This window comes from Neoarius graeffei, chromosome 2, assembly GCF_027579695.1.
Source record: "Neoarius graeffei isolate fNeoGra1 chromosome 2, fNeoGra1.pri, whole genome shotgun sequence".
NCBI classification, from domain to species: domain Eukaryota; kingdom Metazoa; phylum Chordata; class Actinopteri; order Siluriformes; family Ariidae; genus Neoarius; species Neoarius graeffei.
In genome coordinates, this window is record NC_083570.1 from 81704918 (window position 1) to 82187352 (window position 482435).

Genomic DNA, 482435 nt, shown 5'->3' on the forward strand with positions numbered 1-482435 from the left:
TGTTTGTTCTTGTTCCAGATAAAATAGCAAAGTCTGTTGTATTTAGTTTGTATTTGTAAAAAGAAGCCTATTCATACTGATTTGGGGTAGACAAAAATAGTGAATATCCATGAATCTTGGCTGTCAGAAATTGGAAGAGAATTCCAAGGCTGTGTGTCAGACATTTTCTGTCAGCAAGTCACACCTTATTGAACAGACATTAGTTTATGACCTTGAAAAAAGTTAAAAATAAATAAGCAAGCGAATAAATAGCTGGCTAGCTATTCTTTGCAAATTTTCACCTGTTTCTCAGGGTGCGGGCACATACGGATGTATGTGCAGAGGAGAGCAGGTTGCAAACTGTGTTAAAGCCAAAACTTAAGATAGGAATTGAAGTCAGAGAACTAGCAAGGGTCGGGCGATCAGCAAACAACATTGTAGAGGAAAGACAAAGAGCATAAATGTGAAAAGGAATAGCAAAAAATCAGAAAATGAGAGTCACTCAGAAATAACAAGGCTCGGTATGAACTGGAAAGAGCAGAACGATACTTTGCACTGGAGTAGTGTGAGTGAGTGGCTTCAATAGGGAGAGAGGTGATTAGGACGATTAGTGTCAGCTGTAATCATTAGTCAGGAGACAGCGGGTGCTGTGATTCTTGGGGAGTGTAGTTCATAGTGTCCATGTTTGTAGTCTGAATCCTCTCAGCAGGTTTTCTGACAGAACACCTCCCCTGAGGAGCTCCATCTGGGAGCTACATTCTTTCTAGGGCACCCCCTACCTCTGGGTACTGGCTTGTTGGAATGTAGAGCATGGAATTCTTGCTTGAGGAGCGAGTCTAAAATGTCCTTAGCGGAGACCCAGCTTTGTTCTTTGGGTCCGTAACCCTCCCAATCTACCAGGTATTCGGTCTGCCCTCTTCTTCGTGAGGATCTTGTTTACCTGGTAGATGGGTTCACCCTTTATGTCGAGAGCTGGGTGCTCCTTGACCGGTGTGTATTTGGCAAGGGAGCCCAGGATAGCAGGTTTCAGATTAGAAACGTGGAATATGGGAGATAACCTGCTGTGAGGGGGCAGCTCCAAATGGTACCGTAAGAGACCTCATTGATGTGATGTAGCACCTTGAATGGCCTGATATATCATGGCTGAAGTTTTCTACAGGAGTTGGGTTCTCTGAGGTTTCTCGTGGCTACCCATACTCTGTCGCCAGGGTTATAGTTTGGGTTGTCTGCTCTATGTTTGTTTGCATATCTTTGTACTTGGTGTTGATTTGTCTCCAGACGCTGGTGTACCTCCTCCCATATTGCCTGGCTGCATGTGAACCAATCTTCCATGGCTTGTACCTGGCTTGGTGTGTCGTCCCAGGGGAACAGGGGCAGTTGGTAGCAGAGTATGCACTGAAATTGTGTTAATTGGGTTGCAGAGTGTTTGAGGGAGTTTTGTGCTTACTCAGCCCACGGAAGGAAGCATGCCCAGTCCCCCTGGTTACACATACAGAAGATCCTCAAGAAACAGCCGATTTCTTGGTTGGCTCTTTCTACTTGGCCGTTAGACTGAGGATGGTATCCAGATGTGAGGCTCACTGAAACCCCTAATCCTTCCATGAAGCAAGTCCAAAAGTGTGAAATAAACTGGGAGCCCCAGTCGCTGACAGTATCCTCGGGGAGACTATAGTATCTGAAGACCTACTGGAATAACAGTTCAGCAGTTTGGGAAGCTATGGGGATGCCAGGTAATGGGATGAGTTTAAGAGCTTTGGAGAAGCAGTCAATGTTTACCATTATGGCGGTATTGCCTTGCGAGGGAGGGAGGTCGGTGATGAAATCGATGGCTATGTGGGACCAGGGTCTCTGAGGAACAGGGAGGGGGCACAGTTTGCCGGCCGGAGGGCTTCTGGGAACCTTATCTTGGGCACAGACAGAGCATGAAGCAATGAACTGGTTAATCTCTGTGAGCATGCTCTCCCACTAGGACTTGTTCCTTAGTATCTGATGAGTGCATTGACTGCCAGGGTGTCCTGTGGCGGGCGATGCATGAGCCCAAGTGATGAGTCTGCCTTGAAGACACTTAGGCACAATATAGTAGGCCAAGTGGGAGATTGTTGGGAAGTTTGAGGTTGAGAGTTCCTGATTTCCTTGTCTAGGTCCCAGGTGATGGACTGTGGAAAGCACTGGGATGGGAGAATGGGGTGGGTAACAGAATCTTGATGAGCAGGAGCAAAGATTGAGATAGGGCATCAGCTTTGGTATTCTTGGAGCCAGGGTGAAATGAAATGGTGAAATTAAAGCGTGTGAAGAAGAGAGCCCACCTGGACTGGCAAGGGTTTAACCTCTTGGCTTTCCTTAGGTATTCAAGGTTCTTGTGGTCCGTGAGAATTACAAATGGGTGAGTGGCCCCCTCTAGCCAGTGCCACCATCCCACAAGGGTTAGTTTTATGGTGAGTAGCTCCCTGTTACCAATGTCATAGTTCCTTTCTGCAGAAGAGAGTTTCTTTGAAAAGAAAGCTACTGGATGAAGTTTCTGTTTTTCCCAAAAATGTTGTGATAGAATTGCCCCTACTCCCATGTCAGATGCATCTACCTCCAGGGTGAAAGGTTTGGATGGGTCTGGATGCTGTAAGATTGGAGCAGAGGTGAAGGTATGTTTGAGATGACTAAAGGCTTCTTCTGCTGTGGGGTTTCACTGGAGGTGCTTTGGTCCTTTCTTTAGTAGTGCTGTCAAGGGAACAGGAATCGTGCTGAAACCCCTAATAAAACGCCGATAGAAGTTAGCAAAGCCCAAGAAACACTGAAGGTCCTTTATGGATGTGGGCATGGGCCAAGATGTGACCGCAGAGACCTTGGATGAGTCCATACTAACTCCTTTGGTGCTGATGATGTATCCTAAGAAGGTGATACGACTTTGATGGAACTCACATTTCTCTGCTTTGACATAAAAGTGATTCTGACACAGGTGTTTGAGAACCTATTCTTATGTGCTCTTGGTGACTTCCCTCATCTGGAGAGTAGATTAGGATGTCGTCTATAAAAGCAATAGCATATCTGCCTAGCATGTCCCATAGCACGTTGTTAATTAAGCATTGGAACACACTAGGAGCCGAAGAAAGGCCATACGGCATTACCTGGTGCTCAAAATGGCCGGCGGTATTGCTGAATGTGGTCTTCCATTCATCGCCCCTTTTAATCCTAATTAGATTGTACGCACTGCGTAAATCGAGTTTTGAGAAGCTCTTAGCCAATGTGACTTGCTCTAAGGTTGTGGGAACAAAAGGAAGAGGATATGGGTACTTGACTGATACCTGGTTTAACCCCCTGTAATCAATACATGGTCGGAGACCACCACCTCGTTTCTCCACAAAGAAGAAGCCCACAGAGGCTGGAGATTTGGAAGGACGAATGTAACTCTGCTTGAGGGCTTCTCGAATGTACTGTTTAATCACTGCATGTTCTTGCTGGGAGAGGGGGTATATATGCCCATGTGGTGGTGACATGCCTGGCAATAAGTCAATTGCACAGTCATAGGGCCGGTGAGGTGGTAGCCCACAAGCCTTTCCCTTGCTGAAAACCTCCTTAAGGTCCAGATAACATTCAGGAACATTGTCCAGAGAATCCGGCTGAGGGCTCTCCACAGAGGTGGAGGACAGAGTGGCTTGAGGACAAGAAATACAGCTTTGAAAGCAGGTGAGCGACCACTGGAGAATCTCCTTATTCTGCCATGAGATTAAGGGGTCATGAAGCTGAAGCCAAGGGTAAACAAGAATGATATAAAGACTTACGGTTGTGGTGATGTAGAGGGAGATGAGCTCTGAATGCAGTGCGCCCACTTGGATGTGAATAGGGGCTGTACACAGAGTAACAAAACCCTCTCCTATGGGTCGTCCGTTAATGGTCCTAATGCTGAGTGCACTTTGAAGAGGAGTTGTTGACAGGTTGAACTTCTGAGTGACTGAGCTGCTGATAAAGTTCCCTTCTGCCCCTCAATCAATAAAAGCAGAGAGGACGTTTGTGGAAGATGCCAATTTTAATAACACTGGAACCTTGAACGATTTGGAATTGAATTTTCTTACTGGACTCACATTGCATGCTGGACCTTCTGTTGAAGCTGCATGGGGTGGAAAAATGGGGCAGTGGTTAAGCAGATGTTTGGAGCTCTCGCAGTAGTAGCACAGACCCTCCCTTCTCCTCCTTGAATGTTCGCAGCAGGTTAACCGGGTGCGTGACACTTCCACAGGTGAACTGTCCTCAAAAGTTTGAACCAGTTTCCTGCTTTTCTGAATGGAGTGTCGATGGGCCAACAGATGATCAAGGCAAATCGCTAGGTCTATGGGAGAGTCTAGTGTAAGTTTTTCATCTCTGCAGGCGAGCTCACTCAGAATCTCTGGACGCAGACCTTGGCGAAAAACAGCCTTCAGAGCCGGATCATTCCATCCACTGGCTTCTGCTAGTGTTCTGAAATCTAGGGCATACTCAGCCATGCTTCTGGAACCTTGTGGTATGGTGAGTAAACTTTCACCTACTTCGATTCCCTCAGGTTCATGATCAAACACTCTCTTGAACCGAGTGAGGAACTGCTCATAAGACTTGGTCTGCTCACCGCCTTTGTTCCAAATGGCACTGGCCCATCGGAGTGCTTTGCCAGTGAGGAAGGAAAGAAACTTAGCAATCTTGTGCTCATCATACATGCTAGGCATAGTAGCGAAATACATGGAACATTGAAGTAGAAAACCTTTACAAGTGAGAGGGTCTCCAGTGAATCTTTCTGGAGCGGGAAGTTGCGGCGTTGGGCTTGGAGAAGACTCGGGACGTGTTAGGAGGGCCTGTGACATCACAGTAGCTAGTTGAGCTATACGGGTGTTGAGGTCAGCTAACATCTGCTGATGTTCTCCCAGTAAGAATCCCTGGGCGTTAAGAGCAGTCTGCTTTGCCTCTTCCACTACATCCATGATGGCGAAGTATCCTGTCAGGGTGCAGGCAATTAGGGATGTATGTGGAGAGGAGAGCGGGGTGCAAACTGTGTCAAAGCCAAAACATAAGACAGGAATCGAAGTCAGAGAACTAGCGAGGGTCAGGCAATCGGCAAAGAACGTAGTAGAGGAAAGACAAAAGGTGCAAATGTGAAAAGGAATAGCAAGAGTCAGACAATGAGAGTCAGTCAGAAATAACAAGGCTCGATATGAACTGGAAAGAGCAGAACGATACTTCACACTAGAGTAGTGTGAGTGAGTGGCTTCAATAGGGAGAGAGGTGATTAGGAAGATGAGTGTCAGCTGTAATCAGTAGTCAGGAGACAGAGGGTGTTGTGACTCTTGGGGAATGTAGTTCATAGTGTGAAGGCAGTGCATTTTGTGAGCTGCTCTTAGAAAAGACCTTTATCAATGCAACCTTTCTGAACAGTTTCTTGTTATGCAGGTGGTCTGTAAGACTTGACTAGAGGGATAACTTAAACTTTGTGGTTTTCCATGCTAGGGGATGACAAAAGGGTTTTACATGTGTGATGAGTTACAAAACCTGAAGGAAATTAAGAAACATAGAATTTTTCAAGGATGACAATTTGTACAATTTGTATGCCTTTGTTTAATTTCTCCCTTTAGACATGTCAGTATTTTTTTTTTTGAAAAACTACTATTTTTTTAAAAAAAGGAAGTTCTCATGAGAATCAATTTTATTAGAAGGAAGATAAATCGCTTCACCACTTGTTCGGGTGAAAAATTTGAATCACTGTATTGTATATTTTTTATTGTCGTTTGTACCTTTTTTTTTGGAAAGATGTCAGTCATTCTGAAGTGTCATCTAAAATAACAGGTGTGGTCCAGTTGACCTGTACAGCTTTTCAGAATCAATATCAGAAACACTTTATTGCCAGGTATGTGGACACACACGAGGAATTTGACTCCGGTTTCACTTAGCTCTCCTAGTACAAAACAGATAAAAAGCGTATACACAAAACAAACAAACAACAACAACAAAAAGGGTGCAATAGGTGCATAGTGCAAAGTAATCCAGGTAAGTCAAGTATGAAATAGATAAATAAATATAAAGTATACAGTGTGCACAGAATGACAGTATGAGTGTTCAGATATTTTACAAGTGATATTACTGATATGAGTCTGGTTTTTAGCTGTTTATCACAGAAAGGATTTTCTGTTTTGGTGCAATATGGCACATAGTGCAAAGATGAAAAAGGAAATATAAATAAGTATAAATATAATATAAGTAACAGTGAGCACAGAATGACTGTATGAGCGTGCAGATATTTTGCAAGTGATATTACTGATATATGAATCTGGATTTTAGCTGTTCATCACAGAGACAGCCCGAGGGAAGAAACTATTCTTGTGTCTGGTTGTTTTTGCATACAGTGATCTACAGTGGTGCTTGAAAGTTTGTGAACCCTTTAGAATTTTCTATATTTCTGCATAAATATGACCTAAAACATCATCAGATTTTCACGCAAGTCCTAAAAGTAGATAAAGAGAACCCTGTTAAACAAATGAGGCAAAAATATTATACTTGGTCATTTATTTATTGAGGAAAATGATCCAATATTACATATCTGTGAGTGGCAAAAGTATGTGAACCTTTGCTTTCAGTATCTGGTGTGACCCCTTTGTGCAGCAATAACTGCAACTAAACGTTTCCAGTACCTGTTGATCGGTCCTGCACACTGGCTTGGAGGAATTTTAGCTCATTCCTCCATACAGAACAGCTTCCACTCTGGGATGTTGGTGGGTTTCCTCAGATGAACTGCTCGCTTCAGGTCCTTCCACAACATTTCAATTGGTTTAAGGTCAGGACTTTGACTTGGCTATTCCAAAACATTAACTGTATTCTTCTTTAACCATTCTTTGGTAGAACGACTTGTTTAGGGTCGTTGTCTTGCTGCATGACCCACCTTCTCTTGAGATTCAGTTCATGGACAGATGTCCTGACATTTTCCTTTAGAATTCGCTGGTATAATTCAGAATTCATTGTTCCATCAATGATGGCAAGCCATCCTGGCCCAGATGCAGCAAAACAGGACCAAACCATGATACTACCACCACCATGTTTCACAGATGGGATAAGGTTCTTATGCTGGAATGCAGTGTTTTCCTTTCTCCAAATATAACGCTTCTCATTTAAACCAAAAAGTTCTATTTTGGTCTCATCCGTCCACAAAACATTTTTCCAATAGGCTTCTGGCTTGTCCACACGATCTTTAGCAAACTGCAGATGAGCAGCAATGTTCTTTTTGGAGAGCAGTGGCTTTCTCCTTGCAACCCTGCCATGCACACCATTGTTGTTCAGTGTTCTCCTGATGGTGGACTCATGAACATTAACATTAGCCAATGTGAGAGAGGCCTTCAGTTGCTTAGAAGTTACCCTGGGGTCCTTTGTGACCTCTCCGACTATTACACGCCTTGCTCTTGGAGTGATCTTTGTTGGTCGACCACTCCTGAGGAGGGTAACAATGGTCTTGAATTTCCTCCATTTGTACACAATCTGTTTGACTGTGGATTGGTGGAGTCCAAACTCTTTAGAGATGGTTTTGTAACCTTTTCCAGCCTGATGAGCATCAACAACGCTTTTTCTGAGGTCCTCAGAAATCTCCTTTGTTTGTGCTATGATACACTTCCACAAACATGTGTTGTGAAGATCAGACTTTGATAGATCCCTGTTCTTTAAATAAAACAGGGTGCCCACTCACACCTGATTGTCATCCCATTGATTGAAAACACCGGACTCTAATTTCACCTTCAAATTAACTGCTAATCCTAGAGGTTCACATACTTTTGCCACTCACCGATCTGTAATATTGGATCATTTTCCTCAATAAATAAATGACCAAGTATAATATTTTTGTCTCATTTGTTTAACTGGATTCTCTTTATCTACTTTTTGGACTTGTGTGAAAATCTGATGATGTTTTAGGTCATATTTATGCAAAAATATAGAAAATTCTAAAGGGTTCACAAACTTTCAAGCACCACTGTATATCGCCTCCCTGAGGGGAGAAGTTCAAACAGTTTGTGACCAGGGTGTGATGGGTCCGCAGAGATGTTACCTGCCTGTTTCCTGACTCTGGACAGGTATAGGTCTTGGATAGAGGGCGGGTTGACACCAATAATTTTCTCTGTAGACCTTATTGTCCATTGCAGTCTGTTCTTCTCCTGTTTGGTGACCGATCCAAACCAAACAATGATGGAAGAGCAAAGAACAGACTGAATGATGGTAGTGTAGAATTGTGTCAGCAGCTCCTTAGGCAGGTTGAGCTTCCTGAGCTGGCGCAGAAAGTACAACCTCTGCTGAGCCTTTTTTCCAGCAGTATCCAATCTTATCTGCAATGGGTCTATGTGTTTACAGGTTTTTGTTTTAACTAAGGAGGAGCTAAACCTGATAGTCAATTAAAGACTAATTTCAGCTGATTAAACAAGTGGAATTAGATGTGTCTCCTGATTGGTTAGAATGAAAGCCATAATAAATAAACATTATGTCTTTATTTTAATGATTGTGAATCACACTGTAGAATCAAATCACACTGTAGAGTCAGAGCAGGTGGGTGGAGCACAGAAGCATGGCAGGCCAGAATTGAGTTCTCACAAACTTTTTATTTTGTGTATACATATAGCTTTTCAGCTTACTCTCTCATATATACACACACACATGCATTCAGGTCGGGAGAGAGCTCCCTTTCTCTGCTCTCTCTCTCTCTCTCTCTCCTTTTATGGGGCGAGGTCACTGGAGGAGACACACAAACAGGTTAATTCACATCAGGTGCAGTGATACTACCACTTACCTTCCCTGACTCCACCCTCCATTCACAGACCGACGCTTGACCACGCCCCCACTGCGACACACACATGTTAATTACTGTGCCAAACATTGTCTCCCATCTCACTGTCTCAAACAAAACCACATCATCTGTGTTTCTAACCTGGAATCAGCCAAATGAGAACTGGTCCTACTTTAATGCAACCTGGACTAATGGCAGTGTGACTAACAGCAGTAACACTTCCAGCACATCTTACTCTGTCACTGATCTGACTGCTGGAGTGAACTACACATTCATTGTTACTGCAGTAGCTGCAGATGGACACAGTGGCGGTTCTAGACCAAAATTACGAGGGGGGCCGAGGTGGGGCCAGTGTTTTTTCACGGGGGCACATATGGACAAAACATGGCAATATTTAAGTGTTCAAAATGTTTTGTTTAGTTTATTTAAAACCAAAACAACATACATTGAGCATAAATACAATGAGATAAACATTCTGTCTCAATAGCCTAAACATAAAATAAATTGTGCTCAATAAATCTTAAAACCATGTTTCTCTTTTTTGTAAAATAAGATTTCTATTTTTGCATACAGTGAACCTTTTCTTCAGATGTGGCTGCACTGGAGTGTTGTCCAAGCACTTGCTGATATCTGGAGAAAGATGAATACAGTAAATATGAGAGTGCGACTGAGAACAACATTTATTTATCATTATTCATTTATTTATCATTATTCATTTATTCATTTATTATTATATCTCATCTCATCTCATTATCTCTAGCCGCTTTATCCTTCTACAGGGTCGCAGGCAAGCTGGAGCCTATCCCAGCTGACTACAGGCGAGAGGCGGGGTACACCCTGGACAAGTCGCCAGGTCATCACAGGGCTGACACATAGACACAGACAACCACTCACACTCACATTCACACCTACGGTCAATTTAGAGTCACCAGTTAACCTAACCTGCATGTCTTTGGACTGTGGGGGAAACCGGAGCACCCGGAGGAAACCCACGTGGACACGGGGAGAACATGGAAACTCCATACAGAAAGGCCCTCGCCGGCCACGGGGCTCGAACCCAGACCTTCTTGCTGTGAGGCGACAGCGCTAACCACTACACCACCGTGCCGCCCTATTATTATATCTCATCTCATCTCATCTCATTATCTCTAGCCGCTTTATCCTTCTACAGGGTCGCAGGCAAGCTGGAGCCTATCCCAGCTGACTACGGGCGAAAGGCGGGGTACACCCTGGACAAGTCGCCAGGTCATCACAGGGCTGACACATAGACACAGACAACCACTCACACTCACATTCACACCTACGGTCAATTTAGAGTCACCAGTTAACCTAACCTGCATGTCTTTGGACTGTGGGGGAAACCGGAGCACCCGGAGGAAACCCACGTGGACACGGGGAGAACATGCAAACTCCATACAGAAAGGCCCTCGCCGGCCACGGGGCTCGAACCCAGACCTTCTTGCTGTGAGGCGACAGCGCTAACCACTACACCACCGTGCCGCCCTATTATTATATCTATTATTTTTATTTTATATTTATTAATTATTATTCAGACTTCACACTTTCAGGGTAGGCTATATGAATTGTAGGCCGACACCGCTCACACACACACACATTTGTTCAACATCACAAACCTGATGGTGCTGTACTTGATATGCATGGTGAATCTGGTTGTCCCAGTGACTCGTTGGGTTGTCCCTCATTCTGTCCCTCAATCTGATCCTGAATGTCTTCATCCTCACTCTCAGATTGCCTTTCAGATGCCTCACTTTCCATCTCTCCAACCACCACCTCTGGCTCTCTCTCCACCTCTGGCTCTCTCTCCTCTTTCATAATCTTCATCTTCCTTACTCTCTCTATGTTGCTTTTTGCCAACAGGGGCAAAAAAGGACATAATGTCCTTCTTGCTCCTTTTCATGATGATAGCCAACAGTAGGCCTATACTAAAAAGTAAACGGAGAGGAATGTAGCCTCTACATATCACAAGGCCATTCAAGTTTTACAAGAAGGTTAAACACTGTCGGTTATTTTACCCATTTCCCAAAAATATTAAGTTAGGCTACTTATTGCTTTGCAATGCACTTTCAAGAAAGCGCAATAAAACAGATTTATTATTGTAGTGAACAACAACAGTAAAACACGGATATGTGCAAACACTGACGTTACAAAATTGAATAATTTTCCTTACCTTCGCCTCTTTGCAGTAGCCTAGCTCTTGCAGGGCTGCAGCTGTTATCTCTCACGTCCAAAGTTTACAATTCGTGCTGCTGCTGGTCTTTCTGCTGCAGGTAACAGTGTGCGTGTAGCGCTTTAAGGAGTCCATGTAGAACACTCCGTCATGTCAGTTCCGATCTTTGAGCCAGCGCACGTCGAAATTAATAAAGCTTATTATCTGTTCAGCACAGGGGCCACAACAGGGGCCAGGAGCAATTATACAGGGGCACTGGCCCCCCCTGGCCCCCGTTTAAAACCGCCTATGGATGGACAGACTGCAGGAGCACCAACTCAAATCTCAGCATTCACAAGTCCTGTAATGACAGACAGCCTTATTCATTTGACAGATTAGATTGAATTTTGATTTGATTGGACTGACTGAACACCTGAATCTGCTCAAAATACAGTATTGTTCAAAATGAGTAATACATGTCTCTCTCTGTAATTATATTTTTCTGTGTCTCTGTATGTGTGGGTCTTTTAGTAGTTTTAGTGGGTTTTACTACAATGTTGTAGTTATCGATCAAGGGCCAGTTGCACAAAACTCCTTAAGTTTTTCCCTTAAGTATGACACTTAAGGCTTAATTTCTCTTTAGCTGATGGATTTACTGAAATTGCACAGCATCACTTAAAAGATTTCCTTAGTTCAGGAAAACATTAAGGGATTTGCTGCATTGAAAGAGATTTTACCACAGTGAAATTCTACAGTTTCCATGGAGAACGTTTGTTTCCTTGCCCTCGTGTCTACTTGTCATGCCAGTTATCAGCTCACAAAGTTATACTGTGCCTTTCAAAATTATTGCCACCTATTGTAAGGATTAGTAAAAAGGGTTAGAAAAAAATCCACCTTTTGTTGAAGTAGCTTCATCTCACACTGAAAAAAAACATTTTTTTTAAAAAATCCAGGCTTTAATTGAAATAAATTTATTCAGAGGAAAACCAGTACCAGTACCTTTATTTTCAACAAAAACATGTCACTATTATTGGCACACCTGTATTTAATACTTTGTACACCCTCCTTTTGCCAGCAAAACAGCACCGAGTCTCTCCTATAACATTTTACAAGGTTGGAGATACAGAGCAGGGCATCTGAGACCATTCCTCTTCACACAATCTCTCCAGATCATCCAGGGTCCGAGGCCCTCTCTTGTGCACTCTCCTCTTCAGCTCACCCCACAGGTTTTCAGTAGAATTCAGGTCAGGGGACTGAGTTGGTCATGGCAGAAGCTTGATTCTGTGGTCATGCCCTATAAGAGGAGAGGGAGAGCAGAGCAAGGGGGCGCTCCCCGAATGAGAACACTTGTGTGTGTGTGTAAGAATAAGTACTACCTTGATTCCAAAAAAGTTGGGACAAAGTACAAATTGTAATTAAAAACGGAATGCAATAATTTACAAATCTCAAAAACTGATATTGTATTCACAATAGAACATAGACAACATATCAAATGTCGAAAGTGAGACATTTTGAAATTTCATGCCAAATATAGACCCTTTTTCAGCGTCACATGATCAAACAGCTGCGCACACACCCTGGCAACAGAAGCAGTAAGCTTCCCAATTTATTCTGGGACAGACTAGCCTACTCATCAATCATTTAAACGTGGATATATACTGTTCTCAGCATCAACATGTCTGGTTGTTGCGTATACGGTTGTACGAATCGCTATTCCACCGGCGGACTAAAGTTTTATAGGATTCCTAACGGATCACACCCATTTCAGAGCAACAGATGGCGGCTGTGGCTGCAGGCGATTAAACGTGTGGACTGGAATGAGGACATAATAAAAAATGCAAAATAGCAGATGTAGACACCAAAACAATGTAGCACCGACTTAACGAGGTGGAGCAGCAAAGCTAGATCTAACATTACGTTACCGGTTGACAGGTTTGGCTTATGCAACAGAGGAAAACAAACAAAACAAAAAACGACTGAGAAGACCAACTTTAATCCTACCTGTCCATCTTTCCACCTGGGTTCTGGCTTTGTTTTGTGTATGTAAACACAGATGGCACAAAATCAGGACTACTGGAGTCCAATGACATCTCACCTGTAAAACACAAACACATTTGTTTTGCCTAGCAAGCTAATGGGCAAATCTAATAAAACTTTAGCTGCATAGCAAGCTACCAGATAGTGCTACTAGCCAAAGCTAATGTCAGTTAATCCAACAACTTAAGCTGCTTTTGATTATTATTCTACACCATGCAGGTAATCACTAATGTAAACAAGGCTTCCAGTAAAATCAGTAGATAAATAACCTTACCTGATATAGCCACAGCCGCCGTCGGTTGCTCTGAAATGGGTGTGATCCTTTAGGAATCCTATAAAACTTTAGTCGGCCGGTGGAATAGCGATTCGTACAACCGTATATGCAACAACCAGACATATTGATACTGAGAACAGTATATATCCACGTTTAAATGATTGATAAGTAGGCTAGTCTGTCCCAGAATCAATTGGGAAGCTTACTGCTTCCGTTGCCAGGCTGCGTGCGCAACTGTTTGATCACGTGACGCTGAAAAAGGGTCTATTGGCTCATTTGAAATTTCATGATAGCAACACATCTCAAAAAAGTTGGGACAGGGGCAATAAGAGGCTGGAAAAGTTAAAGGTACAAAAAAGGAACAGCTGGAGGACCAAATTGCAACTCATTAGGTCAATTGGTAATAGGTCATTAACATGACTGGGTATAAAAAGAGCATCTTGGAGTGGCAGTGGCTCTCAGAAGTAAAGATGGGAAGAGGATCACCAATCCCCCTAATTGTGTGCCAACAAATAGTGGAGCAATATCAGAAAGGAGTTCGACAGTGTAAAATTGCAAAGAGTTTGAACATATCATCTACAGTGCATAATATCATCAAAAGATTCAGAGAATCTGGAAGAATCTCTGTGCATAAGGGTCAAGGCCGGAAAACCATACTGGGTGTCCATGATCTTCGGGCCCTTAGATGGCACTGCATCACATACAGGCATGCTTCTGTATTGGAAATCACAAAATGGGCTCAGGAATATTTCCAGAGAACATTATCTGTGAAAACAATTCACCGTGCCATCCGCCGTTGCCAGCTAAAACTCTATAGTTCAAAGAAGAAGCCGTATCTAAACGTGATTCAGAAGTGCAGACATCTTCTCTGAGCCAAGGCTCATTTAAAATGGACTGTGGCAAAGTGGAAAACTGTTCTGTGGTCAGACGAATCAAAATTTGAAGTTCTTTATGGAAATCAGGGACGCCGTGTCATTCGGACTAAAGAGAAGGACGACCCAAGTTGTTATCAGCGCTCAGTTCAGAAGCCTACATCTCTGATGGTATGGGGTTGCATTAGTGCGTGTGGCATGGGCAGCTTACACATCTGGAAAGACACCATCAATGCTGAAAGGTATATCCAGTTTCTAGAGCAACATATGCTCCCATCCAGACGATGTCTCTTTCAGGGAAGACCTTGCATTTTCCAACGTGACAATGCCAAACCACATACTGCATCAATTACAGCATCATGGCTGCGTAGAAGAAGGGTCTGGGTACTGAACTGGCCAGCCTGCAGTCCAGATCTTTCACCCATAGAAAACATTTGGCGCATCATAAAACGGAAGATACGACAAAAAAGACCTAAGACAGTTGAGCAACTAGAATCCTACATTAGACAAGAATGGGTTAACATTCCTATCCCTAAACTTGAGCAACTTGTCTCCTCAGGCCCCAGACATTTACAGACTGTTGTAAAGAGAAAAGGGGATGTCTCACAGTAGTCAACATGGCCTTGTCCCAACTTTTTTGAGATGTGTTGTTGTCATGAAATTTAAAATCACCCAATTTTTCTCTTTAAATGATACATTTTCTCAGTTTAAAGATTTGATATGTCGTCTATGTTCTATTCTGAATAAAATATGGAATTTTGAAACTTCCACATTATTGCATTCCGTTTTTATTTACAATTTGTACTTTGTCCCAACTTTTTTGGAATCGGAATTGTAAAAGCTTAAAAGCTAAAATAAAAAGGGTTTTTGCAAACTCAGTTCTGGCCTGCCGTGCTTCTGTGCTCCACCCACCTTAACAATCCCTACAGTGGTGCTGAAACCCGGGACGGAGTACAGAAGAGAACAGCCTCATGGAGTCCTCCCCTATCATGGACCTGGTCCATGCCCTCGCCTTGGCCCAACAGAGCCAGCACCAGGCACTAGTGGCCCTCCGGAAGGAGCAGGAATAACAGTTCGAAGCCCTGGTGCTGGCACAGCAGGAAGATCACCAGACGTTCCTGCACCTGCTCACATCGGCGGGGCCCACTATCACCACCGCCGCAGACCCTCCTCACCTCACCCTAACAAAGATGGGTCCGCATGACGACCCCGAAGCCTTCCTCACTCTTTTGGAGCAGGCGGCAGAGGCATGGGGTTGGCCGGTGGAACAGTGCGTGGCGCGCCTCCTCCCCCTGCTAACGGGCGAGGCGCAGCTGGCCGTGCTACAGCTCCCTGCCGACAGCCAGCTGATCTACGCCGACCTCCGCAGGGCCATCCTCCAACGTGTGGGGCGCACCCCAGAGCAGCAGCGGCAGCGCTTCCGCGCGCTGCGCCTGGAGGAGGTCAGCTGGCCGTTCGCATTTGGCCAGCAACTCCGGGATGCCTGCCGGCAGTTGCTGAGGCCCGACAACCGTGACACCGAGGGAATCATCGACCTGGTGGCACTGGAACAATTCATCGCCCGACTTCCAGAAGGAACCGCGGAGTGGGTCCAGTGCCATCGCCCGGCATCACTGGATCAGGCCATCGAGCTGGCGGAGGACCATATGGCGGCTGTTCCGACGGCAGGACAGCATGTCTCCTCTTCTCTCCTCTCTCCCACTCTCTCTCTCCTTCTGTTTCTCTTCCTCACCCCATTCCCCCACCGTGGAGGCGGGGGCCGGCTCCACCCCAGCCGGCCCACCGCACCCGCGGTGCCCTACCGTTTCCTACTTCCGTGTCTGTGTCTCCCCCCCTCTCAGGTGAGTGAGCTCCAGAACACCGGTGCAGAGGGAAAGCCTGGGCCGGTATGCTGGCGCTGCAGGGAGCCGGGGCACCTCCAGCACCTCCGGCTGTAATCAGACCTCAGTCCACCAAAGCCTGGTGCAAGACAAGGCATTGGGGAGAGCACAATTGGTGAAGGTGTTGTGTGTGCACGGGGATGTTCACAACTACCCTTTAGTGTCAGTCCACATTCTATTTCGAGGGGAGAAATTTAGAGTAAAGGCAGTGGTTAATCCTCGCCTTACCCACTCGATAATTTTGGGGACTGATTGGCCGGGATTCAGGGAATTAATGACACATTTAGTGAAGAGTGGGGCGTGCCATAGTTTAGCGGGGGGAGGTCCCGGTGTGGCTTGGGCGGGAGCAGCTGTTACAGAGCCGTCTACATCATCACCGTGTCAGAGCGAGGAGCAGCAGGCTCCTCCTCCCTCTCTCGGGGAATCCCTTGCGGAGTTCCCATTAGAGCAGTCGCGAGACAAGACTCTGTGGCATGCGTTTGACCAAGTGAGAGTAATCGATGGTCAAACGCTCCAGCCAAACGCCACCCCATCCTTCCCCTATTTCCCCATTATGAAGGATAGATTATACCGAGTGACGCAGGACATTCAGACTAAAGAACTGATAACACAGCTTTTGATCCCAAAGAGCCACAGGGAATTTATATTCCAGGCGGCTCACTTTAATCCCATGACCGGACACTTAGGGCAGGATAAGACACTGGCCCAAATAATGGCCCGGTTCTATTGGCCAGGGATTCGTGGCGATGTCCGTAGGTGGTGTACGGCGTGCCGCGAATGCCAGTTAGTAAATCCAGCGGCCATTCCAAAAGCGCCTTTGCGCCTTCTGCCATTAATCGAGACCCCGTTCGAAAGAATTGGGATGGATCTCATTGGGCCATTAGATCGGTCAACACAAGGATATCACTTTATTTTAGTTCTGGTGGACTATGCAACGCGATATCCGGAAGCAGTGCCTCTTCGCAATATCTCGGCACACAGTATTGCGGAAGCGCTCTTCCGCATCATCTCCCGGGTCGGAATCCCCAAAGAGATTCTGACTGATCAAGGCACTACGTTTATGTCACGCACACTTTGCAAACTGTATGGGTTACTGGGAATTAAGCCTATCCGCACCAGCGTTTATCACCCACAAACGGATGGCTTAATCAAACGGTTCAACCGCACCCTCAAGAACATAATTCGAAAATTTGTAAGCGAGGACGTACACAGCTGGGATAAATGGCTCGAGCCCCTGTTATTCGCAGTGCAAGAGGTCCCACAAGCCTCCACGGGGTTCTCCCTGTTCGAATTATTATATGGGCGTAAGCCACGCGGAATTTTAGAGGTGCTGCGTGAAAATTGGGAGGAGGGACCTTCAACAAGCAAAAATGAAATCCAATATGTTATCGACCTGCGTGCCAAACTCCACACCCTCACACACCTAACCCAGGAGAATTTGCGGCAGGCCCAAGAACGTAAGTCCGTCTGTACAGCAGCGGCACACGCCTTAGGGAATTCACACCAGGAGATAAAGTATTCATGTTGTTGCCCATGTCGAGCTCCAAATTGATCGCCAGGTGGCAAGGACCCTTTGAGGTCACACAGCGAGTCGGGGACGTCGACTATGAGGTGAGGTGAATGGACAGGGGTGGGGCATTACAGATTTACCACCTCAATCTGTTAAAACTTTGGAATGAGGAGGTCCCCATGGTGTTGGTGTCGGTGGTTCCAGAGAAGGCAGAGCTGGGGCTGGAAAAGGGAAAATTCAAAAGGGAAAATTGACATCGCCCACCGCTCCGGTCCCCTGTGGAGACCACCTCTCCCCGACCCAGCTTACAGAGGTAGCCCAGTTGCAAACAGAATTTTCTGACATGTTCTCGCCCCTGCCCGGCCACACCCACCTCATAGAACACCACATTGAGACGCCCCTGGGGGTAGTAGTGCGCAGCCGCCCTTACAGACTGCCCGAACACAAGAAAAAGGTGGTTTGGGAAGAACTCGAGGCCATGCTTGATATGGGCATTGTCGAGGAGTCCCACAGTGACTGGAGCAGCCGGGTGGTCTTGGTTCCCAAGGCCGACAGGTCGGTCCAGTTCTGTGTGGACTATAGAAAAGTCAATGCAGTGTCTAAATTTGATGCATACCCAATGCCGCGTATTGATGAGTTGCTCAATCGACTAGGCATGGCTCGTTTTTATTCTTTGCTGGATTTGACAAAGGGATATTGGAAGATCCTCTTGACTCCACTATCCTGAGAGAAAACAGGCTTTTCCACACCGTTTGGCTTACGCCAGTTCGTCACACTTCGTTTTGGGCTGTTTGGGGCGCCCGCTACATTCCAGTGGCTTATGGATAAGGTCCTCCGCCCCCACGCCACCCATGTGGCTGCATACCTGGACAACGTTATTATTTATAGTAATGACTGGCCGCGGCACTTAGAACACCTAAGGGCCGTCCTTAGGTCGCTGAGGCGAGCGGGTCTCACAGCCAACCTGAAGAAGTGTGTGATTGGGCAGGTGGAAGTACGGCTTCCACTTGGGCAATGGGCAGGTGCGTCCCCAAATCAATAAGACAGCAGTGATTGCGGCCTGCCCGAGGCCCAAGACCAAAAAGGGGGTGAGACAGTTCCTGGGGCTGGCTGGCTACTATCGTAGGTTTATACCTATTTATTCGGACATCACCAGCCCTCTGACTGATCTCACTAAAAAGGGGGTACCAGATCTGGTCCAGTGGATGGAGCAATGCCAGTGGGCTTTCTCTAAGGTAAAGGCTGTACTGTGTGGGGGGCCACTGTTACACTCCCCTGACTTTTCTCTCCCCTTTGTTTTGCAGACGGATGCATTGGACAGAGGGCTGGGGGCTGTTTTGTCCTAGGAGGTGGAGGACCGTCCAGTGCTGTACATCAGCCGCAAACTGTCAGTGCGCGAGGGCAGGTACAGCACCATAGAGAAGGAATGCCTTGCCATCAAGTGGGCAGTCCTCGCCCTCTGCTACTACCTGCTGGGGTGCCCTTTCACCCTCTGTTCAGACCACATGCCCCTACAGTGGCTCCACCACATGAAGGATGCCAACATGCGGATCACCCGTTGGTATCTGGCACTCCAGCCGTTTAAGTTCGAGGTGGTCCACAGGCCGGGGGCACAGATGGTTGTGGCGGATTTCCTCTCCTGTCAAGGGGGGGGAGTCAGCTGCAGGCCGGACAGCTCCCCGGCCTGAGTCGGGCAGTGGGGGTATGTGGCAGCGGGGGCGTGGTCAAGCGTCGGACTGTGAATGGAGGGCAGAGTCAGGGAAGGTAAGTGGCAGAGTCACTGCACCTGATGGGAATTAACCTGTGTTTGTGTGTCTTCCCCCAGTGACCGTGCCCTATTTAAGGAGGAGAGGGAGAGCAGAGGAAGGGGGTGCTCCACGAACGAGAACACTTGTGTGTGTGTGTGTGTGTGTGTGTGTGTGGGAGAATAAGTAAAAGCTGAAAAGCTAAAATAAAAAGGGTTTTTGCAAACTCAGTTCTGGCCTGCCGTGCTTCTGTGCTCCACCCACCTTAACAATTCCTACACATAATGTGCCACTATTATTGGCACCCCTGGAAATTATAGTGAACACAATGTAACTGAAGCATGTTTCCCATTTAAATTGTCCATTTTTTGAGTTGATTGGAGTGTGCAGTACAGAGTACCCTTCTCTATGGCAGCAAGACTTGGACAACCTACATGTTCCAGGAACACCACCTGAACACCTTCTGCCTACAGTGTCTGCACTGGATCCTGGGTATTTCTTGGAAGGACCACATGACAAACAAGACATCTTGGACCAGGCCAGCAGCCCAAGGATCTATGCCGTGCTCAAACAGCATTGACAACGATGGCTTGGCCACGCCCGTTGCATGCAGGATGGACGTATCCCCAAAGACATCCTGTATGGAGAGCTCACAACATGATCTCGGCCCACAGGGTGCCCAAAATTGCGATACAGGGACATGTGCAAATGCGACCTGAAATCTGGGGTATTATTACATGGGAAGGGTATTATTACAGTATTATTACATGGGAAGAGACAGCTGCAAGTTGCTATACCTGGCATCAGACTGTGTGCAAAGGCATCCCTGTCACAGAAGAAAAGCGAACCAGACTCTGGACAGACAGGAGAGAGAGAAGGAAAGCTGTAGCAGCTAATGCCCAGACACTCTTATCAGCCTTCGTGTGCATCAGTTGTGGCAAGGACTGCAACTCTAGAATCAGCTTGATTAGCCATTGCTGACACTGCCCTACACTCAAATAATTGGGCATATCCATGGTCTATTTAGACACAGGGACCCTTAATGGAGTGTGTAGAAACTTTCAAACTGTAATCCATGACTTCTTGATTAACTGGGGTACAAATATGAGGTGATGCAAAGGCCAATTTCCCTTTATCATCCATCAGCATGGAAAAGATAAGAGAACACACAAACCAAATGAAGGAGAAGTGTGTTAACCTTCAGAAGTCAGGGAATGGTTATAAAAAAAAACAGCTACTCACCTGAAAATGACAAGTTCTACTATTAGGTCAATAATTAAAAAGCGGACACCAACTGAAACTGTTACAAACTTCTCTGGAAGATGACCCAAGTTTATTTTCTCCCATGTATAGTAAGGAGGATGGTAAGAGAGGCAAAAATCCCCAAAGGATCACTGTTGATGAATTACAAGAAACAGTAAAATTTTACAGTTTCCAAAAGTCTCCAAAAACATCATCAGATGCCACCTCTATGCCAAAATGATATGCCAGAAAAAGCCTTTTCTGTCAGTTAACCACAAACATAAGCACCTGAAGCACTGAAGAAAAATAGAGCTTTTTGGTAATAAGCACTCAAGTTGGGCTTGGTCAAAAAAGAAGGATAGCTATAATGAAAAGAACCTGATCCCAACTGTAAAATATGGTGGAATTTCTGTGATGTTGTGGGACTGATTTTCCTCCAAAGGACCTGGAAACCTTGTTTGGGTACGTGGCATCATGGACTCCATGAAATCCCAGGACATTTTAAATCAAAATCTGGCTGCTTCTACCAGGAAACTAAAACTGGGTCGTCATTGGATCTTCCAGCAGAACAATGATCTGAAGCATTATGTCCAAATCAACACAAAAATGGTTTGCTGACCACAGAATCAAGCTTCTGCCATGGCCATCTCAGTCCCCTGACCTGAACCCCATTGAAAACCTGTGAGGTGAGCTGAAGAGGAGAGAGCACAAGAGAGGGCCTTGGACCCTGGATGATGTGGAGAGATTATGTCAAGAGGAATGGTCTCAGATGCCCTGATCTGTATCTCCAATGTTATAAAATGTGATAGGAGAAGACTCAGTTCTGTTTTACTGGCAAAGGGAGGGTATACAAAGTATTAAATGCAGGGGTGCCAATAATAGTAGCACGTCTTTTTGTTGAAAATAATTATTTCTTGATGAGGGATTTGTTTTTCTCTGAATAAATTTATTTCAATTAAAGGCTGGATTTTTCTCTTTTTCAGTGTGAGGTGAAGCGACTCCACCAAAAGGTGGATTTTTTTCTAACCCTTTTTCTTAATCTTTACAAGGAGTGCCAGTAATTATGGAAGACACTGTATAATGCAAAAAATAAAAGAAAAGAAGAAAAGAAAACCAAATTGGTCAGAGTAGGAAAAGATTATACTTCTGGAGGAATACAACAAATACGATGCCCTGCTCATGAGATGAAAAAAAAAACATATATCACAGCAGGCCCCTCCTTGAATTGCCACCTTAACATGGTGGAGGGGTTTGAGTGCCTCAGGGATTCTAGGAGCTATGCTGTGGTAGGGTCTCCCAAGGCAAACAGGTCCTAGATGAGAGGTCACACAAAGAGCAGTTCAGAATGACCCTTATGAAAGAAAAAACAGTTATCCGAGTACCCTTGCCCAGACCAGGGATACTGGGGCCCCACCCTGGAGCCAGGCCTGGGGGAGGGGCTTGTTGGCTAACACCTGGTGGCCGGGCCTATGTCCGTGGGGCCCGGCTGGGCCCAGCCTGAATGAACAACACGGAACCACTCTCCTGTGGACCCACCACCCGCAGGAGGTGCCATAAGGGTCCAGTGCACTGTGGATCGGGTGGCAGCCAAAGGCGGAGGTCCTGGCGTACTGAGCCCCGGCTGACAAAACTGGGTTTTGGGACATGGAATGTCACCACTCTGGTGGGAAAGGAGCCTGAGCTTGTGCGTGAGGTTGAGCCATACCGAATAGATATAGTTGAGCTCAGCTCAATGCATAGCTTGGGCTCTGGAACCAATTTCCTGGAAAGGGGTTGGACTCTCTTATATTCTGGAGTTTGCCAAGGGTGAGCAGCACCAGGCAGGGGTGGGGCTATTGGTAGCCCCCCAGTTCAGCGTGCTAACATCAGAGTTCTCCCCAGTGAATGAGAGGGTCGTTTCCCTGTGCCTTCAGGTCAGGAAATGTTCTCTGACTGTCATTTGCACTTATGCGCCAAATGGTAGTTCAGAGTACCCGGCCTTCTTGGAGTCCTTGAGTGGGATGCTAGATAATGCACCACGAGGAGACTCCAATGTTTTACTGGGGGACTTCAATGCTCATGTGGGCAGTGATGGTGAGACCTGGACAGGTGTGATTGGGAGGAACGGCCTGCCCGATCTGAACCCAAGTGGTGTTCAGTTGTTGGACTTCTGTGCCATGCACGGCTTGTCCATAATGAACACCATGTTCGAGCCTAAGGGTGTCCATAAGTGCATGTGGCATGAGGACACCCTAGGCCAGGGGTCTTCAATCCTATCCGCAAAGGGCCGGTGTAGCTGCAGGCTTTCATTACAGCCAAATTGGAGGCTCACTTGATTGTTGACTGGAGACAAGGGTGAAATGATTAAACAAGTGAAATCAGGTGTAGCTCCTGCTTGGTTGGAATGAAAGCCTGCAGCCACACTGGCCCTTTGTGGATAGGATTGAAGACCCCTGCCCTAGGCCATAGATTGATGATTGACTTTGTAGTCGTTTCATCTGATCTACGACCGTATGTCTTGGACACTCGGGTGAAGAGAAGAGCAGAGCTGTCAACTGATCACTACCTGGTGGCGAGCTGGATCAGATGGTGGGGGAGGAGGCCGGACAGACCTGGCAGGCCCAAACGTGTAGTGAGGGTATGCTGGGAACGTCTGGCGGAGGCTTCCGTCCATCAGATCTTCAACTGCCACATCTGGCAGAACTTCAACTGCATATCGGGGGAGGATGGGGACACTGAGTCCAAGTGGACCATGTTCTGCACCTCCATTGCTGAGGCGACCGTGCAGAGCTGCGGCTGCAAGGTTGTTGGTGCCTGTCGTGGTGATAATCCCCAAACCCGGTGGTGGACACCTGCAGTGAGGGGAGCCATCAAGCTGAAGAAGGAGTCCTATTGGGCTTGGTTAGCCTGTGGGTCTCCAGAGGCAGCTGACAGATACTGATGGGCCAAGTGAAACACGGCTCTGGCAGTCACTGAAGCAAAAACTCGGGTGTGGGAGGAGTTCGGTGAGGCCATGGAAAGTGACTTTCGGTCAGCCTCGAAGAGATTCTGGCAAACCGTCCGGTGGCTCAGGAAGGGGAAGCAGTGCTCTGTCCCAACTGCTTACAGCGAGGATGGAGTGCTGTTGACCTCAACTGGGGACATTATCCAACAGTGGATAATACTTTGAGGATCTCCTCAATCCCACTTTCATGTTGTCCAAGGAGGACGCAGGGTTTGAGGGTGCATGGGAGGACTTGCCCATCACATGGGCTGAGGTTGCCGAGGTGGTTAAAAAGCTCCTCGGTGGCCAGGCTCCAGGGGTGGATGAGATTCATTATGAGTTCCTGAAGGCACTGGATGTTGTTGGGCTATCTTGGCTGACATGCCTCTTCAACATTGCGTGGAGGTCGGGGACAGTGCCTTTGGATTGGCAGACTGGGGTGGTGGTCCCCCTTTTTAAAAAGGGGGACCGGAGAGTGTGTTCCAACTATAGGGGGATCACACTTCTCAGACTCCCTGGGAAAGCCTATGCTGGAGTGCTGGAGAGGAGGGTCCGGTTGATAGTTGAACCTCGGTTTCAGGAGGAACAATGCGGTTTTCATCCTGGTCGTGGAACACTGGACCAGCTCTTTACCCTTGTACTGGAGGGTGCATGGGAGTTTGCCCAACCGGTCTACATGTGTTTTGTGGACCTGGAGAAGGCTTATGACCGTGTCCCTCGTGGTGCCCTGTGGGGGGTTCTTCGGGAGTATGGGCTTCAGGGCCCACTACTGTGGGCCATTTGGACCCTGTATGACCGGAGCAGCAGTTTGGTTTGCATTGCTGGCCGTGAGTTGGACTCATTCCTGGTGCATGTGGGACTCCACCAGGGCTGCCCTTTGTCACCGGTTCTGTTCATAACTTTTATGGACAGAATTTCTAGGTGCAGCCAAGGGGTGGAGGGTGTCCGGTTTGGTGGCAGCAGGATCACGTCTCTGCTTTTTGCGGATGATGTGGTCCTGTTGGTTTCCTCAATCTGTGACCTACAGCATGTGCTGAGACGGTTTGCAGCCGAGTGTGAAGCAACTGAGATGAGGATCAGCACCTCCAAGTCCATGGCCATGGTGCTCAGCCAGAAATGGGTGGAATGCCTATTCCAGGTCAGGGGGGAGTTGATACCAAGAGTGGAGGAGTTTAAGCGTCTCTGGGTTTTGAATGAATGAATGAACCCTTTATTATCACTGTACCAGTGAAATTGACCATCAACCTGTCCTTACAGAGGGTAACAGGACAGGAAGACAGGGATAAAAGAAAAAAGAAACACATTACTAACATGAGGAGAGATGAGGAAAAAAAGAACACCACCCCACTATGCTCCTGTCAGGAGTACAGTGTGGGAACATTTAAAAAAAACCTCCGCACATAAGCACACAATAACACAAGTACACTTTAAAACACGGGACTTGAGGTGGGGGAAAGGGGGGAAAGGAGGGGGCAATCAGGGGTGGGGGGAGGGGGGAGGAGGTAGAGGTAACTGAGTGCAAGCAAGCAGCTGTCTGCTCCTGCAGCCTTGAGGGTGCTGGTCACACACCTGCTTGTCACACTGGGGATGAAAACGGCGATCACAGAAAGTTGGACAAGGAATGCGAGAGCGTCTCCCAGCAGTGACCTTCAGGGGGAAATGTTGTCTCAGCAATGGCCTTAACCGAGGCCAGTGCTGTCTCAGGGAGCCGAACGTCGATAAGATAGAAATTGTTTGATCTTTCCAGACGCAGTCTTTGCACGTCCACACCGCTCGTCCATATCTGTCCATTCCGTCTATTCTGTTCAAATTGGTCTCCGAAATACTTATTCCTTGCAAAGCCAAACGCTTCTCCAAGATAACAACCATATTGTTCATGAGTGAGGGTAAGGAGGAGTAGGAGTTGGACAGACGGATCGGGGCAGCGTCAGCAGTGATGTGGATGCTAAACCGGTCTGTTGTGGTAAAGAGAGACCTGAGTCAAAAGGCAAAGCTCTCAATTTACTGTTCCATCTACGTTCCCATTCTCACCTATGGTTACAAGCTATGGGTAGTGACCAAAATAATGATATCGCAGATACAAGCGGTAGAAATGAGTTTTCTCCGCAGGGTGGCTGGGCTCTCCCTTAGAGACAGGGTGAGAAGCTTGGACATTTGGGAGAGACTCGGAATAGAATCGCTGCTCCTACACATCGAAAGGAGTCAGTTGAAGTGGTTCGGGCACCTTGTTAGGATGCCCCCTGGACGCCTCCCAAGGGAGGTTTTCTGGGCATGTCCCACCGGGAGGAGATCCCGGGGCAGACCCAGGACATGCTGGAGAGATTACATCTCTCGGCTGGCCTGGGAACACCTCAGTATTCCCCCGGAAGAGCTGGTGGAGGTGGCCGGGGAGAGAAAAGTCTGGGCTGCTCTGCTTAGGCTGCTACGTGACCTGGATCGGATAAGCGGTAGAAGATGAATGGATGGATGGATGGATGGATGGATGGATGGATGGACCATCCACTTTATTCGGAACACCTGCACATTCATGCAATTATCTAATCAACCAGTTATGTGACTGCAGCACAGTGCAAAAAGAATTATGCAGATACAGGTCAAGAGCTTCAGGTAATGTTCACATCAAACATCACAATGGTGAAAAAATTACTTTGATCATGGTATGAATGTCGGTAACCAGAAGAGTTGGTTTGAGTATTTCAGAAACAGCTGATCTGCTGGGAATTTCACACACAACAGTCTCTTGTGTTTACACAGAATGGTGTGAAAAAACATAAAACATTGATTGAGTGATAGTTCTGTGGGTGGAAACACTTTGTTGATATGAGAGGTCACAGGAAAATTTTGAGCAACCAAAAAAAATTTGAGCAGCAAAGCATCCCAGCATGCACAAAACATCAAATCATGAGGTGGATGGACTGCAACAGCAGAAGAGCACATCAGGTTCCTGTCAGATAAGAACAAGAATCTGAGGCTAATGTGCACAGGCTCATTGAAACTGGACAGTTGAAGTTTAGAAAAAAAATCACCTGGTCTTTTTCCAGTCTTCAACTGAGTTTTCAGTTAAGTCAACCAAGTTTGCTCAAAGAGAATTTGTTTCACTGAATATGTGTCCATGATAGTCTCAGATTCCTATTCTTGGTTGACAGGAGTGGATCCTGATGTGGTCTTCTGCTGTTGTAGCCCTCTCACCTCAAGGTTTGATGTGTCGTGTGTTCTGAGATGCCTTTCTGCTCACCAGAGTTGTAAAAAGTGATTATTTGAGTTACTCCAGATTTTCTGTCAGCTCAAACCAGTCTGGTCAGTCTCCTCTGATCTCTTTCATCAAAAATGTATGAAATACTCAAACCAGCCCTTCTGTTACAAATATCCATGCTACAATCAAAGTCACAAGAGATCAAACTTATTCCTCATTCTGATGCTTAATGTGAATAACTAAAACTCTTGACCTGGACCGTAGTTGCATGGTTTGTTGGGTTATGCTGAGGGCATATGATTGCCTGATTACATAATTGCACGAATGTACAGGTGTTGTTAATAAAATAGACGGTGAGTGTATATCACAAATTCTCTTTGAGCAAAGCTACTAATAGAAATAGAAATTAACAATTACGTGGATTTCAACTTGGAAACAAAAGAGCCATTCACAAAATTTAAATAGCTTTAAATGTTGGAAACACGCAGGCTTTAACCATGTGCAGTCTGAGGTAAAGCCTGAGTATTAATTTTTCATATAAATTAAAATTATCTGTAACTAAAAATAAACAAACCATATAAACATAAAAAACCACTGCAAAAATATTCAGCATCAATTAGCAAATCATGATTTTTTTATAATTCTCAAGAAACTTGAAATTACTCTTACCTTTTGACAACTTTGATGATTTGCACACTTGTACTGTGTTTTGATGGGGGTTGAGGGCAGGACAGGGCTGGCAGACAGCAACCAGTAAGAAAGGACATTTAATGTTCATAAATTTACTGCTCATGAAATCACACAATGATGCCCTACGTCTGGCTGGAGTCTTCTCATCACTCCTGTGGAGGACGGTCCCATATGGACTGTCGAAAGTCATACTTGGAAGATGGCTCTGGACACTTACAGGAATAAATTTATGTCTGAGGACTACAGTTGATTTGCTAACTTTAGGACTGCAATTGTCATGAACAGTTTTGCACTCAAGTTTCCATCAATGAACAGTTTATAACTTCAACAAAACAGACTTCATGCTAAAACTATAATGATTTTCCTGGTTTCACAGATACAGAAGTGAGTTATTTATAATCACACTATCTGTTATCACCCAAATGAGGATGGGTTCCCTTTTGAATCTGGCTCCTCTTGAGGTTTCTTCCTCATGTCATCTGGAGGAGATTTTCCTCGCCACCATCGCCACAGGCTTGCTCATTGGGGATAAATTAGGGATAAAATTAGCTCATATTTAAAGTATTTCATTTTCTGTAAAACTGCTTTGTGACCATGTTTGTTGTTAAAAGCACTATACAAATAAACTTGACTTGACACAATGTGTAAATTGGAATGGAGTGTGATTCAGAGTGCCTGTACCAGTGAAGGTTCCTATAAAATCTTGGAGTTATTATACATTCAGAGTCTGAACTATTGAGGCATATAAAGCCACATTTGTTCTGCTGTCAAACAAAGTATTTGTCATTGAGTTTTTGTTCTTTTTTTCTTGATCATTTTTGACATTAACATTCAGAGTTTATTCTTATGTTTCTACTGTGAATTTGTTATTTTCTCCTGTAACATGACTCTTCCCATAGAGCCAGACACTCAGAAATCTCACATCCTCTGAAATCACAACATCATCTGTATTTCTGGACTGTGATGAACCATTAGGAGAGAGAGCTTTCTTTAGAGTGCAATGGCAAAATGACAGAGCAATTCCTGCAATTGCCTTTCATTTGATGACAAAGGATTTTCTAAACAATGTTTATGCTAATGGCTTCTTTTGCTGTGTTCAGGTTACTATGTGTGTAGAGTTTATACACATGTTTTCCAAGTATCTGCATGGTTATTTCCAGGTTTGCCTGTTTGTTCCAATGTCCAAAAAACATGCTGGTAGGTTGAGCGACTAATCTGAATTGCCCCTGTGTGTAAATGCCTGTGTGAACGGTGTCCTACAATTGACTGTCATCCAATCTAGAGGGTATCCCATCTTGTGTACCTGACCCCCCCCCCCAAAAGTCTTTGGATCCTACACAAACCTGTCCGGGATAAAGTGCTTCCCAAAGAAGGCCGATTGCATAATTTTTTTAAGCCGTTGTTTTCATGTAGATGTTTGTTGTTTTCTGACACAATGGCATCTAACCTGTACTCACAGAACCTGATGTTGCAACGGACCTCAGTGTGACTGAAATTACAACAAACTCATTGTTTCTGAACTGGACTGAACCAATAGGAGAAAAATCTTTCTTTAAAGTACAGTGGAACAATGACGGCATCACTTTGATTACAACAACCCCAAACACTTTCTTTAACATTTCTAATCTCAATCCTGGAGTCAGTTACACCGTCTGGATATCTGCTGTTGCTGCAGATAATATAACAGAAGGAGAACTAGTTGATCTTTCAGTCTATAGAAGTATGTTTCAGAGAATTGTCTTCTCAATTGATGACAAAGAAATTTCTGAACAATGTTTATGCTAATGGTCTTCTTTTGCGTTCACAGAGCCTGACACTGTTCGCAATCTCACAACGGTTAATGTGACAACCTCCTCTATAGTTTTGTATTGGACTGAGGCAGTGGGGCACATTTCCCATTATGTAATCCAATATGTGAATTTCAGTACGACAATCAATAGGACTACTGAAAGCCCCATGATTAACATAACTAATCTGACTCCTGGAGTGCAGTACATGTTCAAAGTGTTTGAAGCTGCTGCAGATAATAAAACAGAAGGAAATTACAGCTGCATTTCGGCATACACAAGTAAGACATAAGTTAGAATCATTGCCTGAATATAGTAAGTAATTTCATATTGGCATTGTATGGTGGTTCAGCAGGTAGTATTGCATGGTATCTGCAGTTCCATGCTGTGTTCAGGTTACTATATGTGTAGAGTTTATACAAATGTTTTCCAAGTATCTGCATGGTTATTTCCAGGTTTGCCTGTTTGTTCCAATGTCCAAAAAACATGCTGGTAGCTTGAGTGACTAATCTGAATTGCCCCTGTGTGTAAATGCCTGTGTGAATGGTGTCCTACAATTGACTGTCATCCAATCTAGAGCGTATCCCATCTTGTACCTGCCCCCCCCCAACAGTCTTTGGATCTTCCACCAACCTGTCCGGGATAAAGTGCTTCCCAAAGAAGGCCGATTGCATCATTTTTTAAAGCCGTTATTTTCATGTAGATGTTTGTTGTTTTCTGACACAATGGCATCTAACCTGTACTCACAGAACCTGATGTTGCAAGGGACCTCAGTGTGACTGAAATTACAACAAACTCATTGTTTCTGAACTGGACTGAACCAATAGGAGAAAGATCTTTCTTTAAAGTACAGTGGAACAATGACGGCATCACTTTGATTACAACAACCCCAAACACTTTCTTTAACATTTCTAATCTCAATCCTGGAGTCAGTTACACCGTCCGGATATCTGCTGTTGCTGCAGATAATATAACAGAAGGAGAACTAGTTGATCTTTCAGTCTATAGAAGTATGTTTCAGAGAATTGTCTTCTCAATTGATGACAAAGAAATTTCTGAACAATGTTTATGCTAATGGTCTTCTTTTGCATTCACAGAGCCTGACACTGTTCGCAATCTCACAACGGTTAATGTTACAACCTCCTCTATAGTTTTGTATTGGACTGAGGCAGTGGGGCACATTTCCCATTATGTAATCCAATATGTGATTTTCAGTACGACAATCAATAGGACTACTGAAAGCCCCATGATTAACATAACTAATCTGACTCCTGGAGTGCAGTACATGTTCAAAGTGTTTGCAGTTGCTGCAGATAATAAAACAGAAGGAAATTACAGCTGCATTTCGGCATACACAAGTAAGACATAAGTTAGAAACATTGCCTGAATATCGTAAGTAATTTCATATTGGCATTGTATGGTGGTTCAGCAGGTAGTATTGCATGGTATCTGCAGTTCCATGCTGTGTTCAGGTTACTATATGTGTAGAGTTTATACAAATGTTTTCCAAGTATCTGCATGGTTATTTCCAGGTTTGCCTGTTTGTTCCAATGTCCAAAAAACATGCTGGTAGCTTGAGTGACTAATCTGAATTGCCCATGTGTGTAAATGCCTGTGTGAATGGTGTCCTACAATTGACTGTCATCCAATCTAGAGGGTATCCCATCTTGTACCTGTCCGTCCCCCCCATAGTCTTTGGATCCTACACAAACCTGTCCGGGATAAAGTGCTTCCCAAAGAAGGCCGATTGCATCATTTTTTAAAGCCATTATTTTCATGTAGATGTTTGTTGTTTTCTGACACAATGGCATCTAACCTGTACTCACAGAACCTGATGTTGCAAGGGACCTCAGTGTGACTGAAATTACAACAAACTCATTGTTTCTGAACTGGACTGAACCAAGAGGAGAAAGATCTTTCTTTAAAGTACAGTGGAGCAATGACAGCATCACTTTGAATTCAACAACCTCAAACACTTTCTTTAACATTTCTAATCTCAATCCTGGAGTCAGTTACACCGTCCGGATATCTGCTGTTGCTGCAGATAATATAACAGAAGGAGAACTAGTTGATCTTTCAGTCTATACAAGTATGTTTCAGAGAATTGTCTTCTCAATTGATGACGAAGAAATTCCTGAACCATGTTTATGCTAATGGTCTTCTTTTGCGTTCACAGAGCCTGACACTGTTCGCAATCTCATAACGGTTAATGTTACAACCTCCTCTATAGTTCTGTACTGGACTGAGGCAATGGGGCACATCTCCCATTATGTAATCCAATATGTGAATGTCAGTACGACCATCAATGAGACTACTGAAAGCCTCATGATTAACATAACTAATCTGGCTCCGGGAGTGCAGTACATGTTCAAAGTGTTTGCAGTTGCTGCAGATAATAAAACAGAAGGAAATTACAGCTGCATTTCGGCATACACAAGTAAGACATAAGTTAGAAACATTGCCTGAATATCGTAAGTAATTTCATACTGGGACTATATGGTGGTTGAGCAGGTAGTATTGCATGGTGTCTACAGTTCCATGCTGTGTTACATTACATTTATATTACATGGCATTTAACAGACATTCTTATCCAGAGCAATGTACAATAAATGCAACTTTCAGGTACAAGAAGTGGTGAACTTCTACATAAGAAAGTTCTAGTGTCAAATGAACAAGTGAAAGAATAACACCTAGTGTAATATTCTGTTGAAGTAACAACAATCAGCCAAGAAGAACAAGCCAGCCATACTAATGTTTCCCAAGTCTCTGCATCGTTATTTCCAGGTTTGCCTGTTTGTTCCAATGTCCAAAAAACATGCTGGTAGGTTGAGCGACTAATCTGAATTGCCCCTGTGTGTAAATGCCTGTGTGAACGGTGTCCTACAATTGACTGTCATCCAATCTAGAGGGTATCCCATCTTGTGTACCTGACCCCCCCCCCCCCCCCCAAAAGTGTTTGGATCCTACACAAACCTGTCCGGGATAAAGTGCTTCCCAAAGAAGGCCGATTGCATAATTTTTTAAGCCGTTGTTTTCATGTAGATGTTTGTTGTTTTCTGACACAATGGCATCTAACCTGTACTCACAGAACCTGATGTTGCAAGGGACCTCAGTGTGACTGAAATTACAACAAACTCATTGTTTCTGAACTGGACTGAACCAATAGGAGAAAGATCTTTCTTTAAAGTACAGTGGAACAATGACGGCATCACTTTGATTACAACAACCCCAAACACTTTCTTTAACATTTCTAATCTCAATCCTGGAGTCAGTTACACCGTCCGGATATCTGCTGTTGCTGCAGATAATATAACAGAAGGAGAACTAGTTGATCTTTCAGTCTATACAAGTATGTTTCAGAGAATTGTCTTCTCAATTGATGACAAAGAAATTTCTGAACAATGTTTATGCTAATGGTCTTCTTTTGCGTTCACAGAGCCTGACACTGTTCACAATCTCACAACGGTTAATGTTACAACCTCCTCTATAGTTTTGTATTGGACTGAGGCAGTGGGGCACATTTCCCATTATGTAATCCAATATGTGAATTTCAGTACGACAATCAATAGGACTACTGAAAGCCCCATGATTAACATAACTAATCTGACTCCTGGAGTGCAGTACATGTTCAAAGTGTTTGCAGTTGCTGCAGATAATAAAACAGAAGGAAATTACAGCTGCATTTCGGCATACACAAGTAAGACATAAGTTAGAATCATTGCCTGAATATAGTAAGTAATTTCATATTGGCATTGTATGGTGGTTCAGCAGGTAGTATTGCATGGTATCTGCAGTTCCATGCTGTGTTCAGGTTACTATATGTGTAGAGTTTATACAAATGTTTTCCAAGTATCTGCATGGTTATTTCCAGGTTTGCCTGTTTGTTTCAATGTCCAAAAAACATGCTGCTAGGTTGAGTGACTAATCTGAATTGCCCCTGTGTGTAAATGCCTGTGTGAATGGTGTCCTACAATTGACTGTCATCCAATCTAGAGCGTATCCCATCTTGTACCTGCCCCCCCCCCCCAACAGTCTTTGGATCCTCCACCAACCTGTCCGGGATAAAGTGCTTCCCAAAGAAGGCCGATTGCATCATTTTTTAAAGCTGTTATTTTCATGTAGATGTTTGTTGTTTTCTGACACAATGGCATCTAACCTGTACTCACAGAACCTGATGTTGCAAGGGACCTCAGTGTGACTGAAATTACAACAAACTCATTGTTTCTGAACTGGACTGAACCAATAGGAGAAAGATCTTTCTTTAAAGTACAGTGGAACAATGACGGCATCACTTTGATTACAACAACCCCAAACACTTTCTTTAACATTTCTAATCTCAATCCTGGAGTCAGTTACACCGTCCGGATATCTGCTGTTGCTGCAGATAATATAACAGAAGGAGAACTAGTTGATCTTTCAGTCTATACAAGTATGTTTCAGAGAATTGTCTTCTCAATTGATGACAAAGAAATTTCTGAACAATGTTTATGCTAATGGTCTTCTTTTGCGTTCACAGAGCCTGACACTGTTCGCAATCTCACAACGGTTAATGTTACAACCTCCTCTATAGTTTTGTTTTGGACTGAGGCAGTGGGGCACATTTCCCATTATGTAATCCAATATGTGAATTTCAGTACGACAATCAATAGGACTACTGAAAGCCCCATGATTAACATAACTAATCTGACTCCTGGAGTGCAGTACATGTTCAAAGTGTTTGCAGTTGCTGCAGATAATAAAACAGAAGGAAATTACAGCTGCATTTCGGCATACACAAGTAAGACATAAGTTAGAAACATTGCCTGAATATCGTAAGTAATTTCATATTGGCATTGTATGGTGGTTCAGCAGGTAGTATTGCATGGTATCTGCAGTTCCATGCTGTGTTCAGGTTACTATACGTGTAGAGTTTATACACATGTTTTCCAAGTATCTGCATGGACAGTTACACCGTCCCGATATCTGTTGTTGCTGCAGCTAATATAACAGAAGGAGAATGAGTTGATCTTTTAGTCTATGCAAGTATGTTTCAGAGAATTCTCGTGTATTCTCATTTGATGAAAGAAAGAATTTGTCAGCAGTGCCAACATATCATGCAGATACAGGTCAAAAGCGTCAGTTAATCTTCACACCAAGCATCATAATGAAGAAAAAGTGTGATCTCTATGACTTTGATTGTGGCATGGATGTTGGTAAGAGAAGGGTTAGTTTGAGTATTTCGTAACCTGTTGATCTGCTGGGAATTTCACACACAAACAGTCTCTAAACTTCACACAGAGTGGTACGAAAAACAAAAAAACACTGAGTGAGCGATTGTTCTGGGGGTGAAAATGCTTTGTTGATGAGAGAGATCAGAGGAAACTGTCCAGATTGGTTTGAGCTGCCAGGAAGGATATAATAATGGAAATAAAAGCTCTTTGCAACAGTGGTAGCAGAAAAACATTTCAGCATGCACAGAACACTAAACCTTGAGGTACGTAGTAAGGGTACAACAGCATAAGACCACATTGGGTTCCACCCATGTCAGCCAAGAACTGGAATCTGAGGCTAAAATGTGCACAGGCTCATTGACACCCGGGATCGGCAGGAAAAATGTGAGGGGAGTTGGGTGAATGAACAGCACTTTCCCCTCCCTCTATATCATGGCTGAAGTGCCCTTGAGCAAGGCACCTAACCCCCAACTGCTCTCCAGGCGCTTTAGTATAACTGCCCACTGCTCTGGGTATGTGTTTATGCTCATTGCTCACTTGTGTGTGCATATGTATGTTCACTGCTTCGGATGGGTTAAATGCAGAGGAGGAATTCCATTGTGCTTGAGTGTACATGTGACAAATAAAGGCTTCTTTAAAAAAACACTGGACAGTTGAATGTTAGAAAAAAACAAGTAACTGGTCTTTTTTCAGTCTTCAGCTGCCTCGTTTGGGTGAGTCTGTGCCCATCACAGCCTCAGATTCTTATTCTTGGCTGACAGGAGTGCAACATGATGTGTTCTACTGCTGTTGTAATCCAGCCACTTCAAGGTTTGATGTCTTGCGTATTCTGAGATGCCTTTCTGCTCACCACAGTTGTAAAAAGAGTGATTGGTTATTTGAGTTACTGTTTCCTTCCTGTCAGCTCGAACAAGTCTAATCATTCTCCTCTGATCTTTCTCGTCAACAAGGTGTTTCAGCCTGCAGACCGTCTGCTCACAGGATTTATTATTATTATTATTATTATTATTATTATTTGCACCATTTTGTGTAAACTCTACAGAATGCTCCTTATGAAATTTCTCAGAGATCAGCAGTTTATGAAATACTCAAACCAACCTATCTAGCACCAACAACCATGCCACAAAGGTCACAGAGATCACAATTTTTCTTCATTCCAATGCTTGATGTGAATATTAACTAAAGCTCTTGATCTGTATCTGCATGATTTGTTGGGTTATGCTGAGGCCACATGATTGGCTGATTAGATAATTGCATGAGTGCACAGGTGTTCTTAATAAAGTACACAGTGAGTGTATATCCCGAATTCTCTTTGATTAAAGCTGCTAATAGAAATAGAAATTAACAATAACATGGATTTCAACTTGGAAACAAAAAAGCTTTCACAATATTTAAATAGCTTTAAATTTAGGGAAAATGCAGGCTTTAACCATGTGCAGTCTGAGGTACAGCCTGGGTATTCATTTTCATATAAATTAGAATAAACTGTAAATAAAAATATACAAGGCATATAAAAATTAAAAATCCCTGCAAAACTATTCAACATCAATTAGCAAATCATGATTTTTTTTAATGTAATTCTCAGGAAAATTTAAATTACTCTTACCTTCTGACAACTTTGATGATTTGCACACTTGTACTGTGTTTTGATGGGGGTTGAGGGCAGGGCAGGGCTGGCAGACAGCAACCAGTAAGCAAGGACATTTAGGCCCTGTCCACATGGCAACGGATTCAGGTGAATCTGATAAAATTGTTTATCGTTTCGGCCTGGCGTCCACACAGCACCGGCGTTTTGGGTGCCCCAAAACGAAATCTTTTGAGAACGGCTCCCAGAGTGGAAAAATCTGGCAACGGCGCCGTTGCAAACTCGTCTGGATGAGTAGAACGGATTTGTTTACGATGACGTCACAACCACATGACTGTCAGTGCTTCACGCCGGGTAGAAGTGTAACGAACTCGATGCGAGTTGTCAACAAATCCTATAACTTGGTTCATGAAACGCGCTTACAAAATATTTTCACTGTGAATATTTATTGTGTAATGGTGCAAAGTGAGAGACAGAGAGAGAGAGAAAGAGTGAGTGAGAGAATAGCCCTTAGGGCAGAGTCTTTAGTCCAAACGCTGCGGAAGCAGTACCAAACTGCGCACCGCCCGTGCGCTTTCCAAAAACAAAAACAATCCCGCCAGCGAAAATAGGAAAAAAAAAAGGAGCGATCTCACCTCTTCAGATGTTGGTTTAAGTCCGACAATACATTCCTCAAAAAGGGCGTAGAAGAACAAAGTAATCCATCAACGTGTAGCATTCAATTTATTCCGGACCATTAAAGAATTCTGGAGGATATCAGAATGTTGGCGTACCGGCTTCCATCTACCCCCATTCATTCCTCTCGCTCTCCATCTACCCCCATTCATTCCTCTTTCCGCGTCTTTCGTTTTACGCTACTGATTAATAATCAAAACTTTATGTGGCTAATGCTACAGAAGAAGGGATTTATGCGCATGCGTCTACTTCTTCTATTGTTCTGGTGTCTCCGATGGGACCGTCTTACAGCGCACCTAGAGGTGTGGCAGGTGTATTGCATTGTTTTCAGCAAGCGTTGCGTTGCCATATGAACCTGAAATTTTATTGATCCGTTGCCCATGTGGACGCGATATTTAAAAAAAAAATCTCGTTGCCGTTGTCGTGTGGATGTAGCCTTAATGTTCATAATTTTACTGCTCATGAAATCACACAATGTGTAAATTGGAATGGACTGTGATTCAGAGTGCCTGTACCAGTGAAGCTTCCTATAAACTCTTGGAGTTATTATACATTGAGAGTCTGAGCTGTCAAGGCATATAAAGCCACATTTGTTTTGCTGTTAAAGTATTTGTCATTGAGTTTTTGGTCTTTTTTGTTGTTGGGGTTTTTTTTGTGTGTGTGAATTTCACATTGAGTTTATTCTTATTTCTCTACTGTGAATTTATTATCGTCTTCTGTAACATGACTCCTCCCATAGAGCCAGACACCGTCAGAAATCTCACATCCACTGAAGTCACAACAACATCTGTATTTCTGGACTGGGATGAGCCATCAGGAGAGAGAGCTTTCTTTAGAGTGCAATGGCTGAACAGCAGTACAACTCCTACAACTGCCTTTACCGTCACTGATCTACTACCTGGAACAAATTACACATTTGAAGTCTCAGCTGTTGCTGCTGATAATAAAACAGAAGGATCACTGGTTGGCCTTTCTGTTTGCACAGGTACCGTAGTTTTCATCAGATTAAATGTGAGGGTGTTGAAACGCTTTTCAGTACACATGTTAAAAGATATTGATAACAATAGGACATTAGGGTCTTTAGTAACCTTCACCAAATATCTTCTACGTTTGGGCAGGCAAACTGTAAAAATACATATAAATCATTTAAGGACTCTTTTTTGTCAGTGCAGCATAACAATATAACAATATAAGCCATTTTATAAGCCATTTTTCCCAGTTTGCTCTCAGCTGCTGTTTCTGTGACCAGAACTGGCATGGTTGGAATGGCACAACATGTTGGAGTAACACCTGGAATACATATTTTCAAACTTAATTTGGTCTAAATTTGCACTTGCATTACTGCATTTTGAGATCCCCACTGACATCAAACACAACTCTAAAATGCAAATCTTCTCACATTTTGACCTGTTTTTTTAAAGTCAGAGTATGTTGCTGACTTGTCACTCAAAAATATGCCTAAAAACTCTGCTTTCCTGTGTCAGTCAGCACTCAGATGCATTTACACAGCATGGTCAAGCCCATCACAGCAGAAACTGTAATGTATGTATACATGGACTTTTACTATCATGACTTTTAAAATAAAGTAATTAAATAAAGTAATAAGAAATTAATACTTTTTAATTACTCTATGCACCATTATCTAAAATACAAAAAAATGATTGCATGTAATCTTTTCTAGTGTCTGCATCTTCACTAAAACAGATTAACCAGTGATGGGCTTGACTATTCTGTTTGAGCATGTCTGAGTGCTGACCAGCAAAAGAGAGCAAACAGAGTTTTTAATCACTTGTTAATTATGAGTACTGTTCAAATTATTTGTCCAGTGTTCAGTTTGGTACTTTATACAATAAAGGACTACGTTGAATATGTACTAAGTATTCACATCTAATAACACTGCACTCTACTACACTGCGTCTACAGTTTTTAAAGGGAAATAGAGTTGATTTGATTGGATATAGCAGCACTAACCACACCTCTTGATAATGTGTTCATTCAAAATGCAAACCCCGGTTACATTTAGTGTATGTTGCCATTATTTAAGTTACCATGTTGTGTTCTCATGTCTCACCTTTGTGCTTGCTCCAGAATTACAAAAATGTGATTTACAAAATTATAATTGAAAAATCTGTATGCTTGTTAAATTTTTACTAATGTGGTAACTATCTGACTCCTCAAGGTACACATCCTGTCGTTAACATAACCTGTGAAGGACCAAATCGCACTACGAGTGCTTTACTGAGCTTAACATGGACGAATCCTCCAGGCGATAACCAAGGATTCAACATCAGTCTCAGTCAAACATCCAGTATCATTCCAACTTGCAATCCTGTCTGTAACCACAATTTTTCTCAAAACCTCCAACACTTCAACAGTTACACTGTGATTATTTCAACCCGTGGATGTGGTGAGAATGGTATACGGGAGGTTAAGTGCAGAACAGGCATTACAGGCATGTGATTTAATTCTAAATTCCTGTATTGTGTTAACTAAAAGATATAGTAAAGAGCTCATATTAATCATACTGTATAGCTAACATGACATTGCTCGTGGTGCATGGTAGAAAATAATCAAGTGCACTTTTGTGCTCTATCATTTAAGAACCACCAGTTCCCAGTAATCCAGAAGATGTAAAAATAGAGGCCACTCCAATAAACGAGAATGTCGTAAACCTAAAATTCAGTGACAGTCTTCTGAATGGTGCTAATGGACCAATCGAAGCCTATGGTGTTCTACTGTCAACTGATGATCAAAGTAGGACCTTTTCTGGTTTTTATTGAACTTCATATAGAAGGATGATACCTTGAACATTTATTATAACTAGAATGTTTTGAATGTAATTTCAGGTTACTTACCCAGGAATTTCGTAAGAATGACCCATAGTGATTGGATAGACAAGAAGACCAAGACTTATCTCACTGTTTTAAAATTAAATAAAAATATAATTCACAGAAGCAACATGATTTCGATTGACATTGGAAATAACAATGAGTCGGATGTACTCAATAATACAGATTATAAAAATGGGCCTCTGTCTAATCAAGTATATAGGTAAGGCTGCAGCAAATTTGGAATACAAATGAAAGTATAAAAGAGACAAGAAAAAGTGTATTAAGTTTAATAAAGTTGAATAAAAGTTTGACGTAATAGTCAATCATGTTATTTGCAGCTAATTCTAATTTCTCTTTGCAGGATATCTGTGGTTTTGTTCACCTACCTGACAATTAAAGACAGACTTGTGGACAACCAAACATCAATCTTCTCTGCAACACTTTTTGCCAGGACTATTGCCAAACCAGCTGAACAATCACGTAAATCAACCTGCATTCCTTATATTATCATATACAACTTATATCATCCAGATTTATCAAACAAAAGTTTCATCACCCAAAGGTCATCAGTAAATGGAAGAACAAATATTATTGTGTGAACCTTTGTTGAAATATTTATATATATTTTACAAACACTGTGCTTTGGGAAAACAAAGATCCATTAAAGTCCCAAGGAATATAGTGTAAATGACAAAACATTTTGCATAACACCAGGCTTAAGTGTTATATTACAGTTGTAAATATTCTGCACATTATGAATAAAAGACCCACATTAAAATGCAATAAAACGCAAACCAATCAGCTGAGTTCACTGCCCAGACTTACCTGAGAACTCTCTGCACATTGGCATAATATTCGAATGAACATGATTAATTTAGGTAAATCTAAGATTCCCTGCTACATCAGTCCTGATAAACTGCAAGGAACAGACAAACGGTAAAGGCCAAAGCAGAAAACAAGATCTCAATGTTTATTACAATTTATCTTTTTGTACCTGCACACTGTGTAGTTGTTTTGTGTTAATCATTGATAATATTTTTACCAAGAAGCTTAGCGTAGTTATTAGGATTGCTTGGTCCAAGGAAGTTTGCAGTGTAAATTGGGAAATATTTGAACTGCTGCAGAGAGTTCAATTTTTGTCTCTATAGCAAGTCATGTGAGGTGGTCTCCTCTCATCAGCATAACTCTTATTGTGTATATTGTCATGTATAAGTCATTGGCTACAGTTTTTCTCATGATTGTACCTTTTCTTAGTGTGTTAGAGAACAAGACAGATTCAGCCCTGACTAAGTCAAGTCAAGTCAAGTCAACTTTATTGTCAAATATGCTATACATGCTCGACATACAGCACAGATGAAATTTCAGTCCTCTCTGACCCACGGTGCAAACAGGCAATGCAATAAATAAAAATAGAATAATTGAAATAAACAATATAAACAGTATAAACACTCTAGATAAGAAATAGACATAGACTAAACACTAATATATATATATATATATATATATATATATATATATATATATATATATATATATATATATATACACACACACAAACACACACACACATAAATTGGAGCAAAAGGACATAAAATAAACAGTCAAGGGCCCTTTTGGTATAGCAGGTAAACATGAAATAAGCAGTATAAACAATAAACTAATAGCTGTTAAGGTGAGGTAGTGCGGAATAGTGCAAATGAGCGAGGTAAAGTGAAATGTGCAGTCCCTGAGTTCAGTGTGCGAATGAATGTTGAGTGTGTGTGTGTGTGTGTGTGTGTGTGTGTGTTGGGGGGGGGCAACTGTGAGGGTGACATGATGTCAGATGCTGCCTTTAACATCACTGATCTACTACCTGGAACAAATTACACATTTAAAGTCTCAGCTGTTGCTGCTGATAATAAAACAGAAGGATCACCAGTTGGCCTTTCTGTTTGCACAGGTACTGTCGGTTTCACCAGATTAAATGTGAGAATGACTTGTTTATTTTTGTTATGTTTACTATTTTGGGGTAAAATTTCTCATGATACCCAGTTTCAGTGTTATATTTAATATTCTTTAAAGTTTGAATGAAACAATATATGATAAAACAGAACTCCAAAACAAACTGAATTCACAGAACAGACTCATCTGCAAACTGTCTGGGTGCAGACTAATATTATAATGCACATAATTGATTAACTGAGCATTTGACAGCGTCTCACATACAGTATTTATATGCTGATATAAATGAACCTTGGAACAAACTATAAAAAAAAAAATTGCATCAACTTCGAAGTATTTTTTATTTTTTTAGTTTACTTGATGAATATGAAATAAATTCATTGTATATGTTGTAACTTTTTTCGGTTAAGAAAAACATTTTTTAAAACTACCTGCAATAAGCTTATACATTTTTATGCTTTTGAGCCAAAGTTTAATATTTCCATTGTGTTTCTTGGAGCATGAAGGAGTTGAATATTTTGATAAATTCCTCACCTTCAATTCTAACTCTACAATTCAATTCTACAGCAAACTCTCTTGCAATTATTTTGGGGGTACTGTTGCCCATCATCTTTCTTATCATCATCATCATCATCATCATCATCATCTACATCCTGAGAAGGTGAGAAACCATGTGATTTCATGAGGTGAAACTTCACACACCCACACACTGTAATTAGTCTCAACCCCAAAGTTTTGGTGTGGGTGCAAGCTTTCATTCCAACCAAACACACCTGATTCCATATGTTTAATTAATTGTTCTTGGTTTTCAAATACTTATTAGTTGTGCCCTCTGTGTGTTGTGTTTCTTTGACAGGCTCCAGATCCACCATGATGAGGATAAAGCAGTTACTCAAAGTGAGGGGGGGGGGCTTCTGTTTAAACAAGTGTGGTGTGGCTTTGGAAAACAAATATGATTGTAGCGCGAATCGCGTGTGGGTGGAGCACAGAGGACGGCAGGACAGAGATCAGGTTTGTGAACCGGCTTTATTGCCACACTTTTCAGAGTTGCAAATAGTCTTTACTAGCGAGAGAGAGACACACACACACACACAGCGTCTCGTCCGGTTCTCCCTCTGCTCTCGCTCTCCCTCCTTAAATAGGGCGGTTTACTGGGGAGAACACACAAAACACAGGTTAATGACACTCAGGTGAAGCGATTCTGCCACTTACCTTCCCCAACTCCGCCCTCCTGTCACAGACCGGTGCTTGACCACGCCCCCGCTGCCACATACCCCCACCGCCCGACTCAGGCCGGGCGCCCGTCCGGCCTGCAGCCGACTCCCCCCCCCCTTGACGGGAGAGGAAGTCCGCCACGACCATCTGCGCCCCCGGCCTGTGGACCACCTTGAAGTTGAAAGGTTGGAGCGCCAGATACCAACGGGTGATCCGCGCGTTGGCATCCTTCATGCGGTGGAGCCACTGGAGGGGCGCGTGGTCCGAACAGAGGGTGAAAGAGCGCCCCAGCAGGTAGTAACGGAGGGCGAGGACCGCCCACTTGATGGCCAGGCACTCCTTCTCGATAGTGCTGTAGCGCCCCTCACGCACTGACAGCTTCCGGCTGATGTACAACACTGGGCGGTCCTCTCCCCCCACCTGCTGGGACAAAACGGCCCCCAGCCCTCTGTCCGACGCATCCGTCTGCAACAAAAAGGGGAGAGAGAAGTCAGGGGAGTGCAAAAGTGGCCCCCCACACAGTGCAGCCTTTACCTCAGAGAAAGCCCGCTGGCACTGCTCCGTCCACTGGACCGGGTCTGGCGCCCCCTTTTTAGTGAGGTCAGTCAGCGGGCTGGTGACGTCCGAATAATTAGGTATGAACCTACGATAATAGCCAGCCAGCCCCAGGAACTGTCTCACCCCCTTTTTGGTCTTGGGTCTCGGGCAGGCCGCAATCGCTGCTGTCTTATTAATTTGGGGACGCACCTGCCCGTTACCCAAGTGGAAGCCCAGATACCGTACTTCCACCCGCCCAATCGCACACTTCTTCGGGTTGGCAGTGAGCCCCGCCCGCCTCAGCGACCTAAGGACGGCCCTCAGGTGTTGCAGGTGCCGCTGCCAGTCATTACTATAAATGATTATGTCGTCTAAATAAGCGGCCGCATAGGTAGCGTGGGGCCGGAGGATCCGGTCCATCAGCCGCTGAAACGTAGCGGGCGCCCCAAACAGCCCAAACGGAAGTGTGACGAACTGGTGTAAGCCGAACGGTGTGGAAAAGGCCGTTTTTTCCCGGGATAATGGAGTCAAGGGGATCTGCCAATATCCCTTCGTCAAATCCAGTGTCGAGTAAAAGCGAGCCGTGCCTAGTCGATCAAGCAGCTCATCAATACGAGGCATTGGGTACGCGTCGAATTTAGACACCGCATTGACTTTTCTATAGTCCACGCAGAACCGGACCGAGCCGTCGGCCTTGGGAACCAAGACCACCGGGCTGCTCCAGTCACTGTGGGACTCCTCGACGATGCCCATTTCGAGCATGGCCTGAAGTTCTTCCCGAACCACCTTTTTTTTGTGTTCGGGTAATCTATAAGGTCGGCTACGCACTACCACCCCCGGGGGCGTCTCTATGTGGTGTTCTATGAGGTTGGTGCGTCCGGGCCGGGGCGAGAACACATCCGAAAACTCGGCCTGCAACTGGGCGACCTCCGTGAGTTGGGTCGGGGAGAGGTGGTCTCCACAGGGGACCGGAGAGGTGCGAGATGCCAATGACCCTTTTTGAATCTCCGGCCCCAGCTCCGCCTTCTCCGGAACTACCGACACCAACGCCACGGGGACCTCCTCATTCCAGAGCTTCAGCAGATTGAGGTGGTAGATCTGTAGCGCCCCCTCCCTGTCCGTTCGCCTAACCTCATAGTCGACATCCCCGACTCGCCGTGTGACCTCAAAGGGCCCTTGCCACTTGGCGATTAATTTGGAGCTCGACGTGGGCAACAGGACGAGTACCTTATCTCCCGGAGTGAACTCTCTAAGGCGCGCGCCCTTGTTGTACAGGCGGGTTTGCCGTTCCTGGGCCTGCCGCAAATTCTCCTGAGTTAAGTGGGTGAGCGTGTGGAGTTTTGCGCGCAGATCCATAACGTATTGAATTTCATTTTTGCTCTGCGAAGGTCCCTCCTCCCAATTTTCCCGCAGTACATCTAAGATGCCGCGCGGCTTACGCCCATACAGTAATTCAAATGGGGAGAACCCCGTGGAGGCTTGGGGGACCTCTCGCACTGCAAACAACAAGGGTTCGAGCCACTTATCCCAGTTACGTGCGTCCTCACTTACGAATTTTTTGATAATATTCTTGAGGGTGCGGTTGAACCGTTCGACTAAACCGTCCGTTTGTGGGTGATACACGCTGGTGCGGATCGGCTTAATACCCAGTAGCCCATACAGTTCGGCCAGTGTTCGTGACATAAACGAGGTGCCTTGATCAGTCAGAATCTCTTTCGGGATTCCGACCCGGGAGATGACGTGGAAGAGAGCCTCTGCAATACTACGTGCGGAGATATTGCGAAGAGGCACCGCTTCCGGGTATCGCGTTGCATAGTCCACCAGAACCAATATAAAGCGGTACCCTCGTGTTGACCGATCTAATGGCCCGACGAGATCCATCCCAATTCGTTCAAACGGGGTCTCGATTAATGGTAGGGGGCGCAAGGGCGCTTTTGGAATGGCCGCTGGGTTTACTAACTGACATTCGCGGCACGCCGTACACCACTTACGGACGTCGCCGCGAATCCCCGGCCAATAGAATCGGGCCATTATCCGGGCGAGTGTTTTATCCTGCCCGAGGTGTCCCGCCATGGGATTAAAGTGAGCCGCCTGGAATACCAATTCCCGACGGCTCTTTGGAATTAACAACTGGGTGACACGCTCCTTCGTCTGAGTGTCCTGCGTCACTCGGTATAACCTATCTTTTAAAATGGAAAAATAGGGGAAGGTCGGGGTGGCATTCGGCTGGAGCGTTTGACCATCGATTACTCTCACTTGGTCAAACGCGTGTCGCAGAGTTTCGTCTCGCGATTGTTCCAGTGGGAAATCCGCGAGGGATTCCCCAATAGAGAGAGGAGGAGCCGGGGGCCCCTCACTCTGTCGCGGAGATGACGTAGACGGCCCTGCGACCGCAGCCCCAGCCAAAACGACACCGGGACCCCCCCCGGCTAACCGGCAGGACCCACTCTTTACTAGGTGTGCCATCAACCCCCGGAATCCCGGCCAATCAGTCCCCAAGATTAAAGAGTGGGTAAGGCGAGGATTAACCGCCGCCTTCACTATAGATTTGTCCCCTCTGAAATGTATGTGGACCGACACCAACGGGTAGCAGTGGACATCCCCGTGCACACACAACACCTTCACCCCTTGTGCTCCCCCCAATGCCTCGTCTTGCACCAGGCTTTGGCGGATCGAGGTCTGGTTGCAACCCGAATCCACCAACGCCTGATAGGTCGCCCCTTGTACACTTACCGGTATGCGATATGCTCCGGCCTGATCGAGGGCAGCCTCTGGCGCGTCGGGGATCCGCACCACCGCCCCCACCTCCATCGCGGCACACTGTTGCTGCAGGTGGCCCGGTTCCCCGCAGCGCCAGCAAACCGGCCCGGGCCTCCCCTCTGCAGCTGTGGACTGGGGGTCACTCACCTGAGGGGGGGGAGAGACAGACATAGAAGGGAGAAACGGGAGGGCACCACGGGTGCGGCGGGCCGGCTGGGGTGGGGCCGGCCCCCGCCTCCGTGGTGGGGGAATGGGGCGAGGACGGGACACGGGAGGAGGGGGAAGAGAGAGAGAGAGAGAAGAGGGGAGAGAAGAAGACATCCGTTGTCCTGCCGCCGGGACAGCCGCCAGATGATCCTCCGCCAGTCCTACGGCCTGATCCAGCGACGCCGGGCGGTGGCACTGGACCCACTCCGCGGTTCCGGCGGGTAGGCGGGCGACGAACTGCTCCAGCGCCACCTGGTCGATGATCCCCTCGGCGTCGCGATCTTCGGCCCTCAGCCACCGCCAGCAGGCGTCCCGGAGCTGCTGGCCGAACGCAAACGGGCTGCCGACTTCCTCCATTCGCAGCGCGCGGAAGCGCTGGCGCTGCTGCTCCGGCGTGCGCCCCACGCGCTGGAGGACAGCCCGGCGAAGGTCGGCGTAGGCCAGCCGGTGGTCGGCGGGGAGCTGTAGTGCGGCTAGCTGCGCCTCTCCCGTCAGGAGGGGGAGGAGGCGCGCCGCGCGCTGTTCCATCGGCCACCCCGAGGCTTCGGCGACCTGTTCGAATAATGCGATGAACGCCTCGGGGTCGTCCTGCGGGCCCATCTTAGTCAAAGTGATGGGAGATGGGCCCGCGGCCGGGGCGCTGGTGGACCCCGCCGACGCGAGGAGGCGCCGGAACGCCTCGCGGTCTTCCTGTTGAGCCAGTACCAGGGCTTCGAAGCGGCGCTCCTGCTCCTTCCGGAGTGTAACGAGCGCCTGGTGCTGGCTCTGCTGGGCCGTGGCGAGGGCGTGGACCAAGTCCGCGAACGGGGAGGATTCCATGGGGCTGCAGGACAGGTGCTCCACGGTCCCGGGTTTCGGCACCACTGTAGCGCGAATCGCGTGTGGGTGGAGCACAGAGGACGGCAGGACAGAGATCAGGTTTGTGAACCGGCTTTATTGCCACACTTTTCAGAGTTGCAAATAGTCTTTACTAGCGAGAGAGAGACACACACACACACACAGCGTCTCGTCCGGTTCTCCCTCTGCTCTCGCTCTCCCTCCTTAAATAGGGCGGTTTACTGGGGAGAACACACAAAACACAGGTTAATGACACTCAGGTGAAGCGATTCTGCCACTTACCTTCCCCAACTCCGCCCTCCTGTCACAGACCGGTGCTTGACCACGCCCCCGCTGCCACATAGATGTATGTTTAAATTCAAATTATGTTGAAATATGTTTCTATATAAAAATGATGCCTTATATTGTATCCACCGATTAGCCATTTCATTTCATTTATTTATTTGCACAAAACAAAACAAGAATAGACAATAATCATAAAATCTACATGCAGGAGGAGGGGAGAAGCCTAAAAAAGCTTATACTAAGCCCTCCTCCTTTAAACTGCTTAAGTAAATAACAGTGATATTAATCAACTAAGAACATAAATAAAACAAAATTCAAATACAATGCCATACAATAGCCATAACATTAAAACCACATGGTTAGTGTAAATCCTCCTTGTGCCACCAAAACAGCTCTGACCCATGGACTCCACAAGACCTCTGAAGGTGTGTGCTATCTGGCACCAAGACATTAGTAGCAGATTCTTTAATTCCTGTAAGTTGTGAGGTGGGGCCTCCATGGACCATATTTGTCTGTCTAGCACATCCCACAGATGCTCAGTTGGGTTGAGATCTGGGGAAATTGGAGGCCATTTCAACACCTTGAACTCTTTGTCATGTTCTTCAAACCATATCTGAACAATGTTTGCAGTGTAGCAGGGTGCATTATCCTGCTAAACGAGGCCACTGTCATTAGGGAATACCGTTGCCATGAAGGGGTGTATTTGGTTCTCAACAATGTTTAGTTAGGTGGTATGGGTCAAAGTAGCAACCACATGAATGCTGGGACCCAAGGTTTCCCAGCAGAACATTGCCCAGAGCATCACACTGCCTCCACCAACTTGTCTTCTTCCCATAATGCATCCTGGTGCCATCTCTTCTCCAGGAAGGCAACACACATGCACCCGGCCATCTACATGATGTAAAAGAAAACATGATTCATCAGACCAGACAACCTTCTTTCTTTGCTCCATGGCCCAGTTCTAATGCTCACTTTGCCCATTGGCCGCTTTTGGGAGTGGACATGGATCAGCCACATACACAGCAAACCGTGATGCCCTGTGTGTTCTGCTCATCTCATCTCATCTCACCTCATCTCATTATCTCTAGCCGCTTTATCCTGTTCTACAGGGTCGCAGGCAAGCTGGAGCCTATCCCAGCTGACTACGGGTGAAAGGCGGGGTACACCCTGGACAAGTCACCAGGTCACCACAGGGCTGACACATAGACACAGACAACCATTCACACTCACATTCACACCTACGGTCAATTTAGAGTCACCAGTTAACCTAACCTGCATGTCTTTGGGCTGTGGGGGAAACCGGAGCACCCGGAGGAAACCCACGCGGATATGGGGAGAACATGCAAACTCCGCACAGAAAGGCCCTCGCCAGCCATGGGGCTCGAACCCGGACCTTCTTGCTGTGAGGCGACAGCGCTAACCACTACACCACCATGCCGCCCCGTGTGTTCTGCTACTTTTAAAAAAAACATAACCAGCATTAACTTTCTCAGCAATTTGTGCTACAGTAGCTTTTTGGTGGGATTAGACCAGATGGGTAGCCTTTGCTACCCACACGCATCAGTGAGCCTTGGGCACCCATGACCCTGTCACTCATCCAACTTGGACCACATTTGGTAGGCACTAACCACTGCATACTGGGAACAACCCACACCCCATTTTGAAGATACTCTGACCCAGTTGTATAGCCATCACAATTTGACCTTTGCCACTCAGATTCTTATACTTGCCCATTTTTTCCTGCTTCTAACACACTGACTTTGAAAACTGACTGTTCACTTGCTGCCTAATATATCCCACCCCTTGACAGGTGCCACTGTAACGAGATAATCAATGTTATTCACTTCACCTGTCAGTAGTTTTAATGGTATAGCTGATTGTGTAAATAAGCCACCTAAATACATATTTTCAAACTGCTGCTCATGCTGCATCACAGGGCAACACAGCACACCTGGAGGAAAATGCTAGTTATCATCTTCTGTACACATGAACTCATAGACCCCCTCTGATTGGTTACTGCTGCTTCGATTGATAAAGAAAATTGTCATACCTCCCACCCAGACAGTATAGACAAAAAGCATAATATAATGGCTTTATACATATAATATGCTGATGAATCAACTGGACGGGTTTTTAAAATTTGTTCGGTGTGTTCAGCTCGCTGACCCAGTAGAATAAGGTGTAACCGTCTGTGGTACAAAACATTTGTCTTCTTGTTTAAAGAATTCTTATGTTTTCAGATTTTGAACTGCAAGCAACTTATGTAAACTTGACTCCTGCACCAAGACCTGCTCGAGATTCTGCCATCAATTCTTCTTAAAAACCTGGAAAAAGAAACCTAAACAAACAAGCAAAAAAAGAAAAAAGATGCTAAAACACTCCTCAGCCTATCCATCCAAATGCATCTGGCTCACCATCCGTGACAGAAAACTTTGCCACCTGTGAATTTAGTGAACCTGCTGCCATGTCCCGGTTCACCACTAATTTTCCAGCACTCTACTTGCTTGCTAACCATGGTTTGTATGAGTTAAATGTATTTTAAATGCTGTTTAATGGTAATTGTGTTTCAAATCCATTTCACTAAAGGGAAGTATGAATCCTTTATCATAATAATGTATCACTATTGCTATTGAATCTTTGATACTTTGCATATTTCGAGTAGATTGCATCTGTATTTTTTGATGCATTTTGATTGTGGATTGTTTGGAGCATTTTAATAAACACATTTTGTAACTGTATCACATTCATCATATGTGTACCCAGTATTGCAGATACTACAATAATCTGCATTTAATACTCACTCCTGAACTGATTCATACAACTTACTGAAATTAAAACAAGAAATACTACAGACAACAACAAGCTTCTTTGAATGCTGCTTGTCCAATCAAATTAGAGGACCAGGGGAAACATGCAAAACTCCACACATGCCCCTTTTCGACCAACAGGGAACGGGTTCTTGAACTGGCTCCATTCAGAATTTTTAACCTTGGTGCCTGCTAGCAAATTGGCCCATGTTTTCACCAGTCTTGGGCGGAACCATTGTCATCAAAGACGTGTCAAGAACTGAGGTCATTGCACAATTTTCAATGGCAGTAAACAGTAGTAGCAAGATGGTAGTGTGCATTGATTACCCAGAGCTTTTGTTCTGTTATTGCAGATATTTGTTTTTGGTCCATTTTTTTCTGAAGATGTATCCTTTTCTGGTGCATTCTCCATTCCTGCATTCTGCTTTCTCTCCAAACTAATGATACACCCACTGATGTCATGGTTCGCACTGGAAAAAATCAGCTGTATTTCAGTTCTAGCTGGGAACCGACTTTTCAGGTTCCGAACCAATTTTTTTGAAGAAATGCTCTGAACAGTTCAAAGTCTGGTGTGTGAATCAGAACGGAACCCATTCCCTGTACATTACTAGACGCTCTTATCTAATGCAATGTACAGAGCAGCCTAGGAAGCATTTGGGGGTTAGGCACCTTGCTCAAGGGCACTTCAGCCATTCCTGCTGGTCCAGGGAATCAAACCAGCAAACTTTTGGTTTCAAAGCTCCTTCTCTATCCATTAGTCCATGGCATAGTCCATGTACTGTAGGTCAGAAAGGGGTAATAGACAGTATCCTGTGCTGCACACAGGTAAATTCCTATTCCTGGTCACAATCATCTCAAGTGCGGAGTTTGCATGTTCTCCCCGTGTCCGCGTGGGTTTCCTCCGGGTGCTCCGGTTTCCCCCACAATCCAAAGACATGCAGTTAGGTTGACGTGGGGCGGCCTTGGGCTGACATGCCCTTGACCAAGGTACCTGACCCTTGACTGCTCCCCGAGCGCTCTGGTGTGGCTGCCCACTGCTCTGAGTGTGTGTGCATGTGTTCACTGCTTCAGATGGGTTAAATGCAGAGGATGAATTTCACTGTGCATGTGACAAATAAAGGTTTCTTAGAAATGTAAAACCTAAATAAAGAAATCTCTTGTCAACACCAAAAGGTTTAGGCTGAGTATTCCTCTGTAAGAACCCAAATACTGCTCTCAGACATGCATATCTACAGAAAACGGAAGCCCAAGTGGTCTTAACTAAAGGCACCAGTGATTCGAGCGATTTTCCACTGTACAAAACGTTACACATCAGATTTGTTCCTACAAATCGCCATCTACCGCCATCTGCTGGAGAAATGTTGCCGCTTGAGTAAGATGAACCCTGAGATGATGTTTATGTTTTGCATCAGAACAAATAGCGACACCACTCTAAAAACCAGACACATTACAACCTTGTTATCTTCGGGTTTTAAATTTTAAATGTGACGTGTTTTAAATTGCAGTTATGTGTTATCAGCTCCACATTATGTACTTTTCCGGAACTTCGGTGTCTGACAGCGCCGTCATGAGATGGGCGTGGTTTGGAGGAAATGCTTCACTATGAATGGTCATGTTCAAAGCCGCCAATGTTTAATACTAACACAATTTTCAAAATTTAAGTGTTGAAGTGTTTTAGAATAAGAGAGAAAAAGACAAGCAGAGAGAGGGAGAGAAAATGTTCATATCGAGGAGTAAAAAAAAGTACACTCAGGCATATTTACAAATACAGTAGTGAGCTTTTGCTCATCATTTCTTATTCCTTTATAATTTGTTTTCTTTTCTTTTTCTTTATTTTTTTAGATTTTATTGTCAGTGATGTCCATCTATTATCTGTCTTGATTAGTTGACATTAAGAGTTGTGAGTGATGTACAGTATCAGTCAAAAGTTTGGATACACATTCCAATTCAATGTTTTTTTCTTTATTTTAATTAACTAAAAGACACTTTGTGTCTTAAAGTAATGACTGACTTATTTCTCTTTACTTAGTTGAGTGGTTCTTGACATAATATGGATTACTACAGTTGTCAAACAGGGCTATTTACTGTATTTTTATTATTTACTCTTTACTGGTTGATGGTATCAAATGCATTAAGGCGGCAAGAAATTCCATTTTTGACAAGACACACCTGTTAATTGAGAAGCATTCCAGGTGACTACCTCATGAAGCTGGTTCAGATAATGCCAATAGTGTGCAAAGCTGTTATCAAGGTACAATAAATAGTGACAACTTTGAAGAATCTAAAACTTAACACTATTTTTGTTTACCATATAATTCCATATGTTCCATATGTTATTTCATAGTTTTGATGAGTTCAGTATTGTTCTACAATGTAGGAAAAAGCCAAAATACAGAAAAACCTATGATAGGTGTATCCAAACTTTTGACTGGTACTGTATACGTGTATTGTAAAATAATAAATTTCATCTCCATCCATCCATCCATCCATCCATCCATCCATCCATCCATCATTATCTGTAGCTGCTTATCCTGTCCTACAAGGTCGCAGGCAAGCTGGAGCCTATCCCAGCTGACTATGGGTGAGAGGCAGGGTACACCCTGGACAAGTCGCTAGATCATCGCAGGGCTGACAGACAGACAACCATTCACACTCACATTCACACCTATGGTCAATTTAGAGCCACCAATTAGCCTAACCTGCATGTCTTTGGACTGTGGGGGAAACCGGAGCACCCGGAGGAAACCCACACAGACACGGGGAGAACATGCAAACTCCACACAGAAAGGCCCTCGCCAGCCGCTGGGATCGAACCCAGGACCTTCTAGCTGTGAGACAGTGCTAACCACTACACCACCATGCCGCCCTAAATTTCATCTCTGCAACTTATTACAATAAGATGAAAATGTCAATAACTCTGGACAGTGATGATCACATTTTAATTACAGCAAATGTTTCTATAGGCAAGAACATATTACAAGGATATTACAGTTACTACTGGTTTTTCATGTTTCATTTGTTAAAACCATAAATAATATGATGTCTCACCAATTTTGATGATTATCACTTGCTTTTCTTTTACCTTAATTTAATAGTTATTCTTAAAGTTTTAATACTGTAATTCACCAGGTGGAATTTGTTAGATGCACCTATATAGCAAAATCGAATATCCTACACTGTCAGAAATAGGGGTACAGTAGGAGTCAATTTCTGTCCCCCGAGGTTCAGTCTACACCTAGAGCTCATTATTGGACCTCAAGGTAACTATATATACCTTTTTAGGGCCAAAAAGGTACAGTACATACCTGTTCCCAAGCAGTATAGAAAGAGTACAAATAGGTACTTTAGAGGGTACTGCCCCAGCGACTAGCCACTGTACTCCTAAAGGCACAGTAATGCACTTTATTTTCTGAGAGTGTACTGGCAGCTGGAAATGATAATCTACACATTTTTGGCAACAATTTAGAAATCAATTCACTGATTTTAATACGGGTGCCACGGCGGTGTAGTGGCTAGCACTGTTGCCTCACAGCAAGAAGGTTCTGGGTTCGAGCCCAATGGCTGACAGGGGCCTTTCTGTGTGGAGTTTGCATATACACCCCATGTCTGTGGGTTTCCTCTGGGTGTTCCGGTTTCCCCCACAGTCCAAAGACATGCAGTTTAGGCTAACTGGTGGCTCTAAATTGACCGTAGGTGTGAATGTGAGTGTGAATGGTTGTCTGTGTCTATGTGTCAGCCCTGCAATGATCTGGCAACTTGTCCAGGGTGAACTCCGCCTTTCGCCCGTAGTCAGCTGGGATAGGCTCCAGCTTGCCTGCGACCCTGCACAGGATAAGCGGTTATGGATAATGGATGGAAAGATGATTGTCATACAGTAGTGTCTTGTATTAATATATAATTTATGTCAGTTTTTAATTTGCCTTCTTCATAGTTTTGATCAAAGGGCACATTTTAGTTAAAGGCCCTACATTAAGGCTTTAAAAGTTGTAAGACACACACAGACTTATCATTACAGAAGCAACCAATTCCTGCTGTCAGTCAAAAGACAGGCTGATTCACTACTACTACTGCTGATAAACTACGCCTCCAGTTTTCACTCTGAAACACTCTGCCTGCCAACTGTATTCCAACCTAAAATGTTCATGAATGTTAAATCCTTGTTTTATGTTTCAACAGAAAAAATACTGGATGAAACATGAGCTTCACAAGACCATAGACAAAGTAATGCATTCGTCAGCAGGACAAACTATTCATTTTTCCCCAACAAAATATTTCTTGATAGTTTGAAAACAGAAAGAAATAGTCTGTGTAAACAAACAGGCTTGCTTTTAATTTCTATCAATGTATAATTATTTCTAATTAGTGGCTACTGTATATTTTATCCCTCCTATGAAATATTACATAGTCTGAAAGACAGGGTTTTCTATAGGTATATTCATGATTTGTGAATAAGTAAAGAGACAATCAGGTACAGAATATATACACAAATTATGCAGCTTGCACAGGGAGGAACTTGTTGAAAGAATGATTGAAAAACAGCAGTGTATGGCAAGTTGGCATCAGTGAATTTACTTCTGCTATCGGATGTTAGGACATGTGTTCAATTAAAACACTTCCAGTTTATTCTAGGGCTTAAACCCCTAAACAGTTCATCTAAAAGCTGATTGTATAATTCAGTTGATTTTGTTTGTTTGCTTGTTTAGACAGTTGCTTTTGGCTAGTTCACATACCAAAATATATATTTTTTAATATCATGACAGGGACTTCCTGGACAATAGCATTAAATACTTCCTCATCATTTCAATAATGTACATACTACCAGTTAAACAATGATGCTAAACTACTTCAGGCTGAAATACCTGCTGTAATAAGTGATGTTTTTACTAGTGTTCAAAGTATCACAGTAAAGTAATATAATGAAATGAACTGGAACGGGAGAAAATATAACAAACATAGTTGAAATCAACTTTGCTGCAGGCACATGTTTTACTGATGAATGATTATTGCAGTATATTATTTGTTATTTATTCTATGTAATGTATCACATGGAACCATGGATCAGTATTATCATTGCAGTATATTATTGGTTAATTATTCAACATAATATATTACATGGAACCCTTTAAATGCTTTCATCATCAAATGTTGTAACCACAATGTTAATATAGCATGCAAATATTGGAAATACATACGTGGTAATACAGGTTCTACCAGAAGTTCCTTAGTGAGACCTGAAAGCAGCCCTGTATTATTTCTCGTTTCTATTACTTGCTCTGAATGGCTGGTCAGATGACAATAGCATCTGGAAAGAACTTAATGCCAAACTGGTTCTCTGAATGCATACATCTCTGGGACTAAAAAAAAAAAATTGTTTTTAATGCCAGCCTACCATCAGAATCATTATCTTCTCAAATGCAGCCAGTCAGAATCCCAGCTGCTTACATTATAATTAATCAGAAGCAGCTTGGCCAGAAATTATGGATGTTAAAGATAAACACTGGTTTGTGCCTGTGTTCAACCTATTCTTGTATATTATATAGTCATAATTTGTTATTTGTTGTGTAGTTTTTCTGTAACCCAGTTGCTGGGTTGTTGGGTCCAGCTGAGTGACACTGAAGACAGATGCAGATGTGACTGGCTCACCTGCAGGTGTATGCACCCAGCGATAGTGTCACTGCAACCCACTGTATTTTGTTAGCTACCTTTAGCTTACAAATGATAGAAATAAAGATTGTAAACAAACTACAACTACAATTCCAGAAAAACTGGGACACTGTGTAAAACGTAAATAAAAACAGAATGTGATGATTTGCACATCATGTTTCTTGAAAATAGTAGGGGAGACTTAGAACAGTTTGTATTCCCATAAATTAATTTTAATCAATCAGGTTTTAGATGACATCAGAAGTTAGATGTTGCCTCTTCGAGTAACCCAATGTCACGACCCAGAGGTCACAAAAACAGAAAGGACCTAATGTGCAAATACAGAGAATGACCAGAAGCATACCTGAAGAGTGGGCTCCAGAGGAGGGCAGGCAGGTGACAGGTGCAGTAGCACAGTCCAAAACCCACTCAGTGAAATCCAGGAAGACAGAGTGAGGTCAGAGTGACTGATGGTAATAATCCCAGGGAGAAAAACAGAACTGGAAAAAATAATAAAGACCCCAATCAGAGTGACGGCCACAAGTCTCAAAAAATGGCAGGCAAAACTGTAATCCAAGAAACATAAATAAATTCCAGGAACAGAGTGTAAGCATGAACAAAAACATGAGCTAGACAAAACTTACAGCAAGTATTTATCCACGCTGGGTGAATCGCTTCAGTGTGTTTATCTAGAGTGGCTGATAACAAACATGTAGCAGGTGTGCTAACGCAGCATGGGGAGAATGGGGGAATGCAGAGTGGAGTGCAAAGGTGCAGATTAGGATCTGGGAAGTCCAGGCTGGTTCATGACAGTACCCCCCCCATGGACGCCTCTGGGCATCCTAGACAGGGCTCCTGGGTCCTTGCGGTGGAAATCCCTGATGAACGCAGGGTCGAGGATGAAACACGCCGGCACCCAACACCTCTCCTCTGGCCCATAGCCCTCCCAGTCAACCAGATACTGTAGCCCCGACCTCTTTGATGGACCTTTAGTACAAGCCCGATTCCAAAAAAGTTGGGACAAAGTACAAATTGTAAATAAAAATGGAATGCAATGATGCGGAAGTTTCAAAATTCCATATTTTATTCAGAATAGAACATAGATGACATATTAAATGTTTAAACTGAGAAAGGCCGAATCCCATTTCACCCCTTGGACCAACCCCTTGGCCCTTCCCCTCCATTTTGCGCGTTCACGTGAAGGGGTAGGGGTATCCCAATCCCAGTTAACGCGGAGGGGTAGGGGAAGGGGTAGGGCTTCTGTACCCCTCCAAACGGAGATTTTCCTGGAGCTGACTCCGAACGAAGGGGTTTGAGTGATTTCCCACAATGCCATGCGGATTTCAGCGAGATTTCATGCGGATTTCAGAAAGATGGCGGTTCCCGCAGCGAAAGATTGTCATAAATGTATTTTCTCCATTATTTACGTGTTTTAAGTTGTTATCCAGAGGAAACACGCCGCTTGATTCGCTTTCGAGCTGAGAATGAGCAGCGATTTCTGAAATCCAAGCTGCTGCTAAAAAGCTTTGGGAGTGAGTATTGTTTTCGTTTGCTTGACTGCGTACATTTTGTTCTGTTATTCTCGCTTTTATTGTTTACATGAGTGTTCTGACACCTCATTCTGTCGGATGTGGTGCACGAAGCGCCAAAGATATCCCATTCAGTGGTGTTAGTTAACAAATCACACCCTGCCAGCAGAGATTTCTGGTTCTGCCTCTGTCTCTGACTGTAGCGGCTGGTCGCAGCCAATGACGCATTTGTTCGCGTTTTGCTAACGTAAACGCTGACGGAGGTACGCGATGACGTATGCGATCGTTGAAGGGCTATCCCAATACGTAAGGGTTGAATTTCAAGCCCTATCCCTTGTAGCTCAGTTTCAAGGGGAAGGGCCAAGGGGGAGGGGGAGGGGTAGGGGTAGAAATTAGAATTGGGATTGGGCCAAAATGTATCATTTAAAGAGAAAAATTAGGTGATTTTAAATTTCATGACAACAACACATCTCAAAAAGGTTGGGACAAGGCCATGTTTACCACTGTGAGACATCCCCTTTTCTCTTTACAACAGTCTGTAAACGTCTGGGGACAGAGGAGACAAGTTGCTCAAGTTTAGGGATAGGAATGTTAACCCATTCTTGTCTAATGTAGGATTCTAGTTGCTCAACTGTCTTAGGTCTTTTTTGTCATATCTTCCGTTTTATGATGCGCCAAATGTTTTCTATGGGTGAAAGATCTGGACTGCAGGCTGGCCAGTTCAGTACCCGGACCCTTCTTCTACGCAGCCATGATGCTGTAATTGATGCAGTATGTGGTTTGGCATTCTCATGTCGGAAAATGCAAAGTCTTCCCTGAAAGAGATGTCATCTGGATGGGAGCATATGTTGCTCTAGAACCTGGATATACCTTTCAGCATTGATGATGTCTTTCCAGATGTGTAAGCTACCCATGCCACACGCACTAATGCAACCCCATACCATCAGAGATGCAGGTTTCTGAACTGAGCGCTGATAACAACTTGGGTCGTTCTTCTCCTCTTTAGTCCGAATGACACGGCGTCCCTGATTTCCATAAAGAACTTCAAATTTTGATTTGTCTGACCACAGAACAGTTTTCCACTTTGCCACAGTCCATTTTAAATGAGCCTTGGCCCAGAGAAGACATTTGGATCATGTTTAGATACGGCTTCTTCTTTGAACTATAGAGTTTTAGCTGGCAACGGCGGATGGCATGGTGAGTTGTGTTCACAGATAATGTTCTCTGGAAGTATTCCTGAGCCCATTTTGTGATTTCCAATACAGAACCATGCCTGTATGTGATGCAGTGCCGTCTAAGGGCCCGAAGATCATGGGCACCCACTATGGTTTTCTGGCCTTGACACTTAAGCACAGAGATTCTTCCAGATTCTCTGAATCTTTTGATGATATTATGCACTGTAGATGATGATATGTTCAAACTCTTTGCACTTTTACACTGTCAAACTCCTTTCTGATATTGCTCCACTATTTGTCGGTGCAGAATTAGGCGGATTGGTGATCCTCTTCCCATCTTTACTTCTGAGAGCCGCTGCCACTCCAAGATGCTCTTTTTATACCCAGTCATGTTAATGACCTATTGCCAATTGACCTAATGAGTTGCAATTTGGTCCTCCAGCTGTTCCTTTTTTGTACCTTTAACTTTTCCAGCCTCTTATTGCCCCTGTCCCAACTTTTTTGAGATGTGTTGCTGTCATGAAATTTCAAATGAGCCAATATTTGTCATGAAATTTCAAAATGTCTCACTTTCGACATTTGATATGTTGTCTACATTCTATTGTGAATACAATATTAGTTTTTGAGATTTGTAAATTATTGCATTCCGTTTTTATTTACAATTTGTACTTTGTCCCAACTTTTTTGGAATCGGGGTTGTAGTTTCCTGACAGTGTAGGCCTCCCCTCCATCAACAATCCTGGGAGGAGGAGGGGTCTTGGAAGGGGGGAGACAAGGGGCTAGAGACCAGGGGTCTCAGTTGAGAGACATGAAAAGATGAGTGGAGCTGCTGCATAGACCCGGGTAATGCCAATCTAACAGTCGTGGGGTTAATGACCTTAGAAATTGGGAAGGGGCCAAAAACCTGGGGGCCAGCTTGCATGAGGGGACCCTGAGAGGGCGTTTTGCTGTGGAAAGCATTACCTTTTGTCCTGGGTGGTAAACAGGAATCAGCCTGTGATGCCAATCTGCTATCCTTTTGGATGCATGATTGGCGTGTAATAGGTGACATCTGGCATGTGCCCAAACTCTGTGGCAGTGTTCGACAAAGGCTTGGGCTGAAGGAACAGATGCCTCCTCCTCCTGTTCGGGGAAAAGAGGGGGCTGGTAACCAAGGCAACACTAGAAGGGGGTCAGCTCGGTGGATGATGAGTGAAGGCTGTTCTGGGTGTATTCAATCCAAGGGAGTGCCTGGCTCCAGGGAGATGAATCACCGGACATTAGGCACCAAAGAGCAACCTCCAGCTTCTGTTTGGTGCACTCTGTCTACCCATTAGTCTGGGGGTGGTAACCTGAGAAGAGGCTGGGGGTGGCCCCAATGAGCTTGCAGAACTCTTTCCAGAAGTGACCAGAGATCTGGGGGCCTCTGTTGGACACAATGTCCATAGGCAGACCATGAATCCAAAACACATGGTAAATAAACAGTTTCGCTGTCTCTTTAGTTGAAGGCAGCTTAGGGAAGGGAACAAAGTGAGCCACCTTAGAGAAGCGATCGATGATTGTCATGATGCAAGTATTGCCCTTGGAGCTGGAGAGGCCAGTGACAAAATCCACCACAACGTGGGACCAAGGACGGCAAGGTACAAGTAGGGATATTAATAGTCTGGCAGCAGGTTGCTTGCTAGTCTTGTTCCTAGGACAGATGTCACAGGCTGCCACAAAGGTCCTAATGACTTGCCACATGGTTGGCCAACAGAAGCATTGCCTGAGGATGGCAAGGGTCCGGGCTGCCCCAGGGTGACAGGCTAGATGGGAGTTGTGCCCCCACTGAAGTACTTGGGAGCGCACACAAGAGGGCACATACAGATAGTTGGGTGAACCATTGTCTGGTCCTGGATTGCTGGACAGGGCATTTTGGACAGTAGTTTCTATGTCAAGTCGGACGGCAGCCACAAGGCAATGGGCAGGGAGGATGGGCTCAGTCATGTCTTGCCGAGAGTCCAGAGAAAACTGCCTGGAAAGAGGATGGGCCCACAGGACAATCCAGAAGCTCTCCTCACCCTCTTTGAACAAGCAGTCAAGACGTGGGGGTGGCCACTTGAGCAGCGCGCGGTGCGCCTCCTCCCACTCCTGACTGGCGAGGTGCAGCTCGCAGCACAGCAGCTCCCTGCTGACAGCCAACTGGTGTATGCTGACTTGAAGAAAGCCATCCTGCTTCCGGACGCTGGCATTGGAGGAGGTCGGCCAGCCGTTTGCATTCAGCCAGCAACTCCGGGATGCCTGCCGGTGGTGGCTGAGGGCAAAAGATCGCGATGCCGATGAGATCATCAGCCTGGTGGCACTGGAACAGTTCATCTCTTGACTTCCAGAAGGAACAGCGGAATGGGTCCAGTGTCATTGCTTGGCATTGCTAGAATGAGCCATTGAGTTGGTGGAGGACCATCTGGAGGCGGCTCCAATGGCAGGCAGACAAAGCATCTCTCCTCACTTCTCCTCTCTCTCTCTGTTTTTTCCCCCTCTGTCTCTCTTTCCCCTCCCCACCCCGTTCCCCCACCACAGAGGCGGCGGCCGGCTCCTCCCCAGCTGGCCCATCGCACACGTGGTGTCCTCCCATCTCCCTCTTCCATGTCTGTGTTGTCTCCTCCTCAGGTGAGTGACTCCCATAACGCCGGTGCAGAGGGAAAACCTGGGCCAGTGTGCTGGTGTGGCGGGGAGTCGGAGCATCTCCAGAGTCAGAGCTCCACAAGGGAGGTGGGGGCTGTGATCCCGATCCCCGATGTGCCAGAGACCGCCCCCAATCGGGCCAGAACATATTGCATACCAGTAAGTGTTCAAGGGGATACATAGCACGCGTTGGTGGATTCCGGTTGTAATCAGACCTCAATTCACCAACGCCTGGAGCAAAGTGAGGCACTGGGGAGAACATAAGTGGTGAAAGTGTTGTGTGTGCACGGGGATGTTCACAATTGTCCCTTAGTGTCTGTCTGTATTCTATTTCAGGGCCAAATGCATAGAATAAAGGCGGCAGTTAATCCTCGTCTCACCCACTCATTGATTTTGGGTACTGATTGACCAGGGTTTAAAAAGCTGATGGAACATTTAACATGTAGTTAAATGTTAAACAAATATTTGGCCCATGTCTGCCGTATGGAAAATGACGCAATACAAAAGCAAGTTCTGTTTGACAGACACACTTCAAATAGACTTTGGAGAATAGTTGAAGACCTTCTGGGAGTGGACCAGCAACAAGCAAGGAAAGCAATGATGGGCAAAATGAACTTCAAGTGTCTATTGGAACAATGATTCCAATGACACACCCTAAGGCCGATCTCGTGCCATGAGGGAAAATATGATGATGATGTGGGTCTTGCACTAGTATGTCACAGGAAGATCCCAGTGTGGCATTGACTGGAGAAGCTGTCACAGAGCCGTCTATGTCAGCACCGCATCAGAGCAACATGAGGAGTGAGGAGCACCCCACTCCTCCTCCCTCTCTTGGGGATTCCCTTGAGGATTTCCCGTTAGAGCAGTCGCAAGATGGGACTCTGCGGCATGCATTTGATCAAGTGAGAGCAATCGATGGTCAAACCCTTCAGCCAAGCACGACACTGGCCTTCCCTTATTTTGCTATTATTAAAGATAGATTGTACTGAGTGAGGCAGGACACTCAAACTGGTGAACAAATAACCCAATTATTAATCCCAAAGAACCGTAGGGAACTTGTATTCCATGCAGCTCACTTTAATCTCATGGCTGGACACTTGGGGCAGGATGAAACACTAGCCTGAATAATAGCTGGTTATATTGGCCAGGGATTCGCGGGGATGTCTGTCAGTGGTGTGCGACATGCCACGAATGTCAATTAGTAAATCCCGTGGCCACTCCAAAAGCACCTTTGTGCCCTTTAATCGAGACCCCATTTGAGCAAATTGGGATGGATCTCATCGGGCCATTAGATCGGTCAGCATGGGGATATCGCTTTATTTTAGTTCTGGTGGACTATGCAACATGATATCCGGAAGCAGTGCCTCTCTGCAATATCTCAGCACACAGTATTGCGGAAGCACTCTTCTGTATTACCTCCCAGGTCAGGATTCCAAAAGAAACCCTACAGACCAAGGCACTACATTTATGTCAAGCACACTGCGTGAACTGTATGCGTTACTGGGAATTAAGTCTATCCGCACCAGTGTCTATCACCCACAAGCAGATGGCTTAGTGGAGCATTTTAATCAAACACTCAAAAACATAACTCGGAAATTTGTAAGTGAAGATACACGTAATTGGGATGAGTGCCTCGAGCCCTTGTTATTTGCAGTATGAGACGTCCCGCAAGCCTCCACGGGGTTCCCTCCATTTGAATTGTTATATGGGCATAAGCCGCGTGGCATTTTGGATGTGCTACGAGAAAATTGGGAGGAGGGACCTTCACCTAGCAAAAATGAAATTCAGTATATTCAACTGTGTGTCATCAGCATAACAGTGGAAACTAATACAATGTTTATGAATAATATCACCCAGAGGTAACATATATAAAGAAAAAAGCAGTGGACCCAAGACAGAACCTTGTGGAACACCAAACTTTACCTCAGTACGTCTAGAAATATCACCATTTATATCAACATACTGATAATGATCAGTTAAATAAGAGCTGAGCCAGGAGAGGGCCATTCCCTTAACTCCCACATTTTCTAGTCTATACAGAAGAATGGAATGATCAATGGTATCAAATGCTGCACTAAGGTCAAGCAGCACAAGTAGCGAGACACAGCCCTGATCAGACACCAACAGTAGGTCGTTTACTACTTTAACCAAAGCTGTCTCTGTGCTATGATTAGGTCTAAATCCTGACTGATACATTTCATGGATGTTATTCCTATGTAAATATGAGCGTAACTGCTGTGCCACAGCTTTTTCAAGGATCTTGGAGATAAAGGGGAGGTTTGATATTGGCCGATAATTGGACAGCTGACAGGGATCAAGGTCAGGTTTTTTAATCAGGGGTTTGATAACTGCTAGTTTAAAGGATTTGGGTACATAGCCAATCATAAGAGAAGAATTTATTATTTTTAGAAGCGGTTCAATTACTTCAGGTATTATCTGTTTGAATAGACGTGTAGGTAATGGATCTAGTACACAAGTTGAGGCTTTTGATGCCGAGATTAATGAAAGTAATTCAGTTTCTTTTAGGGGAGTAAAACATTCTAATTGATAATCTGATACGGTTATATTGTTAACTACAGGGTCACTTACATTGTCTGACCTTAAATTAGTAGATTGAATTTTTTGTCGGATATTCTCAATTTTGTCATTAAAAAATTCATGAAATCGTTGCTACTACATACTACAGGTATGCATGTGTCTATAGTGGACTTATTCCTGGTTAATTTTACTACAGTATTAAATAGGAATCTAGGATTATTTTTGTTATCTTCTATTAGGGAGGAGAGATAATGTTGATCTCGCAGCACTAAGAGCTTTTCTATACTTCAGGAAGCCCTCCTTCCACGCTAATTTGAACACTACCAATTTTGTTTGACGCCATTTACATTCCAATTTTCGAGTGGTCTGTTTAAATGTGCTAGTATAATCATTATACCAGGGTGCTAATTTTTTGACTCTGACCATTTTCCTTTTAAGAGGAGTTACATTATCTAAGGTATGGCGGAATGTTGACTCTAAGCATTCAGTTGCTTGATCCACATCATATACCAGGGCAACAGGATGCGATGAATTACTAATTAAAGGTTCCTAGATACTCTGATCAACTTTATAAACTACAGTAGAAATGACAGAAATGCTTCAATTACATTTATTTTCTAGGAATTGTTATGGGTACCAATAATTGTGGAACAGGTGATTTTATGAAAAATAATTATTTCTTAGTCAGGGATGTTTTCATTCATCTCATTATCTCTAGCTGCTTTATCCTGTTCTACAGGGTCGCAGGCAAGCTGGAGCCTATCCACCTATCTATAAAACTTTTGCTGCATTCAAATGATTGTGCTTCTATTTTGCTGCTATAATATGCTCATCTTATGTATGTTCTAGACAATACAAAAAGCACCACATGCCAAATAAATAATTGAATACATAATAACAATAATAATAAATGCTTCCAATGTTATAGTGTTGTTTGTATTTAGTTGCATTCACTGCATGAATATATTTGATTGACAATTTGACTGACAGTGTTTTGGCATATTTAACATTTATCCTCCAAAATAAATCAACTGTTTTGGTTTAAGATTGTGCAAGCCTTCAAATTTTCTCACTGAACATTTCTCCTTCACATTTTTCACCTGTAGGCATGTGACAAGATTTAACATGATATTGCTCAACCTACGTCTGTAAAGTCAGCTAACAACTTATTAAAATGCACCAGAATTCAGCAAATAACATGTATGATAATAAAAAACTTCTGGGGGAGGACCCCCAGACCCCCCACTAATCATTTCCTTCAAACCAATGTACAACAACCTGTACAATCTGTTACATTGGCCAACCAATCTACATTCAAACTGCCATAATGTGTAGGGGGGCACTACAAGACACACATAGGCCTACAACACACAGATAAGGTGTATATCTCTGTGCAATATGATATGGTTATCAAATTAGAGGGTTATTTTCCAAAAAGTATATTGGGGCAGGGCGGCGGGGGCAGGGGCGGGTACGAGGCAGAGCCCCCCCACATAACCAATCCCAATTTAACCCCTGGTGGTATATAATTGCCTTGTTGCTCTTAAAATTAAACCTGTGCGGTGATCATAACCCTTCTTGGAAATTTGAGGACCCCTGGTACGGTATAGATGCTACTATATGGATGAAATTAAAAAACACAGCACTGAAACAGAGGTCATTATTGGTGTAATTCTTGGTGGTCTTTCAAAATAATGGGTTTTTTTTTCTTCAGCATGCACATGGCCTAACTTCCTTTTTAGCTGTGTCAAAGCCGCAGACACTGAGAGAGAAAGAGAGAGAGATGATTGTGCTATAGTGAGCTCTGTAGGCTTGTGACTGAGGAGGCAGAACTACTGCACACCACCAGGCCATCACTAGTGACTACTTGGTGCCCGATGGCTGCTCCACCCAGTGCTGTAAATTCAAACAACTTTCTTCCTTTATCTCACTGTGATACCTGACACTCTCTTGGACGGTTTGTGGCTGCGAGTTTTGGTATTCTTTTATTTCCTTTTTTTATTGTTGATCTATTTGTTAATTATTTTTAGCGAACTTTTAAAACATTACCAGTACTTGAACTGTCTTGCGCTCGAGGCGGAGCGTCCTTACAGAAGGAGGTGAGTTCGCAGCAGGAGCAAACTTCTAACGGGACTTATGAGACCGAGACAGGCATCATGACCTGGCTTTCGTTAAGAATGTTACTCCTTGTGACTCTCTTCAGCTTCTGTCGGCTTAATCAGGTAGATATCTGTATTTTCTAATAACTTTGACAGTATTTTTCGGGTAAAAGGACTAGTGAACGATGGAGTGAAAAGTTTAAGTCTTGAACTGTGCACCTGTTCCGCCAGGTAGCGCACAGGGCTACATTCATCTACAACTCCATCACTGTTCATGATAAGGGTAAAGTCAGTCACTTCAGACTTTTTTCCCCCCTTACTTGAGAAAGTACTAGTTTTAATCCAGCAGGCTTGTCTTTAAGGTTTGAAAACCAGCAAAAATGTCAACATGTATCTTTTGCATGGGATGCGACATACAGTATTTTTCCTTTTATCTCATCTCATCTCATTATCTCTAGCCGCTTTATCCTGTTCTGCAGGGTCGCAGGCAAGCTGGAGCCTATCCCAGCTGACTACGGGCGAAAGGCGGGGTACACCCTGGACAAGTCGCCAGGTCATCACAGGGCTGACACATAGACACAGACAACCATTCACACTCGCATTCACACCTACGGTCAATTTAGAGTCACCAGTTAACCTAACCTGCATGTCTTTGGACTGTGGGGAAAACTGGAGCACCCGGAGGAAACCCACATGGACAACATGCAAACTCCGCACAGAAAGGCTCTCGCCGGCCACGGGGCTCGAACCCGGACCTTCTTGCTGTGAGGCGACAGTGCTAACCACTACACCACCGTGCCGCCCTTTTTCCTTTTATAAGTAAAGTAAAATTTATTTATAGTGCTTTTCCCAGACAAAACAGTCACAAAGTGCTTCACAATAACAGAAAAATTAAAAGGCTAAAACACAGTAACATAATAACACAATGAGACATAGTCACAGATAATGTAGCAATAGGTATACAATGTTAACCAAAAGCTAGTTTAAAGAAATGTGTCTTTAGCTGGCTTTTAAAACAGTTTACAGAGACAGCAACCTGAGATGAATAGGTAGGGCATTCCACAATTTAGGGGCAACTGTCTCAAATGCACGATCACCACGGGTTTTTAGACGAGTACGTGGGACAGACAGGTTTTGATTGTCAGACCTGAGAGAGGTGACATGGATTATTTATCATCACATTTATAATGAGCTTTAAAAATGCCAGAAATTACAATTGAAAGTGCGGCTTCAAAACATTTTAAAAGTTCTGGATATGTTCACAACAAAAACATAAGGTTCATGCACAACATATCATGCATTTCATCTGAATGCAAACATCAAAACTCTTATTCAATGGAACTAGAAGACTGTGCAGCATGTGAAAGGTTTGTGCTAAGACATTTTTCACATTCACTTTCTGAGCCATAGTGAAGATTGAAACTAAAAGTGTCTGTACAATGGTAGGCCAGGCTAAAACTAGTTGTATAAAAGTGCTAGTGTTGTTTGTGTATTTGCATTATGTTTAACACAAATGCACAAAAATAATAAGAAGTCACATAACTCATAGTGGTGTTCAAAGACAGGTTTCAAGTGAAGTAACCCAGATTTTGTAGCGCAAGTAAATAGCTTCATAAACCAGCTTCAGAAACCTTGCTTATTAGCTTGCCCCCAAGCTGTAAACTGATGACTCTAAAGGTTTTTTGGTCTTTGCTATGTGTAGAAATTGTACAATGCTAAGTTCAGGGAATGTAAAGCATTATATGAAGTGGTTATGCCACTATAGGCCATTGTTGAAAGTTATATAAAGGCACTTCGAAAAAAGAGAAGTGAAACATTTTAATTCAGAGGTTGCTTTCCGATTCATGACCTTGCAAATGAATGTAGTATAATAATTTCCCAGTAACATCAAACTGGATATACAGGGCTTTCTGTCAAATAATAATAATAATAATAATAATAATAATAATAATGTATACAAATGGCTGTTTTGGTTGTTTAGTCTACAAGCACTGAAATTAATATAGTTTGATAGAAAGTATTTTTTCTTAGGAAGAGGCACATAAGACTGTTTCCTAAGGATAACAGGAAACACTTTGAGATAAAAAAAAATCACTTGATCTTAAAGAAGCTAAAATTGGGATAACTGAAGTTGTTACTTGTGGTGGGAAAATGTTTCGTAAATCAGTGTGTATGTAACTGGTGCATGCTACCAGGATTTGTGCAGCATTAAGGCCTGCTCAATGTAAAAATCGATTCATCACTGGATAATTTTATGCCAAATTTGTCTGCAAGATGGATTTCATGTCATATAGGTACACTGTACAAGAACGTAATAGGAACGCCCTGCTACTGAAGGAGAAGTTTGGAATAGAGCTTTCTCCTGATATTCATCATCAGAGCATTGAACTAACTAAGAGAGAGGAATATATAGAACTGCACATATGTCAGACACACACACACTTATTTATTTATTTAACAGTTATTCCATGAAATAGAGTCATACATGAGCTGATAGCCGACGAGGTGCATAGCACCGAGTTGGCTATAAGCCATGTATGACAAGATTGAGTGGAATAACTGTTTTATTCTATCCACATTGAGAAGCAGAGCATTTTTATTTTTATTTTTTGCAAATTTGATAAATAAAAACTTTATACAAAATGTCCAACAAAATAATTTCCGCATAGAATGTAAACAAACCAGCAAAATGACAGTAGCAATTTGTGAAAAATGCGATAATAATAATTCTTGAAAAATAAAAAACAAATACATTCTTACCATCAAATACTTTTATTCCATATTTTGTTACTTTTTTGTATTTTTTTCTTATTCTTCTTTAGGGTATTTTGGTGGTTGGCAAACCAACTTAAAGGTGCATTACTGCCACTGACTGGGCTGGAGTGTGGAACAGGAGATACTGTGGAAAAAACAACAACAAAAAACGATATTTTTTTAGTTATTTCTGTTTCTCTTAAATACTTGAGAACAATTTTGGGGGGGTTGTTTTCGAGTAGAGTTTTTATTTTGTGCTTGATTGGTTCATCAACACACTTCACCATTTTGTTTTTCTCTATTCATGGTATATGAGCTGATATGCTAGTAGTAGAGTAGTCTATTAGCACGCGCAATTGCTCATATCTAGTGAATGTGGATAGAATATATATCCATCCATTATTTGTAGCCGCTTATCCTGTTCTACAGGGTCACAGGCAAGCTGGAGCCTATCCCAGCTGACTATGGGCACAAGGCAGGGTACACTCTGGGCAAGTCACCAGGTCATCACAGGGCTGACACAGAGACAAACAACCATTCATATTCACACCTACGGTCAATTTAGAGCCACCAATTAGCCTAACCTGCATGTCTTTGGACTGTGGGGGAAACCGGAGCACCCGGAGGAAACCCATGGAGACGAGGGTGCATCAGTTGCCCCCTAAAAATGAAAAGTTCCTCTGATCATGATGCATTTTTGTTTTTATGTTCCTTTTGGTAAGAAAACACACTGGGTGAAATATTTTAACAAAATTCAAAAGTTTAATGGTGGCACCAGAAGCTCAAAGTTATGGAAAAAGCTGCTATTTTATGACTTTTATGACAAAATTTCGATCACTTTTCATGAAACATTATGGCACCTTATAGAGTATACCAAATATCTTAGATACACATTTTTAGTACATATTCTAAATATATTATCAAGCACAGTTTGAGTTTTAGTTGTTCATTGAATCATTGTTCAACTACTTTTAAACAATACAAATGTATTATGAATCACATTAATGCTTCTCAATCCCTTGCAAAGGTTCTTAACATGATCTCTGGCTCACAAGAAATCAATAAATGGAGTCCAACATTGTGATTCAAACCTTACGCAAAAACATAAAATAAGCGTTTTTTGCAAAAAATGAACCTCATGGTGCCACCATTAGACTTTTGAATATGGTCAAAAAATTTTACAGGATGTCTTTATTGGTGAAAAGGAACACCCAAACAAAAATGCATCAGATTTTATGAAAGTGAGGGCAACTGAGGCACCCTAATATATATATATATATATATATATATATATATATATATATATATATATATATATATATATGAGGGTAAGTCAAAAAGTTCTCAGACAGACCTTATAATTTCAAAAGGAATTCAAAAGAATTAAAAAAAGGAATACAAAGAAGTAATTCTCTGATGGAAACATTGCTTGCAGAAGTGTTTAGAATTAAATGTAGGATATGTAGAGAAATAGCTTTGTTATTTTCATAAATAAAGATTTATTTCAATTTGTCTGAGAACTTTTTGGCTTCCCCTCGTGTGTGTGTGTGTGTAAGTAGCAGTGGTCATTTCTATGTCAGAAGTAAGTATGTAAAGCAAAGTAATATGCAGTAGACAGCAAATGGTAGCTTCAGGTTTAGGTTCTGAGTAAGTGATCAAAAGAGTTCAAATGTCAGAACTCTCAACTCCTCAGCTCTATGCCTTCTTTGTATCCTTATTATGAAATAATAATAATAATAATAATAATAATAATAATAATAATAATAATAATAATAATTCATTTATATAGTGCCTTTCACAATGCCAAGGTCGCTTTACATACACTCTCAGAAAATAAAGTAAATTATTCTCCCTTTAGGGGTACAACAGCTCGTCACTGGAGCAGTACCCTCTAATGTACTTATTTATACACTTTATATAACAGGTATGTATCTTTTTGGCCCTAAAACGGTACAAATAGTTACCCTGAGGTCCAATAATGAGCCTTAAGGGGTACGTTAGTGTAGATTGTACCTTGGGGGACAGAAATAGACTCCGACTGTACTCCTATTTCTGACAGTGTAGGGGAAGGAGGAAAAAAACAGATTAAGCAGTAAAAGAAGAAGACAAGTGTTCACTGAAAAGAAAAGTCTTTAATTTAGATTTGAAAGAAGAGTAGTCAAAGAGTGATTGAGGAAGAGAGTTTCAGAGTTTGGGGCTATGGCACTGAAGAACCTACCTCTCAGGGTCGAAAGTCAGGTGCATGGGACAGCAAGGAGATTATTGGTAGAAGACCTGAGAGAGTCAGAGGGGGGGTAAGGGGTCAGGAGTTTGCTGAGGTAGAGCAGAGCAAGGTTACGAAGGGCTTTATATGTAAGAAGCAAGATAAAAACTTTAGATAAAGGTGTCTTCTAATGAAATGTATTCTTGAGTGAAAAAGCACACCTCAGCTTTTTTTTTAAATTACAGGATGCCATTATCTTAGGTTGAGGTTGCACTGCTTAATTTTCAGTGGTATTCAGGAAGAAAGAACAGTAAAACTGTGTCAGTTCAGGAGAAAGAAGTGCCCTTTAGTGCACCTCTCTGAACTGATGATTTGGAGTCACTGGGGTGTGTGATAAAAATCTCGTCTGCATTTCTTTCCTGCTATTTTTCTCATGCTTGATTGTTTGGCACTTTGTTGGGTAGAGGTGCAAGTGCTAAGACCAATAAGTTAATAGATTTAATATGTCAAAGTGTAAAAAGGCGTCTGTGGGTGTAGCAAGTGTAAGACTTGTTGCCTTTGTTGAACTTTAATGGGTGACAGGTGAAGGACAAACCTCATTATGCTTTGTGTCACTGCATAATGGAATTTTATCTCTGTTTTACTTTTAAGCTGCCTACCCTGAAAAAATAATCTATCTATCTATCTATCTATCTATCTATCTATCTATCTATCTATCTATCTATCTATCTATCTATCTATCTATCTATCTATCTATCTACACTCTTAAAACACATGTGTTGAAAATAACACAACTTGCGTTGTTTTTTAACACATCTCTATGTCCAGATTGGGACAACAGAACTTTTGTTCATTTTAACACATTATTTGTTATTTGTGCAATTTTGGTGTTAAACATTTCTGAAATATAACACAACTCTTGTTGAAATTAAACTTGCACAAAAGATGTGTTGATTTCCAACACATTCGTTTTAAGAGTGTATATATATATATATATATATATATATATATATATTAAAACACTTATTGACATTGCAGATTTAATGTACGATTCCTCCCATTGCTGCATTTGCATGTACATTTACATTTATATTTTACAGATAATTCTCTGGATAATAAAGGATACTTTTTTTTGGATATTGAGCTATCATCCTCATAATAAAAATCAGATATTTTTAACTTTGAATTAAAAAAACATCGTAGCAATATTTTGATGTAAAACTTCTCACATACCACCAACTCTTATTTGTCAGAAAAATCAGATCTAACCTTATAATTCCAAGATCTTGCTTTACATTTACTTGGCAGATTTGCTATTCTGTTGACTTGCTTGTTTACTTGAAAAAAAAAAACACGGGCTTATGCAAGTACAAGTCATCTAAAGTCTTAAGATGATACTAACAAGGCAATGCTAGGAACAGAAGTCAGTGCTCAGTTATCAGTTAACTTCAGAAAATAACTAATACAATATGGTTAAGGCTCTGAGATACTGTATCAACAGGTTGAGGGTTCAAGCCCCAGCACTACTAAGCTGCCACTGTTAGGTCTTTGAGCAAGGCCCTTTCTGCTCCAGAGACACCATATCATGGCTGGCCCTGTGCTCTGACTCCAACTTCCTAACAAGCTGGGATGTGCGAAGAAAATAAGTTCACTGTGCTGTAAAGTATATGTGACAAATAAAGGGTTCTTCTTCTTCAATACGGTATATAAATATGCAATACCCTGACCAGGATTAAGTGCCTACTGGAACTGAATGTGTGATCAGATTAACAATATGGTGTGGTTTTAGTTATTCTCTTTCTGTTATTTCTAATATGCATGGTAATTGCCAGTTTAGCTACTAATTGAAAAGGATGGTCTAAAGTCTGTCTTAGAAGAGTCCGCTGGGCATTTTTGGTTTTGATAGCAAATATAAGGGTTTAAGTCTGATATAAAAAGCCAGTGGATTGAGTACAGCAGTGGTGTGGCATGGCCTTCTGGATTAGATGCTAGGACTTAGAAGACCAGCCAGGGCCTAATTTCAATAGTTTAGTTTTAGTAGTTGCATTGTGAGTTTGATCTGTTCCTGGGGTATGAAGACAAAGCTGTTTTTCTATTTCCATATTGGCATTTGCCTGGGCAGAACAGATACTCAGGAACCTATAATGTGGGCATTTGAAGTCTGACAGAATGCTGCACTGCTTTGCATAAAACCTTGTAAAAGATTGTTTTACATGGAATCCAACGTCATTCATATCGGGAAATGTGTGCTTCTGGTTATATATTTAAAGCAACATGCATTCTCAGAACTGTATCAGTTAAGAGGAGAGAGTCTTTGTAATATTATTTTTTACTGAAGCATTGTTCATTAACGCTGGGGTCAAGGAACAGGCAGACAAGTTTATCACTGGCATATCAATAATCAGGGTCCAGATAGGCACATAGTGTGATGAAAGAACAAGGAAATAAAGTCCTCTATAACAGAGCTCAGCACTGCAGATTTACATATGCATGACTTCTCAAGGAACAGAGCAGAAACATGACGCCTAAAAAGAGGGGTGAAACAAGGAACAGGCGAGGCTACAGTAACTACAGACATGAGTGTACAAGACACAGAAGTAACAAATGTCAAAATATCAAGAAAAAAGAAGAAGAATCGCTTTTGACTTGATTTGGAATGTTTTTATTGTGCTGAAACAATGAAAATACTTTTATGTGCCTTCCTCATTTTCATGCTTATCTGATAGTATATCATGCCAACAAGGTTGTACTGATGAGTTTTCCATTTAGATTATGGAACTGTTCCCAGTGGTAGGAACATCTGATGTGGTAAAAACTACTGAAATTTGGAGTGTTGAACCTCCATCACAGACGGTTTTTGTTGTTGTTGTTTAATGAATATAGGTTTATTGATTCAGACTGCTTCTAGACATTCATAAAAGGACAGTTTCACCCACAGTGCACTATTCTCAGTGGCAATACATTTCAGGTAGCTGGTTGAAACATAACGCTCATTTCACGATTCACCTAATGTCTATATGATTAATAGGAAAATCAGTAACAATGCAATTTACGGTAATATGAGGAAGCTTATGAGTCGGGCCTCTTTATTTTTTTCTCTGTATGTGAAACCAACCATATCTTTTTTTAGCCTATTTACATATACTAAAATATTGATGGCTATGTAGTGCTTAGTTTCACCATATGAATATAACTGGCACTTTTTCTTTACTTACAGTACCAATGTCTTATACATATGCAATGGTTTTAGACTAAATCAGAATAACATTTTTATGGCTTTTGACAGCTGCAACACAGTGCATGTGGTTGTTTTAACTCTTTACCCCTTAATGACTACATATGATGACCCTGTGTATATCACATAATGACGACATATGACGCCTTGTCTAAAACCTTGTCAAAACCTTGTCTTTAGACTTTTTTTTTCTTGTAAATATATTCTAAGGGTGAACAGTATGTACATATACAAGGGTAGCTGTAGCAACTGCTTTAAGGGGTAAAGAGTTAAAGGCAAAACCATGAAACTGTGTACTCTGCAGTAGCTTCGAATAAAAAAGAAAAAAACCTTTGCTTTAAAAGAATTTGAATTTAAATTAAACTGGTACACATATAGGAAATTACATTGTTTGGACAGAAAAGCTGAGGAGTAAAGAAAAATGTAAAACTTGTGAATCCGAATTGAAGAGTTGTGTAGTAAAGTGGATTCATGTCGTCTAACCTTCATGTTTTGTGATGATGGTATTTACTTTTCATTGTTTGATGCCCCCAAAACAGTTTTCCTGAAAACATGTGAGCAGAGAACCATTGAAATCTCATCTCATCTCATCTCATCTCATTATCTCTAGCCGCTTTATCCTTCTACAGGTTCGCAGGCAAGCTGGAGCCTATCCCAGCTGACTACGGGCGAAAGGCGGGGTACACCCTGGACAAGTCGCCAGGTCATCACAGGGCTGACACATAGACACAGACAACCATTCACACTCACATTCACACCTACGGTCAATTTAGAGTCACCAGTTAACCTAACCTGCATGTCTTTGGACTGTGGGGGAAACCGGAGCACCCGGAGGAAACCCACGTGGACACGGGGAGAACATGCAAACTCCACACAGAAAGGCCCTCGCCGGCCCCAGGGCTCGAACCCAGGACCTTCTTGCTGTGAGGCGACAGCGCTAACCACTACACCACCGTGCCGCCCCCATTGAAATCTGTGTTAGAAATTTTCATAAATATAAATTAAAGAGGGTTTGGAGTTGCTGACACCACAAACTTGATGGGTTAAGACATAGTGACAACATTCAATTCCAGAATTATTGCTGCTCTTTGTAAAGTTTATGAAAAAGTAATTATTAAAAACATGTGGTTAATTAGCCAAATCTCACACTGAAAGGGTGAAATAAATACGTCTTTCAATTAAAGTAAGTTTATTCTAAGGGGGAGATATATATATATATATATATATATATATATATATATATATATATATATATATATATATTTTTTTTTTTTTTTTTTCCGGATGAACTACATCCAGGACATAATTCTCAATATGTCACTCATGAGGATATCGATGAATTATATTTTTCATATTGGGGGAAAAACCTGTATTCTTTTAGCTATTTCTGTTTCTTTTAAATACTTGACAACAAAGTGATATATCTGACTTGATGCGCTCCGCCATTTTGTTTTTCTCTACTCATGGTATATGAGCTGATATCATAGGAGTAGAGTAGCCAATCAGAGCGTGCAATTGCTCATATCCAGTGAATGTGGATAGAATAAATATATATATTCCATCCACATTCACTGGATATGAGCAATCTGATTGGCTATTCCATGACTAGGCTATCAGCTCATATACCATGAATAGAAAAAAACAAAATGGCAGAGCATGTTGCTGAACCAACCAAGGACGAAATAAAAACTCTACTCAAAATCAAAACCCCCCAAAATACAAAAAAGCAACAAAATATGGAATGAAATTATTTTATGGTAAAAATGTATCTTTTTTTAATTTTCCAATAATTATTATTATTGCATTTTTTTCACAAATTGCTACTGTCATTTTGCTGGTTTGTTTACATTCTAAGCGGAAATTATTTTGTTGGACGTTTTGTATAATATTTTTATTTATCGACTTTGCAAAAAATAAAAATAGAAATGCTCTGTTTCTCAAAATCCAGTGAATGTGGACAGAATAAAACAATTATTCCATTCAAGCTCATGGCTTATAGCGAACTCAGCGTTACGCGCCTCATCGGCTGTCAGCTCATGTATGACTCGGTTTTGTGGAATAGCTGTGTATATATTAAACATGCCACAATTATTGGAATCTATACTGTTTTTCCCTCAGGGTCGTGGGTGGGCTAGAGCAAGTGAAATCAACATTCATTAGAGTCTTGCATCAAGTTGGAGTCAATCCCAGTTGACTTTGGGCGAAAGGCAGGGTACACCCTGAACAGATTGCCAATCTACTGCGGTCTCAAAAGTAGCCGGTCACCGGCGGCAAATCGCCGTCTGTGGCTTGTTATGCCGCCGGCTATTGTCAGTCGAGTCACAAAATTTAATATTAAATATTTCTGACGGGAAAAAAAGTTGTGAACGTAAATTACATCCACTATGTCATGTATGTCCGTTGCCGCGTCAACTTTGTTTACATCCTTGACATGAGTGCAGCCATTACTGCCCCTTGTGCCATATGTAAGCCGTACTCTGATTGGCTTAGAGTGTTCCATGGACTGTGAATGGTTCATACCATCATGTGACTCACAAATGGCGACGAAGAGAGTTGCAAGCGGCTCCATGCTGGATGCGTGGCTAAAAAGGTCTAGAGGGAAAGGTAAGTACGTTTTGAACGCAAATGTATTCTGTCATTGTGTTGATATAGAAAAATAAATACGTCTTAGTCCACCATTTCTCAGCCTTGCTTAAGACATTATAATCGCAGATCGTAAAGTTGACTCTGCGTTTGACAGCTGCTCGAAAAAACAAACTGCGTGCGTAACAACGCTAATCAAGCTTAAGCTAGACGACCCGCCTCAAATACCCGTCCCGGGTAAATGTTATCCCAATTTTAGATGACCTGTTCCAAACCATCCCGCCCCATGAAAAATTCGTACTTGCATCTCTCTCTCTCTCTCTCTCTCTCTCTCTATATATATATATATATATATATATATATATATATATATATATATATATATATATATATATATATACACACACACTCGTATAATATTTGTTGTGCCTAACCCGCACTAAATAACTAGATTTATATAATTTCTATTCAGTAGGCCCCTACATGATTAGGTTGATGAGATTTGGATAAAAGTTATTTTCAGTAGAAATGCTGAGACTGTCAATGAGTGCTGCTAGCTGCTGTTTTTTAATAACGATGAAGTCAGCTGATGAAGTAGATGTAGCTGCATTTTATGTAACAGTTTATTGACTGCCAAAAAATAAACATTTTGATTATAATTGAAGTTGTTTTGTTCTTCGTCTGTATTCAAGATTTCACCATATTCTTCAATAGTATTAGAGAATCTGGAGAAACTTGTCACCTTAGCTTAGGCCAAGTTTACATTAGAATGTATCTGTCTCGTTTTCTTCGCGGATGCACTGTCCGTTTACATTAAACCGCCTGGAAACGCCAGGAAACGGGAATCCGCCAGGGTCCACGTATTCAATCCAGATCGTGTCAGCTCCGGTGCTGTGTAAACATTGAGAATACGAAGATACGCGGATACGCTGTGCTGAGCTCTAGCTGGCGTCGTCATTGGACAACGTCACTGTGACATCCACCTTCCTGATTCGCTGGCGTTGGTCATGTGACGCGACTGCTGAAAAACGGCGCGGACTTCCGCCTTGTATCACCTTTCATTAAAGAGTATAAAAGTATGAAAATACTGCAAATACTGATGCAAATACTGCCCATTGTGTAGTTATGATTGTCTTTAGGCTTGCCATCCTTCCACTTGCAAGTGGTAAGTGATATGCGCTGGGATCTCACACACAGCGGCTCAGTCCCGAATCACAGCTTGTGCACTTCACTCGCGTGCTCTGTGAGCTGCGCAAGGCCAGAGTGCGCACCCTCCAGAGGGCACTCGCTGTTCAGGGCGGAGTGATTTGGAGCGCAGGATGCCTGCGGAGCCGAGCGTATCCGTGTATTGGTATTGCTGTGTGCATGCAAATTGTGTATTGGTGTTGCTGTGTGCACACTAATCGTTTTAAAAACGTTAATCTGATGATCCGCTGATACGGTCTAATGTAAACATGGGCTTAGTCAAAGTGCACATCAGACTTAAAATTATTATATCATCCATATGTGGATTTCAATCGGACTACTTTTTATGTGTTTGTTTGCAAATATTTCTGAAATTTGATAAAATGACTGAGGTATGGTTTCATATTTCAAGTTTCCAAATAGTATTGATTACCCTTTATTTTCACTGTTAAAAGTTACCAGAGGCCACCATTTCTCAGTGCATTTCATAAAATTTTCCGTGCCCAACGGGAGGAGCACCCCCCTTTGAAACCCCCCCTGCACGCTTTGCGTACATTATGTCTGCCGCTGGCAAACATTTTACCATTTTGCACCCTGCTGTAAATTATTTGTACCCTGCTATTCTCCCAAACTTTGAAGCCCCTGAATCTATTGTAGGGCTAACACAGACAGAGACATCCATTCACACTCACATCTATGGGCAATTAGACAGTTGAAAACAATGATTTGTAAATAATCTTTGACCTGTATTGCACTCAAAACAATACAACAGCATATTATTTGATGTTTTACCTCGTGATTTTTTTTTTTCAAAATAAACACTTATTTCACTTTTAATTCTTGCAACACTTTTCAAAAAAGTTAGGACGGTAAAGCATTTACCACTTCATAATGTTATAATTCCTTCTCACAACACTTAAAAGATGTTTAGGGACTGAAGGCACCGAGTGATGAAGTGTTTCAGATGTTATTTTGTCTCATTCTTCCTGCAAACAGGTCTTAATGTATGCAACAGTATGGGGTTGTCATCATATTTTTCATTTCAAAATTCACCACGTCTTCTCTTGGCGACAGAGGGGACAGGCACACTCTGTGGTAAATTAGGCTTGCACCCTTACCCTTTACAAAGCAAATTGCCTCCAGATTCCTTGAATCATTTAATGCTATTATGCACCATAGAGCAGGGGACATCAAACTACGGCCAGTAACATAATACTAAAGGCACATTTGTTGTATGTCAACTAACTTGTTATTTCTGCCAGTAAGATCCTATATGAAATGTGTAAATGATATCACAATCCGGGACGGTACCGTGGTGTAGTGGTTAGCACTGTCGCCTCACAGCAAGAAGGTCCTGGGTTTGAGCCTTTCTATGTGGAGTTTGCATGTTGTCCGTGTGGGTTTCCTCCGGGTGCTCCGGTTTTCCCCACAGTCCAAAGGCATGCAGGTTAGGCTAATTGGTGGCTCTAAATTAACCGTAAGTGTGAATGGTTATCTGTGTCTGTGTGTTAGCCCTGCAATGACCTGGCGACTTGTCCAGGGTGTACCCCGCCTCTCGCCCATAGTCAGCTGGGATAGGCTCCAGCTTGCCTGCGACCCTGTGGGACAGGATAAGCAGCTACAGATAATGGATGGATGGATGGATGGATGGATATCATAATCCTTTGTCGTTACAAAACCATCATTGTGCTGCACTGCACACACTCGATTTGATTGCAACTGTTCCACACCTAACCACACCTCTTAATAATGCATTCATTCAAACTCAACCCTTTTGTTCCATTTGTGCTGCTCTGCATCAAGATTCTTATGAAAATACCAACATTATAAAACACTGTAATTTTGTTAAAACATGCCACAGTCATAAAAAAAAGACGTGAATGTGACTGTTACAAGTCAGTCCTACTGACTGGTACAACAAGGTGTTAAAGGTTTTGACAGATGTTTTTTACTTCTTGACCTTGGACTCTCAGCTGATGGACACATTTTCAGCCTGGTGGTTTTGTAGTCTATTCACTGTGTTTCAGTGGATAGTGGGAGTCAAACAGCAAATCTGTACGAGTTGTTTTCCAGTAAATGGCAGTGTCTAAATTTTTATACTCCTGCTGCATACTAAACAGGCCAAAATAATTGCTAACATGAGGCGAGTTGCTATTTATATAATGTTTAACTGTGGAATTCAGGCTTCTGGGTAACATCCTGCAGTTTACATGTTACATGCATTACATTACATTATAATAATGGCATTTAGCAGACACTCTTATCCAGAGAGACGTACAACATAACCAGAGCAGCTTGGGGAGCAGTTGGGGGTTAGGCGCCTTGCTCAAGGGTACTTCAGCCATTCCTGCTGGTCCAGGGAATCAAACCAATGACCTTTTGATCCCAAAGCTGCTTTTCTAACCATTAGGCCAATGGTTTCCGAATTTGATATATTAAGTTCAGTCTAATTTATAAAAGTATACTTTAATTTTTTGATTACACCCACTGATGTTCTGGATCATTATGTTGATCTCTCTCTCTCTCTCTCTCTCTCTCTCTTACAGAACGTACAAGCTGAAACCACAGGTAAGTAATTTAGAACATTGATAACTTTTGATTTTTTTATATGCCATTGGAGTTTATATAAGAGATTGATTGATTGATTGATTGATTGATTGATTGATTGATTGATTGATTGATTGATTTAGAGGTTTCCTTTGAAATCAAACCAGGATAGCTACAGCTATCAGGCCAGTAAGATCAATTTTGTAGTGTGAGAGCTGACATCATTGTTCGATGGAAAGTGGGCCAGGAAATAAGTGCGGTGCATGTCTTTCAGATAAACTTAATGGGAGACTATAAAAAAATGTATTTTGTGGTGGAGCATCTTTGATCAGAAGGTCACAAAGTTACTCTGATCATCCAGGGCTACTTATGTGAATGTTTGGAGTTCAATATTATGCCTCGCAATAAACATAAAGTAGAAAATATGATTGAACACTGTGGAATGTGAAGGAAGAAGATAACGGACCTGAAAGAGAAAATATTATATTTTTATCTTATATTTGTATATTTTATATACTTTAAATATTAGGTAATATTTAAAGCATTAGCCCTGTGATGACCTGGCGACTTGTCCAGGGTGTACCCCGCCTTTCGCCCATAGTCAGCTGGGATAGGCTCCAGCTTGCCTGCGACCCTGTAGAAGGATAAAGCGGCTAGAGATAATGAGAATGGGATTTAAAGCATTTTCCTGTTTCTTGATTCTCACGTGTCAGCTGCAGTCTGAAGCTCAACAGCGCCATCTACTGTCACAAAGCACTCACACGAGATGAATGTTTTCTAGCACATGCTTGTGCTAGGAAATGTTTATTATTAATTAAGATCTTATAAATCTTAGACCTTATAGATGTCTAAGATCAGGTTTTGGCATTTCATATTTGCATAATGATCATGTGACTGGTGGATGCAAAGAGCTCTACTGTTGTACAAATGGGGATGTGTTCGGTACTGGAGAATTTGGCCCTATTTAAACATCAAATTAATTAGTTTTATAATATTAAGACCAGTGTTGGGGAGTAACGAATTACATGTAACGACGTTACGTAATTTAATTACAAAAAAAGTGTAACTGTAATTCGTTACAGATACAACAGGAAAATATGTAACTCAGTTACAGTTACTTATGGAAATATTGAGAATTACAATTTTAGTTACATTTGAAAATCAAAAACCTTTGCGACATGAGCAAGGATATTTTTATTGCTTTGCGCATAATTTTGCCGTTTCCCGCCACGGCTCCTTGTCTGTCCTGGGTTTTCCTATCATGTTTGCCAGCAGCAGCGCCACTCTGTTTCTGTGCTTGAGCACTAGAGCAGCAAGAAGCGCGCGGTTCAGTTCAGCTCAAGCAGCAGTCAGGGCCGTAACTACCATTGAGGACACCGAGCTCATGTCCTCGGCATTTTTTTCCCACAGTTTTTTTTTTCACTCAGAAATGTGAAATTAATATATGATGAAAATCGTTCTGACTTTGATCGGTGGAAAATTCTAAATTCAGCTTGCATCCCCCTGTTCTCATTTGTTTGTCTAAAAATAAAGTCCACATAATCATTTTTAAACGAAGCTGAAATATCCGACATTGGAAACATTTCATATCCGGCAGCCTCGCGATAGTCAGCTAAGCACCGCGGGATACACAAGAGCTGAGAAGTGTCTCATCAAGGTCCGACTCCGCAGCCAGGCAGTTTGTCAATTAGTCGTGGAATCTGAAAATTGACATAAGATGAAGAAGTCTACTACACTAAAACAAACCAAACTCAGCTCTGGAAAGTCAACAAGTGAGAGAAAAAGAAAGAGGGAAGAAGGTGAGTTAATTTTGCCGGTCACTGACAGCTATGTGCCGGAATGCTTATGATCATTAACAGTGCAATTTTAATTAGCATTTCAAGCAACAACAGTCGAAGCCACTTAGCTAGATAGGATTTTGGTTTTCCAGGCGGCACAAACTCTTTTATTCTCTCTCTCTCTCTCGATGATGTGATTTGGTGCGTTTCAGATCAGAAAAGGCTGGACAGTCGTGACCTGTTGTTTATGAAGTTATTGGGTGCTGACGAGACTTGAGCTATTTTGCTAACTTACCAGACTATAGGCTAACGTGAACACAAGACACTATTGTTTTGATCATTGGTTGTATTTTCGAACGGAAATGAAAACGGGTAGCAAACTTATTATGTTCACATTTTATTTACAACATGATGTACCGCCTCTGACTGCTTTCTGTCAATCATGAGCAGCCCAGCCGCGTTCACAGCTCCTCCTCCAATCAGCAGCTGGAGATGAGCCTCCTCTCGGGAAGTCTTGTCCCGCCCCTCTTATTGACTCCCATCTCCAGTGAGGCTCAGTCTCCGAATGGAGCGTTTTAGTCGGTTTTGTCCAATAACCGTCTAGTATTTTGCTATTGAAAAGGGCAGATATTTTTTAAAAAGCAATTGAAGTCCATTCAGGCTCGGCTAGATTGCGTTGTCACTCTCACTCACTCACACTCACTCACACTCCATCACTCACTCAAACTCTCACTCACTCACAAACTCTCACACACACACTCCATCACTCACTCAAACTCTCACTCACTCACTCTCACACTCTCTCTCTCACTCACCCACACTCACTCACTCACTCACGCACACACATACACAAAATACTTTTGTGATCGTGCAGTTTTGAAATTGTTAAAATAAACATGTTCACCTATGTACATGTTCATCTTGTTGGGCTTGTGATTTTGACTCGTTTCCAAAATGTATGAAAAGTCACCATATTAGGACATTTTTTTTTGGCAAATAAGATGTATCGCAATGTTTGACCTCGGTATTTGAAAAATCCTGGTTACGGCCCTGGCAGCAGTCATGTCAGACGCCTTCAAGCATTGGAAATTTAAGAAGCATTTCATCTACATCACTGAAAATGGCTCAAATTTAACTGTCCAATGCAAGCAGTGTTTGCCGGCCATCAAGAAGTTGTCCATGTCGAAGCAGTCTATGTCAAACCTAAGGAAACATTTAGAGGTAAGTGCAACTCACTGGTTTATTTCCGATCAGAAGGCATTCATTTTGAGGTTGTAAGCACATTAACAGCAAGGTAGGCTATGCTGATGAAATATGTTGAACTACCAGCTCTAGAACAACTGACACCCACCTACATACCATCGTTGTTATTAATCCCAGTGGGCAACATAATATAATGATGTACGATTGATTCACTGTCATATATCACAACAACGGTTAAGCACACATGTCGTTTCCCTAGTTAGCTATGTGCTAGGCTACTACCATTCACTTGAATGTGTTTATTGTTTATTGTATTTTTTTGTAATCAACATTCCATTGACTCTTAAATGTTCAATGACTGACTACCCATCGTCAGTCTTAATTCTTGATGGGCTGTATTGTGCCATGTTTCATTTTACAAGCAAAGAGAAAAACAAGAAAAATAAAATGTGATGTACAAGTCTCACTTTGGTTATTTATTACTAGATTAAAGTAGAACACTTCATTGTCATTGCACATGTATGAAGTAATGAAATGCAGTTTGGCATCTAATCAAGTGCAACACGTGCAGACTGCACATAATGCAGTATTTAGAGACAAAATGCCGTTATTTACAGCTAGTGTAAGTAAAGATGGTTATATGTGCAGAGCATGTATGCGCAGAGTATGTACAATGTAGTTATGGCAGTACAATGCACAGGGCAATGAAAAATAGCATGGTATAAATAAATGTGATGAATACAGATGGAATCATTATACAGGTAATCCTATACCACTGTAGATAGGGCTATACAGATGTGAATTGAAGAGGAACAGTATATGGATGGTAAGGTGTGGATAGAGGGGAACGAAAGACTGGTCTTTGGGAAGAGTTCAATAAGGTGACCGCTGTGGGAAAGTGGTTTCTGAACCTGCTTGTGTAGTCTGCAAACTGTGAAAACAGTAGAGCCTAGGGGAGGAACAGAAGAGTATGGCCCCTATGACAGGAGTCTGAGAATCACATGCACGGTGCAAGCATCTCTTATGGACCTCCTGTGATTGCTTGTCAGCAATTCCCTCTCAGCTTAGTACTGCTTTAAGGTTCACACTGTCGGTTTTCAAAAATTAAATGGTGAACATGGGTCAATATTCATTAAAACCTTAAAGTAATTAAAAAGTAATCCAAAAGTAACTAGTTACATTACTTTTTAAAAGTAATTGAAAAAGTTACACTACAATTACATTTTAAACAAGGTAACTTGTAACTAACGAATTACATTTTTAAAGTAACTTACCCAACACTGATTAAGACTGTATGCAGAAACCTTCTCTTTTTCATTTTTTTTGTTACAGAATAAAGTGATTAAATTTATTTCTGCTAAACTACAAAAAATGGTTTAGAATGTAAAAGAAAAAGAATAATTAATTGATCTAATTTAGAGTATGGCCTGTCCCACATGATGCCCTAAGTCCTGTGGTCCTTCTCTAAGTCTGCTCTTTGATGTGCGACAGTTAGAAGGCTTGTGGGCGTAAAAGTGAGCATTGGACACTGTCTTCAAGACTTGATCACATTCCTCACACGTTAACAAATTCATATGATATATCGTGGCAAATTCAGCTGATTGCATTCACTGGCTTGCCATTTAGCTGAAATTCATTAACTTAGTGTCATTAGTGTCATTACTCACTCAAATAGTTGTGTTTCTACAAGGTATGAGCAAGAAATAATAATGTTATGAGTCACAAGTTCAGTGACTAATGAAAAATTCATTTTTGTCATCTCTTCTCCAAAAAGACAGAATTGCACAAGAGCACATTGTTAAACTCACATGATGATAGTGTAATCAGTAGCTTCATATAAACTGAGAGGTAGGCTATAGGTGTAACTGATCACATTCTTTAATCACTTGAATGAATGAATAAATATCTTACATAAGTTCTAACCCTAATGCTGCTTAAATTGAGCACTTTTAAAGTCGAAAATTCAAAATGGGATGACATCCTCACCAACGTTGCAGAAATGCAAAGATGATCTTGAGACCACAAATGCACCATTTGGGACAGGCCACAATGCTCGGATGTAATGAAGTGAGTGAAATGTCAGGGATGGGGGGTCTGATTATTTTCTGAGTGTAGGGTACAATGACATATTAATCATTCTTGCTGTAGACCTCTACAAGTTGGGTATTGGCGATATTAATGGAAACACAGACCAGATAGCATCTGTATGAGCTGAGAATGTGGCTGGCTATAACCAATGATTGTAAAAAATAAATAAATAAACATGGACAGCGTAATGCCTTGAAAAAAGTGAAGCAACCACTTTTCCCCTCAGAAATTAAATTTTAAAACATTATTCTACTCTATCCTAAGAAGATGTGGCAATGACAATAAAGTGATTGACAGCCTTGGCATTGCGCTGTACCTTAGTATTGGGAGAAGGGGGCAGGCCTACCAAATGTGTAGATGTAGTTGTCTTCAACTCTTGTCTCAACTGTGCAGACTCTAGTTCCAGATAGCAGCAGTGAAGCCCTCCTATGCTAACTCTGGCTCCAAATTTGACAACATGGGAGAGAAATTTTGGCTTCGTTTCTATATAATGGAAGGGCATTGAGCCACGCCATCCATGGGTTTATTTATTTATTTATTTATTTAAAGTAATTGGCTATAACAAAGTAAATCCTATTGCTATTAAATATTTACATGCATAATTGATGACTCTTAACATTAATGACGAAAATACATCATCTGTGTCTCTATCAATCAAAAATAAGTCCTGGACTCCTGTACTGCTGATATCATTCATATACAATCGTTTTAATAACAGAAATGAAAATTATGAGTTCAGGGGTTTTTGTGTCTCAAATAGTTATAAGGTCAACTCTATAATTATATATATACAGTAGAGAGGATATTACACAATGTTAAGTTTATCTTCGAATGGTAAATGGATATATCACAAGTGAGCGAAGCAAACAAGTGACATATTTTTCAACACATGAAGATAAACTTCATATTTTTGTGCCACCGTGTAATGTTCTTTATATTTTATGGACACGTCCATAAAAAATATGCAAGTTAATCAAAATCAGAATTTTAATTTTGAACCAGTTTGCTATTTTGACAATGCACATCCAGTCAGTGGTAAAATACTGGGAGTGACGTCATTGGAGTGAAATATTGGAAAATATGTCACCCAGATCTGCCACTCAAATCTGCAGTGTATTTCATATGAAAAATGTGAGTTTTTCAATACGAGAAGATAAACTTCAGATCTTCAAGCCAATGTGCGATCTCATCTCATCTCATTATCTCTAGCCGCTTTATCCTTCTACAGGGTCGCAGGCAAGCTGGAGCCTATCCCAGCTGACTATGGGCGAAAGGCGGGGTACACCCTGGACAAGTCGCCAGGTCATCACAGGGCTGACACATAGACACAGACAACCATTCACACCCACATTCACACCTACGGTCAATTTAGAGTCACCAGTTAACCTAACCTGCATGTCTTTGGACTGTGGGGGAAACCGGAGCACCCGGAGGAAACCCACGCGGACACGGGGAGAACATGCAAACTCCACACAGAAAGGCCCTCGCCGGCCCTGGGGCTCGAACCCAGGACCTTCTTGCTGTGAGGCGACAGCGCTAACCACTACACCACCGTGCCGCCCCCAATGTGCGATTTTCTTTTTATTATATGGACAAATTCACAAATAAAAAGTACCCAAATTTATCAAAACAATTCATCGATTTCTTCATGAGTGACATACAGAGATTTATGTCATGGTTTTGGATCTCCATGTCCCGGATGTAGCTCATAAGAAAAATACGAATGGTGTATTTCCCTGTAAAACATACATACATATATACACACACACACACACACACACACTTTATATATATATATATATATATATATATATATATATATATATATATATATATATATATGAATGACTCTAAATTGACCGTAGGTGTGAATGGTTGTCTGTGTCTATGTGTCAGCCCTGTGATGACCTGGCGACTTGTCCAGGGTGTACCCCGCCTTTCGCCCGTAGTCAGCTGGGATAGGCTCCAGCTTGCCTGCGACCCTGTAGAAGGATAAAGCGGCTACAGATGATGAGATGAGACGAGATGAGATGAGATGAGATGAGACAATAAGCAGGTTGCATAAGTGTGCACACCCTTAAACTAATACTTTGTTGAAGCACCTTTTGATTTAATTACAGCATTCAGTCTTTTTCGATTCACACCTGCCATCAATTAAAATGACTCTGATTAACCCCAAATAAAGTTCAGACATTTGCTCAGTTGCCTCCTCCAGCAAAAGCCAGGGTTTGCAAAGAGCTTACAAAACATCAAAAGGATCTCATTGTTGAAAGCTATCAGCCAGGAGAAGGGTACAAAAACATTTCCACGGCATTAGATATACCATGGAGCACAGTGAAGACGGTCATCAAGAAGTGGAGAAAATATGGGACAACAGTGACATTACCGAGAACTGGACATCCCTCCAAAATTTATGAAAAGACAAGACAAAAACTGGTCTGTGAGGCTGCCGAGAGGCCGACAGCAACACTGAAGGAGCTGCAGGGATTTCTGGCAAGTGCTGGTTGTGTACTACATGTGACAACAATCTCCCGTATTCTCCATATGTCTGGACTATGGGGTAGGGTCAAAGATAAACATCCAGGCCTGGCTAAATTTTGCAAAAAAAATGCATCAACTCTCCCAAAAGCATGTGGGAAAATGTGTTATGGTCTGATGAAACCAAGGTTGAACTTTTTGGCCACAATTCCAAAAGGTATGTTTGGCAAAAAAAACAACAACACTGCGCATCACCAAAAGAACACCATCCTCACGGTGAAGCATGGTGGTGGCAGCATCATGTTTTGGGGTTGTTTTTCTTCAGCTGGAACAGGGGCTTTAGTCAAGGTGGAGGGAATTATGAACAGTTCTAAATATCAATAATTTTTGGCCCAAAACCTTCAGGTGTCTGCTAGAAAGCTGAAGATGAAGAGGAATTTCATTTTTCATCACAACAGTGACCCCAAGCATACATCGAAATGAACAAAAGAATGGCTTCACCAGAAGAAAATTAAAGGTTGGAACGGCCCAGCCAGAGCCCAGACCTAAGTCCAATTGAAAATCTGTGGGGTGACCTGAAGAGAGCTGTGCACAAGAGATGCCCTCGCAATCTGACAGATCTGGAGCGCTTTTGCAAGCAAGAGTGGGCAAATATTGCCAAGTCTAGATGTGGCAGGCTGATGGACTCCGACCCAAAAAGACTGAATGCTGTAATTAAATCAAAAGGTGCTTCAACAAAGTATTAGTTTAAGGGTGTGCACACTTATGCAACCAGCTTATTGTACTTTTTTTATTTTTTATGTTTTATATAAGATATCAGGAATTAAATAATATCAAATAATTGACATTTCAGGCACAGTGTGGGCAAATATTTTGTTTCTTAAATGCAGTAGTTTCCAAAGAAGCCACAGCTGGATAGAGAGTTGCATGTTGTTATGCAATGCACAGACTGACTGACAATCCTTCGTAGTAATAGTTTCAACGTAACAAATTATTGTTAGATTTGGAATTGTACACAAACAAGCCGGGGGGATAAAATGAAATGCCTCAGTCCTGTTATATTAATATCAGCGCTCTTGGAGCAGTGCTTGTCCAGTAAAATGAATGGACTGAAACGAACCGTTGTGTAAAATATGTGAACAACATGAGGAAACCCATGATCACGCTGTATATTTTAATTTTAAACCAATATTTTAAAAACATATACAGGCTTACAGAGTGCAGTCTTTTCTGCAAATGTTTTTTTTTTTTTTGTAATTATTGGTGCCCTCACATTTAAAGTGTGATCTGCTACTAGTACAGTGTGCCATCATTTCATGTGAAACACTTGCCAAGCAATGAAACATGACTCAGGCAAAACATTTCTCAGCCCAAGGTTCTCTGTCCTTCTCTGTAGGGTCATTGAGCCAAATTGACCAAAATGCACAACGTTACTGAACAAAGGACAGAACTGTTTATGTGGCACACTGTCTCATACCTCTTGTTTGTGTCTTGTAAGTTAGCAACGGAAACTTCCCTAGGCTTGGCTACTGAATGTGGGCCACTGTCGAATACCCAGAGCTAAGATATTTATATTATATAAAAACAAGGGAAATTGTGGAGATGACTTACTTGTTATAAATTAATTGCCATCTATGATTGGTTGTCTAAGTTTCAAACATGCTCAATTTCTCTCTGTAGTTCTCAGTATTTCTGTGTGTCTCTGTGCATATAGACGCATGCACACTTCAGAAACATTCATAATGCTCAAACAATGCTTGTCATTCAAATAATAGTCATGAATAATTAACAATGCGTGTGTGTGTGTGTGTGTGTGATCCAGGTGTTGTCACCAATCTCACTGTCTCTGACAAAACCACATCATCTGTGTCTCTAACCTGGAATGAGCCAAATGGAACCTGGTCCTACTTTAATGTAAATTGGACTGATGGCAGTGTGATTAACAGCAGTAACACTTCAAACACATCTTACACTGTCACTGGTCTGACTGCTGGAGTGAACTATACATTCACTGTTACTGCAGTAGCTGCAGATGGACAGACTGCAGGAGCACCAACTCAAATCTCAGCATTCACAAGTAAGTCCTGTACTGTCGACAGACAGCCTTATACATAAGACAGATTAGATAGAATTTTAGATTAAATTGGACTAAGTGTGGGCGGCACGGTGGTGTAGTGGTTAGCGCTGTTGCCTCACAGCAAGAAGGTCCGGGTTCGAGCCCCGTGGCCAGCGAGGGCCTTTCTGTGCAGAGTTTGCATGTTCTCCCCGTCTCCGCGTGGGTTTCCTCCGGGTGCTCCGGTTTCCCCCACAGTCCAAAGACATGCAGGTTAGGTTAACTGGTGACTCTAAATTGACCGTAGGTATGAATGAGAGTGTGAATGGTTGTCTGTGTCTGTGTGTCAGCCCTGTGATGACCTGGCGACTTGTCCAGGGTGTACCCCGCCTTTCGCCTGTAGTCAGCTGGGATAGGCTCCAGCTTGCCTGCGACCCTGTAGAACAGGATAAAGCGGATAGAGATAATGAGATGAAATGGACTAAGTGAACATCTGAACCTGTTCAAAATACGGTACTGTTCAAAATAATAATTTATTGGCTTCTATCCTGCAAGAAATTGCATTTTCTTTCCTATCCTAAAAGAAACTGCAACTATACATTCACTGTTACTGCAGTAGCTTCAGATAACCAAACTACAGGAGCACCAACTCAAATCTCAGCATTCACAAGTAAGACTTGTACTGCAGATAAATGTTATTCTACAGTGGGTTTATTTTTTGAAATGATGAATCAACACTTTGTATATTTTTGGAATCTACTGTATGTGAGCTTTGGTGTCTTCTGGCTGGTGCTGAATTAAACACTTGTTAAAATAGAAGCTTGTGTGCAGCTAAAAGATTCTTCATAAAAGCTCTCTGTGTGAATTTGCCTTCAGTAACCACACCTGACTTGTTTGTTCTTGTTCCAGATAAAATAGCAAAGTCTGTTGTATTTAGTTTGTATTTGTAAAAAGAAGCCTATTCATACTGATTTGGGGTAGACAAAAATACTGAATATCCATGAATCTTGGCTGTCAGAAATTGGAAGAGAATTCCAAGGCTGTGTGTCAGACATTTTCTGTCAGCAAGTCACACCTTATTGAACAGACATTAGTTTATGACCTTGAAAAAAGTTAAAAATAAATAAGCAAGCAAATAAATAGCTAGCTAGCTATTCTTTGCAAATTTTCACCTGTTTCTCAGGGTGCGGGCACATACGGATGTATGTGCAGAGGAGAGCGGGTTGCAAACTGTGTTAAAGCCAAAACTTAAGATAGGAATCGAAGTCAGAGAACTAGCAAGGGTCGGGCGATCAGCAAACAACATAGTAGAGGAAAGACAAAGAGCATAAATGTGAAAAGGAATAGCAAAAATCAGAAAATGAGAGTCACTCAGAAATAACAAGGCTCGGTATGAACTGGAAAGAGCAGAACGATACTTTGCACTAGAGTAGTGTGAGTGAGTGGCTTCAATAGGGAGAGAGGTGATTAGGAAGATTAGTGTCAGCTGTAATCAGTAGTCAGGAGACAGCGAGTGCTGTGACTCTTGGGGAGTGTAGTTCATAGTGTCCATGTTTGTAGTCTGAATCCTCTCAGCAGGTTTTCTGACAGAACACCTCCCCTGAGGAGCTCCCTCTGGGAGCTACATTCTTTCTAGGGCGCCCCCTACCTCTGGGTACTGGCTTGTTGGAATGTAGAGCATGGAATTCTTGCTTGAGGAGCGAGTCTAAAATGTCCTTAGCGGAGACCCAGCTTTGTTCTTTGGGTCCGTAACCCTCCCAATCTACCAGGTATTCGGTCTGCCCTCTTCTTCGTGAGGATCTTGTTTACCTGGTAGATGGGTTCACCCTTTATGTCGAGAGCTGGGTGCTCCTTGACCGGTGTGTATTTGGCAAGGGAGCCCGGGATAGCAGGTTTCAGATTAGAAACGTGGAATATGGGAGATAACCTGCTGTGAGGGGGCAGCTCCAAATGGTACCGTAAGAGACCTCATTGATGTGATGTAGCACCTTGAATGGCCTGATATATCATGGCTGAAGTTTTCTACAGGAGTTGGGTTCTCTGAGGTTTCTCGTGGCTACCCATACTCTGTCGCCAGGGTTATAGTTTAGGTTGTCTGCTCTATGTTTGTTTGCATATTCTTTGTACTTGGTGTTGATTTGTCTCCAGACGCTGGTGTACCTCCTCCCATATTGCCTGGCTGCATGTGAACCAATCTTCCATGGCTTGTACCTGGCTTGGTGTGTCGTCCCAGGGGAACAGGGGCAGTTGGTAGCAGAGTATGCACTGAAATTGTGTTAATTGGGTTGCAGAGTGTTTGAGGGAGTTTTGTGCTTACTCAGCCCACGGAAGGAAGCATGCCCAGTCCCCCTGGTTACACATACAGAAGATCCTCAAGAAACAGCCGATTTCTTGGTTGGCTCTTTCTACTTGGCCGTTAGACTGAGGATGGTATCCAGACGTGAGGCTCACTGAAACTCCTAATCCTTCCATGAAGCAAGTCCAAAAGTGTGAAACAAACTGGGAGCCCCGGTCGCTGACAGTATCCTCGGGGAGACTATAGTATCTGAAGACCTACAGTTCAGCAGTTTGGGAAGCTGTAGGGATGCCAGGTAATGGGATGAGTTTAAGAGCTTTGGAGAAGCAGTCGATGTTTACCATTATGGCGGTATTGCCTTGCGAGGGAGGGAGGTCGGTGATGAAATTGATGGCTATGTGGGACCAGAGTCTCTGAGGAACAGGGAGGGGGCACAGTTTGCCGGCCAGAGGGGTTCTGGGAACCTTATCTTGGGCACAGACAGAGCATGAAGCAATGAACTGGTTAATCTCTGTGAGCATGCTCTCCCACTAGGACTTGTTCCTTAGTATCTGATGAGTGCATTGACTGCCAGGGTGTCCTGTGGCGGGCGATGCATGAGCCCAAGTGATGAGTCTGCCTTGAAGACACTTAGGCACAATATAGTAGGCCAAGTAGGAGATTGTTGGGGAGTTTGAGGTTGAGAGTTCCTGATTTCCTTGTCTAGGTCCCAGGTGATGGACTGTGGAAAGCACTGGGATGGGAGAATGGGGTGGGTAACAGAATCTTGATGAGCAGGAGTAAAGATTGAGATAGGGCATCAGCTTTGGTATTCTTGGAGCCAGGGCGAAATGAAATGGTGAAATTAAAGCGTGTGAAGAAGAGAGCCCACCTGGACTGGCAAGGGTTTAACCTCTTGGCTTTCCTTAGGTATTCAAGGTTCTTGTGGTCCGTGAGAATTACAAATGGGTGAGTGGCCCCCTCTAGCCAGTGCCACCATTCCACAAGGGTTAGTTTTATGGTGAGTAGCTCCCTGTTACCAATGTCATAGTTCCTTTCTGCAGAAGAGAGTTTCTTTGAAAAGAAAGCTACTGGATGAAGTGTCTGTTTTTCCCCAAAACGTTGTGATAGAATTGCCCCTACTCCCATGTCAGATGCATCTACCTCCAGGGTGAAAGGTTTGGATGGGTCTGGATGCAGTAAGATTGGAGCAGAGGTGAAGGTATATTTGAGATGACTAAAGGCTTCTTCTGCTGTGGGGTTCCACTGGAGGTGCTTTGGTCCCTTCTTTAGTAGTGCTGTCAAGGGAGCAGGAATCGTGCCGAAACCCCTAATAAAACGCCGATAGAAGTTAGCAAAGCCCAAGAAACACTGAAGGTCCTTTATGGATGTGGGCATGGGCCAAGATGTGACCGCAGAGACCTTGGATGAGTCCATACTAACTCCTTTGGTGCTGATGATGTATCCTAAGAAGGTGATATGACTTTGATGGAACTCACATTTCTCTGCTTTGACATAAAAGTGATTCTGACACAGGTGTTTGAGAACCTATTCTTATGTGCTCTTGGTGACTTCCCTCATCTGGAGAGTAGATTAGGATGTCGTCTATAAAAGCAATAGCATATCTGCCTAGCATGTCCCATAGCACGTTGTTAATTAAGCATTGGAACACACTAGGAGCCGAAGAAAGGCCATACGGCATTACCTGGTGCTCAAAATGGCCGGCGGTATTGCTGAATGTGGTCTTCCACTCATCGCCCCTTTTAATCCTAATTAGATTGTACGCACTGCGTAAATCGAGTTTTGAGAAGCTCTTAGCCGATGTGACTTGCTCTAAGGTTGTGGGAACAAAAGGAAGAGGATATGGGTACTTGACTGATACCTGGTTTAACCCCCTGTAATCAATACATGGTCGGAGACCACCACCTCGTTTCTCCACAAAGAAGAAGCCCACAGAGGCTGGAGATTTGGAAGGACGAATGTAACTCTGCTTGAGGGCTTCTCGAATGTACTGTTTAATCACTGCATGTTCTTGCTGGGAGAGGGGGTATATATGCCCATGTGGTGGTGACATGCCTGGCAATAAGTCAATCGCACAGTCATAGGGCCGGTGAGGTGGTAGCCCACAAGCCTTTCCCTTGCTGAAAACCTCCTTAAGGTCCAGATAACATTCAGGAACATTGTCCAGAGAATCTGGCTGAGGGCTCTCCACAGAGGTGGAGGACAGAGTGGCTTGAGGACAAGAAATACAGCTTTGAAAGCAGGTGAGCGACCACTGGAGAATCTCCTTATTCTGCCACGAGATTAAGGGGTCATGAAGCTGAAGCCAAGGGTAAACAAGAATGATATAATGACTTACGGTTGTGGTGAAATAGAGGGAGATGAGCTCTGAATGCAGTGCGCCCACTTGGATGTGAATAGAGGCTGTACACAGAGTAACAAAACCCTCTCCTATGGGTCCTCCGTTAATGGTCCTAATGCTGAGTGCACTTTGAAGAGGGGTTGTTGACAGGTTGAACTTCTGAGTGACTGAGCTGCTGATAAAGTTCCCCTCTGCCCCTCAATCAATAAAAGCAGAGAGGACGTTTGTGGAAGATGCCAATTTTAATAACACTGGAACCTTGAACGATTTGGAATAGAATTTTCTTACTGGACTCACATTGCATGCTGGACCTTCTGTTGAAGCTGCATGGGGTGGAAAAATGGGGCAATGGTTAAGCAGATGTTTGGAGCTCTCGCAGTAGAAGCACAGACCCTCCCTTCTCCTCCTTGAATGTTCACAGCAGGTTAACCGGGTGCGTGACACTTCCACAGGTGAACTGTCCTCAAAAGTTTGAACCAGTTTCCTGCTTTTCTGAATGGAGTGTCGATGGGCCAACAGATGATCAAGGCAAATCGCTAGGTCTATGGGAGAGTCTAGTGTGAGTTTTTCATCTCTGCAGGCGAGCTCACTCAGAATCTCTGGACACAGACCTTGGCGAAAAACAGCCTTCAGAGCCGGATCATTCCATCCACTGGCTGCTGCTAGTGTTCTGAAATCTAGGGCATACTCAGCCATGCTTCTGGAACCTTGTGGTATGGTGAGTAAACTTTCACCTACTTCGATTCCCTCAGGTTCATGGTCAAACACTCTCTTGAACCGAGTGAGGAACTGCTCATAAGACTTGGTCTGCTCACCGCCTTTGTTCCAAACGGCACTGGCCTATCGGAGTGCTTTGCCAATGAGGAAGGAAAGAAACTTAGCAATCTTGTGCTCATCATACATGCTAGGCATAGTAGCGAAATACATGGAACATTGAAGTAGAAAACCTTTACAAGTGAGAGGGTCTCCAGTGAATCTTTCTGGAGCGGGAAGTTGTGGCGTTGGGCTTGGAGAAGACTCGGGACGTGTTAGGAGGGCCTGTGACATCACAGTAGCTAGTTGAGCCATACGGGTGTTGAGGTCAGCTAACATCTGCTGATGTTCTCCCAGTAAGCATCCCTGGGCGTTAAGAGCAGTCTGCTTCACCTCTTCCACTACATCCATGATGGCGAAGTATCCTGTCAGGGTGCAGGCAATTAGGGATGTATGTGGAGAGGAGAGCGGGGTGCAAACTGTGTCAAAGCCAAAACATAAGACAGGAATCGAAGTCAGAGAACTAGCGAGGGTCAGGCAATCGGCAAACAACGTAGTAGAGGAAAGACAAAAGGTGCAAATGTGAAAAGGAATAGCAAGAGTCAGGCAATGAGAGTCAGTCAGAAATAACAAGGCTCGATATGAACTGGAAAGAGCAGAACGATACTTCGCACTAGAGTAGTGTGAGTGAGTGGCTTCAATAGGGAGAGAGGTGATTAGGAAGATGAGTGTCAGCTGTAATCAGTAGTCAGGAGACAGAGGGCATTGTGACTCTTGGGGAGTGTAGTTCATAGTGTGAAGGCAGTGCATTTTGTGAGCTGCTCTTAGAAAAGACCTTTATCAATGCAACCTTTCTGAACAGTTTCTTGTTATGCAGGTGGTCTGTAAGACTTGACTAGAGGGATAACTTAAACTTTGTGGTTTTCCATGCTAGGGGATGACAAAAGGGTTTTACATGTGTGATGAGTTACAAAAACTGAAGGAAATTAAGAAACATAGAATTTTTCAAGGATGATAATTTGTACAATTTGTATGCCTTTGTTTAATTTCTCCTTTTAGACATATCAGTATTTTTTTTTGAAAAACTACTATTTTTTTTTAAAAAGGAAGTTCTCATGAGAATCAATTTTATTAGAAGGAAGATAAATCGCTTCACCACTTGTTCGGGTGAAAAATTTGAATCACTGTATTGTATATTTTTTATTGTCGTTTGTGCCTTTTTTTTTTTGGAAAGATGTCAGTCATTCTGAAGTGTCATCTAAAATAACAGGTGTGGTCCATTTGACCTGTACAGCTTTTCAGAATCAGAAACACTTTATTGCCAGGTATGTGGACACACACGAGGAATTTGACTCCGGTTTCACTTAGCTCTCCTAGTACAAAACAGATAAAAAGCGTATACACAAAACAAACAAACAAACAACAACAACAACAACAAAAAGGGTGCAATAGGTACATAGTGCAAAGTAATCCAGGTAAGTCAAGTATGAAATAGATAAATAAATATAAAGTATACAGTGTGCACAGAATGACAGTATGAGTGTTCAGATATTTTACAAGTGATATTACTGATATGAGTCTGGTTTTTAGTTGTTTATCACAGAAAGGATTTTCTGTTTTGGTGCAATATGGTGCATAGTGCAAAGATGAAAAAGTAAATATAAATAAGTATAAATATAATATAAGTAACAGTGAGCACAGAATGACTGTATGAGCGTGCAGATATTTTGCAAGTGATATTACTGATATATGAATCTGGATTTTAGCTGTTCATCACAGAGACAGCCCGAGGGAAGAAACTATTCTCGTGTCTGGTTGTTTTTGCATACAGTGATCTATATCGCCTCCCTGAGGGGAGAAGTTCAAACAGTTTGTGACCAGGGTGTGATGGGTCCGCAGAGATGTTACCTGCCTGTTTCCTGACTCTGGACAGGTATAGGTCTTGGATAGAGGGCAGGTTGACACCAATAATTTTCTCTGCAGACCTTATTGTCCATTGCAGTCTGTTCTCCTGTTTGGTGACCGATCCAAACCAAACAGTGATGGAAGAGCAAAGAACAGACTGAATGATGGTAGTGTAGAATTGTGTCAGCAGCTCCTTAGGCAGGTTGAGCTTCCTGAGCTGGCGCAGAAAGTACAACCTCTGCTGAGCCTTTTTTCCAGCAGTATCCAATCTTATCTGCAATGGGTCTATGTGTTTACAGGTTTTTGTTCTAACTAAGGAGGAGCTAAACCTGATAGTCAATTAAAGACTAATTTCAGCTGATTAACCCTCATCCTACCATGCTATTTTACACCTTAATCTTACCATGTGGGGTCCGTTTGGACCCCAATACTTTTCTTTAAAATGAAAGCTTATAAAGACAAAATCACCAGATAAGTTTTGTTCAGAACATCTTGTATTAATAACAGCAATACACTAAAGGGCCCAAGGCATAAAGAACACACTTAACCTTCATCCTACCAGCCAGTTTTACATACACAAACTACCAGGCGGGGTCCATATGGACCCCAGGAGGGAATACCTTGAAATCAATGCAGTAAGAACCAATTCAATGCAGCAAACAGACATAACTTTATTGAAGAACAAAATCCACTATGGCTGAATATCAATGATGTATTATAAATGCAATAACATTGCAATAATATTGCAATAACTAGCATACATGTAGCAAATTATAGCGCCACAAAAAAATTGGCATTATATACATGATTTTTGCAGCTCATGCAGCTGTAAAACATTCTGGATTACAACTTAGGTCTTTTCTTACAGAATTTAAAACAAAAAAGTAATTGTAAAATAATTTAGGGCTTTTGTTTTGCAGCCTGTGCTTATTGCAGCAGTGGGGTCCACACGGACCCCAAGAAGGAATGCCTTGGTAGTTTCATTATGGAACATAAAAGAAATAAAAAGTTAACTTTCAGTGTGCTATTCAATTATAAAATGAAAGACAGATAAACTTTACTCTGGGGTCCGGTTGGACCCCAGTAACAAATTAATTATACCTTCACAATGCAAAAAGCTGATCTTCCAGTGCTTTAGTGTTTTAATTAAGACATAAATTCCGACAAATTCATAAAACGGTGAGGCAGTATGTCACATATTTTTAAAATGGCAAACAAACATATAGGTGCGGGGTCCAGATGGACCCCACTTGGTAGGATGAAGGTTAAACAAGTGGAATTAGATGTGTCTCCTGATTGGTTAGAATGAAAGCCATAATAGATAAACGTTATGTCTTTTAATGATTGTGAATCACACTGTAGAATCAAATCACACTGTAGAGTCAGAGCAGGTGGGTGGAGCACAGAAGCACGGCAGGCCAGAACTGAGTTCTCACAAACTTTTTATTTTGTGTATACATATAGCTTTTCAGCTTACTCTCTCATACACACACACACACACACACACACACGCATTCAGGTCGGGAGAGAGCTCCCTTTCTCTGCTCTCTCTCTCTCTCTCTCTCTCTCTCTCTCTCTCTCTCCTTTTATGGGGAGAGGTCACTGGAGGAGACACACAAACAGGTTAATTCACATCAGGTGCAGTGATACTACCACTTACCTTCCCTGACTCCACCCTCTATTCACAGACCGACACTTGACCACGCCCCCACTGCCACACACACATGTTAATTACTGTGCCAAACATTGTCTCCCATCTCACTGTCTCAAACAAAACCACATCATCTGTGTTTCTAACCTGGAATCAGCCAAATGAGAACTGGTCCTACTTTAATGCAATCTGGACTAATGGCAGTGTGACTAACAGCAGTAACACTTCCAGCACATCTTACTCTGTCACTGATCTGACTGCTGGAGTGAACTACACATTCATTGTTACTGCAGTAGCTGCAGATGGACAGACTGCAGGAGCACCAACTCAAATCTCAGCATTCACAAGTCCTGTAATGACAGACAGCCTTATTCATTTGACAGATTAGATTGAATTTTGATTTGATTGGACTGACTGAACACCTGAATCTGCTCAAAATACAGTATTGTTCAAAATGAGTAATACATTTCTCTCTCTGTAATTATATTTTTCTGTGTCTCTGTATGTGTGGGTCTTTTAGTAGTTTTAGTGGGTTTTACTACAATGTTGTAGTTATCGATCAAGGGCCAGTTGCAGAAAACTCCTTAAGTTTTTCCCTTAAGTATGACACTTAAGGCTTAATTTCTCTTTAGCTGATGGATTTACTGAAATTGCACAGCACCACTTAAAAGTTTCCTTAGTTCAGGAAAACATTAAGGGATTTGCTGCATTGAAAGAGATTTTACCACAGTGAAATTCTACAGTTTCCATGGAGAACGTTTGTTTCCTTGCCCTCGTGTCTACTTGTCATGCCAGTTATCAGCTCACAAAGTTATACTGTGCCTTTCAAAATTATTGCCACCTATTGTAAGGATTAGTAAAAAGGGTTAGAAAAAAATCCACCTTTTGTTGAAGTAGCTTCATCTCACACTGAAATTTTTTTTTTTTAAATCCAGGCTTTAATTGAAATAAATTTATTCAGAGGAAAACCAGTACCAGTACCTTTATTTTCAACAAAAACATGTCACTATTATTGGCACACCTGTATTTAATATTTTGTACACCCTCCTTTTGCCAGCAAAACAGCACCGAGTCTCTCCTATAACATTTTACAAGGTTGGAGATACAGAGCAGGGCATCTGAGACCATTCCTCTTCACACAATCTCTCCAGATCATCCAGGGTCCGAGGCCCTCTCTTGTGCACTCTCCTCTTCAGCTCACCCCACAGGTTTTCAGTAGAATTCAGGTCAGGGGACTGAGTTGGTCATGGCAGAAGCTTGATTCTGTGGTCATCAAGAAATGTATTCCATAATCAAGAAATAACGATGTTCAGCAAAAACATATTGTGGCAGCGGGGGCGTGGTCAAGCGTAGGGCTGTGAATGGAGGGCAGAGTCAGGGAAGGTAAGTGGCAGAATCACTGCACCTGATGGGAATTAACCTGTGTTTATGTGTCTTCCCCCAGTGACCACGACCTATAAGAGGAGAGGGAGAGCAGAGGAAGGGGGTGCTCCCCGAACGAGAACACGTGTGTGTGTGTGTGTGTGTGTGTGTGTGTGTGTGTGTGTGTGAGAATAAGTACTACCCCGATTCCAAAAAAGTTGGGACAAAGTACAAATTGTAATTAAAAACGGAATGCAATAATTTACAAATCTCAAAAACTGATATTGTATTCACAATAGAACATAGACAACATATCAAATGTCGAAAGTGAGACATTTTGAAATTTCATGCCAAATATAGACCCTTTTTCAGCGTCACATGATCAAACAGCTGCGCACACACCCTGGCAACAGAAGCAGTAAGCTTCCCAATTTGTTCTGGGACAGACTAGCCTACTCATCAATCATTTAAACGTGGATATATACTGTTCTCAGCATCAACATGTCTGGTTGTTGCGTATACGGTTGTACGAATCGCTATTCCACCGGCGGACTAAAGTTTTATAGGATTCCTAATGGATCACACCCATTTCAGAACAACAGATGGCGGCTGTGGCTGCAGGCGATTAAACGTGTGGACTGGAATGAGGACATAATAAAAAATGCAAAATAGCAGATGTAGACACCAAAACAATGTAGCACCGACTTAACGAGGTGGAGCAGCAAAGCTAGATCTAACGTTATGTTACCGGTTGACATGTTTGGCTTATGCAACAGAGGAAAACAAACAAAACAAAAAACGACTGAGGCTACGTTTACATTACGTCGAATCAGCGGATCATCAGATTAACGTTCTTAAAATGATTCGCGTTTACACTAAAACCGTTAGCCGTGCACACAGCAACACCAATACGCGGATACGCTCGGCTCCGCAGGCATCCTGCGCTCCAAATCACTCCACCCTGAACAGCGAGTGCCCTCTGGAGGGTGCGCACTCCGGCCCTGCGCAGCTCACAGAGTGCGCGAGTGAAGTGAACAAGCCACGATTCGGGACTGAGCCGCTGTGTGTGTGATCCCAGCGCATATCACTTATTACTTGCAAGTGGAAGGATGGCAAGCCTAAAGACAATCATAACTACACAGTGGGCAGTATTTGCATCAGTATTTGCAGTATTTTCATACTTTTATACTCTTTAATGAAAGGTGATACAAGGCGGAAGTCCGCGCCGTTTTTCAGCAGTCGCGTCACATGACCAACGCCAGCGAATCAGGAAGGTGGATGTCACAGTGACGTTGTCCAATGAGACGCCAGCTAGAGCTCAGCACAGCGTATTCGCGTATTCTGAATGTTTACACAGCACCGGAGCTGATACGATCTAGATTGAATACGTGGACGCTGGCGGATTCCCGTTTCCCCGCTTTTCCAGGGGGGTTAATGTAAACGGACAGTGCATCCGCGAAGAAAACGAGACAGATACGGTCTAGTGTAAACGTAGCCTGAGAAGACCAACTTTAATCCTACCTGGGTCTATTGGCTCATTTGAAATTTCATGATAGCAACACATCTCAAAAAAGTTGGGACAGGGGCAATAAGAGACTGGAAAAGTTAAAGGTACAAAAAAGGAACAGCTGGAGGAACAAATTGCAACTCATTAGGTCAATTGGCAATAGGTCATTAACATGACTGGGTATAAAAAGAGCATCTTGGAGTGGCAGTGGCTCTCAGAAGTAAAGATGGGAAGAGGATCACCAATCCCCCTAATTGTGTGCCAACAAATAGTGGAGCAATATCAGAAAGGAGTTCGACAGTGTAAAATTGCAAAGAGTTTGAACATATCATCTACAGTGCATAATATCATCGAAAGATTCAGATAATCTGGAAGAATCTCTGTGCATAAGGGTCAAGGCCGGAAAACCATACTGGGTGCCCATGATCTTCGGGCCCTTAGATGGCACTGCATCACATACAGGCATGCTTCTGTATTGGAAATCACAAAATGGGCTCAGGAATATTTCCAGAGAACATTATCTGTGAACACAATTCACTGTGCCATCCGCTGTTGCCAGCTAAAACTCTATAGTTCAAAGAAGAAGCTGTATCTAAACGTGATTCAGAAGTGCAGACATCTTCTCTGGGCCAAGGCTCATTTAAAATGGACTGTGGCAAAGTGGAAAACTGTTCTGTGGTCAGATGAATCAAAATTTGAAGTTCTTTATGGAAATCAGGGACGCCATGTCATTCGGACTAAAGAGAAGGACAACCCAAGTTGTTATCAGCGCTCAGTTCAGAAGCCTGCATCTCTGATGGTATGGGTTGCATTAGTGCGTGTGGCATGGGCAGCTTACACATCTGGAAAGACACCATCAATGCTGAAAGGTATATCCAGTTTCTAGAGCAACATATGCTCCCGTCCAGACGATGTCTCTTTCAGGGAAGACCTTGCATTTTCCAACGTGACAATGCCAAACCACATACTGCATCAATTACAGCATCATGGCTGTGTAGAAGAAGGGTCCGGGTACTGAACTGGCCAGCCTGCAGTCCAGATCTTTCACCCATAGAAAACATTTGGCGCATCATAAAACGGAAGATACGACAAAAAAGACCTAAGACAGTTGAGCAACTAGAATCCTACATTAGACAAGAATGGGTTAACATTCCTATCCCTAAACTTGAGCAACTTGTCTCCTCAGGCCCCAGACATTTACAGACTGTTGTAAAGAGAAAAGGGGATGTCTCACAGTGGTAAACATGGCCTTGTCCCAACTTTTTTGAGATGTGTTGTCATGAAATTTAAAATCACCTAATTTTTCTCTTTAAATGATACATTTTCTCAGTTTAAACATTTGATATGTCATCTATGTTCTATTCTGAATAAAATATGGAATTTTGAAACTTCCACATCATTGCATTCCGTTTTTATTTACAATTTGTATTTTGTCCCAACTTTTTTTGAATCAGAGTTGTAAAAGCTGAAAAGCTAAAATAAAAAGGGTTTTTGCAAACTCAGTTCTGGCCTGCCGTGCTTCTGTGCTCCACCCACCTTAACAATCCCTACAGTGGTGCTGAAACCCGGGATGGAGTACAGAAGAGAACAGCCTCATGGAGTCCTCCCCTATCAAGGACCTGGTCCATGCCCTCGCCTTGGCCCAACAGAGCCAGCACCAGGCACTGGTGGCCCTCCAGAAGGAGCAGGAATAACAGTTCGAAGCCCTGGTGCTGGCACAGCAGGAAGATCGCCAGACGTTCCGGCACCTGCTCACATCGGCGGGGCCCACTATCACCATCGCCGCAGACCCTCCCCACCTCACCCTAACGAAGATGGGTCCTCATGACGACCCCGAAGCCTTCCTCGCTCTTTTGGAGCAGGCGGCAGAGGCATGGGGTTGGCCAGTGGAACAGTGCGTGGCGTGCCTCCTCCCCCTGCTAACGGGCGAGGCGCAGCTGGCCGTGCTACAGCTCCCCGCCGACAGCCAGCTGATCTACGCTGACTTCCGCAGGGCCATCCTCCAACGTGTGGGGCGCACCCCAGAGCAGCAGCGGCAGCGCTTCCGCGCACTGCGCCTGGAGGAGGTCAGCTGGCCGTTTGCATTTGGCCAGCAACTCCGGGATGCCTGCCGGCAGTGGCTGAGGGCCGACAACCGTGACACCGAGGGAATCATTGACCTGGTGGCACTGGAACAATTCATCGCCCGACTTCCGGAAGGAACCGCGGAGTGGGTCCAGTGCCATCGCCCGGCATCGCTGGATCAGGCCATCGAGCTGGCGGAGGACCATATGGCGGCTGTTCCGACGGCAGGACAGCATGTCTCCTCTTCTCTCCTCTCTCTCCCACTCTCTCCTTCTGTTTCTCGTCCTCACCCCATTCCCCCACCGTGGAGGTGGGGACCGGCTCCACCCCAGCCGGCCCACCGCACCCGCGGTGCCCTACCATTTCCTACTTCCGTGTCTGTGTCTCCCCCCCTCTCGGGTGAGTGAGCTCCAGAACACCGGTGCAGAGGGAAAGCCTGGGCCGGTATGCTGGCGCTGCAGGGAGCCGGGGCACCTCCAGCACCTCCGGCTGTAATCAGACCTCAATCCACCAAAGCCTGGTGCAAGACAAGGCATTGGGGAGAGCACAATTCATGAAGGTGTTGTGTGTGCACGGGGATGTTCACAACTACCCTTTAGTGTCAGTCCACATTCTATTTTGAGGGGAGAAATTTAGAGTAAAGGCAGCGGTTAATCCTTGCCTTACCCACTCGATAATTTTGGGGACTGATTGGCCGGGATTCAGGGAATTAATGACACATTTAGTGAAGAGTGGGGCCTGCCATAGTTTAGCGGGGGGAGGTCCCGGTGTGGCTTGGGCGGGAGCAGCTGTTACAGAGCCGTCTACATCATCACCGTGTCAGAGCGAGGAGCAGCAGGCTCCTCCTCCCTCTCTCGGGGAATCCCTTGCGGAGTTCCCATTAGAGCAGTCGCGAGACAAGACTCTGTGGCATGCGTTTGACCAAGTGAGAGTAATTGATGGTCAAATGCTCCAGCCAAACGCCACCCCATCCTTCCCCTATTTCCCCATTATGAAGGATAGATTATACCGAGTGACGCAGGACATTCAGACTAAAGAACTGATAACACAGCTTTTGATCCCAAAGAGCCACAGGGAATTTATATTCCAGGCGGCTCACTTTAATCCCATGACTGGACACTTAGGCCAGGATAAGACACTGGCCCAAATAATGGCCCGGTTCTATTGGCCAGGGATTCGTGGCGATGTCTGTAGGTGGTGTACGGCGTGCCGCAAATGCCAGTTAGTAAATCCAGCGGCCATTCCAAAAGCGCCTTTGCGCCTTCTGCCATTAATCGAGACCCCGTTCGAAAGAATTGGGATGGATCTCATCGGGCTATTAGATCGGTCAACACAAGGATATCACTTTATTTTAGTTCTGGTGGACTATGCAACGCGATATCCGGAAGCAGTGCCTCTTCGCAATATCTCGGCACACAGTATTGTGGAAGCGCTCTTCCGCATCATCTCCCGGGTCGGAATCCCCAAAGAGATTCTGACTGATCAAGGCACTACGTTTATGTCACGCACACTGTGCAAACTGTATGGGTTACTGGGAATTAAGCCTATCCGCACCAGCGTTTATCACCCACAAACGGATGGCTTAATCAAACGGTTCAACCGCACCCTCAAGAACATAATTCGAAAACTTGTAAGCGAGGACGTACACAGCTGGGATAAATGGCTCGAGCCCCTGTTATTCGCAGTGCGAGAGGTCCCACAAGCCTCCACGGGGTTCTCCCTGTTCGAATTATTATATGGGCATAAGCCACGCGGAATTTTAGATGTGCTGCATGAAAATTGGGAGGAGGGACCTTCAACAAGCAAAAATGAAATCCAATATGTTATCGACCTGCGCGCCAAACTCCACACCCTCATGCACCTAACCCAGGAGAATTTGCGGCAGGCCCAAGAACGTAAGTCCGTCTGTACAGCAGCGGCACGTGCCTTAGGGAATTCACACCAGGAGATAAAGTACTCATGTTGTTGCCCACGTCAAGCTCCAAATTGATCGCCAGGTGGCAAGGACCCTTTGAGGTCACACGGTGAGTCGGGGACGTCGACTATGAGGTGAGGTGAATGGACAGGGGTGGGGCATTACAGATTTACCACCTCAATCTGTTAAAACTTTGGAATGAGGAGGTCCCCATGGTGTTGGTGTCGGTGGTTCCAGAGAAGGCAGAGCTGTGGCCAGAAAAGGGAAAATTCAAAAGGGAAAATTGACATTGCCCACTGCTCCGGTCCCCTGTGGAGACCACCTCTCCCCGACCCAGCTTACGGAGGTAGCCCAGTTGCAAGCAGAATTTTCTGACATGTTCTCGCCCCTGCCCCGCCACACCCACCTCATAGAACACCACATTGAGACGCCCCTGGGGGTAGTAGTGCACAGCCGCCCTTACAGACTGCCCGAACACAAGAAAAAGGTAGTTTGGGAAGAACTCAAGGCCATGCTTGATATGGGCATTGTCGAGGAGTCCCACAGTGACTGGAGCAGCCCGGTGGTCTTGGTTCCCAAGGCCGACAGGTCGGTCCAGTTCTGTGTGGACTATAGAAAAGTCAACGCGGTGTCTAAATTTGATGCATACCCAATGCCGCGTATTGACGAGTTGCTCTATCGACTAGGCATGGCTCGTTTTTATTCTTTGCTAGATTTGACAAAGGGATATTGGCAGATCCTCTTGACTCCACTATCCTGAGAGAAAACAGGCTTTTCCACACCGTTTGGCTTACGCCAGTTCGTCACACTTCCTTTTGGGCTGTTTGGGGTGCCCGCTACGTTCCAGTGGCTTATGGATAAGGTCCTCCGCCCCCACGCCACCCATGCAGCTGCATACCTGGACAACGTTATTATTTATAGTAATGACTGGCCGCGGCACTTAGAACACCTAAGGGCCGTCCTTAGGTCACTGAGGCGAGCAGGTCTCACAGCCAACCTGAAGAAGTGTGCGATTGGGCAGGTGGAAGTATGGCTTCCACTTGGGCAATGGGCAGGTGCGTCCCCAAATCAATAAGACAGCAGTGATTGCGGCCTGCCCAAGACCAAAAAGGGGGTGAGACAGTTTCTGGGGCTGGCTGGCTACTATCGTAGGTTTATACCTATTTATTCGGACATCACCAGCCCTCTGACTGATCTCACTAAAAAGGGGGTACCAGATCTGTTCCAGTGGATGGAGCAATGCCAGCGGGCTTTCTCTAAGGTAAAGGCTGTACTGTGTGGGGGGCCACTGTTACACTCCCCTGACTTTTCTCTCCCCTTTGTTTTGCAGACGGATGCATTGGACAGAGGGCTGGGGGCTGTTTTGTCCAAGGAGGTGGAGGTGGAGGACCGTCCAGTGCTGTACATCAGCCGCAAACTGTCAGTGCACAAGGGCAGGTACAGCACCATAGAGAAGGAATGCCTTGCCATCAAGTGGGCGGTCCTCGCCCTCTGCTACTACCTGCTGGGGTGCCCTTTCACCCTCTGTTCAGACCACATGCCCCTACAGTGGCTCCACCACATGAAGGATGCCAACACGCGGATCACCCGTTGGTATCTGGCACTCCAGCCGTTTAAGTTGGTGGTCCACAGGCCGGGGGCACAGATGGTTGTGGCGGATTTCCTCTCCTGTCAAGGGGGGGAGTCAGCTGCAGGCCGGACAGCTCCCCGGCCTGAGTCGGGTGGTGGGGGTATGTGGCAGCGGGGGCATGGTCAAGCGTCGGACTGTGAATGGAGGGCAGAGTCAGGGAAGGTAAGTGGCAGAATCACTGCACCTGATGGGAATTAACCTGTGTTTGTGTGTTTTCCCCCAGTGACCGTGCCCTATTTAAGGAGGAGAGGGAGAGCAGAGGAAGGGGGTGCTCCACGAACGAGAACACGTGTGTGTGTGTGGGGGGGGGGAGAATAAGTAAAGGCTGAAAAGCTAAACTAAAAAGGGTTTTTGCAAACTCAGTTCTGGCCTGCCATGCTTCTGTGCTCCACCCACCTTAACAATTCCTACACATATTGTGCCACTATTATTGGCACCCCTCGAAATTATAGTGAACACAATGTAACTGAAGCATGTTTCCCATTTAAATTGTACATTTTTTGAGTTGATTGGAGTGTGCAGTACAGAGTACCCTTCTCTATGGCAGCAAGACTTGGACAACCTACATGTTCCAGGAACACTACCTGAACACCTTCTGCCTACAGTGTCTGCGCTGGATCCTGGGTATTTCTTGGAAGGACCACATGACAAACAAGACATCTTGGACCAGGCCAGCAGCCCAAGGATCTATGCCGTGCTCAAACAGCGATGACAACGATGGCTTGGCCACGCCCGTTGCATGCAGGATGGACGTATCCCCAAAGACATCCTGTATGGAGAGCTCACAACATGATCTCGGCCCACAGGGTGCCCAAAGTTGCGATACAGGGACATGTGCAAATGCGACCTGAAATCTGGGTATTATTACATGGGAAGAGTATTATTACAGTATTATTACATGGGAAGAGACAGCTGCAAGTCGCTATACCTGGCATCAGACTGTGTGCAAAGGCATCCCTGTCACAGAAGAAAAGTGAACCAGACTCTGGACAGACAGGAGAGAGAGAAGGAAAGCTGTAGCAGCTAATGCCCAGACACTCTTATCAGCCTTCGTGTGCATCAGTTGTGGCAAGGACTGCAACTCTAGAATCAGCTTGATTAGCCATTGCTGACACTGCCCTACACTCAAATAATTGGGCATATCCATGGTCTATTTAGACACAGGGACCCTTAATGGAGTGTGTAGAAACTTTCAAACTGTAATCCATGACTTCTTGATTAACTGGGGTACAAATATGAGGTGATGCAAAGGCCAATTTCCCTTTATCATCCATCAGCATGGAAAAGATAAGAGAACACACAAACCAAATGAAGGAGAAGTGTGTTAACCTTCAGAAGTCAGGGAATGGTTATAAAAAAAAACAGCTACTCACCTGAAAATGCCAAGTTCTACTATTAGGTCAATAATTAAAAAGTGGACACCAACTGAAACTGTTACAAACTTCTCTGGAAGATGACCCAAGTTTATTTTCTCCCATGTATAGTAAGGAGGATGGTAAGAGAAGCAAAAAATCCCCAAAGGATCACTGTTGATGAATTACAAGAAACAGTAAAATTTTACAGTTTCCAAAAGTCTCCAAAAACATCATCAGATGCTACCTCTATGCCAAAATGATATGCCAGAAAAAGCCTTTTCTGTCAGTTAACCACAAACATAAGCACCTGAAGCACTGAAGAAAAATGGAGCTTTTTGGTAATAAGCACTCAAGTTGGGTTTGGTCACAAAAGAAGGATAGCTATAATGAAAAGAATCTGATCCCAACTGTAAAATATGGTGGAATTTCTGTGATGTTGTGGGACTGATTTTCCTCCAAAGGACCTGGAAACCTTGTTTGGGTACGTGGCATCATGGACTCAATAAAATCCCAGGACATTTTAAATCAAAATCTGGCTGCTTCTACCAGGAAACTAAAACTGGGTTGTCATTGGATCTTCCAGCAGAACAATGATCTGAAGCATTATGTCCAAATCAACACAAAAATGGTTTGCTGACCACAGAATCAAGCTTCTGCCATGGCCATCTCAGTCCCCTGACCTGAACCCCATTGAAAACCTGTGAGGTGAGCTGAAGAGGAGAGAGCACAAGAGAGGGCCTTGGACCCTGGATGATGTGGAGAGATTATGTCAAGAGGAATGGTCTCAGATGCCCTGATCTGTATCTCCAATGTTATAAAATGTGATAGCAGAAGACTCAGTTCTGTTTTACTGGCAAAGGGAGGGTATACAAAGTATTAAATGCAGGGGTGCCAATAATAGTAGCACGTCTTTTTGTTGAAAATAATTATTTCTTGATGAGGGATTTGTTTTTCTCTGAATAAATTTATTTCAATTAAAGGCTGGATTTTTCTCTTTTTCAGTGTGAGGTGAAGCGACTCCACCAAAAGGTGGATTTTTTTCTAACCCTTTTTCTTAATCTTTACAAGGAGTGCCAGTAATTATGGAAGACACTGTATAATGCAAAAAAGAAAAGAAAAGAAGAAAAGAAAACCAAATTGGTCAGAGTAGGAAAAGATTGTACTTCTGGAGGAATACAACAAATACGATGCCCTGCTAATGAGATGGAAAAAAAAAACATATATCACAGCAGGCCCCTCCTTGAATTGCCACCTTAACATGGTGGAGGGATTTGAGTGCCTCAGGGATTCTAGGAGCTTTGTTGTGGTAGGGTCTCCCAAGGCAAACAGGTCCTAGATGAGAGGTCACACAAAGAGCAGTTCAGAATGACCCTTATGAAAGAAAAAACAGTTATCCGAGTACCCTTGCCCAGACCAGGGATACTGGGGCCCCACCCTGGAGCCAGGCCTGGGGGAGGGGCTTGTTGGCGAACACCTGGTGGCCGGGCCTATGTCCGTGGGGCCCGGCTGGACCCAGCCTGAATGAACAACACGGAACCACTCTCCTGTGGACCCACCACCCGCAGGAGGTGCCATAAGGGTCCAGTGCACTGTGGATCGGGTGGCAGCCAAAGGCGGAGGTCCTGGCGTACTGAGCCCCGGCTGACAAAACTGGGTTTTGGGACATGGAATGTCACCACTCTGGTGGGAAAGGAGCCTGAGCTTGTGCGTGAGGTTGAGCCGTACCGAATAGATATAGTTGAGCTCAGCTCAGGGCGGCACGGTGGTGTAGTGGTTAGCGCTGTCGCCTCACAGCAAGAAGGTCCTGGGTTCGAGCCCCGGGGCCAGCGAGGGCCTTTCTGTGCGGAGTTTGCATGTTCTCCCCGTGTCCGCGTGGGTTTCCTCCGGGTGCTCCGGTTTCCCCCACAGTCCAAAGACATGCAGGTTAGGTTAACTGGTGACTCTAAATTGACCGTAGGTGTGAATGTGAGTGTGAATGGTTGTCTGTGTCTATGTGTCAGCCCTGTGATGACCTGGCGACTTGTCCAGGGTGTACCCCGCCTTTCGCCCGTAGTCAGCTGGGATAGGCTCCAGCTTGCCTGCGACCCTGTAGAAGGATAAAGCGGCTAGAGATAATGAGATGAGATGAGCTCAGCTCAATGCATAGCTTTGGCTCTGGAACCAATTTCCTGGAAAGGGGTTGGACTCTCTTATATTCTGGAGTTTGCCAAGGGTGAGCGGTGCCAGGCAGGGGTGGGGCTATTGGTAGCCCCCCAGTTCAGTGTGCTAACATCAGAGTTCTCCCCAGTGAATGAGAGGGTCGTTTCCCTGTGCCTTCAGGTCAGGAAATGGTCTCTGATTGTCATTTGCACTTATGCGCCAAATGGTAGTTCAGAGTCCCTGCCCTTCTTGGAGTCCTTGAGTGGAATGCTAGATAGTGCACCACGAGGAGACTCCAATGTTTTACTGGGGGACTTCAATGCTCATGTGGGCAGTGACGGTGAGACCTGGACAGGTGTGATTGGGAGGAACGGCCTGCCCAATCTGAACCCAAGTGGTGTTCAGTTGTTGGACTTCTGTGCCATGCACGGCTTGTCCATAATGAACACCATGTTCGAGCCTAAGGGTGTCCATAAGTGCACATGGCATGAGGACACCCTAGGCCATAGATTGATGATTGGCTTTGTAGTCGTCTCATCTGATCTACGACCCTATGTCTTGGACACTCGGGTGAAGAGAAGAGCAGAGCTGTCAACTGATCACTACCTGGTGGCGAGCTGGATCAGATGGTGGGGGAGGAGGCCGGACAGACCTGGCAGGCCCAAACGTGTAGTGAGGGTATGCTGGGAACGTCTTGCAGAGGCTTCCGTCCATCAGATCTTCAACTGCCACATCTGGCAGAACTTCAACTGCATATCGGGGGAAGATGGGGACACTGAGTCCAAGTGGACCATGTTCTGCACCTCCATTGCTGAGGCAACCGTGCAGAGCTGCGGATGCAAGGTTGTTGGTGCCTGTCATGGTGATAATCCCCAAACCCGGTGGTGGACACCTGCCGTGAGGGGAGCCATCAAGCTGAAGAAGGAGTCCTATTGGGCTTGGTTAGCCTGTGGGTCTCCAGAGGCAGCTGACAGATACTGATGGGCCAAGTGAAACACGGCTCTGGCAGTCACTGAAGCAAAAACTCGGGTGTGGGAGGAGTTCGGTGAGGCCATGGAAAGTGACTTTCGGTCAGCCTCGAAGAGATTCTGGCAAACCGTCCGGTGGCTCAGGAAGGGGAAGCAGTGCTCTGTCCCAACTGCTTACAGCGAGGATGGAGTGCTGTTGACCTCAACTGGGGACATTAACCAACAGTGGAAGGAATACTTTGAGGATCTCCTCAATCCCAATTTCATGTTGTCCAAGGAGGACGCAGGGTTTGAGGGTGCATGGGAGGACTTGCCCATCACATGGGCTGAGGTTGCCGAGGTGGTTAAAAAGCTCCTCGGTGGCCAGGCTCCAGGGGTGGATGAGATTCATTATGAGTTCCTGAAGGCACTGGATGTTGTTGGGCTATCTTGGCTGACATGCCTCTTCAACATTGCGTGGAGGTCGGGGACAGTGCCTTTGGATTGGCAGACTGGGGTGGTGGTCCCCCTTTTTAAAAAGGGGGACCGGAGAGTGTGTTCCAACTATAGGGGGATCACACTTCTCAGACTCCCTGGGAAAGCCTATGCTGGAGTGCTGGAGAGGAGAGTCCGGTCGATAGTTGAACCTCGGTTTCAGGAGGAACAATGCGGTTTTCATCCTGGTCGTGGAACACTGGACCAGCTCTTTATCCTTGCAAAGGTACTGGAGGGTGCATGGGAGTTTGCCCAACCGGTCTACATGTGTTTTGTGGACCTGGAGAAGGCTTATGACCGTGTCCCTCATGGTGCCCTGTGGGGGGTTCTTCGGGAGTATGGGCTTCAGGGCCCACTACTGTGGGCCATTTGGACCCTGTATGACCGGAGCAGCAGTTTGGTTTGCATTGCTGGCAGTGAGTTGGACTCATTCCTGGTGCATGTGGGACTCCGCCAGGGCTGCCCTTTGTCACCGGTTCTGCTCATAACTTTTATGGACAGAATTTCTAGGTGCAGCCAAGGGGCGGAGGGTGTCTGGTTTGGTGGCAGCAGGATCACGTCTCTACTTTTTGCGGATGATGTGGTCCTGTTGGTTTCCTCAATCTGTGACTTACAGCATGTGCTGCGATGGTTTGCAGCCGAGTGTGAAGCAACTGGGATGAGGATCAGCACCTCCAAGTCCATGGCCATGGTGCTCAGCCAGAAATGGGTGGAATGCCTACTCCAGGTCAGCGGGGAGTTGATACCGAGAGTGGAGGAGTTTAAGTGTCTCTGGGTTTTGAATGAATGAATGAACCCTTTATTATCACTGTACCAGTGAAATTGACCATCAACCTGTCCTTACAGAGGGTAACAGGACAGGAAGACAGGGATAAAAGAAAAAAGAAACAACACAGTACTAACATGAGGAGAGATGAGGAAAAAAAGAACACCCCCCCCCCACTATGCTCCTGTCAGGAGTACAGTGTGGGAACATTTAAAAAAACCTCTGCACATAAGCACACAATAACACAAGTACACTTTAAAACACGGGACTTGAGGTGGGGGAAAGGGGGGAAGGAGGGGGCAATCAGGGGTGGGGGGAGGGGGGAGGAGGTAGAGGTAACCGAGCGCAAGCAAGCAGCTGTCTGCTCCTGCAGCCATGAGGGTGCTGGTCACACACCTGCTTGTCACACTGGGGATGAAAATGGCGATCACAGAAAGTTGGACAAGGAATGCGAGAGCGTCTCCCAGCAGTGACCTTCAGGGGGAAATGTTGTCTCAGCAATGGCCTTAACCGAGGCCAGTGCTGTCTCAGGGAGCCGAACGTTGATAAGATAGAAATTGTTTGATCTTTCCAGACGCAGTCTTTGCACGTCCACACCGCTTGTCCATATCTGTCCATTCCGTCTATTCTGTTCAAATTGGTCTCCAAAATACTTATTCCTTGCAAAGCCAAAAGCTTCTCCAAGATAACAACCATATTGTTCATGAGTGAGGGTAAGGAGGAGTAGGAGTTGGACAGATGGATCGGGGCAGCGTCAGCAGTGATGTGGATGCTAAACCGGTCTGTTGTGGTAAAGAGAGACCTGAGTCAAAAGGCAAAGCTCTCAATTTACTGTTCCATCTACGTTCCCATTCTCACCTATGGTTACAAGCTATGGGTAGTGACCAAAATAATGATATTGCAGATACAAGCGGTAGAAATGAGTTTTCTCCGCAGGGTGGCTGGGCTCTCCCTTAGAGACAGGGTGAGAAGCTTGGACATTTGGGAGAGACTCGGAATAGAATCGCTGCTCCTACACATTGAAAGGAGTCAGTTGAAGTGGTTCGGGCACCTTGTTAGGATGCCCCCTGGACGCCTCCCAAGGGAGGTTTTCTGGGCATGTCCCACCGGGAGGAGATCCCGGGGCAGACCCAGGACATGCTGGAGAGATTACATCTCTCGGCTGGCCTGGGAACGCCTCAGTATTCCCCCGGAAGAGCTGGTGGAGGTGGCCGGGGAGAGAAAAGTCTGGGCTGCTCTGCTTAGGCTGCTACGCGACCTGGATCGGATAAGCGGTAGAAGATGAATGGATGGATGGATGGATGGATGGATGGACGGATGGATGGATGGACCATCCACTTTATTCGGAACACCTGCACATTCATGCAATTATCTAATCAACCAGTTATGTGACTGCAGCACAGTGCAAAAAGAATTATGCAGATACAGGTCAAGAGCTTCAGGTAATGTTCACATCAAACATCACAATGGTGAAAAAATGACTTTGATCATGGTATGAATGTCAGTAACCAGAAGAGTTGGTTTGAGTATTTCAGAAACAGCTGATCTGCTGGGAATTTCACACACAACAGTCTCTTGTGTTTACACAGAATGGTGCGAAAAAACATAAAACATTGATTGAGTGATAGTTCTGTGGGTGGAAACACTTTGTTGATATGAGAGGTCACAGGAAAATTTTGAGCAACCAAAAAAAATTTGAGCAGCAAAGCATCCCAGCATGCACAAAACATCAAATCATGAGGTGGATGGACTGCAACAGCAGAAGAGCACATCAGGTTCCTGTCAGCTAAGAACAAGAATCTGAGGCTAATGTGCACAGGCTCATTGAAACTGGACAGTTGAAGTTTAGAAAAAAAATCACCTGGTCTTTTTCCAGTCTTCAACTGAGTTTTCAGTTAAGTCAACCAAGTTTGCTCAAAGAGAATTTGTTTCACTGAATATGTGTCCATGATAGTCTCAGATTCCTATTCTTGGTTGACAGGAGTGGATCCTGATGTGGTCTTCTGCTGTTGTAGCCCTCTCACCTCAAGGTTTGATGTGTCGTGTGTTCTGAGATGCCTTTCTGCTCACCAGAGTTGTAAAAAGTGATTATTTGAGTTACTCCAGATTTTCTGTCAGCTCAAACCAGTCTGGTCAGTCTCCTCTGATCTCTTTCATCAAAAACGTATGAAATACTCAAACCAGCCCTTCTGTTACAAATATCCATGCTACAATCAAAGTCACAAGAGATCAAACTTATTCCTCATTCTGATGCTTAATGTGAATAACTAAAACTCTTGACCTGGACCGTAGTTGCATGGTTTGTTGGGTTATGCTGAGGGCATATGATTGCCTGATTACATAACTGCACGAATGTACAGGTGTTGTTAATAAAATAGACGGTGAGTGTATATCACAAATTCTCTTTGAGCAAAGCTACTAATAGAAATAGAAATTAACAATTACGTGGATTTCAACTTGGAAACAAAAGAGCCATTCACAAAATTTAAATAGCTTTAAATGTTGGAAACACGCAGGCTTTAACCATGTGCAGTCTGAGGTAAAGCCTGAGTATTAATTTTTCATATAAATTAGAATTATCTGAAACTAAAAATAAACAAACCATATAAACATAAAAAACCACTGCAAAAATATTCAGCATCAATTAGCAAATCATGATTTTTTATAATTCTCAAGAAACTTGAAATTACTCTTACCTTTTGACAACTTTGATGATTTGCACACTTGTACTGTGTTTTGATGGGGGTTGAGGGCAGGACAGGGCTGGCAGACAGCAACCAGTAAGAAAGGACATTTAATGTTCATAAATTTACTGCTCATGAAATCACACAATGATGCCCTACGTCTGGCTGGAGTCTTCTCATCACTCCTGTGGAGGACGGTCCCATATGGACTGTCGAAAGTCAGACTTGGAAGATGGCTCTGGACACTTACAGGAATAAATTTATGTCTGAGGACTACAGTTGATTTGCTAACTTTAGGACTGCAATTGTCATGAACAGTTTTGCACTCAAGTTTCCATCAATGAACAGTTTATAACTTCAACAAAACAGACTTCATGCTAAAACTATAATGATTTTCCTGGTTTCACAGATACAGAAGTGAGTTATTTATAATCACACTATCTGTTATCACCCAAATGAGGATGGGTTCCCTTTTGAGTCTGGCTCCTCTTGAGGTTTCTTCCTCATGTCAGCTGGAGGAGATTTTCCTCGCCACCATCGCCACAGGCTTGCTCATTGGGGATAAATTTGGGATAAAATTAGCTCATATTTAAAGTATTTCATTTTCTGTAAAGCTGCTTTGTGACCATGTTTGTTGTTAAAAGCACTATACAAATAAACTTGACTTGACACAATGTGTAAATTGGAATGGAGTGTGATTCAGAGTGCCTGTACCAGTGAAGCTTCCTATAAACTCTTGGAGTTATTATACATTCAGAGTCTGAACTATTGAGGCATATAAAGCCACATTTGTTCTGCTGTCAAACAAAGTATTTGTCATTGAGTTTTTGTTCTTTTTTTCTTGATCATTTTTGACATTAACATTCAGAGTTTATTCTTATGTTTCTACTGTGAATTTGTTATTTTCTCCTGTAACATGACTCTTCCCATAGAGCTAGACACTCAGAAATCTCACATCCTCTGAAATCACAACATCATCTGTATTTCTGGACTGTGATGAACCATTAGGAGAGAGAGCTTTCTTTAGAGTGCAATGGCAAAATGACAGAGCAATACCTGCAATTGTCTTTCATTTGATGACAAAGGATTTTCTAAACAATGTTTATGCTAATGGCTTCTTTTGCTGTGTTCAGGTTACTATGTGTGTAGAGTTTATACAAATGTTTTCCAAGTATCTGCATGGTTATTTCCAGGTTTGCCTGTTTGTTCCAATGTCCAAAAAACATGCTGGTATGTTGAGTGACTAATCTGAATTGCCCATGTGTGTAAATGCCTGTGTGAATGGTGTCCTACAATTGACTGTCATCCAATCTAGAGGGTATCCCATCTTGTACCTGTCCGTCCCCCCCATAGTCTTTGGATCCTACACAAACCTGTCTGGGATAAAGTGCTTCCCAAAGAAGGCCGATTGCATCATTTTTTTAAGCTGTTATTTTCATCTCAATGTTTGTTGTTTTCTGACACAATGGCATCTAACCTGTACTCACAGAACCTGATGTTGCAAGGGACCTCAGTGTGACTGAAATTACAACAAACTCATTGTTTCTGAACTGGACTGAACCAAGAGGAGAAAGATCTTTCTTTAAAGTACAGTGGAGCAATGACAGCATCACTTTGAATTCAACAACCTCAAACACTTTCTTTAACATTTCTAATCTCAATCCTGGAGTCAGTTACACCGTCCGGATATCTGCTGTTGCTGCAGATAATATAACAGAAGGAGAACTAGTTGATCTTTCAGTCTATACAAGTATGTTTCAAAGAATTGTCTTCTCAATTGATGACAAAGAAATTCCTGAACCATATTTATGCTAATGGTCTTCTTTTGCGTTCACAGAGCCTGACACTGTTCGCAATCTCACAACGGTTAATGTTACAACCTCCTCTATAGTTCTGTACTGGACTGAGGCAGTGGGGCACATCTCCCATTATGTAATCCAATATGCAAATTTCAGTACGACAATCAATGAGACTACCGAAAGGCTCATGATTAACATAACTAATCTGGCTCCGGGAGTGCAGTACATGTTCAAAGTGTTTGCAGTTGCTGCAGATAATAAAACAGAAGGAAATTACAGCTGCATTTCGGCATACACAAGTAAGACATAAGTTAGAAACATTGCCTGAATATCGTAAGTAATTTCATACTGGGACTATATGGTGGTTGAGCAGGTAGTATTGCATGGTGTCTACAGTTCCATGCTGTGTTACATTACATTTACATTACATGGCATTTAACAGACATTCTTATCCAGAGCAATGTACAATAAATGCAACTTTCAGGTACAAGAAGTGCTGAACTTCTACATAAGAAAGTTCTAGTGTCAAATGTACAAGTGAAAGAATAACACCTAGTGTAATATTCTGTTGAAGTAACAACAATCAGCCAAGGAGAACAAGCCAGCCATACAAATGTTTTCCAAGTATCTGCATGGTTATTTCCAGGTTTGCCTGTTTGTTCCAATGTCCAAAAAACATGCTGGTAGGTTGAGCGACTAATCTGAATTGCCCCTGTGTGTAAATGCCTGTGTGAACGGTGCCCTACAATTGACTGTCATCCAATCTAGAGGGTATCCCATCTTGTGTACCTGACCCCCCCAATAGTCTTTGGATCCTACACAAACCTGTCCGGGATAAAGTGCTTCCCAAAGAAGGCCGATTGCATAATTTTTTTAAGCCGTTGTTTTCATGTAGATGGTTGTCGTTTTCTGACACAATGGCATCTAACCTGTACTCACAGAACCTGATGTTGCAAGGGACCTCAGTGTGACTGAAATTACAACAAACTCATTGTTTCTGAACTGGACTGAACCAATAGGAGAAAGATCTTTCTTTAAAGTACAGTGGAGCAATGACGGCATCACTTTGAATTCAACAACCCCAAACACTTTCTTTAACATTTCTGATCTCAATCCTGGAGTCAGTTACACCGTCCGGATATCTGCTGTTGCTGCAGATAATATAACAGAAGGAGAACTAGTTGATCTTTCAGTCTATACAAGTATGTTTCAGAGAATTGTCTTCTCAATTGATGACACAGAAATTTCTGAACAATGTTTATGCTAATGGCCTTCTTTTGCCTTCACAGAACCTGACACTGTTCGCAATCTCACAACAGTTAATGTTACAACCTCCTCTATAGTTCTGTACTGGACTGAGGCAGTGGGGCACATCTCCCATTATGTAATCCAATATGTGAATTTCAGTACGACAATCAATAGGACTACTGAAAGCCCCATGATTAACATAACTAATCTGACTCCTGGAGTGCAGTACATGTTCAAAGTGTTTGCAGTTGCTGCAGATAATAAAACAGAAGGAAATTACAGCTGCATTTCGGCATACACAAGTAAGACATAAGTTAGAATCATTGCCTGAATATAGTAAGTAATTTCATATTGGCATTGTATGGTGGTTCAGCAGGTAGTACTGCATGGTATCTGCAGTTCCATGCTGTGTTCAGGTTACTATATGTGTAGAGTTTATACAAATGTTTTCCAAGTATCTGCATGGTTATTTCCAGGTTTGCCTGTTTGTTCCAATGTCCAAAAAACATGCTGGAAGGTTGAGCGACTAATCTGAATTGTCCCTGTGTGTAAATGCCTGTGTGAACGGTGTCCTACAATTGACTGTCATCCAATCTTGAGCGTATCCCATCTTGTGTACCTGACCCCCCCAATAGTCTTTGGATCCTACACAAACCTGTCCGGGATAAAGTGCTTCCCAAAGAATGCCGATTGCATAATTTTTTTAAGCCGTTGTTTTCATGTAGATGTTTGTCGTTTTCTGACACAATGGCATCTAACCTGTACTCACAGAACCTGATGTTGCAAGGGACCTCAGTGTGACTGAAATTACAACAAACTCATTGTTTCTGAACTGGACTGGACCAAGAGGAGAAAGATCTTTCTTTAAAGTACAGTGGAGCAATGACAGCATCACTTTGAATTCAACAACCTCAAACACTTTCTTTAACATTTCTAATCTCAATCCTGGAGTCAGTTACACCGTCCGGATATCTGCTGTTGCTGCAGATAATATAACAGAAGGAGAACTAGTTGATCTTTCAGTCTATACAAGTATGTTTCAGAGAATTGTCTTCTCTTTTTTTTTAACAATATTTTTTATTGAAATTTCAAATATATATCAAACTTTATGTCAAATGTACACACATTTTCTTTTATATCCCCTCGAACAGACATTCATTCACGCAGACAAAGAAAAGGAGTAAAATAAAATGGACAGTGACAACAGACATCAAACTGATGGAAAATAAATACCAAATTAAATAAATAAGACTAAAATGAAACAAAATAAAATAAATTGAGGTAAAATAAAAATAAAAAATAAAATAAAATAAAAGGCAGAATCATTTCATAACCTGTTTTTCAGTCAGTGTTATCCGTTTCATTGGTCAGGAATGACATAAATGATTCCCAAATGCAGGCAAACTTCTCCTGTTTACCTTTAACAATGTATGTCAATCTCTCCAGTCCAAGACAAGTCGTCAACTCCTTCTTCCATTTTGCCAGTGATGGTGGTTCTACATTTTTCCAATATAGTGCAATCACTCTCCTTGCATGGAGAAGTCCAAAGTCGATCATTTTTGATTGCTTCGTTGTTCTGATGAAGTCCTTGGGGTATATTCCAAGTATACAGACTGTTGACGTCAATGGAATGTTACATTTAACCATCTGTGATAAACATTTAACTACATTTTCCCAAAATACCAAAATCTTAGAGCATCCCCATAAGCAGTGAATCTGAGTTCCCTTTTCAGTCAGACATTTAACACAAACATCAGGAATGTTAGGGGAGATACGATGAAGTTTTGCAGGGGTTATATAAACTCTCATTAACCACTTATACTGAATCAACTTTAAGCTTGTGTTAATTGAATTTGTTTGTGCTTTTAAACATGCTCCTCCCCAATCTTCTTCGCTAATATCTTCTTGTGTGTCTGTTCTCCAGGCATTTAATTTATCTGATGCTGATTCTGTTGAGTACTCCGCTAAAAGGTTATAGAATCTAGATATGTGTTTATTACCATTCAAATTATTAATCACCGTTTCCTCAATAATCGATAGCGGGGGTGTGGCCATGAATGAATTATGTTTTGATGTTATAAAACTTCTTAATTGCAAATATTTGAAAAAATGTTTTTGGGGAATTCCGTATTTTTGACAAAGTTGATCAAATCTGAGAAGGGTACCTTCAAAATAAAGGTCCGAGATGGTCCCAATTCCTTTCTCTGCCCATAATTTGAATCCCCCATCTAATCTACCAGGCCTGAATTGTCTGTTGCCCCAGATAGGGGTAAATCGTGACAAAGTTATTGTTTCATCAACAAAGTTATGTGCTGCATACCATACTGATATTGTATTTTTAACAAAAGGGTTTCTTGTCTGTTTTTTCAGTGTCTTGACATCCGAGGAATATAAATACTGCTTTATGGGCAGATCTGACACTGATTTTTGTTCAATATTTACCCAAGCAGGTGGTGTGGATGGAGAAAAATAATACATTGCAGAACTTAATTGGGCAGCCCAATAATACCATTTCAGGTTTGGGACCCGTAGTCCCCCCCTTTCATAGGGTAAAAATAATAACTTGAGCCGGAGTCTACCTTTTCTATTGTTCCAAATGAACTGGGTAAATATACTATCAATTTTTTTATGGAAATTACTTGGTAATGGAAGCGGGAGTGCTTGGAAAAGATATATAAATTTGGGTATAATAGACATTTTAATAAGGTTTATACGACCAATCATTGATATCAGCAATTTCGACCACCGGTCCAGCTTCTCTGTGACTTCATCTACCAGGGGGTTATAGTTTGTAGGGACAATGTCGCCAAGTTCCGGGGCAATCTTAATACCCAGATATTTAAATCCCTCTTGTGTGGCCATAAATGGTGTATTTATTTTGGGATTACGTCTTTCTTCTTCATTTAGAAATAACAGTACTGACTTAGATTTGTTTATTCTGTATCCAGAAATCTCGCCAAAGTTTTCAAGTAAATTAATCAAATTCGGAATACTGCTCTTCAGGTTTGTTAAGAAAAAAATTATATCATCCGCATATAATGCTATATGGTGCTCTATGTCCCAAATTCTGATACCGAATATATTCCTACGTGTTCTTACTGCGATCGCGAGAGGTTCTATTGCTAAAGTGAAAAGCAAAGGAGATAAAGGGCAACCTTGCCTGGTTGAGCGTTGTAAACTGAAAGGTTTAGAAATTGTATTATTAGTCAATATTTCTGCTGTTGGGTTTGTGTACAGTAATTTAATCCATTTAAGAAATGTTTCTCCTAGACCATATCTCGGTAGCAGATCGAAAAGGTATTTCCATTCTATTCTGTCGAATGCTTGACTAGCATCAACTGATAACATTGCAGTGTCTTTGGCATTATTTTTCTCAAACAGTACATTTAAAACTCTCCTGATGTTATGGAAGCCTTGTCGTTGTAATACAAAACCATTCTGATCATTACTGATCAATTGAGGAAGATATTTTTCTAATCTTTTAGAGAGAGCTTTGCATAATATTTTTGTATCGCATCCCATTAAACTAATGGGCCTGAAAGATGAACAACTGGTTGGCGATTTGTCAGGTTTTAATATCACAGTTATCATAGCTAATCTTAATGATGGTGGAAGAGTTCCTGTTTTATATGATTCGTTAAACATATCTAATAGAGGTTGCGCAAGTTTCTGTTTAAACTTCTTATAAAATTCTATAGGTATCCCATCGGGGCCAGGTGCTTTCCCACTATTCATACTGCTCATGGCATCATAAAGATCCTCAACTGTTAATGCCCTGTCCAGTACTTCCATTTCATCTCCAGACAGGCTCTGGAACTGTAGCTGATCGAGAAATGTTTGTTGTTGTGTAGCTCCTGCATATTCTGATTTGTATAATAGTTCATAAAAGTCTCTGAAGGTAGCATTAATTTCAATTGGGTCTGTTGTTAAATCGCCTGACATTGTCGTTATACTGTTAATTGTTCTTTCGGCTTGCATTTTCTTAACCCGCCAAGCCAGTAATTTGCTTGGTTTTTCGCCCTGATCATAGTATGCTTGCTTGGTCCATGAGAGAGTTTTAGCAACTTTGTCGGTTGTTAGTTTATTGTATTGAGCTCTCATTACTGCTAGTTGTTGCTGTTTGTCCTCATCAATATTCTCGTAAAGATCCAATTCTAGTGTTTTAATCTGTCTTTCCAATGTTTGTATTTCCTTTTTGTGCTGTTTAGTCTTTGAGCTTGTATATTTAATTATTTCTCCCCTTATATATGCCTTAAATGCTTCCCATCTTACACTGGCGGTTGTTTCATCCGTATTTAGCAGGAAATAGCTATCTATGCAGGCCCCCATGAATCTAAGAAAGGATGAATCTTGTAACCAATATATCTGGAACCTCCATCTCTGAGAATGTTGAGCAAATATGCCTAAGCTTATTTCCATTGAGGCAGCTGCATGATCACTAATCACTATGCTGTCATACCAGCAGTTTGCGACATTGATAAGCAGTTCAACAGAAATTAGGAAATAATCAATACGTGAATATGTTTTATAAGTAGAAGAGTGACAGGAAAATTCTTTTTTGTTTGGATTTTTTTCCCTCCATACATCGACTAGTCTTAGATCTTTTATGAATTCAGTCAGCTTCCTCCTTGTCTGTACGTGCGAGATATCAGTTCCAGTAAGTCGATCCATTACTGGGTCTAGCGTACAGTTAAAGTCACCCCCAAAAATGTAGAGACCTTCTAAGGTGGACACAGTCAACAGTAGTCCTTCGAAAAAAGACGGCCTGTCCTCATTAGGACCATAAATATTGATTAGGTTAACTTTATATGACATAATGTTTCCTTGTGCAATCACATATCTACCAGTTGGATCTTGAATAGTTTGAGTAATTTGGAATGGAACTGACTTGTGTACAAGGATAGCAACACCTCGAGCATAATTATTATAAGAAGAATAAATCACTTGGCCTGGCCATCTTTTTTCCAGACAAGGTATGTCAGAGGCCATCAAATGGGTTTCTTGTAAGAAAACAATTTTAGATCTGAGATGTTTCAACCTATTTATAACTTGTTTCAGTTTAGTCAATTTTCTAAGCCCCCTAACGTTCCAACTGGTGATCTTAATTTCAGAATTATTCACAAGCATAGTTTTTTGCCACCAATAACATCTTCTGACACCTTGATGGGGTTATAAATGTTGCTGATTCTACCAAAACCATACACAAAATATAACACACACTGGAGGGGAAAGAAAAACCACAAGAATGACTAGAACAGTCATAACCAAAACAAAAAAAGATCCACTCCCACCCCATCATTTCCACTGAAATGCTTTCCCACACCCCCTTTAATATATCAGCTCTGGAGGATGCTGATCCACTATTGCTGAGGAGCAGCTAATCCGCGTGCCTTTGACCCTGGACAGAACAGCCATAAGTCCAAACAATCATAATGTCTCCTATTTTAACCTTAACCCCTTTCTCTGTTCTTAGTTAAAGCCAACTCTGTTCGTTAAAAAAAAAAAGATCAAACCAGAAATAACGTTGGCGTATGTGTCGCACCACCGAGAATAATGCCAGAAAATAATTTAGTAAAATGACCCTGATTTTTTTTCATGTTCCCTTATTTGAAATTTTGACCCCGTCGAAAAGTTTGAACCATTCCTTATCCTTTCAGTATAGCATTTAACAACACTTTCACAAAGAAACAGTCCTTATTAGACTCTGTATATCGTTTATGATACCTGACCCAACCGCTGTTTTTCTTCTTGATGCGTTCAATGTCCGTCGTAACTTCAAGAACCATTTATCACGTCCTGTACATTCTTTATGCAGGTCGTGTTATGCTTTGGTGGAACCTCTCTGCTTCTTTCGGTGTTGAAAAAAGATGAATTCTCCCATCGTGAAGCACTCTCAGTTTACAAGGATTGTGATGAAATCCTCGAAAGCTTCCCATGGCCACAAACTGCTTCACAACTGGGACAAACTCTCGCCGAATACGGACCGTTTCTGCGGACAGATCCTGAGAGAAAGACAGCTTGCTGTCGCCGTGCCTGATTTCTCGCTTCCTTGCTTCGCGATACACAAATTCCTTTTCCTGAAACTTCAAAAATCGAACGAGAACTGCTCGGTTCTGGTTAGGTTTGGCCGGCGCCAGTGTGCGATGAGCTCGCTCCAGAGTGAAAGTTTTATCAGGGCAGCCGAGCCATTGCGGTAGCATGTCATTTATAAAGTCGTAGAGTGGCTTACTTCCTTCAGCTCGTTCACGTAAACCAAAAAGCCGCAGGTTCTTTCTTCTACCTCGATTTTCCAAATCTTCTGTTTTTGTTTCAAGATAGGCAATTCGTTTGGTGGCCGAGGCTAGTGCCTCTTGGGTGTGCTGCAGCATGTCTTCTGTTGTTGCTATACGTGTTTCTGCCTCTCCGATACGTGTTGTATTTGCAACCACGTCTTGTTCCACGGCTGAAAGTTTGTTTTCAATCGCCACAATTGAGTTTGCCACATCCGACAAACGGTTATCAATGTTGTCCAGTTTTGATCCAAAGTCCGAGCGGAGAGACTTCAACTCTGCTAGCACGTCCGCCATATTTGCCATGATGCTAGCCTCCTTAGCCATCGTCGTTGCCTGAGAAGTTGTCCCAACGATACTTGCCTTGCGTGCTCTAGTGAAAATCTCGTAGGATTTCGATTCGGGCGGGTCCGACATATCCAGAGCCGCTCTGTTTGCTCAAAAATTATAGGTGCATTTGTGGGTTTTTTCTAAAATTTGTGTTCGGCTGAATGGAGCTTTCAGGCTTTGCCGCCATCTTGATCCCCTCCCCCCGAGAATTGTCTTCTCAATTGATGACAAAGAAATTCCTGAACCATGTTTATGCTAATGGTCTTCTTTTGCGTTCACAGAGCCTGACACTGTTCGCAATCTCACAACGGTTAATGTTACAACCTCCTCTATAGTTCTGTACTGGACTGAGGCAGTGGGGTACATCTCCCATTATGTAATCCAATATGCAAATTTCAGTACAACAATCAAGGAAACTACCGAAAGCCTCATGATTAACATAACTAATCTGGCTCCGGGAGTGCAGTACATGTTCAAAGTGTTTGCAGTTGCTGCAGATAATAAAACAGAAGGAAATTACAGCTGCATTTCGGCATACACAAGTAAGACATAAGTTAGAAACATTGCCTGAATATCGTAAGTAATTTCATACTGGGACTATATGGTGGTTGAGCAGGTAGTATTGCATGGTGTCTACAGTTCCATGCTGTGTTACATTACATTTACATTACATGGCATTTAACAGACATTCTTATCCAGAGCAATGTACAATAAATGCAACTTTCAGGTACAAGAAGTGCTGAACTTCTACATAAGAAAGTTCTAGTGTCAAATGTACAAGTGAAAGAATAACACCTAGTGTAATATTCTGTTGAAGTAACAACAATCAGCCAAGGAGAACAAGCCAGCCATACAAATGTTTTCCAAGTATCTGCATGGTTATTTCCAGGTTTGCCTGTTTGTTCCAATGTCCAAAAAACATGCTGGAAGGTTGAGCGACTAATCTGAATTGCCCGTGTGTAAATGCCTGTGTGAACGGTGTCCTACAATTGACTGTCATCCAATCTAGAGCGTATCCCATCATGTGTACCTGACCCCCCCAATAGTCTTTGGATCCTACACAAACCTGTCCGGGATGAAGTGCTTCCCAAAGAATGCCGATTGCATAATTTTTTTAAGCCGTTGTTTTCATGTAGATGTTTGTCGTTTTCTGACACAATGGCATCTAACCTGTACTCACAGAACCTGATGTTGCAAGGGACCTCAGTGTGACTGAAATTACAACAAACTCATTGTTTCTGAACTGGACTGAACCAATAGGAGAAAGATCTTTCTTTAAAGTACAGTGGACCAATGACGGCATCACTTTGAATTCAGCAACCCCAAACACTTTCTTTAACATTTCTAATCTCAATCCTGGAGTCAGTTACACCGTCCGGATATCTGCTGTTGCTGCAGATAATATAACAGAAGGAGAACTAGTTGATCTTTCAGTCTATACAAGTATGTTTCAGAGAATTGTCTTCTCAATTGATGACAAAGAAATTTCTGAACAATGTTTATGCTAATGGCCTTCTTTTGCCTTCACAGAACCTGACACTGTTCGCAATCTCACAACAGTTAATGTTACAACCTCCTCTATAGTTCTGTACTGGACTGAGGCAGTGGGGCACATCTCCCATTATGTAATCCAATATGCGAATTTCAGTACGACAATCAATAGGACTACTGAAAGCCCCATGATTAACATAACTAATCTGACTCCTGGAGTGCAGTACATGTTCAAAGTGTTTGCAGTTGCTGGAGATAATAAAACAGAAGGAAATTACAGCTGCATTTCGGCATTGCCTGAATATAGTAAGTAATTTCATATTGGCATTGTATGGTGGTTCAGCAGGTAGTACTGTATGGTATCTGCAAATCCATGCTGTGTTCAGGTTACTATATGTGTAGAGTTTATACAAATGTTTTCCAAGTATCTGCATGGTTATTTCCAGGTTTGCCTGTTTGTTCCAATGTCCAAAAAACATGCTGGTAGTTTGAGTGACTAATCTGAATTGCCCATGTGTGTAAATGCCTGTGTGAATGGTGTCCTACAATTGACTGTCATCCAATCCAGAAGGTATCCCATCTTGTACCTGTCCCCCCCCCCCAATAGTCTTTGGATCCTACACAAACCTGTCCGGGATGAAGTGCTTCCCAAAGAATGCCGATTGCATAATTTTTTTAAGCCGTTGTTTTCATGTAGATGTTTGTCGTTTTCTGACACAATGGCATCTAACCTGTACTCACAGAACCTGATGTTGCAAGGGACCTCAGTGTGACTGAAATTACAACAAACTCATTGTTTCTGAACTGGACTGAACCAATAGGAGAAAGATCTTTCTTTAAAGTACAGTGGACCAATGACGGCATCACTTTGAATTCAGCAACCCCAAACACTTTCTTTAACATTTCTAATCTCAATCCTGGAGTCAGTTACACCGTCCGGATATCTGCTGTTGCTGCAGATAATATAACAGAAGGAGAACTAGTTGATCTTTCAGTCTATACAAGTATGTTTCAGAGAATTGTCTTCTCAATTGATGACAAAGAAATTCCTGAACCATGTTTATGCTAATGGTCTTCTTTTGCGTTCACAGAGCCTGACACTGTTTGCAATCTCACAACGGTTAATGTTACAACCTCCTCTATAGTTCTGTACTGGACTGAGGCAGTGGGGTACATCTCCCATTATGTAATCCAATATGCAAATTTCAGTACAACAATCAATGAGACTACCGAAAGCCTCATGATTAACATAACTAATCTGGCTCCGGGAGTGCAGTACATGTTCAAAGTGTTTGCAGTTGCTGCAGATAATAAAACAGAAGGAAATTACAGCTGCATTTCGGCATACACAAGTAAGACATAAGTTAGAAACATTGCCTGAATATCGTAAGTAATTTCATACTGGGACTATATGGTGGTTGAGCAGGTAGTATTGCATGGTGTCTACAGTTCCATGCTGTGTTACATTACATTTACATTACATGGCATTTAACAGACATTCTTATCCAGAGCAATGTACAATAAATGCAACTTTCAGGTACAAGAAGTGCTGAACTTCTACATAAGAAAGTTCTAGTGTCAAATGTACAAGTGAAAGAATAACACCTAGTGTAATATTCTGTTGAAGTAACAACAATCAGCCAAGGAGAACAAGCCAGCCATACAAATGTTTTGCAAGTATCTGCATGGTTATTTCCAGGTTTGCCTGTTTGTTCCAATGTCCAAAAAACATGCTGGAAGGTTGAGCGACTAATCTGAATTGCCCCTGTGTGTAAATGCCTGTGTGAACGGTGTCCTACAATTGACTGTCATCCAATCTAGAGCGTATCCCATCTTGTGTACCTGACCCCCCCAATAGTCTTTGGATCCTACACAAACCTGTCCGGGATAAAGTGCTTCCCAAAGACGGGCGTTTGCATAATTTTTTAAGCCGTTGTTTTCATGTAGATGTTTGTCGTTTTCTGACACAATGGCATCTAACCTGTACTCACAGAACCTGATGTTGCAAGGGACCTCAGTGTGACTGAAATTACAACAAACTCATTGTTTCTGAACTGGACTGAACCAATAGGAGAAAGATCTTTCTTTAAAGTACAGTGGACCAATGACGGCATCACTTTGAATTCAACAACCCCAAACACTTTCTTTAACATTTCTAATCTCAATCCTGGAGTCAGTTACACCGTCCGGATATCTGCTGTTGCTGCAGATAATATAACAGAAGGAGAACTAGTTGATCTTTCAGTCTATACAAGTATGTTTCAGAGAATTGTCTTCTCAATTGATGACACAGAAATTTCTGAACAATGTTTATGCTAATGGCCTTCTTTTGCCTTCACAGAACCTGACACTGTTCGCAATCTCACAACAGTTAATGTTACAACCTCCTCTATAGTTCTGTACTGGACTGAGGCAGTGGGGCACATCTCCCATTATGTAATCCAATATGCGAATTTCAGTACGACAATCAATAGGACTACTGAAAGCCCCATGATTAACATAACTAATCTGACTCCTGGAGTGCAGTACATGTTCAAAGTGTTTGCAGTTGCTGGAGATAATAAAACAGAAGGAAATTACAGCTGCATTTCGGCATACACAAGTAAGACATAAGTTAGAATCATTGCCTGAATATAGTAAGTAATTTCATATTGGCATTGTATGGTGGTTCAGCAGGTAGTACTGTATGGTATCTGCAGTTCCATGCTGTGTTCAGGTTACTATATGTGTAGAGTTTATACAAATGTTTTCCAAGTATCTGCATGGTTATTTCCAGGTTTGCCTGTTTGTTCCAATGTCCAAAAAACATGCTGGTAGGTTGAGTGACTAATCTGAATTGCCCATGTGTGTAAATGCCTGTGTGAATGGTGTCCTACAATTGACTGTCATCCAATCCAGAAGGTATCCCATCTTGTACCTGTCCGTCCCCCCCATAGTCTTTGGATCCTACACAAACCTGTCTGGGATAAAGTGCTTCCCAAAGAAGGCCGATTGCATCATTTTTTTAAGCTGTTATTTTCATCTCAATGTTTGTTGTTTTCTGACACAATGGCATCTAACCTGTACTCACAGAACCTGATGTTGCAAGGGACCTCAGTGTGACTGAAATTACAACAAACTCATTGTTTCTGAACTGGACTGAACCAAGAGGAGAAAGATCTTTCTTTAAAGTACAGTGGAGCAATGACAGCATCACTTTGAATTCAACAACCTCAAACACTTTCTTTAACATTTCTAATCTCAATCCTGGAGTCAGTTACACCGTCCGGATATCTGCTATTGCTGCAGATAATATAACAGAAGGAGAACTAGTTGATCTTTCAGTCTATACAAGTATGTTTCAGAGAATTGTCTTCTCAATTGATGACAAAGAAATTCCTGAACCATGTTTATGCTAATGGTCTTCTTTTGCGTTCACAGAGCCTGACACTGTTTGCAATCTCACAACGGTTAATGTTACAACCTCCTCTATAGTTCTGTACTGGACTGAGGCAGTGGGGTACATCTCCCATTATGTAATCCAATATGCAAATTTCAGTACAACAATCAAGGAGACTACCGAAAGCCTCATGATTAACATAACTAATCTGGCTCCGGGAGTGCAGTACATGTTCAAAGTGTTTGCAGTTGCTGCAGATAATAAAACAGAAGGAAATTACAGCTGCATTTCGGCATACACAAGTAAGACATAAGTTAGAAACATTGCCTGAATATCGTAAGTAATTTCATACTGGGACTATATGGTGGTTGAGCAGGTAGTATTGCATGGTGTCTACAGTTCCATGCTGTGTTACATTACATTTACATTACATGGCATTTAACAGACATTCTTATCCAGAGCAATGTACAATAAATGCAACTTTCAGGTACAAGAAGTGCTGAACTTCTACATTAGAAAGTTCTAGTGTCAAATGTACAAGTGAAAGAATAACACCTAGTGTAATATTCTGTTGAAGTAACAACAATCAGCCAAGGAGAACAAGCCAGCCATACAAATGTTTTGCAAGTATCTGCATGGTTATTTCCAGGTTTGCCTGTTTGTTCCAATGTCCAAAAAACATGCTGGAAGGTTGAGCGACTAATCTGAATTGCCCCTGTGTGTAAATGCCTGTGTGAACGGTGTCCTACAATTGACTGTCATCCAATCTAGAGCGTATCCCATCTTGTGTACCTGACCCCCCCAATAGTCTTTGGATCCTACACAAACCTGTCCGGGATGAAGTGCTTCCCAAAGACGGGCGTTTGCATAATTTTTTTAAGCCGTTGTTTTCATGTAGATGTTTGTCGTTTTCTGACACAATGGCATCTAACCTGTACTCACAGAACCTGATGTTGCAAGGGACCTCAGTGTGACTGAAATTACAACAAACTCATTGTTTCTGAACTGGACTGAACCAATAGGAGAAAGATCTTTCTTTAAAGTACAGTGGACCAATGACGGCATCACTTTGAATTCAACAACCCCAAACACTTTCTTTAACATTTCTAATCTCAATCCTGGAGTCAGTTACACCGTCCGGATATCTGCTGTTGCTGCAGATAATATAACAGAAGGAGAACTAGTTGATCTTTCAGTCTATACAAGTATGTTTCAGAGAATTGTCTTCTCAATTGATGACACAGAAATTTCTGAACAATGTTTATGCTAATGGCCTTCTTTTGCCTTCACAGAACCTGACACTGTTCGCAATCTCACAACAGTTAATGTTACAACCTCCTCTATAGTTCTGTACTGGACTGAGGCAGTGGGGCACATCTCCCATTATGTAATCCAATATGCGAATTTCAGTACGACAATCAATAGGACTACTGAAAGCCCCATGATTAACATAACTAATCTGACTCCTGGAGTGCAGTACATGTTCAAAGTGTTTGCAGTTGCTGCAGATAATAAAACAGAAGGAAATTACAGCTGCATTTCGGCATACACAAGTAAGACATAAGTTAGAATCATTGCCTGAATATAGTAAGTAATTTCATATTGGCATTGTATGGTGGTTCAGCAGGTAGTACTGTATGGTATCTGCAGTTCCATGCTGTGTTCAGGTTACTATATGTGTAGAGTTTATACAAATGTTTTCCAAGTATCTGCATGGTTATTTCCAGGTTTGCCTGTTTGTTCCAATGTCCAAAAAACATGCTGGTAGGTTGAGTGACTAATCTGAATTGCCCTTGTGTGTAAATGCCTGTGTGAACGGTGTCCTACAATTGACTGTCATCCAATCTAGAGCGTATCCCATCTTGTGTACCTGACCCCCCCCCCCAATAGTCTTTGGATCCTACACAAACCTGTCCGGGATAAAGTGCTTCCCAAAGAAGGGCGTTTGCATAATTTTTTTAAGCCGTTGTTTTCATGTAGATGTTTGTCGTTTTCTGACACAATGGCATCTAACCTGTACTCACAGAACCTGATGTTGCAAGGGACCTCAATGTGATTGAAATTACACCAAACTCATTGTTTCTGAACTGGACTGAACCAATAGGAGAAAGATCTTTCTTTAAAGTACAGTGGAGCAATGACGGCATCACTTTGAATTCAACAACCCCAAACACTTTCTTTAACATTTCTAATCTCAATCCTGGAGTCAGTTACACCGTCCGGATATCTGCTGTTGCTGCAGATAATATAACAGAAGGAGAACTAGTTGATCTTTCAGTCTATACAAGTATGTTTCAGAGAATTGTCTTCTCAATTGATGACACAGAAATTTCTGAACAATTTTTATGCTAATGGTCTTCTATTGCCTTTACAGAACCTGACACTGTTCACAGTCTCACAACAGTTAATGTTACAACCTCCTCTATAGTTCTGTACTGGACTGAGGCAGTGGGGCACATCTCCCATTATGTAATCCAATATGCGAATTTCAGTACGACAATCAATAGGACTACTGAAAGCCCCATGATTAACATAACTAATCTGACTCCTGGAGTGCAGTACATGTTCAAAGTGTTTGCAGTTGCTGCAGATAATAAAACAGAAGGAAATTACAGCTGCATTTCGGCATACACAAGTAAGACATAAGTTAGAATCATTGCCTGAATATAGTAAGTAATTTCATATTGGCATTGTATGGTGGTTCAGCAGGTAGTATTGCATGGTATCTGCAGTTCCATGCTGTGTTCAGGTTACTATATGTGTAGAGTTTATACAAATGTTTTCCAAGTATCTGCATGGTTATTTCCAGGTTTGCCTGTTTGTTCCAATGTCCAAAAAACATGCTGGTAGGTTGAGTGACTAATCTGAATTGCCCATGTGTGTAAATGCCTGTGTGAATGGTGTCCTACAATTGACTGTCATCCAGTCCAGAAGGTATCCCATCTTGTACCTGTCCGTCCCCCCCATAGTCTTTGGATCCTACACAAACCTGTCTGGGATAAAGTGCTTCCCAAAGAAGGCCGATTGCATCATTTTTTTAAGCTGTTATTTTCATCTCAATGTTTGTTGTTTTCTGACACAATGGCATCTAACCTGTACTCACAGAACCTGATGTTGCAAGGGACCTCAGTGTGACTGAAATTACAACAAACTCATTGTTTCTGAACTGGACTGAACCAAGAGGAGAAAGATCTTTCTTTAAAGTACAGTGGAGCAATGACAGCATCACTTTGAATTCAACAACCTCAAACACTTTCTTTAACATTTCTAATCTCAATCCTGGAGTCAGTTACACCGTCCGGATATCTGCTGTTGCTGCAGATAATATAACAGAAGGAGAACTAGTTGATCTTTCAGTCTATACAAGTATGTTTCAGAGAATTGTCTTCTCAATTGATGACAAAGAAATTCCTGAACCATGTTTATGCTAATGGTCTTCTTTTGCGTTCACAGAGCCTGACACTGTTCGCAATCTCACAACGGTTAATGTTACAACCTCCTCTATAGTTCTGTACTGGACTGAGGCAGTGGGGTACATCTCCCATTATGTAATCCAATATGCAAATTTCAGTACGACAATCAATGAGACTACCGAAAGCCTCATGATTAACATAACTAATCTGGCTCCGGGAGTGCAGTACATGTTCAAAGTGTTTGCAGTTGCTGCAGATAATAAAACAGAAGGAAATTACAGCTGCATTTCGGCATACACAAGTAAGACATAAGTTAGAAACATTGCCTGAATATCGTAAGTAATTTCATACTGGGACTATATGGTGGTTGAGCAGGTAGTATTGCATGGTGTCTACAGTTCCATGCTGTGTTACATTACATTTACATTACATGGCATTTAACAGACATTCTTATCCAGAGCAATGTACAATAAATGCAACTTTCAGGTACAAGAAGTGCTGAACTTCTACATAAGAAAGTTCTAGTGTCAAATGTACAAGTGAAAGAATAACACCTAGTGTAATATTCTGTTGAAGTAACAACAATCAGCCAAGGAGAACAAGCCAGCCATACAAATGTTTTCCAAGTATCTGCATGGTTATTTCCAGGTTTGCCTGTTTGTTCCAATGTCCAAAAAACATGCTGGAAGGTTGAGCGACTAATCTGAATTGCCCGTGTGTAAATGCCTGTGTGAACGGTGTCCTACAATTGACTGTCATCCAATCTAGAGCGTATCCCATCTTGTGTACCTGACCCCCCCAATAGTCTTTGGATCCTACACAAACCTGTCCGGGATAAAGTGCTTCCCAAAGACGGGCGTTTGCATAATTTTTTTAAGCCGTTGTTTTCATGTAGATGTTTGTCGTTTTCTGACACAATGGCATCTAACCTGTACTCACAGAACCTGATGTTGCAAGGGACCTCAGTGTGACTGAAATTACAACAAACTCATTGTTTCTGAACTGGACTGAACCAATAGGAGAAAGATCTTTCTTTAAAGTACAGTGGACCAATGACGGCATCACTTTGAATTCAACAACCCCAAACACTTTCTTTAACATTTCTAATCTCAATCCTGGAGTCAGTTACACCATCCGGATATCTGCTGTTGCTGCAGATAATATAACAGAAGGAGAACTAGTTGATCTTTCAGTCTATACAAGTATGTTTCAGAGAATTGTCTACTCAATTGATGACACAGAAATTTCTGAACAATGTTTATGCTAATGGCCTTCTTTTGCCTTCACAGAACCTGACACTGTTCGCAATCTCACAACAGTTAATGTTACAACCTCCTCTATAGTTCTGTACTTGACTGAGGCAGTGGGGCACATCTCCCATTATGTAATCCAATATGCGAATTTCAGTACGACAATCAATAGGACTACTGAAAGCCCCATGATTAACATAACTAATCTGACTCCTGGAGTGCAGTACATGTTCAAAGTGTTTGCAGTTGCTGCAGATAATAAAACAGAAGGAAATTACAGCTGCATTTCGGCATACACAAGTAAGACATAAGTTAGAATCATTGCCTGAATATAGTAAGTAATTTCATATTGGCATTGTATGGTGGTTCAGCAGGTAGTACTGTATGGTATCTGCAGTTCCATGCTGTGTTCAGGTTACTATATGTGTAGAGTTTATACAAATGTTTTCCAAGTATCTGCATGGTTATTTCCAGGTTTGCCTGTTTGTTCCAATGTCCAAAAAACATGCTGGTAGGTTGAGTGACTAATCTGAATTGCCCATGTGTGTAAATGCCTGTGTGAATGGTGTCCTACAATTGACTGTCATCCAATCCAGAAGGTATCCCATCTTGTACCTGTCCGTCCCCCCCATAGTCTTTGGATCCTACACAAACCTGTCTGGGATAAAGTGCTTCCCAAAGAAGGCCGATTGCATCATTTTTTTAAGCTGTTATTTTCATCTCAATGTTTGTTGTTTTCTGACACAATGGCATCTAACCTGTACTCACAGAACCTGATGTTGCAAGGGACCTCAGTGTGACTGAAATTACAACAAACTCATTGTTTCTGAACTGGACTGAACCAATCGGAGAAAGATCTTTCTTTAAAGTACAGTGGAGCAATGACAGCATCACTTTGAATTCAACAACCTCAAACACTTTCTTTAACATTTCTAATCTCAATCCTGGAGTCAGTTACACCGTCCGGATATCTGCTGTTGCTGCAGATAATATAACAGAAGGAGAACTAGTTGATCTTTCAGTCTATACAAGTATGTTTCAGAGAATTGTCTTCTCAATTGATGACAAAGAAATTCCTGAACCATGTTTATGCTAATGGTCTTCTTTTGCGTTCACAGAGCCTGACACTGTTCGCAATCTCACAACGGTTAATGTTACAACCTCCTCTATAGTTCTGTACTGGACTGAGGCAGTGGGGTACATCTCCCATTATGTAATCCAATATGCAAATTTCAGTACGACAATCAATGAGACTACCGAAAGCCTCATGATTAACATTAATAAACTGGCTCCGGGAGTGCAGTACATGTTCAAAGTGTTTGCAGTTGCTGCAGATAATAAAACAGAAGGAAATTACAGCTGCATTTCGGCATACACAAGTAAGACATAAGTTAGAAACATTGCCTGAATATCGTAAGTAATTTCATACTGGGACTATATGGTGGTTGAGCAGGTAGTATTGCATGGTGTCTACAGTTCCATGCTGTGTTACATTACATTTACATTACATGGCATTTAACAGACATTCTTATCCAGAGCAATGTACAATAAATGCAACTTTCAGGTACAAGAAGTGCTGAACTTCTACATAAGAAAGTTCTAGTGTCAAATGTACAAGTGAAAGAATAACACCTAGTGTAATATTCTGTTGAAGTAACAACAATCAGCCAAGGAGAACAAGCCAGCCATACAAATGTTTTCCAAGTATCTGCATGGTTATTTCCAGGTTTGCCTGTTTGTTCCAATGTCCAAAAAACATGCTGGAAGGTTGAGCGACTAATCTGAATTGCCCCTGTGTGTAAATGCCTGTGTGAACGGTGTCCTACAATTGACTGTCATCCAATCTTGAGCGTATCCCATCTAGTGTACCTGACCCCCCCAATAGTCTTTGGATCCTACACAAACCTGTCCGGGATAAAGTGCTTCCCAAAGAATGCCGATTGCATAATTTTTTTAAGCCGTTGTTTTCATGTAGATGTTTGTCGTTTTCTGACACAATGGCATCTAACCTGTACTCACAGAACCTGATGTTGCAAGGGACCTCAGTGTGACTGAAATTACAACAAACTCATTGTTTCTGAACTGGACTGAACCAATAGGAGAAAGATCTTTCTTTAAAGTACAGTGGAGCAATGATGGCATCACTTTGAATTCAACAACCCCAAACACTTTCTTTAACATTTCTAATCTCAATCCTGGAGTCAGTTACACCGTCCGGATATCTGCTGTTGCTGCAGATAATATAACAGAAGGAGAACTAGTTGATCTTTCAGTCTATACAAGTATGTTTCAGAGAATTGTCTTCTCAATTGATGACACAGAAATTTCTGAACAATGTTTATGCTAATGGCCTTCTTTTGCCTTCACAGAACCTGACACTGTTCGCAATCTCACAACAGTTAATCTTACACCCTCCTCTATAGTTCTGTACTGGACTGAGGCAGTGGGGCACATCTCCCATTATGTAATCCAATATGCGAATTTCAGTACGACAATCAATAGGACTACTGAAAGCCCCATGATTAACTTAACTAATCTGACTCCTGGAGTGCAGTACATGTTCAAAGTGTTTGCAGTTGCTGGAGATAATAAAACAGAAGGAAATTACAGCTGCATTTCGGCATACACAAGTAAGACATAAGTTAGAATCATTGCCTGAATATAGTAAGTAATTTCATATTGGCATTGTATGGTGGTTCAGCAGGTAGTACTGTATGGTATCTGCAGTTCCATGCTGTGTTCAGGTTACTATATGTGTAGAGTTTATACAAATGTTTTCCAAGTATCTGCATGGTTATTTCCAGGTTTGCCTGTTTGTTCCAATGTCCAAAAAACATGCTGGTAGGTTGAGTGACTAATCTGAATTGCCCATGTGTGTAAATGCCTGTGTGAATGGTGTCCTACAATTGACTGTCATCCAGTCCAGAAGGTATCCCATCTTGTACCTGTCCGTCCCCCCCATAGTCTTTGGATCCTACACAAACCTGTCTGGGATAAAGTGCTTCCCAAAGAAGGCCGATTGCATCATTTTTTTAAGCTGTTATTTTCATCTCAATGTTTGTTGTTTTCTGACACAATGGCATCTAACCTGTACTCACAGAACCTGATGTTGCAAGGGACCTCAGTGTGACTGAAATTACAACAAACTCATTGTTTCTGAACTGGACTGAACCAAGAGGAGAAAGATCTTTCTTTAAAGTACAGTGGAGCAATGACAGCATCACTTTGAATTCAACAACCTCAAACACTTTCTTTAACATTTCTAATCTCAATCCTGGAGTCAGTTACACCGTCCGGATATCTGCTGTTGCTGCAGATAATATAACAGAAGGAGAACTAGTTGATCTTTCAGTCTATACAAGTATGTTTCAGAGAATTGTCTTCTCAATTGATGACAAAGAAATTCCTGAACCATGTTTATGCTAATGGTCTTCTTTTGCGTTCACAGAGCCTGACACTGTTTGCAATCTCACAACGGTTAATGTTACAACCTCCTCTATAGTTCTGTACTGGACTGAGGCAGTGGGGTACATCTCCCATTATGTAATCCAATATGCAAATTTCAGTACAACAATCAATGAGACTACCGAAAGCCTCATGATTAACATAACTAATCTGGCTCCGGGAGTGCAGTACATGTTCAAAGTGTTTGCAGTTGCTGCAGATAATAAAACAGAAGGAAATTACAGCTGCATTTCGGCATACACAAGTAAGACATAAGTTAGAAACATTGCCTGAATATCGTAAGTAATTTCATACTGGGACTATATGGTGGTTGAGCAGGTAGTATTGCATGGTGTCTACAGTTCCATGCTGTGTTACATTACATTTACATTACATGGCATTTAACAGACATTCTTATCCAGAGCAATGTACAATAAATGCAACTTTCAGGTACAAGAAGTGCTGAACTTCTACATTAGAAAGTTCTAGTGTCAAATGTACAAGTGAAAGAATAACACCTAGTGTAATATTCTGTTGAAGTAACAACAATCAGCCAAGGAGAACAAGCCAGCCATACAAATGTTTTGCAAGTATCTGCATGGTTATTTCCAGGTTTGCCTGTTTGTTCCAATGTCCAAAAAACATGCTGGAAGGTTGAGCGACTAATCTGAATTGCCCCTGTGTGTAAATGCCTGTGTGAACGGTGTCCTACAATTGACTGTCATCCAATCTAGAGCGTATCCCATCTTGTGTACCTGACCCCCCCAATAGTCTTTGGATCCTACACAAACCTGTCCGGGATAAAGTGCTTCCCAAAGACGGGCGTTTGCATAATTTTTTTAAGCCGTTGTTTTCATGTAGATGTTTGTTGTTTTCTGACACAATGGCATCTAACCTGTACTCACAGAACCTGATGTTGCAAGGGACCTCAGTGTGACTGAAATTACAACAAACTCATTGTTTCTGAACTGGACTGAACCAATAGGAGAAAGATCTTTCTTTAAAGTACAGTGGACCAATGACGGCATCACTTTGAATTCAACAACCCCAAACACTTTCTTTAACATTTCTAATCTCAATCCTGGAGTCAGTTACACCGTCCGGATATCTGCTGTTGCTGCAGATAATATAACAGAAGGAGAACTAGTTGATCTTTCAGTCTATACAAGTATGTTTCAGAGAATTGTCTTCTCAATTGATGACACAGAAATTTCTGAACAATGTTTATGCTAATGGCCTTCTTTTGCCTTCACAGAACCTGACACTGTTCGCAATCTCACAACAGTTAATGTTACAACCTCCTCTATAGTTCTGTACTGGACTGAGGCAGTGGGGCACATCTCCCATTATGTAATCCAATATGCGAATTTCAGTACGACAATCAATAGGACTACTGAAAGCCCCATGATTAACATAACTAATCTGACTCCTGGAGTGCAGTACATGTTCAAAGTGTTTGCAGTTGCTGCAGATAATAAAACAGAAGGAAATTACAGCTGCATTTCGGCATACACAAGTAAGACATAAGTTAGAATCATTGCCTGAATATAGTAAGTAATTTCATATTGGCATTGTATGGTGGTTCAGCAGGTAGTACTGTATGGTATCTGCAGTTCCATGCTGTGTTCAGGTTACTATATGTGTAGAGTTTATACAAATGTTTTCCAAGTATCTGCATGGTTATTTCCAGGTTTGCCTGTTTGTTCCAATGTCCAAAAAACATGCTGGTAGGTTGAGTGACTAATCTGAATTGCCCTTGTGTGTAAATGCCTGTGTGAACGGTGTCCTACAATTGACTGTCATCCAATCTAGAGCGTATCCCATCCTGTGTACCTGACCCCCCCCCCCAATAGTCTTTGGATCCTACACAAACCTGTCCGGGATAAAGTGCTTCCCAAAGAAGGGCGTTTGCATAATTTTTTTAAGCCGTTGTTTTCATGTAGATGTTTGTCGTTTTCTGACACAATGGCATCTAACCTGTACTCACAGAACCTGATGTTGCAAGGGACCTCAATGTGATTGAAATTACACCAAACTCATTGTTTCTGAACTGGACTGAACCAATAGGAGAAAGATCTTTCTTTAAAGTACAGTGGAGCAATGACGGCATCACTTTGAATTCAACAACCCCAAACACTTTCTTTAACATTTCTAATCTCAATCCTGGAGTCAGTTACACCGTCCGGATATCTGCTGTTGCTGCAGATAATATAACAGAAGGAGAACTAGTTGATCTTTCAGTCTATACAAGTATGTTTCAGAGAATTGTCTTCTCAATTGATGACACAGAAATTTCTGAACAATTTTTATGCTAATGGTCTTCTATTGCCTTTACAGAACCTGACACTGTTCACAGTCTCACAACAGTTAATGTTACAACCTCCTCTATAGTTCTGTACTGGACTGAGGCAGTGGGGCACATCTCCCATTATGTAATCCAATATGCGAATTTCAGTACGACAATCAATAGGACTACTGAAAGCCCCATGATTAACATAACTAATCTGACTCCTGGAGTGCAGTACATGTTCAAAGTGTTTGCAGTTGCTGCAGATAATAAAACAGAAGGAAATTACAGCTGCATTTCGGCATACACAAGTAAGACATAAGTTAGAATCATTGCCTGAATATAGTAAGTAATTTCATATTGGCATTGTATGGTGGTTCAGCAGGTCGTATTGCATGGTATCTGCAGTTCCATGCTGTGTTCAGGTTACTATATGTGTAGAGTTTATACAAATGTTTTCCAAGTATCTGCATGGTTATTTCCAGGTTTGCCTGTTTGTTCCAATGTCCAAAAAACATGCTGGTAGGTTGAGTGACTAATCTGAATTGCCCATGTGTGTAAATGCCTGTGTGAATGGTGTCCTACAATTGACTGTCATCCAGTCCAGAAGGTATCCCATCTTGTACCTGTCCGTCCCCCCCATAGTCTTTGGATCCTACACAAACCTGTCTGGGATAAAGTGCTTCCCAAAGAAGGCCGATTGCATCATTTTTTTAAGCTGTTATTTTCATCTCAATGTTTGTTGTTTTCTGACACAATGGCATCTAACCTGTACTCACAGAACCTGATGTTGCAAGGGACCTCAGTGTGACTGAAATTACAACAAACTCATTGTTTCTGAACTGGACTGAACCAATAGGAGAAAGATCTTTCTTTAAAGTACAGTGGACCAATGACGGCATCACTTTGAATTCAACAACCCCAAACACTTTCTTTAACATTTCTAATCTCAATCCTGGAGTCAGTTACACCGTCCGGATATCTGCTGTTGTTGCAGATAATATAACAGAAGGAGAACTAGTTGATCTTTCAGTCTATACAAGTATGTTTCAGAGAATTGTCTTCTCAATTGATGACACAGAAATTTCTGAACAATGTTTATGCTAATGGCCTTCTTTTGCCTTCACAGAACCTGACACTGTTCGCAATCTCACAACAGTTAATGTTACAACCTCCTCTATAGTTCTGTACTGGACTGAGGCAGTGGGGCACATCTCCCATTATGTAATCCAATATGCGAATTTCAGTACGACAATCAATAGGACTACTGAAAGCCCCATGATTAACATAACTAATCTGACTCCTGGAGTGCAGTACATGTTCAAAGTGTTTGCAGTTGCTGCAGATAATAAAACAGAAGGAAATTACAGCTGCATTTCGGCATACACAAGTAAGACATAAGTTAGAATCATTGCCTGAATATAGTAAGTAATTTCATATTGGCATTGTATGGTGGTTCAGCAGGTAGTACTGTATGGTATCTGCAGTTCCATGCTGTGTTCAGGTTACTATATGTGTAGAGTTTATACAAATGTTTTCCAAGTATCTGCATGGTTATTTCCAGGTTTGCCTGTTTGTTCCAATGTCCAAAAAACATGCTGGTAGGTTGAGTGACTAATCTGAATTGCCCTTGTGTGTAAATGCCTGTGTGAACGGTGTCCTACAATTGACTGTCATCCAATCTAGAGCGTATCCCATCCTGTGTACCTAACCCCCCCCCCCAATAGTCTTTGGATCCTACACAAACCTGTCCGGGATAAAGTGCTTCCCAAAGAAGGGCGTTTGCATAATTTTTTTAAGCCGTTGTTTTCATGTAGATGTTTGTCGTTTTCTGACACAATGGCATCTAACCTGTACTCACAGAACCTGATGTTGCAAGGGACCTCAATGTGATTGAAATTACACCAAACTCATTGTTTCTGAACTGGACTGAACCAATAGGAGAAAGATCTTTCTTTAAAGTACAGTGGAGCAATGACGGCATCACTTTGAATTCAACAACCCCAAACACTTTCTTTAACATTTCTAATCTCAATCCTGGAGTCAGTTACACCGTCCGGATATCTGCTGTTGCTGCAGATAATATAACAGAAGGAGAACTAGTTGATCTTTCAGTCTATACAAGTATGTTTCAGAGAATTGTCTTCTCAATTGATGACACAGAAATTTCTGAACAATTTTTATGCTAATGGTCTTCTATTGCCTTTACAGAACCTGACACTGTTCACAGTCTCACAACAGTTAATGTTACAACCTCCTCTATAGTTCTGTACTGGACTGAGGCAGTGGGGCACATCTCCCATTATGTAATCCAATATGCGAATTTCAGTACGACAATCAATAGGACTACTGAAAGCCCCATGATTAACATAACTAATCTGACTCCTGGAGTGCAGTACATGTTCAAAGTGTTTGCAGTTGCTGCAGATAATAAAACAGAAGGAAATTACAGCTGCATTTCGGCATACACAAGTAAGACATAAGTTAGAATCATTGCCTGAATATAGTAAGTAATTTCATATTGGCATTGTATGGTGGTTCAGCAGGTAGTATTGCATGGTATCTGCAGTTCCATGCTGTGTTCAGGTTACTATATGTGTAGAGTTTATACAAATGTTTTCCAAGTATCTGCATGGTTATTTCCAGGTTTGCCTGTTTGTTCCAATGTCCAAAAAACATGCTGGTAGGTTGAGTGACTAATCTGAATTGCCCATGTGTGTAAATGCCTGTGTGAATGGTGTCCTACAATTGACTGTCATCCAGTCCAGAAGGTATCCCATCTTGTACCTGTCCGTCCCCCCCATAGTCTTTGGATCCTACACAAACCTGTCTGGGATAAAGTGCTTCCCAAAGAAGGCCGATTGCATCATTTTTTTAAGCTGTTATTTTCATCTCAATGTTTGTTGTTTTCTGACACAATGGCATCTAACCTGTACTCACAGAACCTGATGTTGCAAGGGACCTCAGTGTGACTGAAATTACAACAAACTCATTGTTTCTGAACTGGACTGAACCAAGAGGAGAAAGATCTTTCTTTAAAGTACAGTGGAGCAATGACAGCATCACTTTGAATTCAACAACCTCAAACACTTTCTTTAACATTTCTAATCTCAATCCTGGAGTCAGTTACACCGTCCGGATATCTGCTGTTGCTGCAGATAATATAACAGAAGGAGAACTAGTTGATCTTTCAGTCTATACAAGTATGTTTCAGAGAATTGTCTTCTCAATTGATGACAAAGAAATTCCTGAACCATGTTTATGCTAATGGTCTTCTTTTGCGTTCACAGAGCCTGACACTGTTTGCAATCTCACAACGGTTAATGTTACAACCTCCTCTATAGTTCTGTACTGGACTGAGGCAGTGGGGTACATCTCCCATTATGTAATCCAATATGCAAATTTCAGTACAACAATCAATGAGACTACCGAAAGCCTCATGATTAACATAACTAATCTGGCTCCGGGAGTGCAGTACATGTTCAAAGTGTTTGCAGTTGCTGCAGATAATAAAACAGAAGGAAATTACAGCTGCATTTCGGCATACACAAGTAAGACATAAGTTAGAAACATTGCCTGAATATCGTAAGTAATTTCATACTGGGACTATATGGTGGTTGAGCAGGTAGTATTGCATGGTGTCTACAGTTCCATGCTGTGTTACATTACATTTACATTACATGGCATTTAACAGACATTCTTATCCAGAGCAATGTACAATAAATGCAACTTTCAGGTACAAGAAGTGCTGAACTTCTACATTAGAAAGTTCTAGTGTCAAATGTACAAGTGAAAGAATAACACCTAGTGTAATATTCTGTTGAAGTAACAACAATCAGCCAAGGAGAACAAGCCAGCCATACAAATGTTTTGCAAGTATCTGCATGGTTATTTCCAGGTTTGCCTGTTTGTTCCAATGTCCAAAAAACATGCTGGAAGGTTGAGCGACTAATCTGAATTGCCCCTGTGTGTAAATGCCTGTGTGAACGGTGTCCTACAATTGACTGTCATCCAATCTAGAGCGTATCCCATCTTGTGTACCTGACCCCCCCAATAGTCTTTGGATCCTACACAAACCTGTCCGGGATAAAGTGCTTCCCAAAGACGGGCGTTTGCATAATTTTTTTAAGCCGTTGTTTTCATGTAGATGTTTGTTGTTTTCTGACACAATGGCATCTAACCTGTACTCACAGAACCTGATGTTGCAAGGGACCTCAGTGTGACTGAAATTACAACAAACTCATTGTTTCTGAACTGGACTGAACCAATAGGAGAAAGATCTTTCTTTAAAGTACAGTGGACCAATGACGGCATCACTTTGAATTCAACAACCCCAAACACTTTCTTTAACATTTCTAATCTCAATCCTGGAGTCAGTTACACCGTCCGGATATCTGCTGTTGCTGCAGATAATATAACAGAAGGAGAACTAGTTGATCTTTCAGTCTATACAAGTATGTTTCAGAGAATTGTCTTCTCAATTGATGACACAGAAATTTCTGAACAATGTTTATGCTAATGGCCTTCTTTTGCCTTCACAGAACCTGACACTGTTCGCAATCTCACAACAGTTAATGTTACAACCTCCTCTATAGTTCTGTACTGGACTGAGGCAGTGGGGCACATCTCCCATTATGTAATCCAATATGCGAATTTCAGTACGACAATCAATAGGACTACTGAAAGCCCCATGATTAACATAACTAATCTGACTCCTGGAGTGCAGTACATGTTCAAAGTGTTTGCAGTTGCTGCAGATAATAAAACAGAAGGAAATTACAGCTGCATTTCGGCATACACAAGTAAGACATAAGTTAGAATCATTGCCTGAATATAGTAAGTAATTTCATATTGGCATTGTATGGTGGTTCAGCAGGTAGTACTGTATGGTATCTGCAGTTCCATGCTGTGTTCAGGTTACTATATGTGTAGAGTTTATACAAATGTTTTCCAAGTATCTGCATGGTTATTTCCAGGTTTGCCTGTTTGTTCCAATGTCCAAAAAACATGCTGGTAGGTTGAGTGACTAATCTGAATTGCCCTTGTGTGTAAATGCCTGTGTGAACGGTGTCCTACAATTGACTGTCATCCAATCTAGAGCGTATCCCATCCTGTGTACCTGACCCCCCCCCCCCCAATAGTCTTTGGATCCTACACAAACCTGTCCGGGATAAAGTGCTTCCCAAAGAAGGGCGTTTGCATAATTTTTTTAAGCCGTTGTTTTCATGTAGATGTTTGTCGTTTTCTGACACAATGGCATCTAACCTGTACTCACAGAACCTGATGTTGCAAGGGACCTCAATGTGATTGAAATTACACCAAACTCATTGTTTCTGAACTGGACTGAACCAATAGGAGAAAGATCTTTCTTTAAAGTACAGTGGAGCAATGACGGCATCACTTTGAATTCAAGAACCCCAAACACTTTCTTTAACATTTCTAATCTCAATCCTGGAGTCAGTTACACCGTCCGGATATCTGCTGTTGCTGCAGATAATATAACAGAAGGAGAACTAGTTGATCTTTCAGTCTATACAAGTATGTTTCAGAGAATTGTCTTCTCAATTGATGACACAGAAATTTCTGAACAATTTTTATGCTAATGGTCTTCTATTGCCTTTACAGAACCTGACACTGTTCACAGTCTCACAACAGTTAATGTTACAACCTCCTCTATAGTTCTGTACTGGACTGAGGCAGTGGGGCACATCTCCCATTATGTAATCCAATATGCGAATTTCAGTACGACAATCAATAGGACTACTGAAAGCCCCATGATTAACATAACTAATCTGACTCCTGGAGTGCAGTACATGTTCAAAGTGTTTGCAGTTGCTGCAGATAATAAAACAGAAGGAAATTACAGCTGCATTTCGGCATACACAAGTAAGACATAAGTTAGAATCATTGCCTGAATATAGTAAGTAATTTCATATTGGCATTGTATGGTGGTTCAGCAGGTCGTATTGCATGGTATCTGCAGTTCCATGCTGTGTTCAGGTTACTATATGTGTAGAGTTTATACAAATGTTTTCCAAGTATCTGCATGGTTATTTCCAGGTTTGCCTGTTTGTTCCAATGTCCAAAAAACATGCTGGTAGGTTGAGTGACTAATCTGAATTGCCCATGTGTGTAAATGCCTGTGTGAATGGTGTCCTACAATTGACTGTCATCCAGTCCAGAAGGTATCCCATCTTGTACCTGTCCGTCCCCCCCATAGTCTTTGGATCCTACACAAACCTGTCTGGGATAAAGTGCTTCCCAAAGAAGGCCGATTGCATCATTTTTTTAAGCTGTTATTTTCATCTCAATGTTTGTTGTTTTCTGACACAATGGCATCTAACCTGTACTCACAGAACCTGATGTTGCAAGGGACCTCAGTGTGACTGAAATTACAACAAACTCATTGTTTCTGAACTGGACTGAACCAATAGGAGAAAGATCTTTCTTTAAAGTACAGTGGACCAATGACGGCATCACTTTGAATTCAACAACCCCAAACACTTTCTTTAACATTTCTAATCTCAATCCTGGAGTCAGTTACACCGTCCGGATATCTGCTGTTGCTGCAGATAATATAACAGAAGGAGAACTAGTTGATCTTTCAGTCTATACAAGTATGTTTCAGAGAATTGTCTTCTCAATTGATGACACAGAAATTTCTGAACAATGTTTATGCTAATGGCCTTCTTTTGCCTTCACAGAACCTGACACTGTTCGCAATCTCACAACAGTTAATGTTACAACCTCCTCTATAGTTCTGTACTGGACTGAGGCAGTGGGGCACATCTCCCATTATGTAATCCAATATGCGAATTTCAGTACGACAATCAATAGGACTACTGAAAGCCCCATGATTAACATAACTAATCTGACTCCTGGAGTGCAGTACATGTTCAAAGTGTTTGCAGTTGCTGCAGATAATAAAACAGAAGGAAATTACAGCTGCATTTCGGCATACACAAGTAAGACATAAGTTAGAATCATTGCCTGAATATAGTAAGTAATTTCATATTGGCATTGTATGGTGGTTCAGCAGGTAGTACTGTATGGTATCTGCAGTTCCATGCTGTGTTCAGGTTACTATATGTGTAGAGTTTATACAAATGTTTTCCAAGTATCTGCATGGTTATTTCCAGGTTTGCCTGTTTGTTCCAATGTCCAAAAAACATGCTGGTAGGTTGAGTGACTAATCTGAATTGCCCTTGTGTGTAAATGCCTGTGTGAACGGTGTCCTACAATTGACTGTCATCCAATCTAGAGCGTATCCCATCCTGTGTACCTAACCCCCCCCCCCAATAGTCTTTGGATCCTACACAAACCTGTCCGGGATAAAGTGCTTCCCAAAGAAGGGCGTTTGCATAATTTTTTTAAGCCGTTGTTTTCATGTAGATGTTTGTCGTTTTCTGACACAATGGCATCTAACCTGTACTCACAGAACCTGATGTTGCAAGGGACCTCAATGTGATTGAAATTACACCAAACTCATTGTTTCTGAACTGGACTGAACCAATAGGAGAAAGATCTTTCTTTAAAGTACAGTGGAGCAATGACGGCATCACTTTGAATTCAACAACCCCAAACACTTTCTTTAACATTTCTAATCTCAATCCTGGAGTCAGTTACACCGTCCGGATATCTGCTGTTGCTGCAGATAATATAACAGAAGGAGAACTAGTTGATCTTTCAGTCTATACAAGTATGTTTCAGAGAATTGTCTTCTCAATTGATGACACAGAAATTTCTGAACAATTTTTATGCTAATGGTCTTCTATTGCCTTTACAGAACCTGACACTGTTCACAGTCTCACAACAGTTAATGTTACAACCTCCTCTATAGTTCTGTACTGGACTGAGGCAGTGGGGCACATCTCCCATTATGTAATCCAATATGCGAATTTCAGTACGACAATCAATAGGACTACTGAAAGCCCCATGATTAACATAACTAATCTGACTCCTGGAGTGCAGTACATGTTCAAAGTGTTTGCAGTTGCTGCAGATAATAAAACAGAAGGAAATTACAGCTGCATTTCGGCATACACAAGTAAGACATAAGTTAGAATCATTGCCTGAATATAGTAAGTAATTTCATATTGGCATTGTATGGTGGTTCAGCAGGTAGTATTGCATGGTATCTGCAGTTCCATGCTGTGTTCAGGTTACTATATGTGTAGAGTTTATACAAATGTTTTCCAAGTATCTGCATGGTTATTTCCAGGTTTGCCTGTTTGTTCCAATGTCCAAAAAACATGCTGGTAGGTTGAGTGACTAATCTGAATTGCCCATGTGTGTAAATGCCTGTGTGAATGGTGTCCTACAATTGACTGTCATCCAGTCCAGAAGGTATCCCATCTTGTACCTGTCCGTCCCCCCCATAGTCTTTGGATCCTACACAAACCTGTCTGGGATAAAGTGCTTCCCAAAGAAGGCCGATTGCATCATTTTTTTAAGCTGTTATTTTCATCTCAATGTTTGTTGTTTTCTGACACAATGGCATCTAACCTGTACTCACAGAACCTGATGTTGCAAGGGACCTCAGTGTGACTGAAATTACAACAAACTCATTGTTTCTGAACTGGACTGAACCAAGAGGAGAAAGATCTTTCTTTAAAGTACAGTGGAGCAATGACAGCATCACTTTGAATTCAACAACCTCAAACACTTTCTTTAACATTTCTAATCTCAATCCTGGAGTCAGTTACACCGTCCGGATATCTGCTGTTGCTGCAGATAATATAACAGAAGGAGAACTAGTTGATCTTTCAGTCTATACAAGTATGTTTCAGAGAATTGTCTTCTCAATTGATGACAAAGAAATTCCTGAACCATGTTTATGCTAATGGTCTTCTTTTGCGTTCACAGAGCCTGACACTGTTCGCAATCTCACAACGGTTAATGTTACAACCTCCTCTATAGTTCTGTACTGGACTGAGGCAGTGGGGTACATCTCCCATTATGTAATCCAATATGCAAATTTCAGTACGACAATCAATGAGACTACCGAAAGCCTCATGATTAACATAACTAATCTGGCTCCGGGAGTGCAGTACATGTTCAAAGTGTTTGCAGTTGCTGCAGATAATAAAACAGAAGGAAATTACAGCTGCATTTCGGCATACACAAGTAAGACATAAGTTAGAAACATTGCCTGAATATCGTAAGTAATTTCATACTGGGACTATATGGTGGTTGAGCAGGTAGTATTGCATGGTGTCTACAGTTCCATGCTGTGTTACATTACATTTACATTACATGGCATTTAACAGACATTCTTATCCAGAGCAATGTACAATAAATGCAACTTTCAGGTACAAGAAGTGCTGAACTTCTACATAAGAAAGTTCTAGTGTCAAATGTACAAGTGAAAGAATAACACCTAGTGTAATATTCTGTTGAAGTAACAACAATCAGCCAAGGAGAACAAGCCAGCCATACAAATGTTTTCCAAGTATCTGCATGGTTATTTCCAGGTTTGCCTGTTTGTTCCAATGTCCAAAAAACATGCTGGAAGGTTGAGCGACTAATCTGAATTGCCCGTGTGTAAATGCCTGTGTGAACGGTGTCCTACAATTGACTGTCATCCAATCTAGAGCGTATCCCATCTTGTGTACCTGACCCCCCCAATAGTCTTTGGATCCTACACAAACCTGTCCGGGATAAAGTGCTTCCCAAAGACGGGCGTTTGCATAATTTTTTTAAGCCGTTGTTTTCATGTAGATGTTTGTCGTTTTCTGACACAATGGCATCTAACCTGTACTCACAGAACCTGATGTTGCAAGGGACCTCAGTGTGACTGAAATTACAACAAACTCATTGTTTCTGAACTGGACTGAACCAATAGGAGAAAGATCTTTCTTTAAAGTACAGTGGACCAATGACGGCATCACTTTGAATTCAACAACCCCAAACACTTTCTTTAACATTTCTAATCTCAATCCTGGAGTCAGTTACACCATCCGGATATCTGCTGTTGCTGCAGATAATATAACAGAAGGAGAACTAGTTGATCTTTCAGTCTATACAAGTATGTTTCAGAGAATTGTCTACTCAATTGATGACACAGAAATTTCTGAACAATGTTTATGCTAATGGCCTTCTTTTGCCTTCACAGAACCTGACACTGTTCGCAATCTCACAACAGTTAATGTTACAACCTCCTCTATAGTTCTGTACTTGACTGAGGCAGTGGGGCACATCTCCCATTATGTAATCCAATATGCGAATTTCAGTACGACAATCAATAGGACTACTGAAAGCCCCATGATTAACATAACTAATCTGACTCCTGGAGTGCAGTACATGTTCAAAGTGTTTGCAGTTGCTGCAGATAATAAAACAGAAGGAAATTACAGCTGCATTTCGGCATACACAAGTAAGACATAAGTTAGAATCATTGCCTGAATATAGTAAGTAATTTCATATTGGCATTGTATGGTGGTTCAGCAGGTAGTACTGTATGGTATCTGCAGTTCCATGCTGTGTTCAGGTTACTATATGTGTAGAGTTTATACAAATGTTTTCCAAGTATCTGCATGGTTATTTCCAGGTTTGCCTGTTTGTTCCAATGTCCAAAAAACATGCTGGTAGGTTGAGTGACTAATCTGAATTGCCCATGTGTGTAAATGCCTGTGTGAATGGTGTCCTACAATTGACTGTCATCCAATCCAGAAGGTATCCCATCTTGTACCTGTCCGTCCCCCCCATAGTCTTTGGATCCTACACAAACCTGTCTGGGATAAAGTGCTTCCCAAAGAAGGCCGATTGCATCATTTTTTTAAGCTGTTATTTTCATCTCAATGTTTGTTGTTTTCTGACACAATGGCATCTAACCTGTACTCACAGAACCTGATGTTGCAAGGGACCTCAGTGTGACTGAAATTACAACAAACTCATTGTTTCTGAACTGGACTGAACCAATCGGAGAAAGATCTTTCTTTAAAGTACAGTGGAGCAATGACAGCATCACTTTGAATTCAACAACCTCAAACACTTTCTTTAACATTTCTAATCTCAATCCTGGAGTCAGTTACACCGTCCGGATATCTGCTGTTGCTGCAGATAATATAACAGAAGGAGAACTAGTTGATCTTTCAGTCTATACAAGTATGTTTCAGAGAATTGTCTTCTCAATTGATGACAAAGAAATTCCTGAACCATGTTTATGCTAATGGTCTTCTTTTGCGTTCACAGAGCCTGACACTGTTCGCAATCTCACAACGGTTAATGTTACAACCTCCTCTATAGTTCTGTACTGGACTGAGGCAGTGGGGTACATCTCCCATTATGTAATCCAATATGCAAATTTCAGTACGACAATCAATGAGACTACCGAAAGCCTCATGATTAACATTAATAAACTGGCTCCGGGAGTGCAGTACATGTTCAAAGTGTTTGCAGTTGCTGCAGATAATAAAACAGAAGGAAATTACAGCTGCATTTCGGCATACACAAGTAAGACATAAGTTAGAAACATTGCCTGAATATCGTAAGTAATTTCATACTGGGACTATATGGTGGTTGAGCAGGTAGTATTGCATGGTGTCTACAGTTCCATGCTGTGTTACATTACATTTACATTACATGGCATTTAACAGACATTCTTATCCAGAGCAATGTACAATAAATGCAACTTTCAGGTACAAGAAGTGCTGAACTTCTACATAAGAAAGTTCTAGTGTCAAATGTACAAGTGAAAGAATAACACCTAGTGTAATATTCTGTTGAAGTAACAACAATCAGCCAAGGAGAACAAGCCAGCCATACAAATGTTTTCCAAGTATCTGCATGGTTATTTCCAGGTTTGCCTGTTTGTTCCAATGTCCAAAAAACATGCTGGAAGGTTGAGCGACTAATCTGAATTGCCCCTGTGTGTAAATGCCTGTGTGAACGGTGTCCTACAATTGACTGTCATCCAATCTTGAGCGTATCCCATCTAGTGTACCTGACCCCCCCAATAGTCTTTGGATCCTACACAAACCTGTCCGGGATAAAGTGCTTCCCAAAGAATGCCGATTGCATAATTTTTTTAAGCCGTTGTTTTCATGTAGATGTTTGTCGTTTTCTGACACAATGGCATCTAACCTGTACTCACAGAACCTGATGTTGCAAGGGACCTCAGTGTGACTGAAATTACAACAAACTCATTGTTTCTGAACTGGACTGAACCAATAGGAGAAAGATCTTTCTTTAAAGTACAGTGGAGCAATGATGGCATCACTTTGAATTCAACAACCCCAAACACTTTCTTTAACATTTCTAATCTCAATCCTGGAGTCAGTTACACCGTCCGGATATCTGCTGTTGCTGCAGATAATATAACAGAAGGAGAACTAGTTGATCTTTCAGTCTATACAAGTATGTTTCAGAGAATTGTCTTCTCAATTGATGACACAGAAATTTCTGAACAATTTTTATGCTAATGGTCTTCTATTGCCTTTACAGAACCTGACACTGTTCACAGTCTCACAACAGTTAATGTTACAACCTCCTCTATAGTTCTGTACTGGACTGAGGCAGTGGGGCACATCTCCCATTATGTAATCCAATATGCGAATTTCAGTACGACAATCAATAGGACTACTGAAAGCCCCATGATTAACATAACTAATCTGACTCCTGGAGTGCAGTACATGTTCAAAGTGTTTGCAGTTGCTGCAGATAATAAAACAGAAGGAAATTACAGCTGCATTTCGGCATACACAAGTAAGACATAAGTTAGAATCATTGCCTGAATATAGTAAGTAATTTCATATTGGCATTGTATGGTGGTTCAGCAGGTAGTATTGCATGGTATCTGCAGTTCCATGCTGTGTTCAGGTTACTATATGTGTAGAGTTTATACAAATGTTTTCCAAGTATCTGCATGGTTATTTCCAGGTTTGCCTGTTTGTTCCAATGTCCAAAAAACATGCTGGTAGGTTGAGTGACTAATCTGAATTGCCCATGTGTGTAAATGCCTGTGTGAATGGTGTCCTACAATTGACTGTCATCCAGTCCAGAAGGTATCCCATCTTGTACCTGTCCGTCCCCCCCATAGTCTTTGGATCCTACACAAACCTGTCTGGGATAAAGTGCTTCCCAAAGAAGGCCGATTGCATCATTTTTTTAAGCTGTTATTTTCATCTCAATGTTTGTTGTTTTCTGACACAATGGCATCTAACCTGTACTCACAGAACCTGATGTTGCAAGGGACCTCAGTGTGACTGAAATTACAACAAACTCATTGTTTCTGAACTGGACTGAACCAAGAGGAGAAAGATCTTTCTTTAAAGTACAGTGGAGCAATGACAGCATCACTTTGAATTCAACAACCTCAAACACTTTCTTTAACATTTCTAATCTCAATCCTGGAGTCAGTTACACCGTCCGGATATCTGCTGTTGCTGCAGATAATATAACAGAAGGAGAACTAGTTGATCTTTCAGTCTATACAAGTATGTTTCAGAGAATTGTCTTCTCAATTGATGACAAAGAAATTCCTGAACCATGTTTATGCTAATGGTCTTCTTTTGCGTTCACAGAGCCTGACACTGTTCGCAATCTCACAACGGTTAATGTTACAACCTCCTCTATAGTTCTGTACTGGACTGAGGCAGTGGGGTACATCTCCCATTATGTAATCCAATATGCAAATTTCAGTACGACAATCAATGAGACTACCGAAAGCCTCATGATTAACATAACTAATCTGGCTCCGGGAGTGCAGTACATGTTCAAAGTGTTTGCAGTTGCTGCAGATAATAAAACAGAAGGAAATTACAGCTGCATTTCGGCATACACAAGTAAGACATAAGTTAGAAACATTGCCTGAATATCGTAAGTAATTTCATACTGGGACTATATGGTGGTTGAGCAGGTAGTATTGCATGGTGTCTACAGTTCCATGCTGTGTTACATTACATTTACATTACATGGCATTTAACAGACATTCTTATCCAGAGCAATGTACAATAAATGCAACTTTCAGGTACAAGAAGTGCTGAACTTCTACATAAGAAAGTTCTAGTGTCAAATGTACAAGTGAAAGAATAACACCTAGTGTAATATTCTGTTGAAGTAACAACAATCAGCCAAGGAGAACAAGCCAGCCATACAAATGTTTTCCAAGTATCTGCATGGTTATTTCCAGGTTTGCCTGTTTGTTCCAATGTCCAAAAAACATGCTGGAAGGTTGAGCGACTAATCTGAATTGCCCGTGTGTAAATGCCTGTGTGAACGGTGTCCTACAATTGACTGTCATCCAATCTAGAGCGTATCCCATCTTGTGTACCTGACCCCCCCAATAGTCTTTGGATCCTACACAAACCTGTCCGGGATAAAGTGCTTCCCAAAGACGGGCGTTTGCATAATTTTTTTAAGCCGTTGTTTTCATGTAGATGTTTGTCGTTTTCTGACACAATGGCATCTAACCTGTACTCACAGAACCTGATGTTGCAAGGGACCTCAGTGTGACTGAAATTACAACAAACTCATTGTTTCTGAACTGGACTGAACCAATAGGAGAAAGATCTTTCTTTAAAGTACAGTGGACCAATGACGGCATCACTTTGAATTCAACAACCCCAAACACTTTCTTTAACATTTCTAATCTCAATCCTGGAGTCAGTTACACCATCCGGATATCTGCTGTTGCTGCAGATAATATAACAGAAGGAGAACTAGTTGATCTTTCAGTCTATACAAGTATGTTTCAGAGAATTGTCTACTCAATTGATGACACAGAAATTTCTGAACAATGTTTATGCTAATGGCCTTCTTTTGCCTTCACAGAACCTGACACTGTTCGCAATCTCACAACAGTTAATGTTACAACCTCCTCTATAGTTCTGTACTTGACTGAGGCAGTGGGGCACATCTCCCATTATGTAATCCAATATGCGAATTTCAGTACGACAATCAATAGGACTACTGAAAGCCCCATGATTAACATAACTAATCTGACTCCTGGAGTGCAGTACATGTTCAAAGTGTTTGCAGTTGCTGCAGATAATAAAACAGAAGGAAATTACAGCTGCATTTCGGCATACACAAGTAAGACATAAGTTAGAATCATTGCCTGAATATAGTAAGTAATTTCATATTGGCATTGTATGGTGGTTCAGCAGGTAGTACTGTATGGTATCTGCAGTTCCATGCTGTGTTCAGGTTACTATATGTGTAGAGTTTATACAAATGTTTTCCAAGTATCTGCATGGTTATTTCCAGGTTTGCCTGTTTGTTCCAATGTCCAAAAAACATGCTGGTAGGTTGAGTGACTAATCTGAATTGCCCATGTGTGTAAATGCCTGTGTGAATGGTGTCCTACAATTGACTGTCATCCAATCCAGAAGGTATCCCATCTTGTACCTGTCCGTCCCCCCCATAGTCTTTGGATCCTACACAAACCTGTCTGGGATAAAGTGCTTCCCAAAGAAGGCCGATTGCATCATTTTTTTAAGCTGTTATTTTCATCTCAATGTTTGTTGTTTTCTGACACAATGGCATCTAACCTGTACTCACAGAACCTGATGTTGCAAGGGACCTCAGTGTGACTGAAATTACAACAAACTCATTGTTTCTGAACTGGACTGAACCAATCGGAGAAAGATCTTTCTTTAAAGTACAGTGGAGCAATGACAGCATCACTTTGAATTCAACAACCTCAAACACTTTCTTTAACATTTCTAATCTCAATCCTGGAGTCAGTTACACCGTCCGGATATCTGCTGTTGCTGCAGATAATATAACAGAAGGAGAACTAGTTGATCTTTCAGTCTATACAAGTATGTTTCAGAGAATTGTCTTCTCAATTGATGACAAAGAAATTCCTGAACCATGTTTATGCTAATGGTCTTCTTTTGCGTTCACAGAGCCTGACACTGTTCGCAATCTCACAACGGTTAATGTTACAACCTCCTCTATAGTTCTGTACTGGACTGAGGCAGTGGGGTACATCTCCCATTATGTAATCCAATATGCAAATTTCAGTACGACAATCAATGAGACTACCGAAAGCCTCATGATTAACATTAATAAACTGGCTCCGGGAGTGCAGTACATGTTCAAAGTGTTTGCAGTTGCTGCAGATAATAAAACAGAAGGAAATTACAGCTGCATTTCGGCATACACAAGTAAGACATAAGTTAGAAACATTGCCTGAATATCGTAAGTAATTTCATACTGGGACTATATGGTGGTTGAGCAGGTAGTATTGCATGGTGTCTACAGTTCCATGCTGTGTTACATTACATTTACATTACATGGCATTTAACAGACATTCTTATCCAGAGCAATGTACAATAAATGCAACTTTCAGGTACAAGAAGTGCTGAACTTCTACATAAGAAAGTTCTAGTGTCAAATGTACAAGTGAAAGAATAACACCTAGTGTAATATTCTGTTGAAGTAACAACAATCAGCCAAGGAGAACAAGCCAGCCATACAAATGTTTTCCAAGTATCTGCATGGTTATTTCCAGGTTTGCCTGTTTGTTCCAATGTCCAAAAAACATGCTGGAAGGTTGAGCGACTAATCTGAATTGCCCCTGTGTGTAAATGCCTGTGTGAACGGTGTCCTACAATTGACTGTCATCCAATCTTGAGCGTATCCCATCTAGTGTACCTGACCCCCCCAATAGTCTTTGGATCCTACACAAACCTGTCCGGGATAAAGTGCTTCCCAAAGAATGCCGATTGCATAATTTTTTTAAGCCGTTGTTTTCATGTAGATGTTTGTCGTTTTCTGACACAATGGCATCTAACCTGTACTCACAGAACCTGATGTTGCAAGGGACCTCAGTGTGACTGAAATTACAACAAACTCATTGTTTCTGAACTGGACTGAACCAATAGGAGAAAGATCTTTCTTTAAAGTACAGTGGAGCAATGATGGCATCACTTTGAATTCAACAACCCCAAACACTTTCTTTAACATTTCTAATCTCAATCCTGGAGTCAGTTACACCGTCCGGATATCTGCTGTTGCTGCAGATAATATAACAGAAGGAGAACTAGTTGATCTTTCAGTCTATACAAGTATGTTTCAGAGAATTGTCTTCTCAATTGATGACACAGAAATTTCTGAACAATGTTTATGCTAATGGCCTTCTTTTGCCTTCACAGAACCTGACACTGTTCGCAATCTCACAACAGTTAATCTTACACCCTCCTCTATAGTTCTGTACTGGACTGAGGCAGTGGGGCACATCTCCCATTATGTAATCCAATATGCGAATTTCAGTACGACAATCAATAGGACTACTGAAAGCCCCATGATTAACTTAACTAATCTGACTCCTGGAGTGCAGTACATGTTCAAAGTGTTTGCAGTTGCTGGAGATAATAAAACAGAAGGAAATTACAGCTGCATTTCGGCATACACAAGTAAGACATAAGTTAGAATCATTGCCTGAATATAGTAAGTAATTTCATATTGGCATTGTATGGTGGTTCAGCAGGTAGTACTGTATGGTATCTGCAGTTCCATGCTGTGTTCAGGTTACTATATGTGTAGAGTTTATACAAATGTTTTCCAAGTATCTGCATGGTTATTTCCAGGTTTGCCTGTTTGTTCCAATGTCCAAAAAACATGCTGGTAGGTTGAGTGACTAATCTGAATTGCCCATGTGTGTAAATGCCTGTGTGAATGGTGTCCTACAATTGACTGTCATCCAGTCCAGAAGGTATCCCATCTTGTACCTGTCCGTCCCCCCCATAGTCTTTGGATCCTACACAAACCTGTCTGGGATAAAGTGCTTCCCAAAGAAGGCCGATTGCATCATTTTTTTAAGCTGTTATTTTCATCTCAATGTTTGTTGTTTTCTGACACAATGGCATCTAACCTGTACTCACAGAACCTGATGTTGCAAGGGACCTCAGTGTGACTGAAATTACAACAAACTCATTGTTTCTGAACTGGACTGAACCAAGAGGAGAAAGATCTTTCTTTAAAGTACAGTGGAGCAATGACAGCATCACTTTGAATTCAACAACCTCAAACACTTTCTTTAACATTTCTAATCTCAATCCTGGAGTCAGTTACACCGTCCGGATATCTGCTGTTGCTGCAGATAATATAACAGAAGGAGAACTAGTTGATCTTTCAGTCTATACAAGTATGTTTCAGAGAATTGTCTTCTCAATTGATGACAAAGAAATTCCTGAACCATGTTTATGCTAATGGTCTTCTTTTGCGTTCACAGAGCCTGACACTGTTTGCAATCTCACAACGGTTAATGTTACAACCTCCTCTATAGTTCTGTACTGGACTGAGGCAGTGGGGTACATCTCCCATTATGTAATCCAATATGCAAATTTCAGTACAACAATCAATGAGACTACCGAAAGCCTCATGATTAACATAACTAATCTGGCTCCGGGAGTGCAGTACATGTTCAAAGTGTTTGCAGTTGCTGCAGATAATAAAACAGAAGGAAATTACAGCTGCATTTCGGCATACACAAGTAAGACATAAGTTAGAAACATTGCCTGAATATCGTAAGTAATTTCATACTGGGACTATATGGTGGTTGAGCAGGTAGTATTGCATGGTGTCTACAGTTCCATGCTGTGTTACATTACATTTACATTACATGGCATTTAACAGACATTCTTATCCAGAGCAATGTACAATAAATGCAACTTTCAGGTACAAGAAGTGCTGAACTTCTACATTAGAAAGTTCTAGTGTCAAATGTACAAGTGAAAGAATAACACCTAGTGTAATATTCTGTTGAAGTAACAACAATCAGCCAAGGAGAACAAGCCAGCCATACAAATGTTTTGCAAGTATCTGCATGGTTATTTCCAGGTTTGCCTGTTTGTTCCAATGTCCAAAAAACATGCTGGAAGGTTGAGCGACTAATCTGAATTGCCCCTGTGTGTAAATGCCTGTGTGAACGGTGTCCTACAATTGACTGTCATCCAATCTAGAGCGTATCCCATCTTGTGTACCTGACCCCCCCAATAGTCTTTGGATCCTACACAAACCTGTCCGGGATAAAGTGCTTCCCAAAGACGGGCGTTTGCATAATTTTTTTAAGCCGTTGTTTTCATGTAGATGTTTGTTGTTTTCTGACACAATGGCATCTAACCTGTACTCACAGAACCTGATGTTGCAAGGGACCTCAGTGTGACTGAAATTACAACAAACTCATTGTTTCTGAACTGGACTGAACCAATAGGAGAAAGATCTTTCTTTAAAGTACAGTGGACCAATGACGGCATCACTTTGAATTCAACAACCCCAAACACTTTCTTTAACATTTCTAATCTCAATCCTGGAGTCAGTTACACCGTCCGGATATCTGCTGTTGCTGCAGATAATATAACAGAAGGAGAACTAGTTGATCTTTCAGTCTATACAAGTATGTTTCAGAGAATTGTCTTCTCAATTGATGACACAGAAATTTCTGAACAATGTTTATGCTAATGGCCTTCTTTTGCCTTCACAGAACCTGACACTGTTCGCAATCTCACAACAGTTAATGTTACAACCTCCTCTATAGTTCTGTACTGGACTGAGGCAGTGGGGCACATCTCCCATTATGTAATCCAATATGCGAATTTCAGTACGACAATCAATAGGACTACTGAAAGCCCCATGATTAACATAACTAATCTGACTCCTGGAGTGCAGTACATGTTCAAAGTGTTTGCAGTTGCTGCAGATAATAAAACAGAAGGAAATTACAGCTGCATTTCGGCATACACAAGTAAGACATAAGTTAGAATCATTGCCTGAATATAGTAAGTAATTTCATATTGGCATTGTATGGTGGTTCAGCAGGTAGTACTGTATGGTATCTGCAGTTCCATGCTGTGTTCAGGTTACTATATGTGTAGAGTTTATACAAATGTTTTCCAAGTATCTGCATGGTTATTTCCAGGTTTGCCTGTTTGTTCCAATGTCCAAAAAACATGCTGGTAGGTTGAGTGACTAATCTGAATTGCCCTTGTGTGTAAATGCCTGTGTGAACGGTGTCCTACAATTGACTGTCATCCAATCTAGAGCGTATCCCATCCTGTGTACCTGACCCCCCCCCCCCCCCCCAATAGTCTTTGGATCCTACACAAACCTGTCCGGGATAAAGTGCTTCCCAAAGAAGGGCGTTTGCATAATTTTTTTAAGCCGTTGTTTTCATGTAGATGTTTGTCGTTTTCTGACACAATGGCATCTAACCTGTACTCACAGAACCTGATGTTGCAAGGGACCTCAATGTGATTGAAATTACACCAAACTCATTGTTTCTGAACTGGACTGAACCAATAGGAGAAAGATCTTTCTTTAAAGTACAGTGGAGCAATGACGGCATCACTTTGAATTCAACAACCCCAAACACTTTCTTTAACATTTCTAATCTCAATCCTGGAGTCAGTTACACCGTCCGGATATCTGCTGTTGCTGCAGATAATATAACAGAAGGAGAACTAGTTGATCTTTCAGTCTATACAAGTATGTTTCAGAGAATTGTCTTCTCAATTGATGACACAGAAATTTCTGAACAATTTTTATGCTAATGGTCTTCTATTGCCTTTACAGAACCTGACACTGTTCACAGTCTCACAACAGTTAATGTTACAACCTCCTCTATAGTTCTGTACTGGACTGAGGCAGTGGGGCACATCTCCCATTATGTAATCCAATATGCGAATTTCAGTACGACAATCAATAGGACTACTGAAAGCCCCATGATTAACATAACTAATCTGACTCCTGGAGTGCAGTACATGTTCAAAGTGTTTGCAGTTGCTGCAGATAATAAAACAGAAGGAAATTACAGCTGCATTTCGGCATACACAAGTAAGACATAAGTTAGAATCATTGCCTGAATATAGTAAGTAATTTCATATTGGCATTGTATGGTGGTTCAGCAGGTAGTATTGCATGGTATCTGCAGTTCCATGCTGTGTTCAGGTTACTATATGTGTAGAGTTTATACAAATGTTTTCCAAGTATCTGCATGGTTATTTCCAGGTTTGCCTGTTTGTTCCAATGTCCAAAAAACATGCTGGTAGGTTGAGTGACTAATCTGAATTGCCCATGTGTGTAAATGCCTGTGTGAATGGTGTCCTACAATTGACTGTCATCCAGTCCAGAAGGTATCCCATCTTGTACCTGTCCGTCCCCCCCATAGTCTTTGGATCCTACACAAACCTGTCTGGGATAAAGTGCTTCCCAAAGAAGGCCGATTGCATCATTTTTTTAAGCTGTTATTTTCATCTCAATGTTTGTTGTTTTCTGACACAATGGCATCTAACCTGTACTCACAGAACCTGATGTTGCAAGGGACCTCAGTGTGACTGAAATTACAACAAACTCATTGTTTCTGAACTGGACTGAACCAAGAGGAGAAAGATCTTTCTTTAAAGTACAGTGGAGCAATGACAGCATCACTTTGAATTCAACAACCTCAAACACTTTCTTTAACATTTCTAATCTCAATCCTGGAGTCAGTTACACCGTCCGGATATCTGCTGTTGCTGCAGATAATATAACAGAAGGAGAACTAGTTGATCTTTCAGTCTATACAAGTATGTTTCAGAGAATTGTCTTCTCAATTGATGACAAAGAAATTCCTGAACCATGTTTATGCTAATGGTCTTCTTTTGCGTTCACAGAGCCTGACACTGTTTGCAATCTCACAACGGTTAATGTTACAACCTCCTCTATAGTTCTGTACTGGACTGAGGCAGTGGGGTACATCTCCCATTATGTAATCCAATATGCAAATTTCAGTACAACAATCAATGAGACTACCGAAAGCCTCATGATTAACATAACTAATCTGGCTCCGGGAGTGCAGTACATGTTCAAAGTGTTTGCAGTTGCTGCAGATAATAAAACAGAAGGAAATTACAGCTGCATTTCGGCATACACAAGTAAGACATAAGTTAGAAACATTGCCTGAATATCGTAAGTAATTTCATACTGGGACTATATGGTGGTTGAGCAGGTAGTATTGCATGGTGTCTACAGTTCCATGCTGTGTTACATTACATTTACATTACATGGCATTTAACAGACATTCTTATCCAGAGCAATGTACAATAAATGCAACTTTCAGGTACAAGAAGTGCTGAACTTCTACATTAGAAAGTTCTAGTGTCAAATGTATAAGTGAAAGAATAACACCTAGTGTAATATTCTGTTGAAGTAACAACAATCAGCCAAGGAGAACAAGCCAGCCATACAAATGTTTTGCAAGTATCTGCATGGTTATTTCCAGGTTTGCCTGTTTGTTCCAATGTCCAAAAAACATGCTGGAAGGTTGAGCGACTAATCTGAATTGCCCCTGTGTGTAAATGCCTGTGTGAACGGTGTCCTACAATTGACTGTCATCCAATCTAGAGCGTATCCCATCTTGTGTACCTGACCCCCCCAATAGTCTTTGGATCCTACACAAACCTGTCCGGGATAAAGTGCTTCCCAAAGACGGGCGTTTGCATAATTTTTTTAAGCCGTTGTTTTCATGTAGATGTTTGTTGTTTTCTGACACAATGGCATCTAACCTGTACTCACAGAACCTGATGTTGCAAGGGACCTCAGTGTGACTGAAATTACAACAAACTCATTGTTTCTGAACTGGACTGAACCAATAGGAGAAAGATCTTTCTTTAAAGTACAGTGGACCAATGACGGCATCACTTTGAATTCAACAACCCCAAACACTTTCTTTAACATTTCTAATCTCAATCCTGGAGTCAGTTACACCGTCCGGATATCTGCTGTTGCTGCAGATAATATAACAGAAGGAGAACTAGTTGATCTTTCAGTCTATACAAGTATGTTTCAGAGAATTGTCTTCTCAATTGATGACACAGAAATTTCTGAACAATGTTTATGCTAATGGCCTTCTTTTGCCTTCACAGAACCTGACACTGTTCGCAATCTCACAACAGTTAATGTTACAACCTCCTCTATAGTTCTGTACTGGACTGAGGCAGTGGGGCACATCTCCCATTATGTAATCCAATATGCGAATTTCAGTACGACAATCAATAGGACTACTGAAAGCCCCATGATTAACATAACTAATCTGACTCCTGGAGTGCAGTACATGTTCAAAGTGTTTGCAGTTGCTGCAGATAATAAAACAGAAGGAAATTACAGCTGCATTTCGGCATACACAAGTAAGACATAAGTTAGAATCATTGCCTGAATATAGTAAGTAATTTCATATTGGCATTGTATGGTGGTTCAGCAGGTAGTACTGTATGGTATCTGCAGTTCCATGCTGTGTTCAGGTTACTATATGTGTAGAGTTTATACAAATGTTTTCCAAGTATCTGCATGGTTATTTCCAGGTTTGCCTGTTTGTTCCAATGTCCAAAAAACATGCTGGTAGGTTGAGTGACTAATCTGAATTGCCCTTGTGTGTAAATGCCTGTGTGAACGGTGTCCTACAATTGACTGTCATCCAATCTAGAGCGTATCCCATCTTGTGTACCTGACCCCCCCCCCCCCCAATAGTCTTTGGATCCTACACAAACCTGTCCGGGATAAAGTGCTTCCCAAAGAAGGGCGTTTGCATAATTTTTTTAAGCCGTTGTTTTCATGTAGATGTTTGTCGTTTTCTGACACAATGGCATCTAACCTGTACTCACAGAACCTGATGTTGCAAGGGACCTCAATGTGATTGAAATTACACCAAACTCATTGTTTCTGAACTGGACTGAACCAATAGGAGAAAGATCTTTCTTTAAAGTACAGTGGAGCAATGACGGCATCACTTTGAATTCAACAACCCCAAACACTTTCTTTAACATTTCTAATCTCAATCCTGGAGTCAGTTACACCGTCCGGATATCTGCTGTTGCTGCAGATAATATAACAGAAGGAGAACTAGTTGATCTTTCAGTCTATACAAGTATGTTTCAGAGAATTGTCTTCTCAATTGATGACACAGAAATTTCTGAACAATTTTTATGCTAATGGTCTTCTATTGCCTTTACAGAACCTGACACTGTTCACAGTCTCACAACAGTTAATGTTACAACCTCCTCTATAGTTCTGTACTGGACTGAGGCAGTGGGGCACATCTCCCATTATGTAATCCAATATGCGAATTTCAGTACGACAATCAATAGGACTACTGAAAGCCCCATGATTAACATAACTAATCTGACTCCTGGAGTGCAGTACATGTTCAAAGTGTTTGCAGTTGCTGCAGATAATAAAACAGAAGGAAATTACAGCTGCATTTCGGCATACACAAGTAAGACATAAGTTAGAATCATTGCCTGAATATAGTAAGTAATTTCATATTGGCATTGTATGGTGGTTCAGCAGGTAGTATTGCATGGTATCTGCAGTTCCATGCTGTGTTCAGGTTACTATATGTGTAGAGTTTATACAAATGTTTTCCAAGTATCTGCATGGTTATTTCCAGGTTTGCCTGTTTGTTCCAATGTCCAAAAAACATGCTGGTAGGTTGAGTGACTAATCTGAATTGCCCATGTGTGTAAATGCCTGTGTGAATGGTGTCCTACAATTGACTGTCATCCAGTCCAGAAGGTATCCCATCTTGTACCTGTCCGTCCCCCCCATAGTCTTTGGATCCTACACAAACCTGTCTGGGATAAAGTGCTTCCCAAAGAAGGCCGATTGCATCATTTTTTTAAGCTGTTATTTTCATCTCAATGTTTGTTGTTTTCTGACACAATGGCATCTAACCTGTACTCACAGAACCTGATGTTGCAAGGGACCTCAGTGTGACTGAAATTACAACAAACTCATTGTTTCTGAACTGGACTGAACCAAGAGGAGAAAGATCTTTCTTTAAAGTACAGTGGAGCAATGACAGCATCACTTTGAATTCAACAACCTCAAACACTTTCTTTAACATTTCTAATCTCAATCCTGGAGTCAGTTACACCGTCCGGATATCTGCTGTTGCTGCAGATAATATAACAGAAGGAGAACTAGTTGATCTTTCAGTCTATACAAGTATGTTTCAGAGAATTGTCTTCTCAATTGATGACAAAGAAATTCCTGAACCATGTTTATGCTAATGGTCTTCTTTTGCGTTCACAGAGCCTGACACTGTTCGCAATCTCACAACGGTTAATGTTACAACCTCCTCTATAGTTCTGTACTGGACTGAGGCAGTGGGGTACATCTCCCATTATGTAATCCAATATGCAAATTTCAGTACGACAATCAATGAGACTACCGAAAGCCTCATGATTAACATAACTAATCTGGCTCCGGGAGTGCAGTACATGTTCAAAGTGTTTGCAGTTGCTGCAGATAATAAAACAGAAGGAAATTACAGCTGCATTTCGGCATACACAAGTAAGACATAAGTTAGAAACATTGCCTGAATATTGTAAGTAATTTCATACTGGGACTATATGGTGGTTGAGCAGGTAGTATTGCATGGTGTCTACAGTTCCATGCTGTGTTACATTACATTTACATTACATGGCATTTAACAGACATTCTTATCCAGAGCAATGTACAATAAATGCAACTTTCAGGTACAAGAAGTGCTGAACTTCTACATAAGAAAGTTCTAGTGTCAAATGTACAAGTGAAAGAATAACACCTAGTGTAATATTCTGTTGAAGTAACAACAATCAGCCAAGGAGAACAAGCCAGCCATACAAATGTTTTCCAAGTATCTGCATGGTTATTTCCAGGTTTGCCTGTTTGTTCCAATGTCCAAAAAACATGCTGGAAGGTTGAGCGACTAATCTGAATTGCCCGTGTGTAAATGCCTGTGTGAACGGTGTCCTACAATTGACTGTCATCCAATCTAGAGCGTATCCCATCTTGTGTACCTGACCCCCCCAATAGTCTTTGGATCCTACACAAACCTGTCCGGGATAAAGTGCTTCCCAAAGACGGGCGTTTGCATAATTTTTTTAAGCCGTTGTTTTCATGTAGATGTTTGTCGTTTTCTGACACAATGGCATCTAACCTGTACTCACAGAACCTGATGTTGCAAGGGACCTCAGTGTGACTGAAATTACAACAAACTCATTGTTTCTGAACTGGACTGAACCAATAGGAGAAAGATCTTTCTTTAAAGTACAGTGGACCAATGACGGCATCACTTTGAATTCAACAACCCCAAACACTTTCTTTAACATTTCTAATCTCAATCCTGGAGTCAGTTACACCATCCGGATATCTGCTGTTGCTGCAGATAATATAACAGAAGGAGAACTAGTTGATCTTTCAGTCTATACAAGTATGTTTCAGAGAATTGTCTTCTCAATTGATGACACAGAAATTTCTGAACAATGTTTATGCTAATGGCCTTCTTTTGCCTTCACAGAACCTGACACTGTTCGCAATCTCACAACAGTTAATGTTACAACCTCCTCTATAGTTCTGTACTTGACTGAGGCAGTGGGGCACATCTCCCATTATGTAATCCAATATGCGAATTTCAGTACGACAATCAATAGGACTACTGAAAGCCCCATGATTAACATAACTAATCTGACTCCTGGAGTGCAGTACATGTTCAAAGTGTTTGCAGTTGCTGCAGATAATAAAACAGAAGGAAATTACAGCTGCATTTCGGCATACACAAGTAAGACATAAGTTAGAATAATTGCCTGAATATAGTAAGTAATTTCATATTGGCATTGTATGGTGGTTCAGCAGGTAGTACTGTATGGTATCTGCAGTTCCATGCTGTGTTCAGGTTACTATATGTGTAGAGTTTATACAAATGTTTTCCAAGTATCTGCATGGTTATTTCCAGGTTTGCCTGTTTGTTCCAATGTCCAAAAAACATGCTGGTAGGTTGAGTGACTAATCTGAATTGCCCATGTGTGTAAATGCCTGTGTGAATGGTGTCCTACAATTGACTGTCATCCAATCCAGAAGGTATCCCATCTTGTACCTGTCCGTCCCCCCCATAGTCTTTGGATCCTACACAAACCTGTCTGGGATAAAGTGCTTCCCAAAGAAGGCCGATTGCATCATTTTTTTAAGCTGTTATTTTCATCTCAATGTTTGTTGTTTTCTGACACAATGGCATCTAACCTGTACTCACAGAACCTGATGTTGCAAGGGACCTCAGTGTGACTGAAATTACAACAAACTCATTGTTTCTGAACTGGACTGAACCAATCGGAGAAAGATCTTTCTTTAAAGTACAGTGGAGCAATGACAGCATCACTTTGAATTCAACAACCTCAAACACTTTCTTTAACATTTCTAATCTCAATCCTGGAGTCAGTTACACCGTCCGGATATCTGCTGTTGCTGCAGATAATATAACAGAAGGAGAACTAGTTGATCTTTCAGTCTATACAAGTATGTTTCAGAGAATTGTCTTCTCAATTGATGACAAAGAAATTCCTGAACCATGTTTATGCTAATGGTCTTCTTTTGCGTTCACAGAGCCTGACACTGTTCGCAATCTCACAACGGTTAATGTTACAACCTCCTCTATAGTTCTGTACTGGACTGAGGCAGTGGGGTACATCTCCCATTATGTAATCCAATATGCAAATTTCAGTACGACAATCAATGAGACTACCGAAAGCCTCATGATTAACATAACTAATCTGGCTCCGGGAGTGCAGTACATGTTCAAAGTGTTTGCAGTTGCTGCAGATAATAAAACAGAAGGAAATTACAGCTGCATTTCGGCATACACAAGTAAGACATAAGTTAGAAACATTGCCTGAATATCGTAAGTAATTTCATACTGGGACTATATGGTGGTTGAGCAGGTAGTATTGCATGGTGTCTACAGTTCCATGCTGTATTACATTACATTTACATTACATGGCATTTAACAGACATTCTTATCCAGAGCAATGTACAATAAATGCAACTTTCAGGTACAAGAAGTGCTGAACTTCTACATAAGAAAGTTCTAGTGTCAAATGTACAAGTGAAAGAATAACACCTAGTGTAATATTCTGTTGAAGTAACAACAATCAGCCAAGGAGAACAAGCCAGCCATACAAATGTTTTCCAAGTATCTGCATGGTTATTTCCAGGTTTGCCTGTTTGTTCCAATGTCCAAAAAACATGCTGGAAGGTTGAGCGACTAATCTGAATTGCCCCTGTGTGTAAATGCCTGTGTGAACGGTGTCCTACAATTGACTGTCATCCAATCTTGAGCGTATCCCATCTAGTGTACCTGACCCCCCCAATAGTCTTTGGATCCTACACAAACCTGTCCGGGATAAAGTGCTTCCCAAAGAATGCCGATTGCATAATTTTTTTAAGCCGTTGTTTTCATGTAGATGTTTGTCGTTTTCTGACACAATGGCATCTAACCTGTACTCACAGAACCTGATGTTGCAAGGGACCTCAGTGTGACTGAAATTACAACAAACTCATTGTTTCTGAACTGGACTGAACCAATAGGAGAAAGATCTTTCTTTAAAGTACAGTGGAGCAATGATGGCATCACTTTGAATTCAACAACCCCAAACACTTTCTTTAACATTTCTAATCTCAATCCTGGAGTCAGTTACACCGTCCGGATATCTGCTGTTGCTGCAGATAATATAACAGAAGGAGAACTAGTTGATCTTTCAGTCTATACAAGTATGTTTCAGAGAATTGTCTTCTCAATTGATGACACAGAAATTTCTGAACAATGTTTGTTAGAACCTGCGTCTGTCCTAGTTCAGATGCGTCGACATAAGAGCGCTCTGGAGCAGGGCAAAAACAAACCACACGAATGAAATCAATCTGGTTTATTCATGCACTGCTCAGTGATACACAGAAAGAGCAGGGTTTATATACATCAGAAGCTTGCGTGACAAGATAAGTAAGGGGCTCGGGGGCACAAGGTGAAACTCGCCAGATAAGGAGTCGCTTTTGTTATACATGAAAGAGCAGACCATACACCCCCTAGAACAGGAGGAACCAGGAATGTGGTTTCAGCGAAACTAGAAGGTACAGAGAAAATAAAAGAGTGTGCTCTCGCGATTATGCACGTTTACCAGGGTGTGAAAGGGTCATAAAGCTCAGGACAGCTATGCACGAGAACACACACAATCTTACAATCCCCTCTTTTATACTTTGTTTACAGAGTATAACTACAGTTTAGACTCTAACGTATTGACAGACATAACAAGACTGATTAGTATGTTGTTTAGCAGTCCAATTGGCAAATCGCCAAAAAACGTTGTCCTCGTGGCTGGCTTGAGCGGGATTCCCTGCTCCAAGCGCTAAGACCAATACCAGAAGGAAAGTCATACTGGTCACTGACTTTGTTCTTTCTGTGTCCACAGGATGTAGATAGTTGAAGGTAGCCCAGGCTCACGTGTCTTCCAGATTCCTCAGTTCAGAAGTCTGCGGGACGCACCGACCATCCCCTCTTTGTAGATCAGCCGAAACCGGATCACTCCGGATGCTGGAAAGGGGATCCCTGAAAAGGCCGTCAGCTATTGTCACAGCAACTTTCTGAAACACAAAAACCTGTTAAGCATCAACAATATAGATTTCTATTACATTGGAGCCTTCTTTATTCGACTGGCATGAATCCACTGTGGAAAAAGGTCAGTTAGTACAGCCGTTCGAGTTACAGCGAGCACATCCGTGGGTTCACTGTAGGGTGGTTCCTCTAGAGGAGTGCCTAATTTAGCGAATTTCTTTACCAACACTTTATCCCCTACCTCAAAGGGGTGAGTGGGTGCCTCAGGAATGGGAGGCTTTTTGGAATTTAGTCTCGTCCAGTACTCATCCAACACCCGCATGAGACCCACGGCGTACTCACTGAGATGTACATCAAGATCACTCGTTCCTATAGCCTGCATACCTCTGCGCCAGGGTGTAGGAAAAGGCCGGCCCATCACGAGCTCGTACGGAGACAGGTTGTCGAGGGCCACTTGAGCGGTCATTCGCATGTCAGCGAGAACTAAAGGCAAAACTTGTACCCAATTTTTAGTACCAGCTTCTTGCATGGCTTTACGCAGCTTACCCTTGATTGTTCTGTTTGCGCGCTCCACAATGCCGGAGGACTGCGGATGGTACGGGATGTGGAAACGCCAATGGATTTTTAGGTCCTTACATAGTTCTTGGGTCACCTTAGAGGTGAACGGCGTACCTTTGTCAGAGTCTATCCCTACCGGGAGACCATAACGCGGAATGATTTCTTGCGTCAATTTGTTTACCGCCGTGCGAGCGTCTTCTTTCCCGCAAGGGAAAGCCTCCACCCATCGTGAAAATTTGTCGACCATGACCAAGAGATACTTAAAGGGGCCCTGCTTTGGCATGTGAGTGAAGTCAATCTGCCATTCTTGGAACGGCGTGTCTGGTAAAGGAATGTGCTGATGTACCGCGCCTGGTTTAGATGGATTATTCTGTGCGCACGTTAAACACCTGTCCAGAATGTGATGTACATCAGTGTGTATTTTGTCAATACAAAATGTTTTGGATAGATCCTCCACTACCCCTCTTCGGCCGCGGTGAGTGGGACCATGAAACTCGCGGACGAGAAATGGAGTACAATGTCTAGGCAAACAAAGGCGGCCCTGAGCATCGATCCGAACGCCGTCAGACGGCTGCGCGCCGCATGAGTCCCAGAAATGGTTGTCTGAGGCCGAAGCGGAGGCCTGGAGGGAGATCAAGTCAATGTCTGGAAGAACGGCACTAATCATACGGCTGGATGAGACCAGGGAGAGAGTAAGCGAAGGCGGAAAAACACCGGAGGCAGCCGCGGCTTTGGCAATGCGATCGGCGAGAGAGTTTCCCCTGATCTCAAAAGAGTCCCCAATACAATGAGCACGAGTCTTAACAATGGCTAAAGAGCGCGGGAGAAGACACGCTGTAATAAGATCAGTAACAAGCGAAGAATGAGAAATGGGCTTACCGTCTGCAGTGGTGAACCCACGCGAAGCCCAAATCCGACCAAAGTCATGAGCAACGCCGAAAGCGTAGCGTGAATCAGTGTAGATAGTGACGTCTGTGTCCTGGGCAATAACACATGCACGGGTTAGAGCGTATAGTTCGGCAGCCTGAGCCGAGGAGAAAGGAAGAGAAAAAGCTTCAACAGTTTCATCAGGAAGGCGGCACACAGAATAACCACACACGAAAACGCCGTCAGAGGGGCGTGAGCACGAGCCGTCCACAAACAGCGAATCACCTGAAAGTAACGGGGTGGAGCGTAAGTCGGGGCGGATACTTGTCTCGAAAAGAATGCTAGAAATGCAGTCGTGTGTTTCAGAAGGAAGAGAATCATCCTGTGAATTGAGGAGGCGCTGAAGCGCGTGTGCGAGAGAATCAAAGGAGGAGGAGGGCTTAACAGTAAGGTTTTCGGTGGCCAAAAGAATAGACTCGTATCCAGAGCGACGCTGCGCAGATAAATGCTGGGTACTGAGGTTCTTTAAAACGTGCACTACATCATGTGAGGTGTGGAGAACGAGCGGGTGAGATAAAACCAGCCGTTCAGCGTCCGTGACCATGACAGCACATGCAGCCACCGCCCTGAGGCAAGCAGGGAGACCCTGTGCCACAGAATCAAGAGTTTTAGAGAGGAACGCACAAGGCCGCATACCCCCCCCGCGCTCCTGCGCCAAAACCCCAGACGCAGTTCCCTGCTGGTTGCACACATATAAATGAAACGGCAAACGGTAATTCGGAAGTCCGAGAGCAGGGGCCGAGCATAAAGCCTGTTTCAAGGCCCTGAAGGCCGTCAGCATCTCATCAGACCACACCAGGGGCTGAGTCAAAGGGTCCGAGTGCAGAATTGCAGAGCGCAGACACTTGTCATAGGTGGAACAGTCAGGAATCCACTGGCGGCAGTAATTGATAAGTCCCAGAAAAGCCATGAGGGCGTGTTTGGTGGCAGGCACCTGAGTGTCTAGGATGACCTGCACACGCTCGGGGCTGAGCCTGCGGGAGCCCTGGGAGAGATCGTGACCCAGATATCGAACAGTGGGGAGGCAGAACTGAAGCTTAGTTCGTGAGACCTTGAAACCTTCTTGCGCCAGAAGAGAGAGGAGAGCGAGTGTAGCTGTAGCGCAAATGTCCTTATCCTCCGCCATTACCAGAAGATCATCCGCATACTGGAGCACGGAGGAGCCCGAGGGGAGGCACAAATCGGCCAAGGCGTCCCTCACTACGGCTGTAAAAACCGCAGGAGAATCAACATACCCTTGGGGTAACCTAGTCCAGGTGTACTGCTTTCCCCTGTGCGTAAAAGCGAACAGGGGCTGTGTGTCGTGGCCCACAGGGACGCTGAAAAAGGCAGAACAGAGATCAATTACAGAGAAAAAAGCATGTTCACACGGAATCGAGGCCATAAGAGAGGGAACGTCTGGAACTAATGGGGCGACTGGGATAATTAACTCATTAATCTTACGCAAGTCCTGGGTGAAACGCCACGTGCCGTTGGGCTTCTGCACCGGATTCACTGGGGTGTTATAAGGGCTAACACAGGGAACGACCACACCTTGCTCTAGGAGAGAACACAGAACATCATCAATGCCAGACAGTTTAGCTGGGGAAAGGGGGTACTGTTTTACATATACTGGCGAAGAGTGTTTAATGACCGCCTCGTAAGGGGTACAGTTAACAAAGCCCACCTCGTCCTTATGTTCCGCCCAAAGAGAAGCTGGGAGATCAGAAAGAGAGGGTGTGAGGCAGGTAACGGCACAAGCAGCATTGAGAAGGTTATGGGGGAGAGAAAGAGAGGTGAGGGCAAGAGCAGCCGACGAGGTTTCGTCTGGTGCGTAAATAGAGAGCCCTAGGAGGCTCATGAGGTCCCGTCCAAGCAGGTTAAAAGGGCAATCAGGCATGCAAACAAAGGAGTGAGAAAACTTCAGTAAAGGATCAAGGGCACAAGTAACAGAAAGGGGGGGCGTGCAACTGGAATGGAAAGGAACCCCTTCTATTCCCACAGAGCTTACAGACCGTGTAGATAAAGGACCCGCATATTCCCTCCCCACCGAAGACATCGTGGCCCCGGTGTCGAGTAAAAAAAGGATATTCAGTCCCTGCCAGGCATAAAACAATAGTAGGGAGATCTTCGTTAAGGGGGGAGCTGAATGAAAGATTTAACATAACAACGGTCGGGGTTTCATCGCTCTGAGGGCAGCCCTATGGGCGGGCAGGATCTCTCTGCCCTGTGGGGCTTGAACCGGCGCGCATGACGGGTTTCTCGCGTTCCTGCTCATCTCGCTGTTTCGCATGACATTCTCTTATCCAGTGCCCCTCTTTTTCACAATAGTGGCACTTTCCATTTCTCCTCCCTCCCCCGCCGCGCGGTCCCGTTCGGCGACCCCTCTCCTGTCGTCCCTCCGCTCGTCCGCCCGGCACGACGGATAAACATGCTTTATTCGTTTTACAGTCTAAAAGACCATCGCTCTCCAGCGTGCGTACCCGCTCCCCGGCCTGGCGGAGGACCAGATTATTCCGGTCACTCCAGTGATGTTTTAAAACGCTCTGTATTTCGGGGCGACAATTAGACAAAAAGGTGGACAAGAACATTGGGTTCGGGTTTGCCAAATTGAGTTCAAGACCTCCCAAATGTTGCCAAACTTCCCCAAAGCGCTTCCAGAAAGCCGACGTCAGCTCAGAACGCTCCTGTTTGCAGTTAGTGACCTGTGACAGGTCTCTATTTGCTTGTTTTAAGGCGAGCAGGTATCGCGTCAACTGCTCGCGAAGCTACTGCAGCGCGTCCGGCGTGTCTTTCCAAAAGAAGGTAGTCACGGTGCGCCGACGCGGGCGACCGTCATCCCCTTCATACTCTTCCTTAATATTTTCAGCTTGATCATTGACGGGGGCGAGAACCTGAACGTTTTCTAACAGGGCTGTCTCATCATATGCGCCTCCTAATTTATTTTGCAGAATAAACCGGTAATCAGCTCCCGTAAGCTGACAATTACGAGATATATTTTAGGAATCGTTTTTGCAGCTGACGGCGATTTACCAGTAATTTTTCCGGTCTTACTATAAGGTGGAGGTTTACTATCTAACGAGGCTGGAGGAGCAGAATGAGATTTGGATTTTCCTAGCGCCGCCTCCTCCGTTTCCTTGGTGACGGGTGCAGCCCGAGGCTTCGGGATGGATTTCAGGACTGAACGGGGAGTATAAGCCTGTTTAAAATTATCCCAAATCTTCTTCATATCATACCATTTGGCATATCCATCCCGCATATACGGGCGATCCCAGCCGGGGTCCCCTAATCCCTCATAAATCATGCGATAGGCCGATGCAAGATAACCAGGATCGAAAGTACCTTGGCGAGGATATGAAGGAATTTGAGGGTTGGCCTCGGTCCAACCTGCCAAATTATCGAGCCAAGGAGAAACATGATAAGCGAAACCGCACCTAGTCATCCACTCGGCCGGGGTTTCCCCTGGCGCAGGTTTAGGGAACGAGTTTCCCATCGTACAATGACAACAGACGGATCTGAAGAGGAACAGACGGAGATGTGTCGTAAATTTGTATAGCGCGCTCTTCCTGGACTCGAACCAGGGAAAACAAAGTCGAAACTACTGCCAACCAGGTAGTCAATCAAACATGTCTTACCTGATTGAGAGTATCACGTCGAGGTCACCAAATTGTTAGAACCTGCGTCTGTCCTAGTTCAGATGCGTCGACATAAGAGCGCTCTGGAGCAGGGCAAAAACAAACCACACGAATGAAATCAATCTGGTTTATTCATGCACTGCTCAGTGATACACAGAAAGAGCAGGGTTTATATACATCAGAAGCTTGCGTGACAAGATAAGTAAGGGGCTCGGGGGCACAAGGTGAAACTCGCCAGATAAGGAGTCGCTTTTGTTATACATGAAAGAGCAGACCATACACCCCCTAGAACAGGAGGAACCAGGAATGTGGTTTCAGCGAAACTAGAAGGTACAGAGAAAATAAAAGAGTGTGCTCTCGCGATTATGCACGTTTACCAGGGTGTGAAAGGGTCATAAAGCTCAGGACAGCTATGCACGAGAACACACACAATCTTACAATGTTTATGCTAATGGTCTTCTTTTGCCTTCACAGAACCTGACACTGTTTGCAATCTCACAACAGTTAATGTTACAACCTTCTCTATAGTTCTGTACTGGACTGAGGCAGTGGGGCACATCTCCCATTATGTAATACAATATGCAAATTTCAGTACGACAATCAATTGGACTACTGAAAGCCCCATGATTAACATAACTAATCTGACTCCTGGAGTGCAGTACATGTTCAAAGTGTTTGCAGTTGCTGCAGATAATAAAACAGAAGGAAATTACAGCTGCATTTCGGCATACACAAGTAAGACATAAGTTAGAATCATTGCCTGAATATAGTAAGTAATTTCATATTGGCATTGTATGGTGGTTCAGCAGGTAGTATTGCATGGTATCTGCAGTTCCATGCTGTGTTCAGGTTACTATATGTGTAGAGTTTATACAAATGTTTTCCAAGTATCTGCATGGTTATTTCCAGGTTTGCCTGTTTGTTCCAATGTCCAAAAAACATGCTGGTAGTTTGAGTGACTAATCTGAATTGCCCTTGTGTGTAAATGCCTGTGTGAACGGTGTCCTACAATTGACTGTCATCCAATCTAGAGCGTATCCCATCTTGTGTACCTGACCCCCCCCCAATAGTCTTTGGATCCTACACAAACCTGTCCGGGATAAAGTGCTTCCCAAAGAAGGGCGTTTGCATAATTTTTTTAAGCCGTTGTTTTCATGTAGATGTTTGTCGTTTTCTGACACAATGGCATCTAACCTGTACTCACAGAACCTGATGTTGCAAGGGACCTCAGTGTGATTGAAATTACACCAAACTCATTGTTTCTGAACTGGACTGAACCAATAGGAGAAAGATCTTTCTTTAAAGTACAGTGGAGCAATGACGGCATCAGTTTGAATTCAACAACCCCAAACACTTTCTTTAACATTTCTAATCTCAATCCTGGAGTCAGTTACACCGTCCGGATATCTGCTGTTGCTGCAGATAATCTAACCCTTAGCAAAAAGAAGTTTATTCAAGTGTACTATGAGTATACTTATTTTTTTACTAAATCTGCAGAAGTATACTTGAAGTTGACTTTTTATAAACTATATTTTATATACTTAAGAATAGTATAGTGAAGTATACTTGGCTTATACTGAAAAGTATAAATAAAAGTCTAAGACTAAGTACATTAATACTAAGACTTATACTTTAATACCAAAACGTATACTTTAGTATACTTTTCACGTTTTTCTGCCACAAAGTACTAATACTTAGTATATCTTGCTCCAAGTGCATAATAAGGTCAAGTCATTGACTCATGCTTAACATTTAATTTATATATTAATATAATATAATGCTGGAGTTTAAAACTTTACAGTATATAGTATGTGTCCTCAATTGCATTATCTTTATGTACCTTAAAATCATACACAAAAACAGAAAAACTTTTGACTTGACTTTATTGATCAATTTCTCCAGTAAGGAAGGACTTGATTTCATAGGTCTTTATTTTTGAAATGTTTGAAAATATATCAAACTTGTTTTCAACATTCTGTCTTGTGATTTTGTAAATGCATCACACTCTTGTGTACATACAGTATGAGTAAACTTTAAGAATACATTAAGGAGTATATTTCCAGTATATAAATAGTAAGCTACAAGTAATATGCCAAGCAAACTTAAAGTATAACAAGTAAACTAGTGAAATAACCAACGTTTATAACAGTATACTTAAAGTATACAATAATAAACTAAAAATAGGGACTTGAAGTATGTAAATAAGGGGTGTTGTGGCTCAGTCAACTAAAGCACCATACCATAAATCTGGGGACCTGGGTTCGATTCCAACCCAAAGTAATTTACTGATCCTGCTCTTTTCCTGTCTCTACACTGTCCTATCCATTAAAGTTGAAAAAAGCCCAAAAAAAGAAGTATTTCGATAAGTGTACTTGTGGTATACTTTAAGCATGCAAGAGGGATATACCAAGTTCATTGATAGTATATAGATGAGTGTACTTGTTGTATACTTTAAAGTGTACTTTTGCAAACTTAAAATGAACTTTAAAGTATACTTTTATAAACGTGAAATGTTCCAATTTAGTCCGAAAAAGTATTAAATTTGTATACTTTCTAGTACACTAAAAGTACATGGTCTGTAGTATACTTGCTATACTTATACTCATACTGAAGCATACTTAATAAAATGAACTTTAAGTATACTACTTTTTGCTAAGGGAACAGAAGGAGAACTAGTTGATCTTTCAGTCTATACAAGTATGTTTCAGAGAATTGTCTTCTCAATTGATGACAAAGAAATTCCTGAACCATGTTTATGCTAATGGTCTTCTTTTGCGTTCACAGAGCCTGACACTGTTCGCAATCTCACAACGGTTAATGTTACAACCACCTCTATAGTTCTGTACTGGACTGAGGCAGTGGGGTACATCTCCCATTATGTAATCCAATATGCAAATTTCAGTACGACAATCAAGGAGACTACCGAAAGCCTCATGATTAACATAACTAATCTGGCTCCGGGAGTGCAGTACATGTTCAAAGTGTTTGCAGTTGCTGCAGATAATAAAACAGAAGGAAATTACAGCTGCATTTCGGCATACACAAGTAAGACATAAGTTAGAATCATTGCCTGAATATAGTAAGTAATTTCATATTGGCATTGTATGGTGGTTCAGCAGGTAGTATTGCATGGTATCTGCAGTTCCATGCTGTGTTCAGGTTACTATATGTGTAGAGTTTATACAAATGTTTTCCAAGTATCTGCATGGTTATTTCCAGGTTTGCCTGTTTGTTCCAATGTCCAAAAAACATGCTGGTAGTTTGAGTGACTAATCTGAATTGCCCTTGTGTGTAAATGCCTGTGTGAACGGTGTCCTACAATTGACTGTCATCCAATCTAGAGCGTATCCCATCTTGTACCTGTCCATACCCTCCATAGTCTTTGGATCCTACACAAACCTGTCTGGGATAAAGTGCTTCCCAAAGAAGGCCGATTGCATCATTTTTTTAAGCTGTTATTTTCATCTCAATGTTTGTTGTTTTCTGACACAATGGCATCTAACCTGTACTCACAGAACCTGATGTTGCAAGGGACCTCAGTGTGACTGAAATTACAACAAACTCATTGTTTCTGAACTGGACTGAACCAAGAGGAGAAAGATCTTTCTTTAAAGTACAGTGGAGCAATGACAGCATCACTTTGAATTCAACAACCTCAAACACTTTCTTTAACATTTCTAATCTCAATCCTGGAGTCAGTTACACCGTCCGGATATCTGCTGTTGCTGCAGATAATATAACAGAAGGAGAACTAGTTGATCTTTCAGTCTATACAAGTATGTTTCAGAGAATTGTCTTCTCAATTGATGACAAAGAAATTCCTGAACCATGTTTATGCTAATGGTCTTCTTTTGCGTTCACAGAGCCTGACACTGTTCGCAATCTCACAACGGTTAATGTTACAACCTTCTCTATAGTTCTGTACTGTACTGAGGCAGTGGGGCACATCTCCCATTATGTAATCCAATATGCAAATTTCAGTACGACAATCAATGAGACTACCGAAAGCCTCATGATTAACATAACTAATCTGGCTCCGGGAGTGCAGTACATGTTCAAAGTGTTTGCAGTTGCTGCAGATAATAAAACAGAAGGAATTTACAGCTGCATTTCGGCATACACAAGTAAGACATAAGTTAGAAACATTGCCTGAATATCGTAAGTAATTTCATACTGGGACTATATGGTGGTTGAGCAGGTAGTATTGCATGGTGTCTACAGTTCCATGCTGTGTTACATTACATTTACATTACATGGCATTTAACAGAAATTCTTATCCAGAGCAATGTACAATAAATGCAACTTTCAGGTACAAGAAGTGCTGAACTTCTACATAAGAAAGTTCTAGTGTCAAATGTACAAGTGAAAGAATAACACCTAGTGTAATATTTTGTTGAAGTAACAACAATCACCCACGGAGAACAAGCCAGCCCTACAAATGTTTTCCAATTATCTGCATGGTTATTTCCAGGTTTGCCTGTTTGTTCCAATGTCCAAAAAACATGCTGGTAGGTTGAGCGACTAATCTGAATTGCCCCGTGTGTAAATGCCTGTGTGAACGGTGTCCTACAATTGACTGTCATCCAATCTAGAGCGTATCCCATCTTGTGTACCTGACCCCCCCAATAGTCTTTGGATCCTACACAAACCTGTCCGGGATAAAGTGCTTCCCAAAGAAGGCCGATTGCATAATTTTTTTAAGCCGTTGTTTTCATGTAGATGTTTGTCGTTTTCTGACACAATGGCATCTAACCTGTACTCACAGAACCTGATGTTGCAAGGGACCTCAGGCTACGTTTACATTACGTCGAATCAGCGGATCATCAGATTAACGTTCTTAAAACGATTCGCGTTGACACTAAAACCGTTAGCCGTGCACACAGCAACACCAATACGCGGATACGCTCGGCTCCGCAGGCATCCTGCGCTCCAAATCACTCCGCCCTGAACAGCGAGTGCCCTCTGGAGGGTGCGCACTCCGGCCCTGCGCAGCTCACACAGCGCGTGAGTGAAGTGAACAAGCCACGATTCGGGACTGAGCCGCTGTGTGTGAGATCCCAGCGCAGATCACTTATTACTTGCAAGTGGAAGGATGGCAAGCCTAAAGACAATCATAACTACACAATGGGCAGTATTTGCATCAGTATTTGCAGTATTTTCATACTTTTATACTCTTTAATGAAAGGTGATACAAGGCGGAAGTCTGCGCCGTTTTTCAGCAGTCGCGTCACATGACCAACGCCAGCGAATCAGGAAGGTGGATGTCACAGTGACGTTGTCCAATGAGACGCCAGCTAGAGCTCAGCACAGCGTATTCGCGTATTCTGAATGTTTACACAGCACCGGAGCTGATACGATCTAGATTGAATACGTGGACGCTGGCGGATTCCCGTTTCCCCGCTTTTTCAGGGGGGTTAATGTAAACGGACAGTGCGTCCGCGAAGAAAACGAGACAGATACGGTCTAGTGTAAACGTAGCCTCAGTGTGACTGAAATTACAACAAACTCATTGTTTCTGAACTGGACTGAACCAATAGGAGAAAGATCTTTCTTTAAAGTACAGTGGAGCAATGACGATATCACTTTGAATTCAACAACCCCAAACACTTTCTTTAACATTTCTAATCTCAATCCTGGAGTCAGTTACACCGTCCGGATATCTGCTGTTGCTGCAGATAATATAACAGAAGGAGAACTAGTTGATCTTTCAGTCTATACAAGTATGTTTCAGAGAATTGTCTTCTCAATTGATGACACAGAAATTTCTGAACAATTTTTATGCTAATGGTCTTCTTTTGCCTTTACAGAACCTGACACTGTTCACAGTCTCACAACAGTTAATGTTACAACCTCCTCTATAGTTCTGTACTGGACTGAGGCAGTGGGGCACATCTCCCATTATGTAATCCAATATGCGAATTTCAGTACGACAATCAATAGGACTACTGAAAGCCCCATGATTAACATAACTAATCTGACTCCTGGAGTGCAGTACATGTTCAAAGTGTTTGCAGTTGCTGCAGATAATAAAACAGAAGGAAATTACAGCTGCATTTCGGCATACACAAGTAAGACATAAGTTAGAATCATTGCCTGAATATAGTAAGTAATTTAATATTGGCATTGTATGGTGGTTCAGCAGGTAGTATTGCATGGTATCTGCAGTTCCATGCTGTGTTCAGGTTACTATATGTGTGGAGTTTATACAACTGTTTTCCAAGTATCTGCATGGTTATTTCCAGGTTTGCCTGTTTGTTCCAATGTCCAAAAAACATGCTGGTAGTTTGAGTAACTAATCTGAATTGCCCTTGTGTGTAAATGCCTGTGTGAACGGTGTCCTACAATTGACTGTCATCCAATCTAGAGCGTATCCCATCTTGTGTACCTGACCCCCCCCCCCCCCCCCCCCCCCCCCCCCAATAGTCTTTGGATCCTACACAAACCTGTCCGGGATAAAGTGCTTAACAAAGAAGGGCGTTTGCATAATTTTTTTAAGCCGTTGTTTTCATGTAGATGTTTGTCGTTTTCTGACACAATGGCATCTAACCTGTACTCACAGAACCTGATGTTGCAAGGGACCTCAGTGTGATTGAAATTACACCAAACTCATTGTTTCTGAACTGGACTGAACCAATAGGAGAAAGATCTTTCTTTAAAGTACAGTGGAGCAATGACGGCATCACTTTGAATTCAACAACCCCAAACACTTTCTTTAACATTTCTAATCTCAATCCTGGAGTCAGTTACACCGTCCGGATATCTGCTGTTGCTGCAGATAATATAACAGAAGGAGAACTAGTTGATCTTTCAGTCTATACAAGTATGTTTCAGAGAATTGTCTTCTCAATTGATGACACAGAAATTTCTGAACAATGTTTATGCTAATGGCCTTCTTTTGCCTTCACAGAACCTGACACTGTTCGCAATCTCACAACAGCCTCTACAACCTCCTCTATAGTTCTGTACTGGACTGAGGCAGTGGGGCACATCTCCCATTATGTAATCCAATATGCGAATTTCAGTACGACAATCAACAGGACTACTGAAAGACCCATGATTAACATAACTAATCTGACTCCTGGAGTGCAGTACATGTTCAAAGTGTTTGCAGTTGCTGCAGATAATAAAACGGAAGGAAATTACAGCTGCATTTCGGCATACACAAGTAAGACATAAGTTAGAATCATTGCCTGAATATAGTAAGTAATTTCATATTGGCATTGTATGGTGGTTCAGCAGTTAGTATTGCATGGTATCTGCAGTTCCATGCTGTGTTCAGGTTATTATATGTGTAGAGTTTTTACAAATGTTTTCCAAGTATCTGCATGGTTATTTCCAGGTTTGCCTGTTTGTTCCAATGTCCAAAAAACATGCTGGTAGGTTGAGCGACTAATCTGAATTGCCCCTGTGTGTAAATGCCCGTGTGAACGGTGTCCTACAATTGACTGTCATCCAATCTAGAGCGTATCCCATCTTGTGTACCTGACCCCCCCCCCCCCCCCCCCCCAATAGTCTTTGGATCCTACACAAACCTGTCCGGGATAAAGTGCTTCCCAAAGACGGGCGTTTGCATAATTTTTTTAAGCCGTTGTTTTCATGTAGATGTTTGTCATTTTCTGACACAATGGCATCTAACCTGTACTCACAGAACCTGATGTTGCAAGGGACCTCAGTGTGACTGAAATTACAACAAACTCATTGTTTCTGAACTGGACTGAACCAATAGGAGAAAGATCTTTCTTTAAAGTACAGTGGAGCAATGACGGCATCACTTTGAATTCAACAACCTCAAACACTTTCTTTAACATTTCTAATCTCAATCCTGGAGTCAGTTACACCGTCCGGATATCTGCTGTTGCTGCAGATAATCTAACCCTTAGCAAAAAGAAGTTTATTCAAGTGTACTATGAGTATACTTATTTTTTTACTAAATCTGCAGAAGTATACTTGAAGTTGACTTTTTATAAACTATATTTTATATACTTAAGAATAGTATAGTGAAGTATACTTGGCTTATACTGGAAAGTATAAATAAAAGTCTAAGACTAAGTACATTAATACTAAGACTTATACTTTAATACCAAAACGTATACTTTAGTATACTTTTCACGTTTTTCTGCCACAAAGTACTAATACTTAGTATATCTTGCTCCAAGTGCATAATAAGGTCAAGTCATTGACTCATGCTTAACATTTAATTTATATATTAATATAATGCTGGAGTTTAAAACTTTACAGTATATAGTATGTGTGCTCAATTGCATTATCTTTATGTACCTTAAAATCATACACAAAAACAGAAAAACTTTTGACTTGACTTTATTGATCAATTTCTCCAGTAAGGAAGGACTTGATTTCATAGGTCTTTATTTTTGAAATGTTTGAAAATATATAAAACTTGTTTTCAACATTCTGTCTTGTGATTTTGTAAATGCATCACACTCTTGTGTACATACAGTATGAGTAAACTTTAAGAATACATTAAGGAGTATATTTCCAGTATATAAATAGTAAGCTACAAGTAATATGCCAAGCAAACTTAAAGTATAACAAGTAAACTAGTGAAATAACCAACGTTTATAACAGTATACTTAAAGTATACAATAATAAACTAAAAATAGGGACTTGAAGTATGTAACTAAGGGGTGTTGTGGCTCAGTCAACTAAAGCACCATACCATAAATCTGGGGACCTGGGTTCGATTCCAACCCAAAGTAATTTACTGATCCTGCTCTTTTCCTGTCTCTACACTGTCCTATCCATTAAAGTTGAAAAAAGCCCAAAAAAAGAAGTATTTCGATAAGTGTACTTGTGGTATACTTTAAGCATGCAAGAGGGATATACCAAGTTCATTGATAGTATATAGATGAGTGTACTTGTTGTATACTTTAAAGTGTACTTTTGCAAACTTAAAATGAACTTTAAAGTATACTTTTATAAACGTGAAATGTTCCAATTTAGTCCGAAAAAGTATTAAATTTGTATACTTTCTAGTACACTAAAAGTACATGGTCTGTAGTATACTTGCTATACTTATACTCATACTGAAGCATACTTAATAAAATGAACTTTAAGTATACTACTTTTTGCTAAGGGAACAGAAGGAGAACTAGTTGATCTTTCAGTCTATACAAGTATGTTTCAGAGAATTGTCTTCTCAATTGATGACAAAGAAATTCCTGAACCATGTTTATGCTAATGGTCTTCTTTTGCGTTCACAGAGCCTGACACTGTTCGCAATCTCACAACGGTTAATGTTACAACCACCTCTATAGTTCTGTACTGGACTGAGGCAGTGGGGTACATCTCCCATTATGTAATCCAATATGCAAATTTCAGTACGACAATCAAGGAGACTACCGAAAGCCTCATGATTAACATAACTAATCTGGCTCCGGGAGTGCAGTACATGTTCAAAGTGTTTGCAGTTGCTGCAGATAATAAAACAGAAGGAAATTACAGCTGCATTTCGGCATACACAAGTAAGACATAAGTTAGAATCATTGCCTGAATATAGTAAGTAATTTCATATTGGCATTGTATGGTGGTTCAGCAGGTAGTATTGCATGGTATCTGCAGTTCCATGCTGTGTTCAGGTTACTATATGTGTAGAGTTTATACAAATGTTTTCCAAGTATCTGCATGGTTATTTCCAGGTTTGCCTGTTTGTTCCAATGTCCAAAAAACATGCTGGTAGTTTGAGTGACTAATCTGAATTGCCCTTGTGTGTAAATGCCTGTGTGAACGGTGTCCTACAATTGACTGTCATCCAATCTAGAGCGTATCCCATCTTGTACCTGTCCATACCCTCCGTAGTCTTTGGATCCTACACAAACCTGTCTGGGATAAAGTGCTTCCCAAAGAAGGCCGATTGCATCATTTTTTTAAGCTGTTATTTTCATCTCAATGTTTGTTGTTTTCTGACACAATGGCATCTAACCTGTACTCACAGAACCTGATGTTGCAAGGGACCTCAGTGTGACTGAAATTACAACAAACTCATTGTTTCTGAACTGGACTGAACCAAGAGGAGAAAGATCTTTCTTTAAAGTACAGTGGAGCAATGACAGCATCACTTTGAATTCAACAACCTCAAACACTTTCTTTAACATTTCTAATCTCAATCCTGGAGTCAGTTACACCGTCCGGATATCTGCTGTTGCTGCAGATAATATAACAGAAGGAGAACTAGTTGATCTTTCAGTCTATACAAGTATGTTTCAGAGAATTGTCTTCTCAATTGATGACACAGAAATTCCTGAACCATGTTTATGCTAATGGTCTTCTTTTGCGTTCACAGAGCCTGACACTGTTCGCAATCTCACAACGGTTAATGTTACAACCTTCTCTATAGTTCTGTACTGTACTGAGGCAGTGGGGCACATCTCCCATTATGTAATCCAATATGCAAATTTCAGTACGACAATCAATGAGACTACCGAAAGCCTCATGATTAACATAACTAATCTGGCTCCAGGAGTGCAGTACATGTTCAAAGTGTTTGCAGTTGCTGCAGATAATAAAACAGAAGGAATTTACAGCTGCATTTCGGCATACACAAGTAAGACATAAGTTAGAAACATTGCCTGAATATCGTAAGTAATTTCATACTGGGACTATATGGTGGTTGAGCAGGTAGTATTGCATGGTGTCTACAGTTCCATGCTGTGTTACATTACATTTACATTACATGGCATTTAACAGACATTCTTATCCAGAGCAATGTACAATAAATGCAACTTTCAGGTACAAGAAGTGCTGAACTTCTACATAAGAAAGTTCTAGTGTCAAATGTACAAGTGAAAGAATAACACCTAGTGTAATATTTTGTTGAAGTAACAACAATCAGCCAAGGAGAACAAGCCAGCCATACAAATGTTTTCCAATTATCTGCATGGTTATTTCCAGGTTTGCCTGTTTGTTCCAATGTCCAAAAAACATGCTGGTAGGTTGAGCGACTAATCTGAATTGCCCCGTGTGTAAATGCCTGTGTGAACGGTGTCCTACAATTGACTGTCATCCAATCTAGAGCGTATCCCATCTTGTGTACCTGACCCCCCCAATAGTCTTTGGATCCTACACAAACCTGTCCGGGATAAAGTGCTTCCCAAAGAAGGCCGATTGCATAATTTTTTTAAGCCGTTGTTTTCATGTAGATGTTTGTCGTTTTCTGACACAATGGCATCTAACCTGTACTCACAGAACCTGATGTTGCAAGGGACCTCAGTGTGACTGAAATTACAACAAACTCATTGTTTCTGAACTGGACTGAACCAATAGGAGAAAGATCTTTCTTTAAAGTACAGTGGAGCAATGACGACATCACTTTGAATTCAACAACCCCAAACACTTTCTTTAACATTTCTAATCTCAATCCTGGAGTCAGTTACACCGTCCGGATATCTGCTGTTGCTGCAGATAATATAACAGAAGGAGAACTAGTTGATCTTTCAGTCTATACAAGTATGTTTCAGAGAATTGAATTCTCAATTGATGACACAGAAATTTCTGAACAATGTTTAGGCTAATGGTCTTCTTTTGCCTTCACAGAACCTGACACTGTTCACAGTCTCACAACAGTTAATGTTACAACCTCCTCTATAGTTCTGTACTGGACTGAGGCAGTGGGGCACATCTCCCGTTATGTAATCCAATATGCGAATTTCAGTACGACAGTCAATAGGACTCCTGAAAGCCCCATGATTAACATAACTAATCTGACTCCGGGAGTGCAGTACATGTTCAAAGTGTTTGCAGTTGCTGCAGATAATAAAACAGAAGGAAAATACAGCTGCATTTCGGCATACACAAGTAAGACATAAGTTAGAATCATTGCCTGAATATAGTAAGTAATTTAATATTGGCATTGTATGGTGGTTCAGCAGGTAGTATTGCATGGTATCTGCAGTTCCATGCTGTGTTCAGGTTACTATATGTGTCGAGTTTATACAAATGTTTTCCAAGTATCTGCATGGTTATTTCCAGGTTTGCCTGTTTGTTCCAATGTCCAAAAAACATGCTGGTAGTTTGAGTGACTAATCTGAATTGCCCTTGTGTGTAAATGCCTGTGTGAACGGTGTCCTACAATTGACTGTCATCCAATCTAGAGCGTATCCCATCTTGTACCTGCCCCCCCAACAGTCTTTGGATCCTACACAAACCTGTCCGGGATAAAGTGCTTCCCAAAGAAGGCCGATTGCATCATTTTTTTAAAGCTGTTATTTTCATCTCAATGTTTGTTGTTTTCTGACACAATGGCATCTAACCTGTACTCACAGAACCTGATGTTGCAAGGGACCTCAGTGTGACTGAAATTACAACAAACTCATTGTTTCTGAACTGGACTGAACCAATCGGAGAAAGATCTTTCTTTAAAGTACAGTGGAGCAATGACGGCATCACTTTGATTACAACAACCCCAAACACTTTCTTTAACATTTCTAATCTCAATCCTGGAGTCAGTTACACCGTCCTGATATCTGCTGTTGCTGCAGATAATATAACAGAAGGAGAACTAGTTGATCTTTCAGTCTATACAAGAATGTTTCAGAGAATTGTCTTCTCAGTTGATGACAAAGAAATTTCTGAACAATGTTTATGCTAATGGTCTCATTTTGCGTTCACAGAGCCTGACACTGTTCGCAATCTCACAACGGTTAATGTTACAACCTCCTCTATAGTTTTGTATTGGACTGAGGCAGTGGGGCACATTTCCCATTATGTAATCCAATATGTGAATTTCAGTACGACAATCAATAGGACTACTGAAAGCTCCATGATTAACATAACTAATCTGACTCCTGGAGTGCAGTACATGTTCAAAGTGTTTGCAGTTGCTGCAGATAATAAAACGGAAGGAAATTACAGCTGCATTTCGGCATACACAAGTAAGACATAAGTTAGAAACATTGCCTGAATATCGTAAGTAATTTAATATTGGCATTGTATGGTGGTTCAGCAGGTAGTATTGCATGGTATCTGCAGTTCCATGCTGTGTTCAGGTTACTATATGTGTATAGTTTGTTGCTGCAGCTAATATAACAGAAGGAGAATGAGTTGATCTTTTAGTCTACGCAAGTATGTTTCAGAGAATTCTCGTGTATTCTCATTTGATGAAAGAAAGAATTTGTCAGCAGTGCCAAAATATCATGCAGATACAGGTCAAAAGCTTCAGTTAATCTTCACACCAAGCATCATAATGAAGAAAAAGTGTGATCTCTATGACTTTGATTGTGGCATGGATGTTGGTAAGTGAAGGGTTAGTTTGAGTATTTCGTAACCTGTTGATCTTCTGGGAATTTCACACACAAACAGTCTCTAAACCTCACACAGAGTGGTATGAAAAACAAAAAAACACTGAGTGAGCGATTGTTCTGGGGGTGAAAATGCTTTGTTGATGAGAGAGATCAGAGGAAACTGTCCAGATTGGTTTGAGCTGCCAGGAAGGATATAATAATAGAAATAAAAGCTCTTTGCAACGGTGGTAGCAGAAAAACATTTCAGCATGCACAGAACACTAAACCTTGAGGTACGTAGTAAGGGTACAACAGCATAAGACCACATTGGGTTCCACCCATGTCAGCCAAGAACTGGAATCTGAGGCTAAAATGTGCACAGGCTCATTGACACCCAGGATCGGCAGGAAAAATGTGAGGGGAGTTGGGTGAATGAACAGCACTTTCCCCTCCCTCTATATCATGGCTGAAGTGCCCTTGAGCAAGGCACCTAACCCCCAACTGCTCTCCAGGCGCTTTAGTATAGCTGCCCACTGCTCTGGGTATGTGTTTATGCTCATTGCTCACTTGTGTGTGCATATGTATGTTCACTGCTTCGGATGGGTTAAATGCAGAGGAGGAATTCCATTGTGCTTGAGTGTACATGTGACAAATAAAGGCTTCTTTAAAAAAACACTGGACAGTTGAATGTTAGAAAAAAACAAGTAACTGGTCTTTTTTCAGTCTTCAGCTGCCTCGTTTGGGTGAGTCTGTGCCCATCACAGCCTCAGATTCTTATTCTTGGCTGACAGGAGTGCAACATGATGTGTTCTACTGCTGTTGTAATCCAGCCACTTCAAGGTTTGATGTCTTGTGTATTCTGAGATGCCTTTCTGCTCACCACAGTTGTAAAAAGAGTGATTGGTTATTTGAGTTACTGTTTCCTTCCTGTCAGCTCGAACAAGTCTAATCATTCTCCTCTGATCTTTCTTGTCAACAAGGTGTTTCAGCCTGCAGACCGTCTGCTCACAGGATTTATTATTATTATTATTATTATTATTATTATTATTATTATTATTTGCACCATTTTGTGTAAACTCTACAGAATGCTCCTTGTGAAATGTCTCAGAGATCAGCAGTTTATGAAATACTCAAACCAACCTATCTAGCACCAACAACCATGCCACAAAGGTCACAGAGATCACAATTTTTCTTCATTCCGATGCTTGATGTGAATATTAACTAAAGCTCTTGATCTGTATCTGCATGATTTGTCGGGTTATGCTGAGGCCAAATGATTGGCTGATTAGATAATTGCATGAGTGCACAGGTGTTCTTAATAAAGTACACAGTGAGTGTATATCCCGAATTCTCTTTGATTAAAGCTGCTAATAGAAATAGAAATTAACAATAACATGGATTTCAACTTGGAAACAAAAAAGCTTTCACAATATTTGAATAGCTTTAAATTTAGGGAAAATGCAGGCTTTAACCATGTGCAGTCTGAGGTAGAGCCTGGGTATTCATTTTCATATAAATTAGAATAAACTGTAAATAAAAATATACAAGGCATATAAAAATTAAAAATCCCTGCAAAACTATTCAACATCAATTAGCAAATCATGATTTTTTTAATGTAATTCTCAGGAAAATTTAAATTACTCTTACCTTCTGACAACTTTGATGATTTGCACACTTATACTGTGTTTTGATGGGGGTTGAGGGCAGGGCAGGGCTGGCAGACAGCAACCAGTAAGCAAGGACATTTAGGCCCTGTCCACATGGCAACGGATTCAGGTGAATCTGATAAAATTGCTTATCGTTTCGGCCTGGCGTCCACACAGCACCGGCGTTTTGGGTGCCCCAAAACGAAATCTTTTGAGAACGGCTCCCAGAGTGGAAAAATCTGGCAACGGCGCCGTTGCAAACTCGTCTGGATGAGTAGAACGGATTTGTTTACGATGACGTCACAACCACATGACTGTCAGTGCTTCACGCCGGGTAGAAGTGTAACGAACTCGATGCGAGTTGTCAACAAATCCTATAACTTGGTTCATGAAACGCGCTTACAAAATATTTTCACTGTGAATATTTATTGTGTAATGGTGCAAAGTGAGAGACAGAGAGAGAGAGAGAGAGAGAGAGAAAGAGTGAGTGAGAGAATAGCCCTTAGGCCAGAGTCTTTAGTCCAAATGCTGCGGAAGCAGTACCAAACTGCGCACCGCCCGTGCGCTTTCCAAAAACAAAAACAATCCCGCCAGCAAAAATAGGAAAAAAAAAGGAGCAATCTCACCTCTTCAGATGTTGGTTTAAGTCTGACAATACATTCCTCAAAAAGGGCGTAGAAGAACAAAGTAATCCATCAACGTGTAGCATTCAATTTATTCCGGACCATTAAAGAATTCTGGAGGATATCAGAATGTTGGCGTACCGGCTTCCATCTACCCCCATTCATTCCTCTCTCTCTCCATCTACCCCATTCATTCCTCTTTCCACGTCGTTCATTTTACGCTACTGATTAATAATCAAAACTTTATGTGGCTAATGCTACAGAAGAAGGGGTTTATGCGCATGCGTCTACTTCTTCTTTTGTTCTGGTGTCTCCGATGGGACCGTCTTACAGCGCACCTAGAGGTGTGGCAGGTGTATTGCATTGTTTTCAGCAAGCGTTGTGTTGCCATATGAACCTGAAATTTTACTGATCCGTTGCCCATGTGGACGCGATATTTAAAAAAAAAATCTCGTTGCCGTTGTCGTGTGGATGTAGCCTTAATGTTCATAATTTTACTGCTCATGAAATCACACAATGTGTAAATTGGAATGGAGTGTGATTCAGAGTGCCTGTACCAGTGAAGCTTCCTATAAACTCTTGGAGTTATTATACATTGAGAGTCTGAGCTGTCAAGGCATATAAAGTCACATTTGTTTTGCTGTTAAAGTATTTGTCATTGAGTTTTTGGTCTTTTTTGTTGGGTTTTTGTGTGTGTGTGTGTGTGTGTGTGTGTGTGTGTGTGTGTGTGTGTGTGTGTGTGTTTGTGTGTGTGTGTGTGTGTGAATTTCACATTGAGTTTATTCTTATTTCTCTACTGTGAATTTATTATCTTCTTCTGTAACATGACTCCTCCCATAGAGCCAGACACCGTCAGAAATCTCACATCCACTGAAGTCACAACAACATCTGTATTTCTGGACTGGGATGAGCCATCAGGAGAGAGCGCTTTCTTTAGAGTGCAATGGCTGAACAGCAGTACAACTCCTACAACTGCCTTTACCGTCACTGATCTACTACCTGGAACAAATTACACATTTGAAGTCTCAGCTGTTGCTGCTGATAATAAAACAGAAGGATCACCGGTTGGCCTTTCTGTTTGCACAGGTACCGTAGTTTTCATCAGATTAAATGTGAGGGTGTTGAAATGCTTTTCAGTACACATGTTAAAAGATATTGATAACAATAGGACATTGGGGTCTTTAGTAACCTTCACCAAATATCTTCTACGTTTGGGCAGGCAAACTGTAAAAATACATATAAATCATTTAAGGACTCTTTTTTGTCAGTGCAGCATAACAATATAACAATATAAGCCATTTTATAAGCCATTTTTCCCAGTTTGCTCTCAGCTGCTGTTTCTGTGACCAGAACTGGCATGGTTGGAATGGCACAACATGTTGGAGTAACACCTGGAATACATATTTTCAAACTTAATTTGGTCTAAATTTGCACTTGCATTACTGCATTTTGAGATCCCCACTGACATCAAACACAACTCTAAAATGCAAATCTTCTCACATTTTGACCTGTTTTTTTTAAAGTCAGAGTATGTTGCTGACTTGTCACTCAAAAATATGCCTAAAAACTCTGCTTTCCTGTGTCAGTCAGCACTCAGATGCATTTACACAGCATGGTCAAGCCCATCACAGCAGAAACTGTAATGTACGTATACATGGACTTTTACTATCATGACTTTTAAAATGTAGTAATTAAATAAAGTAATAAATTAATACTTTTTAATTACTCTATGCACCATTTTCTATCTAAAATACAAAAAAATGATTGCATGTAATCTTTTCTAGTGTCTGCATCTTCACTAAAACAGATTAACCAGTGATGGGCTTGACTATTCTGTTTGAGCATGAGTGCTGACCAGCAAAAGAGAGCAAACAGAGTTTTTAATCACTTGTTAATTCTGAGTACTGTTCAAATTATTTGTCCAGTGTTCAGTTTGGTACTTTATACAATAAAGGACTACGTTGAATATGTACTAAGTATTCACATCTAATAACACTGCACTCTACTACACTGCATCTACAGTTTTTAAAGGGAAATAGAGTTGATTTGATTGGATATAGCAGCACTAACCACACCTCTTGATAATGTGTTCATTCAAAACGCAAACCCCGGTTACATTTAGTGTATGTTGCCATTATTTAAGTTACCATGTTGTGTTCTCATGCCTCACCTTTGTGCTTGCTCCAGAATTACAAAAATGTGATTTACAAAATTATAATTGAAAAATCTGTATTCTTGTTAAATTTTTACTAATGTGGTAACTATCTGACTCCTCAAGGTACACGTCCTGTTGTTAACATAACCTGTGAAGGACCAAATCGCACTACAAGTGCTTTACTGAGCTTAACATGGACGAATCCTCCAGGCGATAACCAAGGATTCAGCATCAGTCTCAGTCAAACATCCAGTATCATTCCACCTTGCAATCCTGTCTGTAACCACAATTTTTCTCAAAACCTCCAACACTTCAACAGTTACACTGTGATTATTTCAACCCGTGGATGTGGTGAGAATGGTATACGGGAGGTTAAGTGCAGAACAGGCATTACAGGCATGTGATTTAATTCTAAATTCCTGTATTGTGTTATCTAAAAGATATAGTAAAGAGCTCATATTAATCATACTGTATAGCTAACATGACATTGCTCGTGGTGCATGGTAGAAAATAATCAAGTGCACTTTTGTGCTCTATCATTTAAGAACCACCAGTTCCCAGTAATCCAGAAGATGTAAAAATAGAGGCCACTCCAATAAACGAGAATGTCATAAACCTAAAATTCAGTGACAGTCTTCTGAATGGTGCTAATGGACCAATCGAAGCCTATGGTGTTCTACTGTCAACTGATGATCAAAGTAGGACCTTTTCTGTTTTTTATTGAACTTCATACAGAAGGATGATACCTTGAACATTTATTATAACTAGAATGTTTTGAATGTAATTTCAGGTTACTTACCCAGGAATTTCCTAAGAATGACCTATAGTGATTGGGAAAACAAGAAGACCAAGACTTATCTCACTGTTTTAAAATTAAATAAAAATATAATTCACAGAAGCAACATGATTTCGATTGACATTGGAAATAATGAGTCGGATGTACTCAATAATACAGATTATAAAAATGGACCTCTGTCTAATCAAGAATATAGGTGAGGCTGCAGAAAATTTGGAATACAAATGAAAGTATAAAAGAGACAAGAAAAAGTGTATTAAGTTTAATAAAGTTGAATAAAAGTTTGACGTAATAGTCAATCATGTTATTTGCAGCTAATTCTAATTTCTCTTTGCAGGATATCTGTGGTTTTGTTCACCTACATGACAATTAAAAACAGACTTGTGGACAACCAAACATCAATCTTCTCTGCAACACCTTTTGCCAGGACTACTGCCAAACCAGTTGAAGAATCACGTAAATCAACCTGCATTCCTTATATTGTCATATACAACTTATATCATCCAGATTTATCAAACAAAAGTTTCATCACCCAAAGGTCATCAGTAAATGGAAGAACAAATATTATTGTGTGAACCTTTGTTGAAATATTTATATATATTTTACAAACACTGTGCTTTGGGAAAACAAAGATCCATTAAAGTCCCAAGGAATATAGTGTAAATGACAAAACATTTTGCATAACACCAGGCTTAAGTGTTATATTACAGTTGTAAATATTCTGCACATTATGAATAAAAGACCCACATTAAAATGCAATAAAACGCAAACCAATCAGCTGAGTTCACTGCCCAGACTCACCTGAGAACTCTCTGCACATTGGCATAATATTCGAATGAACATGATTAATTTAGGTAAATCTAAGATTCCCTGCTACATCAGTCCTAATAAACTGCAAGGAACAGACAAACGGTAAAGGCCAAAGCAGAAAACAAGATCTCAATGTTTATTACAATTTATCTTTTTGTACCTGCACACTGTGTAGTTGTTTTGTGTTAATCATTGATAATATTTTTACCAAGAAGCTTAGCGTAGTTATTAGGATTGCTTGGTCCAAGGAAGTTTGCAGTGTAAATTGGGAAATATTTGAACTGCTGCAGAGAGTTCAATTTTTGTCTCTATAGCAAGTCATGTGAGGTGGTCTCCTCTCATCAGCATAACTCTTATTGTGTATATTGTCATGTATAAGTCATTGGCTACAGTTTTTCTCATGATTGTACCTTTTCTTAGTGTGTTAGAGAACAAGACAGATTCAGCCCTGACAAGTCAAGTCAAGTCAACTTTATTGTCAAATATGCTATACATGCTCGACATACAGCACAGATGAAATTTCAGTCCTCTCTGACCCACGGTGCAAACAGGCAATGCAATAAATAAAAATAGAATAATTGAAATAAACAATATAAACAGTATAAACACTCTAGATAAGAAATAGACATAGACTAAACACTAATATATATAAAAAATAAAAAAAATCTCCTTCTCACCCCCGGCGGGAGGGTGGTATCCATGTCATCCTCAAGCTCGGGTCCTCTACCAGAGGCCTGGGAGTTTGAGGGTTCTGCGCAGTATCTTCGATGTTCCTAGGACTGCGCTCTTCTGGACTGAGGCTTCAGATGTTGTTCCTGGGATTTGCTGGAGCCACTCTCCCAGTTTGGGGGTTACTGCCCCAAGTGCCCACACTACCACGGGGACCACGCAACCCTTGACCTTCCACATCCGTTCCAGCTGCTCTTTCAACCCTTGATACTTCTCAAGTTTCTCATGTTCCTTCTTCCTGATGTTGGCGTCAGCTGGGATCGCCACATCTATCACCACCACCCTCTTCTGCTCTTTGTCCACCACAACTATGTCCGGTTGGTTAGCCAGGATCTGTTTGTCAGTCTAGAAGCTGAAGTCCCACAGAATCTTGGCCCTGTTGTTCTCAGCCACCTTCTGTGGTATGGCCCATTGGGACTTGGGTATTTCTATTCCATACTGGTTGCAGATGTTCCTGTATACTATCCCAGCCACTTGGTTGTGCCTCTCCATGTACGCTGATCCAGCTAGCATCTTACACCCTGCTACTATGTGCTGGACTGTTTCAGGGGCTTCTTTGCACAGTCTGCATCTTGGGTCTGATCTACTCTGGTAGATCCTGGCCTCTATGGCTCTTGTGCTTATGGCCTGTTCTTGTGCTGCCATGATTAGTGCCTCTGTGCTGTCTGTCAGTCCTGCATTATCCAGCCACTGGTAGGATTTCTTGATATCAGCCACTTCCTCTATCTGACGGTGGTACATGCCATGTAGGGGTTTGTCTCTCCAGGTTGTCTGTTCCTCCTCCTCCTCTGCACTCTCATCAGGGTTCTGCTGCCTGAGACATTCACTTAGCAGTTCATCCTTTGGGGCCATCTTTCTGATGTATTCTCGGATTTTCGATGTTTCATCCTGGACCGTGGTCTTGACGCTCACTAGCCCTCGGCCTCCCTCTTTCCGCTTAGTGTATAGTCTCAGGGTGCTGGACTTGGGGTGGAACCCTCCATGCATGGTGAGGAGCTTTCTAGTCTTGATATCTGTGGCTTCTATCTCATCCTTTGGCCAGTTTATGATACCAGCGGGGTATCTGATGACTGGTAGTGCGTACATGTTGATGGCTCGGACCTTGTTTTTACCATTCAGCTGACTTTTCAGGACCTGCCTTACTCTCTGGAGGTATTTGGCTGTGGTTGACTTCCTTGTGGCCTCTTCATGGTTTCCATTAGCCTGTGGGATGCCAAGGTACTTGTAGCTGTCTTGGATATCACCTATGTTGCCCTCTGGTAGGTCAATCCCTTCAGTCCGGATCATCTTGCCTCTCTTTGAGACCATCCGGCCACACTTGTCCAATCTGAATGACATCCCTATGTCATTGCTGTAGATCCGGGTGGTGTGGATCAGCGAGTCTATTTCTTGCTCGTTCCTGGCATACAGCTTGATGTCATCCATGTAGAGCAGGTGGCTGATTGTTGCCCCACTACGGAATCGGTACCCGTAGCCGCTCTTCGTGATGATCTGACTGAGGGGGTTCAGGCCTATGCAGAACAGCAGTGGTGATAGCGCATCTCCTTGGTATATGCCGCACTTGATGTTGACTTGGGCAATGGGTTTTGAGTTGGCCTCTAGGGTTGTCTTCCACATTTCCATTGAGTTCTGTATGAAGGTCCTTAGGTTCCTGTTGATCTTATACAGTTCCAGACATTCCAGTATCCATGTGTGTGGCATTGAGTCGTAGGCTTTCTTGTAGTCAATTCAGGCAGTGCACAGGTTGGTCTGTCTCTTCTTACAGTCTCGGGCGACTGTTCTATCAACCAGTAGCTGGTGCTTGGCTCCTCTGGTGTTACTGCCAATTCCTTTCTGTGCCTCGCTCATGTATTGAGCCACATGCTTACTCATTTTTGCCGCAATGATGCCTGACAGGGCCTTCCATGTTGTGCAGAGACAGGTAATTGGCCGGTAGTTGGATGGGATGGGTCCCTTCTGGGGGTCCTTCATGATTAGGACTGTCCTGCCTTGGGTTAGCCATTCTGGGTGGGTTCCATCCCTCAGCAGCTGGTTCATCTGTGCTGCTAGGCGTTCATGGAGTGCAGTTAGCTTCTTCAGCCAGTACGTATGGATCATATCGGGGCCTGGTGCTGTCCAGCTCTTCATCTTTGACACTCTTTCTTAGACGTCTGCCATTGAGATGGTTACTGGTTCTTGTTCTGGGAGGTTGCTGTGGTCAGCTCTTAGGTCCACTAACCATTGGGCATCGGTGTTGTGTGATGCCTTTCTTTCCCATATGTCTTTCCAGTATTTTTCCACCTCAGCTCTTGGTGGGTCTGACCGGTTGTTGTTCCCCTGCCATTGAGAGTACACCTTGGCTGGTTCAGTGGAGAACAGCTTGTTTATTCTCCTGGCCTCTCCTTCCTTGGTGTATCTCCTCAACCGGGTGGCCAGAGCTGTTAGTCGCTGTTTGGCAGTTTCGAGTGCCTCTGGTATGGAGAGTGAGTTGTACTTCCTGGGCGCCCCTTTATTCACCATGTTCCCTTTCTGTAGTTCAGCTAGCTGGCTAACTTCTCTCCTTGCTGCCTTTATCTTGGCCTCTAATCGTCTCTTCCATGGTGGATACTGTTTGTTATGTCCCAAGCCCACCTTGTGTCCAAGCATCTCCATGATTACTGTTGCTGTACTGTGTATCAGCTTGTTGGTCTCAGTGATGGTTCTTGTGGAGATTGTCTTCAGAGCAGCATTCACATCTACTAGTAGATCTTCTGAAGGTACTTGGCAACTCAGCTTCGGTATTCGTCGGGGGCTCCAGGTTTCCAGTTGGGTCACGATCTTCCTTCTCAGGTCAGCAGCTCTTGTGTTGAGGCTGTTAGCTGTTGGGGCTTGGTACCCAATCTCTGGTTGTGGGGATGATGACATCTCCCCGCTGACCTGTCTTCCTGGCTCCCCCTTGCCGTAGCATCGTTGTTGTATTTCATTAATCTCTAGTTGTGATAGCAGATTTCGATTATGGATGTTGGAACACTGGGCTAATAGCTGTTTCTTTGTTAGCCTTGATTGTGGGTTTCGAAGTATCCAATGGTCCCACATTCTCTGCATGTATCCCCTCTCTCTGGGATTGCTTGTATAGTAGCATTCCAGCAAATCCGTATTTTCTGTCCTCGTCCATCGATGTCTTGTTCCAGTAGCCCATTTCTCATCAGTTTGCCCTGGTTCCCTAGCAACTGACGCAGACCTTGTTGACCCAGGCGACGTCTGAGCCGGTATGACTCTATCAGTTATGTTTTCACTCATTCCTGAGGTAGGCTGATATATCATGAGGGGTTTTGCCTAAGGACCCTTACTGGATGATGTTTTGCCCCGACCGGGATTCGAACCCCGATCTCCTGCGTCGTAGTCAGTGAGCATTACCACTGTACTATATATATATATATATATATACACACACACACATAAATTGGAGCAAAAGGACATAAAATAAACAGTCAAGGGCCCTTTTGGTATAGCAGGTAAACATGAAATAAGCAGTATAAACAATAAACTAATAGCTGTTAAGGTGAGGTAGTGCGGAATAGTGCAAATGAGCGAGGTAAAGTGAAATGTGCAGTCCCTGAGTTCAGTGTGCGAATGAATGTTGAGTGTGTGTGTGTGTGTGTGTGTGTGTGTGTGTGTGTGTGTGTGTTGGGGGGGGCAACTGTGAGGGTGACATGATGTCAGATGCTGCCTTTAACATCACTGATCTACTACGTGGAACAAATTACACATTTAAAGTCTCAGCTGTTGCTGCTGATAATAAAACAGAAGGATCACCAGTTGGCCTTTCTGTTTGCACAGGTACTGTCGGTTTCACCAGATTAAATGTGAGAATGACTTGTTTATTTTTGTTATGTTTACTATTTTGGGGTAAAATTTCTCATGATACCCAGTTTCAGTGTTATATTTAATATTCTTTAAAGTTTGAATGAAACAATATATGATAAAACAGAACTCCAAAACAAACTGAATTCACAGAACAGACTCATCTGCAAACTGTCTGGGTGCAGACTAATATTATAATTCACATAATTGATTAACTGAGCATTTGACAGCGTCTCACATACAGTATTTATATGCTGATATAAATGAACCTTGGAACAAACTGTAAAAAAAATTGCATCAACTTTGAAGTAATTATTATTATTATTATTATTATTATTAGTTTACTTGATGAATATGAAATAAATTCATTGTATACGTTGTAACTTTTTTCGGTTAAGAAAAACATTTTTTAAAACTACCTGCAATAAGCTTATACATTTTTATGCTTTTGAGCCAAAGTTTAATATTTCCATTGTGTTTCTTGGCGCATGAAGGAGTTGAATATTTTGATAAATTCCTCACCTTCAATTCTAACTCTACAATTCAATTCTACAGCAAACTCTCTTGCAATTATTTTGGGGGTACTGTTGCCCATCATCTTTCTTATCATCATCATCATCATCTACATCCTGAGAAGGTGAGAAACCATGTGATTTCATGAGGTGAAACTTCACACACCCACACACTGTAATTAGTCTCAACCCCAAAGTTTTGGTGTGGGTGCAAGCTTTCATTCCAACCAAACACACCTGATTCCATATGTTTAATTAATTGTTCTTGGTTTTCAAATACTTATTAGTTGTGCCCTCTGTGTGTTGTGTTTCTTTGACAGGCTCCAGATCCACCATGATGAGGATAAAGCAGTTACTCAAAGTGAGGGGGGGGGGGGGGGGGGCTTCTGTTTAAACAAGTGTGGTGTGGCTTTGGAAAACAAATATGATGTATGTTTAAATTCAAATTATGTTGAAATATGTTTCTATATAAAAATGATGCCTTATATTGTATCCACCGATTAGCCATTTCATTTCATTTATTTATTTGCACAAAACAAGAATAGACAATAATCATAAAATCTACATGCAGGAGGAGGGGAGAAGCCTAAAAAAGCTTATACTAAGCCATCCTCCTTTAAACTGCTTAAGTAAATAACAGTGATATTAATCAACTAAGAACATAAATAAAACAAAATTCAAATACAATGCCATACAATAGCCATAACATTAAAACCACCTGGTTAGTGTAAATCCTCCTTGTGCCACCAAAACAGCTCTGACCCATGGACTCCACAAGACCTCTGAAGGTGTGTGGTATCTGGCACCAAGACATTAGTAGCAGATTCTTTAATTCCTGTAAGTTGTGAGGTAGGGCCTCCATGGACCATATTTGTCTGTCTAGCACATCCCACAGATGCTCAGTTGGGTTGAGATCTGGGGAAATTGGAGGCCATTTCAACACCTTGAACTCTTTGTCATGTTCTTCAAACCATATCTGAACAATGTTTGCAGTGTAGCAGGGTGCATTATCCTGCTAAACGAGGCCACTGTCATTAGGGAATACCGTTGCCATGAAGGGGTGTATTTGGTTCTCAACAATGTTTAGTTAGGTGGTATGGGTCAAAGTAGCAACCACATGAATGCTGGGACCCAAGGTTTCCCAGCAGAACATTGCCCAGAGCATCACACTGCCTCCACCAACTTGTCTTCTTCCCATAATGCATCCTGGTGCCATCTCTTCTCCAGGAAGGCAACACACATGCACCCGGCCATCTACATGATGTAAAAGAAAACATGATTCATCAGACCAGACAACCTTCTTTCTTTGCTCCATGGCCCAGTTCTAATGCTCACTTTGCCCATTGGCCGCTTTTGGGAGTGGACATGGATCAGCCACATACACAGCAAACCGTGATGCCCTGTGTGTTCTGCTCATCTCATCTCATCTCATCTCATCTCACCTCATCTCATTATCTCTAGCCGCTTTATCCTGTTCTACAGGGTCGCAGGCAAGCTGGAGCCTATCCCAGCTGACTACGGGCGAAAGGCGGGGTACACCCTGGACAAGTCACCAGGTCACCACAGGGCTGACACATAGACACAGACAACCATTCACACTCACATTCACACCTACGGTCAATTTAGAGTCACCAGTTAACCTAACCTGCATGTCTTTGGACTGTGGGGGAAACCGGAGCACCCGGAGGAAACCCACGTGGATATGGGGAGAACATGCAAACTCCACACAGAAAGGCCCTCGCCAGCCATGGGGCTCAAACCCGGACCTTCTTGCTGTGAGGCGACAGCGCTAACCACTACACCACCATGCCGCCCCGTGTGTTCTGCTACTTTTAAAAAAAACATAACCAGCATTAACTTTCTCAGCAATTTGTGCTACAGTAGCTTTTTGGTGGGATTAGACCAGATGGGTAGCCTTTGCTACCCACACGCATCAGTGAGCCTTGGGCACCCATGACCCTGTCACTCATCCAACTTGGACCACATTTGGTAGGCACTAACCACTGCATACTGGGAACAACCCACACCCCATTTTGAAGATACTCTGACCCAGTTGTATAGCCATCACAATTTGACCTTTGCCACTCAGATTCTTTTACTTGCCCATTTTTTCCTGCTTCTAACACACTGACTTTGAAAACTGACTGTTCACTTGCTGCCTAATATATCCCACCCCTTGACAGGTGCCACTGTAACGAGATAATCAATGTTATTCACTTCACCTGTTAGTAGTTTTAATGGTATAGCTGATTGTGTAAATAAGCCACCTAAATACATATTTTCAAACTGCTGCTCATGCTGCATCACAGGGCAACACAGCACACCTGCAGGAAAATGCTAGTTATCATCTTCTGTACACATGAACTCATAGACCCCCTCTGATTGGTTACTGCTGCTTCGATTGATAAAGAAAATTGTCATACCTCCCACCCAGACAGTATAGACAAAAAGCATAATATAATGGCTTTATACATATTATATGCTGATGAATCAACTGGACGGGTTTTTAAAATTTGTTAGGTGTGTTCAGCTCGCTGACCCAGTAGAATAAGGTGTAACCGTCTGTGGTACAAAACATTTGTCTTCTTGTTTAAAGAATTCTTATGTTTTCAGATTTTGAACTGCAAGCAACTTATGTAAACTTGACTCCTGCACCAAGACCTGCTCGAGATTCTGCCATCAAGTCATCTTAAAAACCTGGAAAAAGAAACCTAAACAAACAAGCAAAAAAAGAAAAAAGATGCTAAAACACTCCTCAGCCTATCCATCCAAATGCATCTGGCTCACCATCCGTGACAGAAAACTTTGCCACCTATGAATTTAGTGAACCTGCTGCCATGTCCCGGTTCACCACTAATTTTCCAGCACTCTACTTGCTTGCTAACCATGGTTTGTATGAGTTAAATGTATTTTAAATGCTGTTTAATGGTAATTGTGTTTCAAATCCATTTCACTAAAGGGAAGTATGAATCCTTTATCATAATAATGTATCACTATTGCTATTGAATCTTTGATACTTTGCATATTTCGAGTAGATTGCATCTGTATTTTTTGATGCATTTTGATTGTGGATTGTTTGAAGCATTTTAATAAACACATTTTGTAACTGTATCACATTCATCATATGTGTACCCAGTATTGCAGATACTACAATAATCTGCATTTAATACTCACTCCTGAACTGATTCATACAACTTACTGAAATTAAAACAAGGAATACTACAGACAACAACAAGCCTCTTTGAACGCTGCTTGTCCAATCAAATTAGAGGATCAGGGGAAACATGCAAAACTCCACACATGCCCCTTTTCGACCAACAGGGAACGGGTTCTTGAACTGGCTCCATTCAGAATTTTTTAACCTTGGTGCCTGCTAGCAAATTGGCCCACGTTTTCACCAGTCTTGGGCGGAACCATTGTCATCAAGGATGTGTCAAGAACTGAGGACATTGCACAATTTTCAAAGGCAGTAAACAGTATTAGCAAGATGGCACTGTGCATTGATTACCCAGAGCTTTTGTTCTGTTATTGCAGATATTTGTTTTTGGTCCATTTTTTTCTGAAGATGTATCCTTTTCTGGTGCATTCTCCATTCCTGCATTCTGCTTTCTCTCCAAACTAATGATGCACCCACTGATGTCATGGTTCGCACTGGAAAAAAATCAGCTATATTTCAGTTCTAGCTGGGAACCGACTTTTCAGGTTCCGAACCAATTTTTTTGTAGAAATGCTCTGAACAGTTCAAAGTCTGGTGTGTGAATCAGAACGGAACCCATTCCCTGTACATTACTAGACGCTCTTATCTAAAGCAATGTACAGAGCAGCCTAGGGAGCATTTGGGCGTTAGGCACCTTGCTCAAGGGCACTTCAGCCATTCCTGCTGGTCCAGGGAATCAAACCGGCAACCTTTTGGTTTCAAAGCTCCTTCTCTATCCATTAGTCCATGGCTTCCCCATGTACTGTAGGTCAGAAAGGGGTAATAGACAGTATCCTGTGCTGCACACAGGTAAATTCCTATTCCTGGTCACAATCATCTCAAGTGCGGAGTTTGCATGTTCTCCCCATATCCGCGTGGGTTTCCTCCGGGTGCTCCGGTTTCCCCCACAGTCCAAAGACATGCAGGTTAGGTTAACTGGTGACTCTAAATTGACCGTAGGTGTGAATGTGAGTGTGAATGGTTGTCTGTGTCTATGTGTCAGCCCTGTGATGACCTGGCGACTTGTCCAGGGTGTACCCCGCCTTTCGCCCGTAGTCAGCTGGGATAGGCTCCAGCTTGCCTGCGACCCTGTAGAAGGATAAAGCGGCTAGAGATAATGAATGAATGAATGAATGAATGAATGTGACAAATAAAGGTTTCTTAGAAATGTAAAACCTAAATAAAGAAATCTCTTGTCAACACCAAAAGGTTTAGGCTGAGTATTCCTCTGTAAGAACCCAAATACTGCTCTCAGACATGCATATCTACAGAAAACGGAAGCCCAAGTGGTCTTAACTAAAGGCACCAGTGATTCGAGCGATTTTCCACTGTACAAAACATTACACATCAGATTTGTTCCTACAAATCGCCATCTACCGCCATCTGCTGGAGAAATGTTGCCGCTTGAGTAAGATGAACCCTGAGATGATGTTTATGTTTTGCATCAGAACAAATAGTGACACCACTCTAAAAACCAGACACATTACAACCTTGTTATCTTCGGGTTTTAAATTTTAAATGTGACGTGTTTTAAATTGCAGTTATGTGTTATCAGCTCCACATTATGTACTTTTCCGGAACTTCGGTGTCTGACAGCGCCGTCATGAGATGGGCGTGGTTTGGAGGAAATGCTTCACTATGAATGGTCATGTTCAAAGCCGCCAATGTTTAATACTAACACAATTTTCAAAATTTAAGTGTTGAAGTGTTTTAGAATAAGAGAGAAAAAGACAAGCAGAGAGAGGGAGAGAAAATGTTCATATCGAGGAGTAAAAAAAAAGTACACTCAGGCATATTTACAAATACAGTAGTGAGCTTTTGCTCATCATTTCTTATTCCTTTATAATTTGTTTTCTTTTCTTTTTCTTTATTTTTTTAGATTTTATTGTCAGTGATGTCCATCTATTATCTGTCTTGATTAGTTGACATTAAGAGTTGTGAGTGATGTACAGTATCAGTCAAAAGTTTGGATACACATTCCAATTCAATGTTTTTTTCTTTATTTTAATTAACTAAAATACACTTTGTGTCCTAAAGTAATGACTGAGTGTTATTTCTCTTTACTTAGTTGAGTGGTTCTTGAAATAATATGGATTACTACAGTTGTCAGACAGGGCTATTTACTGTATTTTTATTATTTACTCTTTACTGGTTGATGGTGTCAAATGCATTACACTGTGTGCACAATTATTAGGCAAGTGAGTACTCTGACCCTACCATTATTTCTATGCATGTTTTCCAACCGCAAGCTAGATACACTTGAATGCTAATTGGATTTAAGCATTCTCAGGTGGTATTTATTTGTGTAATGAGGTAGGGTGTGACCTAAAGTCATTAATACCCTATATTAAGGTGTGCATAATTATTAGGCAGCTTCTTTATCTCAGGCAAAATGGGCCAAAAAAGAGATTTAACAGACACTGAAAAGACAAAAATTGTAAAATGCCTATCAGAGGGATGCAGCACTCTTGAAATAGCTAAGCTATAGAAATGTGAGCACAAAACAATCAAATGTTTTGTTGCAAATAGTCAACAGGGTCGCAAAAAATGTGTGGAGAAGAAAAGACACAAATTAACCGCAAAAGACTTGAGAAGGATTAAACATGAAGCTACCAGGAACCCATTATCCTCCAGTGCCACAATATTCTAGAACTGTAACCGACCTGGAGTGTCCAGAAGGACAATGTGTTCGGTGCTCAGAGACATGGCCAAGGTAAGGAAGGCTGAAACACGACCACCACTAAACAAGACTCACAAGTTGAAATGTCAAGATTGGGCCAAGAAATATCTGAAGACAGATTTTCCAAAGGTTTTATGGACGGATGAAATGAGAGTGACTCTGGATAGACCAGATGGATGGGCCCATAGCTGGATAACTAATGGACACAGGGCACTTTGACTCAGACACCAGCAAGGTGGTGGAGGGGTAATGGCATGGGCTGCTATTATTAAGGATGAGCTAGTTTGACCATTTCAGGTTGAAGATGGACTTAACATCAACTCCCAAACCTACTGCCAGTTTCTAAGGCCCTGTCCACACGGCAACGGATTCAGGTGACTCCGATACAATTGCTTATCGTTTAGGCCTGGCGTCCACACGGCACCGGCGTTTTGGGTGCCCAAAACGCAATCTTTTTGAGAACGGGTTCCAGAGTGGAAAGATCTGGCAACGTTGCCGTTGTGAAGTCGTCTGGATGAGTAGAACGGATTTGTTTACGATGACGTCACAACCACATGACTGTGAGTGCTTCACGCCGGGTAGAAGTGTAACGAATATCACCAGGAAAAAGCCTTACAGAGCACTAGTGAGAGTGAAACACGAGCTTGGATATTATTATTATTATTATTATTATTATGTTCAGTGTTAGTTTACAGTAGTCATGCAAGAAGCAGAATAGTGACAGTAATAGTGAAGCAAAAACATGCAATTGTACAAACACTGCAGCTCTACAGCAAAATAGTCATTTATGAAATGGTCTGATTCTTAACACCAGTAGTGCCAATGATCTTCTCATAGCGATGCGAGTTGTCAACAAATCCTATAACTTGGTTCATGAAACGCGCTTACAAAATATTTTCACTGTGAATATTTATTGTGTAATGGTGCAATCCCGCCAGCAAAAATAGGGGAAAAAAGGAGCGATCTCACCTCTTCAGATGTTGATTTAAGTCCGACAGTACATTCCTCAAAAAGGGCGTAGAGGAGCAAATTAATTCAATTTATTCCGGACCATTAAAGACGCCGCCTTCCGCGTAGAATCATACGTCATCCTCGCCGCCATATTGGAGAGGTCAAAGCGGAGAATAAAGATTAGCTGCGTTTAACTGTACCAACAGGTTTACCGTCCAAACGAGATCATATGGGATTACCTTTCACAGGTGAGAAACAACAAATTAATCCATCAACGTGTATCATTCAATTAATTCCGGACCATTGAAGACGCTGCCTTCCGCGTAGAATCATACGTCATCCTCGCCGCCATTTTGGATAGGTCAAAGCGGAGAATAAAGATTAGCTGCGTTTAACTGTACCAACAGGTTTTCTGTCCAAACGAGATCACATGGGATTACCTTTCACAGGTGAGACTGGAAAAATACTTTTCATTGTATTTGGTCATTATAATGTAATTTTACAAACAGATTTTCCTGACTTTGTGGCTAATATGAAGTCTCGCGCATAATAGTTTATGCGCATGCGTCGTTACTTCTTCTATTGTTCTGGTGTCTCCGAAGGGACCGTCTTACAGCGCCCCTAGAGGTGTGGCATGTGTATTGCATCGTTTTCAGCAAGCGTTGCGTTGCCATATGGACCTGATATTTTACTGATTGTTGCCCATTTGGACGCGATATATTTTTAAATAACATCTCGTTGCCGTTGTCGTGTGGATGTAGCCTAAAAGATACATTCTTCAAGCAGTGGTATGGGAAGAAGTCTGTATCATTCAAGAAGGCCATGATTGTTATGCAGAACAATGCACCATCACATGCACCCAAGTACTCCACTGCTTGGTGAGCCCACAAAGGCCTTAAAGATGACAAAGTAATGACATGGCCCCCTTCCTCACCTGACTTAAACCCTATTGAGTACTTGTGGCCCCTTCTTAAGCATGAGATTTACAGCGAGGGAAGACAATACACCACTCTGAATAGCATTTGGGAGGCCATGGTTGCTCCTGCACAAAAAGTTGATCGTCAACAAATCAAAAAACTAACAGACTGGATGGAAGGCTCATGGCAGTTATTGAAAAGAAGGGTGGCTATATTGGTCACTGAATATTTTTGAAATGCTAGAAGTGTTTATTTGTTAATTCTGAGTTGTTTATTTGTTACACTGAAAATTAAAATAAACAAGTGAGATGGGAAACTTTAAGCTTTTCATTTAGTTGCATAATAATTCTGCACACTAAATGTTGCCTAATAATTCTGCACACTTGTATATTCCCCTGAGAAGGCCTAAACTCCCCTTTCCTTTGTTAATCATTCTGGTTTTAGGTTTATTAACAATTTGGATTGACTGAGAGCACTGTATTTGTTCAACGATAAAATTAATCATCAGGAATACAACTTGCCTAATAATTGTGCACACAGTGTAAGAAGGCAAGAAATTCCATTTTTGACAAGACACACCTGTTAATTGAGAAGCATTCCAGGTGACTACCTCATGAAGCTGGTTCAGATAATGCCAAGAGTGTGCAAAGCTGTTATCAAGGTACAATAAATAGTGACGACTTTGAAGAATCTAAAACTTAACACTTTTTTTGTTTACCATATAATTCCATATGTTCCATATGTTATTTCATAGTTTTGATGAGTTCAGTATTGTTCTACAATGTAGGAAAAAGCCAAAATACAGAAAAACCTATGATAGGTGTATCCAAACTTTTGACTGGTACTGTATATGTGTATTGTAAAATAATAAACTTCATCTCCATCCATCCATTATCTGTAGCTGCTTATCCTGTCCTACAAGGTCGCAGGCAAGCTGGAGCCTATCCCAGCTGACTATGGGTGAGAGGCGGAGTACACCCTGGACAAGTCGCTAGGTCATCGCAGGCATAGACATCCTAATACATAGACGGAGCATCCAATGCAAATTCTAAAAGCGCTGACGAGACGCGGGGCCGCCATCTTGGAGTGGTGATCCGCTGCACTCAGTGTAATACTAAATACATTAGATATAAACAGCTTAACGTTTTTCTATCGGCTACAACCACCAATCTGTTGCAAATAAAATGCGGTTTTAACAATCTAAATCCATTATAATGATTCAAATGTGTGTATGTTTTCTTTAAATAGATTGTTAAGAACATATCAAAGGGGAAATTAATCTAGTCAGTGAATTTATAAGAGCCTTTTACATCCTTCAACACAATCTGACCCCCCCTTCAGCAAAGCTGATGTATTCAGGTTGAGTGGGGCACTTTGTTTGGTATGTAGGACAATGTGTGATGACCATATATTGACCACAAACATTTTTTTTTGTTGTTTTAAAGCATATCAAAAAATTTATTTATAACAAATTAATGTCAAACATAAAAAATATAACAATGTAGTAAATAAATAAACTAGTAAATATATAAAAAAGGTAGTATATGAATAAACATTTAATAACAATATATATAATATTAGCATACAACATTAAAACATCACTCGTGAAACCACTTATCACACTTACAGCAGGCCACCCATTCCTCCATTGCCTTTCGGTCACTTGCATCCCCCATACACCCCCTTGCAGACAGTATAGGAGCCACTTTCCTGTACTCTCTGCAAACGAGGGGTGCAACCTTTTTTGGCTTTTGTGGCAGAGGAGCATGCTGTCTGTGGTGGTGGTCAGACAGAGTGGTGGCAGAGGGGCATGCTGTCTGTGGTGGTGGTCACACAGAGTGGTGGCAGAGGAGCTGTGGTGGTGGTCAGACAGAGTGGTGGACTAAAAGCCCTGAAAGAGCACTGTTTTGCACAGCCTCTTCCTCGTGCTTTCTTTCTGAAGCTCGATAGAGGCGAGCTTAGCGATGTGGTGCAGCCTTATCTTTAAAAATGCAGACACTACCAGGGCTATCAAATCAAAAGGGGTGTTCACACGGCAACTTTTACTCCGGTGTAGCACCGGGGCTGCCCCGGTAGAGCGTTCACACGGTACAAAGTTATACCGGTGTAGCCCCTGAAAGCTGCTTAAACCGGTGTAAATCTAACCCTGCTCGGGAGGTGGTTTAAGAAATTTACTCCGGAGTAAATGCTAGTTTGCGGGGCAGCACCGATATAAAATGGGCCGTCTGAACGCTACAGGGGTAGACTCGCTACACGTGAGGAGAGTTGATTACATACGGGCATTGCATAATTTTGCATCCTGGTATTTTGCGCTTCCAAAATGGCGAATATCAACAACAACAGAACTGCGTGTCTTCCAGTGTTGCCAGATTGTCAGTTTTAAGTGCATTTTGGTGGATTTGAACATATTTTGGGATGGAAAAAGTCAGCAATATCTGGCAACACTGGTGTCTTCATCCACGTTGTTTTCCCGGCGCTTGATGATGCCATGACAACCGGGAAAAGGAAGTACATTTTCACGCATGCGCATATTTCATTTCCGCATTATTACTATCGGAAATGATAGTAATAATGATAGGAAATGATGATGATAATAATAAAAGGAAATGATATCAAAACTTTATTACTATCAAAGGAAATGATAGTAATAAAGTTTTTGCTACTATAGCACGGTCGCAGAAACTGCCGTGTGACCGCAAGTGGGGCTGCACCGGTGCTAACACGCTTCTCTCTAGTAAGCAGGGTTGTGACGTGTGAACGCTCCACAAAATTTACACCGGTGTAAGATATATCGCAACAAAATACATCGGTGCAGCATCGATGCAAATATGTGCCGTGTGAACAGGGCTATAGTGGTGGTTGTCTATGCCAAACTGTGTCTCGTCAATGTGTGACCCCAGCATGAAGACATCCTCTGACCCAATTTCCCCTCTGACGATGTGAAGGACTCCTTCCACCTTAGGAGCCCGAACTTGAGTTGAAGTAGCTCGGATCACCCTCTCTGCAGCTCTTAGCACCTTATAATAATTAAAATAGTAATTATCATAATGCTTAAAGACATTTTACAGAACAGAGAACATAATAATTTTAGTATTCAAAGACTAACAGGTACAAAAAAACAAGATAAAATCAAACCTTCACTGTGCCTAATGACGGAATCACTAGTCCGCCGTTGTTCTTCAGTGTTAGAAGATGGAAGTTCTTGTCAAACGAAGCTGGCACAGCATCTCTAACCAAGCTCCATCAGCACACATTACAGGACAGCCTGTGAAGAACCTTCCTTACAACAAATCCTGCTACATACACCACAGCATTTTCCACCAGTCCACCTAAACGAGTGGGAAGATAGCTATGGTCGGAAACAAGGGCTGAAATGTTAGCAAATGGAGATGGAAACTCTTCAACACTTTCCACAGTGGACATCTCCACAGCAGACAGGGACACGGTCTCATCAAGGGCTGCCACATTTCCAGTCTCACTGGGTGAGACTCCACACCGAACCATGAGGCAACGGAAGATGGCCTGGAACTGGCGTGCAGTGGGATTGTTGTTACATCCACCTTGTAAGGAAAACAATCACAACATACATACATTATTCATAAAACATAAAGATATTCATTTGGCATATCTGAAAAAGATCAACCCTACCCGACGCTCTGATGGAATTAAATAGTAGCTCCAAGTGGTCCTGGCTAAACCTGTACGTAAGCACGTAGCGCTGAACCTGGAGCAGTTCCGGAATCATCTGCATGAGAGTGTCAATATTGATGACGAATCCTATGACTGACAAGTACCTGCAAGTGAATATAGTTGCATTACTCTGACAATAGTGAAACAAGACGCTCCTTGGAAGCACCATGTGATTTTGTTCATACAAAGGAGCATCTTACGAACACGATGCATAATAGAACAATGGAGCATCTTACGAACTCAATGCATACGGGAACAACAGAGCATCTGAGGAACTCGATGCATAAGGAAACAACGGAGCATCCTAGGAACTCGATGTATATGCGAATTGTGCAGTGAACTTAACACACACTACTTAATTGACCTCTTAGACCGGTGAAGGGGAACTCCATCTTTTGTCACCAAAGTGAGCAAGTACTCCCTAGCTCTTGACAAAAATGCTTTCCGCTCCGTCCAATTAACAGCACTCAAAGGAGCTTTGTATCTTTTGGCACGAGGATTACGTCCATTCAATGTGTCAAAGAGCCTGTCAATAATCTACAAAAACATATCGGTAACCATAAGGTATCAGGTACATTGTTTAAACACACACTATACTGACTTTACACACATTCACTCCTCTACACTCGCACACACACATAGCTTTTGGCCTTTAATGTAGTATTTGCTTGACTTCCTTCTTTCCTGTATTACAGTTACACCGGATGGATGGGCATGCACTAATTAAAAAACAAACAAACAAACAAACAAACAAACAAAAAGGTACTTGGTTCTAGTATTAGTAATTGTATTACCTCAATGAATTCTGCTGTTGCCTCACAGTCTTTAAACTGAGGGTAGCCAAGATCCCTCATTGTGCAGAGAGCCACTGACACAGAGTGACTCAGTGCTTGTGCAGCCAGGTTCACCCTCATTTTGCTATTTTCAAAGTAGACATGCTTGTCTGTAAGCTTATTGGCAGCATGCAGTCCATTCTTTTTTTGCAATTCATGGAGATGATTGATGTACCTCCAATGGATCTGCCCGGTGGATCTGCCAATTGGACTGTATGCCTGTAGAATAAGAATCGGTCACTGGACTGCACTGTACAAGCTGCAAAATAAAAACTTTATCTTTTTAAAGTTATCAAGATATTGCGGTCTGTCCATTTCACAGTTATGGCTGGATGTGATGTGATCATCACATCCAGCCATAACTGTGAAATGGACAGACCGCAATATCTTGATAACTTTTAGCAGCAGAGGCATAACTTGTGAAAATAGGTCTACAACAATCCTCATTTACCTGCAACATATTATGTGTCAACTTGAGCATGTGACAAGCATCCATGATTACAAATACTTTCTCGCCAGTCACCGGGTGTGGGAAACTGGTTTGAAGTGGCTCTCATGGGTCCCCCTTCAGGTCACACCCAAGTTGGTTGCACATGCTGACATTCGAGGCATGCCCATACATTGTAACGCATACCACCCGAATACCACGTGCATGCAACTCCTCCAAAGCCTGACTGAGAAGCACCCCTTGTGGTTCTGGAGAGAGAGACTTGGTCAGGAAGTATGCAATGGGAGCCTTCCAATATCCTTATAGGCCAACCACCATGAACACAAGGGCCTCCGTAGCAACATCAGTCTCACTGTTTCCATCACCCATGTCTACAAAACCAGACATTGACTCCGTATGTGGATTATACTGCACATGTTTTTTGATGGACATGGCATCCAACATGAGAGAAACACATCCATATGTAGCCGGGTCTTCCTGGCATCGTCTCTCCAGCATATCCATCATCAGTTTGTTCAGGCCAGGCTTGGCATCCACTGAGCGCAACCACCTGTTAAAATAATGATAAAAAGCTTTAACGTGTTATATCAGTATGCAAGGGATAGTGGACACACCATTCAAATATCTAAAAATTAATTCATATTCGAGTTTGTACCTACCTTTGCAATGTTTTTGGATGTGGGAGGGGAAAATGTCGAATCTCTCTGAGATATCGGTATGCTTTTGGACCATGAAGATGGAGTGTCAGAGCAAACTCTCTGCAGACCTGTGTATACTCATGGCCCTGCTTTGGAACGAAGTCCAACTTAAGATCTGAAATGTTTTGAGCAAAGTAGAATTAGTCCCCTTCAGATATAAACCAAGTATATTCTAGTTTAAAAATGTGCATGATTTTCTAAGTGCTCATCTTTTCTTACCCGAGTAGAATGAAAGCTTCTCACTGAGCTCTTCATTAATGAGGTTCTTTTCCCTCAAATCCCCCAAAAGACTCTTCACTGTCATCTTTGCCCTCTTTTCTCTGGAGATGGCATTCTTTCGCTCTCGCTCCAGACTTTCTACTCTTGCCAAGGCTTCATTGAGTTTGGTCTTAAGAGCAGAAGGAGACGCAGGCAAGGAATAGCTATGGTCCTAGAAGAAAGAGGGATGAACATGGTATGAGTAATTTTTCACTTCACAAATATCACCTTGACACCACTAGTTTATGGCTCACATCCACATTCTTTCTAGTAGCCATCACATATAAAAACAAGTTATTTTTGAGTGTGCCAAATGAGTTGCGGCAAAACAAGTGAGATTTTAATATGTCCAGAAACATTAAGATATGACATTTAAATTAGAAATACTCACATCATTAGGCTGAGGTTGTGGGTGTGAGGTTGCCATTTCTGGGGAATCTTCAGAGGCCACATACAGGCTTTCTTCAGCTCTTCTGGCGGTAGATGTAGCCCTGCCCTTCACCAACTGAATTGAAGAAACATCATGAATAATACAATATATAAAAGGATAGGTTTGTTTGACAATATAATGTTTACATGTATGAATGCTAAGAGCCTTATGGTGATACATCTACTTTTTGGAGGTGAACCGGGAAGCTGAAAAGGGATGGAATAGCTCCATGACGTAGTCGGACAATCTGACCCGTCCGATCAAAATCAGCCTGCTTAAAATGTTGACTGCAGACTACTGAATGGTCACTTGCAGTAAATCCTTCTCTCCTCAAAGCCACTTCCCACTTCTTCCTCAAGTCTTTGTCCTTGGGAAACCTTCAAAAGTGTCAGGAGATTGATGACGATGTAAGTGCTAGTTCATTGTGCTGTGGTTTAGTAAAAATAAAGTTGTGGTGTTACGTGGTAGTAAACTCAATCTCCCATGTATGAGGAACAATTTGTTCGCTCACTTCTACTCGAAAAGATCATGGAATGAGATGGAGAAGTGTAATCTTGTAGCATTTCCTCTGTTATTTACAGGTTACTTTAACCGACAAACTTTTTTTTTTTGAAACTGAGAAAAATTTGACAGGTTAACGTAGGTTAACAGCCCTACCCCTAACACAATCTAGACTGTACATTTATACCCATTGGCGTTCACAATCATCATAATTTCTTCATCATTTATTTTGACTTTATCATATTTAATTTCATTCATGTCTATTATTGTCATACTCTTATGTATTAGACTAGTGCGACCTGATGACGATTTAAGTCTCTTAGCTCCTTCTCAGCTCTGGTAATATACTATTTAAAAAAAACAACAAATAGTACGGTAATGTTAAATCTTACTTGTGAAAAGTAATCCCCCTGCTTCTGTTTGAAATGGTTCGCTCGTTTGAGCAGGAGTACGCTGAGCACCAGCCTGGCATCTTGTCTTCTTCTTCAGTCGTGCAGTAATAGACGGTACTTTTTTTTTTTATTATTTCCCAAAACATTCAAAATGCAAACAAATAGAGCACCATATATATACAGATCCAAAAACATCAAAATAGTAAAACACACACATAGCAGTAAAGTAAAAAAATATGAACAAGAAAGGGGTTACTTAACTATCTTTACATATGTTAATCGAGTAAATCAAAGTCATCCAAAAAAGATATAAAATAACCAACATCCTTATTTTCAACTAACTTTAGAGATTTGGCAAAAAGCTTGAGGTCATTCTTCCAGTGTGTAACATAAGGTTTAGTTTTAAAAAAAACGACATTTGTGAATAAAGTGTTTACCTAAAAGTAGTAAATTATTAATACCATATTCAATTTTGTTATTATTTAAAAACACTCCAAATTTAATTTCTTTAATGGATAAAGGGCCAAACTGAATCCCCCTAGACTAATAGACGGTACCTTGATATCTCGCACTTTCTCACCACTCCAAGATGGTGACCGTATTTCTCGCGTCAGAACAGCCAACTCTCTGTCTATGTATTAGGATGTCTATGATCGCAGGGCTGACACATAGAGACAGACAACCATTCACATTCACATTCACACCTATGGTCAATTTAGAGCCACCAATTAGCCTAACCTGCATGTCTTTGGACTGTGGGGGAAACCGGAGCACCCGGAGGAAACCCACGCAGACACGGGGAGAGCATGCAAACTCCACACAGAAAGCCCCTCGCCAGCCGCTGGGATCGAACGCAGGACCTTCTTGCTGTGAGACAGTGCTAACCACTACACCACCGTGCCGCCCAAAATTTCATCTCTTTCATCTTATTGTAATAAGTTGCAATGTCAATAACTCTGGACAGTGATGAGCACATTTTAATTACAGCAAATGTTTCTATAGGCAAGAACATATTACAAGGATATTACAGTTACTACTGGTTTTTCATGTTTCATTTGTTAAAACCATCAATAATATGATGTCTCACCAATTTTGATGATTATCACTTGCTTTTCTTTTACCTTAATTTAATAGTTATTATTAAAGTTTTAATACTGGAATTCACCAGGTGGAATTTGTTAGGTGCACCTATATAGCAAAATCGAATATCCTACACTGTCAGAAATAGGGGTACAGTAGGAGTCAATTTCTGTCCCCCGAGGTTCAGTCTACACCTAGAGCTCATTACTGGACCTCAGAGTAACTATGTGTGCCTTTTTAGGGCCAAAAAGGTACAGTACATACCTGTTCCCAAGCAGTATAGAAAAAGTACAAATAGGTACTTTAGAGGGTACTGCCCCAGCGACTAGCCACTGTACTCCTAAAGGCACAGTAATGCACTTTATTTTCTGAGAGTGTACTGGCAGCTGGAAATGATAATCTACACATTTTTGGCAACAATTTAGAAATCAATTCACTGATTTTAATACGGGCGGCACGGTGGTGTAGTGGCTAGCACTGTTGCCTCACAGCAAGAAGGTTCTGGGTTCGAGCCCAATGGCCGACAGGGGTCTTTCTGTGTGGAGTTTGCATATACACCCCATGTCTGTGTGGGTTTCCTCCGGGTGTTCCGGTTTTCCCCACAGTCCAAAGACACGCAGTTTAGGCTAATTGGTGGCTCTAAATTGACTGTAGGTGTAGGTGTGAGTGTGAATGGTTGTTTGTCTCTATGTGTCAGCCCTGCAGTGATCTGGCAACTTGTCCAGGGTGTACCCCGCCTTTCACCCATAGTCAGCTGGGATAGGCTCCAGCTTGCCTGCGACCCTGTACAGGATAAGTGGTTATGGATAATGGATGGAAGGATGATTGTAATACAGTAGTGTCTTGTATTAATATATAACTTATGTCAATTTTTAATCTGCCTTCTTCAAAGTTTTGATCAAAGGGCACATTTTAGTTAAAGGCCCTACATTAAGGCTTTAAGAGTTGTAAGACACACACAGACTTACCGTATCATTACAAAAGCAACCAATTCCTGCTGTCAGTCAAAAGACAGGCTGATTCACTACTACTACTGCTGATAAACTACGCCTCCAGTTTTCACTCTGAAACACTCTGCCTGCCGACTGTATTCCAACCTAAAATGTTCATGAATGTTAAATCCTTGTTTTGTTTCAACAGGAAAAATGCTGGATGAAACATGAGCTTTACAAGACCATAGACAAAGTAATGCATTTGGCAGCAGGACAAACTATTAATTTTTTCCCCAACAAAATATTTCTTGATAGTTTGAAAACAGAAGAAATAGTCTGTGTAAACAAACAGGCTTGCTTTTCATTTCTATCAATGTATAATTATTTCTAATTAGTGGCTGTATATTTCATCCCTTCTATGAAATACTACATAGTCTGAAAGACAGGATTTTCTATCGGTATATTCATGATTTGTGAATAAGTAAAGAGACAATCAGGTACAGAATATCTCGTCTCGTCTTCTTCCGCTTTATCCGGGACCGGGTCGCGGAGGCAGCAGTCTAAGCAGGGAAGCCCAAACTTCCCTTTCCCCAGACACCTCGGGCAGCTCCTCGGGAAGAACACCGAGGCATTCCCAGGCCAGCCAAGAGACACAGTCCCTCCAGCGTGTCCTGGGTCTTCCCTGGGGCCTCCTCCCAGGGGGACATGCCTGGAACACCTCCCCAGGGAGGCATCCAGGAGGCATCCGAAAAAGATGCCCGAGCCACCTCAGCTGATTCCTCTCAATGTGGAGGAGCAGCAGCTCTACTCCGAGCTCCACCCGAGTGACTGTGCTTCTCACCCTATCTCTAAGGGAGCGCCCAGCCACCCTGCGAAGGAAACTCATTTCGGCCGCTTGTATCCGCGATCTTGTTCTTTTGGTCATTACCCAAAGCTCATGACCATAGGTGAGAGTCGGAATGTAGATCGACCGGTAAATTGAGAGCTTTGCCTTTTGGCTCAGCTCCTTCTTCACCACGACGGACCGGTAAAGCGACCGCATCACTGCGGAGGCTGCACCAATCTGCCTGTCAATCTCGCGCTCCATCCTTCCCTCACTCGTGAACAAGATCCCGAGATACTTAAACTCCTCCACTTGAGGCAGGACTTCTCCACCAACCTGGAGAGGACAAGCCACCCTTTTCCAGTCGAGAACCATGGCCTCGGACTTGGAGGTGCTGATTCTCATCCCAGCCGCTTCACACTCGACTGCAAACCGCCCCAGTGCATGCTGAAGGTCCTGGTTTGAAGAAGCCAACAGGACAACATCATCCGCAAAAAGCAGAGATTAAATCCTGTGGTTCCCAAACAGGATTCCTTCCGGCCCCTGGCTGCGCCTAGAAATTCTGTCCATAAAAATTATGAACAGAACCGGTGACAAAGGGCAGCCCTGCCGGAGGCCAACATGCACTGGGAACAGGTCTGACTTACTGCCGGCAATGCGAACCAGACTCCTGCTCCGTTCGTACAGGGACCGGACAGCCCTTAGCAAAGAGCCCCGAACCCCATACTCCCGAAGCACCCCCCACAGAATACCACGGGGGACACGGTCAAATGCCTTCTCCAGATCCACAAAGCACATGTGGACTGGTTGGGCAAACTCCCATGAACCCTCGAGCACCCTCTGAAGAGTATAGAGCTGGTCCAGTGTTCCGCGACCAGGATGAAAACCGCATTGTTCCTCCTGGATCCGAGGTTCGACTATTGGTTGAATTCTCCTCTCCAGTACCCTGGAGTAAACCTTCCCTGGGAGGCTGAGAAGTGTGATTCCCCTATAATTGGAGCACACTCTCCGGTCCCCTTTCTTAAAAAGAGGGACCACCACCCCAGTCTGCCACTCCAGAGGCACTGTCCCCGACCTCCATGCGATGTTGCAGAGGCATGTCAACCAAGACAGCCCCACAACATCCAGAGACTTGAGATACTCAGAGCGGATCTCATCCACCCCCGGTGCCTTGCCACCGAGGAGCTTGCAAACCACCTCAGTGACTTCGGCTTGTGTAATGGACGAGTCCACCTCTGAGTCATCAGCCTCAGTCTCCTCAGTGGAAGATATGATGGTGGGATTGAGGAGATCCTCAAAGTATTCCTTCCACCGCCCGACAATGTCCCCAGTCGAGGTCAACAGCTCCCCACCTGCACTGTAAACAGTGTTGGCAGAGTACTGCTTGCCCCTCCTGAGGTGCCGGATGATTTGCCAGAATTTCTTCGAGGCCGACCGATAGTCCTTCTCCATGGCCTCCCCGAACTCCTCCCAGTTCCGAGTTTTTGCCTCCGCGACTGCCCGAGCTGCAGCACGCCTGGCCTGCCGATACCAGTCAGCTGCCTCAGGAGTCCTGGAGGTCAACATGGCCTGATAGGACTCCTTCTTCAGCTTGACAGCATCCATTACTTCTGGTGTCCACCACCGGGTTCGGGGATTGCCGCCATGACAGGCACCAGAGACCTTGCGGCCACAGCTCGGAACAGCTGCATCCACAATGGAGGTAGAGAACATGGTCCACTCAGACTCAATGTCCCCCGCCTCCCTCGGAAGCTGGGAAAAGCTCTCCTGGAGGTTGGAGTTAAAGACCTCCCCAACAGAGTGCTCGGCCAGACGTTCCCAGCAGACCCTCACCATACGTTTGGGCCTGCCAGGTCTGTCCAGCTTCCTCCTCCGCCAGCGGATCCAACTCACCACCAGGTGGTGATCAGTTGACAGCTCAGCCCCTCTCTTCACCCGAGTGTCCAAGACATAGGGCCGGAGATCAGATGAAATGACTACAAAGTCTATCATCGATCTCCGACCTAAGGTGTCCTGGTGCCACGTGCACTTATGGACACCCCTATGCTCAAACATGGTGTTCGTTATGGACAAACTGTGACTAGCACAGAAGTCCAATAACAAAACACCACTCGGGTTCAGATTGGGGAGGCCATTCCTCCCAACCACGCCCCTCCAGGTGTCACTGTCGTCGCCCACGTGAGCATTGAAGTCCCCCAGTAGCACAATGGAGTCCCCAGTCTGAGCACCCCTCAGTACCTCTCCCAGGGACTCCAAGAAGGCCGGATACTCTATACTGCTATTTGGGCCATAGGCACAAACAACAGCAAGAGCCCTCTCCCCAATCCAAAGGCACAGAGAGGCGACCCTCTCGTTCAGTGGGGTAAACTCCAACACATGGCGGCTGAGCTGGGGAGCTATAAGCAAGCCCACACCAGCCTGCCGCCGCTCACCACGGGCGACTCCAGAGAAGTGGAGAGTCCAGCCCCTCTCGAGGAGCTGAGTTCCAGAGCCCAAGCTATGCGTGGAGGTGAGCCTGACTATCTCTAGCCGGTACCTCTCAACCTCCTGCAAAAGCTCAGGCTCTTTCCCCCCCAGCGAAGTGACATTCCATGTCCCAACAGCCAGCCACTGTGTCCGGGGATCAGGTCGTCGAGGCCCCTGCCTTCGACTGCCACCCAATCCACACTGCACCAGTCCCCTACTGCTACCTCTGTGGGTGGTGAACCCACAGGAGGTCGGGCCCACGTCATCTCTTCGGGCTGAGCCCGGCCGGGCCCCATAGGCAAAGGCCCGGCCACCAAGCGCTCGCATACGAGCCCCAACCCCGGGCCTGGCTCCAGGGTGGGGCCCCGGCTTCATCATACCGGGCGACGTCACGGTCCTCGGTTTTTTCTCCATAGGGGTTTTGATGAACTGCTCTTGGTCTGGCCTGTCACCTAGGACCTGTCTGCCTTGGGAAACCCTGACAGGGGCATAATGCCCCCGACAACATAGCTCCTAGGATCATTCAAGCACACAAACCCCTCCACCACAATAAGGTGGCAGTTCTAGGAGGGGGGTACAGAATATATACACAAATTATGCAGATTGCACAGGGAGGAACTTGTTGAAAGAATGACTGAAAAACATCAGTGTATGGCAAGTTGGCATCTGTGAATTTACTTCTGCTATCGGATGTTAGGACATGTGTTCAATTAAAACAGTTCCAGTTTATTCTAGGACTTAAACCCCTAAACAGTTCATCTAAAAGCTGATTGTATAATTCACTTGGTTTTGTTTGTTTGCTTGTTAGACAGTTGTTTTTGGCTAGTTCACATACCACAAAATATATTTTTTAATATCATGACAGGGACTTCCTGGACAACTATTTACTGGACAATAGCATTAAATACTTCCTCATCATTTCAATAATGTACATACTACCAGTTAAACAATGACGCTAAACAGACAGCGTCTGTACATCAGGCTGAAATACCTGCTGTAATAAGTGATGTTTTTACTAGTGTTCAAAGTATCACAGTAAAATAATATAATGAAATGAACTGGAACGGGAGAAAATTTAACAAACATAATTGAAATCAACTTTGCTGCAGGCACATGTTTTACTGTTGAATGATTATTGCAGTATATTATTAGTTATTTATTCTATGTAATGTATCACAGTGAACCATGGATCAATATTATCGTTGCAGTATATTATTGGTTAATTATTCAACATAATATATTACATGGAACCATTTAAATGCTTTCATCATCAAATGTTGTACCCACAATGTTAATATAGCATGCAAATATTGGAAGTACATACATGGAAATACAGGTTCTACCAGAAGTTCCTTAGTGAGACCTGAAAGCAGCCCTGTATTATTTCTCGTTTCTATTATTTGTTCTGGGTGGCACGGTGGTGTAGTGGTTAGCGCTGTCGCCTCACAGCAAGAAGTTCCGGGTTCGAGCCCCATGGCCGGCGAGGGCCTTTCTGTGTGGAGTTTGCATGTTCTCCCCGTGTCCGCGTGGGTTTTCTCCGGGTGCTCCGGTTTCCCCCACAGTCCAAAGACATGCAGGTTAGGTTAACTGGTGACTCTAAATTGACTGTAGGTGTGAATGTGAGTGTGAATGGTTGTCTGTGTCTATGTGTCAGCCCTGTGATGACCTGGCGACTTGTCCAGGGTGTACCCCGCCTTTCTCCCGTAGTCAGCTGGGATAGGCTCCAGCTTGCCTGCGACCCTGTAGAACAGGATAAAGCGGCTAGAGATAATGAGATGAGATGAGATGAGATGAGATGAGATTATTTGTTCTGAATGGCCGGTCAGATGACAATAGCATCTGGAAAGAACCTAATGCCAAACTGGTTCTCTGAATGCATACATCTCTGGGACTAAAAAAAAAAAATTAAAAATGCCAGCCTACCATCAGAATCATCATCTTCTCAAATGCAGCCGGTCAGAATCCCAGCTGCTTACAACCCAGATTCCAGAAAAGTTGGGACAAAGTACAAATTGTAAATAAAAACAGAATGCAATGATGTGGAAGTTTCAAAATTCCATATTTTATTCAGAATAGAACATAGATGACATATCAAATGTTTAAACTCAGAAAATGTATCATTTAAAGAGAAAAATTAGGTGATTTTTAAATTTCATGACAACAACACATCTCAAAAAAGTTGGGACAAGGCCATGTTTACCACTGTGAGAACATAGATGACATATCAAATGTTTAAACTCAGAAAATGTATCATTTAAAGAGAAAAATTAGGTGATTTTTAAATTTCATGACAACAACACATCTCAAAAAAGTTGGGCACCCTTTTCTCTTTACAACAGTCTGTAAACGTCTGGGGACTGAGGAGACAAGTTGCTCAAGTTTAGGGATAGGAATGTTAACCCATTCTTGTCTAATGTAGGATTCTAGTTGCTCAACTGTCTTAGGTCTTTTTTGTCGTATCTTCCGTTTTATGATGCGCCAAATGTTTTCTATGGGTGAAAGATCTGGACTGCAGGCTGGCCAGTTCAGTATCCAGACCCTTCTTCTATGCAGCCATGATGCTGTAACTGATGCAGTATGTGGTTTGGCATTGTCATGTTGGAAAATGCAAGGTCTTCCTTGAAAGAGATGTCGTCTGGATGGGAGCATATGTTGCTCTAGAACAGCATTTCTCAACCTTTTTTCAGTCATGGCACCCTTCAGAAGTATGCAAATTCTCAAGGCACCCCCATATACAATATATGCAGTCACGCTGACCATACGCTGACCCCGGTAGTGACGTTGTGACATGGGAAAGGGGGCCGTGAGACAAATTTTTATGATGCATGAGGCGACGATCTGCATTAGTGTAACTATCGTTTTTTGGAATTTTAATTCATTTTATTTATTTCAATGTTAGAATATATAATTTTTTAATGGCACCCCTAATGAAGCCAGATGGCACCGCACCCTGATTGAGAAAGGCTACCCTAGACCCTGGATATACCTTTCAGCATTGATGGTGTCTTTCCAGATGTGTAAGCTGCCCATGCCACACGCACTAATGCAACCCCATACCATCAGAGATGCAGGCTTCTGAACTGAGTGCTGATAACAACTTGGGTCGTCCTTCTCCTCTTTAGTCCGAATGACACGGTGTCCCTGATTTCCATAATGAACTTTAGATTTTGATTTGTCTGACCACAGAACAGTTTTCCACTTTGCCACAGTCCATTTTAAATGAGCCTTGGCCCAGAGAAGACGTCTGCGCTTCTGGATCATGTTTAGATACGGCTTCTTCTTTGAACTATAGAGTTTTAGCTGGCAATGGCGGATGGCACGGTGAATTGTGTTCACAGATAATGTTCTCTGGAAATATTCCTGAGCCCATTTTGTGATTTCCAATACAGAAGCATGCCTGTATGTGATGCAGTGCCGTCTAAGGGCCCGAAGATCATGGGCACCCAGTATGGTTTTCCGGCCTTGACGCACAGAGATTCTTCCAGATTCTCTGAATCTTTTGATGATATTATGCACTATAGATGATGATATGTTCAAACTCTTTGCAATTTTACACTGTCAAACTCCTTTCTGATATTGCTCCACTATTTGTCGGCACAGAATTAGGGGGATTGGTGATCCTCTTCCCATCTTTACTTCTGAGAGCTGCTGCCACTCCAAGATGCTCTTTTTATACCCAGTCATGTTAATGATGTCAAGGACCAGACAGGAGAGGAGATCAAATGCACTCAAACCACAGTTTAATAATAACAGGGGAAAAGGGAGTTGGGAGAATGTATGTGTGTGAAGTTCAGTGGCAGGAAGACTGAGAGGCAGGGATGGCTGGTGGGAGCATGGTGGTGACATCTGAGGTCTCCCATCCAAGTACTAACCAGGCCCAACCATGCTTAGCTTCTGAGATCAGACAGGATCAAGCGTTGCCAGAGAGGTGTGGCTGTAGGCTGACAGCACTTGGGTTTCAGGCAGTCTCCCAGCAGTAGTCCCTCAGCACGCTGGAGTTAGTGAGCAGGCTGGAACACAGAGTCACAGATCAGATAGCAAGACAGGGGACAGAAATGCAGGGTCAGGTTACCAGGGCTGAAGAGTAGGGCTCCAGGCAGGGCTGCTCACACCGGGCTGATGGAGAGGCAGGCGAGCAGCAGGGCTGGGCAAGCTGGAGATCAGGCGAAGGTACAGGAGAGGCAGGCAAGAGGCAGAGTCAACAGGACAGAAGGCAGATCAGGTTACCGGGGCTGGAGAGCAGACAGAGTCAGACGGAACAGAATATAGTCAGGAGTCAGAGTAGTAGGAACACAGAGCAGGTTATCATGCTGGAAGTTGCAGACGATCTGACACTGAGGCTTGGGAGAACTGCAGCTTAAATAAACACAGGGGGGAAGCAGGTGACCAGCAACAGCCAGTGACAGTCACTGAAAGTTAATAAGAGGAAGTGAGAGCGGGCGTGGCCGGTAATGCTGAGTGGGGATGTTACCTGAAGAGAGAAGCCCACAGGTAGGACCATGACAGAACCCCCCCCCCCCTCAAGGGACGATTCCAGAAGTCCCTAGCCACAGATCCACCAAGACGGGTGGGAGGATGGGGAATACCAGTGGAGGGTCAGAACTCCTCTGACCGGTCAGTGTCCAAGGCCTCAGGATCTGGTTCAGAATCGGACTCGGGGACAGTAGCGGTTGGCGCATCGTCATTCCGACAAGGACCCCTTGGTCGACCCCTCCGGTTGGCCGGCTGGTCCGGATGCAGGCGATGAAAGGTGCTGATGAGGGTACGGTCTAAAATTCTTCCAGCAGGAACCCACATCCTCTCCTCAGGACCATAGCCCTCCCAATCCACCAGGTATTGGAGGCCCCTGCCCCTGCGCCATGGCTTCAGCAGTCGCCAGACGGAGTATACCGGGCAACCATCGATGAGACGAGGAGGAGGAGGAGAAGGTGCAGCTGGGACCAGCGGGCTCTCGTGTACTGGCTTAATCTTTGAGACGTGGAAGGTGGGGTACACTCTCATAGACTTGGGCAGTCGGAGCCGGACAGCAGACTGGCTGATTATCCTCTGGATCGGAAATGGTCCAACGAACCGAGGTGCCAGCTTACAAGACTCCACCTGGAGGGGCAGGTCCTTGGCTGACAACCACACCTTCTGGCCCACCCGGTAGGTGGGCGCAGGCGTCCTCTGCCGGTTGGCTCCAATGGAGTAGCTGGTGACTGACTTGAGGAGTGCAGCGCGGGCTTGAGACCAGGTGTGGCGGCATCAGCGTGCATAGGTGAGGGCAGACGGGCAGGTGACCTCTCCCTCCTGGCTGGGGAACAGGGATGGTTGGTAGCCATACATGCAGTGGAATGGGGACAGTCCAGTGGTTGAGCTGGTGAGGGAGTTGTGAGAGTATTCCACCCACAGCAGGTGCTCACACCAGGCCCTAGGGTTGCGTGACGCCATACACTGAAGTGCCTTCTCCAACTCCTGGTTAGTCCGCTCAGACTGGCCGTTGGACTGGGGTCGGAATCCGGAGGTGAGGCTGGCGGTGGCCCCGAGTAGGTGACAGAATTCCTTCCAGAAAGAGGAGGTGAATTGTGGCCCCCGGTCCGAAATGATGTCCCTGGGCAGCCCATGGATGCGGAAGACCTGCTGCAGGACAATCTGGGCGGTCTCTTTGGCCGACGGTAGTTTTGGGAGGGTAACAAAGTGTGCCATCTTGCTAAAATGGTCCACGATGGTGAGTATGACAGTCATCCCGTTAGAAGGGGGCAGACCCGTAACAAAATCCAGGGAAATGTGGGACCAGGGTCGCATGGGCAGAGGCTGGAGCAAACCGGCAGGAGGCCATCTGGAGGACTTATTCTGATTACAGGTAGGGCAGGCTCGGACGAAGTCTCGCACATCCCTGCTCATAGAAGGCCACCAGAACTGTTGGGCAAGCAGGTGGTAGGTGCGAGTGGAACCAGGGTGGCAGGCTAGACGGGAGTCATGTCCCCATTGTATAACCTGGGATCGCAGGTCTTCAGGAACAAAGAGGCCACTTGAAGGGCATGCACTGGGGCTGGGTTGGTCATGGAGGGCTTCCTGCACTCGTTCTTCGATGTCCCAGGTCAGAGCAGCAATGATACAGGGGTCAGGTAGGATGGGAGCCAGATCCTTGGAGGAGGCATCATCCTTCTGGAACTGGCAGGAGAGTGCGTCAAGCTTGGTGTCGCGAGATCCGGGCCGGTATGAAAGGGTGAAATTGAATCTGGTGAAAAAGAGAGCCCAGCGGGCCTGTCTGGGGTTGAGTCGTTTGGCGGTGCGGATGTATTCCAGATTCTTATGGTCTGTCCAGACCAGGAATGGGACTATGCACCCCTCCAGCCAGTGACGCCATTCCTCCAGGGCGAGCTTGACCGCCAGCAGTTCCCGGTTGCCTATGTCATAATTGCGTTCTGCCGGCGATAGCCGGCGGGAGAAGAACGCATGGGGTGGAGTTTGTTGTCATCTGCTGACCTCTGTGAGAGCACTGCCCCAACTCCCACATCCGAGGCGTCCACCTCAACGATGAATTGCCGCTCCGCATCTGGCATCTGGAGGACGGGAGCAGTGGTGAACCGAGCCTTGAGGGTGGCAAAGGCTTCGTTGGCAGCCGGAGTCCAGGTGAAGGGCTGTTTGGTGCTGGTCAAGGCGGTGAGGGGTGACGCAACGGTGCTATAATTACAAATGAATTTCCTGTATAAATTTGCGAAGCCCAGGAACTGCTGAAGTTTCTTCCTGTTCTCTGGTACTGGCCATAAAGTCACTGCTGAGACTTTGGCAGGGTCCATCTGGATGCTCCCCTCTGCCACGATGTACCCCAGGAACACCACAGACTTGGCGTGAAACTCACACTTCTCTGCCTTGACGAAGAGGGAGTTTTCAAGGAGACGACGGAGCACTTGTTGGACATGCTGGGTGTGTTCGGACAGGGTTTTTGAGAAGATCAGGATGTTGTCGAGGAAAACGAACACGAACTTGTTCAACATATCTCACAGGACATCATTCACCAGAGCCTGGAATACCGCTGGAGCGTTGGTAAGGCCAAACTACATCACCCAGTATTCATAGTGACCGGTGGGGGTGTTGAACGCGGTCTTCCACTCGTCTCCCTCCCTTATCTTAACCAGGTGGTAGGCATTCCGGAGATCGAGTTTGGTGAAGATCGTGGCTCCCTGGACTTGGTCCAGTCGTTGTTGCTGCTGACCAAGCTGGATCAGGGCTGCAACGTCGGCAGACATCCAACTGACATCTCCTTCAGTGAGTTGCAGCCGGTCTAGGGCAGAGGGTTCAGGTGCTGACTCCATGTCTTGGTCAGATCGTTCTGTCAAGGACCAGACAGGAGGGGAGATCAAATGCACTCAAACCACAGTTTAATAATAACAGGGGAAAAGGGAGAATGTGTGTGTGAAGTTCAGTGGCAGAAGGACTGAGAGGCAGGGATGGCTGGTGGGAGCATGGTGGTGACGTCTGTGAGCTCCCATCCAAGTACTGACCAGGCCTGACCCTGCTTAGCTTCTGAGATCAGATGGGATCAGGCGTTGTCAGAGAGGTGTGGCTGTAAGCTGACAGCACTTGGGTTTCAGGCAGTCTCCCAGCAGTAGTCCCTCAGCAGGCTGGAGTTAGTGAGCAGGCTGGAACACAGAGTCACAGATCAGATAGCAAGACAGAGGACAGAAATGCAGGGTCAGGTTACCGGGGCTGAAGAGTAGGGCTCCAGGCAGGGCTGCTCACACCGGGCTGATGGAGAGGCAGGCGAGCAGCAGGGCTGGGCAAGCTGGAGATCAGGCGAAGGTACAGGAGAGGCAGGCAAGAGGCAGAGTCAACAGGACAGAAGGCAGATCAGGTTACTGGGGCTGGAGAGCAGACATAGTCAGACAGAACAGAATATAGTCAGGAGTCAGAGTAGTAGGAACACAGAGCAGGTTATCACGCTGGAAGTTGCAGACGATCTGACACTGAGGCTTGGGAGAACTGCAGCTTAAATACACACAGGGGGGAAGCAGGTGACTGGCAACAGCCAATGACAGTCACTGAAAGTTAATAAGAGGAAGTGAGAGCGGGCGTGGCCGGTAATGCTGAGTGGAGATGTTACCTGAAGAGAGAAGCTCACAGGTAGGACCATGACAAATTGACCTAATGAGTTGCAATTTGGTCCTCCAGCTGTTCCTTGTTTGTACCTTTAACTTTTCCAGCCTCTTATTGCCCCTGTCCCAACTTTTTTGAGATGTGTTGCTGTCATGAAATTTCAAATGAGCCAATATTTGGCATGAAATTTCAAAATGTCTCACTTTCGACATTTGATATGTTGTCTATGTTCTATTATGAATACAATATCAGTTTTTGAGATTTGTAAATTATTGCATTCCTTTTTTATTTACAATTTGTACTTTGTCCCAACTTTTTTGGAATCAAGGTTGTACATTATAATTAATCAGAAGCAGCTTGGCCAGAAATTATGGATGTTAAAGATAAAGATAAACACTGGTTTGTGCCTGTGTTCAACCTATTCTTGTATATTATATAGTCATAATTTGTTGTGTAGTTTTTCTGTAACCCAATTCCTGGGTTGTTGGGTCCAGCTGAGTGACACTGAAGACAGATGCAGATGTGACTGGCTCACCTGCAGGTGTATGCACCCAGCAATAGTGTCACTGCAACCCACTGTATTTTGTTAGCTACTTTTAGCTTACAAATGATAGAAATAAAGATTGTAAATGAACTACAACTACAATTCCAGAAAAAACTGGGACACTGTGAAAAATGTAAATAAAAACAGAATGTGATGATTTGCACATCATGGAAACCCTATGTTTCATTGAAAATAGTAGGGGAGACTTAGAACAGTTTGTACACCTTAGAACAGGTGTAGTATTCGGGAATCAGACACAGTCTCAGTGTTTAAGTCTAGGTTGAAAACATATCTGTTTAGTCAAGCCTTTTATTAATGGTGTTTATGAGGTAAAGGTGTAGATCTGGAGGGTCCTCAGACTTAGAGTGTTTTGGTAAACTGGGATGTATGGATGCTGTCAGTCCCCACTCGCTTGCTCACTCGAGTTTGTTGATGGTGTAGTGGCTGGCTGCTTTATGTCCTGGGGCTCCCTCATGCCTGTGTTACCTTCTGGCTCTCCCCTTTTAGTTATGCTGTCATAGTTAGTTGCTGGAGTCCCTGCTTATACTCAGTGCAATATGTATACTGTTCCTACTTATTCAGGTGACATTGGGCATACCTAACAACCTGTGTTTTCTCTCCCTCTCTCTCCCCCTCCCCCCAAATCTGTCCCTCTGAGTTACATGTTGGTCCTGGGATCGAGATGCTGACCTCTTCTGCTCCTCGGACCTGCCTGATCCATCCTGGTGCCCTGTGTCTGGTTGGAGTCTCATTGCATCGCTCCTGTGGAGGACGGCCCCATGAGGACAGTTGAAAGTCACACTTGGAGGACGCTCTGGACTCTTACAGTAATGCTTTTATGGCTGAGGACTACAGTTGACTTGCTAACTTTAGGACTGCAGTTGTCATGAACAGTTTTGCACTCAAGTTTCCATCAGTGAAGAGTTTATAACATCAACAAAACTGACTTCTTGTTAAAACTGTTAATATTATGGTCATGCTGTCTGTTGTTGCCCAAATGAGGATGGGTTCCCTTTTGAGTCTGGGTCCTCTCGAGGTTTCTTCCTCATGTTGTCTGAGGGCGTTTTTCCTTGCCACCATCGCCAAAGGCTTGCTCATTGGGGATAGATTAGGGATAAAATTAGCTTATGTTTTAAGTCGTTCAAATTGTGTAAAGCTGCTTTGCGACAATGTTTATTGTTAAAAGTGCTATACAAATAAACTTGACTTGACTATTCCCATAAATTAATTTAAATCAATCAGGTTTTAGATGACATCAGAAGTTAGATGTTGCCACGTCGAATAACCCACTATCACAACCCAGAGGTCACAAAAACAGAAAGGACCTACAGTAATGTGCAAATACAGACAATGAGCAGAAGCATACCTGAAGAGTGGGCTCCAGAGGAGGGCAGGCAGGTGACAGGTGCAGCAGCACAGTCCAAAACCCACTCAATGAAATCTAGGAAGACAGAGTGAGGTCAAAGTGACTGATGGTAATAATCCCAGGGAGAAAAACAGAGCTGGAAAAAATAATAAAGACCCCAGTCAGAGTGACAGCCACAAGTCCCAAAAAACAGCAGGCAAAACCATAATCCAAAAACATAAACAAAGTCCCAAGCCAGAGTCTCAGCAACAGGTTCCAAAAACGGCAGGCAAATTCGTAATCCAAGAAACATAAACAAAGTCCAGGAACAGTGTGAGCATGAACACAAAAGTGAGCTAGACAAAACTTACAGCAAGTATTTATCCATGCTGGGTGAATTGCCTCAGTGTGTTTATCTAGAGTGGCTGATGACAAACATGTAGCAGGTGTGCTAACACAGCATGGGGAGAATGGGGGGAAATGCAGAGTGGAGCACAAAGGTGCAGATTAGGATCTGGAAGTTCCAGGCTGGTTCATGACAGTACCCCCCTTATGGACGCCGCTGGGCATCCTAGACAGGGCTCCTGGGTCCTTGTGGTGGAAATCCCTGATGAACGCAGGGTCGCGGATGAAATGCGCCAGCACCCAACACCTCTCCTCTGGGCCATAGCCCTCCCAGTCGACCAGATAGTGTAGCCCCTGACCTCTTTGATGGACCTTTAGTAGTTTCCTGACAGTGTAGGCCTCCCCTCCATCAACGATCCTGGGAGGAGGAGGGGTCTTGGAAGGGGGGGACAAGGGGCTAGAGACCAGGGGTCTCAGTTGAGAGACATGAAAAGATGAGTGGAGCTGCTGCATAGACCCGGGTAATGCCAATCTAACAGTTGTGGGGTTAATGACCTTAGAAATGGGGAAGGGGCCAAAAACCTGGGGGCCAGCTTGCATGAGGGGACCCTGAGAGGGAGCTTTGCTGTGGACAGCATGACCTTTTGTCCTGGGTGGTAAACAGGAATCAGCCTGTGATGCCAATCTGCTATCCTTTTGGATGTATGATTGACGTGTAATAGGTGACATCTGGCATATGCCCAAACTCAAGTGTATGAGCATCATGGGTTTCCCACACTTGAGAGGGAAGGACTCAGACTCAGGATTCCACTCGTCTTGTGTTTTTATTGATTTTCAGAAGAAAAGTAGAAGCAGAAGAAGAAGAAGAAGAAGAAGAAGGTGATAAACCTTTAAACATAAAAATAAAATGATTAACAAAAGTCCATTGTTCAATGATTCATTATTTACACTCAGCATGTATGAATAAATGCCTGTTTTCCCACAACAAAGCCCAAGTTAATTAGGCAACAAGGTAAGTATAAGGTAAGTTAAGTATATTTTAACCATTTACATTATTTATAAACCAGGCAGTTTTAACCTTTTTTAAATCACTCTGGTCAATATGTTACTGAACAAACAAACATTCAACCAGGTCAATATTTCACTAAACAAACATAAATGAACAGAAAACCAGCTCTAAACTAAGAACCATTTACTTCTAACCATTTTAACCATTAGCCCTTTAACAGGCAGTTTGTGCACTTTAACTGAAGATATTTACTGCACACCACTGAGACAGGAAACTAATGAAATTAAACTAATGTAATGAAATGAAGGACACACATTAGCAACTACCAGCAAGCTATAAGTTTACTAAACATGCAAACGCCAGAGATTCTGCCTGACTGCATTGGCGATTGAGAAGTTTAAACCATTAAACCAAACACAGGTAAGGAACAAACATTTCTCATGCCCATGGATTACTGCAAGTGCAGCGTTTGCATTTGCAGATAAAAGTTCAGTGGGCTTACCGGTAGCCTTTATTGTCCTTTTTTTCCCCGATGTGCTGTAAAGTTTGTGTTAGTAGCGAGTTCCTTTTGCAACTGCTGTGCTGCTGCTTCGTTACAAACTGAACGACTGAACGCCAACTCCGCCTATTTTTCTAGAAAGACCGCTGCCCTGCTAATTAGCATTGTGATTGGCTTCACCTGTTCAGCGCAGCGTGCTGCCAAGCCGTGCGCCGGCAGCATAGCACTGCGATTCAGCATTGCAGAGAGTAGCGGAGGCAGCTGTCAATCATGTGAGCCTGCGTTCAGACACTCCTTGCGGCAGATCGCCGCGACACCTCCCAATCGATCTTGGCGTGGCGTGACACGGGAAGATTACACCCATCAGGCGAGCTGGTCTCTGCTGATTTGTTCCTCCACTGGGAGGAGGACAATGAGGCGTCGCACATCCCGATGCAGTGTGGTACCCTGCAGGTCCCAGGACTTTTTGGTTGGTTTTGGAGTCTTCACCTGAGCACATCCACCTGGGGGGACTTTCACATGGACATCCCAGACAATGCCTTTGGAGTCTGCATTCACGCTGACCACTCTTGCAAGCTTGAATTGCCCCCTCAGTGCGTTTTGGTCACAGAGCCACACTATGTCTCCGACGGCAACATTTCTTTTTGCAGTGTGCCACTTGCTGTGGATGAACAGGTTCAGACCTGTAAGTTGGCTCCAGGACCTCCAGAAGTGGCTAACTTGTGTTTGCATTTCTTGCAGTCTCTTGAAGGGGTAGGTGGTGTAGTCTACTGTTTTGAAGTCTCCAGTTTGTGTGGCTTGGCCAAGCAGTGTATTTGGGGTTACGTAGTTGATGCGGTCCTCACGGCTCTGAGCTCTGGCATCGATTGGCCTTTCATTGGCAAGGTTAGCGGCTAGCTTAAGCACTGTCAGGAACTCACTGAAGGTAAGGCCTCCTCCACCACCAAGGCTTTGCAGAGCTCTTTTGGTGACCTTGACAGCAGCTTCGGCAGCACCATTCCGGTGGGGTGAGTAAGCTGGAAGGATTTTCCACATCCAGCAGGTACCGTTTTTGGCAGCATACTCTTCAAGTGATTCTTTGTTCAGTTGTCTCAGGTAAGTATACATTTCTTCCAGGACAGGTTTCACTTCAATGAAGTTTGCTCCAGGATCGGACCAGATCTTCTGCAGATGACCACAGACAGAAGTGAACCTCTGGTAAGCAAGGAGGAAGCTCTCTGTTAGAGTGTTTGCCAGTTCGACATGGATGGCTCGGCTTGACATACAGCAGAATAGTACACCCCATACTTTCATGCTTGCTCTCCTTTTGACGTCATCCTTCACTTGATATGGTCCAAATAGGTCGACGGATGTGAACTGGAATGGCGCAGCTGGATTGACACGCTCTTCAGGTAAGTCACCCATGATTTGCTGACAGGTTTTTGCTCTTTCCTTTTTGTAGATGATGCAGTTGTCGACAACTTTTTGGGCCAGAATTCTTCCTCTGATCACCCAGGCTCTCTTTCGCATCTGCAGCAATGTTCCTGCCACTCCGTCATGTCCCTCACTGTGTGCTTCACGGGCCAGGAGAGTGGAGACCCAGGCTTGAACTATGAAACTAACATTAATCACGGAATGCATTCATTAATTACGGGATCTATAAAACTAACATTAATCATTACCATAGTATATTTCAATATATTTCAGTATATTTCATAGCCTTTATGAAGCCATGACCTAAGATTCAACTGAATGAATAAGCATGATCATGAACTTTAATTCTACTGTTTCAAAGTGGGTATGAGTCGATCTGACACTAAAACAGACCTTCAGACACTTCTCTGTTCAAAATACACATTCATAAACAAAATGTTCCCAAACAATGTCCAGCCGGACCTAAGGTCATTTCAAACTACATTTTAACACAGAATAAGCTAAGAATTACTATTTCACTAAACTTACATATACCTACATATATCCTGATTTAACCTACTGATTCTGATTCATATTCTGATCATAATCTACACATAATAAAATTTGACCCAACAGTATGGTAGCAGGGGAACAGCTTTATGGTCCTCTTTGAAGGCCTGTATCCACCCTCCACACATCAGGATCCCAGTTACTTGGTCTTTGTATACAACAAGCCTGTCAGTAGTTGTGTTTGGGAAGTTCACACCTTCTTGCACTGCCAGACATAGTTTCAGGAACAAATTTTTCCTTTCACTGACAGTGATGATGCCAGATGAAGGTATTGCCTCCCACTTTGCTTCATCTCCCCTCTTGGCATGCAAGAACTTCTTAGCCACCCTCCAAGTCCATGCAACCGTCCCGACCAGCCGTCTTAGACTGCTGAAGCGCCTTTCGTCCAATAAATTTTGGACTGCTGCTACTGTCGGTGGTGGGTTTCTGGACTTGGATTGTGCTTCGTCCTGGACTGCAATTGGGCTTTGTGCCTTCAGCTGACTTCGGGTGAGTACAGCAGTGAATGTTTTCTTCTGCATTTTTGTGACGTTGTCTCTTGCCTGTGCAGCAACATCTTTCGCTGACTTTTTTGGCCACTCACCCTCAGGAAGCTGAAGGAACTGCGGACCTGACTGCCACTCAGATTTCTCGATTAGGTAATCAGGACTGGCCCCTTGGGTGATAATGTCTGCAATGTTCTCAGCACCTGGAATCCACCACCAATCTCAGATGTCAGTGCTGCTCTGGATCTCACCAATTCTGTTTGCGTAGAAGGTTTGGTATCCATAACTTTCACACTGTATGGCACCCAAGATGGTCTGGCTGTCGATTAGATGATACCACCTCTTGACCTCGATTCAGCAGTGCTTTTGGAAATAGTTCTTCAGCTGTGCTGCAAAGACTGCTCCACACATTTCTGCTTTCACAGGGTCACCTTTGTGGTTGAGGGGGGTCAGCTTAGCCTTGGCCTCAACTAGCCTTACGACGACACCATGGCTGCAGCTCCAACGCAGGTACAGCACGGCACCATATGCATGCTCATTGCCATCAGAGAAGGTGATTGCACATGGTCTTTCAGCTGGATCTGGCAGTGTGAGAGCTCTGGGGAATCTGACTTGGCTCAGCTCAGCGTACTCTTTGAGGAGCTTTATGGCATCGTCTCTGAGTTCTCTGGACAAGGCGGCATCCCAGGTGTCTTCTACGCAGTACATGACTTTTGCCTCTTGGAAGGCCCTGCGGATCAGGATGGCTCCCTTCTGTTTTGCTGGGGCCACAAGGCCGAGAGGGTCATAGAGACCAGAGACTTGGCTTAACAGCTCTCTTCTGGTGAGTGGGTCGGGGGGTTGTTCCCTCACTTGTTCTTTCAACAAGTCCTGGCCGAGGTGCATTTTCTTCTTCTTCTTGGAGAAGTTCACCGCAACCATGACATGTAACTTGTCATCGTCGATGGTGTAGCCGAGGCCCAGGGCTTTGTTATCCTCTTCAGTGAGTTGGTTTGGCAGGATCATGGTGTTTGACTCAATCTTCTCACCTCTCAACTTGCTCCTCCCACTTTGATCCAAGTAGATCCAGGGCTTCATGGAGAACCCTCCTGCTTGAAGGATTTGCTCAGTGTTGGATGTGAGGCGTTTCAGGTGGTCGAGGTTGTTGTGGGAAGTCAATATGTCATCGACATAGGCATCCTCTTCGAGGACACATCTCTCCTCTTTGAAATGGTTGAATGAAGACAGGCTGGCGGTCTCTCGCATGACAACTTGGGCTATGCAACCAGCAGGTTTGTCTCCGATGTTGACTCTTGTTATGGTGAATTCTTTGATCTCCGCATCTTCTGTGTCACGCCACAGAAATCTATGCAGGTGGACTTCTCTTTCCTCAAGCCAGATAGAGTTATACATTTTGCGGATGTCCCCTAAAGCTGCGAAGACACCAGCGTGGAACCTCAGCAGGACACCTCTGATTGGGTTCAGGACGTCAGGGCCTTTGATCAGGATGTCGTTTAGGCTGAGGCCACTGTACTTCTGGCTGCTGTTCCATACCAGTCTCACTGGGGTGGAGACTGAATGTGGATTTGGGGCTATCAGGTGACTTATATACCACACTGGCCCAGTCCAGCTCTGCAGAACCTCTTTGGACAGCTTTACTGCAGCTCTGCAGCTCACCATTTCATGGACTTGTGAGACATAGGCCACTTTCCACTCCGGTTCCTTCGCCAGCTGCCTCTCAGTTCTGCGGAACGTGGTTTCAACTGCTCTCTTGTTGTTGGGAAGAGATGCTGGGTCTTCTTTCCATGGATACCTGGTGTGCCAGTGTGGTTCAGGGCTGTGGTGGTCTCCGGCCACATAAGTCAAACCATCCCTCACCATCTCCATCTCCCTTTCTTCGGCCAGCGTCATTTCTTTCCCACCAGGCTGACAGTTCCCGCAACGACATCCTCCGCATCTCGGTTCACAAGCTGCTCCAATGCTTTCCCATTTCCACCACTTTAGGAAATCTCTGTTGCTAGTGGCTGTGTTGGACTGGGAACTGGGATGTCTGGGAGACTGGCAGGAGACTGGGACTTTGCAAGTGAGTTCGATGTATCTGACAGCTGCAGTGCGCATGGATCTTGCGAAGTGAGTCTTGGAGGTGTGGGCCGTTAAGGTGACTTCTTCAAAGAGGTCCGGGTGTGTGCCTCCAATGGTCTTGCCAAGCGGGCCATCCCAGAGCACCAGGTCAGAATGAACCTTCTGGGGTACCAACTGCCCTTCTTTGTGGCTGATGAGGAGTTGGATCTCCTTTGGTCTTGCCAGATCTTCCAGGGAGATGTCTGAGAAGATTTTCTGCAGTTTTTCTGCCGGGACATGTCTGTGGACTTCTGCTATTTTGTCAAGTCCATAGCAGATGAGTTGGTGTGCTTTGAGTGTCCCTCTTGGGGTGCTGACATGTATCTTAAGCAAGTAGTGCTTGGTTGCAACAGACACCTTCATCTCTCCAACGCCATGAACCACCAGTGTAACGTCTTCACTTCTCAGGTTCAACTTGCTTGCAGCTTTGTGCGTTATGTAGTTTGTGTCTGATGCCAGGTCGATGAGGGTCCCGACACTCTGTACGTCATTGGCAGTGACATTGAGGAGCATTAGGATGACTGGGTACTCAGTGAGGCAGTGTTCATCTAGAAGACCTCTCTCAGCAGCACTGGAGTTGAATGCCCTGGACGCTATGTTGCAGAAGGCATCTCGACACTGCTGTGCCAGCTCTGGTGTGAGTTTGGAGAGGAACTGCTCCTGGGTGTCAGTGAGTCTTCTGCCCTCAGCCTTCACTGGACTGAACTTGGGTGTTCTTTGGGACTGGGGTCTGGCAACTGGACAGAGGAGGTAGTGGTGTTGGTCTTTGCATTCTGGATTCCCGCACAGGTAAGTGGTTTTCTTGCAGCTTTCACCAGTGTGGACTTCGAGGCATCTTTTGCAGGCACCGAGTTGTTGTGCTGCATCCCTCTTCTCCTATGGCTTTAGGTTGGTTCTAACTTTCTGCAGAAGTACAATTTTCTTCTGTGCTTTGGGTCACCACAGACGATGCAGCCTGCTGCGTCACTGTTGGACGACGCTGCCGAACTGTTGGTTGCTTTTGTTCTGGCTTGCTTCAAGAACTTGGTCTTGTCCTTGACAGGTTCAACGCCATCTTTCAGCTGGTCAAGTTGCTCATATATGGCTTCCTGTGACTTTAGGTAAGCCAGCAGCTTGTCAAAGCGGTTGTGACAGTCCACAGCATTACTCACGTCAGCAGCATAGGTGAGCCAGTCTTTAAAGTTTCTGGAAGCTTGCCCTCAATGGATCTGATCACAATGGGGTTCTTTATGGCCTTGGCATTGTCCAATTCACTTAAGTCGTAGAGAGCTTTTTCCACTGTTTGGATGAGCTCAATGACTTTTCTTGGTTGGCCGGCTTTGACTGGAGGAGTTGCTTGTAGATCTTCAATGATCTCAAGAGTGATGTTGGCTTGGTTCCCAAACCGGTTATCCAGGACTCTGAAGATTTCGTTTGAGGAGCTGTAGGTCGACAGGTGTAGGTTTCCGGCCACCTTTTCATCGATGCTATCAAGCAGCTGGAATTTCTTGACCTCTCTAGACCCTGTCGGGTCACCCTGCTTCTGTAGAGCTTCCCACTCCTTCTTCCACCTGTAGTAACTTTGCTGGTTGCCAGCAAACTTTGGAAGGGCTGCGGCTCTCAACTTTATTGCTGGCACTGGAGCTGTACGGTGGACAGCGGGCTCTTCAGAGTCTGTCTTGATTTTTGCAGCTTTGATGAAGGCAGCCTTGTGCAACACCAGCCGGGGAAGTTGCACTTCGAGCTCTGTCATGTGGTGATCAAAGTCTCTTTGCTCTGCAGTGGGAGCCCAGTGGTTCCAGTCACGGTGCGCTTCTTTTGCTTTCAGCACCAATGTCTCGAAGTGCTTCAGCATGAACTCATATGCCTCCAAAGTCACGTCAAGCTGGGCAGAGGAGACGTTCTTGCAGTCAGTTTCAGCGATGTGTAAGGCAAGGGGCAGCTCTTTCTCCCCATACGAGTCCCAGAGTGTTTGTTGAATTAGGAGCTTTGCTTCTTTAGTCCTCTGCTTACAGTATGCTTCTGTCTTCTCCAGGTCGGCTTTTTTCTCGGCGCCCAGGTCCTCTACAGTGGCTGCTTCTGCCATATAGGCGGCCTCAATCTCTTCATTCGCCTCCATGACTCTCGAGCTCTCTGCTGTAAGCTTGTTGAAGTTTTGCTTTAGCTCCTCCACAGTCATCTCGGAGTGTGTTCTTGTAATGCAGTTAGCAAGACAGGAGAAAAGTCTTTTGGCGGTGGTTCGCTCTGTTTTCAGTTCTTCTAATGACTTTGCCATTTTATTTCTTTTTTTTTCAGGGGACTTCAAGTTTTATCCTCCAGGCCCCCAGGTGAAGTGTCTTCCCTCTCTATTGGGTTGTGGCACGAGTGGAGTCTTGCTTCTTGGTCATGCGGTTTTTCACTGTCAAGTGTATGAGCATCATGGGTTTCCCACACTTGAGAGGGAAGGACTCAGACTCAGGATTCCACTCGTCTTGTGTTTTTATTGATTTTCAGAAGAAAAGTAGAAGTAGAAGCAGAAGAACAAGAAGAAGAAGAAGAAGGTGAAAAACCTTTAAACATAAACAAAAATAAAATGATTAACAAAAGTCCATTGTTCAATGATTCATTATTTACACTCAGCATGTATGAATAAATGCCTGTTTTCCCACAACAAAGCCCAAGTTAATTAGGCAACAAGGTAAGTATAAGGTAAGTTAAGTATATTTTAACCATTTACATTATTTATAAACCAGGCAGTTTTAACCTTTTTTAAATCACTCTGGTCAATATGTTACTGAACAAACAAACATTCAACCAGGTCAATATTTCACTAAGCAAACATAAATGAACAGAAAACCAGTTCTAAACTAAGAACCATTTACTTCTAACCATTTTAACCATTAGCCCTTTAACAGGCAGTTTGTGCACTTTAACTGAAGATATTTACTGCACGCCACTGAGAAAGGAAACTAATGAAATTAAACTAATGTAATGAAATGAAGGACACACATTAGCAACTACCAGCAAGCTATAAGTTTACTAAACATGCAAACGCCAGAGTTCTGCCTGACTGCATTGGCGATTGAGAAGTTTAAACCATTAAACCAAACACAGGTAAGGAATAAACATTTCTCATGCCCATGGATTACTGCGAGCGCAGCATTTGCATTTGCAGATAAAAGTTCAGTGGGCTTACCGGTAGCCTTTATTGTCCTTTTTTTCCCCGATGTGCTGTAAAGTTTGTGTTAGTAGCGAATTCCCTTTGCAACTGCTGTGCTGCTGCTTCGTTACAAACTGAACGACTGAACGCCAACTCCGCCTATTTTTCTAGAAAGCTGATGGCTCTCCAATGTGGGGGAGAATATGAGGATATCATCGAGGTAAACATAGACAAACTGGTTAATGGAATCTCGTAAGACATCGTTGATCAGGGCTTGAAAGACAGAAGGGGCATTAGTGAGCTCAACGAGAAGAACCAGATATTCATAGTGGCCTGTAGGAGTATTAAATGCTGTCTTCCAATCGTCTCCTTTTCTTATTCATACTAGGTGGTAAGCATTACGGAGGTCTAGCTTGGTAAAAAAACGAGTCCCCTGAAGTAATTCGAAGGCAGTGGATATGAGTGGTAGGGGATAGTGGTTCCTGACAGTGCTAGCATTAAGTCCCCGATAGTCAATGCAGAGCCTGAGGGACTTGTCTTTCTTTTCCACAAAAAAGAACCCTACTCCAACTGGAGAGGATGATGGGCATATGATGCCAGTGGCTAGAGACTCAGAGATATATTTGTCCATGGCCTTATGCTCCAAAGGGGAAAGAGAGTAGATATGACCCCTGGGAGGTGTGGTTCCAGATAACAGTTCTTTGGCACAATCATAGGGTTGGTGTAGAGGAAGAGAGGTAGTGTGAGCCTTACTGAACACCACATGAAGGTCCAGATATTCGAGAGGCACATTAGAAAGATCAATAGTCTCATCAGGACTGGTGCCAAGAGGGACCAGAGGAGTCTGAGCAGATGATTGGCAGGAGGCCAGGCAATGAGTACTCCAAGAGAGAATCTCCATCACTCCAGTTGGGGGTTGTGGAGGCATAACCAGGGAAGACCCAGGACAATAAACTCTATGGAGTTGGTCATGGCGTAGAACGAAATTGATTCAATGTGATTACCAGAAACCTTCAAAGTAACAGGGTCAGAGACACAAGAAATGGGGCTGAGTTCAGCCCCATTCAGAGCTTTGGTGACAAGGGGGCAATCTAGCTGATGCAAAGGGGTGCCCATTTCTTCCACTGAGGAAGTCTTGATAAAGCTCTGGTCTGCACTGGAATCAATGAGGGCTTGAACAAACTGGACCTTAATCTGGAACGAAATCTCAACAGTCAATGTCAGCCTAACAGCAGGGGAAGTGTGTATAGGGACGCCCACCTGTATCCCCACATCTACTGGTGGGCAGAGCCTTTTACTGGGCAGCTCCCTCTGGTGTCTTCAGCCTTGGAATAATTAAGGTCAGTAAAAATCTTTTCCCCCTCCTAGAACTGCCACCTTATTGTGGTGGAGGGGTTTGTGTGCTTGAATGATCCTAGGAGCTATGTTGTCGGGGGCATTATGCCCCTGTTAGGGTTTCCCAAGGCAGACAGGTCCTAGGTGACAGGCCAGACCAAGAGCAATTCACCAAAAAACCCCTATGGAGAAAAAATCCAGGACCATGACGTCACCCGGTAGGACGCAGCCGGGGCCCCACCCTGGAGCCAGGCCCGGGGTTGGGGCTCGTATGCGAGCGCTTGGTGGCCGGGCCTTTGCCCATGGGGCCCGGCCGGGCTCAGCCCGAAGAGGTGACGTGGGCCCGACCTCCTGTGGGTTCACCACCCACAGAGGTAGCAGTAGGGGTTTGGTGCAGTGTGGATTGGGTGGCAGTCGAAGGCAGGGGCCTCGACGACCTGATCCCCGGACACAGCGGCTGGCTGTTGGGACATGGAATGTCACTTCGCTGGGGGGGAAGGAGCCTGAGCTTGTGCGGGAGGTTGAGAGGTACCGGCTAGAGATAGTCGGGCTCACCTCCACGCACAGCTTGGGCTCTGGAACCCAGCTCCTCGAGAGGGGCTGGACTTTCCACTTCTCTGGAGTCGCCCGTGGTGAGCGGCGGCGGGCTGGTGTGGGCTTCCTTATAGCTCCCCAGCTCAGCCGCCATGTGTTGGAGTTTACCCCAGTGAACGAGAGGGTCGCCTCTCTGCGCCTTCGGATTGGGGAGAGGGCTCTTGCTGTTGTTTGTGCCTACGGGCCAAATAGCAGTATAGAGTATCCGGCCTTCTTGGAGTCCCTGGGAGAGGTACTGAGGGGTGCTCAGACTGGGGACTCCATTGTGCTACTGGGGGACTTCAATGCTCATGTGGGCGATGACAGTGACACCTGGAGGGGCGTGGTTGGGAGGAACGGCCTCCCCGATCTGAACCCGAGTGGTGTTTTGTTATTGGACTTCTGTGCTAGTCACAGTTTGTCCATAACGAACACCATGTTCGAGCATAGGGGTGTCCATAAGTGCACGTGGCACCAGGACACCTTAGGTCGGAGGTCGATGATCGACTTTGTAGTCGTGTCATCTGATCTCTGACCCTATGTCTTGGACACTCGGGTGAAGAGAGGGGCTGAGTTGTCAACTGATCACCACCTGGTGGTGAGTTGGATCCGCTGGCGGAGGAGGAAGCTGGACAGACCTGGCAGGCCCAAACGTATGGTGAGGGTCTGCTGGGAACGTCTGGCCGAGCACTCTGTTGGGGAGGTCTTTAACTCCCACCTCCGGGAGAGCTTTTCCCAGCTTCCGAGGGAGGCGGGGGACATTGAGTCTGAGTGGACCATGTTCTCTACCTCCATTGTGGACGCAGCTGTTCAGAGCTGTGGCCGCAAGGTCTCCGGTGCCTGTCGTGGCGGCAATCCCCGAACCCGGTGGTGGACACCGGAAGTAAGGGATGCCGTCAAGCTGAAGAAGGAGTCCTATCAGGCCATGTTGACCTCCGGGACTCCTGAGGCAGCCGACGGGTATCGGCAGGCCAGGCGTGCTGCAGCTCGGGCAGTTGCGGAGGCAAAAACTCGGAACTGGGAGGAGTTCGGGGAGGCCATGGAGAAGGACTATCGGTCGGCCTCGAAGAAATTCTGGCAAACCATCCGGCACCTCAGGAGGGGGAAGCAGTACTCTGCCAACACTGTTTACAGTGCGGGTGGGGAGCTGTTGACCTCGACTGGGGACATTGTCGGGCGGTGGAAGGAATACTTTGAGGATCTCCTCAATCCCACCGTCATGTCTTCCACTGAGGAGACTGAGGCTGATGACTCAGAGGTGGACTCGTCCATTACCCAAGCCGAAGTCACTGAGGTGGTTTGCAAGCTCCTCGGTGGCAAGGCACCGGGGGTGGATGAGATCCGCCCTGAGTATCTCAAGTCTCTGGATGTTGTGGGGCTGTCTTGGTTGACACACCTCTGCAACATCGCGTGGCGGTCGGGGACAGTGCCTCTGGAGTGGCAGACTGGGGTGGTGGTCCCTCTTTTTAAGAAAGGGGACCGGAGAGTGTGCTCCAATTATAGGGGAATCACACTTCTCAGCCTCCCAGGGAAAGTTTACTCCAGGGTACTGGAGAGGAGAATTCGACCAATAGTCGAACCTCGGATCCAGGAGGAACAATGCGGTTTTCGTCCTGGTCGCGGAACACTGGACCAGCTCTATACCCTTCATAGGGTGCTCGAGGGTTCATGGGAGTTTGCCCAACCAGTCCACATGTGCTTTGTGGATCTGGAGAAGGCATTCGACCGTGTCCCCCGTGGTATTCTGTGGGGGGTGCTTCGGGAGTATGGGGTTCGGGGCTCTTTGCTAAGGGCTGTCCGGTCCCTGTATGAACGGAGCAGGAGTCTGGTTCGCATTGCCGGCAGTAAGTCAGACCTGTTCCCAGTGCATGTTGGACTCCGTCAGGGCTGCCCTTTGTCACCGGTTCTGTTCATAATTTTTATGGACAGAATTTCTAGGCGCAGCCAGGGGCCGGAAGGAATCCTGTTTGGGAACCACAGGATTACATCTCTGCTTTTTGCAGATGATGTCCTGTTGGCTTCTTCAAACCAGGACCTTCAGCATGCACTGGGGCGGTTTGCAGTCGAGTGTGAAGCGGCTGGGATGAGAATCAGCACCTCCAAGTCTGAGGCCATGGTTCTCGACCGGAAAAGGGTGGCTTGCCCTCTCCAGGTTGGTGGAGAAGTCCTGCCTCAAGTGGAGGACTTTAAGTATCTCGGGATCTTGTTCACGAGTGAGGGAAGGATGGAGCGTGAGATCGACAGGCGGATCGGTGCAGCCTCCACAGTGATGCGGTCGCTTTACCGGTCCGTCGTGGTGAAGAGGGAGCTGAGCCAAAAGGCAAAGCTCTCAATTTACCGGTCGATCTACGTTCCGACTCTCACCTATGGTCATGAGCTTTGGGTAATGACAGAAAGAACAAGATCGCGGATACAAGCGGCTGAAATGAGTTTCCTTCGCAGGGTGGCTGGGCGCTCCCTTAGAGATAGGGTGAGAAGCACAGTCACTCGGGAGGAGCTCGGAGTAGAGCCGCTGCTCCTCCACATTGAGAGGAACCAGCTGAGGTGGCTCGGGCATCTTTTTCGGATGCCTCCTGGACGCCTCCCTTGGGAGGTGTTCCAGGCATGTCCCCCCGGGAGGAGGCCCCGGGGAAGACCCAGGACACGCTGGAGGGACTATGTCTCTCGGCTGGCCTGGGAACGCCTCGGTGTTCTTCCCGAGGAGCTGGCCAAGGTGTCTGGGGAAAGGGAAGTTTGGGCTTCCATGCTTAGACTGCTGCCTCCGCGACCCAGTCCTGGATAAGCGGAAGAAGACGAGACGAGACGAGACGAGAAAAATCTTTTCCAGACTGGACCTTCGCAGTGCATACAACCTGGTATGATTTCAAGAGGGGGATGAATGGAAGACGGTTTTTAGCACCACTGCCAGCCATTTTGAATACTTGGTTATGTCTTATGGCCTTTCTTCAGTGCCAAGCATCTTCCAGTATGTGATAGATGACATCTTCCGGGACATGTTGGGGAAATTCATAATTGCTTACATTGATAATATCTTGATTTACTCCCCAGATAAGGACAGTCATTTAGAATTTGTCAGATCTGTACTATCCCACCTGCTCGAGAACCACCTCTTTGTCAAGGCAGAGAAGTACGAATTTCATGTTAACCAGATCTCTTTCCTAGGGTACATAATCAGTCCTGAGGGAGTAAGCAAGGACCAGGTAAAGATCTCAGCAGTCACATCATGGCCCACACCCACATCAGTGAAGGAACTGCAATGCTTCTTTGGCTTTGCAAACTTTTACCAGAGCTTCATTTGGGACTTCAGTACCATCACTGCCCCCAACCTCTCTGTTAAAGAACAGACCATGGCATTTCCAGTGGAACCCAGCAGCTGAGGAGGCTTTCAACTGAGTCAAGGCAGCATTCACCTCTGCTCCCATTTTACAATCTCCAGATCCTACCAAGCCATTCACTGTAGAGATAGATGCATCCAAAACAGGAGTAGGAGGGGTGCTCTCTCAGCGCTTCAGGGAGAAGCCCAAATTGCACCTGGTTGTCTTTTTTTCCAAGAAGCTCACACCTACAGTGAGGAACTACAACTTTGGTAATCGAGAGTGCCTAGCCATTAAACTAGCTTTGGAAGAGTGGAGACACTGGCTGGAAGGTGCCACACACCCATTCACGATCCTAACCAACCATAAAAACTTAGAATACCTGAAGACCACAAAACGTCTAAACCCATGGCAAGCCAGGTGGGCCCTGTTTTTCACTTGGTTCCAATTCACAATATCCTACTGCCTCAGTTCCAGAAATACTAAAGCTGATGCTATCTCTAGAGTCCATAAACCCTCATCCCATACCTCTGAACCAACTCCCATACTACTACCAGAATGTTTTGTACAAGCCATTATTTGGGACATTGATACAGAGATCCAACAGTCACAAACCTCAAACCCTCCCGAGAACTGCCCACCTGGACTCCTACATGTCCCACCTGAATTCAGAGGGAAGCTCATCACATGGGCCCACTCTTCCCCCACCACTGGTCATCCCAGCAGTCATCGCACATACCAACTCATCAGGAACAAGTATTGAATGGAGAACATGATCTCTGACATTAATCATTTTGTCTCCTCATATTCAATGTGCCCCCAGGCCAAGGTACCACGTGCCCCATCTGCTGGGTAACTATGCCCTCTCCCAGTGCCTCAGAGCCCCTGGTTACACATAGCCATGGACCTCATCATGGATTCACCACCATCACAAGGTAACACAGTCATCATGGTAATCATTGACAGATTCTCCAAAGCGCTGCGACTCATCCCACTACCTGGCCTACCCACTGCTTTCCAAACAGCTGAACTAATGTTTAATTATGTCTTATGCTATTTTGGTATCCCTGAGGACATAATAAGTGACCAGAGTCCTCAATTAATCTCCCAGCTTTGGTCCAGTTTTATGGAGAGATTAGGGGTATCAGTAAGCCTCACATTTGGATACCACCCACAGTCCAATGGCCAGGTGGAACGTGCCAATCAGGAGGTGGGTTGTTTCCTGAGAATATTCTGCATGAGAAATCAGAAGGACTGGACACAGTTTCTCCTATGGGCTGAGTATGCACAGAACTCACTCAAGCACTCTGCTACTCAGTTGATACCATTCCAGTGCCTACTTGGCTATCAACCCCCCTGTTCCTATGGGATGACACACCCACCCAGTTACTGGCAGTTGACACCTGGTTCAAAAGAAGCCAGCAGGTGTGGGAGGAGGTTCACCAGAGGTTGGAACTAGTAAATGCCAAGTATAAACAATATGCAGATAAATACAGAAGTGGGAACCCAGAATATGCTCCAGGAGATTGGGTGTGGGTCTCCACAAGGGATCTAAGGGAACCTATCATGTGTAAGAAACTACAGGCATGTTACATTGGCCTATACAAGGTACTGCGCAGGATCAATGAGGTATTCTATAGACTAGAACTCCCACCTCACAGCAGAATGGTACTGTGGCAGCGGGGGCGTGGTCAAGCGCCGGTCTGTGACAGGAGGGCGGAGTTGGGGAAGGTAAGTGGCAGAATCGCTTCACCTGAGTGTAATTAACCTGTGTTTTGTGTGTGTTCTCCCCAGTAAACCGCCCTACTTAAGGAGGGAAAGGGAGAGCAGAAGGGAGCTTCTTCCCTGGCAGAGCCGACAGTGTGTGTGTGTGCGGGTCTCTGCCTGTTGGTTTAAAAATTGTTTGACTGAAGAGTTCGGCAATAAAGTCTTCTGAGAACCTTGATCTCTGTCCTGCCGTCCTCTGTGTTCCACCCACACGCTATTCTCGCTACAGTGGTGCCGAAACCCGGGAAAAGGTGGAGCATCAGTCCTGCAGCCCCATGGAATCCTCCCCGTTCGCGAACTTGGTCCACGCCCTCGCCATGGCTCAGCAGAGCCAGCACCAGGCACTCGTCACGCTCCGGAAGGAGCAGGAGCGCCGCTTCGAAGCCCTGGTGCTGGCTCAGCAGGAAGATCGAGAGGTGTTCCGGCGTCTCCTCGCGTCGGCGGGGTCCACCAGCGCCCCGGCCGTGGGCCCGTCTCCCCTCACCTTAACTAAGATGGGCCCGCAGGACGACCCCGAGGCTTTCGTCACGTTGTTCGAGCAGGTCGCCGAAGCCTCGGGGTGGCCGATGGAGCAGCGCGCGGCGCGCCTCCTCCCCCTCCTGACGGGAGAGGCACAGCTGGCCGCACTACATCTCCCCGCCGATCGCCGGCTGGCCTACGCCGACCTTCGCCGGGCTGTCCTCCAGCGCGTGGGGGGCACGCCGGAGCAGCAGTGCCAGCGCTTCCGTGCGCTGCGGATGGAGGAAGTCGGCAGCCCGTTCGCGTTCGGCCAGCAGCTCCGGGACACCTGCTGGCGGTGGCTGAGGGCCGAAGATCGCGACACCGAGGGAATCATCGACCAGGTGGTGCTGGAACAGTTCATCGCCCGCTTACCAGCCGGAACCGTGGAGTGGGTCCAGTGCCACCGCCCGGCGTCGCTGGATCAGGTTGTGGGACTGGTGGAGGATCATCTGGCGGCTGTTCCGGCAGCAGGACAACCACCGACATCGTCTTCTCTCCTCTCCTCTCTCTCTTTCTCTCCCCCCTCCTCCCGTGTCCCGTCCTCGCCCCATTCCCCCACCACGGAGGCGGGGGCCAGCTCCACCCCAGCCGGCCCGCCGCACCCGTGGTGCCCTCCTGTTTCTCCCTTCTGTGTCTGTCTCTCCCCCCCCCTCAGGTGAGTGAGCCTCAGAACACAGCTGCAGAGGGAAGGCCTGGGCCGGTTTGCTGGCGCTGCGGGGAACCGGGCCACCTGCAGCAACAGTGTGCAGCGATGGAGGTGGGGGCGGTGGTACGGATCCCCGACGCCCCAGAGGCTGCCCTCGATCAGGACGGAGCGTATCGCATACCAGTAAGTGTACAAGGGGCTACATATCAGGCGTTGGTGGATTCAGGCTGCAATCAGACCTCGATCCGCCAAAGCCTGGTGCAAGATGAGGCATTGGGGGGAGCACAAGGGGTGAAGGTGTTGTGTGTGCACGGGGATATTCACAGCTACCCGTTGGTGTTGGTCCACATATATTTCAGAGGGGAAAAATCAATAGTGAAGGCGGCAGTTAATCCTCGCCTTACCCACTCTTTGATCTTGGGGACTGATTGGCCGGGATTTCGGGGTTTGATGGCACGCCTAGTAAAGAGTGGGTCCTGCCAGTTGATGGGGGAGGGTCCTGGTGTCGCTTTGGCTGGAGCGGCGGTCGCAGAGCCGTCTACGTCATCTCCGCGACAGAGTGAGGAGCCCCTGGCCCCTCCTCTTTCTATTGGGGAATCCCTCACGGATTTCCCACTGGAACAATCGTGAGACGAGACTCTGCGACACGCATTTGACCAAGTGAGAGTAATCGATGGTCAAACGCTCCAGCTGAATGCCACCCCGCCTTTCCCCTATTTTTCTATTTTGAAGGATAGGTTATACCGAGTGACGCAGGACACTCAGACGAAAGAGCGGGTCACCCAGTTGTTAATTCCAAAGAGCCGCCGGGAATTGGTATTCCAGGCGGCTCACTTTAATCCCATGGCTGGACACCTCGGGCAGGATAAGACACTCGCCCGGATAATGGCCCGATTCTATTGGCCGGGGATTCATGGCGATGTCCGTAAGTGGTGTACGGCGTGCCGCGAATGCCAGTTAGTAAATCCAGCGGCCATTCCAAAAGCACCCTTGCACCCCCTACCATTAATCGAGACCCCGTTCGAAAGAATTGGGATGGATCTCGTCGGGCCATTAGACCGGTCAACACGTGGGTACCGCTTTATATTGGTTCTGGTGGACTATGCAACGTGATACCCGGAAGCAGTGCCTCTTCGCAATATCTCAGCACGCAGTATTGCAGAGGCCCTCTTCCATGTCATCTCCCAGGTTGGAATCCCGAAAGAGATTCTGACTGACCAGGGCACCTCGTTTATGTCACGAACACTGAGCAAACTGTATGGGCTACTGGGTATTAAGCCGATCCGCACCAGCGTTTATCACCCACAGACGGACGGTTTAGTTGAACGGTTCAATCGCACCCTCAAGAATATTATCAAAAAATTCGTAAGTGACGACGCACGTAACTGGGATAAATGGCTCGAACCCTTGCTGTTTGCAGTGCGAGAGGTCCCCCAAGCCTCCATGGGGTTCTCCCCATTTGAATTATTATATGGGCGTAAGCCGCGCGGCATCTTGGATGTACTGTGGGAAAATTGGGAGGAGGGACCTTCACAGAGCAAAAACGAAATTAAGTACATTATGGATCTGCGCGCAAAACTCCACACGCTCACCCACCTAACTCAGGAGAGTTTGCGGCAGGCCCAGGAATGGCAAACCTGCCTGTACAACAAGGGCACGCGCCTTAGAGAGTTCACTCCAGGAGATAAGGTACTCGTCCTGTTGCCCACGTCGAGCTCCAAATTAATCGCCAAGTGGCAAGGACCCTTTGAGGTCACACGGCGAGTCGGGGACGTCGACTATGAGGTTAGGCGAACGGACAGGGAGGGGGCGCTACAGATCTACCACCTCAATCTGTTAAAACTCTGGAAAGAGAAGGTCCCCGTGGCGTTGGTGTCTGTAGTTCCGGAGAAGGCGGAGCTGGGGCCGGAGGTCCAAAAAGGGACATTGGCATCTCGTACCTCTCCGGTCCCCTGTGGAGACCACCTCTCCCCGACCCAACTCACGGAGGTCGCCCAGTTGCAGGCCGAGTTTTCGGATGTATTCTCGCCCCTGCCCGGTCGCACTAACCTCATAGAACACCACACAGAGACGCCCCCGGGGGTGGTAGTGCGCAGCCGTCCTTATAGATTACCCAAACACAAAAAAATGGTAGTTCGGGAAGAACTTCAGGCCATGCTCGAAATGGGCATCGTCGAGGAGTCCCACAGTGACTGGAGCAGCCCGGTGGTCTTAGTTCCTAAGGCCGACGGCTCTGTCCGGTTCTGTGTGGACTATAGAAAAGTCAACGCGGTGTCTAAATTCGACGCGTACCCAATGCCTCGTATTGATGAGCTGCTTGATCGACTAGGCACGGCTCGCTTTTACTCGACACTGGATTTGACGAAGGGATATTGACAGATCCCCTTGACTCCATTATCCCGGGAGAAAACGGCCTTTTCCACACCGTTCGGCTTACACCAGTTCGTCACACTTCCGTTTGGGCTGTTTGGGGCGCCCGCTACGTTTCAGCGGCTGATGGACCGGGTCCTCCGGCCCCACGCCACCTACGCGGCCACTTACCTAGACGACATCATTATTTATAGTAATGACTGACAGCAGCACTTGCAACACCTGAGGGCCATCCTTAGGTCGCTGAGGCGGGCGGGGCTCACTGCCAACCTGAAGAAGTGTGCGATTGGGCGGGTGGAAGTATGGTATCTGGGCTTCCACTTGGGTAACGGGCAGGTGCGTTCCCAAATTAATAAGACAGCAGCGATTGCGGCCTGCCCGCGGCCCAAGACCAAAAAGGGGGTGAGACAGTTCCTGGGGCTGGCTGGCTATTATCGTAGGTTTATACCTAATTATTCGGACGTCACCAGCCCGCTGACTGACCTCACTAAAAAGGAGGCGCCAGATTCGGTCCAGTGGACGGAGCAGTGCCAGCGGGCTTTCTCTGAGGTAAAGGCTGCACTGTGTGGGGGCCACTTTTGCACTCCCCTGACTTCTCTCTCCCTTTTTTGTTACAGACGGATGCGTCGGACAGAGGGCTGGGGGCCGTTTTGTCCCAGCAGGTGGGGGGAGAGGAGCGCCCAGTATTATACATCAGCCGGAAGCTGTCAGTGCGTGAGGGGCGCTACAGCACTATTGAGAAAGAGTGCCTGGCCATTAAGTGGGCAGTCCTCGTCCTCCATTACTACCTGCTGGGGTGCTCTTTCACCCTCTGTTCGGACCACGCACCCCTCCAGTGGCTCCACCGCATGAAGGATGCCAATGCGCGGATCACCCGTTGGTATCTGGCGCTCCAACCTTTCAACTTCAAGGTGATCCACAGGCCGGGGGCGCAGATGGTCGTGGCAGACTTCCTCTCCCGTCAAGGGGGGGGAGTCGGCTGCAGGCCGGATGGGCGCCCGGCCTGAGTCGGGCGGTGGGGGTATGTGGCAGCGGGGGCGTGGTCAAGCGCCGGTCTGTGACAGGAGGGCGGAGTTGGGGAAGGTAAGTGGCAGAATCGCTTCACCTGAGTGTAATTAACCTGTGTTTTGTGTGTGTTCTCCCCAGTAAACCGCCCTACTTAAGGAGGGAAAGGGAGAGCGGAAGGGAGCTTCTTCCCCGGCAGAGCCGACAGTGTGTGTGTGTGCGGGTCTCTGCCTGTTGGTTTAAATATTGTTCGACTGAAAAGTTCGGCAATAAAGCCTTCTGAGAACCTTGATCTCTGTCCTGCCGTCCTCTGTGCTCCACCCACACGCTATTCTCGCTACAGGTACCTACCTTCCATGTCTCCTGCCTAAAACCAGCCATACAAGGTCCCCTAGCAATGGATACACCCACCCAAGAGCCCCCCTCCCCTGACATCAAGGGCAAACCCAGCTACCAGGTAAATAAGACCTTAAACTCCTGCCAGAGACAGGGTCAGCTGGAATACCTGGTAGATTGGGAAGGCTATGGCCCAGAGGACTAAAGCTGGGTGAACTCCAGAGACATATTGGATCCCCTCTTTACACAAGAGTTCCACAGCCAACACCCTAACAAACCCGCACCTAGAACAAGGGGGCAAACAAGAAAGATAGTTGCTCCCAGAGGGAGCTCGTCGGGGTGGGGTTCTGTCAGTAATGGCATTGCAAACAGGCATTCGGAGCAGCTTCCAAACATGGCCGCTCTGGACTACAAGCCCCAAGGGTCACAGCACCCTCTGTCACCTGACACCCTCTGTCACACCACCTGTCTTTCATCCAGCAATTACCATCTCACCTATATAAGCTCAGCTCTCACTTCCCAACCTCATGAAGTATCGTTTAGTATCCCGTGACTAACTTTACCAAGCCGTTTTGATTTCCACTTGACCTTCCATGCATGACCAGTGTTTACGTTTAGTCTCGACCTTATTTCATTGTTTTCCCTTCATTGCATCGTTCGCTGATTGACTGACCCCTACTCGTTTCCTGACTATGATTCCTGCTCCTTGATTTGGCTCAGCATGCTATTTGCGAAGCCCCCACAGTCTCCCCTGTGCCTGCATCTGTAAGTGCCTGCACTCTGACACCCTTAAGGATTTTTATTTTTCAAAATGGCCAGATGGGGAGAGTTGGTACAGTTCATGTATGGCAACGGGGGTGTGGCCAAGTGGCAGTTTGTGAATGGAGGGCGGGGTTGGGGAAGATAAGTGGCTAAGTCATTACACCTGGTGTCAATTAATGTGTGTGTGTGTGTGTGTGTGTGTGTGTGTGTGTGTGTGTGTGTGTGTGTGTGTTGCAGGGATGTAGCATAAAAGGAGGGGGAGAGCAGAGAAGAGTCTCTCCCGACCAGAACACGTGTGTGTGGCGTGTGTGATTGTGTGAGTGAGAAAAGCTGAAAAGCTAAGGAAAATAAGTAAAATAAAGTGTCTGTATGAACACCAACTCTCACCTGCCGTGCTTCTGTGCTCCACCCACATCAGGATTCATTACAGTGGTGCCAAAACCCAAAAGCACAGAAGGGAACCACCCCATGGAGTCCTCCCCATTTGAAGAGCTCATCCTTGCCTTCGCTACCGCCCAGCAGAACCAGCATTAAGCGCTGATTGCCTTCCGAAAGGAGCAAGAACAATGCTTTGAAGCCTTGATGCTGGTGCAGCAGGAAGATCACCAGGCATTCCGGCATCTGCTCACATCAGCAGGGGCATCGACCATCACCGCAGCCAGCACCCTCACGAAGATGGGCCCGCAGGACGATCCAGAAGCATTCCTCACCCTCTTTGAACAAGCAGTCAAGACGTGGGGGTGGCCACAACACTAGAAGGCCCAAAGTGCAGACTTTAGTCTGCAATAAAATCCCCCCCAAATGTGTGAATAATTCAAACATACCACTAACTGCCTCCCATTGTTGTGTAAAGAACGTTTTCATTCTGAAATGCGAGGTCCACATCTCCACCATCAGATTCACAGTCTGACATGCTCTGCAGAATTGCTAAAGCCTCCTGAGCACTGATCCTTCTTGGTTGCCTTGGTTGTGACATTGTGAAGTCTGGCTCTGAGTGCCAGGCATTCCCTATTTATGGTTGTTTCTCGCCCACAACATTCACACCTAACCCTAACCCTAGCTTCCTGTGTTTGTTGGATATCAGCAAGTTGTTGACCATCAGAGATTGCACAGTCCAGGAGGGCCATAGAATAAATCCCAGCTGGCAGATGAGTGTCTTCAAGCTGATGGCATTCCTCGCAATCCTTTTTCGAAGGGCTGCCAAGGGCTACATTGGTGCCATGCGACTCATGTGGGCCAATAGATTCGGCAACCCAGATATCAAAGCCATAACTGCTTTCTTGAAATAAAGCAGTACCTTTGCTTCAATAACAAGGACACCCGCAAGGAGCGCATACAAACGGACAAATTTGCAGCAATTTCAGACGTCTGGCAGCAGTTTGTTCAGAATTGTGTGTTGTCCTACAGTCCAGGGCAACATGTTACTGTGGATGAGCAGTTATTTCCTTCAAAGGTTCGTTGTCCCTTTCTGCAGTACATTGCATCCAAGCCTGACAAGTTTGGAATCAAGTTTTGGATTGCAGCAGATCTGGACACAAAATACATGTGTAATGCCATCCCTTACTTGAGAAAAGATACCACTCCTCCGACGGGAGAGAGGCTGTCAGAGAATGTTGTTTTGAAATTGATGGAACCATTTATGGACCAGGGAGCGACTGTAACTATGGACAATTTCTTCACTTCTCTGTCTTTGGCTAACAGGCTTCTTCAACAAAAAACAACTCTGCTTGCCACCATCAACAAAAATCATCGGGAGCTACCAGCAACTGCAAAGGAAACCTCGGGGTGCCAGTTGTACTCCACACAGGTGTTCACATCTGGAAGTGTCTTGCTGATGGTGTTTGCAACAAAAAAAAAGAAATCTGTTTGTCTTCTGAGCACCATGCACCAGAAAGTGGAAATTGTGGACACCCAAAAACAAAAACCAAACACTTGTTGATTACAACCATTTCAAATGTGGTATTGATATCATGGACCAGAAATTACTCAACTACTCGGTGCATGCAGGAACACAGAAATGGCCCATGGCTGTGTTTTACAACCTGCTTGGCATGGCTGTCACAAATGCACGTCTTATACACAGCATGTACAGGATCCAAAGAAAGTCATCCAAAGAAAGTTCATGCTGGAGCTTGCAGAGGAACTTCAAAACAGGCTTTTGCAGGAAAAGGCACAAGGGGAAGAACACAAACAGCAGCGTCGTAAGATGAGAGTTTCTCAGAAGAAAAAGACACAGTGCCAGGTGCGCATACTCTGCAATAATAACAGAAGCACCGAACTTTGTGTACGCTGCCGCAAATACACCTGTGGCAAATGTAGGAAAGACACCATGGGAATGTGGAAACTGCTAGATGGGACAACTGTATGCTACATTTCTGTGTTTTGTATAGCCTCCATATGTAGTGAGCCTGCTTTTCTTAGTGTGAAATAAACATGTATTTTCTTCCCGAAGTTATACCGTCTGTTTGTAGTTTTTCCAAGCTGAAATTGTGTTTTTTGGGGCACTAATTCCAGTCCTCTGTCCTCTGACATTGTGAGCTTGGCAGAGTAAATTGTCATTGAAATTGGGGTGTAACCTACAACCAAATTACCATTCATGAAGGATTTAGTATGTCCCTTCCTAAAATGACAGGCCATTATTAAAATAAGTGTTTTTATGACAAATAGAAAGCGTTTCTCGGATCAACTGACAAAATAAGAGAGAGAGAGAGAGGCTGCGCGAGAGAGGCTGCACGAGAGAGGACCGAGAGGTTGTGCGGGAATGAGGCTGCGCTAGAGAGGCTGCGCAAGAGAGGCTGCGTGAGAGCGGGCCGAGAGGTAGCGCGGGAACGGGCCGCGTAACAACAACCAACGCAATGCCCCCGAAGAGAGCTCCTACGGTCGAGGAGATAGACGACATTAAAAAATCCCTCGACTTTCTGGGTGAAGAAATCTCTGCTGTCAGGATGCAGCAGAAGACCATTTTAGACCTGGTGGAAGAGGTCAAAGCTCTGCGGCTGCAGAACACGGAGAAGGCAAAGAGGATCGCCTTTCTCGAGAACCGAGTGGAGGAGCTGGAGCAGTACACCCGGATAAATGACATCATTGTGACCGGACTGCAGATTCAACCCCGCTCATATGCTGGAGCAGTGGTGAGAAGAGACAGAGAGGAGCAGAACGAGGAGGATGCTAACTCTGTGGAGCAACAGGTGTTAGCATTCCTGCACTCCAAGGGGATTGAGGTAAAAAGCACTAACATTGAAGCATGTCACCCTCTCCCACGGAGAAGCAACACAGGCTGTAACGAACTCGATACGAGCCGTTAACAAATCTTATAACTTAATGCATGAAACGCGCTTACAACATATTTCCAATGTGAATATTTTATTGTATGATGGTGCATATTGAGAAAGAGTGAGAGAATAGCCTTCAGGGCAGAGTCTTTAGTCCAACCACTGCGTAAGCAGTATAACAAAAACCACGCACCACCCGTGCGCTTTCCAAAAACAAAACAATCCTCGCCAGCAAAAAAAAATAGGAAACAAAAAAGGAGCGATCTCACCTCTTCAGATGTGGGTTTAAGTCCATCTGTACCTTCCTCAAAAAGGGCGAAGAAGAAAAAAAATAATCCTTAAGCATGTAGCAGTCAATCTATTTCGGAGCATTGAAGAATACTGAAGGATGTCAGAATGTACGTGCGCCGGATTCCATCTACCTTAATTCATTCCTCTTTCCGTTTCCCCATTCAAAAAACGAGCACGTGATTTAAAGGGTCTAAGGCCATAGGACAGGGAGCGAGGAGGTGTGTGCATGTGTCGGTGACAGGGTGAGTGACAGAGAAGAACCCTATAGACTTCCTAGGCTCACGCTCGCCCTGAATTTCTCTTAAAGTGAGGCTTTCTATGTCTTACTTTACATAGACGTTTTAATACGAAATATAAAGAAGTGTCTTAGACATAGATACTATTTTACGCTACTGATAAATAAAACTTTATGTGGCTGATGCTACATAGTCCCCCCCCCCCCCCCCCCCCCCCCCAGACTGGATATGTCAAGAGAAGGACCAAATTAGGGTTTAAGATTCACCACGTTCACATTGTCAGTGGACTTGTCAGGGAACTGAACCTTGTAATTTAGGGCTCCCAATTTCTTCTTTACAATGCATGGTCCCGTCCACTTTGGTGCCAGTTTGGCTGAGAATCCTTTTACAGCATCAGATAGTGGATGGGCTTTGACCCACACCAAGTCCCCTTCAAAAAGTTCAGTGTTTCTCCTTTTTAAGTTGTAATATTTAGCTTGTTTGTCCTGTGCTCTTTTTACACTGGCAGCCACTTGTTTCGACAGTTCCAGCTGTCTTTCCAGGAGAGAGTGTTGCGAGGAGGTTGGAGGCAGAGCCTTTGACAAAAGTTGGTCAAGAGGACCTTTGAGACTACGTCCCAGATGCAGCATGGCTGGTGCAAAACCAGTGGACTCTTGCCATGAAGAGTTGATGGCGAACCGGAACTCATGTACCCACTGGTCCCAGTTGTTATGTTTTTCCCCCACATAGGAGGCTATCATGGTTTTGAGTGTTCGGTTGACCCGCTCAGTCTGGTTCATTTGTGGATGATAGCTTGTGGTGAACTTATTTATCACTCCCCATGATTTGCAGGCAGCTTTCAAGAGGTGACTGGTAAACTGGCTCCTCCTGTCGGATAGAAGATATTTTGGCGTACCCCACCTGGTGAATATCTCTTCTGTGAGAATCCTCACCAGCTTTGGGGTCCGGCTATCACGCACAGGGAACAGCTCTGTCCATTTGGAGTAATAATCCACAAGGACCACCAAGTAGCAGTTACCCTTGCGGCTGCGAGGAAATGGGCCCGTGGTAGGTGAGCCAGTATTATCAGCGGACATTGGACTCCGTGACAAGGCATCGGGAACAACATTTAATGTACCCTTCCTGTAACGCACAGTAAAGGTGAAGGGCTGGAGTCTCAGTGCCCAACATATGAGGCGTGAAGAAGTTTTGGGGGTGTTAAAGACCCAAGACAGGGCTGCATGGTCTGTCACCACTTCAAATTGGACTCCTTCAAGGAAGGGTTACCGTGACACCCAGCTGGGCTGGGTGCAGGTGTGTGAGGCTCATGGAGAGGAAGGGTTACATTTCACATTTTAATGGAATAAGCATCAGGGTCAAAAAGAAAGGAAGTGCATGAGACACACAGAGTGAGAGTGTTAGATGATCAGTGTTTGCAGTTCTATGCATTTTAATCATAAACATTGTTTACACGTGCCAGCCTTCTAATCCAGTACTCATTACTTCATTACATCTGCTGTGTGTTCGTGGACCGAGTGAAGGGTCATGAGGTCATTAGCATCAGCCATGATTCATTTGCAGAAAGGTGGCAGCGTTTTCTGTCGTTATTAGTTGTAACGTATCGACTTTTGTTCTTTTAATCAATCAGCAATCTCTCGGGTGCCATTTTAATGTTACATTATCAGCACCTACCTGGGCCATGATTAAGAGGGACGGCCGGGGGCATTCGTATTGTGCCGCTAGAGGTGAAATTCTTGGACCGGCGCAAGACGGACGAAAGCGAAAGCATTTGCCAAGAATGTTTTCATTAATCAAGAACGAAAGTCGGTGGTTCAAAGACGATCAGATACCGTCGTAGTTCCTACTGTAAACCATGCCGACCCGCGATCCGGCGGTGTTATTCCCATGACCCGCCGGGCAGCGTGCGGGAAACCACGAGTCTTTGGGTTCCGGGGGGAGTATGGTTGCAAAGCTGAAACTTAAAGGAATTGACGGAAGGACACCACCAGGAGTGGAGCCTGCGGCTTAATTTGACTCAACACGGGAAACCTCACCTGGCCCGGACACGGAAAGGATTGACAGATTGATAGCTCTTTCTCGATTCTGTGGGTGGTGGTGCATGGCCGTTCTTAGTTGGTGGAGTGATTTGTCTGGTTAATTCTGATAACGAACGAGACTCCGGCATGCTAAATAGTTACGCGGCCCCTCGCGGCTGGCGTCCCAAACTTCTTAGAGGGACAAGTGGTGTTCAGCCACACGAGATGGAGCAATAACAGGTCTGTGATGCCCTTAGATGTCCGGGGCTGCACGCGCGCCACAATGGCCGGACCAGCGTGTGCCTACCCTATGCCAAGAGGCGCGGGTAATCCGCTGAACCCCAATCGTGATTGGGACTGGGGATTGCAATTATTCCCCATGAACGAGGAATTCCCAGTAAGCGCGGGTCATAAGCTCGCGTTGATTAAGTCCCTGCCCTTTGTACACACTGCCCATCGCTACTACCAATCGGATGGTTTACTGAGGTCCTTGGATTGGCCCCGCCGTGGCTCCTCGCGGGCCTTGGCGGAGCGCCGAGAAGTTGATCAAACTTGACTATCTAGAGGAAGTAAAAGTCGTAACAAGGTTTCCGTAGGTGAACCGACTGTAATAATAAGATTTGCCAACAGAAAGCATAAGATGCAACTGTTAAAGCAAGGGAGGAAACTGAAAGGCTCAGACGTTTTTTTAAGTGAGTACTTAACAAAAAAAAATGCAGACATTGCAAGAAAGGCGAGACTCCTGAGGAAACAGGGGAAAATCCAGAACACTTGGACACAAAACTGCAAGATATTCATCAAGCTGAAGGGATCTCCAGAAGAGGCCAAGATCTTGGTCATCCGAGATATTGGGGAACTGGACAAATTCTGAGGGAGCCAATCAAAGCAATTTACAATCATGACACAAGGATTGGACACTGGACACAAGAACTGGACACTTTCCTTTATACTGAGCATAAAACACAAGCTATGGAAAATAATATTGATCCGGAAAATAATATTTTCAGCAACATCAATATCAATAACAGCTGCCGGTATTACACTGAAAATCAATACAATGAAACAATCAGAGACGGAAATCTCATCTCATCTCATCTCATTATCTCTAGCCGCTTTATCCTGCTCTACAGGGTCACAGGCAAGCTGGAGCCTATCCCAGCTGACTACGGGCGAAAGGCGGGGTACACCCTGGACAAGTCGCCAGGTCATCACAGGGCTGACACATAGACACAGACAACCATTCACACTCACACCTACGGTCAATTTAGAGTCACCAGTTAACCTAACCTGCATGTCTTTGGACTGTGGGGGAAACCGGAGCACCCGGAGGAAACCCACGCAGACACGGGGAGAACATGCAAACTAGAGACGGAAATAAAATATCAATTATTCATTTCAATACCAGAAGTCTGTATGCCAATTTCCATAAATTGAAGGAATATCTCAGTCAGTTCAATACTCCATTCAATATAATAGCCATATCAGAAACTTGGATCAATGATGAGATGGGAGTAGATTTTGAGCTGAACGGGTATGAATTTAATTATATCAATAGAAAGAATAAAAGAGGAGGGGGAGTGGCAATATATGTTGATAATAGGTTGGAATATAAAATTAATAATAAAATGACGGTAGCTGTTGATGATTGGATGGAGTGTATTACAGTTGAAATATGTTGTGAAAAAATGAAAAATATAATGGTGAGCTGTATATACAGATCTCCTGGATCAAGCATAGAAGTTTTTATAGATTGGATGGAAAGTATGTTTATAAAATCAACACAGAAGGTCATGTACATCTGTGGTGATTTTAACATCGACCTCTTTAATCATAAGAAACATAAAATGACAGAAGAGTTCATTAACTCAATGTTCAGTATGGGACTGTATCCAACTATTACCAGACCAAGCAGGATCACTTCTCACAGCACCACTTTAATAGATAATATATTTACTAATATCCTGGAAAATAATACAGAGAGTGGACTACTATTAACAGACATCAGTGACCACCTACCTATTTTTAATGTATATTACTGTAATTATAGCAAGAAAAAGGATCCTAAAAATTATAAATATATGAGTAAAAACTGAAGAAACCATGATTGCGCTAAAAAATGACTTAATGATACAGGACTGGAATGTAGTTTATAAAGAAAAAGATGTTGATAAAGCATATGAGGAATTTTTAATAATATTCAATGAACTATATAATAAAAATTGTCCTATAAAGAAATACAGTAATATACATAAATATACAAATAGTCTGTGGGTCACCAAGGGGCTACAAAATGCCTGCAAAAAGAAAAATATATTATACAGACAATTTTTAAAGCATTGAACTATAGAGGCAGAGGAAAAATATTAAAAAATATAAAAATAAATTAACTAATATTATGAGGATATGTAAGAAAGACTATTATAATAAATTAGTGAAGAAAAATAAAAACAATATTAAAGGTATATGGACTGTACTAAATGGTATTGTGAGAAATGGATCCAAAACTACAAATTACCCAGTGTACTACACTGAAAATGATAAGACCATAAATAATATGGAGGATGTGGTGAATGGTTTTAACCAATTCTTTGTAAATGTGGGACCAGATTTAGCGGCAAAAATAAAGGAACCCGAGACAACACAATGTGGGGAAATAGAAGATATGGGGGATAGAAATCCAAGTACAATTTTTCTAACTGCAACTGATGAGGAAGAAATTATCCAAATTGTAAGAAAATGTAAAAACAAAACCTCTGCAGACTGGAATGATATACTGTAGACATGTTAACAGTAAAGACAGTTATTGAGGGAATTGTGAAACTACTCACCCACATCTGCAATTTATCTTTTCAATCAGGTACATTTCCAGACGAAATGAAAATTGCAAAAGTGGTACCATTGTTTAAAACCGGAGATAGACACCATTTCACAAACTACAGGCCTGTTTCTTTACTCCCCCAATTCTCCAAAATACTCGAAAAACTTTTTTCAGATAGACTGGATAAATTTATTGAAAAACACAACCTCCTTACAGACAGTCAATATGGATTCAGAACGGACAGATCAACATCGATGGCACTAATGGAACTAATAGAGGAAATCACAAAATGTATAGACAATAAAAAAATAGCAATTGGAGTATTTGTGGACCTAAAAAAAGCATTTGATACCATTGATCACAGTATATTATTAAGTAAACTAGAAAAGTGTGGTGTTAGGGGAGTTGGGTGGAGCTGGCTGTCGAGCTATCTAAGAAACAGGCAACAGTTTGTGCAGATAGGTGACCATAAATCTGATTTCATGAACATTACATGCGGGGTACCACAGGGGTCAATATTAGGTCCGAAATTATTCATAATATATATCAATGACATATGTAGAATTTCGCAAGTACTGAAATTTGTTTTGTTTGCAGATGACACCAATATTTTTTGTTCTGGTGAGGATTTGCAGGAGACTTTGGAGACAATCACAACTGAAATAAATAAACTAAAACTATGGTTTGACAAAAATAAATTATCATTAAATCTAAGCAAAACAAAGATCATGTTGTTTGGGAGACACAAAATAGATTGTAATGTAGAATTGATAATAGATAATACTAAGATAGAAATGGTACAGGAAATTAAATTTCTTGGTGTGATTTTGGATCATAAAGTCTGTTGGAAACCTCATATAGGATACGTACGAGCAAAACTGGCAAAGTGCTCGGCAATTCTGTGGAAAACAAAACATATTCTTGATTGCAAATCTTTGCATACTCTATATTACTCATTATTTTTGCCATATCTGATTTACTGTGTCGAAGTCTGGGGAAACACCTACAAAACCACTCTGCAGCCGATATGTACAATACAGAAAAGAGCAATAAGGACAATAAACAAAACAGGATACAGAGATCACACAAACTCACTATTCATAAAATCACACGTTGAAATTTATGGATCTGGTCAAATTCAGAACAGCACAAATAATGTACAAAGCGAGAAATAATCTATTGCCGAAAAATATACAAGGAATGTTTAGTGAGAGAGAGGGGGGATATAATCTAAGGGGAGACCTAAATTTTAAAAAACCAAAGGTTTGAACAAATATGAAAAACATGTGCGTATCGAGCTGTGGGGTGACTTTATGGAACAGACTGGAGACAGAAATAAAACAAAGTGTAAATATAAATCTGTTTAAAAAAAAGGTATAAAAAATAGTTTAAACAAGTATATAGAAGAGGAAGTATGTCAACGGAGGATGATGAGGGATAAATAGAATAGGGTTGATTGTTATATTAGAACTAACTTAGTATATGGTATATATTTATTTATGGGGATAGTTTATATCTTCATATTTACAGGGATAGGTATGTAGTAGATATTTATTTTTGTAATTATATATTTATATAGATATTTATGAAGTGTATATATGGTATATAGTGTATATATATATTTTTGTAATTATATATTTATATAGATATTTATGAAGTGTATATGAATGTAGTATATATTTAATTTTGTAACTAAATATTTATATAGATATTTATGAAGTGTATATATATGGTATGTAGTATATATTTATTTTTGTAATTATATATTTATATAGATATTCATGAAGTGTATATATGGTATATATTTTTATAGGAGTATTAATGTAGTTTGGATTTCGGGGTAGTTAAAAAGGGATGGGAAATTAAAAAGTATTGTACTTCTTCCCACTCCTTTTTCGAACAATCTGCGGTGTATTGTAATGTCTTAGCTCTTTATGTTATTTCATTTATTCTTTTTTTCACTTTCTCATTTTCTTTCTTTTGTATGTACAAATAGTTACATACATTTTTTTATACATTTTCGAAAATAAAATAAATTCATTCATAAGGTGAATGTGTACATCTGTTTGTTGGCTAAATAAAATATAAAATGAAAAATGGTTACTCTTAGTACAACACACACAACTCAACACACAGTATGTTGGGCTGATCAGAGTTCATTCAAACAGCAGTTTGGCCGTTGTCATTACAGGCAGCAACCTCAGTGGGGGGTGGAGTGGCTGTTCACAATACAATGGAGACAGTTAGCACCTTGAGAGGAATACACAATTTTTGCAAAGGGGAGGGGGCATGCAGCAGAAGTGAAAACCTCTGGGCCTTCTAGTGTTGAGCAGCGTGCGGTGCACCTCCTCCCGCTCCTGACTGGTGAGGCGCAGCTCGCAGCGCAGCAGCTCCCTGCTGACAGCCAACTGGTGTATGCTGACTTGAAGAAAGCCATCCTGCAGCATGTCGGCCACTCCCCAGAACAACAATGCCAGCGCTTCCGGATGCTGGCATTGGAGGAGGTCGGCTGGCCGTTTGCATTTGGCCAGCAACTCCGGGATGCCTGCCGGTGGTGGCTGAGGGCAGAAGATCGCGACACCAACAAGATCATTGGCCTGGTGGCACTGGAACAGTTCATCTCTAGACTTCTGGAAGGAACAATGGAATGGGTCCAGTGTCATTGCTTGGCATTGCTAGAATGAGCCATTGAGTTGGCTGTGGACCATCTGGGGGCGGCTCCGATGGCAGGCAGACGAGGCATCTCTCCTCACTTCTCCTCTCTCTCTGCTTTTCCCCCTCTGTCTCTCTTTCCCCTCCCCACCCCGTTCCCCCACCACAGATTTTCAATTTTATTTGTATAGCTCTTTTAGCAGTGCATATTGTCACAAATTAATCTTTACAGAAATCCAGATGGAGTGCACCTGTATTTGAAGCAACAACCAAGCAAGCAGATAAATAAATAACCACCGTGTCTTACTAGAGAAGGTACTGTATATGAGGAGAGAGGCGCCTCTAAAGTGGAGTGAAACTGCGCCACCATGTGGCATGTAACGTTGGATGATGATAATATCTGAGAATCAGCTGCATTCTAAGATTCCTGTTCTTGGCTGGCAGGAGTAGAACCCAATGCAGTCTTCTGCTGTTACATGCTGAGACATTTTTCTGCTCATCACGGATGTAAAGAGTGATTATATGAGTTGCTATATCCTTCCTGGCAGCTCGAACCAATCTGACCATTTTCCTCTGACCTCTCTTATCAACAAGACGTTTCCACTCACAGAACTGTTGCTCACTCAATGCTTTTTTTCCCCCACACCATTCTTTGCAAACTCTATAGAGACTGTGTGTGAAAACCCCAGGAGCTCAGCCATGCCACAGTCAGTGCGTTTACATGCACATAGAGAAAATCGAATTTCTGCCGTTGCTCGACTGAAATCGAAGCTCTAAATGGCATGTAAACACCTTAGCTAGGCTGAAATTGAACCGAACTTGATTTCTCGCAATCGAGCTACACGACCTAGATTATGCGATTGTAGCCGAGCTACTTAGTGCATGTATACCCTATTGAGCTATGGAGTCGAGCCGCTTACTTCAGTGCTGCCCCTTCCGGAAGTGATGAGTGATGAGACCACAAGCGGGAAACACAACACACTGAAAAAAATGGCCTGTAAAAATTAACACAAAAAAATCTTGTACATCAGTTGCACTTATTAAAATCATATCCACTAAGCCCAATTAAGTCATGTTCTGTTTGACGAACATGACTTAATTGGTCTTAGTGGATATGATTTTAATAAGTGCAACCGATGTACAAGATTTTTTTGTGTTAATTTAACAGGCCATTTTTTTCAGTGTAGCCTCGGTCGGCATGACAATGAATCATGGCAACGGCATGAATCTTTTCTTTTTGTGGCATTGTTTGCACTGTTAAAATTTAGCTCACTTACTGTATCACCAAATACATCTGTACAGCTGTTGCATAGCTGTGAATTGTGTACATAAACAAGTCATTGTATTTGTGTGTGTATATGTCCAACATCTGAAGAATGTCAATAAAAACAAAACAATTGAACTTTTTGTGTGTTTATTAAGACATAAGTTAAATTGTAAGCAAAAAATGGACTTTAGAAAAATATACAATTGTGCAAAATAAGTTGTCTTAGGCTACGTTTACATTAGACCGTATCTGTCTCGTTTTCTTCGCGGATGCACTGTCCGTTTACATTAAACCACCTGGAAAAGCCGGGAAACGGGAATCCGCCAGCGTCCACGTATTCAATCTAGATCGTATCTGGTCCGGTGCTGTGTAAACACTGAGATACGCGAATACGCTGTGCTGAGCTCTAGCTGGCGTCCTCATTGGACAACGTCACTGTGACATCCACCTTCCTGATTCGCTGCCGTTGGTCATGTGACGCGACTGCTGAAAAACGGCGCGGACTTCCGCCTTGTATCACCTTTCATTAAAGAGTATAAAAGTATGAAAATACTGCAAATACTGATGCAAATACTGCCCATTGTGTAGTTATGATTGTCTTTAGGCTTGCCATCCTTCCACTTGCAAGTAGTAAGTGATATGCGCTGGGATCACACACACAGCGGCTCAGTCCCGAATCACGGCTTGTGCACTTCACTCGCGCGCTGTGTGAGCTGCGCAGGGCCGGAGTGCGCACCCTCCAGAGGGCACTCGCTGTTCAGGGCGGAGTGATTTGGAGCGCAGGATGCCTGCGGAGCCGAGCGTATCCGTGTATTGGTGTTTCTGTGTGCACGGCTAACGGTTTTAGTGTAAACGCGAATCGTTTTAAGAACGTTAATCTGATGATCCGCTGATTCGACGTAATGTAAACGTAGCCTTACAAAACAGTGGTCTGCGCCAGACAGTTTGTAGCCACACAGTCTGTTAGAGCAAGCCTAACAGCTTGAACATGGACTAAGCTCTTCTTCATGACGACAACCGGAAGTGTACCAACACGATGGGGCATGTAGCGCCACCTGTGGCTCGGGTACACAATGCACCTTACACAATAGCTCGATTTCACAGTTGCATGTAGGACTGGATTTCTCTGGCACCCCTGCTGGGACCCTTTGCTCGATTACCGACAGTAGCTCGATTTGGATGTGCATGTAAACGTACTGACTGAAAGTCACAGAGATCACAACTTGTCCCATTCTGATGTTTGAACATTAACTGAAGCTCTTGATTTGTATTTGCATGATTTTATGCATTGTCCTGCTGTCAAGGGATTTGCTGATTAGATAGCTGCATGAAACAGCAGGTGTATGAGTGCATCTAATAAAGTGAGCCTATAAAGTGTAGTTAGGAATAGACTAAATCTAAATTGTTAAGGTCACGTGTGTGAAGATCTTGCATCTTTGCACACTACAGCTATAAAACAGCGATTCCTTATGAAGACACTGGGTTTCATTCATTCATTCATTCATTCATTCATCCAAAATCCAGTAAAATATTTATCCTTTCAGGGTCATGGTGGATCTGCAGCCAATCAGAGCATGAGTTCTGTGTGTTTATACTTTTATTTTTTATCTGAAGAAACAGTTTTTTTTTGTACTGCAATATACACATGTGATCCCTGAAAGAGCTGTCCATACTAATAACTTTAATTAGGGTCCACTATCAGATCAGACAGTTAAAATGCTGAGGTCTAACTGGCCTAACTGGTAGTATATACAACTTAAGAAGAAGAAGAATAGGAAATAAATAAATAAATAAACTAACGTAACTCTAGGAATAATTGAAATAGTTATAGCAATTTTTTTTTTTTTTGTGTGTGTGTGTGTGTGTGTGTGTGTGTGTGTGTGTGTGTGTGTGTGTGTGTGAAAAAAAACAAAAGCTGCCATATAATTTTACTAACTGCAGAATGCCAGTGCTTGTTCATTTTCTGATAACATTTTATCTCTGGTTAGTTATCACAATAGTTGTTCAAATATAAACTATTACATAATCTCCATTCACCCGTTTCTGGATCATTTTCTCATCAGGCTACTTTTAATTGAATTTGTACATAAAATGTGTTGAGTTTTTTTCTTCAGTATACTGTGTGAAGCGACTGAGCACTTATTTGTGATTGTTTTGTCAATTTATATTGATGGCTCAGTGTCTGAATATAAAAGTGAAATTGTCATTGGAGGGGTGACATTCTAAAAGAAAATATAAAAATGTACAGTGGTGCTTGAAAGTTTGTGAACCCTTTAGAATTTCCTATATTTCTACATAAATATGACCTAAAACATCATCAGATTTTCACACAAGTCCTAAAAGTAGATAAAGAGAACCCAGTTAAACAAATGAGACAAAAATATTATACTTGGTCATTTATTTATTGAGGAAAATGATCTAATATAACATCTCTGTGAGTGGCAAAAGTATGTGAACCTCTAGGATTAGCAGTTGAAGGTGAAATTAGTTGAAGGTGAAATTAGAGTCTGGTGTTTTCAATCAATGGGATGACAATCAGCTGTGAGTGGGCACCCTGTTTTATTTAAAGAACAGGGATCTATCAAAGTCTGATCTTCACAACACACGTTTGTGGAAGTGTATCATGGCACGAACAAAGGAGATTTCTGAGGACCTCAGAAAAAGCGTTGTTGATGCTCATCAGGCTGGAAAAGGTTACAAAACCATCTCTAAAAAGAGTTTGGACTCCACCAATCCACAGTCAGACAGACTGTGTAGGAAATTCAAGACCATCATTACCCTCCCCAGGAGTGGTCGACCAACAAAGATCACTCCAAGAGCAAGGCGTGTAATAGTTGGCGAGGTCACAAAGGACCCCAGGGTAACTTCTAAGCAACTGAAGGCCTCTCTCACATTGGCTAATGTTAATGTTCATGAGTCCACCATCAGGAAAACACTGAACAACAATGGTGTGCATGGCAGGGTTGCAAGGAGAAAGCCACTGCTCTCCAAAAAGAACATTGCTGCTCATCTGCAGTTTGCTAAAGATCATGTGGACAAGCCAGAAGGCTATTGGAAAATTGTTATGTGGACGGATGAGAACAAAATAGAACTTTTTGGTTTGAATGAGAAGAGTTATGTTTGGAGAAAGGAAAACACTGCATTCCAGCATAAGAACCTTATCCCATCTGTGAAACATGGTGGTGGTAGTATCATGGTTTGGGCCTGTTTTGTTGCATCTGGGCCAGCACGGCTTGCCATCATTGATGGAACAATGAATTCTGAATTATACCAGCGAATTCTCAAGCAAAATGTCAGGACATCTGTCCACGAACTGAATCTCAAGAGAAGGTGGGTCATGCAGCAAGACAACGAACGACCCTAAGCACACAAGTCATTCTACCAAGAATGGTTAAAGAAGAATAAAGTTAATATTTTGGAATGGCCAAGTCAAAGTCCTGACCTTAATCCAATCGCAATGTTGTGGAAGGACCTGAAGCGAGCAGTTCATGTGAGGAAACCCACCAACATCCCAGAGTTGAAGCTGTTCTGTACGGAGGAATGGGCTAAAATTCCTCCAAGCTGGCATGCAGGACTGATCAACAGTTACCGGAAACATTTAGTTGCAGTTATTGCTGCACAAGGGAGTCACACCAGATACTGAAAGCAAAGGTTCACATACTTTTGCCATTCACAGATATGTAATATTGGATCATTTTCCTCAATAAATAAATGACAAAGTACAATATTTTTGCCTCATTTGTTTAACTGGGTTCTCTTTATCTACTTTTAAGACTTGTGTGAAAATCTGATGATGTTTTAGGTCATATTTATGCAGAAATATAGAAAATTCTAACTGGTTCACAAACTTTCAAGCACCACTGTATGGAATTAGTTTATTGTGTCATGAAGTTAATATTTCACGAAGCAAAGCTGAACCAAATCTAATTTTACTCTCTTCAAAAAAGCCCTTAAATATATTCATGCTGTTAGTTTTTCTAATGCAAAAACTGCTGTTTTTGATGAAAATGAATGATTCTCTATGCCACATTGTCCTGTTTATATGTTTTATGTGTATTTTATGTTAGGCTGCTTGAACGAAACTTTAATTAATAAATTAATTGGAAACTGTAGCCTATTAGCTGTGAAATAAATTGAACAGTTCATTCATCAATGTCCCCTCCTAGAACTGCCACTTTATTGTGGTGGAGGGGTTGATGTGCTTGAATGATCCTAGGAACTATGTTGTCGGGGGCATTACACCCCTGTTAGGGTTTCCCAAGGCAGACAGGTCCTAGGTGACAGGCCAGACCAAGAGCAGTTCACCAAACCCCTTATGGAAATTAATAAAACAAGGACCGTGATGTCGCCCGGTATGGTGCAGCTGGGGCCCCACTCTGGAGCCAGGCCCGGGGTTGGGGCTCGTATACGAGCGCCTGGTGGCTGGGCCTTTGCCCATGGGGCCCGGCGAGGCTCAGCCTGAAGAGGTGACTTGGGCCCGACCTCCTGTGGGTTCACCACCCATTGGGCCCGACCTCCTGTGGGTTCACCACCCACAGAGGAAGCCGTAGGGGGCCGGTGCAGTGTGGATTGGGCGGCAGTCGAAGGCAGGGGCCTCGACGACCTGATCCCCGAACACAGCGGCTAGCTGTTGGAACATGGAATGCCACTTCACTGGGGGGGAAAGAGCCTGAGCTTGTGCGGGAGGTTGAGAGGTACCGGCTAGAGATAGTCAGGCTCACCTCCACGCACAGCTTGCGCTCTGGAACCCAGCTCCTCGAGAGGGGCTGGACTCTCCACTTCTCTGGAGTCACCCACGGTGAGCGGCGGTGGGCTGGTGTGGGCTTGCTTATAGCTCCCCAGCTCAGCCGCCATGTGTTGGAGTTTACCCCAGTGAACAAGAGGGTCGCCTCTCTGCGCCTTCGGGTCGGGGAGAGGGCTCTTGCTGCTGTTTGTCCCTACGGGCCGAATAGCAGTACAGAGTATTCGGCCTTCTTGGAGTCCCTGGGAGAGGTACTGAGAGGTGCTCAGACTGGGGACTTCATTGTTCTACTGGGGGACTTCAGTGCTCACGTGGGCGATGACAGTGACACCTGGAGAGGCGTGATTGGGAGGAACGGCCTCCCCAATCTGAACCTGAGTGGTGCTTTGTTATTGGACTTCTGTGCTAGTCACAGTTTGTCCATAACGAACACCATGTTTGAGCATAGGGGTGTCCATAAGTGCACGTGGCACCAGGACACCTTAGGTCGGAGATCGATGATCAACTTTGTTGTCATTTCATCTGACCTCTGGCCCTATGTCTTGGACACTCAGGTGACGAGAGGGACTGAGCTGTCAACTGATCACCACCTGGTGGTGAGTTGGATCCGCTGGCAGAGGAGGAAGCCGGACAGACCTAGCAGGCCCAAATGTATGGTGAGGGTCTGCTGGGAACATCTGGCCGAGCACTCTGTCGGGGAGGTCTTTAACTCCCACCTCCAGGAGAGCTTCTCCCAGCTTCCAAGGGAGGCGGGGGACATTGAGTCTGAGTGGACCATGTTCTCTGCTTCCATTGTTAACACGGCTGTTTGGAGCTGTGGCCGCAAGGTCTCCGATGCCTGTCGTGGTGGCAATACACTGGAAGTAAGGGATGCCGTCAAGCTGAAGAAGGAGTCCTATCGGGCCATGTTGGCCTCTGGGACTCCTGAGGCTGCTGACGGGTATCGGCAGACCAGGCGTGCCACAGCTCAGGCAGTTGCAGAGGCAAAAACTCGGAACTGAGAGGAGTTTGGTGAGGCCATTGAGGAGGACTATCGGTCGGCCTCGAAGAAATTCTGGCAAACCGTCCAGTGCCTCAGGAGGGGGAAGCAGTACTCTGCCAACACTGTTTACAGTGAGGGTGGGGAGCTGTTGACCTCGACTGGGGACATTGTCGGGCGGTGGAAGGAATACTTCTAGGATCTCCTCAATCCCACCATCACATCTTCCATTGAGGAAGCGGAGGCTGATGACTCAGAGGTGGACTCGTCCATTACACAAGCCGAAGTCACTGAGGTGGTTTGCAAGCTCCTCGGTGGCAAAGCACCAGGGGTGGATGAGATCCGCCCTGAGTATCTCAAGTCTCTGGATGTTGTGGGGCTGTCTTGGCTGTACATGCATTCATAACATCCAAGTTGGACTATGGCAACAGTTTGTTGTATGGTCTCCCCAACAAGGACTTGTCGAAATTGCAGCGCATCCAAAATGCAGCTGCAAGGACGGTCACTTTGAAGAAGAAATATGACCACATCACACCTGTCTTACGCTCACTTCATTGGCTGACAGTGAAGAAGAGAATAATATTCAAGATCTTGTTGATGACCTTCAAAGTACTCAATGGATTGGTGCCATCATATCTCAGTGATCTACTGGTGGTGAAGAAGCCACTACAGTCACTACGCTCTAACAGTAATAACATCATCATTCTTTCTATGCCACGTTACAGAACCGATATTTATGGAAAGCGTGCGTTCGCTTCATGTGCACCGAGATTGTGGAATCAACTTCCAAAGGCCTTAAAAGAATCAACTGACATTAATTACTTTAAAAAAGGACTTATCTTTTCGATTTACATATCTCATCTTTTTAGTTTTGATTTTTGAACTTTTAAGTCTTGATTTTTTTTTTCTCTTTGATAAATGTTTTTATGTAAATGAGTTTTCATGGACATTAGATATTTAATTATTTGTTATTGTTATTTTACATATATTATTGTCAGGGCATTGAGATTCTTATGGAATGCACATAGAAATAAATTATTATTATTATTATTATTATTATTATTATTATTAATATCGCGTGGTGGTTGGGGACAGTGCCTCTGGAGTGGCAGACCAGGGTGGTGGTCCCTCTTTTTAAGAAAGGGGACTGGAGAGTGTGCTCCAATTATAGGAGAATCACACTTCTCAGCCTCCCTGGGAAGGTTTACTCCAGGGTACTGGAGAGGAGAATTCGGCCAATAGTTGAACCTCGGATCCAGGAGGAACAATGTGGTTTTCATCCTGGTCGTGGAACACTGGACCAGCTCTATACCCTTCATAGGGTGCTCGAGGGTTCATGGGAGTTTACCCAACCAGTCCACATGTGCTTTGTGGATCTGGAGAAGGCATTTGACCGTGTCCCTCGTGGTATTCTGTGGGGGGTGCTTTGGGAGTATGGGGTTCGGGGTTCTTTGCTAAGGGCTGTCCGGTCCCTGTACGAATGGAGCAGGAGTCTGGTTCGCATTGCCAGCAGTAAGTCAGACCTGTTCCCAGTGCATGTTGGACTCTGGCAGGGCTGCCCTTTGTCACCAGTTCTGTTCATAATTTTTATGGACAGAATTTCTAGGTGCAGCCAGGGGCCAGAGGGAATCCTGTTTGGGACCCACAGGATTTCATCTCTGCTTTTTGCGGATGATGTTGTCCTGTTAGCTTCTTCAAACCAGGATCTTCAGCATGCACTGGGTCGGTTTGCAGTTGAGTGTGATGCAGCTGGGATGAGAATCAGCACCTCCAAGTCCGAGGCCATGGTTCTCGACTGGAAAAGGGTGGCTTGCCCTCTCCAGGTTGGTGGAGAAGTCCTGCCTCAAGTGGAGGAGTTGAAGTATCTCGGGATCTTGTTCACGAGTGAGGGAAGGATGTAGCGTGAGATCGACAGGCGGATTGGTGCAGCCTCTGCAGTGATGCGGTTGCTTTACCGGTCTGTCATGGTGAAGAAGGAGCTGAGCCAAAAGGCGAAGCTCTCGATTTACCAGTCGATCTATGTTCTGACTCTCACCTATGGTCATGAGCTTTGGGTAATGACTAAAAGAACAAGATCGCAGATACAAGCAGCCGAAATGAGTTTCCTTTGCAGGGTGGCTGGGTGCTCCCTTAGAGATAAAATGAGAAGCACAGTCACTCAGGAGGAGCTCGGAGTAGAGCCGCTGCTCCTCCACATCGAGAGGAATCAGCTGAGGTGGCTCGGGCATCTCTTTTGGATGCCTCTTGGATGCCTCCCTGGGGAGATGTTCCAGGCATGTCCCCCCGGGAGGAGGCCCCAGGGAAGACCCAGGACACGCTGGAGGGACTGTCTCTCGGCTGGCCTGGGAACGCCTTGGTGTTCTTCCCGAGGAGCTGGCCAAGGTGTCTGGGGAGAGGGAAGTTTGGGCTTCCATGCACAGACTGCTGCCTCCACGACCCGGCCCCAGATAAGCAGATGAAGATGAGATGAGATGAGATGAGATTAATCAATGTGAATTCTTCATTTAACCCAGGATGCTGGATATTAGATAGTAGAAGAGTTCATTTAACACTGATTAATAGTGGAGCTTTTATTGTGTGGGGTGGTGTCGTGGTTAGCACTAGACCCTGAAGCCATTTGTTTTCAGGATAATGGCTGGCTGATGAAATTATTGGCTGGCTAGCTGACTCAGCCAAAACCTTAATGGCTGCTGCAGCCACCAAAATGTTTATGGCTACAAATGGCTGATACTGGACGTCACTGTGTGGCATATATCCGGGCGAATGGATCAAACAAATGGGGGGAATAAATAGCAAATTACCACAGGTCCCCTGGTCTCTTACTTCATTGTAAATATAAATCTAGCAAGATTGTAGTTCAATGCTAATAATAAGCTAATCTGGATTGTTCGAGGAAGGCATCTAGCTATCTACTCTCACTAGCAATGACCAGTGAAGGACTGGCAGCTATCTTACTATGATGAAAGTAGAGTGGTGGAGTACTTTTTTTATCAATCTCGAAGTATGTGAAACAAACAAACAAACAAAAAAATACCTTTACACTTTCCCTCAGCAGCGGCAAAGAATGCAGCCATCTCGTTGATATCGGAGTCGATTGATGCTCTGGGTGGGTTCCCGGGTTCCCCAGTGTATCGTGGTAACGGTGTGAGGGGCGGGAAGCCAGACAGGTAGTCACAACAGCAAGCTTGTGGTGGCTCTCTGTGCTGTGATATCAGTTCTAAATCTCTACAGTGTATGCCTATACGTCTCTATTGTGTTACTACTAGTGTGTACAGTTGATCATGTTTGTGTCACTTTTCTTGTAGCTCATGATGTGGATAAACCCATTATTTGATGTACACAATTCTTAGTGGCTCAGCCAAATTTTATTAGATAGCGGCTCAAATTGGCTTACAAAATTATTGGCTGGCGGCGGCTCAAATTCTAAATGGCGGTTTTAGCGGCGCCTGGCGGCGGCTTCGGGGTCTAGTTAGCACTGTCGCCTCACAGCAAGAGGGTTCTGGGTTCGAGCCCAGCGGCTAGTGAGGGCCTTTCTGTGTGGAGTTTGCATGTTCTCCCCTGTCTGCGTGGATATACTCCGGTTTCCTCCACAGTCCAAAGATATGCAGGTTAGGTTAACTGGTGGCTCTAAATTTACCGTAGGTGTGAATGGTTGTTTTTGTCTCTGTGTCAGCCCTGTGATGACCTGGCAACTCCAGGGTGTACCCTGCCTCTTGCCCATAGTCAGCTGGGATAGGCTCCAGCTTGCCTGTGACCCTGTAGAACAGGATAAGTGGCTACAGATAATGGATGGATTTTATTGTGCAGAGACAGGATAAAGGGCATTAAAACTGTGAAAATGAAGCTGAAAACAAAGAGTTAGTGAGAAAAACGATATGTATTATTTGCATATGAAATTATAGATATCAGTAAACATATGTGTGACAGTTTGTATGGGTGGGTGGAGCACAGAAGGACAGCAGGCCAGAACTGAGTTCACAAAACTCTTTTTATTTTCACTTTTCAGCAAAACTTTAACTCTCCCAGCCAACGCACGCATGCACACACACAAGTCATCTGGTTGGGGAGAGAGCTCCCTCTGCTCTCGCTCTCTCTCCTTAAATAGGGCGTGGTTACTGGGGAAGACAGACAAACACATTAATTCACATCAAGTGCAGTGATTCTGCCACTTACCGTACCTTCCCTGACTCCGCCCTCCGGTCACAGACCGACGCTTGACCACACCCCCACTGCCACATACCCCCACTGCCCGACTCAGGCCGGGCGGCCGTCCGGCCTGCAGCCGACTCCCCCCCTTGACGGGAGAGGAAGTCCGCCACGACCATCTGCGCCCCCAGCCTGTGGATCACCTTGAAGTTAAAGGGGTGGAGTGCCAGATACCAATGGATGAGCCGCACGTTGGCACCCTTCATGCGGTGGAGCCACTGGAGGGGCACGTGGTCCAAACAGAGGGTGAAAGGGCGTCCCAGCAGGTAGTAACGGAGGGTGAGGACTGCCCACTTAATTGCTAAGCACTCTTTTTCAATGGTGCTGTAGCGCCCCTCACGCACTGACATCTTCCTACTGATGTACAAGACTGGGCGGTCTTCCCCCTCCACCTCCTGGGACAAAACAGCCCCCAGCCCTCTGTCCGACGCATGTCTGTAACATAAAGGGGAGAGAAAAGTCAGGGGAGTGTAAAAGTGGCCCCCCACACAGTGCAGCCTTAACCTCAGAAAAAGCCCGCTGGCATTGCTACGTCCACTGGTGCCCCCTTTTTAGTCAGATCAGTCAGCAGGCTGGTGACATCTGAATAATTAGGTATAAACCTATGATAATAGCCAGCCAGGCCCAGGAACTGTCTCACCCCCTTTTTGGTCTTGGGCCTCGGGCAGGCCGCAATTGCTGCTGTCTTGTTAATTTGGGGATGCACCTGCCCGTTGCCCAAGTGGAAGCCCAGATACCGTACTTCCACCCACCCAATCGCACACTTCTTCAGGTTGGCTGTGAGACCCGCTCGCCTCAGCTACCTAAGGACGGCCCTCAGATGTTGGAGGTGCCTCGGCCAGTCATTACTATAGATAATAATGTTGTCGAGGTAGGCGGCCACATAGGTGGCGTGGGGGCGGAGGACCCTATCCATCAGCCGCTGAAACGTAGCGGGCGCCCCAAACAGCCCAAAAGGAAGTGTGACAAATTGGTGTAAGCCGAATGGTGTGGAAAAGGCCGTTTTTTCTTGGGATAATGGAGTCAAGGGGATCTGCCAATAACCCTTTGTTAAATCCAGTGTCGAGTAAAAGCAAGCCGTGCCTAGTCGATCGAGCAACTCATCAATACGAGGCATTGGGTACGCGTCGAATTTAGACACCGTGTTGACTTTTCTATAGTCTACACAGAACCGAACCGACCCGTCGGCCTTGGGTACCAAGACCACTGGGCTGCTCCAGTCACTGTGGGACTCCTCAATGATGCCCATTTCGAGCATGGCCTCGAGTTCTTCCCGAACCACTTTTTTCTTGTGTTCGGGTAATCTGTACGGGCGGCTACGCACTACCACCCCTGGGGGCGTCTCAATGTGGTGCTCTATGAGGTTGGTGCAGCTGGGCAGGGGCGAGAACACGTCCGAAAACTCGGTCTGCAACTGGGCAACCTCTGCGAGTTGGGTTGGGGAGAGGTGGTCTCCACAAGGGACCAGAGACGTACGTGATGCCAATGTTCCTTTTTGAACCTCTGGCCCCAGCTCCACCTTCTCCGGAACCACTGACACCAACGCCACGGGGACCTCCTTGTTCCAGAGTTTGAGCAGATTGAGGTGGTAAATCTGTAGCGCCCCACCCCTGTCCATTCACCTCACCTCATAGTCGACGTCACCGACTCGCCGTGTGACCTCAAAGGGTCCTTGCTATTTGGCGACTAATTTGGAGCTTGATGTGGGCAACAGTACAAGTACTTTATCTCCCGGTGCGAACTCTCTAAGGCGTGTACCCTTGTTATACAGGCGGGTTTGTCGTTCTTGGGCCTGCCACAAATTCTCCTGGGTTAGGTGGGTGAGTGTGTGGAGTTTTGCACACAGGTCAATAACATATTGGATTTCATTTTTACTTGGTGAAGGTCCCTCCTCCCAATTTTCCTGCAGCACATCTAGGATGCCGCGCGGCTTACGCCCATATAACAATTCAAATGGGGAGAACCCCGTGGAGGCTTGGGGGACCTCTCGCACTGCAAAGAACAAGAGTTCGAGCCATTTATCCCAATTACGTGCGTCCTTGCTTACGAATTTCTTAATTATATTTTTGAGGGTGCAATTGAATCGTTCGACTAAACCATCTGTTTGTGGGTGATAAACGCTGGTGTGGATCGGCTTAATACCTAATAACCCATAAAGTTCGTTCAGTGTTCGTGACATAAACGAGGTGCCTTGATCAATCAGAATCTCTTTCGGGATTCCAACCTGGGAGATAACGCGGAAGAGTGCCTCCGCAATACTGCGTGCTAAGATATTGCGAAGAGGCACTGCTTCCGGGTATCGTGTTGCATAGTCCACTAGAACTAATATAAAGCAGTACCCTCGTGTTGACTGATCTAATGGCCCGACGAGATCCATCCCAATTCTTTCGAACGGGTTCTCGATTAACGGCAGAAGGCACAAAGGCGCTTTTGGAATGGCTGCTGGATTTACTAACTGGCATTCGCGGCACGCCATACACCACCTACAGACATCGCCGCGAATCCCTGGCCAATAAAACCGGGCCATTATTCAGGGTAGTGTTTTATCCTGCCCTAAGTGTCCAGCCATGGGGTTAAAGTGAGCCGCCTGGAATACCAATTCCCAGCGGCTCTTCAGAATCAAAAGCTGTGTGACTTGCTCTTTAGTCTGAGTGCCTTGCATCACTCGGTATAATCTATCCTTCATAATCGCGAAGTAGGGGAAGGACGGGGTGGCGTTTGGCTGGAGCATTTGACCATCGATTACTCTCACTTGGTCAAATGCATGCCGCAGAGTCTCATCTCGCAACTGCTCTAATGGAAAATCCGCGAGGGATTCCCCAAGAGAGAGAGGAGGAGCCGGCGGCTCCTCACTCTGACGCGGAGATGATGTAGATGGCTCTGTGACAGCTGCTCCCGCCAACGCGACACCGGGACCTCCCCCTATTAAACTATGGCAGGACCCACTCTTCACTAGATGACTCATTAATTCCCCAAATCCCGGCCAATCCGTCCCCAAAATTATCGAGTGGGTAAGGCGAGGATTAACTGCCGCCTTTACTCTAAATTTTTCCGCTTGAAAAAAATGTGGACCAACACTAAAGGATAGTTGTGAACATCCCCGTGCACACACAACACCTTCACCAATTGTGCTCCCCCCAATGCCTCGTCTTGCACCAGGTTTTGGTGGATAGAGGTCTGATTACAACCAGAATCCACCAATGCCTTATATGTATCCCCTTGGATACTCACCGGTATGCGATACGCTCCGGCCTGATCAAGGTTGGCTCCTGGCGTGTCGGGGATCCGAACCACCACGCCCACCTCCATTACCAAACACTGCTGTTGGAGGTGGCCCGGCTCCCCGCAGCGCCAGCCAACCGGCCCGGGCTTCCTCTTTGCACTAGTGCTCTGGGGCTCACTCACCTGAGGGGGGGAGAGACAGACACAGAAGGGAGAAACGGGAGGGCACCGCAGGTGCGGTGGGCCAGCTGGGGTGGCGCCGGCCCCCGCCTCCACGATGGGGGAATGGGGCAAGGAGGAGACACAGGGGAGAGAGAGAGGAGAGGAGAGGAGAGGTTGTCCGCTGTCCTGCCATCGGGACAGCCACCAAATGGTCCTCCACCAGCTCGATTGCCTGATCCAGCGACGCCGGGCGGTGGCACTGGACCCACTCTGCGGTTCCTGCTGGTAAATGCGTAATGAACTGCTCCAGTACCACCTGGTCGATGATTCCCTCGGCATCGCGGTTGTTGGCCCTCAACCACTGCCAGCAGGCATCCCGGAGTTGCTGGCCAAACGCGAACGGCCGCCCGACTTCCTCTAAGCGCAAAGCATGGAAGCGCTGAAGTTGTTGCTCAGGGGTGCATCCCACATGCTGGAGGACGGCCCGGCGAAGGTCTGCATAGGCCAGCCGGCAGTCGGCGGGGAGCTGTAGCGCAGCCAGCTGCGCCTCTCCCGTTAGCAGGGGTAGGAGGCGCACCGCGCGCTGTTCCACCAGCCACCCCAAGGTCTCTGCTACCTGCTCAAAGAGTGTGAGGAAGCCCTCGGGGTCATCCTGCGGGCCCATCTTCGTTAGGGTGAGGGGGGAAGGGCCTGCGGCGGTGGAGTTGGTGGACCTCGCCGACGAGAGGAGGTGCCAGAATGCCTGACGATATTCCTGTTGCGCCAGCACCAGGGCCTCAAAACGTTGTTCTTGCTCCTTTCAGAGGGCGAGCAGTGCCTGGTGCTGGCTCTGTTGGGCTGTGGTGAGGGCGTGGATCAGGTCTGCGAAGGGGGAGGACTCCATGGGGCTGTTCTCTTCTGTGCTCGGCTCCCGGGTTTCGGCACCACTGTGACAGTTTGTATGGGTGGGTGGAGCACAGAAGGACGGCAGGCCAGAACTGAGTTCACAAAACTCTTTTTATTTTCACTTTTCAGCAAAACTTTAACTCTCCCAGCCAACACATGCACGCACGCACACACACAAGTCATCTGGTTGGGGAGAGAGCTCCCTCTGCTCTCGCTCTCTCTCCTTAAATAGGGCATGGTTACTGGGGAAGACACACAAACACATTAATTTACATCAGGTGCAGTGATTCTGCCACTTACCTTCCCTGACTCCGCCCTCCGGTCACAGACCGACGCTTGACCATGCCCCCACTGCCAGAATATGATTATTGACCACCATCTTTCATTCGAAACTCACATTGATAACATTACCTGGATAGCTTTCTTTCATCTCAGAAATATTGCTAAGATAAGAAATTTAATGTCACTACATGACGCGGAAAAACTAGTTCATGCTTTTGTTACCTCCAGGTTGGATTATTGTAATGCCTTACTGTCTGGATGTTCCAATAAGTGCATAAACAAGCTCCAGTTAGTTCAAAATGCAGCAGCAAGAGTCCTTACTAGAACTAGAAAATATGACCACATCACCCCTGTCTTATCCACACTGCATTGGCTCCCAATCAAATTTCGTATTGATTATAAAATACTACTATTGACCTTTAAAGCACTAAATGGTCTCGCACCACAGTACCTGAGTGAACTTCTCCTCCTCTATGACCTGCCACGCATACTTAGATCAAAAGGTGCAGGCTTTCTGCTGGTACCTTGTATAGTGAAGGCTACATCAGGGGGCAGAGCCTTTTCTTACAAAGCCCCACAGTTATGGAACAGCCTTCCAAGTAATGTTCGAGAATCAGACACAGTCTCAGTGTTTAAGTCTAGGCTGAAAACATATCTGTTTAGCCAAGCCTTTTGTTAATGGTGTTTATGAGGTAAAGGCATACAGTAGATCTGGAGGGTCCTCAGACATAGAGTGTTTTGGTAAACTGGGATGTGTAGATGCTGTCAGTCCCCACTTGCTTGCTCACTTGAGTTTGTTGATGGTGTAGTGGCTGGTTGCTTTATGTCCTGGGGCTCCCTCATGCCTGTGTTGCCTTCTGGCTCTCCCCTTTTAGTTATGCTGTCATAGTTAGTTGCTGGAGTCCCTGCTTGTACTCAGTGCAATATGTATACTGTTCCTACTTATTCAGGTGACATTGGGCATACCTAACAACCTGTGTTTTTTTCCCTCTCTCTCTCTCTCTCTCCCCCCTCCCCCCAAATCTGTCCCTCTGAGTTACATGGAGTCAACAGGAAGTCTTCTGGTGGAGAGGCTGGAGACCTCGACTGGCTATCGTACCCTGCAGGGAATCGGCCATCAGACATTCTGTCGCCTGTCCCAGACCCGGTGAAATGTAACTGAATTGTCTTGGCCAGCCCTAAGGGTCCCATCTGCATCCCACCATTGCTGAGGAGTGTGCTCCCATCACCCAATCAAGCATCCAGCTAGAGCAGGTCATGATATTTTTTAACCATATTAATGTGCCATTGTTGTGTATTATGCCTGATGTCAAGACTCTCGTCTCTGCGAGCCTACCATACAGATTTAATACTTGTGTCATTTTTAGGGCATACCTAACAACCTGTGTTCCCTCCCCCCCCAGTCTGTCCCTCTGAGTTACATGTTGGTCCTGGGATCAAGATGCTGACCTCTTCTGCCCCTCGGACCTGTTTGATCCATCCTGGTGCCCTGTGTCTGGTTGGAGTCTTATCGCATCGCTCCTGTGGAGGATGGCCCCATGAGAACAGTTGAAAGTTACACCTGGAGGACCCTCTGGACTCTTACAGTAATGCTTTTATGGCTGAGGACTACAGTTGACTTGCTAACTTTAGGACTGCAGTTGTCATGAACAGTTTTGCACTCAAGTTTCCATCAATGAAGAGTTACAACATCAACGAAACTGTCTTCATGTTAAAACTGTTAATGTTATAGTCATGCTGTCTGTTCTTGCCCAAATGAGGATGGGTTCCCTTTTGAGTCTGGTTCCTCTCGATGTTTCTTCCTCATGTCGTCTGAGGGAGTTTTTCCTTGCCACCGTTGCTGCAGGCTTGCTCATTGGGGATAGATTAGGGATAAAATTAGCTCATGTTTTAAGTCATTCAAATTCTGTAAAGCTGCTTTGCGACAATGTTTATTGTTAAAAGCGCTATACAAATAAACTTGACTTGAAATATTTGCGCAAAATTATATTCTTTTACCTTCCTATGCTGTCAAACGTATTTTCGCTTCTGATAAGTAAGATATTGATTTTAAAAAAGTTCCCATTACCTGAGCCAACAAGACACCTGGTACTGCTGTACTGTCACCTGAGCCAACAAGTCACCTGGTAACGCTGTACCATCACATGAGCCAATAAGTCAGCTGGTAATGCCGCACCATCACCTGAGCCAACAAGTCACCTGGTAACACTGTACCATCACCTGAGCCAACAAGTCACCTGTCAACACTGTACCATCACCTGAGCCAACAAGTCACCTGGCAATGCTGTACCATCACCTGAGTCAACAAGTCACCTGGCAATGCTGTACCATCACCTGAGCCAACAAGTCACCTGATAACGCTGTACCATCACCTGAGCCAACAAGTCACCTGATAAAGCTGTACTGTCACCTGAGCCAACAAGTCACCTGGCAACACTGTACCATCACCTGAGCCAACAAGTCACCTGGCAACGCTGTACCATCACCTGAGTCAACAAGTCACCTGGTAACACTGTACCATCACCTGAGCCAACAAGTCACCTGTCAACACTGTACCATCACCTGAGCCAACAAGTCACCTGGCAATGCTGTACCATCACCTGAGTCAACAAGTCACCTGGCAATGCTGTACCATCACCTGAGCCAACAAGTCACCTGATAACGCTGTACCATCACCTGAGCCAACAAGTCACCTGATAAAGCTGTACTGTCACCTGAGCCAACAAGTCACCTGGCAACACTGTACCATCACCTGAGCCAACAAGTCACCTGGCAACGCTGTACCATCACCTGAGTCAACAAGTCACCTGGCAATGCTGTACCATCACCTGAGCCAACAAGTCACCTGATAACGCTGTACCATCACCTGAGTCAACAAGTCACCTGGCAATGCTGTACCATCACCTGAGCCAACAAGTCACCTAATAAAGCTGTACCATCACCTGAGCCAACAAGTCACCTGGTAACGATGTACCATTACCCGAGCCATGCCTCCTGCCTGATTTGTGCCACGCAATAAAAAAACAAATAAAGTTGCCTATACTGATGAATATCAAATTAAAATATTATGACCCTATATGCATGTAGTAGGTACTAAATATGAACACAAATAATAAAAAAGGAAGTGTATTTTTTTCTTTATTATGGACTGTGCTTTGTTAATTCATTCACATTTGAAGCACAAGGTTTACCCTCAAAACCAGTAGTTTATTTTTTGCATTGGATAGCTGAAGTATATGGGCTTTAATTGATAGCCGCAGGATTATCAAGCGCATCAATTATAGTCAAGCTAAAGGCAGCCTTCTGCATGCATGCAGTGACTGTATGGCTTCCGCTCATGTGTCAGTATTTGACACTTCAGAGTGAGAAGGGGTTGCAAGTTAGGCACAGGCGAGTCCCATTTCTCTGTAAGGCCAATCCGAGCTCAAGGCGGAGAGATCAAACTGTCATTACAAGCTCCAAATATTCAATAGCATATGTGAGGCTTCATGTATTAGTAAGAATCAACAAGCATCATGAGACACTACACATTAAGGAAAACACTCCTGTTTCAGGTAGGGTTGTTTTTCTGTTAGTAAAGATTTGAAAAATATTTTTGGAGTAAACATTAGTCAGTGATATAGTTACAATTTCCTTTGACAAATTAATTTTTTTAATGACTTGGGATGGTTTCCCCCTGCAGTTTGATGATTGGATGTTATACTGATTGTTACATTAACATGAGTTATATCTAAAAATATATGTATAATAATTTTGTAATATTTAATTTCAATGTACAGGCTAGTTTTTCTCCATCTGACCTCATTAAACTTGTAAACAGTGATTTGGTTTACTTGATAGCAATATATAACAATATTTTAATCAGATTTTGTCGCATATTTATGACAATAATACAAGACATTTTAAAACTTTAAGGTACTGTTTACGGAAACTGTCTTTAACTGCTTAGTTAAATGTAGTTTATTACTTCGAATGTAGCCTATTTAGGCATTATAGTATACTGAAATAGTACCTGATGCTTAAGAGCAGTATAAAATGATCTAAGTTTTGGTTTGGACATAAACTTCCAAACTGGTTTTGGTCCATCAATAATTTTGTATATTTAATAATAATAATAATAATAATAATAATAGGCTCCAGCTTGCCTGCGACCCTGTAGAACAGGATAAAGCGGCTAGAGATAATGAGATGAGATAATAATAATAATAGAATCCTGGTGGAATTCTGTATTTTTAATGGACTAGGTCAAAACTAGGCAGATTCTTGTTTACATGTTGTAGTATATCATGGACTTATTATTTGAACTCATTGAATTGAAGAGTGTCTCATGGGAGGGATACTTTACATCAGTGCTACAGTGTGCATTTTTGATCTAATAACCTATTGGAGAGAGTTCAGACAAATGTTTTAGACAACAGATAGAATACAGGACAATTTATCAGCTTTAAATATGACACTTCATAGACAGTGTGATGTTATGTGCCTGTGTCCTTCACAAACTGATATTACATGGTGATGTAGTTAATTGTATAATTGTGGTATAAAGCCATTCAGATGGAAATTAAGAATTGACAATGTACCAAATCTCTACAATCCAAATCCAAGTCTAGCCTTTCTGATAACATTACAGGGTTAGTTAAAATTATGTTAACACGAATGGATTATTTTTATTATTATTATTATTTTTAATTACACTTTAAATGGTACTGTTGCTCGCTGGTTTTTGTGTGTTGAACACAATGGTGAACAGGTTGAGACTGTCCTGTAAATCATCTTGCACATAATGATGTATGTTTTGTGAATAAATGGTTTCTACCATTTAAGTGTTAACATAATTTTGACTAACCCTGTGTAAAATATTACTTGTTCTCTTGATCACACTACTGCAACAATGCAGTGTTGTTGTTTTATGTGGACACAGTCATCACATTTGAAAGTTAAATGATAGAATTTCCGTAAAATCCCCCCAAAGCTAAATATAGTTAACTGTAGACCTTAGTGGACCTTGGTACAAGTTAATTATATACCTGAGCAGAACATTCAAAATGATGCTTCCTCTTGTTTTCCTTTTCACAGTTTTTTTTTTTTACCTCTGCTTGGAATTGCGTATTAATGTTATTGTTTGTTCATGTTAAAACAATATTGCATCTGAATGTGACTGAGAATAAAAAGAAAATTCTTATGCAGGGAACACAAATTTTGTGTAACAGCTTTAAAAATTCTTAGCATGTACCCTAAAACAAGGGAGCATTTTACTTTTGTGAAATTGGCAGATAAAACTGTTTACTGTGGACATACTTGCTAAAAAAATTGCTTGCTTTTAATAGGAGGTAAATTGGCATAACTTAAAAAATGTAAATCATTAAAAAGCAGTAAACAAGGAAGTAGGAAGTATATTAAACAGCAAATGTGGCCCAATTGAGAATAGGATATATTCTCTTTATTAGTTTTTTTTTTATTAATTAACTTTTTTTTGTTTAAATTTATTCATTATTTTTATTCTTTTGTGACAGTCAGAATTCATTGCCTGTGTCAGAAAACTGTCAGACAGGGTGATTATAGACATCCACAATCAGGATTCAAACAATCCATAAAGAGTTCAGCAAATTGTTAATTTTAAGTTTGATTCAGTATCCCAAAGTTTGTTATCTCACTGAGAAAAGAGACTGTTTGCTTCAACCAACATAAGGAAAAGCAAGGATACAAATAAACAATTATTTTGTGAGATGAAAACCAGACTTCATTACATCTTGAATTTATTTTGATTTGGCAAATATGGTCTGGGCTGTGTGGAGCTGGTTAAATATTGTTAATAGTAAACAAAAGTAATACAAAGGAATGTCTAAACCACAGTTTTCAATGATGAAAATAGAAAAATCTACAGAGTATAATATAATTGTGTCTTGCCAAATGCAGCATATACCACTCCACAACCCAAACAACTCAAACATTTTTGATGTAGGTTCCCTATCAGAAATCCCCCCAAGCTTAACCCCTTAACTACCCAAAGAACATTTTAAAGTTTTTTTTTTTTTTTAAAGATTATTATGTTGCATTGAGAACCCAGAGCTGCTATGCTGCAGATAAAGTGTGACCTCAGTGCTGTGTAGAGACACTTGGTAGTACAGAACTGGTGCTGTTTGAATTAGTCAACAACAACAACAACTGGATCCAGAGAACAATGAAAACAGCATAAACATTGATCAAATTTAGCATTATTACTCCTTCAGATAAATGCTAATTTTTGTTGTTTTGATCTGTTTGGGGGCGGCACGGTGGTGTGGTGGTTAGCGCTGTCGCCTCACAGCAAGAAGGTCCAGGTTCGGCCGGCGAGGGCCTTTCTGTGTGGAGTTTCCATGTTCTCCCCGTGTCCGCGTGGGTTTCCTACGGGTGCTCCGGTTTCCCCCACAGTCCAAAGACATGCAGGTTAGGTTAACTGGTGACTCTAAATTGACCGTAGGTGTGAGTGTGAATGGTTGTCTGTGTCTATGTGTCAGCCCTGTGATGACCTGGTGACTTGTCCAGGGTGTACCCCGCCTTTCGCCCGTAGTCAGCTGGGATAGGCTCCAGCTTGCCTGCGACCCTGTAGAAGGATAAAGTGGCTAGAGATAATGAGATGAGATTATCTGTTTGGTGAAGAAATTAATGTATACACAAAGCAGAAAAAGGTCGCATAAATAAATATACCTAAAGTAAAAGGCAAATTAACAAAGTACCCAAGCCTTAATGTGAGAAGGCTACTAAAGGCTGTCAGAAACACGCTGCAAGGGTGAGTGAACACAGACACAGGAACTTGGGGCACCACTAGCAGAAGTTCCTGACTTGTGTTCATCCCTGGCAACACAAAATAGTCCCTGATCTTCTCCAGGGTGCTCTGGCTGGCTAGATGCCCACCCAAGGGGTGAGAGTGGGCCAGGTGCATCACCATGTCCACCTTTGAGTGAAGAACCACCAGTAGATCTGAAAGGGTTCCCTTTCAGATCTACTGATCTATCAGCCCTCATCCCACCTCACCGGAGCTTAGAGAAACTCGAAACCTCTTAATTTGTCCCAAATACATGCTACTTCCTTCAGAGTAATTTGTTCTAAAACAGTGAGGGAAAATGAAATTATAGGGCATATCGACCTATAGTGAGAACGGAGTCCTGTAAGAATACAGAGCTTCAGAGCATAGAGACGTGTAATAATAGTAGAAAACGGCATCAGATGACAGACATAACAACTTTCATTCGTGTGTGTTCATGCAGTCCAGTTGTCTCGAGGTCCAGCTCGAGCGGGTAACCCTGCTCCGAGCAGCAGTAGAGTGGTCACAAAAGCTCAAGCGGGTAACCCTGCTCCGAGCAGCAGTAGAGTGGTCACGAAACTCGTGATGAGGACTGTCATGGTTGTAGTGAGGATGATTCGTCCCAAACGGGGCACGAGATCTCTTCCCCTCTTTGTTCACAACGTCTTGCAGGTAATCTGAGGATTCTCAGTCGGCCAGGGCTGCACACAGGTCACGTCAAATCTGTGTAGAGCTCAGAGATAGAGAACAGAGATAGAGAACAGAGACTGGATAGGGACACAGAGAAAATGTTAGTAGCAAACTTGTCATTGTAACACAGCTTTGTTATGGAGCCTTCTTCAATCGCGTGGCATGGATCCACTGTGGAAAAAGGTCAGTTAAAACAGCAGTATGAGTAATGGCGACTATTTCTGCAGGCCCACTATATCTAGGTTCTCCCAATTGTCCAAATCATTTAAAAAGACACACCAGCACCTTGTCTCCCACGTGAAAGGGGTGTGTGGGTGCTGCTGGTGGAGATATTGTACTATTGACCTTGGTACAAATTTTATGCAACTTATCTATAAGGGCTGCAGAATACTCATCCATATGTGTTTTCAAATCAGAGGTACCCAGAGCCGGAGTTCCCTTCTTCCAGGGGAGAGGGAAAGGTCTTCCAAAAATAATTTCTTAGTGTCATACAAATTTCAGCCAGAGTGGCTGGCTGGCAACAAGTCTACCCAATTTTTCGAACCTGTGGCCTGCATGGCCTTAGTTAGTTTGTCTTTCAATATTCAATTAGTACGTACGGAATATGAAAACATGAGTTTAGTGTGAGATACTTACAGAAAGGTCTTGTGTGACTTTTGAGGTGAAAGGGGGTACCTTTGTCTGAGTCTATGGCATCTGGAACCCCATAACTATAACAATAATTATTATTGATTTCTTCTTATTAATTTATTGTTGTTATTTTATTGTTCTGCTTTTATTGTTTGTGGGGGTTTTTTTTACTGTTCAGTGTCCTTGGGTACATTGAAAGATGCTTATAAATAAAATGTATTATTATTATTATAACTAGGTATTATTTCTTTTGCCAGAATACGAGTAACTACCTTCGTGTTCTCTCGAGAACAAGGAAAGGCTTCTACCCATTTAGAGAATTTGTCCACAATCAAGATGACAAAAATCAAATGAGAAAGGAAGAGCGTATGCCTCATGCACAATATCAGGCAGTAAACACACAGAGTAACCACAGAGGTATTATAAATATTATCCATAAATATTATACACCGTTTAGAACAAGAACCATCAACAAAGAGTACTTCCCCCATCCCTAGAGGGCTGGAGGAGAGATCAGACCTGATACTAGTAGTATGTACGATTTTTAGACAGACAATATCAATCTCATCCCAAGTGTCGTCCCGAGAATTAAGGAGGCGTGCGAGAGTGTGACCTACATTATCAAAAGAGGATGTGACACGAATTTCAAGATTGTTAGTAGAACAGAGAATAAACAGTCATATGTTAATTTAGTCATCAATTAAATTACTGATAAATTAATTTAATGGGTCTGTAAATTTTGCAACACCTGTTTAACTTGATGTGACGAGTGCAAGATCAGTGGGTGAGACAAAACCAAATTTTCCGCATCTAAAACCATCAAAGCACATGCGAAGACAGCTCCTAGTGGTACACGGTGGTGTAGTGGTTAGTGCTGTCGCCTCACAGCAAGAAGGTCCTGGGTTCGAGCCCCGGGGCCGGCGAGGGCCTTTCTGTGCGGAGTTTGCATGTTCTCCCCGTGTCCGTGTGGGTTTCCTCCGGATGCTCCGGTTTCCCCTACAGTCCAAAGACATGCAGGTTAGGTTAACTGGTGACTCTAAATTGACCGTAGGTGTGAATGTGAGTGTGAATGGTTGTCTGTGTCTATATGTCAGCCCTGTGATGACCTGGCGACTTGTCCAGGGTGTACCCCGCCTTTCGCCCGTAGTCAGCTGGGATAGGCTCCAGCTTGCCTGCGACCCTGTAGAAGGATAAAGCGGCTAGAGATAATGAGATGAGCTATTTATTCTTGACCAAGAAGGCAGTAATGGGCTCGTCGGACGGCCTCCTCAATACCCCATCGGACAGGGGCACAATCCGGGACACAGAGCTAATAGGCCTGACTTCACTCTCCCTGTTAGTGGCAGAGAACAGCCTGGACAGTGCGTCAGGTTTGGTGTTCTTGGAGCCGGGGAGGTACAATAGGGTGAAGTCAAACCGACTGAAAAACAGGGCCCACCTAGCCTGTCATGGGTTCAGTCTCTTGGCTTGCTGGAGGTACTCCAGGTTCTTGTGGTCTGTCCAAACCAGGAATGGATGTTGCACTCCCTCCAGCCAGTGCCTCCACTCCTCAAGGGCCAGTTTGACCGCTAGCAGTTCTCAATCCCCCACATCGTACCGGGACTCCGCAGGACTCAGGTGGTGGGAGAAGTATGCGCAGGGGTGCAGCTTTCCTTCCGAATGTTGAGAGAGCACTGCGCCGACACCACTGTCCGAGGCGTCCACCTCCATGATGAATGGTTGGGAGGTGTCCGGGAGGACTAGAATGGGTTCCGTGCAGAAGCGGTGCTTGAGGTCTTTGAACGCCTTTTCCGCCTGAGGAGACCAGACATAAGATCCACCTGTCCCTTTGGTGAGGTCCGACATGGGTGCTGCTACAGAACTAAAGTTCCTGATAAACTTGCGGTAGAAGTTAGCAAATCCTAAGAACCGCTGAACCTCTTTGACGGACTTGGGAGTGGGCCAGTCCCGGACGGCCAGGGTCTTGGCTGGGTCCATTTGGAGTTGGCCTGTCTGTACAATAAAACCCAGAAAGGTGACCTCGGGAACATGAAATTCACATTTCTGGGCCTTGGCGAACAGATTGTTCTGTAGCAGCCTCTGGAGAACCTGGCGGACATGGTGGCGGTGCTCCTGCATGGTCTTGGAAAAGATAAGGATGTCATCGAGGTAGACAAAAACGTACAGGTTAATCATGTCCCTCAAGACGTCGTTGATTAGGGCCTGAAAAACAGCTGGTGCGTTGGTGAGTCCGAAGGGCATCACCTGGTATTCGTAGTGCCCAAACGGGGTGTTAAAGGCAGTCTTCCACTCATCTCCCTGTTGGATACGGATGAGGTGGTATGCGTTCCCTAGGTTCAACTTGGTGAAGACAGTGGTGCCTTGGAGCAGGTCGAATGCTGTGGACATCAGCGGAAGGGGATATCAGTTGCGCACAGTGATCTTGTTCAGGTCCCTGTAGTCAATACATGGTCGGAGCCCCCCATCCTTCTTGCCGACAAAGAAGAAGCCGGCACCAGCAGGTGAGGTGGAGGGTCGAATGAACCCAGAGACCAGGGCGTCTTTGAGGTATTCCTCCATGGCCTTGCGTTCTGGCTGAGAGAGGGAAAACAGTCTGCCACAAGGAGGGGTAGTCCCAGGGAGCAAGTCGATGGCACAGTCATAGGCCCGGTGTGGAGGAAGAACGGCGGCCCTGCTTTTGCTGAATACCTCCTTCCAATCCCAGTACTCTGTGGGAACTTGAGATAGCTCGGTGAGATCAGGGGGCTCGGCAGGAGACACAGGAGAGCTAGAGAGCAGACAAGAGGCATGGCACGCAGGGCCCCATTCCACAACCTGGCTTGTTACCCAGTCTATGTGAGGGTTGTGGCGGGTAAGCCAAGGAAGGCCTAGAATCACTGGGAACTCTGGTGAAGGAATCAGGTGCAGGGATATTTCTTCCTTGTGACCTTGAGACTGGAGAAAGACTGGAGAAGTTACTTGGGTGACTCTTCCGTCACCTAAGGCTTGGCCATCCAGGGCAGACACAGACAGTGGGACTTCAAGAGGCGCAGTCAGGACATTGATACTTTGGGCGAAGTGAACATCCATAAAGTTTCCAGCCGCCCCGGAGTCTAACAAGGCTTGACAAGAGTGGATGGACTCACCCCAGGAGATGGAGACCGGGATGTAAACTCCTTGGCCAGGAAGTTCAGGAGAGAGAGTAGGCCCCGTCACAATCCTCCCTCGGCTGGACGGGGCGGTCCTTTTCCCGAGAGTTCGGTACATGATGCTCGGAAGTGACCAGGCTTGCCACAGTAGATGCAGCACTTATCCCTCCTTCTGCGCTCCCTCTCAGATGTGGAGAGGCAAGTACGACCCACTTGCATGGGTTCTGGACAGTCACTGGAGGAGGTAGACGGGCTCCAGGTAGAGGCAGGGAGGCCGGGGAGGCTCAGAACTTGGCGGCATTCTCTCATCCTGTTGTCCAGACGAGGAGAATGTGAGATCAGTGTTTCGAGTTCACTAGGGCATCCGATAGAAGCCAGACCGTCTTTGATGGGGTCAGACAGACCATGGTGGAAGGCTGACACCAGGGCAGTCTCGTTCCATCCACTTACTGCTGTGAGCGTCCGGAATGAGATGGTGTAGCCTGCGACGCTTCCCCCTTGCCGGATGGACATGAGCTTTCTGGCTGTGTCTTTACTGATGTCTGCTTGATCGAAGATACGAAGCATCTCCTCAGTAAACAGCTGGAAATCAGAGCACTCGGGTCCCTGTCTCTGCCAGATAGCAGTGGCCCAGGCCTGCACCTTACCAGCTAACAAGGTTATCACAAAGGCAATCTTGCGGTGATCCGTAGTGTAGGTGGTAGGCTGAAGCTCAAAGGTGAGTTGGCACTGGGTAAGGAACTCTCGACACTCACTGTACTTGCCATCATACCTCTGTGGTGCAGGAAGGCTGGGTTCACGAGGTGAAGAAGGCAGCATGGCAGGAGGGGATGGTGGAGCAGGAGCAGAATCAGGCAGAGGAGATGGGAGCAGAGAAGTCAGCTGTGCCAGGGTTTTCCCAATCTGCTGAAGCAGTACCTCATGGCAAGCAAGGGTCTCACGTTGGCTTGCGAGAGTCCGTCCATGAGTGTCCATGGTGGATCCGAGGCGTGTTAACGCAGTCATGATTCCCTGAAGGTTGGCCGGGTAGACAGATGAAGAAGCCTCTGCTGAGTCGGTCATGACGGAGTCTTTCTGTTAGGGTTTTGCTGGGATTCGAACCTGGTTTGTTGGTGTGATAATCCAGCAAACCCCCACTAGGCCACCAGGGGGATGACTCAAGTGCAGAGGCATGAGGCGGAAGTAGAAAAGTATCAAAAAGTTTATTTACAAAATGTACAATCCACGGCAAAAAACAAAAGTAATCCAAAAGCTCAGAAGATAAAGGGAAAATAAAAAATATCCAAAAGTTCAAAGTCCAAAAATAAGAAAAGAAAAGGCAAAAATGCAAACGCTCAGAAGATCTCAAAAATGGTAAAAACAAAATACAAAAAGGTCCAAAAAGAAAGCAAAGTACAAAAACCACAAAGACACAGGCACGGAACATGGAACAGAGGGAACTAGCACTAACAAGCATAGCATAGGAAAAAGACTCCGTGACAAGGGAACAAACAGAGGGGTATTTACTGTATACACACACTAATTAAGGAACAGGGCGGGGCAGGAAACAGGCAATGAAGACAAACACAAAAACACAGTGGCGGCCTCTAGAGCCCAAAACAAACATGACAAGATGGAAATAACAGTGGGCTCTAGAGGCCAAAACAGTCCCAGTCCTAACAGATGCGGTCCCGGGGTCTCCATGGGGCCTGGTATTTCCTTGTTCTCCTGGTGGCATGTAGTTCCCTCAGGAATCCAGCTGGTCCCAACCAAGGAAGAGAGGGACAGGAAGATCAGGAACCATGCCTACAGATACTTTCCAATCACCTGACTCATCTCCTGACTCATCTCTTGATGTGAGCGGTGGCCACCTCTCATGTGTCCCCATGCACGCAGGTGACCTTGATGGTACTTTTGCACCCCGCAGCCACAGGCAGGATGAAAGGCCGGGTCAGCATGATGGTACTGCCTGAGTCCAGGAGGGTTTTCACTGGCTAGCCCTCTACCCACACAGGGGTGCTTCGTAGATGAGGGTTGGTGGGTGAGTGGATGATGCAGCCAGCAAGCCATGGTTTCTGGGCTGGGGCAGAGGGAGGTTGCTCGGGTGCGGTGGGCATGGGCTCATCATTGGGTATGGGTGAGTGTATGGAGTGGGTGAGGGGGTTGCCTTCAGGCCCTGGCATTAGCCCAGGGAGTGGTGAGGGTGGGCTCAGTGGTTCCCTGCCTTGGCCTTGTGGCACCTTGTTTTTTTTTTATGTCCAGGGTTACCAGGGTACACTCTAGGGCTCCCACCAGTCCAGCGGGAGTCTTGGGCACCCTCATCCTGACAGCCATGCACTCTTCAGGGTGCAGTGCCTGGAGGAACTGATCCACGGTGACTTGCTTCACGACCTGCATTACTGAGTGCTGTTTGGCCTGTAGCCAGTGCTTGGTGGTCCTTAACAATGAGTCCATCTAGCTGTGAGAGTTGATATCAGCCCAATACACCCAGTGGTGGAACTCCAATTTGGCCTGGCAGATGGAGAACCTGCAGCGCCCCAGGATCTGCTCTCCCAGGACCAGGTAATCATCTGCCATGGCCAGCAGGAGGAAGTAGGCCAGTTGAGCTTCCCCAGTGAGGAGGGGAGCCAGAGCCTGGGCCAGTTCCTCTTCGGGCCAACCTTCTCTACGAGCTATCTGCTCAATCGTGTAGAGATAGGACTCCACATTGTTAGAGGGGGTGAGTTTATGTAGCAGATGCAGGGCCTCTTGGAAAGGGTCCAGAAGGTGGCTGGGGAGAGGAACGGCTCTGGCTCGCTGCTGCAGCAGCTCCTGGGTGGCAACTTGTAGGCCTTTTGTGAGCACCTGTGTTATCTGCTTCTGCTGCTGGAGGTTTGTCTCCAGAAGATGCTGTAGAAGTGGTTCTGTGGGGGGAGGGAGGTGGAAGTGTTGTGCTCAGGCCTATATTCTCCACCAATATAGGACTCACACTGCGAGGGTGAGAGAGCACAGACACACAATCCAGGTTTCAGTGCAAAAACATGCAGAATTTTAATGAAAATTAAGGAACAGGGAAGTGCTGGAGTAGTGAGAGGTGAATTGTGTGCAGTCAATGTAGGAGGTGGGGAGCCCAACTGGCCTAGGGCAAGGTCGCAGGCAGGGACTGTCTGCACCATGTCCCAGTGGCTGCATGGATCACTGGTGTGATGTCTACAGAGCTCAAGCTCATCGTCCTTGTCTTCTGTGTCAGCAAAATTTCCTGTGCACAGAGAAGCAGAGAGAGAAAGAAACAGGGTTGGCTGGGTGGTGTCTCAGTGGCAGTCCTGCGGCAGTGCGAATAGCTGCTGTGACATCTACGGAGCTCGAGCTTCCGTGTCCTTGTCTTCCATGTCAGCAAAATTTCCTGTGTACAGAGACAGAGATAGCATGTATGTGAGTTCTCTTGCCAGAGTGCTCTGACTAACCTGTGCTTTCTGTGGCACCTTTTTAGGCTCCCCTGACTGCTTGATGAGAGTGAATTAAGGTGCTGATTATGCTGCTCCAGCTATGTGCAATCAGCTGGCTCTGTCCTGTAGCCACACTGTCTTGGGTTGTCCAAAACAATGGTGTTGAAGCACCGCTGTTTCTTCAGCACTGTGGGAGCAGCTGTGTGAAGAGTGATGCTTGTTTTTGGTGAGGGTTTTCCCAGACCACCATCACAAGGTCTAAAGACATATTTCTTCAGAATAACACATTGCTGAGTTGCTGTGCAGTTGTTGCCCCTGTCCCAGGTCCCGAAACCTTACAGTTCTTGAAGTGTAGGGTGGAGCAGATTTTATGAGACCCAAGTTACAATGACAGCTGAGAATGTTTTTATTTGTTTTTTTTTTTGCTTGTTTTTATTACTTTTATTTTTACAGCATAAATAAACAAAACAATAGTAGCAAGATGCTGTGCAGATGCCTTTTCTTATTTCCCAACTTAATTTCTACTGTGGCTTTGCTCTCAGTTATTAATTGTCAAACAGCTCACATCTCACTATACGGTAAGTAAACAAATAATACTCCCAGCTGGGGATCTGCCCCTAAAAAGTGCAAGTCTGCTACTACCATCATATGAGAGACATTGCACATCTCAAGCCATTATGTTGTATACCTCTCCTCTCATATTTAATATTAAGGCTGTTAAAAGTATGGTAGAGAGACCCCCTTCCAATTATCCAGATGAGAAAGACTATGTGATATAAATTAATTAAGCAAAATTAATTAATTTCTACTGGATTATTATAGAGGTTTTCTCCTCTCTAGCATTCACACCTATGGACAATTTAGACCCACCAATTAGCCTAACCTGCATGTCTTTGGGGGAAACCGGAGCACCCAGAAGAAACCCATGCAGACATGGGCACAACATGCAAACTCCACACAGAAAGGCCCCTGTTGACCGTGGGGCTCAAACCTAGAACTTTCTTGCTGTGAGGCAACAGTGCTAACCACTGCACCACCATGCTGCCCCAAAAGTAATTATTAAGTCAAAATTGTTTACTCATCCTACTTCACCCTATAGCTATCTAATTATTCTAAACCTGTTTTTACACTGTATTGATTAAAATTTTATGTGAACACCTCTACTTCCTGTATACTTCTGCCCGCTGGAGCACTGGTCAAATGATAGCATATGGCTACAAAAACTTTTTGAGAGCAAGTGACCTGAGGCTACATTTTATTTGGCGGCTTCACAGCAAAGTGTGCCCTTGACATGCCTTCTTTTATTAGCAGCCAATTGGAATTGTTTTTAAGTTGTTTTTTTTCACCATGTTTGGACAGTTTTCCACGGAACTTCATATTTGTGACTGTCACTCACTGCTGCTGTTTAGACCAGAGCTTTCACAAGATGGCAAGTTCAAGTGGACCCACAGAGAAAGAAAATTATGTTATTTCTTAACAGAAACATTCTTTTTACATGGTGTACACCAGAAGAAAAAAGAGAATAAAGGAGCTTGGACTGGATCAGCCCAATTTAGACATTGAGCAGCAGGCAAGTGATCAGGGATGGGCTTACATTCGAGGCTTCTGAACAGTTAGATGCAGGAGAGGCTGAATGCATTGGCCATGCTATCAATGGTAAAGAGACTGGTTACTGAGATGACTGACTTTTTAACCAAAAAGTCACTGAGAAATTTGCAGGCCAGAAGGAAAGGAGGGCAAAATTTATGTTCGAGTTGTGCTTGTTTTTAAACCTAAATATTGGCAGCTTTTATGTAATTACTCAGTTAAGCAGCACTCAAGCAAGAATTTACTTGATGTTCATCCTTCGGGGTCGAAGATGACCATGACTTCAACTTGGTTGTTGGTGGTTGTAGGTCCAGAGGTGGCTGATGAGGCCAATCTGGGCTTTGAAGGTACTGTATGCCCACATGTCAAAGTTCCACATGCCAAGGTTGAGTACCTTCACTATCTTTTTGTTGCATTTTGACTGCTGAGTGGGATCCCCACCAGCTGTGGTGTGCTGGACAAGGTGAGGTGAAGCAAGCTATGTTTGTAGCACCTTTTCTAGCCCCTTCCTCCATGGAGGTGAGCAGAGTGAATCCTAAACAGGGCTGCTCAGACACCCAAGGGGCTGCTGAACTCCACTGCTGCTTTGTTCCAACAGAGAGTGACCCTATGCCCTGGGCCGCCTGTGTGCAGGTTCATGACTACAGCTTCCAGTGTTTCCACATCTGCTGCTTCACCACTTGCCCATCACCACAGGACTTGAATTTGAATTCAAAGTCATGACTTGCATGTGACTTGGATTAGAGTGAGGGAGAGTTGTGCAACTATCAGCCTCACTCTCTCATCCCAACCTAACTGGATCCAGAGGCAAGACAGAATCAAGATGGCTGGAGCTAGGTCAGAATGCAGTGGATGGCCAACAGTGATCTAGGTGTTGCACTGTGCACTGATCACTCTCCACAAATGCTTTGCTGGGTCTGCCTTCCTGTCCATTGAACCACCAGGTGGTGGTCTCCTCTGCACAGTCTGCCGAGTCCAGTCTTTGGCCGCAACCCTGACCAGGGGGAGTGAGGGGTTGCTAGTACTTGCTCAAGGCATCACCCCAGGCTAGTGGAGGGAAGGAGACACCTTACTACTCCATTGCATGGCAGTCAAGGACTGCCCTAAAAAATTTACTTGGACTATGTTCTCAGCACTTCACTCTTTGTTACTTTAATTTGTGCATTTACACTTAACACCTCTCACACTGTTAACTGCTTGTTGTCTGTAGAATGGGACTCCATGCATTCTGTATGTTGCTGTTGCAATGCTTCTTAACTGTGCTTGGGCAACATTAGTGTCCTGTTTGATTGGTTTGAAGGTGTATAATATGGGACCTTTTAATAAACAATGGTTTTGTAGATCATATTTAATGGCATGCATTCTTTCATCCTACCTCTTTTGAGTTCTTTAAATAAAGGCTTTCCTCATCATGTGAATATCTCTTAACACAAACTAAATGAAAAAACTAGATAGAACTTGATGCCAACGGCGTCGATGGGGATGCCTCTGCCTGGTAGACTACACGCCTTATTAAGTTGTGATTTGGGGATGGACATTTGACCTCACAGTAATCTTGACCTGTGACCTTTTAACCTCAAAATCTAATCAGTTAATGTTTGTCCCCAAATGCACAAATGGTGAAAGTTTGGTGAAATCTCTTTCATTTGCCTTGGAGATATTGTGTTCACAAGGTTTTCGGACAGACATTTGACCTCATAGTGACCTTGACCTTAGACCTTTTGATCTCAAAATCTAATCATTTCATCTTTGTCCCAAAGTGCACAAATGGTGAAAGTTTGGTGAAATTCTTTTCATTAGTCTTTGAGATATGGCGTTCACAAGGTTTGGGGATGGACATTTGACCTCACAGTAATCTTGACCTGTGACCTTTTAACCTCAAAATCTAATCAGTTCATGTTTGTCCCAAAGCGCACAAATGGTGAAAGTTTGGTGAAATTCCTTTCATTAGTCTTTGAGATATCGTGTTCACAAGGTTTCGGGACAGATGCATGCACGGATGCACGCACGGACGGACAGACAGACAGACAACCCGAAAACACAATACCTCCTGCACCTTAAAGTGCTGATGACACGTTTTTGACATCTTTGGCGATGTTTTATAACATAAAAAGTAATTCCCGATGATCCATATATTAATTCACGAAGGCGCCTATTTTACAAGTTATGATAAAAAACGCGGCTATTTGGGTAAATTTGACGGGGCTGCAGCACCCAGGAGACGAAGGAGGAGGAGGAGCTATATGATGTCAGCGAAAGAACCTTCCTCCTAACTTACCAGTTTGTTGTTGATGCGACAGGTGTTCAGTTTATCATTATTAGTATTTTTATTATACATTATTATACATTTTATATATATATATATATATATATATATATATATATATATATATATATATATATATTTATTATGCCTTCGCGTTGTGTTGCCGGCTTTTGCTCCAAAACCCACAAGGATGGGGTAAGTTTATTCAAGTTTCCCAGAGATCCCGAGCTGCATGCAAAGTGGGTGAAGCAAGTCAGGCGCACTCGTGACAAGTGGGAGCCCTCACCAACATCCGTCCTGTGCTCTGAACACTTCGATTTGGATTGTTTTGACACCCTTCCCAGCTTAAAAGAATCTCTTGGGTGTTCAGTTCAGCACAAATGTGTGTTACTACCATCAGCAGTGCCTACACAGTGTTGCCAGATTGGGAGGTTTCCCGCCCAGTTGGGAGGTTTCAAGTGCATTTTGGTGGGTTTTGAACATATTTTGGGCTGGAAAACATCAGCAGTATCTGGCAACAGATACTGCTGAAGTTTTCCAGCCCAAAATATGTTCAAAACCCACCAAAATGCACTTGAAACCGCCTAACTGGGCGGGAAACCTCCCAATCTGGCAACACTGCCAGTATTCTGGAGGGGGTCTACTAGTAGCTATGCCGGATCCAAAGACAGTCCTCCTGTCAGAACATGTGTTGTGAAATGACATAAGATAAAGGTACGTAGAGCTATAGATTCTACATGATAATCATAAATGTAATCATAAAGTCGGCATGATATCAGTCATGTATTCGCTTGTGAAAGCTTGCGGCTTTCATGTAACTGCCGCCTAGCAACGAGAGGCAAAGGGTAAAGAGGGTAGGCTATCATAGATTCTATTCGGAAGAGATCAACACAATTCTAGACTCCCAGAAGAGGAAGAGCTAGCACTAGAGAGTTCACCGGCGTTTTCATGCACCATTTCCATTGAGTAGAACCAGAGTAGAACAGCCAGTGAACCGCAGCGTGTTCTTCCGCTGATGTCACAACATGGCCGCGAGCCACGGACCCAGTTTTCTTGCGCTGTGCAATTAAAAGTTGGATATTCGCGTAACAACAGCTTCTTTTCATGTAATTATAACAGAAATCTAACATGTTTGCCATGTTGTATAGTTTATTTAAGAAATTGCATAGAGTCATGTTCGTGTCATCAGCCCTTTAAGGTGGCAGAGGCATAAAAACTCAACTAAAAAAAACTAGCTCTTAATTCCTCAAAAATAAAAATTTAACTAAAACTACTTATGCATTCCTAAAATTAGTCTGAAATGAAAAGCCAAATTGAAAGACAATAATAAAAACTAATGAAATTTTCAAAGCTATAATACCTCTGCCCCAATACCCCACTCCAATTTTTTTTAAAGTGTTTTTCTTTTAAAAGAATAAAAGTGGGGCAGCACGGTGGTGTAGTGGTTAGCGCTGTCGCCTCACAGCAAGAAGGTCCTGGGTTCGAGCCCCGGGGCTGGCGAGGGCCCTTCTGTGTGGAGTTTGCATGTTCTCCCCATGTCCGCGTGGGTTTCCTCCGGGTGCTCCGGTTTCCCCCACAGTGCAAAGACATGCAGGTTAGGTTAACTGGTGACTCTAAATTGACTGTAGGTGTGAGTGTGAATGGTTGTCTGTGTCTATGTGTCAGCCCGGTGATGACCTGGTGACTTGTCCAGGGTGTACCCCGCCTTTCGCCTGTAGTCAGCTGGGATAGGCTCCAGCTTGCCTGCGACCCTGTAGAAGGATAAAGCGGCTAGAGATGATGTGATGTGTGAAGAATAAAAGTGATAAGAGTACAAAGTATAACAGCTTAATTGGTCTAAAGGCACAGGTGAAGAAATCTATTTTCAGTCTGCGTTTGAAAATGGTTACAATCTGCGCACATCTCAGTTTCAGGGAGTTTATTCCAACTAACTGCAGCAGGGGTCTGATAACAGGTCAGACTCCACTGATCTGCAGTGTCTAATAGGCCTGTATTTTCCCACCATATCAGTAATGTAAGAATGACTTCAACCATTTAATGATTTGTATACAAGTTACAGTATTTTGAAATCTATTCTGAAACTGACCAGGAGCCAGAGTAATGATCTAAGTACTGGATTAATGTGTTCATACCTCTTTGTCTTTGTTATAACTCTGGCAGTAGCATTCTGAATAGGGTACAGCTGACTAATGAATTTTTTGGGGAGGCCAGTAAGAAGGCCATTACAAAAATCTAGCCTGCTGGAGATAAATGCATGAGTGAGGTTTTTTCTAGACCTTCTGCAGTTATAAAGGATAGGGTTATATCAGCGGTAAATATCAAATATCAGTGTAAATATCACTGTAAATATCAGCGGTCAGTGAGCACCTCAGTGTGATCAGCTGTTCATTAGCAACAAAATAATGTAACTGTCAGTACATGGTCAAGGTACGGTAAACCTCTGGATGGCAGTAATGCAATACTGTGGATGCCAGGCAAAAAAAAAAGAAAATGAGGAAGAAGGTAAACCTGTGCATGTGCACATGGACTTCCTCTGTCTGCTTGACTATGTGAAGCGAGCAATTTCATGCACATTATATGCTAGGGAATCCCCTTACATTAAATAACTTCCCAACCACAGAATGGCCTGTTTTTTTGTTTTTAGATATTACAGAAATAAACATATACCACAATGACCAAATTTCAGAGGAAACTAAATTTCACTGATTTTATGAAATCGAAAGGCTGTCTAGCTTTAATTTATGGAAATTATTTTTTCATTGCCACTGTTGCCTACTGTTAAAAGACAAATGACATTTAATTAAATTGAATTAAACAAATAAATGCCATGGCCTAATGGTTCGAAAAGCAGCTTTGGTACCAAAAGGTCACTGGTTCAATTCCCTGGACCAGCAGGAATAGCTGAAGTGCCCTTGAGTAAGGCACCTAAACCCCAACTGCTCCCTGGGCTGCCCACTGCTGAGGGTGCTGAGGGTATGTCAGGGCCTTGTTGTAAGTCACTCTGGATAAGACCGTCTGCTACATGCCTGTAATGTAATTTGAAATAATGATACTACTCCTGTTTTTCATCTAAGGTAGGTTGATAGTGTATTAATTTATATTATGGAATTACATCGTCTGGGACTATAGCCTGTTGTTTCAGTGTGTATGGCTAATTAAGGATCAACATATTTTTTGAATAAAACATTCTTAAGACCCATTGTTGTTCTGGACCAATTGTTTTTAGCACGGTGTCAAGCTTTATTATTTGAATTTGTTTGTGTCTCTCTCAGTTTCTCTATTTCAACTTTTGCTCACAGTTTGCTGAAGAATCACGAAGTGTACCAGGTAATACAACTGCACTTTCTTCATGTCTGTGTGTGTGCATGCACGCGTGTGTGTAGCACGTCATGCTGCTCTAATATCGAGCAAAAGTAATGTCCGAAAGTTGTTTTTTTTTGCACCCTGTTTTTTTTCATACAAACTTTGTAATAGATTTCTATTTTAGGACTTCTACATTATCAAGTCAGTACAGAAACATATTAGAGGTCCAAATGTTCATTTTCCAGCACAAAATTAAATGTTACAGAAAAAAAAGTTTGCATCTGAGCAGCATATTATGTAAGAGAGCACTTTTCAGATTCAAAAAGAAAACATAATGAAGGCTACTGGGTTTTGGTGCAAAATGAAGAAGTGTGACAGTGAAAGTGTCCAGAAGAACTGTGGCTGGTTCTGTAAGATGCTCAGTCAAACCTATAGCTCAGTTCCTTATAAACTACATGAATTGTACCTGAGACTGCTATTTTTTTTCCAAGCAAAGTGTCCTCTCACACCAAATATTGACTTTGTTTCATTTATTCTGGTTGACTGTTGTTTATAGAGTAGAGTGGGGGAAAAAGCCCCCCTTAAGGAAAATTCAGTTTTTCTCCAAGTTGAAATGAACCATGTGTTTAGTTTTAATCATAGTTTTTGACAACAGTGACATGAACAATAATGCCACCTAAAGTTTGCCTAAAGTTAATACTTAATTTTTTTTTTTTAACAAAAACAAACATTGTGCCAAGGGGGCCTTTTACCCCCCCAGTGGGGTAAAAGGCCCCCTGAGGTGGGGCAATAGGCCCCCTCACTCAAAAAAAGCTGTTTGGATAGCAAAAGTGTTTAGTTAAGCCTAGAATGTGAAAGAAACAAGAAAATATCCCTGAATTAATGAATAGATGCATTATTTTATTACATTTCGCATTTTAATTTCAATTTTTTTTCAATTATTTTTAATATTAATTTCAAATTACTTGCTTTACTCAACCAGGTAAGTGAGATGTTATTAAAAACTATGTATCTGCTATTCAGAGATGTATGAAATACAGTAATTATGATAAAAGGAAACGATGCCCCCTGGGGGCCATTTACTCTGTCATTAAGGGGGCATTTTACCCCACAGACTACACTTTTACAAAAAAGGGTCTTACTTTCAAAATGTGATTCAACTTTTTATACCTAATGTATTTTTTAACATACTGACTTGTCTACTCATACCACATACACAGCTGTGACATCTGACGAAATAGCAGCTATCTAAATACAGTTTTACTGATATCTGAAAATTATATCACTTACCATGAAATTTGATTTCTCTCCGCTGCATTGCTGATATGCGATCCACAGTGGATATTTGTATATCCTCATTGTCAAGCCAGTCCATAGCAACAATAGAAATGTAACTTTGCACCATCTGGTGGTTATTTTGGGTAAAACAGGCCGGGGGCATATTACCCCATGGGGGCGTATTACCCCACTCTACTATAGTATTTTTCCTAATGTTGAAACATTTCATTTCATTATTTTTAAGCCATTTTTGGTCAACAGCATTTCTTTACATGTGCCTAAGACTTCTGCACAGTCCTAATATATATGAAGAAATTAATATCAATTAACTGATATTGTGGCCATCAGACACAATCAGGCCAAATATTTTGTTTATTAAAATCGTTCCCTAAGAAGCCACAGCTGGTTAGAGAGTTGCATGTTGCAATGCTTATACACTGAAAATAGTGGACCGAAATTAACCATTGAATAAAATATGAACCAAAAACAAACAAACAAACAAACAAACAACAAAAAACCCCAGCAACATCCATTTTTGTCCAGTTTCGGTGAGTCTCTTCTCCTCTCATCTCCCTCATCAACAAGGTGTTTCATCCTGCAGATCCTCTGCTCACAGGATGTTTTTTGTTTGTTTGTTTGTCTGTTTTGCAAAATTGTGTGTAAACTCTCGGGATCGTTGTGTGTGAAATTTCCAGGAAATCAGGTTCTGAAATACTCAAAACAGCTCATCTGGTACAAACAACCATGCCATGGTTGATCATATTTTTCCCCATTCTGATGTTTGATATGAACATTAACCGAAGCTCATGATCTGTATCTGTATGATATCACTGACCAAAATTTGTGTCAGTCTCAAAACTTTTGGCCACGACTTTACGCCATTTACGCCAATCAGATAATCACATGGCAGCAGCACATGATTATCTGATTATATCAGACAGATTGATCTGAATCTGTATGATATTATGTACTGTGCTGCTGCCACGTGATTATCTGATTGGCATAAATGAGTACAGTTGTGGCCAAAAGTTTTGAGACTGACACAAATTTTGGTTTTCACAAATTTTGCTGCTTCAGTGTTTTTAGATATTTTTGTCAGATGTTTCTGTGGTAGACTGAAGTACAATTATAAGCATTACATTAGTTTCAAAGGCTTTTATTGACAAATACATCATCAAGTTTATGCAAAGAGTTAATATTTACAGTGTTTACCCTTCTTTATCAAGACTTCTGTAATTCACCCTGGCATGCTGGGTATCAGCTTCTGGGCCAAATCCTGACTGATGGCAACCCATTCTTGCATAATCAGTGCTTGGAGTTTATCACAATTTTTGGGTTTTTATTTGGCCAGGAAACTCCCCAGATCTTAATCCCATCAAGAACCTGTGGTCAGTCCTCAAAAAGTTGGTGGTCAAACAAAACCCCCAAAACTGTGATAAACTCACACTGATTATGCAAGAATGGGTTGCCATCAGTCAGGATTTGGCCCAGAAGCTGATACCCAGCATGCCAGGGTGAATTACAGAAGTCTTGATAATGAAGAGTAAACACTGTAAATATTGACTCTTTGCATAAACTTGATGTATTTGTTAATAAAAGCCTTTGAAGCTTATGAAATGCTTATAATTGTACTACAGTATACCATAGAAACATCTGACAAAAATATCTAAAAACACTGAAGCAGCAAACTTTGTGAAAACCAAAATCTGTGTCAGTCTCAAAACTTTTGGCCACTCCTGTAGGTGTCCAGGTGTTCCTAATAAAGTGCCCAGTGAGTGTATTTCTCTCTTTTTATATACCTCTTTGTCTGTGTGTATCTGCTTTTTAAGTTGCAACACTGTGTGTGTTGGGGGGGGGGGGTGTCATGGCCTAATGGTTAAAGAAGTAGCTTTGGGACTATAAGGTCACCGGCTTGACTCCCTGTACCAGCAGGAATGGCTGAAGTGCCCTTGAGCAAGGCACCTAACCCCCAACTGTTCCCCAGGCTGCTTTGGATATGTTGCTCTGGATAAGAGTGTCTGCTAAATGCTTGTAATGTAATGTGTGTGTGTGTGTGTGTGTGTGTGTGTGTGTGTGCGTGTGTGTGTGTGTTTGGTTTACAGATCCAGATGTTGTCACCAATCTCATGGTCTCTAACAAAACCCCATCATCTGTGTCTCTAACCTGGAATGAGCCAAATGGAACCTGGTCCTACTTTAATGTAAACTGGACTGATGGCAGTGTGACTAACAGCAGTAACACTTCAAACACATCTTACACTGTCACTGGTCTGACTGCTGGAGTGAACTATACATTCACTGTTACTACAGTAGCTGCAGATGGACAGACTGCAGGAGCACCAACTCAAATCTCAGCATTCACAAGTAAGTCCTGCAGTGTTGACAGACAGCCTTACTCAGACAGATTAGATTGAATTTTAGATTAGATTAGATTAGACTGATTTGAACATGTGAATCTGCTCAAAATACAGTACTGTTCAAAACAATAATTTATTGGCTCTTATCCTGCAAATGAAAGAAAATGAATATATGAAAATATCACATGCAATAATGTCAAAGATGTCATTTTAATATTAAAATACAGCTGTAATATAGCTTTACTGTAGTACCACCATTGCATGTAGATTGACAAAACTGCACTTGTTCATTGTGTGAAGTTCTCTTTTATGTGTCATTGCTTGACACAGTGTAATTTTGTGTTATGAAGACTGCATGATGCCATGTCATTTTTGTTATGAGTATCACTAAATCGGAAAAAAGTAAAATGCACCCACTGTCCTGGAAAGGATTGTTTAAAATGTAATGAAAAGGTGAAACCGGAAGTAAAGGTTACACTACTAACGTGGATGCATCATCTCCTGTGTCTGGCATTGCTTTACGCACAAACACAATAATAGTACATGGTGTCAGAAGTGAAAGTTAACTTCGAAGACTTGTGAAAGCCTACTGCTGCAAATACCAAATAAGCTGGAAGACGTTTGGGAAAAGGGCAGCGAGGATTTGGAGGAATGCGGCAAGCCTGCGCGAACGTCGGATGAGACCAGTGTGTAAGTTCACTTGCCTGCAAGCTCCGTTCTCCAACAGAGGAGAATAAATGTAATGTCTACATATTCAGACGATGACAGTGAAGAACACAGACTTCATATAAGTATAGACGAGAGTGAATTAGAAGATATGGCTACAACTGCCGTTCAGATATCGCCACCAGAAAAATTCAACTTCTCCTGCATGAGCAATTGGCCCAAATGGATACAGCGCTTCGAACGATTTAGAATTGTGTCCGGTCTTAACACCAAGCACGAGGCTTATCAAGTGAACACTTTGCTGTACACCTTAGGTGATGAAGCAGATCACATACCTAGTGTTTTACCACTTACTGAACAGCAAAAAGGGACGTATAAAGACATTAAGGATGCGTTTGAGAAGCACTGTATTGGACGACACAATGTAATCTTTGAAAGGGCAAAATTTAACATGAGAAATCAGGAGAAAGGAGAGAGTGTGGAGTCGTTTATCACTGCAGTCCATACTTTAGCAGAACATTGCCAGTTTGGAGCACTCCGTGACGAATTAATACAAGACAGAATAGTAGTGGGAATCCTGGATAGAAAACTTTCACAGAGACTCCAACTTGATCCTGAACTCACACTGGCCAAGGCTATTCAAAGTGCAAGGCAAAAGGAAACTGTTAAAAAGCAACAGAATGAGCTGCATGGAGAAACAGACAAAAGACCTGATAATGTAGATAGCGTTAAGTCAAAAATCACAAATAGAAAGGAGTCAGCCAGGAAGAATGACAACAAAGCAACTAAAAGAGTGTGGTAGATGTGGTGGAGGAAAATATCACCAGTGGAAAGACTGTCCGGCTAGAGGTGCAGAATGTTGGCGCTGCCACAAAAAGGGGCATTTTGCAGTAGCCTGCTGCAGTACCTCTAGTATTCATAATGTAACTCAACAAGAGTCAAGTCAATTAGATGAGGATGTCATGTTTCTTGGAGAAGTGTCGACAGAGTAAAAGACTGAATGGATGAAAAACATACATTTCAATGGAGAATAGCTAAACTCGACACAGGTGCTGCAGTTACAGCCTTACCAGCTGAGATGTACAAACCTGTGCAGGATGGGCAGTTTAAGAGGTCAGACAAAGTACTCTATGGGCCAGGCAATAATGTGCTACAAGTGCTGGGCTATATCCAGATCATGATGGAAAATAAAGGCCAAAGCACCTCCCAGAATGTATACTTTGTTAAGGGTCTATCAAAACCTCTGCTGGGCCTTCCTGCAATAGAGGCTCTGCATCTCATTCATAGAATTCAGGAAGTGAAAGAGACCTGTAGTGATTTTATCACCTCATACCCAAAAGTGTTCACAGGACTCAGTTTACTGCAAGGGCCATACACTATCGAGCTGCAGGATGAGGCCAGACCATATGCCCTATCCACTCCTCGTCGGATCCCCATACCTCTGCGAGGCAAGGTCAAAGATGAATTAGAGAGAATGGAATCCATGGGAGTCATCTCCAAAGTCACCAGACCAACCAAGTGGTGCGCAGGGATGGTCGTGGTACCTAAGCCGAATGGAAAAATCTGCAATTGTGTGGATCTGACGCACAAATGGGTGAAACGGGAGCGGTATATACTGCCAACAGTTGACCAAACCTTGGGTCTGCTCTCAGGAGAATTCCGAGTATTCTCCAAGCTAGATGCACGGTCCGGATTCTGGCAGATTCCTCTGGCTGCTGAGTCATCACTGCTAACCACGTTCATCACTCCTTATGGACGATACTGCTTTAACAGATTACCATTTGGAATTTCCTCTGCTCCTGAGCATTTTCAGTGAAGAATGTCTCAGATGCTGGAGAGTTTTAATGGAGTCCTTTGTCATGCAGACGACATCCTGGTCTTCGGTGCTGACAGGTAGCAGCACGACGAGTGCCTGTGTAAAGTTTTGCAGAAACTACAAAAAGAAGGCCTCACCTTAAATGATAAGTGTGAATTTGCAAAGGATAATATGATGTTTGTGGGACATAAAGTGACAGCCGATGGCATTGAGCTGGATCCGAATAAGGTAAAAACCATAATGGAAATGCCAAATCCAGAAAACGTTGCAGATGTACGCAGAGTGCTTGGCATGGCCAATTACTTGGCAAAATTCATTCCCCATCTGGCATCTCTCACTACACCATTGAAAGCACTTCTTTCTGAGAAGAATGAATGGACCTGGGGACATTCACAAATACAAGCATTTCAGCAGCTCAAGGAGGAACTGAGCTCACACCAAGTTCTGGCTCATTATTCTCCCACTGCTGATACAAGAGTTGCTGCAGACGCGTCTTCATATGGTCTTGGTGCTGTCCTCATGCAAAGACAAAAAGACGACACATGGAAGCCCATCACATATATCTCCTGAAGCCTGACAGAAACAGAGAAGCGATATGCTCAGATAGAAAAAGAAGCCTTAGTGGCTACATGGGCATGTGAGCGTCTCTCCTCATACCTGCTTGGCTTAAAGTTCATGTTGAGGACTGATCATAAGCCTCTCCTCCCACTGTTACACTCCAGGGGACTAGATGAGCTGCCACCGTGGATACTGAGATTCCGATTACGTCTGATGAGATTCACCTACGACATTGAGCATGTACCAGGCAAGTCACTGATCACTGCAGATGCCCTCTCACGTGCACCCATCAAAGATCTGCCCACTGAAAGACATTCAGTTAGAAAGAGATGTTGCAGTCTTTGTGGATATGATACAGGCTTCATTACCAGCCTCAAAGACATATCTCCAGAAAGTCTGTGATGAACAGCACACAGATGAGACACGCAAGCGTGTCATCAAGTACTGCCTCAATGGCTAGCCTGATAGACATTCAGTTGAACCAGACGTGAAGCCCTTCTGGCAGGAAAAAGAAGACCTTCATCTTGTGGGCCGTCTCTTACTGAAGGGCCAGAGACTTGTCATACCACAGTGTTTACATGAGAAAGTCTTACAGCAAATTCATCAAGGGCACCAGGGCATCACAAAATATAGGGCACGTGCTCAACAAACTGTGTGGTGGCCTGGATTGTCAACACAAATAAGACAAGTAGTGGATAAATGTGATGCATGCCAGATCAACCAACAGCCTCACTGTGAGCCTCTTCTTCCAACTCCCACTCCAGACAGGCCATGGCAAAGAGTCAGGACAGACTTATTTGACTGGCAACAACACACCTACCTGCTGATTGTGGATTATTTCTCCCGTTATATCGAGGTTGCATGCTTAAGATCTACTACCTCTGACACTGTAATTGCAGCTCTGAAGCAAGTGTTTGCGAGACATGGAGTTCCTGATACTGTAATGTCAGACAATGGCCCGCAATTTGCCTCAGAGTCTTTCAAGAACTTTGCTGATGCCTTTCAGTTTGTGCATGTAACCAGTAGCCCTCATTTCCCACAGGCCAATGGTGAAGTAGAGCAGGCTGTAGGTACAATCAAAAGCCTGTGGAGGAAGGGAGGGGACCAAAGTGAAGCTTTGCTTGCATACCGAGCTACCCCTCTGGAACATGGGTATTCACCCTCTCAGTTACTGATGGGCAGACAGTTGCATACAAGTGTTCCACAAGCGCCAGCTACACTGCGTCCTAAGTGGCCAAATCTGAAAAGATTTAGGGAAACAGACAAGGCAGGACGGTCGCATCAAGCAAGGCAATACAATCGCTGCCATCTCATCTGCTCTCTAACAGAATTACCACCAGAACAGAAGGTCTGGCTCACTACTGAACATACAGCAGGCACAGTTGTCAGTGGAGGTGGTCCTCCCAGATCATACATCGTGGATACTGGTAGGGGCCAGTTCAGGCGCAACAGAATCCATCTACTCCCACTGAATCAACCCCTGGTCCAAGAGCAAGAATCTTCACCAGATCTGGATCCTCCTCCAGCAACATCACAAGACCTGACCACTACCAGATCAGGGTGTGTCTCTCGACCTCCAGAAAAGTTGGACCTTTGAGTTTGAGTTAGTAATAACAACAAAGAGTTAATGAGTTAGTAATTAAGTAAAGGAGAATGTTTCCTGTCTCCAGAGTTTAGGTTTGCTAGCATAAATAAGGAGCCTATTTCAGATGGTGTTGTGTGTGGGGGAGTCTTTATCTACTGTAGAAGGGGGAGATGTCCCAGAAGGGATTGCTTAAAATGTAATGAAAAGGCAAAACCAGAAGTAAAGGTTACACTATTAATGTGGATGCATCGTCTCCTGTGTCTGTCATTGCTTTACGCACAAACACAATAATAGTCCACCCACTAAAGTCACTGCTGGTGGTTAACAAAATTGCACCTGTTCATTGTGTGAAGTTATTTTTTATGTGTCACTGTTGCTTGACACAGTGTGATTTTGTGTTATGAAGTTTGCATGATGCCATGTCATGCCTGTTCATTGTGTGAAATTATGAATATTCTTATTTTTAAACATACAGTTGAGTGTCACTAATGCTTGGCACAGTGGCATGTTGTGTTCCATCTAAAACTAAATAAAAAAGGAAACACAAAATAAAAAGTAAAATGCACCCATACAGTCATTGTTGGTGATAAACTGTGTCACATTCATCTCATTATCTTAGGCATTGCAGCGGGTTTAAAAACAGGCTGATGAATATATGGACTAGTTGAACGAGGACTTATTGTTGAGTCTCTAAAATAGTCATTGAATTAACAACCTGTTAAAAATACATCAGAATGCAGGAAATAGCATCTAAGTAATTAAAATTTTTCTGGGGGAGGACCCCCCCCAACACATTAAAAATGCTTCTAATGCCCCTGTCTCTGGCATGGCTGCTTTGGGGGCTTCACAAAACAGTACACTCAACTCAACTCAAACTTTATTTATAAAACACTTTAAAACAACCCAAGCTGACCAAAGTGCTGCACAGATTGGTAGAACAGTAATGAACTTGAAATAAAGTAAAATAAGGCAGACATAAGGTAAAAGTAATAAAATACCGAAATTAAAAAGGCCATAAAATACATACATAAAACAAAATGTAATGCAATAAAATACAAATATGAAATAAATATACAAATAAAGTACAAAAAAGTGCCAGCTCAATTAAAAGTCATAGAGAAAAAATACATTTTTAAAGAGGATTTAAAAACCTCTATGGAGTCAGCCGATCTAATGTGCCATGGCAGACTGTTCCAAGGCCTAGGAGCAGTCACCCCAAATGCTCGATCACCTTTGGTTTTTAGCCGAGATTTGGGTACAGTCAGTAACAGCTGATTTGATGATCTTAATGTTCTTCCAGGGGCATGATTGTGTAGCAGCTCTGTCAGGTACTGGGGGGCCAGCCCATTAAGAGCTTTGAAAACAAACAGTAAAATTTTAAAATCAATCCTAAATGAGACCGGGAGCCAGTGGAGTGAGGCTAAGACTGGGGAAATGTGATCATGCTTGCGTGTCCCAGTAAGAAGGCAGGCCACTGCATTCTGCACAAGCTGCAGACTATGTATGTAACAAAGTGTGATCCAGGCCAACAAAAAGTGAATTACAGTAATCAGCCATGTGTTAATGAAAGCATGAATTACAGTCTCCAGGTCTCTCTGGGAAAGAAAGCCCTTAACTTTAGATAAAATCCTGAGGTGGAAGAAGCTGTTTTTTACACCCGGCTTAATTAAAAACTTGATTCCCAGGTTCTAACCTCCATTGGTTGTGCAAAATAATGTTCAAAGGCAAAGGCAGGGTCAACTCATAGGAGATGGAGATGTCTTCTCCTTATTGTGCCCCTGGGGGAATTAAGAATGCGTTCACATGTATTCAGTTGTGAGGTGTCTGACATCTCTCAGTGGAAGGAGAGAGGCACAGTGCACATGATGGAGGTTGGAGTAGGTGTTAGTTACGTAGACTCCAATTTGTTATTGCTTCACTGCTGTAAAGGCAAAACCTGTTTCCAGTGGTCACACATGTCAGCTGAACCAGTGCGCTAGGTGTGTGTCATGTGTGTCTAGACTGTTTCCTGAGGGGGAATTGCACCCTGTTCAAGCTGCACCTCAGACTGTTAGTCCAGTCCAGTTCAATAACTAATTATAATACTGTGTGTGTGTGTGTGTGTGTGTGTGTGTGTGTGTGTGTGTGTGTGTGTGTGTGTGTGTGCGTGTGTGTGCGCCTGTTTGTCTTTGATTTGCAGAGCCAGATGTTGTCGCCAATCTCACTGTCTCAAACAAATACACATCATCTATGTCTCTAACCTGGAATAAGCCAAATGGAACCTGGTCCTACTTTAATGTAATCTGGACTGATGGCAGTGTGACTAACAGCAGTAACACTTCAAGCACATCTTACACTGTCACTGGTCTGACTGCTGGAGTGAACTATACATTCACTGTTACTGCAGTAGCTGCAGATGGACAGACTGCAGGAGCACCAACTCAAATCTCAGCATTCACAAGTAAGTCCTGTGTTGTTGACACGTTTTCATTTAAAATAAATGGATATAAACTAACACTCTACTACGCGCTATAACTCCCCGCCAACCGGCCTACACGGACCTTCGCCGGGCCGTCCTCCAGCGCGTGGGGCACACGCCAGAACAACAGCGCCAGCGCTTCCGCACGCTGGAGGATGGCCCAGCGAAGGTCCACGTAGGCCAGCCGGCGGTCGGCGGGGAGTTATAGCGCGGCCAGCTGCGCCTCTCCCATCAGGAAGGGGAGGAGGCGCGCCGCGCGCTGCTCCATCGGCCACCCTGAGGCTTCGGCGACCTGCTCGAACAATGTGAGAAACACCTCGGGGTCGTCCTGCGGGCCCATCTTGGTCACGGTGAGGGGAGACGGGCCCGCGGCCGGGGCGCTGGTGGACCCCGCCGACGCGAGGAGATGCCAGAGCGCCTCGCGATCTTTCTGCAGGGCCAGCACCAGGGCTTCGAAGCGCTGCTCTTGCTCCTTGCGGAGCGTGACGAGCGCCTGGTGCTGGCTTTGCTGAGCCGTGGCGAGGGCGTGGACCAGGTCCGCGAGCGGGGAGGATTCCATGGGGCTGCGAGGTTGGTGCTCCACCTTGTCCCGGGTTTTGGCACCACTGTAGAGCTCTCTGAAGTGTGGGTCGAGCACAGAGGACGGCAGGACAACGCTTCAGATGCAAATAGGCTTTTTATTGCCAGACTTTTCAGTATAACCGCCAGTTTTAATCTGATAGCGAAACACACACACTGTGTTCTTGTCCCGGGATGAGCTCTGCCTCCTTAAATAGGGCGCGGTTACTGGGAAAACACACAAAACACAGGTTAATTACCGTCAGGTGTAGTGGTTCTGCCACTCACCTTCCCTGGCTACACCCTCCTGTCACAGACCGGCGCTTGACCACGCCCCCGCTGCCACAATGTGTTTTTAAAAAAATAATTTTTTTTTCTATCAATACCTAGCCATGACCTTGAAATCAGATCCATTGATAACAACAGTCACAAATAGTGTTCAGTGTTTGTTGTTACAGCCAAACACAATACACCGATTTGGCATTTTGTATCACAGAATATTAATACATCATTTCATAGTGTTTTGAGTGTTCAAAACTATCCACAAACTGAATAAATCCACAAAATCCGCAATGTAAACAACTCTGGTAAACGCACGCTATAGAGAAAACATGGCGACAGGCCAGCATCACCCAAGGGAGGTTACTGGTATGACGTCACACATAAGTTGACCTAGTTAACGGCTGGCTGCCTAAATTTGGCTGTGCGCGTCAACTTTAAATGCTTGTAGCGGGCGCATCGTGACACTGAGATCACGGGAAACTGAGGGGATTGAATAACCCACCAAACCCGACATTTTGACATATGATATAGCCTGATTGCTGAAATTACCGCACGACGCCTTTAAGGAGGATAAGGGAGGGTATAATATTGTCAGCTGTACACTGGGAAATGTGGCAGTCATGACAATTTATTTGAACTGTGGACTTTAAGTGATTTTTTTAGTTGTAAGCAGTAAGAAAAAAAACATAACTGTACACTACAGTATAAAATTTTTATGGACTGGTTGTCTAATAAGTACATGGCTGACATTTGCATGATTGCTGGTGCTCCAAGTGTTGAGCAGGAGATGGCAGGAGGGCACTGATGGAAAAAAAATCTAGCGTATTTAATCTCTTTCTAACTGTCATCATTAACATTATTTGTAAAGGTATTTGACACTGACCTGGCTACTTGTCCAGGGTGTACCCCGCCTTTCGCCCGTAGTCAGCTGGGATAGGCGCCAGCTTGCCTGTGACCCTGTAGAACAGGATAAAGCAGCTAGAGATAATGAGATGAGATTATAACATTTGTCTGTGTGTGTGTGTGTCTTTGATTTACAGATCCAGATGTTGTCACCAGACTCACTGTCTCTAACAAAACTCCATCATCTGTGTCTCTAACCTGGAATGAGCCAAATGGGAACTGGTCCTACTTTAATGTAAACTGGACTGGTGGCAGTGTGACTAACAGTAATAACACTTCAAGCACATCGTACACTGTCACTGGTCTGACTGCTGGAGTGAACTATACATTCACTGTTACTGCAGTAGCTGCAGATGGACAGACTGCAGGAGCACCAACTCAAATCTCAGCATTCACAAGTAAGTCCTGTGTTGCTGACACTTTTCATTTAAAATAAATGGATATAAACTAACATTCTACTCCAGAATTATTGGCACTGGGTTTGTGCAACATTGACTTTTTCCCTGCTCATGAATTTCCATTACTTGCATTTCCACCATTCTGGTTTAAGGAGGATAAGGGAGGGTATAATATTGTCAGCTGTACACTGGGAAATATGGCAGTCATAACAATTTATTTGAACTGTGGACTTTAAGTGAATTTTTTAGTTGTAAGCAGTAAGAAAAAACATAACTGTACACTACAGTATAATATTTTTATGAACTGGTTGTCTAATAAGTACATGGCTGACATTTGCATGATTGCTGGCGCTCCAAGTGTTGAGCAGGAGATGGCAGGAGGGCACTGGTGGAAAAAAAAATCGAGCATATTTAATTATTATTACATTATTATTACATTATTTGAAAAGGTATTTGACACTGACCTGGCTACTTGTCCAGGGTGTACCCCGCCTTTCGCCCGTAGTCAGCTGGGAAAGGCTCCAGCTTGCCTGCGACCCTGTAGAACAGGATAAAGCGGCGAGAGATAATGAGATGAGATGAGATTATTACATTTGTCTGTGTGTGTGTGTGTGTGTGTGTGTGTGTGTGTGTGTCTTTGATTTACAGATCCAGATGTTGTCACCAGTCTCACTGTCTCTAACAAAACCCCATCATCTGTGTCTCTAACCTGGAATGAGCCAAATGGAACCTGGTCCTACTTTAATTTAACCTGGACTGATGGCAGTGTGACTCACAGCAGTAACACTTCAAGCACATCTTACACTGTCACTGGTCTGACTGCTGGAGTGAACTATACATTCACTGTTACTGCAGTAGCTGCAGATGGACAGACTGCAGGAGCACCAACTCAAATCACAGTATTCACAAGTAAGTCCTGTGTTGCTGACACATTTTCATTTAAAATAAATGGATATAAACTAACACTCTACTCCAGAATTATTGGCACTGGGTTTGTGCAACTTTGATTTTTTCCCTGCTCATGAATTTCCATAACTTGCATTTCCACCATTCTGGTTTGAGGAGGATAAGGGAGAGTATAATATTGTCAGCTGTACACTGGGAAATGTGGCAGTTGTGACAACTTATTTCAACTGTGGACTTTAAGTGATTTTGTAGTTGCATGCAATAATCAGTAAGAAACAAAACAAACAAAAAAAACCCATAACTGTACACTACAGTATAATATTTTTATGAACGGGTTGTCTAATAAGTACATGGCTGACATTTGCATGATTGCTGGCGCTCCAAGTGTTGAGCAGGAGATGGCAGGAGGGCACTGGTGGAAAAAAAATCGAGCATATTTAATTATTATTACATTATTATTACATTATTTGTAAAGATATTTGACACTGACCTGGCTACTTGTCCAGGGTGTACCCTGCCTTTCGCCCGTAGTCAGCTGGGAAAGGCTCCAGCTTGCCTGCGACCCTGTAGAACAGGATAAAGCGGCGAGAGATAATGAGATGAGATGAGATGAGATGAGATGAGATTATAACATTTGTCTGTGTGTGTGTGTGTGTGTGTGTGTGTGTGTGTGTGTGTGTGTGTGTGTCTTTGATTTACAGATCCAGATGTTGTCACCAGTCTCACTGTCTCTAACAAAACTCCATCATCTGTGTCTCTAACGTGGAATAAGCCAAATGGAACCTGGTCCTACTTTAATGTAAACTGGACTGATGGCAGTGTGACTAACAGCAGTAACACTTCAAGCACATCTTACACTGTCACTGGTCTGACTGCTGGAGTGAACTATACATTCACTGTTACTGCAGTAGTTGCAGATGGACAGACTGCAGGAGCACCAACTCAAATCTCAGCATTCACAAGTAAGTCCTGTGTTGTTGACACGTTTTCATTTAAAATAAATGGATATAAACTAACACTCTACTCCAGAATTATTGGCACTGGGTTTGTGCCACTTTGATTTTTTTCCCTGCTCATGAATTTCCATAACTTGCATTTCCACCATTCTAGTTTAAGGAGGATAAGGGAGGGTATAATATTGTCAGCTGTACACTGGGAAATGTGGCAGTCATGACAATTTATTTGAACTGTGGACTTTAAGTGATTTTTTTAGTTGTAAGCAGTAAGAAAAAAAACATAACTGTACACTACAGTATAATATTTTTATGGACTGGTTGTCTAATAAGTACATGGCTGACATTTGCATGATTGCTGGTGCTCCAAGTGTTGAGCAGGAGATGGCAGGAGGGCACTGATGGAAAAAAAATCTAGCGTATTTAATCTCTTTCTAACTGTCATCATTAACATTATTTGTAAAGGTATTTGACACTGACCTGGCTACTTGTCCAGGGTGTATGCCGCCTTTCGCCCGTAGTCAGCTGGGATAGGCTCCAGCTTGCCTGCGACCCTGTAGAACTGGAAAAAGCGGCTAGAGATAATAAGATGAGATGAGATTATAACGTTTGTCTGTGTGTGTGTGTGTGTGTGTGTGTGTGTGTGTGTGTGTGTGTGTGTGTCTTTGATTTACAGATCCAGTTGTTGTCACCAGACTCACTGTCTCTAACAAAAGTCCATCATCTGTGTCTCTAACCTGGAATGAGCCAAATGGAACCTGGTCCTACTTTAATGTAACCTGGACTGGTGGCAGTGTGACTAACAGTAATAACACTTCAAGCACATCTTACACTGTCACTGGTCTGACTGCTGGAGTGAACTATACATTCACTGTTACTGCAGTAGCTGCAGATGGACACACTGCAGGAGCACCAACTCAAATCTCAGCATTCACAAGTAAGTCATGCGTTGTTGACACATTTTCATTTAAAATAAATGGATATAAACTAACACTACTCCAGAATTATTGGCACTGGGTTTGTGCCACTTTGATTTTTTCCCTGCTCATGAATTTCCATTACTTGCATTTCCACCATTCTGGTTTAAGGAGGATAAGGGAGGGTATAATATTGTCAGCTGTACACTGGGAAATGTGGCAGTCATGACAATTTATTTGTAATGTGGACTTTAAGTGATTTTTTTAGTTGTAAGCAGTAAGAAAAAAACCCCATAACTGTACACTACAGTATAATATTTTTATGAACTGGTTGTCTAATAAGTACATGGCTGACATTTGCATGATTGCTGGCGCTCCAAATGTTGAGCAGGAGATGGCAGGAGGGCACTGGTGGAAAAAAATCTAGCATATTTATTTATTATTACATTATTATTACATTATTTGTAAAGGTATTTGACACTGACCTGGCTACTTGTCCAGGGTGTACCCCGCCTTTCGCCCGTAGCTGGGAAAGACTCCAGCTTGCCTGCGACCCTGTAGAACAGGATAAAGCGGCGAGAGATAAAGAGATGAGATTATTACATTTGTCTGTGTGTGTGTGTGTGTGTGTGTCTCTTTGATTTACAGATCCAGATGTTGTCACCAGTCTTACTGTCTCTAACAAAACCACATCATCTGTGTCTCTAACCTGGAATGAGCCAAATGGGAACTGGTCCTACTTTAATGTAACCTGGACTGATGGCAGTGTGACTAACAGCAATAACACTTCAAGCACATCTTACACTGTCACTGGTCTGACTGCTGGAGTGAACTATACATTCACTGTTACTGCAGTAGCTGCAGATGGACAGACTGCAGGAGCACCAACTCAAATCTCAGCATTCACAAGTAAGTCCTGTGTTGCTGACACTTTTCATTTAAAATACATGGATATAAACTAACACTCTACTCCAGAATTATTGGCACTGGGTTTGTGCAACTTTGATTTTTTCCCTGCTCATGAATTTCCATAACTTGCATTTCCACCATTCTGGTTTAAGGAGGATATGGGAGGGTATAATATTGTCAGCTGTACACTGGGAAATGTGGCAGTCATGACAATTTATTTGAACTGTGGACTTTATGTGATTTTTTTAGTTGTAAGCAGTAAGAAAAAACCTAACTGTACACTACAGTATAATATTTTTATGAACTGGTTGTCTAATAAGTACATGGCTGACATTTGCATGATTGTTGGCGCTCCAAGTGTTGAGCAGGAGATGGCAGGAGGGCACTGGTGGAAAAAAAAATCGAGCATATTTAATTATTATTACATTATTATTACATTATTTGTAAAGGTATTTGACACTGACCTGGCTACTTGTCCAGGGTGTACCCCGCCTTTCGCCCGTAGTCAGCTGGGAAAGGCTCCAGCTTGCCTGCGACCCTGTAGAACAGGATAAAGCGGCTAGAGATAATGAGATGAGATGAGATGAGATGAGATGAGATGAGATGAGATGAGATTATAACATTTGTCTGTGTGTGTGTGTGTGTGTGTGTGTGTGTGTGTGTGTCTTTGATTTACAGATCCAGATGTTGTCACCAGTCTCACTGTCTCTAACAAAACTCCATCATCTGTGTCTCTAACCTGGAATGAGCCAAATGGGAACTGGTCCTACTTTAATGTAACCTGGACTGATGGCAGTGTGACTAACAGCAATAACACTTCAAGCACATCTTACACTGTCACTGGTCTGACTGCTGGAGTGAACTATACATTCACTGTTACTGCAGTAGCTGCAGATGGACAGACTGCAGGAGCACCAACTCAAATCTCAGCATTCACAAGTAAGTCCTGTGTTGCTGACACTTTTTCATTTAAAATAAATGGATATAAACTAACACTCTACTCCAGAATTATTGGCACTGGGTTTGTGCAACTTTGATTTTTTCCCTGCTCATGAATTTCCATAACTTGCATTTCCACCATTCTGGTTTAAGGAGGATAAGGGAGGGTATAATATTGTCAGCTGTACACTGGGAAATGTGGCAGTCATGACAATTTATTTGAACTGTGGACTTTATGTGATTTTTTTTAGTTGTAAGCAGTAAGAAAAAACCTAACTGTACACTACAGTATAATATTTTTATGAACTGGTTGTCTAATAAGTACATGGCTGACATTTGCATGATTGCTGGCGCTCCAAGTGTTGAGCAGGAGATGGCAGGAGGGCACTGGTGGAAAAAAAAATCTAGCATATTTTTTTAAGATTCACTGTATTTTATTTAAGAACAAGATCCCAAGATGGGAGACAGTAACATTACAAAGTCAGTGATCAACACCCCCCCCAACCTTAGATACACATCACATGACCCAATAAGTCATAAATGAAATAAAAGACTTAACTAACAATAGTCAAAGCATGATATTTACCTTATGCTATAATGACATCAAATATCAAAATGGAAGAAGGAAAAAAAAAAGGACAAAGCATGTGAGATATCTCATTGTGCATGATTCGCCAATAAGTCTGTAACCCCCTCTGCCGTTTTTTCCCACACTTGTATTGTTGAGACTCTTGCCCCATGGATTCTTGCCGTGGATAATTCCATCATTATAACATCTTGAAAATACAACAGCCACTTTTTAATAGGAAGTTTGTGTGGGGGAAGCCACCTCTGAACAATGAGTTTTTTCGCTGCTGTTAGGCCTGCAAGCCACACTTTTCGTTGTCTCTCTGTACATTCAAACTGTGAGTCATCATTCAGTAACAACAAGCTTGGTAGTAAAGGAATATCTAATTCTAATAATTCAGACAAAATAAAAGTTACCTCTTTCCAAAAGAACTGAACTTCCTCACAATCCCAAACCATATGTTTATATGTACCTGGAATATCTTATTACATAGACTACAGCATAGACTCTTTGTGTGCTTCGCATGGAACCTATCAATGGGTGTCCAGTATGCCCTGTGACAAAACTTGAAATGAATCAGCTGGTGATTAGGGTTCTTTGATGCACTGAAAATATTATCCCATACCCCTTTCCAGTCTATAGAGTCTGTCTCTAAATCGCTTTCCCACTTAGCTTCTATTGAAATGGTAAAGTAGGACGATTCTAAGAGCCATCTATATGAAAAGGTGACAAATCCTCTGCAGGGAGAGATCAGTAATTTATAAATTACCGGGTGAATTTGCACATTTGAATCCCATGGTACCCCATAGGCACGTAATGCTGACCGCAACTGAAGATAGAGGAAAAATGAAGATTTAGGAATATCAAAAAGTTGACAAAGATTTTGAAAACTCATCAGTCCATCCCTGTTATATATATCACCCAGTGTATGAATACCACAAGAAACCCATGACTGAGATTGAAAAGGCGTCTTTCCAGAAGTCAGACCATGATTATTCCAGAGAGGAGTGTGTGTGTTTGCTTTCTTGTCATATCTAACCTGTTTTTCTATTCTTCTGAAATTTCTAATTGTATACTGTATTATAGGACCAAAGTCAATATGTTTAGTTTTAGACAAAGTGGAGAATAACACATCTTGGAGTCTTATAGGATGCACTAGGCCTTCTTCAATCTCCCTCCAAGAGGTTCGTGACGATGAATCTAACCAAATTTTCACCGGACGCAACTGGAAAGCTTGATGGTATAATTTGAAATTAGGCAGTGAGAGTCCCCCATCAGACTTGTAACGTTGTAAAGTGGAGAAACATATTCTGGGGTGTTTCCCATCCCATATAAACCTGCGTAAAAGCACATCTACTCTTTTCCAATAGTCAGTTGGAGGTGGCAGTGGAAGCATCATGCTAATAAAATTTATTCGAGGCAGGACATTCATTTTTATTACAGAGACTCTAGTTTGTAAGGAACCTGACATTTTGCTCCAAGTGGCCAGATCCCGCTGTACATCTTTGAGTATTTTTTCATAGTTACACTTTATCAGTTCAGGGAGGGATGTCTTAACATTTATACCTAAATAAGTTAGCTCTGATTTTACAGGAATCACTGAGGGTATTGCAACGTTCTTGGCCATGTTATTGAGTGGCATTAAAGCAGACTTGTCCCAGTTGATTTTATAACCAGATATAGCCTCAAATTCATCAAATACGGGGAGTAAACCATTGAGTGATTTCTGCAAATCTGACATATATAAGATAATATCATCCGCAAACAAGGATATCACATGCCTTGACCCCTTGAATTGGACAGGTGTAATAATCTGATATTGTCTGAAATACTGTGCTAACGGTTCAATGGACAGAAGAAATAAGGCAGGAGAAAGAGGTGAGCCTTGACGTGTACCTCTAGAAACTGAAAATGGATCAGAGTGTAGGCCATTTGTGCATACCATCGCTGAGGGGTTTCTGTATAGAACTTTAACCATATCAATAAACTTGGATCCCAACCCAAATTTATCCATAACTACTCACAAATAATCCCAACTGATTGTGTCAAACGCCTTAGCTGCGTCTAGTGACAGAGCTGCACATGGGGAATCCACCTCATGAGAATGATCAATAATATGGAGCAAACGACGTATATTATCTGCAGCTAATCATCCCTTCATAAACCCTGTCTGATCAAAATGCACTGTAAAAAAAGAATAGTTGAGAATATTTGAAATTTCAAGGCAACAGTCTGCATTAAGAATTTTATGTTTTGCCAATGATGTGCCCATGATAATCCAAACTATGATAAAACTGTTATCTTTATTAAGAATTCTTAATTAAGTCAATTTTCAATTCCTCATTCTGCCAACATAGATTTCTCTTTTTGCTGAACAGTGGCATTCACAGTAGTACAAAAAGGCAATTGAGATTATCAGACTTTTTGGGGGGGCTTTTTTCACCTTTATCTGGATAGGACAGTGTAGAGACAGGAAATGAGCAGGAGAGCAGGACGGGGAGGGATCGGGAAATGACCTCGGGTCGGAATCGAACCCGGGTCCCCGGATTTATGGTATGGCGCCTTATCCACCTGAGCCACGACGCCATACCCATGACGTGGGTTTTAAAAACTTTATTTCAATATTGAAGTTTTGTAATTGTGTAGAACAATGAAAAAAGGCATGTATAGTTTAATGATAAATTGTGACAACCTCAGGGGCATCGTGGCTCAGGTGGATAAGGTGCCATACCATAAATCCGGGGGTTCGGTTCCGACCCGAGGTCATTTCCCGATCCCGAAATGTGGCAGTTGTGACAATTTATTTGAACTGTGGACTTTATGTGATTTTTTTAGTTGTAAGCAGTAAGAAAAAACCTAACTGTACACTACAGTATAATATTTTTATGAACTGGTTGTCTAATAAGTACATGGCTGACATTTGCATGATTGCTGGTGCTCCAAGTGTTGAGCAGGAGATGGCAGGAGGGCACTGGTGGAAAAAAAAATTGAGCATATTTAATCACTTTCTAACTGTCATCATTAACATTATTTGTAAAGGGATTTGACACTTTGTCGTCAGCCTGTTTTTCTCTTTCTGACAAAACGGAACATGACTTTTTTGTCTATTTGAAATAATGTTTAAGATATTACATTTTTTATTGTCACTAATTATAACATTTGTGTGTGTGTGTGTGTGTGTGTGTGTTTGACAGATCCAGGTGCTGTTGGCAGTCTCACTGTCTCTAACAAAACCCCATCATCTGTGTCTCTAACCTGGAATGAGCCAAATGGAACCTGGTCCTACTTTAATGTAAACTGGACTGATGGCAGTGTGACTACCAGTAGTAACACTTCAAGCACATCTTACACTGTCACTGGTCTGACTACTGGAGTGAACTATACATTCACTGTTACTGCAGTAGCTGCAGATGGACAGACTGCAGGAGCACCAACTCAAATCTCAGCATTCACAAGTAAGTCCTGTACTGTCGAGAGACAGCCTTATTCATTCAACAGATTAGACTGAGTTTTAGATTAGATTGGACTGACTGAATACCTGAATGTACTGTTGCATCTCAGAATCAAAATCAGGTTTATTGGCCAAGTATGCTGACACAAACGAGGCATTTGTTTGCAGCACTTGGTGTCTCTCTAGTGATACAGGAAAAAAAATTATATATATATCAGCTGGATAGTACAGTGGTAATGCTCACTGACTACAACGTGGGAGATCGGGGTTCGAATCCTGGTTGGGGCAAAACATCATCCAGTAAGGGTCCTTAGGCAAGACCCCCTCATGATATATCAGCCTACCTCAGGAATGAGTGAAGACATAACTGTTAGAGTCCGTTGCCTGGGTCAACAAGGTCTGCGTCAGCAAACTGATGAGAAATGGGCTACTGGAACAAGACATTCCAAGGACAGAATGCTACTATACAAGCAATCCCAGATGCAGCGAATGTGGGACCATTGGATACTTCGAAACCCACAATCAAGGCTAATAAAGAAACAGCTATTAGCCCAGTGTTCCAACATCCATAATCGAAATCTACTATCACAACTAGAGATTAATGAAATACTGAATATTAATGAAGATCTACTAGTAGATGTGAATGCTGCTCTGAAGACAAGAACCATCATTGAGACCAACAAGCTGATACACAGTATAGCAACAGTAATCATGGAGATGCTTGGACACAAGGTGGGCTAGGGACATAAACAGTATCCACCATGGAAGAGATGATTAGAGGCCACGGAGAGAAGTTAGCCAGCTAGCTGAACTACAGAAAGGGGCACCCAGGAAGTACAACTCACTCTCCATACCAGAGGCACTCGAAACTGCCTAACAGCTCTGGCCACCCGGTTGAAGAGATACACCAAGGAGTGAGAGGCCAGGAGAATAAACAAGCTGTTCTCTACTGAACCAGCCAAGGTGTACTCTCAGTGGCAGGGAAACAACAACCGGTCAGACCCACCAAGAGCTGAGGTGGAAAAATACTGGAAAGACATATGGGAAAGAAAGGCATCACACAACACCGATGCCCAATGGTTAGTGGACCTAAGAGCTGACCACAGCAACCTCCCAGAACAAGAACCAGTAACCATCTCAATGGCAGACATCCAAGAAAGAGTGTCAAACATGAAAAGCTGGACAGCACCAGGCCCCGATATGATCCATACGTACTGGCTGAAGAAGCTAACTGCACTCCATGAACGCCTAGCAGCACAGATGAACCAGCTGCTGAGGGATGGGACCCACCCAAGGCAGGGCAGTACTAATCATGAAGGACCCCCAGAAGGGACCCATCCCATCCAACTACCGGCCAATTACCTGTCTCTGCACAACATGGAAGGCCCTGTCAGGCATCATTGCGGCATCTATTCCATACTGGTTGCAGATGTTCCTGTATACTATCCCAGCATGTGGCTCAGCATGTGGCTCAATACATGAGCGAGGCACAGAAAGGAATTGGCAGTAACACCAGAGGAGCCAAGCACCAGCTACTGGTTGATAGAACAGTCACCCGAGACTGTAAGAAGAGACAGACCAACCTGTGCACTGCCTGGATTGGCTACAAGAAAGCCTACGACTCAATGCCACACACATGGATACTGGAATGTCTGGAACTGTATAAGATCAACAGGAACCTAAGGACCTTCATCCAGAACTCAATGGAAATGTGGAAGAAAACCCTAGAGGCCAACTCAAAACCCATTGCCCAAGTCAACATCAAGTGTGGCATATACCAAGGAGATGCGCTATCACCACTGCTGTTCTGCATAGGCCTGAACCCCCTCAGTCAGATCATCACGAAGAGCGGCTACGGGTACCGATTCCGTAGTGGGGCAACAATCAGCCACCTGCTCTACATGGATGACATCAAGCTGTATGCCAGGAACGAGCGAGAAATAGACGTGCTGATCCACACCACCCGGATCTACAGCGATGACATAGGGATGTCATTCGGATTGGACAAGTGTGGCCGGATGGTCTCAAAGAGAGGCAAGATGATCCAGACTGAGGGGATTGACCTACCAGAGGGCAACATAGGTGATATCCAAGACAGCTACAAGTACCTTCGCATCCCACAGGCTAATGGAAACCATGAAGAGGCCACAAGGAAGTCAACCACAGCCAAATACCTCCAGAGAGTAAGGCAGGTCCTGAAAAGTCAGCTGAATGGTAAGAACAAGGTCCGAGCCATCAACATGTACACACTTCCAGTCATCAGATACCCCGCTGGTATCATAAACTGGCCAAAGGAGGAGATAGAAGCCACAGATATCAAGACTAGAAAGCTCCTCACCATGCATGGAGGGTTCCACCCCAAGTCCAGCACCCTGAGACTATACATTAAGCAGAAAGAGGGAGGCCGAGGGCTAGTGAGCATCAAGACCACAGTCCAGGATGAAACATCAAAAATCCGAGAATACATCAGAAAGATGGCCCCAAAGGATGAACTGCTAAGTGAATGTCTCAGGCAGCAGAACCCTGATGAGAGTGCAGAGGAGGAGGAGGAACAGACAACCTGGAGGGACAAACCCCTACATGGCATGTACCACCGTCAGATAGAGGAAGTGGCTGATATCAAGAAATCCTACCAGTGGCTGGATAATGCAGGACTGACAGACAGCACAGAGGCACTAATCATGGCAGCACAAGAACAGGCTATAAGCACAAGAGCCATAGAGGCCAGGATCTACCAGAGTAGATCAGACCCAAGATGCAGACTGTGCAAAGAAGCCCCTGAATCAGTCCAGCACATAGTAGCAGGGTGTAAGATGCTAGCTGGATCAGCGTACATGGAGAGGCACAACCAAGTGGCTGGGATAGTATACAGGAACATCTGCAACCAGTATGGAATAGAAGTACCCAAGTCCCAATGGGCCATACCACAGAAGGTGGCTGAGAACAACAGGGCCAAGGTTCTGTGGGACTTCAGCTTCCAGACTGACAAACAGATCCTGGCTAACCAACCGGACATAGTGGTGGTGGACAAAGAGCAGAATAGGGTGGTGGTGATAGATGTGGCGATCCCAGCTGACGCCAACATCAGGAAGAAGGAACATGAGAAACTTGAGAAGTATCAAGGGTTGAAAGAGCAGCTGGAACAGATGTGGAAGTTCAAGGGTTGCGTGGTCCCCGTGGTAGTGGGGGCACTTGGGGCAGTAACCCCCAAACTGGGAGAGTGGCTCCAGCAAATCCCAGGAACAACATCTGAAGCCTCAGTCCAGAAGAGCGCAGTCCTAGGAACATCGAAGATACTGCGCAGAACCCTCAAACTCCCAGGCCTCTGGTAGAGGACCCGAGCTTGAGGATGACATGGATACCACCCCCCCACCGGGGGTGAGAACGATATATATATATATATATATATATATATATATATATATATATATATATATATATATATGAATATGATGTATGTGTGTATATATTACATGGTTGCGCGAAGATATGAAGTTTATCTTTGAGCGGTGCATGGATATGTCATGAGTCTTACAAAACGAATGAGTGAAATATTTTTCAACATGAAAAGATAAACTTTATATCTTCACATCACCATTTAATTTTTAAAAATTATATAGACATATCCACAAAATCTTATGCAAGTTAATCAAATAAATTTTAATTTTCAACCGGTTCGCCATTTTGACAACATATGGCAAGTCAGTGGGAAAACACTGTGAGTGACATCAGAGTGAAATATCGGGAGTTATTATACATACAGGACACTTTTTCAATGGAATAAAACGTATTCTATTCCCATCTAGTGAATTTCATTCATTTGGTTTGATAGCATGCGGTATTGTTAGTATATCGCAGGGATGAGAATGAAAAATATTTAAAAAGTCTGAAAAAAGCCGGGGGTTTGGGGGCCACAGGCACCCAGTGGGGCCCAGGGGCAGAGCCCCAGTGGGGGCCCAGGGGGCGGGAGCTAGTGATTTTTGGCTATTTTTTTTTACCCCCAAACCATTAATTTTATCAGCAAAATGTTGCAATTTATTTGGAAATAAATTCCCCTTCTTGGTGGACTACCAGGTGAAAATGATTAATATGGTACAAGAGACTTGTTTTTAATCAATTCACATTTGATGATTTCAAAAAATCAATGCACCTTTTAATATAAACGAGCTCTACAGTATTATATTTCTGCATTTTTGCTATTCATGTCTTTGAATACTCTAATCCTTTAAAATTAAGTGCAAACCAGAAAAAAGTTCTATCATATAATTCTCTTAAGCTTTCTTCTGATGTTATCATGGTAGCAGGAGGTCTTGCATATTAAGCAGGAAACATTCAACATCACTTATCACTTCCCTTTCAACTGTTGTGTGTACTAACTAGGTTTTATCTGGACACATATACCATATGGTCAATTTGAAGATCAAAATGGTGATTTTGAATTAAAGAACAGGCATGCACAACTGGCATTACATATTGGAATTTTTTTTTAAATCAAAAACTATAAGTTCATCTCGGCCTAAAAAATTTGGGCAGACGCTCCCGCGTGGCACATGCCAGCAATTAATCCCCCCCCATGAAATGAGCAATAAGTAGGAGAGTTATACACAGTATCATACCTAAAATTTTATCAGAAATATAGATATGATACGATGATTCTCCCCAACATGCTACATTAGATAAGCTAACCCTGTTTATAAAAGATACACACTTATATATGACATGTATCTGATATATATATATATATATATATATATATATATATATATATATATATATATATATATATATATATATATATATACACACACACACACCATGGCATTGATTCGTGCAATATACATTATAAATATAATGAATCATTAAACAGGCAAAATAATTTTCGACCTACCTTTGTGTTTTTTGGTGTATATGTGAAGTTCAATAGTCCTTGCCCCTCTACTAGCGTAGTTTATCATCATGTCAGAACACAATGAGCAAAGTACTTTTCCTGGGACGTCTATTTTCCATATGTGATCACCGAGCTTCGTTGTGACAGTCTGCTTGTCGATCTCGACGTTCAGTGTTCTTTCTAACCAAGCCCATCAAAAACAGTTCTTTATTCCTGCACCTTTATCAATCTCCCTTGCTCGATCCTCTTCTTCCTTATCTAGGACTTTTGCTATTGTCGATATGCTAAAATATCCCGCCTGAATACGTGTCTTTCCGATGTTACCAATGCGTATTGGCAAACAGTGTGTACGGTCGGTGAACGGCGATTGCAAGCCACGCGTGGAGAACATGCGTACTTGTGTTTATACACTGCACGCGATGGGATTTCCCAAAAATTCTACCGCAAATAAGTCGAACATTGTCGCAAAAGTGAATGTTAATTACGACATGTCGAAAGACTCGAGTGTGTTAACCCAGAGCCTACCAAGAATCAAGACGTTATAAGGCAACCACAGATCGTTAACCATACACACACACACACACACACCCGAAATTTCTCAACGGATTTACATCGATCTCAAAAATGATCATTTTGGTCTGAAAAAGTCGGAAATCCGCCGATCGACGGAAAATTCTCATCCCTGATATCGCTTATCCTACGTGTATTACGTCACTCTACCCAATGGAGAATGAGCACTGAATATGGTTTACAATATTGTATGGTTGTCAAGACAACATGACGTCGCATGTCGGAGACATAAAACTTCCACGCTAGCAAGCAACTGTGACAATTTGTAAACATACATGGCCGCCAGGTTTGCTTCGTTAAATGCGGAAGATTTTGAGAGAATTTTGAAAGAAAAAAATGTGGTGAACACCCGAAAGGAATGTGTATGTATAATAAGAATAATATTGGCTTGCTTTTTTTGTGGTATATCAGATATATTCCATTCAGTGAGCATCATATTGAACTCGTCTTCGACTCATTCAGTATCATGCTAGCTGAATGGAATATGTCTGATATATCACTCAACGCCAGCTAATATTATTTAAATGTCACTCAGATCCGTGATGTCCAGTACTGTGCAAAAGTCTTCGGCACATGCAATGAAATGCTGTAGAGCAAAAATGCCTTCAAAAATAATGAAATTAAATGTTTCTACATTAAAAAATTCCAGAAAGATCAGTAAGCAGTAATGCATGAAAATAGTCAATGTTTGGTGTGACGACCTTTTGCTTTAAAAAAAAATAGTCAATTAGTGCAGTTTTATAAGGAACAATTAGTGCAGTTTTATAAGAAACTGAGCTGTAAGTTTTACTGAGCGTCTTGCAGAACCAGCCGCAGTTCTTCTGGGCACTTTGTTGCACTTCCTTCTTATTTTTTCATTCTTATTTTAAACCCAGCAGCCTTTGTTATGTTTTTGTCTGAAAAGTGTTCTGTTATGTAATATGCTGCTGTCTTTACTGACATGCAAACACTTTTCTGTAACATTTAATTTTGTGCTGGAAAGCTAATGTTTGATGATCTAAAGTGTTTTTGTACTGGTTCCATAATGAAGAAGTCATAAAATAAATGTTTGTAAAAAAGATTATACTAAAAAAAAAATTAAATAAATAAATAAATAAATAAATAAAAGGTGCCTTAGACTTTTGCACAGTACCATATTTCATATGAAAAATACGAGTTTTTCAACATGAGAAGATAAACTTCATATCTTCAAGCCAACATGTAATTTTCTTTTATTATATAGACACATTCACAACCAAAAACTATGCAAGTTAATCAAAACAATTCATTGATATCCTCCTGAGTGAAGAGATTGGAAAATATGGTACTCAATGTCCCAAATGTAGTTCATGTGAAAAATACGATTAGTGTTTTGCTGGGAAATATGGCAGTGTCTATATAATAAAAACATATATGCAATGTCCAATATCAGTAATATAGACACAGGATCTGTTGAAAATGATAATCTATTAGGTCCTATTAAGATATCAAAAGAATAACACGTGCAATGAGTGGTATTTTGAGTTGATGCTTATGTGGAAGATGTAGTAGTAATATCAGAATCCTGGTGTAATATTGCTTTCTTCTCACACAATATTTTTTAGTTCAGTATATTTTTGTACAGGGCGGCACGGTGGTGTAGTGGTTAGCACTGTCGCCTCACAGCAAGAAGGTCCGGGTTCAAGCCCCGTGGCCGGCGAGGGCCTTTCTGTGCGGAGTTTGCATGTTCTCCCCGTGTCCGCGTGGGTTTCCTCCGGGTGCTCCGGTTTCCCCCACAGTCCAAAGACATGCAGGTTAGGTTAACTGGTGACTCTAAATTGAGCGTAGGTGTGAATGTGAGTGTGAATGGTTGTCTGTGTCTATGTGTCAGCCCTGTGATGACCTGGCGACTTGTCCAGGGTGTACCCCGCCTTTCGCCCATAGTCAGCTGGGATAGGCTCCAGCTTGCCTGCGACCCTGTAGAACAGGATAAAGTGGCTAGAGATAATGAGATGAGATGAGATTTTGGTCTGCAATGCCCTGGCGACTTGTCCAGGGTGTACCCCGCCTCTCGCCCATAGTCAGCTGGGATAGGCTCCAGCTTGCCTGCGACCCTGTACAGGATAAGTGGTTAAAGATAATGGATGGATGGATTAATTTTGATACCTCACTTTGGGATGTACTTATTGTATAATTCTTAGCAACCTTTATTTCCATACACCTGACACTGGTGAAACGTGAGTCAGGTTAGGGACCACTATCCTATACTTAATGGCTATGCACCATCATCAAATCTTTAACTTTACTCAGAATGCTCTCTGACATGGCTGCTTTGGGGGCTTCATGAAACAGTCCACAATTCAAACTTGATCCCCAGGTTCTAACCTCCTTTCATTGTGGAAAATAATTTTTTCAAAGGCCAAGGCAGAGCCAACTCATACGGTAGGAGATGGAGAAATCTTCTCTTTGACTGTGCCCATGGGGCAATAAGAATGTGTTCACATGTATTCAGTCGTGAGGTGTTGGACATCTCTTAGTGGAAGGAGAGAGGCATGGTGCATATGATGGAGGTTGAAGTAGGTGTTAGTTAGGTAGACTCCAATATGCTATTACTTCACCCCTGTCAAGTCAAAACCTGTTTCCAATGGTCAAGCATGTCAGCTGAACCAGTGCACTAGATGGGCGGCACGGTGGTGTCGTGGTTAGCACTGTTGCCTCACAGCAAGAAGGTCATGGGTTCGAGCCCAGTGGCCGACAGGGGCCTTTCTGTGTGGAGTTTGCATGTTCTCCCCGTGTCTGCATGGGTTTCCTCCGGGTGCTCCGGTTTCACCCACAGTTCAAAACATGCAGTTAGGTTAACATGGGGCGGCCTTGGGCTGAAGTACCCTTGAGCAAGGTACCTATCCCAAACTGCTCCCTGGGTGCTGTAGTATGGCTGCCCACTGCTCTGGGTATGTGTGTGTGCTCACTTGTTTGTGAGTGTGTTCACTGCTTCAGATGGGTTAAATGCAGAGGATGAATTTCACTGTGCTTGAGTGTGCATGTGACAAATAAAAGCTTCTTCGTTTTCTCGATGTGTTTCATGTGTGTCTAGCCTGCTTCCTGTAGGGGAATTGCAACCTGTTCAAGCTGCACCTCAGACTGTTAGTCCAGTCCAGTTCAATCACTGATTCCTATAGATATTTATGTAGTGCCTAAAAGCAGAACTCCTGATGAGTGTGTGGGTGCAATCAGTTAATTATTGAAATTAAGTGATCAATCTCATTAAATCAGTCTCATTAAGTTTGAAGGTTAATAATTAAAATGAATCAATCCCATTGAATCGTTTACTTTGACTCATTTGAATTGAATCATACCATAGAATCACTCATTTGAAGTGAATCATTCAGTGAATCGTTCAATGAATCATTTAGTGAATCATACCATTAATCCTGGTGCTTAATAATAAATTACCAAACAGCTAAATTATGGTATATTTCCAAATTATTACGATCACTTACCACATTACATAACTTTTATATGCACCCTTTTGAATTCGAGGGAGATTGGGGACTTCATATATATATATTGTTCACCCAAATAAACACAGTTTGTTTAATAAATGAATTTATTATACAAAGATAAAAATAATAAATCAATATATACAAGCAGTGAGGTGTGTATATACATGTGTGGTGTGGTGTGTGTATGGCCTAGCTTGTTGCTAGCTAAAACAAAAGAATGTTATCTAAATAGAACAAAGGATTAGCTCTGTTGCTAATGTGCGCTTATGTGTGTATGAAGGATTTGACCATGTGTTTAGCCTCGTGTAGCTAACTACACGTGGTGGAGGCCTAGATTAGCCTTGTGTAGCTAGTATGTGTTTGTGAAAGGACTTGACCATGTGTTTAGCCTCGTGTAGCTAACTACACGTGGTGGAGGCCTAGATTAGCCTAGTGTTGCTAGTGTGTGTTTGTGACTGGCTACGTGGCCTGAACAAAAACTAGCTTGTGGATTTCTAGCTGAGATGTGGTTTATCAGGCCTGATGGCCTGCTGAGCACATGTTAGGCCTTGATTAGCTTTGTGTTGCTAAGCAGACAAAGGGAAGCTGTGGCTAACCCACTAGCTCAACCATACTGAATCCACTGAAATCTTGATGAGATCAAGATGTTTAATGATGAAATTAAAATGTTAGTAAGAATGAGAAAAAGAGAGAAGCATTCACCGCCTATCTATTAAACAACTGAGAGAACATAGAACCAAAATAAATCAACATGCTGCGTGTTTAACAGTGTAACAATAAACCTGGGTTTAAATTCACACTATTTCAATAAAAGCAAATTCCTAAGACTATCCTAATTATGCCCAAATGCCAAAATCTTACTTAATCCTGCCTTTAGCAAGATATGAAGAAATATTCACCGGTGTAGTCTCGGGCCTCGCCGTGGGAGCACGTGAGCCGCTCGTGATGGAGGCATAGAAACTTTCTGGGTCCAGCGGAGCACTTGGGTGGTTCCCATAGAAAGCAGAGGATTCTTGGTCCGAACCTCAGCGTTCATGAGGAAAAGTCTCTGATCAGAATAAGATGCACAGCGCTTTTGAGTTAAAAAGGATTCAATCGCTTCTTAACTTTTAACTGCCTGGGCTGCAGTCGTGACGTCACTTCTAATACAAGTAAACCGGCTGTAACTCAGTTTGAGTTTAAAGATCGCGCGACTCTAGAGTTTACCTTTGCCAAGGGTAAGAAAGAAAATCGCGTTGAGTGATGGATCTTGCAAGAAAGAAGATGTCTTTTTGGTGGAGAGCGCATCTCTTTATGCGTCTAGATTCATCGGAAGCCAGACGCGAGAGACAAAGATGGCGGAGCTTCCGCTTGGACTTATGCACGCATGGCAGACTGACGTAGATGATCCCGCCCACGCGTGACGTAGGTCACGCGGAAGTTGCCTGGGAATTGTAGTTCTGACACAAGATGGCGGCATGATACCTACAAGTGTATGAGCAAAATATTTCCAAGGGCACAAAATCAACCCGAATAAAATAATATTATCGCATATGAACCATCAAATTGTGTAGTTTAGTGTATTTCACATTAATAAATTGCTGCATTGTCTTGTGATAGTGATACCAATAATGAGATACGCATCACAGTTACAAATGCACTGCAAAAAAATTGAAAACTGAATTTGAGGAGAAAATTACTTAATACGAGTGAAATTATCTTGCTGCATGAACAGATATTTTTACTTGATGAGTCAACTTAGAATAAGTTGGTTGCAATCTAGAACTAGGTTTAATAATCTCAGAATTGGTGTCTTGAATTCTTCTAAAAGGAAATGCTAGATCGTATCAACTATTTTCAAGATATTTTCATTTGCTAAGATATTTTTTGCAGTGTACATATTTATTCCCTTGACACTGCATGCCATGCGCCAGAAACAACACCATGATATTTATTATGGTGTGACTTTGCTGGGTGCATATATATATATATATTAATGCTGTCAAGCGATTAAAATATTTAATCGCGATTAATGTCGCGACTGTCATCGTTAACTCGCGATTAATCGCAATTTAATCGCACATTTTTGTCACATGAAAAACCATTGTAATTCTCTTATCAGCATAAAAAAGTGAATGGGCTTGCTTTGTACCAATGTTTTTTTTTTTTTTTTTATTGCAGAGCATAACACGTCACAGCCACTGCAAAGTCGGGCTGGAGCTGCCGATGAGAAAATGAAACCTAAGCCGAGCACCGTGGCTCTTCGTCCCGAGGCGCGGGGCTAGCGCGCCCTGCCCGCGCTGGTTCTTTGGGGGGAGGGCAGAGGACTCTGGCTGTGCGGGGCGTGGCATTACAGTCTAGCTGCTATCGTTTTTCTAAGCAAAGTCTCTGTTCCAAGATCCTGGCAGTTTCAAAAGCTTATGAAAAACCTACATCATGTCACAGAGCGTTAATCTCACGATAAAAAAATTATCACCGTTAAAATTGAGTCAAGTTAACGCGATAATAACGCGACATTTTTGACAGCACTAATATATATATATATATATATATATATATAATCTCAGGGCGGCACGGTGGTGTAGTGGTTAGCGCTGTCGCCTCACAGCAAGAAGGTCCTGGGTTCGAGCCCCATGGCCGGCGAGGGCCTTTCTGTGCGGAGTTTGCATGTTCTCCCCGTGTCCACGTGGGTTTCCTCCGGGTGCTCCGGTTTCCCCCACAGTCCAAAGACATGCAGGTTAGGTTAACTGGTGACTCTAAATTGACCGTAGGTGTGAATGTGAGTGTGAATGGTTGTCTGTGTCTATGTGTCAGCCCTGTGATGACCTGGCGACTTGTCCAGGGTGTACCCCGCCTTTCGCCCATAGTCAGCTGGGATAGGCTCCAGCTTGCCTGCGACCCTGTAGAAGGATAAAGCAGCTAGAGATAATGAGATGAGATGAGATATAATCTCATTATCTCTAGCCGCTTTATCCTTCTACAGGGTCGCAGGCAAGCTGGAGCCTATCCCAGCTGACTACGGGCGAAAGGCGGGGTACACCCTGGACAAGTCGCCAGGTATATATATATATATATATATATATATATATATATGGACTCTCTCAGTAACACAGAGACTTTGCTAAAGCCTTGTATTTTTGTATCACTTTTTTTTGGCTTTGACCATGTTTGTGTTTTTGGACTTTGAGTATTGTGTTACCTCTGATATCATGTCTGTGCATCACTGCCTGTTTTTTGACTCTGCCTTTGTCTCCATTTTAGAGCTGTTTGCTAGTGTGTTTTCAATAAAACTCTTCCTGCACTTACATCCATCTATCACCCTTTTATATGAAACTGTCATGAATATTTTCCAGAAAATATGTTAGGAAATAATTGCATGATATTTTTAAAAAAGCAAATTAAAAATAATAAAAACCCATCTATCTTGTGTAAATAAAGATATAAATTTTGTTGTCCGATGGTCAAGTGTTTATGAAATAGGCTGCCTTGCACTTACGGACAGGTTCCCTGTGGTCGTACATGTTTGCTGTATGTATACGGATGTCGTATAGTCAAGCCATCAAAATCAAGTCAGTGCATTTCTATAAGTATAGAGCTCCATTCTGCACGCTTTGCACATGGGGAACTCCGATATAATAGTGTGTGTGTGTTTGTGGTTCACAGAGCCAGGTGTTGTTGCCAGTCTCACTGTCTCTAACAAATAACATTCATCTCATCTCATTATCTCTAGCTGCTTTATCCTGTTCTACAGGGTCGCAGACAAGCTGGAGCCTATCCCAGCTGACTACAGGCGAAAGGCAGGGTACACCCTGGACAAGTCGCCAGGTCATCACAGGGCTGACACATAGACACAGACAACCATTCACACTCACATTCATACATACAGTCAATTTAGAGTCACCAGTTAACCTAACCTGCATGTCTTTGGACTGTGGGGGAAACCGGAGCACCCGGAGGAAACCCACGCGGAGAACATTCAAACTCCGCACAGAAAGGCACTTGCCGGCCACGGGGCTCGAACCTGGACCTTCTTGCTGTGAGGCGACAGCACTAACCACTACACCACCGTGCTGCACCTAACAAATAACAGTTGGGCACAAATCATTTACAATATTCTGTTTTAAAAAATGCATTTTTTTTCATACACAAATATTTCCCTAAAATTAAAACAAATGTGTGTGTGTGTGTGTGTGTGTGTGCGTGTCTGTGTGTGTGTGCGTGTGTGTGTGTTTGACAGATCCAGATGCTGTCACCAATCTCACTGTCTCTAACAAAACCACATCATCTGTGTCTCTAACCTGGAATGAGCCAAATGGGAACTGGTCCTACTTTAATGTAACCTGGACTGATGGCAGTGTGATTAACAGCAGTAACACTTCAAACACATCTTACACTGTCACTGGTCTGACTGCTGGAGTGAACTATACATTCACTGTAGCTGCAGATGGACAGACTGCAGGAGCACCAACTCAAATCTCAGCATTCACAAGTAAGTCCTGTGTTGCTGACATTTTTTTTTCATTTAAAAGTGGGATAGGCTACAGCTTGCCTGTGACCCTGTACAGGATAAGCGGCTACAGATGATGGATGGATGGATGGAATGTGCATTCAGCTCTAGAATTATTGGCAATGGGCTTGTGCAATATTGATTTTTCGCTGCTCATTATATTCTATAACAACCATTTCCAATTTAAGGAGCATATGGGGGATATAATATTAGAAGTACAGTGGGAAATATGACAGTTATGAAAATTTATCTGAACTGTGGACTTTAAGTGATTCTGTAGTTGTATGCAGGAAACAGTAAAAAAAGTGATTATAATTATTATTGACTATAATCCTTTCAAGAAGTGACTCTCTAATAAATATTTACATGGCTGACACTTGCATTGTTGCTGGTGCTCCAAGTGTTGAGCAGAAGAGGGCAGGAGGGCACTGGTGGAAAAAAAAAAACAGCATATTTAATCACTTTCTAATTGTCCTCATTATGTGTAAAGGGATTTGACACTTTGACATCAGCCTAATTTTCTCTTTCTGCCAAAAGAAAATGTGCCTTTTTGACTATTTGAAAAATTGTTTAAGATATTACAATTATAATTTTCACTAATTATCGTGTATGTGTGTGCGTGTGTTTGACAGATCCAGATGTTGTCACCAGTCTCACTGTCTCTAACAAAACCACATCATCTGTGTCTCTAACCTGGAATGAGCCAAATGGATACTGGTCCTACTTTAACGTAACCTGGACTGATGGCAGAGTGACTAACAGCAATTACACTTCAAACACATCTTACACTGTCACTGGTCTGACTGCTGGAGTGAACTATACATTCACTGTTACTGCAGTAGCTGCAGATGGACAGACTGCAGGAGCACCAACTCAAATCTCAGCATTCACAAGTAAGTCCTTTCCTACTGATAGACAACTGTATGCAGTGGCCTGATTCGACTGAATTTTAGATTAATCTATAAGTTTGACTGACTGAACACCTGAATCTGCTTAAAACACAGTATTGTTCAAAATGAGTAATACATTTCTCTCTGTGTAATTACAGTGGTGCTTGGAAATTTGTGAACCCTTTAGAATTTTCTATATTTCTGCATAAATATGACCTAAAACATCATCAGATTTTCACACAAGTCCTAAAAGTAGATACAGAGAACCCAGTTAAACAAATGAGACAAAAATATTATACTTGGTCATTTATTTATTGAGGAAAATGATCCAGTATTACATATCTGTGAGTGGCAAAAGTATGTGAACCTTTGCTTTCAGTATCTGGTGTGACCCCCTTGTGCAGCAATAACTGCAACTAAACGTTTCCGGTAACTGTTGATCAGTCCTGCACACCGGCTTGGAGGAATTTTAGCCCATTCCTCCGTACAGAACAGCTTCAACTCTGGGATGTTGGTGGGTTTTGATTGGATTAAGGTCAGGACTTTGACTTGGCCATTCCAAAACATTAACTTTATTCTTCTTTAACCATTCTTTGGTAGAACGACTTGTGTGCTTAGGGTTGTTGTCTTGCCGCATGACCCACCTACTCTTGAGATTCAGTTCATGGACAGATGTCCTGACATTTTCCTTTAGAATTCGCTGGTATAATTCAGAATTCATTGATCTATCAGTGATGGCAAGCCGTCCTGGCCCAGATGCAGCAAAACCGGCACAAACCATGATACTACCACCATCATGTTTCACAGATGGGATAAGGTTCTTATGCTGGAATGCTGGGTTTTCCTTTCTCCAAACATAACGCTTCTCATTTAAACCTAAATGTTCTATTTTGGTCTCATCCATCCACAAAACATTTTTCCAATAGCCTTCTGGCTTGTCCACGTGATCATTAGCAAACTGCAGACAAGCAGCAATATTCTTTTTGGAGAGCAGTGGCTTTCCCCTTGCAACCCTGCCATGCACACCATTGTTGTTCAGTGTTCTTCTGATAGTGGACTCATGAACATTAACATTAGCCAATGTGAGAGAGGCCTTCAGTTGCTTAGAAGTTACCCTGGGGTCCTTTGTGACCTCGCTGACTATTACACGCCTTGCTCTTGGAGTGATCTTTGTTGGTTGACCACTCCTGGGGAGGGTAACAATGGTCTTGAATTTCCTCCATTTGTACACAATCTGTCTGACTGTGGCTTAGTGGAGTCCAAACTCTTTAGAAATGGTTTTGTAACCTTTTCCAGCCTGATGAGCATCAACAATACTTTTTCTGAGGTCCTCAGAAATCTCCTGTGTTCATGCCATGATACACTTCCACAAACATGTGTTGTGAAGATCAGACTTTGATAGATCCCTGTTCTTTAAATAAAACAGGGTGCCCACTCACATCTGCTTGCCATTCCATTAACTGAAAACACTTGACTCTAATTTCTGCTTCAAATTAACTGCACATCCTAGATGTTCGCCACGGTCGCCGTTTTTCACCCCCAGTGTGACAAGTGGGTCCGTGACCAGCGCCCTCATGGCTGCAGGAGCAGACGGCTGCTTGCTTGCGCTGGGTTACCTCTACCTCCTCCCCTCCCCTCCGACCCCCTCCCCCCACCCCGATAGCCCCTCCTTTTCCCCCTTTCCCCCCCTCAAGTCCCTTGTTTTAAAGTGTACTTGTGTTATTGTGTGCTTGTGCGAAGGTTTTTAAATGTTCCCACACTGTACTCCTGATAGGAGCATAGTGGGGGGGAGTGTTCTTTTTTCCTCATCTTTCCTCATGTTACTACTGTGTTTCTTTTTCTTTTATTCATCTTCCTGTCCTGTTCCCCCTCTGTAAGGACAGGTTGATGGTCAGTTTCACTGGTAACAGTGATAATAAAGGGTTCATTCATTCATTCATGTTCATATACTTTTGCCATTCACAGATATGTAATATTGGATCATTTTCCTCAATAAATAAATGACCAAGTATAATATTTTTGTCTCATTTGTTTAACTGGGTTGTCTTTATCTACTTTTAGGACTTGTGTGAAAATCTGATGACGTTTTAGGTCATATTTATGCAGAAATATAGAAAATTCTAAAGGGTTCACAAACTTTCAAGCACCACTGTACAGTATATCGCTCTGTGTCTCTGTATATGTGGGCTTTAGTAGGGTTTTTGTGGTTACTGACGAGAATTTTAGAAATTTGTCTAATTTTTTAGAAATTAGAGTTGCATACACCTGGATTTAAATGCATTTCTTGGAAAAATGTTTAAGATATAAAAATGTATAGATGCCAGTAAATAGCAAGTGTGTGTGTGTGTGTGTGTGTCTTTGATTTACAGATCCAGATGTTGTCACCAGTCTCACTGTCTCTAACAAAACCACATCATCTGTGTCTCTAACCTGGAATGAGCCAAATGGAACCTGGTCCTACTTTAATGTAACCTGGACTGATGGCAGTGTGACTAACAGCAGTAACACTTCAAGCACATCTTACACTGTCACTGGTCTGACTGCTGGAGTGAACTATACATTCACTGTTACTGCAGTAGCTGCAGATGGACAGACTGCAGGAGCACCAACTCAAATCTCAACATTCACAAGTAAGTCCTGTACTGTCGACAGACAGCCTCATACATAAGACAGATTAGATTGAATTTTAGTTTGGACTGGACTGACTGAACACCTGAATCTGCTCAAAATACAGTACTGTTCAAAATGAGTAATCCATTTCTCTCTCTGTAATTATATTTTTCTGTGTCTCTGTATGTGTGGGTCTTTTAGTAGTTTTAGTGGGTTTTAGTGCAATGTTGTAGTTATCGGTCAGGGGCCAGTTGCACAAAACTCCTTAAGTTTTCCCCTTAAGTATGACACTTAAGGCTTAATTTCTCTTTAGCTGATGGATTTACTGAAATTGCACAGCATCACTTAAAAGGTTTCCTTAGTTCAGGAAAACATTAAGGGATTTGCTGCATTGAACGAGATTTTACCACAGTGAAATTCTACAGTTTCCATGAAGACTGTTTGTTTCCTTGCAATCGTGTCTGCTTGTCATACCTGTTATCACCTCATGAAATTATGCAATGCCCTCCACAATTATTGGCACTCCTTGTAAATATTCGTAAAAAGGGTTAGAAAAACATCCACCTTTTGGTGAAGTTGCTTCATCTCGCACTGAAAAAATGAGAAAAATTCAGCCTTTAAAAGAAATAAATTTATTCAGAGAAAAACAAATCCCTCATCAAGAAATAATTATTTTCAATAAAAACACATGTGCCACTATTATTGGCACCCCTGTATTTAATACTTTGTACACTTTCCCTTTGCCAGCAAAATAGCACCTCTCCTATCACATTTTATAAGGTTAGAGATACAGAGCAGGATATCTGAGACGATTCCTCTTTACACAATCTCTCCAGATCATCCAGGGTCCGAGGCCCTCTCTTGTGCACCCTCGTCTTCAGCTCACCTCACAGGTTTTCAATGGGGTTCAGGTCAGGGGACTGAGATGGCCATGGCAGAAGCTCAATTCTGTGGTCAGCTAACCATTTTTGTGTTGATTTGAACATATGCTTCGGATCATTGTCTTGCTGGAAGATCCAATGACGACCCAGTTTTACGTACCTGTAGTTTCCTGGCAGAAGCAGCCAGATTTTGATTTAAAATGTCCTGGGGTTTCATGGAGTCCATGATGTCATGTACCCTAACAAGGTTTTCAGGTCCTCTGAAGGAAAAACAGCCCCACAACATCACAGAACTTCCACCATATTTTACAGTTGGGATTGGGTTCTTTTCATTATAGCCATCCTTCTTTTTTGACCAAACCCACCTTGAGTGTTTATTACCAAAAAGCTCCATTTTTGTTTGGTGATTCAGGTGCTTATGTTTGTGGTTAACTGACAGAAAAGGCTTTTTCTGGCATACCTTGTTGGCATGCAGGTGGCGTCTGATAGTGTTTTTAGAGACTTTTGGAAACCGTAAGATTTTACTTTTTCTTGTAATTCATCAACAGTGATCCTTTGGGGATTTTTGTCTCTCTTACCATCCTCCTTACTGCACATGGGGGCAAAATAAACTTGGGTCCTCTTCCAGACAAGTTTATAACAGTTTCAGTTGGTGTCCACTTTTTAATTATTGCCCTAACAGTAGAAATGGACATTTTCAGGCAAGTAGCTATTTTTTAATAACCATTCCCTGACTTATGAAGGTCAACACACTTCTCCTTCATTTGGTTTGTGTGTTCTCTTATCTTTCCTATGCTGATGGATGAAAATTAATTCATAAGGTTCATTATTAACTCATAATTCACTTCATTTATCGCCATAAACTCAGTCATGTTGTGGTTAAGATCGACTCGGAGGTACTTTAAGCTGTATTCCTTATTTTGGTTGTGAAGGTCTTTTGTGCAATGGTGTAACAAACATTAAGGGATTCCTTAAGTATATGACCAAGATATAGAGAAAACCTGAAATATGTAAGTGAGCATTTTAAGGAAACTTTAAGGAGAAGACCTAAAGTTGTTTTGTGCAACCAATTTTATTTTGAGGAAACCTTCACTCTGATTCAAAGGAAATCTTAATGTAAGGTGTTTTGTGTAACTAGAGTTTTAATTCACAATATTATACACCTGGATGTAAACACATTTCAGAAAACAATGTTTCATAAATTAAAAGTGTTTGTGTGTGTGTGTGTCTGTCTGTCTGTCTTTTATTTGCAGAGCCAGATGTTGTCACCAATCTCACTGTCTCTAACAAAACCCCATCATCTGTGTCTCTAACCTGGAATGAGCCAAATGGGAACTGGTCCTACTTTAATGTAACCTGGACTGGTGGCAGTGTGACTAACAGCAATAACACTTCAAGCACATCTTACACTGTCACTGGTCTGACTGCTGGAGTGAACTATACATTCACTGTTACTGCAGTAGCTGCAGATGGACAGACTGCAGGAGCACCAACTCAAATCTCAGCATTCACAAGTAAGTCCTGTACTGATGATAAATGAGCTCTGCTTTCAGGCGTACATAAATATTTTACTGAAATAACTATTCCAATTCCCATTTGGTGAGTTGTTAGGTATTTCTTTTGTTTTCACCCAGTTGCCAATTTTGCAGTCAGAAATGAACATGGAGCTGCACAGCAAGAGGTGTAACATTTACAATCCATGGCACAGAAGTGTTTTCAAATTCAGTTTGCGTCAAAATGTGCCTGTGTTATTTCCTGACTTACAGGGTCAGGAGCCAATATTCAATAAAGTGCAGACGTAAAATATCTCTTCCATTTTCTACAACTACTAAACAAACACAACTGACTGCATTGATGTATTTGTAATAAATGAGAACAAAAAGTTGTGAATTGTGAGACAGTTGATGCATCATTATACAAAACACCATACAATTAATACAGACAGCAAAATGTCCACAAAAGTATGGCATTTTGATTAAAGGTACAGTGTGTAAGAATTTGGCCACCCGGTGAATTCATACTGTACATTCCAAACAAATCGGGAGCAGAACATCACCAGAAAATCTGGGTGTCAACACATCATATGAAACAAGGAAATGCACAGTTCTATCTCCCGCTTACCCCCAAACACACCACTACCACTCTCATAGAATTATCACTCATTGAATTTCGAGTAAAAAATTTTTTTCATCAATCCACAACTGGGTTCATACAACCTTACCTTACAGTTATCAGTTTGTTTATATATATATATATATATATATATATATATATATATATATATATATATATATATATATATGAAACAACTACTAACTAAGCGCAGTGCAAAGATACGAAAAAAAAAAAAAATTGGCCAAATTGCTGAAACCAAGAGCCAGTCAAGATAACACTGCTATCTTATAATATTCATGTGTGGCATCAGCCTATAGTTTATGTTATGGCTTGCTAAGCTCAATTTTTAGCAAGAAAGCATCCCCAGCAACAATAGCAAGACGACATCCCCAGCAACTCGCACATCAGTTTCTGCGTGAGTTGCTGTGATTGTCTTCTTACTAAAAACTGAGCTTCTGCCCGACTGATGTGCGAGCTGCTGTGGCTGACTTAGTGGAGTCACATCCTGAACCATATAGCATTCTAGAACTAGAAAAGTAACTGTTTTTGAACTGTGCCTTTTGCTGATTTTTCTGGGCATTTTAAAGATTCATGAACAGAAAGTTGGTGTCATCCTGTAATAATGATCACTTTTCCTGAGGGGAATTGCACCCTGTTCAAGTTGTACCTCAAACTGTTAGTCCAATCCAGGTCAATCACTAATAGTGTGTGTGTGTGTGTGTGTGTGTGTGTGTGTGTGTGTGTGTGTGTGTGTTTACAGATCCAGATGTTGTCACCAGTCTCACTGTCTCTAACAAAACCCCATTATCTGTGTCTCTAACCTGGAATGAGCCAAATGGGGACAGGTCCTACTTTAATGTAACCTGGACTGGTGGCAGTGTGACTAACAGCAGTAACACTTCAAGCACATCTTACACTGTCACTGGTCTGACTGCTGGAGTGAACTATACATTCACTGGTACTGCAGTAGCTGCAGATGGACAGACTGCAGGAGCACCAACTCAAATCTCAGCATTCACAAGTAAGTCCTGTACTACTGATAAAGACAGCTGTATGCAGTGGCCTGATTTGATTGAATTTTAGATTAGATTTGACTGACTGAACACTTGAATCTGCTCAAAATACAATACTGTTCAAAATGAGTAATACATTTCTCTCTCTGTAATTATATCTCTCTGTGTCTCTGTATGTGGGCTTTAGTCAGGTTTTTGTGTTTACTGACCAGAATTTTAGAAATTCAGAATGGTATACACCTGGATTTTGATGCATTTCTTGGAAAAATGTTTGAGATATTAAAATGAATAGATGTCAGTAAATAACCCATTTGTGTACATGTGTGTGTGTGTGTGTGTGTGTGTATGTGTGTGTGTGTCTTTGATTTGCAGAGCCAGATGTTGTCACCAGTCTTACTGTCTCTAACAAAACCACATCATCTGTGTCTCTAAACTGGAATGAGCCAAATGGGAACTGGTCCTACTTTAATGTAACCTGGACTGATGGCAGTGTGACTAACAGCAGTACCACTTCAAACACATCTTACACTGTCACTGGTCTGACTGCTGGAGTGAACTATACATTCACTGTTACTGCAGTAGCTGCAGATGGTGAAACTAAAGGCGAAATAACGCAAAACTCAACATTCACAAGTAAGTCCAAAACTCTTTTGTAACACGTTTCATATCTCTTAAGATGCACCAAACTTACATTTTCACAGAGTTAACTTGTATAAACTTTGCAATATTTGTAATAAGTTTCCATATACTTGTACAGCATCATTACTGCGAATCACTATACTGTGGAGAGAGCATGAGAAAGAACTCTGTCTGCGCCATGTGCACTCATTATAAGAATGTTGCTTAGGCTTGAGGATTACTGGGTGGTGATATCAGCAATTGTCTGAATTTTATGTAATAGGACATCTTTTGCCAGAGCTGTACTTGAGAATAGTAAATGGGTAGGTCACAAAGTGAAATCAGAGTGCTAAGGCATGTCATCTATTAAGTCACCTCTGTCTTGAGTCAGATCTGTTTAAAAAGCAACCTTAAATACAACCCCAAATCAGAAAAAGTCGGGATGGAATGTTGAAATTGAAATTAAAATTGAAACCACTGATTTCTAAATAATCTTTGACATGTATTGTACACAAAACGATATAACAGCAATTTATTTGTGAAATTATTACATAAATCGTGACATTAATTATTACATGAATAAACACATTTCAATTCTGATTCTTGCAATACATTTCAAAATACATTTGTCCTATTCTTCCTGCAAACAGGTCTTAAGGTGTGCAACAATACAGGTCATCATTGGCTTATTTTTCATTTTAAAATTCACCACACATTCTCTAATGGGAACAGAGGGGACAGACACCCTCTTCTTCCACAGCCATGTCCTTGTAATATGTGCACAATGTGATTTTGCATTGTCTTTTTGAAATATCCCAGGAAAAGATTTCATATTGAAGGCAGAATATGTTGCTCCAAAATCTCAATGTACTTTTCTGCATTAATGCTGCCATCACAGAAGCGCAAGTTACCTTTGGCAAGGACACTGACACAACTCCATACCGTACCATGACAGACCCTAGCTTTTGGACTTGTTGCTGGTAACAGTCTGGATGGTCTTTTTTTTGTCTTTGGTCCGGAGCACAATTCTTACAAAAAAGACCTAGAATCTTGATTCGTCTGACCACAATACACATTTCCACTGTGTGATGGTCCATCCCAGATGCCTCCAAGCACAGAGAAGTTGACGACACTTCTGAACACAGTTAACATAAGATTTCCTTTTTGCACAGTAAAGTTTTAACTGGCATTTGTGGATGTAACTCCATATTGTAGTGCTTGACAAAGGTTTGCCAAAGTAATCTTGAGCCCATGTGGTTATATCAGCTATAGATGAATTATGGTTCTTGATGCAGTGCCATCTGATAGATCGGAGAGCACAGGTGTTCAGCTTAGGCTTGTGCTCTTGCCCTTTACACATCAAAATTCCTCCAGATTTCTTGAATCGTTTAATGCTATTATGCACTGTGGACATATTCCCCCCCCCCCCCCCCCCCCGTCTCTCTCTCTCTCTCTCTCTCTCTCTACACGCTGTTTTGCACTGTTATTGGAGATGCTTTAATCTCATTGTACATGTGTATAGTGACAATAAAGGCATTCTATTCTATAACCCTTGTATCTTTCTTTGAGAAGCCTTGTTTTTAAACATTTCAAATAATTTTCCCATGCATTTGTGACAAGCTGGGGCTCCTCGGGCCATCTTTGCTCCTCAAAGACAAGGCCTTTCCTGGACACTGGTTTTGTCACAGATCAAGATTACAATCAACTGTTGACATCACCTGTTTCAAATCACATCATTATTTAATGGTTTTATTGACTGATTCTTTATTGTCATTGCACATTACTGTACAACGAAACACTGTTTGAGGACTCAGATCACAGCAGCATATCAATAAATAAAATTAAATTAAATTAAATATATATAAAACCTTTTAAAAGCAGCATAATGGCATAAAAGCAGCAGTATAAATTGTAGTATGTAATTATTTAATGTTGCCAAACACAGTAAGGTGCAGAGTGTGAGTCCAAGTCCAGATCAGGCCTCCAGCAGAGCTTTTACAGCCCTGGGGAAGAAGCTATTTTGGTGTCTTGCTGTCTGTGACTTTATGACCCTAAGCCTTCCAGAGGGAAGGGTGTCAAAAAGACATTGTCTGGGGTGACTGCAGTCAGTTCTAATCTTTGTGACTCTGGCAGAGTAGATCTGTTCCAGGGATTAGAGAGGGGTACCAATAATTTTAGATGCAGTCCTGATGATCCGCTGCAGATCTTTCCTCTCCTCTGGGGTGCAGCTGGAGAACCACACTATGCATCCATAGCTCAGAACACTTTGTATGGTGCACTAGTAGAAGTTGGTGAAGAGCTTCTGTGAGAGCCCAGTTTTCCTCAGGGATCGCAGGAAGAAGAGTCTCTGCTGGGCCTTCTTCACCACCTCTCTGGTGTTCACTCCCCATGTCAGGTCCTCTGAGAGGTGAACACCAAGGTACTTGAAGTTCCCCACCTGTTCCACCTCCTCACCAGAGATCACCAGGCTGGCATTTGTTTTATCCAGTCGTTTTCTGAAGTCAATGACAAGCTCCTTTGTTTTGTTGGTGTTGAGGAGCAAGTCATTGTTCTGACACCAAGATGTGAGGGCCTGAACTTCCTCTCTGTAGGCTGCCTCATCGCTGTTGGTTATCAACCCCACCACAGCTGTGTCATCTGCAAACTTGTATATTTGGTTTGAGTTATGAATGGGAGAACAGTCCTGTGTGAAGAATGAGTAAAGGAGTGGACTAAGAACACAGCCTTGGGGGGTGCCAGTGTTTAAGATGGTGTTGGATGAGACAAGGTCTCCGAGTCTCACATGCTGTGGTCTGTTGGAGAGGAAGTCCTTAATCCAGCTACAGAGGTGGTGGTCCAGGCCCAGAGACAGCAGCTTGTTGACCAGCTTGCTCGGATTGACAGTGTTGAAGGCCGAGCTGAAGTCAACAAACAGTATCCTCACACAGGTGTCAGTGTTCTCCAGGTGAGTCAGTACAGTGTGGAGCATGAGGGAGATGGTGTCCTCAGTGCACCTGTTGGTTTTGTAGGCAAACTGGTACTGGTCCAGGTCAGCAGGGACAGAGGCTTTAATGTAGTTCATCACCAGCCTTTCAAAGCATTTCATGATTATCGGTGTTAGTGCAACAGGCCGATAATCATTCAAGCATGTGACTGCTGAGTGCTTTGGGACGGGGATGATGGTTGCAGCTTTAAAGCAGGAGGGGACTATGGCCTCCTTCAGTGACTTGTTGAATATGTCAGTGAAAACAGCCGCCAGTTGGTGTGCACATGCTTTTAGAGCACGTCCTGGGACCCCGTCCGGACCAGTCTCCTTCCTGCCATTGATGTTGAGCGGGGCCCGCTTAACCTGGTACTGGTGCAATACCATTGGATGTCTTTCTTTCTGAGGGGGGCTGGAGGTGTGTGAAGGATGTTGACTGTGGGTGAGGGATGCTGGGGATGGCTCTTTCATGTTGGTAGTGTTGCTGTCAAAACGGAAGAAGAAGGCGTTCAGCTGATCAGGGAGGGAGGGGTTGACTGTAGAGGGTAGGCAGGGGTTCTGTTTGTAGTTAGTAATTGTTCTGAACCCCTGCCACATGCTGCAGGTGTTGTCTTTGAAATGCTGTTCGATTTGTATTTTATATTTGTTTTTGACAGCAGTGATCCCCCTTCTCAGATCTGCTCTGGATCTCCTGTAGGTCTCCTGGTCACCTGACCACAGTGCCGCATTCCTGGCTTTCAGAAGACTGTAAACAGTGCTGTTGAACCAGGGCTTTTGGTTTTGGGGCACTCTGATGTTTTTGGTTTTGGTGGAAGTCTCAACACAGAACCTGATTGTGGCAGCGGGGGCGTGGTCAAGCACCGGTCTGTGACAGGAGGGCGGAGTCAGGGAAGGTAAGTGGCAGAATCACTACACCTGATGTCAATTAACCTGTGTTTGTGTGTCTTCCCAGTGACCGCGCCCTATATATATAGAGAGAGAGAGTAGAGGAAGGCAGCTGTCTCCTGAACCAGCCAACTTGTGTGTTCTGTGTGACTGGGATTAGATTTGTCTCTGAAAAGAACAAATAAATAGAATTATGGAACTTTATTCTGGCCTGCCGTCTTTCTGTGCTCCACCCCCTCCTACGAACTGCCACAGTGGTGCCGAAACCCGGGACGGAGCACAGGAAAAGAACAGCCCCATGGAGTCCTCCCCCTTCGCAGACCTGGTCCACACCCTCACCACGGCCCAATAGAGCCAGCACCAGGCGCTAATCACCCTCCGGAAGGAGCAAGAGCGCCGGTTCGAGGCCCTGGTGCTGGTGCAGCAGGAAGATTGTCAGGCGTTCCAGCACCTCCTCGCGTCGGCGGGGTCCACCAGTGCTCCCACCGCGGGCCCATCCCCCCTCACCCTAACCAAGATGGGCCCACAGGACGACCCCGAGGCATTCATCGCGCTCTTCGAGCAAGTTGCGGAGACCTCGGGGTGGCCGATGGAGCGGCGCGCCTTCTCCCCCTGCTAATGGGAGAGGTGCAGCTGGCTGCACTACAGCTCCCTGCTGACCGCCGGCTGGCCTACGCGGACCTTCGCCGGGCCGTCCTCCAGTGGGTGGGGCGCACCCCTGAACAACAGCGACAGCACTTCTGCACTCTGCGGCTGGAGGAAGTTGGCCGGCTGTTCACGTTTGGCCAGCAGCTCCAGGATGCCTGCTGGCGGTGGTTGAGGGCCAACAACCACGACGTTGAGGGAATCCTCGATCAGGTGGTGCTGGAGCAGTTCATCGGCCGCCTGCCAGAGGGAACCGCGGAGTGGGTCCAGTGCCACCGCCCGGCGTCGCTGGATCAGGCCATCGAGTTGACGGAGGACCATTTGGCGGCTGTTCCAATGGCAGGACAGCGGACATCCTCTTCTCTCCCTCTCTCCCCCCTCTCTCCTCCTGTGTCTCGTCCCCGCCCCGTTCCCCCACCACGGAGGCGGGGGCCGGCCCCACCCCAGCTGGCCCGTCACACCCATGGTGTCCTCCCGTTTTTCCCTTCTGTGTCTGTCTCTTCCCCCCCTCAGGTGAGTGAGCCCCAGGGCGCCGGTGCAGAGAGGAAGCCCGGGCCAGTTTGCTGGCGCTGCGGGGAGCCGGGCCACCTCCAACAGCAATGTTCGGCAATGGAAGTGGGCGCGGTGGTTCGGATCCCTGACGCACCAGGAGCTGCCCTCGATCGGGCCGGAGCGTATCGCATACCGGTGAGTATCCAAGGGGATACATATCAGGCGTTGGTGGATTCTGGTTGTAATCAGACCTAAATTCACCAAAGTTTGGTGCAAGATGAGGCATTGGGGGGAGCACAGGGGGTGAAGGTGTTGTGTGTGCACGGGGATGTTCACAGCTACCCGTTGGTGTCGGTCCACATTTTGTTCCGAGGGGAAAAATTTATAGTAAAGGCGGTGGTTAATCCTTGCCTCACCCACTCGATAATTTTGGGGACTGATTGGCCGGGATTCGGGGAGTTGATGAGTCATCTAGTGAAGAGTGGGTCCTGCCATAGGTCAGTAGGGGGAGGTCCCGGTGTCGCTTTGGTGGAAGCAGCTGTCGCAGAGCCATCTACGTCATCTCCGCGTCAGAGTGAGGAGCCACAGGCTCCTCCTCCCTCTCTTGGGGAATCCCTTGCAGATTTCCTGTTAGAGCAGTCGCGAGACGAGACTCTGCGGCATGCGTTTGACCAAGTGAGAGTAATCGATGGTCAAACGCTCCCCCCGAACGCCACCCCATCCTTCCCCTATTTTTCTATTATGAAAGATAGATTATACTGAGTGACGCAGGACACTCAGATGAAAGAGCAAATCACACAGCTTTTGATTCCAAAAAGCCGCCGGGAATTGGTGTTCCAGGTGGCTCACTTTAATCCGATGGCTGGACACTTAGGGCAGGATAAGACACTAGCCCGAATAATGGCCCGATTCTATTGGCCGGGGATTTGCGGTGATGTCCATAGGTGGTGTACAGCGTGCCGCGAATGCCAGTTAGTAAATCCAGCAGCCATTCCAAAAGCGCCTTTGCGCCCCCTACCATTAATCGAGACCCCGTTTGAAAGAATTGGAATGGATCTCATCAGGCCATTAGATCGGTCAACACGAGGGTACCGCTTTATATTAGTTCTGGTGGACTATGCAACGCGATACCTGGAAGCGGTGCCTCTTCGCAATATCTCAGCACGCAGTATTGCGGAGGCACTCTTCCGCGTTATCTCCCGAGTTGGAATCCCAAAAGAGATTCTGACTGACCAAGGCACCTCGTTTATGTCACAAACACTGAGCGAACTGTATGGGCTATTAGGTATTAAGCTGATCCGCACCAGCGTGTATCACCCACAAACGGACGGTTTAGTTGAACAGTTCAATCACACCCTCAAGAATATAATTAAAAAATTCGTAAGTGAGGACGCATGTAACTGGGATAAATAGCTCAAACCCTTGTTATTTGCAGTGCGAGAGGTCCCCCAAGCCTCCACGGGGTTCTCCCCATTTGAATTGTTATACGGACATAAGCCGCGCGGCATTTTAGATGTGCTGTGAGAAAATTGGGAGGAGGGACCTTCACCAAGTAAAAATGAAATTCAATACATTATTGAGCTGCGCGCAAAACTCCACACACTCACACACCTAATCCAGGAGAATCTGTGGCAGGCCCAAGAACGGCAAACCCGCCTGTACGACAGGGGTACGCGCCTTAGGGAGTTCGCACTGGGAGATAGAGTACTCGTACTGTTGCCCACATCGAGCTCCAAATTGATCGCCAAGTGGCAAGGACCCTTTGAGGTCACACGGCGAGTCGGGGACGTCGACTATGAGGTGAGGCGGACGGACAGGGGTGGGGCACTACAGATTTACCACCTCAACCTACTCAAACTCTGGAACGAGGAGGTCCCCATAGCATTGGTGTCGGTGGTTCCCGAGAAGGCGGAGCTGGGGCCGGAGGTTCAAAAGGGCGCATTGGCCTTGCATACCTCTCCGGTCCCCTGTGGAGACCACCTCTACCCGACCCAACTCGTGGAGGTCGCCCAATTGCAGACCGAGTTTTCGGACGTGTTCTCGCCCCTGCCCGGCCGCACCGACCTCATAGAGCACCACATTGAGACGCCCCCGGGGGTGGTAGTGTGTAGCCGCCCTTACAGGCTACCCGAACACAAGAAAAAAGTGGTTCAGGAAGAACTCGAGGCCATGCTCAAGATGGGCATCGTCGAGGAGTCCCACAGTGACTGGAGCAGCCCAGTGGTCTTGGTTCCCAAGGCCGACGGGTCGGTCCGGTTCTGTGTGGACTACAGAAAAGTCAACGTGGTGTCTAAATTCGACATGTACCCAATGCCTCGTATTGATGAGTTGCTCGATCGGCTAGGCACGGCTCGCTTTTACTCGACGCTGGATTTGACAAAGGGTTATTGGCAGATCCCCTTGACTCCATTATCCTGAGAAAAAAACGGCCTTTTCCACACCGTTCGGCTTACACCAGTTTGCCACACTTCCTTTTGGGCTATTTGGGGCGCCCACTATGTTTCAGCGGCTGATGGACAGGGTCCTCTGCCCCCACGCCACCTATGCGGCCGCATACCTCGACGATATCATTATTTATAGTAATGACTGGCCACGGCACTTACAACACCTGAGGGCCGTCCTTAAGTCGCTGAGGCAAGCGGGTCTCACAGCCAACCCAAAGAAGTGTGCGATTGGGCACGTGGAAGTACGGTATCTGGGCTTCCACTTGGGCAACGGGCAGGTGCGTCCCCAAATTAACAAGACAGCAGCAATTGCGGCCTGCCCGAGGCCCAAGACCAAAAAGGGGGTGAGACAGTTCCTGGGGCTGGCTGGCTACTATCGTAGGTTTATACCTAATTATTCAGACGTCACCAGCCCGCTGACTGATCTCACTAAAAAGGGGGCACCAGATCCGGTCCAGTGGACGGAGCAATGCCAGCGGGCTTTCTCGGAAGTAAAGGCTGCACTGTGCGGGGGGCCACTATTACGCTCCCCTGACTTTTCTCTCCCTTTTATGTTACAGACGGATGCGTCGGACAGAGGGCTGGGGGCCGTGTTGTCCCAGAAGGTGGAGGGGGAGGATCGTCCTGTGATGTATATCAGCAGAAAGCTGTCGGTACGCGAGGGGCGCTACAGCACAACAGAAAAGGAGTGCCTCACGATCAAGTGGGTGGTCCTCGCCCTCCGCTACTACCTGCTGGGACGCCCTTTCACCCTCTGTTCGGACCACGCGCCCCTCCAGTGGCTCCACCGCATAAAGGATGCCAACGCGCGGATCACCCGTTGGTATCTGGCACTCGAACCCTTTAATTTCAAGGTGATCCACAGGCCAGGGGCGCAGATGGTTGTGGTGGACTTTCTCTCCCATTGGGGGGGGGGGGAGTCGGCTGCAGGCTGGACGGCTGCCCGGCCTGAGTCGGGCGGTGGGGGTATGTGGCAGCGGGGGCGTGGTCAAGCGCTGGTCTGTGACAGGAGGGCGGAGTCAGGGAAGGTACGTAAGTGGCAGAATCACTACACCTGATGACCTGATGTCAATTAACCTGTGTTTGTGTGTCTTCCCAGTGACCGCGCCCTATATAGAGAGAGAGAGAGAGAGAGCAGAGGAAGGCAGCTCTCTCCTGAACCAGCCAACTTGTGTGTTCTGGGTGACTGGGATTAGATTTGTCTCTGAAAAGAACAAATAAATAGAATTATGGAACTTTATTCTGGCCTGCCGTCTTTCTGTGCTCCTCCCCCTCCTACGAACTCCCACACTGATATAGTCCATTACTATGGAAGCATATTGTTCTGTGTCTTCTTGATCAAAGATCTCCCACCTTGTGTCCTCAAAACAGTCTTGCAGTGCTGCCTCAGTCTCCTCAGACCAGATCTGAACTGTCCTGACCTGGCTCTTTGTTTTTCTGATGAGAAGTTGATAAAAAAAGTGTTAAAAACAGGGCCAAGTGGTCTGATTGTCCAAGGTGGGGGGCTGGGCGGACTTTGTAGGCACCTTTGAAGTTGGTGTAAACCTGATCCAATGTTTTTCCATTCCGTGTCCCCATGTGGATGTTTTTGTAGAATTTGGGTAACACAGACTTCAGGTTTGTGTGATTAAAATCCCCCGTCACGATGATGAAACAGTCTGGTAGTCTGTTTTGTTGTTTACTGATCGCCTCATGCAGCCTGCTTGTGGCTAACTTTGCATTAGCTCGTGGGTGACTGTATACAGCAAAAACAAACAATGCACTGTACTCACGGCTGAGGTGGAATGGCCTGCATTTTAGCGCCAGAAACTCCAAGTCCTTACAACAATGTCTTTCCATAACAGTGACATCAGTGCAAAAATCGTCTCTCACATAAACACACACACGTCCTCCTTTTTTCTTCCCGGCCTCTGATGTACAGCCTGCTCTGTAGACACTGTGCCCCTGTAGTTCCATAGCTGCATCTAGGATGTTTCCGTGCAGCCATGTCTCAGAAATTGTTATACAGCTGTCCCATCGGATATTCACAAATCGGAGTCTCAAGTCGTCCATTTTGTTGACAAGAGCGTGAGCGTTGATGAGGAGTAAGCTTGGAACGTCCGGTTGGTGTGAAGCGTGGCGCAGCTTTGCTCGGCAGCCTGCCCTGTTGCCTCACTTCCTCCGTCTGTGTCTCCGCGGTCTGGGTCCCACTGTCGCTCGGATTAATTCCAGGCGTTTCTGTGGACGAATAATCCGTTTTGGGAAGGATTTTATGTCCTCTGGAACAAAGTCCAAACAGTATTTTTGTATTTCAATAAGTTCTGAGTGAGTATACTTTAAAAAAACGCTGTGAATGGTAGAGCCTCAGGCCGCTGCGACTCCGCGTGCTGCCATCTTAACTGGGATTAAAAATTTTTTACCTCATTACTAACCTTAAATTTCCCCCATCACAACTTTTTTTGAATGTGTTGTAGGCCTGAAATGCAAGAATAGATATATATTAACAAATGAAATGAAGCTGACCAGACAAAGCATGCAAAATCTTGGGTTCATACTGTCTGCAATGAAATACAAGCCAAAGTAAATTGAGAAATCATTGCTTTCTTTTTATATTTTCCATGATGTCCCAAGATTTTCTGATTTGAAGTCGTACTTTCTTGTTTCTATACACTCAATCCTGGAAGAAATTACATCTCCTTAATGTGTGAAGGTTCTAAAAAGAATAAAACAAAGAGAATGAGTTCCTCTTTAATCTTGTACAAGTATAGTTCTGAGAATTAAGTTGTTCAGTTCTGAAATTCAGAGCCTGACACTGTTAGCAATCTCACAGCAGTTAAAGTTACATCCTCTATATTACAGTGGGGCAAAAAAGTATTTAGTCAGTCACCAATTGTGCAAGTTCTCCCACTTAAAAAGATGAGAGAGGCCTGTAATTTTCATCATAGGTATACCTCAACTATGAGAGACAAAATGAGAAAAAAAAATCCAGAAAATCACATTGTCTGATTTTTAAAGAATTTATTTGCAAATTATGGTGGAAAATAAGTATTTGGTCAATAACAAAAGTTCATCTCAATACTTTGTTATATACCCTTTGTTGGCAATGACAGAGGTCAAACGTTTTCTGTAAGTCTTCACAAGGTTTTCACACACTGTTGCTGGTATTTTGGCCCATTCCTCCATGCAGATCTCCTCTAGAGCAGTGATGTTTTGGGGCTGTCGCTGGGCAACACGGACTTTCAACTCCCTCCAAAGATTTTCTATGGGGTTGAGATCTGGAGACTGGCTAGGCCACTCCAGGACCTTGAAATGCTTCTTACGAAGCCACTCCTTCGTTGCCCGGGTGGTGTGATCATTGTCATGCTGAAAGACCCAGCCACGTTTCATCTTCAATGCCCTTGCTGATGGAAGGAGGTTTTCACTCAAAATCTCACGATACATGGCCCCATTCATTCTTTCCTTTACACGGATCAGTCGTCCTGGTCCCTTTGCAGAAAAACAGCCCCAAAGCATGATGTTTCCACCCCCATGCTTCACAGTAGGTATGGTGTTCTTTGGACGCAACTCAGCATTCTTTCTCCTCGAAACACGACAAGTTAAGTTTTTACCAAAAAGTTCTATTTTGGTTTCGTCTGACCATATGACATTCTCCCAATCCTCTTCTGAATCATCTAAATGCCCTCTAGCAAACTTCAGACGGGCCTGGACATGTACTGGCTTAAGCAGGGGGACACGGCTGGCACTGCAGGATTTGAGTCCCTGGCAGCGTAGTGTGTTACTGATGGTAGCCTTTGTTACTTTGGTCCCAGCTCTCTGCAGGTCATTCACTAGATCCCCCCGTGTGGTTCTGGGATTTTTGCTCACCGTTCTTGTGATCATTTTGACCCCACGGGGTGAGATCTTGCGTGGAGCCCCAGATCGAGAGAGATTATCAGTGGTCTTGTATGTCTTCCATTTTCTAATAATTATTCCCACAGTTGATTTCTTCACACCAAGCTGCTTACCTATTGCAGATTCAGTCTTCCCAGCCTGGTGCAGGTCTACAATTTTGTTTCTGGTGTCCTTTGACAGCTCTTTGGTCTTGGCCATAGTGGAGTTTGGAGTGTGACTGTTTGAGGTTGTGGACAGGTGTCTTTTATACTGATAACGAGTTCAAACAGGTGCCATTAATACAGGTAACGAGTGGAGGACAGAGGAGCCTCTTAAAGAAGTTGTTACAGGTCTGTGAGAGCCAGAAATCTTGCTTGTTTGTAGGTGACCAAATACTTATTTTACTGAGGAATTTACCAATTAATTCATTAAAAATCCTACAATGTAATTTCCTGGATTCTTTCCCCCCATTCTGTCTCTCATAGTTGAGGTATACCTGTGATGAAAATTACAGGCCTCTCTCATCTTTTTAAGTAGGAGAATTTGCACAATTGGTGGCTGACTAAATACTTTTTTGCCCCACTGTATATTATCACTCTTTACAAGTGTGTTGAGCAGAAAGGCATCTCAGCATTTACAAAACATCAAACCTTGACGCAGATGGGCTACAACAGCAGAAAATTACATCAGGTCCCACACCTGTCAGCCAGGAAATAGAATCTGAGGCTACCATGAGCACAGACTCACTGAAATAGGACAGTTGAAGACAGAGGGGAAAAAACAAACACACACCAATTCCAGTCTTCAACTGTTCAGTTTCAGTGAGTCTCTTCTCCTCTCATCTCCCTCATCAACAAGATGTTTCATCCTGCAGATCCTCTGCTCACAGGATGGTTTGTTTGTTTTGCAAAATTGTGTGTAAACTCTCAGGATGGTTGTGTGTGAAATTCCCTGGCGATCAGGTTCTGAAATACTCAAACCACCCCATCTGGTACAAACAACCATGCCATGGTTAAAGTCAAAGAGATCAAATTTCCCCCCCATTCTGATGTTTGATGTGAACATTGAAGCTCTTGATCTGTATCTGCATGATATTATGCATTGTGCTGCTGCCACGTGATTGGCTCACTGGCATAAATGAGTAGGTGTCCAGGTCTAGGATCTATGCCGTGCTCAAACAGCGATGACAACGATGGCTTGGCCACGCCCGTTACATGCAGGATGGACGTATCCCCAAAGACATCCTGTATGGAGAGCTCACAACATGATCTCGGCCCACAGGGTGCCCAAAGTTGCGATACAGGGACATGTGCAAATGCGACCTGAAATCTGGGGTATTATTACATGGGAAGAGTATTATTACATGGGAAGAGACAGCTGCAAGTCACTATACCTGGCATCAGACTGTGTGCAAAGGCATCCCTGTCACAGAAGAAAAGCGAACCAGACTCTGGACAGACAGGAGAGAGAGAAGGAAAGCTGCAGCAGCTAATGCCCAGACACTCTTATCAGCCTTCGTGTGCACCAGTTGTGGCAAGGACTGCAACTCTAGAATCAGCTTGATTAGCCATTGCTGACACTGCCCTACACTCAAATAATTGGGCACATCCATGGTCTATTTAGACACAGGGACCCTTAATGAAGTGTGTAGAAACTTTCAAACTAATCCATGACTTCTTGATTAACTGGGGTACAAATATGAGGTGACGCAAAGACCAATTTCCCTTTATCATCCATCAGCATGGAAAAGATAAGAGAACACACAAACCAAATGAAGGAGAAGTGTGTTAACCTTCAGAAGTCAGGGAATGGTTATATAAAAAAAACAGCTACTCACCTGAAAATGCCAAGTTCTACTATTAGGTCAATAATTAAAAAGTGGACACCAACTGAAACTGTTACAAACTTCTCTGGAAGATGACCCAAGTTTATTTTCTCCCATGCATAGTAAGGAGGATGGTAAGAGAGGCAAAAATCCCCAAAGGATCACTGTTGATGAATTACAAGAAACAGTAAAATCTTACAGTTTCCAAAAGTCTCCAAAAACATCATCAGATGCCACCTCTATGCCAAAATGATATGCCAGAAAAAGTCTTTTCTGTCAGTTAACCACAAACATAAGCACCTGAAGCACCGAAGAAAAATGGAGCTTTTTGGTAATAAGCACTCAAGTTGGGTTTGGTCAAAAAAGAAGGATAGCTATAATGAAAAGAACCTGATCCCAACTGTAAAATATGGTGGAATTTCTGTGATGTTGTGGGACTGATTTTCCTCCAAAGGACCTGGAAACCTTGTTTGGGTACATGGCATCATGGACTCCATAAAATCCCAGGACCTTTTAAATCAAAATCTGGCTGCTTCTACCAGGAAACTAAAACTGGGTCATCATTGGATCTTCCAGCAAGACAATGATCTGAAGCATATGTCCAAATCAACACAAAAATGATTTGCTGACCACAGAATCAAGCTTCTGCCATGGCCATCTCAGTCCCCTGACCTGAACCCCATTGAAAACCTGTGAGGTGAGCTGAAGAGGAGAGAGCACAAGAGAGGGCCTTGGACCCTGGATGATCTGGAGAGATTATGTCAAGAGGAATGGTCTCAGATGCCCTGATCTGTATCTCCAACTTTATAAAATGTGATAGGAGAAGACTCAGTTCTGTTTTACTGGCAAAGGGAGGGTATACAAAGTATTAAATGCAGGGGTGCCAATAATAGTAGCACATGTCTTTTTGTTGAAAATAATTATTTCTTGATGAGGGATTTGTTTTTCTCTGAATAAATTTATTTCAATTAAAGGCTGGATTTTTCTCCTTTTCAGTGTGAGGTGAAGTGACTCCACCAAAAGGTGGATTTTTTATAACCCTTTTTCTTAATCTTTACAAGGAGTGCCAGTAATTATGGAAGACACTGTATAATGCAAAAAATGGAAGAAAAGAAAACCAAATTGGTCAGAGGAGGAAAAGATTATACTTCTGGAGGAATACAAATACGATGCCCTGCTCAGGAGATGAAAAAAAAAACATATCACAGCAGGCCCCTCCTTGAATTGCCACCTTAACATGGTGGAGGGGTTTGAGTGCCTCAGGGATTCTAGGAGCTATGTTGTGGTAGGGTCTCCCAAGGCAAACAGGTCCTAGATGAGAGGTCACACAAAGAGCAGTTCAGAATGACCTTTATGAAAGAAAAAACAGTTATCCAAGTACCCTTGCCCAGACCAGGGATACTGGGGCCCCACCCTGGAGCCAGGCCTGGGGGAGGGGCTCGTTGGCGAACACCTGGTGGCCGGGCCTATGTCCGTGGGGCCCGGCTGGGCCCAGCCTGAATGAACAACACGGAACCACTCTCCTGTGGACCCACCACCCGCAGGAGGTGCCATAAGGGTCCAGTGCACTGTGGATCGGGTGGCAGCCAAAGGTGGAGGTCCTGGCGTACTGAGCCCCGGCTGACAAAACTGGCTTTTGGGACATGGACTGTCACCACTCTGGTGGGAAAGGAGCTTGTGCGTGAGGTTGAGCCATACCGAATAGATATAGTTGGGCTCAGCTCAATGCATAGCTTGGGCTCTGGAACCAATTTCCTGGAAAAGGGTTGGACTCTCTTCTATTCTGGAGTTTGCTAAGGGTGAGCGGCACCAGGCAGGGGTGGGGCTATTGGTAGCCCCCCAGTTTGGCATGCTAACATCGGAGTTCTCCCCAGTGAATGAGAGGGTCATTTCCCTGTGCCTTCAGGTCAGGAAATGGTCTCTGACTGTCATTTGCACTTATGCGCCAAATGGTAGTTCAGAGTACCTGGCCTTCTTGGAGACCTTGAGTGGGATGCTAGATAGTGCACCATGAGGAGACTCCAATGTTTTACTGGGGGACTTCAATGCTCACGTGGGCAGTGATGATGAGACCTGGACAGGTGTGATTGGGAGGAACGGCCTGCCCGATCTGAACCCAAGTGGTGTTCAGTTGTTGGACTTCTGTGCCATGCACGGCTTGTCCATAACGAACACCATGTTCGAGCCTAAGGGTGTCCATAAGTGCACATGGCATGAGGACACCCTAGGCCGTAGATTGATGATTGACTTTGTAATCGTTTCATCTGATCTACGACCGTATGTCTTGGACACTCGGGTGAAGAGAAGAGCAGAGCTGTCAACTGATCACTACCTGGTGGCGAGCTGGACGGACAGACCTGGCAGGCCCAAACGTGTAGTGAGGGTATGCTGGGAATGTCTGGCGGAGGCTCCTGTCCATCAGATCTTCAACTGCCACATCTGGCAGAACTTCAACTGCATACCGGGGGAGGATGGGGACACTGAGTCCAAGTGGACCATGTTCTGCACCTCCATTGCTGAGGCGGCCATGCAGAGCTGCGGCTGCAAGGTTGTTGGTGCCTGTCGTGGTGATAATCCCCGAACCCGGTGGTGGACACCTGCAGTGAGGGGAGCTGTCAAGCTGAAGAAGGAGTCCTATTGGGCTTGGTTAGCCTGTGGGTCTCCAGAGGCAGCTGACAGATACTGATGGGCCAAGTGAAACACAGCTCTGGCAGTCACTGAAGCAAAAACTCGGGTGTGGGAGGAGTTCGGTGAGGCCATGGAAAGTGACTTTCGGTCAGCCTCGAAGAGATTCTGGCAAACCGTCCGGCAGCTCAGGAAGGGGAAGAAGTGCTCTGTCCTGACTGCTTACAGCGAGGATGGAGTGCTGTTGACCTCAACTGGGGACATCATCCAACAGTGGAAGGAATACTTTGAGGATCTCCTCAATCCCACCTTCATGTTGTCCAAGGAGGACACAGGGTTTGAGGGTGCATGGGAGGACTTGCCCATCACATGGGCTGAGGTTGCCGAGGTGGTTAAAAAGCTCCTCGGTGGCCAGGCTCCAGGGGTGGATGAAATTCATTATGAGTTCCTGAAGGCACTGGGTGTTGTTGGGCTGTCTTGGCTGACATGCCTCTTCAACATTGCGTGGAGGTCGGGGACAGTGCCTTTGGATTGGCAGACTGGGGTGGTGGTCCCCCTTTTTAAAAAGGGGGACCAGAGACTGTGTTCCAACTATAGGGGGATCACACTTCTCAGCCTCCCTGGGAAAGCCTATGCTGGAGTGCTGGAGTGGAGAGTCTGGTCGATAGTTGAACCTCAGATTCAGGAGGAACAATGTGGTTTTCGTCCTGGTCGTGGAACACTGGACCAGCTCTTTACCCTTGCAAAGGTACTGGAGGGTGCATGGGAGTTTGCCCAACTGGTCTACATGCGTTTTGTGGACCTGGAGAAGGCTTATGACCGTGTCCCTCATGGTGCCCTGTGGGGGGTTCTTCGGGAGTATGGGCTTCAGGGCCCACTACTGTGGGCCATTTGGACCCTGTATGACTGGAGCAGCAGTTTGGTTTGCATTGCCGGCAGTAAGTTGGACTCATTCCTGGTGCATGTGGGACTCCACCAGGGCTGCCCTTTGTCACCAGTTCTGTTCATAACTTTTATGGACAGAATTTCTAGGTGCAGCCAAAGGGCGGAGGGTATCCGGTTTGGTGGCAGCAGGATCACGTCTCTGCTTTTTGCGGATGATATGGTTCTGTTGGTTTCCTCAATCTGTGACTTACAGCATGTGCTGTGACAGTTTGCAGCAGAGTGTGAAGCAACTGGGATGAGGATCAGCACCTCCAAGTCCATGGCCATGGCGCTCAGCCAGAAATGGGTGGAATGCCTACTCCAGGTCAGGGGGGAGTTGATACCTAGAGTGGAGGAGTTTAAGTGTCTCTGGGTTTTGAATGAATGAATGAACCCTTTATTATCACTGTACCAGCGAAATTGACCATCAACCTGTCCTTACAGAGGGGAATCGGACAGGAAGACAGGGATAAAAGAAAAAAAGAAACACAGTACTAACATGAGGAGAGATGAGGAAAAAAAAGAAACCCCCCCCCCACTATGTTCCTGTCAGGAGTACAGTGTGGGAACATTTTAAAAAAACCTCCGCACATAAGCACACAATAACACAAGTACACTTTAAAACATGGGACTTGAGGGGGGGGGAAAGAAGGGGGCAATCAGGGGTGGGGGCAAGGGGGGAGGGGAGGAGGTAGAGGTAACCGAGCGCAAGCAAGCAGCTGTCCGCTCCTGCAGCCATGAGGGCGCTGGTCACGCACCTGCTTGTCACACTGGGGATGAAAACGGCGGTCACGGAAAGTTGGACAAGGAATGCGAGAGTGTCTCCCAGCAGTGACCTTCAGGGGGAAATGTTGTCTCAGCAATGGCCTTAACCAAGGCCGGTGCTGTCTCAGGGAGCCGAATGTTGATAAGATAGAAATTGTTTGGTCTTTCCAGATGCAGTCTTTGCACGTCCACACTGCTTGGACAGATATGGACAAGCGGTCATTGCTGCCCCCCTCAAGTCCCATGTTTTAAAGTGTACTTGTGTTATTGTGTGCTTATGTGCAGATTCAAGTGGTAGAAATGAGTTTTCTCCACAGGGTGGCTGGGCTCTCCCTTAGAGACAGGGTGAGAAGCTTGGTCATTTGGGAGAGACTCGGAGTAGAACCACTGTTCCTACACATCGAAAGGAGTCAGTTGAAGTGGTTCAGGTACTTTGTTAGGATGCCCCCTGGACGCCTCCCAAGGGAGGTTTTCTGGGCATGCCCCACTGGGAGGAGACCCCGGGGCAGACCCAGGACATGCTAGAGAGATTACATCTCTCGGCTGGCCTGGGAATGCCTCAGTATTCCCCCGGAAGAGCTGGTGGAGGTGGCCGGGGAGAGAAAAGATTGGGCTGCTCTGCTTAGGCTGCTATGCGACCTGGATCGGATAAGCGGTAGAATATGAATGGATGGATGGAGGGATGGATGGACCATCCACTTTATTCAGAACACCTGCACATTCATGCAATTATCTAATCAACCAGTTATGTGACTGCAGCACAGTGCAAAAAGAATTATGCAGATACAGGTCAAGAGCTTCAGGTAATGTTCACATCAAACATCACAATGGTGAAAAAATGACTTTAATCACGGTATGAATGTCGGTAACCAGAAGAGCTGGTTTGAGTATTTCAGAAACAGCTGATCTGTTGGGAATTTCACACACAACAGTCTCTTGTGTTTACACAGAATGATGCGAAAAAACATAAAACATTGATTGAGTGATAGTTCTGTGGGTGGAAACACGTTGTTGATATGAGAGGTCACAGGAAAATTTTGAGCAACCAAAAAAAATTTGAGCAGCAAAGCATCCCAGCATGCACAAAACATCAAATCATGAGGTGGATGGACTGCAACAGCAGAAGAGCACATCAGGTTCCTGTCAGATAAGAACAAGAATCTGAGGCTAATGTGCACAGGCTCATTGAAACTGGACAGTTGAAGTTTAGAAAAAAAATCACCTGGTCTTTTTCCAGTCTTCAACTGAGTTTTCAGTTAAGTCAACCAAGTTTGCTCAAAGAGAATTTGTTTCACTGAATATGTGTCCATGATAGTCTCAGATTCCTATTCTTGGTTGACAGGAGTGGATCCTGATGTGGTCTTCTGCTGTTGTAGCCCTCTCACCTCAAGGTTTGATGTGTCGTGTGTTCTGAGATGCCTTTCTGCTCACCAGAGTTGTAAAAAGTGATTATTTGAGTTACTCCAGATTTTCTGTCAGCTCAAACCAGTCTGGTCAGTCTCCTCTGATCTCTCTCATCAAAAACATATAAAATACTCAAACTAGCCCTTCTGTTACAAATATCCATGCTACAATCAAAGTCACAAGAGATCACACTTATTCCTCATTCTGATGCTTAATGTGAATAACTAAAACTCTTGACCTGTACCGGAGTTGCATGGTTTGTTGGGTTATGCTGAGGGCATATGATTGCCTGATTACATAACTGCACGAATGTACAGGTGTTGTTAATAAAATAGACGGTGAGTGTATATCACAAATTCTCTTTGAGCAAAGCTACTAATAGAAATAGAAATTAACAATTACGTGGATTTCAACTTGGAAACAAAAGAGGCATTCACAAAATTTAAATAGCTTTAAATGTTGGAAACACGCAGGCTTTAACCATGTGCAGTCTGAGGTAAAGCCTGAATATTAATTTTTCATATAAATTAGAATTATCTGTAAATAAAAATAAACAAGCCATATAAACATAAACACTGCAAAAATATTCAGCATCAATTAGCAAATCATGATTTTTTTATAATTCTCAAGAAACTTGAAATTACTCTTACCTTTTGACAACTTTGATGATTTGCACACTTGTACTGTGTTTTGATGGGGGTTGAGGGCAGGACAGGGCTGGCAGACAGCAACCAGTAAGAAAGGACATTTAATGTTCATAAATTTACTGCTCATGAAATCACACAATGATGCCCTACCGTCTGGCTGGAGTCTTATCTCATCACTCCTGTGGAGGACGGTCCCATATGGACTGTCGAAAGTCATACTTGGAAGATGGCTCTGGACACTTACAGGAATAAATTTATGTCTGAGGACTACAGTTGATTTGCTAACTTTAGGACTGCAATTGTCATGAACAGTTTTGCACTCAAGTTTCCATCAATGAACAGTTTATAACTTCAACAAAACAGACTTCATGCTAAAACTATAATGATTTGCCTGGTTTCACAGTTACAGAAGTGAGTTATTTATAATCACACTATCTGTTATCACCCAAATGAGGATGGGTTCCCTTTTGAGTCTGGCTCCTCTTGAGGTTTCTTTCTCATGTCATCTGGAGGAGATTTTCCTCGCCACCATCGCCACAGGCTTGCTCATTGGGGATAAATTAGGGATAAAATTAGTTCATATTTAAAGTATTTCATTTTCTGTAAAGCTGCTTTGTGACAATGTTTGTTGTTAAAAGCACTATACAAATAAACTTGATTTGACACAATGTGTAAATTGGAATGGAGTGTGATTCAGAGTGCCTCTACCAGTGAAGCTTCCTATACTCTTGGAGTTATTATACATTCAGAGTCTGAACTATTGAGGCATATAAAGCCACATTTGTTCTGCTGTCAAACAAAGTATTTGTCATTGAGTTTTTGTTCTTTTTTTCTTGGTCATTTTTGACATTAACATTCAGAGTTTATTCTTATGTTTCTACTGTGAATTTGTTATTTTCTCCTGTAACATGACTCTTCCCATAGAGCCAGACACTCTCAGAAATCTCACATCCTCTGAAATCACAACATCATCTGTATTTCTGGACTGTGATGAACCATTAGGAGAGAGAGCTTTCTTTAGAGTGCAATGGCAAAATGACAGAGCAATTCCTGCAATTGCCTTTCATTTGATGACAAAGGATTTTCTAAACAATGTTTATGCTAATAGCTTCTTTTGCTGTGTTCAGGTTACTATGTGTGTAGAGTTTATACACATGTTTTCCAAGTATCTGCATGGTTATTTCCAGGTTTGCCTGTTTGTTCCAATGTCCAAAAAACATGCTGGTATGTTGAGTGACTAATCTGAATTGCCCATGTGTGTAAATGCCTGTGTGAATGGTGTCCTACAATTGACTGTCATCCAATCTAGAGGGTATCCCATCTTGTACCTGTCTCCCCCCCTCCCCCATAGTCTTTGGATCCTACACAAACCTGTCTGGGATAAAGTGCTTCCCAAAGAAGGCCGATTGCATCATTTTTTTAAAGGTCCCATGGCATGAAATTTTCACTTTCTGAGGTTTTTTAACGTTAAAATGAGTTCCTCTGACCTTCTTAAGTCACCCCAGTGGCTAGAAATTTCATAATGTGTAAACCAAACTATGCCCAACATTTGAGAATGGTGCGTCAAAACGGCGCGTTGATAAACTCTTTCCTTTACTACGTCAGCAAGGGAGATGATCCCCACGCCCCCCCTCTGGATTCCCACCCACTGTATGAATTGCCCGCCCAGTTGTAGTGAGGAGACCATAGAGGACACAACATGGCATCACCTAAGCGAGCGAAACATGGAAATTGCGCTGTACATGGATGTGACAACACAGAAAGGAGTCTGTTTTTACTGCCGACGGGAGAGCCCCTGAAGACGCAGTGGCTTAATTTTATTTACTCCAATAATACGCCGTCGAGTCTACCTAAGACAGTGTATGTTTGTCGGAAGCATTTTCCTGATGAATGTTTCCACAACTTGGGACAGTACAGGGCAGGTTTTGCACATCAACTGTCACTGAAGCCTGGGTCCATACCAAGCATCCCTGCTGCATCAGCAACAAACACCGAACAAGTAAGTGTATAACTGTTAAGTCGTTTTGCCATGTTTTAAAATCGGTGCCATGTTAGCCTTGCAATGGCTACATTAGTTGTGCAGGTAACCGCTTCCTGAAGTTAGCCAGGTACTCTGCGCTACAAAACCAAAAAGCATGCAGCATGCTCTGTTAAACTGAGTTTAGTCTGGAAATTGACTGTAATTTATGAGCTTATGTTTTGCCGTGTTTTAAAATCGGTGCCACGTTAGCCTTGCAATGGCTACATTAGCTGTGCAGCTAACCGCTTCCTGCAGTTAGCCAGGTACTCTGCGCTACAAAATCAAAAAGCATGCAGCATGCTCTGTTATAATAGCCAATCAAAACAGTTTTTACAAAGACACCCACATTCTTTTTTTTAAGTCACTTGTTCATTTTATTTGTTTGTTTGTTCAGTAAAAACCCAAACATTTGTTGAATTTATTTTATTTCCTCGCATCGCACCTTAATGACGTCAGCGCGCGGTATTTTTCCCTTCGCGGTTTGTTCCTCCTCTCTCGCCATAGTAAGACACCCACATCCGCTTGTTCTGACCCACTGGAGGTAGCGTCACAGTGCTGTTAGCCAATCAGAGGTAACACGTTTACATGTCATGAATATTAATGATAAGACCCGCCCCCACCCTCTACTCTTCCCCGCCTCCTGCTTCTCATTAGCAAAATGACGCACTGGGAAAAGCGCTGAAATGGGGCTTTCTCCCAGGAGGCTATATCTACGTGCCGAGGGTTCATTTCGAGAAAGGCTGCGGATATAACATCCAGAAACCTCCACGAGCCCGTTTAAAGCATCAACAAACCACCATGCCATGGGTCCTTTAAGCTGTTATTTTCATCTCAATGTTTGTTGTTTTCTGACATAATGGCATCTAACCTGTACTCACAGCACCTGATGTTGCAAGGGACCTCAGTGTGACTGAAATTACAACAAACTCATTGTTTCTGAACTGGACTGAACCAAGAGGAGCAAGATCTTTCTTTAAAGTACAGTGGAGCAATGACAGCATCACTTTGAATTCAACAACCTCAAACACTTTCTTTAACATTTCTAATCTCAATCCTGGAGTCAGTTACACCGTCCGGATATCTGCTGTTGCTGCAGATAATATAACAGAAGGAGAACTAGTTGATCTTTCAGTCTATACAAATATGTTTCAGAGAATTGTCTTCTCAATTGATGACAAAGAAATTTCTGAACAATGTTTATGCTAATGGCCTTCTTTTGTGTTCACAGAGCCTGACACTGTTCGCAATCTCACAACAGTGAATGTTACAACCTCCTCTATAGTTCTGTACTGGATTGAGGCAATGGGGCACATTTCCCATTATGTAATCCAAGATGTGAATTTCAGTACGACAATCAGTAAGACTACTGAAAGCCTCATGATTAACATAACTAATCTGACTCCGGGAGTGCAGTACATGTTCAAAGTGTTTGCAGTTGCTGCAGATAATAAAACAGAAGGAAATTACAGCTGCATTTCGGCATACACAAGTAAGACATAAGTTAGAAACATTGCCTGAATATCGTAAGTAATTTAATATTGGCATTGTATGGTGGTTCATCAGGTAGTATTGCATGATATCTGCAGTTCCATGCTGTGTTCAGGTTACTATCTTTGTAGAGTTTATACACATGTTTTCCAAGTATCTGCATGGACAGTTACACCGTCCCGATATCTGTTGTTGCTGCAGCTAATATAACAGAAGGAGAATGAGTTGATCTTTTAGTCTATGCAAGTATGTTTCAGAGAATTCTCATGCATTCTCATTTGATGAAAGAAAGAATTTGTCAGCAGTGCCAAAATATAGTGCAGATACAGGTCAAAAGCTTCAGTTAATCTTCACACCAAGCATCATAATGAAGAAAAAGTGTCATCTCTATGACTTTGATTGTGGCATGTATGTTGGTAAGTGAAGGATTAGTTTGAGTATTTCGTAACCTGTTGATCTGCTGGGAATTTCACACACAAACAGTCTCTAAACTTCACACAGAGTGGTACGAAAAACAAAAAAAAACATTGAGGCCAAGTTTACATTAGACCGTATCTGTCTCGTTTTCTTCGCGGATGCACTGTCCGTTTACATTAAACCGCCTGGAAACGCCGGGAAACGGGAATCCGTCAGGGTCCACGTATTCAATCTAGACCGTGTCTGGTCCGGTGCTGTGTAAACATTGAGAATACGCGGATACGCTCTAGCTGGCATCGTCATTGGACTACGTCACTGTGACATCCACCTTCCTGATTCGCTGGCGTTGGTCATGTGACGCGACTGCTGAAAAACGGCGCGGACTTCCGCCTTGTATCACCTTTCATTAAAGAGTATAAAAGTATGAAAATACTGCAAATACTGATGCAAATACTGCCCATTGTGTAGTTATGATTGTCTTTAGGCTTGCCATCCTTCCACTTGCAAATGGTAAGTGATATGCACCGAGAGCACACACACAGCGGCTCAGTCCCAAATCAATGCTTGTGCGCTATACTCGCGCGCTCTGTGAGCTGCGCAGGGCCGGAGTGCACACCCTCCAGAGGGCACTCGCTGTTCAGGGCGGAGTGATTTGGAGCGCAGGATGCCTGCGGAGCCGAGCGTATCCGTGTATTGGCGTTGCTATGTGCACGCGAATCGTGTATTGGTGTTGCTGTGTGCACACTAATCGTTTTAAAAACGTTAATCTGATGATCCACTGATACGGTCTAATGTAAACCCCACCTGAGTGAGCGATTGTTGTGGGGGTGAAAATGGTTTGTTGATGAGAGAGATCAGAGGAAACTGTCCAGATTGGTTTGAGCAGCCTCAGATTCTTGTTCTTGGCTGACAGGAGTGCAACGATGTCTTCTTCTGCTTTTGTAATCCAGCCACTTCAAGGTTTGATGTCTTGTGTATTCTGAGATTTGTTTAATTGATTGAGACTCTTGAAAAAACTGTACAAAATCTCAGTTCCTCAACATCTGAATTGGACATTCTGCCCACCAACTTTTTTAAGTCTGTTCTTCATCTTATAATTACAGATGTGCTTCAAATTATAAATACATCCTTGGAGACTGGCGTTGTTCCTGTGTCCCTAAAAAAAGCCGTTGTAAAGCCCCTACTTAAAAAAATAATCTGGATCCTTCAGTATTAAATAACTACAGGCCAATATCAAATTTACCATTCATCGGGAAAAATCCTTGAAAAAATTGTCTTCAATCAATTAACTGCCTTCTTGATATCAAACAGCCGTTTTGATCATTTTCAGTCAGGATTTCGTGCCAATCATAGCACTGAAACAGCGCTGATTAAAGTTATAAATGACATAGTCTTAATACTGATGCAGGCAAAACATCGGTCCTGGTATTACTGGACCTCAGTGCAGCTTTTGATACTGTTGATCACAACATACTGCTATATCGACTTGAACACTGGGTTGGATTGACTGGTAAAGTTATCAATTGGTTAAATTCATACTTAAAAGATAGAAGCTTCTTTGTTACCATGGGAAATTGTTCCTCAACGTCAATGTCCTTGACCTGTGGTGTCCCCCAGGGGTCGATTCTTGGACCATTACTTTTCAACCTTTATATGCTCCCACTTGGGCAAATTATCAATAACAATTCAATTTTGTATCACTGCTATGCAGATGACACCCAAATTTATTTTGCTCTATCACCTAATGATTATGCCCCTCTTGAATGTCTCTACCAGTGTATTGATCAAATCAACAGCTGGATGTCACAAAATTTTCTTCAGCTGAACACAGATAAAACAGAAGTAATTATATTTGGAAAAAAAGATGAAAGACTCAGGATTACCACTATTCTTGACACAAAAGGGATTAAAACTAAAGAAATGGTTAAAAATCTTGGTGTTTTCATTGACAGCGAGCTAAACTTTGACAGTCACATGAAAGCAATCACTAAAATGGCATTTTATCACCTAAAAAACATTTCCAAACTAAGAGGACTTATGTCAAAAAATGATCTGGAAAAACTAATACATGCCTTCATCTCTAGTAGGGTTGATTACTGCAATGGCCTTTTCACAGGCCTGCCAAAAAAGACCATCAAACGACTTCAGCTGGTTCAAAATGCAGCGGCTAGGGTTCTCACACGAACAAAAAGAACAGAGCACACTACTCCAATTCTAAGGTCCCTTCACTGGCTTCCAGTAAGCAACAGAATTGACTTTAAAGCATTGCTGCTGGTGTACAAATCTCTAAATGGTACAGGGCCCAATTTTCTCTCTGATATGTTGCAGCGGCCTAACCCAATCAGATCTACCAGATCGAAACAGAAAAATTTACTATTAAAACCAGTTGTTAAAACAAAGTGTGGTGAAGCAGCTTTTAGCTACTATGCAGTACAGCTATGGAACCAACTGCCAGAGGACATTAAAAATGCTCCTGCTGTTGGCAGCTTCAAATCTAGGTTAAAGACCAAGCTGTTTTCAGATGCTTTCTGTTAAATAATTAATATTGTCTTCTTTACATTTTTTATAATCTTTACTTTCTCTGCATGTTTCAAATTTACTTTAACTTTAACTTTATTCTATTTTATTCTGCTGGTTTCTTCTTTTTTTTCTTTTTCTCCTCTTATTTGAACTACTACTTCATTTTATTATTTTATTTCTACTATTGTTTAATTCTTATTATTTTATTTTAATTCTTTTAATTCTTTTAATTAATTGTTTAATTCTTATAATATTATATATTAGAATAAAAATAAAATTATTTTATGTAATTTTATTCTCTATTGTTTACTGTTTTGTTTTTACTTCTGTAAAGCACATTGAACTGCCATTGTGTATGAAATGTGCTATATAAATAAACTTGCCTTGCCTTGAGATGCCTTTCTGCTCACCACAGTTGTAAAAAAAAGTGATTGATTATTTGAGTTACTGTTTCCTTCCTGTCAGCTCAAACAAGTCTAATCATTCTCCTCTGATCTTTCTCGTCAACAAGGTGTTTCAGCCTGCAGACCCTCTGCTCACAGGATTTATTATTTTTAGGACCATTTTGTGTAAACTCTACAGAATGTTCCTTGTGAAATTTCTCAGAGATCAGCAGTTTATGAAATACTCAAACCAACCTATCTAGCACCAACAACCATGCCACAAAGGTCACAGAGATCACAATTTTTCTTCATTCCGATGCTTGATGTGAATATTAACTACAGCTCTTGATCAGTATCTGCATGATTTGTTGGGTTATGCTGAGGCCACATGATTGGCTGATTAGATAATTGCATGAGTGCACAGGTGTTCTTAATAAAGTGCACAGTGAGTGTATATCCCAAATTCTCTTTGATTAAAGCTGCTAATAGAAATAGAAATTAACAATAACATGGATTTCAACTTGGAAACAAAAGAAGCATTCACAATATTTAAATAGCTTTAAATTTAGGGAAAATGCAGGCTTTAACCATGTGCAGTCTGAGGTACAGCCTGAGTATTCATTTTTCATATAAATTAAACTGTAAATAAAAATAAACATGCCATATAAAACAATACAAATCACTGCAAAACTATTCAACATTAATTAGCAAATCATGATTTTTTTATGTAATTCTCAAGAAAATTTAAATTACTCTTACCTTTTGACAACTTTGATGATTTGCACACTTGTACTGTGTTTTGATGGGGGTTGAGGGCAGGTCAGGGCTGGCAGACAGCAACCAGTAAGCAAGGACGAGACATTGAATTTATGGGCAAACTGTTAAAGGGTCGATGCATCTTCGTGTTGAAGGATGGCTGCAGTAGCCTTAAAGAAAGAAAAGCAGTGCCTGGTATTTTGGGAATGAATGTGATCGGAGAGCTGAAGGGTTTCCTGACAGATTTCAAGGGTATTAAGAAGTTGGATCAAGGTACACCATGGGCAGGCCAGGCTAGTCTAAGTCGCATGTTGGCTACCATTGAGGAGGGGGATCGGTGTGTGGGGCCTAATGGACGGATCGGATTTGTGAAGGTAGTGGGAAAACAGGCTGTCACAATTCCTCCACGCAGTGAAAAGGTAATAGAGGGTCGTTGTCGGATACCCCCAAGGGTGAAGTGTAAGGTACTTGTTGAGGCATTCCCCAGTGCGGACCTCCCTCGCGGTCTACTAGTGGCTAACGTCCTCGCTCAGGCTGCTGAGGGAAAGGTCCCAGTGTGTGTGCTCAATTCAAGCGAGAAAGCCATAACACTGTTTCCAAGATGCAGGGTGGCGGAGTTGAGCAAGCCAGATACCATCTTATCGAAGGAGGTGGTGTCCGTCGAGGAGCTGAATGGGGAGCTGTTCGTGAAAAAGGTCAGCTATGAGGAAGCCCCATTCGTAGGGGGGGACACCCCCCGTCCTTTGCTCCATGGCCCAGTTCTAATGCTCACTTTGCCCATTGGCAGCTTTTGGGAGTGGACATGGATCAGCCACATACACAGCAAACCATGATGCCCTGTGTGTTCTGCTCATCTTATCTCATCATCTCTAGCCACTTTATCCTTCTGCAGGGTTGCAGGCAAACTAGAGCCTATCCCAGCTGACTATGGGTGAAAGGCGGGGTACACCCTGGACAAGTTGCCAGGTCATCACACGGCTGACACATAGACAACCATTCACACTCACGGTCAATTTAGAGTCACCAGTTAACCTAACCTACATGTCTTTGGACTGTGGAGGAAACCGGAGCACCCGGAGGAAACCCACATGGACACAGGAAGAACATGCAAACTCCGCACAGAAAGGCTCTCGCCGGCCACGGGGCTTGAACCCGGACCTTCTTGCTGTGAGGCGACAGTGCTAACCACTACACCACTGCGCCACCCCATGTGTTCTGCTACTTTTTAAAAAAAAAAAACATAACCAGCATTAACTTTCTCAACAATTTGTCCTACAGTAGCTTTTTGGTGGGATTAGACCAGATGGGTAGCCTTTGCTACCCACACGCATCAGTGAGCCGTGGGCACCCATGACCCTGTCACTCGTCCAACTTGGACCACATTTGGTAGGCACTAATCACTGCATACTGGGAACAACCCACACCCCATTTTGAAGATACTCTGACCCAGTTGTATAGCCATCACAATTTGGCCTTTGCCACTCAGATTCTTATACTTGCCCATTTTTTCCTGCTTCTAACACACTGACTTTGAAAACTGACTGTTCACTTGCTGCCTAATATATCCCACCCCTTGACAGGTGCCAATGTAACAAGATAATCAATGTTATTCACTTCACCTGTCAGTAGTTTTAATGGTATAGCTGATTGTGTAAATAAGCCACCTAAATACATATTTTCAAACTGCTGCTCATGCTGCATCACAGGGCAACACAGCACACCTGGAGGAAAATGCTAGTTATCATCTTCTGTACACATGAACTCATAGACCCCCTCTGATTGGTTACTGCTGCTTCGATTGATAAAGAAAATTGTCATACCTCCCACCTAGACAGTATAGACAAAAAGCATAATATAATGGCTTTATACATATAATATGCTGATGAATCAACTGGACGGGTTTTTAAAATTTGTTAGGTGTGTTCAGCTCGCTGACCCAGTAGAATAAGGTGTAACCGTCTGTGGTACAAAACATTTGTCTTCTTGTTTAAAGAATTCTTATGTTTTCAGATTTTGAACTGCAAGCAACTTATGTAAACTTGATTCCTGCACCAAGACCTGCTCGAGATTCTGCCATCAATTCTTCTTAAAAACCTGGAAAAAGAAACCTAAACAAACAAGCAAAAAAAGAAAAAAGATGCTAAAACACTCCTCAGCCTATCCAAATGCATCTGGCTCACCATCCATGACAGAAAACTTTGCCACCTGTGAATTTAGTGAACCTGCTGCCATGTCCCGGTTCACCACTAATTTTCCAGCACTCTACTTGCTTGCTAACCATGGTTTGTATGAGTTAAATGTATTTTAAATGCTGTTTAATGGTAATTGTGTTTCAAATCCATTTCACTAAAGGGAAGTATGAATCCTTTATCATAATAATGTATCACTATTGCTATTGAATCTTTGATACTTTGCATATTTCGAGTAGATTGCATCTGTATTTTTTGATGCATTTTGATTGTGGATTGTTTGGAGCATTTTAATAAACACATTTTGTAACTGTATCACATTCATCATATGTGTACCCAGTATTGCAGATACTACAATAATCTGCATTTAATACTCACTCCTGAACTGATTCATACAACTTACTGAAATTAAAACAAGGAATACTACAGACAACAACAAGCCTCTTTGAACGCTGCTTGTCCAATCAAATTAGAGGACCAGGGGAAACATGCAAAACTCCACACATGCCCCTTTTCGACCAACAGGGAGCGGGTTCTTGAACTGGCTCCATTCAGAATTTTTTAACCTTGGTGCCTGCTAGCAAATTGGCCCACGTTTTCACCAGTCTTGTGTGGAACTGTTGTCATCAAGGATGTGTCAAGAACTGAGGGCATTGCATAATTTAGAATGGGAGTAAACAGTAGTAGCAAGATGGCAGTGTGCATTGATTACCCAGAGCTTTTGTTCTGTTATTGCAGATATTTGTTTTTGGTCCATTTTTTTCTGAAGATGTATCCTTTTCCGGTGCATTCTGCATTCCTGCATTCTGCTTTCTCTCCAAACTAATGGCGCACCCACTGATGTCATGGTTCGCACTGGAAAAAATCAGCTATATTTCAGTTCTAGCTGGGAACCAACTTTTTAGGTTCCGAACCAATTTTTTTGTAGAAATGCTCTGAACAGTTCAAAGTCTGGTGTGTGAATCAGAACGGAACCCATTCCCTGTACATTACTAGACGCTCTTATCCAAAGCAATGTACAGCATACCCAGAGCAGCCTAGGGAGCATTTGGGGGTTAGGCACCTTGCTCAAAGGCACTTCAGCCATTCCTGCTGGTCCAGGGAATCAAACAGGCAACCTTTTGGTTTCAAAGCTGCTTCTCTATCCATTAGTCCATGGCTTCCCCATGTAGGTCAGAAAGGGGTAAGAGACAGTATCCTGTGCTGCACACAGGTAAATTCCTATTCCTGGTCACAATCATCTCAAGTGTGGAGTTTGCATGTTCTCCCCGTGTCTGTGTGGGTTTCCTCCGGGTGCTCCGGTTTCCCCCACAATCCAAAGACATGCAGTTAGGTTGACGTGGGGCGGCCTTGGGCTGACGTGCCCTTGACCAAGGTACCTGACCCTTGACTGTTCCCCGGGTGCTCTGGTGTGGCTGCCCACTGCTCTGAGTGTGTGTGCGCGTGTGTTCACTGCTTCAGATGGGTTAAATGCAGAGGATGAATTTCACTGTGCTTGAAGTGTGCATGTGACAAATAAAGGTTTCTTAGAAATGTAAGCCTAAATAAAGAAATCTCTTGTCAACACCAAAAAGTTTAGGCTGAGTATTCCTCTGTAAGAACCCAAATACTGCTCTCAGACATGCATATCTACAGAAAACGGAAGCCCAAGTGGTCTTAACTAAAGGCACCAGTGATTCGAGCGATTTTCCACTGTACAAAACGTTACACATCAGATTTGTTCCTACAAATCGCCATCTACCGCCATCTGCTGGAGAAATGTTGCCACTTGAGTAAGATGAACCCTGAGATGATGTTTATGTTTTGCATCAGAACAAATAGCGACACCACTCTAAAAACCAGACACATTACAACCTTGTTATCTTCGGGTTTTAAATTTTAAATGTGACGTGTTTTAAATTGCAGTTATGTGTTATCAGCTCCACATTATGTACTTTTCCGGAACTTCGGTGTCTGACAGCGCCGTCATGAGATGGGCGTGGTTTGGAGGAAATGCTTCACTATGAATGGTCATGTTCAAAGCCGCCAATGTTTAATACTAACACAATTTTCAAAATTTAAGTGTTGAAGTGTTTTAGAATAAGAGAGAAAAAGACAAGCAGAGAGAGGGAGAGAAAATGTTCATATCGAGGAGTAAAAAAAAAGTACACTCAGGCATATTTACAAATACAGTAGTGAGCTTTTCCTCATCATTTCTTATTCCTTTATAATTTCTTTTCTTTTCTTTTTCTTTATTTTTTTTAGATTTTATTGTCAGTGATGTCCATCTATTATCTGTCTTGATTAGTTGACATTAAGAGTTGTGAGTGATGTACAGTATCAGTCAAAAGTTTGGATACACATTCCAATTCAATGTTTTTTTCTTTATTTTAATTAACTAAAAGACACTTTGTCTTAAAGTAATGACTGACTGTTATTTCTCTTTACTTAGTTGAGTGGTTCTTGAAATAATATGAATTACTACAGTTGTCAGACAGGGCTATTTACTGTATTTTTATTATTTACTCTTTACTGGTTGATGGTGTCAAATGCATTAAGGCGGCAAGAAATTCCATTTTTGACAAGACACACCTGTTAATTGAGAAGCATTCCAGGTGACTACCTCATGAAGCTGGTTCAGATAATGCCAATAGTGTGCAAAGCTGTTATCAAGGTACAATAAATAGTGACAACTTTGAAGAATCTAAAACTTAACACTTTTTTTGTTTACCATATAATTCCATATGTTCCATATGTTATTTCATAGTTTTGATGAGTTCAGTATTGTTCTACAATGTAGGAAAAAGCCAAAATACAGAAAAACCTATGATAGGTGTATCCAAACTTTTGACTGGTACTGTATATGTGTATTGTAAAATAATAAACTTCATCTCCATCCATCCATCCATCCATCCATCCATCCATTATCTGTAGCTGCTTATCCTGTCCTACAAGGTCGCAGGCAAGCTGGAGCCTATCCCAGCTGACTATGGGTGAGAGGCGGGGTACACCCTGGACAAGTCGCTAGGTCATCGCAGGGCTGACAGACAGACAACCATTCACACTCACATTCACACCTATGGTCAATTTAGAGCCACCAATTAGCCTAACCTGCATGTCTTTGGACTGTGGGGGAAACCGGAGCACCCGGAGGAAACCCACACAGACACGGGGAGAACATGCAAACTCCACACAGAAAGGCCCTCGCCAGCCGCTGGGATCGAACCCAGGACCTTCTAGCTGTGAGACAGTGCTAACCACTACACCACCATGCCGCCCTAAATTTCATCTCTGCAACTTATTACAATAAGATGAAAATGTCAATAACTCTGGACAGTGATGATCACATTTTAATTACAGCAAATGTTTCTATAGGCAAGAACATATTACAAGGATATTACAGTTACTACTGGTTTTTCATGTTTCATTTGTTAAAACCATAAATAATATGATGTCTCACCAATTTTGATGATTATCACTTGCTTTTCTTTTACCTTAATTTAATAGTTATTCTTAAAGTTTTAATACTGTAATTCACCAGGTGGAATTTGTTAGATGCACCTATATAGCAAAATCGAATATCCTACACTGTCAGAAATAGGGGTACAGTAGGAGTCAATTTCTGTCCCCCGAGGTTCAGTCTACACCTAGAGCTCATTATTGGACCTCAAGGTAACTATATATACCTTTTTAGGGCCAAAAAGGTACAGTACATACCTGTTCCCAAGCAGTATAGAAAGAGTACAAATAGGTACTTTAGAGGGTACTGCCCCAGCGACTAGCCACTGTACTCCTAAAGGCACAGTAATGCACTTTATTTTCTGAGAGTGTACTGGCAGCTGGAAATGATAATCTACACATTTTTGGCAACAATTTAGAAATCAATTCACTGATTTTAATACGGGCGCCACGGCGGTGTAGTGGCTAGCACTCTTGCCTCACAGCAAGAAGGTTCTGGGTTCGAGCCCAATGGCTGACAGGGGCCTTTCTGTGTGGAGTTTGCATATACACCCCATGTCTGTGGGTTTCCTCCGGGTGTTCCGGTTTCCCCCACAGTCCAAAGACATGCAGGTTAGGTTAACTGGTGGCTCTAAATTGACCATAGGTGTGAATGTGAGTGTGAATGGTTGTCTGTGTCTATGTGTCAGCCCTGCAATGATCTGGCAACTTGTCCAGGGTGAACCCCGCCTTTCGCCCGTAGTCAGCTGGGATAGGCTCCAGCTTGCCTGCGACCCTGCACAGGATAAGCGGTTATGGATAATGGATGGAAAGATGATTGTCATACAGTAGTGTCTTGTATTAATATATAATTTATGTCAGTTTTTAATTTGCCTTCTTCATAGTTTTGATCAAAGGGCACATTTTAGTTAAAGGCCCTACATTAAGGCTTTAAAAGTTGTAAGACACACACAGACTTATCATTACAGAAGCAACCAATTCCTGCTGTCAGTCAAAAGACAGGCTGATTCACTACTACTACTGCTGATAAACTACGCCTCCAGTTTTCACTCTGAAACACTCTGCCTGCCAACTGTATTCCAACCTAAAATGTTCATGAATGTTAAATCCTTGTTTTATGTTTCAACAGAAAAAATACTGGATGAAACATGAGCTTCACAAGACCATAGACAAAGTAATGCATTCGGCAGCAGGACAAACTATTAATTTTTCCCCAACAAAATATTTCTTGATAGTTTGAAAACAGAAAGAAATAGTCTGTGTAAACAAACAGGCTTGCTTTTAATTTCTATCAATGTATAATTATTTCTAATTAGTGGCTACTGTATATTTTATCCCTCCTATGAAATATTACATAGTCTGAAAGACAGGGTTTTCTATAGGTATATTCATGATTTGTGAATAAGTAAAGAGACAATCAGGTACAGAATATATACACAAATTATGCAGCTTGCACAGGGAGGAACTTGTTGAAAGAATGATTGAAAAACAGCAGTGTATGGCAAGTTGGCATCAGTGAATTTACTTCTGCTATCGGATGTTAGGACATGTGTTCAATTAAAACACTTCCAGTTTATTCTAGGGCTTAAACCCCTAAACAGTTCATCTAAAAGCTGATTGTATAATTCAGTTGATTTTGTTTGTTTGCTTGTTTAGACAGTTGCTTTTGGCTAGTTCACATACCACAATATATATTTTTTAATATCATGACAGGGACTTCCTGGACAATAGCATTAAATACTTCCTCATCATTTCAATAATGTACATACTACCAGTTAAACAATGATGCTAAACTACTTCAGGCTGAAATACCTGCTGTAATAAGTGATGTTTTTACTAGTGTTCAAAGTATCACAGTAAAGTAATATAATGAAATGAACTGGAACGGGAGAAAATATAACAAACATAGTTGAAATCAACTTTGCTGCAGGCACATGTTTTACTGATGAATGATTATTGCAGTATATTATTTGTTATTTATTCTATGTAATGTATCACATGGAACCATGGATCAGTATTATCATTGCAGTATATTATTGGTTAATTATTCAACATAATATATTACATGGAACCCTTTAAATGCTTTCATCATCAAATGTTGTAACCACAATGTTAATATAGCATGCAAATATTGGAAATACATACGTGGTAATACAGGTTCTACCAGAAGTTCCTTAGTGAGACCTGAAAGCAGCCCTGTATTATTTCTCGTTTCTATTACTTGCTCTGAATGGCTGGTCAGATGACAATAGCATCTGGAAAGAACTTAATGCCAAACTGGTTCTCTGAATGCATACATCTCTGGGACTAAAAAAAAAAATTGTTTTTAATGCCAGCCTACCATCAGAATCATTATCTTCTCAAATGCAGCCAGTCAGAATCCCAGCTGCTTACATTATAATTAATCAGAAGCAGCTTGGCCAGAAATTATGGATGTTAAAGATTAACACTGGTTTGTGCCTGTGTTCAACCTATTCTTGTATATTATATAGTCATAATTTGTTATTTGTTGTGTAGTTTTTCTGTAACCCCGTTTGCTGGGTTGTTGGGTCCAGCTGAGTGACACTGAAGACAGATGCAGATGTGACTGGCTCACCTGCAGGTGTATGCACCCAGCGATAGTGTCACTGCAACCCACTGTATTTTGTTAGCTACCTTTAGCTTACAAATGATAGAAATAAAGATTGTAAACAAACTACAACTACAATTCCAGAAAAACTGGGACACTGTGTAAAACGTAAATAAAAACAGAATGTGATGATTTGCACATCATGTTTCATTGAAAATAGTAGGGGAGACTTAGAACAGTTTGTATTCCCATAAATTAATTTTAATCAATCAGGTTTTAGATGACATCAGAAGTTAGATGTTGCCTCTTCGAGTAACCCAATGTCACGACCCAGAGGTCATAAAAACAGAAAGGACCTAATGTGCAAATACAGAGAATGACCAGAAGCATACCTGAAGAGTGGGCTCCAGAGGAGGGCAGGCAGGTGACAGGTGCAGTAGCACAGTCCAAAACCCACTCAGTGAAATCCAGGAAGACAGAGTGAGGTCAGAGTGACTGATGGTAATAATCCCAGGGAGAAAAACAGAACTGGAAAAAATAATAAAGACCCCAATCAGAGTGACGGCCACAAGTCCCAAAAAATGGCAGGCAAAACTGTAATCCAAGAAACATAAATAAATTCCAGGAACAGAGTGTAAGCATGAACAAAAACATGAGCTAGACAAAACTTACAGCAAGTATTTATCCACACTGGGTGAATCGCTTCAGTGTGTTTATCTAGAGTGGCTGATAACAAACATGTAGCAGGTGTGCTAACGCAGCATGGGGAGAATGGGGGAATGCAGAGTGGAGTGCAAAGGTGCAGATTAGGATCTGGGAGGTCCAGGCTGGTTCATGACAGTACCCCCCCTATGGACGCCTCTGGGCATCCTAGACAGGGCTCCTGGGTCCTTGCGGTGGAAATCCCTGATGAACGCAGGGTTGAGGATGAAACACGCCGGCACCCAACACCTCTCCTCTGGCCCATAGCCCTCCCAGTCGACCAGATACTGTAGCCCCGACCTCTTTGATGGACCTTTAGTACAAGCCCGATTCCAAAAAAGTTGGGACAAAGTACAAATTGCAAATAAAAACGGAATGCAATGATGTGGAAGTTTCAAAATTCCATATTTTATTCAGAATAGAACATAGATGACATATTAAATGTTTAAACTGAGAAAATGTATCATTTAAAGAGAAAAATTAGGTGATTTTAAATTTCATGACAACAACACATCTCAAAAAGGTTGGGACAAGGCCATGTTTACCACTGTGAGACATCCCCTTTTCTCTTTACAACAGTCTGTAAACGTCTGGGGACTGAGGAGACAAGTTGCTCAAGTTTAGGGATAGGAATGTTAACCCATTCTTGTCTAATGTAGGATTCTAGTTGCTCAACTGTCTTAGGTCTTTTTTTGTCATATCTTCCGTTTTATGATGCGCCAAATGTTTTCTATGGGTGAAAGATCTGGACTGCAGTCTGGCCAGTTCAGTACCCGGACCCTTCTTCTACGCAGCCATGATGCTGTAATTGATGCAGTATGTGGTTTGGCATTGTCATGTTGGAAAATGCAAAGTCTTCCCTGAAAGAGACGTCATCTGGATGGGAGCATATGTTGCTCTAGAACCTGGATATACCTTTCAGCATTGATGGTGTCTTTCCAGATGTGTAAGCTGCCCATGCCACACGCACTAATGCAACCCCATACCATCAGAGATGCAGGCTTCTGAACTGAGTGCTGATAACAACTTGGGTCGTCCTTCTCCTCTTTAGTCCGAATGACACGGCGTCCCTGATTTCCATAAAGAACTTCAAATTTTGATTTGTCTGACCACAGAACAGTTTTCCACTTTGCCACAGTCCATTTTAAATGAGCCTTGGCCCAGAGAAGACATTTGCGCTTCTGGATCATGTTTAGATACGGCTTCTTCTTTGAACTATAGAGTTTAGCTGGCAACGGCGGATGGCACAGTGAATTGTGTTCACAGATAATGTTCTCTGGAAGTATTCCTGAGCCCATTTTGTGATTTCCAATACAGAACCTGCCTGTATGTGATGCAGTGCCGTCTAAGGGCCCGAAGATCATGGGCACCCAGTATGGTTTTCTGGCCTTGACCCTTAAGCACAGAGATTCTTCCAGATTCTCTGAATCTTTTGATGATATTATGCACTGTAGATGATGATATGTTCAAACTCTTTGCACTTTTACACTGTCAAACTCCTTTCTGATATTGCTCCACTATTTGTCGGCACAGAATTAGGGGGATTGGTGATCCTCTTCCCATCTTTACTTCTGAGAGCCGCTGCCACTCCAAGATGCTCTTTTTATACCCAGTCATGTTAATGACCTATTGCCAATTGACCTAATGAGTTGCAATTTGGTCCTCCAGCTTTTCCTTTTTTGTACCTTTAACTTTTCCAGCCTCTTATTGCCCCTGTCCCAACTTTTTTGAGATGTGTTGCGGTCATGAAATTTCAAATGAGCCAATATTTGTCATGAAATTTCAAAATGTCTCACTTTCGACATTTGATATGTTGTCTACATTCTATTGTGAATACAATATTAGTTTTTGAGATTTGTAAATTATTGCATTCCATTTTTATTTACAATTTGTACTTTGTCCCAACTTTTTTGGAATCGGGGTTGTAGTTTCCTGACAGTGTAGGCCTCCCCTCCATCAACAATCCTGGGAGGAGGAGGGGTCTTGGAAGGGAAGAGACAAGGGGCTAGAGACCAGGGGTCTCAGTTGAGAGACATGAAAAGATGAGTGGAGCTGCTGCATAGACCCGGGTAATGCCAATCTAACAGTCGTGGGGTTAATGACCTTAGAAATTGGGAAGGGGCCAAAAACCTGGGGGCCAGCTTGCGTGAGGGGACCCTGAGAGGCCGTTTTGCTGTGGAAAGCATGACCTTTTGTCCTGGGTGGTAAACAGGAATCAGCCTGTGATGCCAATCTGCTATCCTTTTGGATGCATGATTGGCATGTAATAGGTGACATCTGGCATGTGCCCAAACTCTGTGGCAGTGTTCGACAAAGGCTTGGGCTGAAGGAACAGATGCCTCCTCCTCCTGTTCGGGGAAAAGAGGGGGCTGGTAACCAAGGCAACACTAGAAGGGGGTCAGCTCGGTGGATGATGAGTGAAGGCTGTTCTGGGTGTATTCAATCCAAGGGAGTGCCTGGCTCCAGGGAGATGAATCACCGGACATTAGGCACCAAAGAGCAACCTCCAGCTTCTGTTTGGTGCACTCTGTCTACCCATTAGTCTGGGGGTGGTAACCTGAGAAGAGGCTGGGGGTGGCCCCAATGAGCTTGCAGAACTCTTTCCAGAAGTGACCAGAGATCTGGGGGCCTCTGTTGGACACAATGTCCATAGGCAGACCATGAATCCAAAACACATGGTAAATAAACAGTTCCGCTGTCTCTTTAGTTGAAGGCAGCTTAGGGAAGGGAACAAAGTGAGCCACCTTAGAGAAGCGATCGATGATTGTCATGATGCAAGTATTGCCCTTGGAGCTGGAGAGGCCAATGACAAAATCCACCACAACGTGGGACCAAGGACGGCAAGGTACAAGTAGGGATATTAATAGTCTGGCAGCAGGTTGCTTGCTAGTCTTGTTCCTGGGACAGATGTCACAGGCTGCCACAAAGGTCCTAATGACTTGCCACATGGTTGGCCAACAGAAGCATTGCCTGAGGATGGCAAGGGTCTGGGCTGCCCCAGGGTGACAGGCTAGATGGGAGTTGTGCCCCCACTGAAGTACTTGGGAGCGCACACAAGGGGGCACATACAGATAGTTGGGTGAACCATTGTCTGGTCCTGGATTGCTGGACAGGGCATTTTGGACAGTAGTTTCTATGTCAAGTCGGACGGCAGCCACAAGGCAATGGCCAGGGAGGATGGGCTTAGTCGTGTCTTGCCGAGAGTCCAGAGAAAACTGCCTGGAAAGAGGATGGGCCCACAGGATGATCCAGAAGCTCTCCTCACCCTCTTTGAACAAGCAGTCAAGACGTGGGGGTGGCCACTTGAGCAGCGCGCGGTGCACCTCCTCCCGCTCCTGACTGGCGAGGTGCAGCTCGCAGCACAGCAGCTCCCTGCTGACAGCCAACTGGTGTATGCTGACTTGAAGAAAGCCATCCTGCTTCTGGATGCTGGCATTGGAGGAGGTCGGCCAGCCGTTTGCATTCAGCCAGCAACTCCGGGATGCCTGCTGGTGGTGGCTGAGGGCAAAAGATCGCGACGCCGATGAGATCATCAGCCTGGTGGCACTGGAACAGTTCATCTCTCGACTTCCAGAAGGAACAGCGGAATGGGTCCAGTGTCATTGCTTGGCATTGCTAGAATGAGCCATTGAGTTGGTGGAGGACCATCTGGAGGCGGCTCCAATGGCAGGCAGACAAAGCATCTCTCCTCACTTCTCCTCTCTCTCTCTGTTTTTCCCCCTCTGTCTCTCTTTCCCCTCCCCACCCCGTTCCCCCACCACAGAGGCGGCGGCCGGCTCCTCCCCAGCTGGCCCATCACACACGTGGTGTCCTCCCATCTCCCTCTTCCATGTCTGTGTTGTCTCCTCCTCAGGTGAGTGACTCCCATAACGCCGGTGCAGAGGGAAAACCTGGGCCAGTGTGCTGGTGTGGCAGGGAGTCGGAGCATCTCCAGAGTCAGAGCTCCACAAGGGAGGTGGGGGCTGTGATCCCGATCCCCGATGTGCCAGAGACCGCCCCCAATCGGGCCAGAACATATTGCATACCAGTAAGTGTTCAAGGGGATACATAGCACGCATTGGTGGATTACGGTTGTAATCAGACCTCAATTCACCAACGCCTGGAGCAAAGTGAGGCACTGGGGAGAGCATAAGCGGTGAAAGTGTTGTGTGTGCACGGGGATGTTCACAATTGTCCCTTAGTGTCTGTCTGTATTCTATTTCAGGGCCAAATGCATAGAATAAAGGCGGCAGTTAATCCTCGTCTCACCCACTCATTGATTTTGGGTACTGATTGACCAGGGTTTAAAAAGCTGATGGAACATTTAACATGTAGTTAAATGTTAAACAAGTATTTGGCCCATGTCTGCCGTATGGAAAATGACGCAATACAAAAGCAAGTTCTGTTTGACAGACACACTTCAAATAGACTTTGGAGAATAGTTGAAGACCTTCTGGGAGTGGACCAGCAACAAGCAAGTAAAGCAATGATGGGAAAAATGAACTTCAAGTGTCTATTGGAACAACGATTCCAATGACACACCCCAAGGCCGATCTCATGCCATGAGGGAAAATATGATGATGATGATGTGGGTCTTGCACTAGTATGTCACAGGAAGATCCCAGTGTGGCATTGACTGGAGAAGCTGTCACAGAGCTGCCTATGTCAGCACCGCATCAGAGCAACACGAGGAGTGAGGAGCACCCCACTCCTCCTCCCTCTCTTGGGGATTCCCTTGAGGATTTCCCGTTAGAGCAGTCGCAAGATGGGACTCTGCGGCATGCATTTGATCAAGTGAGAGTAATCGATGGTCAAACCCTTCAGCCAAGCACGACACTGGCCTTCCCTTATTTTGCTATTATTAAAGATTGATTGTACTGAGTGAGGCAGGACACTCAAACTGGTGAACAAATAACCCAATTATTAATCCCAAAGAACCGTAGGGAACTTGTATTCCATGCAGCTCACTTTAATCCCATGGCTGGACACTTGGGGCAGGATAAAACACTAGCCTGAATAATAGCCGGTTATATTGTCCAGGGATTCGCGGGGATGTCTGTCAGTGGTGTGCGACATGCCACGAATGCCAATTAGTAAATCCCATGGCCACTCCAAAAGCCCCTTTGTGCCCTTTAATCGAGACCCCATTTGAGCAAATTGGGATGGATCTCATCGGGCCATTAGATCGGTCAGCATGGGGATATCGCTTTATTTTAGTTCTGGTGGACTATGCAACATGATATCCGGAAGCAGTGCCTCTCCGCAATATCTCAGCACACAGTATTGCGGAAGCACTCTTCTGTATTACCTCCCAGGTCAGGATTCCAAAAGAAACCCTACAGACCAAGGCACTACATTTATGTCAAGCACACTGCATGAACTGTATGCGTTACTGGGAATTAAGTCTATCCGCACCATTGTCTATCACCCACAAGCAGATGGCTTAGTGGAGCATTTTAATCAAACACTCAAAAACATAACTCGGAAATTTGTAAGTGAAGATACACGTAATTGGGATGAGTGGCTTGAGCCCTTGTTATTTGCAGTATGAGAGGTCCCGCAAGCCTCCACGGGGTTCCCTCCATTTGAATTGTTATATGGGCATAAGCCACATGGCATTTTGGATGTGCTATGAGAAAATTGGGAGGAGGGACCTTCACCTAGCAAAAATGAAATTCAGTATGTTCTTGACTTGCGCGCAAAACTCCACACCCTCACGCACTTAACCCAGGAAAATTCATGGCAGGCACAAGAATGTCAAATCTGACTGTATGACAAGGGCATGCACCTTAGAGAGTTCATGTCAGGAGACAAAGTACTCGTATTATTGCTCACGTTGAGTTCTAAATTAATCACCAAGTGGCAAGGGCCCTTCAAGGTTACATGGCGAGTTGTGGACGTCAACTATGAGGTAAGGTGAGCGGATAGGGGCGGGGCATTGCAAATCTACCACCTCAACCTTTTAAGATGCTGGAATGAGGGGGTCCCCATGGCGTTGGTGTTGGTAGTTCCAGAGAAGGCAATGCTGGGGCCTGAGGTAAAAAAGGTAACATCTCAAAGCACTCCAGTCCCCTGTGGAGACCACCTCTCATTGATCCAACTCACAGAGGTAGCCAAGTTGCAAGAGGAATTTTCCAACATGTTCTCACCCCTACCTGGCTGCATCCACCTCATAGAACACCACATTGAGACGCCCCCCGGGGTGGTGGTGCGTAGCCGCCCTTACCGCTTGCCCGAACACAAAAAAAGGTGGTTCAGGACAAACTCAAGGGCATGCTCAAGATGGGCATAATTGAGGAGTCCCACAGTGACTGGAGCAGTCCAGTGGTGCTGGTTCCCAAGACTGACGGTCGGTTTGGTTCTGTGTGGACTATAGAAAGGTCAACGCGGTGTCTAAATTTGACACATACCCAATGCCTCACATTGATGAGTTGCTCGATCGGTTAGGCTCTGCTCGCTCTTATTTGACACTGGATTTAACAAAGAGATATTGGTAGATCCCCTTGACTCCTCTATCCCGAGAAAAAAACGGCCTTTTCCACACCATTTGGGTTACACCAATTTATCACGCTTCCTTTTGGGTTGTTTGGGGCTCCCGCTATGTTCCAGTGGCTCATGGACAGGATCCTCCGCCCTCATGCCGCCTACGCCGCCACCTAACTCGATGATATCATTATCTATAGCAGCCTTTCTCAACCGGGGTGCCGCAGCACCCTGGGGTGCCATCTGCCTTCGTTAGGGGTGCCGTCAAAAAATTATATATTCTAACATTGAAATAAATAAATAAATAAATAAAGTTAAAATTCCAAAAAACGATAGTTACATTAATGCAGATCATCGCAGCCTCATGCATTATCAAAATTTGTCTCACGGCCCCCTTTCCCATGTCACAACGTCACTGCCGGGATCAGCGTATGGTCAGCGTGACTGCGTATATTTTATATGGGGGTGTCTTGAGAATTTGCATACTTCTGAAGGGTGCCGTGACTGATAAAAGGTTGAGAAACGCTGATCTATAGCCATGATTGGCTGAGGCACCTGGAACATCTGAGGGCTGTTCTAAAGTCGCTGAGGCGTGCGGGCCTCACAGCTAACCTGAAAAAGTGTGGAATTGGGTGGAAGTATGGTATCTGGGGTTCCACTTGGGTCATGGGCAGGTGCATCCCCAAATTAATAAGACTGCAGAGATTGCGGCCTGCCAGAGGCCCAAGACCAAAAAGGGGGTGAGACAGTTCCTGGGGCTGGCTGGCTATTATCATAAGTTTATACCTAATTATTCAGATGTCACCAGCCCATTAACCGATCTCACTAAAAAGGGGGCTCCAGATCCAGTCCAGTGGACGGAGCAGTGCTAACAAGCGTTCTTGAAGGTAAAAGCTGCACTGTGTGGGGGGTCACTTTTGCACTCCCCTAACTTCTCTCTCCCCTTTATTTTGCAGACTGACGCATCGAACAGAGGGCTGGGGGCCGTTTTGTCTCAGAATGTGGAGGGCGAGGAGCGCCCCGTGCTGTACATCAGCCATAAACTCTCGATGCATGAAAGCAAGTGCAGCATCATCGAAAAAGAGTGCCTTGCCATCAAGTGGGCGGTCCTTGCCCTCCGATACTACCTGCTGGGGCACCCTTTCACCCTCTGTTCAGACCACGCGCCCCTCCAGTGGCTCCACTGCATGAACGATGTCAATGCGCGGATCACCCGTTGGTATCTTGCCCTCCAGCCATTTAAGTTCTAGGTGGTCCACAGGATGGGGGTGCAGATGGTGGTGGCGGACTTCCTGTCCCATCAGGGGATGAGTCTGCTTCAGGCCGGACAGCTCCCCGGCCTGAGTCTGAGATTTAACCCTCCTCTTGTGTTCGGGTCGCCACTGACCCGTTTTAGTTTTTAAACGTGTAAAACAACCACTTAATGTTAATTTATTACATCAAGGCTTTTTGACTTTGCCAGGAATCTCTAGTTGAACAAAATAGAAAAAGAAATTTTTGTTTTCCTAAATCTGAAAATGGTCTAGAAAAAAATATAATACTTATGTGCAGTTGTTTCTGTATGCGATGGGCTACTTCACGACAAAATAATTACAGCTTGGGCTTAGAGGGCAAACAATACATTTTCACTCGATTCATGTGTTACCTGGCTGGTGGGGCAGGGGAAGAGCTGACTGACTGCCCGATGTGTTGTCTGCGCTATGACAAGGCCGTGGCTTCCAGGACGCTATGCTGCTGCAACCTCACATTGAATGCACTGCACGCTTGTTCACGTGACAGAGCAAGAGAGACAGAGGTCCGGTGTGTGTGCGGAGGGGGCACACATCGGGACATTATTTTCACACACGCTTTTAATGCCGCGGCTCTTCTAAAAGATCATGTCGACATTGGCCTCAGTAAACTGTAAAAAAAAATTCAAAAGGGCACTTTTTTGGACAGAGGGCAGAGGGGCAGGTGCTTGAGCACCACCTCGTGTCTATCTGTGCACACCACTGGTCCCAAGTCTTTCCACTCTCATTACAGGCATCTAGCAGACGCTCCTATCCATAGCAACATACCACAAGTTTTACCTAATCTGCATGTCTTTGAAGTGGGAGGAAACCCATGCAGACATGGGTAGAACATGCAAACTCCACACAGAAAGGCATCCATCGGCTATGAGAGTCGAACCTGTAACCTTCTTGCTATGAGGCAACAGGACTAACCACTGCACCACCGTGCCACCTACAAAGACAACATATCATACAGTATTTATGATACTTTATGCGTTATTTATGCAAATAGCTATTTATGTAAATAACAGCATTTATGATAATTTATGCAATATTTATGCACTCTCCTCTACAAAGACAACATATCAAATGTGGAAACTGAAAGATTTTATTATTGTTTTGTATTGTGAATTTGATGACAGCCACATGTTTCAAAATAGTTGGAACAGAAGCATGTTTACCACTGTGTTGCATCACTACTACTATTAACAGCACTCTGTCAGTGTTTGGGAACTGAGGAGACCGATCACTGTAGTTTTGAAAGTGAAATGTTGTCCCATTTTTGCAGATATACAATTTCAGTTGCTCAACAGTTCTGGGTCTTCATAATGCAGCAAATGTTTTCAATGGGAGACAGGTCTGGACTGAAGGCAGGCCAGTTTAGTACCCAGAATCTTTTACTGTGGAATCATGCAGGTGTAATAGTATGTGCAGAATGTGATTTGGCATCATCTTGCTGAAATAAGCAAGGTCTTCCCTGACAAACATGTCATCTGGATGGCAGCATATTGCTCCAAAACCTGTATATATCTTTCAGTATTACTGGTGCCTTCCCACATATGCAAGCTACCCATGTCATGTGCACTAATGGATGGTCCCTCTCCTCTTTAGCTTATACGACGTGGTGTCCATGATTTAAATAAATAAATAAAAATAATAATTGATTGATTGATTGATTGATTGATTGATTGATTGATTGATTGATTGATTGATTACAATATATACTACTTACATCATTTTTAGAAGTATTACTATAAGCAAAAATAATGACCCAAATATAATAATAATAATAATAATAATAATAATAATAATAATACAAAACAGATAAGGTAAAATTGACCCAGAGTGGATTCTATCTAATAGCTTGGGTTGTCTTCAACAGAGCTGTTTTTAGAGTGCAATATTTAGCTGCATTAGGATGTCAGCACATCTAAAATTAACTTCCCGTCACTGCCAAACTACAAGGAAGATATAAAACAAAACTTGTTCTTATGCTTCTTCCTTTTTTATGCTGTCATGTGAGGTTTTGCAAGTGAATTTCAAATCTTTCCAGATCATTAACTAGGTGAAGTGTTAATGATCTAGAGGGGGTGAGTTACTTATCTACAGAAAGTCTGATACCTTGCAGCTTTGGCCACTGCTCTCTTTCATGATGAAAGTGATGTTGAATAGCTATCTGGAAAGATGAGTGAAGAAAATGAAATCACTAGTATCGGAGTTAAAAAGTCCCCCCCCCCCCCCCCATGCTGTCTCTTGAATAAGTCATCCTGATCACAAATGGTTGTTGAAGACACAATGTAGCCAGTAGCTTTGCCATTAACATGTCCTTCTGGCACACTTATGTTGCCTTTGGCTTTGAATGCTATAGTACCCTGGAGGACATTTAGCTAAAAATTGATGTGAGAAAACCACAATACTCCCAACAGATCTTATGTACACTAGTGCATTATGGTGATCTACTTTTTTTTTTTATCATTCTTGAGTTTTAAATGTTTGTTAGTCTCAATGGTAAGACTGTAGTCTAGATCTCATCTCATCTCATTATCTCTAGCCGCTTTATCCTGTTCCACAGGGTCGCAGGCAAGCTGGAGCCTATCCCAGCTGACTACGGACGAAAGGCGGGGTACACCCTGGACAAGTCGCCAGGTCATCACAGGGCTGACACATAGACAACCATTCACACTCACATTCACACCTACGGTCAATTTAGAGTCACCAGTTAACCTAACCTGCATGTCTTTGGACTGTGGGGGAAACCGGAGCACCCGGAGGAAACCCACGCGGACACGGGGAGAACATGCAAACTCCGCACAGAAAGGCCCTCGCCGGCCACGGGGCTCGAACCCGGACCTTCTTGCTGTGAGGCGACAGCGCTAACCACTACACCACCGTGCCGCCCCAATTTCTAAGTCATACATGCAATTCAAAACATTAAAAAATGGATTGTAATGAATGAGAGTGCAACCAGTTTGCATTTTAACTGTGTCCTGGAAGCACTAATTTGTGTGCATTTTGGCATGGTGTTTGTGCCTGACATCTCTGTTTACATGAAACCCACTAAGCAGACAGAGGAGGGGAGCTGGTCTTTATTGAAGGCTAATGACCTCTCATAAGCAGACGCACCCTCACCCAGGAGGATCAGACTAATGACATACAGTCACTCATATCTGTGGGGTCAGTGAAGGGTCCAGTGCTGACAGAGAGGTGAACGTTGATAAGGAGCTACTTCAACCATACTCTGCAAAACACCATGGTGACATAAATACATGTTGTTTGTGTTTCTACATCCGCTGTTTGTGCATAATTAGAATGATTTGCAGTCTCTGTAAATATTTCAAATCACAGGGGACCAAAACGACATCACAAGGATTCTGAACCCCATGAGAAGAAGTAATTATGTCGAACTTGAATGTTAAAATTGAATAAAGAAAGCATTTCATTCAGGAAGTATGGTTTTAAACAGTGGTAAAGCAGTTGTAAGAGTTTGTTATGAAGTCAGTATTAAATCTGTATAAAATGTATGTTTGCTGGTTAGATGTATTTTGTATTACGTAATGTCATCCACAGGACATAGGATTTGGGCCTAATTATAGCAAGACCTAAGCCAGAATGTACTGACAGCCAGATTTACTGTAAATAATGATAACCTTTGGGAGGAAAAATCCTTGCTGCATCACAAAGCATTTAGTTAAAGTTTAATACTGTGCCATGTTAATTCAAAATCAGAGATTAGTCAGGGATATTCCCAGTTGGAAATATTTTTTCCCCCTGCTCCATTATATTCTGTCAATTTACCCATGTCCTGAATTCTGTCATGTTTTCAAAAACAAGACCATAATGAATAATGAGGAGTAATAATAATCATTATTGTAATTAATAACTTTTCAAAAGCTTACAAACACATACCTTTACAGTTGAGTCATAGTTTAAAGAGGCTGTGGTGTTGTGCAGTTTTTTATAACGGAAGTTATGGAATGAGGAACTATTTGTGAGCTTCTGAAATCCTATGCACAACTCCTTTCTCACACCATTACTTTTGATGTTTCATGTGATGCTGCCTTTGTTTACTACAATGTGCTTGTTCCCTTTGTCCTAACACTTTATTCCAAACCTTTTGTTTAACTGGGGCTCTATATTAATTTTCTGTAATATTTTACAGTTATTGCTAACCTGTTTGTGAAAAATTACTCACATCACTTTCATTTTACTGTAAGTTACTTTCCATATCCATGTTCATTATGTATTCATCAATTTGATAATTAAACTGTTTAGTTCCAGAAGTGTTCCTGCAATGCTTTAAAAATGTCTAATGTAATAAGGGATTGCTTCCCCAGAACACTGTGATTACAAATCTTCTCTTCTAATGTATGAATGTGAGAGAAAAACTTTGTCAAAACGCCTAGAAAACTTGACAGACTGAACATTCTTGGAAGTTCCTATAACTTTAATTTTTATTTGGTAATAAAAAGATTAACAGATGAATGAAACCTGAAGGGAAGCACTGCATTAGAAAGTTAGTTAGCCTTTAATAAATGCATTACTGCATTAGTGCTACAGCGCCCTCCATGATTATTGGCACCTCTTGTAAAGATGAGTAAAAAGGGTTAGAAAAAATCTACCTTTTGGTGAAGTATCTTCATCTCACACTGAAAAAAAAAGAAAAATCCAACCTTTAGTTGAAATAAATTTATTCAGAGAAAAACAAATACCTCATCAAGAAATAATTATTTTCAACAAAACACTTGAACCATTATTATTGGCACCCCTGCATTTAATACTTTGTATGCCCTCCTTTTGCCAGTAAAACAGCACTGAGTCTTCTCCAATAACATTTTATAAGGTTGGAGATACAGGGCAGGGCATCTGAGACCATTCCTCTTTACACAACCTCTCCACATCATCCAGGGTCAGAGGCCCTCGCTTGTGCTCTCTCCTCTTCAGCTCACCCCACAGGTTTTCAATGGGGTTCAGGTCAGGAGACAGAGATGACTATTTTGTGTTGATTTGGACATATGCTTTGGATCATTGTCCAGCTGGAAGATCTAATAACGACCCAGTTTTAGTTCCCTAGGAGAGGCAGCCAGATTTTGATTTAAAGTATCCTGGTATTTCATGGAGTCCATGATTCCATGTACTTAAACAAGGCTTCCAGGGACTTTGGAGGAAAACAGCCCCAAAACATCACAGAACCATATTTTACAGTTGGGATCAGGTTCTTTTCGTTATAGCCATCCTCCTTTTTATGCCAAACCCACCTTGAGTGTTTCTTGCCAAAAAGCTCCATTTTTGTTACATCAGACCATAGAACACAGTTCCAGTCAAAGTTGTAGCAGCGTTTTGTGAACTTCAGGTGCTTACATTTGTGGTTAACTGAAAGAAGAGGCTTTTTTTCTGGCATAACTTCCAAATAATCTGTTGGCATGGGGGTGGTTTTGGAGACTTTTGGAAACCCCAAGATTTTACTTTTTCTTGTAATTCACCAACAGTGACCCTGGGGGATTATTTTACCTCTCTTACCATCTTCCTTACTGTATGTGGAGGCAAAAATAAACTTGGGTCAATTTGGGCAAGTTTGTAACAATTCCAGTTGGTGTCCATTTTGTTATTATTGCCCTAGGGTTTTTTGTTTGTTTGTTTGTTTGTTTGTTTGTTTGTTTGTTTGTTTGTTTGTTTTTAATAACCATTCCCTGACTTATGAAGGTCAACACACTTCTCCTTCATTTGGTTTGTGTGTTCTCTTATCTTTCCCATGTTGATGGATCACTAAGGGAATTTGGCCTCTGTGTCACCTTATATTTGTACCCCAGTTAATCAGGAAGTCAAGGATCACAGTTTGAAAGTTCCTACACACTCCAATCAACTCAAAAATGTACAATTTAAATGTGAAACATGCTTCAGTTACATTGTGTTCACTATAATTTCCAGGGGTGCCAGTAATAGTGGCACATGTGTTTTTGTTGAAAATAATTATTTATTGAGGAGGGGTTTGTTTTTCTCTGAGTAAATTTATTTCCATTAAAACTTGGATTTTTCTCATTTTTTCGGTGTGAGATGAAGCACCTTCAATAAAAGTAGATTTTTTTCTAACCCTTTTTAATAATATTTACAGTATCTGTAAAAACACATAGATTCTACTAGTTGCTTGTTCTTGTTATCTTCTTAACAAGAACATAACTGTTTTTTAATAGATAATTAATAACTAAACTTCCCAAAATATGAAACATCACCTCCTTCATTTGAGCTTTGGATTGGCAATGATGATATTGTTCTCAGTTCTCTGATCCTGGTGAAAATATAAATACAGCGCCCGCCACAATTATTGGCACCCCTCGTTAAGATATGTTCTTAGGCTTCTAATAAATTCTTTTTTTAAAAAAATAATATAGGACAACAATGCAAAAAAAGACAAAAATCCAACCTTTAATTCAAGTGCATTTATTCAGTGGGAAAAAAATATCCCACATTAAGAAATAATTCTTTTACATGAAACCATGTGTGCCACAATTATTGGCACCCCTGATGTTAATACTTTGTACAACTCCCTTTTGGCAACAAGACAGCACTTAATATTCTCCTATAACATTTCACAAGATGGGAGAATACAGAGAGAGGGATATTCGACCATTCCTCTTCCATTCCGGGGCCTTTGGAAAAGAAACAGGCCCACAGCATCACCGATCCTCCCCCATACTTCACAGTGGGCATGAGGTGCTTTTCTGCATACTCATCTTTTGTGATGAGTGTTTGTTGCCAAAAAGCTCTATCTTGGTCTCATCTGACCAAAGCACACGGTCCCAGTTGAAGTCAAGTCAAGTCAAGTTTATTTGTATAGCACTTTTAACAATAAACATTGTCACAAAGCAGCTTTACACAATTTGAACGACTTAAAACATGAGCTAATTTTATCCCTAATCTATCCCCAGTGAGCAAGCCTGTGGTGACGGTAGCAAGGAAAAACTCCCTTAGACAACATGAGGAAGAAACCTCGAGAGGAACCAGACTCAAAAGGGAACCCATCCTCATTTGGGCAACAACAGACAGCATGACTATAACATTAACAGTTTTAACAAGAAGTCAGTTTTGTTGATGTTATAAACTCTTCATTGATGGAAACTCGAGTGCAAAATTGTTCATGACAACTGCAGTCCTAAAGTTAGCAAGTCAACTGTAGTCCTCAGCCATAAAAGCATTACTGTAAGAGTCCAGAGTGTCCTCCAAGTGTGACTTTCAACTGTCCTCATGGGGCCATCCTCCACAGGAGCGATGCGATGAGACTCCAACCAGACACAGGGCACCAGGATGGATCAGGCAGGTCTGAGGAGCAGAAGAGGTCAGCATCTCGATCCCAGGACCAACATGTAACTCAGAGGGACAGATTTGGGGGGAGGGGGGAGAGAGAGGGAGAGAAAACACAGGTTGTTACATATGCCCAATGTCACCTGAATAAGAAGGAACAGTATACATATTGCACTGAGTACAAGCAGGGACTCCGGCAACTAACTATGACAGCATAACTAAAAGGGGAGAGCCAGAAGGTAACACAGGCATGAGGGAGCCCCAGGACATAAAGCAGCCAGCCACTACACCGTCAGCAAACTCGAGTGAGCAAGCGAGTGGGGACTGACAGCATCCATACATCCCAGTTTACCAAAACACTCTATGTCTGAGGACCCTCCAGATCTACTCCTTTACCTCATAAACACCATTAGCAAAAGGCTTGACTGAACAGATATGTTTTCAGCCTAGACTTAAACACTGAGACTGTGTCTGATTCCCGAACACTACTTGGAAGGCTGTTCTTTAACTGTGGGGCTTTGTAAGAAAAGGCTCTGCCCCCTGATGTACCGTAGCCTTCACTATACAAGGTACCAGCAGATAGCCTGCACCTTTTGATCTAAGTAGGTGTGGCGGGTCATAGAGGAGCAGAAGTTCACTCAGGTACTGTGGTGTGAGACCATTTAGTGCTTTAAAGGTCAATAGTAGTATTTTATAATCGATACGAAATTTGATTGGGAGCCAATGCAGTGTGGATAAGACAGGGGTGATGTGGTCATATTTTCTAGTTCTAGTAAGGACTCTTGCTGCTGCATTTTGAACTAACTGGAGCTTGTTTATGCATTTATTGGAACATCCAGACAGTAAGGCATTACAATAATCCAACCTGGAGGTAACAAAAGCATGAACTAGTTTTTCCACGTCACGTAGTGACATTAAATTTCTTACCTTAGCAATATTTCTGAGATGAAAGAAAGCTATCTGGGTAATGTTATCAATGTGAGTTTCGAATGAAAAACTGGGGTCAATAATCACTCCGAGGTCTTTTACTGCTGCACGTGAAGAAACAGAAAGGCCATCCAGAGTTACTGTGTAATCAGAAAACTTACTTCTAGCTGCATGTGGTCCTAGTACAAGTACTTCAGTTCTATTAAGCTGGTGTCTCTCGTCAGGTTTTGCAGAAACATACAACTGTGTGTCATCAGCATAACAGTGGAAACTAATACAATGTTTATGAATAATATCACCCAGAGGTAACATATATATAAAGAAAAAAGCAGTGGACCCAAGACAGAACCTTGTGGAACACCAAACTTTACCTCAGTATGTCTAGAAATCAGGGCTTTGAACCGGAATTTTTTTCCTATTGGTTCGTTCCGAACAGAAACGGAATTTTAACGTTTCCGGTTTTGGGTTCCACCATTAAATAGATGTTCCCGAACCGGTTAGAACAAAAAAATTTCGTTCCCGGAACGGTTAATTACGCTCCCTGTCAGCTGTTTAACAAATGGCTATAAAATTATGTCTCTGTCTCATCCAGCTTAAGCCAAATGTAGGCTAATTCTATTACAACCTTCATTAAATAAGACAAGAAATAATTCAAAACAATTATTATTTCAAATGTTGGCGATTTGGATTCTCAGTATGTCTTCCCAGCTACACAAACAGAAAAAGTGCCAAAAATGAAAGAGAATTCGTTTAGTGTGTTACCAAAGGCTAGTCAGGCCCTGTAGAGGGCTACCGCATGACGTCACCGCGCCGCGAGATTTTGTTAGGCGCCATATTGGAAGTACACATCTATGCAAGTACACACATACATAAAACAAACTACAGCTGAAATGTAGCCAGGGCCGGTTCTGCCCTAATCTGGACCCGGGTGCAACATCGCGCAACCCCCCCCCCAAAAAAACCACCAGTCTAAATCAGGACAACCATCACATAACTATAACTATAAACATTTTATATAAACTATTTTAACTAAATGGGCTATAATAAATAAGCCTGCAGGCCGCCACGGCGGGCTGCCTCAGAAAACTAACCATTCAATGACACAACTGAAAGCCTACAGCCACGGCGGGCTGCCTCAGAAAAGTAACCATTTGTCCTACCTTAAAACTCGTTTTGCATTTTCTGCCTCCTTTTTTGTATTTTCGACCCTCCGTTTATTTTCTTTCCTTTTCTGAAAACCCGATTTGTGTCCAGACATTTTGTTCTGCTACCAACGAACTAACTCGTCAGGTCTCGTCTCTCGAGCCCGCGATGATTCCCGTGGGAAGGGCAACAACTGATACATTTTTACAAACAGCCAATAGGGAGGTTGCATCGTTCAGACTCTTCTTTGCTCAGACACTCAGTAATTCACCTAGTATTCACTAGCAGTCCACCTTCCCGCTCTCTCCATTCAATCAGCGAACGTCACACAGGAAGTGAACCCCAGCGGGTCATAGAAACTTGCGCAGGAGAAGAATGACTATTTGTAGGCTACAGAAACTTTGAGGAACGAAATAAAAACCGGTATTAACCGGTTACCATTATTTTTAATAAGCGTTTCTGTTCCGGAACATAAAAAATAATAAAGTTTCTGGTTTCGTTTCTGTTCCATGTGAAATAGAAAAAGTTCCCGGTTTTCGTTTTCGTTCCTTGAACCGGTTCAAAGCCCTGCTAGAAATATCACCATTTATATCAACATACTGATAATGATCAGTTAAATAAGAGCTGAGCCAGGAGAGGGCCATTCCCTTAACTCCCACATTTTCTAGTCTATACAGAAGAATGGAATGATCAATGGTATCAAATGCTGCACTAAGGTCAAGCAGCACAAGTAGCGAGACACAGCCCTGATCAGACACCAACAGTAGGTCATTTACTACTTTAACCAAAGCTGTCTCTGTGTTATGATTAGGTCTAAATCCTGACTGATACATTTCATGGATGTTATTCCTATGTAAATATGAGCGTAACTGCTGTGCCACAGCTTTTTCAAGGATCTTGGAGATAAAGGGGAGGTTTGATATTGGCCGATAATTGGACAGCTGACAGGGATCAAGGTCAGGTTTTTTAATCAGGGGTTTGATAACTGCTAGTTTAAAGGATTTTGGTACATAGCCAATCATAAGAGAAGAATTTATTATTTTTAGAAGCGGTTCAATTACTTCAGGTATTATCTGTTTGAATAGATGTGTAGGTAAGGGATCTAGTACACAAGTTGAGGCTTTTGATGCCGAGATTAATGAAAGTAATTCAGTTTCTTTTAGGGGAGTAAAACATTCTAATTGATAATCTGATACAGTTATATTGTTAACTACAGGGTCACTTACATTGTCTGACCTTAAATTAGTAGATTGAATTTTTTGTCGGATATTCTCAATTTTGTCATTAAAAAATTCATGAAATCATTGCTACTACATACTACAGGTATGCATGTGTCTATAGTGGACTTATTCCTGGTTAATTTTGCTACAGTATTAAATAGGAATCTAGGATTATTTTTGTTATCTTCTATTAGGGAGGAGAGATAATGTTGATCTCGCAGCACTAAGAGCTTTTCTATACTTCAGGAAGCTCTCCTTCCACGCTAATTTGAACACTACCAATTTTGTTTGACGCCATTTATATTCCAATTTTTGAGTGGTCTGTTTAAATGTGCGAGTGTCATCATTATACCAGGGTGCTAATTTTTTGACTCTGACCATTTTCCTTTTAAGAGGAGCTACATTATCTAAGGTATGGCGGAATGTTGACTCTAAGCATTCAGTTGCTTGATCCACATCATATACCAGGGCAACAGGATGTGATGAATTACTAATTAAAGGTTCCTAGATACTCTGATCAACTTTATAAACTACAGTAGAAATGACAGAAATGCTTCAATTACATTTATTTTCTAGGAATTATGGGTACCAATAATTGTGGAACAGGTGATTTTATGAAAAATAATTATTTCTTAGTCAGGGATGTTTTCATTCATCTCATTATCTCTAGCTGCTTTATCCTGTTCTACAGGGTCGCAGGCAAGCTGGAGCCTATCCCAGCTGACTACGGGCGAGAGGTGGGGTACATCCTGGACAAGTCGCCAGGTCATCACAGGGCTGACACATAGACAACCATTCACACTCACTTTAGAGTCACCAGTTAACCTAACCTACATGTCTTTGGACTGTGGCGGAAACCGGAGCACCCGGAGGAAACCCACATGGACAACATGCAAACTCTGCACAGAAAGGCCCTCGCCAGCCACGGGGCTCAAACCCGGACCTTCTTGCTGTGAGGCAACAGCGCTAACCACTGCACCACCGTGCTGCCCAGGGATTTTTAATTTTTTTTTTAATTCGTTTGAGTTAAGGGTTACATTTTTCTACAATTTTCAGTGTGAGATTATGCTTCTGCAATACGAATTGAATTTATTTAAGACTTTTAACACATCTTAACCAGGGGTGCCAATAATTGTGGAGTGCGCTGTATGTCGTAAGCGCAAGTTCACGTTGCTGTATTCTCTTTTAATACTGTTGTTGTAACCAGAGAAGCATTAATTTTGTTTGTTTGTTCATTTCTTTTTCTTTTTTTTGCACACAACAATTATTCTGTGATTTTGGAAGACGAATAATATTTGAGTGATCATGTCTGCTGAATTGATGGGACTTTCTTGGAGTGTTTCCTACAGTTATGTACAGTATGTGGGGTTATATAAGCAGTTAAAATGGGTCATTTTGACCAGTAGCACTGGAAATGGAACAGGAAGTGTATGCTGCTAAACTCCGAAAAGAAAACGTGCAAAAGTAGCAGTGGTTTTCTGTCTCTGGGCTGCTATCTGCTCTGCATAACCTAGATATAACCTGAAAGGAGACCACAACAACTAACTGAAGTCATGTTTGTGGCCTGTTACTCACAGAAACCAGCAGTAGTTTCATATCATTTAACATTTTAGTAAACATTTAAGACTGTTTTAGACCTCGGTTGCTGGATTCTATTTTGGAAGGGAAAAACAAAAGGTTAAAGGTTAAACATCAGGATTTGATGTTTATATGATATGTCATTTTAGCTCATCCAGATGAGTGGAAAGTTGGGGGGGGGGGGGGGGGGGAGCTTGAATGGCTCAGATGAATATGGTGGTATTGCCTTGTTGCTCTTAAAATTAAACCTGTGCGGTGATCATAACCCTTCTTGGAAATTTGAGGACCCCTGGTATGGTATAGATGCTACTATATGGATGAAATTAAAAAACACAGCACTGAAACAGAGGTCATTATTGGTGTAATTCTTGGTGGTCTTTCAAAATAATGGTTTTTTTTTTCTTCAGCATGCACATGGCCTAACTTCCTTTTTAGCTGTGTCAAAGCCGCAGACACTGAGAGAGAAAGAGAGAGAGATGATTGTGCTATAGTGAGCTCTGTAGGCTTGTGACTGAGGAGGCGGAACTACTGCACACCACCAGGCCATCAGTAGTGACTACTTGGTGCCCGATGGCTGCTCCACCCAGTGCTGTAAATTCAAACAACTTTCTTCCTTTATCTCACTGTGATACCTGACACTCTCTTGGACGGTTTGTGGCTGCGAGTTTTGGTATTCTTTTATTTCCTTTTTTTATTGTTGATCTATTTGTTAATTATTTTTAGCGAACTTTTAAAACATTACCAGTACTCGAACTGTTGCGCTCGAGGCGGAGCGTCCTTACAGAAGGAGGTGAGTTCGCAGCAGGAGCAAACTTCTAACGGGACTTATGAGACCGAGACAGGCATCATGACCTGGCTTTCGTTAAGAATGTTACTCCTTGTGACTCTCTTCAGCTTCTGTCGGCTTAATCAGGTAGATATCTGTATTTTCTAATAACTTTGACAGTATTTTTCGGGTAAAAGGACTAGTGAACGATGGAGTGAAAAGTTTAAGTCTTGAACTGTGCACCTGTTCCGCCAGGTAGCGCACAGAGCTACATTCATCTACAACTCCATCACTGTTCATGATAAGGGTAAAATCAGTCACTTCAGACTTTTTTTTCCCCCCCTTACTTGAGAAAGTACTAGTTTTAATCCAGCAGGCTTGTCTTTAAGGTTTGAAAACCAGCAAAATGTCAACATGTATCTTTTGCATGGGATGCGACATACAGTATTTTTCCTTTTATCTCATCTCATCTCATTATCTCTAGCCGCTTTATCCTGTTCTACAGGGTCTTAGGCAAGCTGGAGCCTATCCCAGCTGACTACGGGCGAAAGGCGGGGTACACCCTGGACAAGTCGCCAGGTCATCACAGGGCTGACACATAGACACAGACAACCATTCACACTCACATTCACACCTACGGTCAGTTTAGAGTCACCAGTTAACCTAACCTGCATGTCTTTGGACTGTGGGGAAAACTGGAGCACCTGGAGGAAACCCACACGGACACGGGGAGAACATGCAAACTCCGCACAGAAAGGCCCTCGCCGGCCACGGGGCTCGAACCCGGACCTTCTTGCTGTGAGCCAACAGTGCTAACCACTACACCACCGTGCCGCCCGTTTTCCTTTTATAAGTAAAGTAAAATTTATTTATAGCGCTTTTCCCAGACAAAACAGTCACAAAGTGCTTCACAATAACAGAAAAATTAAAAGGCTAAAACACAGTAACATAATAACACAATGAGACATAGTCACAGATAATGTAGCAATAGGTATACAATGTTAACCAAAAGCTAGTTTAAAGAAATGTGTCTTTAGCTGGCTTTTAAAACAGTTTACAGAGACAGCAAACCTGAGATGAATAGGTAGGGCATTCCACAATTTAGGGGCAACTGTCTCAAACGCACGATCACCACGGGTTTTTAGACGAGTACGTGGGACAGACAGAAGGTTTTGATTGTCAGACCTGAGAGAGGTGACATGGATTATTTATCATCACATTTATAATGAGCTTTAAAAATGCCAGACATTACAATTGAAAGTGCGGCTTCAAAACATTTTAAAAGTTCTGGATATGTTCACAACAAAAGCATAAGGTTCATGCACAACATATCAGGCATTTCATCTGAATGCAAACATCAAAACTCTTATTCAATGGAACTAGAAGACTGTGCAGCATGTGAAAGGTTTGTGCTAAGACATTTTTCACATTCACTTTCTGAGCCATAGTGAAGATTGAAACTAAAAGTGTCTGTACAATGGTAGGCCAGGCTAAAACTAGTTGCATAAAAGTGCTAGTGTTGTTTGTGTATTTGCATTATGTTTAACACAAATGCACACAAATAATAAGAAGTCAAAGACAGGTTTCAAGTGAAGTAACCCAGATTTTGTAGCGCAAGTAAATAGCTTCATAAACCAGCTTCAGAAACCTTGCTTATTAGCTTGCCCCCAAGCTGTAAACTGATGACTCTAAAGGTTTTTTGGTCTTTGCTATGTGTAGAAATTGTACAATGCTAAGTTCAGGGAATGTAAAGCATTATATGAAGTGGTTATGCCACTATAGGCCATTGTTGAAAGTTATATAAAGGCACTTCGAAAAAAGAGAAGTGAAACATTTTAATTCAGAGGTTGCTTTCCGATTCATGACCTTGCAAATGAATGTAGTATAATCATTTCCCAGTAACATCAAACTGGATATACAGGGCTTTCTGTCAAATAATAATAATAATAATAATAATAATAATGTATACAAATGGCTGTTTTGGTTGTTTAGTCTACAAGCACTGAAATGAATATAGTTTGATAGAAAGTATTTTTTCTTAGGAAGAGGCACATAAGACTGTTTCCTAAGGATAACAGGAAACACTTTGAGATAAAAAAATCACTTGATCTTAAAGAAGCTAAAATTGGGATAACTGAAGTTGTTACTTGTGGTGGGAAAATGTTTCGTAAATCAGTGTGTATGTAACTGGTGCATACTACCAGGATTTGTGCAGCATTAAGGCCTGCTCAATGTAAAAATCGATTCATCACTGGATAATTTTATGCCAAATTTGTCTGCAAGATGGATTTCATGTCATATAGGTACACTGTACAAGAACGTAATAGGAACGTCCTGCTACTGAAGGAGAAGTTTGGAATAGAGCTTTCTCCTGATATTCATCATCAGAGCATTGAACTAACTAAGAGAGAGGAATATATAGAACTGCACATATGTCAGACATTTTACAGCATAAATAAACAAAACAATAGTAGCAAGATGCTATGCAGATGCCTTTTCTTATTTCCCAACTTAATTTCTACTGTGGCTTTGCTCTCAGTTATTAATTGTCAAACAGCTCACATCTCACTATAAGTAAACAAATAATACTCCCAGCTGGGGATCTGCCCCTAAAAAGTGCAAGTCTGCTACTATCATCATATGAGAGACATTGCACATCTCAAGCCATTATGTTGTATACCTCTCCTCTCATATTTAATATTAAGGCTGTTAAAAGTATGGTAGAGAGCCCCCCTTCCAATTATCCAGATGAGAAAGACTATGTGATATAAATTAATTAAGCAAAATTAATTAATTTCTACTGGATTATTATAGAGGTTTTCTCCTCTCTAGCATTCATACCTATGGACAATTTAGACCCACCAATTAGCCTAACCTGCATGTCTTTGGGGGAAACCAGAGCACCCAGAAGAAACCCATGCAGACATGGGCACAACATGCAAACTCCACACAGAAAGGCCCCTGTTGACCGTGGGGCTCAAACCTAGAACTTTCTTGCTGTGAGGCAACAGTGCTAACCACTGCACTACCATGCTGCCCCAAAAGTAATTATTAAGTCAAAATTGTTTACTCATCCTACTTCACCCTATAGCTATCTAATTATTCTAAACCTGTTTTTAAACTGTATTTGATTAAAATTTTATGTGAACACCTCTACTTCCTGTATACTTCTGCCCACTGGAGCACTAGTCAAATGATAGCATATGGCTACAAAAACTTTTTGAGAGCAAGTGACCTGAGGCTACATTTTATTTGGCGGCTTCACAGCAAAGTGTGCCCTTGACATGCCTTCTTTTATTAGCAGCCAATTGGAATTGTTTTTAAGTTGTTTTTTTTCACCACATTTGGACAGTTTTCCACGGAACTTCATATTTGTGACTGTCACTCACTGCTGCTGTTTAGACCAGAGCTTTCACAAGATGGCAAGTTCAAGTGGACCCAGAGAGAAAGAAAATTATGTTATTTCTTTACAGAAACATTCTTTTTACATGGTGTACACCAGAAGAAAAAAGAGAATAAAGGAGCTTGGACTGGACCAGCCCAATTTAGACATTGAGCAGCAGGCAAGTGATCAGGGATGGGCTTACATTCGAGGCTTCTGAACAGTTAGATGCAGGAGAGGCTGAATGCATTGGCCATGCTATCAATGGTAAAGAGACTGGTTACTGAGATGACTGACTTTTTAACCAAAAAGTCACTGAGAAATTTGCAGGCCAGAAGGAAAGGAGGGCAAAATTTATGTTCAAGTTGTGCTTGTTTTTAAACCTAAATATTGGCAGCTTTTATGTAATTACTCAGTTAAGCAGCACTCAAGCAAGAATTTACTTGATGTTCATCCTTCGGGGTCGAAGATGACCATGACTTCAACTTGGTTGGTGGTGGTTGTAGGTCCAGAGGTGGCTGATGAGGCCAATCTGGGCTTTGAAGGTTCTGTATGCCCACATGTCAAAGTTCCACATGCCAAGTTTGAGTACCTTCACTATCTTTTTGTTGCATTTTGACTGCTGAGTGGGATCCCCACCAGCTGTGGTGTGCTGGACAAGGTGAGGTGAAGCAAGCTATGTTTGTAGCACCTTTTCTAGCCCCTTCCTCCATGGAGGTGAGCAGAGTGAATCCTAAACAGGGCTGCTCAGACACCCAAGGGGCTGCTGAACTCCACTGCTGCTTTGTTCCAACAGAGAGTGACCCTATGCCCTGGGCCGCCTGTGTGCAGGTTCATGACTACAGCTTCCAGTGTTTCCACATCTGCTGTTTCACCACTTGCCCATCGCCACAGGACTTGAATTTGAATTCAAAGTCATGACTTGCATGTGACTTGGATTAGAGTGAGGGAGAGTTGTGCAACCGTCAGCCTCACTCTCTCATCCCAACCTAACTGGGTCCAGAGGCAAGACAGAATCAAGATGGCTGGAGCTAGGTCAGAATGCAGTGGATGGCCAACAGTGTTCTAGGTGTTGCACTGTGCACTGATCGCTCTCCACAAATGCTTTGCTGGGTCTGCCTTCCTGTCCATTGAACCACCAGGTGGTGATCTCCTCTGCACAGTCTGCCGAGTCCAGTCTTTGGTCGCAACCCTGACCAGGGGGAGTGAGGGGTTGCTAGTACTTGCTCAAGGCATCACCCCAGGCTAGTGGAGGGAAGGAGACACCTTACTACTCCATTGCATGGCAGTCAAGGAGATTTTTGATCTCAAAATCTAATCATTTCATCTTTGTCCCAAAGTGCACAAATGGTGAAAGTTTGGTGAAATTCCTTTCATTAGTCTTTGAGATATGGCGTTCACAAGGTTTGGGGATGGACATTTGACCTCACAGTAATCTTGACCTGTGACCTTTTAACCTCAAAATCTAATCAGTTCATGTTTGTCCCAAAGTGCACAAATGGTGAAAGTTTGGTGAAATTCCTTTCATTAGTCTTTGAGATATCGTGTTCACAAGGTTTCGGGACAGATGCACGCACGGATGCACGCACGGATGGACAGACAGACAACCCGAAAACACAATACTTCCTGCACCTTAAAGTGCTGATGACACGTTTTTGACATCTTTGGCGATGTTTTATAACATAAAAAGTAATTTCCGATGATCCATATATTAATTCACGAAGGCGCCTATTTTACAAGTTATGATAAAAAACGTGGCTATTTGGGCAAATTTGACAGGGCTGCAGCACCCAGGAGACGAAGGAGGAGGAGGAGCTACAGTATATGATGTCAGCGAAAGAACCTTCCTCCTAACTTACCAGTTTGTTGTTGATGCGACAGGTGTTCAGTTTATCATTATTAGTATTTTTATTATACATTATTATATATATATATAGTTATTATGCCTTCGCATTGTGTTGCCGGCTTTTGCTCCAAAACCCACAAGGATGGGGTAAATTTATTCAAGTTTCCCAGAGATCTCGAGCTGCATGCGAAGTGGGTGAAGCAAGTCAGGCGCACTCATGACAAGTGGGAGCCCTCACCATCATCCGTCCTGTGCTCTGAACACTTCGATTTGGACTGTTTTGACACCCTTCCCAGCTTCAAAGAATCTCTTGGGTGTTCAGTTCAGCACAAACGTGTGTTACTACCATAAGCAGTGCCTACACAGTGTTGCCAGATTGAGAGGTTTCCCGCCCAGTTGGGCGGTTTCAAGTGCATTTTGGTGGGTTTTGAACATATTTTGGGCTGGAAAACGTCAGCAGCATCTGTTGCCAGATACTGCTGAAGTTTTCCAGCCCAAAATATGTTCAAAACCCACCAAAATGCACTTGAAACCGCCTAACTGGGCGGAAAACCTCCCAATCTGGCAACACTGCCAGTATTCCGGAGGGGGTCTACTAGTAGCTATGCCGGATCCAAAGACAGTCCTCCTGTCAGAACATGTGTTGTGAAATGACATAAGATAAAGGTATGTAGAGCTATAGATTCTACATGATAATCATAAATGTAATCATAAAGTCGGTGTGATATCAGTCATGTATTTGCTTGTGAAAGCTTGCGGCTTTCATGTAACTGCCGCCTAGCAACGAGAGGCAAAGGGTAAAGAGAGTAGGCTATCATAGATTCTATTCGGAAGAGATCAACACAATTCTAGACTCCCAGAAGAGGAAGAGCTAGCACTAGAGAGTTCACCGGCGTTTTCATGCACCATTTCCATTGAGTAGAACCAGAGTAGAACAGCCAGTGAACCGCAGCGTGTTCTTCCGCTGACGTCACAACATGGCCGCGAGCCACAGACCCAGTTTTCTTGTGCTGTGCAATTAAAAGTTGGATATTCGCGTAACAACAGCTTCTTTTCACGTAATTATAACAGAAATCTAACATGTTTGCCATGTTGTATAGTTTATTTAAGAAATTGCATAGTCTCATGTTCGTGTCATCAGCCCTTTAAGGTGGCAGAGGCATAAAAACTCAACTAAAAAAAACTAGCTCTTAATTCCTCAAAAATAAAAATTTAACTAAAACTACTTATGCATTCCTAAAATTAGTCTGAAATGAAAAGCCAAATTGAAAGACAATAATAAAAACTAATGAAAATTTCAAAGCTATAATACCTCTGCCCCAATACCCCACTCCAATTTTTTTATAAAGTGTTTTTCTTTTAAAAGAATAAAAGTGATAAAAGAGTACAAAGTATAACAGCTTAATTGGTCTAAAGGCACAGGTGCAGAAATCTATTTTCAGTCTGCGTTTGAAAATGGTTACAATCTGCGCACATCTCACAGTTTCAGGGAGTTTATTCCAACTAACTGCAGCGGGGGTCTGATAACAGGTCAGACTCCACTGATCTGCAGTGTCTAATAGGCCTGTATTTTCCCACCATATCAGTAATGTAAGAATGACCTCAACCATTTAATGATTTGTATACAAGTTACAGTATTTTGAAATCTATTCTGAAACTGACCGGGAGCCAGAGTAATGATCTAAGTACTGGATTAATGTGTTCATACCTCTTTGTCTTTGTTATAACTCTGGCAGTAGCATTCTGAATAGGGTACAGCTGACTAATGAATTTTTTGGGGAGGCCAGTAAGAAGGCCATTACAAAAATCTAGCCTGCTGGAGATAAATGCATGAGTGAGGTTTTTTCTAGACCTTCTGCAGTTATAAAGGATAGGGTTATATCAGCGGTAAATATCAAATATCAGTGTAAATATCACTGTAAATATCAGCGGTCAGTGAGCACCTCAGTGTGATCAGCTGTTCATTAGCAACAAAATAATGTAACTGTCAGTACATGGTCAAGGTAAACCTCTGGATGGCAGTAATGCAATGCTGTGGATGCCAGGCAAAAAAAAAAGAAAATGAGGAAGAAGGTAAACCTGTGCATGTGCACATGGACTTCCTCTGTCTGCTTGACTGTGTGAAGCGAGCGATTTCATTCACATTATATGCTAGGCCGGAATCCCCTTAAATTAAATAACTTCCCAACCACAGAATGGCCTGTTTTTTTGTTTTTAGATATTACAGAAATAAACATATACCACAATGACCAAATTTCAGAGGAAACTAAATTTCACTGATTTTATGAAATCGAAAGGCTGTCTAGCTTTAATTTATGGAAATTATTTTTTCACTGTCACTGTTGCCTACTGTTAAAAGACAAATGACATTTAATTAAATTGAATTAAACAAATAAATGCCATGGCCTAATGGTTCGAAAAACAGCTTTGGTACCAAAAGGTCATTGGTTCAATTCCCTGGACCAGCAAGAATAGCTGAAGTGCCCTTGAGTAAGGCACCTAAACCCCAACTGCTCCCTGGGCTGCCCACTGCTGAGGGTGCTGAGGGTATGTCAGGGCCTTGTTGTAAGTCACTCTGGATAAGACCGTCTGCTACATGCCTGTAATGTAATTTGAAATAATGATACTACTCCTGTTTTTCATCTAAGGTAGGTTGATAGTGTATTAATTTATATTATGGAATTACATCGTCTGGGACTATATCCTGTTGTTTCAATGTGTATGGCTAATTAAGGATCAACATATTTTTCGAATAAAACATTCTTAAGACCCATTGTTGTTCTGGACCAATTGTTTTTAGCACGGTGTCAAGCTTTATTATTTGAATTTGTTTGTGTCTCTCTCAGTTTCTCCATTTCAACTTTTGCTTACAGTTTGCTGAAGAATCACGAAGTGTACCAGGTAATACAATTGCACTTTCTTCATGTCTGTGTGTGTGCATGCACGCGTGTGTGTAGCACGTCATGCTGCTCTAATATCGAGCAAAAGTAATGTCCAAAAGTTGTTGTTTTTTTGCACCCTGTTTTTTTTTTCATACAAACTTTGTAATAGATTTCTATTTTAGGACTTCTACATTATCAAGTCAGTACAGAAACATATTAGAGGTCCAAACGTTCGTTTTCCAGCACAAAATTAAATGTTACAGAAAAAAAAGTTTGCATCTGAGCAGCATATTATGTAAGAGAGCACTTTTCAGATTCAAAAAGAAAACATAATGAAGGCTACTGGGTTTTGGTGCAAAATGAAGAAGTGTGACAGTGAAAGTGTCCAGAAGAACTGTGGCTGGTTCTGTAAGATGCTCAGTCAAACCTATAGCTCAGTTCCTTATAAACTACATGAATTGTACCTGAGACTGCTATTTTTTTTCTAAGCAAAGTGTCCTCTCACACCAAATATTGACTTTGTTTCATTTATTCTGGTTGACTGTTGTTTATAGAGTAGAGTGGAGGAAAAAGCCCCCCTTAAGGAAAATTCAGTTTTTCTCCAAGTTGAAATGAACCATGTGTTTAGTTTTAATCATAGTTTTTGACAACAGTGACATGAACAATAATGCCACCTAAAGTTTGCCTAAAGTTAATACTTATTATTATTTTTTTTAAACAAAAACAAACATTGTGCCAAGGGGGCCTTTTACCCCCCCCCCCCCCCCCCCAGTGGGGTAAAAGGCCCCCTGAGGTGGGGCAATAGGCCCCCTCACTCAAAAAAAGCTGTTTGGATAGCAAAAGTGTTTACTTAAGCCTATAATGTGAAAGAAACAAGAAAATATCCCTGAATTAATGAATAGATGCATTATTTTATTATATTTCGCATTTTAATTTCAATTTTTTTAAATTTCAATTATTTTAATATTAATTTCAAATTACTTGCTTTACTCAACCAGGTAAGCGAGATGTTATTAAAAACTATGTATCTGCTATTCAGAAATGTATGAAATACAGTAATTATGATAAAAGGAAACGATGCCCCCTGGGGGCCATTTACCCTGCCATTAAGGGGGCGTTTTACCCCACAGACTACACTTTTACAAAAAAGGGTCTTACTTTCAAAATGTGATTCAACTTTTTATACCTAATGTATTTTTTTAACGTACTGACTTGTCTACTCATACCACATACACAGCTGTGATATCTGACAAAATAGCAGCTATCTAAATACAGTTTTACTGATATCTGAAAATTATATCACTTACCATGAAATTTGATTTCTCTCCGCTGCGTTGCTGATATGCGATCCACAGTGGATATTTGTATATCCCCGTTGTCAAGCCAGTCCATAGCAACAATAGAAATGTAACTTTGCGCCATCTGGTGGTTATTTTGGGTAAAACAGGCCGGGGGCGTATTACCCCATGGGAGCGTATTACCCCACTCTACTATAGTATTTTTCCTAATGTTGAAACATTTCATTTCATTATTTTTAAGCCATTTTTGGTCAACAGCATTTCTTTACATGTGCCTAAGACTTCTGCACAGTACTAATATATATATGAAGAAATTAATATCAATTAACTGACATTGTGGCCATCAGACACAATCAGGCCAAATATTTTGTTTATTAAAATCATTCCCTAAGAAGCCACAGCTGGTTAGAGAGTTGCATGTTGCAATGCTTATACACTGAAAATAGTGGACCGAAATTAACCATTGAATAAAATATGAACCAAAAACAAACAAACAAACAAACAAACAACAACAAAACCCCCCAGCAACATCCATTTTTGTCCAGTTTCGGTGAGTCTCTTCTCCTCTCATCCCCCTCATCAACAAAATGTTTCATCCTGCAGATCCTCTGCTCACAGGATGTTTTTTGTTTGTTTGTTTGTTTGTCTGTTTTGCAAAATTGTGTGTAAACTCTCAGTATCGTTGTGTGTGAAATTTCCAGGAAATCAGGTTCTGAAATACTCAAAACAGCTCATCTGGTACAAACAACCATGCCATGGTTGATCACATTTTTCCCCATTCTGATGTTTGATATGAACATTAACCGAAGCTCATGATCTGTATCTGTAAGATATCACTGACCAAAATTTGTGTCAGTCTCAAAACTTTTGGCCACGACTGTACTCATTTACACCAATCAGATAATCACATGGCAGCAGCACATGATTATCTGATTATATCAGACAGATTGATCTGAATCTGTATGATATTATGTACTGTGCTGCTGCCACGTGATTATCTGATTGACATAAATGAGTACAGTTGTGGCCAAAAGTTTTGAGACTGACACAAATTTTGGTTTTCACAAATTTTGCTGCTTCAGTGTTTTTAGATATTTTTGTCAGATGTTTCTATGGTAGACTGAAGTACAATTATAAGCATTACATTAGTTTCAAAGGCTTGTATTGACAAATACATCAAGTTTATGCAAAGAGTCAATATTTACAGTGTTTACCCTTCATTATCAAGACTTCTGTAATTCACCCTGGCATGCTGGGTATCAGCTTCTGGGCCAAATCCTGACTGAAGGCAACCCATTCTTGCATAATCAGTGCTTGGAGTTTATCACAATTTTTGGGTTTTTATTTGGCCAGGAAACTCCCCAGATCTTAATCCCATCAAAAACCTGTGGTCAATCCTCAAAAAGTTGGTGGCCAAACAAAACCCCAAAAACTGTGATAAACTCACACTGATTATGCAAGAATGGGTTTCCATCAGTCAGGATTTGGCCCAGAAGCTGATACCCAGCATGCCAGGGTGAATTACAGAAGTCTTGATAATGAAGAGTAAACACTGTAAATATTGACTCTTTGCATAAACTTGATGTATTTGTTAATAAAAGCCTTTGAAGCTTATGAAATGCTTATAATTGTACTACAGTATACCATAGAAACATCTGACAAAAATATCTAAAAACACTGAAGCAGCAAACTTTGTGAAAACCAAAATCTGTGTCAGTCTCAAAACTTTTGGCCACTCCTGTAGGTGTCCAGGTGTTCCTAATAAAGTGCCCAGTGAGTGTATTTCTCTCTTTTTATATACCTCTTTGTCTGTGTGTATCTGCTTTTTAAGTTGCAACACTGTGTGTGTTGGGGGGGGGGTGTCATGGCCTAATGGTTAAAGAAGTAGCTTTGGGACTATAAGGTCACCGGCTTGACTCCCTGTACCAGCAGGAATGGCTGAAGTGCCCTTGAGCAAGGCACCTAACCCCCAACTGTTCCCCAGGCTGCTTTGGATATGTTGCTCTGGATAAGAGTGTCTGCTAAATGCTTGTAATGTAATGTGTGTGTGTGTGTGTGTGTGTGTGTGTGTGTGTGTGTGTGTGCGTGTGTGTGTGTGTGCGTGTGTGTGTGTGTTTGGTTTACAGATCCAGATGTTGTCACCAATCTCATGGTCTCTAACAAAACCCCATCATCTGTGTCTCTAACCTGGAATGAGCCAAATGGAACCTGGTCCTACTTTAATGTAAACTGGACTGATGGCAGTGTGACTAACAGCAGTAACACTTCAAACACATCTTACACTGTCACTGGTCTGACTGCTGGAGTGAACTATACATTCACTGTTACTACAGTAGCTGCAGATGGACAGACTGCAGGAGCACCAACTCAAATCTCAGCATTCACAAGTAAGTCCTGCAGTGTTGACAGACAGCCTTACTCAGACAGATTAGATTGAATTTTAGATTAGATTAGATTAGATTAGATTAGATTAGATTAGATTAGATTAGATTAGATTAGATTAGATTAGACTGATTTGAACATGTGAATCTGCTCAAAATACAGTACTGTTCAAAACAATAATTTATTGGCTCTTATCCTGCAAATGAAAGAAAATGAATATATGAAAATATCACATGCAATAATGTCAAAGATGTCATTTTAATATTAAAATACAGCTGTAATATAGCTTTACTGTAGTACCACCATTGCATGTAGATTGACAAAACTGCACTTGTTCATTGTGTGAAGTTCTCTTTTATGTGTCATTGCTTGACACAGTGTAATTTTGTGTTATGAAGACTGCATGATGCCATGTCATTTTTGTTATGAGTATCACTAAATCGGAAAAAAGTAAAATGCACCCACTGTCCTGGAATGGATTGTTTAAAATGTAATGAAAAGGTGAAACCGGAAGTAAAGGTTACACTACTAACATGGATGCATCATCTCCTGTGTCTGGCATTGCTTTACGCACAAACACAATAATAGTACATGGTGTCAGAAGTGAAAGTTAACTTCGAAGACTTGTGAAAGCCTACTGCTGCAAATACCAAATAAGCTGGAAGACGTTTGGGAAAAGGGCAGCGAGGATTTGGAGGAATGCGGCAAGCCTGCGCGAACGTCGGATGAGACCAGTGTGTAAGTTCACTTGCCTGCAAGCTCCGTTCTCCAACAGAGGAGAATAAATGTAATGTCTACATATTCAGACGATGACAGTGAAGAACACAGACTTCATATAAGTATAGACGAGAGTGAATTAGAAGATATGGCTACAACTGCCGTTCAGATATCGCCACCAGAAAAATTCAACTTCTCCTGCATGAGCAATTGGCCCAAATGGATACGGCGCTTCGAACGATTTAGAATTGTGTCCGGTCTTAACACCAAGCACGAGGCTTATCAAGTGAACACTTTGCTGTACACCTTAGGTGATGAAGCAGATCACATACCTAGTGTTTTACCACTTACTGAACAGCAAAAAGGGACGTATAAAGACATTAAGGATGCGTTTGAGAAGCACTGTATTGGACGACACAATGTAATCTTTGAAAGGGCAAAATTTAACATGAGAAATCAGGAGAAAGGAGAGAGTGTGGAGTCGTTTATCACTGCAGTCCATACTTTAGCAGAACATTGCCAGTTTGGAGCACTCCGTGACGAATTAATACAAGACAGAATAGTAGTGGGAATCCTGGATAGAAAACTTTCACAGAGACTCCAACTTGATCCTGAACTCACACTGGCCAAGGCTATTCAAAGTGCAAGGCAAAAGGAAACTGTTAAAAAGCAACAGAATGAGCTGCATGGAGAAACAGACAAAAGACCTGATAATGTAGATAGCGTTAAGTCAAAAATCACAAATAGAAAGGAGTCAGCCAGGAAGAATGACAACAAAGCAACTAAAAGAGTGTGGTAGATGTGGTGGAGGAAAATATCACCAGTGGAAAGACTGTCCGGCTAGAGGTGCAGAATGTTGGCGCTGCCACAAAAAGGGGCATTTTGCAGTAGCCTGCTGCAGTACCTCTAGTATTCATAATGTAACTCAACAAGAGTCAAGTCAATTAGATGAGGATGTCATGTTTCTTGGAGAAGTGTCGACAGAGTAAAAGACTGAATGGATGAAAAACATACATTTCAATGGAGAATAGCTAAACTCGACACAGGTGCTGCAGTTACAGCCTTACCAGCTGAGATGTACAAACCTGTGCGGGATGGGCAGTTTAAGAGGTCAGACAAAGTACTCTATGGGCCAGGCAATAATGTGCTACAAGTGCTGGGCTATATCCAGATCATGATGGAAAATAAAGGCCAAAGCACCTCCCAGAATGTATACTTTGTTAAGGGTCTATCAAAACCTCTGCTGGGCCTTCCTGCAATAGAGGCTCTGCATCTCATTCATAGAATTCAGGAAGTGAAAGAGACCTGTAGTGATTTTATCACCTCATACCCAAAAGTGTTCACAGGACTCAGTTTACTGCAAGGGCCATACACTATCGAGCTGCAGGATGAGGCCAGACCATATGCCCTATCCACTCCTCGTCGGATCCCCATACCTCTGCGAGGCAAGGTCAAAGATGAATTAGAGAGAATGGAATCCATGGGAGTCATCTCCAAAGTCACCAGACCAACCAAGTGGTGCGCAGGGATGGTCGTGGTACCTAAGCCGAATGGAAAAATCTGCAATTGTGTGGATCTGACGCACAAATGGGTGAAACGGGAGCGGTATATACTGCCAACAGTTGACCAAACCTTGGGTCTGCTCTCAGGAGAATTCCGAGTATTCTCCAAGCTAGATGCACGGTCCGGATTCTGGCAGATTCCTCTGGCTGCTGAGTCATCACTGCTAACCACGTTCATCACTCCTTATGGACGATACTGCTTTAACAGATTACCATTTGGAATTTCCTCTGCTCCTGAGCATTTTCAGTGAAGAATGTCTCAGATGCTGGAGAGTTTTAATGGAGTCCTTTGTCATGCAGACGACATCCTGGTCTTCGGTGCTGACAGGGAGCAGCACGACGAGTGCCTGTGTAAAGTTTTGCAGAAACTACAAAAAGAAGGCCTCACCTTAAATGATAAGTGTGAATTTGCAAAGGATAATATGATGTTTGTGGGACATAAAGTGACAGCCGATGGCATTGAGCTGGATCCGAATAAGGTAAAAACCATAATGGAAATGCCAAATCCAGAAAACGTTGCAGATGTACGCAGAGTGCTTGGCATGGCCAATTACTTGGCAAAATTCATTCCCCATCTGGCATCTCTCACTACACCATTGAAAGCACTTCTTTCTGAGAAGAATGAATGGACCTGGGGACATTCACAAATACAAGCATTTCAGCAGCTCAAGGAGGAACTGAGCTCACACCAAGTTCTGGCTCATTATTCTCCCACTGCTGATACAAGAGTTGCTGCAGACGCGTCTTCATATGGTCTTGGTGCTGTCCTCATGCAAAGACAAAAAGACGACACATGGAAGCCCATCACATATATCTCCTGAAGCCTGACAGAAACAGAGAAGCGATATGCTCAGATAGAAAAAGAAGCCTTAGCGGCTACATGGGCATGTGAGCGTCTCTCCTCATACCTGCTTGGCTTAAAGTTCATGTTGAGGACTGATCATAAGCCTCTCCTCCCACTGTTACACTCCAGGGGACTAGATGAGCTGCCACCGTGGATACTGAGATTCCGATTACGTCTGATGAGATTCACCTACGACATTGAGCATGTACCAGGCAAGTCACTGATCACTGCAGATGCCCTCTCACATGCACCCATCAAAGATCTGCCCACTGAAAGACATTCAGTTAGAAAGAGATGTTGCAGTCTTTGTGGATATGATACAGGCTTCATTACCAGCCTCAAAGACATATCTCCAGAAAGTCTGTGATGAACAGCACACAGATGAGACACGCAAGCGTGTCATCAAGTACTGCCTCAATGGCTAGCCTGATAGACATTCAGTTGAACCAGACGTGAAGCCCTTCTGGCAGGAAAAAGAAGACCTTCATCTTGTGGGCCGTCTCTTACTGAAGGGCCAGAGACTTGTCATACCACAGTGTTTACATGAGAAAGTCTTACAGCAAATTCATCAAGGGCACCAGGGCATCACAAAATATAGGGCACGTGCTCAACAAACTGTGTGGTGGCCTGGATTGTCAACACAAATAAGACAAGTAGTGGATAAATGTGATGCATGCCAGATCAACCAACAGCCTCACTGTGAGCCTCTTCTTCCAACTCCCACTCCAGACAGGCCATGGCAAAGAGTCAGGACAGACTTATTTGACTGGCAACAACACACCTACCTGCTGATTGTGGATTATTTCTCCCGTTATATCGAGGTTGCATGCTTAAGATCTACTACCTCTGACACTGTAATTGCAGCTCTGAAGCAAGTGTTTGCGAGACATGGAGTTCCTGATACTGTAATGTCAGACAATGGCCCGCAATTTGCCTCAGAGTCTTTCAAGAACTTTGCTGATGCCTTTCAGTTTGTGCATGTAACCAGTAGCCCTCATTTCCCACAGGCCAATGGTGAAGTAGAGCAGGCTGTAGGTACAATCAAAAGCCTGTGGAGGAAGGGAGGGGACCAAAGTGAAGCTTTGCTTGCATACCGAGCTACCCCTCTGGAACATGGGTATTCACCCTCTCAGTTACTGATGGGCAGACAGTTGCATACAAGTGTTCCACAAGCGCCAGCCACACTGCGTCCTAAGTGGCCAAATCTGAAAAGATTTAGGGAAACAGACAAGGCAGGACGGTCGCATCAAGCAAGGCAATACAATCGCTGCCATCTCATCTGCTCTCTAACAGAATTACCACCAGAACAGAAGGTCTGGCTCACTACTGAACATACAGCAGGCACAGTTGTCAGTGGAGGTGGTCCTCCCAGATCATACATCGTGGATACTGGTAGGGGCCAGTTCAGGCGCAACAGAATCCATCTACTCCCACTGAATCAACCCCTGGTCCAAGAGCAAGAATCTTCACCAGATCTGGATCCTCCTCCAGCAACATCACAAGACCTGACCACTACCAGATCAGGGCGTGTCTCTCGACCTCCAGAAAAGTTGGACCTTTGAGTTTGAGTTAGTAATAACAACAAAGAGTTAATGAGTTAGTAATTAAGTAAAGGAGAATGTTTCCTGTCTCCAGAGTTTAGGTTTGCTAGCATAAATAAGGAGCCTATTTCAGATGGTGTTGTGTGTGGGGGAGTCTTTATCTACTGTAGAAGGGGGAGATGTCCCAGAAGGGATTGCTTAAAATGTAATGAAAAGGCAAAACCAGAAGTAAAGGTTACACTATTAATGTGGATGCATCGTCTCCTGTGTCTGTCATTGCTTTACGCACAAACACAATAATAGTCCACCCACTAAAGTCACTGCTGGTGGTTAACAAAATTGCACCTGTTCATTGTGTGAAGTTATTTTTTATGTGTCACTGTTGCTTAACACAGTGTGATTTTGTGTTATGAAGTTTGCATGATGCCATGTCATGCCTGTTCATTGTGTGAAATTATGAATATTCTTATTTTTAAACATACAGTTGAGTGTCACTAATGCTTGGCACAGTGGCATGTTGTGTTCCATCTAAAACTAAATAAAAAAGGAAACACAAAATAAAAAGTAAAATGCACCCATACAGTCATTGTTGGTGATAAACTGTGTCACATTCATCTCATTATCTTAGGCATTGCAGCGGGTTTAAAAACAGGCTGATGAATATATGGACTAGTTGAACGAGGACTTATTGTTGAGTCTCTAAAATAGTCATTGAATTAACAACCTGTTAAAAATACATCAGAATGCAGGAAATAGCATCTAAGTAATTAAAATTTTTCTGGGGGAGGACCCCCCCCAACACATTAAAAATGCTTCTAATGCCCCTGTCTCTGGCACGGCTGCTTTGGGGGCTTCACAAAACAGTACACTCAACTCAAACTTTATTTATAAAACACTTTAAAACAACCCAAGCTGACCAAAGTGCTGCACAGATTGGTAGAACAGTAATGAACTTGAAATAAAGTAAAATAAGGCAGACATAAGGTAAAAGTAATAAAATACCGAAATTAAAAAGGCCATAAAATACATACATAAAACAAAATGTAATGCAATAAAATACAAATATGAAATAAATATACAAATAAAGTACAAAAAAGTGCCAGCTCAATTAAAAGTCATAGAGAAAAAATACATTTTTAAAGAGGATTTAAAAACCTCTATGGAGTCAGCCGATCTAATGTGCCATGGCAGACTGTTCCAAGGCCTAGGAGCAGTCACCCCAAATGCTCGATCACCTTTGGTTTTTAGCCGAGATTTGGGTACAGTCAGTAACAGCTGATTTGATGATCTTAATGTTCTTCCAGGGGCATGATTGTGTAGCAGCTCTGTCAGGTACTGGGGGGCCAGCCCATTAAGAGCTTTGAAAACAAACAGTAAAATTTTAAAATCAATCCTAAATGAGACCGGGAGCCAGTGGAGTGAGGCTAAGACTGGGGAAATGTGATCATGCTTGCGTGTCCCAGTAAGAAGGCAGGCCACTGCATTCTGCACAAGCTGCAGACTATGTATGTAACAAAGTGTGATCCAGGCCAACAAAAAGTGAATTACAGTAATCAGCCATGTGTTAATGAAAGCATGAATTACAGTCTCCAGGTCTCTCTGGGAAAGAAAGCCCTTAACTTTAGATAAAATCCTGAGGTGGAAGAAGCTGTTTTTTACACCCGGCTTAATTAAAAACTTGATTCCCAGGTTCTAACCTCCATTGGTTGTGCAAAATAATGTTCAAAGGCAAAGGCAGGGTCAACTCATAGGAGATGGAGATGTCTTCTCCTTATTGTGCCCCTGGGGGAATTAAGAATGCGTTCACATGTATTCAGTTGTGAGGTGTCTGACATCTCTCAGTGGAAGGAGAGAGGCACAGTGCACATGATGGAGGTTGGAGTAGGTGTTAGTTACGTAGACTCCAATTTGTTATTGCTTCACTGCTGTAAAGGCAAAACCTGTTTCCAGTGGTCACACATGTCAGCTGAACCAGTGCGCTAGGTGTGTGTCATGTGTGTCTAGACTGTTTCCTGAGGGGGAATTGCACCCTGTTCAAGCTGCACCTCAGACTGTTAGTCCAGTCCAGTTCAATAACTAATTATAATACTGTGTGTGTGTGTGTGTGTGTGTGTGTGTGTGTGTGTGTGTGTGCGTGTGTGTGCGCCTGTTTGTCTTTGATTTGCAGAGCCAGATGTTGTCGCCAATCTCACTGTCTCAAACAAATACACATCATCTATGTCTCTAACCTGGAATAAGCCAAATGGAACCTGGTCCTACTTTAATGTAATCTGGACTGATGGCAGTGTGACTAACAGCAGTAACACTTCAAGCACATCTTACACTGTCACTGGTCTGACTGCTGGAGTGAACTATACATTCACTGTTACTGCAGTAGCTGCAGATGGACAGACTGCAGGAGCACCAACTCAAATCTCAGCATTCACAAGTAAGTCCTGTGTTGCTGACACTTTTCATTTAAAATACATGGATATAAACTAACACTCTACTCCAGAATTATTGGCACTGGGTTTGTGCAACTTTGATTTTTTCCCTGCTCATGAATTTCCATAACTTGCATTTCCACCATTCTGGTTTAAGGAGGATATGGGAGGGTATAATATTGTCAGCTGTACACTGGGAAATGTGGCAGTCATGACAATTTATTTGAACTGTGGACTTTATGTGATTTTTTTAGTTGTAAGCAGTAAGAAAAAACCTAACTGTACACTACAGTATAATATTTTTATGAACTGGTTGTCTAATAAGTACATGGCTGACATTTGCATGATTGTTGGCGCTCCAAGTGTTGAGCAGGAGATGGCAGGAGGGCACTGGTGGAAAAAAAAATCGAGCATATTTAATTATTATTACATTATTATTACATTATTTGTAAAGGTATTTGACACTGACCTGGCTACTTGTCCAGGGTGTACCCCGCCTTTCGCCCGTAGTCAGCTGGGAAAGGCTCCAGCTTGCCTGCGACCCTGTAGAACAGGATAAAGCGGCTAGAGATGATGAGATGAGATGAGATGAGATGAGATGAGATGAGATGAGATGAGATGAGATTATAACATTTGTCTGTGTGTGTGTGTGTGTCTTTGATTTACAGATCCAGATGTTGTCACCAGTCTCACTGTCTCTAACAAAACCCCATTATCTGTGTCTCTAACCTGGAATGAGCCAAATGGGGACAGGTCCTACTTTAATGTAACCTGGACTGGTGGCAGTGTGACTAACAGCAATAACACTTCAAGCACATCTTACACTGTCACTGGTCTGACTGCTGGAGTGAACTATACATTCACTGTTACTGCAGTAGCTGCAGATGGACACACTGCAGGAGCACCAACTCAAATCTCAGCATTCACAAGTAAGTCATGCGTTGTTGACACATTTTCATTTAAAATAAATGGATTTAAACTAACACTCTACTCCAGAATTATTGGCACTGGGTTTGTGCCACTTTGATTTTTTCCCTGCTCATGAATTTCCATTACTTGCATTTCCACCATTCTGGTTTAAGGAGGATAAGGGAGGGTATAATATTGTCAGCTGTACACTGGGAAATGTGGCAGTCATGACAATTTATTTGTAATGTGGACTTTAAGTGATTTTTTTAGTTGTAAGCAGTAAGAAAAAAACCCCATAACTGTACACTACAGTATAATATTTTTATGAACTGGTTGTCTAATAAGTACATGGCTGACATTTGCATGATTGCTGGCGCTCCAAATGTTGAGCAGGAGATGGCAGGAGGGCACTGGTGGAAAAAAATCTAGCATATTTATTTATTATTACATTATTATTACATTATTTGTAAAGGTATTTGACACTGACCTGGCTACTTGTCCAGGGTGTACCCCGCCTTTCGCCCGTAGCTGGGAAAGACTCCAGCTTGCCTGCGACCCTGTAGAACAGGATAAAGCGGCTAGAGATAAAGAGATGAGATTATTACATTTGTCTGTGTGTGTGTGTGTGTGTCTCTTTGATTTACAGATCCAGATGTTGTCACCAGTCTTACTGTCTCTAACAAAACCACATCATCTGTGTCTCTAACCTGGAATGAGCCAAATGGAACCTGGTCCTACTTTAATGTAACCTGGACTGATGGCAGTGTGACTAACAGCAATAACACTTCAAGCACATCTTACACTGTCACTGGTCTGACTGCTGGAGTGAACTATACATTCACTGTTACTGCAGTAGCTGCAGATGGACAGACTGCAGGAGCACCAACTCAAATCTCAGCATTCACAAGTAAGTCCTGTGTTGCTGACACTTTTCATTTAAAATACATGGATATAAACTAACACTCTACTCCAGAATTATTGGCACTGGGTTTGTGCAACTTTGATTTTTTCCCTGCTCATGAATTTCCATAACTTGCATTTCCACCATTCTGGTTTAAGGAGGATATGGGAGGGTATAATATTGTCAGCTGTACACTGGGAAATGTGGCAGTCATGACAATTTATTTGAACTGTGGACTTTATGTGATTTTTTTAGTTGTAAGCAGTAAGAAAAAACCTAACTGTACACTACAGTATAATATTTTTATGAACTGGTTGTCTAATAAGTACATGGCTGACATTTGCATGATTGTTGGCGCTCCAAGTGTTGAGCAGGAGATGGCAGGAGGGCACTGGTGGAAAAAAAAATCGAGCATATTTAATTATTATTACATTATTATTACATTATTTGTAAAGGTATTTGACACTGACCTGGCTACTTGTCCAGGGTGTACCCCGCCTTTCGCCCGTAGTCAGCTGGGAAAGGCTCCAGCTTGCCTGCGACCCTGTAGAACAGGATAAAGCGGCTAGAGATAATGAGATGAGATGAGATGAGATGAGATGAGATGAGATGAGATGAGATGAGATTATAACATTTGTCTGTGTGTGTGTGTGTGTGTGTGTGTGTGTCTTTGATTTACAGATCCAGATGTTGTCACCAGTCTCACTGTCTCTAACAAAACTCCATCATCTGTGTCTCTAACCTGGAATGAGCCAAATGGGAACTGGTCCTACTTTAATGTAACCTGGACTGATGGCAGTGTGACTAACAGCAATAACACTTCAAGCACATCTTACACTGTCACTGGTCTGACTGCTGGAGTGAACTATACATTCACTGTTACTGCAGTAGCTGCAGATGGACAGACTGCAGGAGCACCAACTCAAATCTCAGCATTCACAAGTAAGTCCTGTGTTGCTGACACGTTTTCATTTAAAATAAATGGATATAAACTAACACTCTACTCCAGAATTATTGGCACTGGGTTTGTGCAACTTTGATTTTTTCCCTGCTCATGAATTTCCATAACTTGCATTTCCACCATTCTGGTTTAAGGAGGATAAGGGAGGGTATAATATTGTCAGCTGTACACTGGGAAATGTGGCAGTCATGACAATTTATTTGAACTGTGGACTTTATGTGATTTTTTTTAGTTGTAAGCAGTAAGAAAAAACCTAACTGTACACTACAGTATAATATTTTTATGAACTGGTTGTCTAATAAGTACATGGCTGACATTTGCATGATTGCTGGCGCTCCAAGTGTTGAGCAGGAGATGGCAGGAGGGCACTGGTGGAAAAAAAAATCTAGCATATTTTTTTAAGATTCACTGTATTTTATTTAAGAACAAGATCCCAAGATGGGAGACAGTAACATTACAAAGTCAGTGATCAACACCCCCCCCCCAACCTTAGATACACATCACATGACCCAATAAGTCATAAATGAAATAAAAGACTTAACTAACAATAGTCAAAGCATGATATTTACCTTATGCTATAATGACATCAAATATCAAAATGGAAGAAGGAAAAAAAAAAGGACAAAGCATGTGAGATATCTCATTGTGCATGATTCGCCAATAAGTCTGTAACCCCCTCTGCCGTTTTTTCCCACACTTGTATTGTTGAGACTCTTGCCCCATGGATTCTTGCCGTGGATAATTCCATCATTATAACATCTTGAAAATACAACAGCCACTTTTTAATAGGAAGTTTGTGTGGGGGAAGCCACCTCTGAACAATGAGTTTTTTCGCTGCTGTTAGGCCTGCAAGCCACACTTTTCGTTGTCTCTCTGTACATTCAAACTGTGAGTCATCATTCAGTAACAACAAGCTTGGTAGTAAAGGAATATCTAATTCTAATAATTCAGACAAAATAAAAGTTACCTCTTTCCAAAAGAACTGAACTTCCTCACAATCCCAAACCATATGTTTATATGTACCTGGAATATCTTATTACATAGACTACAGCATAGACTCTTTGTGTGCTTCGCATGGAACCTATCAATGGGTGTCCAGTATGCCCTGTGACAAAACTTGAAATGAATCAGCTGGTGATTAGGGTTCTTTGATGCACTGAAAATATTATCCCATACCCCTTTCCAGTCTATAGAGTCTGTCTCTAAATCGCTTTCCCACTTAGCTTCTATTGAAATGGTAAAGTAGGACGATTCTAAGAGCCATCTATATGAAAAGGTGACAAATCCTCTGCAGGGAGAGATCAGTAATTTATAAATTACCGGGTGAATTTGCACATTTGAATCCCATGGTACCCCATAGGCACGTAATGCTGACCGCAACTGAAGATAGAGGAAAAATGAAGATTTAGGAATATCAAAAAGTTGACAAAGATTTTGAAAACTCATCAGTCCATCCCTGTTATATATATCACCCAGTGTATGAATACCACAAGAAACCCATGACTGAGATTGAAAAGGCGTCTTTCCAGAAGTCAGACCATGATTATTCCAGAGAGGAGTGTGTGTGTTTGCTTTCTTGTCATATCTAACCTGTTTTTCTATTCTTCTGAAATTTCTAATTGTATACTGTATTATAGGACCAAAGTCAATATGTTTAGTTTTAGACAAAGTGGAGAATAACACATCTTGGAGTCTTATAGGATGCACTAGGCCTTCTTCAATCTCCCTCCAAGAGGTTCGTGACGATGAATCTAACCAAATTTTCACCGGACGCAACTGGAAAGCTTGATGGTATAATTTGAAATTAGGCAGTGAGAGTCCCCCATCAGACTTGTAACGTTGTAAAGTGGAGAAACATATTCTGGGGTGTTTCCCATCCCATATAAACCTGCGTAAAAGCGCATCTACTCTTTTCCAATAGTCAGTTGGAGGTGGCAGTGGAAGCATCATGCTAATAAAATTTATTCGAGGCAGGACATTCATTTTTATTACAGAGACTCTAGTTTGTAAGGAACCTGACATTTTGCTCCAAGTGGCCAGATCCCGCTGTACATCTTTGAGTATTTTTTCATAGTTACACTTTATCAGTTCAGGGAGGGATGTCTTAACATTTATACCTAAATAAGTTAGCTCTGATTTTACAGGAATCACTGAGGGTATTGCAACGTTCTTGGCCATGTTATTGAGTGGCATTAAAGCAGACTTGTCCCAGTTGATTTTATAACCAGATATAGCCTCAAATTCATCAAATACGGGGAGTAAACCATTGAGTGATTTCTGCAAATCTGACATATATAAGATAATATCATCCGCAAACAAGGATATCACATGCCTTGACCCCTTGAATTGGACAGGTGTAATAATCTGATATTGTCTGAAATACTGTGCTAACGGTTCAATGGACAGAAGAAATAAGGCAGGAGAAAGAGGTGAGCCTTGACGTGTACCTCTAGAAACTGAAAATGGATCAGAGTGTAGGCCATTTGTGCATACCATCGCTGAGGGGTTTCTGTATAGAACTTTAACCATATCAATAAACTTGGATCCCAACCCAAATTTATCCATAACTACTCACAAATAATCCCAACTGATTGTGTCAAACGCCTTAGCTGCGTCTAGTGACAGAGCTGCACATGGGGAATCCACCTCATGAGAATGATCAATAATATGGAGCAAACGACGTATATTATCTGCAGCTAATCATCCCTTCATAAACCCTGTCTGATCAAAATGCACTGTAAAAAAAGAATAGTTGAGAATATTTGAAATTTCAAGGCAACAGTCTGCATTAAGAATTTTATGTTTTGCCAATGATGTGCCCATGATAATCCAAACTATGATAAAACTGTTATCTTTATTAAGAATTCTTAATTAAGTCAATTTTCAATTCCTCATTCTGCCAACATAGATTTCTCTTTTTGCTGAACAGTGGCATTCACAGTAGTACAAAAAGGCAATTGAGATTATCAGACTTTTTGGGGGGGCTTTTTTCACCTTTATCTGGATAGGACAGTGTAGAGACAGGAAATGAGCAGGAGAGCAGGACGGGGAGGGATCGGGAAATGACCTCGGGTCGGAATCGAACCCGGGTCCCCGGATTTATGGTATGGCGCCTTATCCACCTGAGCCACGACGCCATACCCATGACGTGGGTTTTAAAAACTTTATTTCAATATTGAAGTTTTGTAATTGTGTAGAACAATGAAAAAAGGCATGTATAGTTTAATGATAAATTGTGACAACCTCAGGGGCATCGTGGCTCAGGTGGATAAGGTGCCATACCATAAATCCGGGGGTTCGGTTCCGACCCGAGGTCATTTCCCGATCCCGAAATGTGGCAGTTGTGACAATTTATTTGAACTGTGGACTTTATGTGATTTTTTTAGTTGTAAGCAGTAAGAAAAAACCTAACTGTACACTACAGTATAATATTTTTATGAACTGGTTGTCTAATAAGTACATGGCTGACATTTGCATGATTGCTGGTGCTCCAAGTGTTGAGCAGGAGATGGCAGGAGGGCACTGGTGGAAAAAAAATTGAGCATATTTAATCACTTTCTAACTGTCATCATTAACATTATTTGTAAAGGGATTTGACACTTTGTCGTCAGCCTGTTTTTCTCTTTCTGACAAAACGGAACATGACTTTTTTGTCTATTTGAAATAATGTTTAAGATATTACATTTTTTATTGTCACTAATTATAACATTTGTGTGTGTGTGTGTGTGTGTTTGACAGATCCAGGTGCTGTTGGCAGTCTCACTGTCTCTAACAAAACCCCATCATCTGTGTCTCTAACCTGGAATGAGCCAAATGGAACCTGGTCCTACTTTAATGTAAACTGGACTGATGGCAGTGTGACTACCAGTAGTAACACTTCAAGCACATCTTACACTGTCACTGGTCTGACTACTGGAGTGAACTATACATTCACTGTTACTGCAGTAGCTGCAGATGGACAGACTGCAGGAGCACCAACTCAAATCTCAGCATTCACAAGTAAGTCCTGTACTGTCGAGAGACAGCCTTATTCATTCAACAGATTAGACTGAGTTTTAGATTAGATTGGACTGACTGAATACCTGAATGTGCTGTTGCATCTCAGAATCAAAATCAGGTTTATTGGCCAAGTATGCTGACACAAACGAGGCATTTGTTTGCAGCACTTGGTGTCTCTCTAGTGATACAGGAAAAAAAATTATATATATCAGCTGGATAGTACAGTGGTAATGCTCACTGACTACAACGTGGGAGATCGGGGTTCGAATCCTGGTTGGGGCAAAACATCATCCAGTAAGGGTCCTTAGGCAAGACCCCCTCATGATATATCAGCCTACCTCAGGAATGAGTGAAGACATAACTGTTAGAGTCCGTTGCCTGGGTCAACAAGGTCTGCGTCAGCAAACTGATGAGAAATGGGCTACTGGAACAAGACATTCCAAGGACAGAATGCTACTATACAAGCAATCCCAGATGCAGCGAATGTGGGACCATTGGATACTTCGAAACCCACAATCAAGGCTAATAAAGAAACAGCTATTAGCCCAGTGTTCCAACATCCATAATCGAAATCTACTATCACAACTAGAGATTAATGAAATACTGAATATTAATGAAGATCTACTAGTAGATGTGAATGCTGCTCTGAAGACAAGAACCATCATTGAGACCAACAAGCTGATACACAGTATAGCAACAGTAATCATGGAGATGCTTGGACACAAGGTGGGCTAGGGACATAAACAGTATCCACCATGGAAGAGATGATTAGAGGCCACGGAGAGAAGTTAGCCAGCTAGCTGAACTACAGAAAGGGGCACCCAGGAAGTACAACTCACTCTCCATACCAGAGGCACTCGAAACTGCCTAACAGCTCTGGCCACCCGGTTGAAGAGATACACCAAGGAGTGAGAGGCCAGGAGAATAAACAAGCTGTTCTCTACTGAACCAGCCAAGGTGTACTCTCAGTGGCAGGGAAACAACAACCGGTCAGACCCACCAAGAGCTGAGGTGGAAAAATACTGGAAAGACATATGGGAAAGAAAGGCATCACACAACACCGATGCCCAATGGTTAGTGGACCTAAGAGCTGACCACAGCAACCTCCCAGAACAAGAACCAGTAACCATCTCAATGGCAGACATCCAAGAAAGAGTGTCAAACATGAAAAGCTGGACAGCACCAGGCCCCGATATGATCCATACGTACTGGCTGAAGAAGCTAACTGCACTCCATGAACGCCTAGCAGCACAGATGAACCAGCTGCTGAGGGATGGGACCCACCCAAGGCAGGGCAGTACTAATCATGAAGGACCCCCAGAAGGGACCCATCCCATCCAACTACCGGCCAATTACCTGTCTCTGCACAACATGGAAGGCCCTGTCAGGCATCATTGCGGCATCTATTCCATACTGGTTGCAGATGTTCCTGTATACTATCCCAGCATGTGGCTCAGCATGTGGCTCAATACATGAGCGAGGCACAGAAAGGAATTGGCAGTAACACCAGAGGAGCCAAGCACCAGCTACTGGTTGATAGAACAGTCACCCGAGACTGTAAGAAGAGACAGACCAACCTGTGCACTGCCTGGATTGGCTACAAGAAAGCCTACGACTCAATGCCACACACATGGATACTGGAATGTCTGGAACTGTATAAGATCAACAGGAACCTAAGGACCTTCATCCAGAACTCAATGGAAATGTGGAAGAAAACCCTAGAGGCCAACTCAAAACCCATTGCCCAAGTCAACATCAAGTGTGGCATATACCAAGGAGATGCGCTATCACCACTGCTGTTCTGCATAGGCCTGAACCCCCTCAGTCAGATCATCACGAAGAGCGGCTACGGGTACCGATTCCGTAGTGGGGCAACAATCAGCCACCTGCTCTACATGGATGACATCAAGCTGTATGCCAGGAACGAGCGAGAAATAGACGTGCTGATCCACACCACCCGGATCTACAGCGATGACATAGGGATGTCATTCGGATTGGACAAGTGTGGCCGGATGGTCTCAAAGAGAGGCAAGATGATCCAGACTGAGGGGATTGACCTACCAGAGGGCAACATAGGTGATATCCAAGACAGCTACAAGTACCTTCGCATCCCACAGGCTAATGGAAACCATGAAGAGGCCACAAGGAAGTCAACCACAGCCAAATACCTCCAGAGAGTAAGGCAGGTCCTGAAAAGTCAGCTGAATGGTAAGAACAAGGTCCGAGCCATCAACATGTACACACTTCCAGTCATCAGATACCCCGCTGGTATCATAAACTGGCCAAAGGAGGAGATAGAAGCCACAGATATCAAGACTAGAAAGCTCCTCACCATGCATGGAGGGTTCCACCCCAAGTCCAGCACCCTGAGACTATACATTAAGCAGAAAGAGGGAGGCCGAGGGCTAGTGAGCATCAAGACCACGGTCCAGGATGAAACATCAAAAATCCGAGAATACATCAGAAAGATGGCCCCAAAGGATGAACTGCTAAGTGAATGTCTCAGGCAGCAGAACCCTGATGAGAGTGCAGAGGAGGAGGAGGAACAGACAACCTGGAGGGACAAACCCCTACATGGCATGTACCACCGTCAGATAGAGGAAGTGGCTGATATCAAGAAATCCTACCAGTGGCTGGATAATGCAGGACTGACAGACAGCACAGAGGCACTAATCATGGCAGCACAAGAACAGGCTATAAGCACAAGAGCCATAGAGGCCAGGATCTACCAGAGTAGATCAGACCCAAGATGCAGACTGTGCAAAGAAGCCCCTGAATCAGTCCAGCACATAGTAGCAGGGTGTAAGATGCTAGCTGGATCAGCGTACATGGAGAGGCACAACCAAGTGGCTGGGATAGTATACAGGAACATCTGCAACCAGTATGGAATAGAAGTACCCAAGTCCCAATGGGCCATACCACAGAAGGTGGCTGAGAACAACAGGGCCAAGGTTCTGTGGGACTTCAGCTTCCAGACTGACAAACAGATCCTGGCTAACCAACCGGACATAGTGGTGGTGGACAAAGAGCAGAATAGGGTGGTGGTGATAGATGTGGCGATCCCAGCTGACGCCAACATCAGGAAGAAGGAACATGAGAAACTTGAGAAGTATCAAGGGTTGAAAGAGCAGCTGGAACAGATGTGGAAGTTCAAGGGTTGCGTGGTCCCCGTGGTAGTGGGGGCACTTGGGGCAGTAACCCCCAAACTGGGAGAGTGGCTCCAGCAAATCCCAGGAACAACATCTGAAGCCTCAGTCCAGAAGAGCGCAGTCCTAGGAACATCGAAGATACTGCGCAGAACCCTCAAACTCCCAGGCCTCTGGTAGAGGACCCGAGCTTGAGGATGACATGGATACCACCCCCCCACCGGGGGTGAGAACGATATATATATATATATATATATATATATATATATATATATATATATATATGAATATGATGTATGTGTGTATATATTACATGGTTGCGCGAAGATATGAAGTTTATCTTTGAGCGGTGCATGGATATGTCATGAGTCTTACAAAACGAATGAGTGAAATATTTTTCAACATGAAAAGATAAACTTTATATCTTCACATCACCATTTAATTTTTAAAAATTATATAGACATATCCACAAAATCTTATGCAAGTTAATCAAATAAATTTTAATTTTCAACCGGTTCGCCATTTTGACAACATATGGCAAGTCAGTGGGAAAACACTGTGAGTGACATCAGAGTGAAATATCGGGAGTTATTATACATACAGGACACTTTTTCAATGGAATAAAACGTATTCTATTCCCATCTAGTGAATTTCATTCATTTGGTTTGATAGCATGCGGTATTGTTAGTATATCGCAGGGATGAGAATGAAAAATATTTAAAAAGTCTGAAAAAAGCCGGGGGTTTGGGGGCCACAGGCACCCAGTGGGGCCCAGGGGCAGAGCCCCAGTGGGGGCCCAGGGGGCGGGAGCTAGTGATTTTTGGCTATTTTTTTTTACCCCCAAACCATTAATTTTATCAGCAAAATGTTGCAATTTATTTGGAAATAAATTCCCCTTCTTGGTGGACTACCAGGTGAAAATGATTAATATGGTACAAGAGACTTGTTTTTAATCAATTCACATTTGATGATTTCAAAAAATCAATGCACCTTTTAATATAAACGAGCTCTACAGTATTATATTTCTGCATTTTTGCTATTCATGTCTTTGAATACTCTAATCCTTTAAAATTAAGTGCAAACCAGAAAAAAGTTCTATCATATAATTCTCTTAAGCTTTCTTCTGATGTTATCATGGTAGCAGGAGGTCTTGCATATTAAGCAGGAAACATTCAACATCACTTATCACTTCCCTTTCAACTGTTGTGTGTACTAACTAGGTTTTATCTGGACACATATACCATATGGTCAATTTGAAGATCAAAATGGTGATTTTGAATTAAAGAACAGGCATGCACAACTGGCATTACATATTGGAATTTTTTTTTAAATCAAAAACTATAAGTTCATCTCGGCCTAAAAAATTTGGGCAGACGCTCCCGCGTGGCACATGCCAGCAATTAATCCCCCCCCATGAAATGAGCAATAAGTAGGAGAGTTATACACAGTATCATACCTAAAATTTTATCAGAAATATAGATATGATACGATGATTCTCCCCAACATGCTACATTAGATAAGCTAACCCTGTTTATAAAAGATACACACTTATATATGACATGTATCTGATATATATATATATATATATATATATATATATATATATATATATATATATACACACACACACACCATGGCATTGATTCGTGCAATATACATTATAAATATAATGAATCATTAAACAGGCAAAATAATTTTCGACCTACCTTTGTGTTTTTTGGTGTATATGTGAAGTTCAATAGTCCTTGCCCCTCTACTAGCGTAGTTTATCATCATGTCAGAACACAATGAGCAAAGTACTTTTCCTGGGACGTCTATTTTCCATATGTGATCACCGAGCTTCGTTGTGACAGTCTGCTTGTCGATCTCGACGTTCAGTGTTCTTTCTAACCAAGCCCATCAAAAACAGTTCTTTATTCCTGCACCTTTATCAATCTCCCTTGCTCGATCCTCTTCTTCCTTATCTAGGACTTTTGCTATTGTCGATATGCTAAAATATCCCGCCTGAATACGTGTCTTTCCGATGTTACCAATGCGTATTGGCAAACAGTGTGTACGGTCGGTGAACGGCGATTGCAAGCCACGCGTGGAGAACATGCGTACTTGTGTTTATACACTGCACGCGATGGGATTTCCCAAAAATTCTACCGCAAATAAGTCGAACATTGTCGCAAAAGTGAATGTTAATTACGACATGTCGAAAGACTCGAGTGTGTTAACCCAGAGCCTACCAAGAATCAAGACGTTATAAGGCAACCACAGATCGTTAACCATACACACACACACACACACACACACCCGAAATTTCTCAACGGATTTACATCGATCTCAAAAATGATCATTTTGGTCTGAAAAAGTCGGAAATCCGCCGATCGACGGAAAATTCTCATCCCTGATATCGCTTATCCTACGTGTATTACGTCACTCTACCCAATGGAGAATGAGCACTGAATATGGTTTACAATATTGTATGGTTGTCAAGACAACATGACGTCGCATGTCGGAGACATAAAACTTCCACGCTAGCAAGCAACTGTGACAATTTGTAAACATACATGGCCGCCAGGTTTGCTTCGTTAAATGCGGAAGATTTTGAGAGAATTTTGAAAGAAAAAAATGTGGTGAACACCCGAAAGGAATGTGTATGTATAATAAGAATAATATTGGCTTGCTTTTTTTGTGGTATATCAGATATATTCCATTCAGTGAGCATCATATTGAACTCGTCTTCGACTCATTCAGTATCATGCTAGCTGAATGGAATATGTCTGATATATCACTCAACGCCAGCTAATATTATTTAAATGTCACTCAGATCCGTGATGTCCAGTACTGTGCAAAAGTCTTCGGCACATGCAATGAAATGCTGTAGAGCAAAAATGCCTTCAAAAATAATGAAATTAAATGTTTCTACATTAAAAAATTCCAGAAAGATCAGTAAGCAGTAATGCATGAAAATAGTCAATGTTTGGTGTGACGACCTTTTGCTTTAAAAAAAAATAGTCAATTAGTGCAGTTTTATAAGGAACAATTAGTGCAGTTTTATAAGGAACTGAGCTGTAAGTTTTACTGAGCGTCTTGCAGAACCAGCCGCAGTTCTTCTGGGCACTTTGTTGCACTTCCTTCTTATTTTTTCATTCTTATTTTAAACCCAGCAGCCTTTGTTATGTTTTTGTCTGAAAAGTGTTCTGTTATGTAATATGCTGCTGTCTTTACTGACATGCAAACACTTTTCTGTAACATTTAATTTTGTGCTGGAAAGCTAATGTTTGATGATCTAAAGTGTTTTTGTACTGGTTCCATAATGAAGAAGTCATAAAATAAATGTTTGTAAAAAAGATTATACTAAAAAAAAAATTAAATAAATAAATAAATAAATAAATAAAAGGTGCCTTAGACTTTTGCACAGTACCATATTTCATATGAAAAATACGAGTTTTTCAACATGAGAAGATAAACTTCATATCTTCAAGCCAACATGTAATTTTCTTTTATTATATAGACACATTCACAACCAAAAACTATGCAAGTTAATCAAAACAATTCATTGATATCCTCCTGAGTGAAGAGATTGGAAAATATGGTACTCAATGTCCCAAATGTAGTTCATGTGAAAAATACGATTAGTGTTTTGCTGGGAAATATGGCAGTGTCTATATAATAAAAACATATATGCAATGTCCAATATCAGTAATATAGACACAGGATCTGTTGAAAATGATAATCTATTAGGTCCTATTAAGATATCAAAAGAATAACACGTGCAATGAGTGGTATTTTGAGTTGATGCTTATGTGGAAGATGTAGTAGTAATATCAGAATCCTGGTGTAATATTGCTTTCTTCTCACACAATATTTTTTAGTTCAGTATATTTTTGTACAGGGCGGCACGGTGGTGTAGTGGTTAGCACTGTCGCCTCACAGCAAGAAGGTCCGGGTTCAAGCCCCGTGGCCGGCGAGGGCCTTTCTGTGCGGAGTTTGCATGTTCTCCCCGTGTCCGCGTGGGTTTCCTCCGGGTGCTCCGGTTTCCCCCACAGTCCAAAGACATGCAGGTTAGGTTAACTGGTGACTCTAAATTGAGCGTAGGTGTGAATGTGAGTGTGAATGGTTGTCTGTGTCTATGTGTCAGCCCTGTGATGACCTGGCGACTTGTCCAGGGTGTACCCCGCCTTTCGCCCATAGTCAGCTGGGATAGGCTCCAGCTTGCCTGCGACCCTGTAGAACAGGATAAAGTGGCTAGAGATAATGAGATGAGATGAGATTTTGGTCTGCAATGCCCTGGCGACTTGTCCAGGGTGTACCCCGCCTCTCGCCCATAGTCAGCTGGGATAGGCTCCAGCTTGCCTGCGACCCTGTACAGGATAAGTGGTTAAAGATAATGGATGGATGGATTAATTTTGATACCTCACTTTGGGATGTACTTATTGTATAATTCTTAGCAACCTTTATTTCCATACACCTGACACTGGTGAAATGTGAGTCAGGTTAGGGACCACTATCCTATACTTAATGGCTATGCACCATCATCAAATCTTTAACTTTACTCAGAATGCTCTCTGACATGGCTGCTTTGGGGGCTTCATGAAACAGTCCACAATTCAAACTTGATCCCCAGGTTCTAACCTCCTTTCATTGTGGAAAATAATTTTTTCAAAGGCCAAGGCAGAGCCAACTCATACGGTAGGAGATGGAGAAATCTTCTCTTTGACTGTGCCCATGGGGCAATAAGAATGTGTTCACATGTATTCAGTCGTGAGGTGTTGGACATCTCTTAGTGGAAGGAGAGAGGCATGGTGCATATGATGGAGGTTGAAGTAGGTGTTAGTTAGGTAGACTCCAATATGCTATTACTTCACCCCTGTCAAGTCAAAACCTGTTTCCAATGGTCAAGCATGTCAGCTGAACCAGTGCACTAGATGGGCGGCACGGTGGTGTCGTGGTTAGCACTGTTGCCTCACAGCAAGAAGGTCATGGGTTCGAGCCCAGTGGCCGACAGGGGCCTTTCTGTGTGGAGTTTGCATGTTCTCCCCGTGTCTGCATGGGTTTCCTCCGGGTGCTCCGGTTTCACCCACAGTTCAAAACATGCAGTTAGGTTAACATGGGGCGGCCTTGGGCTGAAGTACCCTTGAGCAAGGTACCTATCCCAAACTGCTCCCTGGGTGCTGTAGTATGGCTGCCCACTGCTCTGGGTATGTGTGTGTGCTCACTTGTTTGTGAGTGTGTTCACTGCTTCAGATGGGTTAAATGCAGAGGATGAATTTCACTGTGCTTGAGTGTGCATGTGACAAATAAAAGCTTCTTCGTTTTCTCGATGTGTTTCATGTGTGTCTAGCCTGCTTCCTGTAGGGGAATTGCAACCTGTTCAAGCTGCACCTCAGACTGTTAGTCCAGTCCAGTTCAATCACTGATTCCTATAGATATTTATGTAGTGCCTAAAAGCAGAACTCCTGATGAGTGTGTGGGTGCAATCAGTTAATTATTGAAATTAAGTGATCAATCTCATTAAATCAGTCTCATTAAGTTTGAAGGTTAATAATTAAAATGAATCAATCCCATTGAATCGTTTACTTTGACTCATTTGAATTGAATCATACCATAGAATCACTCATTTGAAGTGAATCATTCAGTGAATCGTTCAATGAATCATTTAGTGAATCATACCATTAATCCTGGTGCTTAATAATAAATTACCAAACAGCTAAATTATGGTATATTTCCAAATTATTACGATCACTTACCACATTACATAACTTTTATATGCACCCTTTTGAATTCGAGGGAGATTGGGGACTTCATATATATATTGTTCACCCAAATAAACACAGTTTGTTTAATAAATGAATTTATTATACAAAGATAAAAATAATAAATCAATATATACAAGCAGTGAGGTGTGTATATACATGTGTGGTGTGGTGTGTGTATGGCCTAGCTTGTTGCTAGCTAAAACAAAAGAATGTTATCTAAATAGAACAAAGGATTAGCTCTGTTGCTAATGTGCGCTTATGTGTGTATGAAGGATTTGACCATGTGTTTAGCCTCGTGTAGCTAACTACACGTGGTGGAGGCCTAGATTAGCCTTGTGTAGCTAGTATGTGTTTGTGAAAGGACTTGACCATGTGTTTAGCCTCGTGTAGCTAACTACACGTGGTGGAGGCCTAGATTAGCCTAGTGTTGCTAGTGTGTGTTTGTGACTGGCTACGTGGCCTGAACAAAAACTAGCTTGTGGATTTCTAGCTGAGATGTGGTTTATCAGGCCTGATGGCCTGCTGAGCACATGTTAGGCCTTGATTAGCTTTGTGTTGCTAAGCAGACAAAGGGAAGCTGTGGCTAACCCACTAGCTCAACCATACTGAATCCACTGAAATCTTGATGAGATCAAGATGTTTAATGATGAAATTAAAATGTTAGTAAGAATGAGAAAAAGAGAGAAGCATTCACCGCCTATCTATTAAACAACTGAGAGAACATAGAACCAAAATAAATCAACACGCTGCGTGTTTAACAGTGTAACAATAAACCTGGGTTTAAATTCACACTATTTCAATAAAAGCAAATTCCTAAGACTATCCTAATTATGCCCAAATGCCAAAATCTTACTTAATCCTGCCTTTAGCAAGATATGAAGAAATATTCACCGGTGTAGTCTCGGGCCTCGCCGTGGGAGCACGTGAGCCGCTCGTGATGGAGGCATAGAAACTTTCTGGGTCCAGCGGAGCACTTGGGTGGTTCCCATAGAAAGCAGAGGATTCTTGGTCCGAACCTCAGCGTTCATGAGGAAAAGTCTCTGATCAGAATAAGATGCACAGCGCTTTTGAGTTAAAAAGGATTCAATCGCTTCTTAACTTTTAACTGCCTGGGCTGCAGTCGTGACGTCACTTCTAATACAAGTAAATCGGCTGTAACTCAGTTTGAGTTTAAAGATCGCGCGACTCTAGAGTTTACCTTTGCCAAGGGTAAGAAAGAAAATCGCGTTGAGTGATGGATCTTGCAAGAAAGAAGATGTCTTTTTGGTGGAGAGCGCATCTCTTTATGCGTCTAGATTCATCGGAAGCCAGACGCGAGAGACAAAGATGGCGGAGCTTCCGCTTGGACTTATGCACGCATGGCAGACTGACGTAGATGATCCCGCCCACGCGTGACGTAGGTCACGCGGAAGTTGCCTGGGAATTGTAGTTCTGACACAAGATGGCGGCATGATACCTAAAAGTGTATGAGCAAAATATTTCCAAGGGCACAAAATCAACCCGAATAAAATAATATTATCGCATATGAACCATCAAATTGTGTAGTTTAGTGTATTTCACATTAATAAATTGCTGCATTGTCTTGTGATAGTGATACCAATAATGAGATACGCATCACAGTTACAAATGCACTGCAAAAAAATTGAAAACTGAATTTGAGGAGAAAATTACTTAATACGAGTGAAATTATCTTGCTGCATGAACAGATATTTTTACTTGATGAGTCAACTTAGAATAAGTTGGTTGCAATCTAGAACTAGGTTTAATAATCTCAGAATTGGTGTCTTGAATTCTTCTAAAAGGAAATGCTAGATCGTATCAACTATTTTCAAGATATTTTCATTTGCTAAGATATTTTTTGCAGTGTACATATTTATTCCCTTGACACTGCATGCCATGCGCCAGAAACAACACCATGATATTTATTATGGTGTGACTTTGCTGGGTGCATATATATATATATATATTAATGCTGTCAAGCGATTAAAATATTTAATCGCGATTAATGTCGCGACTGTCATCGTTAACTCGCGATTAATCGCAATTTAATCGCACATTTTTGTCACATGAAAAACCATTGTAATTCTCTTATCAGCATAAAAAAGTGAATGGGCTTGCTTTGTACCAATGTTTTGTTTTTTTTTTTATTGCAGAGCATAACACGTCACAGCCACTGCAAAGTCGGGCTGGAGCTGCCGATGAGAAAATGAAACCTAAGCCGAGCACCGTGGCTCTTCGTCCCGAGGCGCGGGGCTAGCGCGCCCTGCCCGCGCTGGTTCTTTGGGGGGAGGGCAGAGGACTCTGGCTGTGCGGGGCGTGGCATTACAGTCTAGCTGCAATCGTTTTTCTAAGCAAAGTCTCTGTTCCAAGATCCTGGCAGTTTCAAAAGCTTATGAAAAACCTACATCATGTCACAGAGCGTTAATCTCACGATAAAAAAATTATCACCGTTAAAATTGAGTCAAGTTAACGCGATAATAACGCGACATTTTTGACAGCACTAATATATATATATATATATATATATAATCTCAGGGCGGCACGGTGGTGTAGTGGTTAGCGCTGTCGCCTCACAGCAAGAAGGTCCTGGGTTCGAGCCCCATGGCCGGCGAGGGCCTTTCTGTGCGGAGTTTGCATGTTCTCCCCGTGTCCACGTGGGTTTCCTCCGGGTGCTCCGGTTTCCCCCACAGTCCAAAGACATGCAGGTTAGGTTAACTGGTGACTCTAAATTGACCGTAGGTGTGAATGTGAGTGTGAATGGTTGTCTGTGTCTATGTGTCAGCCCTGTGATGACCTGGCGACTTGTCCAGGGTGTACCCCGCCTTTCGCCCATAGTCAGCTGGGATAGGCTCCAGCTTGCCTGCGACCCTGTAGAAGGATAAAGCAGCTAGAGATAATGAGATGAGATGAGATATAATCTCATTATCTCTAGCCGCTTTATCCTTCTACAGGGTCGCAGGCAAGCTGGAGCCTATCCCAGCTGACTACGGGCGAAAGGCGGGGTACACCCTGGACAAGTCGCCAGGTATATATATATATATATATATATATATGGACTCTCTCAGTAACACAGAGACTTTGCTAAAGCCTTGTATTTTTGTATCACTTTTTTTTGGCTTTGACCATGTTTGTGTTTTTGGACTTTGAGTATTGTGTTACCTCTGATATCATGTCTGTGCATCACTGCCTGTTTTTTGACTCTGCCTTTGTCTCCATTTTAGAGCTGTTTGCTAGTGTGTTTTCAATAAAACTCTTCCTGCACTTACATCCATCTATCAACCTTTTATATGAAACTGTCATGAATATTTTCCAGAAAATATGTTAGGAAATAATTGCATGATATTTTTAAAAAAGCAAATTAAAAATAATAAAAACCCATCTATCTTGTGTAAATAAAGATATAAATTTTGTTGTCCGATGGTCAAGTGTTTATGAAATAGGCTGCCTTGCACTTACGGACAGGTTCCCTGTGGTCGTACATGTTTGCTGTATGTATACGGATGTCGTATAGTCAAGCCATCAAAATCAAGTCAGTGCATTTCTATAAGTATAGAGCTCCATTCTGCACGCTTTGCACATGGGGAACTCCGATATAATAGTGTGTGTGTGTTTGTGGTTCACAGAGCCAGGTGTTGTTGCCAGTCTCACTGTCTCTAACAAATAACATTCATCTCATCTCATTATCTCTAGCTGCTTTATCCTGTTCTACAGGGTCGCAGACAAGCTGGAGCCTATCCCAGCTGACTACAGGCGAAAGGCAGGGTACACCCTGGACAAGTCGCCAGGTCATCACAGGGCTGACACATAGACACAGACAACCATTCACACTCACATTCATACATACAGTCAATTTAGAGTCACCAGTTAACCTAACCTGCATGTCTTTGGACTGTGGGGGAAACCGGAGCACCCGGAGGAAACCCACGCGGAGAACATTCAAACTCCGCACAGAAAGGCACTTGCCGGCCACGGGGCTCGAACCTGGACCTTCTTGCTGTGAGGCGACAGCGCTAACCACTACACCACCGTGCTGCACCTAACAAATAACAGTTGGGCACAAATCATTTACAATATTCTGTTTTAAAAAATGCATTTTTTTTCATACACAAATATTTCCCTAAAATTAAAACAAATGTGTGTGTGTGTGTGCGTGTCTGTGTGTGTGTGCGTGTGTGTGTGTTTGACAGATCCAGATGCTGTCACCAATCTCACTGTCTCTAACAAAACCACATCATCTGTGTCTCTAACCTGGAATGAGCCAAATGGGAACTGGTCCTACTTTAATGTAACCTGGACTGATGGCAGTGTGATTAACAGCAGTAACACTTCAAACACATCTTACACTGTCACTGGTCTGACTGCTGGAGTGAACTATACATTCACTGTAGCTGCAGATGGACAGACTGCAGGAGCACCAACTCAAATCTCAGCATTCACAAGTAAGTCCTGTGTTGCTGACATTTTTTTTTTTCATTTAAAAGTGGGATAGGCTACAGCTTGCCTGTGACCCTGTACAGGATAAGCGGCTACAGATGATGGATGGATGGATGGAATGTGCATTCAGCTCTAGAATTATTGGCAATGGGCTTGTGCAATATTGATTTTTCGCTGCTCATTATATTCTATAACAACCATTTCCAATTTAAGGAGCATATGGGGGATATAATATTAGAAGTACAGTGGGAAATATGACAGTTATGAAAATTTATCTGAACTGTGGACTTTAAGTGATTCTGTAGTTGTATGCAGGAAACAGTAAAAAAAGTGATTATAATTATTATTGACTATAATCCTTTCAAGAAGTGACTCTCTAATAAATATTTACATGGCTGACACTTGCATTGTTGCTGGTGCTCCAAGTGTTGAGCAGAAGAGGGCAGGAGGGCACTGGTGGAAAAAAAAAAACAGCATATTTAATCACTTTCTAATTGTCCTCATTATGTGTAAAGGGATTTGACACTTTGACATCAGCCTAATTTTCTCTTTCTGCCAAAAGAAAATGTGCCTTTTTGACTATTTGAAAAATTGTTTAAGATATTACAATTATAATTTTCACTAATTATCGTGTATGTGTGTGCGTGTGTTTGACAGATCCAGATGTTGTCACCAGTCTCACTGTCTCTAACAAAACCACATCATCTGTGTCTCTAACCTGGAATGAGCCAAATGGATACTGGTCCTACTTTAACGTAACCTAGACTGATGGCAGAGTGACTAACAGCAATTACACTTCAAACACATCTTACACTGTCACTGGTCTGACTGCTGGAGTGAACTATACATTCACTGTTACTGCAGTAGCTGCAGATGGACAGACTGCAGGAGCACCAACTCAAATCTCAGCATTCACAAGTAAGTCCTTTCCTACTGATAGACAACTGTATGCAGTGGCCTGATTCGACTGAATTTTAGATTAATCTATAAGTTTGACTGACTGAACACCTGAATCTGCTTAAAACACAGTATTGTTCAAAATGAGTAATACATTTCTCTCTGTGTAATTACAGTGGTGCTTGGAAATTTGTGAACCCTTTAGAATTTTCTATATTTCTGCATAAATATGACCTAAAACATCATCAGATTTTCACACAAGTCCTAAAAGTAGATACAGAGAACCCAGTTAAACAAATGAGACAAAAATATTATACTTGGTCATTTATTTATTGAGGAAAATGATCCAGTATTACATATCTGTGAGTGGCAAAAGTATGTGAACCTTTGCTTTCAGTATCTGGTGTGACCCCCTTGTGCAGCAATAACTGCAACTAAACGTTTCCGGTAACTGTTGATCAGTCCTGCACACCGGCTTGGAGGAATTTTAGCCCATTCCTCCGTACAGAACAGCTTCAACTCTGGGATGTTGGTGGGTTTTGATTGGATTAAGGTCAGGACTTTGACTTGGCCATTCCAAAACATTAACTTTATTCTTCTTTAACCATTCTTTGGTAGAACGACTTGTGTGCTTAGGGTTGTTGTCTTGCCGCATGACCCACCTACTCTTGAGATTCAGTTCATGGACAGATGTCCTGACATTTTCCTTTAGAATTCGCTGGTATAATTCAGAATTCATTGATCTATCAGTGATGGCAAGCCGTCCTGGCCCAGATGCAGCAAAACCGGCACAAACCATGATACTACCACCATCATGTTTCACAGATGGGATAAGGTTCTTATGCTGGAATGCTGGGTTTTCCTTTCTCCAAACATAACGCTTCTCATTTAAACCTAAATGTTCTATTTTGGTCTCATCCATCCACAAAACATTTTTCCAATAGCCTTCTGGCTTGTCCACGTGATCATTAGCAAACTGCAGACAAGCAGCAATATTCTTTTTGGAGAGCAGTGGCTTTCCCCTTGCAACCCTGCCATGCACACCATTGTTGTTCAGTGTTCTTCTGATAGTGGACTCATGAACATTAACATTAGCCAATGTGAGAGAGGCCTTCAGTTGCTTAGAAGTTACCCTGGGGTCCTTTGTGACCTCGCTGACTATTACACGCCTTGCTCTTGGAGTGATCTTTGTTGGTTGACCACTCCTGGGGAGGGTAACAATGGTCTTGAATTTCCTCCATTTGTACACAATCTGTCTGACTGTGGCTTAGTGGAGTCCAAACTCTTTAGAAATGGTTTTGTAACCTTTTCCAGCCTGATGAGCATCAACAATACTTTTTCTGAGGTCCTCAGAAATCTCCTGTGTTCATGCCATGATACACTTCCACAAACATGTGTTGTGAAGATCAGACTTTGATAGATCCCTGTTCTTTAAATAAAACAGGGTGCCCACTCACATCTGCTTGCCATTCCATTAACTGAAAACACTTGACTCTAATTTCTGCTTCAAATTAACTGCACATCCTAGATGTTCGCCACGGTCGCCGTTTTTCACCCCCAGTGTGACAAGTGGGTCCGTGACCAGCGCCCTCATGGCTGCAGGAGCAGACGGCTGCTTGCTTGCGCTGGGTTACCTCTACCTCCTCCCCTCCCCTCCGACCCCCTCCCCCCACCCCGATAGCCCCTCCTTTTCCCCCTTTCCCCCCCTCAAGTCCCTTGTTTTAAAGTGTACTTGTGTTATTGTGTGCTTGTGCGAAGGTTTTTAAATGTTCCCACACTGTACTCCTGATAGGAGCATAGTGGGGGGGAGTGTTCTTTTTTCCTCATCTTTCCTCATGTTACTACTGTGTTTCTTTTTCTTTTATTCATCTTCCTGTCCTGTTCCCCCTCTGTAAGGACAGGTTGATGGTCAGTTTCACTGGTAACAGTGATAATAAAGGGTTCATTCATTCATTCATGTTCATATACTTTTGCCATTCACAGATATGTAATATTGGATCATTTTCCTCAATAAATAAATGACCAAGTATAATATTTTTGTCTCATTTGTTTAACTGGGTTGTCTTTATCTACTTTTAGGACTTGTGTGAAAATCTGATGACGTTTTAGGTCATATTTATGCAGAAATATAGAAAATTCTAAAGGGTTCACAAACTTTCAAGCACCACTGTACAGTATATCGCTCTGTCTCTGTATATGTGGGCTTTAGTAGGGTTTTTGTGGTTACTGACTAGAATTTTAGAAATTTGTCTAATTTTTTAGAAATTAGAGTTGCATACACCTGGATTTAAATGCATTTCTTGGAAAAATGTTTAAGATATAAAAATGTATAGATGCCAGTAAATAGCAAGTGTGTGTGTGTGTGTGTGTCTTTGATTTACAGATCCAGATGTTGTCACCAGTCTCACTGTCTCTAACAAAACCACATCATCTGTGTCTCTAACCTGGAATGAGCCAAATGTAACCTGGTCCTACTTTAATGTAACCTGGACTGATGGCAGTGTGACTAACAGCAGTAACACTTCAAGCACATCTTACACTGTCACTGGTCTGACTGCTGGAGTGAACTATACATTCACTGTTACTGCAGTAGCTGCAGATGGACAGACTGCAGGAGCACCAACTCAAATCTCAACATTCACAAGTAAGTCCTGTACTGTCGACAGACAGCCTCATACACAAGACAGATTAGATTGAATTTTAGTTTGGACTGGACTGACTGAACACCTGAATCTGCTCAAAATACAGTACTGTTCAAAATGAGTAATCCATTTCTCTCTCTGTAATTATATTTTTCTGTGTCTCTGTATGTGTGGGTCTTTTAGTAGTTTTAGTGGGTTTTAGTGCAATGTTGTAGTTATCGGTCAGGGGCCAGTTGCACAAAACTCCTTAAGTTTTCCCCTTAAGTATGACACTTAAGGCTTAATTTCTCTTTAGCTGATGGATTTACTGAAATTGCACAGCATCACTTAAAAGGTTTCCTTAGTTCAGGAAAACATTAAGGGATTTGCTGCATTGAACGAGATTTTACCACAGTGAAATTCTACAGTTTCCATGAAGACTGTTTGTTTCCTTGCAATCGTGTCTGCTTGTCATACCTGTTATCACCTCATGAAATTATGCAATGCCCTCCACAATTATTGGCACTCCTTGTAAATATTCGTAAAAAGGGTTAGAAAAACATCCACCTTTTGGTGAAGTTGCTTCATCTCGCACTGAAAAAATGAGAAAAATTCAGCCTTTAAAAGAAATAAATTTATTCAGAGAAAAACAAATCCCTCATCAAGAAATAATTATTTTCAATAAAAACACATGTGCCACTATTATTGGCACCCCTGTATTTAATACTTTGTACACTTTCCCTTTGCCAGCAAAATAGCACCTCTCCTATCACATTTTATAAGGTTAGAGATACAGAGCAGGATATCTGAGACGATTCCTCTTTACACAATCTCTCCAGATCATCCAGGGTCCGAGGCCCTCTCTTGTGCACCCTCGTCTTCAGCTCACCTCACAGGTTTTCAATGGGGTTCAGGTCAGGGGACTGAGATGGCCATGGCAGAAGCTCAATTCTGTGGTCAGCTAACCATTTTTGTGTTGATTTGAACATATGCTTCGGATCATTGTCTTGCTGGAAGATCCAATGACGACCCAGTTTTACGTACCTGTAGTTTCCTGGCAGAAGCAGCCAGATTTTGATTTAAAATGTCCTGGGGTTTCATGGAGTCCATGATGTCATGTACCCTAACAAGGTTTTCAGGTCCTCTGAAGGAAAAACAGCCCCACAACATCACAGAACTTCCACCATATTTTACAGTTGGGATTGGGTTCTTTTCATTATAGCCATCCTTCTTTTTTGACCAAACCCACCTTGAGTGTTTATTACCAAAAAGCTCCATTTTTGTTTGGTGATTCAGGTGCTTATGTTTGTGGTTAACTGACAGAAAAGGCTTTTTCTGGCATACCTTGTTGGCATGCAGGTGGCGTCTGATAGTGTTTTTAGAGACTTTTGGAAACCGTAAGATTTTACTTTTTCTTGTAATTCATCAACAGTGATCCTTTGGGGATTTTTGTCTCTCTTACCATCCTCCTTACTGCACATGGGGGCAAAATAAACTTGGGTCCTCTTCCAGACAAGTTTATAACAGTTTCAGTTGGTGTCCACTTTTTAATTATTGCCCTAACAGTAGAAATGGACATTTTCAGGCAAGTAGCTATTTTTTAATAACCATTCCCTGACTTATGAAGGTCAACACACTTCTCCTTCATTTGGTTTGTGTGTTCTCTTATCTTTCCTATGCTGATGGATGAAAATTAATTCATAAGGTTCATTATTAACTCATAATTCACTTCATTTATCGCCATAAACTCAGTCATGTTGTGGTTAAGATCGACTCGGAGGTACTTTAAGCTGTATTCCTTATTTTGGTTGTGAAGGTCTTTTGTGCAATGGTGTAACAAACATTAAGGGATTCCTTAAGTATATGACCAAGATATAGAGAAAACCTGAAATATGTAAGTGAGCATTTTAAGGAAACTTTAAGGAGAAGACCTAAAGTTGTTTTGTGCAACCAATTTTATTTTGAGGAAACCTTCACTCTGATTCAAAGGAAATCTTAATGTAAGGTGTTTTGTGTAACTAGAGTTTTAATTCACAATATTATACACCTGGATTTAAACACATTTCAGAAAACAATGTTTCATAAATTAAAAGTGTTTGTGTGTGTGTGTCTGTCTGTCTGTCTGTCTTTTATTTGCAGAGCCAGATGTTGTCACCAATCTCACTGTCTCTAACAAAACCCCATCATCTGTGTCTCTAACCTGGAATGAGCCAAATGGGAACTGGTCCTACTTTAATGTAACCTGGACTGGTGGCAGTGTGACTAACAGCAATAACACTTCAAGCACATCTTACACTGTCACTGGTCTGACTGCTGGAGTGAACTATACATTCACTGTTACTGCAGTAGCTGCAGATGGACAGACTGCAGGAGCACCAACTCAAATCTCAGCATTCACAAGTAAGTCCTGTACTGATGATAAATGAGCTCTGCTTTCAGGCGTACATAAATATTTTGCTGAAATAACTATTCCAATTCCCATTTGGTGAGTTGTTAGGTATTTCTTTTGTTTTCACCCAGTTGCCAATTTTGCAGTCAGAAATGAACATGGAGCTGCACAGCAAGAGGTGTAACATTTACAATCCATGGCACAGAAGTGTTTTCAAATTCAGTTTGCGTCAAAATGTGCCTGTGTTATTTCCTGACTTACAGGGTCAGGAGCCAATATTCAATAAAGTGCAGACGTAAAATATCTCTTCCATTTTCTACAACTACTAAACAAACACAACTGACTGCATTGATGTATTTGTAATAAATGAGAACAAAAAGTTGTGAATTGTGAGACAGTTGATGCATCATTATACAAAACACCATACAATTAATACAGACAGCAAAATGTCCACAAAAGTATGGCATTTTGATTAAAGGTACAGTGTGTAAGAATTTGGCCACCCGGTGAATTCATACTGTACATTCCAAACAAATCGGGAGCAGAACATCACCAGAAAATCTGGGTGTCAACACCTATCATATGAAACAAGGAAATGCACAGTTCTATCTCCCGCTTACCCCCAAACACACCACTACCACTCTCATAGAATTATCACTCATTGAATTTCGAGTAAAAATTTTTTTTCATCAATCCACAACTGGGTTCATACAACCTTACCTTACAGTTATCAGTTTGTTATATATATATATATATATATATATATATATATATATATATATATATATATATATATATGAAACAACTACTAACTAAGCGCAGTGCAAAGATACGAAAAAAAAAAAAAATTGGCCAAATTGCTGAAACCAAGAGCCAGTCAAGATAACACTGCTATCTTATAATATTCATGTGTGGCATCAGCCTATAGTTTATGTTATGGCTTGCTAAGCTCAATTTTTAGCAAGAAAGCATCCCCAGCAACAATAGCAAGACGACATCCCCAGCAACTCGCACATCAGTTTCTGCGTGAGTTGCTGTGATTGTCTTCTTACTAAAAACTGAGCTTCTGCCCGACTGATGTGCGAGCTGCTGTGGCTGACTTAGTGGAGTCACATCCTGAACCATATAGCATTCTAGAACTAGAAAAGTAACTGTTTTTGAACTGTGCCTTTTGCTGATTTTTCTGGGCATTTTAAAGATTCATGAACAGAAAGTTGGTGTCATCCTGTAATAATGATCACTTTTCCTGAGGGGAATTGCACCCTGTTCAAGTTGTACCTCAAACTGTTAGTCCAATCCAGGTCAATCACTAATACTCTGTGTGTGTGTGTTTACAGATCCAGATGTTGTCACCAGTCTCACTGTCTCTAACAAAACCCCATTATCTGTGTCTCTAACCTGGAATGAGCCAAATGGGGACAGGTCCTACTTTAATGTAACCTGGACTGGTGGCAGTGTGACTAACAGCAGTAACACTTCAAGCACATCTTACACTGTCACTGGTCTGACTGCTGGAGTGAACTATACATTCACTGTTACTGCAGTAGCTGCAGATGGACAGACTGCAGGAGCACCAACTCAAATCTCAGCATTCACAAGTAAGTCCTGTACTACTGATAAAGACAGCTGTATGCAGTGGCCTGATTTGATTGAATTTTAGATTAGATTTGACTGACTGAACACTTGAATCTGCTCAAAATACAATACTGTTCAAAATGAGTAATACATTTCTCTCTCTGTAATTATATCTCTCTGTGTCTCTGTATGTGGGCTTTAGTCAGGTTTTTGTGTTTACTGACCAGAATTTTAGAAATTCAGAATGGTATACACCTGGATTTTGATGCATTTCTTGGAAAAATGTTTGAGATATTAAAATGAATAGATGTCAGTAAATAACCCATTTGTGTACATGTGTGTGTGTGTGTGTGTGTGTGTGTGTGTGTGTGTGTGTGTGTCTTTGATTTGCAGAGCCAGATGTTGTCACCAGTCTTACTGTCTCTAACAAAACCACATCATCTGTGTCTCTAAACTGGAATGAGCCAAATGGGAACTGGTCCTACTTTAATGTAACCTGGACTGATGGCAGTGTGACTAACAGCAGTACCACTTCAAACACATCTTACACTGTCACTGGCCTGACTGCTGGAGTGAACTATACATTCACTGTTACTGCAGTAGCTGCAGATGGTGAAACTAAAGGCGAAATAACGCAAAACTCAACATTCACAAGTAAGTCCAAAACTCTTTTGTAACACGTTTCATATCTCTTAAGATGCACCAAACTTACATTTTCACAGAGTTAACTTGTATAAACTTTGCAATATTTGTAATAAGTTTCCATATACTTGTACAGCATCATTACTGCGAATCACTATACTGTGGAGAGAGCATGAGAAAGAACTCTGTCTGCGCCATGTGCACTCATTATAAGAATGTTGCTTAGGCTTGAGGATTACTGGGTGGTGATATCAGCAATTGTCTGAATTTTATGTAATAGGACATCTTTTGCCAGAGCTGTACTTGAGAATAGTAAATGGGTAGGTCACAAAGTGAAATCAGAGTGCTAAGGCATGTCATCTATTAAGTCACCTCTGTCTTGAGTCAGATCTGTTTAAAAAGCAAGCTTAAATACAACCCCAAATCAGAAAAAGTCGGGATGGAATGTTGAAATTGAAATTAAAATTGAAACCACTGATTTCTAAATAATCTTTGACATGTATTGTACACAAAACGATATAACAGCAATTTATTTGTGAAATTATTACATAAATCGTGACATTAATTATTACATGAATAAACACATTTCAATTCTGATTCTTGCAATACATTTCAAAATACATTTGTCCTATTCTTCCTGCAAACAGGTCTTAAGGTGTGCAACAATACAGGTCATCATTGGCTTATTTTTCATTTTAAAATTCACCACACATTCTCTAATGGGAACAGAGGGGACAGACACCCTCTTCTTCCACAGCCATGTCCTTGTAATATGTGCACAATGTGATTTTGCATTGTCTTTTTGAAATATCCCAGGAAAAGATTTCATATTGAAGGCAGAATATGTTGCTCCAAAATCTCAATGTACTTTTCTGCATTAATGCTGCCATCACAGAAGCGCAAGTTACCTTTGGCAAGGACACTGACACAACTCCATACCGTACCATGACAGACCCTAGCTTTTGGACTTGTTGCTGGTAACAGTCTGGATGGTCTTTTTTTTGTCTTTGGTCCGGAGCACAATTCTTACAAAAAAGACCTAGAATCTTGATTCGTCTGACCACAATACACATTTCCACTGTGTGATGGTCCATCCCAGATGCCTCCAAGCACAGAGAAGTTGACGACACTTCTGAACACAGTTAACATAAGATTTCCTTTTTGCACAGTAAAGTTTTAACTGGCATTTGTGGATGTAACTCCATATTGTAGTGCTTGACAAAGGTTTGCCAAAGTAATCTTGAGCCCATGTGGTTATATCAGCTATAGATGAATTATGGTTCTTGATGCAGTGCCATCTGATAGATCGGAGAGCACAGGTGTTCAGCTTAGGCTTGTGCTCTTGCCCTTTACACATCAAAATTCCTCCAGATTTCTTGAATCGTTTAATGCTATTATGCACTGTGGACATATTTCCCCCCCCCCGTCTCTCTCTCTCTCTCTCTCTCTCTCTCTACACGCTGTTTTGCACTGTTATTGGAGATGCTTTAATCTCATTGTACATGTGTATAGTGACAATAAAGGCATTCTATTCTATAACCCTTGTATCTTTCTTTGAGAAGCCTTGTTTTTAAACATTTCAAATAATTTTCCCATGCATTTGTGACAAGCTGGGGCTCCTCGGGCCATCTTTGCTCCTCAAAGACAAGGCCTTTCCTGGACACTGGTTTTGTCACAGATCAAGATTACAATCAACTGTTGACATCACCTGTTTCAAATCACATCATTATTTAATGGTTTTATTGACTGATTCTTTATTGTCATTGCACATTACTGTACAACGAAACACTGTTTGAGGACTCAGATCACAGCAGCATATCAATAAATAAAATTAAATTAAATTAAATATATATAAAACCTTTTAAAAGCAGCATAATGGCATAAAAGCAGCAGTATAAATTGTAGTATGTAATTATTTAATGTTGCCAAACACAGTAAGGTGCAGAGTGTGAGTCCAAGTCCAGATCAGGCCTCCAGCAGAGCTTTTACAGCCCTGGGGAAGAAGCTATTTTGGTGTCTTGCTGTCTGTGACTTTATGACCCTAAGCCTTCCAGAGGGAAGGGTGTCAAAAAGACATTGTCTGGGGTGACTGCAGTCAGTTCTAATCTTTGTGACTCTGGCAGAGTAGATCTGTTCCAGGGATTAGAGAGGGGTACCAATAATTTTAGATGCAGTCCTGATGATCCGCTGCAGATCTTTCCTCTCCTCTGGGGTGCAGCTGGAGAACCACACTATGCATCCATAGCTCAGAACACTTTGTATGGTGCACTAGTAGAAGTTGGTGAAGAGCTTCTGTGAGAGCCCAGTTTTCCTCAGGGATCGCAGGAAGAAGAGTCTCTGCTGGGCCTTCTTCACCACCTCTCTGGTGTTCACTCCCCATGTCAGGTCCTCTGAGAGGTGAACACCGAGGTACTTGAAGTTCCCCACCTGTTCCACCTCCTCACCAGAGATCACCAGGCTGGCATTTGTTTTATCCGGTCGTTTTCTGAAGTCAATGACAAGCTCCTTTGTTTTGTTGGTGTTGAGGAGCAAGTCATTGTTCTGACACCAAGATGTGAGGGCCTGAACTTCCTCTCTGTAGGCTGCCTCATCGCTGTTGGTTATCAACCCCACCACAGCTGTGTCATCTGCAAACTTGTATATTTGGTTTGAGTTATGAATGGGAGAACAGTCCTGTGTGAAGAATGAGTAAAGGAGTGGACTAAGAACACAGCCTTGGGGGGTGCCAGTGTTTAAGATGGTGTTGGATGAGACAAGGTCTCCGAGTCTCACATGCTGTGGTCTGTTGGAGAGGAAGTCCTTAATCCAGCTACAGAGGTGGTGGTCCAGGCCCAGAGACAGCAGCTTGTTGACCAGCTTGCTCGGATTGACAGTGTTGAAGGCCGAGCTGAAGTCAACAAACAGTATCCTCACACAGGTGTCAGTGTTCTCCAGGTGAGTCAGTACAGTGTGGAGCATGAGGGAGATGGTGTCCTCAGTGCACCTGTTGGTTTTGTAGGCAAACTGGTACTGGTCCAGGTCAGCAGGGACAGAGGCTTTAATGTAGTTCATCACCAGCCTTTCAAAGCATTTCATGATTATCGGTGTTAGTGCAACAGGCCGATAATCATTCAAGCATGTGACTGCTGAGTGCTTTGGGACGGGGATGATGGTTGCAGCTTTAAAGCAGGAGGGGACTATGGCCTCCTTCAGTGACTTGTTGAACATGTCAGTGAAAACAGCCGCCAGTTGGTGTGCACATGCTTTTAGAGCACGTCCTGGGACCCCGTCCGGACCAGTCTCCTTCCTGCCATTGATGTTGAGCGGGGCCCGCTTAACCTGGTACTGGTGCAATACCATTGGATGTCTTTCTTTCTGAGGGGGGCTGGAGGTGTGTGAAGGATGTTGACTGTGGGTGAGGGATGCTGGGGATGGCTCTTTCATGTTGGTAGTGTTGCTGTCAAAACGGAAGAAGAAGGCGTTCAGCTGATCAGGGAGGGAGGGGTTGACTGTAGAGGGTAGGCAGGGGTTCTGTTTGTAGTTAGTAATTGTTCTGAACCCCTGCCACATGCTGCAGGTGTTGTCTTTGAAATGCTGTTCGATTTGCATTTTATATTTGTTTTTGACAGCAGTGATCCCCCTTCTCAGATCTGCTCTGGATCTCCTGTAGGTCTCCTGGTCACCTGACCACAGTGCCGCATTCCTGGCTTTCAGAAGACTGTAAACAGTGCTGTTGAACCAGGGCTTTTGGTTTTGGGGCACTCTGATGTTTTTGGTTTTGGTGGAAGTCTCAACACAGAACCTGATTGTGGCAGCGGGGGCGTGGTCAAGCACCGGTCTGTGACAGGAGGGCGGAGTCAGGGAAGGTAAGTGGCAGAATCACTACACCTGATGTCAATTAACCTGTGTTTGTGTGTCTTCCCAGTGACCGCGCCCTATATATAGAGAGAGAGAGAGTAGAGGAAGGCAGCTCTCTCCTGAACCAGCCAACTTGTGTGTTCTGTGTGACTGGGATTAGATTTGTCTCTGAAAAGAACAAATAAATAGAATTATGGAACTTTATTCTGGCCTGCCGTCTTTCTGTGCTCCACCCCCTCCTACGAACTGCCACAGTGGTGCCGAAACCCGGGACGGAGCACAGGAAAAGAACAGCCCCATGGAGTCCTCCCCCTTCGCAGACCTGGTCCACACCCTCACCACGGCCCAATAGAGCCAGCACCAGGCGCTAATCACCCTCCGGAAGGAGCAAGAGCGCCGGTTCGAGGCCCTGGTGCTGGTGCAGCAGGAAGATTGTCAGGCGTTCCAGCACCTCCTCGCGTCGGCGGGGTCCACCAGTGCTCCCACCGCGGGCCCATCCCCCCTCACCCTAACCAAGATGGGCCCACAGGACGACCCCGAGGCATTCATCGCGCTCTTCGAGCAAGTTGCGGAGACCTCGGGGTGGCCGATGGAGCGGCGCGCCTTCTCCCCCTGCTAATGGGAGAGGTGCAGCTGGCTGCACTACAGCTCCCTGCTGACCGCCGGCTGGCCTACGCGGACCTTCGCCGGGCCGTCCTCCAGTGGGTGGGGCGCACCCCTGAACAACAGCGACAGCACTTCTGCACTCTGCGGCTGGAGGAAGTTGGCCGGCTGTTCACGTTTGGCCAGCAGCTCCAGGATGCCTGCTGGCGGTGGTTGAGAGCCAACAACCACGACGTTGAGGGAATCCTCGATCAGGTGGTGCTGGAGCAGTTCATCGGCCGCCTGCCAGAGGGAACCGCGGAGTGGGTCCAGTGCCACCGCCCGGCGTCGCTGGATCAGGCCATCGAGTTGACGGAGGACCATTTGGCGGCTGTTCCAATGGCAGGACAGCGGACATCCTCTTCTCTCCCTCTCTCCCCCCTCTCTCCTCCTGTGTCTCGTCCCCGCCCCGTTCCCCCACCACGGAGGCGGGGGCCGGCCCCACCCCAGCTGGCCCGTCACACCCATGGTGTCCTCCCGTTTTTCCCTTCTGTGTCTGTCTCTTCCCCCCCTCAGGTGAGTGAGCCCCAGGGCGCCGGTGCAGAGAGGAAGCCCGGGCCAGTTTGCTGGCGCTGCGGGGAGCCGGGCCACCTCCAACAGCAATGTTCGGCAATGGAAGTGGGCGCGGTGGTTCGGATCCCTGACGCACCAGGAGCTGCCCTCGATCGGGCCGGAGCGTATCGCATACCGGTGAGTATCCAAGGGGATACATATCAGGCGTTGGTGGATTCTGGTTGTAATCAGACCTAAATTCACCAAAGTTTGGTGCAAGATGAGGCATTGGGGGGAGCACAGGGGGTGAAGGTGTTGTGTGTGCACGGGGATGTTCACAGCTACCCGTTGGTGTCGGTCCACATTTTGTTCCGAGGGGAAAAATTTATAGTAAAGGCGGTGGTTAATCCTTGCCTCACCCACTCGATAATTTTGGGGACTGATTGGCCGGGATTCGGGGAGTTGATGAGTCATCTAGTGAAGAGTGGGTCCTGCCATAGGTCAGTAGGGGGAGGTCCCGGTGTCGCTTTGGTGGAAGCAGCTGTCGCAGAGCCATCTACGTCATCTCCGCGTCAGAGTGAGGAGCCACAGGCTCCTCCTCCCTCTCTTGGGGAATCCCTTGCAGATTTCCTGTTAGAGCAGTCGCGAGACGAGACTCTGCGGCATGCGTTTGACCAAGTGAGAGTAATCGATGGTCAAACGCTCCCCCCGAACGCCACCCCGTCCTTCCCCTATTTTTCTATTATGAAAGATAGATTATACTGAGTGACGCAGGACACTCAGATGAAAGAGCAAATCACACAGCTTTTGATTCCAAAAAGCCGCCGGGAATTGGTGTTCCAGGTGGCTCACTTTAATCCGATGGCTGGACACTTAGGGCAGGATAAGACACTAGCCCGAATAATGGCCCGATTCTATTGGCCGGGGATTTGCGGTGATGTCCATAGGTGGTGTACAGCGTGCCGCGAATGCCAGTTAGTAAATCCAGCAGCCATTCCAAAAGCGCCTTTGCGCCCCCTACCATTAATCGAGACCCCGTTTGAAAGAATTGGAATGGATCTCATCAGGCCATTAGATCGGTCAACACGAGGGTACCGCTTTATATTAGTTCTGGTGGACTATGCAACGCGATACCTGGAAGCGGTGCCTCTTCGCAATATCTCAGCACGCAGTATTGCGGAGGCACTCTTCCGCGTTATCTCCCGAGTTGGAATCCCAAAAGAGATTCTGACTGACCAAGGCACCTCGTTTATGTCACAAACACTGAGCGAACTGTATGGGCTATTAGGTATTAAGCTGATCCGCACCAGCGTGTATCACCCACAAACGGACGGTTTAGTTGAACGGTTCAATCACACCCTCAAGAATATAATTAAAAAATTCGTAAGTGAGGACGCATGTAACTGGGATAAATAGCTCAAACCCTTGTTATTTGCAGTGCGAGAGGTCCCCCAAGCCTCCACGGGGTTCTCCCCATTTGAATTGTTATACGGACATAAGCCGCGCGGCATTTTAGATGTGCTGTGAGAAAATTGGGAGGAGGGACCTTCACCAAGTAAAAATGAAATTCAATACATTATTGAGCTGCGCGCAAAACTCCACACACTCACACACCTAATCCAGGAGAATCTGTGGCAGGCCCAAGAACGGCAAACCCGCCTGTACGACAGGGGTACGTGCCTTAGGGAGTTCGCACTGGGAGATAGAGTACTCGTACTGTTGCCCACATCGAGCTCCAAATTGATCGCCAAGTGGCAAGGACCCTTTGAGGTCACACGGCGAGTCGGGGACGTCGACTATGAGGTGAGGCGGACGGACAGGGGTGGGGCACTACAGATTTACCACCTCAACCTACTCAAACTCTGGAACGAGGAGGTCCCCATAGCATTGGTGTCGGTGGTTCCCGAGAAGGCGGAGCTGGGGCCGGAGGTTCAAAAGGGCGCATTGGCCTTGCATACCTCTCCGGTCCCCTGTGGAGACCACCTCTACCCGACCCAACTCGTGGAGGTCGCCCAATTGCAGACCGAGTTTTCGGACGTGTTCTCGCCCCTGCCCGGCCGCACCGACCTCATAGAGCACCACATTGAGACGCCCCCGGGGGTGGTAGTGTGTAGCCGCCCTTACAGGCTACCCGAACACAAGAAAAAAGTGGTTCAGGAAGAACTCGAGGCCATGCTCAAGATGGGCATCGTCGAGGAGTCCCACAGTGACTGGAGCAGCCCAGTGGTCTTGGTTCCCAAGGCCGACGGGTCGGTCCGGTTCTGTGTGGACTACAGAAAAGTCAACGTGGTGTCTAAATTCGACATGTACCCAATGCCTCGTATTGATGAGTTGCTCGATCGGCTAGGCACGGCTCGCTTTTACTCGACGCTGGATTTGACAAAGGGTTATTGGCAGATCCCCTTGACTCCATTATCCTGAGAAAAAAACGGCCTTTTCCACACCGTTCGGCTTACACCAGTTTGCCACACTTCCTTTTGGGCTATTTGGGGCGCCCACTATGTTTCAGCGGCTGATGGACAGGGTCCTCTGCCCCCACGCCACCTATGCGGCCGCATACCTCGACGATATCATTATTTATAGTAATGACTGGCCACGGCACTTACAACACCTGAGGGCCGTCCTTAAGTCGCTGAGGCAAGCGGGTCTCACAGCCAACCCAAAGAAGTGTGCGATTGGGCACGTGGAAGTACGGTATCTGGGCTTCCACTTGGGCAACGGGCAGGTGCGTCCCCAAATTAACAAGACAGCAGCAATTGCGGCCTGCCCGAGGCCCAAGACCAAAAAGGGGGTGAGACAGTTCCTGGGGCTGGCTGGCTACTATCGTAGGTTTATACCTAATTATTCGGACGTCACCAGCCCGCTGACTGATCTCACTAAAAAGGGGGCACCAGATCCGGTCCAGTGGACGGAGCAATGCCAGCGGGCTTTCTCGGAAGTAAAGGCTGCACTGTGCGGGGGGCCACTATTACGCTCCCCTGACTTTTCTCTCCCTTTTATGTTACAGACGGATGCGTCGGACAGAGGGCTGGGGGCCGTGTTGTCCCAGGAGGTGGAGGGGGAGGATCGTCCTGTGATGTATATCAGCAGAAAGCTGTCGGTACGCGAGGGGCGCTACAGCACAACAGAAAAGGAGTGCCTCACGATCAAGTGGGTGGTCCTCGCCCTCCGCTACTACCTGCTGGGACGCCCTTTCACCCTCTGTTCGGACCACGCGCCCCTCCAGTGGCTCCACCGCATAAAGGATGCCAACGCGCGGATCACCCGTTGGTATCTGGCACTCCAACCCTTTAATTTCAAGGTGATCCACAGGCCAGGGGCGCAGATGGTTGTGGTGGACTTTCTCTCCCATTGGGGGGGGGGGGGGGTCGGCTGCAGGCTGGACGGCTGCCCGGCCTGAGTCGGGCGGTGGGGGTATGTGGCAGCGGGGGCGTGGTCAAGCGCTGGTCTGTGACAGGAGGGCGGAGTCAGGGAAGGTACGTAAGTGGCAGAATCACTACACCTGATGACCTGATGTCAATTAACCTGTGTTTGTGTGTCTTCCCAGTGACCGCGCCCTATATATAGAGAGAGAGAGAGCAGAGGAAGGCAGCTCTCTCCTGAACCAGCCAACTTGTGTGTTCTGGGTGACTGGGATTAGATTTGTCTCTGAAAAGAACAAATAAATAGAATTATGGAACTTTATTCTGGCCTGCCGTCTTTCTGTGCTCCTCCCCCTCCTACGAACTCCCACACTGATATAGTCCATTACTATGGAAGCATATTGTTCTGTGTCTTCTTGATCAAAGATCTCCCACCTCGTGTCCTCAAAACAGTCTTGCAGTGCTGCCTCAGTCTCCTCAGACCAGATCTGAACTGTCCTGACCTGGCTCTTTGTTTTTCTGATGAGAAGTTGATAAAAAAAAGTGTTAAAAACAGGGCCAAGTGGTCTGATTGTCCAAGGTGGGGGGCTGGGCGGACTTTGTAGGCACCTTTGAAGTTGGTGTAAACCTGATCCAATGTTTTTCCATTCCGTGTCCCCATGTGGATGTTTTTGTAGAATTTGGGTAACACAGACTTCAGGTTTGTGTGATTAAAATCCCCCGTCACGATGATGAAACAGTCTGGTAGTCTGTTTTGTTGTTTACTGATCGCCTCATGCAGCCTGCTTGTGGCTAACTTTGCATTAGCTCGTGGGTGACTGTATACAGCAAAAACAAACAATGCACTGTACTCACGGCTGAGGTGGAATGGCCTGCATTTTAGCGCCAGAAACTCCAAGTCCTTACAACAATGTCTTTCCATAACAGTGACATCAGTGCAAAAATCGTCTCTCACATAAACACACACACGTCCTCCTTTTTTCTTCCCGGCCTCTGATGTACAGCCTGCTCTGTAGACACTGTGCCCCTGTAGTTCCATAGCTGCATCTAGGATGTTTCCGTGCAGCCATGTCTCAGAAATTGTTATACAGCTGTCCCATCGGATATTCACAAATCGGAGTCTCAAGTCGTCCATTTTGTTGACAAGAGCGTGAGCGTTGATGAGGAGTAAGCTTGGAACGTCCGGTTGGTGTGAAGCGTGGCGCAGCTTTGCTCGGCAGCCTGCCCTGTTGCCTCACTTCCTCCGTCTGTGTCTCCGCGGTCTGGGTCCCACTGTCGCTCGGATTAATTCCAGGCGTTTCTGTGGACGAATAATCCGTTTTGGGAAGGATTTTATGTCCTCTGGAACAAAGTCCAAACAGTATTTTTGTATTTCAATAAGTTCTGAGTGAGTATACTTTAAAAAAACGCTGTGAATGGTAGAGCCTCAGGCCGCTGCGACTCCGCGTGCTGCCATCTTAACTGGGATTAAAAAATTTTTACCTCATTACTAACCTTAAATTTCCCCCATCACAACTTTTTTTGAATGTGTTGTAGGCCTGAAATGCAAGAATAGATATATATTAACAAATGAAATGAAGCTGACCAGACAAAGCATGCAAAATCTTGGGTTCATACTGTCTGCAATGAAATACAAGCCAAAGTAAATTGAGAAATCATTGCTTTCTTTTTATATTTTCCATGATGTCCCAAGATTTTCTGATTTGAAGTCGTACTTTCTTGTTTCTATACACTCAATCCTGGAAGAAATTACATCTCCTTAATGTGTGAAGGTTCTAAAAAGAATAAAACAAAGAGAATGAGTTCCTCTTTAATCTTGTACAAGTATAGTTCTGAGAATTAAGTTGTTCAGTTCTGAAATTCAGAGCCTGACACTGTTAGCAATCTCACAGCAGTTAAAGTTACATCCTCTATATTACAGTGGGGCAAAAAAGTATTTAGTCAGTCACCAATTGTGCAAGTTCTCCCACTTAAAAAGATGAGAGAGGCCTGTAATTTTCATCATAGGTATACCTCAACTATGAGAGACAAAATGAGAAAAAAAAATCCAGAAAATCACATTGTCTGATTTTTAAAGAATTTATTTGCAAATTATGGTGGAAAATAAGTATTTGGTCAATAACAAAAGTTCATCTCAATACTTTGTTATATACCCTTTGTTGGCAATGACAGAGGTCAAACGTTTTCTGTAAGTCTTCACAAGGTTTTCACACACTGTTGCTGGTATTTTGGCCCATTCCTCCATGCAGATCTCCTCTAGAGCAGTGATGTTTTGGGGCTGTCGCTGGGCAACACGGACTTTCAACTCCCTCCAAAGATTTTCTATGGGGTTGAGATCTGGAGACTGGCTAGGCCACTCCAGGACCTTGAAATGCTTCTTACGAAGCCACTCCTTCGTTGCCCGGGTGGTGTGATCATTGTCATGCTGAAAGACCCAGCCACGTTTCATCTTCAATGCCCTTGCTGATGGAAGGAGGTTTTCACTCAAAATCTCACGATACATGGCCCCATTCATTCTTTCCTTTACACGGATCAGTCGTCCTGGTCCCTTTGCAGAAAAACAGCCCCAAAGCATGATGTTTCCACCCCCATGCTTCACAGTAGGTATGGTGTTCTTTGGACGCAACTCAGCATTCTTTCTCCTCGAAACACGACAAGTTAAGTTTTTACCAAAAAGTTCTATTTTGGTTTCGTCTGACCATATGACATTCTCCCAATCCTCTTCTGAATCATCTAAATGCCCTCTAGCAAACTTCAGACGGGCCTGGACATGTACTGGCTTAAGCAGGGGGACACGGCTGGCACTGCAGGATTTGAGTCCCTGGCAGCGTAGTGTGTTACTGATGGTAGCCTTTGTTACTTTGGTCCCAGCTCTCTGCAGGTCATTCACTAGATCCCCCCGTGTGGTTCTGGGATTTTTGCTCACCGTTCTTGTGATCATTTTGACCCCACGGGGTGAGATCTTGCGTGGAGCCCCAGATCGAGAGAGATTATCAGTGGTCTTGTATGTCTTCCATTTTCTAATAATTATTCCCACAGTTGATTTCTTCACACCAAGCTGCTTACCTATTGCAGATTCAGTCTTCCCAGCCTGGTGCAGGTCTACAATTTTGTTTCTGGTGTCCTTTGACAGCTCTTTGGTCTTGGCCATAGTGGAGTTTGGAGTGTGACTGTTTGAGGTTGTGGACAGGTGTCTTTTATACTGATAACGAGTTCAAACAGGTGCCATTAATACAGGTAACGAGTGGAGGACAGAGGAGCCTCTTAAAGAAGTTGTTACAGGTCTGTGAGAGCCAGAAATCTTGCTTGTTTGTAGGTGACCAAATACTTATTTTACTGAGGAATTTACCAATTAATTCATTAAAAATCCTACAATGTAATTTCCTGGATTCTTTCCCCCCATTCTGTCTCTCATAGTTGAGGTATACCTGTGATGAAAATTACAGGCCTCTCTCATCTTTTTAAGTAGGAGAATTTGCACAATTGGTGGCTGACTAAATACTTTTTTGCCCCACTGTATATTATCACTCTTTACAAGTGTGTTGAGCAGAAAGGCATCTCAGCATTTACAAAACATCAAACCTTGACGCAGATGGGCTACAACAGCAGAAAATTACATCAGGTCCCACACCTGTCAGCCAGGAAATAGAATCTGAGGCTACCATGAGCACAGACTCACTGAAATAGGACAGTTGAAGACAGAGGGGGAAAAACAAACACACACCAATTCCAGTCTTCAACTGTTCAGTTTCAGTGAGTCTCTTCTCCTCTCATCTCCCTCATCAACAAGATGTTTCATCCTGCAGATCCTCTGCTCACAGGATGGTTTGTTTGTTTTGCAAAATTGTGTGTAAACTCTCAGGATGGTTGTGTGTGAAATTCCCTGGCGATCAGGTTCTGAAATACTCAAACCACCCCATCTGGTACAAACAACCATGCCATGGTTAAAGTCAAAGAGATCAAATTTCCCCCCCATTCTGATGTTTGATGTGAACATTGAAGCTCTTGATCTGTATCTGCATGATATTATGCATTGTGCTGCTGCCACGTGATTGGCTCACTGGCATAAATGAGTAGGTGTCCAGGTCTAGGATCTATGCCGTGCTCAAACAGCGATGACAACGATGGCTTGGCCACGCCCGTTACATGCAGGATGGACGTATCCCCAAAGACATCCTGTATGGAGAGCTCACAACATGATCTCGGCCCACAGGGTGCCCAAAGTTGCGATACAGGGACATGTGCAAATGCGACCTGAAATCTGGGGTATTATTACATGGGAAGAGTATTATTACATGGGAAGAGACAGCTGCAAGTCACTATACCTGGCATCAGACTGTGTGCAAAGGCATCCCTGTCACAGAAGAAAAGCGAACCAGACTCTGGACAGACAGGAGAGAGAGAAGGAAAGCTGCAGCAGCTAATGCCCAGACACTCTTATCAGCCTTCGTGTGCACCAGTTGTGGCAAGGACTGCAACTCTAGAATCAGCTTGATTAGCCATTGCTGACACTGCCCTACACTCAAATAATTGGGCACATCCATGGTCTATTTAGACACAGGGACCCTTAATGAAGTGTGTAGAAACTTTCAAACTAATCCATGACTTCTTGATTAACTGGGGTACAAATATGAGGTGACGCAAAGACCAATTTCCCTTTATCATCCATCAGCATGGAAAAGATAAGAGAACACACAAACCAAATGAAGGAGAAGTGTGTTAACCTTCAGAAGTCAGGGAATGGTTATATAAAAAAAACAGCTACTCACCTGAAAATGCCAAGTTCTACTATTAGGTCAATAATTAAAAAGTGGACACCAACTGAAACTGTTACAAACTTCTCTGGAAGATGACCCAAGTTTATTTTCTCCCATGCATAGTAAGGAGGATGGTAAGAGAGGCAAAAATCCCCAAAGGATCACTGTTGATGAATTACAAGAAACAGTAAAATCTTACAGTTTCCAAAAGTCTCCAAAAACATCATCAGATGCCACCTCTATGCCAAAATGATATGCCAGAAAAAGTCTTTTCTGTCAGTTAACCACAAACATAAGCACCTGAAGCACCGAAGAAAAATGGAGCTTTTTGGTAATAAGCACTCAAGTTGGGTTTGGTCAAAAAAGAAGGATAGCTATAATGAAAAGAACCTGATCCCAACTGTAAAATATGGTGGAATTTCTGTGATGTTGTGGGACTGATTTTCCTCCAAAGGACCTGGAAACCTTGTTTGGGTACATGGCATCATGGACTCCATAAAATCCCAGGACCTTTTAAATCAAAATCTGGCTGCTTCTACCAGGAAACTAAAACTGGGTCATCATTGGATCTTCCAGCAAGACAATGATCTGAAGCATATGTCCAAATCAACACAAAAATGATTTGCTGACCACAGAATCAAGCTTCTGCCATGGCCATCTCAGTCCCCTGACCTGAACCCCATTGAAAACCTGTGAGGTGAGCTGAAGAGGAGAGAGCACAAGAGAGGGCCTTGGACCCTGGATGATCTGGAGAGATTATGTTAAGAGGAATGGTCTCAGATGCCCTGATCTGTATCTCCAACTTTATAAAATGTGATAGGAGAAGACTCAGTTCTGTTTTACTGGCAAAGGGAGGGTATACAAAGTATTAAATGCAGGGGTGCCAATAATAGTAGCACATGTCTTTTTGTTGAAAATAATTATTTCTTGATGAGGGATTTGTTTTTCTCTGAATAAATTTATTTCAATTAAAGGCTGGATTTTTCTCCTTTTCAGTGTGAGGTGAAGTGACTCCACCAAAAGGTGGATTTTTTATAACCCTTTTTCTTAATCTTTACAAGGAGTGCCAGTAATTATGGAAGACACTGTATAATGCAAAAAATGGAAGAAAAGAAAACCAAATTGGTCAGAGGAGGAAAAGATTATACTTCTGGAGGAATACAAATACGATGCCCTGCTCAGGAGATGAAAAAAAAAACATATCACAGCAGGCCCCTCCTTGAATTGCCACCTTAACATGGTGGAGGGGTTTGAGTGCCTCAGGGATTCTAGGAGCTATGTTGTGGTAGGGTCTCCCAAGGCAAACAGGTCCTAGATGAGAGGTCACACAAAGAGCAGTTCAGAATGACCTTTATGAAAGAAAAAACAGTTATCCAAGTACCCTTGCCCAGACCAGGGATATTGGGGCCCCACCCTGGAGCCAGGCCTGGGGGAGGGGCTCGTTGGCGAACACCTGGTGGCCGGGCCTATGTCCGTGGGGCCCGGCTGGGCCCAGCCTGAATGAACAACACGGAACCACTCTCCTGTGGACCCACCACCCGCAGGAGGTGCCATAAGGGTCCAGTGCACTGTGGATCGGGTGGCAGCCAAAGGTGGAGGTCCTGGCGTACTGAGCCCCGGCTGACAAAACTGGCTTTTGGGACATGGACTGTCACCACTCTGGTGGGAAAGGAGCTTGTGCGTGAGGTTGAGCCATACCGAATAGATATAGTTGGGCTCAGCTCAATGCATAGCTTGGGCTCTGGAACCAATTTCCTGGAAAAGGGTTGGACTCTCTTCTATTCTGGAGTTTGCTAAGGGTGAGCGGCACCAGGCAGGGGTGGGGCTATTGGTAGCCCCCCAGTTTGGCATGCTAACATCGGAGTTCTCCCCAGTGAATGAGAGGGTCATTTCCCTGTGCCTTCAGGTCAGGAAATGGTCTCTGACTGTCATTTGCACTTATGCGCCAAATGGTAGTTCAGAGTACCTGGCCTTCTTGGAGACCTTGAGTGGGATGCTAGATAGTGCACCATGAGGAGACTCCAATGTTTTACTGGGGGACTTCAATGCTCACGTGGGCAGTGATGATGAGACCTGGACAGGTGTGATTGGGAGGAACGGCCTGCCCGATCTGAACCCAAGTGGTGTTCAGTTGTTGGACTTCTGTGCCATGCACGGCTTGTCCATAACGAACACCATGTTCGAGCCTAAGGGTGTCCATAAGTGCACATGGCATGAGGACACCCTAGGCCGTAGATTGATGATTGACTTTGTAATCGTTTCATCTGATCTACGACCGTATGTCTTGGACACTCGGGTGAAGAGAAGAGCAGAGCTGTCAACTGATCACTACCTGGTGGCGAGCTGGACGGACAGACCTGGCAGGCCCAAACGTGTAGTGAGGGTATGCTGGGAATGTCTGGCGGAGGCTCCTGTCCATCAGATCTTCAACTGCCACATCTGGCAGAACTTCAACTGCATACCGGGGGAGGATGGGGACACTGAGTCCAAGTGGACCATGTTCTGCACCTCCATTGCTGAGGCGGCCATGCAGAGCTGCGGCTGCAAGGTTGTTGGTGCCTGTCGTGGTGATAATCCCCGAACCCGGTGGTGGACACCTGCAGTGAGGGGAGCTGTCAAGCTGAAGAAGGAGTCCTATTGGGCTTGGTTAGCCTGTGGGTCTCCAGAGGCAGCTGACAGATACTGATGGGCCAAGTGAAACACAGCTCTGGCAGTCACTGAAGCAAAAACTCGGGTGTGGGAGGAGTTCGGTGAGGCCATGGAAAGTGACTTTCGGTCAGCCTCGAAGAGATTCTGGCAAACCGTCCGGCAGCTCAGGAAGGGGAAGAAGTGCTCTGTCCTGACTGCTTACAGCGAGGATGGAGTGCTGTTGACCTCAACTGGGGACATCATCCAACAGTGGAAGGAATACTTTGAGGATCTCCTCAATCCCACCTTCATGTTGTCCAAGGAGGACACAGGGTTTGAGGGTGCATGGGAGGACTTGCCCATCACATGGGCTGAGGTTGCCGAGGTGGTTAAAAAGCTCCTCGGTGGCCAGGCTCCAGGGGTGGATGAAATTCATTATGAGTTCCTGAAGGCACTGGGTGTTGTTGGGCTGTCTTGGCTGACATGCCTCTTCAACATTGCGTGGAGGTCGGGGACAGTGCCTTTGGATTGGCAGACTGGGGTGGTGGTCCCCCTTTTTAAAAAGGGGGACCAGAGACTGTGTTCCAACTATAGGGGGATCACACTTCTCAGCCTCCCTGGGAAAGCCTATGCTGGAGTGCTGGAGTGGAGAGTCTGGTCGATAGTTGAACCTCAGATTCAGGAGGAACAATGTGGTTTTCGTCCTGGTCGTGGAACACTGGACCAGCTCTTTACCCTTGCAAAGGTACTGGAGGGTGCATGGGAGTTTGCCCAACTGGTCTACATGCGTTTTGTGGACCTGGAGAAGGCTTATGACCGTGTCCCTCATGGTGCCCTGTGGGGGGTTCTTCGGGAGTATGGGCTTCAGGGCCCACTACTGTGGGCCATTTGGACCCTGTCTGACTGGAGCAGCAGTTTGGTTTGCATTGCCGGCAGTAAGTTGGACTCATTCCTGGTGCATGTGGGACTCCACCAGGGCTGCCCTTTGTCACCAGTTCTGTTCATAACTTTTATGGACAGAATTTCTAGGTGCAGCCAAAGGGCGGAGGGTATCCGGTTTGGTGGCAGCAGGATCACGTCTCTGCTTTTTGCGGATGATATGGTTCTGTTGGTTTCCTCAATCTGTGACTTACAGCATGTGCTGTGACAGTTTGCAGCAGAGTGTGAAGCAACTGGGATGAGGATCAGCACCTCCAAGTCCATGGCCATGGCGCTCAGCCAGAAATGGGTGGAATGCCTACTCCAGGTCAGGGGGGAGTTGATACCTAGAGTGGAGGAGTTTAAGTGTCTCTGGGTTTTGAATGAATGAATGAACCCTTTATTATCACTGTACCAGCGAAATTGACCATCAACCTGTCCTTACAGAGGGGAATCGGACAGGAAGACAGGGATAAAAGAAAAAAAGAAACACAGTACTAACATGAGGAGAGATGAGGAAAAAAAAGAACACCCCCCCCCCCCCCACTATGTTCCTGTCAGGAGTACAGTGTGGGAACATTTTAAAAAAACCTCCGCACATAAGCACACAATAACACAAGTACACTTTAAAACATGGGACTTGAGGGGGGGGGAAAGAAGGGGGCAATCAGGGGTGGGGGCAAGGGGGGAGGGGAGGAGGTAGAGGTAACCGAGCGCAAGCAAGCAGCTGTCCGCTCCTGCAGCCATGAGGGCGCTGGTCACGCACCTGCTTGTCACACTGGGGATGAAAACGGCGGTCACGGAAAGTTGGACAAGGAATGCGAGAGTGTCTCCCAGCAGTGACCTTCAGGGGGAAATGTTGTCTCAGCAATGGCCTTAACCAAGGCCGGTGCTGTCTCAGGGAGCCGAATGTTGATAAGATAGAAATTGTTTGGTCTTTCCAGATGCAGTCTTTGCACGTCCACACTGCTTGGACAGATATGGACAAGCGGTCATTGCTGCCCCCCTCAAGTCCCATGTTTTAAAGTGTACTTGTGTTATTGTGTGCTTATGTGCAGATTCAAGTGGTAGAAATGAGTTTTCTCCACAGGGTGGCTGGGCTCTCCCTTAGAGACAGGGTGAGAAGCTTGGTCATTTGGGAGAGACTCGGAGTAGAACCACTGTTCCTACACATCGAAAGGAGTCAGTTGAAGTGGTTCAGGTACTTTGTTAGGATGCCCCCTGGACGCCTCCCAAGGGAGGTTTTCTGGGCATGCCCCACTGGGAGGAGACCCCGGGGCAGACCCAGGACATGCTAGAGAGATTACATCTCTCGGCTGGCCTGGGAATGCCTCAGTATTCCCCCGGAAGAGCTGGTGGAGGTGGCCGGGGAGAGAAAAGATTGGGCTGCTCTGCTTAGGCTGCTATGCGACCTGGATCGGATAAGCGGTAGAATATGAATGGATGGATGGAGGGATGGATGGACCATCCACTTTATTCAGAACACCTGCACATTCATGCAATTATCTAATCAACCAGTTATGTGACTGCAGCACAGTGCAAAAAGAATTATGCAGATACAGGTCAAGAGCTTCAGGTAATGTTCACATCAAACATCACAATGGTGAAAAAATGACTTTAATCACGGTATGAATGTCGGTAACCAGAAGAGCTGGTTTGAGTATTTCAGAAACAGCTGATCTGTTGGGAATTTCACACACAACAGTCTCTTGTGTTTACACAGAATGATGCGAAAAAACATAAAACATTGATTGAGTGATAGTTCTGTGGGTGGAAACACGTTGTTGATATGAGAGGTCACAGGAAAATTTTGAGCAACCAAAAAAAATTTGAGCAGCAAAGCATCCCAGCATGCACAAAACATCAAATCATGAGGTGGATGGACTGCAACAGCAGAAGAGCACATCAGGTTCCTGTCAGATAAGAACAAGAATCTGAGGCTAATGTGCACAGGCTCATTGAAACTGGACAGTTGAAGTTTAGAAAAAAAATCACCTGGTCTTTTTCCAGTCTTCAACTGAGTTTTCAGTTAAGTCAACCAAGTTTGCTCAAAGAGAATTTGTTTCACTGAATATGTGTCCATGATAGTCTCAGATTCCTATTCTTGGTTGACAGGAGTGGATCCTGATGTGGTCTTCTGCTGTTGTAGCCCTCTCACCTCAAGGTTTGATGTGTCGTGTGTTCTGAGATGCCTTTCTGCTCACCAGAGTTGTAAAAAGTGATTATTTGAGTTACTCCAGATTTTCTGTCAGCTCAAACCAGTCTGGTCAGTCTCCTCTGATCTCTCTCATCAAAAACATATAAAATACTCAAACTAGCCCTTCTGTTACAAATATCCATGCTACAATCAAAGTCACAAGAGATCACACTTATTCCTCATTCTGATGCTTAATGTGAATAACTAAAACTCTTGACCTGTACCGGAGTTGCATGGTTTGTTGGGTTATGCTGAGGGCATATGATTGCCTGATTACATAACTGCACGAATGTACAGGTGTTGTTAATAAAATAGACGGTGAGTGTATATCACAAATTCTCTTTGAGCAAAGCTACTAATAGAAATAGAAATTAACAATTACGTGGATTTCAACTTGGAAACAAAAGAGGCATTCACAAAATTTAAATAGCTTTAAATGTTGGAAACACGCAGGCTTTAACCATGTGCAGTCTGAGGTAAAGCCTGAATATTAATTTTTCATATAAATTAGAATTATCTGTAAATAAAAATAAACAAGCCATATAAACATAAACACTGCAAAAATATTCAGCATCAATTAGCAAATCATGATTTTTTTATAATTCTCAAGAAACTTGAAATTACTCTTACCTTTTGACAACTTTGATGATTTGCACACTTGTACTGTGTTTTGATGGGGGTTGAGGGCAGGACAGGGCTGGCAGACAGCAACCAGTAAGAAAGGACATTTAATGTTCATAAATTTACTGCTCATGAAATCACACAATGATGCCCTACCGTCTGGCTGGAGTCTTATCTCATCACTCCTGTGGAGGACGGTCCCATATGGACTGTCGAAAGTCATACTTGGAAGATGGCTCTGGACACTTACAGGAATAAATTTATGTCTGAGGACTACAGTTGATTTGCTAACTTTAGGACTGCAATTGTCATGAACAGTTTTGCACTCAAGTTTCCATCAATGAACAGTTTATAACTTCAACAAAACAGACTTCATGCTAAAACTATAATGATTTGCCTGGTTTCACAGTTACAGAAGTGAGTTATTTATAATCACACTATCTGTTATCACCCAAATGAGGATGGGTTCCCTTTTGAGTCTGGCTCCTCTTGAGGTTTCTTTCTCATGTCATCTGGAGGAGATTTTCCTCGCCACCATCGCCACAGGCTTGCTCATTGGGGATAAATTAGGGATAAAATTAGTTCATATTTAAAGTATTTCATTTTCTGTAAAGCTGCTTTGTGACAATGTTTGTTGTTAAAAGCACTATACAAATAAACTTGATTTGACACAATGTGTAAATTGGAATGGAGTGTGATTCAGAGTGCCTCTACCAGTGAAGCTTCCTATACTCTTGGAGTTATTATACATTCAGAGTCTGAACTATTGAGGCATATAAAGCCACATTTGTTCTGCTGTCAAACAAAGTATTTGTCATTGAGTTTTTGTTCTTTTTTTCTTGGTCATTTTTGACATTAACATTCAGAGTTTATTCTTATGTTTCTACTGTGAATTTGTTATTTTCTCCTGTAACATGACTCTTCCCATAGAGCCAGACACTCTCAGAAATCTCACATCCTCTGAAATCACAACATCATCTGTATTTCTGGACTGTGATGAACCATTAGGAGAGAGAGCTTTCTTTAGAGTGCAATGGCAAAATGACAGAGCAATTCCTGCAATTGCCTTTCATTTGATGACAAAGGATTTTCTAAACAATGTTTATGCTAATAGCTTCTTTTGCTGTGTTCAGGTTACTATGTGTGTAGAGTTTATACACATGTTTTCCAAGTATCTGCATGGTTATTTCCAGGTTTGCCTGTTTGTTCCAATGTCCAAAAAACATGCTGGTATGTTGAGTGACTAATCTGAATTGCCCATGTGTGTAAATGCCTGTGTGAATGGTGTCCTACAATTGACTGTCATCCAATCTAGAGGGTATCCCATCTTGTACCTGTCTCCCCCCCTCCCCCATAGTCTTTGGATCCTACACAAACCTGTCTGGGATAAAGTGCTTCCCAAAGAAGGCCGATTGCATCATTTTTTTAAAGGTCCCATGGCATGAAATTTTCACTTTCTGAGGTTTTTTAACGTTAAAATGAGTTCCTCTGACCTTCTTAAGTCACCCCAGTGGCTAGAAATTTCATAATGTGTAAACCAAACTATGCCCAACATTTGAGAATGGTGCGTCAAAACGGCGCGTTGATAAACTCTTTCCTTTACTACGTCAGCAAGGGAGATGATCCCCACGCCCCCCCTCTGGATTCCCACCCACTGTATGAATTGCCCGCCCAGTTGTAGTGAGGAGACCATAGAGGACACAACATGGCATCACCTAAGCGAGCGAAACATGGAAATTGCGCTGTACATGGATGTGACAACACAGAAAGGAGTCTGTTTTTACTGCCGACGGGAGAGCCCCTGAAGACGCAGTGGCTTAATTTTATTTACTCCAATAATACGCCGTCGAGTCTACCTAAGACAGTGTATGTTTGTCGGAAGCATTTTCCTGATGAATGTTTCCACAACTTGGGACAGTACAGGGCAGGTTTTGCACATCAACTGTCACTGAAGCCTGGGTCCATACCAAGCATCCCTGCTGCATCAGCAACAAACACCGAACAAGTAAGTGTATAACTGTTAAGTCGTTTTGCCATGTTTTAAAATCGGTGCCATGTTAGCCTTGCAATGGCTACATTAGTTGTGCAGGTAACCGCTTCCTGAAGTTAGCCAGGTACTCTGCGCTACAAAACCAAAAAGCATGCAGCATGCTCTGTTAAACTGAGTTTAGTCTGGAAATTGACTGTAATTTATGAGCTTATGTTTTGCCGCGTTTTAAAATCGGTGCCACGTTAGCCTTGCAATGGCTACATTAGCTGTGCAGCTAACCGCTTCCTGCAGTTAGCCAGGTACTCTGCGCTACAAAATCAAAAAGCATGCAGCATGCTCTGTTATAATAGCCAATCAAAACAGTTTTTACAAAGACACCCACATTCTTTTTTTTAAGTCACTTGTTCATTTTATTTGTTTGTTTGTTCAGTAAAAACCCAAACATTTGTTGAATTTATTTTATTTCCTCGCATCGCACCTTAATGACGTCAGCGCGCGGTATTTTTCCCTTCGCGGTTTGTTCCTCCTCTCTCGCCATAGTAAGACACCCACATCCGCTTGTTCTGACCCACTGGAGGTAGCGTCACAGTGCTGTTAGCCAATCAGAGGTAACACGTTTACATGTCATGAATATTAATGATAAGACCCGCCCCCACCCTCTACTCTTCCCCGCCTCCTGCTTCTCATTAGCAAAATGACGCACTGGGAAAAGCGCTGAAATGGGGCTTTCTCCCAGGAGGCTATATCTACGTGCCGAGGGTTCATTTCGAGAAAGGCTGCGGATATAACATCCAGAAACCTCCACGAGCCCGTTTAAAGCATCAACAAACCACCATGCCATGGGTCCTTTAAGCTGTTATTTTCATCTCAATGTTTGTTGTTTTCTGACATAATGGCATCTAACCTGTACTCACAGCACCTGATGTTGCAAGGGACCTCAGTGTGACTGAAATTACAACAAACTCATTGTTTCTGAACTGGACTGAACCAAGAGGAGCAAGATCTTTCTTTAAAGTACAGTGGAGCAATGACAGCATCACTTTGAATTCAACAACCTCAAACACTTTCTTTAACATTTCTAATCTCAATCCTGGAGTCAGTTACACCGTCCGGATATCTGCTGTTGCTGCAGATAATATAACAGAAGGAGAACTAGTTGATCTTTCAGTCTATACAAATATGTTTCAGAGAATTGTCTTCTCAATTGATGACAAAGAAATTTCTGAACAATGTTTATGCTAATGGCCTTCTTTTGTGTTCACAGAGCCTGACACTGTTCGCAATCTCACAACAGTGAATGTTACAACCTCCTCTATAGTTCTGTACTGGATTGAGGCAATGGGGCACATTTCCCATTATGTAATCCAAGATGTGAATTTCAGTACGACAATCAGTAAGACTACTGAAAGCCTCATGATTAACATAACTAATCTGACTCCGGGAGTGCAGTACATGTTCAAAGTGTTTGCAGTTGCTGCAGATAATAAAACAGAAGGAAATTACAGCTGCATTTCGGCATACACAAGTAAGACATAAGTTAGAAACATTGCCTGAATATCGTAAGTAATTTAATATTGGCATTGTATGGTGGTTCATCAGGTAGTATTGCATGATATCTGCAGTTCCATGCTGTGTTCAGGTTACTATCTTTCAATCTAGACCGTGTCTGGTCCGGTGCTGTGTAAACATTGAGAATACGCGGATACGCTCTAGCTGGCGTCGTCATTGGACTATGTCACTGTGACATCCACCTTCCTGATTCGCTGGCGTTGGTCATGTGACGCGACTGCTGAAAAACGGCGCGGACTTCCACCTTGTATCACCTTTCATTAAAGAGTATAAAAGTATGAAAATACTGCAAATACTGATGCAAATACTGCCCATTGTGTAGTTATGATTGTCTTTAGGCTTGCCATCCTTCCACTTGCAAATGGTAAGTGATATGCACCGAGAGCACACACACAGCGGCTCAGTCCCAAATCAATGCTTGTGCGCTATACTCGCGCGCTCTGTGAGCTGCGCAGGGCCGGAGTGCACACCCTCCAGAGGGCACTCGCTGTTCAGGGCGGAGTGATTTGGAGCGCAGGATGCCTGCGGAGCCGAGCGTATCCGTGTATTGGCGTTGCTATGTGCACGCGAATCATGTATTGGTGTTGCTGTGTGCACACTAATCGTTTTAAAAACGTTAATCTGATGATCCACTGATACGGTCTAATGTAAACCCCACCTGAGTGAGCGATTGTTGTGGGGGTGAAAATGGTTTGTTGATGAGAGAGATCAGAGGAAACTGTCCAGATTGGTTTGAGCAGCCTCAGATTCTTGTTCTTGGCTGACAGGAGTGCAACGATGTCTTCTTCTGCTTTTGTAATCCAGCCACTTCAAGGTTTGATGTCTTGTGTATTCTGAGATTTGTTTAATTGATTGAGACTCTTGAAAAAACTGTACAAAATCTCAGTTCCTCAACATCTGAATTGGACATTCTGCCCACCAACTTTTTTAAGTCTGTTCTTCATCTTATAATTACAGATGTGCTTCAAATTATAAATACATCCTTGGAGACTGGCGTTGTTCCTGTGTCCCTAAAAAAAGCCGTTGTAAAGCCCCTACTTAAAAAAATAATCTGGATCCTTCAGTATTAAATAACTACAGGCCAATATCAAATTTACCATTCATCGGGAAAATCCTTGAAAAAATTGTCTTCAATCAATTAACTGCCTTCTTGATATCAAACAGCCGTTTTGATCATTTTCAGTCAGGATTTCGTGCCAATCATAGCACTGAAACAGCGCTGATTAAAGTTATAAATGACATAGTCTTAATACTGATGCAGGCAAAACATCGGTCCTGGTATTACTGGACCTCAGTGCAGCTTTTGATACTGTTGATCACAACATACTGCTATATCGACTTGAACACTGGGTTGGATTGACTGGTAAAGTTATCAATTGGTTAAATTCATACTTAAAAGATAGAAGCTTCTTTGTTACCATGGGAAATTGTTCCTCAACGTCAATGTCCTTGACCTGTGGTGTCCCCCAGGGGTCGATTCTTGGACCATTACTTTTCAACCTTTATATGCTCCCACTTGGGCAAATTATCAATAACAATTCAATTTTGTATCACTGCTATGCAGATGACACCCAAATTTATTTTGCTCTATCACCTAATGATTATGCCCCTCTTGAATGTCTCTACCAGTGTATTGATCAAATCAACAGCTGGATGTCACAAAATTTTCTTCAGCTGAACACAGATAAAACAGAAGTAATTATATTTGGAAAAAAAGATGAAAGACTCAGGATTACCACTATTCTTGACACAAAAGGGATTAAAACTAAAGAAATGGTTAAAAATCTTGGTGTTTTCATTGACAGCGAGCTAAACTTTGACAGTCACATGAAAGCAATCACTAAAATGGCATTTTATCACCTAAAAAACATTTCCAAACTAAGAGGACTTATGTCAAAAAATGATCTGGAAAAACTAATACATGCCTTCATCTCTAGTAGGGTTGATTACTGCAATGGCCTTTTCACAGGCCTGCCAAAAAAGACCATCAAACGACTTCAGCTGGTTCAAAATGCAGCGGCTAGGGTTCTCACACAAACAAAAAGAACAGAGCACACTACTCCAATTCTAAGGTCCCTTCACTGGCTTCCAGTAAGCAACAGAATTGACTTTAAAGCATTGCTGCTGGTGTACAAATCTCTAAATGGTACAGGGCCCAATTTTCTCTCTGATATGTTGCAGCGGCCTAACCCAATCAGATCTACCAGATCGAAACAGAAAAATTTACTATTAAAACCAGTTGTTAAAACAAAGTGTGGTGAAGCAGCTTTTAGCTACTATGCAGTACAGCTATGGAACCAACTGCCAGAGGACATTAAAAATGCTCCTGCTGTTGGCAGCTTCAAATCTAGGTTAAAGACCAAGCTGTTTTCAGATGCTTTCTGTTAAATAATTAATATTGTCTTCTTTACATTTTTTATAATCTTTACTTTCTCTGCATGTTTCAAATTAACTTTAACTTTATTCTATTTTATTCTGCTGGTTTCTTCTTTTTTTTCTTTTTCTCCTCTTATTTGAACTACTACTTCATTTTATTATTTTATTTCTACTATTGTTTAATTCTTATTATTTTATTTTAATTCTTTTAATTCTTTTAATTAATTGTTTAATTCTTATAATATTATATATTAGAATAAAAATAAAATTATTTTATGTAATTTTATTCTCTATTGTTTACTGTTTTGTTTTTACTTCTGTAAAGCACATTGAACTGCCATTGTGTATGAAATGTGCTATATAAATAAACTTGCCTTGCCTTGAGATGCCTTTCTGCTCACCACAGTTGTAAAAAAAAGTGATTGATTATTTGAGTTACTGTTTCCTTCCTGTCAGCTCAAACAAGTCTAATCATTCTCCTCTGATCTTTCTCGTCAACAAGGTGTTTCAGCCTGCAGACCCTCTGCTCACAGGATTTATTATTTTTAGGACCATTTTGTGTAAACTCTACAGAATGTTCCTTGTGAAATTTCTCAGAGATCAGCAGTTTATGAAATACTCAAACCAACCTATCTAGCACCAACAACCATGCCACAAAGGTCACAGAGATCACAATTTTTCTTCATTCCGATGCTTGATGTGAATATTAACTACAGCTCTTGATCAGTATCTGCATGATTTGTTGGGTTATGCTGAGGCCACATGATTGGCTGATTAGATAATTGCATGAGTGCACAGGTGTTCTTAATAAAGTGCACAGTGAGTGTATATCCCAAATTCTCTTTGATTAAAGCTGCTAATAGAAATAGAAATTAACAATAACATGGATTTCAACTTGGAAACAAAAGAAGCATTCACAATATTTAAATAGCTTTAAATTTAGGGAAAATGCAGGCTTTAACCATGTGCAGTCTGAGGTACAGCCTGAGTATTCATTTTTCATATAAATTAAACTGTAAATAAAAATAAACATGCCATATAAAACAATACAAATCACTGCAAAACTATTCAACATTAATTAGCAAATCATGATTTTTTTATGTAATTCTCAAGAAAATTTAAATTACTCTTACCTTTTGACAACTTTGATGATTTGCACACTTGTACTGTGTTTTGATGGGGGTTGAGGGCAGGTCAGGGCTGGCAGACAGCAACCAGTAAGCAAGGACGAGACATTGAATTTATGGGCAAACTGTTAAAGGGTCGATGCATCTTCGTGTTGAAGGATGGCTGCAGTAGCCTTAAAGAAAGAAAAGCAGTGCCTGGTATTTTGGGAATGAATGTGATCGGAGAGCTGAAGGGTTTCCTGACAGATTTCAAGGGTATTAAGAAGTTGGATCAAGGTACACCATGGGCAGGCCAGGCTAGTCTAAGTCGCATGTTGGCTACCATTGAGGAGGGGGATCGGTGTGTGGGGCCTAATGGACGGATCGGATTTGTGAAGGTAGTGGGAAAACAGGCTGTCACAATTCCTCCACGCAGTGAAAAGGTAATAGAGGGTCGTTGTCGGATACCCCCAAGGGTGAAGTGTAAGGTACTTGTTGAGGCATTCCCCAGTGCGGACCTCCCTCGCGGTCTACTAGTGGCTAACGTCCTCGCTCAGGCTGCTGAGGGAAAGGTCCCAGTGTGTGTGCTCAATTCAAGCGAGAAAGCCATAACACTGTTTCCAAGATGCAGGGTGGCGGAGTTGAGCAAGCCAGATACCATCTTATCGAAGGAGGTGGTGTCCGTCGAGGAGCTGAATGGGGAGCTGTTCGTGAAAAAGGTCAGCTATGAGGAAGCCCCATTCGTAGGGGGGGACACCCCCCGTCCTTTGCTCCATGGCCCAGTTCTAATGCTCACTTTGCCCATTGGCAGCTTTTGGGAGTGGACATGGATCAGCCACATACACAGCAAACCATGATGCCCTGTGTGTTCTGCTCATCTTATCTCATCATCTCTAGCCACTTTATCCTTCTGCAGGGTTGCAGGCAAACTAGAGCCTATCCCAGCTGACTATGGGTGAAAGGCGGGGTACACCCTGGACAAGTTGCCAGGTCATCACACGGCTGACACATAGACAACCATTCACACTCACGGTCAATTTAGAGTCACCAGTTAACCTAACCTACATGTCTTTGGACTGTGGAGGAAACCGGAGCACCCGGAGGAAACCCACATGGACACAGGAAGAACATGCAAACTCCGCACAGAAAGGCTCTCGCCGGCCACGGGGCTTGAACCCGGACCTTCTTGCTGTGAGGCGACAGTGCTAACCACTACACCACCGCGCCACCCCATGTGTTCTGCTACTTTTTTTAAAAAAAAAACATAACCAGCATTAACTTTCTCAACAATTTGTCCTACAGTAGCTTTTTGGTGGGATTAGACCAGATGGGTAGCCTTTGCTACCCACACGCATCAGTGAGCCGTGGGCACCCATGACCCTGTCACTCGTCCAACTTGGACCACATTTGGTAGGCACTAATCACTGCATACTGGGAACAACCCACACCCCATTTTGAAGATACTCTGACCCAGTTGTATAGCCATCACAATTTGGCCTTTGCCACTCAGATTCTTATACTTGCCCATTTTTTCCTGCTTCTAACACACTGACTTTGAAAACTGACTGTTCACTTGCTGCCTAATATATCCCACCCCTTGACAGGTGCCAATGTAACAAGATAATCAATGTTATTCACTTCACCTGTCAGTAGTTTTAATGGTATAGCTGATTGTGTAAATAAGCCACCTAAATACATATTTTCAAACTGCTGCTCATGCTGCATCACAGGGCAACACAGCACACCTGGAGGAAAATGCTAGTTATCATCTTCTGTACACATGAACTCATAGACCCCCTCTGATTGGTTACTGCTGCTTCGATTGATAAAGAAAATTGTCATACCTCCCACCTAGACAGTATAGACAAAAAGCATAATATAATGGCTTTATACATATAATATGCTGATGAATCAACTGGACGGGTTTTTAAAATTTGTTAGGTGTGTTCAGCTCGCTGACCCAGTAGAATAAGGTGTAACCGTCTGTGGTACAAAACATTTGTCTTCTTGTTTAAAGAATTCTTATGTTTTCAGATTTTGAACTGCAAGCAACTTATGTAAACTTGATTCCTGCACCAAGACCTGCTCGAGATTCTGCCATCAATTCTTCTTAAAAACCTGGAAAAAGAAACCTAAACAAACAAGCAAAAAAAGAAAAAAGATGCTAAAACACTCCTCAGCCTATCCAAATGCATCTGGCTCACCATCCATGACAGAAAACTTTGCCACCTGTGAATTTAGTGAACCTGCTGCCATGTCCCGGTTCACCACTAATTTTCCAGCACTCTACTTGCTTGCTAACCATGGTTTGTATGAGTTAAACGTATTTTAAATGCTGTTTAATGGTAATTGTGTTTCAAATCCATTTCACTAAAGGGAAGTATGAATCCTTTATCATAATAATGTATCACTATTGCTATTGAATCTTTGATACTTTGCATATTTCGAGTAGATTGCATCTGTATTTTTTGATGCATTTTGATTGTGGATTGTTTGGAGCATTTTAATAAACACATTTTGTAACTGTATCACATTCATCATATGTGTACCCAGTATTGCAGATACTACAATAATCTGCATTTAATACTCACTCCTGAACTGATTCATACAACTTACTGAAATTAAAACAAGGAATACTACAGACAACAACAAGCCTCTTTGAACGCTGCTTGTCCAATCAAATTAGAGGACCAGGGGAAACATGCAAAACTCCACACATGCCCCTTTTCGACCAACAGGGAGCGGGTTCTTGAACTGGCTCCATTCAGAATTTTTTAACCTTGGTGCCTGCTAGCAAATTGGCCCACGTTTTCACCAGTCTTGTGTGGAACTGTTGTCATCAAGGATGTGTCAAGAACTGAGGGCATTGCATAATTTAGAATGGGAGTAAACAGTAGTAGCAAGATGGCAGTGTGCATTGATTACCCAGAGCTTTTGTTCTGTTATTGCAGATATTTGTTTTTGGTCCATTTTTTTCTGAAGATGTATCCTTTTCCGGTGCATTCTGCATTCCTGCATTCTGCTTTCTCTCCAAACTAATGGCGCACCCACTGATGTCATGGTTCGCACTGGAAAAAATCAGCTATATTTCAGTTCTAGCTGGGAACCAACTTTTTAGGTTCCGAACCAATTTTTTTGTAGAAATGCTCTGAACAGTTCAAAGTCTGGTGTGTGAATCAGAACGGAACCCATTCCCTGTACATTACTAGACGCTCTTATCCAAAGCAATGTACAGCATACCCAGAGCAGCCTAGGGAGCATTTGGGGGTTAGGCACCTTGCTCAAAGGCACTTCAGCCATTCCTGCTGGTCCAGGGAATCAAACAGGCAACCTTTTGGTTTCAAAGCTGCTTCTCTATCCATTAGTCCATGGCTTCCCCATGTAGGTCAGAAAGGGGTAATAGACAGTATCCTGTGCTGCACACAGGTAAATTCCTATTCCTGGTCACAATCATCTCAAGTGTGGAGTTTGCATGTTCTCCCCGTGTCTGTGTGGGTTTCCTCCGGGTGCTCCGGTTTCCCCCACAATCCAAAGACATGCAGTTAGGTTGACGTGGGGCGGCCTTGGGCTGACGTGCCCTTGACCAAGGTACCTGACCCTTGACTGTTCCCCGGGTGCTCTGGTGTGGCTGCCCACTGCTCTGAGTGTGTGTGCGCGTGTGTTCACTGCTTCAGATGGGTTAAATGCAGAGGATGAATTTCACTGTGCTTGAAGTGTGCATGTGACAAATAAAGGTTTCTTAGAAATGTAAGCCTAAATAAAGAAATCTCTTGTCAACACCAAAAAGTTTAGGCTGAGTATTCCTCTGTAAGAACCCAAATACTGCTCTCAGACATGCATATCTACAGAAAACGGAAGCCCAAGTGGTCTTAACTAAAGGCACCAGTGATTCGAGCGATTTTCCACTGTACAAAACGTTACACATCAGATTTGTTCCTACAAATCGCCATCTACCGCCATCTGCTGGAGAAATGTTGCCACTTGAGTAAGATGAACCCTGAGATGATGTTTATGTTTTGCATCAGAACAAATAGCGACACCACTCTAAAAACCAGACACATTACAACCTTGTTATCTTCGGGTTTTAAATTTTAAATGTGACGTGTTTTAAATTGCAGTTATGTGTTATCAGCTCCACATTATGTACTTTTCCGGAACTTCGGTGTCTGACAGCGCCGTCATGAGATGGGCGTGGTTTGGAGGAAATGCTTCACTATGAATGGTCATGTTCAAAGCCGCCAATGTTTAATACTAACACAATTTTCAAAATTTAAGTGTTGAAGTGTTTTAGAATAAGAGAGAAAAAGACAAGCAGAGAGAGGGAGAGAAAATGTTCATATCGAGGAGTAAAAAAAAAGTACACTCAGGCATATTTACAAATACAGTAGTGAGCTTTTGCTCATCATTTCTTATTCCTTTATAATTTGTTTTCTTTTCTTTTTCTTTATTTTTTTTAGATTTTATTGTCAGTGATGTCCATCTATTATCTGTCTTGATTAGTTGACATTAAGAGTTGTGAGTGATGTACAGTATCAGTCAAAAGTTTGGATACACATTCCAATTCAATGTTTTTTTCTTTATTTTAATTAACTAAAAGACACTTTGTCTTAAAGTAATGACTGACTGTTATTTCTCTTTACTTAGTTGAGTGGTTCTTGAAATAATATGAATTACTACAGTTGTCAGACAGGGCTATTTACTGTATTTTTATTATTTACTCTTTACTGGTTGATGGTGTCAAATGCATTAAGGCGGCAAGAAATTCCATTTTTGACAAGACACACCTGTTAATTGAGAAGCATTCCAGGTGACTACCTCATGAAGCTGGTTCAGATAATGCCAATAGTGTGCAAAGCTGTTATCAAGGTACAATAAATAGTGACAACTTTGAAGAATCTAAAACTTAACACTTTTTTTGTTTACCATATAATTCCATATGTTCCATATGTTATTTCATAGTTTTGATGAGTTCAGTATTGTTCTACAATGTAGGAAAAAGCCAAAATACAGAAAAACCTATGATAGGTGTATCCAAACTTTTGACTGGTACTGTATATGTGTATTGTAAAATAATAAACTTCATCTCCATCCATCCATCCATCCATCCATTATCTGTAGCTGCTTATCCTGTCCTACAAGGTCGCAGGCAAGCTGGAGCCTATCCCAGCTGACTATGGGTGAGAGGCGGGGTACACCCTGGACAAGTCGCTAGGTCATCGCAGGGCTGACAGACAGACAACCATTCACACTCACATTCACACCTATGGTCAATTTAGAGCCACCAATTAGCCTAACCTGCATGTCTTTGGACTGTGGGGGAAACCGGAGCACCCGGAGGAAACCCACACAGACACGGGGAGAACATGCAAACTCCACACAGAAAGGCCCTCGCCAGCCGCTGGGATCGAACCCAGGACCTTCTAGCTGTGAGACAGTGCTAACCACTACACCACCATGCCGCCCTAAATTTCATCTCTGCAACTTATTACAATAAGATGAAAATGTCAATAACTCTGGACAGTGATGATCACATTTTAATTACAGCAAATGTTTCTATAGGCAAGAACATATTACAAGGATATTACAGTTACTACTGGTTTTTCATGTTTCATTTGTTAAAACCATAAATAATATGATGTCTCACCAATTTTGATGATTATCACTTGCTTTTCTTTTACCTTAATTTAATAGTTATTCTTAAAGTTTTAATACTGTAATTCACCAGGTGGAATTTGTTAGATGCACCTATATAGCAAAATCGAATATCCTACACTGTCAGAAATAGGGGTACAGTAGGAGTCAATTTCTGTCCCCCGAGGTTCAGTCTACACCTAGAGCTCATTATTGGACCTCAAGGTAACTATATATACCTTTTTAGGGCCAAAAAGGTACAGTACATACCTGTTCCCAAGCAGTATAGAAAGAGTACAAATAGGTACTTTAGAGGGTACTGCCCCAGCGACTAGCCACTGTACTCCTAAAGGCACAGTAATGCACTTTATTTTCTGAGAGTGTACTGGCAGCTGGAAATGATAATCTACACATTTTTGGCAACAATTTAGAAATCAATTCACTGATTTTAATACGGGTGCCACGGCGGTGTAGTGGCTAGCACTGTTGCCTCACAGCAAGAAGGTTCTGGGTTCGAGCCCAATGGCTGACAGGGGCCTTTCTGTGTGGAGTTTGCATATACACCCCATGTCTGTGGGTTTCCTCCGGGTGTTCCGGTTTCCCCCACAGTCCAAAGACATGCAGTTTAGGCTAACTGGTGGCTCTAAATTGACCGTAGGTGTGAATGTGATTGTGAATGGTTGTCTGTGTCTATGTGTCAGCCCTGCAATGATCTGGCAACTTGTCCAGGGTGAACTCCGCCTTTCGCCCGTAGTCAGCTGGGATAGGCTCCAGCTTGCCTGCGACCCTGCACAGGATAAGCGGTTATGGATAATGGATGGAAAGATGATTGTCATACAGTAGTGTCTTGTATTAATATATAATTTATGTCAGTTTTTAATTTGCCTTCTTCATAGTTTTGATCAAAGGGCACATTTTAGTTAAAGGCCCTACATTAAGGCTTTAAAAGTTGTAAGACACACACAGACTTATCATTACAGAAGCAACCAATTCCTGCTGTCAGTCAAAAGACAGGCTGATTCACTACTACTACTGCTGATAAACTACGCCTCCAGTTTTCACTCTGAAACACTCTGCCTGCCAACTGTATTCCAACCTAAAATGTTCATGAATGTTAAATCCTTGTTTTATGTTTCAACAGAAAAAATACTGGATGAAACATGAGCTTCACAAGACCATAGACAAAGTAATGCATTCGGCAGCAGGACAAACTATTCATTTTTCCCCAACAAAATATTTCTTGATAGTTTGAAAACAGAAAGAAATAGTCTGTGTAAACAAACAGGCTTGCTTTTAATTTCTATCAATGTATAATTATTTCTAATTAGTGGCTACTGTATATTTTATCCCTCCTATGAAATATTACATAGTCTGAAAGACAGGGTTTTCTATAGGTATATTCATGATTTGTGAATAAGTAAAGAGACAATCAGGTACAGAATATATACACAAATTATGCAGCTTGCACAGGGAGGAACTTGTTGAAAGAATGATTGAAAAACAGCAGTGTATGGCAAGTTGGCATCAGTGAATTTACTTCTGCTATCGGATGTTAGGACATGTGTTCAATTAAAACACTTCCAGTTTATTCTAGGGCTTAAACCCCTAAACAGTTCATCTAAAAGCTGATTGTATAATTCAGTTGATTTTGTTTGTTTGCTTGTTTAGACAGTTGCTTTTGGCTAGTTCACATACCACAATATATATTTTTTAATATCATGACAGGGACTTCCTGGACAATAGCATTAAATACTTCCTCATCATTTCAATAATGTACATACTACCAGTTAAACAATGATGCTAAACTACTTCAGGCTGAAATACCTGCTGTAATAAGTGATGTTTTTACTAGTGTTCAAAGTATCACAGTAAAGTAATATAATGAAATGAACTGGAACGGGAGAAAATATAACAAACATAGTTGAAATCAACTTTGCTGCAGGCACATGTTTTACTGATGAATGATTATTGCAGTATATTATTTGTTATTTATTCTATGTAATGTATCACATGGAACCATGGATCAGTATTATCATTGCAGTATATTATTGGTTAATTATTCAACATAATATATTACATGGAACCCTTTAAATGCTTTCATCATCAAATGTTGTAACCACAATGTTAATATAGCATGCAAATATTGGAAATACATACGTGGTAATACAGGTTCTACCAGAAGTTCCTTAGTGAGACCTGAAAGCAGCCCTGTATTATTTCTCGTTTCTATTACTTGCTCTGAATGGCTGGTCAGATGACAATAGCATCTGGAAAGAACTTAATGCCAAACTGGTTCTCTGAATGCATACATCTCTGGGACTAAAAAAAAAAATTGTTTTTAATGCCAGCCTACCATCAGAATCATTATCTTCTCAAATGCAGCCAGTCAGAATCCCAGCTGCTTACATTATAATTAATCAGAAGCAGCTTGGCCAGAAATTATGGATGTTAAAGATTAACACTGGTTTGTGCCTGTGTTCAACCTATTCTTGTATATTATATAGTCATAATTTGTTATTTGTTGTGTAGTTTTTCTGTAACCCAGTTGCTGGGTTGTTGGGTCCAGCTGAGTGACACTGAAGACAGATGCAGATGTGACTGGCTCACCTGCAGGTGTATGCACCCAGCGATAGTGTCACTGCAACCCACTGTATTTTGTTAGCTACCTTTAGCTTACAAATGATAGAAATAAAGATTGTAAACAAACTACAACTACAATTCCAGAAAAACTGGGACACTGTGTAAAACGTAAATAAAAACAGAATGTGATGATTTGCACATCATGTTTCATTGAAAATAGTAGGGGAGACTTAGAACAGTTTGTATTCCCATAAATTAATTTTAATCAATCAGGTTTTAGATGACATCAGAAGTTAGATGTTGCCTCTTTGAGTAACCCAATGTCACGACCCAGAGGTCATAAAAACAGAAAGGACCTAATGTGCAAATACAGAGAATGACCAGAAGCATACCTGAAGAGTGGGCTCCAGAGGAGGGCAGGCAGGTGACAGGTGCAGTAGCACAGTCCAAAACCCACTCAGTGAAATCCAGGAAGACAGAGTGAGGTCAGAGTGACTGATGGTAATAATCCCAGGGAGAAAAACAGAACTGGAAAAAATAATAAAGACCCCAATCA

The 482435-nt window shown here is 43.2% G+C and overlaps 3 protein-coding genes across 5 annotated transcripts; 2 read left to right on the forward strand and 1 right to left on the reverse strand.

Annotated features, from left to right (window-relative positions):
• Window positions 1–65390: 65390 nt before the first annotated feature.
• On the forward strand, window positions 65391–311203 carry LOC132870011 (receptor-type tyrosine-protein phosphatase eta-like). Its single transcript, XM_060903556.1, has 4 exons — window positions 65391–65748; window positions 300427–300454; window positions 303811–304071; window positions 310869–311203. Exons 1-4 carry the CDS (start codon window positions 65683–65685, stop codon window positions 311201–311203), a joined length of 690 nt encoding a protein of 229 aa, XP_060759539.1. The 5' UTR covers window positions 65391–65682.
• On the reverse strand, window positions 169096–175290 carry LOC132881955 (protein NYNRIN-like). Of its 3 annotated transcripts, none has more exons than XM_060915061.1 (2): window positions 171231–172416; window positions 169096–169787 (listed from the first exon to the last, which is right to left on the reverse strand). In XM_060915061.1, exons 1-2 carry the CDS (start codon window positions 172402–172404, stop codon window positions 169699–169701), a joined length of 1263 nt encoding a protein of 420 aa, XP_060771044.1. In that variant the 5' UTR covers window positions 172405–172416; the 3' UTR covers window positions 169096–169698. The 3 variants fall into 3 exon arrangements, 2 of the variants coding, with proteins under 2 accessions (XP_060771044.1, XP_060771045.1); XM_060915062.1 differs by having other exon boundaries at window positions 169773–169822; XR_009654088.1 differs by lacking the exon at window positions 171231–172416 and adding an exon at window positions 174893–175290 and having other exon boundaries at window positions 169778–169822.
• An 88573-nt stretch (window positions 311204–399776) lies between the features above and the next one.
• LOC132870020 (receptor-type tyrosine-protein phosphatase eta) lies at window positions 399777–434214 on the forward strand. The gene is made up of 6 exons (XM_060903566.1): window positions 399777–400222; window positions 408177–408204; window positions 411610–411870; window positions 418697–418957; window positions 420508–420768; window positions 434201–434214. The coding sequence occupies exons 1-6, from the start codon at window positions 400157–400159 to the stop codon at window positions 434212–434214; spliced, it is 891 nt and encodes a 296-aa protein (XP_060759549.1). The 5' UTR covers window positions 399777–400156.
• The last annotated feature ends 48221 nt before the right edge of the window (window positions 434215–482435 follow it).

Coding starts and splice junctions, on each gene's coding strand:
- LOC132870011 (XM_060903556.1), top strand. CDS start 65,683: ATGACCTGGCTTTCGTTAAGAATGTTACTCCTTGTGACTCTCTTCAGC. Junction 65,749..300,426: donor GCTTCTGTCGGCTTAATCAG/GTAGATATCTGT, acceptor TTTTGCTCACAG/TTTGCTGAAGAATCACGAAG. Junction 300,455..303,810: donor AGAATCACGAAGTGTACCAG/GTAATACAACTG, acceptor TTTGGTTTACAG/ATCCAGATGTTGTCACCAAT.
- LOC132881955 (XM_060915061.1), bottom strand. CDS start 172,404: ATGGCGGAGGATAAGGACATTTGCGCTACAGCTACACTCGCTCTCCTC. Junction 169,788..171,230: donor TGGGTTCACCACTGCAGACG/GTAAGCCCATTT, acceptor CGGCCTTTTCAG/GGATCCCCTTTCCAGCATCC.
- LOC132870020 (XM_060903566.1), top strand. CDS start 400,157: ATGACCTGGCTTTCGTTAAGAATGTTACTCCTTGTGACTCTCTTCAGC. Junction 400,223..408,176: donor GCTTCTGTCGGCTTAATCAG/GTAGATATCTGT, acceptor TTTTGCTTACAG/TTTGCTGAAGAATCACGAAG. Junction 408,205..411,609: donor AGAATCACGAAGTGTACCAG/GTAATACAATTG, acceptor TTTGGTTTACAG/ATCCAGATGTTGTCACCAAT.